Source organism: Balaenoptera acutorostrata, chromosome 3 (genome assembly GCF_949987535.1).
Source record: "Balaenoptera acutorostrata chromosome 3, mBalAcu1.1, whole genome shotgun sequence".
NCBI classification, from domain to species: Eukaryota; Metazoa; Chordata; class Mammalia; order Artiodactyla; family Balaenopteridae; genus Balaenoptera; species Balaenoptera acutorostrata.
This window is the reverse complement of record NC_080066.1, coordinates 29,185,717-29,733,618: the sequence shown is the minus strand read 5'-3', so window position 1 is coordinate 29,733,618 and position 547,902 is coordinate 29,185,717. Positions and strand designations below refer to the sequence as shown.

At 47.6% G+C, this 547,902-nt stretch overlaps 4 protein-coding genes and 1 long non-coding RNA gene across 11 annotated transcripts; 2 read left to right on the top strand and 3 right to left on the bottom strand.

Moving 5' to 3' along the window:
* The first annotated feature begins 65,297 nt into the window (after positions 1–65,297).
* Positions 65,298–84,331, top strand: GTPBP4 (GTP binding protein 4). The gene is made up of 17 exons (XM_007167469.2): positions 65,298–65,401; positions 66,297–66,467; positions 68,371–68,474; positions 68,558–68,694; positions 69,740–69,840; positions 71,005–71,097; positions 71,691–71,882; positions 71,963–72,028; positions 74,693–74,782; positions 75,282–75,392; positions 76,980–77,057; positions 77,325–77,376; positions 77,833–77,933; positions 79,731–79,928; positions 80,901–80,966; positions 82,654–82,797; positions 83,705–84,331. The coding sequence occupies exons 1-17, from the start codon at positions 65,354–65,356 to the stop codon at positions 83,855–83,857; spliced, it is 1,905 nt and encodes a 634-aa protein (XP_007167531.1). The 5' UTR covers positions 65,298–65,353; the 3' UTR covers positions 83,858–84,331.
* Positions 84,332–86,223: 1,892 nt separating this feature from the next.
* On the bottom strand, positions 86,224–90,145 carry IDI1 (isopentenyl-diphosphate delta isomerase 1). Of its 4 annotated transcripts, none has more exons than XM_057543141.1 (5): positions 89,952–90,145; positions 89,282–89,454; positions 89,076–89,168; positions 88,503–88,633; positions 86,224–87,829 (listed from the first exon to the last, which is right to left on the bottom strand). In XM_057543141.1, the coding sequence occupies exons 2-5, from the start codon at positions 89,421–89,423 to the stop codon at positions 87,512–87,514; spliced, it is 684 nt and encodes a 227-aa protein (XP_057399124.1). In that variant the 5' UTR covers positions 89,424–89,454; positions 89,952–90,145; the 3' UTR covers positions 86,224–87,511. The 4 variants fall into 4 exon arrangements, with proteins under 4 accessions (XP_057399124.1, XP_057399122.1, XP_057399125.1 ...); XM_057543139.1 differs by lacking the exon at positions 89,952–90,145 and adding an exon at positions 89,768–89,945; XM_057543142.1 differs by lacking the exon at positions 89,952–90,145 and adding an exon at positions 89,655–89,756.
* Positions 90,146–93,025: 2,880 nt separating this feature from the next.
* LOC130707512 (uncharacterized) lies at positions 93,026–93,800 on the bottom strand. 2 transcript variants are annotated; one of them, XR_009007409.1, is made up of 2 exons: positions 93,584–93,800; positions 93,026–93,296 (listed from the first exon to the last, which is right to left on the bottom strand). It is a non-coding gene; the product is annotated as an uncharacterized LOC130707512 (long non-coding RNA). The 2 variants fall into 2 exon arrangements; XR_009007410.1 differs by having other exon boundaries at positions 93,664–93,796.
* On the top strand, positions 93,407–149,403 carry WDR37 (WD repeat domain 37). 3 transcript variants are annotated; one of them, XM_007167467.3, is made up of 14 exons: positions 93,407–93,591; positions 104,282–104,459; positions 108,533–108,629; positions 112,094–112,189; positions 112,488–112,552; positions 115,864–115,999; positions 116,922–116,993; positions 121,092–121,136; positions 123,319–123,395; positions 130,833–131,073; positions 132,227–132,368; positions 143,300–143,434; positions 143,889–144,003; positions 146,911–149,403. In XM_007167467.3, the coding sequence occupies exons 2-14, from the start codon at positions 104,322–104,324 to the stop codon at positions 147,040–147,042; spliced, it is 1,491 nt and encodes a 496-aa protein (XP_007167529.1). In that variant the 5' UTR covers positions 93,407–93,591; positions 104,282–104,321; the 3' UTR covers positions 147,043–149,403. The 3 variants fall into 3 exon arrangements, with proteins under 3 accessions (XP_007167529.1, XP_057398304.1, XP_057398303.1); XM_057542321.1 differs by lacking the exon at positions 93,407–93,591 and adding an exon at positions 93,878–94,036 and having other exon boundaries at positions 130,836–131,073; XM_057542320.1 differs by lacking the exon at positions 93,407–93,591 and adding an exon at positions 93,878–94,036.
* Positions 149,404–166,756: 17,353 nt separating this feature from the next.
* On the bottom strand, positions 166,757–539,876 carry ADARB2 (adenosine deaminase RNA specific B2 (inactive)). Its single transcript, XM_057544022.1, has 10 exons — positions 539,777–539,876; positions 271,600–271,686; positions 262,042–262,925; positions 199,631–199,745; positions 189,333–189,501; positions 187,430–187,581; positions 179,741–179,909; positions 171,405–171,586; positions 168,187–168,365; positions 166,757–167,033 (listed from the first exon to the last, which is right to left on the bottom strand). The coding sequence occupies exons 1-10, from the start codon at positions 539,874–539,876 to the stop codon at positions 166,857–166,859; spliced, it is 2,214 nt and encodes a 737-aa protein (XP_057400005.1). The 3' UTR covers positions 166,757–166,856.
* Positions 539,877–547,902: the final 8,026 nt, after the last annotated feature.

Genomic DNA, 547,902 nt, shown 5'->3' with positions numbered 1-547,902 from the left:
CGAGTTATTTTAAGTCTACTTGAAATTAGAATTCTTTCAGTCTTGAGATCTTGATTCTATCACCATGTCCTAGTGTGCTTGCAGGTGAGCATGGCTCTTCTTGATATGCTTCCTCAGCCACACCCCCCAAAAAACAGAACTATTCAATGAGCACTTATAAAGTTCTTGTTTTGATCTTGAGTATGATGTTATTTATTAAGCAGTATACAACAAAATGCCTCCTTTTTGTAAATATGCAAAAAAAATAGTAAGTATGTTAGGGGCTGTGTTCTCAAAGGTATTACAGTGTTTGGAGAGAGATGAGACATTTATGAACAAAACAATATATAACAAATGCTGAAAAAATATATATATATAAATATATCTGAATATTTAAATATAAAACAATATATAACAAATATATAATAAATAAGCAGAAGACAAAACGTGTTATACTGAAAGTAAGTGCTGTGGGTACCAGGGGGAGGTGAAACAATTAAGCTAGCAGTGTTGAGACTTCAAGGATTGACAGGTTTCCTTCAGTGGGAAGAAAGGAGAAAGCCAGACTACATGGATAAGAGAGTGGATGGTGGGGAAGTAGCGAAAGGTAACATGAGAAATGTAAGCTGGGGCTTCCCTGGTGGCGCAATGGTTGAGAATCTGCCTGCTAATGCAGGGGACACGGGTTCGAGCCCTGGTCTGGGAAGATCCCACATGCCGCGGAGCAACTAGGCCCGTGAGCCACAACTACTGAGCCTGCGCATCTGGAGCCTGTGCTCCGCAACAAGAGAGGCAGTGATGGTGAGAGGCCCGCACACCGCGATGAAGAGTGGCCCCCGCTTGCAGCAACTAGAGAAAGCCCTCACACAGAAACGAAGACCCAACACAGCCAAAAATAAATTAATTAATTAATTAATTAAAAAAGAAAAAAGAAAAAAGAAAGAAATGTAAGCTGGTCCCAGGCTGTGACTCTTAGCACCAAACCGAGGCGTTTTGACTGGATCCTGAAGCCTCTGGAAGACTTTGGAAAGATTAAGTTTTAGAATTTCACTTAGAAATTGTTCAATTTAGGTGACAATTAGAGGTCAATCTAAATACTACAGAGAAAGTATTGAATATTGGGTGGAAAGGTGGGCCTTAAGATCTTGACAAAATTATTGGCTTAATGAATAAGTGGAGAGGTTAGTGTTGGCAAAGAAGCAGAACCGTGTTCCTCTAAGGCTGGGGGGGCTCAGACCCCAGAACTTCAGGTCAGGTTGTTTGGGAGAATGAGGTTGACTAGCCAGATGGAGAAGTGAGACGGTCTGTAAAAGCGGTTGTGAGGAATGTGCTTGGAAGAAAATGAGTGTTGGCAATGCCCTCTTTATTGCTAAGTCTGCTGTGTGGGTTGTGGACACTCAGCCTGCTTTTCTCTCCTGTCTACTGTTGTCACCTATCCTGCTTATGGAGGTCCTCCTCCTGCCCTGACCTTCTCCTTCTCCTGTTAAGAATGGATGAGCAGGGAGAGTCCCAAGTCCCCGTAACCTTGCTATTCCTTTTATGAGATTGCAGTTCCAGTCGGTGTCATCCAGTATTCCATGGTATGCTTAAATACTGAAACAGCAGTGCTTTTGTTGTGTTACATCATTATTTCACGATGTAGTTTTTTGAAATCTGAATTATATATGTCTTGAACTATATCTAGGGAATTATACATTGATTAAAATCTTGAGGTGAAAATCATGCCCATGTTTAGAAGACATTCTGACCATATCTCTCCACTGTTACAAATTCTCCAAGGTATCTGTTTTTGCTGTTATTTATATTTCTTATGTTAACTAGTGCACTTCATATGTTAACTAATGAGCACATTTTTGTATGTTTGTTAGTCTTTTCTATTTTCCCTTGGTCAGTTTAGGTTCAGATTTATTATGAGACATCTCTGATGGAGGCAGCTTAGAAATGGGGGGTGGGATAATTATGTAAAGAAACACAAGAGGGTACAATTGGGGAAATAGGGAGATAAAGGTAGAGAAGGGGAGGGAGCTTCTCCTAGACCCCCTAGAAGCCCAACCCCCTCATCTCCTCCAAGACCAGATTCCATATGCTCTCCCCATCCCTCCTCTTCTCTCTGGGCCAGAGCCATTTGTCCAGGTCCCCATTCTTCCCAAATAATTTATTTTAACAAGGATCTTCTTTCCCAAACATCCCGTTTGCACATACTTAAGCCAGGAGGTGAAAAGAGCCTTTGTCCTGGAAGTTGGTTCTCTTTCAGATGGAACAGCCTCTGCAAAGCATAGAAAACAGTGGATTATCATATCTCACTTTTAAAAAGAAAATATTGACATAGCATCCTAATAGTAGGAGTATTATTAATATTCAGCTTTGAATGAATGGGGAACCCCTACAGGAAGAGCATCATAAATATGGGAAGTTCTGATAATTTAATGACCCTGTGATATTTTTAGAACCATGGTCCCCTTTCTTGGGTCACTCACTTTGAGGGAAGCCAGTTGACATGTCATAAGGACATGCCAGCAGCCCTCTGGAGGGTCTTCTGTGGGGAAGAACTAAGGCCTTCTGCCCACAGCCATAGAGGCCCTCTGGATAGTGGGTGCTCCAGCCCCAGCCAAGCCTCATGGGATGCCCTGCATGAGAACTACCCACCTAAGCCTATCCCACATTCCTGACTCCTTTTTGAAATGGTAAACTGGAACTTTGCTGGTTCTGTGTTATTCTGAGGGTTAGACTCAATCAGCTTCCTCCTTCTTTAACTTCTTTCTAACTGTGAGATGCATGTTGGTGCCTTTTCCCATGAGAACATTTTGAACATATGCAAGAATACAGATCAGAAGCCAGTTTTCAGCCTTAATTCTGAATGGAAATGATTTCTATCAGATTTTTTAAGATGTAGGTTAACTGGTTGAGTTAAGATTGACACTTTAAAGTCTTTTTTTTTTCCTTTTACTGACAAAGTTGTGTAGGAGAAATTGGGCAGTGCGGGTAATGGAATGTTGAGGACTGATGCGTGAAATGCTGCAGGAGATCAGGAGACCTATGGGAAAGCAATGCCACTTGAATAGTAATGAGTTGTTTCCTATCTTCTTTTTGGCCTACGTGTAAGCTCCATGATATCAGGGACATGGTTTTATCCCTAGCCCCTGGCATTCCCTGGCTCCTAGTACCCCGAGGGCAGTGGGTGGGTGGGGTACTAGTAAAAGTTGGTCACTTGACGTTCCTGGTAGAGGAGGAGAGCATCCTGAGTTGGGAAGTAGGTCACACAGAGGAGAGAGGAAGGGAGGGCTGGTGGTGAGGACGGTACATGACCCCAAAATCAGTCCTACTGGTATAGGACAGATGTGAATTAGGAGAAGATGAGCCAGAAGGGCATTAAATTCTGAAGTCCGCCTTTTCCACCAACATGGTTGCATGGTTGCATCTCCTTAGAATTCTCAATAAAGTTCTGAACATTGGACGAACTCATTGTTTACACACTTATCATTATGTCACTAAAGACTAAACTTCAAAATTCATTTGTTACCAATTTGTGAAGAGTGGCATGGGTAGTGATTGGACAGGTTGCCTCATCGTAAGAAGGGAAATCGAAATGTTCATATTAATACAATTATATCAGAGCTTGGCCAATTTCTTTTCACTACAGGGTGAAGGTGGAAATCTTGTTTGGCATCATTGGCCTGAGGTTACAGCCCTTAGAAAACTGGGGAGGGGGCACGGGTCTTGGAATGAATGGATTTGGATTTGAATCTCAACTTCCACGCTGGCCCCTGCCCCAAAAGCCTTAATCCCATAACAGTTCAATGGACGAGTGCCTGTCATTCAGTCAGTTTTAGGGAAAAAATGAATTTCCCTTCCTGCCAACACTTGTGTTTGGACGTTTATTTTTGGCCCTTCCTGTGTGTGTTGACCCTGCCCTGCCCCTGCACTGCCTTCCACTCAGTTTGCCCTGCTGGCCACAGCTGCATACTCTGAGTTCTGACTCTGAGTCCTGTGTCTGATTTTGAAGTGTTTTGTTCTGTTCCAGATTGTTTCTGGTGCTCTTCCTTGATGTTTAACTGAAATCAGCCAATAAACAGTTTCCTAAAAGTTAGTATCTGAAGGTTGCTTTTCTGATGCTTTAAGCCGCAGGGGGTACATCATAGTCCAAGTTGTATGCATAGTTAATGGATAGCAAATTGTTGATAATATGTGACGGAATTTGAAATTCAATAAATATTGTTGATTCTTATGTATCTAGATGCTTAAATGTTTCCAATTTTTGTGTATTATAAAAATAAAAGTAAGTGTATATTAACTATAGTTATAATTCATATTTTATATGATTATATTCTTGAATGTGAAGACATTTTAGCATTGTTATCTGTTATGGATTGAATATGTTTACCCAAAATTTATATGTTGAAGCCCTAACCCCCAGTATGGCTGTATTTGGAAATGAGGTGTCTAAGGAAATGATTAATGTTCAAAGCAGCCATAAGGGTGGGGCCCTGATCCAGTAGGATTAGTGTCCTTGTAAGAAGAGACACCGGAGAGCTCTGGGGCGCCCTCTCTCCTCAGGTATGACTGAGGAAAGGCCAAGTGAGGACAGGGCAAGAAGGTGGCCAGGAAGTGGCCTTCACTGGAAACTGAATTGGCTAGAACCTTGATCTTGGACTGCTAGCCTCCAGAACTGTGAGAAAATAAATTTCTACTGTTGAATCCACCCAGTCTATGGTACTTACGGCCAGGAAAAATGCAATTATGAAAGAATTGATCCCTAGGGGAAAAGTCTCTCCATAAATATTACTTGTTTCCTGGTACTTTTCCAAATTTATCTGTTCTCAGTTAACACCACATTATAGAATACTGAAAATCAACTACTAAAAATAAAAATAAACTTTTAATTTCTACATTCTGTATGAAAGTTTCTCGAAAGGTCTTTACATCCCTTACCCTCCTCACTGATTGTGTGTTTTATATCAGCTCTTAATTACATAGGCTGGTTTTTAAATGAAAATATGAAGATTTATAAAGATTTTTAAGTAGTTAAATTAGGGAATATTTGTTATTTTTATAAATAAATACACATTTGTCCCAATTGCTTTTCTGATAACTTTTAGGCTAATTAGCATACGTTCCTCCAGTTATTAAAAGAATCTTAAAAAGCCAGGGAAATAAACATTTCCTGTAAGGTTTGTCTTCTAATGCCATGTGGTGGCATAAGGGAAGGCAGTGTGAGTGCAGGGAGTGCAGGACTGCGGACCCCAGTTCTAAGTAACATCCAACAAGTTATTTCAGCCCTTTGAGGCTCATTTCCCCCATTTGCTGAATCAAAGGATCGAATGAGAAACTATACTATGACTAAACAAAGCAGCTACATTAGATTAAAAAAAAGACACTCAAAACATACTCTTCATAAAAAAAAAATTTAGGGGTAATGACTTCAGTCAAAGCTAACTGGAAATGAAAACTGCCATAATTTTGACTCTGAAATACTTTTATCTGCTGAGCTCCAGAAGTAAACATACTTTGGGGTGAAAAGGAAGCAAGAGCCAGCATTTCATCATCAAAACCAGTGTATCTTGCCAATTCTTGCCAACAAGCCAACAAAAAAAAGTTTTGTTCTGCTTCTTTCAGGCATGGAAAAAATATGACTCGGTTCTATCCACAGTACAAGTGGCAGAGGCGCTGTGGTTCTCTGCATAGCAGATGGTCTGTGGGTGACCCACACGTTCCAATCAGAGGGTGTTAGGCCTCGGCCATGGTTAGTGGTGGTGCACACTGAGATACCAGGAGCCGGAGAGGAAGTCTGTGACCTGGTAGAACCAAGAAGGAAGTAGGCTGTGGGCCTGGAAGGGGGAGGTTAAGAAGTCTCAGATTTTCTTGATTGACTGAGGAATAGTGGTTTCTTCTTTAAATGTGAAAAGCTCCCAAATCATGAACTTAATTATACAATTTTTAAAAGCTAATGAATCAAACAAAAGTGTCTTCAATCTTGGCGTGGTCAGACGGCTGGCAGTGTGATGGTGACTGGAGAAGGACAGAAAGACATCTTGAGGGCAGGGTCTGCAACAGTACATTTACTGTTTCAACTGGCAGGCCTCCACTCTGGACATGCTGTGTGCAGCAATACAGTGGGAAAAACGCCTCCAAATACTGAAGGCACACTGACTTACTGTTTCTTAATTAAACTTTTAATTTTGAGGTAATTGTAGCTTCCCGTGCACTCGTGAAGAGTAATGTGGAGAGGTCACATGTCCCTCTCCTCAATTCCCCCATTGGTGGCATCACGCACAACTGGAGTGCAGCATCCCAACGAGATACCGACATTGATGCAGTCAAGATGCAGAGCACTCCATCAGCACGGGGCCCTCTTGGTGACCTTTTAGAGGCACACCCACCTCCTCCTTAATCCTGGCAGCCACTGATCTGTTCTTCATTTCTATAATTTTTTCATTTCAAGAATGTTCTGTAAATGGAATTATATAGTATGTAACTTTTTGACATTGGCTTCTTTCATTCAGCCTAATTCTCTGGAGAGTCATTCAGATTGTTGTGTATGTGTATCAGTACTTCGTTCCTTTTTGTTATGGAGTACTATTCCGTGCTATGGATGGACCACAGTTTAACCATTCACTCATGGAAGATAACTGAGTTGTTTCTAGTTTGGGCCATTACAGATAAAGCTGCTGTGAACATTTGTGTACAGGTTTTTGTGTGAACATAAGTCATCATTTCTGTTGGGTAAATGCCCAGGAGTACAATTACTGGGTTGCATGGTTAGCTGTATGTTTAGTTGTTAAGAAACTGCCAGACTGTTTTACAGAGTGTTTGCACCATTTTACATCCCCACCAGCAGGATATGAGTGGTCAGGTTTCTCCCCATCCTTACCAGCATTGGACGTTGCCACTATTTTTTATTTTAGCCATTCTGGTAGGTATACAGTGATAACTCATTGTGGTTTTAACTTGTATTCCCCTAATAGTTCATTATGTTGAATATCATTTTGTTGAACATCTTTTCCTGTGCTTATTTGCCATCTGTATATCCTCTTTGGTGAAACGTCTTTTCATATCTTTCTCGCATTTTCTAATTGGATTGTTTGTTTTTTAACTGTTGAGTTGAGTTTTGGATGTTTTTTATGTCGTTGAGATACTAGTCCTTTGTTGGATATGTAGTTTGTGAACATTTTCTCCCAGTCTGTCATTTGTCTTTTTATCTTCTTAACATGGTTTTTTGCAAAACTATCCAAAAGGTTTTATTTTTGATGAAATCCAATTTATCATTTTTTCCTTTCATGTGTCATATTGATGGTCTGAAGTCTAAGAAATGTTTGTGTAGCCATAGATCCCAAAGATTTTCTTTTTTTTTTTCTAAAAGTTTTGTGGTTTTGTGTTTTACGTTTAAGTCTGTGATCCTTCTTGAAATAGAGTAGACGGAGTCCATTGCTTTATTCTTCTTTTTCAAAATGGTTTAGCTATTCTAGTTGCTTTGTCTTTCCATATAAATTCTAAAATTCTCTATACTAAATATCTTGCTGACATTTTGACAAGAACTGCATTAAATCTGTATATCTGTATTATATCAGTGTGGGGACAATTGGTATCTTTACTGTGTTGAGTCTTCCAATCCATGAACACCCTATATTTCCCCATTTATTTAGATCCTCTTTGAGTTCTTCCATTGACATTTTGTAGTTTTCAGCATACAAATCCTGTACATGTTTTGTTAGATTTACACTTACGTATTTCTTTTTTTTTTTTTTTGAGTGATTGTAAATTACATTGTATTTTTAACTTGAAGTCTATTCATTGCTAGTATATATAAATATTATTAACTTTTGTATGTTTACTGTGTATCCTGTGATCCTGCTGAATCCACTTATTAGTTTTAGGAGTTTTTTGGTAAATTCTTTGGGATTTTCTCTGTAGACAATCATTTCATCTGCAAATAGGGACAGTTTTCTTTCTTTCTTATACTTATGCCCTTTATTACCTTTTCTTTCCTTACTGCAATGGCTAGGACTTCCAGCACCATGTTGAATAACAATGGGGAGAACAGACCCCTTTGCCTTGCTCCTGATCTTAGGGGAGAAACATTATCTTTTACTAGTAGGTATATTATTAGCTGTAGGTTTTTTTGTAGATGTGTTTTATTAAGTTGAGGAAGATCCTTTTTATTTTTTTTTCTGAAAGTTCCTTTTTTATCATAAATAGGTGTTAATTTTGTCAAATGCCTTTTCTGCATCCATTGATATGATCATGTGACTTTTCTTCTTTAACATGTTAATGTGGTAGATTACATTGATTGACATTTGAATGTTGAGCCAGCTCTATTTATATCTATAATAAACTTGGTCATGGTGTAGAATTCTTTTCATATATGCTGAATTCTTTTTGCTATTTTGTTACAAATTTCTGCATCTATATTTATGAGGATGTTGGTCTGCAGGTTTCTTTTTTGGTACTGTCTTTTGTCTTGGTATCAGCTTCATGAAATGAATTGACAAGTTTCGTCTCCTATTCTGTTTCCAGGAAGAAATTATGTAGAATTGGAGTCAATTCTTTAAATGTTTGGTAGAATGCTGCAGTGAAATTATCTGGGCCTGGAGATTTTAGTACTTTGGGCAAAGTACTTGCTTTCTGTGTATGATTTGATGATACGTCAGTGAAAAACACTCATAAAAAATGAATCATATAAAGTTGGCACATATTAACTTAATAATTCTTAACAGTTTATACAGTGAGTTATTGTTTATGTATGCGTGTTCCATTTGATCATCATATCAGTGTTGTGAATTCAATGGGGCAGGATTACTCACACCTTTTTATTTTATTTCAATTAAAGAAACAGGCTCAAAGTTTGAATGACTCATCCAAGTATACTTAATAAGCTAGGAAAGAGCAAAGAAAAGCTTGGCACTCAGATTTTTTCATGATGGGAAATGTGAGATTATATTAGATTAGAATTTTAAAAAAAAACTAAGCTCTCCGAGAAAAGGCAAATGAACATAAAAAAGTGTGATTGTGAAAGCTAATTTTCCTAGTTGTTACTTTATAGAAGCAAATTCTCAAGGCACTTTTTAAAAACTGAAGTATAGTTGACTCACACTATTATATTAGTTTCCGGTATACAACATAGTAATTCAATATTTTTATAGATTATACTGAATACAAAGTTATTATAAAATATTGACTATATTCCCTGGGCTGTACGTTACATACTTGTAACTTATTTATTTTATACCTAGTAGTTTGTACCTCTTAATCCCCTTCACCTATTTTGCCCGCCCTCCCCCCCACCCCGGCAACCACCTGTTTTTCTCTATATCTGTGAGTCTGTTTTGTTATATTTGTTCATTTATTTTTTAGATTCCACATGTGTGATAACATACAGTTATTTGTCTTTCTCTGTCTTATTTCACCAAGTGTAATACCCTCCAGGTCCATCCATGTTATCACAAATGGCAAAATTTCATTCTTGTTTGTGGCTGAGTAGTATTCTATTGTATTTATGTATGTATTTGTGTGTGTGTGTGTGTGTGTGTGTGTGTGTGTGTATACCACGTCTTCTTTATCCATTCACCTGTTGATGGACACTTAGGTTGCTTCCATATCTTGACTATTGTGAATAATGCTGCTAAGAACATTGTGGTGCAGATATTTTTTCAAATTAGTGTTTTAGTTTTCTTCAGATAAATACCCAGGAGTGGAATTGCTAGATCATATGGTAGTGCTATTTTAATTTTGTGAGGAATCTCCATACTGTTTCCCATAGTGACTGCACCAATTTACATTCTCACCAACAGTGTATGAGGCTTCCCTTTTCGCCACACCCTCACTGACACTTATTACTTCTTGTCTTTTTGACGATGGCCATTCCAACAGGTGTGAGGTTCTTAAGGCACTTAATGCTTCAACAGGCAGGTTTTTAAAAATATATTGTGAAAGGAGATCTGGACAGTTTTTACTCCACCTGTAACCATGGCATCCTACTATGTCTAATAAGTAGAGAGGGTCCTTGGAGGTGGGCAGGAAGTAGGAGAAGAGAGCTTCAGGCTTTCCACTTATTCCCTCCACATACAGCCTCTCCTCACCCCAATATCTGCCTTCCTTGCCACTGCCCAGAGATAGAGATAATGAGCAAGATAAGCAAGTAGTCAGGAGTGCTATTTATGCTCCACAAAATGAGAGGGAAAGCCAGGAAATACTATCTGACACCATCTTACCCTCCACTACACACACACACACATACACACTCAGAAGGCTCTACTTTCTTTTTTCAGATTATTTGACTCTTACCCATCCTGCAAATACTGCTCACATCTTCTCTCCTCCTGAAGCCCTCTACACATGGCATTCCTCCTGCCTCTGAACAGTATCATTAGCACTGCTTTGTGCTGCTGCACACATTTTGACTCTGAGTAGACAGTAAACTCTTGGGTTCTGGGATCCCATCCCTTACAAGTTTATTCACTGCCCAACTCTGTGTGTCAGATGCAGGAAATGCACAGTCAAACATTAGGCCAACTGGTTTCCTTGTTGTGTCCTGTGCATGCCTAGTGCTTCTCGCAACCGTTCAGAACCTGGCTCTCACCTCTGCCTAGAAAGTCCTCTTCCCTTCTACCAACTTGGTCCTTGAGTCATTCTAATGAGGGGAGCAAGCATCAGTTGTGCCTAAACAATGATCGTCCCTGGCAGGAAAGAGGGTAGAAGATGAGTTGGCAGTGGGACTTTGGGGGGGTTTGATTTATTCCTTCCCCATCACTTGATATGAACATTTGCAAATATATTGAAGTATTGAAGGAATGGTCTCTGTGACATCCATATAGCCAGCACCCAAATTCAACTATTGATATTTTATTGTATACTATTTTGAATGGCTTGTATTTACTTTAGCTTATATGCACAGTTCTTTTTTCCATTAATAAAGTAGCACAAATTAAAGTATTTGTATAAAAAGTCATTTGGTCCGGGGTCCAGGTCCAAGCCCGGGACCTTTGGGTGGCTAAGCGAAGGGCCTCCCTCTTGGGCTGCAGCCTTCTTCTGCCTCATGTTTGCTGGCTGACGTTAGGCTGGCTCCTATCTTAGCTTCCTGCTGAAATCAGTCTTGCCCAGAAACCTGGCCTGTTTGGCCAAAACCTTGACACCTGTGCCAGTTTTCCTCCCCCTTCTGGGTCCTTTCTCTCCTTTCCTTCTTTTCCTGGAACTATGCTGTTGCCTCCCTGCAGTTTTGAGTATCACCCACTATTTATTTTTGCTCTATGGCCCATATTCTTGTCACACTCTTCCAGGAAGTGAGTTCCTGTCTAGATCAAGTCTGAATACTGCATATTGGACTGTCCTCTGGGTCAAAACCTCCTCCTAGATCCTTGTTTCCTCCTCTTCCTCACTTCCCCAAGGCCAGTGACTCCACAGTCCCAACGTGTGTAGAAGCTGAGCCAACACGGGTTTTGCTAGTGTAAAAATCATCTCATTCCTTTAAGTTGCTGGAAACATCGTTAATATGCCCCTTGCTCTGTCTCTTTGAATTGCAGTTATCAAAAACATCTTATTTTTCCTTACCAGATTTTAATCTGTAAGTGGCATAGGCAATTTCTTACGTGTTTTATACCCCTCATAATGTTCCGCATTTGAAAAAGTGGTCATGTATTTCCTGAATTTATTGAATGAATTTACTAAAGGAAAGAATAATTGTGGTAGAGTGAACTTAGAAAGATTTAAAGGTGTTGTGGTGATCTGAATTTAAAGAGGGGAATGGTCATATTGAGAAGGAAGGTAGATGGCTCTGAGAGCAAAAGGAGAAGGAGAGAGAAGCTTCCTGCCAACAGAGGAATAGACACATCTGCATGCGTGTGAATGCAGCTGTGTTTGGTGGGGACCGGAGATGTGGCTGGTGAGGTGAGGGTCAGTTGGGGAAGGTGAGAGGCTTTGCTGGATGGATGATGTGCATGCAGAGATGGAGTGAGGGGCCTTTCAGGAAGGGCTTTGGGTTCTGGACAAGCATAGTACGATGACAGCTTTTCTTGTTAGCAATACACAGGATGTTTGATAGGCAAGGAGACTGACAAATAATAATACCTCATCTTTGGCTCTTCCGCCTTTGCCCCAAATCTTATCTTTTGGTTCCTTCTGGGCAAAGGCGACATCCTCTCCTCACATTGGCCTGGACGATGGGAAACTTCAACTTTTAATTTTTGCAGAGGGAAGCCAGCTTTTTAAGTAAGAAATGTGGTATGTGGTAAATATTTTCACAAACATTTCCTAAAAGTAATCAAGAGAGAAATAAAAATGGAACATCCGATGAGAAAGGTCTTAAAGTAAGACCATTGTTTATTTTGATATTCCTTCTTGGAAATCAAATAGTTCCAGCAAGATATGTCAATTGGCTGATGCCACCATTCTTTCCACATTTAGGAAAGTTCAAGAATGTTTTTACTTAGAAAATCACTGGGAAAGCTGACAGCAAGTACATGGCCTACATAATTTGCAGGGTTTTGTCCTTGTGTGCTTTGTGCAGGTGTCCAGAGAAAGCCTTCTCCTGTTTGCTTATTTATCTTATTTGTAAGATAAACATTCTTACTTCCTATCACTCCTTTCTTTAAAAACAATAAAACCCTTTCTATTTCTTGACTTGAAAACACCTCTCTGCCTCTACTGTTGCCCAATGTCTGGAATATTCTTCAGTTACATATTCTCCTTTTTCTTTTCTAACCTTCAAGTAAAATACTCGGATTCAGTCCTTCTGGCAGGTCAACACATAGAACATCAGAAACTGCAGGGTGTGAACTGAGTGATTATCCCAGAGCCCTGCTGACATGAGAGGCCTGGTCTCCAAGCACCACGACCTCAGAAACTGCAGGGTCTGGACTGTGAGATTATCCCAGGGCCCTGCTGACACTAGCAGCCTGGTCTCCAGGCACCATGGCCTCTGGGTCTGCCACTTTGGAGGGCCTTTGGGTTCTGCCTACAGTTCTAGTGAGTGTGAGTCTAAAGAACACACTTTAACACAGACGGACTGCAGCCTCCTGACTACATTGGCGACATTTAGGGTGAGGCAAAGCGTGTTTCATTCTCTGGGTTGTGCCCACCTTAGGGGGTCTCAGCAAATGGATGAGGTCTCAGCCCTCTTTCAAAATCTGAGGGAAGTGATGGACACTTTCCCTAGAAAAATGCCCATGATTTTTTGTCATTTCACATGGCACAGACCTGAAGGCCCTTCTGCGGAACCACAGTGTGAATCCCCACTTAGAGCTTGGACGGTGGCCTCTCTTATCCACACCCCAAAAGAGCCCTTGACAAAGTCAACATTGACACCCACTCAGCAATAACAGAGCAAAATGAGGTGCTTTATTCATCGTCCTTGTCCAGTTGGCATTCAAAATCCCAGAAACATTTTCCTTTTCTTCCCATTTATTTGTTGTATTTTGATCTTAGTTCAAGGGGTCAGGGGTTTTATGTGCTGGCAGATTCTGTGTCTGGTGAGAACCCCCCTTCTGGTTCATAGACGACATCTTCTGTGTCCTCACGTGGAGTAAGGGGGGAGGGGGCTCTGTGGGGTCTCTTTTATAAGGTCACTAATCCCATTCTTGGGGGCTCCACCCTCATGACCCAATCACCTCCCAAAGCCCCCACATAATACCATTACCCTGGGGATTAGGACTCAACATATAAAGTCGGTCGGGAAGGACACAAATATTTGGCCCATAGCACTAGTTGAAGGTGTGAGTGAGGGGGATAGGTGGGGGATGGTGGGCCACCTTTACCCGCCCCCCGCCGTTGGATCATACAGGGCCTGAAACATCTCATGGTGGAGAGTTTGGAGTTGATTCTGCATCCAGTAAGGAATCACTGAGTGTTTTAAATCAAAAGCGTAAAAGTATCTGTTTAGGATTGAAGAACATCATTACTTCATATTTCTTCTGGGTAGAAAATGGATTGGAATAGAGCAGTGGTTCTCAATCCATGGAGATTTTTATCCCAGTAGATATTTGGCAGTGTCTGGAGATGTTTTTGGTTATCACAATTGGTAAGGGGAAGGTGGGGAAGGAGCTGTGGGCCTGGAGTGGGTGGAGGCCGGGAATGCTGCTCACACCTTACAGCGCACAGGACGGCTCGGCCCAGCGACAGAGAATCATCCGGCCCAAATGCCAGCTGTGCTGCTGCGGGAACAGAGTGGGCGCGGCCGGGACCTACCACAGCTGTCTGGGGGGACGTGGACGGAGCTGGCAGCCAGAGCCAGAGGAGGGTGGACAGCTTCCAAACACATCACGAGCGTAGAGAGCAGGACTTGCTGATGGGATCATGCGTGTCGGGAATGGAGGCAGAAATCAAGCAGGAGTCCCAGGTTTCTGAGCCACCATGTTGACAGTGGTGTTACTTATCCAGGTGGAGAAAATTGGGAAACTGTTTGGGATAGGGAAGTCGAGATTTATGTCTGGATGCGTTTGGTTCAAGAAAAGCATGAGACACCTACGTGCAGATGTCAGGTCAGCTGTCTGAAGCTCAAAGGAAATGTCAGTACTGAGTTGGAGTCTTCTATGTATAAAATAAATAACTAATGAGAACCTACTGTATAGCACGGGGAACTCTACTCATTGCTCTGTGGGAACCTAAATGGGAAGGAAATCCAAAAGAGAGGGGATATATGTGGACGTATAGCTGATTCACTTTGCTGTACGGTAGAAACTAACAACATTGTAAAGCAACTATACTCCAATAAAAATTAATAAAAAAATAAAAATGTTGGCATCTTCAGTATATGCATGGTTTTGGAACCATCGAAACTGATGCGATTGCTTAGGGAGCTTAGAAGGAGAAAACCAAAAAGACGCAGGATGAAGCCCTGAAGTACTCCTATTGTAGTAGGCTCATTAATAGTCACTAGAAGTTCCTTTTTGAATTGATAATAACCAGAAAAACTCTTGAAACTGAAATCCTCAAAGTTCACAAAAGTTGATATTTACTGCGTTACAATCTAATCTTTATTTTGATTTTAAAATATTATTCTTTTTAAAAGCCGCATTTTGATCCTCTTCACCCAATTTCTAATATCAGAAATACTGACATTTTTGTTAGACTAATCGGGGGACTCCCACTCCAACAGCCTGTAGGCTACGTGGCCTGGGTGGAATGTGGACCAGGCCGGGGTGGGCGGCAGGTTTCTGAGTCAACACGACGGGGCTGGAGTCTAGGCTGTGGCCTCAGCCAACTGCAGTCACAAAAGGCTTCTGCTACTGCTGTGGGTCCGTGATGCTGGACCCACCAGCGCTCAGCAGAAATCCGGTGCGTGGCGTGTTTAACGTTCATTCTGAATAGTTGTATACGTGAATATCCTGTGTGAACATGTAGCTTTACCTTGTTGATCTGAAGATTCTGGTTATGAATACCTCAGACTCTGACATGTGCCTAAAAAGTACAGGCTTTCGGGGCTTCCCTGGTGGCGCAGTGGTTGAGAATCTGCCTGCCAACGCAGGGGACACGGGTTCGAGCCCTGGTCTGGGAGGATCCCACATGCCGCGGAGCAGCTGGGCCCGTGAGCCACAACTACTGAGCCTGCGCGTCTGGAGCCTGTGCTCCGCAACGGGAGGGGCCGCGATAGTGAGAGGCCCGCGCACCGCGATGAAGAGTGGCCCCCGCTTGCCACAACTAGAGAAAGCCCTCGCACAGAAACGAAGACCCAACACAGCCAAAAATAAATAAATAAATAAATAAATAAATTAAAAAAAAAAAAAAAAAAAGTACAGGCTTTCAAGGTAGTAAAACCAAGCAGCTCCATTACAGAATGATCTACCTACTAAAAAACAAACATTATCATAAAGAACCACCACAAAATGGAACCGAGGACCCTGCCCTGCTCTAGAAAAGGGCAGAGAGGGCCCCTGTGTGGGAAATGGAAGCATTTCTGCTTAGAATTCCACAGGGAACACACACTACAACCTGGTTTAGAGACTCCAGGGTCTCTAGTTACAAAACGTCTCAGTAGACTTGTGGGGAATCAGCATCTCCTCCAGGCTGGCCCTGCTGGTCCGGCTCCTGGACCACCAGGACTCCAGTTTCTGCTGTGATGATTGACAGTGAGCCCCTGACCCGGGATTCAGTCGAGGGCGCGGTGCCGGGGCTGCCTCGGAGCTGCCACAGTCTTGGACAAATGTGGAATGTTAGGAGAGCCAGTGGTTTCAGAGAAAAACACACGCAAAATACCTCGAAGAGACTCTTCCAGTGCTCTCCCCAGCCCCTGCACCACTCCACCAGGTGCGCGGCCAGCGATTGTAGAGGTTCAGACGCTGATACCACGTGGCCACGCTTCTAGGAAGGTCCAGTCGAGCCTGGCGAGCGGGCAGCCGCGGGGGAAGGAGACAGTTGTGGAGAAGGAAAACGGAGCGCTTTGGGGTGGGGACAAGCGTGGCCACCGTGGGAGGGGGCTCGGCACGGCACCCATGCAAGACGTGCACGAAAGAAGGTTGGGTCACAATGCTGTGCTCAAGCCCAGCTCTGCATAAACGGGGCAGAGGAACTCTCCCTCGGCCCCCACTTCTCTGAGCTGCAGAGTCCCACCCACAGGACCCGACGCTGGGCTGGGGCATCACAGAGCCTTACGTCCGGATGAGCAACCAGGCCCCACGGGAGGGCCTGGTGTGGCAGGTTACACTGCCCTGCCTCAGCTACTGACCTCGAATGTGAACTCTTGAGTTCTCGCCCTTTGCAGACCTCAGTTTACTCATCTGTAAAATGGGGATCATACCATCTGCCTCACAAGGCTGTTCAGAGTTAGACAGCTGACCTATGCAGTCACTCAGTAAATAGTAGCTCTTGTTTATTCACCTCAAACCGACACTGTTATTATCTAATTCAGCATCACCGTACGTTAGATACTTGGTGTAACTTATGCACACAGAGATATTTTGAAAAGATATTGGATTTGCCCTCAGTTGTGTTTGGTGAGTCAGCTGAGAATCGAACTACCATTGGTGACATTATTCCAAACATCATATGTGGATTAGCTTTGGGACTATGACTTATCTGTAACTTGAGGACCCCCTGAGCAGTGTGTCAGGAAATGCCACCTTCAGAGATAGAAAGCCTCAAAGAGTAACCTAGCTCCCTCCTATTCTTAAGAGACTGCATCCGGCACCGCTGCAAAGAGTTCTGCGTGAAGTGGCCATGCACAATCTTCTGCCTTGGGCCATGTTTATTCCTGGAGAACAGTGACTCACCAGCTGCTGAAAATATTGCGACTTTGGATTTTTGTGCCTTCCTGCAGGGCCATTTCATTTAATTATAGCATAATAGTAAACTGCAGCTTTTCTGTATATTCGCACTGAGCAGATGCATTTATATTTTTGTTGTCAGTGGGAGCTGCTTGAAGAAAATATGTGGTATTTGCTTATCGTGTCCTTGCAGCTACAGACACACAGCACTGCTGTTTAGCTCCTCTGGGGCGATTTTCTGCCAGTGCACATCCCTCTGCCCAGAACGCGATTGTGTCTGCAGAGAACTGTGTGCTGCAGCAGGCCATGTGGATGGTGATGGAAAGGAAGAGCCTCCTCTTCATCTTTACGCCTGCTAGCTGTGACAGGTTTTTTTCTAGAATTCCACCTAAAGAGAGAAAGAGTTAGCCCAGTGAGAAAGAATATGGAATTGAAACATAAACACTGACTCATTCATGATTCAGAAACACTTACCTCATTAATACCCTGACCTCTAGTTTTATCTTTGGGTTTTTTCATCTATTTATAGTTTCATCTTTGCCTGTAGTTGATTTGTAGGACCAACGGAAAGTGACCCTCAAAACTGAAGATAACACTACCCTTTAGACCAGAATGAAGGAGAACGAAGACAGCAGGTACAACAGAGCCACACGCCTGCAGAGGAATCCATGTCAGCAACAAATACTCATAAACCTTGCTCTTCACTTATAAACTTGAACAGACCTCCAGGGGCCTCGAAGCCTCCCAAGACATGTAAGGACAGAAGGACCACAGGCAGAACTGGAATAATCAGCCCCAGATGCAGTGGTGCTAAAGTCAGAAATAGGATAGAACTTAAAAAATATTAAACTAATAGAACTTTCAGAGACTTTCAGGACAGTATTGTATATATGAAACAAGAATAGACTGCCAGGAGGAACACCAGTACAAGAAAGAGTTGTAGGGAATTTTAAATATAATTTTTATTTTGTGTGTGTTCATTTTGTTAATTTTTTTTATTATAAATTTTGTTTATTTTTTAAACAAATAGGTTTTATGGGTTATTTTTGCAGCCTTCAAAATTAGCTAATCAACTCTTGGTTTGAAAAACAACAACAAAAATCCTCTATTATATACTTTATATTCAACATGGGTAGTGGGAATAAAATATAAGTTTTAGAAGAAGTTACAAAATACAAAGGACCAACCTAATAACAGAATGGACTCAAGTATATAAACTACAGGTACAGGGTGTGTTTGAGGAAATCTAGAACATGCAGTAAACACACAGAGACAGGATGAGAGGATTTCTGCTTCCATTAATGGTGGAATGGGTAAATCTGCCCAGACCTCCCTGAAAACACCTGAAGAGGCAGCATATTAAAGATCTTCTGGAAAACATATAAGGACTAACCAAGATCTGGGGAAAGATGGGAATTTGCTTCAGCTCTTCCATGCTTGCGATGGGGAAGACGGGGCTGAGAAGGTGGAGCTGGCTTTGACCCGGGAGCAAGGGGCCCAGGACTGCCAGGGGGTAGCCATCTGCAGACTGTCTTGGGGCTGAACCTCAAGGCTGGGAGCAATTCAGCGCTGCAGAGACCGCATCCTGGCTGTGTGGCCTCGGGTGGCCCAGAACCTCTGCAGCCCTCACGCTGGATCCCTGTCCTCTCTGGGGCCGCAGGACACAGAGGTCTCTGAGACTGCCTTCAATTCTTTTCATTCTTTTTTCTTTATTCTGCTCCCTGGCAGTTATTTCCACCATTTTATCTTCCAGCTCACTTATCCATTCTTCTGCCTCAGTTATTGTGCTATTGATTCCTTCTAGAGTATTTTTAATTTCAGTTATTGTGTTGTTCATCACTGTTTGTTTGCTCTTTAATTCTTCTAGATCCTTTTTAAATGTTTCTTGTATTTTCTCCATTCTGTTTCTGAGATTTTGGACCATCTTTACTATCATTATTCTGAATTCTTTTTCAAGTAGGTTGCCTATTTCATCTTCATTCATTTGGTGTTGTAGGTTTTTACCTTGCTCCTTCATCTGTAACATATTTTTTTGTCGTTTCAATTTTTTTTTTTTTGATGGGTGGGGCTGTATTCCTGTCTTACTGGTTGTTTGGCCTGAGGCGTCCAGCACTGGAGTTTTCAGGCAGTTGGATAGAGCCGAGTCTTTGTGCTGAGATTAGGACCTCCAGGAGGCCTCACTCCAATTAATATTCCCTGGAGTCTGAGGTTCTCTGTTAGTCCAGCGGTTTGGACTCAGAGCTCCCACCACAGGAGCTTGGGCCTGACCTCTGGCCTGGGAGCCAAGATCCTGCAAGCTGGTCGCTGGGTGTTCCTCCCATCCCCTTAATTGTCAGTGGTCCCCTACCGGTGCCTGGTAGGTGTCCTAGTTGTGTGGAGACACAATTTCTGTGTCCTCCTAGTCTGCCATCTTGACTCCACCCTCTGCCGAGTACTTTCTTGCTTCAGTTTCTGACATATCTGTTGCCCTGGGCCATTGGGCAGGCTGGCTCCCGACTGGCGCACACACTCTGTGCTGGTCATCACCAAGTCCAGAATTCCACACCTAGAGAAACTTTTCGGCCAGCAGGGCAGCCGCAGGGGTGTATGTTAGTTTTACATCCTACAACTTTACTGAATTTATCAGTTCTAACAATATTTTGTGGAGTCTTAGAGTTATCTCCTATATAATCATATCATTTACAAACAGAAATGTTTACTTATTCCTTTCCAATTTGGATGCCCTTTATTTCTTTTTTCTTGTCTAATTGCTCTGGCTCGGACTTTCAGTTATATGTTGAATAGAAGTAGCAAGAGTGGGCATCCTTGCCTTGTGCCAGATCTTAGAGGAAAAGCTTTCAGTTTTTCCACATTAATTATGATGTTAACTGTGGACTTTGCATTTATGATTTTCATTATGTTGAGGTAAGTTCCTTCAATACCTATTTTGAGATGTTTTACCATGAATGGAAGTTGGATTTTGTCAACTGCCTTTTCTGCATCTATGGTTTTTATCTTTGGGGTTTTTTTTGGTCTCCATCGTATGGTTTTTATCTTTCATTCTGTTAGTGTGGTGTATCACATTGATTAATTTGTATATGTTAAACCATCCTTGCATCCCAGGGATAAATCCCACTTGGTCATGGTGTATAGCCCTTCTCATGTGCTGTTGAATTTGGTTTGATACAGAGCCATCTCTGGGGGATGAGCAGTGGTGCATCTCCAAAGGGGCGCAATGGTGTGGGCTCTGGTTGTCTCTAGCAAGGGCTGCAGGATCCTCAATGAAGAAGGCTGCTGAGGTCCTCCTGCTCTTTTTATTCCCCGTGAGGGAACTCACAGTGGAGGGGATTCCTTCTGGCACTGAGATGTGCCAGTCTGGGGAATGGGGTGACAAAGGTAAAATGTTTCTGTGCCTGTCCTATGTGTCCATCCTCAGTTTTTCTGCTCCACTGGGTTGCTGCAATTTCTTAATTGTACTCCAGAGCTCTTCCAAGGATATTATCATCTGTGGATAGTTGTTAAATTGTTGTTTTTGTGGAGGGACAAGGGCTGAGACCCTCCTAGTCCACCATCTTGCTGACATCACCTGCATCCCTACTCTTACATCAACCCGCTAGTACTGTAGCCAGTGGGGGAGTCCCACACCACAGGCGCCAGGTGTGCTGTGTGATGGAAGGTTAGGCAGGTACCTAAATACACTGCCAGATTTTTCTTTCCTGAGCCCCAACCCCTCATGAGATAAGAAATGTGTTTCAGGGCTTCCCTGGTGGCGCAGTGGTTGAGAATCTGCCTGCCAATGCAGGGGACACGGGTTTGAGCCCCTGGTCTGGGAAGATCCCACATGCCGCGGAGCAACTAAGCCCGTGAGCCACAACTACTGAGCCTGCACGTCTGGAGCCTGTGCTCCGCAACAAGAGAGGCCGCAACAGTGAGAGGCCCGCGCACCGCGATGAAGAGTGGCCCCCGCTTGCTGCAACTAGAGAAAGCCCTCGCACAGAAACGAAGACCCAACACAGCCAAAAATAAATAAATACATTTTTTTAAAAAAAGAAATGGTTTCTCAATCTACATTCCCCTCCAGTGATCATCGTAACTCTTATCACATTTCATTAAAAAAAAAAAAAGAAATGTGTTTCAAACACTTCTGTGTTCCCTGAGCTGACTCCTCTTTCTGTGGTTTTGATGCTGACTAAACAATACTGATGACTGATAAACCTTTAAGGTTCTACTCAGGTCATTGTCTTTTCAATAAAATATTTTGTTGTCTAGGCAACATGTATCTTTACCTGTTGCCTAGAATGTGTAGCTTATGTTCCTTACTCCATGGATTTAAAAGAGCTTTTCCATCCTGCAAGACATATTGCAAAATCTGAAGAGCTTAATACTCTTCTACTTTAAGTTGTAGCAGGAAATAAGCAAAGTAAACACTGTTCTCTTAGCTGGAATAACTTGAAACTGCACTGGTAATTTTATATATATATATATATATATATATATATATATATATATATATATATATATATATATATATATATATAAAATACTTTGAAAACCCTGGCAAGAAGGAAATGTGTGAGGGTGTTTAGAACCTTGGGTCTTAATTTCTCTTTCTTAATCCTGTCTGATGCAGACAGTTCCTGGCTGGCTGAGAAATCTCTCCCTCCCCACTCTGGTCCCCACAGTATGCTTCTCCCACTTCATGTACACACTGTGCCTGCCCAGCAGCCCTACATAGAAGGGGGGTCACACACACCACTCTGCAGGAAAAGAGACTCCAGGCTAGGTTTCTGGTGTACCCATCAAACCCGAGGCTTCGTTTTGCAGCTGTCCTGGGAGCTGACTCAGACCAACTTTGTGCTCTCAAATTGCTGACCCCATGAACCCTGAGAGAGTCAATTAAATTATACATGCACCAACCCCTACAGCGAAATGTAATTGCAGCTTGGAGCTTGATTTGCACCACAACTATGTAGTTATGTTACCAGAGTACTTATAGGGCTCCTGTCTACATGCCCAAGACTACCCCTACATCTAAGAGGCACTAAGGTGCATAGTCTAAGGCAGAAAATCTTTAACTTATTATTTTGTTCAGCCTAAAATGACAAAAACTAAGCAGGTTCTAACTGGACTACTTCCCTATTGATGGTGGGCTGTGGGCAGCAGGTAAGCATGCTGCCTCCCAGAGCTTCTGGTAGAACCCCGGCCCCTTGTAGCCAACAGGAAAGTTGCTCCTAAGCCTGGGGAGTGTGACCTGGAGCTAGGCATTGAGAGAAATGGAAACTCTACAAATTCTTTATCAAGGAAAGTGTTAGAATGGACCTATTATGTAGAAAAATACTGAAAGAAGAGCTTAACATTTTCAAGATCCTGGTATTTACATTTCTGGCTTCATCTGTAGCTTGAGCTGTAATCCATGTTTTATCCCTTTAGAGTCTGTCATTCTGTGAATGGAATAAACTCCAAATCAAAATACAACTAAACCTAAAGTCCCAAGCCTAACAACCCTCCAGACTGTTTGTAAACATTTTTGACAATGGGAGAGTAAACACTGGTCGTTTTAGTGGATCTGAAAATATCCCTTCTCCTCTCTCAGCTACAAACCAACCCTCTTGGGTTGGTTAATAACTAAATAACACATATTTATTTCCCCACACGTCTGGAGGTTGAAAGTCCATGATCAAGGTTCCAGGGTTTGTTTCTGGAGAGGCCTCCCTTATAGAGGGCTAATAGAGGACACCTTCTCACTCTATCTTCACGTGGTGCTTCCTCTGTGCATGTGGAGAGAGAAGGGAGGTGTCTGGTGTCCCTTCCTCTTTCTATAAGGACACCAGCACTATCAGATTAGGACCCTGCCCTTATGACCTCATTTAACCTTAATTACCTCCTTAGAGTCCCATTTCCAAATACAGTTATACTGGGGTGGGGGCTTCTACGTATGAATTTGGGGAGACACAGTTCAGCCCATAAAAGAGTGGAGTGGTCAGGGCTTGAGATGCAAATCTAGGTTTCTTTTGCACATAGATGACTTTACCCAATGACCCCCGCCCCCTGTATAATCCCTTCCCATTGAGTGTGGGAGGATCTGTACCTATGATGTGATGTAACTCTTATGCTATGGGCCACCTCATATGGTAAAAGGGATTTTATAGATGTGATCAAGTTTCCAAATCAGTTCCTCAAAAGAAAGATTGTCTTGGGTGGGCCTGACCTAGTCAGGTGAGCTCTTTTAAAGCAGAGGTTTTATTCCCGGCTGGCCTCAGAGGAAGACAGCAAAAACCTGTGTCAAGGGGTGCCTGTCTGTGGAGAGGAGCTCAGAGTGTTCCACTGGCCAACAGCCAGCAAAACCCTGGGACCTCAGTCATACAACCTCAAGGAACCGAATTCTACCAGCAACTTGAGTGAACTCGGGTGAGGCTGTAGGCTTTGCTGACAACTTGGCTGCAGCCTCGTGAGACCCCTAGAAGAGGACAAAGCTAAGCCATGCTCAAAGCTGAGATAATTCATAGATTTGTTTTCAACATGAAGTTTGTGGTGAATTGCTGTGCAGCAGTAGAAAACGAAGAACTCCCTCTCTACCAAAGCCACGTTAAAGCTACATTGTCTCAGCTCTTCTTACAGGACCTTCTGCTCCCCTGCCTTTGCATCCTTGTGTCACCACTGTTTGGAAAGCTCTCAGCCCAGGACTAAATCCACTGCTTCCCTCCTCCCTCCTCCAGGGCTGCTGAATGTGTTGCTGGTGGGAGCTGGTGACCTCAGAGACCAGAAGCACAGACTCTAGGGTCCGCTCAGCCGTGCTCCACAGCCTGCCACTCTCCCCCATTCTCCACGATGCTGGTTCAGGTCTTCTCCGTCCTCCTCAAACCACTGAGCTTCCTTCCCTTCATCACTCTTGGCGGACAATCTTTTTTTTTTTAAATTATTTACTTATTTGGTTGCACCGGGTCTTAGTTGTGGCAGGCAGGCTCCTTAGTTGAGGCACGCAGTCTCCTTAGTTGCAACTCACCGGGTCCTTAGTTGCATCATATAAACTCTTAGTTGTGGCATGCATGTGAGATCTAGTTCCCTGACCAGGGATCGAACCCGGGCCCCCTGCATTGGGAGCACAGAGTACTAACCGCTGGACCACCAGGGAAGTCCCTTGGCAGACAACCTTGTCTTCAATTTCAGAGAAAATAAAAGCCACCACACAAGAACCCCCTCTGATCCCTGGCACAGAATCTACATATTCACCTGCATTTGAGCCTCCTGTTTCCTAGGAATAGGCGAGGTCTTCCTGGGTAAGACTGATCACATTTTTGGAAAGAGTTTTCTGCACTTGGCACCTCCGGTTCCTTTCTTTCTTGTCATCCTCTTAGCCCATTGCCAGTTGGCCTAAGCTGTCCTCTACCTGTGCAGACTGCTCCTGCTGGGTCACTGACAGCCTCCCAAAGGACAAAGCTGTTAGACAGCTTGCAGTGCTCAAGCCATGGCATCCCTGTTGGCCGCGCCCTCCTTTCTGAGCAGTGTCTTCCCTTGGCTTCTGGTCTCTTCTCTCTCTGCAGATCCTTCTTTGTTTCCTTTTTAGGGTCCTCTTCCTTTCTTCTCTAACTTGTGGTACGTCCTAGGTTTCTGCTGTGAGTCCTCACTACCCCCCCTCATCTGGGACCTTCCATTGTCTTCTCCGTGCCAATTACACCCAAACCAAATTTCCAGCCTTCGTATATATCCCGAACTTAACTTCTGTTTACCCAGCTACCTACACAACACTTCCCAGAAGGCTGAAGAAAAACTCTTGTTCAGGTTAACATTCAGGTTGCTCCTTTTTTTTTTTTTTTTAATTAATTAATTTTATTTATTTTTGGCTGCGTTGGGTCTTCATTGCTGCGCGCAGGCTTTCTCTGTTTGTGGTGAGCAGGGGCTACTCTTTGTTGCGGTGCGTGTGCTTCTCATTGCAGTGACTTGTTGCAGAGCACAGGCTCTAGGCACACGGGCTTCAGTAGATGTGGCATGCCAGCTCAGTAGTTGTGGCGCATAAGCTTAGTTGCTCCGTGGAATGTGGGATCTTCCCGGCCCAGGGATTGAACCCATGTCTCTGAATTGGCAGGCAGATTCTTAACCACTGCACCACCAGGGAAGTCCCTGCTCCTTTTTTTTGACCTGCCTATATGAGAGGCAGTAGCAACCAATTCTGCCCCTACGCTCAGTCCCACCAGTTCTCTCCACTGGGCACTGTACTGGTTGTTGCTAGTCCATTTACCCCTCACCTGGTCACTACACTCATCTCTTATGTGATCTACCAACACCCCTTCTTGTCACATCCCAATGCTGTGTCACTCAGCAGTGAGGGGAAATGTTACACAAATGTGCTTACCCATCTGATGTGCTGCCCATCTGGGGCATCCAGACTCCTTCCCAGGGCACCCAAAGCCCTTCCTGGTCTGACTCCGTTTCCCTCTTCACACTCACCACTACCCATTTTTCTCCTGAATGTCACACTTCTCCTTTTCTCGAGGGGGCACACCATAGCTCAACTTCAGACTCTCACAAATGCTGTTTCTTCACCAACGATGTGGTTTTCCACCTGGAGCACACAGACTGGAGCCAACAAGGGCCAATCAGAGGCCTTCCAGGCATGAGCCCAGCAGTTGATGGGGTGGAGAGGAAAGAACAGAGTCAGGGTAGAGCTGAGGGCTTCAGGGAAGGGAGAGGTCTGCTCAGAGGAGAACAAGGACAACAACACGGGACAGATGGGATGACGCCATCATTGCTAAGAATCGGGTCTTGACAGGTGGACATTAGAAAGAAGGACATTTCACTCGTCAGTAGTGATGTAAAGAGGAGGGTTGGCATGAGTGAAAGAAAGCAGAGACCACTCTGGGGAACCTGCTGGACCACTCTGGCTAGAACACAGACTCCTCCCAGGAAGGAGTGAAAAATGTCTGGCAAGCAAAGTCCTCTCTCCTCTTGAACCTTCCTCCCCTGCATCTCTCCATCCATGAAGTGCATTTGGCATAAATGACACTGATTGCTTTTCTCCCCTTAATCTTTCTCACTTATGAAACAGCACTTGGTGCTACAAACCAGAAAATACAGCACTAAATTATATTCTTTGTTCTCTTATTTTTTCCATATGTCTTAGTCTTAAATCCTCAATCCAGTAAGCACTCAAACTTCAGTTATTCAGTAAGTACTTTCTGAGCATTTACAATGTGCCAAACACTGTGCCTGTTGAGGTTCAAGAAGGAGGGAACGGTCAGCGGTGTTCAATGTAAGTAAGCAAGGAAGATAGAGGCAGAAATGTCCTCTGGATTTAGCAGCCAGGAGATTCTTGTTAATTGATTTATGGAGTAATGTAAGATTTTTTTAAAATGAGGTTTTTTTTTAAAGAAAAAAGAAAAGAAGCCAGCTGAGATTCTGATAAAGATCGCATTGAGCCTATTGATCAGTTTGGGGAGTATTGTTGTCTTAGCAATATTAAGTCTTCCAATTCATGGACTTAGGATATTTTTCCATTTATTTAGATCTTATTCAATTTCTGTCAACAAGGTTTTATAATTTTCAGAGTATAAGTTTCGAACTTCTTATGTTATTCCTAAGTATTTAATTCTTTTTGATGCTATTGTAAATAGAATTTTCTTAACTTCACTTTTTTATTGTTCCATGCAAGTATATAGAAATATGATTCATTTTTGTATATTGACCTTATATCCTGCACCTTGAATTTGCTTATTATTTCCAATGGGTTCCTTAAGATTTTCTATATACAATACCATGTAATCTGTGAATAGAGATAGTTTTACTTCTTCTTTTCCAATCCGGATGGCTTTTTTTTTTTTTCTTTTCTAATTGCCCTTAGGCTAGGACCTGTAGTATAGTGTTGAATAACAGTGGCAAGAGTGGACATCCTCGGGACTTCCCTGGCAGTCCAGTGGTTAAGACTTCAAGCTTCCACTGCAGGGGGCACGAGTTCGGTCCCTGGTCGGAGAACTAGGATCCTGCCTGTGGCGAGGTGCGGCTCAAAAATAAATAAATTAATTAATTAAATTTTAAAAAATCTTTATTAGTAGATTTTCAGATGTTAAACCAACCTTACATTTCTGGAATAAATCCCACTTGATCGTGGTGCGTAATTCTTTGTATGTGTTTTTGGATTCCATTTACTAAAAAGTAGTGCTTTGTTGAGAATTTTTTTTTTTTTTAATATTTTATTTATTTATTTATTTATGGCTGTGTTGGGTCTTCGTTTCTGTGTGAGGGCTTTCTCCAGTTGCGGAGAGCGGGGGCCACTCTTCATCGCGGTGCGCAGGCCTCTCACTATCGCGGCCTCTCTTGTTGCGGAGCACAGGCTCCAGACGCGCAGGCTCAGTAATTGTGGCTCACGGGCCCAGTCGCTCCGCGGCATGTGGGATCTTCCCAGACAAGGGCTGGAACCCGTGTCCCCTGCATTGGCAGGCAGATTCTCAACCACTGCGCCACCAGGGAAGCCCTGTTGAGAATTTTTGACACATTCATAATAGATATTGATTTGTAGTTTTCTTTTCTCATGATGTCTTAGTCTCATTTTGGTACCAGGGTAGAATTCCCCTCACAGATTGAGTTGAGAAGTGTTCCTTCCTTTTCTATTTTTTGGAAGAATTTTTGAAGAACTGGTATTAATCCTTCCTCAGGTATTTAGTAGAATTCACTAGTAAAGTCATTTGGACCTGGGTTTTTCTTCGTGGGTAGTTTTTGAATGTTGATTCAATCTCTTGTTATAGGTATATTCAGATTGTCTGTTTCTTCTTGAGTCAGTTTTGTTAGTTTGTATCTTTTAGAAATTTGTCTATTTTAGCTAAGTTATCTAATTTATTGGCATACAATCACTCATTTACAATCTTTTTTATTTCTGTAAAGTCAGTCATAGTAGCCTCCCTGATTTGAGTATTTCTTGTGTTGTTGTTAAATCTAGACACAGGCTTGTCAATTTTGTTGATCTTTTCGAAGAACCAGTTTTTGTTTTCATTGATTTTATTGATTTTTTTCTGTTTTCTATTTCATTCATTTTCACTCTAATCTTTATTATTTCCTTCTTTATGCCTGCCTTAGACTTAGTTTGTGCTTCTTTTCTGGTGAAAAGGGACTTACCATATACATCTTATCAGAATTAGCTTTAGATTTATACTTAATTCCAGTGACAAACAGAAATTTTCCTCATATATAGTTATATTTTCTTTTCCTCCTTTTTGTGGTATTATTATTTTTTAAATATTTGTTTATTTATTTGGCTGCACTGGGTCTTAGTTGTGGTGTGCGGGATCTAGTTCCCTGACCAGGGATTGAACTCCGGCCCCCTGCGTTGGGAGCGTGGAGTCTTAACCGCTGGACAACTACGGAAGTCCCTTTTGTGGTATTATTGATATACATGTTACTTCTATAAATCCTACAAACCCAACAAAACATTGTTATAACTCTTTCTTTTTTTTTTAAATAAATTTATTTATTTTTGGCTGCATTGGGTCTTCATTGCTGCGCACGCGCTTTCTCTAGCTGTGGTGAGTGGGGGCTACTCTTTGTTGTGATGCGCAGGCTTCTCATTGCAGTGGCTTCTCTTGTCGTGGAGCACGGGCTGTAGGTGCGCGGGCTTCAGTAGTTGTGGCACGCAGGCTCAGTAGTTGTGGCTCGCGGGCTCTAGAGTGCAGGCTCAGTAGTTGTGGTGCACAGGCTTAGCTGCTCCACAGCATGTGGGATCTTCCTGGACCAGGGCTCGAACCCGTGTCCCCTGCATTGGCAGGCGGATTCTTTTTTTAATTTTTATTTATTTATTTATTTATTTATTTATTTATTTAATTTATTTATTTTTGGCTGTGTTGGGTCTTCGTTTCTGTGCAAGGGCTTTCTCCAGTTGCGGCGAGCGGGGACCACTCTTCATCACGGTGCACGGACCTCTCAATATTGCGGCCTCTCTTGTTGGGAGCACAGGCTCCAGATGTGCAGGCTCAGTAGTTGTGGCTCATGGGCCTAGTTGCTCTGCAGCATGTGGGATCTTCCCAGATCAGGGCTCGAACCCGTGTCCCCTGCATTGGCAGGCAGATTCTCAACCACTGCGCCACCAGGGAAGCCCCTATAATTATTTCTTTATATAATTTTATGTCTTTTTAAAAAGCTTAAATAAGAGAATGAATATATATTTATAGCTTTTGTTATATTAGCTTCTTACTTATCATTTCTGATTATCTTTATTTGTTTCTATGAATTCAGGTTACCATATGGAATCATTTCCTTAGTTCAATACAGCTTTGCTGCAACCCATCTCTTTTGTTGGCATATATATTACATTTCTAATATTTTATAGGCCCAACAATACATTACATACATACTGTTTTATACAATTGCTTTTCAAATCAAGAAAAGAAAGGGGAAAAATATGCATTTATACTGCCTATTACAATTACATAATTATCTTTATTAGTACTATTTGTTTGTGTGTATGTGTGTGGATTTAAATTACCATCTGGGGTCAGTTGCTTTGAACCTAAAGGACTTCCCTTAGTATTTCTTGTAAGGTGGTCCACTGGCAATATATTCTCAGCTTTTGTTTATTTTGGCAGGTTTTTATTTCACCTTCATTTATGAAAGATAGCTTTACTGGATAGAGGAATCTTGGTTGACATTTTTTTCTTTGAGCACTTTGAAAATATTCTTCTTCTGGTCTCCATGGCTTCATTTTTTTAAAAATATTTATTTATTTATTTATTTGGTTGCATTGGGTCTTAGTTGTGGCAGGCAGGCTCCTTAGTTGTGGCTCACCCGCTCCTTAGTTGAGGCACATGGGCTCCTTAGTTGCAGCAGGTGGGCTTCTTTGTTGTGGTATGCAAACTCTTAGTTGCAGCATGCATGTGGGATCTAGTTCCCTGATGACGGATCAAACCCAGGCCCCCTGCATTGGGAGTGCAGAGTCTTAACCCACTGTGCCACCAGGAAGTCCCCCTCCCTTCTTCTGATGAGAAGTCAGCTGTCAGTCTTATTGGGGTTCCCTTGTACATGATGAGTTGTTTTCTGCTTTCAAGATTTTCTCCTTGTCTTTGGCTTTCAGCATTTTTAGTATGTTGTTTTTGTTGTGAAATTCTTTGTATTTATCCTACTTGAAGGTAATTGAGCTTCCAGGATGTAGAGATTAATGTTTTTCAATAACTTTGGGAAGTTTTCAGCCATTAGTTTTTTGTTTGTTTGTTTTGTTTTTTGTTTTTTTGTTTTTGGCTGCATTGGGTCTTTGCTGCTGCGTGTGGGCTTTCTCTAGTTGTGGTGAGCGGGGGCTACTTTTCGTTGTAGTGTGCAGGCTGCTCATTGCCGTGGCTTCTCTTGTTTCAGAGCCTGGGCTCTAGGCGCGTGGGCTTCAGTAGTTGTGGCACGTGGGCTCAGTAGTTATGGCTCGTGGGCTCTAGAGTGCAGGCTCAGTAGTTGTGGTGCACAGGCTTAGTTGCTCCCCAGCATGTGGGATCTTCCCAGACCAAGGATTGAACCCGTGTCCCTTGCATTAGCAGGTGGATTCTTAACCACTGTGCTACCAGGGAAGTCCCAGCCATTAGTTTTTTTGAGTACTTTTCCCTGCTCCTTTCTCTCTGCTCCTGCTGCTATTTCCATTACAAGTATGTTGGTGCCCTCAGTGGTGGCCCACAAATTTTCCAAGGTTCTGTTAATTTTTCTTAATTATTTTTCCTTTATTGTTCTTTAGATTTTATCATCTCTATTGCTCTAGCTTCGAGTTTGCTAATTCTTTCTAATGCCAGTTCTAATTTACTATTAAGCCCCTCTAGTGAATTTTTCATTTTAGTTATTTATTTTTCAACTTCAGAATTTCCATTTGGTTCCTTTTTTTTTTTTATCTTTTCTGTCTCTTTTTTGGTATAGTATATTTGATGTGACATTGTCACCATACCTTTTTTTTTTACTTCTTTAATTATGGTTTTCTTTAGTTCTTTGAACATTATTTATAATGGCTGTTTTGAAGTCATAGTTAACATCAGGTCACTCTCACTGACACTTTTTGTGGCTTGAGTTTTCTTTTTTTTCTGGTGTCTGGGTCATACTTTCCTTTGCATGTCTTGTAATTGCAATGTCTGGTTTTTATTCTGCTTTATTTTTTCATTTAGCAACATATTAATATTTTCCCATGTCAGTAAAAGATTATCCTATGATATTATTTTTTATGGCTGTATATAGATTTTGACAGGCTCTTTAAGAATGAGTACCCCAATTTATTAAACCAATACTCTATTTTTGGACCTTTCCCACTCTAATTTTTCACTAAGCAAACTTATTTTATATATACTTTTGTTTTTCTACAAACACAAAAACTGAGGCTCAGCTGTTCTTTTTCCTTCTACAAACAGGATTTAAAAAATGATGGTCTTAAAGTGTAACAAAGGTGGTATAATTTAGACATTGGGAAAACTACCTATAAAGAGTATAAACATTGATAGACTTGTTTCAGAGACTTGTTCAATCCTTCCTTCTTTCCTTCTGGGTTCTAAGACACAGCTTTGTTTCTCAAAGGGAATACTAGTGGCATTTTGGATGCGACCCTTTTCCTCCGTGTGGTGCTGTGCTGCATATTGCATGATGTTTTGCAACCCTGTTCCCTTTATATTAAAGCCAGTACTGCTTCCAGTTATTATGACAACCAAAACCCTTCCACCCTTTTACAAAACACTTCCTTGTCAAAAATCTTTGGACTATCTTTCTATAATAATTTAGTTTCAGTTTTGATAGTAAGTAAGGGGATGGAGAAGGTAAGACATTTGAACAAAAGAATTACTTAGAGTGCTTAAAAATCATGAATTCTACTCTGTATCTCAGGCCTACTGCTCAAGCTCAGAAGCTGGGTTCCAATTTATGTAATCAGCAAACAAGCTTATGAGATAGGCATTCTTTCTTCCATTTTATGTGTGAGGAAACTGAGGCTCAGAGACAAGTAATTGCCCAGAGTTACAAGTTGGTAAGTTATTGAGTCTCAATTTGATATCTGGTCAATCCAATTTCAAAGACCAGCTCTTAACTGCTACTGCCCCTCTGGTAAGAGGTGAAGTTTCCAAACACGGTGTAGATTCAACAACAAAGCACCCAAAAGTAAAGTGAAAAGTCAAGATAAAAGATGGAATATATAAAAGGAGGGCACCCAGGAATTGTTGCTAATGTTCTATTTCTTGCCTTGAGGGATTGTTACATGAATGTTCCTAATTATTCATTTTTCATATGTATGTTGTGCTTTAAAAATTTTTTTAAATAGTACAAAGGGAGTGTTCATGTAAGACAGTTTTTGTACAGGTCTGATTTTAAGTTGAGAAGAGATAAAGGAATCAAAGGATCAAAAACATAATAAGATCAAGGTGTTAACAAAAAACCCAAGTTACAAGGAGTTAGAACTTTGATGCTTAAGAGGATTAGGAAAACATTTGCTTCTCATCTGCAGTTAATTTCTTTATTTGTGGGGCATAAATAATACTCTCCATGAGCTAAATTACCCTCTTTCAAAATGCATTTTTCACTTTCTCGACTTCTGCATGTGTTAACATGGCATTTCCACAGCTGTAATACCATTTGTTTTCTCCTAATTTTCTTCTTCCTTAGATTTTCTTAATGCTCCACAATGGGGAATGTATTAGTACTTCATTTCTTGCTCGTTCTGGACATATATGCTTCACTAGCTCCTGGAGGCTGAGGGGAAAGAGATGGGCTAGCCTCTCTCCATCTTATTTCCTTTCCTCTCCTTCACTAAAGGAAAGGTATGCTTTAGCTGTATGCTTGGATTACGTGCCAAGTAATCAGCTGTCAGAGAATTGGTCGGATAGGTTTTGAGGTCCAGTACTGAGCATTCTGGTTGCTGATGGGGAAAAAAGGCGAAGACTTGAGAGCAGACAGTGCTGTGCCCCTTCACGCTGGTGTCCTCATGCCAACACGGTGGCTTTCCTTCTGAAGCCACGTCTTCTGTCCCTGACGTCATTTCAGGTTTGTCTCATGATGGAGTGGATTTGCTCTTTTTATCTTCAGCAGTGCACAAGCTTTGCCTCTTTCCTTTCCGACTTTAACTGCTGTTCTCTCCCTGGCACCCTGTGGCTTTGCAAGATCTCTCATTTCTGTACTAAAATACTTTATTTACAGCAGACCCAACAAAGCCAGCAATAGTCATGTGATCACCTTGGTTGATGCTGATCAAAGATGTAGTCCTAAAATAGCAGAACTTTGAGACCCACAGGTAGAGTCAGTGCTCAAACAGGATTGGGGCCTTCTGTTCATTAAAGATAAAGAGAAGTTTATCTTCCATTTCCAGGCCCCCCCATAGGGAGATAAGTTGTACCTGCCCAACAGAGGGGTTTCTGGGCTGTTTCATGTACATTTGTCTGAAAGCCTTGTGTGTATTTCTGCATGGATGGTGCTAGGAAGATGCTGAAGATAAGGTAGATGGGGAAACTGACCCCACCCAGGCAATCATGAGGAAACTTCCCCTTCTAAGGCAGAAAACTGACATTTTAAATACCTAATTCTCATCTTGTAGGACGATAACAATTTTCCTATCAAGAAATGAATGCCCTCGCTCACATGGTGAGCTCATTTTCAAACATACTTTCAATTGTTGTATGATAGCTTTTGCCCACAATTTATCTGCAGTGAGATAGCAGTGCTCCATGTTGCTTTCGAGCTGTCTCAGTCACATGGCTTGAAATAAATAAGTATCTTTTTCTAGGGAGCATGAACTCTTTCCTACCAGCCACTGAGCTGTCATTGGAAAATAACTATACTCTTGACAGGCTTCAAATTTTTGCCTTTATTTTTAAACCAAGAAAGAGTTTAAGACTGTTGGGAATCCACTCAGAACCCCAGAGTTGGTATGCAGATTACTTTAGACTCACATTTCATTCAACAAGTACAGAAAGAAGCCTTCGCAAAGCTCCCCTTACCTGACTAAAGGCAGCCACCTCAGGGAAATGAGAACTGCCATAATCTCCCTCATTGGGGCAGCTTCTACTCCCAGCAGAAATACTAAGAGTAAACCTACCATAAGTCCCCTCTCTGGCAGAGCCCAATTGCCATGAAGAAGACAGTAAGACCACTTGCACCTGCATAAACAAACATTATCAAAACTTTCTTATCTCCCATTTGTTCTCCTAAAAACCCATTTGTCTTTCCTAAAGAAATGTGCTTATTCTTCCCATAGGAACCTTTTCTCCACTCTCCCTTCCCCTACTAAGGTGGGTACATAAGCCCCAAGTTCTAACCACCGCTTTGAGTTATTCATCCCTGAATCTCCGTGTGTATGCACTGCACACGAGTAGATAAACTCTGTCTCTTGTCATTTAATTCACAGTTACTGGAGCTAAGGGGACAGAGGAAGAGTTTTTCCTCTCCAACAAGACACATCTGAGCTCTGCAGACCTAGAGGACCCCGTAGATGCCATTTCAATCTTGTGAAGTGAAATGCACATGAATGTTCTAAGTGGAGCAGGTCAAGTCCATGAAGCTTGATTTCCAGACCCTGAATTCAGAGATGACCCTGGATTTCTTACTTGCCTCATATTCCTTCTTTATTCCCCAGGTTTTTATTTCTCAGTGTGTGCTCCGAGGACCACCCATCTTGGTAAAATGGCCATCACTAGGTCTGCCTCAGACGTACAGAATCAGAATTACCTGCACAGGAGCCGGGGGTTTTTACATATTCTACAGGTTCACCAGGTGATTCTTGGATGCATGAATATTTAATAAATCCTCTGGTATCTGATGCTCAGTACAGTCTTATAGTTATCAGTAAAAAAAAAAAAAAGAAGGGAAAACACACTCCTTACACATCAAAGAAGAAAAAGATATACCCCAACCTTGAGAAGAATCAAAGCTGACATAGCTGTCTTTTCCTCTGTAAAAGGAGTTCAGTGCCCATTCTAAGGAGCCAGAGTAAAATTAGCACTTGAGTTGTTCTTCAGGGCAAGTGTTCTGACGCAGAAGTCCCAATCATTGCTTTCAAAGGACTCCTGTGTAAATATTTACCAGCTACTTAGAATCTCAATCCTCCTCCCACTTTGGAGTCAGAGTTGGGAGCGAATTCCACCGGACTACTTGAAAGCAGTGCCGGACTTGAGGAGCTGGTGGAGTTGAAGCACTCTGAGGGTGTATCATTTCCCTCCAGAGCTCTCCACCTATCCAGTTATCTAACAAGGTCCCAGGGAGAGTGAACATTTTCACACTTTTAGGGTCTGAAAGCATTTAGCTCTCATGCACTCTTCCTCGGGAAGCCAATGGAGGATGTGTTCTCTTCAATAAGGGAGTAAACAAGAAACACACACAGGATCTAGGAAAGAAAACCCAGGACAGGAAAAAGGGAAAAATCCCCAGGATCACTTGTGTGGATCCCGAGCAAAACCAGTGCAGACTGGAGGGGAAGACCGAGGCCTCCAGGAGGTCGACACCCAGAAGAGACAGATGGGATGCTGGATGTACTGTTGGTGTCGAGAGGAGATTTATGTTCATGGGAGAGTTTGGGGCTGAATTCATAATAGGTACATAGAAAGTTAAACAATTGGAAGAAAGACCCAGGCAATTTATTCACTTCAGGGGGGAAGAGTGTGGAAGAAAGGAAACAGAATCATAGTTTTCCATGTGAATAATGTTTACTTACATACAAGTCAAATAACCAAATATTTATGATAGAGCATGTTGAGAATATGATGCCTGGAGTGTGTGGGTGCGTGTGTGCGCATGTGGGACGTGTGTGTGCATGTGCACGTGTGTATTTGGTGGTGAGCAGCAGCCTGCAGTGAGTAGCTGAAACCCCAGCACACAAGACGAAAGTCAACGGATAATGACTAAAACAAAAGGAGCAAGAGGTAGCATTATGGACCATTTTTTTCCGAGATAAATCCGGTGAGTTGGATTTATTGGTCTGGGTGTGGCCTGCAAATCATGGTTTCTAAAGCTCTCAGGTGATTCAATGTGCAGCCCAAATTAAGAACCCCTGAAGAGAGATTTCCTGTGGGCCCGCGAGGCTGCAGTCAATCTGGACCACCAACTCAGCACTGCACTGAGCTTCCCTCTTAAGCTCCTTCTCGGAGAGGTAGAACGTCTGGCTCTTGGGTGTGGGCATCCCACTGTCCTTTCTGTTGATTGGGAAAGGAAGGGGCAGAGATAATCAGTAGTTACTGATCACCTTTATGTGCCAAGCACGGTATTAGGTACTTTGCGCACAGATAAGAAAAGTAAGGATCGGGTTGCTGAGAGGCTGGTTCAAGGCCAGGTGATCAAAGCTCTAGTCGCCCGACTCAGAAGATACTCATCTTGCCACGGTGCGCTGCGTGGATGGGGTGCCACCGTGGGGAGGACGGCAGCTGCATAGGGAGTGAGGGGGCTGGGCAGGTCTTGGACCCCACCCCTGGTCCAGGCGACTAGTGTTATCTAGCTTGTGGTGAAAAAAAAATCATCGGGGGGGGGGGGTGTGCAGCCTTCTTGCACATTGTTTCAGAAAGCAAATCACAAGAGGTGGGGGTGGGGGGATGGGGGAGGAAATTAACCTGCAAAGGTTTTGGCTTCGCTAAAACGAATGAATTTCTTTCCCGTCTTCCCTCTCCCTCTCTGCTCTCCCTCTCTCCATATATTATGTAACATATTCTATTACACAGTCCTTGTTCAGGAAAAATATTCAAGCAGGGGCTTTTAGCAATGAATAGAAATTTAGATTCAATATCCTGCTGAGATTCTGTCTCCAAGACCCTATAAGCCTTACAGCATAAAAACCTCATTAAATTGGAACCTGGTAATTTGTAATAATCTCTCTGGGCTCAAGCTGTAGTTTACCTTTGAGCTCATAAAAGGCTCTTTAAAGCAAGTAATGCTACTTGAGAGCAAATTGAGGTCAAACATTATAGATGTACCATACAAACAATTTGTATGCTAATTAAAGGGATTCTTAGAGATAGTTTCCAAAGGATTTTTTTCTACTTAGCAACCCTTTATTAGCATATTTTTGGTTACTAAATATACTTGACTTTTCACTAATTCCATTGGCCTTTCTTTACTCCAATTAGCCTAAATTGATAGGGTTGTGATCCATGTGGGCATCTGAACTATAGATGCAGATAAAAGATTTTAATGAGGTTCCTCTGATCAAACAAACTTTATAAAAACAAGTCACCGAGGATGGAGATTTTGATTCCTAGCTAGCTGTTGTAAATCTGATTCTCCTAAAAGCCCAGTATCTGACAGTTTCACTTGCTTTGCTGATGATCTCTCAGAAAGCGGAAATGCCTTTGAACCACAAAGAAGAGCTTGGCTGATGAACTGAAAGTGATGGAAACGTTTGGAGAAATTGTGGTCGCAATGGAAGTGAGCTCCTTGACCTGTGGGCTGTTTCCAAGTCAGGGTACACATTCTGGAGAAAGTGCTAGGAAGAGAACATGCAGTCCTGTCCTGGCTGCATGTTCAGGGCGGGCCAACAGGGTGGTTGGTGTGTCTGCGGAGGAGACTGACATTATCTTAATGCCCACAGCAAGGGTCTCCTGGCTCCGCTTCTCCGCCTAGCGCAGACCGCGTCTGGGCACTAGGTCTCGGCACCGTATTTTAGGAAAGACTTGGGCAAATAACAGCGGGTTAAGATGAGGCTAAAAAACCCAGAAACTCTGTTTTATGGGGAATAATTGGAGGAAACAAGAGTAGTTTCTGAATTGGACAGGATTTTAGGCAAAGATGATGGATATTTTGAAATATTTGGAAGGAGGTTAAGAAAATGATTCATTTTTACCAAGTGTGGCTGTTACAACGTGCATTTACCTTCCTTGTTTGTCTTCCCTGCCACCCCACCCATTTCAGGTAAGTGTTCTGGCTGAGTTTTGTTGGCTGGGGTATTTGTGGGGAAACTTGATGACAAGGACTCTTCTCGACTATGATAAAAGTGTGGAAGAAATCACACACACAGTTTCAAGTGGTAGGATAGAGAAAGGACTGATGCTTCTAAGAGTTAGGAGAAAAAGAGGGATTCAATTAGAGGCACCTGACTCCCTTTCCAGGGAGGTGGGAGGACCTCAGGGACGCTGAGTGGCGTGCCAGGGGCTGCACTCCCCAACAACAGCCCCAAATGGGACGTGGAAGTTAAGGGACCGTGAGCATTCCAGTGGTGATGAGCATGGGCTGGTCAAACAGGAAAGTCCTGAACATTTGCCTGTGCATCGTCCCCTCGGACCTTTTCATTGGCCGGGTTTATTGGGTAGTGGCTGTGAACTCTATACTCACTGTGATTAAATACTGTCTACTATACTACCGCCAACACTGCCAGAAGGAGGCTCTCGGGTGTGGATGTAAGTTGACTTAAAGAAAGGAATTACAGTGTCTGGCATGTTTGTATTTATGGGCTAGATAACTCTACATTTGTATAGCTCCATGGCAAAGCAAGGACCAATGAATCGAAGGTTCTGGAAAGAGGATTTTAGTTAATTCAGGAAAGACATTTTTAACCATTGACACTGCCTGGCAGTAGGATGGACTGATTTGAGAAACCATGAGCTCTGCTCGTAAGTGGAAACTTGATTTGATGTCTATCCTTCAGGGGTGTTTTAAAGAAAAATGTCATGATGGGTGGTGCAAATTGGATTATGTGATCTCTGCCATGCCTTCCACATCTGGAGTTCTGTGGTTCTATGAATCATTGGAATCCTTGGCTCAAACGTGGGAGCAGGATTGAGATTCTAAGTAGCTGGTAAATATTTACACAGGAGTCCTTTGAAAGCAGTGATTGGGATTTCTGCATCAGAACACTTGCACTGAATAACAGCGCAAGTGCTAATTTTACTCTGGCTCCTAGAACAGGCATAGAGGGAAAAGACAGCTATGTCAGCTTTGATTTCTCAAGGTTGGGGTGTATCTTTTTCTTCCGTGATGTCTAAGGAATGTGTTTTCCTTTCTTTTTTTTAACGGTAACTATAAGACTACACTGAGCATCAAGAGAGAAGAAATTTGAAGTAAAAACTGGAAGCTCAACAGGAAAAATTAGGGGCAAAGGAAATGAAAGATAGCGATTGAGAAGAAAGAACGGAAATGTTGCAAGTGTCATTTCCAAGCCAGGCTAGAAATTTTATTACAGGCTGTCTTAGCGCGCCAAATGTTGGGCTTGGCTTGACTGTCCTCTGGTGATCGCTGTGCTGTGTGTCAGACGAAGTTGTCAGTGTTTGCAAAACCAATTAAAGTGGCATTAGTGCACATGCACACACACGCATGTGCTAAGCTGCCCACACAGTGTTCGTGCCCGGTTCCTTGGCAGGTATTCAAGCCCAAGCTATCATTTAGAAAAGAGTTATTTGAGCAAACTTTTGAAACAGAAATTTGTCTTTCATTTTAATTATTTTTTATTTTATTGAAAACTTCAAGAATTCCATCAGTTCAAATATTGGTTCAAACTGTAGAAAAGTAACTTTTCCTTTCTATTTTTAACAGGCTTATAAAAATTATTTTTGCCACTCTGAGTGAACTCTTAGCAAGTTCTATGTAATGCCACAGATATTAAACACAGGAAAAGAGAAGATGTAAATGAGGAAGAAATTACTCTGTTTTATTGCTCTTTAAGTATAGAATGTGTCTTTAAGTATAGAATGTGTCCCTAAATTACATAATACAAAAAATTGGATGTACAGGTGACCAAAATTATTTTGTAACAGCAGTTGGGAAAATAATTTTTTTCTCAATTTGTAACAATGTCTGATCTTGATTTCACATTATTCAATGATCTGAGCACACTTGCATATTGGGAAAATATTTTGGGCATCTCCTGAATTTGCGTAAGAACATGTTTTGCAATCTTGACTGGCTCCTAACTACACGTGTGGGTGAGACTCCAAGGAACCTCCCCCTATCCAAGAAATCAGCAGCTGGAAAATTAAAGGGCTGAGGGGCACTGGGCTGCCCAGTGCAAGAGACACAGTGTGGAGGCCAGTGCCATCAAATTGGAAGGGCTCAGTGGACACCATGGCTTTCCCAGAAGGGACACCTTTTGAGATATTGGTCACATTCTAGGACTGAGGATGTTCTGTGTTCTTTTATGTAATAGTCAGGTGCAGTCACAAGAGAAGATGCAGGAGAAGCTTGGGAAAGAACAAAATTTATTATGCTCACTGGTCCTAGAAATGGGAGGCATGTCATGCCATGCAGGGCCACGTGGGGAAGACACCAGGGAGGTCAGGAGTGAGGGGAAAGCCAAGGCTAGCACCTTTACTGGGTGTTCTGTGGGAGAGAAAGGCAAGACAACAGGGTAAACAGCTTAGGATTGGCTGGTTTGAATAATTCCAGCAGGCTCTAAGCTGTAGGGGTGGTCCCTGGCTCTGATCCGATGAAGGCAGAGGAATATTGCCTCCTGGGGTGCATGGCCCAGATAGAGGAGGTCTGGCTCTAGATTGGTTAGTTTGCAGATCAGCGGTATGCTTCCAGCTGAGCCTTTTAGCATCTTTAAGAATTGGCTAGCCCTGGGAGAGGCAGTCTCTGCCCAGCCAGAAAGGTTTTAAAAGTGTCAAAACATCATAATATACAAAAAATTAAAAATATAAACAATAGAAAAGGGTATACTCTGGAGCAAAGAAGAAAACAAAGCAGACCTGTCCTCACAGAGTTTAAAGCTAACCTCGCAAGATCAAGATAATCTGTCAGTAGTTTAACTGCCTTTGAGAAAAACAACAAGTAAATGTCAATTCTTTGTAGAGGAGGATAATGTGATCCAGAGTCTGTACAAGGTATCATTCACAATGTCAAGTATACAGTGAAAAACTACTAGATACACCAAAACATGTGGACCATAATCAAGAAGAGAATCAGTTAATAGAAGCAGATCAACAGATGGTCCGGATGTTGGAATTAGTAGATGAAGACTTTAAAACAACTGTTATAAATATGAAAATACTAGCAAACTGTATTCAGCAACATATTAGAAAGATCATACACCATTACCAAGTAGCATTTATTCCTAGAATGCAAGAATGGTTCAACATACAAAAATTAGTCAACATAATATCACACATTCATATGATGAAGGAAAAAACCCACGTGATCATCTCAATTGATGCAGAAAAACATTTGACAAAATTCAGTGCCCTTTGATGATGGAAACACTCAATATTCCTATTATAAGATGCGACTGGAAGGGAGTATGATGGGAGGATGTATTTGTGTCACATAACATCTACTTAGAGACTCACGGGATCATCTACATCCCAAGTCTATACACCAGCACCTTTGAAAATTAAGTCCGCCTTTGACAGACAGAGTTTAGATTAAATTTAGAAAGCCATTGCCTCAGCTATCAGCTGAGAACCACTTCCCTAACAGAGATGAACGTGAGAGGGAGGGGAAAACGGACAAACGAGGGAGCCCCTGCTCGGTTCAGAGTGCTGTGCTCCATGTCACAGGAAGTGTTGTCTAGGTTCAAAGTGGCAGTATGGAAACAGTGACACAGGTGTCAATGGGGGTGGAGCCTTCTTTCTGCTTTAGACCCAGGGTCCAGGTACATCCCTCCTCAGCCTCTATTGCAGCTGGAGCAGCCCCCCTGACCTGGGAGTGGCCCATGAGACACTTTGGGCTCAGAACGTGAGACAGGAGTTGGCATCAGGGTAGAGGGGCTGTTATGAGGTGGCGGTCCTGGGGGCACGTGTGTCTAGTTCATCTGGGCCGCACTCAAGGTGTGGGACCTTCCGCATGGTTCACTCAAACTCAAATATCCAGCCTTCCAGAGACCAGAAGGCCACCTGCACTCTCAGTAAATGTCTTGTCTCCTCCATCATACAGTTGGTCCCATTGCCAGCCGCTGAGCCCACCGATTCACTGTTGAAACATTGGAAGTTTAGCCAAATCCAGGTAGCAGCACAAGAAGCCATTCTGTTCCCACTTGCTGCTGGAAGAAGGATGGTTAATGGGATGCTCCTTTGAAGTCATTGCTATTTCCCAGACTTAAGGAAGTGGTTTGACTCCAGGGGAGAAGGTCCCCACTTCTCGCCTTGTCTGGATTCTGGGGGGTGTGGCAACTAGAGAAGCAGAGTTTCTTCCTTTGGTGTCCTCTGGCCTTTGTCCTGGAGGCTCAGCAGCCGGAGGCGGTTTACTGAGTACTTAAACGACAGCACAGCGGTACTGGGAGCTGGATTGGAGCCCTTAAGTGTTGGAGCTGCTCGCGCTTACCTGACACGGCTCTTGTCCTGCAGGACCCCTCCCCTCACCCCCAGCCCAGGTTGGTCACTGAGACCTCACAGCACTCCTTTGGCCATAACTTTTCTCTGGTCTCCTGTTCTCTTCTTACTTTACCTTTGTCCTGGATTTTTCATATTTCATATATTCCTCATTTTATGGTAGAGCATATTTTCCATAACTTTCCTCATGTTTCTTAAGAACAGGACAGGCTATACATCTAGACATCGATACATAAGAAAATTAAATAATGCTGATGGTGTAACTGGTATTCTTCTGGAGTGGGATTCTGGCTCCAGCACCTGCTCAATGGGGGACCCCAGGCAAGTTACGTAATCTCTTTGTGCCTCAGTTCCCTGATTTATGAAAGGGCATAATCATAGGATTGACACGACGATTAAAGGAGAGACTAGAGTTCAAGTGCATGTGCACCACTGGGCAGGGTGGAAGGTGTCATGAGGGCATGTTGCAGTATGGCCGTCATTGTCCGTGTAAATGAGGCCTCCTGAGGCCGTGGGCGTGGGTTTAAGCCTGAGCTCTTCACTCGCTGGCAGGGGACTGTGTGAGTTGCTCAGCCTCTGTGAAGCCAGGTTTCATCTGTTAAATAGGAATACAACTTATGTCATAGGATTTTGTGGGCATTAAGTTAGAGAAGATCAGAAAAACATTTAGCAAAGCGCTGGGTGTGCCAAGTGCTCAGTCCTAGGATCTCCTTCCTTCCTTCCTTCCACCACAGCATTACTGGGGTTCACACTTAGACCCCAGCATCTCAGCCACAAGTCTCGCTCTTACAGACACCAGGGGACTTTGGGCCACAGAGCTGTCATCACATCAGCTTTGTAAATGGGTCCTGGGCCCAAAGATCCAGAGGTTATCCTCATGCAGAGTGAGAGGTGGGAAGGATGCACCTCAGAACATCAGCGCAGGGAAGACTCCGGGGCAGCCAGGTGTGTTCACAGTGGGTCTCCTCAACGTCCTGGAGAGTCCATTTCCTCTTCTCAGAACCAGCCAGGTTCCAGGACTCTGGGGGCAAGGCTGGACCAAGGCGGATCTCAGGACTCCAGCCCAACAGGCTGGGGGTTAAGGCCAAACGCCAACCCTGGGCAGAAGCCAGAGCGTGGGGCAGGAAAACCAGAGTAGGGCTCGCACTTCCTGAGACCAGGCCAATGCAGCAGGGCAGGGGCTCCCAGACCAGAGTGTGGGGTACCGGGCGGACCTCGCTCCATCCTCCCTCCCCCTCAAATCCCCTCCCCACCCCCGCCCCAGCCTCCCTTCTCTCCTCCTCCTCCCACTTTCCTTGCTTGTTTCTGTGGTTGTCTCATCCAGTCTCAGAGCTTTAATGTCATCTGCATGTCCTTAATTCCCACATGTCCACCTTTGGCCTGGGCCTTTCCACCGAGTCCCAGACTTTCCTGTTCAGCGGCCTCCTTGATGCCTCGCCAGGGCGGGCGTCTGATCTGCTCTCAAACTTACCGCGTCCAAGCCGAGCTCCCGATCTTGTGCCGGCTCCGCTTGGTGTTCTCAGTGAATCGGTGGCTCAGGCCCAAACCAGAGTCACCTCCACTCCTCTTTTTCTCAGACACCCCAGTCCAGACCCAGCAAAACTTTCTGTTCACCTCAGACTCCCTGGACTCCGCACCTCTCACCTCTCACTGCTCTCACCGCACTTCCTCCACCGTCACCCGCAGCCGGGCTGGCAGGGCTCCAGCGGGCTTCTCCCCGGCTCCCTCCCCGGCTCTCCTTCCGGGCTGCGCCGCGTCCCTCCTCCGCGCAGCCCTCCAGACCCCGCTGTGCAGTTCTCAGCTGGCAGGCGCCTTATCCTCTAAGGCCACCGTTTAGCTGATTGAGTGAGTGCATCACTGATGGGGCTCAGCGGGCTCTGATGTGTCCACCTCTCCCTCCACTGCCTGATTCCTTGTTTGAGACCATAAAAGAGGCTTGGTCCCATTCTCTGGGTTAAATTCTTCTTATTTCCTGTTTGGTGGTATTGGAAGGACAGGTAACTAATAGCTTGATGGGTGTTAAGAATAAGATAAAGGGCTTCTCCACAAAGTCCTTTAAAAGAACTATTTACTCTCAAAGGAAAAACACATTTTCATAAACTTCTGGAAGAAAGTTTGGAGCATCAGGATGTAGTTAACACTAGGATTTGGAGATAATTATTTAAGATCCATATCTTTTAAAAGTATTTATCTGTCAAAAATATCGAAATGTGTCTTTCAACTACTTAAAAGTATCTATCAAAATTGCTATTTTTAAGTGACTGTATTTTAGTTCTGATTCTATTTTGAAAAGAGCCACGGTGGTGAGGGCTTTAGCTAGGAGTGGACATGCATTAGGAAGCCCACTGGCACGTTCTTGCCGAGAGTCCTGCTTCCACAGTCACTGAGCACCTTTCCTTGAGGACTGAGCCAGATTTGGGCTCGGGAAGAGGAAAGGTAACATCTAAAACTATCAGAGCTTTCAAACCGGAGGGCTCCAGAGAGGAGGCTTGCCCACTAATGAGCGGTAGCTCCTGGCTGCTTCTGGGGTTTCTCATGTCACATGTGATGTCCTGGAAGCTCTAATCTGCCCTTTGCGCGTGTCTCCCTGACCTGCCCCTCAGGCCGCTCTGGCAGATCTGTCTGTGGTGCACGTCCCCCGAGGGGTGTCCTGCTTCATCCTGCCACCTGCTGACTTTGGTGGGGTCGGGGAGGGGGGCAGTTGGAGCAGAGGGTGCAGTGGGGAGTGGTGTTCCGTGATCAGGGAAGTAGTGATTAGTGAACGTTTGTTGTGCTCACACCAAACGGTTGGCAAACTGGGAGCTCTCCAACCAAACTGTGGGTGAGGCTCAGGGGTGTGTTGTTATAACGCAGCTTATCTAGTGAGAAAGTGGTGACTGTATTCTTCACAGTGACTGCTTATAATGTTAGAATTCTCCTAACTGATAGGTTATTGGTCAGAGGTGACCTCATAGCAACCTCAGGAAGCAGTTTAAGTTTCGCTCATGATTCCAGAGGCAGAAACAAGGAATGAAGTTACTCTCGCAAAAACAGAATTAAGCTTTGCCTGTGTGACTGCACTGGTTTTGTCTGCCTGGGGAGTTGTCAGGGCTGGTCTCCGTGAAGTGTTGATTTTAACGAGCTGCAAGCGGACACCGGGTCCAAGGGACGGCGCCGTTGGGGGGTGGTCTGTGTATTTCAGCCAGAAAGCTGGGTGCCGCTCCCCTAGTCCTCCTCGCTCCCCCATACTGTGGTGCAGCTGTGAGCCTGCACCAGCTGGCAGCCAGTCATCTGGGGGCTGCTTGCCCAAGACGCCGGTCCACTCCACAACCAAGGATGTCTTCTGGGGCAGGGAAGCTTCTGTCCAGTAACAGGGCTGCAGGTCACCTGGGAGGCTCATCCTGGCTCTGGAAAGACCATTCATTCCCTGTTCATTCATCCATAGTGATTAAGGGCTGGACTTTGGAGTTGGGCAGTCAGGTCTGAACTCCATCTCTGAGTCTGACGAGCTGTGTGACTGTAGGCAGCTGACTCAAGTGCTCTGTGCCTCAATTTTCCCTTTTGTAAAAAGGAGTTAGTAATGGTACCTGTACATAGAGTTGTTATGAGAATCAAACTATTAACAATTTGTAAAGCAGTTAAAACAGTGCCCGGTGCACAGACGTTGCCGTCTAAACATAGTTGAATACATTTATTCATTCGACCGGTACTCACTGAGCCTGGATTATGGGCAAGCAAAGTGCAACGTAACAGTCTAGTGGCTTAACCAGGTCAGCGGTCGCACTGACTGCCCGGTGCAGCAGCGCCTAGGCTAATCCCTTGGGACAAAGGCCTTCTAGGTGGCTCCGAGTGTGCCCGGCAGGAGGGTGCCCCTGTTAGCAGACTCCAGTCAAGGTCGTCTGCAACCAGGAGTCTCCTGATGCAAGCCCAGTGGTCGCAGGCCAGGAGATTGGGGTCAGGACCGATGCAACCAGTTGCCTTCCTGCTAAGGTCTCAACCCTGAGTGTTTCATTTTTTAAGGTTAAAACATATTAGACAGTTTCAATATTAATCTTCATTCAGCAAAGCCATATTAATAACATTTTAAAATTGCTTTATGTTTATCTTTGCCTGGAGTAAACCAGTTAACTAGTTAGCTCACCCCTGATTCACCAGCAGTGGCTGAAGAGTGACTTGGTAGTGTGCTCGCAAACGTGCCACACTCGCTGGGCATGCAGGTGACTGACGACACAGTGGACGGAGCACACTCTGGAGTGTGGAGCTGCAGTCCGCACGCCACAGGCACCAGGTCTCCGGACTTCCTGGAGCTCCTGGACTCTGCGGGGGCAGGAGAACGTTGCCCCCAGCACCATGGTTGTTGGCTTGTTTGCCTGATAAAGTCGTTTGATCAGCTGTTGACGCCACTCTCAGATTTCACCTAAGGGAAGCTGAATGAATTCCACGGGCTTTACGCAGTTGTCATTGCCATGTCGTAAAGCCTCGGTGGTGGAAGTATTCTCTCCGGTCCCCCGAAGGCTCCTTTGATCTCTGGGAAGAGATGTGCGCAGCCCTGAGGAGCAGGCACCCCAGCTGCATCACGCCACCATGCTCCTGTCTGTCCCGGCAGCGGAGCTGCCTCATTTGGGGGCCGGCACTGCCAGTCCCCCTGGCTGGCTTTCTACTTCTCTTTTGTGCTAACAAGAAAATGGCTGTGATAATGGTGAAAAAGAAAACAAAGAAATGAAAGGGACGCGGGACTTCCCTGGTGGCACAGTGGTTAAGAATCCGACTGCCAATGCAGGGGACACAGGTTCGACTCTGGTCAGGGAAGATCCCACATGCCGCAGAGGAACTAAGCCTGTGCGCCACAACTACTGAGCCTGCGTTCTAGAGCCCGCAAGCCACAACTACCGAGCCTGCATGCCGCAACTACTGAAGTCCGCGCACCTAGAGCCCATGCTCCGCAACAAGAGAAGCCACTGCAATGAGAAACCTGCGCACCACAACGAAGAATAGCCCCTGCTCGCCGCAACTAGAAAAAGCCCTTGTGTCTGGAGCCTGTGCTCCGCAACAGGAGAGGCCGCGATAGTGAGAGGCCCGCGCACTGCGATGAAGAATGGCCCCCACTTGCTGCAACTGGAGAAAGCCATCACACAGAAACCAAGACCCAACACAGCCATAAATAAATAAATAAATAAATAAAATATTTTAAAAAAATACTTTAAAAAAAAAAAAGAGGGCTTCCCTGGTGGCGCAGTGGTTGAGAATCTGCCTGCCAATGCAGAGAACGCGGGTTCGAGCCCTGGTCTGGGAAGATCCCACATGCCGTGGAGCAACTCGGCCCGTGAGCCACAATTACTGAGCCTGCGCGTCTGGAGCCTGTGCGCGGCAACGAGAGGCCGCGATAGTGAGAGGCCCGCGCACCGCGATGAAGAGTGGCCCCCGCTTGCCACAACTAGAGAAAGCCCTCGCACAGAAACGAAGACCCAACACAGCCATACATACATACATACATACATACATACATAAAAAGAATGTAAGCAGACAAGAATATCATTAAAAAAAAAAAAAAGAAAAGAAAAGAAAAAGCCCTTGCACAGCAATGAAGACCCAAAAGTAAATAAAGAAAAAATAAATAAATTTATTTTTAAAAAAAAGAAAGAAGAAATAGAAATGAAAGGGAGGCTTGGTGGATGTGATGGCTAATTTTATGTGTCACCTTGGCTAGGCCACGGTGCCCGGATATGTGTTCAGACAATATCCTGGATGTTTCTGTGAGGCAGTTTTTGCATGAGATTAACATTGAGGTTGGTGGACTTTGAGTGAAGCAGGTGGCCGTCGAGGTGTGGGTGTGGGTGGGCCTCGTCCAACCAGTTGAAGGCGTGGATAGAACAGAAAGACCAGCCTCCCCTGAGCAAGAGGGAGCTCTGCCAGCAGGTGCTGTGGGCTCCACCTGCAGACTGGACTTGCCAGCCTCCATGATCCCGTGAGCCGGTTCCCTAAGTCTCCCCCTCAGTGTATGCACATCCCACGGCTTCTGTTTCTCTGAAGAACTCTGACTACTCCAGATTTGGTACCAAGGAGCACAGGTTCTGATGTAACAAACAAACACCCCAAAACGCGGAAGTGTCTTTGGCACTGGGTGAGGGCAGGGGCTGAAACGTCTTGAGGAACCTGTTAGAAAAAGCCCAGAGGACCGTGAAGAGACTGTTGTGGGAATGTGGGCGTTAAAGGGACCTCCGGTGAGAACGCAGACATGAAAGAGGAACAGGTTATTGGAAAGCAACCTTGTTATAAAGTGGCAAAGCACTTGGCTGGTTGTGCTCTGGTGTTTTGTGAGGGGTGAACTTGTGAGTAACAAACTTGGATATTTAGCAGAGGAGATTTCATTTTTTTTAATTGAGGTATAATTGACATACAACATTATAATAGTTTCAGGTGTACAACATAATAATTCAATATTTGTATATTTTGTGAAATCATCACCACAGCAAGTCTAGTTAACATCCATCACCACACATAGTTCCATTTTTTTTTTCACGTGATGAGAATTTTTAAGATCTACTCTCTTAGCAACTTTCAAATATGTCATACCTTAGAATGCATATTTTCAAATATGCATATATAGTATAATTAACTATAGTCAGCATGCTGTACACCACATCCCCATGACATTTATTTTATAACTGGAAGTTTGTCCTTTTTGACCCCCTTCACCCATTTCACCCACATCTGGCAACCACCAATCTGTTCTCTGTATCTATGAGCTTGGTGTTTTGTTCCGTTTTGTTTTGTTTTTTAGATTCCACATGTAAGTGTGATCGTACGATATTTGTCTTTCTCTGTCTGACCTACTGCCCTCGAGGTCTACAGAAGAGTTGATTTCTGAGCAAAGTGTTGAGGGAGCAGGCTGGTTTCTCCTGGCTGCTAGAGTAAGATGCAAGACGAGAGAGAGGACTTGCATAAGGAATTGTTCAGCAAAAAGGAACCAGAACTTGAAGATTTGAAAAGGTCTCTGCCATCTCGGCCAAAGGCAGGGACAGAGACAGGACTGAACCAGCAGCAGCTCTGCCAGCTGGAACCAGAGACACCAGAGAGGGACAGAGTGAAGGAGGAGGATTCTACAGAGCGGAACAGCAGAGCTGTCAGGCGCCTCGGAGATCAGCCACGCTGCCTCTCCCACCACGGCCTGGAAATGCAGAAAGCAGGAGCCTGCCAGGGCCAGCCAGCCAGTTCCCTGTTCCAGGAGGCAGGCCGTAAAGATATACAGAAATGCTCATTGGTCATCATCATCTTCATTGCTGGCCTCCTCCCTCCAATGCACTCTGCCAGCGAGGAGCAAACGCGTGGGAAATCCCTGCTGTTACTCCAGACACAATGGCATCCCTTCTGCACAGCAGTGAGGGAGTGTGGGCTGTGGGTAGATGCTTCCCGGCATTCACAAGTAGAGGGCTGTGAACGTCTGTATCGTATTTCCTCGACTGAGAAAGGAGGCCGCGTTTAAGTGGCACTGGATAGCCGATGTGCTCATGGTTAGATGCCAGTCAGCCCTTAGGGAGAGATCACATCCTGCTGGGACCACGCCAGCGTGTCCAACGCCGTGATTTCTCTTAGCACTGACAGAACAAAGCCTTCAGGACTTCTGCTTTTCTGACAAACATCTGCCTTACGGCCTCGCATGTAATATACATGCTCCATGGAAATGTCTGCTAATCGCTGGCGTTTGAGCCCCTTTTTTTTTTTCTCCACCTTCACTTCTGGAGTAGCTGTAGTTGAACTCCTCTCCCCACAAGGTTAGTTAACTGAACAACACTCGTTGGGAGGTGGCTGCACTCAAGGATGAGGCGAGCCCATGGCAGGGCTGCTAGGAGGCCGTGTCCGCGGAGGAGTTCCCGTCCCGTGGGCGCGGCCTGTTCAGAGCCCTTTCTGAAGAGGGCGCCACTTAACGAGATGCTCAAGAGAGTCACAGCCATGACTGGGGCTCCTGGTGACCCAATTTAGGAACAGGGAGGGTGGGGCAGAGGTGTGGTAACAACACAACAGTAACAGAAATCAGGATAGTTTGGCTCTCTTCAGTATGAATGACTCCATTGCCACTCTTTTCAGAATCCTTGCCATTTTGTATTTTGGGGGCAATATTTTCGACTGTCGTTTCTTCTAGTATGTCAACCCTGTGAATTAGTCTTGAACCACCTAAGGGTTCTCAATCCCTCCATCCCATTGTCACCATCATTTGGTTCAACAGATGAGTTACAGGTGAACCTGTGGAATTCCCCACCCTCCCCTTTGAGGGTCTGGATGGACCTGTGAATTCCCAGGCCGGATGGATAGATGGATGGATGGATGGATGGATGGATGGATGGATGGAATAGATAGCCTAAAATGAGGTTTAGTGATATTTGTGTGATTTTTTAATCTATAATTTCAGTCCTTTCACTAGAGTTCAATCTCTCTCTTCCATTTCTCTTTCCCTCTCTTTGTACAAGCCATAGATAATCAAAAAGTTGGCTGTAATTCTAAAAATAACAAAGGTCCTGCCTGAGTTAAATATTGAGTTTGAGAACTCTGTGTTGTATGAGACTAGAACATCTAAGTGGTCAGTTATATGTAAACTCCATGATGTCATATGTCCTTCGAGTTCCTTAAATAGCTACCTACCCACCCTTCCATCAAATGTCTGGTGATTGTTTATTATGGTAGAACAAACCCACCAGAAAGACCCTTTCCAACCCTAGAATTCTCTTATTTTGTGGACCCAACATGCTCTAGGCACTGAGGGTTCGACAAATCACAAAGCATGGACATAGCCCCTGGGTTTATAATCTGATTTACTTGGTGGTCACAACCCAGATTGCAATCAGACGGTGGTTAACATGACTGAATTCTGGGCATTTCTAATTGTAAACTCTCCCACACACATTCTTATCTAAGTCACGGTTGCTCGCAAAAGAAATCAAATTAATCACCCAGCACGGTGTCTTGTGTTGCTGGCATTGCAGACAACAGCTGACGTACACGTCAGTGGTTCTCAGCTGTGGGGGTCCCCCCAGGGAACGTCTGGCAATGTCTGGAGATGGCTTTGGTCGCCACACCTGCAGTGGCAGGGTTAGTGCTCCTGGCACCTAGTGGGCAGAGGCCAGGGACGCCCCACACAAGAAAGTAAGGCCCCAAATGTGGGCAGTGCCGAGGTTGAGAACTCCATGTGTGTACGTGTGTGTTCACGTGTGTGCGTGTGGAACACTTGCTGTTTTCCAGGCTCTACTCTTTGTGTGTGGCACAAAGGACCCCATCAAATATAACACTCCTAGGAGGGAGGCTCCCACAACAAACTGCCACCAACTTCGTGGTTTTGAAGCCACAGTTCTGTAGGCTGAAGTCCAAAATGGGTCTCACGGGGCTGGTTCCTTCTGGAGGCTCCGAGGGTCTGTTCCTTGCCTTTTCCAGCTTCTAGAAGCTTCCGCATTTCTTGGCCCATGGCCCTTCTTCCGTCTTCAGAGGCAGCCGCTGCTCATTTGTTGGCCCTGCCTTCCGTGGTCACATCTCTCTCTGAACACAGTGGGGAAAGATTCCCTGCTTTTGAGGACTTGTGTGATTAGATTGGGCCCAGACAATTGAGAATAATCCTCCCATCCCAAGGTCCTGTAACCTCAGTCACACCTGCAAAGCCCTTTCCACAATGGAAGGTAATGTTCCCAGGTTCCCAGGATTAGGACGCAGAAATCTTCAGGTGCCACCATTCTTCCTACCACAATAGGTGTTGTTACTATCGAGAGGAAGTTGAGGTATAGAGAAGCAAACAGCTCACCTGAGGCTCGGCAGCCACTGAGTGGGGAGCAGGGTCTGAATCCAGCCCTTTGGCTGGAAGGGCTTGTGTCGGGATCAGCCCGTCAGCGGAGAGACGAGCAGACCAAACGGAGAGCAGACCCCAAGTTGCACCTGCACTGAGTGATTTCTGGGTGGAAACGTGAGTCAGAAGTTAAACAGTCACTGGGGGCTGGGGGAGGAGGAGGAGCAGGGGCCCGGGATGCGCGAGTCTCCAGCCTCCTCTCTGCCCTACCCCCCCCCCACCCCCCGCTCCCCCTGCTTCTGGCAGCAGTGGCCTGTGAGGGCACGTTGATTCTTTTTTTTTTTTTTTGGCTGCGTCGGGTCTTCATTGCTGCGCGCGGGCTTTTCTCTAGTTGCAGTGAGCGGGGGCTACTCTTTGTTTCAGTGCGCGGGCTTATTGTGGTGGCTTCTCTTGTTGCAGAGCACAGAGCTCCAGGCGCACCGACTTCAGTAGTTGTGGCACGCGGGCTCAGTAGTTGTGGCTCGCGGGCTCTAGAGCACAGGCTCAGCAGTTGTGGCGCACGGGCTTAGCTGCTCCGCAGCATGTGGGATCTTCCCAGACCGGGGGATCGAACCGGTGTCCCCTGCATCGGCAGGTGGATTCTCAACCACTCCACCACCAGGGAAGTCCCCATGTTGCTTCTTTAACAGAATGTGCTCATGGTGGTGTCTGGGGCCAGGGGGAGACCTCCTGCAGCTGGTCCCGAGGACGCAGATTCTCCTGTGGACCCTCAGCACTGCCCCAACCCCTGACAGAGGTGCTGGGACCTCTGTCTCCCCCCACCCCCACAACAAACACACTTAGCTTCCCACCTCCCCTTATGGCTTTGCCGTAAGTCAACCAGCAGGAACGGTCAGGTACGCTTTGGCCAAGGCCTGAGCCTCCGTCTTCTGCTCTGGCCTCCACCCCTTACATCATGAAAAGGCCCAGTTCCTTCCCCTCCTGGAGCCCCTGCCCGGATGCTGGCACTGTTTTCCTTCTTTGTAGTCACCAGGAGTGTCCCCCCCTCTAACTGCACTTCTGTTGGCAAGGAGAGCAGGTCCCAGGAATGTGTAGGACGATCCACAGGGCAGGGGAGCTGCCCTTTGCCATCCCTGTCCTGCCCACAGGCCTGTGCTAGCTTGGAGGTGTGGGCAAGGGACCCTCAGAAGGGGAAGCCCCCAAGCTCACTCAGACTCAGCCTTGTTCTGAGCGCCGCTAAACAGCCCCGCGGGTTCCAAGTCTGACTTCGCAGCCGCAAGCCCTGGGTGGAGTCAGGGATTCGAGGTACCTGCAGGACAAGGGGTCTGGAGGGTTTTGGGGGCATATCCTGCACTAAGTAGGTTCTCCAGGTGCAGGTTAGGGCCGACTCGCTGGAGAGCAGCCCTCCTGCTCCGTGTAGTGGACTTGCCAGCACCTCCAGATGGCGTATTCCCGAGCAGTCCTGAGCTCTGGTTGGCTGGGGAGGTGGGACAAGAGGCAGAGGGAAGGCCACTGGCTACAAGGAGACGGATCTGTGTGTTCCGTGGTTGGTAGGGCCGCCTCCCTCCCATCTTCCACCTAATTCCCCTCAGGGTCACGTGACCATGAGTGCCCAGGAGCTGGCACACCACACCCACCAACGTGCTCCGCAGGCAGTGCAGGTTCCTTAAATAACAACGTAAGTACCTACACCTTGATATCAAAACTCCCTTGAATCAATCTAAGTTTTACCATATTGTCTTGTTAGCAATTATGTCATTTTCTGTTTATACCACCACTTTCTCCTCACCCTCTAAACTAAATCGTCATTTCAGTTACTACAGTTTCCAAATGTACTGCTTCCTGGACAATAGGGATTATTGTGTCTCCCTGGCAGCAGCCTGGAGAACGACTCCACAATGCCCCGATAGTCTCAGCACGATGACACAGCAGCGGTAAAGGCCGTGGCTTCAGGGGCTAGAGGTCCTGAGGGCTCGTGTCCGCTTGCACTTACGCTGCCTGATTCTGAGTCCACGCCCAGCTTGGGAGATGGGGCTGGGCCTGATAAGGGCAAAACCAAATGGTGTCTCTTGGGGGTGCGGCTGTATCGGACCCTGCGGGGCGCTGTGGCGTGCTAGCATGTGCCCGGTGGGGCCCTGACCGCTGGGTTAGAGAAAGATACGGAAGATACACAAGGCGCCCTTCGTAGTGGGGAGATGACGGCGGGTGTTTGCTGTGCGCACCGGGGAAGAAAAGCCGCTCTGGGACTTGCCTCATGACGACGGCACCTCAGGTGCCCCCGTGAACAGCGCTTCCCCCACGCCGCGAGCCTGGTGCGGGAAAGCGCGGCGCCGGCACCTGGAAGGTGAGACAGGGAGGAATCAGAACCGAGACGGGACTGAACGCTCCGCCTGCGCGTACGGAGCATCTTCCGTGTGCCGGGAACCATGCACACGCTGTTCTAGCTCATGGTTGTGATGAGAGGCGGAAACTGATGCTCAGAGAGGCTAAGTAACTTACCCCAGGCCACACAGCCAGAGTGCAAACCCTACGACCCCGACCCCCACCCTGCGCCCGGGCAGCACTCAGGGCAGAGGAGCTGGGAACCGGCAGCAGCATCGCTGGTCGCTGGGTGTGCTCAGAACCGCTCTCTAGAGATCTGGACCTGGGCCTGACTCTCAGCAGGATCTCTCCGCTTATGTTTGCAGATCGCGTCTGGTGCAAGCGGCCCCACTGACGAGTCTGCCGGGTGGGCCGCTGGCACCGGGACGTCGAGCCTCCGGGCTCGCCCTGCGTGGGCTGCTAGGAGCACACACACCCGATAGGCGTCCGCGCGGATTTGGTGACGGGGGTCAGCTCACACCGAGGAGGACCTCGTCTGCAATCGCAGGAGGTGAGGACCCACCCCCAGAAAGGGATCGCGTGGGCACGCTGTCACCGTCCCTCCCTCCCTGCGTCCTGACGCAGAGGGGACAGTCAGCGTCCGCGTCGGCAGGATCACGCTCCCCGATGGGGGGTTGGGATTGGTCTCGGCCTCTCACTGCTCACTACCGGCAGGCCGCGCTCCGCTCTCGGGGTGCCCCCAGACCCACTGGTAGGAAGGGCGCCCCCCAGTGGCTCGATGTCTTGGCCCCAAAAAGACGGCCGCATGCCCCCAGGGCGGGGGCGCACGGGCTGACACCACTTCACGGAGCAGAGTTCCACCAAGATGGGGACTTCCCTGGCGGTCCAGTGATGAAGACTCCGCGCTTCCATTGCGGGGGCACGGGTTCCCTGCTCGGGGAACTAAGATCCAGCATGCCCCACGGCGCAGCCAAAAACAAACAAACAAAACCAAAAAAAAAAAAAAAAAAAAGAGAAAAGGTAAAAAACGCCGAAAAAATACCGAGATGATCGGGCCACTTTGAGTCCTTGCTTCCCCAGAGGCCGCAGCCGGTGCACCACCGTCTGCTCCCTGGCCTCCCTCTCGGCCGCTGATGGGGTCCTCCTCCTGGGCCACCCTTCTTCCCTCCGTGTTTCCAGGGTTCTCTGTTCAGCCCACTCCTCTCATCCCCTCTTTACCACCAGGACGCTCTTGACTCTCAGCTATGCCTCACAAGCCCTGGACCTCCCTCTCGAGCTTTATGCCTGAACAGCATGTACATCTTGTACAAATTTTGTTAGATTTATCCCCAAATATCTCAATTTTTTTGGTGCTAATGTAAATGGTACTAGGTCTTTAATCCTAACACTGTTTTATGTGTACCTTTTCTTGCTTTTCTTGATAGTCTTGCCCCAGGTTTGACATTTAATAGTCTTTTCATTACCAATTTTTGTTTTATACATCATTAATTTCTCCACCTTATTTGTTCTTTTACTTTTTGCTGTTGTTTTTTAGTTTGTTACAATGGATGCTTAGGTCATCAATTTTCAGTCTTTCATGTAGAATTTTTTTTTTAATATTTATTTGTTTGCACCAGGTCTTAGTTGCGCAGGCGAGCTCCCTAGTTGCAGCTCGCTGGCTCCTTAGTCGCGGTATGCGGGCTCCTTAGTTGTGGCATGTGAACTCTTAGTTGCGGCATGCATGTGGGATCTAGTTCTCTGACCAGGGATCGAACCTGGGCGCTCTGCATTAGGAGCGCAGAGTCTTATCCACTGCGCCACCAGGGAAGTCCCTCATGTAGAATTTTTATCATTCAGTAAAAAGTATTTCCTAATTTTCATTGTAATTTCTTCTTTGATCCATACTATATTTGGAAAGGTATTCTTATAATTTCCAAGCCTTTGTATATTTCTAGTATTTTGTTATAATTTCTAGTTAATTTTTCTGTGTTCAAATAATTCAATTTATGATATAGATCCATAGAAATTTGTTGACATGATTTACATGTGCTCAATTTCAGAAATATTTCAGAGTGTGCTTGAAAAGAGGGCATATTCTCCAAATCTTGGATGCAGTAACATATATATCTCCACTAAATTAATTTTATTGTTTTGTTCACATCTTCTATATCCTTAATCTTCTCATGTGTGCGTTATCTATCAGTTACTGAGAGACATGAATTTCTCTTTGTAGTTCCATCAATTTTGTGTTCTGTATTTCGAGGTTATGCTACTAGGTTCATATTCTGAAATTACATTCTTTGTGAATTGAACACATTGTAATTACAGATATATTTGGATTTAAATCTACTATATTATTTGTGATTTTCCATTTGTCGTGCTTTTCCTTTTTCTTTTCCCTCCTTGCCCTCATTTTATTAGCTTTTATTAAGCATTCTGGTTTTTTCCTAATAATTTGGAAGTTATACATTCTATTTCTGTAGTTTAAATCATTACCCTAAAAAATTATAACATGAAAACTTAGTTCATCAAAGTCTGGCGCTCATCAGTACTTTTTAACCCTAATTCTGAAAATAGGACCTAGAAATCTATCACTTTTTTAATTCATAGACTTTATTATGTGTTAAAATTCAGTAAAATATTATTATTGTTGTTGTTTATACATTTTCTTCCTCTTCGTTCTGGTCACTGCTCCTGCCTCAAGTATGTTCTGTGGACTTGCCCTTAGAGAGGGTTATCTACTTAGGGTCGGATTTCCTAGTTTTTCTTTTTCTGGTCCTTAAAGGAAATTTTCTTTGGTCACCATATTCTAGTTATATTGGTTTTTTCCCTCATCATATTGAAGATATCATTTCACTGTCTCCTGTCTTTCAACGTTACCATCTCACCAGCTGTTGCTTTTTCAAAGTTACCAGGTTTTTCCTTTTAATAGATTGTTCTTGTCTCTGCTATGTACACTCTGACTATGTATACATAGTCATAGTACATTTCTTATTGTTTAATCTCCTGGTGCTTGTTGGTTCTCTGGAATCTGTGGGCTGCTACCTTCTGTCAGCTCTGGGACAGTCCTGGTTGTCGTGCCTCCACCCCTTGCTCCTTCCCAGGTCCTCCTGGAGCTCCTGTTAGACAGCCATCCTGGTCTCCTCAGTCCACCTCCTTCATATCTCTTGGCCTCTGTGTCATGGGCTCCCATCTGCCCCAGATCCCCCCATGTTCTTTCTCTGTCCCACACGGTGTCCAGGAAGTGATTCTACAGGCTGGTCACCTCGGCTCTGCTGCACTCTGGCCACTGGGCTAGGTCAAAGGTCAAAGGGAGGCCCCAGCAGCAGTGAGCAGGAGAGGCTTCCCTGGTACCTGTTTCCCTCACCTGCCCTCCAGCATGAGGTTTGAGCATCACTGCCTGAGACGGATGATCAGAAAAGGGCTTGTTGCCAGTTCCTTAATATGTTTGGTTAGAAGTTCAAATTTTCTTGTTCATATAGTATTTTGAAATTATCTTATGTGCAATGTCTGAATTACTGATTGAACATATACTTATGGGGAAACTGCTTCAGAGGCTCACAGGGTGGACGTCAGTACCTTTTGCAAATAACTCTGTTTCTTCCCACTTTCTTTTACATCCTGTCCCATGTGACTCTTTCCAGCCGATGAATTGAGGCTGAAACACGTCATTGTCATACTCTCTCTTTTCCCCAGTGTAGCAGCTGGCACTATTTGCTGGGGAAGGCTGGCTCCCACAGTGACTATCCAGGACACAGTCCCCTGTGACTTAGGGTGGGCATGGTTCACAAGAGAAAAACAACGTGATGCTGAGATTCAGGGCTGTTTGTTACCACAGCATCACCTAGACTATACAGACTGATAAGTTAATATTATGCTTTTAACTCAAATAGTGGTGAAGGCAGGTAGCTTGCTATCACTACAAAAGTTAGTCACAGGGCTGGCATGGGCACTTTAAACTTCCTGTCTCTGGAGAACTGAGATTGTTAGAACATCATGCTTTCCTCATGCAGAACTTCATAGTCAATAATTAAACTGCTGACAGGACCATAACATTGTCAGAATCTATATTCTTGCTGCTTTTACCCTGAGGGGTGGCCAGCACAGCCAGCGGCTCAGCCAGCTTTCCTGAACACCAAGAAGTCAGGCGTCTGTTGCAACATGAGCCTTGTGAGTCTTTTTGGGTGTCGCACACAATGTTCATCTTCAGAGATTCTGCCTGTAGGTATTTAGAATCATTGGGAAACTCATCATAGAAACATAAGTACACAGATTACAAACCTTTTATTATCACCTTTTATTTGCTCTTAGAAAACAGGTTGCAAGATTTTCATCAAACCTAAAGGTCCTTTTGGGACCTGTAAAATGGAAAGAGTGTTTTCAGCAGTGTGTTCATGCAATAGGATGATTCATATACTGGTGCTGTAATTAATGGATGAAATCGTCCCTTATCAACAGCTGCCAGCATGAGCAGGGGTGTCAGCTCATCAGCACAGCAGCAAATGTCCTGCCTGTCTGTTGTGTTCGAGTGACAGGAGCAGCACATTCTTGCAGAAGAAACCCTACCCATGTACACGCACGGTTAGCGCTTCTGGGGGATTATTTCCAGCACATTCCATCATGCACCTCCAGTTGAAACCCAAAAAAGTAAGAACTCTGAGGAAGTGAAGAGCAAAGTTACTCTTAGAAGGCAATGCAATAGGAAAAGTGGCTTTGGAGTTCAACTGCCCTGGGCTCCACCTCCAACGGTGCCACCCGGCAGCTGTGTGACAGGGAGCAAACCCCTTCACTTCTCCAAAAGCAGTGTTCTCATCTGTCAAACAGGGACAGTCGTGGCCACCTCATTGAGCTACTGTGAGAAATAAACAGTCACCTGGCATGTAGCAGAGGTTCCCTGCACCGTAGTTATTACATCAGGTCCAGTGAGCACTTATGAACAGAACCAAAATTTAGGGGCTATTATTGTAACTAAGCATTTAGCAAGTACATAAAGAACACTACTACTGGGCTTCCCTGGTGGCGCAGTGGTTGAGAATCTGCCTGCCAATGCAGGGGACACGGGTTCAAGCCCTGGTCTGGGAAGATCCCACATGCCGCGGAGCAACTAGGCCCGTGAGCCACAGTTACTGAGCCTGCGCATCTGGAGCCTGTGCTCCGCAACAAGAGAGGCCGCGATAATGAGAGACCCGCGCACCGCGATGAAGAGTGGCCCCTACTTGCCGCAACTAGAGGAAGCCCTCGCACAGAAACGAAGACCCAACACAGCCATAAATAAATAAATAAATAAATAAATAAAAATTAAAAAAAAAAAAAAAAGAACAGTACTACTAGGACTCAGCGCTTTCACTGTTGTGGTCCAGATTCAATCCTTGGTCAGGGAACTAAGATCTCGTAAGCCTCTCAGTTCGGCCAAAAAACAGAGCAAAACAAAACAAAAATCACTACTACTAACAACAGAGGATCTTTCTGCATAGTTGCTAGGCCCCAGGCTCTATGATAAACATTCTACACTTATCGTCTTCACACTAACCCTATTCTGTGGGCATTATTATTGCCCCCAATTTACAAAGGAGGACACTAAGGCTTAGTGAAATGGAGAGATTTTCCCAAGATCACATGGGGTGGAGAAAGGTCTCGAAAAAAAGCCCACTCTTGCACTATTATGTAGCTCTGAAGAGATGCCCAGTTGCTACTTTTGAGGATGTCTCTAATGCCGTTACTGCCCTCCATGGAATGAGGGCATATCCTTGTTGGAGTCATATCTCTGTGAAGTTAAGATGACATCTGTCCCATAGCTACATTTAGATTCCACAAGACTGACAGAGTTGGGTTGACAGACACTGTTAAATTAGCAAAATCCACTTGCTAAGTGTTATGGACCAAATAAATGTTTGTGTCCCCCCAGAATTCATATGTTGAAGCCGCAATCCCCAATCTCATGGTATTAGGACGTGGGGCCTTTGGGAGGTGATTAGGATTAGTTGAGGTCAGGAGGGTGGAGCCTCCATTACGGGATTAGTGTCCTTATAAGAAGAGGAAGAGACACCAGAGTTTCCTCGCACCACCAAGTGAGGACAAGCAAGAAGGTGCTTGTCTGTGAACTCAGCACAATGTGACTGTGACAGCACCTTGATCTTGGGCTGCCAGTCTCCAGAACTATGGGAAATAAACATCTGTTGTTTAAGCCATCTTGTCTGTAGTATTTTGTTATAGAAGCCTGAGCTAAGTCACCAAGTAATGTCATTAAAGTGAAATTCCTCTTCTCTTGAGTTTTCAGTGTCATATTAAAGGAAAACCATAATGAGTAAACCTTTCATCTCTTTATCCTTCAGTGAGTTCTTTTCATAACCAATCACTTCAACAACTGAAAGACACACACATATGCAGACCTCTGCTGTGTGGACCTGGCTTAGGTCCCCTGGTCCAGCATTGAGGCACCATTGATTCAGGCCAGGAGGCCGAGGGTCGGGACTGGGCTCAGGGTGTCCTTCCTCAACCCTGCTCCGTGGGGTCCTCAGCAGCAGGTCTCCCTCCACCGTGGAATGGGCCGGAGCAGCAGTCCCATGGTTTGCTGGCTGCAGCTTCTCGGGGGAGAGTTTGCCTCTCAGGATCAGGGGGCACAGCCTCAGAGCCCGAGGCCCGCTGTGTCTCTTGCGGCTCCAGGGGACAGGCGTCCGGGTGTCCCCCGAGGCCCCTCCCCAGCTGTTGTTAGCTGGAGGCCCGGTACCACAGATGGAGCTGTGAAAGCAGTGGGACCCCGAGCAACACAGAAGCCAGAGAGCAAATGTCACCGCCCGGCTGCACAGGCTTTCAGTCAGCTGAGTTCTGACGAGGGAAACGTCAGGAGGATGAAACAGTCCTGCCCTCGGAGGGGTCACCTCCTCGGGAAGTAAGCTGGACCCAGGGGGACACACGATTCATGCTGAATGAGTCCCCAGAACACAGTTTCTGGGGATGCAGGGAAATGACTGCCAGATGCACAGGTCCTAACAACTTCTAATTCCGGACCCTGAGTGACCTACGGCTAAGTACTAATCCCCACACAAAGGCTCCTTTTAGACAAGAAGTTTGGTCACAGTTCCTGGCACAGATTCTGCTGCAAGATGTACTTTTCATCCATCAGAATTATAGTAACAAGAAAGTAAAGCAGAGGAGACCAATTCCACAAAATATAGAGGTCTGAGAAACAAGCCCTTTGGCTGTGAAGTGCCCTGACAGTCAGAAGTCTCCAGAAAGCACTGCAGGGCACCCTCGAGAGTGTCCTTCACCATAGCCGAGGCTTGCCTGTCCCCGTCACCAGGCTCATGGTCTGAGGAGTCCTGGGAACTGGACACCCCACCGCACTGTCACCATCGGCTCAAGAACTGGCCATCTGCCTTCCCAGCTCTTCTGAGGAGCCCAGCGGTGTGTCCAAGGACGTGTGGTCTGGGACGCACACCTGCCCCCAGGAAGCGGCACTCAGGCAGGCAGAGTGGGGACAGAGGAGCAGAGAAGGTGGGAGGTGGAGTGCGGTGCTCCGTGCCTCGCCCTGGGCGTGCAGCTCTAGGCGCCACAAGTCACGACGCTTGTGTGTTCCTTCAGACAGGCCTGGTGGCCGAGCAGAGAGCTCCCGCCAGTGGACTTGTCACACAGACACACAGTGAGGGGAGGTGTTTCTAGTCTCTTCTTTTCATGTGCTAGTTCTTTTCCTTTGAAGGCTGGCAAATAGCTCAGTTTCGGGCTTCCCTGGTGGCGCAGTGGTTGAGAATCCGCCTGCCAATGCAGGCGACATGGGTTCGAGCCCTGGTCCGGGAGGATCCCACATGCCGCGGAGCAGGTTGGCCCGTGCGCCACAACTGCTGAGCCTGCGCTCTAGAGCCCGCGAGCCGCAACTACTGAGCCTGCGTGCCGCGGCTGGTGAAGCCCACGTGCCTAGAGCCCATGCACCGCAACGGGGAGTGGCCCCCGCTCGCGGCAACTAGAGAAAGCCTGCGCACAGCGACGAGGACCCAACGCAGCCAAAAATAAATAAATAAGTAAATTTATTCAAAAAAAAAATTAAAAAAAAAAAAAATAGCTCAGTTTCTGCACGACTGCGCTCTCTAAGGGGTGATTTTATTGCCACATGTGGGAACCGAGAATCCCTGGCAAGAAATTAGGCATTTGATACACTTCATGGCAAGGCTCAGAGCATGACCTTGTGCTGCCCCGTTAAGGTTTTCATATAAAATTGATTCATGGTGGTCATTATACTAGTACCTCTTACTTTACGCCTTATGTTTTTGCACACACCTTATGCTTTTGCACACACCTTATGCTTTTGCACACATCTTAACTAGCCTCCATAAACAATCCTCTGGAGGGGGGCTTTATTTCCCCCATTTTGCGGAAGAGGAACCAGGGCTACGAGGACTTGTCACTCGCCATGGCTCACAAAGCTGTAAGGTGCAGAGCTTTTCACCAGGGCAAGTGTTTATTAAGTGTTTTTAGGCAAACACGATTTCAAATTCATGGGTGAATAGTAAAAATACCAAAGACCTGTCTGTTTTTCATTGACAAGACGTATAAAGTCCTGACGTTATTCTCTGCCAGGAATGTTAATGCACTTTCTCTTTGTCAAGGGTCCTCTTTTTGGTTAACGAATGGTTCCTCTTCTGTTCTATTGAACAAGCAGACTTCAACTGTTCTTTGTAAAACCAAGAAAATCACATATTTGACATCTTATATTATTATCATCATTTAAAAATATTCTGTCCGCTCCATACACTGCCTATATACATGATTGTGTTTATGGGACAGCTGAAAAGATGCTGGTCCTCAGCAGAGCCTGGGGTCCTGTTTGCCACTTGGAGCATCCTTGGGGAGAAGCAAGCCTCTGGTCTTGGTTTAGTGCTGCACCACAAAGTTGTTGAGAATATTATTGATACTAAAAAGTAAAGCACTTTGTAAATGTTAAAGTCCTACGCAAATGTAAGAAATTGTTCAATTACTGCCTAGAGTTAAAAGCTAAAGAAAGGATAGTTGCTTGCCTGAAGCAAAGGATTGGTTGAACTTATCTAAATACTGTATTTTTTAAGGAGGAGGAACAGGCCATATAAGAGTGAGGGGAGGGGGAGAGGTTGAGGGACATGCAGGTGCCCGAGGAAGACAGAGGGGTGTGAGCACGGTTCCGTGCATCTCAGGAATGGTGCGCAGAGCTGTCTGGGGTTTAGCAAATGATTCTAGCAAATCCTAATTACCCCAGAGGCTTCCTTCAGAAGTGCCACAGAGACACAGGAGGCATGCTTCTCTAACCCATGACACAAAAACAGGTAGTACAGTTAATAACAGATGAGAGAATCGTGACTCAAAATTATTTTTGGTGTTGGAATTTGGGAGGTTTATGAGGCATTTTCACGTAAGAATGGGAGGACTTGTTAAAAAGATCTAAGAAGTCGAGATGCTTGAGAAGCAGAGCAGCTGCTGGTGGACAGCAGAGATGCTGGGCCAGGCCACCCAGGTTCAAGCCCCACTGCTGCCTGTTAGCTGTGACCAGGCTAGTTACCCCCGTGCTGTGCCTCGGTTTCCCCGTCCAGTCACAGGGTTGCTGTAGGGATGAAATGAGTTAATATGTGGGCTAGTCAATAGTGCTCCACACCTGGTCACACGCACGCAGGTACAGTTTACCACGGTATGTGGTCCTGGGCTCCCTGAGGGAGTGGCCACCGTTAGGGGAGATTATGGTGGGGAGTGTCCCAGTGCCCCAGCCCCTTCGCCTTCTCAGTGCACTCCAGAGGGCACGTGCGAAGCCGGCTGCAGCCCCCGGCCCCTCCACCGTGGGGTTTCGCAGGTCTTGGGGGCCATCTCCTTCGGCCTGATCTCACCCGTGGCCTGTTTCACACTCCTGGCATCTCAGTGGGAGGGGGAGGGGCTGCCCTCCCGCACAGGGCGGTGAGGATGGACCGACCTAGAGTCTGATTTTCAGAAATGCTGCGTTGCCATATCTGGAATCGTGTAGGTGGACATTACACAATTGATTGGAAATGTCTGGTCCATACAAGCATTCGGTGAGACCCCGGCAGGCAGAGCAAAGGGCGGGGGTAAAAGCTCCAGGTGGAGCTCTTTAGGCAGGTAAGTCAGCCAAGGTCAGGGGCGCGGAGAGACTAAGAGCCAGAGTCACAGACGCCACGGGGTAGAAGAGAAGGTCTTCTGAGAAGACGGGAAGCAGAGAAAATGATGACTGACAAAGGGCCTGCGGCTGAGGGCCCAGGTCAGGGGAAGGCTGGCAGGTCGGGCGGGGCCCAGGGCCCAGGTCGCTGCCCGGGCCGGGGGTGGGGTTGCAAGCGCGGACTCCGGCCCGCAGGGAGACGGGCCCCTTCTCTGCAGACGATTCGGCCTCAACGGCGTTTATTTAATAAGATTTATCGCGCTCACAAATGGAGAGGCGGCGTGAGCGCGCAAAGCGCAGACCCTCGCGCCCCGCTACCTTCCGTCCACCCCGCCAGCGGCCGCGACGCACGGCCCCCAAGACTCCCCGATCCTGAGAGCCCAGAGCCCCTGGCCTCCTGAGATCCTGAGTCCCCCAGGCCCTTAGAGACCCCAGACTCCCCGAGGCCCCCGGAGCCTTCCGAGCCCCTCTGACCACCCGGACACCCCGAGGCTCCTAAGACCCCTGACCCGGGCCGGGAGGGGATCGCGGCCGGGCCCTGGAGCCGGTGACCGTCGGGGGTAGCACAGACCCCCAGGGAGGCCTCTCAGGACCCTCTCCTTTACGGGGCAGGGACTGAACCTTGAAACCGCTTTCCCCGCGCGGTCTTCCTCCCGCCCTCAGCGCGCCCTCAGCCCCACCCCCGGCCCCGTGACCCCTCCTCCGGCCGGGCGGGGGCGCTGTGCGACGCCAAGGCCGTGCGTGTGGGAGGCAGGGAGCGCCCGGAAGTGACGTAAGCTAGCGGAAGTCCCGTCCACCTCGGCGGAAGTTCCTCCTACCCGCCGGCCCTCCCCCCTCCACCCCCGGCGGAAGTCAGAGCACCCGTCCCTCGTGGCTGATCGCAGGCATGGCGCACTACAACTTCAAGAAAATCACGGTGGTGCCGTCAGCCAAGGTAGGCGGCCCCGAGGGCTCTTCCGCCCACACTTTTCTCTGCCGGGTCGCGGGAATCGAGGGTCCGGTTTGTAACGCTGGGCTGAGAGGGGTCGCCTCCTCCGCCAGGCCCCCGTCTTAGACCATGTTCTCTCCAGATTAGGGCCCCCGGGTTAGGGGTCTCCCCAGAGGGTCGGGGTCCTTCCTCAGAGCTTAGGGCTGCCCGGGGTTAGGGTCCCTCCTCAGATGTTAGGGTCCTCCCTAGAGAAGAGGGGGAGAGTCAGGGCAAATTTATGAAGTAGGTAGGTTTTGAACTGTCCCCAAAGGGTTCGTGGATTGTGCCAGATGGAAGAGGGGTCGCGGTCAGAGGCGAGACCGCGGCGTCCCTCCCGGAGCTAACAGTGTTGCCGGCACCTGTCTTCTTGGCTCGTTTGCACTGGGGAATTCATGCAAAAGTCTTTTATATCCTCTGGTAGTCACCTTTACATACCTTAGTCACCTTTCCTTAGGAAATAGTATATAGTGGGTTTTAGTTTTATCTGTTATTTTATGTACTTTCAAAGCCACAGATACGCAAACTGAAACAGTACGACTGTTTCTCATTAAAAAAAATTTTTCTAGTTTATGCTTGAGTTGTCTGGCTACTTATATTTCAGAGGTTCTTAGGTATTTGGAAATTAGGATAACGTGAAGAAAGCGTAGGATAAAATTTATTTCTGCAGCCATTTGCTGAGTGTTTCTTAAAGGCCAGAAACTATAAAGATGAACAAGTTTTATATTGAAGATTTAGTTAGAAAATGTGTTTGTAGTTTAAAATATATTGTATTGTTAAATATTAGTCTTTTAAGATGGTTTCAAATAAGTGGGTGAAAGTAGACGTTTTTGGTGTAACTGTGTCTTACTTTATTTAATTGCAGGACTTTATTGACTTGACATTGTCGAAGACTCAACGAAAGACTCCGACAGTTATCCATAAACATTATCAAATCCATCGCATTAGACATTTTTATATGAGGAAAGTCAAATTTACTCAGCAGAATTACCATGACAGACTCTCACAGATTCTGACGGATTTCCCCAAATTGGATGTAAGTGATTCTGGGAAACATAAGTGATTATGTAAATATGAGCCTTCAGACAGGGTTAAACCAGGTCTGTCTAGAGATAATGAAAGAAAGAGGAAATAATTGACTTGTGAAAGTTTACTCTGAGAGTTAGTGGCAAAACTGGGAACAGAGTATAGGTGTTTTGGTTCCTTAGTATCTTTCTTCCCCCAGTCAAACTCCATCTACGAGGGCCCAGAGCATGCCTCACTCGGGCTTTTTCTGTAACCTCTAGGCTTGTATGGGCCAACCCGAGCTGTGAAAGCTGTGGACTGAATTCAGAAGCCCGAGCTTCTGGCGGCTTGTGTGCTTCCTCTCTTCCCTCGTTCCAAGGCTCCCTTTCCTGTGGCCTCAAGTTGGGCCAGTGGCTTGAGGCCCAGCAGTGTTTGTGATGTTGTTGCTTCATCAGCTAACGACCGTCTGTGTACTTTCTTCATGGGCAAGAAGCAGTCTCGTGGGGAGCCGCCTTCTGCATTGAGCCCCCAAAGTGGAGCTCTGCTGCGTAGAGCAGTTTGCTTGTGTGTTTAGCTGTAGGACGCAAGAGAGGACACTGCCTGTGGAGTCCCTGTGTGGGGCGACACGGTTGCAGGGTTGTTGAGAAGGTGATGGATGTGGGGTCAGCAGTACAGCATGAGAACCTAAATGTGCCACTGCCCTACCACAGTCCCTGAAGGTGGGTTAAGGCAGTGAGAAGAGATTGTGACAGAAATTGCTGTTATAAAATTCTGGGACGTGATAGGTGCTCAGTGACTACTGGCTGGATGAGGGTGTAGTTTCTTGGGAAAGTGTGGGTACTTCAGGAAGTACCTGGGGATAAAGAAGGCAGTAAGAATGAGATGAAGACACCAGGAAACACCTGATGTGAGCAAACAGAAAATACTTTGATCTAATCAACACCAGATTTTTGTTGTTCTTTGTAAAAAAAAATTTATCTTTTTTATCCTTGGTATCTTTTTTTTTTTTTAATATACGTTAGGGGTTCAAATTTATGAACATTCTATTCCTGTTGGCTTTTTTTTTTCAAACTAAAGTTATCTGAGAACAATTTTCAAGTAAAAGGTTGGAGTAGATTATCATTCATTAAACGATTGCTGTGTCTGTTCAGCAGTCATTTTTAAAGCCCCTATCTTGTCTAGTGGGGGGAAGAGGTAGTAAAACATGTGTGTCATATGGGTATGGAGACGAGGGAGGGCCGCTAGCTGAGCCCTGAAGGAAGCGAGAGCCGTGCGCTACCTGGGGAATGAGCACTGAGGCACAGAAACAGCAAGTGCAAAGGCCCCGGGCTCCAGAGTGTGGTGTCTTTAGGGAACAGGAAGGTCCAGGAGGCGGGTCGGAGAGGGTGTGGGTGGGGCGAGGCAACTTGTGTAGCGGCCTTTGCAGTGGAGCCTGGGACTGGCCTCGCTGGCCTTGCTCTGACTGACTTTCGAAGGAGGACTGGTCTGTGGGGGTGAGAGCACTAGGTGGGGAGCACGGCTGCCAGGGCACTGGTGGCTCCAGAGCTGAGGAGCTGAGAGCGTCTGCCAAGAAGAGGAGCAGAGATGGGCGGATTGTGGGCTTAAGGGAATTTTAAAACTTTTTTAAAGTTTTGGGGCAATAATAGTGTAAGGTTGATGGGACAGGGAAGAATTTCTCCAGCTCAGTTCTTGCGTGGTGAGGGGCGGGCTCTGGTGCTCAGATGGAGATGGGCCTGGCTGCCCTGCTGACTCCATTTTTCTCTGTGAACTAAAGTCACTGAACAGGAGAGAGGACTGGGGAGGAGATCCTGGGGGGGTGAGGAAGAGTAAGAGGTGCAGTTTGTTTCCCTAGGAAATTATTTTTCAGGTGTTATTCATATATTGGGAGGAGAAACTGCTGGAGCAAAATGACCACTTTGTTTTTCTTGTTATAGGATATTCATCCATTTTATGCTGATTTGATGAACATTCTGTATGACAAGGATCATTACAAGTTGGCTCTAGGACAAATAAATATTGCCAAAAATTTAGTGGACAAGTAAGGTATTTCTTAATATAATATCTTTTAAGTTACTGTTAAAAGAGAGAAAACTCTTACACATTTCTTTTTATGTCTTTCAGCGTTGCTAAAGATTATGTGCGGCTTATGAAATATGGTGATTCTCTCTACCGCTGCAAGCAGCTGAAACGTGCGGCCCTTGGGCGAATGTGTACTATTATCAAAAGACAGAAGCAGAGTTTGGAATATTTGGAACAAGGTACTTGTTATGCATCAGCAAAAACAAGTTTTAGTGCATTCTGTTAACGTACTTGATCCTTGTCGAGAAGTTATTTTTAAAAAGTTTATTTTTGTTTTATTTTAGAGATAAGAGGATCAAATTATTTTTCCCAGCCTAGCCTGTAAGAAATTCTAACAGGTTAGATATTACTGAAAAAGCAGCTAGCACTTAACATGCTTACACATTAGTAGCACTGTTAAGAAAATTTATGTTTTTCAAGTGTAATAGGTAAGGCATGTACGTTATAAATCATGGGGAAGTAATAAAACATATAAAAATAAAGTAACCCATAGTTTTACCTGTTACTGACAATGTGGTGCATTTCTTTGTAAAACGTGGTAGCATCAAACTGCTACTCCAGTTTTATTACCTGGTAGTTTTTTTCAGTAGGATGATTTCTTAATTAATGTAGTAGGACTTTTATTGAAACAATTTTTTGCCTTTTTGCATGCATATATTTTTACATTTCAAGTGTTTTTAACTGATTTGGTTTTGGACCCCCCCCCCACCCCTCCCAGCATCTTGCAAATAATTTGTGACAAGATTGTAACACTGGGCTGCTTTAACAGTGCTTCCAGTGAGCCGTTAGGTCATCAGGGTGGCCCACTGGTGTCGCTGGAGCAGACGAGGCTCCTGAGGGTTTCTCATTACATGGAAGTAGCCTGCTGCCCAGCCAGGAAGTGATGGCACACACACTCGCTCGAAAATGCTCTTTCAAACATCATCTCTCTTCCTCAGTTGTCTGGGTTGTGTGGTTTGGGCCCCATCTTGTACCTGTTGGATAGGAATCCATGCTGTCGGGCCTGGGAGCAGGATTCCTGGTACAGCCTGGATGCCCGGTGCCTCCGCAGCTGGTCCCTTCTTCGTTCATTCGTATTCTCTCTGTCACGTACATGATAAATGTTGGAGTGAGGGTAATGTGACCACAGTCCTGGAGTGCGCAGCTAAGTCGAGCAGATCTTCAGCTTTGAGTTTCTTAAGTTTTCTTATGAAATTAAGCACGTTTACTGTAAACTTCTCATAGTGCGTCAGCATCTGTCCCGTCTGCCGACCATTGACCCGAATACAAGGACCCTGCTTCTGTGTGGATACCCGAATGTTGGCAAGTCCAGCTTCATCAATAAGGTTGGTCCGCCTGACGGCGTGGTGACCAAGGACCTGACTGCGTGGGGTGAGGGCGGCTGCAGTCAGTCCTCTAGTTAGCACTGCCCTGGGCCCAAAATATTGTTCCTCCCATCCTCGAGGATCGACCCTGAACCTGGATGGATATTGCAGTTATGGGGACCATTTTAGTTTTGAGTTTTGTGTGTGTCCTACAAATTTCTAAGGGATTTGAGACGTTTAAATACGTTTCTGTTAACACATGGACACGTGTGTCCCGGGAACAGTAGTGCCAGGGAGTCACTGTTGACCGTGCAGACCGTGCCTGTTGAACTGACCTTCCCGGGCTCCAGAGGTGTTTCTCAGGTGATATCACCCGGGTTGCTGTGTCAACTTGCCTGTAAACTTTGGTTTGTGTAGTGCGAAGTGGTTGCCCTTTACTTAGTGAGTTTATTATCAGACCTAAAGGAACTGTTTAAGTAACGCAGCACCTTAGCTGAGCTCAGGGACCTGAATGGAGTAGAAACAGTGTTTAAAGTGTCAGCTCACAACCAGCAACAGCCCAGGTGCCAAAAAAACAATGGTTACATGTGGGGCTCTTTGCTACTAAGAACACTCCTGCAGATCTGTAGGTTTTTGTTTTGTCCACAAGTGGCACTGATACAGTGACAGCTGAGCTCTGCAGTGTCTCAGCCGACCTCTCCAGGGCTTGTGAGCCAGGCCTTGGGGGTGAGACAGGCCGCTTAATTAACTAACAGTAAACAACAGCAGAAAATTCAGTCCTCAGTTTCGTGACCACATTTCCGGAGTTCAGGGACCCCACATGGCTCACGGGCCTGTGTTAAGGTGCAGGTGTCGAGCGTTCCCATCATTACAGGAAGTTCTGCGGGGCGTCGCTGGGGCCAGGATGGGTGAGAGGAGGAGCTGGGTGGTGCCCTGCAGGTGCTGGGCCTTCCTTGCTCCCTGATGCCTGATTCATACTCCGCCTCTGCGGCCCGGGTCCTGAGGAAGAGGGGCCCGTCTGCCTGCTGAGGTGCTGGCTCCTGTCAGAGTTCAATCATGTGAGGTTGAATCTCGTGGGGTTTTTTTGTTTTTTTCCTACCGCAGCAGTTAGTCTCGATAACACGTAGGTGCCGCGTTTACTCTGTTGCAGAGGATACGCGGTACAGGACTTGTGGTTTGTTCCAGGTGACGAGAGCAGATGTGGACGTCCAGCCCTACGCCTTTACCACCAAGTCTCTGTTTGTTGGGCACATGGATTACAAGTATCTGCGCTGGCAGGTGAGAGCTGTCTAAGCTGGGACAGTCGTGCTCTTGTTCCTGGAGTTTGATTCTGGGGATTCCCACAGACTAGTTAGTGTCTGCCCACGTCCCAGTGCACGCAGGGTCACAGGGAAGGCTGGGGGGTCACCGGGAACGTCTCTGTGGACAAGCTCCGGCAAGCTCCGGGGACGTGGCAGCTCCCAGCAAGCCTTCTGCGCTCGGCTAATGGTGGTGCTTCTGATGGGCCGGTCATCAGAAACCATTTACAAGCGTGATGCAGTTGAATTTAATGTTATGAGAGGTGATGTCATTCCTAGCACGTGGGAGGGGTTATCCCTGTTTTCTGTGTCGTCGTCACTAATGGAAAGAGGGGTCCTTCTCAGGGTCGTTGGCAAGTTCGTTCTTCAATGAGCTCTGCAGCCCCCTCCCCCCGTTTTTCATACTTAATTTGTCCTTTTCCCCCGCTGCCTTCTTTACCGTGGTCAGTTGGGAGCCCTGCATTTTCTTTACCAGCTTTGTCAGGGCTGGTCTGGGTTTGTGAGCGCCCTCGGCCTGTGCTAGGCAAGCAGCTTGTGCAGACGTGGGCTCTGGAGTAACGAGTCTGACCTTAGGTGGTGGATACTCCGGGGATCCTGGACCACCCTCTGGAGGATCGCAACACCATTGAGATGCAGGCCATCACGGCACTGGCTCACCTGCGAGCCGCGGTTCTCTACGTGATGGATTTGTCTGAGCAGTGTGGGCACGGACTCGGGGAGCAGCTGGAGCTCTTCCAGAACATAAGGCCGCTCTTTGTCAACAAGGTGAGTGTGGGGACCAATGTTTTAGTTTGTAACCTGCAGTGTGAAGGTAATAATTTTGTTATTTTTCTTTCTCATTCTAGCCTCTTATCATTGTAGCAAACAAATGTGACGTGAAGAGAATAGCTGAACTTTCTGAGGACGATCAGGTAAATCACCTTGATGTTTTCAATATTTCCTACTAATTCTGAATCTCGTCGTACACAATCAGAGTTGAAAAGGAATGTTAGCGATGCTAGTCTGGTTTTTGTTTTGCAGTGAGATAATATCCTCACTGATTGAGTCGACGTGACCTTAGGAAAGCCCATTAATGGCAAACGGACCATGACGTTTCCTGGTTCCTGCTCTCAGAGGCTGTGGGGCCGGCCGTGCGTGTGGTCGGTACAGTAGCCTTCAGGAGACTGCTTGTTCGGAAGGGGCTGCCTCTCGTGTTGGGGCCTTAAAACGAGCAAAGCACCTCAAGGTTCGCCCCAGCTCCTTGGGCCTGGGCTGCCGGCTGCTCTGGAGCAGCGCCTGCAGCAGAGTGTCTAGTGGGAGGCGTTTCTCGGGTGTTACTGGAGTACCTGCCACAGGTTCTGTGGGTGAACTCTGAGTGAGTGAGGGAAAAGGAGTGTCTGCAGACCTTCCAGAACCGTGACCCTGTTGTCTGCTGTAATTTTCCAAGTGGCAGTTAACGTCGTTAGCCCTAGGTTTTCAAGCTGTTTGACCCTGTATCCGTCCCCAGGAGGCATCTCTCAGGACAAATGCTTCAAGAAGCTCTGCGCTGGTCCAGTGGTTCTCTCTCGTGGCCCCACCAGCAGTGTTGGCGTTGCTTTTCGGTGGTAATGCATCATAAGTCAGGGCACACCCCGGGCCTCCGCAGTCAGACTCTGGGAGGCCCAGCAGTCCGGTTTGCAAGGCCCCATTTGGTGGGAGAGACGCTGCGCTTGTCTGGCCTGAGGAGAGGGTCTCTAGGGAGGCTGTACTCTTGTCTCTGGCTCTCTCTGATGCTGTTTGGACACTTAATCCTTGGTGAGAACGTGGTGTGTTTAAATAGCCATCCTGGTGTCCCTGGGCACTGCCTTGTACTCTCTACATTACTGATGATGTAAACGCTGATGTCAGAGAATTCTCTTTTCTTTGAAAGGATCAGATACTCATTGGGTGATCTCAGTTTTTCAGGCTAAGAGCACTGGAGTGTGGAGGGGCGGGCAGGTCAGGAGTGATCGTTGTGCCGGAAGCTCAGCCCTTGGGGTTAGACGCTCCCAAGTCCTGCCGCCACTGCCAGCTGTGATGGAGCTTCAGTGGTGGGAACAGTTGCATCGCTGGGTTGGGAAGCAGGGTTGCGGGTGCTATGAACGCTGGTCAGCGCCGCGTGGGGCCTGCCCTGTGTCGGTCAGTGACTCTGATGTCTCTTGAGCTGCAGTGCAGGTTCTGCCCCGTCTTGCACGAGGCACATGGTGGCAGGTGCGGTGTCTTATGCAGGTCATGCTGGTAGGTGGTATGGTTGGTCTTTCCAGGGAGCGGGGGGAGCAGAACTCATTCCTGAGAAGCTTGACTGTTGTGAATTGGCCACCTGTGTCTGAGTGTTGTCACATGGTCAGGCCAGCAGCAAGGTGTCGGGTGGCATTCGTGGAGGCGCAAATGAAGTCCCTTGTCCTGGGGTCTTGGTGGTTCGTTCGTAGCTGGATTCGTACACGTTGCTGTATCATTTTCTAAGGAATTATCTTAGGCTGTGGAGGCCAGGTATTTTATAAAAAATAGCATTGAGAATATTCTCTATGAAAATCTGTATCTTAATTTTCTCAAGATTCTCTTCAGAAGGGTAGGTCTCACAGAATGTTCCAGAGAGCCTCTGGTTTGCTTGCTGTAGTTTGATTTGATTCTCCCCGTAATGTATATTTTCTTTTCTTTTTTAAAAAAATTAATTTATTTTTGGCTGCGTTGGGTCCTCATTGCTGCGCGCGGGTTTTCTCTAGTTGTGGTGAGTCGGGGCTACTCTTCATTGCGGTGCGTGGGCTTCTGTTTCAGTGTCTTCTCTTGTCGTGGAGCACGGGCTCTAGGTGCGCAGGCTTCAGTAGTTGTAGCACGCAGCCCCAGTAGTTGTGGCTCGCGGGCTCTAGAGTGCAGGCTCAGTAGCTGTGGCTCACAGGCTTAGTTGCTCCGCAGCATGTGGGATCTTCCCGGACCAGGGCTCGAACCCGTGTCCCCTGCATTGGCAGGCGGATTCTTAACCACTGCACTACCAGGGAAGTCCTGTATTTTCTTTTCTTTCTTTCTTTCTTTTTTTTTTAAATTTATTTAATTTGTTTAGTTTTGGCTGCGTTGGATCTTCATTGCTGCGCACGGGCTTTCTCTAGTTGCGATGAGTGGGGGCTACTCTTCATTGTGGTGTGTGGGCTTCCCAGTGCGGTGGCTTCTCTTGTTGCGGAGCACAGGCTCTAGGCGCAAGGGCTTCAGTATTTGTGGCACACGGGCTCAGTAATTGTGGCTCGCGAGCTCTAGAGCGCAGGCTCAGTAGCTGTGGCTCACGGGCTTAGTTGCTCCGCGGCATGCGGGATCTTCCCGGACCAGGGCTCGAACCCGTGTCCCCTACATTGGCAGGCGGATTCTTAACCACTGCACCACCAGGGAAGTCCCTGTATTTTCTTAATCACAGCTGAATTTAGGGAAAAATAAATAACTGTTTTGGGGAGATGTCCTTCAAAAGAGTTAAAAAACCACAGATGTGTTAATTATAATTAGCATTTATAGCACCCATTTGAGGAGAAGTAAGATTTGTTCATGGGGAACTGGGGATAAATGCAGCTCTCATTTGTCCTTTGTATTCCCAGAAAATATTTCTAGATCTTCAGGCTGAAGGGTTTTCTGTGGTGGAGACCAGCACCCTGACGGAGGAAGGGGTTATTAAAGTGAAGACAGAGGTCAGTGCTTCCTCACAAGCAGGGTTGATCCCTTTCCTTGACAGGAATGTTTCTCTCTGGGTGTTAACAACCCTGAGCGCTAGTAGCTCCGCCTGAGAGATGAATCCTGGGGCCCCCACCCGCCCAGTGAACATGGGGGGATGTGAAGAGATGCTCACACTCCCAGCACAGGTCATTTTCACTTAGTCCTGCTGCCTCAGGGTTCTTCCTCGGGCTGGGCCTGACCCTGACCCGGGAAGGAAGAGAGAGGTCCCCTCCGCACCCGGCCCACCCTCCCCTGTCCCGGAGCGTGAGGTCTGCCCCAGGGCAGTTACTTGGACCTTGGGGGTCCCAGCACTCAGCCATCAGATGCTGCCTCTGAGGGAAAAGCGTAGCAGGTTCCAAACCTGGGGACTGTCCTCTGGTTATGCGGGCTCTGGTTCCTGGTTCATTCCAGAAGGCAACATGAGGCTGTGCCAGGTGCCCTGTGACCTGGTGCCACGTTTTCTCACCTTCTTAGGCTTGTGACAGGCTTTTGGCTCATCGAGTTGAAACCAAAATGAAAGGAAATAAAGTGAACGAGGTGCTGAACAGACTGCATTTGGCTGTTCCCAGCAGAAGAGATGACAAGGTAAAGCCGCCTGCGGAGGCCCTTGAGGCAGGGGGTTGCGTGGCTGGTGGGGACCCGTGCGCCTGCCTCCCCGGTAGTGGATTTCCCGGGTGTTCTCGCATCTTCCTCAGAATGAAGGTTATGCCATGTATGTCAGGAAGAATCGAAGCGGTGAGAGGAGGAGCATGAAGAGCCAGGTTAAACCTGCTCCCCCACCAGAGGCTGTTACTGTAGCTCTCAGCTTGTCTATTTGTCCAGAAACATTTTGGCATATAAGCTTTTTTAAAAAAACTTTAAACATGGGAATATATTTTCTTTCAAGTTTTTCATTTTCTTGCTATTAAAAACTAGTGCTCAAGGTTACGTTTTCATACATAGGTCTCTGTTTTTAATTGCAAATATATCTGTAGAGTGAATTTTAAGGCTTGGCATTGAAAATGTCATTGTCCTCCAACAATGCCTTGCAGGTTTATTCTCCTGAAGGTTTGAGAATGCACGCTTCCTGTTGTGTCAGTGTGACGGACTAAGGATGCTTCCATTGTTGTGATGAGTTTCTTTTCTTTTTTTTTTTTGCTGTGCTGCACAGCTTGTGGGATCTCAGTTCCCCAACCGGCGATTGAACCCAGGACCATGTCAGTGAAAGCCCAGAATCCTAACCACTAGGTCACCTGGGAATTCCCACTTTTTATTTATTTATTTTAATGTTTCTTATGTATTTATTCATTCAACACTAATTTTTGGTAGCTAGTCTAGGCATTAACAATACAGGTAAAAATCACTGTCAGTGATGTTGTTAATGATTTTTATCATATTCTCAAAAAGTTACACCAGTTTTCAGTTTTTTTCCCCAAAGTAAAGTGGAAATTACATTATAAGAAGTGATATTTCTACACTGTAGTTTCAGGCAGTCACACTCAGTGATTATTCAACATGATTGTTTTCAGTTAGTGAACATCATGTGGAACAGGATGTGTATCTTGGTATTGACATACTTATTTGCTTTTTCACTTCTTTAGGTTACCTCTTACTGATTTGTAATTTTTATATTAAGGAAATCAGACTCCTGTATGTTGTGTAGATTTGTTTTCTTTTTGTCAAAGGTATTTTTTCTTCTGTATTCTGATGGTTCAATTTTTAAATTTTACCTCTTTTTTAATAGAAGTCTTCATTTAGTTGTGGTTTTATCTTGTTCATGGGAAGCAGGTGATGGTCTTCACCCAGCTCATCGTTTATTTCAGGACTGATGGCTGGATGATGTGTCTTCCCATCGTATTTCCCTCTGTGCTTGGGCTTATGTCTGAATTTCTCATGTTCATTGATCTGCTTTATTTCTCCTGTATTGCTTTCTTCATCCATACTTTTTCTTGATTCTCTTACCGTTTGTTTTTTTTAAATAAACTTTAGAATCGGCTTACGGAGCCTTCCCAGCTTCCTTGCCCAGACTGGCCCTGCACCTTCCCCTCTCCCCCAGATCATCTTGGTTTTTAGTTGGTCTGGGTGTGGTTTTGTGTTTCCCATGCAGATGGAGAATTTGCTTGTAGTTTTTCATCTTTGTGTTTTGATTTAGCAAGGCATTTCATTTAGGTATTTCCACTCATGTCTTCTCAGGGGCGGCCCCCATTCATCCCTGAAGGAGTCGTGGCACGCAGAAAGAGAATGGAGCTCAGGGAGCCGAAGAGGAGGCGGGTAGGTGATGGGAGCGCCCATGGGCCTGCGCTGGAGAGCATGTGCGGGGCAGGGCTTTGGAGCATAAACCCCCTGGGGCCTGGACACCCTCCTGGGTGGAGGTGCCAGGTCCGCCAGTGGCAGAAACAGCTTTCCCACCAGAAATGGGCGCTGAAAGGATTGGCTCTTCGGTTGGAGAAGGGGTGATTCCACAGGGAAGGGAGGGGGCCCAGCAGTTCTGGTTCTGAAGGTCAAACAGCACTGATGAAAACTGTGTTTTCATTGCAGGAACGGGACATTGAGCTGGAAATGGGAGATGATTATATTCTGGATCTTCAAAGTAAGGGCTCAAATGTGATAGTTGTTTTCAGATGCCAGTTGTGTGAAAAATGTGAAAGTGCATTAATGGGTGCAAGTCTTGCAGCATTTTGTTAATTTAATTTCTTGAAGGCGAGAGGTTGCCTACTGCCAGGACTCTGAGATTTCTTCCTTCCAGGTAGTTTTCTGTGAGTGATCATTTCTGTAACTTTCCTAGCATATAAGTGTTGGACCAGGCTGATATTGTTGATAATCTGTTGTTCATGCCTTTGGACACTTTGATCCTGAGGTACTGATGGGTCTTGGGATGTGCTTGGAGCAATCCTTTGGTCGAGCATGTTACATTGCTTACCTAGTGTTGAACACAAGTGCTCTGTTGTCTTCACAGGTGTAGGACTTGCGTAAGTGGTGGCTCGTTTGGGGCACATGGTAGTTGATGTTAAAAACAACTATAAACTTTTTGTTCTTTGACCTTTAGAGTACTGGGATATAATGAATTCATCTGAGAAACATGATAAGATACCTGAGATCTGGGAAGGCCATAACATAGCCGACTATATTGATCCTGACATCATGCAGGTTTGTGTCACTAGTTAAATTATTTGACTTTTATTCCTCTTTAACACGACCACCGAAAGACATGCACACAACTTTCCACTCACCTCTGTCCATGGCCCTCGTTCCTTCTACGCCCACCAAGACCCCGGGGCCCCCGCCTCCTGGGGCCCTGCACACGCAGCACCATGTCCCTGCACCGGGTGCTGGTGCAGACTCTCCCCTTCCTCCCAGACCACCTGCCCGAGCTCCTTGTGCTGGTCTCAGGGGCAGCCTCACTTCATAAGGGAGTCCCCGGGGCGTGGACACCCTCGTCGCCACCCCATGCGGGCCCCTGTGGCTGCAGGTGCTGCTTGCTCCCTGCCTGACCGCTTGTCTTCCCCAAGTTCTGCCCCGGCACACACAGCTGCCTCCTGTTTCAGTCCTCTCCTTGTTTGCTATTTCTTAACATATGAGTGTCCACAGCAAACAAAAACTTCTTAGACCCTGTGTTCTCCTTTAGTTGCTATCCTTTCTCTCCAGAGTCAAGTTTTTTTTTTTTAATGTGTTAAAGTGTACAGTTAAGTAGCATCTAGTACCTTCATGGTGTTGTGCAACCACCACCTCTGTGTAGTTCCGGAACCTTTTCATCATCCCCAAAGTAACTCCCAGTACTCGATAAGTAATCACTTCCTAGTCTCCCTTCCCCCTAGCCTCAGGCAACCACAAATCTCTTTTCTGTCTCTCTAGATTTGCCTATTTTGTATATTTTATATAAATGGAGTCTTAAAATATGTTGATCTTATTCCACTTAGCATAATATTTTCAAGGTTTGCCCATGTTGTAGCATGTGCCAGAGCTTTCATTCCTTTTTATTGCTTAGTGATATTCTATTTTATATGTGTAGCACATTTTGTTTATCCATTCATCCGTTGATGGACATAGGGTTGTTTCCACCGTTTGGGTATTGTGATTAGTGCTACTATGAACATTGATGGATAAGTATTGAGTGCCTGTTTTCAACACTTTTGGGCAGATTCCTAGGAGTAGAGTTACTGGGTCATAAGATAATTTTATGTTTCACTTTTTGAGGAACTGCCAGCCAAGTTTTTTTAAAAAATATTTTATAAAATACTTGCAACTTATGTTCCTTGTTTCCCTTGTTATTCACTCCTCAGTTCTCAAATGGCATCCTTGATTTATATTTCATGTCTTAATCTCTTCAGTTGTGCCTCTTGCTTTGTCTCTTACTCTGTGACATCCTGTTTCCGTAGTCTGGGCTCAGATGGCCTGACCTGGCCTTCCCGTCCAACCTCCCTCCCTATGCCTTTTCATGCTAGTACTGATGGGGGTACCTCTGGCTCGGGTTCCTGTCGAGGTTTATTCGTTATATGTATTTAAAAATTTTATTAACTGTATGGCCAACGAGCTTGTGTTTGGGACAGCTTTGGGATGGATACACGGGCTGTCGTGGTCCAAGGCCAGTTCAGATTGATGTTCTCAGTTCTTCAAGAATGGAGGGTCTTTCATGTACCTGCTGGGAGCGAGGGGAACATTTTACATGTTTTAGCCTCAGAGGTGGGAGTGGTTGTTTCTAAAGAAGGAAAAGAAGTGGCACAGAATAGTCTGCGGCTGTCGGCTTAGTCTTTGTGCTCATCTCCGCACGGAGCCTGTTTGCGGGGAGGTGAGCCCTGGCACAGAGGGCGAGGCCCACGTGAGTCTGGACCCGGGTGTTCATCATACTCCGAAAGGCTTAGGGGAAACCTGGTTTCTGTAAAGATTGTTACACTTGCTTATGAGTTTTTCATTGTTGACTTTGTTTAATTATGACTTTTTTAAAAGAAATTGGAAGAGTTAGAAAAAGAAGAAGAGCTAAGAACAGCTGCTGGAGTGTATGACAGTGAATCTGAAACTGAAGATGAGGAAATGGTGGAAATCCAACAGCTGGCAAAACAGATTAGGGAAAAAAAGAAGTTGAAGATTCTGCAGTCTAGAGAGAAGGATACACAGGGACCCAGGATGCCTCGGACAGCCAAGAAGGCAAGTGTCGTGTCGTGTCCAAGAGTGTCACCTATTTCTTTGTGTATTGGAGTCTTGTATGGTCCATGCTAAACATGCTTCACTTTGTTTTGTTGGTATAAGTTGACTTTTGAGGTTGGGTGAGTGTTGATCTTTCATATTCTGAGTATTATACCCCTTCTTGGTGACTTTCACTGTTGGATTCAACCCCTTTGTAGCTGTACAAATGAAGATTGTGAGTTACGCATAAATTTCTAGATGTAAAGTCATCAATTAACACATTCTTATTCTTTAATTCTTTATTAGGAGTCATCTTTTACAATTTACAGAAAAACTAACCCAATCTAACTTAGGGCCAAAGGTGATTTAACTGGGTGGGCCCTGTGACTGGTTAGGACGGGGAAGTTCACACTGAGGCACAAGTGGATCAGATGGTGTCAGGGTCCTTCCAGTTCTCAGGTCCGTCTTCTTAGCATCTTCCTCCTGCTCCATGCTCTTGTCCGGAGGCACAGCTCCCCAGGGAAAGAGGATGGTGTGCGGGGCAGTTAGAGTGAGATAGGACAGGAGGGAAAATGTCAGATGCTAGGCACCTCTCCATGGAGGATATTCATGTGTTTGAAATACTGTTCCTGTGTGGTGGTGAATGACTGTCTCTTGACAGACGTGGCCATCGCTGTATCCCCACCATTGTGGGGCTCTGTGTGCTTGGGAGGAGGTGCTGGCCTCTGGGGTCTGCATGTGGGAATCCCCGGGGAGCTGAGCGGAATCCAGGGGCAACACGTACGTTGTCCTGCTCAGAAAAATTGCCCAGGAAATGTTAATTTTCATGTTATTTAATGAGTTGTCCAAAAACATACACATGAGCCCAAGTAAAAGAATTTCTAAAATAAGTGTATCATGGATCATTGTAAAAGGTACGGTTTCCCTTGAAATTTTTTTTTAACATTTTACCAAACTAATTTTGCTTAAAACAATGTCCGTTTCTGCCTTCAGGTTCAGCGGAAGGTTTTGGAGAATGAGATGCGCAGTCTCGGTGTCGACATGGACAACAAAGACAACGTGAGTGCAGACGGCCTCAGATCCATGGGTGGGGCGGCGCCGTCCTGGGAACCAGGGCAGGAGCGGGTTACAGGGGAGTTAGCACTGCCGGGGTTTGTGCTGAGAATTATGTTGTTGTGTGCAGTTTTTAGGACTTGAGCTGCAACTTTGATTTTGGTGACTGATGTCTTCACGTAGAGCTTCAGTTTAGACACCAGGTAAACGTGAGGTGGTCTTGAGTTTCTTGGCATGAGAGGAATGTAGGCTGTAAATAGCTCAAAGCTGTTCCTTGGAGCCCAGAGGTTAGAAGGCATTTCAGATACCTTTTTCAGGATCCCAGTTTTTCTTGCTTGATGAATTACTCTGGAGAATGCACATCTTTGTGTGAAAGAACGTCTTCATGTTCTGGATTGTTTTCTCAAAACAGATTCCAAGAAGTGGAATTACCGAAACAAAGGATGACACTGTGTTAGACTAATTCGGATTTTGATCAGCAGTGCGTGAGCTGCGTGAGCACCCCATCCTGCTCACATGGGGTGTTATTTTAATGTTCACATATGGCTTCTGACTTTGGATTGTTTATCAGGTGCTGGGCTCTAGGGTGCCTGCCTCTCACATCATTGTGTCATCTTATTTCAAAACAGTAACGTGAGCGGGCGCCACGGGCCGGGGTGCCAAGCTGCTGGCTTGCAGAGCTGGATCTCAGCACCCGCAAGGCTGAGCTTTCAGGCGGCCGTCACTGTGTTCAGGCGGATGATCCCGGAAGGGGGGCGTGAAGGAGAGACAGCACTTTACATAAATTGTGCTGCTAACGTGGCTGAACAGGCAGCTCTAAGTAAAGTTTTTTAAATGGAGTTAAAATCAGCTCTGTAACTTAAAGCAGCTGTGAAAGTGAAAAAGAGTATTTGGAGGGCTTCCCTGGTGGCGCAGTGGTTGAGAATCTGCCTGCCAATGCAGGGGACACGGGTTCAAGCCCTGGTCTGGGAAGATCCCACATGCCACGGAGCAACTAGGCCCGTGAGCCACAACTACTGAGCCTGTGCGTCTGGAGCCTGTGCTCCGCAACAAGAGAGGCCGCAATAGTGAGAGGCCCGCGCACCGCGATGAAGAGTGGCCCCCGCTTGCCGCAACTAGAGAAAGCCCTCGCACAGAAACGAAGACCCAACACAGCCAAAAATAAATAAATAAATATTAAAAAAAAAAAAAAAAAAGAGTATTTGGGACTTCCCTGGTGGCACAGTGGTTAAGAATCCACCTGCCGATGCAGGGGACACAGGTTCGAGCCCTGGTCCAGGAAGATCCCTCATGCTGCGGAGCAGCTAAGCCCGTGCGCCACAACTACTGAGCCTGCGCTCTAGAGCCCGCGAGCCACAACTACTGAAGCCCACGCGCCCAGAGCCTGTGCTCCGCGACAAGAGAAGCCACCGTAATTGAAAAGCCCGCGCACCGCAAAGAAGAGTAGCCCCCGCTCACGGCAACTAGAGAAAGCCTGTGCGCAGCCACAAAGACCCAATGCAGCCAAAAAAAAAAAACTATTTGACCAATAATTAATGTGAAGTTAACTATGTGTATTTTAAATGTATTTAACTTACTTGACGATGGTTCTAAAAACCCCGCCATGTGCCTTCTCTCCTCGTTGGAATAACTTCATGTTTGTCACTAAGGCTGGGACCCTGAGGCACTGAAGTTTGCTTTCTGTGTGTTTCAGGCCCATTATATGGTCCAGGCCAGAAGGTCTCGGAGCGTCACAAGGAAAAGGAAGCGGGAAGACTCTGTCCTGCCCACGTCTGTGGCCCGGAGTCGCAGTTGCTCTCGGACCCCACGTGATGTCTCTGGTCTCCGCGACGTCAAGGTTAGTCCTTGCAAGGTGTAATTAATAAAATGGTAGCTTCTACTGTTGATCACACGAGGGCTCAGGGCAAACACTTGGAGCTGCAAGAACTGCGGCGGGGGGGGGGGGGATGGGGGAGTGGGCGTTGGCTGTGTGCTGCACCCCGAGAGGCGGGCTTGGGCCTGCCACAGCCGGGTGTCCCTGGACCTTTGCCCTCAGTGCATGTTGTTTCTTGTTGGGGTGGACAGAGCAGGGTGTGGTAATAGCACCACGGCCTGAGCCTCTGTCCTAGCCGCTCAGGGCTGTGCTAGGAAACGGTCCTGCTCAGAACCTGGACATGGGGCCTTCACCCACCACAGGCCCATGTGGGGAGCCAGCCCAGAGAGAGCTGTTTGGGAGTCTTTTGGGAAAGACACTTTGGATGTATACAGTCTCTTTTGCTGAAACTTCTTTTTTTTAAAGAAACACAAAAATGGTTAGTTTTAGCATTTTGAAAATTCAGATGAGAAAGTTTGTGTACAAGCTTACAAGCAGTCTCCCTTTTGGGAGCCCGAGTTTCCCATTCCACCACGCCGTCTCCATCTGGTAGTCTGGATTTAACACCAGCATTGACACTTGTCAGTCAGTTGTGAGTAGTTTCATGGGCCGGAATCTCAGTGTCCCCGTGTGTCTGAGAGGAAGTCCAGGTCTGAGTGTATCTGGTCCCTGTAGGTACGAGACTTATCTGGGTAGTTTCCGTCTTGCAGATACTGGTTGAGCTCCTGCAGGTACTGTGGTGGATCCATGGGAACATGGTATGAGTGAGACTCACCAGGGTTTCTCTTCACAGCACAGACCCGGACCGTTCAGACAGAGTGTTAACAGGTAATGGAAATTTGCTTGGAAATTAGGTTTTCCACAGCTGACGTGTTTTTCTTCTGCTTTATAGATGGTGAAGAAAGCTAAGACCATGATGAAGAACGCTCAGAAGAAGATGAATCGCTTGGGGAGGAAAGGGGAGGCAGACAGACATGTGTTTGACATGAAACCCAAGCACCTGCTCTCGGGAAAGAGGAAAGCTGGTAAAAAGGACAGGAGATAGTGTCCATCGCAGCTGAAGCGCTTTGGCTCGACTTCTTCTTGGTTTGGTTTTACAGAATTGGAGTTATGATCTGTAAACTGAACATGACAATGGAATAACTCAAGCACTTGTTGCTTTGCTGAAAGCTGTGGTTACCCGATAACTGTCCAGGTGTGGGGGATTTTTATTGCTGCATAATATATTACAGGTATTTTGAGCAGGCAGTGGTTTCTCATTTACGGAGTTTTGGTGGCTTCAGACTTGCAGGGCTGGAAGGATATATTTATGTGACTATGTTGTTTCTGATGGAGAAAAATCTTACTCTCTTGTGCAACAGGGAACTTTGGTTTCACTGCATGGGAAGAGTCCTTAGCTGGTGAAAGCTTACAGATGTCAGGATGCCAGGACTAAGTTATCTTCTAGTCCTTTTGTACAATGTACTGTTGTAGTCTGTCTTCAACTATTTTATCCAAAATAAACTTCCAAAAGAAAGCAGGTTTTTTTTTTTTTTTTTAAATTAATTAATTTATTTTTGGCTGTGTTGGGTCTTCGCCCCCGCGCGAGGGCTTCCTCCAGCCGTGGCAAGTGGGGACCACTCCTCATCGCGGTGCACGGGCCTCCCACCGTCGCGGCCTCTCTCGCTGCGGAGCACAGGCTCCAGACGCGCAGGCTCAGCAATCATGGCTCACGGGCCCAGCCGCTCCGCGGCACGTGGGATCCTCCCAGACCAGGGCTCGAACCTGCGTCCCCTGCATTGGCAGGCAGATTCCCAACCACTGTGCCACCAGGGAAGCCCAAGAAAGCAGTTTTATTTAGTTGGTTTTGTTTTTGTTTTTTTAGTTACAGATCACTGTCAGTTTGGGCAGATGAAAAGGGAAAAGAAAGTAAATGGCAATTCGTTTTGTTTTCAAAGCGAAAAATACTTTTTAGTGGAACAGAATGTTGCCTAACTTACTACAGCAATTAAATGTGGGCATCTGCTCCTTGTGTCCACTGCTGAAAATTAATTTATTTTGAGTAGAAATCATTGTGAGGTACATGCCCAGTAAAATGTAGGAAATTAACATTTTAGAATATTAAGTGCTTAAAACATCACTTCTCGACCACAAAACTGCCGTGGCTACCGCTTTGTGTGCAGTTTCAAGCATCCCCTTTGCTGACTCACGGCATTTCTAAGTGCACCTGTGTGGGAGTCTTCCAGTGTCATGCAGTGTGATTCAAGGTGTGTTTGAAAGTTGCATTACATTTTGGGGATCCAAAGTAAAATTTTCATTTGTTTATGCTGAGAAAGATTATGTAAAGAGAAACCCATTGAGTGTCAGGTGAGAGGGAGTAGGAAGCACCGGAGTCCCTCTCCTCCCACGTTACAGTGGCTCTGGCAGAATCTCTGCTTTAACTTGAATATTTGGGACTCCAGTCTTTAAAGGCTCACCTCTTCCAGGGAAAGGCTCTGCGGTAAACCAGTTTGTCAGTTTTAGCCCCTGTGGCTGGCTTAGCAACTGCCTGACCTCCCACCCCAAACCCTGTGGCAGTCACTGTACCTGCATTTCTGGAGGTGCTTGTGGGATTCAGATTGGGCCCTAAGGGCCTTGTTCTCCAAATATTAGGATTTTGTTTGATTGACAGTTGCTGCTTATGATGGCAGAGGTGTAAGACAGAGATGGATCCCCATCAGCTGAATTTGAAGGGTCAGTGCCTGTTCCTTTTTCCCTTGCATTTTTCCTTTTTTACCCCTTTGGAGAGCTAGAGATGTGAGGATTAGGACTTAAGAAAGCACTGCTGGCTGGCTCAGGGGAATTTAGAAAGTCAGCATGGCTGTGTCCAGGGAAAGACACACAGTTGGAAAGGAAGTGAGAGAATTGAAGACCTCGGGTGGTACAGATACCCAACAACAACTAAAAATTCACAAACAAAGAAATAGGAAAGTGTGGTCCATTAAAGGAAAAAACTGAGAAACTGTCCCTCAGGAAGACATGACAGACTTACTAGACACTGCCTTAAAGATGCTCAAGGAGCTAAAGGAAGACGTGGACAAAGTCAGAAAAAACAGTGAACAAACCAGGAATATCAATAGAGAATAAAGTTTTATAGATGGCTCCCTCTGCTCTGTACCTGTTGTCAGTGGTTTGTCCAGCTGTACCTGTTGTCAGTGGTTTGTCCAGCAACTAACAGTCTAAGACGCCACTGCCCATATGGCAACCACTAGCCACTGTAGCTACCCAGTAACTGGTTACATGTGTCTTTTAGCCTAAAAGTTCCTCCTAAAGAACTAGAAACAATATAAAAATGCATTTTGAAGCTCTATGTCATTTATCACTTAAGCTACCATAGGCAGGTTGACCTATTACTGTATTGAAGTTTTAACAAACTAGACAACAGTATCAAAATGTGGTAATTTAGTTTTGTTTTTATTTTTCAATAAAGTTACTATCAGCTACACAGTCTTGCCTGAAATTAACTGTTCAGGGTTAACAAATGAATTTTTCTATTGAATTTATAAAACATTTAGCTTTGTAAGAAACAAATTTTTATCTTTTTCTTTATTACTAATACACAGCATTCAAAGATAATAAAGCTGTCTTAAGATTTCAAATCTGAGAAGTCTATGGCAAGAGTTGAAAGAAGTACATTAGTCAAAGTGTACTTTAAATATGAATACACACATATCCCATAACCCAAATCTATTTAACATGAACGTTAGCCTTTCTTTTTGATAATTTTCCCCCTACAACACGGCCTGACTCAGCAGAACAGTGGTTCTCAACTGTGGGTGACGCTGTCCTGGAGGAGACATTCGGCATCTGGTGTCACTGGGGCTGCCATGGGGGGAGGGGTGCCAACAGCATTTTTTTATGTAGAACCTGGGGATGCTGCTAAATCCTACAACACAAAGGATGAGCCCCCAAAAGAATTATTCAACCCAAACATCAGCAGTGCCAAGGTTAAAATACCCTGTTGTAGAGTATGACCCAACTGACCCAAGTTCCATTTTACAAATAGCCTGTCTGTTCCCAGTAACTCTGAAAACCACAGACTTGCTAATCAGCAACGATTATTTAAATGACTTAACCTAGCCAATGTCATTACCAAAAACAATGTTTGACTTTATCAAAATACTTCCAGAATGATTAAAACACAAAATTAACTTAACAATGACAGAAATCAGGATATATACCATTTAATTCCCTTGAACCTGTTCTATATTAATCTCAATCTGAAAAGTTAATTTGAACTGTTTTGAAGTAGATAAGCAAATAGTTTTCCATTGCACATTTTTCTGGACTATGATAAAAATTTAAAGATATGTCGATATGTCAAGCACCTGGCAAACAGCAAAGTGCTCTACAAGTCTTCTGAAAATGTTTATCACAATATATAAAAAAATGAAGAACTTCACTTATTTGTTCAAATTTGTCATAACCATGTGTTTAGATAGGTTAAATTAAGTTTATTTGCTCTTTTTATAATAATCTCAAATATTTTTTACAAATTGCAGTTAACATATATGGGTTGTATGACACAAATCAAGAATTCTTTTCCACACAAATTCTGGTTGTAAAGTATCAGTATTTCCAATGAGAGTTTCTAATGGGGAACCAGGTTTTTAAAAAATTCATCTTAAGTTTACTAAGTAGAGAAATTCTTTAGTACTTTAGTAATAATTCATCTCCACATCTACATTCTGTGTATTTTCTCATGGTCAACAAACTGATTCAAATGATTTAAGTTATCCCACCACCTAAAGAGAAAAGTCTCTGCAATAATTTGAAACCACGGAGTTATCTTAATTTCACCATGGGCTGCCTTTTCCAGAAGTTCTTCTAGTTCTTCCTTTGATACGTAACAATAGCTTTTAATCTCATTGGGATCTGGATTCAAGGTCACGTTCTTCTTCACAAACAAAATGTAATCAATTTCATGTTCTCCCCAGATACCATCAGATTGAGCCTTGTAATGGATTCGTGTTAGATAATTAATTTCTTCTGGAGGAACCTAGGACAAAAAACCAAAAACCTCCAAAATACCAACAATAAAGTAATCTAAATCAACCCACTACATTTCAGTAATACCTTGAACAACAAAACTAGTTTTATAATGACAACTTTTGAAACATTAGTCTCCTATTAATATATGGAAATAGTATTAAATAATATTAAATAGTTTCAAGTATCTGACACTTTTCCCATAGGACCAAAAACAAGTAGATTTATTGAAAAATCCTGTATTAAAGAAAAAAAGAAAAGCAGTCACTCTAACTAGAAGTGTGCCATTCTGCCTCACATCTTAATATTAAGGGAGAAAAAAATTTACCATTTTAACTAAATGAGAGATTATTTATTCGTGTATTATTAAAAGGGGACAATTCCACGGAAAAAAAGATTATTTCAATTCACCCAATCAGATCTGTAGTTCACAAGAAAATATTCATCTTTGATCTGATCAATTATAAAACACAGTCAACTTTATAAACTGGTTAACAGATCAATCCATTTTGGTACTGAGTTAAATATCGACAAGTATTATGAAATCAAAATTTAACCTTTATCCAATGGGCTTTCTTGGGCTAAAAAAGCAAGAGATTTACAAAGAAGGCTACAGCTAAATTTAATGTTTTACTAAAAATTGTTTCAATGTGTTCTAGATTTCAGCTAGTATGGCTGCTTACCTCTTCCATGGGAATTCCCAATTCGGCCTTTAAACGCCTCTGTGCTGCTCGCCTTACTCCAATTGCATTGTTTTCTTCAAGCTCTCGTGGATTATTTAAGGGATGACTACAGCAAGTATTCGTAAAACAACCTGGAACATGTTAATATAGATGTGCATTAACTCTTCTTCAAAGCAGGTCTGAAAGATTAAGAAAACTTTAAATTTTAAAAGTAACAGAAAAAATGATTCTTGAGGATTTCTAAATCTGTTATAATGAGCTATCAGCAACCATTTTGTGAAAGACACTTGTGTAGATAAGTTTTTAAAAACGCCTTCTTAAGCAAAACAATCATAACGTGTATTAGATACAATTTAGAAAGTTACATATGAATCTACACATACTTAGCAGTTTTTATCCTTTATTAGGATAAACCTTACGTCTTATTAGGTTGCATCCGCCGTATAAATTTTTTGTATGAAGAATATAAAACTAAGTCATTCACAAGATTTCTTTTTTGACCTTGGCTACCAGAAGTTCCACGTGAAAAACTAAATACAGTCGCCAACAAAACACTACACAAAGCACACTAACCTGGAAAGGTAATTTTAGCGTCTGATCTCTGCTGCAGCAGGAGCTTATTTTCAGTGTTGAATAAGAAAACACTAAAAGCTCGATGCAATAATCCTGAAAGCAAAAGACATACGATGAATTGAGTTTTAAAAGGCCAGTTACTTGCCTGTCGCTTTGGGGTCCGAAGGAAACGGAGCTCCCGACCCGCCCACCGCCCCCGCGGGCACCTCTCTCGATGTTCTCGTTCAGATGGCAGTTCTTCTTGGTCTCCGCCCCGATCCTCCGGTCGTTCTCGTCGATGAGGATGCACATCTCCGCCAAGAGCTGCACTTGCCGCTCGTCCAGCTCGTCAGTGCTCACCTCGGGCATCGCGGCCCAGCCTGCGCGCCGACCCGGGGACCTGGCGGGGGAGGTGGGGACCCGGGGGTTGGAGGCTGAGCCCGCCGCCCCGCGCCCCTCCCTCCGCCCGCCCCGCCACCTCCCCCGCGCCGTCCTCCCGGCCTGCGCCTACCCAGCCCGGCGGCGACCCCACGCGCTTCTCGCGCCGCATAGACCTCCGCCCTCTGGCTTCTCCCCAGAACAGTTAAGAGGAAAAAGCACCCTGAGCTCGCAGGACACGACCAACAGGCAGTGGGCCCGCCCCTCAGCGCGCCGAGCCCGACGCCGAACCCGGGACTCCAGCCCGCCTCCTCTCAGAGACCGAGCATCCTTACCTCAGAAGACGACCAGCCGCGGTACGACACTCCGCCGCGCGCGTCTCCTGCAGGCCTAGCTCCCAAGCACAGCGCCCGCCCCCGGACCGAGCCCCGCCTCCCACCGCCGCGCGCCCAATCGCCCGCGCCCGCTCCAGAACGCGCCACATGGCCGCTGGCCAATGGCGCGCCGGCCGCGCCTCACGTCACGGTCGCGCGGTGGCGCCACTCCCGGAGCGCGAGGGGTCTCCTCCCAGGGCCGTGGGCTGCAGAGCCGCCCTCAGGCCGAAGCGCAGGTGCTTTCGGCGTCCTCCCTGTGCCGCTGAGGGGGGAGGGGGGGTGCTCCTCGACTGCGGAGCTACCTGACGGAGTGAGCTAGGAGAGAAGGGGGCCGGGAGAGCGGCCGCCCACCAGTCACGCCCTGGCCGAGCCAGCCAATCGAGGCGCCCGAGGCCCTGCGCTGGTGACGTGCTGATGTCAGGCGTCCCTGCACGCTCGGGCTCTGAGGCGAGGGGAGGCGCCTGCTCGCGGCCGTTCTGTGCACTAAATTGAGATCGGTCGGTAAGCGTGAGCTGTTGCACCCGAAGTGTAGCGACTTAAAATTGTGAATAAAAGGAATTAGAAACCTTGACGTCTGCAATTCGGAGTTGCTGGCAAGCCACCAGAAACTAAGGGGGAGAGAGAGAGAGAGACGCATGGCATAGATTACCCATCGCAGGTCTCAGAAGGAACCAACACTGACACAAACCAAATGTGACACTGACATCTTGATCCTGGACCTCAAGCCTCCAGACCTGAGACAATAAATTTCTGTTGTTTAAGCCTTCAAAGGAATGCGCTGTGGAAAATGTGGACTTTGATGTGGACCTGGATTTTAATCCAATCTTTGCTCCATTGCATACTAGCTCTCCGACTTTTGACAAGTAATTTTTTTAAACATCTTTATTGGAGTATAATTGCTTTACAATGGTGTGTTAGTTTCTGCTTTATAACAAAGTGAATCAGCTATACATATACATATGTTCCCATAGCTCTTCCTTCTTGCATCTCCCTCCCAGCCTCCCTATCCCACCACTCTAGGTGGTCACAAAGCACCGAGCTGATCTCCCTGTGCTATGCGGCTGCTTCCCAAAAGCTATTTTACATTTGGTAGTGTATGTATGTCCATGTCACTCTCTCACTTCGTCCCAGCTTACCCTTCCCCCTCCCTGTGTCCTCAAGTCTTCTTTTCGTCTGTGTCTTTATTCCTGTCCTGCCCCTACGTTCTTCAGAACCTTTTTTTTTTTGATTCCATATATATGTGTTAGCAAACAGTATTTGTTTTTCTCTTTCTGACTTACTTCACTCTGTATGACAGACTCTAGGTCCATCTACCTCACTACAAATAACTCAATTTCGTTTCTTTTTATGGCTGAGTAATATTCCATTGTATATATGTGCCACATCTTTATCCATTCATCTGTTGATGGACACTTAGGTTGCTTTTGACAAGTAATTTTAACATTTTTACCCTTAATTAGAATTCAATTTAGAATAATTTCTTTTTTAAAAAATTTTATTTATTTACTATTTATTTTTGGCTGTGTTGGGTCCTCGTTTCTGTGCGATGCCTTTCTCCAGTTGCGGCAGGCAGGGGCCACTCCTCATCGCGCTGCGCGGGCCTCTCACTATCGCGGCCTCTCTTGTTGCGGAGCACAGGCTCCAGATGCGCAGGCTCAGCAGTCGTGGCTCACAGGCCCAGCTGCTCCGTGGCATGTGGGATCTTCCCAGACCAGGGCTCGAAACCGTGTCCCCTGCATCGGCAGGCAGACTCTCAACCACTGCGCCATCAGGGAAGCCCCACATTTCTTTTTTTTAAATTGAAGTATAGTTGTGTTAATTTCTGGTGTAGAGCAAAGTGATTCAGTTATACATGTAGTTTTCCAATTCTTTTACAGTATAGGTTTACAAGATATTGAATATAGTTCCCTGTGCTTTACAGTAAATCCTTGTTATCTGTTTATATATATTAAGTGTGTATATATTAATCCCAACCTCCTAATTTATCTCTACCCCCCACCTTTCCCCTTTGATAACCATGTTTGTTTTCTGTATCAGAGTCTATTCTGGTCTATAAATATGTTCATTTGTATACTTTAGATCCCACATATAAATGATATATATTTTTATCTTTTTTCACTCAGTATGATAATCTCTAGGTGCATCCATGTTGCAAATGGCATTATTTCATTCGTTTTTATGGCTGAGTAGTATTCCACTGTATTCATGTACATTTTCTTTATCCATTCATCTTGTCAACGGACATTTAGGTTCATTCCATGTTTTGACTCTTGTGAATAGTGCTGCTATGAACATAGGGGTGCATGTATGTTTTCAAATTAGAGTTTTGTCCGGATATATGCCCAAGAGTGGGATTGTAGGATCATATGGTAACTCTATTTTTCGTTTTTAAAGGAACCTCCATACTATTCTCCATAGTGGTTGTACCAATTTACATTCCCATCAACAGTGTAGGAGGGTTCCCTTTTCTCCACACCCTTTCCAGCATTTGTTATTTGTAGATTTTTTGATGGTGGTCATTCTGACCAGTGTGAGGTGATACCTCATTGCAGCTTTGATTTACATTTCTCTAATAGTAGAATAACTTTTACTTTACTGGATTGTTTTGAGGATCAGAGTTACCAAATCTGTGAACTGCCTGGCACGCAACAGGCCCTCAAAGTGTTGATTCCTTTCCTGTCTTAGTTTTGTGACACTTTATGCAATCATTTTATTTACAGTGACTTTTATGGAATCCTAAGTATATCAGAGAAAAGGTTACCCCAATTAACAATACCCTAAGTTTCATCCAAACTGTGGATGCTGTGCTGCAAAACAAAACCACATATTAGCACGTGAATCAGTTGGAGCCAATATTGTGGTTAATCAGGCATTCTATGTGCTCCCTCACCCAGAGGAATGCCTTGTGCATATTAGATCTTTAATAAAATTTCTTGTTGAACGATAGCCACAACCTCCAAGTTTGACATCCTCAGTTCCCCTTATACAATTTTTAAAAAATTTTGTTTATTTATTTTTGGCTGCATTGGGTCTTCATTGCTGTGCAAAGTCTTTCTCTAGTTGTGGTGCTTGGGCTTCTCCTTGCAGTGGCTTCTCTTACTGCAGAGCACAGGCTCTAGGTCCGTGGGCTCAGTAGTTGTGGAACATGGGTTTGTCCCCTGCATTGGCAGGCGGATTCTTAACCACTGCAGCACCAGGGAAGTCCCACACCTTATATAATTGATTTTAGTAATAAGCTTTATTATACTCAATGCTTAAGTAACTTCAGGTTTTATTCTACAAACTTTTTGGTTATTTGGATCCCCAAATACGTCAAGTTTGTTCCTTGTGCAACAATCATACTAGTGCTTCTTGACTCCGAATGATGACCTTTACTGTTTAGAAGAAAAATGCTCCCACGCGTCTGATTTCGTCGTTACTTAAGGCTTTAAACGCCCAGCTGGTTGTTCGTAGAGCCGAGGCCGCCTGCGCACCCTGTAATTTTTCCAACCTAGACAAGGACAAGAAGGCCATCAGGTCCCACCTTCCGCGGCGAGAGGCTGCCTTTGTTTCCTCTCTGCAGCCAATGGCTAACACACATTTCAGACAGGAGGCTGCAGTGGGTGAGTCACCCTCCGCAGATCCACCAGGCTCCGCGCGCAGCCACCTCGCTCCCGACGCCCCGGGAAACTGCTCCCGGCACACCCGGCGGTTCTGACTGGGAGCAGCCGTTCCCACATTCCCGACCTGGGTCCCGATGGACGCCGACCTGCGCCAGACCCGGGCGCCCGCACTAACCCGCCGCCGTGAGTACCCGCGGGCCCTCAGCGCCCCCGCCCCCGCTCGGCCCTCCGCGGCGTCTCCAGATGGTCGCCGACCTCGCGGGTCGAGGCCCCGGCGGTCTCGGGGTCGAACAACGACACCACGCCTCCGCCATCTCCGCGACCCCCTTGGGGCCCCCTGCCCGCACTGGCGGTGCGTGGGACTTTCTTCGCGGGGCTGGGCTTCCGGCGGTACTAGTTTGGGGCGGAGGCGGGACTTCCTGCGGCGCCTGCGTGTAGTGGATTTCCGGCGCGGGGGCTGAGGGGGGGGCCGGGACTTCCGGCGCCGGAAGTGTGGGGCGTCGGGCTGCCGGGTGTTAGGGCTGCGCGTCCGCGTCCGTCCCCGGCGCCGCGTGGCTGGGAACCCACCGCCGGCAGCGCACTGCCCGGCTGGCACTGCGTGGTGGCGGGCTCGGCGGTGGCGTGACAGGTGAGTGCCGGCCTGCCATCTTCAGCCCGGGACGGACCGCCTCACTGTGTGTGGCAGCGGCCTCGCGCCGGGCGGGGCGTGCCTGTGGGGGCCGGCGGCCTAGCGCCCTCGGACCACGCGCCCTCGGACCCCGACCGCGCTCCCCCGAACCTGGACCGTGTTTCCCCCGAACCCGCACCCCGACCTGGACCGCGCCCCTCTCCGACCCCGAGCCCGGCCGGGTCTTGACGTGGTTGGAACGCGCGCCCCTCGCCCAGAGCGGCCTGTGAGGCGGGTCCTTCGAGGCGTCCGGGAGTCTCCGGCCCGCGAGCGCGCAGGAGCCCGGGGGCCGTGGGCCCCTTAGCGGGTGTGGGGCCGCGGGAGGGGCGCCGCGACCTTGGGCAGGAGTTGCCGCGGGTCCGTGTCCAGCTTTGCGTCCTGCAGAGTGCTCGCACGGAGGCATCGGCGAGTGTCCTTCCTTCTCAGGGCTCTGGGCAGCCGTGCGCACCTGCTGTGCTCTGGCCCTGAGCTGACACCCCAGCCCCTTCCCCCAGGGGTAGCGACAGCCCTCTGAATTCCCTAGTCCTGATTTTCCTAAGAAGACTTAACAGGTACGAATTTCGTTCTCGATTCGAGGACCTTAAGAGTTAAGGTCTTTAAACAGTCTTGGTTGTTTTCCGGTTAGACATGCCCCCAGTCCCGTCTCATGTCCAGAGCTGGTGAGCGTGTGTTTCGTGCCTTCGACTGGGTCAACGACAGGACACCTTACCCGGGTTGACCGAGGGTGGACTGCGGGGCTGCCTCTGGTTGATGTCGCTCAGCAGTTGAGTTTGGTGTTTGCCTCCAGGAATTCAGTAACGGTGCTTTCACAATGAAATGCTGTGAAAAACTCTACTGACCTTTTTGTGGAAATCCAGTCACGTTTTGTATTTTTAAATGCCACATGCAAATTATATCCTTTAACCGTTTTGTACACATGATTAACGTTCATGACATTTACTATTTAGGCAGGTGTTTTTCTCTTGCTAAAAGAAAAGTGTTTAAAAATCCCACTGGATTGTGAGTAATGTTTTGTAGGTGGGGGTAATAGGCATGTGGCAGCATATAGCAAGGACAAATGAGTTGGGCAGAAGGAGAGTTTATGTTAAATTCATTTGTTTGACCGATAGGATAGGGAGGTTGGATTTTTGGAAGGGACTATTTATGCTTTTTTGAATGTGTTTAAAAAACCAGTAGGACCTTTTAGTTACATAAACCTTCTTTTTAATGTGGTCATATGCCCTGTGATATTGGGTTAGTATGACTATTTTGAAGGAAGATGGTTATCTTGGAATTTCGGGCTTCTGTTTTAGTTTGTATTAACGTGAAACAGTGCATAGTGGTTAAAGCAGCTTACTCACCTGCGTGAAGAAGTTTTCTTTCTCTTTACAGCTCCATGGCCAATTGACTAAGTGTTTAGTCTGTTAACTACTTGGGAACTGTACCTCACAGAGGTGTTGTGAGCATTATTGACTGTTGTTACTGATCCATTTGAGCCTCACCACAGACTTCCCCACCCATCAGTATCTCTCCATCATTTCTTTTGTCTGTATTTCCCTTCTTGTCTAGCTTAGGTTCCATGCTACATCACTTCAGTATTCTTTTTACATCCCTTCTTGTCTAGCTTAGGTTCCACGCTACATCACTTCAGTATTCTTTTTACAAACACCTACAACCTGCTCCACTCTCCATGATGTCATCCTGCAAAAACCCTCAACGTGTTATCAGACATTTACATAAGATTTATGCTAACGCTGACCTGTGGCCTGAGGTGAACACTATAGATATGTCCCTTCCTGGGCTAAGGGGTTGTTCACCACCAGGGTGAGCTGTGGAAGGAAGGAAGGAAGTGGTGGTGGGACCAGTGAAGACTGTGGGGAACAAGATGGAGAATGTGAATGAAGAGGCAAGAGTAAAATTTTTAAAAAGTTTCAGGAAAAAGATTGTGATAGATTAACAGAAAAAAAAGAAGAAATTTAAAAGAGGTTAGAAGAACTAGAGAAAACTACAGATCTAATTTTGGAAGAATGGTAAAGTGTAGTTGAAGAAATTACAGGAAGAGACAGAACTTGAATTAGCCAGATAATCTTTGAATGTTAATAACACTGTGTGGCATAGGCGTTATGAACCCATATTGACATATGACTTCACAGAGTTTAGAAAGTTACTAAGAGAGAAAATCAGTATGAAAAAAATCATTTGAGGCCAGGTTTTGGGGAACCAAAACCTCTTCCAGATTTATAATTGTTTGAAATGTATGTGTTTGGTTGGAAATTGATCAATGGGAAAAGATGACCAGTGTTATTGACTATTTTGTGAAGTGACCAGCAAAAAGCAGGCAAAGCCCAGAACAGCACCATGTGGTTCGTGGGGTTGAGGGAGGAGTTAAAGGCTTAGGGACAGGCAGAAGGTGAGGATTTTAAAAGTTAGTTGTGAAGAAGACTGCTTATTTCCTACTGAAGATACAGAGGCTGGAAATGCCGGTGATGTGATACTTAAGGGAAACAATTGTTGAGGTGAAAGGAGGGTTGATACTGCAATTTTCACGCTTCCTATCACCAATTTGTAGAATCTTCGGAATGCATTAACTTCCCAGTTTATGCTTACCAGATGCATAAACTTTCCACTGATGAAATTCTTAAGGGAGGAAAGAGAAGCTCTTTGCTCTTTTATTTGCTTGATTGAAATGTCCAAAGATAGTCTCCTTTTTTCTTGAGCTTTCACAGGGTGTTAATATGTTTGTTCCTATAAAAAACATAACTTATAAACTGTGAGGTGACTATGATAAATCTGTGTTGAAAATCTTGACAACTGAGATGCTTTATGAAGTTAGTAATTTAATATGTATAATCACTGAAAAAGGGAATTATATCGACCTTGCTTTTTTTTTTTTATAAAGAATATAATTTCTGGATAAGATTCCTTTAAATCAGTTTGATTTCTTGGTCAAGTCAACCTTTGTATATGGCATACTTAAATAGTCTCTAAATGTTTCCGTTAAAAAATTACTGCAATACTCTTCAGTGGGATCATAGGAGTTGCTTAATAACATAAATTTGTTATATTCAAATATTTCAAATTAAATATCAGTATCTTTTTTTGTGTATATAAAATTCTACCAACCACAGATTCTGCCATTGTGAGTTTTTCTTTATACCTTTGTTTCAACTATCTCTAATTTCTGTAGCTCAAATTTTTCAGATAAATTTCATCAAAAAGATTTGTTCTGTCAAAAATTAATCAAAATTAATTTTTCCATATATCATGTAAGGGACTGATAGTTTTATTTTCTGTTGTCTATATCTATCAGTAATATAACCTTTTTTTCCCTTCTTGCGAAGAAGCGTAATAATGGTAAGGCATTGGACCTGGAGGCATGATGGAGTCAAAGTGACCATCTTTACTTTCTGTGTAGACCTCTTCCAGATTTCTGCATGCTGCCTAGTTCTCTTTTCATCTCTAGACCCATACACCTCCTGCTTCCTTGTATGTTAGATATTCAAAGACATTGCAAAAACATAATACATTCAGTATTAGGTCTTGGTTTCTTCTCCATATCTGCTGCCTCATCTCAGTAATCTGATCTCCGTTTCACCTACCTCTTGCCTCAGAAACAAGGGCTATCCTTGATACCTCTCCCCCCCCCCCACCGCGCCCCCCCCCCAGTCCATTCATCTACCTCTAATCTTAACTATTGTCATTTATTGCCTAGACTGTTTCAGTAACTTACTAACTGGCTTCATTCATGGTCATCTAATCTTTCCATGTATTTTTCACATAGCAGCCAATCTAGTGTTGCTTATTTGCTTAAAAACTTTTAAGTAGCTTTCTTTTTATTTTAGGATAAACTATAAACACGAAAGAACAGACTCTAAGCCTGTCTTCTCCACTTGTCTTGCACCATTCTCTCCATTGTTTGCTGTGTTGTAGCTATAGTATTTATTTTTTAATATCTCTGATAAACTAGTCTCATTCCTGGCTCAGGACATTTGCACATTGCTGTTCCTGTCCTTAAAATATTTACTCCCTTCTCTGTTTTCCACATGGTTAACTTTTAGGAATTCTTCAGTCTCGATTTAGATGCCAGTTTCTCAGAATGACCTTTGTAACTCTTTAGCTAATAGCTGGCCTCATAATATTTGCATATGTCTTTCGAAGCACTCATCACAATTTATAACTTCTGTAATAAGTTATGAGATTGTGTGTTTAATGTCTGTCTTCCAACTCAACTCTAAGCAACCTGAGGGTAGGGACCAAGCCTGTTTTTTCACAACATTCCCAGTACCTAGCTCATCTACAGATGAGAGGACTATTGATGAGTGACTTAATGAAATAATGCTGTTATTATCTCTGCTTTAAAGATGACACAGTTAAGCCTTAGGAAGGAGGTTAAGTAACTAGACCAAGGTAACACAGCCTGTCAGTGGTAGATGTAGCATTCATCCATTTCTATTCATGCATACATTCAACAAATATTTGAGGATGAGTTTATGTCAGGCCTAACAAATACAGTAGTGGCCCCAGTTAACTGTGTCCCAGTCCTCATCGTGTTGATGGTGTAGGGGGGAAACATTCATTAAGTGAGCAAACTATAAATAAGATCTAAGTACAAACGTGGTGAGGATCATGAAGTGCTGTGACTAGCGGTCGTCAAGGGAAGCCGTTTTGAGGAAGTAACGGTCAAGCTGAGGCTTCATGATGGAAAAGAGCCAACCCTTTGAGGGGTTGGGGTGTGGGGTGGAGGGGACTTAGGTTTGTATGACTCTCAAACTCATGTTCTTAACCATTGGGTTCTTCTATGGATTTTATTCTGAGTGGGTGTTTAACTTAATTGGGTTATTTATATCCATGTTATTCCACTAAATGTCTGGAGTGCAAAACTATTTAGTTCCAGTCACTGTTATTCTTTAGGGAAGCAGAATGTTATTCAGTGTATAACCAAAACTAGTGAGTGAAATAAGGTGTGATGGATTACACAAATTCTCATTCTCCCATCGAGAGGTGGTCTCTGCCCTCTACTTGAATCTGGGTTGGCCTTGTGACCTGCTTTCACAAATGGAATATCCAAAAGAGTGAGGGGAATGGAAGATTTTTTTTTTTTTTAATGAGAATTTTAGAGATAAAAAAGCAACCTTTTTCCTTTGTTAAGTGTCCTTTTAAAAAGATTTGAGAGTTAAATTTTGTCTATATAATGTGCTACAAAAAGTAAGTGATAATTTTAATAGATTAATGGATTTCAGATTTTTAAACCTAAACACACAGAATTGACCAATTTGAATGTTTTTAGTGTGTTGTGAAACAAGACTTACTTTTTTGTTGCCATTTTAAACCAAGGCCTATACATGTCTAATTTGAGACTCAGAAGATCTCTGCCTTTGGAGTAGATGTACTTTTCCTATTTCTCCAAGAACAGCTAAAAACACTGAGCATTAAATACAGAAGAAATATGAGACTGAGAAGTGGAGAGAAAAAAGTAGACTGGCTAGATGTATGGGGACCTGAGAAATGATGCAGGGCTGAGTTTCCTGGGTTTTCTTTTTACCCCATACATCCTGGCCTTGGGCCTGGAGAAACCAGCAACCTAGCAACACCAAAGGACTCAGACAAGCCCCAAGAAAAGCCAAAAGACCAGGAAAGAGACAGCCTGCCAGACAGGACATGTTTAGAAAACATTGTAGCCCCCATCTCACCCTTACTGTCAAAGGCAGGGTGGGGAATCTAGACTTTCACCCCTGACAGTCTGTATTGAGACAACACTTTGTGCTGGGTGGTTATCAGTGCAGAGCTGGGATTTTCATCTCTGTTGGGTCGTAACAAAGAACACCCTCCTTCTTCCTGTTGGGATGGCCTCAGAAGAAACTTAGTAGAGATTCAGGAGTTTTACCATCACCCGTGGTAATGAGGCCGTGTAGGGCACAGTAACAAAGCACCCCTGGTTCAGTGCCTGTGATATGAGTAGAGGTCAGGGGAGAGGCTGAACTCTAACCCCGCCTGGCATTAATGAAGAGTACTTCCACCCAGATGAGTGGAGGCTGAGTGGGAAGCCCTCACTTCCATCTCCACCTTCTACATCCACCTGGCAGAAACAAGGCTGCACACTTGTTTGCCTGCTGGGGCAATGTCAGAAGAGGCCTGCTGTAATAGAAGGCTGAAACCAGATCCCACGCCTGATAGCAGTGCCCACAATATTGAGGCTTAAGTGGTAAGTATTTTAAAGCAGCCATCATAAAAGTTTTTCAATGAGGAGATACTAACACTAGAGGCAAATGAAAAATAGAAAATCTCAGGAAGAAAATATAGGATATAGAGAAGAAACAAGTGGAAATTTTGGAACTGAGAAGTACAGTAAATGAGCTTGTGGAATCAGTTAACTGATTCTTTTCCTCTGTCCTTTCCATTCTTCCAACAGCAGAATGGAGAGGACAGAGGAAAAGAATCAGTGAACTTGAAGATAAAACAATAGAAATTATCCAATCTGAACAATAGAGAGAAAATAGACTGGAAAAAAGTAAACAGAACCCCAGGGACCTGTGGGACTTTAACAAGAGACCTATCTTTCTTATCATCAGAGTCCCAGAAAGAGAGGAGAAAGACAGTGAGGCTGAAAATATGTTTGAAGAAATACTGGCTGAGTATCTCCCAAATTTGGCAAGCCATAAACTTACAGATTGAAAAAGTTTAGTGAAATCCAGGCAAGATAAACTCAAAGAAATCTGTGCTAAGACACATCATAGTCAAGCTTCTGAAACCAAAGATGAAAAAGCAGCGAGAGAGAAATGTCCCTTTACCTATAGTGGATTTCTCATCACAAACTACAGAGGCCAGAAGGAAGTAGCACATTTTTCAAGTGCTGAAGGAAAAGAACTATCAACTCAGAGTTCTCTATCAAGTGAAAACATCCTTCAAATGATTTGTCACCAGCAGACCTACCCTAAAATAATAGATAGAGGAAATTCTCTAAACAGAAAGGAAATCATGTGGGAACACCAGGAAGGAAGAACAAACAATGGAAAGAAAAAATAAATTGGTAAATTCAGTAGACTTCCTTATCTGAAATTAGGTTTGAAGGTTGAACCATAGCCGTCTGATGTGGTTCTTAGTGTGTATAGAGGAAATACTTAAGATGATTATGTTATAAATGGGGAGGGCAAAGGGACACAGAGGAAGTAAAGCTTCTACACTTTACCATGAACTGGTAGAAGTTGATGATCAGCAGACTGTGATTAAGTTGTGAAGAGATAATGAAAACCTAGAGTAGCCACTAAGAAAAGTTATACGAAAGAGAAACTCAAAAACTAGATAAATCAAAATGAAATTCTAAAAAATGTTCAAATAACCTACAAGAAGGCAGAAGAAAGAAACAAAATGAGAGCACAAACAGAATGAATTATGCACTATGCCCAAGTGGGATTTATTCCATGGATGCAAGGTTAGATCAATATTTGAAAATCATCAGTGTAATTGACCTTAAAAAAAAAGCCATGTGATCATATTAAGTACTGCAGAAAAAACATGGCAAAATTTAACACTCATGAAACTCTCAAAACATGAATAATAGAGGGGGACTTTCTCAATTTGATAAAATATTTACCCAAAACCTACAGCTAGCATCATACTTAATGGTGAAAACTGAATATTTTTACCTTGAGATCAGAATAACGCAAGGGTGTTTGCTATCACTTTCTAATTCAACAGAGTACTGGAATTTCTAGCCAGATCAATAAGATAAGTAAAGGAAATAAAGGCATACAGATGAGAAAGGAAGAAGTAAACTGTTCTTTTTTTACATGACATAATAGTCTACAGAGGAAATGCCAAATAGTCTACAACAAAATCTCAAACTAATAAATGAGTTCAACAAGAACGTAGGATACAAGCCCAGTACACAAAAATCAATTGTATTTTTATATACCAGCAATTAACATGTGGAGATGGAAATAAAAATAGTGTCATTTAAAATTGCTCAAAAATAAAAGTATAATCTTCAGGGTAATTTTAGAATGTACGTGTAGAAATTTTATGGGAAAACTACAAAACTGAGGAAAGAAATCAAAGACGATCTAAAACCTATATGCCGTGTTCATAGATTGGAAGTCTCAGCATAATAAAGATGCCAATTCTCTCCAAACTGGTAAACAGATTAAACACGACTCCTATCAAAATCCTATCTGGATTTTTGTAGATATGGACAAGATTATTCTAAATTTATATGGAAAGGCAAAGGAACTGAAATAGCCAAGACATTTTGAAAAAGATGTAAGTGATAGGAATCACTAATTTCAAGACAGCACAGAACAACGGAACAGAATAGGGAACCAAGAAATAATCCCATAGGAATAAAGCCAATTGATTTTCGACCAAGATGCCAAACTTTCTCAATTTAGTGTAGGATGGATAATCTTCAGCATATGGTGCTAGAATAATTGGATATCACCAGGAAAAAAAACAAAACAAAACCCAAAAAACCTTGATCTAAACTTCACATCTTATAAAAATATCGGCCCCAAAATAGCTCATAAATTTAGATGTAACCTATAAAACAAATTTTAAGAAGAAAACATAGAAAAAGTTTGGGATTTAGGACTGGTGAAAAGTTCTTAGGCATGACTCTAAAATTATGATTCTTAGAAGAAGAATAATTGATCAGTTGGACTTCATCAAAATTTAAAAGTTTTGGCAGAGTGGAGTTTGTGTGAATTATATCTCAATAAAGATTTTTAAAAATCTTTAGTTTTTTTTCTTTAAACATACAGCAATCTCACTCTTGGGCCTTCATCCAAAAGAAGTAGAAACTTAAGTTCACACAAAAGCCTGCATATTATTGTCACAGTAGCTTTATTTGCAATAGTAAGAAACTGGAAAGCACCAGAATTTTTTGCAGTAGGCGCACAGTTAAGACAACTGTACTCCATCCACACTGGAACAGCACCAGCAATCAAAAGGAGGTGGCTGTTGGCCCACATGGCAAGGGGGCGGGTCCCGTGAGTGCTAAGCTCAGAATCTCCAGAGGGCACATACTCTGTGCTTGGCATTTGTATAACATTCTACGACAGCAAAGTTGGGGGATGTATGGCTGTGGGGTGGGCTCCAGAAAAGGTGGTATACTCTACACCTTACAGAGTGAGGACCCAAAGATGCTGTCAGTAGTTGGAGAAGGAAGAAATATAAGTACATACTTAAATTACATGCACTAAAATAGATTGGGAGAAGGAGGGACCAATAAGAGCAAAAAATGAGTAGGTAATGTCCAAGACGTAAATCTGCAGTTGAAGAAGGAAAATCTCATGTGTAAATATATTTCTTAGAATCATACTAGCTGGGACTTCCCTTGTGGTCCAGTGGCTAAGACTCTGCACTCCCAATGCAGGGGGCCCGGGTTCGTTCCCTGGTCAGAGAACTAGATCCCACATGCTGCAACTAAAGATCCTGCACGTGGCAAGAAAGATCCCGCATGCTACAACTAAGACGTGGTGCAGCGGAAAAAAAAAAAAAAAAAATTAGCTAACGGTGATGTGATTATATTGGGAGGAGGAATTGATAATAGCAGGAAATGAGTAGATAACATCCAAAATGGGTAAAGGAAAATGTTTGCATTATGTGGATATTGGAATGCCGTGCAGGTATGCTGTGTAGCGGTGACCCTGACCACAGGTGTGTACTGGGAACATGGCTGGTTCCAAGCAAGAGGCGTTGTGAGTATGAAGGAAAACGGGGAGCTTACAAACTGAAATACCCCGTTTGTGTTTTTTACATTGACGAAAATGATATTATTTTAAACATATTGGGTTAGATCCTTAGAATTTCACTTGTTCTTTTTTTAATGTGGCTACTAGAAAATTTATGATTACATATGTGGCTTGCATTGGATTTCTCTCGGAGGGTATTGCTCTAGAATCTGTAGTCTGGAAAATGCAATTAGGATTGGTTCCCTCTGGGGAGTAGGCTGAGTCCGCCGAGAGTGGGCTAAGGAAGAGTTGTTCTTTATTTTAAGCCCTTCTTTGCTGTTTGATTTTTTTAAAGGATGTTAGTGAAGTTTGATAAAAAGTTACTTCTTTAATAAAGGCTGTGGTCTCTACCTTAAAACATGATAATTTATCACATTCTAATTTACATAATAAATGTTAACATAGGAAATTTGCAATGAAAAGTAATTGTCTTGTCTATTTTTCCTTCATTTCAGTTTGCTGTATCAGAAATAAAGTACTTGTTTTTCCTGCTCCTGTTTAGCTTCTTGCAGGAGTGACCAGGATATCACCTTTCAGAAGTAATGCCCACAGAAAGCGGGAGTTGTTCAACTGCTCGCCAAGCAAAACAGAAACGCAAATCTCACAGCCTTTCCATACGAAGAACTAACAGCTCAGAGCAGGAGAGGACTGGCCTGCCAAGAGACATGTTAGAGGGACAAGTGAGTGTCTGGTGAAGATGTGGATCATGTTTGCAGTGTTTCAAAAATAGCCAAATATATGCAGGTCTCCAAAGTAGAGAAAAAGTGTGGGTTACCAAAACACACAGCCTCCCTCATAAACCAGTTAAAACTGCTGTCAAGTACAACAGCTTACACAGAGACAGAATTCGGTTTCCAGGTTAATGTGTTTACAGTACTTAATAATAAATGTGGGTGTGACAGTCTGGACTAGTTTTTATTCTTTGTACAGGTGAATTGACAGTGTAGTTTTAGGTTTTCTGTCTCAGAGTCTCCAGAAGAGAAGAGAATCAGGTATAATGATCTCTTTCTATTCTCTGCAGAGTTTTTGGAATCTGATCTTTCAGTAACTTTTCTTGGCTTTATCCTGTGTTTGCTGTAGTTGAGTGTGTTCTCTGCTGTTTATTACATTATGTCTTTCTGATAATTTGATACCACCTTTGATTAAATGATCTAATATTTTATTGATAAGTTTGCTTTTACTTTTTCTAGTTCCTTTATGATGAAGAAAATGTGTTAGATTTTTAAAAGAACATTGTCGTGAAGCCTAAATAAAATACATGTTATAATAAAATAAATTATAGCTACATCTGCTATATCTTTACATAGGCCTAAGTATATACGTAAAAAAAATACATATGAACTTATAATCATTCTTTTGCAATTAGAACTAATTCATCAGCCATAATGTTAAAGGAAAATATGGCTTAAATCTGAGAAACTGGCTCATTTGCATATTGACTTTGTTAGAAGCAAGCCGGGATGTGGAGGATGTGTTTCCAGGAGGCAGCTGTGTGTGCTTGGAACCTAGCGCCGCCTTTGCTGGCATGTGGTAAATGTTCACTTAGTGTCCTCTTATGTGTTGACTGGATGAATAAATGAAATGGTTGCATTTTAACTTAAATTTGGAAATAAAATCATAGATTTAAGGAGCCTCCAAAATGGCTTTGATGTTTTTCGTGAGCTCGGATGGCCGTAGCAAAGCATCGCAGACAGGGAGATTAAACTGCAGACACTGCTTACTCCCTGTCCTGGAGGCAGAAAGCTGGAGGTCCAGGTGTGGGCAAGTTGGTCCTCCTGAGGCCTCTCTCGGGTGTGGATGCCATCTTCTCCCTGTGTCCTCACAAGGTCTCCCCTCTGTGGGTGTCTGTGTCCCGATCTCTTCTTATAAGGAATGTTTGAATCAGAGCTGTGCAGTGGAACTTCTGTGATGGAATGTTGTAGATCTGTGCTATCACATATGGGAACCAAGAGCCACATGTGGCTAGTGGGACTGAGGAATTTTAAAAATTGTAATTAACTTACTTTTAAATTTAGTCAAATGTGGCTGTTGGCTACCCCCTTGGGACAGTGCAGGTAGTCTAAGATACTTTTTTTTTTTTTTTTTAAAGGATTTTCTTATTTATTTATTTATTTATTTATTTATTTATTTATTTATTTATTTATTTTTGGCTGTGTTGGGTCTTCGGTTCGTGCGAGGGCTTTCTCCAGTTGCGGCAAGCGGGGGCCACTCTTCATCGCGGTGCGGGGACCGCTCTTCATCGCGGTGCGCGGGCCTTTCTCTATCGCGGCCCCTCCCGTCGCGGGGCACAGGCTCCAGATGCGCAGGCTCAGCAATTGTGGCTCACGGGCCCAGCTGCTCCGTGGCATGTGGGATCTTCCCAGACCAGGGCTCGAACCCGTGTCCCCTGCATTAGCAGGCAGATTCTCAACCACTGCGCCACCAGGGAAGCCCTAAGATACTTTTAAGTTGTTAGATTTACTTAGATTTCCAGCAGTGACAATTCCACAGCTGTCTCTGCTGGCATCTTCTGGGGGTAACACCATGTTCTCAGGGCCTTCTGCGCTGTCCCCGTTGTGATGTAGAGCCAGCAGGTAGTTGCATCTTGGGGTAACCCTTTATGAGGGTCATTCAGAACCCTGCGGGCAGGTTGGTGCCTGCTGGTGGATGAGCTCCCTTGCGGGCTGGTGGGGGTGCTCTGCCCGGTTCCGTGGCAGCAGGACGGCGGTGACGGCGTTGGGCATGGGCACTTGGCATGGTAGGCGTGGGGCGGACCTCAGGTGTGAGAGGCCAATGATCAGGGCATCTGAGTGGAGCCACAGGTCATTACCCTAGACAGGGTTGCAGTCAGGCTGTCAGTTGTTGGGGAGTCTTTATGGGAATTTTGTGTCTTGGATTCACGAGTCAGAAGCATTGGAGGCACTGGTGCTTGACTCAGAGGTGGGAGGCCCCTGTCTACACCGGGAAGCACCAACTGAGGCCGGGAAAGGGGCCTCCTGCCTCCTCTTCCACGTCGGCTGTGACAAAACACAGATTCTTTTAGAACTTTACTGAATCGTAGCTTTTGTGTCATGAGTTTTCTCAAATGATACCAGAAGTTCAGCACCTCTCACTTGGGGGTGGGGCGCCTGTGATTGCAGCTCGGAGGTCAGACTGTTGGGAAGCTCGGAGGCAACCACAGAGCTGGGCTGTGCTCCGCTTGCCTTTGGTGGAGAAGTTCCCCTTTCACTACACGTCTCCTTGATTGTCTTTATTTTATCAAGTGAAGTTAATGCTGACATTGTCTCCCTTTATGATTACACTTACATGAAGCTGCATTTACCATTCTAAATAAAGGTAACGTTTCAGTTGCTGAATAATGACCTTAACGTTAAATACTGTGAGTGTAGGTGAGTAGGAATTGATACACGGAAGAGGAGATTGACCTTGGGAGGGGCCAGAAAGGCTCAACCGGTGCTGGTGCCGCCCCCTCGAGGAGGGCTAAGTGGATGAGGGGTGTGGGAGAACGGGTGGGGAGGCCACAGGCTGGTGGACAGGGTGTCAGACATTAATTGTGATGGTTTATTTTGCGTTCTTTGTTATTTTAAGATGTCATTTTTTTTTCATGATTTTCATTGGTATTTTAGAAGGGTGTTGAGAGAGGCTTATCACCAATTCTGCCAGATTGCATTTTTAAACAAGTGGCGTCACATCTTGAAGTAGCTTGTAAAGTTGACTTTCATGTTCTGTGATTGTTTCAAAACATGTTGCTAAATGTTGGTATCATTACAGATCATTTTGCCTAAAATGCCTGTCTTCCTAAGAAGTTAATCTGAGAAAGGATTTAATAAACATGTCTTTTTTTTTGTATTTGCAACTCATTAAACATCAAAAAGTTTATGCTGCATATAAATTTGAAAACTCACTTGGAAAATTACACTGACATCAGTTAACCATTGAAACATTATTTTAGAAATATCTTTTAAGAATTTTGTTTGAAAATAACTCTTAAGTGGTAGGGTGGGGCACATACAAAATATTGTCTAGGCCGCACCCTGAAGAGGTTGGAGTGGAATATAGCCTCTGTCAGTACCAGCAGTGCCTGGAAAGTGAGTGCCTGAGAACACAGTTGGTGCCTAGGACACCGGGCCAAGGAAGCTGCTGCTGCTGCCTTTGACTTCCCGCCTGGTGGGAGCAGCGCGCTGGCGGTGGGCAGAGCACCTGCGAAGGCCTGGGAGCTTCCACGTGGGTGTTTTCATTTAGCCGATACACGTTTTGCTCTTACAGCTGAGAGTTCTTTTCCCTGCTTACAACAATCTTCTAGGTATTGAGTAGAGTTACAGGAAATGATCCAGTTTATTTTGCTTGAAGCACAGTGAACATGAGGACTATAAGGTACATCTTCTATTAGTAAGCAGCTTATTAAAATTAATTTATAATACCATATGCTAGAGCTTAAAGGATGTTTATAACTTCATTTTCTACAAATTTGGGTGTTTTTGAATAAGGTATGCTTGTTTCTTTCCTTGTGAAAGGAAGTTACATGTTTGAAGACGTGCTTGGTCTTAAATCTCATGCCATCCTGGGTAGCCATTTATACAATTTGATTTTAGTTTCATCTGTAGAAATTTGAAACTTTAAGTTCTTTGAGTGTTTATGTATAAGAAATAAAATATGTAAAGATGTAAAATAAGAGTTTAAATAATTCACTTTGGAAAAATTATATTAGTGCTTGGTGTCAGAGTTTCTCGTTCACTCATTCGTTCATTTTAAGCAGAATCTTCTTTTTCTGCAGGATTCTAAACTGCCTTCCTCGGTTCGCAGTACTCTTTTGGAACTGTTTGGTCAAATAGAAAGAGAATTTGAAAACCTTTATATTGAAAACTTAGAATGTGAGTATCTCTCTTATTTTAAATACTTTTATAACTTTTCACTTCTCCATACAAATATTTGAGAGTTTAATTTGTGGGTAGACATTCACCTTTGTATCCCTTTTCTGTTCTGCTTTGACAAACTTTAAGGGCTCAGGATGGCACACGTTTATTATCTGCCTGCTCTGTACACTCAAGTCAGGGTGTTGGCAGAGCTGTGCTCCTTCTAGAGCATGAGGAGGAGTGTGTCTCCTGCTGGTTTGGGTTGTGATCTCAGTTCCCTGTGGTGTGAGGACAGAGGCCCCCATCTTGCTGGCATTCCCCCGGTCCTTGGCTCGATGGCCTTCCTTCCTCTTTATCTTCAAAGCCATCAGTGGCAGGCAGCGTCCTCCTTGTTCATCTCTGACTCACTCCTAGGGACACGTGGGAAGGATGGGCCGCCTGGGTCACACAGCATCATCTCCCATCAGAGGTCCTTCACCTCAGTCACACCTGCAGGGCACCTTTGCCACCAGGTCATGTGTTCACAGGTTATCTTTGGGGCAGGCAGTATTCTGCTGACCACACCTGGCAATCTGAATTATGATTTTACGAAGAACGAATGCATCTTATAACTTTTCCTACACAAAGTATACTATAAATTAAGAAAACAATTCATTTCTTTAAAATATACTGTGTTTAGAGAATTTCCTAAAATGTGTGTATTACCTGTTTGACTTATTAAAGGTAAATCAAAAGAATTTTTAATTAGCTTGGCTTTAGTTTTTTTTTTTTTTAATTTTAGAAACAATGCATTCATTTGCTTAAAGAGTCAAGCAGTGTAAGAAGGAAAGATCTAACTTTACCCCCTGCCTGTAGGCCCATCCCACACTGCAAAGGAAAACACTTTCTGCATATTTTGCTTTTAGTTCTTCTCATGATAATTTTTGTTTTGTTTTGGACTTTATCCTCTTTTTTTAAATGTCTGTTAAGTTTTAAGGACATACTTTCCAACTTTCCAGCCTTAACACTTAAGCAGTGATTTTGATACAGAGACTTCCACTTTCTCTGAATCCAAGGATGCTGCCCGGATGCTAGTTTAGAGTTGGATAGGTTGGGAAGTCCCTGGCACGTCTGATCCGTTACCTGTGTCATTCACCATAGCAGTGTTTTTATTTATTTATTTTTTTAACAGAAATTAGTGAAGATTTTCACATTTATTTATTTATTTATTTATTTATTTATTTATGGCTGTGTTGGGTCTTCGTTTCTGTGCGAGGGCTTTCTCTAGTTGCGGCAAGTGGGGGCCGCTCTTCATCGCAGTGCGCGGGCCTCTCATTATCGCGGCCTCTCTTGTTGCGGAGCACAGGCTCCAGATGCGCAGGCTCAGTAATTGTGGCTCACGGACCCAGTTGCTCCGCGGCATGTGGGATCTTCCCAGACCAGGGCTCGAACCCGTGTCCCCTGCATTGGCAGGCAGATTCTCAACCGCTGCGCCACCAGGGAAGCCCACCATAGCAGTTTTTGATGAAAGGTTTTTCTAATTGCTTTTGCCTGGAAATGATTTTCCCCACGCAGCTCTCCTTCCCTTCTGCACGTCGTCCTGTCCTGGCAGCCAGATCATCAAATCCTAAGAGGAGGGACAGGGAATTTTCTCTATGTGTCTCTGGAGCTGGTAGCCAGGCATCCACGGCCACAATTATGAAAGCAGAGGTCAGAAAGGCAGGGTCTGTCTGTGGGCTGCCTTGGCTTCTTGGTCTTGATAATTTTTGTAAATTTAAATAATCTTCTATTTTAGCCATGTCAGCCTTAGGCCACATGCATTCATGCTTCACTGTCAAGCGTTGGGAAATGAACCTGTCTTTCTTTACCCTCTCACTGTTCCATTATCTTCAGTTTTTGTTATTTTTTTTTTAATAATTTTTTAAAATTTATTTATTTATTTATTTACTTTTGGCTGCGTTGGGTCTTCGTTGCTGTGTGTAGGCTTTCTCTAGTTGCGGTGAGCGGGGGCTACTCTTCGTTGTGGTGCGTGGGCTTCTCATTGCAGTGGCTTCTCTTGTTGTGGAGCGCGGACTCTAGGCTTGCGGGCTTCAGTAGTTGTGGCACATGGGCTCTAGAGCGCAGGCTCAGTAGTTGTGGTGTACAGGCTTAGTTGCTCCGTGACATGTGGGATCTTCCCGGACCAGGGCTCGAACCCGTGTCCCGTGCATTGACAGGCGGATTCTTAACCACTGCGCCACCAGGAAAGTCCAGCTTTTGTTATTTTTATAGGGCTTATGTTTATAAAATTTATATTATGCAAATGTAACCATAATCAGGATTTTCATGTTTTTTAAGTTGTTTCCAAAAATTGAATACTAATAAACAGCATTTGCACTGTTAAAATATTTTTCACTCTGGAAGTAATTGGTGTGAATCAGTGGTGAAGACAGTGTAATCCTGTGTCATTTAAACTTTGCTGTTGGAAAATTTAGTGTTTTAATATTGGGTTCTCTTATAAGTCCACCTTGAAAATTTACAGAGTGAGTAATTATTCCAGCTTTTTATCAAATAAAAATTAGGTACCGTGTACTGCATCTGATTTTTAAGGGTTTGTTATGAGAGTTGTAGCAACCCAGGTATTACTGAATTTCCATTGTGATCTAAGGCCTTATGTTTTATGAGTTGATGCAGTTTGTTCAAGAAAAACTATAGGGTTACAAACGACTAATGCTGGAGGTACTTGGAGTTTACATTGTCAGTTGCTTAACGGTTTTAGTGGCTTCCTGCTGCTTGTGAACATGTCCAAATGGTCAGGCTGGATCTGTTCCGAGCCTTTTTGCCCTCGGCCTTCCTTCCACACCACCCTCCCCACCCTCCCTGTAGCCTCCGCACACCGTGGGCAGCCTGGGCGGCGGCAGGCACAGAGCCCGAGTGCTGGCTGCATGCGTGGCTCATGGAATCTCAGTTCCCTGACCAGGGATTGAACTGGGCCCTGACAGTGAGAGTGCCAAGTCCTAACCACTGGACCGCCAGGGAACTCCCAAATGTTAATTTTTGTTTCTTTTTTTTTTTTTTCCCCCCTTGAATTTTTAATCTTTGAGGTATATAATCCTCACTGTGCTCTGTGGTGCCAGGCAGCAATAGTAAGGTTTTGTTATTGTATGTTTTTTCCTCCAATTTCAGTGTTCTCAGCTAGACTGTAAGTGTTTCATTGAGTTTTGGACAGTGTCAGAATAACATTTTTAAGTGCATTGAATAAAGTACAAAGGACACAAACTATATTGAAATCCAAGAGCCCTGCTTGAGGACGCGATAGCACAAGGTCTTTCTGGTGTGGGAAGTGTAGTGGGATTTTTAATTTTGGAATGATGTCTTGAGTTTTTTGGAACTCTGTAAATGTGACCTTGTTTACTGGGATATCATTCCTGTGTTTGTTTAGACAGTAGTAATGTATAACATTCTTATGTGCTCACTTTTGGATTTGGTGAATATACATCAAAAGTACATGTTTTACTTTTCAGTGCGCAGAGAAATTGAGACTCTTAATGACCGTTTAGCTGCCGAAGGACAAGCAATCGATGGGGCAGAGCTGAGTAAGGGCCAACTCAAAACCAAAGGTAAGGCTGCCTTCCCGCAGGGCTCACCCTACACGTTACGCTCGGAGGGAGTTTGGAATTTAGTGGAGGACAGGACTCACTTCCTTTCTGCAGTCATCAGGACTTGGAATAACGTAATTCGGGTGTGGGTGTAGAAGGAAGAGGAGGTTTCGGGAAGCCCCGTGTCCCACGCCCCTGGCTTGCATTGTCCTCCTGTGTGGAACAGAAGGTGGGGCGAGCTGTCTCCCTGTCCCAGCTCTGACGTTCATGGTGCTTTGGTTGTGTGATTGTCTTGACAGTTGGTTCTGTGTCTCTGCAGCCAGTCACAGCACCAGCCAGCTTTCTCAGAAACTGAAGACCACCTACAAGGCCTCCACCAGCAAGGTACTTGTGGCTCTCAGCCTGTCACGTGTATGTAGGGTGTGCACATATGTGCGATAGAGAAGCCTAATTTTTAAAAGGAGTATTGTCGATGTTAAGTGGCCACAGTGCATAGACACCTGGATGTTACCTGTGTTACTGCGGCTGATACATTATGTGTTTTTTTTGGTTTATGGTTTTTTTTGTGGGAAAGTACATTTTGTATTGTTATTTGGCTTGATATGGAGATTCTGAATTTGGAGAAGCTAATAAATGGGTATAAAGCAGTGGAAGTTACGTTCTGAGCTATAGTTATATTTTAGTTCACCTCTTCTTTAATTTTCTAAGTATGATCAAGAAGTGAAGGTCTGTGTCCAAGGCAAATAGAGATATTTGTCATATTTTGCTTTTTTAAAAATTATCTTCTTCTGACCTTCTTAAAGTGGCAAAGATTTAATTATTGGAATTAATTTATCTATGGGGGAGTACTGTTATGAAGTAATATTTTGAGGTAATTTTGTGTGCATCACCACTTTGGAGTATTTGGAATAAACAAAAGATAAATTAATTAGCTAACCTTAATGAGTGTACATTACTTTTGCTAAACCTTAGAAAAAAGTTGAAATTTGTGGTGAGTCTGCTGTGAAGGCTGTAGTTAATGTTAGCTTTTTACTTTTCCAATTTGCTCTCTTCAGCTTAAAGTTACTTATTATGATATCCACAGCGAGATGAACTGCAATTCAAGGAGCAGCTTCAGTCTTACGCTATTTCTGCTTATTTGAAAGTCTTTGGTAATTTTTTGTTTTTTAAAAATCTGAATATTGCTGACATTTTTTTGTTTCCTTTGATTACTCTAGAGTGTAAGTGGCTAATTAAAATTTTTTTGTTCTGTATTATCTAGCTTACACTTAGTAGTTTTGCAGTTTTTAATAAGTTAACATTAAACTACTTCTTTAAAATGTCAAGTGGGGTTATGTTCTTCCTTATCTAACTTCTTGTTATATTGTTTTGAATTATATTGTTTATTCCAGTTCATGTATACAGTGTATGGTCTTAGAATTCCAAAACTTCGTGATCATTCCTCTTTTTTTTTTTTTTTAATTTTATTTATTTGTGGGTGTGTTGGGTCTTCGTTGTGGTGCTCGGGCTTCTTATTGTGGTGGCTTCTCTTGTTGAGGAGCACGGGCTCTAGGCATGCAGGCTTCCATAGTTGCAGCATGTGGGCTCAGTAGTTGTGACTCACAGGCTCTAGAGCACAGGCTCAGTAGTTGTGGCACACAGACTTAGTTGCTCTGTGGCAGGTGGGATCTTCCTGGACTAGGGATTGAACCCGTGTCCCCTGCGTTGGCAGGCGGATTCTTAACCACTCCGCCACCAGGGAAGTCCCTGTGATAATTTCTGAAGTAGAGGAAGAAAGGATTATATAGAGCTACCCCTTACCATGAGTAGTAAAACTTAAGAATTGGGCAAAGGTAAAAATATGTACAATAATTGCTTTAAAAGAATGTGTTAGACATATTTAAAGCCCCAGTCATTTTAGAGACTAAAAATTCATCTGGATTAGAAGAAACCATCTTCATAGCACTGTGCACCCACCTTAAAGAGTGAAGGTGAACATGGAGACCAGGCGTGTTCTGCCCTGGCCACAGCGTGGGTTCTCATGGTGGAGCCGGGCAGGCTTCTCACTCCCCTGCAGACCCACCCTTCCTGGGGGCCTGGGACGCAGCTCTAAGGCCTGTTGGGGCAGCGCCACATTCTAACCGGCAAACCGCTTTACAGGAACTTGTGAAATTGTTCACACAGGTTTTTATAGAGATAAGTATCTTTTGCTGTGAAAAAGCCTGTTTTGGGTTTTTAGAGCACTTTAAATTGTATCTCAGTACAGAATAATTCGGAAGCATCCTTCTGCTTTTCCATCACAAATGTTCCCTGGGAGTAATTCAGTCTGTCCTGTGGGCCTCTTTGCAGTTGTGACTGAGTCCACATTTTTAAAGTAGTTCATAGGTGGTCAGAGTGTGACGGACACCTGGAAGCAGCACCTGAGACCGTTTGCTCAGTATCATCAACTGCATGCCCTCTCCCCATACTCCTCTGGAAATGCAGTTGGCACGAGTCTTGGCCGTGACCCCAGTTTCTGCTGGTCGAGTTGAGGCGGTTCGTGTCTCGTAACAGTGCTGTCTGGGAAGCTTCCCACTGCTCACCGTGCGCTTTGCCCCCGCCCCTCCTAAAGGCGTCTGAGGGGCACCGGAGGCACAAAAGCACTTTTCCTTGTGGAGGGACTGCGTTGTCGGGTTGGGTGGGATATGAGCTTTCAGAAGGAAGAGGAAGGTGAGGGTGTGAGGTTGAGCAAGGCCTTCTTTCTTTTGGAAGCTCATATTGTATCCTGCCCTCCTTTTAAATTTAAACCCAGTCAGTGGAGCCTGTTTATTTAACTGGTGGAAGAGTGGGTCTCTCCATTGTTCATCTGTTTTAGCCTTTCACAGTATCAGGAATCATTTGAGGGCTCATCCTGAGGTGGTGGAACAGTGGATTGTGTTTTAAACCTTTATACTAAAAATAAATTTAGATACATTTTTAGGGCTTTGCTAATAAATCAGTGTTTAAAACAGCTCTGTAATACCACCCATTTTTCTTTTTCACTTGATTTTACGGTTTCAGTATTCTGATTAATTTACATTATTCTAATTTAATTAAAAGCTGAAAAGCCATCTTTTATCTTAGACAATTTAGAAACCAAACTCTTTGTTTTTAATTAGCATCTTTCTCGTGCACTTATAAAAGGAAGTGAGAATTATTTGCTGTTTGTGTCATACAGGAGCAGAGCGACAGCCCTTTCCTAGTGCAGGGCCGGTGCCGAGCCTGTGCTTAGTAACCTCATTTGTTACAAGTGTTGTCTTTTGATTCCTCCCCTACCTTGGACTCTTTTCCTCCTGATAATATGTGGTTGGTATGAATTACCAAAAATAAAAGAGCACAAGTTCCCAAATAATAAGAATAAGGTTTGGGGTATATCTTCCTAACTTTTTCGTGTCCTGCTACATCTTTTTTTTTTTTTTTTTTTGAAAATTTGGAAATTTTGTCTGATGGTTTGGATTTGTGGGGAGGACATGTAAGGTACACAGGTAGGCAAGCATTGGAAGTGGGGGGATCGTGGGGTTCTTCCGAGGCCTTCGTAAGGACTTCCTTCCTGCTATGTGAGATCCAGCTGCACCTATGTTGTGTTGCTGTAACATTTACAATTTTCCATTCAGTGATTTATGCATCTTCAAGACATGCTGTCTTATTTTTTTTAAACTTAAACACATTTGCTCAGTAAATTCCCATCACAATTTCAGATCGTCTCCAGCTTCAAGACCACCACATCCAGGGCAGTGTGCCAGCTCGTGAAGGAGTACATCGGCCACAGGGATGGCATCTGGGACGTCAGTGTGGCGCGGACGCAGCCTGTGGTGCTGGGGACCGCGTCTGCCGGTGAGTCCACACCAGCCTCACTGCTGGCGGGCGTGGCCTGCCCTGGAAGCGGAAGTGGCTGAGCGGCGTTGAAACCTAAGCATGTAGAGGAGTCCGCCGTCAGGAGCCCCAGGGTGGCGTTAGAGAGACCCCCCTTTCTCCTCACTGGAGAGGAGATGCTTTTGAGAGCTAGTTAAGGTGCGTAATCTAATAACCCTTCAGAAAAAAATTCCTAAAATTAAAAACGTGCTCACTTGTGGAAAACGACTGCCAGCCTGTGAAAAGTTACTCACTAGCTCCTACCTTTTATAGTGGAAAGAGGAAATGCTAACATCATTAGAATGATGAAGAAAGTTCTTTTTTTTGTTTAAGACTGTGTTCATATGTGAGCACCCCAGATTGTTTTGGAAATTACAGTTTAAGAAAAGAATACAGAGACCCTTTTCTGATATTTCTGAAATCTCACTTGGATAATCGGCATTTTGTTTCGGGTTTCCCTTATTAAGTCTCCTTTTTATCTTCTTATTACTGTGCCCAGAGAGGAGAGGTCCAAAGAGCATGTATTATCTCAAATAATTTGTAAATGGATTTGGATGCTACTTGCATTTGAATATAGCTTGATATTCTGAAAAGTCTTAATATTTCAACAAAATAACGAGCCCTTGACTCAAGTGACTCCTGTGTCCCAAGTCCCCAGCCTGGTGCTGGCAGTGCACAGCGCCTAGGCATTCAGGTCTCTAGGTTCCCCCTGCCGGTTCTGTGGCCTCGGACGGGTCACCGGCCCCCTATCCTCTCGGATCAGTTGGATCACAGAGGAGATTGAGCACAGTTGCACGAGGTACTGGTGGTGATGTAACTTCTCAGTTTTAGAATTTTTATCTTCCTCTTTTATTAAAAAGACCATAAAATCAGCAGCTCACTCATGTTCGTTTCGATCTTGCAGATCACACGGCTCTGCTGTGGAGCATCGAGACGGGGCGGAGCCTCGCCAAGTACACGGGCCACGTGGGGTCAGGTGAGCAGTGGGACCACGGGGCGTCCTCTCAGAGGGAGGGCCGGGCCTCTGCCTCTGACTGTGTGAGCTTCACGAAGGGGCAGCTCAGCTCCCTGAACAGCGTCGTCCCGAGGGCGGCGTAGAAAGCTAGCCACCCGTGCACACTTTGGAGCTGGAACATGTGCACTAGCATCACGAACTGTGTTCCATTGGGAGGGTCCTCGGGTGCAGAGGTGCTTTGTGTGTCAGCCCCTGGGATCCTGGTGGGTGTGGATGCAGGGCTTTTTCCTGCGGGCACCGGTGGGCAGATGTCACTCTTCCTCCCAGTGCCCCGGGTCCAGGCCATGTGTCACGCTGCCCCCGGCTCACTCACCCCTCACCCCTGCAGACAGGCTTGGCGGTGGTGTCCACCCTCCACCTCCAGGGTTAGGTGTGTCCCCCACAGACTTGGGTGAAACCCCTTCCTCTGCGTGTCTTCTGGCCTCTTGGTGGAGGGAGTACCTGCTGTCCCGTCAGGGCCGTGGCCAGGCTCCTCTTCCTCTTAGGGCACCTGCTCTCGTCTGTCCCTGTCGCCTCAGCGTGAGAGCCAGCTCCTACCTTCCCACATGGAACATGTCCGTCCCCCCCCCCAACACACACACATACACTCCTGCCTTGTCTGCCGTCCCCTCCAGCTGGGACCCACTGTCTTCCCCCAGGTCTGTGTCTGGGTGGCTGCTGCTGCCTGCAGTGGATGTGACAGGCTAAATAGACAACCTAAAAATTAAAGTGTTTTAGCCAGCCTGTATAAAAAATTCACACCTGTCTCCTGCTCATCCCTCCTCACTCCTCATTTTCACTTCTCAAAAGGCAACCACTTTTAACAGTTTTAAATAGTTTGCTTTTTTCTTCCATTTAAAAAAATAGTCTATCTTATTATTTCTTAATTTTGGAGTTTTCTACAAGGAAGTGACTATTATTAAGGAGAAGGAGATTGGCTCGCTTCCTCCCTCCATCCCTCTGTGCTCCTTGTCATTGTGAAATGGTTACAGCTCGACTTCCATTTAAATGGATGTTCAGGTTTTACCTAATTGTGGCTGCATCCATATAGTTCACAGCTCCCAAGCACGTACCTTACTTGCAATCCCCAGTTTGGCTTCCTCTGAAGGGAATAGTGGCCTTTTATTTTGGCCTTGTTCTGTGCAGATCTGCCTGACGTGTGGCATTCCCTGAATGTCTGTGTTCCTTTGCTGTCACTCTGGCCCCTCCCTGAAGCCTCCCCTCCCTCTGACAGTTGGTACCCAGGACTGGAGCACAGATGCCTGCAGTCTACCTCCTGTGTCCTCCTGGGCTTTCTCGCCACCTCTGTCCTCTGTTACCTCCTGTCTTCTGGACCCTGTTCTTTCTCTTTCTCCAGGGAAGCCTATCTTTCAGTAGCTTCCTTCTTAAAGGGTCTTACAGGAAAAATTTTGAGACTGTAAAATGCTTGAAGAATGTATTTTACCTTTACACTTGATGGGTAGTTTGGCTGAGTATAGTCTTCTATGTAGGAAGTACTTTTCTTTGAAAGTTGAAGGTAGTGCTCTGCTGACGTGTTTTGGTTTTTTTTTGCTTTTTAAAAATTTTTTTATCTATTCTAAATTTATTTATTTATTTATTTATTTATTTATTTATTTATTTTTGGCTGTGTTGGGTCTTTGTTGATGCGCGCGGGCTTTCTCTAGTTGCGGTGAGCAGGGGCTTCTCTTGTGGTGCTTGGGATCTAGGTATGTGGGCTTCAGTAGTTGTGGCATGTGGGCTCAGTAGTTGTGGCACGTGGGCTTAGTTGCTCCATGGCATGTGGGATTTTCCCAGACCAGGGATTGAACCTGTGTCCCCTGCATTGGCAGGCAGATTCTTAACGACTGCGCCACCAGGGAAGTCCCTGACTTGTTTTTTTCATAGCTTTCAGGATTGATATTAAAAGTCTAATAATGCTCTTTTGAATCTTGGTCCTTCATAGGTAGTTGGATATTTGTCTCTTGAAGACTTTAGGATTTTTCTTTTAGGTCTTCTTAAAAAAGCATTGTGTTGGACATTTGTGGGACTTGGCAGTCTAGAATGTACCCCCATGTCCACTCAGTCACCTGCCATCGCCCCCATGTCCACTCAGGTGCCATCACCCCTGTGTCCTGTTGGCCCCCTGTGGTCACCCGTGTGTTTGCACCCTGGTGTTTCCCGGGTGCCTCTTCTCACTGTCTTCCGTCTCTGTTGCTGTGAGTTTGTGCCTGTTTCTTTCTGGACTTGTGCACTTAGAGGAGTCTGAGGAGAGAGCAGAGCACAGGCTGCTTTGGGCACTGTCTTTGTCATGTTTACGCCCTGCTTTTGCCTTTTCCACCTGGTGGTGCTGATTGTGTGACTGAGTTACTGTAATGGAGGGGAGTGTGGAGCCCTGGGGTTTTTAATCAGCGCAGCTCCCTGCAGGTGGGTTGACGTGCCTGGCGCCTGCCTCCTGCCTCCTTCCTCTTGGGTCCTCTGAGCAGAGTGTGCCCACCTGTGGACTGGCGGAGCTGCCTCCAGAGAGGAGGTGCCCGAGGTTTGTGCCCTCTCCCCCCACACACCTCCCAACCCCTGGCATTGGGGAGCCGAGTGGAGCCGGCCGGGGGCGGGCATGTGTCTTGTTAGACACACACGATCTTGGAGCTTGTTACAAGGAACTGTGGTCTCTGGCCCCCTCTCTTCTATTCCTCATGTGGCTGCTGTGAGTGACATTAGCTGTGCTGTGAATAAGCTGCTGGTGGGGCTGTGGCTTGGCCCAACCCGCTGACTTTGGGCTATAAGGCCTCATCACACCCACGCGTGCTGGGGTTCCCCCGCCCCATGTAGTGATGTTGTGCTGTTAAACGTCTGTGTAAACAGTACTGAGAATAAACTGGCCCTGCAGCTGGTGGTTGTTGGCGCCCACCATTTGCCGGATTCTTGGCTAAGCACGTTGCCTGTGTTCTTCACTTAAACCTCGTGCTCATCCGTGAGTATTACTAAAGTTCCTGCTTACGTCACTAATTTGCTGGAATCCACATAGACACCAGAAAGTAACAATTGAGGTTGAAATTGGGAGCATTAATACTGTTTTTTAGTAGTGTTTATTTGGGGCATTTTCTATTTAACGTTTTTAAGGCAGTTACAGTTTTCACCAGCTCTTCCCACAGTTCTCTCTGGTCTAGTGTTAATGGTAAAAGAGCATCTTCTAGCATTTTTCAGATTCTTAGAAAAGTATCGATCTAATGGCATACCTGGCAGAGTCTTAGTGGAAGAGAGAACTTGCTGAGGTTTGGGAAGCTCCCTGTACGTCCTGTGTCTGGGCTGTGGCGGGTGTGGGCTGGCTCTCCAGTGCCTTGGGTCGGCCTGTGTTGGGGTGACTGGGAGGTGCCGACCAGGAACAGTGGCCTCCACCCTTCCAGCCTCTCGTTGTCTGCCTGAGGAGAGCGCCTCGGCAGGCGGGCAGGCTCAGGACCGGTCAGTCTCCGGGCAGCGTTGTCATGGGGCCAGAGCCTCCCCAGGACACCTCGGGCAGATTCCTGCATCTGGAGAGGAGACTGGGAGGGTATTGTAACTGTCCTCATCTGGTCCCGATCCGTTCCAATCCAAACCGTCCCTAGGCCATCAGGGTCTTGCCTTCTCTGAGTTCCCGAGTCTTCTGGAACAGAACAGACTGGGTTTTTGGAAGGGTGGGCTTGTGGGCAGCTGGGTAGGCAATAAACAGTGTGCACCACTGTAATCTGCCTCTGCTTGTTATAATTATGTTTTCTTTTTTCATCCTGGTTTATTTTTAACTCTAGGTGACTTCCCTATGTATAAAAAATAGATTATTAATATCCTTTTTCTGTGTAGCCTATTCTTGAGCAGTTTGGTAGTTCATATTTAGTTACTTTGTATTGTACCTCTCTTCTTTTTTTTTTTGGCCACGGCACGTGGCACTACCTCTGTTCTCTTTAACTTACATGTTTATTCATAGTTTAACTGAATTAGGATATTTAATATTGAACTATCATAGTTCCTTTAGTTTTTAAATTTAACTTTGTAATACATGCTGTAATTATAATAAATATTGATGATACGTTCTTATTTTAAACCTGTTTCTGTAAAATTTTTATTTTGCAGTAAATTCCATTAAATTTCATCCATCAGAACAGTTGGCTCTCACCGGTATGTTGATTTTGTTTTTTTATTTATTGAACAGTTATTGCTGACCTGAAAACAGCTGTGTCATCATTCCTTTCTCATCAGTAGCATCAGGATTAGCCACGCCTTTCACAGAAGTTAGTCGTTAGTAGACATTTTACAAAATGCACGAGAAATGAATAAAACTACACTGAGGGGCACTTTTTTTTAAAATGAGCAGTGGATTGCAAATTAGGTGAACTTGACTTGATGTCAGTTTGAATTCGGCCGCGTTCTCCTGGAGGTCTTTTTACGAAGCCCATCCCTGCCACCTGCTCTTCCTGCTCGCGGGAATGTGCTCGCTTCTCTGAGGCCCTGTCGGCACAGAGATGAGGAATTTAGCAGCCCTGGGTCAGGCTCTCTGCTGGCCCGCATCTTTACTCCTTCCCAGGCAGTTTTCCTGGAAAGAGCTGTGGTACCTTGGGTTTGTTTTCATTTCACGTAGTTTAAAAACACCTTGATTATAGGGACTTCCCTGGTGGCACAGTGGTTAAGAATCTGCCTGCCAGTGCAAGGGACACAGGTTTGAGCCCTGGTCTGGGAAGGTCCCACATGCTGGGGAGCAGCTAAGCCCATGCGCCACAAGTACTGAGCTTGTGTTCTAGAGCCCGTGAGCCACAACTGCTGAGCCTGTGTGCTGCAACTACTGAAGCCCATTCACCTAGAGCCCGTGCTCTGCAACAAGAGAAGCCACTGCAATGAGAAGCCCATGCACCCCAACGAAGAGTAGCCCCTGCTCGCTGCAGCTAGAGAAAGCCTGTGCGCAGCAACAAAGACTCAGTGCTGCCAAAAATAAATAAAATAAATAAATTTTTTAAAAAAGGCCTGTGTGCAGCAACGAAGACCCAATGCAGCCAAAAATAAATAAGTAAATAAATTAAAATAAAAATTAAGAAAAAATAAAATAACACCTTATCATATTGAGGAGTTTTTCCATAAAACTGTCCGACACCTGTGGACCCCCGTGGTGTTTTGGGGACATGGATGGTAACCTGAAGGACGAGTGTTTGTCTAGATCAGAGGTCAGCAAGCTTTTCTGTGAAGGACCAGAAGTAACTGTTTTCATCTTGAGGCCACATGGTCTGAGTCACAGCTGCTCAGCTCCGTTGCCACGGAAGCAGCAGAGATGGTGCACGGATGAGGGGACATGGCAGTGGGCAGTGACCCTTGTTTGTGTTTACAGGGTGGGTGGCTGCCTGGATTTGGCCCATGGGCCAGTTCTGCTGACCCCAGGACAGAGAACAGAAGTGGGACTAATCAGTGCTCTTACACTCAAGTCGATCAGGTGGCAGGGTCCTTTGAGGGTCCAGTTTTAACAGGCCTCCCCCACAGAGCTAGTGGATGCCTGAATCAACATCTGGGGAGTAAAGGAGGCCAGGAGTTTAACCTAGTTATGTGGGCCGTTTGTTTTGTGGTTGGGAAGACACGGAGACCAGTGACAACCAGGCTGGAAAGAAGGGATGAAATCGAGACACGTCAGGAAGCTGCAGTGGGAAATGGAAGCATAAAGTAGTGGCCTGGAGAGTGGAGCGCCAGATAGGGGTTTGGACAGGACGCTGACTCGGAGGGGGATGGGCAGGTCAGGCACTAAATCCATTTGACGCCACAAGACACGTGCCGCCATCTGCTGCTTTGGGGAAGCTGTGCAGCCACGCAGAGAAGGTGGGGTTAAGACGGTGCTCTCATGGGGGCAGTGGAGGTGGCCCTTTCGCACGTCTGCGGGCCTGCCTGTGCCCCTCAGCTGCCCTCTGTCATTCCCAAGTCCAAGCATCGCCTTGCGGCCTGGCTGGTGATAGCAAGGTCTCAGTACCAAGGGCTGCATGGCCAGCTGTGGGGTGCATCCAGGTTCAGTGGATGGAAACGTGCCCTTGAGTTACTGTAGTTTTGGGTTTCCGTTTTCTTAGGTTGGCCAGATGGAGAATAAAATCTACAGCTTGTAAATTTTCTCTGAACCTTTACAGCTTTCCATCCTAAGATGAAGGGGGGTTATTTTTATAGATAATCATTATCTTTGTGCACTTTTGCTATTCTCAGTAGCATTATGTAGTCTCAGAAGTAGTTGTTTAAGTACAGTCAATCACTTGCAATCCCTCAGGTACAGAACTTAGCAGGAGCCTAGCCAGCGCACGTTTGCACCTCGGGTAATTTCCCCTCTTTCTCTCCTCAGCTTCTGGAGATCAGACCGCCCATGTCTGGAGGTACGCGGTTCAGCTGCCCACTCCTCAGCCTGCAGCCGACACTAGTGTAAGCAGCACATTTACTTACCCTGAAAGCACGATATGGGGTATGTTGGTAGGTTCTGGATGCTTGTGAGTTTTAGGATAAACTTATAATTTGTGTTGTGGGCCGAATGTGTGTGTCCCCAAAACTCATAGGTTAGAGTCCTAACCCCACATGGGGTTGTATTTGGAGATGGGCCTCTAAGGAAGTCATTAAGGTCAAATAAGGTCACAAGGGTGGGGCCCTGATCCAGTAGGATCAGTGTTTGTAGGAGAAGAGACACCTGAGGGCTCCCTGTACCTTCTCCTTGCACGCACTGAGGAGAGGCCATGCGAGGACACCTGCCAGCTAGGACGCCAGCACTCAACACAGCCAGAGTGCCGACCCCAGCCTGGCCGCCGAGCAGACCAGGGCCAACTTCTCTGTCTATATTCGGGTGTGTTTGCTTTCACTTTCCTTTCCACAAATGTTAAACATTTACATTAGTTTTTAAAAATTTTATGGCTAAGTTATACTTCTTAATATTTTATGTATTTGATTTTAGACAACTTGTCTGTCTTTCATGTGAGATAAATCCTGTATGTCACTGGTGTGTGTGATATCATTTTCATGTGGGTGAAGTTTGTTTTTTTTTTGTGTGCCTGCTTCCTTCTTTTATTTTTTTAATTTAATTTTATTTATTTTTTTATACAGCAGGTTCTTATTAGTCATCCATTTTATACACATCAGTGTATACATGTCAATCCCAATTGCCCAATTCATCACACCACCACCACCCCCGCCACTTTCCCCCCTTGGTGTCCATACGTTTGTTCTCTACATGTGTGTCGCTATTTCTGCCCTGCAAACCGGTTCATCTGTACCATTTTTCTAGGTTCCACATATATGTGTTAATATACGATATTTGTTTTTCTCTTTCTGACTTAACTTCACTCTGTATGACAGTCTCTAGATCCATCCACTTCTCAACAAATGACTCAATTTCATTCCTTTTTATGGCTGAGTAATATTCCATTGTATATATGTGCCACATCTTCTTTATCCATTCATCTGTCTATGGGCATTTAGGTTGCTTCCATGACCTGGCTATTGTAAATAGCGCAGCCATGAACATTGGGGTGCATGTGTCTTTTTGAATTATGGTTTTCTCTGGGTATATGCCCAGTAGTGGGATTGCTAGGTCATATGGTAATTCTATTTTTAGTTTTTTAAGGAACCTCCATACTGTTCTCCATAGTGGCTGTACCAATTTACATTCCCACCAGCAGTACAAGAGGGTTCCTTTTTCTCCACACCCTCTCCAACATTTGTTGTTTGTAGATTTTCTGATGATGCCCATTCTAACTGGTGTGAGGTGATACCTCATTGTAGTTTTGAGTTGCATTTCTCTAATAATGAGTGATGTTGAGCAGCTTTTCATGTGCTTCTTGGCCGTATGTATGTACTCTGGAGAAATGTCTATTTAGGTCTTCTGCCCATTTTTTGATTGGGTTGTTTGTTTTTTTAATATTGAGCTGCATGAGCTGTTTATATATATTAGAGATTAATCCTTTGTCCGTTGATTCGTTTGCAAATATTTTTTCCCATTCTGACGGTTGTCTTTTCGTCTTGTTTGTAGTTTCCTTTGCTTTGCAAAAGCTTTTAAGTTTCATTAGGTCCCATTTGTTTATTTTTTGTTTTTATTTCCATTACTCTAGGAGGTGGATCACAAAAGATCTTGTGATTTATGTCAAAGAATGTTCTTCCTGTGTTTTCCTCTAAGAGTTTTATAGTGTCCGGTCTTACATTTAGGTCTCTAATCCATTTTGAGTTTATTTTTGTGTGTGGTGTTAGGGAGTGTTTAATTTCATTCTCTTACATGTAGCTGTCCAGTTTTCCCAGCACCGCTTATTGAAGAGACTGTCTTTTCTCCATGGTATATCCTTGCCTCCTTTGTCAGAGATTAGTTGACCTTATGTGCATGGGTTTATCTCTGGGCTTTCTATCTTGTTCCATTGATCTGTATTTCTGTTTTTGTGCCAGTACCATATTGTCTTGATTACTGTAGCTTGGAAGTATAGTCTGAAGTCAGGGAGTCTGATTCCTCCTGCTCCGTTTTTTTCCCTCAAGACTGCTTTGGCTATTCAGGGTCTTTTGTGTCTCCATACAAATTTTAAGATTTTTTGTTCTAGTTCTGTAAAAAATGCCTTTGGTAATTTGATAGGGATTGCATTGAATCTGTAGATTGCTTTGGGTAGTATAGTCATTTTCACAGTATTGATTCTTCCAATCCAAGAACGTCGTATATCTCTTCATCTGTTGATATCATCTTTAATTTCTTTCAACAGTGTCTTATAGTTTTTTGCATACAAGTCTTTTGTCTCCCTGGTAGGTTTATTCCTAGGTATTTTATTCTTTTTGTTGCAGTGGTAAATGGGAGTGTTTGCTTCATTTCTCTTTCAGGTTTTTCATCATTAGTGTATAGGAATGCAAGAGATTTCTGTGCATTAATTTTGTATCCTGCAGCTTTACCAAATTCATTGATTAGCTCTGGTAGTTTTCTGGTGGCATCTTTAAGATTCTCTATGTATAGTATCATGTCATCTCCAAACAGTGACAGTTTTACTTCTTCTTTTCCAGTTTGTATTCCTTTTATTTCTTTTTCTTCTCTGAGTGCCATGGCTAGGACTTCCAAAACTGTGTTGAATAATAGGGGCGAGAGTGGACATCCTTGTCTTGTTCCTGATCTTAGAGGAAATGCTTTCAGTTTTTCACCATTGAGAATGATGTTTGCTGTGGGTTTGTCGTATATGGCCTTTATTATATTGAGGTAGGTTCCCTCTATGCCCACTTTCTGGAGGGTCTTTATCATAAATGGGTGTTGAATTTTGTCAAAAGCTTTTTCTGCATCTATTGAGATGATCATATGGTTTTTATTCTTCAATTTGTTAATATGGTGTATCACATTGATTGATTTGCGTATATTGAAGAATCCTTGCATCCCTGGGATAAATCCCAGTTGATCGTGGTCTATGGTCCTTTTAATGTGTTGTTGGATTCTGTTTGCTAGTATTTTGTTGAGGGTTTTTGCATCTATATTCATCAGTGATATTGGTCTGTAATTTTTTTTTTTTTGTAGTATCTTTGTCTGGTTTTGGTATGAGGGTGATGGTGGCCTCATAGAATGAGTTTGGGAGTGTTCCTTCCTCTGCAATTTTTTGGAAGAGTTTGAGAAGGATGGGTGTTAGCTCTTCTCTAAATGTTTGATAGAATTTGCCTGTGAAGCCATCTGGTCCTGGGCTTTTGTTTGTTGGAAGATTTTTAATCACAGTTTCAATTTCAGGGCTTGTGACTGGCCTGTTCATATTTTCTATTTTTTTCTGGTTTAGTCTTGGAAGGTTATACCTTTCTAAGAATTTGTCTGTTTCTTCCAGGTTGTCCATCTTATTGGCATAGAGTTGCTTGTAGTAGTCTCTTAGGGTGCTTTGTATTTGTGCGGTGTCTGTTGTAATGTCTCCTTTTTCATTTCTGATTTTATTGATTTGAGTCCTCTCCCTCTTTTTCTTGATGACTCTGGCTAATGGTTTATCAATTTTATTTATCTTCTCAAAGAACCAGCTTTTGGTTTTATTGATCTTAGCTATTGTTTTCTTTGTTTCTATTTCATTTATTTCTGCTCTGATCTTTATTTCTTTTTTTCTTTCTGCTAACTTTGGGTTTTGTTTGTTCTTCTTTCTCTAGTTCCTTTAGGTGTAAGGTTGGATTGTTTATTTGAGATTTTTCTTGTTTTTTGAGGTAGGCTTGTATTGCTATAAACCTCCTTCTTAGAACTGCTTTTGCTGCATCCCATAGGTTTTGGATCGTCATGTTTTCGTTGTCATTTGTCTCTAGGTACTTTTTGATTTCCTCTTTGATTTCTTCAGTGATCTCTTGGTTATTTAGTAACGTATTGTTTAGCCTCCATGTGTTTGTGTTTTTTATGTTTTTTATCTCATAGCATTGTGGTCAGAAAAGATGCTTGATATGATTTCAATTTTGTTAAATTTACTGAGGCTTGATTTGTGACCCAACATGTGATCTATCCTGGAGAATGTTCTGTGCGCACTTGAGAAGAAAGTGTAATCTGCTGTTTTTGGATGGAATGTCCTATTAATATCAGTTAAATCTATCTGGTCTATTGTGTCATTTAAAGCTTGTGTTTCCTTGTTAATTTTCTGTTTGGATGATCTGTCCATTGGTGTAAGTGAGGTGTTAAGGTCCCCCATTATTATTGTGTTACTGTTGATTTCCCCTTTTATAGCTGTTAGCAATTGCCTTATGTTCTGAGGTGCTCCTATGTTGGGTACATATATATTTATAATTGTTATTTTTTCTTCTTGGATTGATCCCTTGATCATTATGTAGTGTCCTTCCTTGACTCTTGTAACATTCTTTATTTTAAAGTCTATTTTATCTGATATGAGTATTGCTACTCCAGCTTTCTTTTGATTTCCATTTGCTTGGAATATCTCTTTCCATCCCCTCACTTTCAGTCTGAATGTGTCCCTAGGTCTGAAGTGGGTCTCTTGTAGACAGCATATATATGGGTCTTGTTTTTGTATCCATTCAGCAACCCTGTGTCTTTTGGTTGGAGCATTTAATCCATTCACGTTTAACGTAATTATCGATATGTATGTTCCTATGACCATTTTCTTAATTGTTTTGGGTTTGTTTTTGTAGGTCCTTTTCTTCTCTTGTGTTTCCCACTTAGAGAAGTTCCTTCAGCATTTGTTGTAGAGCTGGTTTGGTGGTGCTGAATTCTCTTAGCTTTTGCTTGTCTGTAAAGCTTTTGATTTCTCCATCGAATCTGAATGAGATCCTTGCCAGGTAGAGTAATCTTGGTTGTAGGGTCTTCCCTTTCATCACTTTAAATATATCATGCCACTGCCTTCTGGCTTGTAGAGTTTCTGCTGAGAAGTCAGTTGTTAACCTTATGGGAGTTCCTTTGTATATTATTTGTCGTTTTTCCCTTGCTGCTTTCAGTAATTTTTCTTTGTCTTTAATTTTTGCCAATTTGATTACTATGTATCTCAGTGTGTTTGTCCTTGGGTTTATCCTGCCTGGGACTCTCTGCACTTCCTGGACTTGGGTGGCTATTTCCTTTCCCATGTTAGGGAAGTTTTCAACTCTAATCTATTCAAATATTTTCTCTGGTCCTTTCTCTCTCTCTTCTCCTTCTGGGGCCCCTATAATGCGAATGTTGTTGCATTTAATGTTGTCCCAGAGGTCTCTTAGGCTGTCTTCATTTCTTTTCATTCTTTTTTCTTTATTCTGTTCCACAGCAGTGAATTCCACCATTCTGTCTTCCAGGTCACTTATCCGTTCTTCTGCCTCAGTTATTCTACTATTGATTCCTTCTAGTATATTTTTCATTTCAGTTATTGTTTCTGGAAGTTTGCCCATCTGCACTTCATTTAGTTGTTTTTCTGGGGTTTTATCTTGTTTCTTCATCTGGTACATAGCCCTCTGAGTTTTCATTTTGTCTTTCTTTCTGTGAATGTCTCATGTGGGTAAAGTTTTAATGTTTGTAACAAAAGAGGTTGCATGTTGAGAAGAATGAATCCACAGGCTTAAACCACAAACCCCTCGGTTACATGCTTGCTTGTCCTGTAGGATACAGATGCACCTTCTTTGGATAATCATGCGGGGTCTTAGTTATCCTTTTTGGTGACTTGATCTTCCTAGTTTCTGTTGAGGGCGGCTCTTTGCTGTGGAGTCTACACATGTTCAGCCCTTCCCTGTGCTGCTCCAGCGGGGGGAAGTTTCGCCAGGCAGAGGGCGCTGAGTGATTTCATGTAGTCGAGCAAACGTTAGGTTTCCATTTACGTTTTGGCTGTAATTGTTAGAGGATTATAGTAATCTTCCAGTTTTCATATCTCTGCCTGTGAATATTCCTTTACTTTTTCTCTTTTTAAACCTTTTAAATGTTGTTCTATTTAGAGATGGGTTAAGTAATTAATGAATTCCAGTAATGAGTAAGAATGAGTTTTCTTTAGGTAAGTGGTCTTAAGAATTCATTTTTAATTCAGTGTATTATGTATTTTATTTTAACACAGATTTTTCCCTCGTGGAATTTCCAAACTGTTAAGTGCTGTGCTTAATGCATGCGTTCACTCAAGAAACAGTGAGCACTGGGGGAGGACAGGGCAGAGATGAGCATGAGGACTGATGCTCAAGAAGTTCAGGAGATGAGTTTACATTGTATGGATTTCTTTTTCCAAATAGAATTTTAAAAGCACCAATTTTGTCAGAGGGATTATTACATATAATACTTAGATTAAAAAACTTAATAGTTTATTTAGAATGTAAGGTTGACTTTATTTTCTTTAGGATTTTGTTTGCGTTGGATGCAGGGACTTTTCTTGCTTGAAAGTTGCTGCCTCAGGACTTGGGGGTTCCCTGGGGGCCCCAGCTTGAATTTGAGATGCACCTGAGGTGTGGTCTGTGCCGGGAGCACTCCGTGATCTGCCACGAAAGGAAGACCAGGTGGCACTCCCTCATTACTGCCCAGCCTGAGCCTTGTGCTTGGATGGGCAGCACTGGTTTTCTTAAGCTTTGCTGGCCAGTCTTGGCTCAGGTCACATCCCTCTACTGTGTTTGTACACATGACATACATCCCTGCGCTGTGTGTGTCCATGTGTGTGTATGCATGACATGTATGTCCATACCTATGACGTCTGCTCCCATACCCATGTGTGTGCACTTGTGCCCACGTGTGTGTCTGCCCCCCGCTGGCCCATACGCTCTGTGAGGCGGGGCCCCAGGCCCGCATCACCTCCTACACGAGTTCCACGTGGACACGCCAGGCAGCGGCCATCTCCCCTTCTCTGCTGTGTGACCAGCATGTGGTCTGGCACCGTGTAAGCACCTGATAAATATTTGTTGAATGAATACACAGTATTTTCTTAAAGACCTGAAGCCTAGGGTGACTATTAGGTTTTTTTTTTATCCTTAGCTTTTGACAAAAGATTATTGATAATGTAGGAAAATAAAGTGAACTCTCATATCTATTAACATAGCAATAGAATTCTAAACGTGTTTTAAATAGGCTTCTGAGAACTGAATGTTCCTTTTTTTTATTGTGACAAATTATTGATTTTCAATTGTGTTTAGTTTTATTACATTTCTCCTAATCTGTGATGAAAACTTAAAATGTTGAAAATCATTTTATTTTCCCCCCCTTATTGGTTAGTGGAAATGAACTGTAGCTCATTTGATGGTGTAGCTACCTCATTTTTTCTTATGTTTGGCCCAGGGTTTTAGCCAGGTAGGAGATGGTGAAGTTGATACACAGTCACTGAGCACCACTTAGTACCAGACACCCACTGGTGTTGGTCGTAATGGTGGTTAAGTCCTAGAAGGACAGACAGTAACAGTGCGATTGTGCAGCCGTGTCTGGCAGGCTCAGCATCCCCAGGGAACCGCCTCTCTGCTCTCCCCCAGCAGCAGCTCTGTGGCGAGGACGAGGTGGAGTGCTCCGACAAGGATGAGCCTGACGCAGACGCGGACGCATCCAGCGACTGTCCCACCATCCGGGCGCCACTGACATCTCTTAAGAGCCACCAGGGAGTGGTCATAGCCGCTGACTGGCTGGTTGGGGGCAAGCAGGCGGTGACGGCCTCGTGGGACAGAACGGCAAACCTGTATGACGTGGAGACGTCGGAACTTGTTCACTCCCTGACAGGTGTGCAGGCACTGCATTCCCGGTCGTGTGCAGACGGCGTCTCGTCTAGAAGGACTGTTGGTTCTCTTGGTGCAGCTGTGATTTTCAGAGCTCCTTTATGATTAATAGAGCTGTTGGCAGTTAAATTTATCTTATCTTTGGGGGGGTTAATTCCATCTAGATACATGCAGTATCTAGATATTTGAATGTGGTTGTTGTATTAGTTTTCTTTTGCTTTGTAACAAATTTCCACACGCTTAATGTCTTAAAATAACGTGAATTTATCACATTGTGCCCCTGGGTTAGGAGTTCTGGGCACATGCTCGCTGACCCTCTAGTTCTCAGGGTGTCATGGGTGGAGTAAAGGTGTTGGTGGGGGCTGTGCTCTCACCTGAGACCTGGGGTCCTCTTACTGCCGTTGGGAGGATTCCTTTTCTTGTGGCCCGTGACTGAGATCCCGTTTTCCTGCCTGTTGTCAGCTGGGGGCAGTTCTCAGCATCCAGAGGCTGCCCTCAGTCTCCTGTGGCCACTCCAGAGGCATCTCACCATGTGCTGTTGGCTTTCTTCCAGGCCAGCAGGAGAGCATCTCTGTCGGGACCCTTTGGAAGGGTCCACCTGACTAGGTCAGGCCCATCCAGGACAATCTTTCTTTTGATTAACTCAAAGCCATGTGATTTGGGGGCCTTAGTTATATCTGCAAAATCTGTTTTGCTTTATAATGTACCAAGATTACCAGAGCATTTGCAGGTTCTGCCCAAACACAAGGGCAGGAATCCTGCAGGGTGTGTACTAGGGCTGGGTATCTCTGGGCTGTCTCAGAGCTCTGCCCATCACAGGCCTTTGTGCGTGTTTATCGGTGAGTGCCTTTCCTCATTGAGTGATAAAGGTTGTGTTCTACTGAGCGCTCCACCTATGTATTATTAGAGGTTATTCTGCAAGTGCGGAATTTGGAACTGTACTTATTTACACACTCGGCCTGTTGGAGATCTGCCCGACCTTCCAGCCATCGGGGTCAGGAGTGTCCCACCCACACTTGTCCTGCTCTTCCAAATGCACGAGGGGAATGGACACAGGTCCCACCTCGACCCCACACACCGTTCCCTCGACTCCTCTTACTGGCAGCATAGCAGGGGCCTGCCTCCCTGTGACCGTCTGCCCTTCGTCTCTGTCGCAGGGCACGATCAGGAGCTGACGCACTGCTGCACACACCCGACCCAGCGGCTGGTGGTGACCTCCTCCCGCGACACGACTTTCCGTCTGTGGGACTTCAGGGACCCTTCCATCCACTCCGTGAATGTTTTCCAGGGCCATACGGAGTGAGTCTCAGTCGCTTAGATGTCTCTTTTTAACTATTCGAGAAAGAAGTTTTGCAGGTAGACGTTAAGACTCAGTTCTTATTTTAATTTTCAGTGTTAATTTCCGACTCCACCGTTTTTCAGAATGGCTACTCTTTCCCAAAACACTTAGCTTCATTTTGGAAGATTTCACTGATGTCCCCTCCTGAAACTGGAGGCGGGCAGGAAGTGGGGGAGGGCCAGGAAACGCTCGGGTCGTGGCGTGGACATCAGAGCGGTTCCCTGCCCCTCCTCGTCCTCGCGCTGGGCTCATTCTTGTCTAGTCTTGACATCACGCGTGTTCGCAGGGCTGTTCCGGGAGAGTCCCCACGTCCCACCCTCTGTCTGGTGGGCAGAGCTGCATCCCGACAGCTTGCCCCCCACATGCTTGTTCTCACCCCGTGTGACCTTCCCAGTGAGTGATGCCCAGCCTCCCAGCTCCTCGGCCTGCAGCCTGGCCCTCTCCCGGCGGCCCCGTGCAGCCCCCAGTGGCACTCCTGTCACCCGCAGCTCCCGACCATGTCCTGTCACCTGCCCCCGCTGTCCCGCAGGGTTCCTCCTGTACGGCAGCGCATCCGTGAAGGCCGGATCGCGGCCATATCAGCAAACGCTTCTTGGCAGGTGAACCTGCTTGTCGGCTGCTTCAGTCCAATTTCCTGTCTTTGTCATACAGTCCTGTAAACGAATCCATTTTCTGTGTTTAATGTTAGGTACTAAGTTTTAGATTTAATATTCAAAATTAATAAATGTTCAAAAGGAAGCCAGGACAATGTTCTTCCGGAACCTCGAGGTCGAGAGTTGGTGTGTACAGCCCCAGTGCCTGCCCAGCCGAGTGTGGGCTTCAGTGGGAAGGCCCTCGTCTGCCGGAGGGGCTTGCTCCTGCCAGGGGGACCCCGGGCTCCCCCAAGCACCTACCTCCTGGGGCCGGTCCTGTTTGTGGAGGGGGGACCCTGCTGGGGTGCCCAGGGGCCCAGGAGCAGCTGCTCTTCCCTGCTTTTCAGGCAAGTCACTCAGGGCACAGGGAGCAGAAGGGACCGTTTGGTCAGTGTGCTGGACAACCCAGGACTCTGCCCGCACAGCCCTACTCCTTAGTCCGCACGTCTTTTTTCCAAGTTTCTCATTTTAAAAGTTTAAACATAACATAAAAGTTGAAAGAATAGTCAGCAAATCCCTAATTACCCTTCTCCTAGAATCACCCATTTTTGTTTCTCCACATTTGCCTCTGTCTCTGCAGACACATGTGCAAAGGGCTGGATGTACAGCACGCACTCGTACTTTCTTTGGCTGAGCCTGTGTCTTTGAGAATAAGGACATTCTCTCAATATCATGGTATCGTTTCCACCTGAGAAAAATAAAAAACAGCCTGTGACAGCATCTGACATCCAGCCTATGTTCACATTTATCCCTGTTGTCTCCAGAGAATCTTTTATGTTTTTTTAAAGTTTAATTGAGATTCATTCATTACGTTTAGATACTATGTTCCTTGGTCTCTCTTAATCTGGGGCAGTTCCACACATTTTGTTACCGTTACTTTTTGTGACGTCAAGTTTGTGTGTGGAGTGCAAGCCAGTCTCTTGTGGAACGTGCACCCTCTGCATTTCTTCTGTGGCTTCCTTTCTGCCGGAAGTCTCATAGCCACTGCTGTGTGTGCTGCGTCCCGCCCATCACTGCACGACTGGGGCCGCTGGCCTGGACCACAGGTAATGTCTGCCAGGTGTCCCCACAGCCGTGAGGGTTGACACGTTGAGGTGACCTTCCACCCAGTGAAAGGTCTCAGCGACCTTCCACCCAGTGAAAGGTCTGATGTCATCGAGGGTCCTTGCCTGAATCAGTTATTCCTTCGAGAGTTGGGAAGGGATGTTTTTGCTGATTCTGTCCTTTCTTCTGCCTGCCTAAGCTGGCACTTTATTCACTGGCATGGTTGAGAGTTAGTGCAGCCTCGCGGACCCTCCTACTCAAGGGTGATGGGCCTTTGTGGCGGTGAGTATGAGCGATGCTCAGGCTGTGCCAGAGTCACCGCCGAGCGCCCCGTGGCTCCTCTTCCACAAGACCCTCACTCGGCCAACTCGCCGCCCTGGCCCAGCAGGCGTCTGTCCAGACTTGACCTGCGCCGTCCACCCCAGTCTCCTCACTGAGCTGGCCATGCTGGTGGTCCTGGACCGAGTGGAATCTGGCCGGAGATCCTGGGCGGGTGGAGGAGTCTTGCATGGAGGACAGGCAGTCTGTCTTGTGGCGCACGGGCCTCTGCCCTGTTCGCTTGAGCCTCCTCTGCCGCACGGGGTAGGGTAGGCCTGCGGGGGCAGAATCCAGGAGGCTCCCCTGGTGAGTGCGGAGCACGGTGAGGACTCGGTGAGTCCTGACAGCCTCCTCCCTGTCTGTGGGTAAACCGAAGCAGGGTCCTCAAGATTGCCGGACTCTGAATTTGGTTCCAGGGAGCTCTGTCTCCGTGTTATTTGAAGGGTCTTTTGGTCACATTTCTATTTTCAGTTGCTCTATTTAACTTCTGAAAGTTTTTATTTTTGTTTTGCACAAAAAGCCAAGAACTTACTTGTCTTACTGGGAGTCGATGGAGGAGCCTGGTGTAGCTTTGAGAGCATGGTAGCAGTGGCCTGTTCCCACCTGTCTTCTCTGACTGTGGAGGGTAGCAAGTACTGTGTCATGTTTAAAATACCTGTTTAGTTGCTGGTCTGTTTTTGTAGCTGGTGGGTGTGTAAAACGATGGCTGTTTTGGAGAGAGATACTTACGAGGAGTGTAACCGGGGATGAAGGACTTATTTCCAGTGTGTGACACAGTTTCTTAGGTTTGTTTTTTCTAATGGGATCAGGAGTGGCTTAGAGTTGACAGGATGCTGGGTCCGCCCCTGGGGGCCTCTCCCAACCCCGACCTGAGACGTCGGTTCATGCTTGCGTTCACTTTTACTACAAGGACTCGGGAGCTTTTGGATGGTAATAGAATATACGTAAAGTACCGCTCTTAGAGTATTTACATTTTTTCTTGCTCTGTTAGGATGAGCTAGCATATTTCGTTGATGTGTAGATACAAACATCAATTTTAAAAAGTTCTCTCTTTGGTACTAATTTCCTGCAGTAAGTGTCAGAGAAGGGGAATCTTTACCTTTTTTCAATCCTTCGTGAATTGGCGGGCCTGGTGAGGGGCTGGCTTTTGTGTTTCCCGTCGACTTCACGGTTGCGGCTGCACTGGGGCCCGCAGGCCTTGCAGAGGCCCCAGGCCGCGTGGTCAGCAGGTGGGGCTGCAGGCTGTTCTCTCCCTTTTGGAACCACCATCCCACATTACATCAGCTGCAAGCCTCTGGGAATGACTGCAGTTTGGAAAAGCAGGAAGTGAGACATTTTACAGGCTTTCAGCTAAGGGCTCTTCCTAGTCCCTGACTTGACTGCTGCCTTTTTGTGTCTGACATGGGTCTTCTGGGGTCGAGCCATATGACACGTGGTACCCACGGAATGTACTCCCTTTGCACGGGGATGTAAGTGTGGACCCACCAAAAGGCGTCCGTTATCAAAACCAGAGTAGAGGGAGCGCTGTTCACTTTGATCACTCGCAGCTCCGGGTCTCCTGCCTCCCCTCACATCTGCAGGGATGCCCATGACCCCCCGTGCTTGTCCGCATCTGTCCCCCGGCCCCAGGGTTGGCCGTCCTGCCTGCACTTCCAGCCAGAGACAGTTGAGATGTCCTCTCAGGAGCTCACTTCAATGCCTGCAGAGCTTGCTCCTGGGCTGGGAGGTGACTGAGTTTTTTGGGATGGTTTTCTTGATCCTTTTAACCCGATTCTTTTCTGAACATTAAAAGCAATACTCAGAAGTGCTGTTCTCAGGAGCGTTGCTGTTCTTTCCTTGTGTCGCCCTAAAAAGTCCACATGGAATGTTTTCAGTGGATCATCACTTAAACAGAGGCTGTATTTCTTAAAATTATGTGACCACATATTTCACATTACTATGATGTGGAACACACTTTGGAAAAGCCTATCTTAGGGCATATTTTCATTTATAGGAACTCAGCACAAATTCTTGAGTAAAGAATGTTAGACTCACATCTTTCATAATGTGAATAATTCACTTACCTATATGGGTAATTTGAATTTTCTGTGTTGGGTTTTCTTAAGGCAAGATGTAGCGGTATAGGCTTCAACATTACGGCTTAGTTCTGCAGTCCAGTTTCTCTGGGAGCTGGGAGAGAGTTTATTTTTACCTTTTCATTTTCTCTTACCAGGTCTTCGTTACTGGGTGCGGGATCTTTAGTTGCGGCACGTGGGATCTAATTCCCTGACCAGGGATCGAACTCGGGCCCCCTGCTTTGGGAGCACGGAGTCTTAACCACTGGACCACCAGGGAAGTCCCCTATGCCTTTTTGAGAAAGTAGGGTTTGAGATGTTATGCTTCACTGTAAGATAAAAATCTGTAGCCAAATGGGTCCCCTTGAGATTTGTGCTGCATTATTTTTGCTGGGTAGAGAGAGAGCTCCCAGATGGAAGGTCTGTTTCATGGTTTTCCTCATAAATTTTTAGAAAAAAGACAAAAAATGAGCCCTTTTCTTTTTTGGTATGTTATGTTTATTTTCATTCTGTATTTTAACATAACAGGATTTACTTAGTGGAATTGGGCTGTATTATTGGACTAGCTTTTAGTGGCCCAAGGTGTACAATTTGCATGAAAAGTAATTTTAGAAACCTTATATAACAAACTGTTTTCCTAATAGTGGAAATTGTAGTGTGTACTGTTCTTGGAAATAATAGATATGTTTAATTGGAAAAATTTGGAATGTCACAGGAATTTCAACTCTTGGCAGTTTCTGTCTCATGTATTTCTGTCATCAGCTGGAATTGAAATCCAGTGCTTTTTATCTGAAATGAGCTAAATCCTTATGTATTCATGTGTTTTCCACCTGACAGTGTAACTTGGGGAGTGAGCCACTTCAAGACAGCCTGGTGGGGACAGTACCTCGGCTCCTCTGCATACCTTGCATGCAATCCGTGGGGCTGGACTTTGACCTTGTGGGCTGTGGGTACAGAGACGTTCCTGCAAGTGGCTCTACTATAATAAAACCTATACTTAGGTTAAAACCACTGCTGCTCTTGAGAGATGCCCGTGTAGACTGTCCTCTAAAGCAGGGGTCCCCAACCCCTGGGCCGCAAACCGGTATGGGTCCACGGCCTGTTGGAAACCGGGCCACACAGCAGGAGGTGAGCAGGGGACAAGCAAAGCTTCATCTGCTGCTCCCCATCGCTCACATTACTACCTGAACCATCGCTCCTGTTACCACCTGAACAAACCCGCCCCCCTCCCCACCCCGTGGAAAAATTGTCTTCCACGTAACTGGTCCCTGGTGCCAAAAAGGTTGGGGACCGCTCCTCTAAAGGGAGGCTCCTGATCCCTCTCCTCCCAGCACCGCTGCCTCCTGTGGAGCTTGGTAGAGTCGTCACCCCCCCTGTTTTTTTAGATTCATTTTGTTTTGTTTCAATTGCTATTAAAAGGGACTGACAGTTGAGGCAGTCACTGGTCATTAAGCTTCCCCCGTGGGTGGCCGATGACTCCAGTCTGTACCCAGCTGACAGTATTTACACGTGCGAATAAATTCTGGCATTGAAAATATCTGAAATTAGCTCAGCACGGGTAAAATATCTGAGAATGCAAAGTTTTTTGTTTCTTTCTTTTTTGCCTTGATTCTTTTCATATGATTGTAACTTCATCCCCCAAATGTGAACTTAGGTACTTTCTTGCCTAAAGAAAATAAGACATGACATCTAACAAAAACTTTTTTTAAAAAAGTTTAGAGATTATAATGATTGCTTTAAAGTTATGACATTTTCATATGCTTCTCTTGACAAATACCCAGAGATCTAAATTCTAGATCATATGCTTACAAAGGTGAAAGTAGCTTTGAATTTTGTGTCGTGCTGTTGACAGTTTTCTTTATGCTGAGTTTTAAAGAGAAAAAGTGTTTTGACAGTGTGAAACTTTTAACTGGGTGGTGGTTCGATTTAACTGTTGAATTCTGTGCTTGGTCAGCGACACAGCATGTGTGCAGGCCTGTGCTAGAGGCGGGTGGCAGGTAGGGGTGGTTGGCAGACCCCTGCGCTGGTCTGAGACTCTGTCATTCCTGGTCATGGTCTTCAGCCCTCGTCCGTGACGAGGAGGAGGAACAGGGATAGCAATGACTGCTGGAGGAAGGAGAGGCCCGGGGCACCACAGGGGCCTCAGAACCCGAACCTGAACTCCCCCCAGTTTACAGCCCCTTCCCCACCTGCCTGGGAGTCTGCCTCTGTCTTCTGTTTGCTTGGGTAGATTGAAAACAGTTTCATTTGAGGAAGTGTAGAGACATGTAATTTCTGGCAATAGATGGTTGTTATCTGAGGTTACCATCAAACCAAGGCTGACAGCGTGAACTCCCCATAAATTGCCCCGTTTCTGATTTTCTCAGCTCTGTTCGCCCAAAGACTGCTCAGATTCCTAGAGACTGGAGTGGCAGCCGTGGTCTCAGAAATGTGATCTGACCGCAGTGGTTATGAATCAGTGGATGTCTGTCTTGTCGTGGAAATGGGCAGAGGGCATGAGTGGTGGTGCGCGGCAGCTGCCGGGTGGCGCGTGCACCTCGCACACGTGGGCACTGTGTGGGAAGATCTTGGGAGTGTCTCTGTGTCAGCGGCTGAGGAGCCACCTCCTTCCTGCTCGCTCACCTGGGCTTTAGAGGTAGGTAGTGGATATACAGTAATTTAATTACTGATCCCCGGTGATACATTTAAAAGTTGTTTGAAATTCAAGAGATAGTTTTGAAAAGTAAGAGGAGATTTAGTCTTTCTCCATTTATCCTTTTTAAATTCCTCATTGAAGAAGGGCTGATTAGTAACTAATAAAAATAAGGACTTAAGGAAATTAGTACATTTAAATGCCTCTTTGTTGTGAGCTGATTGCTTCACTTTTCGTTGAGGTGACCCAGAGCAGCATCGTCAGGTTATTCACACAGATGGACACCTTCCTGACTGCGTCGTTACAGCCTCACTGAGACCTACACGAGGCACGTCTGGACCTGACACAGGTGTTGGCAGGACCCCCTGAGCGACGGCGAGCAGTGAGCAGAGTGGGGAGGGGGCAGCTGCCGGGCAGAGCCTGGCTTTGGGAGGTGGTAGTGACGGCGGGAGGTTAGTCTTGGCTTACGTTAGACACACACACACACACACGCATATGTATCTGCACACACATCACGGTCTGTGCAGCCTGTAACACTTCTGGACAGACACGTTTACATGTGCATGTATATGTTTCTGCACACACGTCATACTCCGTGCAGCCTGTGTCACTTCTGTTGGGAACTCCACGCGGTTCTGAGGCACATTTGCACACGACCTCGGGCTGTCAGGACCCTCCAGCACCCGTTGTCCAGCGTTAGGGGGGTCACCCCACGCTCTGGTGGGAGAGACGCTTCGGGTGGACTCCTCATTATACCAGTGAAGGAGAGGTGCCTTCCCAGCCCCGGGACCATCCCCACAGACCCAGGCCGGGCCCGCTGGCTCCAACTGTGCAATTTAGGGCCAACCTACTAACATATTTGAGAGTAAAAATCTTGTAGTTCCTAATATATTTGTGACTTTTATCTTATGAATAGGGCTTGTTTATATCATATTACTTTCAAAACTTACGAACAGATGTTTTCCTTTTGGAAGATTTAAAAAATAAACCTTTGAAATTCTTTACTTCCAAATTTTTATGCACAGAATCACGTCACATTGATACTGGGGCATTGGCTGTTAATTGATGAACATGTAAGCAGATAAACTCTTGGACTCAGAAAACCAGGGGATGGAGCGTTAAAAAACTTGAGGGAGATCACTCCCCCCCTCATTTAAGTGGAATACGTTCCTCTCAGATTTCTTTAAATTATTGGTATAATTGCAGCATTCAAATCTGACTTATGGTTGACTGTTACATTGTTTAGTAAGAATGAAATCATGACCAGGTTTTACAGAAAGGAAATCAGAGTCTTGACCCTTGATACTGCAAGTGTGAAGTTATTGTATCAACCTTACTGATTTTAACTTCTCTGTAATCATTTTAAATCAGGTTGTGTGGACCTGTCATCTTTGAATAATCTGTGGAAAAGGTTCTTATTAATTCGGTTAATAAAATGCTGAGGAGAATTTAGCCTAGTAATAGCAGTGCTGTTTTGACTCCCCACTTGGAGCCCCTCTCTGTGGCCATGGCGGGCATGTCCCCAGAGCTCTGGCATGGGTGCCGTTGGTAGGAGTGTTGGTGTTAGGACAGCGCCCAGCCCTGCAGCGCACCTGTGTCCTCCGCCAGCGTGGGCTGTGGGGACGTTGTCATGCACCCCTCTGTTGCGTGTTCTCTTGTGGGAAGTGGGACCTGGCACGCGGGAGGTGTGCAGTCTGTCGAGGAAGCAGTTCTGTGGTTCAGACCCGTCGCGAGGTGAGTTGGGAAACTCTCGACTGACCCTGGAGAGGGCGGCTGGGAGAGAAAATAACAAGTGAGACCGAGGCCCTGCACGCTATGTGCGTTCCCTTCTTTCTTCCAGGAGCAGTTGGACTTTAAATCCTGAAAAATTAAGTGTGATGCAAAACTGACTTTTCCTTTGAATGTTTTTTATCTCAGGGTCTGCTTTTTTGGGAGCCGGCCCTCAAGGACTCTCCAGAAGTGTGTTGCATTTGGAGATGAGTTTTCTATTTCTCATTCAGGCATCAGAGATCTTGAAACACAGGAGACGTGAGTCTCTAACTTCTGAAGAGCACTCCTGATCGGAAGGGCAGTGCTCTCTGAGATCCTGGGTGTTGCCGAAGACTTGTTACTCTGTGGGACGTTTAGCTTGGAAGGCACAGCTTGGAAGCCAGTGGTCAGGAAGGAAGGCGGTGGCCCGATCCCCTGCAAGCAGCACCAGTCACAACGGGTCTCCTGTGTGCGGGTGCGGAAAGGCGTTCTGGTCCGTGTGTCATGTCACATCTGTGGGACTGCACTTCACGTGCCCTGCCACGATCCTAAGCAGGCAAGAGCCACCCGATGCCTCCTGGGGTCTCCTCAAAGGTGGAAGAGCCACAAAGGTTCAGCCTGGGTCCCTGTTTCTGGAGCGCTTGCTCCTCTGGCTTGTACTTAAGGTGGGAAAGTGTCACTTTGCTCCGTCGGAAGCTATGTCCTAAGAATTAGAGGTAGGAGCCCTGCAGATGGTGCCCAACGGGGAGCCAGAGGAGTCGCTGCCTCCGTGTCTCCCAGGCTGGCATTTTCCACATCATGTATTTCCTTACTTTGCTGGAAAATTTCGGCAGATTGTTACACAAAGCAGCCGTGTTTCTGTGTGGTGGGGGGACAGCTGTCAGTCCTAAAGAGCAGCGCGAGCTCTCTGGGCGCTCTGTTGATTGAGGCCCATGGAGGGAGCAGAACATTCCAGGCTGCGCAGCGTGTGTGGTGAGTAGGTGCCGCGCCGTCAGCTGGAGGCACACACTCGGCTGCTCTCGGCAGCAAGATAAATGAGGCAGTGGGAGCTTGGCGGAGCCGAGCCTTCCCACCCGCCCCTGAGGGACGTGCGTCGTAGGGGCCTTTAGAAGGATGGCCTCACTGGCTTCTCCCTTTGATGCCCTACAATACCTGTCAGGGTCGTGATTTATTGAAAACCTGACGTCTTTCAGCATTTCATTAACATAGAGTTAGACGAGCTTTTGTGGGGATTTTTTCCCACTAATTTAGCAGAATGTTAACTGAAATTTAACTTGGCCAAACCTCCTGAGGCCTCGAGTCCACAGGGAAATCACAGGCAGCAGAGGCATCTGCCCCCAGAGCCTGGCCAATGGCCAAGCTGCTCAGACAGCGCTGTGCCTCGGCCCTAAGGGGCAGCAACACCTCGTTTCTGCTCAAGCCCTTACGGTGTCCTTGTTCTTCAGATGGGGAGTTCAGGTGGGTTATCAGGTTGCTGTTCAGGTTTACCCTCACTTCTGCCTTTCTCCCTGTGGCGCACGTGGCCTTTGATTTTAACATAGTGCCCTCCAGGTCCATCCACGTTGTCTGAAGTGGCAGGATTTCATTCCTTTTCGTGGCTGAGTAACATTCCATTGTATATATGTATACCACATCCTCTTTATCCATTCATCTGTTGATGGACACTTAGGTTGCTTCCATGGCCTGGCTATTGTAAATTATGCTGCTGTGAACATTGGGGTGCATGTGTCTTTTTGAATTAGTGTTTCTGTTTTTTTCAGATAAATACCCAGGAGTGAAATTGCTGAATCACATGGTAGTTCTGTCTTTAATTGTTTGAGGAACTTCTGCACTGTTTTCCGTAGTGGCTTTACCAATTACATTCCCGCCAACGGTGCACAAGGGTTCCCTTTTCTCCACATCCTCCCCAATGCTTATCTCTTGTCTTTTTGATGACAGCCATTCTAACAGGTGTGAGGTGATAGCTCATTGTGGTTTGATTTGCATTTCCCTGATGATTAATGATGTTGAGCAAATTTTCATGGGCCTATCGGCCATTTGTAAACCTTTCTTGGAGAAGTCTGTTCATATCTTTTTTAAAATTGGTTTTTGTTATTGTTGGAATGAAATTTTTTCCAGTGTTCTGATTAAATTGATTGAAAGTTGCAGTTGGGATGGATTTTTTTTTAATCGTCTGCTGTATAGATTTTGGCAGGTTCTGTCTAATCTAGTCCATCTCTTCTGGGAGCCTTTCCTTGCTCCGTTGCCTGGAGAAGTTGAGGTTGAGTAGGAGAGGTCAGCTGTGCTCAGCTGCATGCCCTGCGGAGGTTTAGGTGGGAGGGCCAGTGAGCGGGGTACACGACTCGCAGCGTTCACATCTCCACCCACCTGCCAGGGCCTCTGGCAGCAAGAGCATGTGTCTGTTACGCAGTGTGAACGGGAACTTCCTGATGAGGTTCTGACTCTGTGTCCTTTACTTGCAGCACCGTGACCTCTGCCGTGTTCACCGTAGGAGATAACGTGGTCTCCGGCAGCGACGACCGCACCGTGAAGGTCTGGGACTTGAAGAACATGAGGTCCCCCATCGCGACCATCCGCACGGACTCTGCCATCAACAGGTGACGGCGGTGCTCCTCAAATGAACCGTTAGTGTGGCTTGAAGGGGGCCTTGTGGCTTGTGTCTGCTTCATGTAAATTTGTGTTTACTTGGTAGAGCCCTGGGAAAAGTGGTTTAGACTTCTGGGAAAATATTTTTTATTGATTCTCTAATGCATATCTAGTATTCTATAAATACTGAAACTTGGGTGTAAAGTCAGGTTGGTGTATTGAGCTTTGTAAGAATAAGAATGAGCCATTTATGGCCAAAGGTTACTGAGTAGTACATACGTGTAAGTTACTTGTAAGTAACTTGGCCTGTTTCCTGATGCCCTAGGCAGATAATACCTGTGGTTTGCTGGTGTGATTTGCCTTGAAGTGTGAATAGTATGAAATCCCTTACTGCATCATAATCTATAAACTCAGAAACTTGTGCTGTCATTGTTTTGTATGTAACCTGACTTTATCTCTTTGTAGGATCAATGTGTGCGTTGGCCAAAAAATCATTGCTCTCCCCCACGACAACCGCCAGGTGAGGCTGTTTGACATGTCAGGCGTGCGGCTGGCGAGGCTCCCACGCAGCAGTCGGCAGGTATGTGCTGGGGCCGAGTCTGTTCACAGGGAGCCTGGGGTCCCAGGCCCAGCATCACTGATGGATGGGAACTCCCAGCCAGTCCGGGCGTGTCCAGTGATCCAATAGCTCTTCACAATAGAGAGAAATTAATTCTAACAGTGTATTTTATTTAACCAAATGTATCCGAAATAACATAATTTCAACATACAGTCAATAGAAAAATATTCACGATTTTTACATTCATTTTCTTACTAAGTCTTTGGTTGCTGGGTTTCCATTGGAAGTATTTAGTCTGTATTTGGAGTGCATAAAATTGAAAGCGAGAAACATTGCCTGATACCTGAGCTGAGCAGCAGCTTTTAAGTTTAAACTGAGATAATCAGTCTTTCAGTTCCTGGTCTCCCAGCTGTGTTTCAGAACTCCCTGGGCACAGCAGCTGAACTCGCCGCCAGGCAGGCGTGTGCCGTTGTCCTGTGGGGGCGGTGGTCGTGGGTCCTGGAGGCACCTTTCCGTGGCGGTCGTGTCTCCATTTAGATGCACTTTCTCGTGAGGCAGGGGTCGCTCCTGGTTCAACTCGGACCGCGCGGTGCAGGAACCGGTCTCGCTGGGGGGCCTGGGGCTCCGCAGCACCAGCTCAGACCTGCTGAGTCAGCATATCAGGGCGGGGTGCACCTGGGAACCTGAGCAAGTCCAAGTTCAGGGCCCAGTCTCAGCGCCAGTGGGCAGCAGGTGGAGCTATAGTGGACGAAGCTTCTGCTTTCGGGCAGCACCTACAGGCTCTGCTCCGTGGAGCCCACACACACCCACTCTCTCCCCAGCTTCCTTTGGCCTTTTCTGCATTCACAGTGGAAGCTGTGTGGTGGGTCAGCCAGTCCCTTGTTGTTTCCAACAGGGTCTGTGCCTGACCCTGCAGTCAGTGTGTCTGCACCCCTAGTCTCCTCCGCTGCTCCTCCGCCTTGTCCTGGGCAAAACCTCGCAGCGGTTGCTGAGCCGCGGGCCCAGGGCGGTTTTGGAGGCAGATGGGCAGGTAGATTGGTAGATAGGGAAGACACCTCTGCTCTGAGTGGCACCAGCTTCCCAGAGGTCCTCTGTCCTTCAGACAAAGCCACGTCTTCCCTTTTGCAGCTCTTACGTGTACCGTCCCAAGTTAGTTATGGAGCTTTGTTTTCTTTGAGTGCACTTCATAGACAAACTACTCACGAAATTAGAATAACTCAGGAAAGCTTCACCACCCCAACAAAGCCATGAATTGCTTGTCCAGGCAGCTTCACGTTTGCGAACTGCTGGGTATCACCGACGCAGCACCTAAGCTGCACCTTAACCAGATAGGATTCTCTCTCTTAGGTGGGCCTCAGTGTTAAATAGAACAGCTGTACAGCATGTGAGGTCTGCATTCTGACCCAGGAGCCCAGGTCCCTTCATGGCTTTGAGAATCTTCTTCCTCAAGAAAGAGGGAGTTCCAAGCAGTTCTTCTTGGTACTAATTCCATGGAGACAGTTTCATTTTTAATTGTCTGTAAACATTCAGCCTTGTAGGAATTGTAGAATTCGCTTGTGCTTGAATTAATTTCCTTCTAAAGTGGTAGGTGAAATAGATTTATTTATTTATTTAGCTTTTTTTTTTTTTTGGCTGCGTTGGGTCTTCGTTGCTGTGCACGGGCTTTCTCTAGTTGTGGCGAGCAGGGGCTACTCTTCGTTGCGGTGCACGGGCTTCTCGTTGCAGTGGTTTCTCTTGTTGCGGAGCACGGGCTTCAGTAGTTGCAGCACGGGGGCTCAGTAGTTGTGGCTTGCGGGCTCTAGAGCGCAGGTTCAGTAGTTGTGGCTTACAGGCTTAGTTGCTCCATGGCATGTGGGATCTTCCCGGACCAGGGCTCGAACCCATGTCCCCTGGATTGGCAGGCAGATTCTTAACCACCGCGCCACCAGGGAGGTCCCAAGAGTTTCTTTTACTTATAGAATTTCTGTCACCTTTTCTGAATCCTACCTCTTGTACCTGTTGTATGATATTATAGTAACATGTTAGTGTATGTATCTGCTATAAACTTTCCAAGTTATCTGCAATATTTTTTCCAACATTCTGATATTTAACTGAATTCCTGAAGGTGGCGGGAATCTACCTGAAAGGTCATCTATTTTATCCTTGTTTTATTTGGCACCAAAGGTATATTTCTAGCTCCTTTATTACCTGAGCCAATTATTTATTAAAGTGGTATTTGGGGTCTTTGAGTGAATTTTATTTACTGTTTCCCACATGTCACCCAGCCTCATTTATTCATTAAAAATTTCCAAAGTGACCATTTATGTATTCTTCCTGTTGACTGTGATCTGACTCCTTTTTTTTTTTTTAATAAATTTTTTTATTTATCTATTTATTTTTGGCTGCATTGGGTCTTTGTTGCTGCACATGGCCTTCTCTAGTTGCAGTGAGCGGGGGCCACTCTTTGTTGCGGTGCACGGGCTTCTCATTGCAATGGCTTCTCTTGTCGCGGAGCTCAGGCTCTAGGTGCACGGGCTTCAGTAGTTGTGGCGCGTGGGCTCAGTAGTTGTGGATCGTGGGCTCCAGAGTGCAGGCTCAGTGGTTGTGGCTCACGGGCTTAGTTGCTCTGCGGCATGTGGGGTCTTCCTGGACCAGGGCTTGAACCCGTGTCCCCTGCATTGGCAGGCGGATTCTTAACCACTGCGCCACCAGGGAAGCCCTGACTCCTTTTCTTGAAGAAAGAATTCTGAGGCGCTGGTGAGCCTCACTGAGTTCATCCGTGTTCCAACCCCTCATTTCGTGGAGGCTTCTCCACCAGCAACACAGGAGGTGTCACTTGGACTAATTGTGTTCACGGCTCTCATTTCCGTTGGGTCGCTTGGGCATGTGTGGTTCATCTGGTCCTGCTTGGGGAGCCCTGCTCTGACTGTGCTGTGTGCTTGGTCGCAGGGCCACAGGAGGATGGTGTGTGGCTCGGCCTGGAGCGAGGACCATCCCGTGTGCAACCTGTTCACCTGCGGCTTTGACCGGCAGGCCATCGGCTGGAACATCAACATCCCGGCACTGCTGCAGGAGAAGTGAGGGCACCGCTCTGAGGCTCCTCGGCAGCCAGGGACTGCGACTGCCGGCTCGCCTGGCGCTGGGGAGCCGTTGCTGTGGGTGGTGGATGCTGAGCGGGAGGTGTGTGCTCTCTCCAAGCTGTACCCAGCCTGCATGAAGCGTCCAGAGTGGCCCCTGTTGTTTATTTCTGTGTTGTGTGTGTTGGCATCACGGGCCGTAGAGGTGGAGCCCCTCGCGCGGCTGTTGGTGTTGAGTCCCTGGGTGTGTTGGGGTGACAGGAGGGCGTGGTGTCTGCGCAAGTGAAACATGAACCCTGTTCTCACTGGGAGGTGTCAGTGGTCTCCACGTTTCTGGAATGATGATCCGCTTCTGCCTTGTCCTGGCAGGAGCGAGCAGGGACCTCACGCTCAGGTCTGCGTGGGGTTCCAGCGTGTGTTAACTCAGCTTCATGTCTGTGTTCTGTTACAGTTCTGTAAAGCCAACTTGGATTTTAGAAGTTAAAAAAAAAAAACATAGAATGTTGAATTTACAACATTTGGATAGTTTATTTTGAAAAGAAAGTTTCTGCTCTTTTTATAGAAAATCATTTCAGTCTCCTGAAGTCTCATGCTAGCAAATTCTAAAATATAATGATTCTAATCACTGATTCCAGGTATTAAGCAAAATTTAAAGCACTTTAGTTTATAGCTATGGTTATAAACAGTTTTTAGAAGTTTCAAATGACTTGTCCATTGAATGTGACTTGACCTTTTTAGAAGGCCCTGCTACCTGAAAACAGACCTTATTTATTTTCTACACCTTGGGTTTGCATGTTTCCAAGTGGGTTCACTTTCTGGGTGGTATTTGAGAGCCAATAATGCAAATAAATGAGTACTACCTCAAAAGCAAAGTATTTGGAAAACTTGGGGTGTTACTGTTACCTGGTTCATGCACTTTTTGATCTAGAGCTGGGACATGAGTTCGTTCAGAAGGCAGGAGAGGCCAGCGCAGCCCACGTACCTGAAGAGGAAAGGCTCCTTCCTCACTAGCTGCCAGCTCCCAGGCGGCAGGTGGCTCTCGGTGCCCCCTCTACCAGGGAGTCTGTCAGTCTCGCCTTCTTGGGACTTTCTACCTGGTGTTCGTGAACCATGTTTCTTGTTGAGTTACAGTCTGATAACGAGACATCTCAGTGCCCCTCTCACATATGTAACCCTTGGAGGCCAGCGCTGGGACAGGCACCGGAGGGTGACATTGGAAACTATCGTGATGACCCAGTCCCGGTCACCGCTTCCGTTTTGTGGTGTCGCGGGCAGAGTGTCCCTAGAGATGGCACCTCGCCCATGGCTCCTTCGCCTCAGGGCCTGCGGTAGACCACCTCAGGCCTCTTGCCCTGGGTCATCGGGTCTGGTTCTGAGATGACTCCTGGCCGGGTAGGAGGGTGGGGCCAGGGAGAACCAGAGCGAGGGACAGACAGCAAGAGTTTTAGGGCAGCTTTATAACAACAGCAGCTCAAGAGCTGGTTGTTAGAGTCTGCCGTTCCCCAACGCCAGGGTCAGGACGGCGCAGGCTGCCGCCTGCCCTTCTGGGGTCTCCACAGCAGGGCTGTCCGCACATGCCGGCTCCTCTTCTGCTTCACTCTCACATCTGAGTGTCTTAGAATTACTTTTGGAAACGTTGGGAAATGTCTGCAGGTTGCTAAGCCAGGTTTAAGAACCAGATCTCTGCTGTATTAAAAAACTGGAAGCGTGTAAACATATGTGTGTGCGGCCATGTGGCCTGTGCAGACGAGGCTCCACTCGCAGCCATGTCTCCCTTGCCCCCTTCCCGTTCTTCCCCAGGGCTTGGCCCTTCTCAGGAGCAGGACCCGCCACCATGGCTGAGAGGGACGTGTTCAGGCATCGTGAAGGAGATGGGGGTAGTGAGTGTGTGTGTGTGCACGTGTGAGTGTCCGCGGGTTTGTGCATGTGTGTGCCTGAAATGAAGTCGTGTGACCAGCTGCCTTGACCATATCTGAAATGGTGTTTAGAAGTGGAATTGGTTTTGTCCATGTGCCGACATGTCCAGAATTTCATTTAATAACAGAAAGAGATGGGTGGTTACTGAAAACCGTGTTGGTGGAGAATTTCATGAGAGGTATGTTGTTGGATGAAGGGGCGCCCTTTCTCAACCACTGCACATCAGCTTATGCAGAGCCAAAATTCTGTACCTGTTTTGGAATCTGAAGAATCCTATGTAAGTCATCTGTTGCTTAAATCTGTGAAAAAAGTTTCTTTTGGGGAGAAGGTGTGCGTTTCCATCAGTGTTGTGTAGAAGCAGTTGTTTTTGTTGTGTTGATGTAATTGTTTTTAAGTGTTCAGTGTCTTCAATGCAGTATGAAATTCATTAAAAATCCATGTTCTGTAACTGCTGTTGTAAAAGTGTTGTTATTAGGAGTCTCTTTTTTTATTATTTTGCCTTTTTTCATGTTTTTGCTTTGGTAAAGCATTGTTAATGGCTATTGAACATCACAATGATGTAGAAGGTAAACAAATTAATTATAGTATTGCCCACTTAAAAAATTTTAATTTTAGACTTAAAAGCTCAATTGTGTTATATTTTCTATCTGTTATACTATAATTTAATGATCCACATTACACTTCTCCATTCCTGCATCACCACCCCAAAATTTCTGAAGGGAGTTAACAATTTGACAAAATACAGGCATTTGTCAAAGTTCCTCAGAGTTTCATAAGACGCTTGTCCTGTTCTTACTACAGTTAAGCTTGTTTGAAAGTTGAAAAAAAATTGCGGTAACAGAACGTAGGCCTGTTTTCCATGGGAGAATGCAAATTAGGATTGGCTGCAGCCGCCTGTTCACCATTCTGTTCTCACCCATGTGGATGGAGCCGTGCCTGTGCTGGGAGCCCTGGCAGGTGGCAGGGCTCTGCCCGGTGTTTCTTGCCTGCCCCAGCCCTGCCTTGGACCAGGAGGCCTCGCTGCCCACCTTGCATGGGCCTCGGGGGCACGTTCAGTCCCCAGAGGGCAGAAATTCTCCACGATTACTCCCTTACCTTACTCTTCAAAAACATGTGAGTATTGTCTAGATTTCATAATTATATCTTCAGTTACATTTAAAAGTTTGCATGTTAGTGTAAAGAATTAAGAAGGCAAGACTTGCTTTGATTTCATCAAAATGCCATTAAGACTTGTCACCCTCATTATCCATAGGTGTTCTGTTTTGCCTTAGTAAGTTAGAAGTCAAGGAAATTATTCCAAAAATTGGGAGCACCTCTGTTTTATATGCAGCATACGATATGTAGTCCATATCATGGGAAGAGGCTGAAAAGGAAATCATAAAAATGCTGTGAGTTTAAAATCAAATTTATTAAAACGGTCTTTAAGCAGCTTTTGGTCAAAATGCAAGTAGATTGAGCAGCCCTTTGGCGCCCCGAGGGCTGTGTGCCATGTGGGCTGGGGCAGAGTCACAAGGGGCTGCTGCACGCAGTTTGGTCCAGGAGGCGTTTCCAGAGAGGTGACATTGAAACTGGAGCCTGAAGTTTGACAAAAGTGTCAGGAAATGAAGGGCGGGGCGAGAACAAGTGGGGGAGGGCGCCCCTGATGGAGGTCCTTGAACAGGCCTTGGGAAGAGCGGGTTTACTCCACATGCGCCAGGCACTTCAGCATGATGGGGCGAGGGTCCAGTTCATGGGATTTGTGCTGAGGAGTGAGCTGGGGCAGCAGGGTGGGGAGGGCAGGGCTCTTTATCCCACAGTTAGGACGATTCATGGGCTCCCATCATTGCGAGCACACAGGCATCCCGCAGTACCTAAAGGACGCTAAAGTGAGTGACAAGAATCCCCCACCCCCACCCCCAGTGGTATGGGAATGTGTTGGGAAATTTCAGCCACAGTTTAGAGACTGAGGTTTGTTACTCCCTACTGCTGGGCCCCTTGTCACCACTGCCCCACAACCGTGTCCTCCCACCTGGGTGCCAAGCGAGCCGTCGTTTTATGCTCCACTAACCCAAATGGGGCTGTCAGGATCCCTCCTGGGAAATTTTGGAACTAGAACTGAGAAAGTCCGTCTCTCTCCAGTAGTTCGTCTTCGTGAAAATAATGCCAAGTGCTTCAGAGTGTGAAGGGAAAATAACTAGAATTCTGTGCTCGGCAAGACTTCCTTGAGGAACGTGTGTGCAATGATGGCTTGGGGAATAAACAAAAGCAGTTTTCACCAGTACTCCTTCCCTAAGGGAACTTCTCAAGGAGGAACTGTAAGAAGAAAAAGTCATGAAAGAATGGTTCAAAATGGGCCAGTGCGCTGGCAGACATCTGTGCCAAATTACACCTGACCGGAGCTTGTGGTTTAAATGTCCATCTTTGTTTGGCTGGGGATTTGAAAGATTAAGTCTCTAAGTTATTAAATATTTATAGAGACATTTCAAGGGTAACCACAAAGAAAAAAAACACTTTAGAAAGGTAAAAAAGAAATGATTAAAAGTTACTGTAAGGGGCTGGGAAATGTAAATAAGAACTGGGCAGAAGTGACTTTTTAACATATTTCTTTTTGTAGTTTTAAAAATTTCAGAACCATTGAAATATATCACCCAGTATCTGAAAAGTTGCCATTTTATGCTAGCAACAAAAACATAAGGTACCTATTGGGAAAAATGTGACAAAAATAAAAAGAGGCTTGAAATCATCCATGGGAATATTTTAAAACTTTAACATAGACATTAAAAAAGACAAATACAGTGACAGATCATCATGTTCATTGATAGGAAGAGTCAGTATTGTAAAAATTTCAGTTCTCCTCATACTGGCAAGTAGATTCAATGCAATTCCAATCCAAATCACCCCAGGGTTTTTTGAAGAATTGGACAATCTGGTTCCTAAATTTATTAGAACAAAGGCAAGAGTTAACAAGATGCTCAAGGAGAGAAAAGAGGTGAGAAAGGAGAAGAAAAAAAAAAATGATTTACCTCAAGCCTGGCAGGGCTATAGTAAATACACGGAGGGGTTCACACAAGTATGGGGAATTGACCAGTAGAGCAGAAAGAGATCAAAATCGATTCATGCATATATGAAAACCTGTAATATTTCAGCTCATATAATCACAGATCAGTGGGGAGAAAGTGGCTATTTAATTAATGGTTTTAGTACTACTGGTTATTCATGTGGAAGAAGGTAAGGAATTTGGATCCCTACCTCACACCAAAAGAAAATCAATTCCAGCATTATATGTTAAAGGCAAAACACTAACATTAAAAAAAAAGAATATTTTTATGACTTTGTGTTTATTAAACAACTACCTAAAAATACATTAACGATACCAGAAAAGATTGATACATTCAACTACACGAAAAATGAAAAGATCTGTGTGTTAAAGGACTCCTTATAAGGGTGAAACAGTAGGCCACAGAGTGGTTGCAACATATAATTCACAAAGGGTTAGCATCCCAGACAGCGCACAACAGAATCCGAGAGAATGGGGGAACTGGGTAGCAGACGTGAATAGGTACGTCACAAGAGAGAAAACATAAATATTGTTGGTTTGGATATGAAAGGATATGGCAAATCAGAAACACTCTCTTGTAGGTCTGGACATGTGCAGTCACTCGGTGTGTAGTAGGGACATAGTTTATTAAAGTGTCATGTCGGGAGTCCTTGCCTGTCTATTGAAATGAAGATTCCTGGGTCCAACCCCAGAGCCACTGACTCAGAATCTCTTGGGTTAGGATTTAAGAAGCTGCATTTTACACAGGCTTTCGTTTGTTTAAGCTCCTGTGCAGTTTGAGAGCTGCCGTCCTGGAGAACCTTTTGCACTTGTGCACCAGGGGACATATGCAAGGTCGTAGCACCAAACACGGGACAACCCAACACACATCAACAGGGACTGGCAAGCAAATCATGGTATATCTACACAGCAAAATATTACATAACAGAAGATGAGTGACCCACGTGCAGCTACGTGCAACTGTTGATATGTATGAAACCTTGTGAGGCACGAGTCAGCCCAGCCACACGCGTGTGATCATGGCTAAGTATTTCATGTGATGAAAACCCAGTGTTCCAAATGGTCGTCTCTAGGCCAGGAGAGGGGGTGGAGTAGGAGGAAAGGGTGGGATCAGGAAGAGCCCAGAGTTGGCAATGTCCAGTTCCTGATTTGGACAGTGGACACACACGTGTGTGTTCCAGTTTTCACACTTATAACTTAAGTATCTCTACAAATATTCCTATAGTGTATCTATAATTTTTTTTTTTTAATATTTATTTATTTATTTATTTATGGCTGTGTTGGGTCTTCGTTTCTGTGCGAGGGCTTTCTCCAGTTGCGGCAAGCGGGGGCCACTCTTCATCGCGGTGCGCGGGCCTCTCACTATCGTGGCCTCTCTTGTTGCGGAGCACAGGCTCCAGATGCGCAGGCTCAGTAATGGTGGCTCACGGGCCCAGTCGCTCCGCGGCATGTGGGATCCTCCCAGACCAGGGCTCGAACCCGTGTCCCCTGCATTGGCAGGCGGACTCTCAACCACTGCGCCACCAGGGAAGCCCCCTATAGTGTATCTAATATCATATAATCAAAAGAGTAATATAAACAATTCTAAAGAGACAGTGTGTGCTATTCCAGAGATGGATCAAGTGAATGCTAGTAAAATGGGGAAATTTGGAGTAATATTTTTGACTGTGTCAGTCTCAAGCTTATTGCATAACCCTATTTTCTTTTTTCGCTTACAAACGTAGTTTTATTCTAAAATGTTTGATTTTCAGTCAGTGTGTACCTTCCATGGGAGGAAACGCAAAGCCAATTTTGTTCCAAGATAATGTTCTTGAAAAAAAACCGTCACCAAGGAAATTGTCAAAAGGCAGAGTGTTATGCTGTCAAAATTGGGTTGTTGTCAAATACATTTTGGAAATCCTGGCTTTAAAGTGGGAAATGTAATAAGGATTTCATTTACCAGGTGTGATCGTAAAACAATAAAAGTTTTCTTATGTTGCTCATAAAATGGGGACTGAAGGTAATTTCAAATCTAGGAGACAGTCCAAAAATTGTGTTGAGCAGGGGCCACATGTCAGAATAAGAATTTTTATTCTCACAGTCTGTGTTTTGGGGAAAGCAGCATTTATTTGGCTAGGTGGATAAGTTCTGGTATATTTGTTGAAATATAATCAGTTTATAAATATAATGTATATACATTACTAATATCTTCTAGCTCTGAATTGATTCTCAATAAATAAAAATGTCCTACTGGTGAACTTATAATTTTCTTTTTCAGTGATAAAATTAATTGTATATATTCTATAACTAATCCGTCTCTAGTGTTATATGAACCTGATTTTCCTTTTTTTAGAAAAGATTTTATTGTGGTCTAACTGTGTAAAATACACTGAACATATTTTGACATATTCTCCTACAAAATCACCACCACAATCAAGGTAGTGCAGTTATAACCCAAAAAGGTTTACTCATGCCTATGCATTCCCTGCCTCCTGTGCCTCCATACCCCCATCCCTCTAGCCACTGGTCTTCTTTCTGTCACTCAAGATTGGTTTGCGGGACTTCCCTGGTGGCGCAGTGGTTAAGAATCCGCCTGCCAATGCAGGGAACAAGGGTTTGAGCCCTGGTCCAGGAAAAGATCCCACAGGCCGCGGAGCAACTAAGCCTGTGCGCCACAACTACTGAGCCCACATGCCACGACCACTGAAGCCCACGCGCCTAGAGCCCGTGCTCTGCAGCAAAGAGAAGTCACCGCAATGAGAAGCCCGTGCACCGCAAAGAAGAGTAGACCCCACTCGCCGCAGCTAGAGAGAAAGCCCGTGTGCAGCAATTAAGACTTAATGCAGCCATAAATAAATAGGAAGGAAGGAAGGAAGGGAGGAAGGAAGGAAGGAAGGAAGGAAGATTCGTTTGCATTTCCCAGAATTTTATATAAATGCAGTTACATGGCCTGTACTTATTTACTTATTTTTGCCTTTCATTCAGAAAAGTTGTTTTGAGATTATTTTGTGTTATTGCCTGTATCAATAATTTATTCCTTTTTATTGCTGAGTAGTAGTTCATGTATGAATGTGTCACATTGTTTATCCATTCAGTTTCTAGCTGTTACAAATAAAGCTGGTATGAACATTTATGGTAAGTCTTTGTATTCACATATACTTTCAGTTTTCTTGGGTAAATACCTAGGAGTGTAATGGCTGGACCATATGGTTAGAATATTTTTAGCTTTTTAAGAAACTCTCATGCAGTTTTCCGAAGTGGTTGTACTGGAGACTCTGGTTTCTGCTCTGACATGTAAAGAGCTTGGCGATTGTTATCTCCTTCCCACATAGCAAGATAAAAGGTGAACAAACAAATCATTGATATTTCTTAGGTCTCATAGAGGACTGAGGGTCAGAGGGCAAACCACTGCTCCGAAAACTGGAGAGACGGGCGATTCAGAGGATCACAGCTTCTGAGAAGCAGAAGCTTCTGGAGCTGGACGAATCGGGCCCTTAAGTGGTAACCTGATGAACTGCTGAGAGTGGGCTGACTTGAGATAAAGACCCCAGGGGCCACCGCATTTCACCGGTTAGGTTTCCACGAGCTCCAAGTTCCCATCGTGAAGATCAGAGGAAAGTTCCCTAACCTTTGGTCATAAGCCCAGAGCTAGCTTCACCACAGACACCTCCTAGCCAAGGGAGACGCTTCCCCAGAGCCGTGTCTGACGTGGGGAAGAATGACTCGGCCCCAGCCCCTTCTATCCCTCCTGTCCCTTGTGAAGGTCACAGCCCAAGGCCCCAGGCTCACTGAAAGATGGACCTAATCACAGGTCTTCAGAACACTTCCCATCTCCCGGCCTGACCACCACATCAACTGGCTCCTGCAAAATAGCAGTGGACTTGGACATGGCAGAGATGCTAGAGTTATCCAGCCAGGATTTTTAAACAAGTGTGATTAACATGCTAAGGGTGAACAGCGTGCAAGAAGCGAGGGGAATGTAAGCAGAGATGCGGAAACGCTAAGAATCAAAACCCCCAGGACAGACATGAAAAATGCCTTTGAGGAGTCTTTCAGTAGACTGGACCTCAAGAAAGCTTCAATATGGGTCAATAGAAATGTCCCAAACAGGAATGCAAAGAGAAAAAAGAATGAAAAAAAGAACAATATCCAGGGGTTGTGGGACAATTACAAAAAGTGTGACATCTACATATGGGAATACCAGGAGAAGAGAGAAGGGAGCAAGGAAAAGATTTAGTAATAGTTGAGAATTTTCCAAAATTAATGACAATGCAAACCACAAATCGAAGAAGCTGAGGGGATACCAAGTGCATAAATGCCAGAAAATCAACACTTGAGCACATCATGTTCAAACTGTGGAACACCAAAGACAAAATCTTGAAAGGTGCAGAGAAAATACACCATACGTACAGAGAACAGTGATAAGAATAACATCAGATTTTCCATCAGAAACCAAGCAAGAAAAGAGTGGAGTTGAATATTTAGTGTGTTTGTGTGTGTACAAAACAATCATTTATTATGCTCATAGATTCTGTGGTCTGGAGTTCAGAAAGGGCGTATCAAAGATGACTTTTTTCTCCTCTGCAATATCTGGAAGACTGAGCTCTGGAATTATCTGCAGGTGTCTTCTTGGGTGTCTGGCACCTGAGCTGGATTGACAGAAGTTTGGCTCAGCTCAGAAGCTGCATACCTGTGTGGACTGGTCTTACAGCACGATGCCTCAGGGAAATCAAACCTCTTAAATTGCGGCTTGAGGTGTCAACAGTTAACGTCCCAGTCTATGAGGCAGAAGCAGGAATTGGCTGCACAGCCTGTCCCGGACACTGTCCCGAGTGCTTTGTGTATTAGCTGCTCATTGAGCCTCATGACCACCAGGGAAATAGTGTGATTATCATACACGTTTTATAGGTGGGTTGGTCCTTTCCCGGTGCCTCTGCAGATCGGAAGAGGAAGAATGAGGTTCTGGCTGCGACAGTTCAGCTCTGGGGTTGGTGCTGACGGCGCTAATAACCCGACCCTGGGGTCGGGTCTCTGCCCACCTGGCCCCTGGGGCTCCCGGGCTGCAGCCGTGCCTCCGGCCGCCCCTGGTCCCCACACCCGTCCTGACGGGCACGAGCTCAGAGCCCTAACCCCTGCTCTGCGGAGCTCCTCCCTGACTACGTCCACATGTGTCACTCCCAGGGGACAGGGTGGGTGGCGTCTGCCTCGAATGGGATGTCTCCTGCCCCTGCCTTGGCCTCTCTGCTCTGTGCTGCCCAGAGTACCCCTGCGAAGCTGCCAGACATGGAAGCCCTCCCCACCTCGAAGTTCTCTCTTGCTTCCAAGGACTTTCACATTTCCCACCCCCTGAAGTGTCCCTCCCCCAGCTCTGGGGACCACACCTGAGCATCATGGGCTGTTCCTGCAGTCATTGCTGGGTCCAACCTGCAACCTGGGCACAACCGTTCTGTGGGCGTCTCCCCTGAGCTGCGGGGTGTCCAGGAGCAGTACAGCACCCCCCTGTCCCAGGGTCCAGCAGCAGGTACACAACACAGGTGAGAAGGGCAGTGAATGTGTCAGGTCTGGTCCCTTTACAGTGTCTGTGACTTTTTCTCCAAATCTCTGTGCACTTCTCCCAGTGGTTGCCTCTTGAAATAGTTCTCCTGATCTGAAACGACAAGCATTTATAAATCAGGGTTTCTGACATCTCTCCTTGAGGCAGGATGGCTTGCATTTCCCTTTTCTGTCTGCAGAAATGCTGTGGTCTCACCTCCTGACCCTCCCTGTTGATGGACCCTTGCCCAGGGTGATCTTGGCCTCTGACTTTACACCATCCTCACGTCCCTGCCAGGTGCCCTTACCTCCCCCTGGTTATTCAGTCCCCCGGGCACTGGGTTTGCCAGGTCATCCTACTCTGCGGCCCCCTTGCTTCAATTGAAAGCACTGCTGTCCAGCTGCTAATTATGTTCAACCTGGTGACCACTCTTAACTGTTGTTGACACTGTTTAATTTCTTTTAAAATTGATTTGTGTTCGGTTCCACCAACTAGCCCGTCAGCTCCTTGGGACCAGAGATCGTGGCATGTGTGTGGATAGAGTACAATGACTTGCTCATAACAAGTCTCAATAAATATTATTTATTGAAGAACCTGGAGAGAGTGATCACTTTGACACTCCCTCTCAGTGAGCGGCTGAAATCCCAGTAATGGTGGGAAGGATGGAAAAGCCTTCCTGACTTGAATAAATACCAGTTATTACCAGTTATTACCAAAAGTAAGCACTTTCCCCTTTACATACTTATCTCATTGAATTCTCATCACAGTCCTTCACTGCATGTATGATTCTGTTAAAAGATGAGGGATTGGGGTTTAAATGCAGAAGCTGCCTTGCTCAGAGCTGTGGGGTGAATGTGGGTCTTTCTGATGCCAAAATCTCTGTGAAAACAGCCTCCACCCACTAAGAAAACCAACTCAGCCAAGCGCCCAGATGGGCTGAGATCAGGGCAAAGAGCTTCTCGGATCCGCAGGGCGCCCGGAGTGGGGCGGGCAGCCGGGGCCCTTGCTGGATGGGTCAGCGGCAGGACCTCATCAGGGGCAGGCTGTCCGCAAAGCAGCCCTTGTTTTCAGTGAGCTTTCAGTGTCCAGAGTACTTTTTTCTTTGAAATGCAAAGTAGTCCTCGCTAAGGAGCCGGCAGTTCTGAGACTTGAGTCTTTGGATTTATGTGGAGAAGCTTAGTGGCTGGCAGGGCGAGGGCGGCGCTAAATCCCTGCACGAGGTGCCCGACGTGCTCCTTCAAAGAGAGAGCGTGCAGTTTGGATGTTTGTGGGAAAGGAGATGAAAACCAGGCATTACAGCCAAGGTGGACAGAGGTCACTACATCCCGGAGCTGGAACGTAGCCTCCTTCCCAGCCATGCCCTTTCCTCCTCAGCTCCGGCTCCACCCGCTAATTCGGGAGATGCAGCCCCTTCACAGTCGTCTTGGGGGTGGGGGGAGGCTGCTCGGTGCATCAGGCAAACGTTCACAGGAGCCCCCAGCTGCTTCCACTGTGAAGGTGCGAAGGCTCATCGCTGGCTGCCTCAGATGGTCCTTCCGCCATGTCCAGGCCGTGTCCAGGAGGCCTCAGGAGTGTCCCCTTCATCCCGGGCTTGGTTGTCCGGGCGTCAAAGCTTCACTGCTTCAGCCCAGGGAGTAAATCAAAGGCTTTTTAGTGAAGATAGCAATTACAGTTCCCTTCTGCCTCCCCCTCTGTCCCCTGTGATCTCCCAGGGACGGGGGCAAAGGTCAGAAGTCACGCTGGACGGAACTGACACTCGGTTCCTCAGCCCGAAGCAGAGTTTGGGACAAAGCTTGGTAAGGAGAGTCCGCAGGGTCCCTGCCTGGCCTCTTTCAGACACGAGTGTCTGAGTCCCAGCAAAATGGATCATTCATCCGTCTGTGACTCCTGCTATGCTGAGAATCCAAATGCAGAAAGAATTCCAAATGCAGAAAGAATGTTTCCTTTTTCAAATGTCAACAAACGAGTCCTCAGATTTATCCACAGGTAAATAGCAAGTGCAGTGGACATTTTTATTCATTTTGGCTGCCGAGTTTCTGAACCCACTTTTCTGCGCAGCCCACCCCGTCCTGTGCCGAAGCAGAGCCTGAGGCCAGGAGCTGTGCGCCTGGGTCACGGAGGAAAGCGGACCGAGTTGGGGGGTGGGGTGTGGTCTCCGAGGGCGAGTCCAGCCCAGCCCCAGCCTGCGGGGACTCAAGGCCAGAGGGTCAGCCTTGGTCCGACCTCTGCATTGTCAGCTGTCAGTGTGGCTGCCCCTAGGGCAGGGGCGGTTCTCCGAGACACGCCCAGCAGACACCCAAGAGGCAGACGACCCTCCTTCCCGCCCCCTCGCGTAGTCACGACAGTAAGGGTCGGTTTCCCGCTTCCTGCGTGTCCACCGCATGGGGAGCCTGCAGTGACCCAGAAACAGCTGTTGCTTTGGGAACAGTGCGGCTCTTACCACAGCCCTGGCTGAAGCATCCTCCCAAGTGGCGGTTTGAGAAACGCGAATTCTCCGAGTGCCTAAGGGAATCGTGGAAGTGGGTCCACTTCCTCTCCCTTGGTTTCCAGAACCTATTTTCCCCCCATGGGGACACGGCTCCGTTGGTTTACAGTAGGTACTACGTCGTGAATGATAGCATCCCACCTGGGGGTGCCTCCCGCTGCTGCCCCTTCCAGGCCACCTCACCACTCCGCGGTCTGGTCCGTGGTGGGTCACGTAGTCACCGTCCTACCTCCTGTGACGTCAGGGGGGTCCCTCGGTCTGAGATGTGGCACTCAGTGCCTGGGTGGCACCAGTGTCCAGACTAAACGCTCTCATCAGGCCGCCTCTCCGGGAAGAATGACCCTGACCTGATCCACTTGCTGCTGGGTGCCGGCTGGTCTCGTGCTGGCAGGTGTGATCACCCAGCTCAGCTTCGGCTGCAGCAGCCTTGGGGGAAGGACCCACACCCTGTGGTCCATGTAATGCCTCCATCTGCACCCCTGTGGCAACTTTTCTGTGAGGCCCCAGAGTGTCAGAGGACAGAGGGACAGGCTGTCACCTGCCTGCCACGGATGCTCTCGTGGCCTCACCTGAGATACCGTGATGGTCACCTTCTGCTTCCAGCCTGAGCCCCACCCACCTTCCTCCCCGATCCTCCAGCCTTTCTCCTTCCTGGTCCTGGGCAACCAGGGGGGCCATTTGTCATCCCCTTTAGTCTGTATGTGTCCTCACCTTTGGCTCGTTTTTCCTCCAGACTGAGTGGGCCTCCAGACCTATGCTTGAAGCCTGATTACAGGGGGAGTCTCCCCTCACAATCTCACGAGCCACTTCCTTAAAGTTAATCTCTCTCTATGTTCACATCCAGTTGGGTCTGTTTTCTGGAGACCCCTGGCTGGTAGGTGTGGCCCTAAGTGTCCTCTCTATTTGGGCAACTGACCATAAGACTTGAAAAGTGAGGAGCTGCCCAGCCCTCCCCACCCCCAACCTGAGGATGAAGGAATCTTCAGAACATCCCGTCCTCCCCTACCTCTGCCCCCACCTCCGCCTCCACCCTGAGATCTCACACCCTTGCTGTGCTTAATGGAAAATAAATACAGACGGAAAAACATTTTAAGAAATCCCCACCCTGCCCGGGAGGAACGTGTGTTAGGATTTCAGACTCGGATGGATGAGGCTCTTTCGGATACGAAAGCTCACCTGCGACCATCACACTGCAGCTCACCAGCCCCGTGTTTGGCTCCAGCGCTAGGGTGACAAGCGAAATAGTGAAGTCCCTTCCGCCAGCCCGTGGACGGGCAGAGAATGTTGTTGGGAGACGCTCAGTTGAACTCTGGGATGTCCAGCCCGTGCTGAGTCCTGTAGGACTGGGACCGTGAACACCCCTGGGTGATGCTCTAGGTGTTTCCCATGCCCGATAGCCACCTGACTTAGTATTCTGCGGGAAAATGATGGCCATGCCTACACTCATGTGCAGATGTGGGGGGAGCGCTCAGAACACCTTAAGTATGTGCAGTGTTTTTTGAAACACTGAAATATTCCAACTTTCCCGGTTCCCTTCAGGGGAGGCCCTGGGCACCAGTGGGAAGAGGACGCGGCAGTGAGAAAACGGAGGGAAGGTCCCAGGGACTGAGACGCTGAGTCGGGGTATGGGGGCGTCTTCCACTCCCGGCCCTGGGATACTCTCCGTAGTTCACTGACAGTAAATCCATAAGGGCAGCACCTGGGCCATCCACGCACAGGCGCAATCATTGTAAGGAGACAAAGGTTTTGGAGTGGACTATGCCATTTCCTTGTGGGGGGCAGACCCTCCGTGGACTCTGAACCCCTAGAACTCTGCTTGATGAAAAAGGCCCAACACCCCAGGAAAGCACAATTGTACTTGATATTTTTATTCTCTTAACAGAAACATTCACTTCTCAGATTTCACTGAAGTGCAATTTACAGAACTTAGAGGTAAATTAACATGTGTAAATTCACATTTTAAGGTTTTGGATTTTTTTTTTACAAATATACATCAGTTGGTACAATATTGCCATTCAATCATGCTTTTCATGTACATACCTTCACTTAAGAATTACTATTTATTAAGTTCATTTTGCTTTAAAAAATGCTGAAAATTAACTGGGCACTGCTGGGGAAGTTTTTTTTTCTCCCTTTTTTACTGATGCTTATACAGCAGAGTGATAGAAATCTAGTGCCTGTGTAAAAAGAGGCCCTAGAATCCAGATCGTTTGTCTTTATCTTTAGAGGATATTTCATCTCTCCAGCTTTGATTCTGAAATGAGTTGGGAGCTAGGTATTTCCTTCCCCAGGGATTGATGCTGCCTGCATGTCACTGCAGGAGAGATATTGTTTGGTCTAAATTTCTAGAGCTGTGGCATCAGTGTCCCTTTCGGTGGACAGGCTCCAGGGGTCTGAAGGGACTTGTAGGTCCCTCTAGACAAGAAGTCACAGGAACACGCCAGGACCTTCTAGTCCTGAGCAAAGGCCTGACCTCAGGTCAGTGAAGTGGGGCTCAGGGGCGGACACGGGCCTGAGACTTAACGCTCGGTCGTACCAGGAACCAGGGGTTTAGGATGGGGAGTCAGCCAAGAAAAAAGGAGGAGGAAGGGCAGGGAGAGGAAATGCAAGAAAGAAGAGGGAGAAGAGGTAGGTTGGGGCCGTGGTAGCGGTGGCCCCATCGCTGCAGTTTTCCAGAGCCGTCCCTCGATGGCTGCTTCTTCTGTCTTGTTTCTGCTTCCTCATCCCCCCACCCCCCGCCATCCTTTACTTGATCTGATTCAGAATTTGTGGGGGAGTCTTGTCAGGAGCCGGCAGTGTCCCCGCGTTCCCAGAACCAGCCATGCTGCAGCTGGGGGTGATTCAGCACCGCGGACAGCGGCGGGTACCTGGCAGCCGTGAAGTCCCCACCGCCCTCTCCGCGAGCGCCCGTCACTGTGCCCAGAGGGGCCTCGGAGCGCGGGTCTGTCCCTCCTGAATCACAGAGCTTTCGGTATTTCACCCCACCCCTGACCCCCGCAAGGACTCAGCTGGGACAGCCTTTCGACATGTGCGGGGCGGTGGGTCCCTGCTCCTGGATGGGGAGGGCGGTGGGGAAACCAGCCAGGGTTCACCCGGCTTTGCTGGGTGTTAACGAGGCTTCTGCCAAAAGAGGTCATAGCCATCGAATCGTGGTACATAAACAGAGATTTTCCTAACTTTCCTTTGGTCTTATTAGAAAGTTCTATTTATTGTATTTTGGACCAATTCAATGATTTCATTAGAATGGCTTCTTAAAAATGGGTATAGAAGTTTCTCTAAATTAAAAATGTCTACTTTAAGTTTCAAATGTCTTTTAAAATTTTTTTAAACAAGATACTATAGACACATCTTGAAATTTTTAATCTAAAAATAGGATTTCATCAAAATACTCTATTCTATTCTGGGCATTGATACACCGTGTATTTACTATTTATGGCTCTCCAGACGTGATAAACACTATACCAAAGAAAAAAAGAAAGAAAGAAAGAAAGAAAGCATTTATCTTTATTGATAAGAACAGAATTCTGTGAAAAAAAATTATGTGGGAAAAATATGAGCTGTGTTTCCTTGAAAAGCAACTCAAGTCAACGTTTCTGAGGAACAGCAGACATCAGACACTGTAGTGGCCAGATGGGTACATACAGACTTAGAAAGGAACAAAAAGGAAACAACAGTTATAGACCTGCAAAATAGACCTGCAAATCATTTGCTCAGCAAAAACAAAACCCAAAGATAATCCTAAACCCAGTAACTTGCTATCACACGTTGTGGGATCACGTGCTGGGAGGGGACAAGCGGAGCCACTGACCTCCTGACCCTCTGGGGCTGGGTCCTGCCAGGAGGACCAGGTTGGGAACTGTAAGTCACTTACGTTTTTCTGCCTGACGGGAAGTGCTGTGGGCTTGGGAGGCAGATGGAGGTGCTGCCGACTTTATTTGGATGTTAGTGGGAGGGCAGATTGTGGGAGGGTGGATGCGAACACGGAGCAGGGCAAGTGTGAAGCACGGAGACGCAGGATGGTGGTCGAGTCAGGTTTGGCAGGTGGGGGGCCCTTTTGTTGGCTCCGTCCTGCTTTCAGGGCAACTCAAGTGTTTGTTCTCCTCACAGAGACCCAGGTGGGGAGGTGTGCGGGCTCCTCTGGACTCGAATTCCCCCGATTTTTCTAATCGAAAGATGCAGGTGGACCTGCGTAAGTGCTGCTGGTGCTCCCGGGGGCCTGGAGCAAAGGGAGATGCACCTCTGAGCTCCGGGCTGCCCTGAGCCAAGCCCTCCAGCTACCCTGGTGCCATGTTTGAGCCCGGGGCCCCCTCCTCTGGCCGTCCCAGCCCTCCTGTCCCGTCCCCGCCCGCTGTGCCCGGAGCCCGGGGTCCCTCGTCCCCAGCTCCCTCTCTGTTTCCCACTCACTCGCGGCAAAGCTCCAGGCCCTGAAATGGACTTCCTGCTGCCGTAGGGACTCTTCTCTCATCCATCTCTCCCTCCGAGAAGCGCCCTCCTGACCCGACAGACAAGTCCCCACGCCGGTGCTAATGGGTACCAGGGCGCTAGGGGTGGCTTTCTCCAGGAGCAGATGTTTATGCATGAGGAAGTTTGTGTGGTTCTGGAGAGCCAGTGCCTCGAGCCCTGTGGGGTGCTCATCATGGGTGGGTGGGCGCCTTCCAAGCCCCTAGAACCAGGTCCCATGGGCAGTGCCCTCTGTGCCCCTTTGTGGGTCGGCCCCCCCGCATCTTCCCTGCCGTCTGCTCCCTGTAGTAGGAGCTCGTTCATACAAAGCATGGACCACGTCTCCAAGCAACAGCTCAGAGTGCTGTGAGCTGAGCTTCTGGTCACAGATTCCAGCCAGGACTGGACTGTGTCTCCCGCTTTCAGAGCAGGGCTCCAGACATGGGGCTCAGAGCGTCTGAGTCCCAACCAGCCCTGAGGCCTCTGGTTCTCTGAGCTTTGTCCTGATGACACGTCAAATGATCAGAAACTAACATAAACTGGCCTTTTGATCCTAGCTTTTGTACTGAATTAAGATTTTATTTCCTCGATTTGTATGAAAGATTAATACGAGTCATCTATTTGCAAAACCATTTTTATCTCTCTTGAAACTTTATGCTGGAGAAGTTGTCAAATACCCGGCCCGTTTTCTCTTATAAAAGAACTTGAGGGCTTCCCTGGTGGCGCAGTGGTTAGGAATCCGCCTGCCAATGCAGGAGACACGGGTTCGTGCCCCGGTCCGGGAAGATCCCACATGCCGCGCAGCGGCTAGGCCCCTGAGCCACAACTACTGAGCCTGCGCGTCTGGAGCCTGTGCTCCGCAACAAGAGAGGCCGCGACAGTGAGAGGCCCGCGCACCGCGATGAAGAGTGGCCCCCGCTTGCCACAACTGGAGAAAGCCCTCGCACAGAAACGAAGACCCAACACAGCCAAAAATAAATAAATAAATAAATAAATTAAAAAAAGAACTTGAGTAAGTTTGCCTTTATATTAAATCCCAGGAAAAGCTTCTCTCCATACTTAGTATCTCTACTTCTTGTTCTCTTGTGACAATACCTACAACTCACTTTGTTTTGCTTTTGCCCCGTTGTTATGAGATCTCTGTGATGCTGCACTTGCCTTTCTTGGGTTAAGTGAGGTGCCCAGGCTGCTACAGAGCTTTGCTATTTATATTCTGGACGATGAATCTCAGATGCGGATCTTTTAGATGGAGGAACGAGAGGCTGGTTAACCAGCATGATGGAGCCAGAAATGAGTCCTCGGCGGTGAAACAATTCAAGGCATATGATGGACTCAAGATGTCACGGGGGTGCCACCCTCCTGCATGGACAGGAGGCCAGGATCCCGCCCCTCACTCAACCCCGGATGCCCCGTGTGCTCGGGGGAACCTAAAGGGGGCAGAATTCTGCCTCTTGCACTTTTGCAGCTGCTTTAAGTGAATTTTTTTGTTGTTCAGGATGGAGATCAGAGAACCGAGATGAGAGAGCTGGAGGCCCCTCAGGCCTAAGGGGAAGGTTCTGTGAGTTTCTGTGCTTGCTTTCTGATAAAACTCAGTTAAAAAGGCAGGACTTGGTCTGGGACTTGGTTTCCTGATTGATTCCCTGGGGGGGACCCTATCAGCTCAGACCTTGTCCATGTGGTCGGGTCATCATCTGCCAGGGAAGCAGCTGCGTCAAGCCATGGGCGTGGGGCCCGGGGCTGTGCATCTGGGACCCTCGTCACCAGGATGTGTAGCAGTGGTTTCTTCACGCCCTAAATCTTGGCCCCCGGGTGCTTTGGAAACTGTTCCTTTGCTCTCTGCAAGAATGGTCTCACTCTCTGTTCCTCTTTTAGGGGTTCTTAAATATCATGTGTCTCAAATCATTTTGAAAGGAGGTGGAGTGAAAAACTTAAATAGTAATGAATATGATAGCTCGTCCTTACTGGCTTCTTTGGGGAGGAGCCCATGGCTTTTCTCTTCACTTGTGGCTTATCCTGAAGTCTCACACACGCTGTGCTCGTGGGAACCCCTCGCTCAGGAGGTGCGTGGCGGGGAGGGAAGCGTCGGGGATGGGCCTGGTTGGTTCTCACCGGCCAAGCCTCGGCACTGCTTTTCAAGGCATCCACTCAGACCCTCTGGCCCAAATGGAAATTCCCTTGGACACACGGAGGAGGGAGAGCCGTTTGTGCGTAGGCGGGTGTGGTGGGCGATCTCGGTCCTGGCACCTTGGGAGCAGCCATCGGAGAAGCAGCATGTCCCTAACGCAAGGCTATTTGCTCATCTGAGCTTCAGACACGCGTGTGTTTCTGAACACCAAAGGAAAACGAATGCACAGCACAGATCAGCACCGTCAGGGCATGCCACACCCACACACGGCTTCGCCTGCTGCGCGGGGCCAGCCCGGGGCCTCACAGCATTAGTAGGAACTGGTCTTGCTCTGGCGGCTTCCTCACCCAGGTGCCCAGGCCGGCCTTCTGGAATGCTCTGAACAGCTGCTGTTTGACAGCCTGGTAGGTGCGTGACCCCCGCTTGGCCTCACAGTACATGGATGGCGTGTCTCCGTGGCTTGGGATCCGTGTGCTCAGCTGTGGGACAGAACGAGAGAGGATGGGTGAGCCCTCGCCAGGGACGGGCCCCGACCAGCAGGACCGCTCAAGCCTGGCAAGCAGGCACTGGCCCTGCCGGTCACTTTTCCTTCTCTCTTCCTTTAAACAGAAAAGCAACGAGATCATCACGTGGGCTTGGAGTTTGCCAAGAGGGTGGATCTCAGGTTAAGTCCTCTCACCACATGGATGATGGGAGGGGCTGCGTGAGTCAATTAGTGCAATTCTGGGGTCATTTCACAACGTATCAAAATAGCCAGTTGTGCACCTTAAATATATACACTGTTCGTATGTCAATTATGTCTCAGTAACAAAGAAAAATATCTATTCTCTCTAATTTGATCTATTGATAAATAAAATTTCATATAAAATTCCAAAAAAAGAAAGAAAGTAACAGTAGAAATTTCCCAGTTCTATCAGGCAATTCTGTGATTCCCTGAAAAACCTAGTTATTAGGGAGACTTTGCTTCACAAGAAGTGTGAGTGATTAATGAAAAAAATAAACACAGAACTTGTCTGCTATTAACAACACAAGCTGTGCATAATTCTTTTCTTTTTCGAGGAGGTTTAGGGGCTCAAATCGGCGTGGGTGGTGAGGCCGAGGGGGCCGTGGGAATGAAGGCAGCGTCCATGGCGGAGTCGCCTGCTAGCCCACTGGGAGGACGGGGACTGGCCCCTGTGTCCAGCGGGGCAGGACCCGGCCTGGCTTCACCACCCGCGCGCCAGGGTTGGGGGTGCGGTGAGCGGGGGAAGTTGTCGGCGGGGGGCGGCACCTGCCACTGGCCGGCCAGTCCGTCCCTGACACTCACCGCCGTGTAACTGGGGGAACACCTAACTTTTCTGGGCATCCATTTCCTTCCGTCTGAACTGGAATGACATGGACTCTGAAGTTTCTATGGACTTTCTCACAGGCTGCACTGGCCACAGCTGTTCACCAGTGAGCCCCTTTCCACCTGTTGCTGGGGCCACAGCTTGAGACCCTGCTGCGGGTCGGGGGCCCCACTCGGAGGGGCCACACCTGGGGTTGGCGGGGGGGGTGGGCAGGGACATGGGGGCTGGTTTGCGTGTCCCGTGTCACCCTGGCTCTGCCCAAGCGGCAGCTCCCTGGGCCCCGCTCGTGTCCAGCCCCACTGACCTTGCCGTAGAGCCGCGCCCACCGGGCCGAGAGCCTGTGCTTGCAGAGCCTGGACGAGCGGCCGCAGCTCCGCTTGCCGGTGGTGGCGTCGATGACCTCCACGTCCGCCGTGCCCACCACCCAGTTCACGCTGAAGTGGGGCGACTTCCCAGGCTGCCGCGCCTCGGCCTGACTCACTCCTGCCGGGAGAGACGGGGCGCCGGGCGTGAGCGCTGCTGGCCGGGCGGGTGGGCAACGGTCCCCACGCTGGTGGGACGGGGTGGACGGCCGGCCCGAGTGCCATCACGGAGGCTTGGATTCGAAGGATTTTAAATGCAAGGCTGTCCTGTAATAACACTCTGCCCACGTTTCCCCCTTTCTCTGGATGTTTGTCGCGTGGACTGGTGAACAGATGGGGCCGCATAAAGGCCAGCTGAGAGCGTGCGTTTACGGGGCACCTGCTGCCTGCCCGCTCCCCACAGGGCAGACGCCAGGGTCACAGTCTGGCTGACGGGATACGAAATGAGTGAAAACAAGCGAGCTCTGAGGGTGCAAGGCGCCGACCCGGCAAGGTGACTGGAGCCCAGTGGGGACTGGAAACTGGGCCCTGGTTTGAATTTAAGGACCGCAGAGCGTTAAACCGGGAGTGGGTCTTTCTAAGTCCCGGGGCTGCCGAGGATGCTAAACCATGCGGGATGGTGGCCTGGGAGGAGGGGCGCTGACCCCGGGGCCTCGGCCACATGCCCTCCATGCCCCCCGACTCCCTGCGCAGCTGACGGGCTGGCTCCACCCCCAACCCTGGCTCCCACTGGGGTCACGCAGGAGTGAGCAGAGAAGGGCCTTGGTCTCATGTGTGTTCACGGCCACAGTGCTGCAGGATGTTCAGCCTGGGCCCCCACCCCCCACCCCACCGTGCTCCTCCTGACGCCTTCCCTGGATCCAGCCCCCTGAGCAGCTGCTCCCATCCACACTCTGCTCCTTCCCCGCCTCCTGCTCCCGAGTGGACGGATTGGACGGCTGGATGGGGCCTCTCAGGGCCCTGGGTGGGTGGGCCCAGGGGCCCCGGCAGCATCTCACGGGGAAGCAGAGCCTGGTGCTGGGAAGCAAGTTGGCAACCCAAGGAGCTGGACACATTGAAAAGTTGTCACCTGACTCATCCACATAGATGGAAATTAAATTTAACTTAGACACCCAAGAACTGAACATGTGCTTTTAGCTCCACACCAGGAATTCTAGGTCTTTGGGGGCCACTGCAGAGCTGTTTCTGCTGCTCAACCACAGGAAGTCATTAATCTTCAACATTTTAAGAAAGAGCAGGAGAAAGAAGAAAAGGGAAAGTGAAAGACATTGAAACTGGGCCCAAAGTGATATTTTATCAGAATTACTGAAATTATTGACCGTTTAGAAAATGACTCTGGTTTCATAGACATTGAATTTGAGGCAAACCTTCCCATCCCCTGCTTGACGATGGTGAGTCAGGACTGACCCCTCGGAGACGGGCGTGGGTCTCAGGCTCCCATCCCCAGCTCCCACGAGGTGGATGTCGCCACCTCTTCAACTGGTCTTGTTTGTGTTGTTAATTCTTATGTGGTTAAGAAATGGTGCCGTTGCCACGGGTCACAGTGGGTGTGTTGGGAGAACTTGGCCTTCTGGTTAAACGGGGTTCAAATCCTTGCTCCATGCTGATAAATAGAGCATCTTCACACTTAAATTCCTGTGAGTCTATTTCCACATTTATAAATGGAGGTAACAGCAGCTGTCGTGGTTGGTGTGACAGGGTGTGTGCCTCATCTTGACGTTGACGGGGGTGGCTGCTGGGTTTAGTTAGGTCCCTTCCCTGAATGGTGGAGCTGTTCTCTGGGAGGGACTCGTGGAGGGTGAGTAGCTGCACCGTGCAGACCAGGCCTCTCTGGGCACCCACCCCCGAGGAGAACCACCCACAGGCTGTACGTGGCCATCACCTGCCGGGCTCAGGCCGTAGGGCGCCACAGCCATGGGCACAGCTTTGGGTCAGATCCGAAGGCACCGTTCATGGCGAGGACGGGGGTGAGGGAACCCCCTCCACGACAGGTCGGCCCGAGTCACGGGAAGGGAAGGTGGGGCTGTGGTCCTGGATGGGCACTGCGACCCCTGCTCCCATGGCCTCGCTGTAGTTTGCTGAGTCCCCTCCCTGGACGCTGGGAGCCCCTGGAATCTGACGTGGTCCCCGGATTTGGCAGAGGGTCTTAGATTTTAGGAACAGGATCTGGTGTGTAAAGAAACCTGGGGCATAGCCACTGAGCCCTGGGCGGTCCCAGCCCCACTAGGAGCATCCTCTTCCGCCCTGTCTGAGCTTTGGGGTCCGTGATGCTGCCCTCGGCTGGTGACTCTCGTGGGAGGGTTGAGGGAGTGGGGAGGTGTGTTCTCTTGGTGGCTGGCCTGGCTGAGAGCTGTCCCCGCGAGTCACCGCCACCCCGTGGGCACCATCGTTGCCCCTGGTTTTCTAACTGAGGACAATCTTAGGGTCCTGGGAGTAACTCTTAGGCCTGACTCTTACCACAACCCTTGACTGGCTCTTTGATCTTCTCTCTCCTCTTTTGGAGGATCTGGTCTAAGCCCCGGACGGGCCAATCTTTGTGGGTCTACACGTGCCCACCCCCCCAGCGCCCCCCACCGCAGATCACGGCTTGCAGCCCCTTCAGAGACAACGCACCACCCAGGAGGGAGCTGCGGTGGATTACGGGGATAATTTCGGGGGTCACAGCGGGTGGGGCTACCTCCCCAACACCCCCTCCTGCTGAGCTGAGAGCTTAGCTGCTGCCAGAGTGGTTCACGGCTGCGTGACTCCTGGTCCTCACGACCCCAGGCTGGCTCTGGTGGCCTGGGGGCGGCATCCCCCTCCCAGGTTTGGTGCTGGGGGAACATTCAGGAATTTGCTCCTGGATCAGGTGGGGGCGGCCTGTGGCCCTGGGTCCCCCCTGCCCCGTTGGACACGTGTGTTTATTGCCTGTATTTCTCTGGGCACCACAGACACTGCCCTGAAAGTGACACTGTGATGTCTGAGGGGCTCATCCTGTTACACCTTCACTCTGGAACGTCGTCCGGAGATGCTCCGCACCCGGCTGACCTTTCAAGTATCCAATCTCTGCAGTTCTGCCCGCTGAGTCTTAAATGGCCGATGGCCAGACTGGGAGAGCCTGCCTTGGGGGCCTCGGGGCGTGTGGACGGAGGGGTGTGTGCATTTGAGGACCTGTTCTTACCGCTGAGGAGGGGCCGGTTGTGCCGGTACGAGGCGGGCAGCTGGCCGATGTCCTCGGTCCTGTGGCTCATGACCCGGGAGAGGTGGCCGGTGTGGTGCAGGCTCCCCACCACGATGCTGTGCAGGTACACGGGCTCGATGAAGTGGCAGAGCAGCGCACCCTGCAGCCCCAGCACGTTCCACCTGGGGGGGAGAGGGGCGTCAGCGCCCTGGCTCACTGGCCTCACCTGGGGGAGGACGGGGGAAACTTTCTGCCCCGTTGTCCCCGAGGTGTCACTGTCCCCATCATGCAGCTGGCGGTGGGGGGTGGGAGCTGGCCTGGGGCTCGCAGCACAGTGGACCGGGCATGGCTTCGGCCTCGTGACCCCTGGTGACCCCGAGCCCCTCTCTGCCGTCGGGGGGATGGGTGTCGGTGGGTCTGCGTGTGAATAAACGTGGATCCTTTTCCTGGAAAACGAGTTGTCAGGTGAAGGGGAAGCTACATATTCTCTCAGGGACTTAAAATCAGATTTAAAAAAGACCCTCTGTCTCCAAAGTGAATCGGAATTTTTCTTTATGTTCGCTGGGAAATATCAGAAATTGAATTGATTGCAGTTTAGGGGAAAATACTCTCCCTCCCCACCCCTTTGTCAAACTCAGCAGTGGGCGGGACCTGCTGTGGTGACGTGAACGACCTCATTTGGCTCTGGGGGTGATTTGACTTCAGGAGCCCTGATCGGAGGACGAGGCCGTGGTCCTTGACATAAATGAGGCTCTGAGTGAGTGTTTGCTTCTGCCAGCAAAGATGACAGGAGCCTTGTCAGACATTTCCCCGTAAATTTGGGTGGAACAACTTTCCGTGTATCTGTTATTTACGGCAACGTTTTGTGGTTTCCACTCTAAATAACATGCTTAAAATCCAGCCTCCATCAGCACAAGCATTATGCAGTTAATTTCTTACATCATTATTCTTTTCATTAATTAACATTTCTCCACGGTTAGAGCAATTAATGTGGCGCCTCCATGCCGTACATTTCCTTTCATGATTAACAAGGAGTCATTCTATTTCCCTTTCCCGAAGCAGTCAATTAACACAGAGTTCTTTCCATTAATTACCGAGTGCTCAAACCAGCAGGCCTACCTAGAGATCAGTCTGCTCCGAGAACCTGTGACACCAATTGCCTTAAAAAAATTCTCTTTAAATTTTATTCCAAAAACACAAGCAATTTAGCTGGCGATATTAATTTGCCTCAGAAGCATTGAGGTGAGTGAGAAACATCTTCTAATCTCATGCAAGAAGAAGCAGCCATCTGGCTGGCGAGGATTGAGGAACGGCCCCCCCCTCGTTAAGTGTGGGTCGTTAAAGTAATGTGCTCACCCACATAAAACTCAAGTGGAATATAAAAGGTAATATTTATATACAAACAGTTTAGTCCTACAATTTAAACAGTCATTGGTTTTATGAAACGTTTACTTTAGTCTCTCAGATTTGCATAACTTCACTTAAAAAAATAATTGTGGTCATTTCTGTAAGTCACATCCTGTCTCTCAGAAACGAGTGGAGAATTGCCCTTGGGAGCTAGTGTGTGATTTTCCCAAAGAGTAAGCGTCCAAAAGTGTTGAAGGGGAGCACATTTCTGGAGGCGTGAGAAGCAGGGGAATGGACATTCCCCATCGATAACAAAGCCCTTTCTCCAACCATGAGATGAGTATTCCAGAGGGGACGCCCCTGTGTTTCAGGCTGTCCATGGACTGGCTTTGAACAAAACTTCTGGAACGTACCTGAATGGCTCTGACTCTGCAGGGAAGTCTAAAGACAAACAAATTCTATATCTGGTCTCCTCCTAATAACCTTTACAATAAAGAGACAATCAGCCTTCTCCTTGCCTGGCTGTAGGAGTTTAACTTATTCAGCCAACACCATCAATAAAACCAAATGTCGCCCTGAATACAAACTGGAGAGTTTTCAGCATTCCGGATTGAACGGAAAAGTGCCTCTCCTTTTATTCAAACAGCTGACATGACTGCAGTGTTGACAGAGAAAAAAGTCCCAGGTCTAGTTTTCAATATAGATAATCCCTAAATAAATATATTTTTGTCTGTTTGTCAATCACTGAAATACCAAAGATAAGTGAGGGAGAGATCTTGGAAAAAGGCTGTTTTCTTTAACTGAGAGACAATCTCTGTACCTCGAGGACTGACGGGGACCGTCCCAGGATGGGCCCCACCTAAGACAGGCCGGGCCCGTGCACCCGGGGCGTGAGACCGAGAACCGCGGGCACAGGTGCGGGGACTGTGGGTGGTCGAGGTCCCTGTCTGCCGTTTTCACCCCCGAGGCACGGCCGCCGGGAGGAGGTGCGGGTCCAACATGACAGTGAGGTCTGAACATCACCAAATCCATCCTTACTTCACTTCCCTCCTTGTCGGTGGGCAGGTTTGCCCGTGACCTGGAGGCACAATTACACCCACTGGGAAAGGTCACGGTGCAGCTGGGTGACTCAGGCTGAGGCACAGCTGTGAGTACAACGCCATGCGCCCTGGGCTCATCTGGGGGGGCTTCGGGAGCCTCCTGCTGCTAGGACCCCCAAGGCCGGGAAGGAACTGGTCTGGGTGCAGCCGGCATCAGCGTTTCCAGCGTGCCGGGCAGTTCCACTGTGAGCCGGGTGATGCACAAAGCAGGCAGCATGGACTTGGGAGTCAGTCTACCGGGTCCAGGTGACGTCCGTGTCTTTTGTTGTCACTTAGCCCCTCTTCTGCTTTCCCTCAATGTTCGTGATGTCTCCTGGTCACCTAATTTCTAGTTTGTTTTGCAGCAACGGTGCTTCTCAGCCCTTTGCAGTGTCCTGGGGGCTGGACAGGGGGCTGGACCGGGGGGTGGCTGCTGCCTCAGACCCGTGTCCCCGTCTCAGCATTGTTGCAGGAGTAGCAGAGGCGGCAGATGCGGGCGTGTCATCACTGTTACCACGCTTATGTTGGACAAATATTCCTGAGTTTATCACTCACTACCTTTGAAACAGGAGGGAGAGGGGCAGGGCACAACTTTGAAAAGAATGACATAGCCCAAGGACATGACATAAACTGATTAGAACCAAATGGGTCCAAGATGGCAGACACGTCGACTTCCACTAGACCTTGAGCCTCAGTATATGCTCACTGTAACACATCAGCAAGCTAAATGACACACCCACAGGCGCCAGGACAGTTCTAAGGCCAGACCATAAAGGTCAAAAAGTGGGTGGTGGCCCAATTTTGGGAAATCCCCCCCAAAATAGCTGGAATACTCCTCCCACTCGTTAGCCTATGGAATTACCCATCCCTGTAAAAACTGACAACCCCATACCCTGGTGCCTTTCTCACCTTCTGAGATGGCCCACACTCTGTCTGTGGAGCGTGTTTCTCTCTAAATAAATCCACTTGTTACCTATCACTTTGTCTCTCACTGAATGCTTTCTGTGACGAGACTTCAAGAACCTGAGCTTCGTTAAGTCCTGAAACCAGGTGTGTGATCTCAGTTAAAAGACCGTGGGTTTTGGCGAGGTTCGAGTCCCAATCTGAGATACACGGTTGTACCTTCACCACTGGAGATGGGGTGAAGTTTCCCCTAAAGGCTGCAGTAAGGTGACCACGGTCTTCTGTAAAGGAAGAGCAGTGGTTATTACACCAAGCTGGGAACTTTGGGGCTGGGCGTTTAGTAAGAGCAGTGGTTTTAAAATGACCCATATTTGGAGATTGGAAGTATGAACGCATTCCCTCCTGATTTCAGCAGAGCTGTAGGTAACACCATCCGGTTGCCAGGTGGGCTGGGTGTGGAGCCAGGTCCCCACTCTCAGAGGGGGGAACTCTTGCAGCCTGAGATGTCAGTGCGGGGAGTCAGATGGGGCCTCGGTCCCCGGAGAGCAGCCGTAATTCTTTACAGTTCATTTTTATGGAGAAAGTTTTAATCTGTTCATTTAAAGACACATTGCAATCAATAATCAAGCTCTGGTGCTTAAAATTAGAAACCATATCTAAAGGAACATTAGTTCCAGAAGATTTAGATTTTTATATGCTACTTGCCTCTTGATTCTTAGAGCAAAAACCCCTCCCTGTTTCGCCTGTCCTTTCAGGTGGCCGGTGTTTCCTGTTAGTGACAGTTCAGATCGGCTTCTTACGTCCCGAAAGCCAGGCCATGTCCATGGGAACATGGGCCTCACGGTGACACTTGTCATCTGTCCTGGGCTCACAGAGGCGCAGGGCTTGGTCTGTTTTATCCCTGAGCTGCAGGAAAATCCAACCCTTTGAGGCGCCTCCAACCTTAACTCGTGGGTTGAAGGTCGAGTTTCCTGGACCTGGTGAAACAACCCACATTCTGCAGTTTCCCTGGGTCTGCACCAGCCTGGCATGAGCGGTGGCATTTTAGGAATAGATTTCACTATGACTTTGGTTCTGTAATTTTGCAAAGACCACATGAGTTGAGCCAAGTGAGTGGTGTCTCCTACGTGGTTACATTGGTTTCCCGGGGCAGGGGTTGAGGTGGGTGGGGAAGGGCTTAAAACATCGGAAATTTACTCATGGTCCTGGAGGCAGAGGTCTTAGGTGAAGGTGTGGCAGCCCGGGGGCACCGGGGAGACCCCACCCCGAGGCCTCGCTCACCTGGCACTCAGAGGCTTGTGGATGCGTCCCCCTGGGCCCCGCCTCCGTCTCTGTGGCCTCCCCTGTGCACCTGCTCTGGGCATCTGTCCCCAGGTCCCCAAGGCCTCGCTCACGAGGATACACTAGCTGCATTTAGAGGCCACCTTCTCTCACCATCCTTGGCTTAATCCTGCCTGGTAAGGCCACACTCACGGGTTTAGGGTCTGGGGACAAGGATATCTTTTGGGGCCACCGTTGGGCCCATGCCACCTGCTATGGGGCATTAGCAGACCCCACTGCTTCTGTTTACCCCATACCCGGGGCTCCGTAACCCCACCCTGGGGAGTATGTCCTAAGTCTGTACTCGGAGATCTGGAAAAACGCTTCTGCACAGAGATATTTCTAGAAACATGGTGCACGGAGCAACCACTTGTGAGCACCCAGGGATCCAGCAGCAGGGAGGTGCCCCCAGCCTTGCACGTGGATTCAATGCCCCTGACTTTGAAAGGAGCCAGGATCATAGTGTTCAGTGATGGACTGCAAGCAAACTGCCCGAAGCAGCGAAATCCTGATGACAGGAAAAAGCCTGCGTTTAGGAGAAAGGTTAAGGCGATTATAGCCAAGGTGCCTGCTGTTTTCGGTGATGGCTGGGATACTGGCTGGTCGTCTTTTTTACTTTTCAAGTCTCCTAATGTTTCTTACTGTCTTTTAAGTGTTAATGGGGGGTGAGGGGAACTTCAGATGTGTGATGCCGCTCCCTGTGGGCTGTTTCCACCAGTCGGTGTGACTAGATGGTCCCATCACACTTTCCCTTTATCTGGAGGCATGAGAACGTGTAGCCTTAGGTGCATTTAGGATCTTGTGGCCACAGAGTCTCAGGTTTGGTTCTGTTTTGGATGGAAGCCATTCACCCAAGGGAGAGGTATCCACTATCCCTTGAGCACTGGAACCAGCTTTTATCTGCAAGAGAGTATTTTGCTCCAGGGCTTTAACTAAAATTCCTTTTCAGCCAAAAATCTCACTTTCAAAAGACTTTCATGGCCCAAGAATTTTCCTGGGAATTCCAATGACTCTGTTCCAAAGAGACGAAATTAGATTTCGTTTTCTGCTATGTCAGCATCAAAATTATTTTTAAAGGGAAAAAATGTAGCTGGTGTATCCCCACTTCTGGCCTCGGGTGTTTTCTTCCATGGAAGGGGGAGAAAGCTCTCTCTGCGGCCGGGGTGCTCTGCCCGCATCCCGTCTGCTGTGCTGGGCATCCTGGCTTTGATGCTGGTCCGTCAGACTCTCCAGCCTCCCGGTGACGCCCCAGGTGTGCTTGCACACGATGCTGAGCGTGCTGTGCCCCCAGGAGCCTGGGGACCTGCGTGCGCTTGCAGACTCTGTCGGCTGTGCGCCCGGTTTAGGGAGGGGCGCAGCCTGGGCCTGGTTCCCACGTCTTTGGAGTGAGTTTGATGATAATGACATTCACATAACGCAGCCCTTTTCCCTGGGAGGCCACCCTGACCACTGGACTCGTGGGAACATTGCACAGAGCTTCCGTCCATAGGGTCGACCCCTTCCACATGCTTGGGTCCTGGGCCAGGTCTGGCCCAGCCGCTCAGCCTGTGTGAGTCCCGCCCACTGTCCAGCATGATCGGGGGCCACCCCTCCACTGCCCCGTCCACGAAAGCCTCTCCCCGACTCCGCGTTTCTGAGCACGGCCGTCATCACGAAGGAAACCCCACGCCTGCCCCATCTCCGCTCCAGTCCAGCCTCGCTCGGCACCCTGCAGAGCTGGATGTCTCTGCTCCCACCTCCCGTTGGGCGATGGATGGGTGCCCACCTGCAGAGACGGGACCCTAACCTGCACGTGCACCCCTCACGGTGGCACCAGCAATCCCCTGAGGGTCAGACCTTAGACGCAGAAGCAGATGGTGGGGGTGAATAGGATTCCAGTGCAGGACACGGGGTGCAGGGGGAGGGGAGGCCGAGGAGGGGGAGGGCATCACGGGGGTTGCAGGGAGAGAGGCAGAGATGGTGGGCTTGTCCAGGGAGGAAGGCGGGACAGGGGAGACAGAGAGAGAGAGACAGAGACAGAGGAGAGTGAGGAGAATGCTCAGGGAACACCTGAGGAAAGTCCTGGGAAGGTGGGCTGGGCTCCCAGGGGACTGAGTGGGGGGAGGGGACCTGGTGCCATGCCCCCCAGGCCCCTCCTGCCCCATTGTGTCCCCCACCGTCTGGGCCACCAGATTTGGGGACTAGACAGGTGACTGGCAGGGCTACCCGTGAGCTGCATCAACTCCTGGATGAATTTGGGGCGGCCCCCCGCCTGCCCAGAGCCACGGGCATCCCAATGTCCCCAGCATGTCCCCCCTCAAAAGCAGTTAGAATCCTCCTCAGCCCAGGGACGTGACGTGGACTGTGCTTTCTAAGTAGACTTTGTTAAACAGAGCATCACTGGTGGGAAGGAAACCAGGGGTCTGTGGGCTCCTGGGCACGAAAGCCTTTCTGTCCCCCATTTCTTGTCTCTAGGGAACAGACTGCAGCCTCCATGACCTTCCCTGGGTGCCAAAGGGCAGATTCGAACAGTTGGTAATCAAGAGAGGAGCAGCCAGGAAACCACCCGAGGCGAGATTAAAGGGACCATAGAAGCCCATCAAGGTTAGGAAACCTGACCACCTAAGACCCTGCACATGGCCTAATCTCGTCAGCAACCCCCCTTGAAGGATTGTTATAAACCCCTCATCAGATCCTCACGGGTGGGGACACATAGTTCTTCGAGGCAGGAGCCTGCTGTGTCCCTCTTTGCCTGGCAAAGCAATAAAGCTATCCTTTCCTACTTCACCTAAAACTCTTGTCTCCAAGATTCGATTCATCACTGGTGCAGAGATGCCGAGCTTTCAGCATCAGAACTGTTGACGCCCCACATCACCCGGGCTTTGTAGCAAGTTTAATTCTCTATCAATTGACATTTAAGATCCTAGAGACAGTGAAACTTAACTTCTGTATCATTGATTCACTTCATTTTCTAGGGAGTCAGAATTAATTTAGAGACCCAACGCGATCCTGGGAGAGCAAGAGAATTTCCGTTAAGGTGGAAACTGCTGCTTCTCCCCACTTCATGAATAGATGAAAACATTACAAAGGAGGATACGTTTCCTTCTGAAAGATGAGCTAGTTGACGACTACGGGCAGTTCCCTTTGATGCAGAAATCAGTGCTTTGCTGCATTGCAGTCAGGCCAGGGGCAGTCACTCCAGGGGAGTAAAAGGCCGTATTTCTCCTGCAGCTGTTTGGTAATTTCCCTCGAGATTTCGGATCCCTGTTCACCAGGGCTGAAGTTTTACCTGCCCTGTAGCCTAGGGAGCCTCACAGAGGCACCGAGTGCACCTGGGCCACGGCCCTTCCGCATGCAGGCTCGGGTCAGGGTTGGGGTCGGGGCTGGGGTCCCCGCTGCCCTGGCTCCCGAGTCCCTGGGTGTCTGCCTCTCCTCGGCCCCGCCTGCCTCTCTGACGGCTCTGTCCGGCTTCCCAGGGAGGCCGTGATGGTACAGAAGGCGCCTGGCCGGTGCACAACTGTGTGTGGGGCAGCGGGCGGCCACGTCCCGTGGCGGGTGTGGAGTTCGGGGGCGACAGGGCGGAGTCCGGGACCTCGGAGTGCACCTCAGCACCCGGCCAGGCCCCCCTCTGGGACCACAGTCCCTGTCCCTCCCCCCGCCAAACACACCCCCAGGCGGCACTCGTGCAGAGGACAGAGGGGCCGTTACCTGGCGATCTTGTCCGTGCAGGACATGGTGACCAGCTGCTCGCCCAGCAGGACGCCATCCCACGTCTGCACCGTGCCTGGGCCACGCACGGGCACTGTCCCCTCCCCGGACTCGATCTTCGTGCGCAGGTGCCCCCGGAACTTCCTGGCCAGGTGCTTGCTGCTGCTCACTAGGGGATGAGAGCTGCGTGAGACAGGGGGGCTGGGGACACGGTGCGGGGGGGGACACATGAGGGGCGGGGGGACACAGGGTGGTCACGGGGGGGCTCCGAGGGGAGGGGAAGAAGAGGGGAGCTCATTGGGAAGCAACTCCAGTGACCCCGGTGCCACCACCCGCATTCAGGATGAGCAAGCAGCTTTGGAGGTAAGTGCTGGGCGAGGCGGACTTGTACAGACACGGGAGGAGCTGGGACACAGCAACCCGTCTGGTCCAGGCTCAGCCAGCGTCACAGCAAAGGGCTGGAGAGTGACCATTGGAGGCTCTGCAGCCGTTTGGTCTCGGTCTGATCCCTGGACCTGCGGCCCAGCTCTCAGCACAGACGGGCCAGGGAAGGAGCTGCATTTACAGACACCGACTTTTGGGTTCCACGTCACCTTCATGTGTCAGGAGATGTTCTTCTCACCCTTTCCAGCCATTAAAAAATGTAAAAACCATGCTTAGTTCTCAGGTGGCTGGTGGGATCCGGCCCAATTGCTGGGCTGCAAACCTCGTCTAGATTTTAGTCCTGGCTCTATGGTTTCCTAGCTGCGTAGCCTTGGAAAAGCTACTTAAAACTACTGTGATACAGTTAGCTCGTCTGAAAATGGGGTAGTGGTGGTGCCTCCCTCCTAGGCTTAGGGACTAAATGAGATGGGACCTGGGACCCCAGAGCTGTTCCCGAGAGTCCCGGTGAGGGGGCGTCTGCTACGCCCAAAGACCGGCCCACGGTAGGGGCACCTCGATGCCCTGTTACTGCTCTCCTGCCTTTCCTTTCCGGAGTCCCCTCCACACCCACACACACCAGTTATTTGAAGAGCTAGCTTGAATGAGAGGAAGATTAAATTTATTATTTTTTTCTTTTTTTAAAAAAAGCTCTGTACATTTAGTCAGGATTATAATGTGTTATAGAAATGCTTAACTGCTTTGCGTACAAATTATATATGAACTACCATAGTGATACCAACATTGACACACACGATGGTGGGATGAACACTAAATGCCTTTTTTAAAAGGTTTCTATGTAAGTTTTAGAATTTGTGAAAATATGTTTCTCCTTCATTTATCTGCACTGGAGTGAGGGTAAATTATTAATGTAAATTATTACCCAAATAATTAATAACATTTGGGTTTATATGGGCACGTTCTCTTACAGATCTCGAAGTAATTTCCAGTATATTTTCTCATGATTTCTAAGAACTGAAGTTCCTTTACTATGTATTCATACTACCTAGAGGCCATCTCTTGGGAAGAAAATTGCTGTACTCCGTGGAGAAAGTAAACTTTTGAGAGGTTTTAGATTGCTTATTGACCGTACTACTAACCAGGTCCTTGATGAGATCCAATTTGGACTGGCCTATGAGTCATCTATGGAAGGAAGAACCAAGCTGAGAGACTGAGCCTGGCGGAGGGAGGGGCACAGCCAAGGGATGCCCAGCCCTCCCCCTAGGTAGAGCCTGAATCTCTTCTTTGCAGATTTAAATGGCACTAGGAATCGGATGACAATGACGCTGCTGCTGCTGGTGATGATGGTGATGGTGACAGGGATGGTGATGGCGGTGATGATGATGGTGTTGATGATGCTGATGATGCTGATGGTGATGATGATGATGGTTATGACGGTGATGGTGATGATGGTGATGATTCTGGTGATGGTGATGATGATGGTGATGGTGATGATAATAATGGTGATGATGATGGTGATGATGGTGAGACAATCGTGATGGTGATGATGACAAGGAGACAAAGATGATGATAGTGATGATAATAAATTGAACATAAAATATTTCACCTGACTCAAAAATACTTGAGCAAAACTTTGGTTTGACCTGACTTTTTACACTGTCCAGGTGAGGTCTTTATCACATCAACTTCCTGTGGCAGGTGGCACTGAGGGAAAGGAGGGCCGGCGTAGCTAACAGTTTCCACAATTTACCACAATGTTAGGAACTAAAGTCTTCTGTGTGGGAATACTTTCTTAGGAAATACGGTACTTGCTGTCCCTCTCTTTCTGGTAATTATATTCAATAGTATCCTCACCATTCTCCCAATGCTTCAACTATTGTGTCATTTTCCAGACCTGGAAAGTCACCTATTACATTGTAAGGCTCTTCTGAATTCTTACCCAGTGCTTCTGTGCAACTAACTTTCCCTGAAGCAGACTTTGTAGCCTGTTAAGGCCATGACAACCCGGAGCCCTGGCTTGAGTAACAACTGGTTTCTAGGAGTTAACCTAAAGTTTTCAGGTAGCTGAATTTTTCCTGAAGAGCCAGGTGCATGAGATGCTCCTGACGAGTGTTTATTTTCGGAGGTGTTGAGTCTCGGCTGCCTCCTCCAGCTCCCCCACCAGTGTGATCAGTCCCAGTGGCTCTGAGTGTCGCAATCTTGCAGAGCTCGTTTACCCTGGCTCTTTCTTGCCTAATTGCGAGAGGCAGGAGGGAGTTGAAGATGCTGCTTCAAGCAGAACGAAATGCCAGTCCAACCAGAAACTGCGGGGAACTGACCTTAAATCATCTGCAGTGGATTTGTCGTGTGCCCTAGACAGTGGAAGTGTGGAGCATTAAGACCCTGCCTGCGTGGATACATAAATGCTCCCAAACCCATAAGAATGTTCTCAGCTAATTCCGATACTCCATCTCATCAGCCTCTTCAGTGAAGTGTTTGTTCATCTAAAACCCTTACTTTCGGACCCTGATGTCAAGATAAAGTGTGGCTGGTAATATGCTTAAGAAAATTGTTCAAGTGAATATTCTATTTTCAGGAGAGAATCAGGTGGCGACTGAGGAAGTCCACCGAGGGGGCAAAGGTCTATCTAAAATGTGATGCATGTTTGCTGCAGTGGTGCAGGGGAGAGAAAGAAGCAGAAATGGGAAAAAAGTATAGGAAAGAAGACAATATTTTTAAACCCCAAATAAGCTTCAAAAGGTATATCCCAGAAGATATACCCATGATGTGGCCTACCATTTATTGTAATAATGACATCTACAATATTTGTCATGTGGTCACGTGGGTGTTCTTGTCCTACCTGGTGAGGATGGTGACAGTGACGATGTGAGTTAGGAAGCCATTTAAATCCATCGACCCTACAATGCACGGATATTATCATGTGTTGCGTGCTCTGTAGCTCAGTAGTCACATCAGAAGACGGGGCGTCAGGAAGTGTATTTTAGATTCCCTGACTTCCTATGGGATTTTGGAGCAATCTCTTGAGCTGCCGTCATGTACAAAGAATAGAACTGGCTCAGACACACAGGCATTCAGTTCACACTTGTAAGATAGCTGTGTGATGTAATCATGCTATTTCTCATGGCTTCTTGTGGGAGATAGATCGGAGATTTGAACTAAGTTGTTAAACTCTTGTAAAATGGCAGTAAGGACTGAATTTTCTAGGTTATTTAAAGAACCTGCCAAGCAAGAGGAATTTGCATTAGAGTGTTGGTGAGTTGGAAGGAGAACGGTCACCCAGCCACCGTGACCAGCCCGGGTCTTTTCATTAATCTCTTCATTTAGGTTCTGATCAGAACTGCCGTTGGTCTATCTCGGGCCTCCCAGAGCCACTCTGGAAGTGGACTCATCCCCGTGGGTCTGACCCCCTGGGACGGAGCATCTCTGAGTTGGGTACGACCTCCGTCTCAGAGCCTGTGGTCAGAGGACTTTCTCCCATGTGTGGCCTCCTTCTGTCCCCACCAGGGAAGCCGCATCTGCCCCGGCCCCGCCAGCAACCCCTTCCGCGTCTGCCCCCCCGCCCCCGTGTCTGCGGGCCTTGCAGACGCTCCACCAGTCTCCCGTCTGCACGCAGGCCCGCCCTCCGGTGGGAGAGGATAGGAAACCAGTGGGGCAGGAGACAGGTTAGGGGGTTTTGAACCTGGGAGCTCAGAACATGGCTGATCCTCAGAATCACTGGGGAAGTTTTAAAAGTACGGCCCCTCAGACCCACTCCATCCCGAGGCACCAGAATCTTGGGAGAGTGGGCGCAGGAACCTGCATTTGTAGAAACTTCCTGGCAGTGCTGTAGGTAAGTCGTGTTTGGAAACAACCAAATCTGTGCACACCTGCTCACAGGCAGCACGCCTCCCCAGACATCTCGGCCAACAGACACTGAGTCCATTTCTAAGGACGCTAGGAAGGGAGAATCTACGATCTGTCCAGGTGAATGTTTTTGAGGCAAAAAAACCCCAGGGACTTTAGAATTTCTGGAGCCACAGGCGTCCCCGGGGGTGGGGCTGTGTGTTGTCCCTTAGCTGCAGAGCCCCTGAACTGGGCCTCAGGGGTCTGGGGCTCCTGCAACTCATGGAACCTTTAGGGCTGTGGCGACAGCTGAGGCCAGAGTCCCTGGTGGACAGCGGGGGCTCTGTCACAGGCGGGTCAGACTTGGTTCTCTGCTGGGGTTCACTCTGCCTTCCTTCCCTCTTAAAGGACAGGGGGCCATCTGGGCAGGTCTGCTGAGAACTTCCCTTAGACCTAATCACTGAACAGGTATGTCCGCGGTCCCGTACGTCAGGCACCTGTTGTGCGTGTGTGCTGTGTGCTTGTGTTCATGTGTGTACTTGTGTGTGAGAGAGGGAGGGGTGACCCCCGGCACCATGGCTGTGGGTTGTGCAGAAAGATGTACAACGGCTCCTGCAGACCAAGCAAGGGGTGACAATCAAACCAGCCAAAGTGACCAGGACCGGCAGGGGACATGCTGGCCGGTAGAGGGGTGGCTCCCGGAGCAGCTGCGGGTGAGAAGCTGGAGGCCTCGGTGTCCAGGGCCAGAGCTTCTCCTGGGTGTGACCCCTCTGGGGAGAGGATTGAGCATGTCATGCCCTGCATCTGTGGACACGAGGACATTGCTGTGACCTTCAGGGTCGGGTGCCCTGGGCCTGTTCAGGAGCGTGGACCCTGAGGCTGTGGGGCAGTGAGGCTGGGCTTCTGCAGGGGTGACTTGCAGGAGGCGGGAGCGCCCATCCCTGCTAAACGCCTCTCGGGCAGGCCCTGCCTCCAGGGGGACTGTCACTGTCACCTCTGCCCCGGAGGGGACCCCTAAGGATCCCCATCACCCGCACCCCTTCCTCCGAGGTCCAGCGAAGGAGGCACCCTGAGAGTGAGCCACCAGCAGCGTCACCCCGTCCCCACATTAGCCAATTCTCTCTAAAACTAAACAATTCCGGGGTGTTTGTGCCTTGGGAAATGGAGAAGGCTGAGCCACCTGTAAAGGTCCTCCACCTGAGGGATGGCAGGCATTCGGGGTTTCTTGCCCTGGCCAACGAGTAAGGAAGGTGATGCAGGACACTTGGCTGGCTGTCTGAGGGACAGACCCGCCAGGTGCCCGCTTGGGGCCCCTGTGGGAACCCTGGGGAGAAACACCAGCCGAAATAACCTAGGAGCAGCTTCTCACTTCTGCAGGCACATCTGCAGCAAAAATGTGAGGAAAACGCTTTGTTTTGTCCCTTCTACCTGCACCTGCCACTTCTTAAGACACCACAAAGTAAAAGACATCTGTGCCTGGAGGAGAACCCCAGGGTGCACTGAGAACGTATCTGCTTGTTTTTCTAAACCACCGGCTTTGCAAGTTGGAATTAAGGCCGGGGAGGCTGATGAGCTGGAACCGTCCCTGGCAGAGCGCGCAGTCTCGGGGGGGCGGGGCGGGACGGGCTCGCCGTCCTCACTCAGCCACCCCGACTCCGGCCGGCAGGAAGCTGGTGAGTCAGGGCCTCCCCAGCGTTCTGCGGGACTTTTCCTCCTGGAACCGGAGGGCTCCTGGCTGGGTCTCCATGATGCCAGGTCTTCTGAGAGAAAATGGAAGGATAATTCCAAGTAGCTAATGGACCATATTTCACAATTTCATGTGGGGAATTGGTACCATGTAGATCCAGCCTGACGAGCGCCTCCAAGAAAATGAATTCTCACGTTTTCTCCTCTCTCTCTCTCTCTCTCTCTCTGAGGCTGCACGGTCAGAAGGAACACTGCACAACCCCAGGGGCCTTTGGAGGGGCCAAGCCCACTGCTCACGTTGCCGGTCCCCCAGCCCGCTCTCCTCCTGGGGCAGCTCCTTGGAAGTTCCCTGACACTGAATAGGTTTCCTTTCGTGACTCTCTGTTTGACTTGATTCTCCCACTGACTTTCCAGAGGTGGGTGTTATGGTCTGAATGTGTGGGTCCCCAGATTCTGTATGTTGACACCTAACCCCCAAGGTGATGGTGTCAGGAGGTGGGTCCTCTAGGAGATGATGAGGTTGTGAGGGTGAAGCCCCCATGATGGGATCAGTGTCCTTATAAAGAGACCCCACACAGCTCCCTGCCCCTCCCTCCAGGTGAGGACACAGCGAGAAGACGCTGTCTGTGAACCAGGAAACGGGTTCTCACCAGACACCGAATCTACCAGCACCTTGATCATGGACTCCCCTATTACAGGGGACTCTGTCCAACCATTCCCCAAAGGGGAAAGCGATGGGCTTGGAGGAACATTGGTAAAAGCAGAAGGCATTGTTTTGGACCCGCATACAATCTGAGTATTAGAGAAATAGGTTAAATTCATGCAGGGTTTTAAGGAGAGTGATTTCCCTGCACGTCCTTATCTTAGGCGGAGGCACTCACCGCAAGCCGGGATGCAGCCGGCATTCAGAAAGTGCTCATCGCTCCTTCCCTTGGTAATTAGAACACAAGTGGACCTTCCGTGGGGGGTCAGGGCCCAAACACGCCTTCAATAACTGTGTTGTCTGTTTCTGCTGTAGGTTCCCTCCGAGCACAACGAGCCGTGGGTGCCTCAGCATCTTAAGCAGGGGCTGACCCCTCATCACACACAGATACTCCATTTCCCCGCCCCCGTCAGATTTGCCCCATGCTGCTTCTGGAGGGGTTCACGTGTGTCTGCGTGGGTGTGTGTGTGGTGTGTATACGAGCATGTGTAACGCACTCACGTAGCGTCAGTAACAGACTTTCCTAATGGCACCTGGGGAGACACTGACCCCCTGAGACCTGCACAGAGGAGGCTGCGGTATCCTCCCCCCAGGACCATGGTGTCACCTCTTGGGTGGACGCGACTGCGTCTGTGGTCACCTGCTCTCCTAAAATGCCCGAGAGGGCAGGTCCCGCCCAGGGCTTTCACACCCTTTGTGGGAGAGGCCAGGTGCCTGGGGAGACGTCTTTATCCTCCCCCATGTGCAGACGGAGGCAGACGCAGCCCTGGGGTCAGCTCCACCTCCACGTGGCCCGCCTCTGTGCTGCTTCAGCCTGTTCTGTGTCCTGGCCACAGGCTGCCTGACCTGCTGCAGCGACGGGGCCCCAGCAATTAGAGAGCCTCTGTCATGTCTCCAGCTACGCTGTCCCCAGAGATGTGGGCCCTGGGACCGAGGTTTTAGAGGATGCCATTCCGATGCTGCAGCTGCGCTCGCCTGCCTCTCAGGGCCGCGCCACCCAGGCAGGCAGGCGGTGTCTGAGCGGACAGCGGGACCCGCCAACCAGGGAGGAGAGTCTCGGGCTGTTTGAACACAAAGGCAGAAAGCTGGGCGCTTACGGTCCGTGGTGAGCTCGTAGGGCGAGTGGAGCCGCGCGTCTCCGCAGGGGGATGTGCTCACGTAGAGGTGGAACAGGACGCCCTCCCTCAGCCGGTAGCCGCCCTCCTGCAGCCGCACGAAGATGGAGCGCTCGCTGTCCTCGCGCCGCTTGCTGGGGACAGAGAGGGGCCCTGTCAGCTACGGGAGGCTGGCCGGGGCGCCCGATCCATTTCCTGCATGAAACCTTCTGGACCAGCCACGGAGCAGCTGGGTGAGAGCAACCGGCCCGCAGAGGCTGCATCCTCGCCCTTCCCGCCGCCCGCGGTCAAGCCCATCCTTCACAAGCCCAGCGTCCTCGGTACACATGACCCCGAACGTGAGCGTCTGTAACACGGCCGTCTGTGGGTCACGATGCTCCCTGTGTGCCCGCAGGACACTGCGCTCTACACGGCCACCCTGGGCAGGTGGTTCTCTGTTAGACGGAGAACAGGGATAGAGGGGCAGGGCTCGGCCGCAGCCCAGTGAGGAATCCGGCGCAGGGACCCCTCTTCTTCAGCCTCGGCCGTGCCCTGGGGCTGTCCTCCCCACACGACACCCCCTGTGCCCCCCTTCTCAGTGGTGGTGAGGGGCACCCCCTGCACAGAGCGGGCCTAGCTGGGGCCCCTCCCGGACCTGTTCTCACCAGTCACGGGCGGCTCCTTCCTGCCAGTCTTGCTGTTTTTACACGTTCTGCCCCCCGGGTGATGGATTCTGAGAGCACGCAGGCAGCAGAACAGACATTTTCTCCCCGGGAACCCTCGAGGCGTCCCACCAGTCTTCCTGCCTCCCTGACTCTGCTCCTTCTGCTGCCCGGCCCCCCAGCCCCTCCCCAAAACCTCGGAGCAAACGCCTGGCCCTGGTTTTCTGCAGCCGTTGCTGGCCTCCGTCCCCTAACGCCGACCCCCTGAGGGCAGGGGCCTGGGTGCCCCCGGCCTGCAGCTTGTTGCCAGCACACAGCCAGCCCTAAACGTCAGCCTGGGGCCACGGTGACACATCCAGAGTTAGGGGTGTTTGGAAACACTTCTGACCTGGCAGTTGGATATTCAGGAGAGAAACCCTTCCCACATTTGGAGAGACTTCCAACTCCCTTCCCCACATTCCACCCTGGCCGCACCATCCGTCAGCCTGAAACCAAGGAGAAACTGCAAATCAGGGGCTCGGACAGAAATTAACTGAGTGTATGAAGGCATCGCTTTCCTGAGTCTACTCAGCACCTCTGGACCCGCCTTCCCGTTGTGTGGCCCCTGCACACGCCAAGGGCAGGCGGGAGTCGCCGCCTGAAGCCCCCAGGCCCCTGTTGCTAGTGGGTTTGAGGAACGCTGCTCTGGAGGGTGTGGAAGGACAGCGGTTCTGGCAGAGACACACGCTGTGCCTACAGCCACCCGTGATTCTGCTACTGCTCAGGGGTTCATAGAGGGAGACGCCCCCCAGGGAACAGCCTGCTGCTTCCTGATGGCTGCCCAACGGCACTAGGCATCCCACATCTGGGCACGTTGCTCAGGGTCTTCATTACAGACATCCCCTTTAAGATGCAAACAAACAGGGAGGAGGAGGAGGCCAGAAACGGGGAGAGAGAGCCCATCACTGGCCGCCTCCGTCGTGGTGCCTGGGGACCAGGTGCAGGAAGGGTTCTCGCTGCGGGGCGGGGTGCAGGGAGAGCCCGCCCCGCACAGGAGGACAGGGCTGAGAGCTGCTGGCTGGGCTCGTCCGGGCAGTTGAGCCTGGGGGCCCCAGGACGAGGCCTGGGGAGGGAAACAGACTTGGCCTGGAGTCTGGGAGGGGCTGGTGTGCTTTCGGGGCGTGGCCATTGGCACGTCCAGGGTCAGCCGGGATAGAGGGACACCAGGCTTGGGGGCTGCATGGCCCCCCAGGATCCCCGCTCACCTCAGGTGCAGCTCCAGCTGTGCATACAGGAAGTGGACCAGCGCTCTCCTGGCCACGATCTCCGCGTGGCAGTCGTTGACCACCAGCCCCTGGTCATTGATGTACTCGCCGCTGATGCACTTGGTCCCCGAGGACAGGACGACGACCTGGGCTTGCCTGACGTCCAGGCCTGGTGGACAGAGGAGGCGTCCGAGCCCTGCGGCCGCTGCCCTCCCCGTGGGGCAGTGGGTCTGCTCTCCACCTCACCTGGCACCGGCCCCCCGCCACCCTGCATCCAAGCCTCAAGTTCACCTGTAAATAGCGAGCCAGTGGGGCAAAAGGTACTGGGTGGGGGGGTGGCGTATGCACACCTGGCTCAGTTGTGAGGCCGGAGTCACGCCCAGAACTCTGTTCACTCCCCAGTCCCAGCCCAGTGGGGCCCCGAGTGTGTGAACCCCGATTCCTGGCCTCATGGACCTGAGGGCCGTGTCTCCCCACGTGTGTGTGACCCAGACGGGGCGGGACACGGGCCTGTGGTTGAGGAAGATTCGCCCCTTAATTGGAAGATTCTCTGACGGGAGGGCCTTGTGCTCGGGACGGGAGGACGTCTGTGAGGACAGATGGCAGGCCAGTCCCCGCCCGCCCGCCTATGCCTCTGAGGCAAACTCAGGACCGTCGGCCACCTTCCCTGCGTGGAGCCAGCGCCCCTCAGAGCCACCGGACCAGGTCCCGGATTCCTGCACGAAGGGACACTTGCTTCTCTGCTCCGCTCACCTCGGCGGCTTTGCCCTGAAGCTGGGGCTTGTCTCTGCGTCTGGACTCAAGGCCCAGCCGTGGAGCAGCAGGGGGTCTGGGCACCAGGCAGGCTGGGCCCTGAGGCTCCTGTGAAAGTGCAGCCTGGGCCAAGGGCCACTCTCGACGCCCCCAAGAGGCCAGCAGGGACAGCAGGACGCCCGGGCCAGCGCGTCCCTCTCTGGAACCGCCTCTCACAGGAGGTGCGGGGGTCCTGGTGGGGCGGCCCCTCCCTGGGCCCAGCGCAGAGCAGGAGCCGCCTGGGAACCCGGACTCGCTTCTGGGGCCGCATTTCAGGAGCTCCCGAAACAGGCTGACACCTGAGAACAGCGGCAGCAGTGGGGAGAGCGTGCCGAGCTTTCTGATTTGATGGCCCAGGCTCTCTGTTTTCCCTAAAGAGCAACAGGGCAGATGGGAGGTAGGCAGTGGCAATACAGCCTCCCTTCCATCCAGCAATTTCCATCCTGAGATCCTTATGACCCCATGAGAGGCATAGGAGGGGCCATGCCCCCGCGTCCCCCTCTGGTCCCTTCGAGGGCTGCGCACAGCTGCTTCCTAGCAAAGCTCATGGTTTCATGGTGAGAACGAAGCAACTGGCCTTCTGTTCGGTGTGGCTGTTGTATCTCTGCACGTGTGTGAAAGTGATGTATGTAAAAGTGATTTACTACCGCGATGTTTGCAAGTGAAATAATATGAGTGACCCAGTACTGACCCACCAGTAGGGGACTGCTTATAGCGGAGTATGTTCATCTGTATACTGGGCCCCTGTAGAGAAGTTCTCTGGAGGAATAGAAAGATTTCTAAGGGGTATCGTTATGTGAAAAAAGCAAGGTGTGGAGCAGCGCGTGTACACCTCACGTTGTGATGTGAAGGGCAGGGCTGTGGGTCAGGGCTGGGATCCACCCGCCCGCCACCAGCTGTTGCTAAGTCAGTGGCTTACAGTCTCGAGGACATGGAAGACACGCGATCCCTGGACCGGAGACAAAGGGCATTGTGACTCGCAGCACCGCCGATGGCAAGAGCCTTGCACCAGCTTAGGTGCCCTTGCCCATCTCAGGCGGTGTGTGCAGGGGGCTTGCGGGTGCTGCCCGTGCTCGGGGGTCCCTGAACTTGGGGATGGCACCTCTCCATTATCAGTGGTTAGCAAGTCCCAAAGGAAAACTGTACCTCACCCCTTGAGACTGCTCCCTGCAAACACAGCCGAAGAAACATTCCAGGGAGAGTGACCGCCCCTCTCTGGCTGGCCTCCTGCATTGCCCTCCTCAGCCCGAGGACTGGTGTGCTCATGCCCCAAAGGACTCAACCCCACCCTCTCTCCCCCACCAGGGAAACTGCCTCCCAGGTCGTGCGAAGGTGACTGGGCCAGCTTGCTCTCCAGCGGGCCCACACCTGATGCATGGAACTCCCACGCCATGCATGCACCCTCACCTCCAACACTGGGAAATCTCTGTGAATGCACTCTTATTTGTTTAGCCGGGACTAAGCAATTCTTAGCCTCTTCCAACTCTGAATAGATTTTCACAATACTACATCTGACTATGGAGGAAATGATTACCAAATTTCTAAGAATAAAACTGAAGGTAAAATATACCAACCAGTATCAAAGAAACAAATACCCAAACTATAGAAACTAGAGACAGAAAGGAACGGCATTCACCCTGCGTGCAGACCGCCCGACGCTGTGCTGTGTGATTGGTCCTGACACTCTGTTTTCTGGGCCGTGTCTAGTGAGTGTAATGACTCAAGCATTAGCATTTCCACCACCCACTGGGGGAAGCCAGGCTCTTCCACCGTGTGGGCTCGGCGTCAGGAGACCCTCTTCCACGGTCCGCTCGATGCTCCTGCACCGTTTCCTTCTCACCCAGGTTCCCAGCCCCACTGTGGTTTGCACCCTGAGTATTTGCAGAGAATTTCCTGCAGTTTCACATCTAGTCATTATTTGGTCCAAGTCTGTGTTTAATTCTCAGTCTTTTCCTGCAATTCAATATTCTACTCTTCTCAGCTTTCTATTCTCCAAATTTCCTCGAGTCAGTTTGAAAGCAAGTGGATTTAAAAATGCCGGCTCAGACGTGTCTGGTCTGTGACGGATGTGCTAGGACTGAGACTGACAGGAAAGATTTTCACTTTTGATAGGGGGTGGGGGACTTTCTCCCCCTGGGATCTTGATTTATGGCGTCTCCACAAATCGGAAGGCAACAGTGTCCCAGGGCTTTCAGTCTCTAACCATTGCAAATGCACCAATTTTAGGAGGGCAGTTAGTTATGCGTAGAGATTTGTGCATTGCCCTGTGGATAAGGAGCTCAGAGGGAACCCCATGCAGGCCCTAGGGAGTCGGCTCTCCCCACGTGCCCTGCTGCCAACCTCCTGATGCGGTCTAGTCTTTTCTGGACTGAGGGACGTGAGCTACTTCTGGCTCCAGTGACTGCTGACCATCTGGTTGGTTAGTGAAAACTCTTTTGCTCACGGCGACGACGCAGGTATGAGCCCCTGTGAGATGGACACCCCCTCGCCTCCCCTCTCCCGACCCTTTCATCCGCAGGAGCCGCCTTCCTGCTCAACTTCCGCCCCGAGGTCCCTGACCTGGGACTGACCCAGCTCTACCTGCCTCAGCTCCAGGGACCGTCCTCTTTCCCAGGATCCTGCTGGCGGGGTGTCCAGAGCCCTAAACTCTGGGGATCATCAAGCCCAGCAGAGCAGGACACAGGACTGTTGAGAGGTGCCCTGAGCGGACCTGCCGGGAGGGGCCATGGTGCTGGCGGCCAAGCCATTGGCAAGAAGCCAGGACCTCGCTTTCCCCCGTTAAACCACGAGGCCTGGGTTTCCTTACGGTGACAGCCCCCCACTTGGGAGGACACCAAGTGCTCCTCCGGGATTTACATCCCAGCAAGGCCACCTGAGCAGGTGGATGAGTCTTGAAAATGTAAATACAGGGTAACTGGGGGAGAAAGGAGTATAAACCAGGACCCTAAGTGCACGTATCTGAAAATCAAAAGCGCGTCAAAGGTACAGCTTTACCCAGCTTCACATTTGCTCATTAATTAGTTCTGACCCTTCAGAATATTGCCGTACCTGCAGCCATGTGGGGTGGGGGGCGATCCGAGCTGATTAAATTCTCGGCTAACGGACAGGACTGTGGCCAGCAACTTTGCTCATGCTTCTTCCTTCCTCCTGTCCTTCCTCCCTCCCTCCCTCCCTCCCTCCCTCCTTCCCTTCCTTCCTTCCTTCCTTCTTTCCTCCCTCCCTCTCTCCTCTGTCACAGGCAGGCGTGACCAGCATGTACAACCTGACGCTCATGATTAGGGAGAATGTGGACTATTTTGTTGAATAAGATGACATGGTTTAAACACCCCAAAACAATCCCTGGCACAAAGACAAACAGTACATATTAGTGTCTTCTTTTTATTCTTTCACTAACAAACTTAGTGTTATGTTTCCACTGGGAAAAAAAAATATTGTAGTTTAAGAGTTTGGAAAAAAAATGGGGTTAGTTTTATGGCCGCGAGATAAAATAGTGTTGGGTTTTTTTCCCCGGTGAAATCTTTTGGGCAATTAAATGCTGGGTTATGTCTTGATGATCATACAAATGCAGAGCATTTGAGCAGCTTTGATGAGGGGATCTGATCTCAAAAGAATGCAGCGCAAACTCTGTCTTCCTCCTTTCTTTATGTATTTCCTCACATGCACCTCCTTCCCGAGAAGGAGGAACTAAGGCATTCCGTGGGGGAGTGGTCCAGGGTCAGGGCTCTGACCCATCTGCACCTGGTGATTTCTTCCAGACTAGACTACCGCTCATCTCTACACGAGTCGGGAGTGGGCTGGCTGGGCCTATTGTTCTTTTCCCCTCTATTTTAAGGAGGGACATTTACCACAAACAAGTCAGCATGCGTGCTACGCGGGGTCAGTGGTAAATCTATCCTGCATTTTGTGGTTTAAACCTAACAGTTTAAACCCCAGATTTAAAATCAATTGTCCATCACACTCCTTATTGTGGGGGACGTCAGCCCCCATGGATCTTAATGCTTCTGAGCCTGTGTCCTGTGACTTCACGGAGATGCTGCGTCAACTTCACGTTTCTCGGCATCCACTTAGCAATCATTATGATTAATTCCTTGGAATCCAGATGATAATTTACCATCTTTCATCAGAGCCAGGGCTTCTATTTAGGATTTCTGTCCAGTTCATTTGCTGCTGCTTATCTCCCTGGTGCCCTACCGGGCATAAATAAAAGAGCCTGCTTTTAATTTTATGATGAAAGTAATTGCCAGTCACTCAGGGAGAAGATGGAAAGAAAGAATTTTGGAATATGGGGAATAAAGTCCCTGAATCTTGTTTCTGCGAGGGCTCTGTGAAGATGGACTTTCCCGAGTGCTCCTGGTGAACTGAAAGAAGTTTCACCTGTATTTAAACTGTCAGGATTTATCGAGTGCAAGTGGGAAAACAGTGTTTAAGTGCCAATTCTTCTCAAGCCAGAGCCCGGCATGGACCCTGCAAATGAGATTCTCCACCTCCCGTGCTCACCTGAGCAAAACGCACGCAGCAAACACCTCCTACAACACACGACTCAGAAAAGTTTGTTAATGTTCCACTGCTGAGTTCATCTTTACGATTAACTTTACGATTTTCCCCCATAAGACAGGCCTGACCACTCTGCCCAGAGCGTCTGGCGTTCTGGATGGGGTTGTTCTGGGCTGTGTTCTCTCCTGCCCGACTTCAAAGGAGGTGCACTTCTTCAGGGCACTTATAAATCTCAGATGTTCGTGTATGTTTAAAGCTGCACATTAACTTAAAAGGGAAAGAGTGTTTGTACAAACCATAGCTTCTGCATATGTTTTGCAGGCCAGGCTAGCAAAAGACAGGTTTAAATGTAAACTTCTAAAAATATACACTAGGAAACTCTTTTCTTCTGGCTGTTTAATAACCTTAGAAATAAACAATTACATGGACAGATCTTCAGTATCACGCCCAGAGCAGCGTCCAGAGGCAACCTGGGCAGGAAGGACGGGAATCTGCAGCCGCATTTTAGTGCCGCCCCCCCAAGATGTGAGGGTCACCCGGCCTCTTGGTCTTGGTGTCTGTACATCTTAAAATCGACAATAAAGATTCCCACCTTTCCCACTTCTCGGGGTCGGAGCAATCAACTGATTAGTGCATGTGAAAATGTTATCAAAATTATAAATTTCATATCAAATAAGAATCATTATTAACAGCCCCTCAAGAATCGTTTCCTTGTGGAAATGCCGGGAGCAGTCAGAGCCATCGCTTGACAACGGGCTCAATAATGTGGTCCAGGTTTGGGTTTGAGAGGGTGGTTTGCTTCTCCTCCCTTTCCAGCCCCCATGGGAAGGAAAGGGTTCCAGAGGGAGCAGATCTGTAACTCTGGCGCGATTGAGGAGGGTGGCTTGACTTCCACAGTCTGCTGGAGAAGAAGCCCTGGGGGTGCAGAGGAGGGAAATGCAGAGGGTAAAAAGGGGCCCCGAGTTCCAGCACAGACCAGCTGCCTCAGGGGCTACTCGTGTCCCAGAGAAATCGTGATGCTCCAAGTCAGGGCCAAGGGCAGGCGAGAGCCTGCGTCCCAGACAGGACTCGTCAAGTTACATTTTAATTAAGTGGCTGCCCCACTGGGCCAACCTCCCAAGAACACAGAGTAAAAGGTAGATTAACAACAAGGAAGGAAGGTAAAAGCCTGGAGATTAACTCAGAATATTAAAAATTTGACAAAAATGTGAATGAAGGAAGGAATTTAACAAATAAATGATATAAGGAAAAACTGCACAAATAAACAGCTTAAATATGTCAGGGAAGGACTTCCCCGGTGGCACAGTGGTTAAGACTCTGCGCTCCCAATGCAGGGGGCCTGGGTTCGATCTCTGGTCAGGGAACTAGAACCCACATGACACAACTAAGAGTTCGCATGCCACAACTAAGGAGCCGGCGAGCCACAACTAAGGAGCAGACCTGCCACAACTAAGGCCCGGCGCAACCAAAAAGAAAAAAATGTCAGCGAAGGTGACTGGCTGACATCCGCACAGTCTTATGAAATTATGTAGCATTCAAGTAAAAAAGACCCTTCCCTTCCGTGGGCAGCGGTGGGGCGACCACTGCAACTAAATGTGTCAGACAGGATGTTTCTAGTCAGAGATACTAGATAAGAGATCACAGAAAAATCCCTTGAAAATACTGAGAGCAAGTCAGCTTGAGCTCAGCATCCCCCAGCAAACACTTCCAGGAGCAAGAGAACCAAGTCAAGACACCTAGGGAGACGTGGACATTCAGTTTCTCTCCTGCGCATTTTAAAGGTGTTTCTAGAGATAGAAAGAGGACGGCGTGGATGCTGGGGATGGTGGTCCAGGCGGGAGGTGCGGGCTCCCCTTGGCTGGCTGGGCAGAGGCTCCAGCAGCGGGGGAAGCTGGTCTGCACCGCGGGTGAGAAGGCTTGGAGGTCACGTGACCTCCCAAAGCCGTTTAAGAAAGTCCAGCTGCTGAACCCGCCTTCAGCGTGACATGGTTTGAGCTGGTGGTGGGGGCAGGGAGGACAGATGTGACCCCATGGGAGGACGTGCTCTTTCTGCAGAGACGTTCCCGCCACTGAGAACCGCGTGCTTCCAGGAAACCACCTGGCTCTGCCGTGCGATTTACAGTGTCCTGAGCGGTGGACGCTGCTCAGTGGTTTCACCTCTTGGACTCACGGCACAGGGCAAACAGAGAAGACAGTTATGGTACAGAACTGAGTATAAATGTCATTGGTGATGACAGTATAAAAATATGTTCATCGTGCAGAGAAGTCGGCTAGGAAAGATGAGGGTGACTGACGGCCGCCATCCCTAACTTACAGAACAGGAAGTGAAGATGCACCATCCAAACTCGGCAGGGTGAGTATACACTCAAAGGTTTAAGTGTATACTATAGATACAATAACGAAAAATAAAAAAGTATCTAATTTTAATAGTGCAAATCGATATTTAGAATAGAAAATCTAGAAATATAGAACCAGTATAGTATTCAGAGTCACAAGAACAAAAATTTAAAATGATTAAAATGTCTGCTCCTGAGTTTGCTTGGGGCCAAGGGTAAGGTGGAGATATGGCTTTTTATTCGTAAGTTCTCTTCTGTTTGAGTTTTTACCAATGGCTGCAGTATTTTCATAAAGTAAAAACTGTTCTGTTCATAAGTATGTATTTTTGCTATCATATTTCTCAGAACAGCTACAAAATGCTCTTAGCCTCATTCATGAGAAGGACCTTACATGAGCTACTTGATGTGGATGAATTGGCTTCCCACCTAAAAATGAAGGGGGCAAAGAATCATGTTTTACTTCAAGATAGGTTTAATTTTATAACATTGTGATATATATTATAAAAACTAGAATAAGACACATCACCCCCTCTTAGAGTTTCTTAGGCATTTGCTTGACTAACTGAACAAGAATTAAGATTAAATTGCCCATCAATTTTAAGTAAGTGAATATTTGAAAATATTTCTATTAGTAATTTTGCACAATCCTCCCTAATCTCTTTTTAATCAACATGTTTATTAAATCTTCTCTTTATAACAGGAAAGTAAATTTCAGCAATTTATCCTTCCATGTTCATAAATTACTAATTACTATAAGTTTACCTTTTAAAGTCTCACTTTCACGTAATACATTTAGTTCCTTTAGATAAATTGCCTGCACGTAAAACAGTGTATTACTGGCCACTTTTAAGTATCGTTTCCCCACCAGTCTTTGTAAAACATCACTGCTTTCCAAGGGAAGTCTGAGAGTAGCTTTCCAGATTTTCTGGAATTGAATTTCCCAGAAAAGTGGAAAGATGTTGGACAATCACAGCTATAGAGCTGGGAAATATTGAAAAACTACTCACTAATCCTACTGACGTATGCGTTTGGGGTTGGAGTACATTGCACAACAAAGAAGAAATGTTGGTTGGTGCCTTTGCCCCCTCCCTCTCCCCATCCTTCCTTCTCTCCTTCCCATTCATCACTCAGCCCAAGCTAATTTAAACTATGTTATCCTGGAATCCGTGCAGAGAAATGCATGTGACACTCCAAATCTTAAAATTTGCCAAAGTTTGTGGCTGTGACCCTCCAGCCCTGCATGTAACTTCTTTTCACGTCGGATCTAAACTCTAAGAGTCAGGAAGGCAGCGCTGGATCTGTTTTGTTCTCTGCTGTTTGCCCAGAAGCCAGGAGGGCCTGCGGCCGCGGCAGATGCCCAGTCATAATCTACGGAGGACACGGACCTGGCACGTCTCTCTAAGTGCTGTATGTACACGAGCACACTTAACCTTCCAACGACCCCCAGGTAGGTTTGACCATCACCCCCTTTCAAAGGTGAGGAACTGAGTCCCAAAGAGGCCGGCTGGCCCGGTCACAGCACTAGTCACAGGAGTTGCTGGGTTCAACCCTGGGTGCCACCCCACTGCGTCCTGGATACCGTGTCCCCAGGGGGGGCCGTGTCTGTCCTCTGCACTCATTACGCGTGCAGAGTGGAGCCCACGTCTGGTTAGTGGCTGCCGTGGCTGCGTGGATGGAGCGCCGCCTCCAGCAGTCGTGGTCTGGACTGAGGGGGCTCTTAAGCCCTCAATTTGGGACATTTCTTATTCTACAAAGGGGCAGGTGTTACCGAACGCGAGTGGATCGGGCGGGATGCCTGCCACCAGATTCAACAGTATCATTGATGGAATAGAATTGCCTTTGACTTAGAACATTATAGAGTAATTTTTACATTTCAAAGTTTTTCATGTACTTTATCCTAGGCACCAAGTTACACTGTGAGGAGGCATTTTTATTTCCATTTTACTAAGATGCCCAAAGTGGAAAGGTTAAGTCATATGTCCTGACCCCAGTGGCCTTGCACTTGACACTGCAGGAGCCCCCGGGTGTCCAGAATGAGGGGAAAAAAGGGCCAGTCGTCTGGCTGTTAGTCGACTTCTAACATCCATATTTTTGGACATCAGGTAGATGTTCTTTTTCAAGTCTTAGACTTGGTCTACACTGGCAGAGAAAGTGTGTGTCTTTGAAACCTAACTAGCCCAAAAGTCAATTATTTTTTTTCAATAATCATTCTCTGGTAGGTCATTACCAGTTTGCCCCAAACTTTGGAACTAGTTACAGTTGAATTCAAATAACCAGCTAGCTAGTTATTATTAGTAGGTTAGTAGTGAGGTGTTTTCACCAAAAGTGACAGCTTAAAATTAAGCATCACTTTCTCCCAACCTGGCTTGTAAGAGCAGCCACGACCTTGATGGTTGGATGGACTGTTTCCTGCCCGCTCTGTCATCCTGAGAAGGGGACTCCATCAGTGAGCAGTTAGGGGTGGGGGCAGGGAGGAGCGCGTTCAGTCCTCTGTGTGTGTGGAGGCGGCTTTGGAGCGGCTGGTCATCTACTTTGTCACTGAGTCTGGGTCCTATCTCTGCTTTTCTTTCCGTGTCTTCGTGGGGAAGAGAGTCCTGGTTCCCAAGCTCAAGCCCACGCTAGGCTACACTCCTTCCTGGTGGGTGAGGTGCCCGAGGGGAAAGCAAGAGGCATTACCTTGGGTCATGACGATCCCAGCCAGCGCCTTGTGGCGGGCGTGCGCTGACGCCAGGCCCATGGCCAGCTCGTGGAACTTCTGCGTGACCAGCTGGGACACCGTGTCAGCGAATTCCTGCAAGACACAAGCAGCAAGCCTCTGTGACGGCTGCGCCGCTGCCATGTCCTCCAAGCTGCGACCCCATGGGCGTCTGAGGTCCCCCTGCCCTGCGGCACCCTGCCACCCAGGCACCGTGACCCCCCCAAGGCCTCGGGACATCAAATCTGCGGCCTCGATTCTGAGACTCAGCCCCCGGCGTGGCCCCTGGGCACAAGCCCCTGGGCCTATGCAGAACCTCCGGGTGGGGGGACCATCCCCTACATCCCTCCCCGCCTTGCAGAGGCTTCCTGCGGGGGGTTTGCACACACACATCGAGCAATCGGTTCCCACTTTCTTCTCCATGTCACAGAACCAATTCTAAACTCCCCCGTGTCCAGGGACCGCTCCCCACAGCTCCTCCACAGCCTGCTCCTTTCACGTTTCTGCACAAGTGCATGTGTACAAACACACACACATAGATATACACATGTGCATGCACATGATACACATGTGCACACACACATACACACAGAGAGACCCATGCACATGGCACACGTACCCATGCACACCTGTGTGTACATGCATACATGCACACATACATTCAGACATTGCAGCCACACACAGGCACACACATGCTGCACACACATACCACACACACACACACAAAGATACATGGGACGTGTGCACGCACACAAACACCAAGGTGATGTAATCCCGGTTGTTGAGTTTTCTGAAATGACCTGTGTTTCTACAACAGCGGCACATGTGAGACTTGCAGGCCCGTGTTCCCCAGAGAGCGAGGCTGTCGACTCCTGCCTTCCTCCTGGTCCTGCGGCTGAAGCACCTGCAGTGGCCCCATCACCGCTTTTCAGTCGACTTTCACAGGCTTGGAGTCGGAGACCCCGGTGTGCATCCACGTGGGCCCGGTTTCACATCCTCTGACCTCGCACGGGGGTTGGGGGGGCAGGGGGCAGGGGCCCCATCCAGCTGGAGGATCGGGCCGCTTCTGCCGGTGTGAGCATGGGACCCATCCCCCCCACCCGCCGTTCCCCCTGGCAGGGTGGTCCAGCATCCGCGGGCCACGCCGCAGGGCGCCTCCGTCTTTCGCTCTGGAATCGGGTTCTGGCGCCCTCGTGTTGCCTCCCATCCCCAGGAGTCGAGGGAGGAGCTGGTGTCCTTTCCTCCTCCAGTAACTTTCCAGGCGCTTCCCCCGCACCTTCAATGGTCCTTTCCCTTCTTTTTAAAATGAACTTTCTGGATGTGCAGGAGGTGATGAGACCAACATGACAGAGGAGACATCTCATCCCTCTGCGTCCATTGCACGGGGCCCTGTGGGGCCTCAGAACAGGACGCCCCAAATCACTGAACAATGACATAAACTACACAAAAACCGGTTTCGTGCGGAAACCCAGAGGCCAGTGTGCTTCACCCAGGGACGCAGAGCAGACCCGGTGCTGGTACCACCTTCTCGCTGTCCCCGCTTCAGCCTGCAGGGGGTGCAGGCTCACCCTTCTCTCCACTGAAGCCCCGTCTCTGCCAGGATGTGGCGGGGATGGCAGGGGTGGGTGTCAACCCAGCAGCCTTGACTCAGACCCGCCTCTCGAAGCCCCACTCCCTGCTTCTGGGGAAGTGGCTCTCTCTCCTGCGGAGGTTCAGCGGGACCAGCCCGTCTACAGGGGGTCGGGGCTGAGCACTGGGAGTGAGGAGGCGCGTTACCAGGCGGCTTCATCCTGGGTGCCTGGCGCCCTGGTGGAGCCATTCCAGGAAAAGTTGAAGCAGAACAAATCAGAGCTTGTTCCTGACTCTCTTGGTTACATGGATGAAGGGTCCCTCCCCTCCCTCCGCCTGGCGAGGCGGGTGGGGCAGTGGACGGAGGTGGGTTGCGTTGTCCAGTCTCTCCAGGGGTAATGAGGACCTCTGCTAGTGGACATGACCTCGGACCTAGCAAACCTCCCGTGTAAGGGCTGCACCCCCAAGGGGTGACTGGGGTTGGGGGGCTGCCCCACCGGCCGGTCAGGCCCCTGGCCTGTCCCAGCAGGCCTGACCCTGGGGTTGGGCTCCTGGCCTGCATCTAGTCCATTGTGCCCCGTCTCTTAAAACCGTCCTCGGCTGAGGACACTGCTTTCCATCACCACAGCCCTCGGCGCGGAGCTGGTCCTAGAACCCCGTGCAGCGTCTGTTTGGGGCTTTGTCTGTATCTTGTGCTTCCCCAGCAGCTCCATGTTTTTAATGACGGAGCCCCAACTCCACGCACATTCGAGGTAGGGGTGTGGCTTGTACGCATCTCACACTTTCTTCGTCCTGCCGTGGATGTGTGGTCCCGCGTGTGTCAGTGATGATGCACGTCTCAGATGGATGACTGCCTGCACCCACGACTTTTTCAGGGATGGCAGAACACACACACTGGCTGGTGGGAGGGTAGACATTTCAGGAAAAAATTAGTGATGTTTCTTCACCCGTCATTCTGGTATTTTCTGACTCTAACATGCTGTCTCAGTCGGCTGAGCTGCCGCCACCAGCGCCACTGGCCCTGCGCCCTCGAGGGCTTCCCTGGTGCCCCACCTGGGCCCAGGTTAAGGGGACCATGGCCGGGTGCCAGAGCTGCCCGCCTCCACCTCTGAACCACCCATGCTCCATCAAGACCTTTTTTTTTAAACATCTCCTCCCCTTTAAACCTTTTTTCTTTACCTTTTTTTTAGGGGTCTTGACATTTATGTTAAGCATGTTTCTCAGTTAACATTTTATAAAGATGAATTGAAAAAGAAAAAAGCAAAGATTTCTTTAACTTTTCTTACTTTGGGTGAAGGACAATCTAATTAAGATGTAGAGGGGTATTTAGCTGGTTAAAATTTATCTCTGGTATTTAACCAGTATTACTTTCTAGGACTGCTTTGAAAAGTCTTGCTTACAGTTTTGCCAGGGGGAATTTTATGGAATGTTTATATATTGAACTACGACCCTTAGTTTTTCTGGGTTTAAAAGTCAAAGGAAGAGAATCATGAATAACCATCTCCATCGGAAAAAGAGCATCTCCTCTATTACAGGGACCCGAGTTGTCTCTTTACAGACCTTCTGGAGTCTTTGGGAAATGAACAGTTTTTGGTTTTGGAAAAGACTGAAGAAACGCAGTCTGCGAGCTTTTCTGCTCCGAGGCCCCCTTTCCCCCAACAAAGTCCGCCCCTCTCCTGCCTCTCCCCGGCACCCCATCTACTGCACCACAGCTATTTTCAGTGATTGGCTTTAATTAAATCACATACATGATTACAGCTGTATGTAGTTCTTCATAGTTGGATTTGTGTATGTAAGTGACGTTGTCATTGATTACATGGGGTGTTAGAAGCCAGGTAGAAACTTGGAATTCACGTAGGGAGATGCAAACTTACCGTCTAATTTAACAGTAGGAATTTTTTATGTTTTAATCGCTTGGGATTTAATATATACAGTCAACTCTGGTTACTGCGAACCCAATTAATCAAACCCTGAGATAATTTGATTTTTCCCCACCTGGCACTTGGTTTATGATAGAAGCAGCTAAATGCTCAAAAGCAAGCTTGCATCGAGAATTATTTTTATAAATTCAAACTCCAGGACAGGTCTGTGGGCTGTGTGGAGTTCCTTCAGTCTCCTAGGGTGGAGACGTGCGTCCCAACTACCAGCAAACTACTTAAAGCATATTTTTTGAGCCCTGGGCTGAGCGGTCCTGCATCACTGCTTTCTGGTCTAGTCCGTCCTGGGTGGGAGAGGAGGGATCCTACAGAGATCCCACGTCTGGCTTAGGTCAGCCCTTGGGCACAAGCACAGTGAGAGTCATGGTGGTGAAGCCCCCCCTGGAAACCTCAGGGTGGGTGGTCCGCCCATCAGGACAGTGAACAGGGGAGGGCCTGGGTGGGGCCTGGGTGGGGCAGGAGAGGCTGGACCTGGGGACAGTTGAGAAGCCAGCTTTGTTATATCGAAAGCCCTATGCAGAGAGTCTCTAAAGATGCACTCCAAAAGTCCCGAATAATGAGCTGAAGTGTCATTTGCAACATAAATTCTTTGTTAAATATGAAAAAGAGAGACATCCAGTTGTACTCATTACTGCTGGTGATTTAGCGATTTAGAAAATGCCTCTGAAGGTCCCCTGGTAGCAGGAGAGCATTATTGTGTCTTCCACAAGTTGGTCATGGCCTCCCCGAGCACGTAAGTGGTGGGGAAGTGTGATCCCCTGAAGGCCCCTCCCTCTGGAGGCCTCAGGACCCCACCCCAGCTTTTCTCAGGGCAGGAACAGATGGGGTGGATGGGACTGGGGGCCGTAGAATCTGCAGTGCTGCCCCAAGTCCCTGCAGGGGCCCTACGAGACTTGGTCTGAAATCGGTCGATGCTGTTCATGCAGAAATTGGCACAGGCTGGACATTTGGACCAGAAATGATCAGAGGAGACAGAATCTGGCTTCTGGTTAAATCACGGTGATAATCAGGTGCTTCTGCTTCCAAAGGTTAAGTGGGGAAGTTGGCTCCGCATTTAATGAGCTGTGTGTTACTGTACTTAACAAAAACAGGAACGCGAGGCTACCTAGACTTCTGCGTGTTGTGGTCTGCACGCTGCCTGTCGGCCCAATTACCACGGCAAATTAACAGCATTATTTAAATAGGAAAACAAACTTTAAATAGGAACACCAAAAGACTCAAACTCTACTCATTTCCAACACTAATATTTTGAAAGGCTTAAGTAAATAAAATGTGTTCAGATTTGCAGTAGCAGTCCTCAGGGTAAAATTGACATTCAGCCAAAGTGGTGAGGATATTAAAATCGATAGATTATGAGGGAGAGAGCCGTCAGTAAATATTTTCCTGTTGAAATCCCGTCTTTGGGTTTATACTGCTGAAATATCAGAAAGGTTAGATTTGCATATGGACGGGGCCAGGCGGGACCTGGGACACCCTGTGCCCTTCCTGTCCGCCTTGTCTGCAGCACACGACGGTGGGCGGGCGCCCTGGAGGTGGGCGTGCCAGGGGCCTAGGGAGTGGGGCCATGTGCCCCCGCTGTTGGGACTCATTCTCCATAAAGCACGGCCAACTTGTGCTCCTTCTTGGCCATCCACGCGGCCAGAACCGGGAAGGCAGGAGAAACGCTGGCAGGATGGTCGTCCGGCCACCGGACAGCGGTCCACAGCTCAGAGGGATCCCAGTGCATGGGAGAGGATCTTCCCCAGCCTCCATCTCAATACTCCTTCGTGTGTCCGGGGAAAAGCCCACCTCCAGGTCTTGGTAATGACTCCTGTTTGTTGACAATGGCAATAAAGCCTCAATCAATTTCAAAGTCAGGGACTGGTGAACACGTGTCCCACTAAATAACTCAGGTTACCTGACTAGTCGATTATTCTATATCTCAAATTACTGAGAGGCCAATAACAAATTTGAAGGAAGGCATGAAAGATGGAAGCCCTTTATCCCCGCTTCCATGGCATCGTGGGAAAAGCTCTGAACTTGGCATCAGAGGACAGGCTTGCGTTCCTTCACACCCTCTCCGAATTGTTCAACCACCACGGGGCAGTTAGCAGCTCTGAGCCCTCGGTCTCCTTTCTGTAAAAGAGGCACTGTAAGAATTACCTGTAAAGTCCACGATCCTGAATCTCAGCGGGGAGATCCAGGCCTGCAGCATCCGCCTAAAACACTTCTGGATGACGTTTTCTTTCCAGTGTTGCCAGAAGCAGTTGCTCCATGGGCACCAGGGGCTGCGTGGAAGCGGAAGTACACGGAGGCTGGAGGACCCCTCTTCAGGGTTGGCCCCCGCCTGTCGTGGGCAACAGGGAGGTAACTGCACGACACTGCCCCTCAGTGTCCTGTGGCTGTTCCCAGCTCAGGTGTTTCAGTGGGATGGCCCCGAGGCTAGGAGGTACCGCATCCTGGCAGACAGTGTTTTCCAAAGACGGCTGCGCCCTTGTCTCCCACGCTGCTGGCTCTTCTCACCAGTGATCTCCACCTGTCACCTGCCTCCTATCCAGTAGGCTGTGCGTCCTCTCCTCGGAGACGTCTCACCCGCAGAGTGAGAGGGACGGTGGCCCGTGAACACACGCATCTGTGTCTGGGTCCTGGATGTGACCTCTCGGGACGCAGCTGGGCGTAGCCCCATGGAGAGGCCGCGGGTGAGCTTCCCTGGGAGGGTCCTTGGCCCGCAGTGACCCATGGAGCACAGCCCAAATGACAGCGCAAGAGCAAGACTCACGATGATGTGGTTTTGAGCTGTTGGGTTTGGTGTGGTTTGTGACACAACGACAGCGCCTAAAGCAGATGTGGAGAAGGTGCTGCTAGACCGTGATGGGCAGTTTGGCAGAGGGCTTGGATCGGGCCACTCCTGGCGTTGCTACCTAACAGCAGCCTGACTTTGCGAACATTATTTGGCCTGGACGTTCTCACCTCTCCAATAGGAATAGCGCCTGGGTCATGGGATTTTTATGGGGTGAAACGAGAGCCCAGAAGTAGATGCTGAAAATAGTACCTGGTACTGAAAACTCAGTGTCGAATCCACCAGCATTAAGTGTTTTGTTAGTATCGTCCAAACTGTGCGGACACAGTGCTTCCGGGAGACGGTACAGAGATACCTCTCCGCACTTCTCTGCACCACTGTCTGCTCAGCACGAAGCTGTTTAAAGGACACGTTTGATGCCATCAGGCAGTGTTGAGCGGTGTCTGTTGAGACAACCGTTCCCGAAACACTTCTCGTGTGCCGAGTGGCTTCCCTGGGCCATCCCCCCCTGCCCGCCTGGCCAACCCTGAGCCCTCAGTGCACCATCTGCCGGGCACGCTTTCAAAGAACCCGGATCACAGGTGAACAACGAGGAACTGGGAAAGCTGCATGTTGACTTAATCTAAACCCCTGGGCATGGATGCTGTGTGTATTTTGGATCCAAGTCCAATCTTAAGGAGAAATCACATACACGTCAATGTTTCATGCAGTCATTTTTTAGTGAAATCACGACAATTTTGGGTGAGGAGTTGCTCACCAGTTAAATTATTTGCTTGACATTTTATCAGCTTTAAATTTGTTATTATTGTTTAACCTGGAAGACAGTCTCTTTAGTGACAATGCATCTGAACATTAATGTTTGGAGTCAGGTTGACCGGCACTGCAGGCTACCTGGCTTGTCCACTCATTTTTCTGACTTCAGTCCACCCTGATTTCATCCTCGGGCCACAGTGTTCTGTGGTTGGTCACCGATGAGCATCATGCTCATGAGCCTGACACCCGAGGACCAGAGCCCCGTCTCTGTCATCCTGGCAACGGCAATGTCCCTCCCCCCAACATACACCCCAGTCAAAGTGTGCGTTTGCCTTTGGGGCCTCTGGAGCAGCCCCCCACCCCAGGTAAGCTGGAAAAGGATTGGGAAGGGGTCTGTTGGAGCTGTTGCTGTGGAAACCTCGCTGTATCTAGAAAAGCCGGGGGAGAGGCCGAGTGGAGGCTGTTTCTCAAGCATTTCTATTCTTATTTCGTCTCTGAACCTGTCCCCTGGGGAAAAGAATCAATCAAAATTTATTGAGCAAGACACTAGTGAAATCCAGAGACTAATCAGACAGGGTCCTCTGTATAGAGAGGCCCGTGACATGACGTCTGCCCGGGGCTGGGAGCCCGCCAGGTGCTGAGTGCCTGGGGCAGCCTGTCCCCTTAATCCAAGGGTCCCCAGCCCCCAGGCCGTGGACCAGTACTGGTCTGTGGCCTGTTAGGAGCCGGGCCACACAGCAGGAGGTGAGCGGCAGGCGAGCCAGCGAAGCTTCATCTGCCGCCCCCCATCGCTCCCCATCGCTCACATTACTGCCTGAACCATCCCCCCACACGCCATCTGTGGAAAAATTGTCTTCCACGAAACCGGTCCCTGGTGCCAAAAAGTCTGGGGACCACTGCCTTAATCCACATCATCGTCCTGGAGGTGGTCACTGTTGCTACCCTGTTCACAGACCAACAAGCTGAGGTGGAAGAAGTAGACTTCCCTGCAAGTCTGGTTGGACCCCCCACAGGTGGGAACCACTGTCCTGCCTGGAGAGGGCTGCTGGGGTGGGGGGCGGTGAAACGCTGCCCCTTACACCAGTCTGGGTTTCCTGACTGCCTCAAGTCATGAAGTGACCTCGGTTATTGGAGACGGAGGACTTCCTAGAGGAGGCAGGAGGCCCCTCCCAGTAGGAGAGCTGCTCAGGGGCGTCTGTGGGTCCACAGGGCCTGTCGCGGATGCTCTGAATCAGACTTCCGGGCAGCACAGCCGGAGCGCAGATGCTTCTAACACACAGCACATTTGACAACATGTGACAAAGATGCTGCCCCTGAACAAATCGCACAGGGTCCCTGAGATGATTTCAGCCACCACGGCCCACCACCCCGTCCCTCTCTGCTTGGTCCAGTTTTAGTGGGGGTCCTGCTGAGTCGGCTTAGCCAGACCCCTCTGACCTGCTCTTCCCTCCTAGTGGTTTTCCGTCCGCTGCCCCACCCGGCCCTGGGCTGCAGCCCCACCGGCCACGCCGTGATCTGAGCTGGGCTCCATGCCTCCCTGCAAGGCCATCGCAGGGGTCTTTACCTGCCGCCACTGTCCTCCGCATGAATAAAGTCTTCCTGTTGGTGCTTTAACAGTGACACTGAATATTTCTTTCCTTAACATTGTCTAAAAACTGGCGAGGATCAGACACAGCAATGGGGTAGGGTGGGGAGGGGCAGGAAGCCAGATGTGGGTGGGGACGGTGGAGCTGGGACAGGCCACGCGATGGTGACAGGCAGGCCAGTCGCTCTGCCCGCACCTCCTGGGGCCAGAAAACCAGACAGACGGACACCTCCATGCGAGAGTGCTGAGCTGAATGTGCGTGGTGGGACTTTAGCCCTTGCTGTCATCCCTGGTCTGCAGTCCCCACGCGGCCCCTACACAGCCGGCCGGCCTCCCCTTCTGGGCTCCAGGCTGGGCCCCCTTCTCTCTCTGTCCCTTTGGTCTACACAGGCCTCACACCACCCGGGGCTACTGCGAGTCTCCCACCCAATTCAGCCCTCAGAGGAAGCCTCCTGCCCCTCTCCTGCCCCTGGACACGCAGAAACCCGCCGAATGAATCTTGGAGCAGAACAGCGAGGTTCCCTCCGATCTTGTCTCCCCGCCCCCGGCGGGGGAGCAGTGTCTAAGCTACGGGTTTCTTGGTGAAACGGGAGAATCCTTTGTCTGTGGACAAGAGGCCCCTCAATACCTATGATGGATTCACAAAGACGGGTAGGGAGCTGGTCACACTCGTAAACTCCAATTTTATCAACATGAAGGCATTTAAAATCTTGTACTGTTGGCATTTAAAAATTCTACATGATTAGTTACATTAAAGAAACGGGAGCGACTAAGACTCCACGCTCCCAATGCAGGGGGTCCGGGGTCGATCGTTGGTCAGGGAATAGATCCCACATGCGGCAACTAAAGATCCCGCATGCCTCAACAAAGATCCCTCATGCCGCAACTAAGACCCGGCGCAGCCAAATAAATAAATAAATAGATAGATAGATAAATAGATATTTTTTTAAAAAAGGAAACAGGGGAAATGAAGAAAAGAGGATTTTTGGATAAGTTTTTTTCCCGTAAGATGTTATGGAAAATACCGAATGAATCTTTTTGGCCAACCCAATACTGTTGCGGGAAACGGGACTCGTGAAACAGCCCCAGGGCCAGCAGGCCGCCAAGTGTAGACTGTGGGTGAATTAGCCGGCTGTCGGCTGTCGTTAGGCTCTCAGGCTCCTCCCTCAGAGAGTGAGTGCAGGGCCAGAGGGCTCAGGGTCGCTGGGTCACTGGGAGCAGTGCAGGTGGGAAGGAGGGGAACCCAGCAGCTACTGCTGACCTGAGGGGGTCCCCTCCCTTGGGAACCAGGTGCCAGAGGGACCAGCACCTCAGGGAAGAGGTGACCCTGGCTGGGAGAGGTAAACCGACTTCCCACAGGTGACCCAGTGGCAGGGTTAGGATTCACATCCAGATGTTTGAATTGTAGCTCTAATATTTGGGCTCCTGACTACAATGTCAAAAGTGACTTCCAAGGGCTTTTTCATAATCGAGGATTTCAAAAAAGCCCAAGATAAAGATCCCATGTTCATTAACTTGAAAAATTGAGAATTGAAGTTTGTGTGCACAGATACCTGTGTATCTACACACCGATTAAGTAAATTTGTAGCTATTCACAATTAAGCAAATTGTTAGATACCCACAAGTTTGTTTAAGCATATTAATAGCAGTTATTGCTTTAACAATTAATTTCAAGTTGGAATACAATAAAAATGTAGATAATGAACTAAAACCGCATTGGAAATGTGATATGTCTTTTTTGTTGAACTGGTGCTTTCTTATGTACTCAGGGAGATATTTTGCATCTGGGTTTAATTAGAATCTTTAAATTCTCATTAGCGCACTAACACGAAGATGCTCACAGATGAGGGCCTCTGTTTGGGGTTGATTCATGGCTGTTTGAGTTCATCTGGATTTAAAAAGATGTAAACAAGAAGAATCATTTCAGCACATCAAGAGAGAAAGACTCTCAATAGGTATCGTAGTTGTTCCTCAAAGGAAGTAATATTTACTTTCTTAGCTTTTGTTACATTCAAGAACAGTTGTTTAGCTATTGCCTGAATAATAAGGGATGCTAACACCTGTTTTGCAAAATTATCAGTGACGTCAATGTCATACTTCAAACATAAAGGACGAACTCTCAGCCCCCTTTGTCTCATGACTTTGGCCCCAATCTGCTTTCTTTACCCTGAAAAGAGTTTCCACAGAGGTGAAATAAAGTAGGTTAAAATTGCTAAATAGTTCCAAACAGTGCATCTGCAGTGCTGACTAAAGCTGTGGCCAGGCCATTGCTGTGCATTTCTTCAAGCTCATGGAGACCTGAGACCAGAGATCCGCCACCGCTCATTTCCTGTACGTGACAAATGGGAGAGAGATGCTCGAAAGGTGCCTGTTCTCTAAGCTGAACCTCCACAGTCAAGAAAGTCATTGCCCTCATGCCTTGGACTCAGCACCGCTGTGCACACACCTGGGACCTGGACCTGGTGCTTCTCGCTACTGGAACCAGTGCCACACCAATGGTCACCACACATGCCACCCAACTGGCACGCTGTGCCACCAGCAAGTGAAGGTCTTTTCCCGTTGAAGCCAGTCCTTAAAGTCTGGAAGGGGCGAATGTTCAAATGCATAGATACCAATGCAAGGCTACAAGGAACATGAAAATCATGGAAACATGATACCACTGAAGTACATTTCCAGTAAACAACCCTAAAGCATTGGCGATCTATGAATTTCCTGACAAAGAATTCAAAACAATTGTTTTTAAAGAAGCTCAGTGATAGACAACTCAACAAAATCAGGAAAGCAATTTATGAACAAAATGAGGAGCTTAACAAAGAGACAGAGATCATAAAATAAAACCAACCAAATTCTGGAGCTGAAGAATACAATGACTGTGATGGAAAAAAAAATACAATAGAGAGCTTTGCCAGCAGACTTGATTGAGCATCTGTGAACTCAAAGACAAGTCACTTGAAATTATCCGGGCAGAGGAGAAAAATAAAGAATAAAGAAGAGTGGGATTTATGGGACACTGTTAAAGGAAGGATGGATGCATTATGGGAGTCCGGAAGAAGCAGAGAAAGAAAAAGAGGCAGAAAGCTTATTTAAGTAAATAATGATAAAAAAGCTTCCTAAATCTGGGGAAGGAAATAGTCACACAGACTCAAGAAGCAAAGGATCTCAAGTAGGTTAAGCACGAAGAGGTCTACATCAGGACACACTGTAATTATATTGTAGAAGTCAAAGACAGAGACTTTTGAAAGCAGCCAGGGAAAAGTGACTCATCACATATATGGGAACACCTATAAGGTTACCAGTGGATTTCTCAGCAGAAAGCTCGCAAGCCAGCAGAGATATATTCAAAGTACTGAAAGAAAGAAAAAGGCCAATCTTTAAACATGAAGATGAGAGAATGTCTTTCCCAGACAAACAAAAACTGAGGGAGTGCATTGCCTCTAGGCCTGCTTTACAAAAATGCTTAGGAGTTATTCATACACGCACACACACACACACACACACACTGGAATACTGTTCACCCTTTAAAAAGGAGGGGATCCTGCCATTTGTGACAACGTGGATGAACCTGGAGGGCACTATGCTGAGTGAGATAAGCAGACACAGAAAGACAAACTCGGCCGGATCTCACTTACATGTGGAATGTACAATAGAAGCGGCAGGTGACATTGCAAACTTGTTTAGAACAAACATGACATGGAGATGGCTCCTTTGGGTGGGTGTATTCTGGAGGAAGCACAAGATAACACTTTGGAGTGAACGGTAGATAGGTTCTTATTAGATTTACGTGGGGAGGTGAAAGGGGTTGATGGGGAGCAGCCTAGATGACCAAGGAGCTGGGCTGTTTTGGGGACGAGAAGCCGAGCTGTTCAGGCAGAGCCTCCCAAGCCCTAGCCTGGCTGGCACAGTTTCCCACAACTGGTGCTGGGGTCTGCCCACCTCCAGGGAAAGCACTTGTGAGCTGTCTAGAATCTATTCGGTGGTTCTGCCGCGTCCTTTGCTGTTACAGATGCGGAGTCTGAGTCCACAGGGGCGTTTGCTACGGTCCACCCTGACTTCCCCTGGGACCGGCTCAACCCCACTCAGCAGCCGTGGGTCTCAGGTGCTATACTGACTTTAACTTTGTCTGCATCAGGGGTGTCCAGTCGGTCTAGGTGTGGGGGACTGTGGGGGTGACCCTCCCTGTGCAGTTGCTTTAAGGCTATCAGCTCGTCTGCCTCGGGACAAGCCTCTGGGTTGGTGGGTGTCCACCAGGCGCCTCGCCACCGTTCTCTCCCCAGGGAGGCGTGAGACAGAGCCGGCAGGACGCTCGCTCGGGCCAAAGGCACCTGGACTCTGAAAGGAATCGGACTTACACCCCCACTGAGGGCCTCTTATGTGCAGTGAAAGGGGAGTTTGTCTTCACGTCCCCGGCTTCCTCACGCGGGATGAATGTCCCTCAGAATCGGGAGGAAGGATAAAGTGCCCTTGTTGTAGACGAGGTCCGGGCCCTCCAGGCTTCCTCTGAGCAGAGCAGACGTCCGGTAGCTGCTCTGGGGACAAAGGGCCCAGGGTCCCCAGAGGCCTGGCGGGCGTCTCAGGAGGGTGGCTGAGCTGTCAGGGTCTCAGGGTGGGGGCCGGGGGAGACACTGCATGACGATCAGTGTCTGCCTTGGTCTGGCCTGGCCGCCGAGCTGCCTGGCCACCAGGCAGGTGTCCAGGCCCCGCAGGGCATCCGGCTGCACCTGCGGTTGGCCTTCCTGACACTTAGCCACTTAGCCCGGCCTTTGCCTTGCTCCCCTGGGCACAGACCGGCCTCCCCAGGGCCCCCGGGGTCAGGAGCTGCTCCGATGGTGGCTTCCGGCCTTTTCCACCTGCACCTTCCTGCTGGGCGCCACTTGGGCCCCAAGTGGATCCTTGCTTAGGGACGATCAGCTGACATGTGGAGGCCCTGAGTGAGGGTCACGCCCCTCACTGGGATGCAGAGCTGCCGAGAGGGGACACCGGCCCAGCTGCAGGAAAGGCTCACGTGGGGCGAGGCGGGCCGGGTGACCACGTGCTGGACCAGCACCCCACCATTCTCCGCAGGAAGCGGGACCCACAGCAGCAAGTCAGTCCCACGTCATTCTGGCCGGATGTGACGTGTCCTTCCTCTCCTGTCACCACCCCCTTGGCCTCGGCACCCTGCGGGGTCCTGGGTCCTGTCCACAGGCCTCCTTGTTGGGGCCACCATCCTCGGGACACTTTGCCAGGTCGGGGCGCTGAGCCCAGAGCACGGGGTCCAAGCTGCGCCCCGAACCTTGGCCACACTCCGCTCTCCCGTCCACACCCGCTGCCCGTCCTGAGATTCCTGACCTGTCCCAGAGGGAATTTCAACTAAACTACGAGAACCTTGAGCACCAGGGCCCGCACTTTTAGTTCCCACACAGCCTGGGAACAGAGCAGACAAATGTCAAAGAAAGATGTTTAGAAAGAAATGAAAAACATTACATAAGTTACTTTTTCAACAACCATCACTTTACCGTGAAGCCTATTTATTCCCCTGATTAGACAAAGGGCTTTGCTCTGAGGCTGGGCTGTGGTCCTTCTCTGTGAAGACATCTGAAATCATAACATACTTCGAAACCCAGCAGTTTTCTCTCTTTTTCCTGATACGATGAAGTGGGTGTTTGTTGGTGCTGCGTTGCGTCAGGCATGGAAGAAGCCTCTGCTCGTCTTGAATGGGTGGTGGCAAAGCCTCATGGGACTGGTGACTGCACTGCAGAGTGAAACGCGGTCACTCCCCCTGGACATTGTGCACCTGGGGGGAGGCAACCCAGGTCCTCTGCCTGAGGTCTCGGCCACAGCTACCCCGGGCTGTGAGCCCACTCACAGCAAGTCTGCTGCCTGAAGGCCCAGATAAAGGACTGAGCGACCGAGGTGTGCACCAGGGCCATAGCCTATTCTCCAAGATAAGGGTCCTTGTTAAGAGGATGATTCTGACACGAGGACCCATCCTGGATTTTCTTCAATAACTTGTGGGGAGAAAAAACCCAAAGCCTTTTGGGAGCAGGTATGTTGCTAAGAAACCAATATTCTTTGACTGAAAATTTGAACCTTTTTAGAAAAGTCTGTGTCACATCCAGAGAGAGAGAGAGAGACAGAGACAGAGACAGAGAATGAGAGAGAGATTTCAAAGCTGCCTTACTTTTTGAGGGGTTGGTTTTGTTCTCTTCCCCTCTGTCTTTCTTCTTGTGCACATTTAAAGAACTGTTAATAGGTTTTGGAGAGCAATCTTGCCTTTGTTGTGAACATCTCGGATTTCCCCTTTGCATTTTAAGGGCGCTCCTTGGGAAGGCTTGGAAATGCCAGACAGACTATTATGCCAATGGAGGTCTGTCCAGTTTCTGATAAAACCAGAACTAATTTATTTTTTGTTTATCCTCCACTGCATTTGACAAAGCTTCCTCTGGAGATGTGTATCTTCATTCTCTGTTCCTTTGGTTTGTCATCTTTTTGTGCTTTGTTTTGCAACTGACAAGGGAAAAAAATCTGACACCAACCTTGGAAGATGGTAATGCGTTCAAGATTTTGTTTTCCTCTCAGATCTGATAAAAATCTTGCCTAAAACCATGTCCAACCTTTTCAGCAGGAAGTCCAGATGGCTTTGCAGCCTGGATAACAGACTGCAGTCACTGACGCTTTGCAGAGTGTCAGCAGGGCAATGTCTTTCTTGAAACATAAATGCAAAACAAAAGACAGCATCTGTGCTCCAGGCAGGGCTGTGGGCAAAGGGGCTGGGGGCAGAGGGGCTGGCGGTTGTCTGGGAAGGGAAGAGCAAACAAAGGACAGATCTTAGACCTTCTCAGAAGACAGTCTCCTGCGAAGGAGAACTCCATCAGGTGGGACGGGGAGTGAGGGGGGAGACGGCTGAAATCAGCTGCAGATGGCCCAAAAAATGGATGATTTGAGATGAGGAAGAGCTGAACTTCCCTCCCACTGCAGGTGAGTCGTCGCTGATAGGATCAGCTGAGTGTGTCTGCCGCATCCCTGCACCCGTGTTCCTGCAGTGTCTGCTGCGGGAGATCTCGTTTCCGACGTCCACTGGAGGCTGCCGTGCTGACATTTATCATCAGCGTGAGTGTGGGGCTGGAGGCCCAGGAAGAACAGAGATGGCCCAGGCGCTGCGGGAGGGCCGGCTTCCCCATCTCCCACTCGTTAGCAGAGCCAATGACGCTTCCTTCTTGTCCTCAGCTGGCCACATCTGGCAGATTATGGGTGGATGACATCGTTTGCAAACTTAGCTGATGAGACCTTTGGCTCTGGAAAGATGCACTGTAGGGTTGACTTCTATTTTGCAGCTGGAGAAACGGCCCCAAAGAAGGCGGCCAACTCCTAAGTGACTTTCCCTCGATGCCAGGCCCAGGGGTGCCTTTTCCTACAGTATCTCCAGCAGCCTTCCTCCTTTACACTAATGTCTCGCTACCCCATCCAGCAGCGATACCATGGAGTAAAGCTTCCTTGCCTTCTTCTTTTCTCACTCCCAATTTCAAAGCTTTGTGAAGGCTCCGATGGCATCCAGCCAGCCCATATCCTGCCCTCTGTCGGGTGTTTCCTCTACCACGGCCAACCCTAATTAGCTCCACCCGATCGACCGCCGTGTGTGCACCCTGGTGTTAAGCGGTGGGTCTCCTCCTCGTCTGCATATTATGTTCTCCTGGGGAGATTTAAAAACATTCCAGGGCAAGGCCCCAGCCTGCACGACTATAACGGGTGAGGGCGGGACAGGCGGCCCGTAATGTAATACGGAATGTAAATAGCTCACGTTCGCTTCTAGTGGAAGCACTTTGAATGTCTTCATTGTGTGTGTCCATCTCCTTTCAGCTGTTTACACCTCAGTGTCCCAGGAAGGCCAGCACAACGTCTTCCTGTTTGGGGTCACATCTTAACATGTAGGACGCAGCCCGGACACAGGGACGCCTGCCATGCTGACTGGCTGATTGCTGGGGGCTGGAGGCATGGATATGATCCAGGAGGGAGAAAAGTCAGAAGAATGAAAAACCAAGAAATGACCTTCAAGCATGTTACAAAGTCTTGAAAAGCCTATGAGGCAGTTTGGAGCAGGAAGCTAGGTGGGGATTGCGTGTCATTTGGACACCAGTCAAGGACGCTGAAATGAATTGGTTTGTACTTTTTGGCCTCTTAAAACAACTTAGGAAACGCTAAGATAAGGTTCTGTAATTTCATTAGAAGAAAGCGGGGACAGTGTGAGAGATCACAATGCAAATAGGAGACAGAAGAGGACCATGAACAGGGTGGACGCACTGGTCTGGGTTGTCAGGATGCTGGGTGCCTTTGCTTCTACACCTGCTAAGTACTTTGATGGGGCTGGTTCTGTCTCTAGAATTCTGGTTTATTCAGAGATCAGAAAGTATGTGAAGGGGCTCGTTAAGAATTTTTGATTTTTAGAGTTACCTGACTCTAAAATGTGGAACAGTGATAAATGGCTTCTTTTGTTATTTCAAAATATTCTTCAGAGGAATAATCTCTAGTGTCACCTAATATGGGAGAACTATAGCTTCTTTAAAACTTGGTTAATTCACAGACTTTAGTAGCAACAATGGCTTTATGTGTGGTGTATCAGTAAGTGCTCTCTGTGTAACAAAACATCCCCAAACTCAGTGGCTTAATCAATGAGCATTTATGGTTCATTCCAGTGACCGATGGAGGCTGGGCTCTGGGGGCCTGGTTTCCATGATCTCTGGGGTCATGTCTGCTCCACACATGTCTTATCCTCCTTGGTGAGCAGCTGTCTGAGACATGTTCTCATCACAAGGATGGCGGATGGGCAAGAGTCTAGTCCAGCTGCTCAAACCAATTCAGGTCTCTGCTCATCAGGTCCCCAGAATCCCACTGACCTCATCAAGATACACATATGGGACCTACATCAGTGGGCTGAGAAAGCATTCTCCTTCCATGGAGGAGGGAAGAGAAAGTCAGTCCTCACTGACTTATAACCTGATCTGTCTCTACAGGCTTAGCTACTGTGGAGTGTGGAATAACATAAGGCCCTGGCAAGTTGAGCTAAACATTTCCACCCATGGCTGGCTCTCTTCTGGGACAGACATTCATTAATTTAGACTTCTTGCAACACCGTTACCAGAGGAAAGATTCAAAAGGGTTCTGGCTACTGGTATCTCCTTAGTCTTTGTATATTTGGGGCCTTTCCAAACAGCTACCCAAATGGGACACCAACTGGGTGGGGAAGGGTTGAATGACAGGTCTAGTGAAGGAGGTCCTCTTGTGGCCTTTTGGGGTACACAGGGTCAGACCCGCGGTCACATGGTGGGGGGTAGGTCAAAGCAGCTGTCCAAGTTTGCCTGGGATTTTCTGCTTTTAGCGTCTTTCCGTTCACGACGTATCTGATGATGTTGAAACTCCCTGGGTTACATGGTTGGGTGGAGAGCAGGGCGCCTGACCACCTCTGTTTCAAGCTGAGAAGCAGAACTGGAGGAAATCATGGTGCCCGGATGGTTGGCTCCACTTGAATGGAACAGGTCCCCAGTGCTGACCCAGAACCACCTTAGCTGTCCTTTGGGTCTAACTTTTCAAGTCACCTGGGGTCTTCAGCCTCAGTTTTGTTTTGTCTAAGTGAAATCACAATCAGACGGGCTTTTCTGACTTTGACTAAATTCTGGGTAATGACTCTTTGGGATTTTTTAGGATGCCTGTTCCTCGCTAATCTCCCCAACGGGGTAGGTGATGGCTTTTCTCATTCTCATGACCCCACCGCCTCCTTCATGGAGAAGCACTCTTACGAAGCATATGTTTCTAACTCCCCTTATTTTACATCAAAACTGCCTCTTTACCCCGCCCCCCGCCCCCACTGTCAGAAAATCACTCGTCTCCTCGTCTCCTGTCCTCTGATTCCATCCTCTCCCATCTCCCCCACATGTAAATGATGCCCATCTTTCCTGACTTCAGGCTCTCTGGCATTTTGTCTGTTTGTGTATCTTTTGTGGTCATTTCTTGTTTTCCTCCGGCACAAAATACTTATCTAAACAAACTGTATAGTGAATAGTATCCCTCCCCACCTTGGACTTGGAGCACAGCTGATGCATTACCATTTTCCACCCCCAGAGGAGCTGCAGTCAAGGACTCAGGCCCCGAGTTGGCCGGCTCGCTCCCGCATCTGCAAGCCTCTCCCAGGCACCTCCGTCCAGCCTCCTTGCTGGGGGCCCTGGCCTGGGCGCCCTTCTCCACTCTGACTCGGGACATTTTCCCACTGGGCTCCCCCTGCTGCCTCCCCTGCCACTTGGTCCGTCCCCCCACCTCCTGCCCCGCACTGCACGTGATCTGACTCTTGCCTGGAACATGGGGGGCCTGAGCCTCCTCCCTGCCCATCCTGCACTGTTGGCAAGTGGCCTTTATCCCCAGGATCCCAGTGACACCTGACAACAGACCTAAGTGCCCTCCTGCCAGGCTGTGCCGCCGCAGGCTGACCATGCAGAGTGGCTGTTCCCGTCTCCCCAGCCACCTTGCCAGGTTCCTCTCGTCCTGTATGGAGGGATCTTGCCTGTCCTGCTGGGTTTTCATTCTCTGTGCCTGCCAGGTGTTTAAAGAGGATTCTGCCCCATTTGGGTCTCTCGGAATTTTCATTTTTGTTCTCAGAAGAGTGGTGATATAATAGCATATACTAACTGTAGCCTCTTCACTCATCTCTCTGCTTCTCATCTGACTCCTGAGCCCTCTTAGCTTTGCTGGAAGATTAAACATTCTCAGATGCAGGTGTAATGTGGTCTGTAGATCAAAGTTCCTGGGTAAGCTGTGGGCCATGGGGGGAGGTGGAGGTCGGGGCCGGGGGCAGGTCTTGCATGACCCGTCCCTCCAGGGTCGCTGCTCCTCCGCCCTCCAGCAGGTCCTCCGGTCAGGTTGCTCCTGCCACGCACTGGACTCTGAGCCTCAGACCTGCCTCTGCCCAGGGCCCCCTCTCTCCTTCCCCCCAGACCCAGCTCCCACCTCCTGAAGACCCAGCGCAGACAGATGCCACCTCCTCCACTAAGGAATCCCCTCCACTGTGCCCACGACATATAAGAATTAGCTTTGTTGTTAGGTTACCCATCACATGTGACCGTGTGGTTTGCTCATTCATTCAATAACTATTTACTGAATACTTATTCAAAACATTATTTTAAACAACAAGGTCTTACTGTATAACACAGGGAACTATATTTTAAAAAATACTATTTTAGGTGCCTCCCCGAGGGCAGCAATTTTGTCTTCTTTTAAAAATTCCTGGTGCCTAAATCAGTATTTGTTGAAAAGGCAGCCGGGTCTGGTCAGCTCTGCCAAGCTCCATCTCTGTGGCTTTATACAAAATTTACCCTTCTGCTCATCCACACAACGTGCGTAACAGCCCATCTCCTCCGCCTTGATCTGGACAGTAGATCAAAGAGACAGATACAGGCAGAGGTGTCTGGCAGAAGGCAAAGCAACACGCACGCATGAATCCTTCTTGCCGGCGGGTGGGTGACGAGCCATGGAATCAGGGCTCGTGGAGACCAAGGTCCACTTCGTCCCCAAGCCATTTAAAGCCACTGGCTCTGATGGAGGTTTCTCAAAAAACTAAAAATAGAACTACCATATGACCCAGCAATCTCACTCCTGGACATCTATCCAGAGAAAACTCTAATTTGAAAAGGTACATGCACCCCAATGTTCACAGCAGCACTATGTACAGTAGCCACGACCTGGAAGCAACCTAAGTGTCCATCAACAGATGAATGGATAAAGAAGAAGTGGTTCATGTATACAGTGGAATACTACTCAGACACAAAACAGAATGAAATTTTGCCATTTGCAGCATGGACGGACTTGGAGGGCATTATGCTAAGTGAAATGAGTCAGATAGAGAAAGACAAATACTGTATGATATCACTTATATGTGGAATCTAAAAAATATAACAAACTAGTGAATAAAACAAAAAAGAAGCAGGTTCACAGATATAGAGAACAAACTAGTGGGGATCAGTGGGGGCAGGGAAAGGGGAGGGGCATGATGGGGTAGGGGAAGAAAGGGTTATTATGGGATTATGTGTAATCAAGTGTGTGAAACTTTTGAAAATTGTAAAGCACTATAGAATTTTTAAAAAGCCACTGGCTCTGATGTCCAAAGCACATATCCCAGGACACTTAGCACTTGGTGGAAAGCCCACGCCTGGTGGTGACAGCGTGAGGGCTCACAGGCGCTTCCCCTGCATGACACAGCCATACCAGGTGCACAGATTACAGACCCTGCGCTGGTGTTAGAGACACAAGACAAAGGCACTGAGCTATATATCTAATTGCATTAAAAATTGAAACCAGAGCTATTGAACTTCTGAATGGCACGGACACGGACAAAACTAAGTGGCTGAGCAGAAGCTGTCAGCTCTGGCTGCCGACAGACAGAGATAGTTCTCCGCACGGGCTGAGTCAGAGTCGACAAGACGGGCTGCAGAGCCTAAACTGACGACGGAGAAAAGCTTACATGTGTTATTAAGGCAAAAACTCTAGGCTATAGAATACCAGCGTGTAACATGAAATGATCAAGACAAACAACCTAACATGGACATGGGCAGATCCATCTTTTCTTGGTGTTTCTCTCTGTCTCTCTGTATCTCTCTCTCTTTCTCCTCAGGGTTCATTAGTTTGGCTGATTAAATACCAGGGTGACTGATTAGAATCTACAGTGAATATCAGGTAACCCTAAGAAATCATTATAGAATTTCTCTTTTTAAAATATTTATTTATTTATTTTTGGCTGCGTTGTGTCGTCATTGCTGCGCTCAGGCTTTCTCTAGTTGCGGTGAGCGGGGGCTACTCTTCATTGGGGTGCGCAGGCTTCTTGTTGCGGTGGCTTCTCTTGTTGTGGAGCATGGGCTCTAGGAGTGTGGGCTTCAGTAGTTGTGACATGCGGGCTCAGTAGTTATGGCTTACGGGCTCTAGAGCGCAGGCTCAGTAGTTGTGGCACATGGGCTTAGCTGTTCCACAGCATGTGGGATCGTCCTGGACCAGGGCTCGAACCCACGTCCCCTGCACTGGCAGGCGGATTCTTAACCACTGTGTCACCAGGGAAGCCCTCATTTTTTTAATACACTTTATTTTCCAGAAGAGTTTTAGGTTTACAGCAAAATTGAGGGGAAGGTGCAGAGATTTCCCATGTACCCCTCCTCCTCCACCATCACCACCCCCCCCAGATGGGACATCTGTTACAATTGATGAACCTACATGGACACGTCATCGTCACCCAAAGCCCATAGTTTACATCAGGGTTCACTCTTGGTCTTGTGCATTCTATGAGTTTGGAAAAACGTGTAATGACAAGGGTCCATCATTATAGTATTGTACAGAGTAGTTTCACTGCCCTAAAAATCCTCTGTGCTCCCCAGTCCCTGGCAACCACTGATCTTTTTACTGTCTTCATAGTTTTGCCTTTTCCAGATGTCACAGAGTTGGAATCATACAGTATGAAGCCTTTTCAGATTGGCTTCTTTCACTTAGTAATATGCACTTGAGTTTTCTCCTTGTCTTTTCATGGCTGATAGCTCGTTTCTCTTTAGCTCAGGATAATGCTCCATTGTCTGGATGTAATCACTTATTTATCCATCACTTACTGAACGACATCTTGGTTGCCCCCCAGTTTTGACAATTGTGAATAAACTGATGTAAACATCCATGTCAGATTTTTTTGGTGGATATAAGTTTTCAACTCCTTTGTGTAAATACCAAAGGAGCTGGATCATATGGTAAGAGTATGCTTAGTTTTGTAAGAAACCACCAAACTGTCTTCCACAGTGGCTGTGCCGTCTTGCATTCCTACCAGCAAGTCCACATCCTCGTCAGCATTTGGTGTTGTCAGGGTCCCAGATTTTGACCATGCTAATAGGTGTGTGGTCGTATCTCGCTCTCAAATTGCATTTCTAGGTAACTAATTTTTGAGCATACCATTTATTTTTGTGGGTGATCTCTTTAGCCATGGGTCACCTCTTTTAATTTTCTCTTTGGAAGAGCAGGATAGAGAGAGAGCACGGGAGGCTTAGTCTTCTCTCAATTTAATTTTCTCAGCTGGGGAAGTTATAAAAGTGGTTTTCTAGGACAAATAGATGTGGTTTATTATAAGCTGGTTTTGGCAAGGATCGATATCTATCAGGCCCATGACTGAGATGTCCTATGGGAAAAACAAAACAGGCAATAATTCTTTTATAAAATTAGGTTATTTCACTGACTTAGACTACTTGCCCCTCTCCCACAGTAGTAAACTCAACAAAGTTTTAGTGATCGTAGGGATTTGACTGAGGGAAGATGTTTGGGGAAGTTTCCGAGGTTGCCTCTAGGAAGTTCAGGGTGATAATAAATGCTGTCTCTTTGGAGATACTGAGCAATGAACGTAGGAAAAAAACGGAGCCATTGCCGAGCACTGTGGAGTTGATTTCAACTGGGTCCTTGACTGCTCAGTCTTATTTTTGCTCACAGACCACCTACCTGTCTGTGGTCATGGTTGTTTTCAGCTGGGTGGGTGTGGAGGTCGCTGTGGTTCCCGGACACGTGTAGTGGACCTGGGTCTGCTCCTCAGACAGAGAATATGCCAACCTGGCCCGTGAGCCTCTCACAGGGGTGGTTGTGCTGGGGTCCAGTGGCACAATTAGGCGCAATTAGTAGCGATTCCTTTTTTGGTTTTTTTCTGGCTTAGATTCAAAATTTGAGAAGTTTTTTGAAACGTACCAGGACCAATGACTGTCGTTCCAACAACAGGGATTTTGGTAAAATGACACATGATGGGTTTTTTTCTCTGAGCACATGCGTTTACGGTTTAGGATGTGGGAAGTGGGCTGAACTGCTGGGCCCTGGGCTCCAGATCCAGGCCGTGTTTTGCAGTCATCCTAGATTTTGGCTGCGCAGCTGGGGAGGTCTTGTCTGAGGTGGCCTCTGCTTCCCTTTCAGGCACTGGCCCTCAGTGTTTCTCATTTGCTGTTTTCAGGCCTGTCTTCTTGTTCTATTCCTGACGTCCCCGGCCTTCCTCTAGGTCCTACCTTCTGCCGGTACCTGCTGCTCTGACTGGACGCACCATCCCTCCCGTTCGTCCAGCCCGTCTGCCCTTTGCACCCTCGCTTCACTGTGGTCCTGTCTGCTCTCGTCTGAACCCAGTGTGTCTCTTCATTAACGTCTACCTGGTTCTCAGGCCTTGATTTCAGGACCCCCCCCACCCCATGTTTTCCTGCGGCTCTGTCGCTCATTCATTCTCTAAGCAAGTGTTTATTGGGGCTTATTTTGGACCAAGTGTTGTACCAGGTACTGGGTACAGACAGAAATAAGATGTGGTTGGTGGTTAGGCTGTGTGAAAGATTTGAAGCTGTTTACGTTTACGCAGCGGAGCGAGTTCCCATTTCCTCGGTACCTAGTGATGGAAACACTGACAGATATTTGTACTCACCAATCCTCAATTTCAGCCTCACGTAGGGCATTGTCTGCACTGGAGGGTAAATGCTTCTGATAAAGTCTAAGGACCAGTTGGGGGGAAAACTTCTTACTGTCTCTGTATGCGTATGTGGACGGCTCTTAGAAATCTCCTTGAATGAAAGAAAAATGAGGAAGAAGAAAGAAAGAAGAAAGAAAGAAAGAAGAAGCTGCAGAGGCATTGTAAGGCAAGTGACAAATGTGGGGCGAATCGGAAGATCTGAGCTCAAGCCTAAGCTTTGCCTTTGAGGTGGTGGGCCGGGTGCAGGCGCTGTCCACCATGTGAACCCCAGTCTGTAAAGGGGGGGCGTGTTGGAGGGTGTGGCCTGGGTACCCTCCGTAGAGCTGTCCCCGCCTGGCTTGCCTAGCTGCACACACCCGAGTGCCCACCTGGTCTGCACGCTGTGGCATCGCTTTCGTTTCCGGGGTCGGCTGTGATTTGGCGCCCCACTCGGGCATCTGGACCTGGGGCTCTCATGCTGGAAAGGGCTGGGGCCCGAGGTGCCCCTCGTGCTGTGCGAGGGGAGGGGTCTGCCCAGCACCCCTCCTGCAGCTGCTCTCTGAGAGCATGTCAGCGAGCCCTCTGGGAGCTCATGGAAGATGAGAGCAGTCACGCCCAGAGCTGTGGTTTGTGATGAGGATTCGCGTGCCCACACTGTGGACATTCAGCCCCGGGATCCCTGCAGACACGCTTCCCGCCAGACGCGGCGAGTCTACTGCCAGCGCTTGCCGCTCGGTCCAGCAGGTGACCGGGACGGAGTGCGCGGTGCTGGCAGCCGGCCCGTTACCTGAGGCCGGAATCAGGCTGAGCCAGCCATGGAGGGCAGCTGTGGGGCAGTGAGGCCCGGGGGTCTCTGAGCCCGAGGTGTGGGTTTGACCCGATTCGTGTCCAGAAGGGCAGCAGGCAAACGTCCCTGGGAGAGTGGGAGTCACGGCCACCGGTGTCTGTTTAGCCGAGGGCAGACCCTTTTCAGCCAGGGGTCAGCCGGAGCTCCTTCCGGATGTGAGGAGGAAGAGAGGAACCCGTGGAGGCCAGTCCCACCCACTGCAGTCACATCAGGGACTCAGCGAGAGCCAGCCCCCCACCCCCATGGCCCCCCAGGCCTGTCTCCCAAGACTTGCCCTGTGTCCTCCACTCCCGGGACCCCATCCCCTGGCCCGGGCCCTGCTCCCCCAAAATGATGGAAGCGTGGTTAAAATGAAGTTCTTTCTGGAACCAATGGGCTGGATCTTAAGCCTTCCTGAGAACTGAAGTGTAATTTAAGAAACTGGAAGAAATGATTGAGTCACTGTCCTAATCCCCCGAGAGTCTGTTCTCACTCCAGCGAGCAGCCTAATCCCTGCGACTCCGCGACGCCGGGCAGAATCCTTAATTACCAGCATCTCATTTCTTCCTCGTGGGCGCTGCCTGAGTAGCATCTGTTGCTCAAATGAACTCATGTGAAAATAAAGTATTGAAATCAATAATTCAACTTGGAGGTGAAATGGAACAGAAAAATAACTTTCCTGTTTGCCGGCTCCTTTTCATGGATGTGGTGACCTCTGCTTTCCGTCCGGAGCTGTCAGAGCCCGGGTGGCGAGCAGGTGACTTCACGGTGACCTGGACGCAGGGGCAAAGGCAGCTCCTGCCAGATGTGGGCTCTGCGTTGTGGCTTCTGTGCTTTTGTGGAAACAAAGGCAACGCAGTATGTCTTCCAGGAGCCGAGGCGCCAGCACCCGGGGGGAGCACTGGCCAACTCTCAGTTCCAGATGGGAGGGGGGCTATGGTGGGAGGGGGGATACAACGGGAGGGGGGATATGGTGGGAAGGGGGGCTATGGCGGGAGGGGGACCACGGCAGGAGGGGTCTATGGCAGGAGGGGGGGCTATGGCGGGAGGGGGGCTATGGCAGGAGGGGGGCTATGGCAGGATGGGGGCTATGGCAGGAGGGGGGCTATGGCAGGAGGGGGGCTATGGCAGGATGGGGGCTATGGCAGGAGGGGGGCTATGGCAGGTCTGGGCTATGCTGCTGCCTTTCTCTTAACTTCTTCACATTTCCGTTTCAATCCTGATCAGATGTCAAAGCTTTGTTGACACTCGATAAGTGGCACTAAAGCATTCAGTCGGTCTCGTGGATTCCGGGGACGCAGCAGTAGCCCCTTTCCCGAGGTTCCTCTGGGAGATCAGTCACTTTGGTGGCACGTGGATTTGTGCGGGTGGGGATGGTCACAGGCCCTCCTGGCTGCATCACGAAGCACTAAAGTGAGTTGTCACCTGTTGACATGCAGGAAGTGGCGCCTGGACATGTCCCTCCTGGTGCAGGGTCCCTGCTGTCCAGCAAAGGCCACGGGCACTTCAGCAGGCGGGACGGACACACGCTCCCCATGGCTTTCGTCACTGCTTTTTAGGAAAACAGGAGAAAGACAAGCAGACGACAAACAGGTGACGGCCCAGCGCAGGGCCTCCTTCCAGTGCCAGTCCAGGGCAGTGCGCGCGTGGAGGTCGCGGAGCAGACACCACGGGGGGGCTCCATCCAGGCCCTTCGGCTGGGGAAGCCAAACTCCTGTTTATGCGAAGCTTTCACAAAAACGTGCTTGCTGTCTACTTCCTTGCGGGGTTTGTAGATATTCCAAATCCCCGCGGCGGTCCCGCTGCCTCTCCAGCCCCCTGGCAATGCTCAAGACCCTAGCACGACCTTGGCTGGTAATGTTTCTGAGATGGCGGTCTGGGAACCAGCAGTCTGGAATGTTCCTCGGGGCAGCTTCTCGAGTCAGCTCACGACGAAGGAAGGAAGGACGGTGAGCGTAGAAAGGACACAGGGGAACTTCAGACGAGGGGCTGCTGACTCAGGGCTGATTACAAACGCGACACTCCGGTCCTGCTACAGTCGCCGCAAGGTCGCATGTGTGGCCACAGACTGTGGTCCAGCCTTTCAGCAGCACCGAGAAGCAGCCAGTTCCTCTGATTGCCCCCCTTTCCACAGTGACGGCTCCCCTACGCGCCCGGTGCCCACCCTGCCTGCAGCCCGCTCGTTCCCACGTTTGGAGGCCACTGCTGCCCCGAGGGAGGCCTGGGTGGAAGTCCTTACAACTGGGGTGAACAGCTGACCAGGCCTCCACCCCAGCGCCGTCCCTCCCGTCACAGCCCCCTTCCTTCCGGGACACCCTCCCCTGCGTGGCGAGGCCTGAGGAGCAGGGTGTGGTGCTGCAAACTCCAGGCGCAGACGTGCAGTGTGCAGACCGCCCCTGACCTGACCTGAGCTTCCCTGGACGTGTGGAAAACCCACTCCATGGGGACGAATGACGCCCACCCACAAACAAGAAAACAGCTATGGAAATTCCTTCAGATCTTTGAAAGTTTCAGAGGTTCTCAAGGAAAAACAAATGAAACCTCAATGGGATCCACACCTGGTCTGCTTCCCTGTCCTGCTCAGAGTAAACCTCATGGGCCTCTTTGCGCTTGCGTATTTCACTGTTGGTGAATTCTAGAATTTTCTAGAATAGGTTTCGTCCTCCTCATGATGAAAAGAGACAAAGGAAAGTCCACCTAGGAAGATGAAGGCAGGGAGGCTGCAGGACATCTGTTCCTTAGACAGCCTCCCTCTCCTCCCCATCTGTCAAAATCACCCTTGACAAGAGCTGACCAGTCGCTCCACGACGTGGAAAACTCCAGAGCAACCCCACCCAGCTCTGCTCCTGGGAGGGTCCCCCCTGCAGTCCTGGCTATCTTCCCACGGGGTCTCCGCACACGCGAGCTGGCGGGGAGTGGGACCGTCTGAAGAGCTCTGCTGGCGTCAGGCTGGCCCGAGCGCAGGGTCCCCTGGTTTCCAAGCTCGCTGACCACCGCCCAGGGTGAGGTGTCCTGGACACCAGCGTCAGCCTGGCCCATGTTCCTGCAGCGCCCAGCAAGCAACACGTCATGAAATATTGATATGGTTCCACCAGACTTCCACCTGACATTTGATTTATGGCTTTAGGTGTTCTTTTTTAATTCTAAGTAGTCGATGAAGGATCAAAGGAAATGTCATATTTGCAGCACTGAGCCCAGAGGGGCACCTCCGCAACCAGGAAGGGGCTGGCCCTCCTGCCATTGGTGGTGTTCCCAGCGGCCAGGGGTCAGGCCTGAGCCCCTCCCTGGTACCACCAACGTTTCAAATATTTATCACATTAAATATCAACCTCCAGAATATTGCCTTCGTTTAAGCTTTTCACGTCCCAATGATTTTTTATTATTTCCATCGACCAAAATAAATGAAGAAAATGTTTTAGACTACACTTGAAAGCATGTAAAAATCAATAACTGGATTTTAAAAGATTTAAAATGTCTTGAATACATTCATTTTCAAACATTTGCCTCTGATCTTTAAATAGCTTTTCTTGGAGCATAACATTTTTTTGAAAAGTCAAATATGGAACATTAAGGGTATAATTACCATTTTAATTATAACTCAATTATCCTATCTGCTTTGCATAGAAATTAAAGCTTTTATGTCAGGATTTTGGGCACTCACAAATGTTCAGGAGCAATTAATGTTAAAAGTTTAATTTTTTTAAAAAAATCGAGTACAAACTTTGCGGTTCTTAATTTCATTCTTGCTCAGACTGAAAATTACAGATGCTCTCACTTGTTATTTTATTTCTAAAGTGAATCCGTTTCCACTTATGAGTCCGTTCCTGCGTCCCTCCCAGAGGCAGGACCACGATGGTTAAGGGGCTCTGAAGACATGCTGTCCCTGGGCTGGGGGCCACTGCTCACCTAACACACAGGCCTGCCATGTGACACACGTGGGTGAGCGGCAGACGTTGAGAGCAGCCTCAGGCTGGTGCACACCCTGAGCTAGTGGGATTGTCGCGTGAGCCCCTGTTTGCCGTAGGATCTAAAATCATCCCAACTGCTCTGAGAGTTATTGATTTTCCTCCTGTCCCGAATAGAAGTGTTTAAAAATTGGTTGTACCTTTAGATCCTTTGTATTTGGGAAGCAGAGGGCTGCTTTCATTAAATCACAGAACAGGACAAAGCCTCAGAAACCTCAAGGACCAGGGGTTCCCCGTGAACCCTGCTCTGGGCTCAAAGAAAGTTATGGGAGGGGGCTTCAAAAGTCTCCAGTTTGCATTAATGAAAAACACTGTTTGGCTAAAACTCAGCTAGATTTTCGTTGCATTTAGCCCCGAAAATGAAATACTGAAATGACAGCTTTCCCGTGGTTTTGCTGCAGACGAGTGGCATGCTGAGCGCCGCATCCCGACGCCCAGGCTGCAGGTCTGGGCACGCATGCACGCTGGTGTGCAAAGTGCAGTCTCACCATTTTTCTCCTTGTTAAACCCCCATCTAAGATCTGGCCCATTTCCTCCTGTGCTGGAAGGAAAATCATTTTTCTGGGCATTGCCATGGCAAAATAAAATAATTCCAATTTTAGAAAGTCTGTGGACGGGTCCCTTCCTCTCAGCATTTTTTGCTGACTGCCTTGCTCCACTTTGTTTTTCCCTGGAGCCTATTTTTGTAGTTTGTATTTTTCTTCCTTGTGCTTACATCTTAGTTTTCTGCTTTTATTAGGAAAAATGGCAATGGAGGCAGGCAGACATGATTTAAAAATGATGATCACACCACGTCCTGTGTACCTGGGATGAGACAGCGCCCGGAGACCTACTACCTGACCGTGGTCACCCACTTGCGTGGTCCTAACAGTCACACCACCACTAACAGCCCAGAACTAGGGGCAACCGGCTTCCGAAGTGCGCACACAACCTGGACGCTTCCAGCAGAGGGGGGATTTCACATGATTTTATTATTTCCAGGGAGAAAAAATTTAAAAATCTGAGTAAACATGACTGAGATTTAATGTCTCTGAAAGACTTTTCGTATAAATCAGTTCACCCTTCAGAAAACGTCCCTTTCTTGGGCGTCCTCTTCAGGTTTGGGTTCTACAGGAGTTCTCGGTGCCCTCTGGGTAACCTGAGTCCCCAAGCATCGCCGGGGGCTTCCATTTGCCCTCCTCCGTCCCCTGGGGGCTTCGGCAGTGGGGGCGGGCAGAGCTGGGGGCCTGGAAGAGGAGGGGGTCTGTTCCTCCCCCGGCTCCGGCCCCCGTGGGTGGACAGCACCCCGTCCACTGCAGCTCCCCCCCTACCCCCGGCATCCCCACCTCCACAGAATGTGCTCTCCCTGTGGTGTGGCTTCCCCAGTCCTGGCCACGCCTCGGTGAGGGCCTGTCACGCTGAAACTCTCCACCAGCCCGAGGACAGTGCGGACTTCCTGCTGACCCCCATCCGGGAAAACGTGAGTATCAGGAGGGGGCCCCACCCCATCCGAATGGGTTTGAAATGTTTGCTGCTTACACGTCTACATTCTGTCTGGCTGGGCAATGAATTCGGTGAAGAATATACCATAATTTTGTTAGACAAAGTGAAATGCATGTCACCTTCCAATGTTTAGTATTGTGAGAGTTTCCTGGGAGCCAAAGAACAGACACAAACCCGTCCCCAGAGCAGGTGTGGAGTCGCTGCTGTTGCCAGGGACATAAAGCCAGAGGCAGGAGGCGGGGCCACTGGCTCAGCTCCGCAGCCTCGAGAGAGCAGACCGTAACCCGCAACCACTGTGAGGCCCGAGTACCGGCCGCTCCGGTGCAGGAGGGGAGAGCGGTGTGCTTGGGCTGGGCGGTGAGGCGGGAACAGAGCCTCCAGGGCCATGGGTGGGACGCCTCATCATCCCTCCATCCCCTTATTAACCGCAAGCTCAGCACACACTCGCCCAGGCTGCTGGGTGTTGGCACCTTTCCTGGCAGGAGCAGCGCGGGTGGGCCCTCTCCCGCACGGGTCCCCCGTTGACAGGATTGGGGGGCAGGCTCCCTCACTCCGCACAGCTTGGTCCCTTTGGGAGAGACTTCTGTGGATTCTAAAGTATTGCCAAGTGTCAGAAAGAGGGACAAAGCGAGGGGACCCTCCCGTTACCATGTGCAGAAGAGGACAACCCGGGTCCCACCCTGACCACGGAAGAGTCTCCCCATCACCCCTGCCAATCCCAGCGTGGCCGACAGGTACTGCAGCCTCCACAGACACCTATTTTAGCAGAAAATCATCAAGAATGGACAGGACCAGCTCTAACAGCTTAGAAGCATGGCAAGTGACCTTGACTTCTGATGCCTGCCATATGGCTCCATCCCAAATACTGGTTGAAGAATAGAAAGAAAATCCTAGAAACTAAGAATAAAGAGGGACAGAGGCTGACACACCCCATAAAGTAATAGCTATTAAAACAATGTGAAACTAGATCAAGAATAAGCCCAGATGCATAAGCCAGGACTGTTATCCTAGAACAGACTTTATTACGTATAAAAATGCATGAGAGGGGAGGACCATCAGAAACAGGAAGGAAAGGATTATTCATAAAGGTTTTTAGGATGACTGGTAAGCAAGCATAATCTTGCCTTTGGCTCACACCTCAAAATATATTACAGGTGGGTGGAATAAAATATCAAAATAGCAGAAGCAAACCGCAATGAATGTTTACTAAGCTTCTTGAGGAGGGGTGGAGGAGATCTTCCAAAGCAGAGAAGCAGAAGAATAAGTCAGACATTCAACAGATTGACTACAGAGAATTAAACATTTCTCTGTTTCAAAAACCTTTCATCATAATCAAATTAAAAACTGGAACAAAAGATGTATGCAGCCAATGACGATGGATTAGCAAACAAAATGATCACAAACATAATAACTCTGCTGATAAGAACTCACTGCAAAAATGCCTCTCACATCTGGACTTAAGAAAAGCATGGGCTTCCCTGGTGGTGCAGTGGTTGAGAATCTGCCTGCCAATGCAGGGGACACGGGTTCAAGCCCTGGTTTGGGACGATCCCACGTGCCGTGGAGCAACTAGGCCCGTGAGCCACAATTACTGAGCCTGCGCGTCTGGAGCCTGTGCTCTGCAACAAGAGAGGCCGCGATAGTGAGAGGCCCGCGCACCGCGATGAAGAGTGGTCCCCGCTTGCCGCAACTAGAGAAAGCCCTCGCACAGAAACGAAGACTCAACGCAACCAAAAATTAAATAAATAAATAAATAAATAAGAAAAGCGTGTTATTTCTGATGAGTGGATAACCGGTATTTTTCCCTTTATGGAGCGCTGGCAACTACGTTTTCCCCTCTGCCTTGAACACCAAGCCGCTCTGCGCTTGGTCGTTGCACCTATCTTTAGCTTGTTTTACTTGCTTCCTGGCATGTCCCTGCCCTTCTGGGAATTAGAGTATACATACAATCTAATGGTGTGGTTGAATTCCTGGCTGGTTAGATAGAACCGTCTTGTCTTTTCCTTCACCAATATGAATCATCTCCTTTGGATGGATTCCCAGGGTGGAATCACGGCACAGATGTGTATGAACGTCTCTGAGATTATTGACCACGGGGCACCTCACCCTTGGTGGGTGCTGGGCCCATGCAGGCTCCCGCTCTGTCCCCTCCCCCCACCCCCCAAGGAGAACAGAGCAAGTGTCTGTTAATAAGTAAATGTTGTCGTTAACGCAGCAAAGGGTGGCTCCTGAAGTGTTTGGATTTTAAAAGAGAGAAGGCAGTGATCTGTCCAAGTAAATAAATCAGCCAGACTCAGGGGCTGGTGCCTGCATCTCTCCGATGACATCGCACAGGTGTCATTTTGGTTTGGGGTGAGACCTTTCCCCGAGGCCAGTCTCGGAGCCCAGGCACGGACTGACCTAAGTGAAGGCAGAACGCCTTCGCTCAGGCCAAGAAGAATGACCAGACCAGGTACAGCTGACCGTTCTTAGTTGTCAAAACTATACCAGCTCAGTCACCGCCTGTGAAGGGGGTTTCACGGTGAGATATTTGGTCACTTTGTTGTTGACTTTGTAACTGTCCTTCTTCCAGATAAGATGAGGTTTGCTGACAGGCTGCTGGGTCCTGTACACTCATCCCTTTTTCCATGACGGGAGAAGATGACAGGTGAACTGCAAAGCAAGAGACAGATGAGAAAACGGTTCCCCGAGGGAGACACGGGGCACAGAAGGGCTGGTGTCCGTGTCCGGGACTTTAGGCACTGGGGTAATGCGTCGTGGATGGCAGGCAGTGTGCACATGGGTGCGGTGTTGCAGCCACGGGCGTACCGAGCTGCCTGAGATTGGACGCTGTGACAGCACAGGCTTGTGGGACTAGTTCTTCAGTAGGAACGTATTTTACAGTTAAATGTTCCAATGACCCTGAAAAATGTAAAATCCCATCCCCTAGACAACAGGCTTCATTTCGACTTCCATCTGTCAGACTGATGTGTCACATGGCTGTGTAGTTAAAAACCAACATGAATCATTTGGAACCAAAACCCATCCCCTGGCTCTTTACAGGTCTCCCCATGTGACTGTGACCACGTGGGGCTCTCGTTTCCCCGTCTGCAGGGTCCTAGTCATCCTTCCTTGGAGTCAGGGTCAGTCATGCAGCGGGCCAGCCCTGGTGTCTTCCTTATTTCAAAGGCCGCACCCCAGCCTGCAGTGCTTGGAAGGTCCCACCATGAGCAAAGACTCAGGCACCTGCCTTTCTCAGACACAGGGTAGGGCTACAATTTTAATACCTCCTTGTAAACAGAAATATCTCACTCTGTTCTCTGGAGAATTTCCCAGCCTCCAGGACCTTCGTCCAGGCTTGAGAACAGCACAGGCCGGGAAGCCCAGGGCTCCACATGAGAGGAAGCGGGCAGGGATGGTTCGCGGGCCAAGCTCCAGTCTGTGCACGACTGCATCCAACGCGTAGCTGTGGGAGTGGACGCCGGGCAGGGGAGGAGAGAGGGTCTGTGTCCCCCACAAAGTGGGACGAAGGCTCAAAGCAGAAACAGACTCTCCTGCTTTGTTTCTCTCTCTCCTCAGAGCAGCTCAAGCACTGGGCTCAAATGGATCCCTGGTGATGTTTCTAAGTAACTCGGTTCCAGAGGAAAGTGCAGCCCAGCATCCCTCAGTCTCTTTGATGAGATTCTTTGACGGGTGGGGAGTGGCGATGGGAGGAGATCATTAAGGATGGGCCGTAAACCTGGTCTCCTGAGTTTGGTGCTAAATCTCACTTTTTGCTAGTGGAAAGAACTCAAAGCCATTTGATAAAAACTTTGGTGAACACTGTCTGTCTTGGAAACTATTTTTTTTTAATAAATTTATTTATTTACTTTTGGCTGTTTTGGGTCTTTGTTGCTGCGCACGGGCTTTTTCTAGTTGCATCGAGCGGGGGCTACTCTTCGTTGAGGTATGCAGGCTTCTCATTGAGATGGCTTCTCTTGTTGCAGAGCACGGGCTCTAGGCGCGCGGGCTTCAGTAGTTGTGGCACTCGGGCTCAGCAGTTGTGGCTCATGGGCTCTAGAGTGCAGGCTCAGTAGTTGTGGCGCACAGGCTTAGTTGATCTGTGGCATGTGGGATCTTCCCAGACCAGGGCTTGAACCCATGTCCCCTGCATTGGCAGGCGGATTCTTAACCACTGAGTCACCAGGGAAGTCACTGTCTTGGAAACTATTTTGCCTTTTTCAAAAAACTCAGTGTAGGGTGGAAGAAAATGCCTGGGCTTCAGAGTGGCTGGACTTTTGTTTGAATTCAAATTCTGTTCTCGCTTTCTCTCTGTCTCTCTCTTGGTCTCTCTCCCTCTGTCTGCTTATGCTTTTTCTAATTCTTTAAACTATTGAGCATTTGAGTTGATTTCTTCATTGCTTCCTACACAAATTTTCGGTTTAGGCAATATAATGATTATTCTAGTTAGTTTAGGGAGCTTCACCGAGTTGAGGAATGATGAGAAAAGAACAATGTTATTTATTAGGCTAATACTGAGGGAGGAGAAAGAAATGTTAAAGAAATAACAGGCAAGGAAATTTAACACATCTAGCCACTTGGGACCTTGTGGTCCCACAAGAAACAGTCAGGCAAATAAGAAACAGTCAAACAAATCATAACAGCCCTGAGAGCTTCACTTGATTGTAACAGAATATCATCTTCAAAGTCCAAAACGATGGAAGCTCTGGAAACAATATAATTGGTACACTCCCTTTAAGAAGAAAAGGCACTGCATTTATAATGATTCCTATCTAAATTACTTTTAAAAGTTTGGCATTTAAAAATATAATTTTCAATTATTTCAAAATTCAGTGTTGTAGAACTTTTCATTTTTTCATAATGTTGATAAATACGATAGCACCAGTAGTACCAAGACTTGATTCAGCTTTCTCGACCATATTTGGCACAAAGAGAAAGAGTTAAGACTCTGCTAAACTCATAATAGTGTGAGAATCAAGAAAATACTATGTCTGTTTGGTCTGATGCTGGACAGTGTTTACAAAGTAAATCAGGGCTTCAAAAAGTATTGAAGGTCAGTAAAGGAGGGAAGCCCTTTTCCAGAGGTTACTTTGTCTTGTTAAGTGAATTAATACACTAATACATGTAGAAGAGGGCTTAGCACCTAGTGTGTGGTATATAAACATCAGTTAATATAGTCATCATCATCTTTATCACACCTCACAAATTCTCTAGGATATTTCAGATCTGTACATTGAAAATTATAAAATGTTAGTGAAAGAAACCAAGGAAGACCTAAACTAGTGGAAAGTCATGCTGCTTATGGATTGGAAGACTCAAGCAGTGAAAGTGTTGATTCTCATGAAACCGACCTCTAGGTCAGTGTAATACCAGCAAACATGTTTGTAGAGGTACATAGCTTATTCTAAAATTTATATGGAAAGGCACACATACTAGAATAACTAACATATCCATTTTATAAAAAGCAGCAGGAGGGGCTTCCCTGGTGGCACAGGGGTTAAGAATCCACCTGCCAATGCAGGGGACACGGGTTGGAGTCCTGGTCTGGGAAGATCCCACATGCCACGGAGCAACTAAGCCCATGCACCACAACTACTGAGCCTGTGCTCTAGAGCCCGCGAGCCACAACTACTGAGCCCACGTACCACAGCTACTGAAGCCCATGCGCCTAGAGCCCGTGCTCCGCAACAAGAGAAGCCACTGCAATGAGAAGCCCGTGCACCACAACGAAGAGCATCCCCCATTCGCCGCAACTAGAGAAAGTCCCCACGCAGCAACGAAGACCCAGCACAGCCAAAAAAAAAAAAAAAAAGTGGAAGGAATCACTACTCAATATTGAGGTTTTCTAGAAAGTGATAGTAATCAAGACTGTGTGGTATTGGTGAAAGGACAGATGCATAGATCAGTGGAACAGAATAGAGAGCCCAGAAGGAGACCCACACAAATGTGACCAACTGTTTTTTGACAAAGGTTCCCGAGCAATTCCGTGGAGGGAGAATCGCCTTTTCGACACAAGGTTCTTGAGCAACTGGACCTCCATAAGCACTGCCCCTCCCCCCACCAGACCCCCAGACCCATCAGTGTATATCTTACACCTTGGATAAAAACTGACTAAAAGTACATCATAGACTTAGATTTTTAGGAAAAACCCAGGAGAAAATTTGGGGGATCTACAGCAAGACAAAGAATTCTTAGACTTGACATCAAAAGCATCACCTGTAAAAGGAAAAATTGAAGGATTAGATTTCATCAAAACTGAAAGACTTTGCCCTGTGAAAGGCCCTCTTAAGAGAATGAAAGACAAGCCACGAACTGAGAGGAAATATTTGCAAATCGCAATCTGACAAAGAACTAGTACCTAGAGTATATGAAGGGCTCTCAAAACTCATCAGTTAAAACACACAGTTGAATTCGAAAATGGGCAGAAAACACTAGGAGACATTCTAGCGAAGAGGATACACAGATGGCAAACGAGCACACGATAAGATGTGCAACTTCTGGGAAATGCAAGTTAAAACCCTGTGCGATACTATTACCACACATCTAGCAGAGCGGCTAAAATAAGAAATAACACCACCACCAAATGCTGGTGAGGCAGTGGAGAAACCGGATCACCCGTACGCTGCCGGTGGGGATGCAGAATGGGGCAGCCACTCGGGGAAACAGTTTGGGATTTCTTTAAACTAAACACGTGGCTACCACCTGACCCAGCAATGACACTCCTGCGCATTTATCTCAGATAAATACAAATTTATGATCATACAAAAGACCCTGTGTGCTGATGCTTACAGCAGCTGTATTTGTAATCGCCCCAAACTGGAATCAACCCAGACGTCCTTCACTGGATGAAGGTTAAAGAAATTGTGGTCCATCCACACCAAGGAGCAGCAGTAAAAATGATCTATTGATACAGCAACCTGCCTCAGTCTCCGAAGAACTAGTCTGAATGATAAAAACAATCCCAAATGCACACCACATGATTCCATTTATATAATATTAATGACGTGATACAATTATAGAAACAAGGACGGGACTCGTGGTGGCCAGGATGAAGGCGAGGCGGGCGTGGCTCTAAAAGGGCAGCAGGAGGGATCTTCATGCTGATGGATGTTCTGTGTCTTGACTGCAGCCTTGGGGACAAAACCCACACATGTGATAAAATCACACAAACCGAAAACACACAAATAAGTACAAGTGAAACTGGGGAAACCTGAGCCAGACAGGTGGATGGAATCGGGGCCAACATCACGGTAGTTTTGCAAGGCGTCATTGTTGAGGGACGCCAGGGGAGAGGACCTGCAATCCCCCTGGACCATTTCCTATGAGGGCACTTGGTCTATGACTCAAAGTGGATTTCACACACACACACAAGCACACACACGCACGCACTCTGGGCCTCATCCCATCTGAGTGTTTGGGGCGTGAAGCCAGGTGTGCGTCTGCTATGCAGGGATCCTGTGGAAGGACCCAGCCGGACACTGACCCTCAGACCACCTGGGACCCCAGCCGGCAGAGTCCTTCCAGCCTTGGGTCCATCCTGGTGCGTGAACCCCGAGGGCAGGGCAGTGACGATGCCCCACATAACATGGCGACTTCACTGCCTCTTGGGAGGACCTCTGACCCATCACAAGCCCAGCATGTCGATCCCGCAGCCCACCTCCAAGTGCATTCTGTTCTCCTCCGAATTGTAAGCGGTTTGAGGGCTAATGTCATTACATCCAAGCAGGACCGCCTCTTAAAATGACTGCAGATCACTGGGGTAGAATTTGAAGTGATAACCTGAAGTTGAGTTTATTTAAGTATTTCTCTCATTCAGGAGAACAAATAAGAAAAGTGCAATCCAGTAGCAGCACAGGACCCCGGGTCCCCTTGCCTCACGGGCTCCACCTACATCCTCCACTGTGGCCACTAACCCGGCATCTTCCTCCAGAGAAAGCCTCTGACAACCCCACTTGGCTCTGTGCTGGGGACACCACTCGAATTTCCTTCTCCTCGTGGAAGGAGCACCGGGCCTTCCACGAGGCCGGTGGAGGGTGGAGTCTTCTAGAGCCTCAGGTAATGTGATTTCTGTAAGTTTAATTTACACTGTTTGCTTTGAAGACGTAGTTTACCAATCAAATCTCTCCCAGAAAATTATCAGAACAGGAAAGGCAATAAAAAGTTAAAACAGTAGATATGCAAATGTTAAGAAATTCTAATCTTGGGGAATTGAATGCAAGTGAATTTGACTTCTTCCATTTGGTAAACTTACCCATTTGGTGTCTTGAATAAAATCAAAACTACGGAGAAGAATAAATCACTTCCTTGAGTTAAAAAGTACACTTTTAGGAGCTATTCAACATGAAAGGCTAAACAGATACCAATCCATAATTCATTAATTGTCACGACTGAAACAATGTTCTTGGTAGTTGCTTCAGTTTCCTCACTCGAAAAATACCAAAGTTAACCAATAACCCAAGTGAACCCATGGAGGGGCAAAAATAGAATTATTCTTCTGTGACATTGGCAAAATGATGAGGGTGACCCATGATGAAGATACCCCATGCTCTAATTCCACCTCAGTCACTACTTTTCTACAGCCTCTTTACTGTACTTTTCTGTACTCTGGATTCCACATGTGCAATTGAACTGTTCTCACGAAAGCAGGAGGAGGAACAGGACAAGAAGAAACAAGAGAAAAACAAGAACCAAAGGAGACTTAATCCCCTCCTCCCGAAGAGCCTCTGTTGAGCCCACATTTATGCTAAGAAAGGTGACGGATGGTGGGCTGGTGAGGTGGGAGAGATAGCCCCCCTCCTGCCCGGAGGACACAGGCAGGAAGGCGGGTAGTGATGACGCACAGGACCAGAAAGGGATGCCGAGGGGGTCCTGGGGGCGATGGGGGTGTTTGCGGGCTGATGGGCAGGTGACAGGAGGCAGGTTGGGAGTTGGGAAGGAGTTCCGGGTGGGGACAGGACCTGCAGTGTCTGGGCATTGCGTCTGAGTCAGGGGGACACGGGGCTGGGCTCATTACCGTGCAAATTCATGGTCGGTCTAGTTCAGACGCCGCACTCTGATTGCCGCCGGCCCGGCGTTCACGGGAGGCTTCGGCTTTGTGATGAGAGTAACAGGGAGAAACGGAAGGATTTTTGAGCAGGTGAGAAACGTAATCAGGGTGAGATCTAGAAGATTAGACCCTCAGCGTTTGGCGAAAGCAAGGACGCCCTGCAGTAACTGAGTCCTGGAACAGTGGGGACCCACACGCAGGTTCCCGGGGTCCCGGAAAAGTGGATGCCATGTTGCGGACATGGAGATAAGCCCTTGTGGCCACAGGTTTGCCCCTCATGGGGTGGGGTCGGGGACCCCAGGAGTCAGTGCGGGGCTTGATGGATGCCAGTAACCCTGATGAGGAAGGAGGGCTGCACACGGCTTCAACCTCAAAGAACGGTTCCAGGTTCTGATAGGGAATTAGCAGGCACCGACCCTTTGTGTCCTTTCAGTAGTTGGAGCTTCGTGAAAGCGAGGCCTGCGCTCGCAACGCTCTCTGTAAACAAACCAAGCAAGGCTGAGCTCTTCACTTCAAGACCAGCTAGTGTTTTTGTTGCTGTTGTTGAACAGTTCAAACCTTCTTATGTATTTCAACGATTACTGTGATCATCCTTTTTTGCAGATCTTCCTGGAGCAGGGCCTGGCTCCTCCTGGATTGTTCGTAACATGAGGGGAATGTCTTATCACCTTTCCCTGCATTGTCTGTGTCAAAATCACCCCACAGAGCTTTGCACATAAAACTCTTATTTCGCTTTGCTTATCAAGAAAGAGCGCCGGAGAAAGGGGGTTCCAGAAGTTGTCACTGTGCTAATTTATGACCCGTCAAGTTCAGACCCGTGGCTTGGATTCGGTACAAAGTTCACACTCTCACGCTGCAGCCGGTGGCAGCTTTGTAGATAAAGGATTTAACAAAATGCCGCAATATTGCATTTCAACGTGACAGAGAGCCCTTGGCAGCTGCCTCATATCTTGTGCCTACTGCCAGTTGAGATGTAAAAATTGTCAGACTATTTCTAAGTGGAAATCCAGGTGTTCACGATAATGAAAGTGTAAGTAAAATAATAAGAAAACCTCTGCTATTAAATCTGTTCCAGTGATTCTTAAGAGTTTAAAAAATTAAATCTATTAAAATGTATCATGTGTTCAAAATATTTCAGACTGGAAACGGAACGTCCTGACATTTTCCAGTGTGAGAGCCACTGTCGACTTGGTGAGGGAGGTCGCGGCTCCAGGCAGCAGGATTTTCTGCGAAGACCCCGCACGCTGACCCAGCCTCTCCTCTGCCCATTCTCCACGCCACACCTGCCCTGTCCTTCTGGCCGTGGTTCCTGACCCCCGAGCTCGCACCTGAACCCCTGCTCTGCACACTTGCTTGGAAGTGTGTGCCTCCCCCGCCCCCTGGCACTTCAGTGACTGCCCCCCTGAGCACCGCCTCTTTGCCCCCTTTGAGATCCACACACGGCAGCCTGGGGCAGAGAGCGTCCCAGCCACCTGCCGGCCCAGACTCTCGGTGTCATGGGCCAGCCCAGGCATGCGACAGAAGTGTTCCCAAGCATGGGGAGTTGGGCATGTCCAAGGTTCAGAAGGCCCAGGATAGAGGCCTGTGACATGGGGTCTTAGAACTTGTCAGGCTACTTCAAAGAAAATACCTTTTTCTTTTGTTTGCCCCAAACATATGTAGATATGACTGGAGTGTTTCCCAGGACTGAAGGGACATGATCGTGTCTCTTCCCTGGAAGGGCACTTTTTTTTTTTTTTTTTTTTTTTAACAAAGAAACATCTTGCCTGAGTTAGAATTCAGGCTTCCTTTTTTTTTTTTTTAAGTTTGATTTTTATTTATTTATTTATTTATTTATGGCTGTGTTGGGTCTTCGTTTCTGTGCGAGGGCTTTCTCTAGTTGCAGCAAGTGGGGGCCACTCTTCATCGTGGTGCGCGGGCCTCTCACTATGGCGGCCTCTCTTGCTGCGGAGCACAGGCTCCAGACGCGCAGGCTCAGTAATTGTGGCTCACGGGCCTAGTTGCTCCGCGGTATGTGGGATCTTCCCAGATCAGGGCTCGAACCCGTGTTCCCTGCATTGGCAGGCAGATTCTCAACCACTGCGCCACCAGGGAAGCCCCTGGAAGGGCACTTTTCTACTTGGGGTATTTCCCTGGGGTAAAAGTGGGGAATGGTTGGATAATCGCTGAATCTTATCGCCATCCTTTTCTGTCCTGCAGCCAGGAGGGGCACGTAGGGTCTGTTCAGCCACACGCTCACTTGGTTTCCGCTCAGGCGCTGGACCAGAGGTTGGCACAGTCTGAAGTGTGTGACTGGAGACGGCCTCCCTGGTGCGGGCTGGTCACCATCATGGCCTTGAAGGTGCTGTGTCTGAACCCAGTGATCTCCAAACTTTCTGACTGTATACGATTATGCCTGAAGTCGTTTTGACCATTCACTCCCCATGTGTGTATCAATTCATTTATAGATGATATAAACCACTCTATTCATGTAGCTTGTACACAAATATGCAAATTAAAAAATAATGAGATACACTCCACAAATGGGGGACAGAAGGGAACTTCCTCAACCTGATAAGGAGCATCTACAAAAAGCCCACAGCTCATATCAGACCCATTTTTTTTGTGGACACATCTTAAACTCAGCAAGAAAAAGACCCAAATAAAAACAGTTCAAGAATTTGAATAGATATTTCTCCAAAGAAGATATACACACGGCAAATTGCACATTGAAAGATGCTCAGTATCCTTAGTCATGAGGGAAATGCAAGTCAACACTACAGTGACATAACATTTCACACCAGCTAGGGTGGCTAAAATAAAGACGACAAGGTTGTGGAGAAATCGGAGCCGTCAGACGCTTCTTGTGGGATTGCAAAACGATGTCGCCAATTTGAAGAGTTTGGAAGTTTCTCAAAATGTTAAATACATTTTGAAACAGCAATTCCACCGCTAGGTATCTACCCAAGAGAAATGTAAACATATGTCCACACAAATAGGCGCACACAGATGTTCATAGTGTGCATTATTTATAGTAGCCCCAAAGTGGAAACAACTTAAATGTTGAATGGACCAACTAACAAATGGATAAATAAACCCAGGTATATCCATAAAAGTGGAATATTATTTGGCATAAAAATGAATGAAATACTGATACATTCTACAACATGGATGGACCTTGAAAACATTAGGCTGAGTTAAAGAAGCTGGACAAAAAAGTCACGTATTGTATGATTCCATTTACATGAAACACCCAGGACAGGCAAATCCTAAGAGAAAGAAAGTAGGTGGGTGGTGGCCAGGGCCTGGGGAGGGGGAAATGCTAATAGGTTTTAAGGGAGGATGAAAATGTTCTGAAATTAGATAATAGTGGTGGCTGCAGAACTCTGTGAATATACTAAAAACCACTTGAAAAGGAAGAATTTTATGGTATCTGATTTATATCACAAGAAAATTGTTGTAAAATGATGAGATTAAAATACAAAGTTCTAAAAGGTCTAGACTGTCTTCTCTCTTTTATCCAATGAATCATCTACACACTCCACACTTTGGGGAGTTTAACACACTGTGCTAATCAATTATGGACCCATAGACCTATCTATTTGGAATTATTTACAAAGCTTTTAGGGGTTTTTCTGAAATCTTCTTTCCCAGAGACGTGGTGGTCGCCATTTGGGCTGTTTGCTTTCAGAAAAGCTACCCTCACCAACATCAGGAGGCTGCATAAGATGTGGTTTGATTAGACTCGAATGTCACTTACTGGTTTCTCTACTTAAACACATTTAAACATTAAGATTAGGGACCCTGAGAGTTAAAATCCTAAATCTGCAAACAGGCAAGCCTGGAAATGCTTGTAAACCAGTGGCATTCTTTTTGGTGTCTAATAGATGTCAAATACCTTTTGCTGATTAATGAAAAAATACTCCAGCCAAGAATGGTGTATTTTTGATAGTTTGACATGGAATTCAAAGGACTTTAAGATGGCGCAGGTGTTTGCCCATTGAAGGCAGAGGATTCACTCAGTTAAGGACCAAAGCCTTCCACTCACCCTGCCCCCTCTTTTATACATTTTTGTGATTTTGGTTCTGTGATGGTATCTGTTCAATTCAGGAACAACTAACTGGTTACTTTAGTGAATTGAAACAGGACTAATGAATTTATTTGAGAAAGAATCCCAGACCTTCAAATGATTTGTTTGGCGAATTTACTGATTGAAAGTCATTGATCTGATTACATAGTTACTGTTTCCCTCTCCCTAGATTTTGGGTTTTCCACAGGCACTTTTGTTGGTGGCAGCAGGGGGCCCTCACCCCAGCAGCAAGTGAGCAGCTCAGAGCTCAAGTTCAAGCTCATTAAGGAAAGTGCTGGCTCCGTCTCTCATCTCGCTGCCAAGCTCATTAGATGTGTCCCGGGCTTAGCTGAGTTTACTCAATTTTTGCTATCCTTCTCCATGGTTTTGATGAACTTTGGTGCCATAATTGCTCAGTTTGGCGTTGCCCTTTTATACAACACTCCACCGACCAGCCTTGCGTTGCCACTCATGTCCCCGTGTGCACCAGGCGCCTGGATTTATCCTCACCAAGCCCCGTGCCGTGGGAGCCCCTACTTTCCCTACCTCCCAGGGCAGCGGGAGTGGGCAAAGGTCCTACGGGCATGCAGACAGCATAACGGGCAGAGCAAGAGTCAGACCCGGAGGCCGGGCTCCTGGGTCCACGGTCTTGACCACCGTGCCGACCCCGGCACCCTGCACAGCGGACGAGCCTGGAATCATTGAGGGTGATTTTGGTCTCAGAAGGTGACTGTCCTCACATCTCTGTGCTTTTTCTCATCATGCCAGTAATACTTAATACTTTTGAACCAGTAGAGCACGTGTGTGTTTAACAGAGAAAAGCTCACAGGAAAACACAGACGTGTGCAGCGAAGGAGGCTGGGCCAGGGGAGGGATGCAAGCAGGTTACCGAGTGCAGAGGGTAAGACTCGTCAGAGAGAGGGGGGCTGAGCTGTCTGCACAGGACGACGGAGATGGAGAGACGGCGGTCAGAGGCCAGCTGTCCCTTGTCTGTCCCCTCTGTCTGAACTGCCACTCCCTCACGCTCAGCCAAGCACTGCAGCGACTGCCCATTTGCAGGGGCATAAAGGCAGCCAAACCCCCAAAACCACGCCTCCTGCCTCTGCTACCCGACTGGGTGAAAGAGGAAAAACGGACCCCGAGCAGCCCAGCGGTCCTTTTACAAATGCAGATAAACCTCATAATGGACATGTTTATCACTTGAATAAGTGGTAACAAGTAGACGGAAGCATAACAGAAGTTATCTCTGTGCGGGGTTCCTCTCTCCTGCGTCAGCTGTGGAGTAGGAATATTTGGGGGAAGAGGGCCGTGATACTACAAAGCAGTTGTTCGGTGGGTCTCCAGCAAGCAGGCTGCTTTTCTGTTTCTTACTGATGAGTAAGTTAATGACATGTAGTATTAAAGAGATCAGGCCCTCTTTTGGGTCAGGCATTTGAAAATATTTTATCAAATGCCTTGATTGCTGAGACTGGCCTTGGGTGCTGTGAGCAGTAATGTAATGTCTGAAGCTGTCACGTGAGCCTCAGGGACCAATCCCCAGGGCTTCTTAAAGAAAAATGGGCTTCAGGAAAGGAAGAATGTGTCCTTGCACCTGTGTATACACACATATAATATAACTTGTATCTTCCATATATGTTTATATATATAGTTATAGTTAGGATTCACATCTGCCAGTCTGGCTACTTCCATATGGGTTAAGATTTGCAACCTTGGGACTTCCCTGGTGGTGCAGTGGTTAAGAATCCGCCTGCCAATGCAGGGGACATGGGTTTAAGCCCTCGTCCTGGAAGATCCCACATGCTGCAGAGCAACTAAGCCCATGCACCACAAGTACTGAGCCTGCGCTCTAGAGCCCACGAGCCACAAATACTGAGCCCACGAGCCACTACTGAATCCTGTTCTCTCTAGAGCCTGTGCTCTGTGAAGAGAAGCCACCGCAATGAGAAGCCCGCACACCACAATGAAGAGTAGCCCCCGCTCACCGCAACTAGAGATAGCCGAACGATGACTGAACACAGCCAAAAATAAAAATAAAAAAAGTGAAAAAAATTTAAGATTTGCAACCTTAACAGACGAATCTTTAAGATCTCAAGGTGGATCATCTTCTGTGATTTGGAAGCTTTCCTTTTATAAGAAAGGTTTTTTTTTTTCACAAAACCAAACACGGTTGTAAAGAGTTAGTTAGAATTAACTTCTTATTTTACTGTTTTGAGTTTTTACAGGGTGTGAGGACTTTCTTTGTGCAGCTCCTGTGTGTAGGATGCAAGCTGTGCTATCGCTAACAAAGGGTCTTTATTTCGGGGGATCCGAGTTAGCCCCCTTTCCTCAGCTTGTACAAAACTCTTAGCACATCTCCCCGGCAGCACGATAAAATGTAATTGTTCTCATTTAAACCCTTCCCTGAGTTTAATTCTGAAATTTTAGCAGGACTAAGAATCATTTGGAGTACTTGTTAAAAATGCAGCCTGAGATATTCTGATTTTGTAATTCTAGAGTAAGTGCCCAGGATCTGTTTTTAAACATGGTGCCCAGGCAAATCTTACTCAGAGAGTTATTGGGTCACAACTTGGAAAACCCATCGACTAGCTCTGAGTAATTCTCAAGGGCAAGGGCTTTATCTTATACACTTCTGTGTGTTCCTAGCACCTGGCACATTGCCTGGGGCAGAGTACTGCTCATTAAATATGTGTAAAATGATGGATGAATGGATGGGTGGATAGATAGATGGATGGACAGATGGGTGGATGGACAGATGGACAGATAGATGGATACGTGGAAATCAGTGTCTTTGCCAGTGGGCCTGCTGTTGGCAAGCCGTTGGTGGCACTATGAACAAACGTTGGCAGTCATTTATGCCTTTTCTAAACCTCAAGAAACATTTTGAAATGTCTTAAATAAGAATAAATAAGTTTCTGCCTAAATAGGAAAAACTCTGTCACTTTTCTTGGATTTCAAAATCATCAAAGCAGAATTTGCAGATCCTGATTATCTTACTGTTTTTGCAACTAGCTCATTGCTTGGTTTATCCTATTTAGCACATGCAAGTCAGAGATGTGTTTGCATCACAAATAAACTGCCTTCCGTGCCCCAACACTGAATTTGGATTTGAATAATGCTAAGTAGGTCTTCACATTTGGCTGTTATGGTTAATATGACCATTCATAGCATGTTTCCATATATCTTCATTACAAACGTAAACATAATTAGCTCTTATTCAAAAACAATTTGGTTGTAAAATCCAGTGATTTCTAAATGTGCCCCCCATTTTAAGAAACTCCAATATGCAGTCATTCAAATTCATGGAATGCATAAATTCAGCACCAGTTCATTTCAGAACTATTCTTTGCTTTACTGTAAGATCCACTGAGGAGGCTTCCAAACAATGGGATTCTGTAAAGCATTTAAAATGTTACTCCCTTTAATAATCAGACATAACCCCAATGGAATGCTGTAGCACCTCCATTAAGGCAATTATCTCATTATTGTGACTATTTTCATGTCTGTCTCTCATGCTCACTGTGATTTAATGAATTTTATCATGTTTATCTTTGTTTATTCACGTCTTAAATACTTGGTGCCTATTTAATGCTCTAAGCATTTAAAGGACATTATTGGATTCCTGCCCGTCACTGTATCCCTTCAGATTCCTAATACATTGTGGGAACTCCCAAAGTATTTACTAAATGAATGTCCTTGCTGTAGGAAGGCAGATAATTCTATATTATGATGTATGGGTACTGCATGGCTGTGGAAGGAAAATGAAGGGCTTGCAGGTTCCTCGGATATTTCTTCTTGTTATAAAATAAGAATGACCTTTGCAACTCCATTTAGGCTCGGCTGCTTATGAAATTATGAGGTGTTCCTCGTGGAAAAGACATTTCCTACAGCCCATTCACCCTCTGAAGACCACAAAAGTTCTCTGTAGAAAAAAATTACACATTTTCAGTCCACGGAGGGTTACCCATGTCAAATTGAGTTTTATTATTGTCCTTAGTGCTGGGAAGAATTACTTTTGGGAAGTTTTAGCTCATTACTTCTGGTCTTCATCAGCTGTTCTTGGGGTTGGTGGCCTTAACCGAGCACGGCAGCACCCCTCTCTGTCGGGTTCCCCCCCATTCCCCACGGAAACAGAGCAGGTAGCCTGACAGCAGAGCGAGACTCAGGACACCAGAGGCAGCAGACAGGAGACTGTGGAGCTGGGTGATTTCAGAAGGAATTCCAAGAGATTTATCTCCCTTTTATATTTAAAGATCTGTTTTGTGAGTTTTATATATAACCAAGAATTGATTTTACAAAGTCAGTTAATTACTGGGAGAGAAAAAAAGTAGATTTATGTAGTAGTTTTATGAGCACGTGGTATAGGGGAGTGTGTGTGTGTATGTGTGTGTGTCTGTGTACTCGTTTGCAAAATAAATCCCAATACTTGCTCAAATAATCAAGAATTGGGAAAGACAAAATACCCAGAGTGATTTTCACTCAGGACTCAGACTCTTAACTAAAAACTCTAAAGGCACAACTGTATCAACTCAACTGGGTGGGCTGGCTGAGCGTTGGGGGTCAGCAGAGGAGTCTGGGTTCTCTGAACTGCCCAGTTTAGGGGATGCCCTTGAACCCGTGTGCTTGTGGGCAGGAGTTTACTGCCCACTCCCTGTCCCAACCTCCTCAACATTATCCTGGACGGGGAGGGAAAAGGACAGAGTGAGATCTGACACCCATTCTTTTGTTTAAATCATCCCAATTATCCAGGCCATTTTACTATATTGATTTCATTGGTTTCAATTCCCATTTTCTAATAGCAGGAGAAGTGAAGGGAGTGAGTGAGAACCTTTCCCGGTAACTGGCTGGCTATCAATGGGGCACACCCTACTCTCAAGGCTGGGTGGCCGTGGAGTTTGCCTCCCGGGTCACCATACAGTCTTCAGGCCAATCACACACGCGGTGAAGCTACACAGGCCCCACATGGGCTGGGGCTGACGTGTGCTTTGCCTCCGCATTATTATTTTTGGGCATCATTGTTATTTAATCTTGCTGTGGTACTTTGCGAGGTGAATCAGGCTCACTGGCATGCATCATCATGTCCCGAAACAAAAGCCTCTATTTTAAATGAGAGATACTCACTGGACCCCACACAGAGGGGACAAGGGGTTGGAGGGGATGGAGGGGAGGAACCACAGTTCTCAACTCCCTGGGCTTTTCCTTAAAAACAGGAAGCACATTAAAATGCGACAGACATTTCTCTTCCCGCCATGCCAGCTGATAAGTACTTAACCGAACACTCCTTCAGAAGTCCAGCCCTACGTATTTAAATTCATTCAGCCAGAAGCTCAGCTATCTTGGGCTGCAGAGTTTCAATTGACTGTTTCCAGTTCACTGCTTCTCGTTCCTAATAACGACATTGCAGATAAACTACATTTTTCTTTTTATCATTCTTTCCCCATTTCCAATTTCTGTTCTTCAGATCTCTGTCAAATAAAATGTGCAATTTTAGCCATTCTCTCCCGCCCCTCCCCCCTCCCCCCCCACCAAAGCCCCGCATAGGGAAAATACTGAAACAAGAGAATCAGGTCCAACTTGTCATCCAAAGTCTTGTCTAGAATGATGTGGAATTTTTACGTTGTGTGAATTTCCCATTCAGGGTGGCCTCCCTGGGAGCTGGTGACGGTCCAAGCCTCTGGGATGTCTCCTTCACGTTTCCCGGAGTGGACAGTGCAGTGGAGCCAAGGGGTTTCGAGGCTGGAAGCAGACAACTCTGCCTTCCTCTCTTCTCCCCGCCAGCCGCCCCGGGGGTGGCGGGTGGGCTGCAGGGCTTGGAGGCCGCGGGCCCGCCAGCTGCCCACCCCGATGGCCACGTCAGGCCTGACTCATGTCCAGTCACCGGCAGGCTCTGTGGCCCCGTGTTCTGGATTTGAAGTGCTGTTCCCTCCGGAGACCCTTTCCGGTTTTTGGTTGGAAGGCTCATGGCTTTGCTGTCCATCAGGGTCCCTCTTTCCCGACAGCCCAATCCCACCCCTGCTGCCCTGGAGAAAAGTGGGCCAGATCCAAGTCTGCAGCAAAGTGGACACGCCCTCACGGCCACGCCTGCTGCTGAGCTGACCCAGGAGAGCAGGTGGAGGTTGTGTCGTTGGGTCACGTTCTTCTGGGAGCCAATCAGAGCCTCTGTTCATTTGTTTCACAGTTTGTGAAGATGCCCACAAGGCCTCTGGGCTGTATTCTTGCTCACTTTCCTGCTTGCCTCCCATCTGCTTTGATTACAAAAGGGGTTAAAAACAAACACCACCAAATGAAGCAAAAATACCAACCAGTCCAGGGTAGAGTGGATTCATGCCAAACTTCGAAAATTCTCCAGGTCAACACTTCCGTTAAGAAAGAGGACTTTCTATCGACACAGGGTGTCCTGGTCCTTTCTAAGAGGGATGGAGAGTCCATCTATGACAGGTGCACGCCGTCCTGAGTGCACATGTGGCATTTAAAAAGTATTCCTGGGGCTTCCCTGGTGGCGCAGTGGTTACGAATCTGCCTGCCAATGCAGGGGACATGGGTTCGAGCCCTGGTCTGGGAAGATCCCACATGCCGCGGAGCAACTAGGCCCGTGAGCCACAACTACTGAGCCTGCGTGTCTGGAGCTTGTGCTCTGCAACGGGAGAGGCCGCGACAGTGAGAGGCCCGTGCACCACGATGAAGAGTGGCCCCCGCTTGCTGCAACTGGAGAAAGCCCTCGCACAGAAATGAAGACCCAACACAGCCATAAATAAATAAATAAATAAATAAATAAAATTAAAAAAAAAAAAAAGTATTCCTAACCACAGAACAGCAAGGTTTGGAATGATCCGCTTCTGACATATATTGTGTTAGCTTCAGATGTGCTCTTGCAGCACCATGATTGCTGTCTTGCTCTAGGACAGAGTCCCCTGAGAAAGCAGGGATGTTGATGGCCAAGTAGAAAAGGAGCAGGTCATACGTGTGACTGTTGACCTTCACGTGTTCTGTGGCCCAAAACAGGCTGAGCACCAAATTGGTCTAGAATCCAATTAGCATCAACCAGAAGACCACCTGTCCTCAGCACTGTTTCTGGGGGTGACATGTCACTCTCTTGCAATCAATTATTTCCCTGTGACACCTTCGCCCTCTAACTGCTCCTCCTGCTGTCTGCATCCCAGGCTCCTTGATCAGGTGGTGCTTCATGCTTCTTTCAGCCAGATTTTGGCCTGGATTTAGCTGGAATTACATACCCACGGGCAACAGGAAGTGAGATTTGCCAAGGACGCCGCACATCTGGGGGGCCCTCCCAGCAGGACCCAGTTCTCTGTGCTCCGTTTCTCCTGCCGACTCTCAAATATGGTTGTTAAAGAGAAAATATATAGTCAACATCTAACTTGTCATGAAGGCTCACCCTTTGCATGATGTCTCATTTATTCACTAAAACAGCCCTACAATGTGGCCCCTTTATCAACATCCCACTTCACAGGAAGGTAGGTAATGTGTCCACTCACACCAATGGTCACTGGCAGGACCAGGACTGAAATTCTAAGGTTTGACCTCAAAGGTGGTCACCACATCGCCTGTCGCTCTGCGTTCTCCCCTCACGTTAAATGTTGTGGCATCCAAAGTCATTCAGGGCACAACTGTCCCCACTCCTGGACTGTTCCCTTCTCACGATGGGCTGCAGTGGGGCCACTGCCCACCTGTGTCCTCCACAACACCTCCTGGTGAAGGAATGATTCACCTGATCGGAGGTCCCGGGGCTGGTCTCCCCTTGCTCTCTGGGATCCCAGGCCTGAGAGGCCCGTGCTCTCAGACGCTCTGGGGCTGGCGAGGCTGGAAGGGCGTCTGCAGGGTCCAGTTAGGAAGCCCGGCATCGGGGCACCCAGGCCGCCCTCCCCATGTCCCCATCAGTAACCAGATGACGTCCCGATCCGTCTACCTGGCTCCTGTATCTCAGTGGATGGGAAGTTGGTGGGAAAAGAGGTATCTTGCCATTACTAATCCCCTTCTCTCCCACCATTTGTTATTCTGACTTTTCCATTGGCCTTTTTTTTTTAAAAAAAAATTAAATTCTCTCTTTTTCAACAATAAGAGTCTTGGTTGTGTTCATGAAGGGAAGTGATTCCAATTCACAGAATCCACAAAGCCATCCACTGGAAAATGGGAGGAAAATATTAGAACTTTAATTTAAAAGCTTGTGTGATCAGAAAGATTTGTTTTTGTAGTTCTTGCAAACACAGGATTTCAGTTGGCTGTGTTCTTGACATGGGTCAGAATTTGGGTCTCAATTTTGTGGATCTTGGGTTGGACAGAGAAGGTTGCCATGGGCATAGTCTGCATGACATCCAAACACAGGGTTAGTTATGATCTGTTTGGAACCTAACAGCACAAAGGGTAAAACCGAGGGTAGAAGATACTCCAGGATTAAGAGAAATGGTGTCCACACAGAAGACATAAGTCAGTTGATGGCTCTTCTCACTGCACAGTCATCGAAAGCTTCCTCATAAAAACCAAGTTGGCAGGAGGACTCCTGCTATGAGACGGGCACTGGGTCCCCTTCCTCCCATCAACCCAGCCTCCTCAGGCAGGACTCGAGCTTCCAAGTGTTTGGTGACCATTTCTATAAAATAAGGGCTGGGTTAGCGCTTCTAAAATTCTGCAATCATCTGATTTACCGGCCAAACCAAAAGAACAACAGTGAGTAGATTCACCCTCGATCATGAGTGACCCCTGGAACCAGGGTGACTGTGGGGGTCAGATGAACGCCTCTGGACTTGGTCAGCCAGTGTCGGAGGGAGGCCGCAGGGTGGTGTGTGCACCTCCACCTCCAGAGGAGAAAGGCCAGTGGACGGGTCTTCAGGACTTTCATGGGCCTTCTTCCTAGGGACATGGCAGAGAATGGAGGTCAGGAGACTCCGAGTGTGTTCTGTGCACCTCCAAATCACCCGTGCGGTCAAGGCCACCAGCCCTGCTTCACGAGAGGAAACGGGGTCTCGGACACTGGCTCTTGGTCGTGCTGGTGAGCGACAGGTTGGGACCCAGACAGAGGGCCACCTGCCGCCCTCTCCACTCAGCCCCTATGTTCCCAACTCCCCCCTCATCCTTTCCAGGGTAAGGGAACAAACAGACGGTGGGTTCCGTGGCACTGAGAAGGTGCACGGCTTGTCCACTCCCCGCTGTGCCTGGGAAGATGCAGGTGGACGTTGACCACAGTTGGGGGGAGGCCCCTCTTCACCCCAGACCCAAGGTCATAGCAAGATGAACTGAACTTTCATGGACGCCAGGTCACGTGAGTCTCACAATTTCATACCCTCAACGCCGGGGGGAGCTCAAGGCCGTTCCTTCCATTGGGGAAGCCACCCACGTTGCAGACCAGAAACCAGAGGCTTGAGTGAGCTGCCCAAGGGCACCCAGCTGGAAAGGTGGGAGCTGAACTTAAATTCAAGGCCGCCGATCCCGACTTGGCTCTGGTGGCAGCAGGAAGCCCCACGTGCTTGTCCCACGTGTATCTCAAATTTTGCCTGAAGCCAAACTCGTGATTTCTGGCCACTCCCCACACACATCACGCCCTGGCATGGGCACTGCAGGTGGGGAGGCTAGGGGGCAGCCTACAAACAGCTTGTATTTCAGGAACCACCCAGGCCCGCTGTTGCCTCCCTTCCAGCCGCAAACACGGCAAACTCGGGCTCCTTGGCTGCGACACAGCTGCCCCCTACTGTCCTCCTGCGGTTCCACCCCCCTGCAGAGGCTCCCCCCCACCCCCACCCCCCCCCGCCCCGAGTTCCATCAGAATCCATCCACCCCGACTGGCTCTGCTTACGGCCCCATCACACCGTCCTCAGAGCCCAGCTGCTGCTGTCGCTGTGATGCCGAGTCCTCCAAGGGCACCTGCTTCCTGGTCCCGGGGCTGTTCCTGGCTCTGGGACCTGGATCCCACGGCCTGGCGTGGCTAGGCCATTGGACACCTGACCGAGAGCTGGCAGGAAGAAAGTGCCTTTGCTGAGATCCGGGCGGACTTGCCTTCCTGTCTTCTTCCTGTCTAGACGCCTGGGGCGAACTCTGTGCTGGCAGGAAGGCCACGTTGCCGAGCGCCTCTGCCTCCGCCTGCCTGTTCACTTCACGACCCTGTTGTGAACCCAAAATGACATTCCACGGATGCTGCAGGCCAACTCGTGTGCTTTACGGAGGCACATGCTCTCTGATTTCTCCAACTGAATAAAACCTCTACCCAAGACCAGGCAACCCAGAGTCCTTTTTCTGAAATGGTCACAAATGAAACATGGTTAAGATGCGGAGAGACTGACGCCGCTGGCAGAAGATGACTTTTATCACTGATTCGCTGTAATCACGACCTTGGGGAAACAGCCCTGTATTAAAAAGAAGTTTCTCCTGCTTGGTGTTTGTAACTTTTGTCCTGTAGGCTTATAATTTTGAGAATTTGAGTAAACTCATAATTCCCCAGAGGGCATTAATGTAGAAAATGCATTTTAAAAATGTTTAATTGTTGAGCTATTGCTACAAATGATTGTTCCTCTTTTCTTGCACCATTTGGGCTCAAACATGTGGGGATGAGGGGTGATGAGACGGAGGGGGGAGGCAATGAGGTCTGGGGACGTGAGTGCATCTCTCTCCAAACAGAGAGAGCCTCTCTGCCTCCTGTGTCATGAAGGATGGTGATGTTTCGAACACAGGTCCCAACGCAGCTGGGAGAGAACTGGGGAAGCCGCTGCATTTGCCTTAAAAACACGGCCGAGTGTAACAGGGTCCTACAGCACAGCACAGGGACCGATATTCAATATCTTGTAATAACCTACAATGGAAAAGAATCTGAAAACAAATTATATGCATATATGTGTGTGTATAACTGAATCACTGTGCTGCACAACCTAAACGCACCTGGGAAGAAGCGGGCGTTACAACTATGAGACAGCAACAGCGGGGATCCAGGTCCTGAAGGGCAACTTTCAGACCCAGTTTGCGCTCCAGGCCACGTGTCAACCGTGTCAGAGAAGCCGCGTGGCGGGTCTACACTCGGCACCCATGGAGCCTCGACATCCCGCGCTCTGAGGGCCCTCAGCACAAGGAGCCACCCCGTGTGAGTCCTGGGGACCCCGGGGGAGCAGAGGGGACCAGTGAGCCCAGCCCCAGAGGCCCTACAGGGCGAGGACAGCACAGCCGCCTGGCACAGCTGGGCGACGGAGCTGGATCTGTGTGGGGATGGGGTCTGCAGGGCTCCCTCCCACCGCCCACCCCTGGCATGTCCGTCCCTCGGGCAGGCGCAGAGGCAAGCGACCACGGGGAACCTGCCCTCCTTCTTCATCCTGGGTCTCCCCCCACACCCCGCGGCTCCTTGGACTGGAGGCGCTTTCCCCCCGGGATGTTCCTCTTCGCCTCCTCTGCCTCTTTCTCCAAGTTGTCATCTCTTTTCTGCTGTCTCTCCTTTTCACTGTAACAATGTGTCCCCAAGGAAGAGGGGACCTGGCCATCCCGACAAAGCCTGTTGTCTACACGGCCAAGGGCAGCCTCTGCACTGACAAAGGCGGTCTTCCCGAGAGGGAGCTGGCGAGCTCCCCGCCGCCCTGCCACCTCAGTGCGGGTGCCCTTGCCCCAGGAGCCCCATTCCCCCTGCCAGCCCTCCAAGTCGGCTGCTCCCTCCTGCTTCCTGCCCACACTGTGTCCCCTGTGTCGCTCCCATCACCGGAGGCCACGTGCTGCCCCGTTTCCTCGACAAAGCTGTAAAAGTGCCAGGGCCTACGGGGAGGGCAGCCTGGGGTCTGAGGGAGGGTCTCTGCCCCCCTTGGGACCATCCTCCCGGCTCCACCACTCACCAGCCAAACTTTGGCCGAAGGGCTGAGCTTTCCTGCCCCTCGGCATCCTTGTCTGTACAGGGAATGTGAGTGGTGCCACCTGCCAGGTTTCTGTGAGGCCCGGATGCGCTATTATACGTAAAGCGTGTAAAACAACACATGACACAGGAAGTGCCTGATAAATACCAGCTCCTAGTATCACCACGGATCATCACCGGCAACACCAGTGTTAGTCGTGGCTGTAGAATAATGAGGCAACTGGGGAAGCTTGGTTTATAGCCTCTGCTTAATTGATCAACAGTCATGTTAACTAAGACACCAAACACGGTATTGGGAACATATAGGCTTAAATACATATTTAACTCTTCTAACTTAAATTGTACCAAACTTCTTTTAGTAGGAATTCAGATGGTGGGGGCTATTGTATAAATGTATATGGTACATTATATCCATCATGTTTAAGTGTACGTTTATAAGTGCGAGTTGTGTACGTTGAGTGTACGTTGTACAAATTGTATCATATAAATTATACTGTGTAGACATTGTGTGCACACGGTGTAAATTGTAACGTATAAATTATATTATGTAGACATTGAGTGTACATTGTACAAATTGTGTAAGTTGTGTATACATTGTGTACACATTGTACAAATTGTATTGCGTAAATTATATTATGTAGACATTGTGTGTACATTTTATAAATTTCACCATATAAATTATATTGTGCAGACATTGTGTGTACATTGTATAAACTGTATCATATAAATTGTACTGTGTATACATTGTGCACACATTATACAAATTGTGTCGCATAAATTATATTGTGTGGACATTGTGTCAGTGCGTAAGTGTACTGCTAGCATCTACAGAGCCTTCCACACCCCCGCTGCAGAGGGATTTTTGGAGACTCCTCCGTGTGTGGCAGCCGTGAGGAGACCCATCTCTCGCATTTGGCCATCAGTGCCTCTACCGAGGAGACGACGTGGGGAAGGTCAGGGCTGGCTGGACGGGCGGGTGGACGTCTTCCTTCTGTAAAAGGCTGCTTTTCCCTTCTCGTGGACCACCAGAGGGTGTGTGTGGCCACAGAACGCAGACAGAGCTGAGGTGTTGAAAGGAAGGAGGCTGCCTGAATAATCACGGTCTCGCCTTGAGTAAGGGGCAGAGTGGCCATGGCCGAGCAGCAGAACAGTTACAGGGTGGCGGACAGGCTGCCGGGACCCTGGGCACCTGGGCACCTGGGCACCGCGTCATGAGAGATTTAGACCTGGAGCTGGAGTCCTGAGCCTTGCTGCAGGGGCGGGACAGCCCAGGGCCTGCTGGTGGGAAGTAACAACTTCCCCTGGAGCTACTGCACCCTGGGCACTGGGGTCCAGGCCGGCTCAGCCTAGACAGGCCCTGCCAGCGTCTGCCCCAGGTACCTATCTGAGCCAGGAGGGCCCCCATGATGGGATTAGTGACCTTACGATGGAGACCCCAGAGAGCTCCCGCCCCTTCCTCCAGGTGAGGACACAGTGAGAAGACGCGTCTGTGAACCAGGAAGCAGGCTCTCACCAGACACAGAATCTGCGGTCACTTTGATCGTGGATGCCCAGCCTCCAGAGCCATGAGGAATCAATGCCTGATGTTTATTAGCCACCCAGTCTGTGCAGTTCTGTTATAACAGCCTGGCTGGGCTAAGACAGAGATATACTTTTATAAAAACCCTGAATTGCTAAATTTCAACTTTGTGCACGTTGAAAGTAAAACGTGAATATTACAGTTTCTTTGTTTCCCCACAAATTCAGTAGAAATCCTCACAGGCAAGTGGCCACCCTCCACCCCGGCTCTCACCAACCACACCCTCTCCACGCTGCCTGCATGGATTTCTACCTGTTCTTTATAACCAGCATCACCAAAATTAGCCTGGTGTTGAGATCACCTGTCCAGTGATTTCCAAGGGAAGAGACACATTCGATTCCCTGACGCCCGGGCTTTTGGGGCAACGTGGTGGTGAGGGTGCACATTCGGGTGGAAAAGGGGAAGGACAGGGAAGGTAGGTGGGTTCTGTACACCACCCCACCCCCAGACCCCCGGCACCTTCTGCCAAAGCCTGCAGGGCTCAGGGAAGGTCCCCAGAGACCAGGCGTGTCGCTCTGTCTAGAGACGCACAGGAGCCCAGCTCCTCAGCTTGGGGTCTTTGTGGCCAGAGTCGCTCTAAGTCGGGGTCTGCTGTGCTGGTGGGTCTCAGGATGTGGTGGGGTCCCGTCCTAATCCCAACCCCCCAGGGAAACAGAAGGTAAACAGCCAAGAAACTGTGGCCATGAGGAACGCCTTGCTGAGGCAGAAAGAAATCAGCCCTTTTCAGGAAAATAATTAGGACCCAGGACTGTCCCTTTCTGCTTGTAGGACCTGTAAAGCTGCAGCTGTCTTTCGGAGGTCATTCTGGAATTGCCGGGGCTGGACATGCGGCCAGGGCAGAGCCGACCCAAGCGTCTGGGAGAGTGAGGCCCCCGGGCTCATGAGGGGGACCCCGCAGGCGTCTGCTGCAATTTCAGGGTGTCCTTGGGTAGAACATCTCGGACAGTGTTAAACTGTCTCAAAGCCAAGTAGGTGTGATTTCCACACTGTCTGTAATCCAAGCCCATTTAAAATCTGGAGACAGCTCCAACGCTAATTTGTGGCAGCAATATTAACAGTTCTGTGTTACAGCGGTTAAGGTGCTGCCTCTGTTGAAGGAGACAGACCGGCAGGACTGTGAAATTAGAAAAACAACCTGTGAAGTGTCCGGGGCGGCGGGGGTCACCCTGGCTTTTGGGAGAAGGACAGCAGGTCTGTTTGTGTCCCAAAGTGCAGCTGTTGAGAACGAGGTGACAGTCAAGCCCCTGGTCTAATTCTGCAGCTAATTCTGGGGGCAGATTCCATGAAATGGATTGCGTACGGGAGCTCTGATCCAAGTTTGCTATAAAATGCTGAACTCTGAAAACACTGTTCATTTCCATTATGTTATATGCCCCCATGGTTCCCCCCTCCCAGCAGTGAGAGCTGCACCACCAGGGAACAGAGTAGGTGCGGGTTAAGTGTGCCGAGTGCCTGACAAATGGCCAGGACAGGCCTGGGGTGTCCGCTCCCTAGAAGGACCTGCAAAGGGCTTGAGAAGCAAGCAGTCTTCATGGCTAGTTTTAAAGGCATCCCCCTCTTACTCTCGGGGAGAAAGTGTTTTAGTTGCTTTGACTAAATCTTTGAGACACTGTTAGTTCCACTGCAGCCTGACATGGAAATTAAAAAAACAAAAACAAAAACAAACAAAAAAAGGGAATCACTGCGGGTGAAGAGAGACTCAGGAACAAGACAATAAACCTGGTAGTTTTCAAACGAGGGGCAACGTGTCACCACCTCTTCCACTTCCTGCATCACCGTAACTTTTAGTCACTTTCTTTCTTCTCTCATCGCATGGGAGCTCTTCTGTTTCCACGGAGCCAAAATGCTGAGAGATAAGCCTTTCTGGTTGAATTTAATGCTTTTATTAATTAACTCTTTTCCTGCTAGGGGTGGGAAGTGAAGACCACAGAGATCTAGATTTTGTGATTTTACTTTTGTTTTTTTTTATAACAAGGATTTTCCAGGTAATGAGCATTTATATTCTGACATGGTCTTGTTATTGCTTCCAAGTTTCCCGTGAAACTAGAGGAAATCTGAGGGCTGGCTCTCCCGCCAACCCCTGGGCTCTGCTTTCACCCTATCAGCTGGTGTTTGCAGAGCGTCCATTCGCTTGGGCCTGCGCCGTTAGAGAATTTAATAAAGTCGTGTTCTCATCACTCTGGCAAAGAGACCTGAAGTCAGATCTCATGAAATTGAAGGAACGAATCAGCCTGGTTCTGAGAAAACCCCCAGGTTGAGGAAATGGTGGAAATCTGATACCGCAGAAATCCACACCTGTGATTTTAATCTTTATTGAGAATGTTATTCTTCAGAACTGTTTTAGAATGGAGGCTGAAACTTTTTACCTCAGCCTGGCCGGGCAGACACCTCCCTTGTCCACAGAAGGTGATGTCTGGGCGCCGAGGGTGGTGGTCCTTGGGGGTCTGACCCGAGGGACGTCTGGGGAGCTGTGTTGCTCAGAGCTGTCCTCACAACGGGGCGAGCGTCCGACCCACCGAGCTGGCCCTGCCGTGATCTGCTCTGTGGCTGAGGCCGAACAGCCCAGGGCCCCCGACAGAGCAGGTCCTGTCCCACCTGCGTGGGGATCAGCACGGCAGGAGCCTCGTCCTGGATTTCCGGCAGCTGGGCCCGGAGTGGCGTTTTATACACGCTCCCCCAACGACCGACACCTTAGAAGTTTTTTGTTCATTTTTCATCACTTAAATAGGGGAGCTCCCCCAGGGATGGTTCTGACACTTCACTCCGAGGAGACTGAGCCTTTGGTTCAAAGCCCTGAGCAGAGGCGCCATCTCTTCATTTGCTTCTGCAGCGCAGGAGCCGGCGAGCGAGCCTTAGAAGCAGACCCCTGGTGTGTCCTGCACACCAAGCCCACCCTGTGGGGCAGAACCCAGACTGCGGGCAGACAGCGTTAAATACTGAGCTTGAGACCCAAGGTCCAGAAGCTGTGTCGCTTCAGCAGTGACCGCTGCTGCCACCCCCCGCCTCTCCTCCCACCCAACCCGGACTTGGGCAGGGTCCCTCACAGCTCAGTGGTGGGAGCTGCCCTTCCTGGGGGTGTGGACGGCAGTTCGGGGGGCCCTGCCAGGGCTGGGGGGCCTGGCTTGTCTCCTGGCACAGGTGCTGATGGCGCAGTTAGACAGGTAACAAAGGTCGTGCCTCTGGCCACCAGGACCTGCGTGAGCAGGAAGCATGCGGTGTAGATGGCGCTGCACAGAGGAGGAAAGCAAAGCAGCATTTACAGGGATGCTTGGAATCTTTTTTTTGAAGCTCAGTCCCTGAATCCAGACCATGTACAAGGTGGGATTCGAATTTAATAAAGCCGCAGAGGGCGCCTGGTCCTGAGCGCCCAGCATGCCGGCCCCACCACCCTGCTGCAGGGGCGAGGGGAGTAGGTAATGAGCCTCCAAGACGGGTCTGGTGTGATGGACGGGCTGCGGCCCTCCCGCTGCTCCGCTCTCTCCATCATCCAGTCTGGGTGTTAGCGGACTGTCAGGGAAAAATAATTTAGTGGCTGTGGCTTTAACTGATGTGCTGCATTCTGGGGTCAAATGACTGTTACAAAGTAGTGGTGCCACCTGGTTCCTGCATCGTGAGAGCTCAGGGTTGACAACATGAAAGGACAAGGCATCATGGCCGGAACTCACTGACATCATTCAACTCATGGGGATTGGGGTGGGGGGGCAGTGGGAGCTGGAGGAAGGACACTTCTTGCTAAACAGCATCGGGCAGAGGAGGAAGGGGCGCCCACAGCCCGCGGGGAGGGGGACCTTCCAGGGACGGTGGCGGGAGGACACGGGCCAAGGGCAGCCTGGGGTCATCTAGGCCGCGGGGGGCAAAGGGGCTTCCTTGGGAGCTGCTGGTGGGTTTGAGCTACAGACGGTGGTTGGTGGGTGGAGACGCCAGGCAGGAAGCAGGAGGAGAAGAAAAGAGGTGGGGTGGAGGAGTAGGGAAGGGACAGCAGGGCTGCAGTGTTTCTGGCGGGGACTCATGTCAACACCACACACCCGCTTTTACCTGGATTGTGTATTATCTGAGGGTGGGTTGAAAGGCAAGACGCATGGAGGTTATGGGCTACCCCCCTCCAACCCGCTCCTAGATGGTGCGGTAAATATTTGAAAATAAATGAATGAATTGGGGGCAGAGGTAGCAGGAGAAACAGCTGCCCCCCGCCATGGGGTTCCCTGTTCAATGGAACCTTCACACGGCCAAGCTGTGGGGACCAGACCAATGTCTGCTGTGCCCGTTTGTGCTCTGCACCTGCCAGAGTCAAATAAATGTTTGTTGGATGGATGAATGGATGGATGGATGAATGGATAGACAGGTGGATGGGTGGATGGATGGGTGGATGGGTGGATGGATGGATGGGTGGATGGATGGAAAGATGGATGGACGGATGGGTGGATGGATGGACAGGTGGGTGGATGGATGGACAGGTGGATGGATGGATGGAAGGATGGATGGATGGATGGATGGATGGATGGATGGATGGGTGGATGCTTGCTCCTGGTTTTGATTCAACATAGGGTTCTGTCCTAGTGCATTTGTTTGGTTCACTGTCCAGAACCTCTCCAGTTGCCTGAATCTGGGTGGTGCCCTGGTTTCTCTAGTGGACACGTGACCTCCTGAGGCAAATAGTGGATTCTACCTGAGGTGCTGTGAGGTAAAGATGCCCTGATCTGAGCAATGACTTACAAGTGCCGAGTTCTGACTACGGATCCTGAGCTGGGCTAAAGGCCTTTAACTGTAAAACCTTTCTCTCCTCCATTGATGCCAAAAGTGAATGAGAATAACTTCCTGTAACTAATACCTTAGAGATGCCCACAGATAGTTCTCAAAATGGTAAGAGAAAAGATAATTTGCATAAATAAGCAGTTACAAGAATCGGAAGGAAGAGCTTGCAAAGTGGTACAAGAATAGTTCCCGACACAAGGACGGTGCACGAAATACTTCCTGAGTGAGGGAGGTGAGCTCTGTGAGAAGCACGCGTGTTCTCTTGTGTGACGAGGCCCTGGAGGCAGCATGAGGCAAGGCCCAGCCCGGAGCTCCTCCCTCCGCCTGGCCCTCTGCTCAGGCAGCGTTTTCCAGCCTCCGGAGCCAGAAACTCAGCCCAAACCAGCACCGAGCTCGCGTTCCCACCGCAGGCTCCCTTGGCCCAGCCACAGATAGTCACTGAGGGGCCTTCCTGCCCCTCAGTCCTCTCTGGGGTCAGGAACCCTGCCGCCCCAAACCCCTGCTGCCCCCACTGCCTCCGCACAGCCGGTGTCACCATCACCAAGGTGACCAGTTGCCCAGCTCTCCCTTCCCTTTGCTAAGTCGGGACCAACAGTTTTTCCATTCACACGCTTCCAGGCTCTCTCTCCCCAGAGCCGGCACACGGCTCCGACGCTGCAGTGGGAGAGGCAGCGCCTGGCTTGTCTTGGGGGGGGGGAGCGGGCGCCCCCCCACTCACAGGGAGCGAGCAGGGGGTCCTCTGCTGCCCCATCCCTGCTCCCAGGCACCCCCGCACCCCAAGGACGCCGCCCACCAGCAGCTACCGGAGAGCTCTCACCTGAGGCAGGAGGTGACTTTTACTCCTGCTGGGGACGTGGCCGGGCAGCCGGATGTCGAAGAGGGCCTGCAGGGCGGCCTGGGCCGCCTGGCCCTTGGCCAGCTTCTTGCTGCGTCCCGAGCCTTCGAATGTTCTCCCGTCCACGCTCACGGCCATGACGAAGCTCTGGGCGCGCCTCTTCTCGGGCTCCGAGAGGCAAACGTAGCGCAGGCCCGAGCGCAGCTCGTTCAGCAGCACCACTGGGTTCCTTGCGCCTGGAGCCGTGGGGCCCCCCAGGTCCAGGTCCAGATCCAGGTCCAGCGGGTGGCCCAGTAGCCGGCCCCGCCGGCAGGCCGTGGCCAAGCGCTCGGGGGCGGCAGGGCGGCGGCCCGGGAAGCCCTCGCTGGGGGCCGTGGGCTCGAACCGCTGGAACAGGGAGTCGGGGAAGTCGGCCTGGTCGGAGGTGAAGTCTGGGGCTGTGCCGCCTGGGGCCGGGTGGGCCTGGCAGGCGTTGGGGAGCTGCACGAAGGACCTGAGGGCCAGCTCAGCCGCCCGCATCTTGGCCTTCTTCTTGGTGGGCCCGGTGCCCTCGAAGGTGAGCCCATTCACATCCACGGCCACGGCGAAGACGGGCGCGTGCACCGGGCCAGTCTGCGACACCGTGCGGAACTGCAGGCCTGGCCGCAGCTCGTGCAGCTGCACCAGCGCGTTCTTGGGTGCCACGGACCACGCGAGCCTCCTCCAGAGGAGCCGCAGCTGGCACAGGTGGCCGCCATTGCCCTCCTCCAGTGGCCGCTTCCTCTTCAGGCCAGGTGCGCCCCCTCGGGCCCTGTCCCCGGAGGGTGGCAGCCTGGCCTCCAGGTTGCTCACGTTGCGGTTTTCCTTCACGTCGGCGCTGCTGGTACCTGGAGGTGAGAACAAACAGCGTGACCCGGGGCTGTGGCCCAACTGAGGGCATTGTTGCAGGTCACCCCCTGCAACACTCGGCCACCAGACACCAGCCGGCCTGGCACCCTCTGGAGGCCATGGGGAGACCACATGGGCAGCACCTTGGATCACAGGCCCGCAGAACTGACCGCACCCCTGCAGGTGGGGGTTAGGGCCCAGAGGAGGGGACCCCGCCCCGTGAGGTGCCCGGAGTGCACTGAGTGGGGTGGACACACACGCGGGGAGCGTGTCCCCACTCGGGGCTGTTCCCATCTGCCCTCTGAGTGCCGCTGGGTCCCTGCACAGGCCCCCAGACCCCCCAAACCAAAGGAACACGTGGCCTCTCTCTCCATCGGGTTTGGGCGACGCGGAGGTCAGGGAGGCCTTGCCCTCGGGGTGGAACATGAGGGAATTGTGTGCTCACACCCTGGACGCTGGGTGGCACTTAGGCTTAGTGAACTATATCTAGATGCTTCTCCGTAGATGAAGCTCTGAAATATAATGTTAGATGATAAAAGCAACTTGCAAAATAAGACACAGAGGCTATGGTTAATAAGTTATAAGAACACAGAGGTTACACAGCATTCATGCCTCCACACAGGTGGTAAAGCTCAGACACGTCCCAACTCCCTTGGGACACAGGGAGGAACACAGGCTCAGAGGGTGGCTTCGTTTGTATCTGTGAGGTTTTCTGTCTTTTGCACAAAAAGGTATGAAGCAAATTTAGCAAAATCATCATTTGCTAACTGTATGAGAGGAAGGCGGGTAATGACAATTTCGTTTTCTGGTCCGGCCCTCTTGGACCACCCTCCTCCAACACAGTTGTTCCATTTAGGGAACCTCAGCTGTGGGTCCCCACATGGCCACAGACGTGCGTCCCGCTGCTCTGGCCGACGTGCTTCTAGAACGCCCGACCCTTGGGTTTCCCGAGAGGCTCTGAGGATGACAGTGCTGGGCTGTGGGTTACCCTTCCCTGACCTCACTCACACCTTCACTCTGGCCCCTCACCCCTAAAATGCACTCCAGGGTGGGTTATGGCCCTGTTTTCTAGGAGAGGAAACTGAGGTCCCACGTGGTGAAACAGCTGCCCAGGGACACACAGTCGGTTAATCGGGGGAGGTGTGACTGCATTCAGGAACGTCTGCTGTGGCCGGGAAGGCGATTTTACGGCAACTCGGTCACTTTCCTGTCTGTTTCACAGACACGGAGCTGGAGAGAGGGGGATGCCGAGGGGAACTCTGCTGACAGTGTGGATGGACGCGGGAGGAAGCAGCCAGGCTCGGGGCCACGCAGGACCTTGATGCCCGCAGATTTCTCCGTAGGAACTCATTCAGCAAGTGGAAACCCGAGGGGGTTCTACCGTCAGCCCACAGCGCGTAGGCAGACTTTGAGCGTGTCTCCCTCACCCCAGCCCGAGAGCTGGCAGCGGGAAGACACGCTCGGTCAGTGACCTGGTCCCGACGGTGCAGCTGCTGGATGGTCACCACGAGAGAAGGACCGTCTCACAGGCACGCAGGACACGCTGAAGACCGGCGCCCTCGAGAGGTGTCCTGGCTCCAGCTCGGGGCCAGCCCTCCTCGACCACGTCGTCCCCAGCAGGTGTGCTCCGCGGAAAGCGTCAGGCTCCGACTTCAGAGCGCTGTTTGCTGAAACCTCAGCGGCTCTGAGTTGCGAGGTGGGCTATCAGCATTCCTCCAGCAGTTTGCTTCTGTAAAACAGTTGGTTTGCAGACGTCGTTTTGTTCAAAGGGGTGAACCTGAGCGTTTTATAAGTTAGAGGTGGGCAACATTTGTTTACAGTCTATTTCGGTAGAAATAATTACCTTCCAAGTATCCACACTGAGTCTCAGCCTCTTTTTTTGGTCACTGTGCATATTGGGTGCACACACAGCAAGGAGTTCTGCCATTTGGGGTATTTCAGGCCAAGGAGTGGTAGATGGGAATAACCGTGCAGTTTCCCAAACCGAAGGTAAAGATGGAAAAAAAATAACCCAATCCAAGAAGCCCACGGCAGATTGCCCAGAAACGCACTGGGAGCTCTCTAATTTCTTATTGATTTCCCACGACGTGGGGATTGAGTGTGGCTGTGAGTGTAATTAAAGTGGCTGGCGTGTCAGATGCCCTCTGAACCTTCTGAGGAGAAGGTTTATCTTGGGGGAACAGCCCGGCAGACCCAGGTTCCCCTCCACTTGCACTGAAACTGCTTCCACACTCTTCTCTTCGACATCCTAGGACTGTCATCCTTAAAGTCTAAAGTGAGCCACGGAGATCCGAGTGTGGGTGAAGACCCCTTCCTCGATAATCAGTAATTAATAAAAGTTGATGGGAGTGCAGACTTCTGGGCTCCATCCTGATATGCTCTCTGGGGGTGATGTCACACGCTGGTTTTTGCAAACGAGCAGATTAGGGGTTCTGCTCCCACAACATGGCCCAGATGCTCCGTTTAACTGGCCTCCTGAGTTTGCGTGAGGTCAGGGAAGCTGCAGGGTGGGCGGTGGTCACTCCACGGCTCTGGGGTCAAGCAGGTGAGAGGTCACAGTCTCCCCCGACCTTGGTGTGTATGACCTTGGGCAGTCCCTCCACCTGCCTGAACTCCATTTTCTTAAGAGGATAAACGTGGGTTTTGTTAGCACTTGCCTTAGGGCTTATTATGAGGTTGAGCTAGAGAACACCTGTAAAGGACTTAGCAAAACCCCTGACACTGAGGAGAGTCAACTGCATTTTTGAAAAGAGCGGGAAAAAGGGAGGCAGACACTTCTAAGCTGCATCTTCTTGTCAAGGCCCAACTTCCCTGCTTATTTCATGAGTTGGGCTTCCAGGACCCCCAGAAAGAAGGGGTGGAGACACACGGGCTCTCGTGATGCAGTCTTGGGCCGAGGAGGGGTGGCGAGGGGGGGACCCTGCCCTGCTGGTCTGGTGCCACTGAGGTTTGCCAGCCTGGCTCTGCTGGACCCCACGCCCCTTCACCAGGCCCCTGCCAGGTCCATGCGATCCTCTTACAGAACTGTAGCTCTGATCCCACAAGTTCACATTTCCTTCTTCTGCAGCCCCCTCCCTGACCCAGGAAATGATTCTCATTTTCTCCTCCATTGAGTCGATAGGTTTCACACACCTGGCATCAGAGAGAATAACCCAGAGGTGGACAGTCTAGAGGCTGAGAAGGGTCACTCCTGGCAGACTGGGGAAGCTGCCCCCCACCTGCTTCCTCAGGTCCGGGCATTGCAGGACCCACGCATCTCCCAGCCCAGGGCTCTGCTCTTCAGCCCATGGCCGAATGCCGGGGTCACCCTGAGGCGGGGACAGGGCAGGGCCTAGTCTCCGCCTGCCCTCCTGGCCTGGCTGCTCCCTGGGGCCCCCTGGGGCAGGTTGCCGACCTTAACCCTTTATCTGGGTACGCCGGGGGCACCCTGGGCCGATCTGGTGTCTGCTCAGGACGTGCAAAAGGGAACTGGACGCAGCCTCACACAGCGGCCAGCACGACAGAGCGCCCTTCTCATGCACATGTGGGCAAAGGTCATGCTGATCCCGCGTTGTTGGGAGCCCGTTCTCGCAGGGGACGCTTTTCCCCAGCTCTCCAGGGGTGGGTTTTGTCCTGTCACCTGCGGAGGCCCTGCCGACTCCAGAAGGTGTTTGCACCAGGTGGTCCATCCCTAGAGGCGGGAGGGAAAAGTGTGGGCAGGACTCCGGGTGCTGGTGGCTGAGCGGTGTACAAACAGAACCGGCCACACGGGACTTTTCCAGGATCAGTGGAGACAATGAACAGAAACTTTCAGCGCCATCTGTGAACGTCGCAGGCTCCAGACCGAGTGCTTTGTGTTACGGTGACTGATCATGACCACTGAAGAGGGAACAGCTGCCATTGCCTTTTTAAGTCCTAGGCAAGAGTAGCCGCCCCGCTGCTGGGATGCTCCCAGGGTTCTGGGTGCAGGAGTTGGTCAGAGAATGTTTATGGTGTGATAAAAGCAATCTGATTCTGAAAATGTGTGCGTTGTACACTGGAAGCAGTTCCAGCGGACAGTTCATACGAGGATATAAGAATTAGTGGGTCCTTTAATCCCACTCTGGAATGCATTCCCCAAATAACTGTTATTTTCACCAGTCGTAGCTCAGAGGCTCATACATGTCAGAGCCGGGAGTAGCTCTGCAGGAAACCCACCTCCCACTATGTGTGAGGGGCCGGCCTGGGGAAGGCACATATTAAAAGTCAGCAGTGCACTGAAGTCCCCTTAATGGCTCACCTGCCGCCCCCCCGCCGCCCCCTCTGTTTCTGTCTGTCTCTGTCCATCTGTCTCTCTGTACAAGCACAGGGCGGGGCCTCAGCCCTGCAGGAGGCGAGCAGGGGGTGTGAGGGGTCCGAGGCCCACTGTGCCCCACCTGGGGCTCACACCACAGTCCCCGCAGAAAACGTCTGACTTGAATGCCAAGTGCCTTCCCTCAAGGCAGCCTCGGAGGCCACGTGTCCTGTGTGCCCCCGCGGGCGGTTGCGGCCTCGACCCTGGGAACTCTCCTGTCCTCGCCGAACCCGACAAGACATCCATGACCACACGTGTCGAAGGTCCGTGTGGGCAGCCTCAGTTTTCCAGACAGTCACACGTGTCCTTCTGTTGTGGAAATCAGGAAAAAAAGAGGCAAATAACCTCAAACGACATGAGATAAATACCACCCGTGGCAGTAATAGAACCATCGCTGGCAAAGTGAAGACCGCCAGGCACAGAGGGGAACGTCTGAGTCAGAGACACGGGAGGAGAACGTGAAACGGAATTATTTCCCTCTGCTTCTGTCACCCCGACCGTCTCCTGAGCCCCGGGAGCACCCACCCTGCTTGACAGAAAGCGTCAGCACAGGCAGTGCTACAGTCAAAGGTCCAATGCATACAAGAACTGCATTTTGTGGGGAAAGAGCAGATTTTTATATTGGTCTGGCTGTGGCTGGGCTTTCACTTTCCAGGTGAGAGACATTCTTCCCAGTCAACGTGGGCTTCCCGCTGCCATTGCTTGGACATGGACGGGCCACGCAGGGGCCAGTCCTCGGCTGTCGCCTCCAGGTGGCCAGGCCCCGGGTGAGTGCAGGTGCCTGTGTGTCACCAGCTGCGTCTCCTTCCTCGACGCCCCCTCAGGGCCAGCATCTGTCTGGTCATCACGCTGCCAGACTTCCCGGCACCACGTCCGCAGGTAGGAGATACAGAGAACCGGCCATTGGATCCACCACGTCCAGATCGGATGGGTCTGGCCGGCGGGATGGAGCCCAGGGCCTGGAGTCTCCACTGGCTCAGGAAGGAGGGTCCGAGGTGGTGCGCAGGGGATGGCTGTGGCAGCTGCGGCCGTGCGGGCTTCGGGACACCTGGTCCTGGCGTTGTGGTCGGGCGCAGGCCTGACCCCGACAGCTCCTGGGTCAGGCTCGGCAGCAGACAGGAGACGGCCTCTCTCCCAGGTGGGCCCCACGCGTCCTGGAAGGACCAGGCCAATGGGGCAGGTGGGTCTCCCTCCCTCCCTCCAGACCCCAGTGCTGTTCTGCGGGCCTGACAGGGAGTGGGCTTCTCGGCCCCTCCTCATGTGACCCAGTCAATCACGCCCTTGGGTCAGTGGTGGGCACGGAGGGGATGGGCTGGGGCAGTGATTGGCTCCTTCTCAGCATTCAAGGAAGATCGCATTCAGAGTTGCCCTCCTGGACAAGAAGAATGGAAAACCTGCATCTTCCCGTAGACTCAGCCGAAACCCACCCTGAGGATGGCTGGTCCGCGGGCGGGCTCGCAGGCACCACCCTCTTGCAGGCCGAGCCTCTGACGGCCCGACCCCGACCTAGCTCCACCCTTCACACTGGGGCTCAAGCTCCAGCGCCACGCAGAGATGAATGCGGACCAAGGACGTGAGGCTGCAGGGGGCGGACCCGGTGGTCCTGAGGGGTGAGGCCGCACGGGGAGGGGCAGGGCCTTCACTTCAACCAAACACAGGCGCCCCCCCTCAGGGTCTGAAGATAAAACAGGAGACTTCCAGGAGAAATCACCCTGCCTTCTGTCACCTCCCTTCCTCCCTGATGTGTGCACACACCACACACGCACACACACACACCACACACACACACCCCTTCCCCGACGTCCACGGCATCTGGATGCACATTAATAGCACTGCATTGGCAACGCTCATGAGAGGTATTATGACAAGTGCATTAATTTGGAGGTTTATCTTTGAATAATGTATGAAAACAGGGTCTTCAATAACAGCACATATTACAAAGGGGGATGACTAATCCACTGATAGAAAATAAGATTTTCCAAGCGTTTCAAAGGCACTTTAACATGTAATAAACAATTAAAAATCATTCTCATCTCTAAGTTTCCACCTCTCAGCCGTGAGCTGAGTTAGGGGAAGTGCCTTAATTACTAGCGTCAGCCAACCTGATCCACGTTCCCTGTTTCTCCAGGTCTTTGCCTAAAACGTCCTCGTGCATCATCCCCCTACTTGATTCCATCCTCAACTCTACCACCAGGCCACCCTCCCCGCCCCTCACACGGGCACTGATGCCCTGAGGGCTGGATTCACTGCCCAAGGCTGTGAAGCTGGAGCTTGGGGTCGCAGCTGTCAGGCTGCCCTGCCCTTGGATGGGGAGAGAGGGCTCCTACGGGGAGACTAGACTCAGCCAGGGTCCCAGCAGCTTGAGCAGGAAAGAGGATGAAACAGAGTAAGATTTTCTTCCTCAAGGCGTCTATTCCACATGCTTATCAAATAGCTTTGTCCACACGTTCAGGTCAGCTTGGGGGCGCGTGTGTATTTTTATAGGTATAAGTAAATGTGTGTGTATGTGTGTGTGTGTGTGTGTGTGTGTGTGTGTGTACATGTGGCACACCTCAGAGATATGGTGGGTTCAGTTCCAGGTCACTGCGATAAAGCAAATGACATGGATTTCCAGTTTCCCAGTGCATAAACGTTATGTTTACACTCGACTGCAGTCTATTAAGTGTGCAGTGGCATTACTTCTGACAAAACTATGTGCCGATAGACTTGCTCGATGCAGGGCGGCCCCAGACCTTCAATTTGTAAGAAGCACAGTATCCGTGAAGTGCAGTAAATAGAAGGGTAGTAAGACAACGTGTGCATGTGTGCTCCACATTACTGAAGTAGTTACCAGTAAGTTAACTAAGTTAACTAAGTTAAGTAAGTTAACTAAGTAAGTTAACTAAGTCCTAGAAACTTTCCAATTTTGGTCAGGAGAGAACAGAACCAGCCGTTGGAGCTTCACGGGACCTGCGAGGTCGGGCCTGTGGGCAGTGGGGAGGCCGCACTCTGACCCACTGGCACCCTGTCCACACCCTCCACGCTCGCCTCCATCTAGGAAACAAGGGCTCAAACCACAGGGTCACTGAGGTTGCTCAGTTCTGTGACTTTGCTTTTGTGGAACAGTCAGGGTAACAGCCTCAGCTTCCCATCTTGTTGGTGGTTGTGTTTTATGGGAAGGGGGTATTCATGAGAGCTTGTCGTGTTTCTTAAAATCTAAGGCTGAATGGACAACGTTCCAGGGCCAGTCCCTCCTGCCGTGGCTTCCCGGCCCCACCAAAAACCAGTGACCGGAAGCTAGCCTCCCGCTGCCCACAGGCACAGGCCTGACTCCAGCTGCAAAGGTAACCACCTGTCAGGTAATTTTGAAATGCAAGAGGTGCTCCTGTCATTTGGACTGTTTCATCCCCCATGTTTTCCTTCTACAAGCAAGAGGGGGGCGCACCACCCGACAGACACGCCTGCACTTTCCCTCACCGGCACACATGCTCCGTCTGCTCTGGGGTCTCCTCCACACTCCCAGCAGATCCACCCCCAACCGGCTTTTCAGTCCCCACCCCACACGGCTTTGTTGTCTCTCCGGTTTCATGAGCCAAAACATTGTTTCGACTGCAGGCACCCGGCCAGCTCTTTCCTTGTTAAATAATTGTACAAACTGTTCAAACAAGCTGTGTTCATTTTTCTTTTTCTTTTCTTTTTTTCCCCTTTTTGGTTTGGAGGGGAAAAAATAAAGGAAAGAGAGAAGGGATGGTCCCAGAGAACTGCGTTTTTTTCTTGAGAACTCCAGAACCTGGAGTTCTCAATCACATAGTCACTGCTAATATTTCCTACCACCCAGGTGGGGATGGGATCCTGCGGGTGGGGAATGGGATTCCAGGGAGGATGGGATCCGGGGGGATGGGATTCCAGGTGGGGATGGGATTCCATGGGGGGGGGGATGAGATTCCACAGGGGGAATGGGATTCCAGGTGGGGAAAGGATCCCGGGTAGGGACAGGATTCTAGCGAGGAATGGGATCCCAGGAGGGGATGGGATTCCAGGTGGGGATGGGATTCCAGGGGGGATGGGATTCCAGGTGGGGCTGGGATTCCAGGTGGGGATGGGATCCTGGGGGGGATGGGATTCCAGGGGGAATGGGATTCAATGGGGGATGGGATTCCAAGGGGGATTGGATACCAGGGGGAATGGGATCCTAGGCGGGGATGGGATCCTGGGGAGGGGGAAACGGGATTCCAGGCGGGGAAGTGATCCCAGGGGGGTGGGAGCAGGTCCTCCTGCTCTGGGAAGCCCAGGTGGTGCCCCCCACCACCCCAAGGGTCTCAGCCTTTGGGGTCCCCCTCTGCACGTGGGGCTGGGGCTCTCGGGGAAGGGGCTCTGCTTACTGAGGTTGTCCTCATCCTCCGTGTGCGCGGCCCCGGGGCTCACGTGCTTGAAGGAAGCGATGAAGGCGGACAGCATGCTCACTTTGTCTGGAAAGAAAAGAAGGACAGGAAATGCACTTTTGACATCGAGTTTCAGAAAAACTCAGTGCTTTCATATGTTCTTATTACTGAGGGTTTGGACATGGGAGGTTGAAAGGTCATTTTTGGTTTTAGCCACTTCATTCTGGTTCAGTCTTTTATTGAATTTCTGACAGCATTTTATCAAATTCCCCTCTCCAGTTTTAAACTTTATGATTTCCATCTTTCTTCTTTTCTTATTTTTGGCATCTCCATGTCACTCAAAACTGGAAGTCACCATCTGCAGGGCAGTCCCCTAGCCTGAGCCTGCATGGAGCTGGGTGGGCAGGGCCTGCAGACAAAGGACATTTCACAGAGAGGAGCTAAGGCCAGTGAAGAAATGCCTCAATGAAACGAGAGTCCTGCAAACAGAGCCAAGACTATTTCTCCCCAGTAGTGGAGAACCTGTCTGTGGGCTTGAGAAAATGAAAAAAAAGGACTTATGAAACCTGCAAAATACAGTTACTGTTTGTTTGAGCAAAAGTAGACGGAACAGGAGGAGGGAATGGACAAGGGCCCTAGAGGTTTCCCTGAAGTGGGGGCGGTAACTGAAGTGGGAGAGGAGCCCAGGGACCCCCTGCCTGCAGCCCCGGGGGCGGTCCCGGGTGCAGGTCTCCTGAGCACAGTGCAGAGGGGAACTCGGACCTGAGAGGAGGTGGCGCTTGGGACTAACGGGCTCAGCTATTTCCCTCTGAACAGAGACGAAAGACAAGTGGGTTGAAGCCCAGTTGGGAGAAATGAAAGAATGACTACTGAAGGGACCAGAAGGAAAGCTCCTTATATCAGAGCCCTAACCTTAACACTAACCCATAACCCCTAACCATAACCCCTAACCCTAACCTCTAACCCAAACCCTTAACCCAACCCTAACCCCTAACCCTAATCCCTAACCCCTAACCCTAACCTCTAACCCAAACGCTTAACCCAACCCTAACCCCTAACCCCTAACCCTAACCCTAACCCCTAACCCTAACCTCTAACCCAAACACTTAACCCAACCCTAACCCCTAACCCTAATCCCTAACCCCTAACCCTAACCTCTAACACAAACCCCTAACCCAACCCTAATCCCTAACCCTTAACCCAACCCTAACCCCTAACCCTAATCCCTAACCCCTAACCCTAACCTCTAACCCAAACCCTTAACCCAACCCTAACCCCTAACCCTAACCCTAACCCCTAACCCTAACCTCTAACCTAAACCCTTAACCCAACCCTAACCCCTAGCCCCTAACCCTAAGCCCTAACCCCTAACCCTAACCATAACCCCTAACCCTAACCTCTAACCCAAACCCCTAACCCAACCCTAATCCCTAACCTCTAACCCTAATCCCTAACCCCTAACCCTAACCTTAACCCCAACCAGAAGTGAGTCCACAGAAGAACTCAGCCCCGACACCCCCGGAGCCGCTGTGCACAGGCCCCTACCCCTCACGGCTCTGTCCCCTCGAGGCTGCAGTATTCGTGACTTTCCATGTGAACCTTGACTATGTTTAGAAAACCGCAGAAGGCAGAACCCTTGTTGCTCATCCATGGTGTCACAGGGTCGCCATGGGGTTGCCCTTGCCCTGCCTTTGGCTGGGTTGTCCAGGGTCCCTCGTCAGGAACACTTTAACATGCTCCATGCATCATGCTGCCTTTGTCTGCTTCTGTCGTAGGAAAGGAGCTCCTGTTTCAGGCTCATCTAAGTGTGATCTCTCCTGGAAACGTCAACTGGCGGTTTATTATTCAGTCAGCCTCCAGGTTTCCAGACCCAGGCTTGAAACTTACTCTTTTTCTTTCAATTCTGAGCCTGTTTTCTCTTTAGCCGAGCTTTCCAGAGGCCAGGGGAGTTCACACTGAAATTCATTCAGGAGCCTGTTAACAGCTGTTGTTTCCATTAGGGACGAGGAACAATACAATGTTCACTCGGAGAACAATAAATAACTCAAATACAGAAAGCCTGCTACCTCTTCATTCTGCCGAACACGAAGAATAAGCCCAGGGAAGGCCCAGTTCCCCAAACCCTCATGGCCGAGCTAATTTACTACACGAGAATGAAATCTCTTGCTTGAGTTATAATTTCATTAAGAGAGAACAATAATGTTCCAGAAAGAGTGTGAAGCTCAAATGATTTAGTCTCGAGCATCTCAAAATGAAATTACAATTTTCTAATAAAGCAGGGCTACCAGCCAGACACCCACAAAAACACACTAAAACAATTCATAGCTCACCTTAGCCAAACTGTGAAATACTTAAAGATTGTTTTCCATCCATCAGAGTTCTGGATTTCTAGGGTGGCCAGATTTGTCAAATAAAAATTCAAGACACCAGGTTAAGATTGAGTTTTGAATACACAACAGATACTTTTCTGTGTATATACATCTCTAATATCATGTGGGACATACATACATTAAAAAAAGTATTCATTGTTTATCTGAAATTCAAATTTAAGGCAAAGGACTTGAATAAGCATTTCTACAAAGAAGATATACAAATGGCCAATTAGCACATGAAAAGATATTCAGCATCATTAATCATTAGGGAAATGCAAATAAAAACTATAGGGAGACACCACCTCACACACATTAGGATGGCTGCTATCAAAAAAACCCTAGAAAGTAACAAGTGTTGGTGAGAATGTGGAGAAATTGGAACCCTTGTGCGCTGTTGGTGGGAATGTAAAATGGTTCAACCACTGTGAAACCCGCAACTCCGCTCTGGGTATAGACCCAAAAAGAACTGAAAGTAGGGACTCAAAGAGTTATCTGTACACCCACATTCACAGTAGCATGATTCTCAATAGCCAAATGTGGAAGCAACCCAAGTGTCCATGGATGGATGGATGGATGGATAAAGAAATGTGGTCTGTACACACAGGGAATATTATTTGTCCTTAAAAAGGAACGGAATTCTGACACATGCTACAACACGGATGAACCTTGAAGACATTATACGAAACTCAATAAGCCAGTCACAAAAAGACAAATGCTGTATGATCCACGTAGATGAGGTCCCTAGAGAAGTAGAAATTATAGATACAGAAAGGATAATGGTGGTTCCCAGGGGCTGGGGGATGGAGAGGGGGAGAGTTGTTTAGTGAAGACAGAGTTTCAGTTTGAGGAAATAAGAAAGTTCTGGACACAGATGTGGTGATGGTTGCACAACAATACAAATGTACTCAATGTCACTGAACTACATGCTTAAAAATGGTGAATATGACACATTTCATGTTATGTATGTTTTACTACAATTTAAAAAATAAAAAATAATTCAAATTTGACTGGACATCCTGTGGTTTTTCTGTGAACCCTATCCCTTCTTGCCCCATCCACTCCTCGGTGGATTTTGGATTTCACGGGCCGGCTTAAACCCAGCAGACAAACCAGGCAGGAAGCACCAAAGCTGCTGAGTCAGCCCAACTGAAACTCCAACTACCCATCTCCTACCATGATACTTCATGAAAGAGAAATGTTTAACCCTGAAGGCACATACCCTCTGACTGAGAAACAATTGTTCTTGAGAAAGGACAGACCGAGTATTTATTTATTTATTTATAAATTTTTGGCTTGTGAGATCTTCGTTCCCCAACCAGGGATCAAACCCACACCCTTGGCAGCGAATGTGCAGAGTCCTAACCACTGGACCGCCAGGGAATTCCCCCAGACCAAGTCTTTAGAATGTCATTAGGGAAAAGGGTGAGGAATTACATTTTCTATTTAGAAAAATTCTAAAAAAAATTATTTGCTGTCAATGACTTTTTCGGTAGTTGTTTCCTTGACATGCGCCTGTCAGTTTGGTATCTACGTCTACTGGCTCCAGGTGAGCAGAGCCCCAGTAGCCAACTGGTTCTGGTCTTTGTGTTTCTCATGGTCACCTTAGAAAACTTGGTTTCATGCCGGTTACTTACTGATGGAAAATAGAGGCCCTGCTTTTCTTTCTCGCAGTTCTGGTTTGGGTCCGCTGAAAGCAGCTGGTTAATAGGACTCCCAGCCTCCCACTGGAGAGTCAGAAGAAGGAGAGGGTCTTCCTCCAGGGAAAGCGGCTGGAAGGGCTGGGTGCTCCCTGCCCCGCAGCTGTGTCTGTGGCTCTCAGCTCGGGCCCAGGGACCCTGCGAACCAGCTGGATGTTGGCCTGAGTTGAGATGCACTGACCTGGACTGGTCCCTGTGAGGAGAGCACCTGGCATGGCCTCCAATCAGGGGTTGTTTCTAGGGAAGTTCTGGTCACCATCCATCATATTAATGGTGTTTTTAATGAATTACTTGGAATGATCCAGGGCATTTGTGTTATAAACCTTATTGCTCACTGCAAAATAAGTGGCTCTGGCCCAAGTTGATGTGATTTCATATATTTCTGGAGCAAGTGGGGAAGCATTTTCAGGGGCAGAAGCCGTTTCCTGGAAACGGATGAGATCCCATTGGTTGACAATATTGATAATGAAGAACAAACACAATTTGGTAACGACATAAAGATAGAAAAATGGAACAAAAAGGTGGGTTCAGAAATGGAATCATACCTGTGTGATCAACCGATTTTCAACAAAGACCTCAAAGTCATACACTGAGGTGAAAGAAAGTCTTTTTAACAAACAGTGCTGAAAACCTGTACATCATCTTGGAAAAAAGTGAATTCTGAGCTCTGTCTTGTATCATAATGAAAATGTTCACTAAATGGATCATAAAATCTAATACTATAAAACTCCTAGAAGAAAATATAGGAGCTTACTTTCATGGTCTCCATGTTGGCAGATTTCGTAGACATAGAAAGCACCAATCATAAAAGAAAATATAATTTTCATCAAAATTAAAAATTTCAGCTCAATGAAATACACTGTTAAGAAAACTAAAAGCAAGCCACAGATTGGGATAATATATTTACAATCAGGACAACTGATTTTTATCCAGAATAAAAGAGAACTCTTATAACGTAATAAGAAAGGACAAAAAATTCCAATTAAAAAAACGGGCAAAATACTTGAACAGAAACTTGACAAAGGAAAATATTCACATAGCCAGTAAACACATCCCCAAGCACTCAACAGTGGTATATGTTAAGGAAATGCAAACTAAAACCATAGAGAGATATCAACACACACCCTTGAACGGCTGAGATTAAGAAGACTGACACAGGAAAATCAGAACACTGGTCCACTGGGATGATAACTCTGGAAAATGTTTTGGCTGCTAATCTCTAGAACATTATGCTGAGCAAAAAAATTTAGGCAGAAAAGAGAACATGCCATGTAATTCCAGAAGAGGCAAAACTACCCTCTGGTGACAGATCAGACAGGGGCTGCCCCTAAGGGTCAGTGCAGGTTGGCTGGAAGGGGCGGGAGGGGTCTTTCTGGTAGGACGAAACCTTCTATATTAGACCGATATGTGTGGTACACGTGTGCGTGCATTTGTCACTGGACTGTAAGAGTACACTTTGTACTTTTCTCCGTACGTAAATTATACCTCAATTATTTAAAAATATTAAAAGATAAAAAAAGTGACTGGACAAGAAAAGAAATGATGTGAAGCCAGAGTCAGAGCATTATTTACTCCAGAAAGGAGAAAAGTGAGGACAACAGATACTAAAGGTAAACTGTAGGTGCAGTCAGGCCCCCTGATCGGGACCTGGGTTTGTCTTTTTCTTTTTTCTTTTTTGCTTACTTTATAGATTTGGAAGCTCAAATGTATTTAAAAGGCTTTAAGAAGACTCTCAAAGATAAGGCTCTTTGGAGCGGTCCTCGGACTCACATCCAGACAGCTGTACACATGGAAACAGAGGGAGCGAGAACTCATGTGAGCGGGATGGGGGCCACGGAAGGTTGCAAGCATCAGGCCCCGCCACACGCCCCGCAGCTGCGGAGACTCAGTTTACCCACGAGGAGCTGGAAAATGTCGACGTTTTGGAGCCTGCTTTTGTGAAAGCCATGTTTGCTTTACAGACTGTTGTGTTTATCAACAATTTATGAAACAGTTTTTACCAAGTAAGATGAAAATTTAAAAAACGCCTTGCAGCACGAGCCCATGTCAGTTACCTGGAAAATCCGTCCATGGGAAATAACATGTTTGCTGGAAATTTTAATAAAAACTGTAATTGCTAAAATACCTAAGGATTTGATCTTCTACTGCAAAGCACTAAATAGTTCACAGGTTATTTTTAAAAAATTAGATCAATCGCGCACTTGGGTTCTGCCCTATTTCAACCGTTTGGAGTGAGCTTTTGTGCTTGTGTCCTCTGCGTCTGTGGGCCAGGCGCTGCTCCGTCCAGCGCAGCTCAGCCGCGAAACAGAAAGAAGGTGACAGTTGGAAGCCACCGAGCGCAGTCGGTACCTTTGGGCTACAAACCCCAGCCTCCTTTACACGTTCCCTTCTTATGTTTTCCTTTTGCCAAAACGCACTCTGACAGATGGCCCCCCTCAGGCTTGACCCACTTTCCTTCCTGACTGTGTCTTCTCCCCCAACACAGGTATGTCTTGAACGGATGCTGCTTCTAGCCAAACACAAACGCAAATCAGCCTGAACAGGTGGGTGACCTCGGGAAGTAAGAAAATAATTAACCTCCATGCAGGCAGGAGAAAGGAATAATGTTTTGGAGGACAGGCAAAGATATTTTCTCGCAGATTTTCAGGAATCTGTGTTTTAAGAGGCCATTTTCAGGCTGCCATCTATGAACAAGGGAATTCAGGCGTAGAAAGACTCTGGGTCTGCACCGAGTTCTGTAACACCAGAGGGTCTGCTTCTCACAAGGAGTGAGGCTCTTCTGGTAACTTCCAGGTGCATAAAACTCATGATTTTGGTCTTGAAACAGGCAGCCAGCCTGTGTCTGTTCCTCATTCTTTGTATGGGCTGAACTGTGTCTTCCCCCAAAATTCACGTCAAGTCCGACCCCCAGGACCTCAGAATGTGACTGCATTTGGAGATGGGTCTTTAAAGAGGTGATTAAGGTTAAATGATGCCTTCAGGGTAGATCGTAATCCCATGTGACTTCAAATAAGTCCCTCATGGAGGGACCACCACGTGAGGACACAGGGAGAAGGCAGCATCCACACCCAGGGGAGAGGCCTCAGAGGACCCGACCCTGCCTACACCTGGATCTCAGACTCCCAGCCTCCAGAACTATGAGAAATAAATGTCTGTTGTTTAAACCTGTGTCTGTGGTCCTTTGTCCCGGCAGCCCGAGCAGACTAATATATTCACTCAACAAATCTTTATCGAATGCAAATTAGTTGTACCCCTAACCAATAATTTCACACTCTAATGCTAAGAAGGAACAGTGCTGAGGGACTTGGCCTGTCCAGGGGCACCCAGGAGGTCGGTGGGGGGGGGGGCATCTTGCAGGAAGTGACCTGATAGCTAATAATACCGTCCACCCCTTACTACGCACTGGAGGTCTGGCTCCAGAGCCAAGCGTACTTCCACTGAAAGGTGAGTCTGGGATGACCCAAGTTAGGGGAGGGGAAGGCCAGGCCGGCAGAGGGGCCACCTGTGCAGCTCTTTCTGGGCCTGGAGTCTTGATTCTGAACAGGGGGCTCCAGGGGGCTGGAGGGCAGCAAACATAAACCTTCTGGATTGTGAGGGGTGAGTGGGAGGGAGGGTGGGAGAGTGGAGAGTGGGGGAGAGGGAGAGAGAGAAAGGGAGGGAGGGAAGAAGAAGGAGGGGGAGAGAAAACTCTCATCCAAGATGGGTCTGAGGCCCAGACATGGTCCCCATCATCACCCCACACTTGCCCCCGGGAGACCCGACATTTGGAAACTGTTGCTGAGGGGACACGGGGGCCAGTTAAAATATCCAGTGGATACACCTCGACTTTGGCCAATTAAACAGAGATGTTTCCCCTTCCATCTCCCTGGATGGGCTCAGACTCGGTTATGAGATGGTCAACTTCCATCTGGGCTGAGTTTCACAGATTGGAAATAACTAGAAAGTTACGGGCCTGCTTGAGACTCACTGAGGGACAAAGAGGAGGAGGGGACAGAGGAGGTTAAAAGAAGAAAAGCAGAAAAAAGCACAATAACCGTCCATGTTTATGCTCCAAGGGGCTGAAATTTCCAAATGAGCCGGTGAGGACTCTGCAGCCGACACCCTGGCCCGGGTGTGAGTCTGGGGGTCTCTGGGCTTACCCGGGAGATCCTTTGTGCAGGGCTGGGATCGGGGTGGGGGGTGAAGAGGAGGAGACTTTTTCATCCAGTACAGACTCAAAGGAAGTCAGGAATATCCAATGCCTGAATTCCTCTTCAAAGCTCCCAAATTTCATAGGAAGAGATCCCCTAAGTGAGAGTTGCAGTAGCTCCTGCCGCTGGGAGGACGGCTAATAAATATGCGTATAAAATAGGACCTCCAGTGCACGGGAATTAGAAGCATGGCTCTCAAGGAGTTGTTGGAGCAATAAGAGGTCTCTTATGGAATCCACCATTTCCTCGTGGTTTAATTTCTCGGGCACATTGTTCTCCTCCTGGGAAGCTTCCCCTCAAAGTCATAGGCTAAGACCTCCCCATGCTAGTGTGGGCCACCTGACCAGGCCACGGTCCCAGTGCTGCGAGCAGCCTTGAGGACCACACAGACATTCCAGCTACACCTGGATTATTTTGGGAAGCGGGGGTAGGAGCCTAAAAACAAACCAGCCCCCACCAGATCATTCTACGTGAACAGCAGGCAAAGACATGGATGGCTGACAAGTGACTGACGGGATGGGACTCTTTGCCAGAAAGTGCATTTAAACAACAGAAAATCTGCATCTAAAGGTGTGTGTTCACACTTTGCCAGGGTGCTCAGGGCCTTTGGGAAGCCCTGCGCTCCCCTCTGACGCTCCATAGGGAGTGGTGCACGTGCCAGTGTAGACATCTCTCTAGATTCCTTTCGGGTCCCCCATGAACCTCGGGGTGCAAGGGCTACTTCGGGCTCCATCCCTCACACTGAGGACAGTGGTCCTGCTGGACAGTGCGTGGTGTCAGACCCGACGGCCCTGTGGCCGGACACGCTGTGCGCCACCTTCTCCATCAGGCGGGGAGAGGCCAATCTGGGGACGGGTGGTAGATGGCCTGGGAGGTGGGAAGCTGAGCTCCGCGCGACGCTGTCCAAGGCCTTTCCAGGCTCCGAGACCCTCCGGGAAAGCTGGAGTTGCTTCCAGGACATCTTCCTGATCCTCCTTCTGGCCAGTGTGGTCGAGGCCCACCAGCCACTCCTTCAGCAAACGCCCCTTGTCTGTCCAGGTGCCGAGTGCCTGGCCTGCAGCACCCTGGTTGGTAGCAACTGCCTAGTAGACTTTTCTGGGCAAAGTTTTTACCCAGATTGAAATGTGTTTCTCCAGTTAGGAAAACAGATGTGTTTTTGCTTCATGTCACTCACACAGATGTCTGCCGTGGGAAGCCCCCTCGGTCTGGGACGGTCTCCTCTGGTTCCAGGGCTGCTGGCGCTCGCGGCTGGACGGGGGGTGCTGTTGATGTCAGCTCCAACGTCCAAGGCGAGAGGAACAACCTGTTGTCTTGCGGCTTCCTGTGTTTGTCTGTGACACCGTGAGTCGTGCGTCCACCGAGGGGTCCCTGGTAGGGGCGGAGGGTGCTCCTGGTCACCTGGTCAGAGAGAGCAGGTGACCAAGGGCTCCAGGGGGAGGTTGAACTGCAGGGAGTTTGGGGCTGAAATCAGAAGCCTCCACTGCTCACCGGCCCTGAGGACCCGTGAGGCCTCGAGGGATGGTCTTGTGATTCGGGTCAGGAATTGAGTTAAAGAACCAGCTTGAAGCAGGAGATTCTCAGGAGGTAAGAATCTGACCCTAAAGACCCACGCAAGTCCTCCGAGAACTGTTGTCAGTGACCTGCAGATACGGTGACAGGTACAACCCTCTGCGAGAGGGGCGAGTCCTGCACAGGCTCTGTGATTCATGTCCCCAGAGTCCTCCTTCCATGTTGCTGGCTCTTCACACGTCTGGCGCTTCCTCTGTTGGCATCCTCTGGCCTCCCTGCCCTCTTCTCTTTGGAGACATGCTAACCACAAGTCCCTCTATTTTATACTTTTCCTTCTATTTCCATTTTGTAAAAAGGTTTCTCTGCCCCTTAATACCATCCAGCACGTCACAGGACACAATCATTCTCTGCAACTTTCTAGGCTTTGAGTGGATGCTGTCACCTCTTACATTCCCAAAGGCAACTGGATCCAGTATTATTTTTATTTTATTTTCTAATATTACTTTAGTTACTTAAGTACTGAGTTGAGCTCATTTGGAAACTAGAAACAAGACATGACAGAACCTCCCCGCAGGTCGCCCTGTCCTCCGCAGGCTTTGTTTAGACTGGTTGTCAACACCATTTTCTTCTTCAGTGCTGTTTGAATGTGGCTAATTTCTTACCTCTTACAAGAATTAGATACTCCAATAACCAAAAATAGAACAACTGATCACATAAGTAATTGTTTAGAGAGCAGGTCAAAGTGTTAGTATCTGAATTTGCAAGTTTAATTATTTCTCTTTAGAGTGGCGCTCCTGGCTAATGTATGAAATGATCTTTATTAACTTGAAGCTCCCTAATGGACTGGTCTCTTCATGCAGACCGTCTCAGGACAAGTGAGGGCTGCTAATCACCCTTCTGGAGCTGACCCCAGCAGCCCTCCACCGTTCTGACGTGTGTAATGATCCACAATGCTCCTCATTACCCCACGTAATGGGGTCACACGTATTGACAAACATCAGTCCTTCAGAGTGCTGAGAAGACCCCTCACTCCCGGTCCCCGATCACGCCTGCCCCTGTGTCTCTATGTCCTTCACATCAAGTACTGTCCCCGGTCAGTCTGGCTACTTGAACCCAGGGAGGAAACAGTTGGTCGTTCATTCCGTCATCTGTTTATTCAGCGAAGATTGATGGAGCACTTACTATGCCCCAGGATCTAGAATGTTCCAGAACATCCTAGAACAGCCTAGAACTCCCTCTTTCTGCTGTATTTTCTGCACAGCCTTTATCAGCATCTTCAACACTACGTGTCACACTTGCTTGACTGCCCACCTCTCCCGACTAGAATGTGGACTTCATGCAGGTGAGGATTCCCTTCTGTTTTCATGATAAGATCCTGCGATCTGCAGATGGGACCATTTCATGGGACGCGTGGGCGTTAGTCAGATGGGACTGAACAGAATTTTGGTCAACAGGGTCCTTTTCCTTTGCTCCTGGATTTCACCACAGTGCAGCCTTTCCCTCCTTTCTGAGTGAACTCTGGTCGGTTGGCAGGGTCGTCCACGTCTGTGGCTCGGGCCCCCGCCTCTCAGCCTCCTAGTTAAGTTGCTAACGAATGCTCAGGCATCCAGGAGGGGCTGCAGACAGCCTGCAGGAGTCATGGTGGTGCGGTGTGGATAATCGTGCCCTAAGACTGCCTTGTAAATAAATGTCAGTATTCACCTGCTCAGGGGTTTTGTGGTATCGTTTTGGAGATGCTCCAGTCTTAACAGTTGCTGTTGAGGAAACTGGGGAAGTGACCAAGCAGAGAAGAGTCCCTGTGTCCTGTGACCAGGACTATAAGGGATGCTTTAATAGAGAGAGAACTAGGCAGGGGCCTGCCCAGGGCGCAGGGGTCAGGGAGCCCTCCAGGAGGGGGCAGAGGTCATCCAGTGATATGACGATGTCCATTCTGTGTCACAGCCCAACGCTGCCTGTGTTTGGAGGCAGGTGTGAGGAAGAGGAAGAGGAGAAAATGAGCAGAAAAGGGAGTGTGTGCCGGACGAGTACGGGGTGAGGCCGGTGAGCACAGGCTGGCTGGGCACTCCGGGTGCCGGACGGGGCGGCCCCTGCGCTGGCCAGGCCTCGGGCGCGGGGCTCCCCGACAGGCCGCTCCCGGCTCCTTCAGAGCCAGAGGCCGTTTACAGAACGAGACACACTGCCTTGTGAAATATTAGTTTCTTATTACTTCTAGCAGTGGAGTAGAAAGCAGCGTGGTAGGTGGATTTTCTATAAGAGGCAACGTGTGTGTTCTCTATTAGATTCCACGAAAATCAATTTGCAACCCAGTTCAGCCTGGTAAAATTAGATCTAAAACTATTTAATTTTGTTTCAAGAGTGCTTTTCCCATCTGATGCCTGGCCTGCGGACATACAGTGATAAAATACCTTGAGTTATTGCGGGCTCTGTGCGCATCTGTTGGAGGAGACGCACCCGGTGTTACGCATCTTCCCAGCGGCCGGTGCCCAGGATACAACGCGAGTCTCCCCCATCACCGCGAGGCTCATTTTTTTAAAGATTTATTTATTTATTTATTTTATTGATTAATTGATTGATTGATTGATTGCTATGTTGGGTCTTCGTTTCTGTGCTAGGGCTTTCTCCAGTTGTGGCAAGCGGGGGCCACTCTTCATCACGGTGCGCGGGCCTCTCACTGTCACGGCCTCTCTTGTTGCGGAGCACAGGCTCCAGACGCGCAGGCTCAGTAATTGTGGCTCACGGGCCCAGCCGCTCCGCGGCATGTGGGATCTTCCCAGACCAGGGCTCGAACCCGTGTCCCCTGCATTAGCAGGCAGACTCTCAACCACTGCGCCACCAGGGAAGCCCGCGAGGCTCATTTTTAATGCTCTTATTTTGCGTTCCACATGGTTTGGTAATAAGATGTGGCACATGGATGTGTTTAATTTGCCTGAGGACGTGTTTTTGTGTTTTCCGAGTCAGGCCCTGTGCTAGAACTGTTTGGGGCAGCGGTGCCGGGGGTGGGCATGCTGGGCTGAGTCTGATCAGGTGGGGCTGACACTTAAACACAGGAGTGGGTGGAGGTTGGAACTGTTGCTTCTTCAACTGAAAGTGTCTCCGTTTTGGGCTCTGACAAGACCTGAAAAGTCGGAGGGTTCCAAGAATGCCTCGTCAGGCACTAACTCTGTCAGCTCCTGCTGACGGCAGAATCCACGTTACTCTTTGCTGGGACCCCAGGCCCTGCCAGGCTCCGAGTGTCACCACGGAGTGTCACCAGCGCTGACCGTCAGGCTTACAGGGCTGCACGGTGCTGGGTGAGGCAGCACCCGGCTGGGCCCGGACCTCAGTTTCCTACTTTCCCACGAGTTGCAGTGAAAGTGGTGCCGAGCCCGTGGGAGCAGGAGGGATGTGGCCTCAGCTTTCAGGGGCGATGGGGGGAGGCCAGACCTTGCCCTCTGCGTGGCAGCGGGACAGGCGTTGTTTCCCAGGGTCCTGGTGGACGGACGCCGTTGGTGAAGCACCATGCTCGGCACCTGCGGCATTGTCACCACGTCCTGCTTCGCAGCCCCGTCCACCTCCCATATCCACCGCCCCCTCGCCTCCCGATCCACGTCGGAGAGGAAAGTCGCATGGGGAGAAGTGACGTGACTCTCGGCAGCACAGTTACCACGCGGGTACCATGGTTCACGGGCGATGGTGCCGCGTGCGCCACACACGAGCCGCCTCAGCTCCCCTTCCAGCCTCAGCATCCTCCCCGATCAGCACACGGGCTCACACAGCCCCACCAGGCAGCTGAGCTGGCACCCTACGACCACACTGAATTGTAAATGCCTCTGGGAAACGGATTGTACACTATTCAGCGTTGTGTCCTCAATTTATCCCTAAGAGTTGAAGTTTCATCACGATTTGCTGGACCCGCCTGCCGGCCTGGATGCCACCCACCTGCCCTTCACTTTTCTGCACGTGGCCCGCCCTTTCTCCGAGCAAAGTCAGCATACGGTTGAGTTTGGTTTTCTTGTTTGTCTTTAGAGAATTGCAGTAAGACCTGGGGCAGCAGTTCTGCCAAACAAAGACAGGTATTATTACACCAAAACATTTCCATGAGCAAATACACTAGTGGAATCTAAGTTCTGTCAAGCGAAGCAGATTTCTTTACTGCAGGGCTTTGGAGGACTTCGAAGGCCACGTGCTAAGGTCACTAGGAAATCTCGGCCACGAGCGCACAGCTGCTCCCCAGCCGTGGAGCCCGTTTCCCCCAGCATCACAGGGACTTCTTTCCAGGAGACAGAACCTGAAAGGAGCTGACAGATGGGGCCGCAGAGCCTCACCACGTCCTTGGGACAGCCCTATGGGCATTTCCTAAGTGACGGCTGGGAACCTCTGAGTCTGGGGGAGGCGGAGGGAACAGGAACCTAAATAATTCTGTATTTGGTACAAAAGTGGGTGTAAATGAGTAAAGATGTGGTCTAGTCAGAGAAGATCTTGTCATGTTATTTCTGAAGTTCTGTTCATCAACAGCCATTCTACGTACGCCTGTTGAGCACTGGTCTGTGGGAGAGTCCAGGACAGAGAATGTTCTTTTTTTTTTTTTTTTTTTTTAAATTTTTTTTTTTAATTTTTTTTAATTAATTTATTTTATTTATTTATTTATTTATTTATTTATTTATTTATTTATTTATTTTATTTTTGGCTGTGTTGGGTCTTTGGTTCGTGCGAGGGCTTTCTCTAGTTGCGGCAAGTGGGGGCCACTCTTCATCGCGGTGCGGGGACCGCTCTTCATCGCGGTGCGCGGGCCTTTCACTATCGCGGCCCCTCCCGTTGCGGGGCACAGGCTCCAGACGCGCAGGCTCAGCAGCTGTGGCTCACGGGCCCAGCTGCTCCGTGGCATGTGGGATCTTCCCAGACCAGGGCTCGAACCCGTGTCTCCTGCATTAGCAGGCAGATTCTCAACCACTGCGCCACCAGGGAAGCCCCCAGAGAATGTTCTTTCTCTCTGAACTTACACTCCAGTCTGTTTAAGCTCAAGACGTATTTCCCTTGTCAACCAAGCAATGCAGATTTTGGTCCAAAGGTTAATATCCACACACACCTGAGAAATGATGGTAATAGTGTGTCCTTTACATGTAACCATTAAGTATAAACTATATTAATCGTTCACAGACATCTGCTGAAAGATAAGCTGGCATCTACGAGCCAGATAAAGGCCCCCCACTTTAGTAGGGTGCATTGTCACTCAGCACCTATTTTCCTTCCCCCACTTCCTTGGGGGGGCGCCCGTTCCTGACTCCTGGCCTACGGGTTGGGTAAGGCTGACCCCCCTCTCAGCTCCAAGGGGGGCTCTCATTACTTGATCAGCAGAACCCACCTCCTGGCCAGAACGGACCATGGGATCCGCTGGGCCCAGTGCAAAATGGAAACGTGGGTCCTTGTTCAGGGATCATTATGATTTCCAGATGAAGACAGCAGAGAATTAAGCCAAGGGCGGGCCTTTCAAGTGGGGCTGCATGACCAGGAAGGGTCGGGCCAGGATCCCCGTTTCTCTGATGGGCAAGAGCAGCCCCCTTCCCTCTGAGCCTGGAGCTGATCCCCTGGACCGTAGGAGAGCCCGGCCTCAGGCCACCATGCATGACTCACAGGGGAAGAAAGCGCTGGAGGCGGGGGGAGCGGTCACCATGCTGCCGGGGGACTTGGAGGCCAGCTGGGCCGGACCAGCCTGACGACCCCATTCCTCAGGCCCACAGGCTACTGCTGGGTGTCTGACCCCTGCAACCAGACACGTCCTAACTTACAAACCCACTCACCCCCTGCCTATTTACACGTTTTCTATTGGCTCATTTCCCTGTGAGATGGACCCACACTATATTTCTGGGTCACTGTTCATCCCAGGACCCACACATGTGAGAGGCTCCACGGGGGGTCCATTGGTCAGAAATGTCTGTGTCCCGATGATCGTCACCAGGGGCATCTGTCGGCTTCCATGTGTCCGTGTGAGAAGGACCCTGGCTGGTGTCACCCCCACCTGTTGTGGACGAGGCTAGAACCGCAGATTGAGATGCAGGGAGAGTCGCAAGCCCGGCTACTCTCCTTGAAATTGGGATGTGTTTTTTTTAAAGAACTTTGTGCTACTACAGTCAGGAGGGGCCACCTCCACTTGGGGCTTGTTCTTGGCACAGTGAACAGACTCAGGCGGCTTCTGGGGGAAGCGGCCGCCCGGCCCATCAGGGGACCTGGAGAGGTCAGGTGTTGTCACGGCGGCAGGCGGGGATTCACTTGGACTGGCACGTTTCCTCTCTGACACCCACAGCCTGTTCATTTTGCAGGGTATCTGGGGGTGCGTCCTTCCCCCAGGCTCCTGCAGCGCCTCGACGCCCTTCCGCTGCGGGGCTGCCCGTTGTCTGTGTCCTCCAGGTGGCCCGGGTCCCTCGGCTCCTACGCTCCAGGTGTGTCCTCAGGTGTGTTGTCAGGTGTGTCCTCAGGTGTGTCATCAGGTGTGTCGTTGGGTGTGTCTGTGGAGCTCCCGTCCCAGCAGAGCTGGTCGGAGACGAGCTAGGGGAGCAGTGTCACAGCACCAGCTGCCTGTGAGCTTGGGGTGCGGCTACCCTCAGGGCTCAGAGAGAACTCGGGTCATGACCTTCCTTTCCAGAGCTTGGAGGCCGAGGCCGACCAGGACGGAGGTACCTTCGTGCTAATGGGCTCTCGCTCCGTTCGTGTCTTCCTGATGACAAGCTCCAGAGTGCCCTATGTCTTATTTAATTAAAACATAAGTGTTTTCGTCCAAAAGGAGGAGGCACAGGAGGCAAATCCTTTCTTTGAACTAAGCAAGTGTTGCCGGGAGCAGCCTGTGAACACGGCCGCGCAGAAAGCCGCAGCTTGCGGATGCTGTATTTGAGATGTGAGAGGTTTGCGTGCAGAGGGCTCAGCCCAGGAGCTTCCTCGGGGCCCATCAGACTTCTGGGGACACATCTCCGAGACTCTCGCAGGCCCTGCCTCTCTGCGAGGTGCATCAACGGTGATGATGGGGACTGCGTCCTGGTCCCCGGGCGGCGAGCTGACAGCCTGCCCTTGAGTCTCGAGACAGACGATAACTCTGCAAAGGCAGAGCCACTCATCTGCGGGGCTGTCACTGCTCTGCTGGTGTGTGTCAGAGTGGGCCCGGCAAGGTCAGCGCCACGCCCGGGGGCTTGGGACGCACGGACTCCACTCCGGTCGCCTGTGCACCTGGTGAAGACACGTCATTGCAGGATTCAGCCATCTCCTCTCCTGGCACCCAGCAGCATCGTGGGCTGTGAGCTGCCTGGGACCCAGCGTCCAGCTCCAGCCCCCCCAAGAGACACTTGCATTGCTTCAGAGAAATCCATGGATCCAAAGGGATGCTGACCAGACTCCCAAAGGCTAAGTGATGGACAGTCTTTTTGAGATTCCCCCAAATTTGAGCTGGAATGAAATATATTAGGACCATCTCTCTCATCCCCGAGGAAGCAGTGGGTTAAGCCCCAGAGCACATATTTTCTACTAGTTCTTCTCATTAAAATTGTTCAAGAACTCGTATTTTGAGGAACCCTACCTCCCTTTTTGCCCAAATTAAACTAAATTAAATTTCAGTTAGAAGCTTCCTACATACAATTCCTGGTGTTAGAGCTGAGTGGGGATGCGGACCCCCCCCTCCTGCCTCCTCCATCCCCAGGGAGCCTTCCACCTGCTCCCAGCAGGTCCTCGGAGCCCCTGGGGTGACCTGGGGTACAGCTGCCAGCCGACGAGAGGACAGCCCAGCACATCCTCCCTGTGCCCAGTGCCTGTAATCAGCTCGGTGCTGGTAATCCGAGTGTTTATCGCTTATTGACTACGTCTCAAGGAAAAGGTATAAAGCATCAATTTGGTGTATTACCTCAACTGATGCTCACGGAAATCTTATGAGTTAGCTGCTATCATTATCCTCCTTCTCATCAATAAGAAAACCGAGGCGTGGAAGGATTAAGCGATTTCCTCAAACTCAGGTTCTCTGACTCCCGGCTTCCACAGAAAAACCATCTCCATTGAGACCTCCATTCATCGGGGTCCCAAGAGTCAGTGTGCTCTGGGGAAATGTACCGTCACACACCCAAACTTCACGATGCCTCAAACGAACCTGTTTATTAGACCCTCTGCCTATAGACTCTGATTACAATTTGCTCTTTTCAAAGTCGCCAGCCTTGATACAGGCATGGATTTTTATCCTGCTGAATGGACTGAATGTGTGGTCCGGATCCTGGTGCCGTATCCCGGCGGCCCCCACTCAGGGCGAATCAGCCGACGTGTGTCACTGTCTTCCAGGCCTGAGACCCCCCCTCAGCTGCTCGGACATGGGCTGCCAGACACCTCTGGACACATGGTCACACCTGCTTTCAACTCAATCCTGCAGCCGTGAGCACAAGCTCCCGGGACACAGGGAACGGACGAGGGGGGCTTCTCGGCAGGTGAGGGGAAGGTGACTGAAATCCACTCAGGCTCGTCTTCCTACAGGTCCCCTTCTCGTTCATCTCTGCAACCTCCGTCCACTGACACTGACCCTGGGGGTTCCCAGAAATAAACGTGGCCTTGACTCCCCACCCCCATGGATCGGTGGGTCTCTCAAACTTCAGAGAAACTCTTAGATAATCTGAGCCTGTAGGCCACGTTGACGTAGGGCAGACCAAGCCGGGTGTTGGGAAGTAGAATGAGATCAGGGAATGCGGATAGAGCACTGGCTCAGTTCTCTTGGGTTGTCTGAAATGAGGACGCTTCGGGCCGGACAGAGCGCGAACACCCTCTGTGACTGGTTCAAGAACTGTGCTCAGTCCAGGGCCCCCAGGGGACCAGACCAAGCCTCCTGCCATTTCTGCCGCCCCGTCAGCCCCATCTGTCCCTGCAGCCCGGGGCCTGTCCTGCCACCTCCTGGGCTGGACAATGGGTTTCTGGCTCTCTCGTTTGAGTAGACGATGGATGGAAGAGGGACAAAGAGGGTGCTTGGGAAGCTGTGCAAAACAGCGGGCGAGCCCAGAGCCCCCAAAGGAAACCCCCTCAGAAGGCTGGGAGGACACACAGGGACCCGTCCACAAAGCCCACCCGTGTCTGTGACCCTGCCTTGAATTAATGTGTCATTTCACACAGGCACTTACCAAGCCCACTGAACACCCACTAACAGGCCTGTCAGTCCCTGCTGGGGTAGTGGGGAGGCCTCATCAAATAAAGACGTACTGCTCCCATAACGGTGCTGGTCGGCCCAGCGGGAAAGCCTCTGAGACTGAACTGTCCCCTCTTTCACGGTCCCCCAGGGAGCCGGGGTGATGGCCTGTAGTGTCCCCTCTCTTCTGCAGGTGACACTGGAAGGGGCGCCCGGGTCCCTCATCCCAGCACCTCCGGGGGGAGGTTTCACTGCCTTTCATGAGGATGCTGTGTGTATCTGGCTAGGAGGGCGCTGGATCAGCCCTGAATGGACCTGGACGGCCAGGAATACCAGCTGCCCTTCCTTGACCTCCAGGCAGGATGGGCAGGTGGGAGGGGGTCCGGAAGAATCAGTACTTCCTGGTGCAATATTTTCCTAAATCCTACCTGACTTACACTAGGACTCTCGATATCTTAACCTGAAGCCAAGAATTTGATGCTTTTCCCCCTCCAGTAACTGTCTTCAGGTACCGAGGGTCCAGTCCTGGGCTGGGGGATGGGACAGGTGGGAATGGGGACCCAAGGTCAATGCAGCCTGGACAGACCGGGGGCGTCGTGGACAGTGCTGCATGGGGCAGCCCCCCCGCCCCCCCACCCCTGCCCCCAGTCTCAGCTGGGCCTGGGCGTGGGTCCTGTGTCGCTCGTGCTACTTACAGGCTGCTGTGTGCAGGGAGGCTGCTTACAGGGTGAGAAAGTGCCCGCATACGGTAAATGCCACCTACGTGCTCAACAAAATCCATTCTGCAGCAGAAGCTATTCTGTTTTTCTGCTTTTTCTACTGAAGTTTGGAAGCTGTCGCCTCATCTCTGTCAGTATCATTTCTCTACGTAAATACTCTAAAACTTCTGTTTAAAACAACTTTTACCTGGAATTGACTTAAAAACACGACAGCAATGGAGACTCCAATAGGGCTGATACCTTAATTTCTGCTTTGCTCTGGCCAAGTGACCAGGAATTTTGAGGAGAGCACTTGTTTTCTGAGAAACTGTCAAGGACTGCACGGCAGGCTTTTGGGGCAAAGGCAACAATTGAGATGAGGGTGCCTGGTCGAGGGCCATCCTGTCCTTGAGCCCAGCACCCCCCGCGAGCTTGGAGACAGGGGCGGTGGGGGGGGGGTGCTCACCCGAGGAGGTCAAACCCAGGCAGCTCTAGGATCTTTAAAGAAAGTTGCAAAACATTCTCAAGAGCTGGGCTTCTCTGTTGTTGCCTGTACCACCTGAAGCGTGTATTGAAAAGGGAGGTCAGGAATGTTTGCTAAAAGGAGAGTTTGCAGAACAAAGGAGCTTTAAAAAATCTCTGCATGCAAATCTCAATTAAACTTGAGCTTTAGCTCTGTGGGTTTGTGACTCTGCTCCTGCTTTAAAAATGCTCTCCGCTTTTCTTTAGAGCTATTATATAAATTCAAAGAAGTCCAAAACAGCAGAAAGTATTTCTTCTGAGCCCATGATGAAGCCCCCAGTAATCCCGCTCTCTGAGAGAATGTGGCCAGACAGAACTTCAGGGATCCACTCTTGAGCGCTGGAAGGATGTGAAGCGTCTTGGGCATGGAATCTGGCAGAGGAGCGGGTGCTGGGTGCGCCCAGCTCCAGGGTCTGGGGGGTCCGCTGGTCCCCATGAGATGCGGGCGCGGCTCTCGGTCCCACTGTGGAGCTGTGTCTCCCCTAGACCGCTCAGTCCTGGCAAGCCAGTCGCCCTCTGAACCCAGTCACCCTCTGAACCCCAGTTTTCTCCCCTTTTTACAGAAGGAGAAGCTACTCATGCATTATCATGAGCATCAAATACGGCAACGCCGTCCAGTGTGCAGGCGAGATTTGGGGACACGGACTGTTCCTTTTCCCCTGAGCCCATCACTGTCCTCCCCACTTGAGACCACCCTGCAGAGAGCGGGACCTGCTCACTGTCTCGTGACCAACAAGAGGGTGGATGGACCCTGGGGCCGCAGACCCTGGATTCTCAGCAGATGAGGCCGCAGGCAGCTTGGCCGAGATCCCACTGTTGAACAGTCTGGAGGCATCGGAGACTGCCCTGCTCCCCGCAAGGGGCCACAGTCAGGAGGGGGTGTCAGAGTGAACCTGGGGGACCAAGCAGGGCCCTGTGCAATTTGGAGGGTTGCTGGGCATACGGACTTGGGACGAGGTAGGACGGCGGGCTTCCTGGTGAAAACACGCATGAAGGGTCAGCAGGGGAGCAGGGGTTCCACCCCACACCTCATCCTCCGTCCACTGTCCTTCTGTCCATCTCCACTGTCAGCTGAGTGATGGATGGGTGGGGGTGTGGATAGATGGGTGGATGGATGTTTGGGTGGGTGAACAGATGGGTGGATAATAGATGGGTGGGTACACGGAGGGGTATGGGGATGACAGACACACAGACACTACACCTCGACAGAGCAGAAGAATATATTTGGGAATGTGGAGACTTTCCAATTAAGAATTAAATCACTCTTTCTGTGTGTGTTGCTTATATGTCACAAAATGATCGTTTGATTGGATTTTCCTTCACCATTTCATCGAGTTGGTTTTGTGCAAATAAGCTACTTCAATTGAGTGGATTAGCTGTTTATTAAAATTAAAAACAATAATTCAATTTCTGGTAAGGATAAAACTAGACTAGGAAAAGTTATTTGCTTGACTCAGTTGATGAAATGGTAAAAAGAAAATAATTGTCAGTTAATGTGAGAAGTTATGGCTTCCTTAAATGCCATCTCTTCCAGGCAGCCTTCCTGATTAACTCTAAAATAGTAGTGTCCCTGGTCTCTGGACGTTGATAGAACTCCAATGGCACTTATGTTATGGGGCCTTGTGTGGGCAATTCTGGTGTTGAAAGCCTGGATATCAGGCCTGGTTTCATCACTTACCAGGTGTGTGATCATAACCTGCTCAATGAGTGTCTCCAGACCTCAGTTTCCTGCTCTATAAGATGGGAAATAACAGGATCAAACTCAAGAGCGGCTGAGGGGCTTTAAGGGTAGCCCATGTCACAGCCCCTTGCAACCTGGAAGGATCTAGTTAAGTGTTAAGTGTCACTGCTTCAGGTCTCTTTTCCGTATCATGTGCCACATAGACGCTGGACTCAGCCCTGTGTGTGACAAGAGCAGTTTGGGATAGTACTGCTGATCCAAATTACTTCCTCCTCGGTGCCCTAGCTAGTTTTAGGTTGAACAACATGGATAAAATAGTTAAAAATAAAAAAGCATTCCACATTTCTGTAAATATATCAAGTCTTCCAAAGTTTCTCAAAACATTCAGAAAAACCCAACAGGATGCTGGCATTGTCAGTTGTTTATTTTCTAGTATCATTCAGATACTCTGGGGGAAAAATATCCACATCTCATTTTCGTTAATATTTTTTGGAAGAGTTCCCTTTTCTCTTGCATGTCCTTTATGCCACACACCAGGCATGTATGTCTACGCTCCTTTTGTAAGTGTAACTACATAGCCAGGGAAGAAAAAGATTCACCTTGAACACTGGCTTTTGGGCAAATAATGAGGTTAAGGAAATGGGCATGTAGACATACTTGGTTTTAAGAAGAAAAAGACGAAAGCAGGGGTTTATATACACACGAAAATGCAAGGTAACACCATTTGGCTACTGATCATTTCACCTTTTTGGCATCTGGGAATCTACTCTTGATATACTATATAATTTAAATTTAGAATCCAGTGTATGGAGAATGGACCCTCACTATAATACACTTAAAAAAGTCAAGACAGAATCAGTATAAGAGGTTTATCTGGGCTCTCACCCAAGTGGGCTGAGTTCTAGGGAAACCAAGAGCCGCTCTTTGGAAGGAAGAGCGACTCCAGAAGGTTGGTGGAGCACCCATCGCAGTAAATTACGGGGAATGCAGGGATACTGTTGGCACAGCAGTTTTGTTAACTTCTCATTACGGCTCTGGTTAGATAACCGGTGAATTACACTGTCCAAGGTTACCGCTCAGACAGCCTGCTGAAGCGGGCATTTTCCTCTTTCATCACTAGATCTACATGTTGGGTACATGCTCGTTAGCTTTCGCACGACGCTGGAGGGATTCATCAGCTCCTCCGTCTCTGGTACTCGCTTTAAGACTCTTTAGATTAAAGATGAATCAAAGTGATTCAGTTCTGTAAGTTGTGGACTAGAAATCAGTGTCTCTCTGGACATCATCCAAGTGTAAAATGTAACACAAATTGCCTTTAAAAATTAATAATTCACAAAAATCTATGGGCTAAGCCCAGTCTGGCTTGAGAAGATAAGTAAAATAAATATTGTAAAGTCAATTTTTAATAATCTGTGGCGTGGAATTTAAGCACAAGAGAAAACACTTAGCAATTAGGCAGGAGCATTCGGTGCATGATTAAATGTGAATAATCACGTTTAAAGGCCCCGTACCTCACTCGCTAGCAGGAAACATTGTCTGTAGTTCTAACCTAGCACACAGAGCTCACGCCATTTCTCTGTTTAATGAGGTCCTGCCTGGAGATGTTCGTGTTTGAGCAGTTACTTTTATAAGTATTTTTACATCGACAGCTCTGTGTAAGGGTGACAAGAAGTGGCAGAGACAGATGTTTGATGAGGGAGTGTCAGACCAGCGCAGTCATGGGAAATAATATAATTAGATCCGTCACTAGGCTGGTAACCAGTGCTCGGTGTATTTATCTAATTATTGAGACGGCACATTTACATCTGAGGGGATTTCATTATAAGAGGTTTATAAGATTTGGAGTTTAGGCTGATCTCCTGACTCTATCTACCAAAGAGAAGCTGGCCTCTGGGCTATGGTTTTTCTCGATGAAGAATAAAATCCCTGATGGCTGATGGCAGGTCCTCATTGTCCAGAAAGAGGCATCATCAGAAAAGGCAGAGGAAGTGAAATAGTGAGAGGGGTGGGGTGTTCTCAGACGTGGGGGCCGCCTGCTGCAGAGGAAGGAGACCAGGGCCAGACGGCGATCCTGGAGGACCGTGTCCAGAACCACGGCCCCGCGCCCAAGACAAACCAGAATACAGTCCTGAAGGACCGGTACTGAAGTTTCCTCTCTATAAGTTATGACGTCCCGGGAGCTTGCATTATGCGTCTACCCTGAGTGAGTCTGCCGAGGAGACGGGGATGGGAGTCTGGTCATCCCTGAACCACCCAGGGCCTTCCTCTCTGCTCTGCTGTGCTCCACGCCCCCTGCTCTCCACCCATTGCGCCAGGGAAGCCACCCAGAGACCCACACCCTCCACCTATGGTCAAAGCGCTGGTAAGAGTCAAGGCCAACAACACAGGCACATGAAAAATGCTCCACATCGCTAATTATTAGAACAAGGCAAATCAAAACTACAGTGAGGTACCACCTCACACCATTCAGAATGGCCATCATCAAAACATCTACAAATAATAAATGCTGGAGAGGGTGTGGAGAAAGGGGAACCCTCCTACACTGTTGGTGGGAATGTAAGTTGCTGCAGCCACTATGGAGAACAGTATCAAGGTTCCTTAAAAAACAAAATATAGAGTTACCGTATCACCCAGCAATCCCAATCCTGGGCATATAACTGGACAAAACTATAATTCAAAAAGATACATGCACCCCAATGTTCATTGCAGCACTGTTTACAATAGCCAAGACATGGAAACAACCCAAATGTGCATTGACAGATAAAGAAGATGTGGTATATATATACAATGGATTGTTACTCAGCCATAAAAAAGAATAAATAACTCCATTTGCAGTAACATGGATGGACCTAGAGATTGTCATACTGAGTGAAGTAAGTCAGAAAGAGAAAGACAAATATCATATGATATCGCTTATATGTGGAATCTAAAATATGACACAAATGTACTTATTTATGAAACAGAAACAGACTCACAGACACAGAAAACATACTTGTGGTTGCCACAGGGGTGGCGTGGGGGAGGGAAGGATTGGGAGTTTGGGGTTAGCAGATACAAGCTATTATATATAGAATGAATAAACAACAAAGTCCTACTGTACAGCACAGGGAACTATTCAATATTCAATATCATGTGATAAACCATAATGGAAAAGACTATGAAAAAGCGTATATATATATGTATAATTGAATCACTTTGCTGTACAGCAGAAACTAACACAACATTGTAAATCCACTATGCTTCATTAAAAAAAAAAGAGTCAAGGCCAACGATGGTGGCCAGGTCACTAGGGTGGGACACTGGGTGGAGAAAGAATGGGCTTGGACACCACCTTGGACCTGCCTTGATCTAATCTAGACAAAAGGAACCTTCTGCATGGAGGTGAGAGTCAAAGCTTCGGCCATGGACTGAGGGTCTGTGTCCTCCAAAAATTCATATGCTGAAACCTAACCCTCAGTATGATGGTGTCAGGAGGTGGGGGCTTTGGGAGGTGATGCGGTCATGGGGATGGAGCCTCCATGATGGGATCAGTGTCCTTATAAAGAGACCCCAGAGAGCCCCCTGTCCCTTCCTCCAGGTGAGGACACAGCAAGAAGACCCCTTCTGTGAACCAGGAAGCGGGTCCTCACCAGACACCGAATCTGCCAGTACTTTGACCTTTGATTCCCTGCCTCCAGAGCTGTGAGGAAGGATTCCTGTTGTTTAAGCTCCTGTCTGTGGTGCTTTGTTACAGCAGCTTAAACAGACTAAGACAGCCTTATGGTCAAGAGCAGCACACGTCTGCGCCCGTGTGTTCCGCAGTCTTTGCCTCCTGTGCAGATCTGCATGGGATACTGGTTTCCAGGCCAGGAGGCTTGTTAGGATTTGGCGATCTGAACTCCAGCTACACTCAACATAACTAAAATAATGGTGCTCAAGTGATCCCGGTTTTAATTTCAAGGTTGCTACCCAGTGATGTCACAGAAGCCACTGAATATTTCTGGGTAACAATTGGCCAATTTCTAAAAGCTGTGGGAGTGTGGGGGTCTTGGGAGTCATGAGGGGTTGGAACATAGTCTTCTCTAGGGTCTCTTTGATTACAGAATTTTATTCACGTATTGAAAAATATTTATTGACATCTCCGGGCCAGACACTATTCCAGGCCCTGGGGATATGGCAGTGAACTCACTTACCCAGCCATGGGTTCCGTGAGGAGTGAAGACGTGTGGTCCTTGGAACATGACAACAACACCCACCTTTCTGGTATCTACAGCTGACAAGACTCGCAGCTAAACAATCCTGAGCCGTGGGCAGAATGTAGGTGTCTCCCCGTCTTACAGAGCCCCAGAGAGGTGCCCTGACTTCCAGGAGCCTCCAGCCAGCGCCGGGGATGCCGGGACGAGGCCTCTCTCCGCTCAGCATCCTGCGCCTCCAGGGGCAGGTCCCCACCTCTGTCTCTGGCCGCCTCTCCAGCCATGCCCCCGCTGCCTCCGCCTAAGTTAGAGGCCCCAGCGCACACACGTACCCCCGGCTTCGAGCCACTGCTCACAGCGCTCATCGCCTCCCCTCCTACAGTTACTGCCACTTTCTCTTCCCCGCTCACCTGGATCCCACTCCGTCCTTAAGACCTAGTCTGATCCCTGTGTCCTCTCTGAGGACCTGCACGAGCTTGTAGCCACCTCTCCATCCTCCTCACTCCTGAAACACTTGTGGTCTCCAGCCTCCAGCCAGCCTTGTCAGAGGACGTTTTGCACCAGCAGGGCTTTCTCACGGTGTTCACCATCCTCGAGGTGATGCTCAGCTTTTCTAGGGAGGGGGGACCACTCGACTTATCTTTTACACATTTCTTCATACCTAGTGGGGTTCTGAGTATACAGTAGGTTCTCAAAGACTCTGTTGACTGATCTTAACTGAGAAACATAGGAGAATATTAAAATGTTTTCACGTGACTTGGGAGTAAGAGGAGTCCAGGGTTATTCCCCTAATTACCTACTAGTCTAGTGGACGCTTTGTCTGTCTGTCTGGGGACAAGAAGACATGCTGTGTGTCCCAAGTGGGGTCTACATTTAGAGCTGTGGTTCCAAACCTCACGAGAGGCAGAGCACTCTGCAGACTCTTCCTGGTGTTTACGGACTTGTGATAAAGCTTCATGTTCTAGTGGGGTGTTTACAAATGACTTTCATATGCCCCTGGAGAGCTCAATCACTGGCTGGTCTAATTTTCTTGGATCATCTCCTAGGAAAGTTTCAGACGTGGCAGTGAGGCCAGCTTCTCAATGTGTTCTTTTAGTGCACATGTAAACTCAGCACTTTGTGTCTCATAACAGTGCACCAGGAGAGAGAAAAAAGACAGAGAGAGAGAGATAAATAAAAAATAAAAGGCACAGATGGGGCCTGGACAGTTTCTCATTGCTTGTTCCATATGATAGAACTCAACACATCTGGTCTGCTACGAAAAGCATCTTTGCACTAATTTGTTTGTCAGTATCCATTGAGAGGACGATCTGTCATCCTGTCGTATTTCGGTTGCCCCGAGATGTTTGAAGACAAGGCTAGCCACAAATTGGAACCGTGGACACCAGGGAGTGGTAGAAACCACCAGCTGTTCTAAGTAACATCAACTGTGATATTTTTGAAGCAGAAATTTCAACCGTATCTCTCCAAAGGCATTTAGCAGCTGCAAGAAAAAAGCTCATCACTGTAACAGGGGAATGAGTTTATTTCCCCTCATGTTCCGGTGTGTGTGCGTGTGTGTGCGTGTGTGTACACGCACTAACCCTTATTATTGGCTGGAAAAACAATAGAATGGGGTGGTCAGAATTCAAAGAGAATGGGACCTCTGTTTTGCTCCTTGGTATTTTAAGGCTTTCTGGTCAAAGGAAACATAGCATCATTCCATAATTTGTCTTGATTTGCAGGAACCAGAATTGAGATTTCATTGTGTTGCTTCGTTTGATTTCACAATGGTATAATCTGGTCATGGCTCCCCGTCCTCTGACTCCACTGCACCTCATCACCACCTGCTCTTCAGGACATATTATGCGAAATGGCATTCATTTGTTTAAATTTCTGTCTCCCGTAGTTAGTTCTAATCTTCCCAGAGCACAGAGACTATGCTTTGTCCTGGAACACAAGGGACACTCAACAAATGTTATTTGGATTGAATTAATTTAAATTTCTATCTTTCAACAAGGTAGGAAGTGTGCCAACCTGTTTATACCTGACGGGCTGCCCGTCAACGTTCCAAAGATTCCTTTGCGTCCTCCTGTCCTGTCACCGCTCAGCAGGCCCCTGTGGAGAACCGCAGTGCGGTAGGTACTACGTTCGTTCTCCTTTGTGTCTTGTAGAGGACAGTTGGGGGTCTCTAAGAAGGAGAGGCTTCCTTTGCCAGTCTTCTGAGGTCTCCTACGGTGCCGACCCCCGACAGCTAGCTTTGCTCTTGACTTGGTAACCCTTCAGTTCCTGCCTTTCTCATCCTTCTCCATTTGTCAGCAGGTCAACGTGCAATCTGATTTTCATGATGCTCATGGTGTGTAGTGCACATGCTGGAACAGACCAGCAAACACCAGCTCCCGCCAACATCAAAGCCTTCCAACGGCAAGTCTGTTGCCAGAGAAAGTTGTGCAAAGAAGGAGGAGAGGACGGCTGGACGTGGGCCGAGTTGGGTGGGCGAGCTCCACAGAGCAGCGCTGCTCAGGAAGGCCGGACTGCCATATCGTTTCCTCCCTCTGTCCAGGCTGGTCCTGTGAGCTGTGCTACGTTTGTCAGGAGGCTGTGTTTATGTTTTATATTTGATACGAAATGACAAAACAAACTACTACAGAGAATGGGAGTCAAGATCTGACGTGTAGAAGAGCCTGTGGTTTAACAGATGGTGGTATTTGTGTTCCCGGGTCAGAAGCAATGTGGCAGACAGGTCAGTACCTCAGGACAACAAGTCTCCAGGTGCCAGAGCCACTAAGTGAGGGCTGCACGATTCTTCAAGACGTGCCAATTCTGTCATCTTTGAATGAATCCAGTATTTCACAGTAGAAAAACAAACAAGGAAAAGTCTACCCCACTTCTGGGCATCAACATTTGTAAATGCGTCTCCTTTCCGTTTTTATTTTATTTTATTTTACTTTGCTGTTGCTGCTGTGAAATGGAAGAGCTCTCCTGCACGGTGACTGGGTGAGCTACGCGCTCGGCCTGCACACACATTCACTTCTGCAGGTGGGATGAAGGTGGAAGTCCTTTCCTGTCCTCCCCCCATCCCTGCAAGCTCTCCGGTTCTGTCTTGCTCTCCCACATCGCCCCTAAAGCCCACTGTGCGGGCGGGGGAGGGAGAGGAGTTCAGCTCCGAGCCTGCACCCCGAGGAGAGGGGCTGAGTTTATTGCATTTAATACTGTGGGGGATGTGGGGCACAAGGAGCCGAGGTCTGAGATGGGTGGAGGGGCACACGGGGTCAAGGAGGTGGGAGCTGAAGAGAAGGATCAGAGGTCTGGCCGGGAGAAGCAGCATGGCTGGTGTGCAGGCAGACTGTGCTGCTTGACTGCCCACACCATCTGTCCCTTTAATACCCTCTGCACCCACCCCCCCACCAGACCTGGGGCAGAATCTTAAATAGGTGGTTTTGTGTTGGACAAAATACAGAGGTGGCCAGCAAACAAAGGTGGTAAAGAAAGAGCTGGAGCCCTGGTCAGTCCCCAGGAACTCCTGTCCTGAGTCCTGCCTGGTAACAAGAGGCCCCTCGTGGGGCTCCCAGCTCTGCTCTCCTGGCCCCTGTGGCCAGCCGTCCACTCTCCAGGCTCCAGGAGCCCTGAGCATGCCCTCTCCTGCTGCCCACGTAACAGTAAGAGTTACCAGTAACAGGGTAACTGCTACAGGCTGAATCCTCCCGCCAACCCTGTGAGGAAGGTATTATTACCCCCATTTTACAGATGAGAAAACAGACCTAGAGAGTCATTTGTTGAGTGTCACCAGCTAATAAGTGATTGAGCTGGGAGAAGACCCAGGTCACTTGAATCCAAAGCCTGCTCTTTTTCCATTCAGCCCCACTCCCTCTAACACATAGGGTGTTCTGTATCCTTATGTGAATTTTCTTCTAGGAAGGAAGCTCTGTCTCATGTGTGGAGCTCACGATTTCTGCCTTGTTCTTCAGCAGCTATCAGATACTTGACGTTTGTCAAGGAAGCCAGAGCTCTATCCCACGGTATCGGTGTGTCTCTGTGTGTGGAGTTTGGTTTTGCTGTTTTTTTGTTGATGATTTGCTTATGGCCTCACTTCACTGCACTAAACTATAGCTATTTGCTCACCCTGTTGTATTCCTTTCTTTATAGATGTACAACCCAGGTCAATTAAAATGGAATTATAATAAAATGGCAGACTTAAGCCCCAACATATAAATAATTACCTTAAGTATAAATGATCTAAAACACACTCAAACAGATGGAGATTAGCAAAGTGGATTAAAACAACAAAATGCCATGATCCAACAATATGCTGTTTACTTGAATTCATTCTAATTACTATGGCATAGAAGGTTAAAAGTAAAAGGATGGGAAAGGATATGTCATGTGACTATGATAAAAAAAAAGTCAGGAGTGGCTATATTAAGATAGGATAAAGTAGATGCCATAGCATAGAAAATTACTATAAACAAAGAGGGAAATTACATAATAATAATAGGATCAATCTACTGGGAAGACAAAACTATCCCAAATGTATATGTACCAAACAGCAAAACATTGACATAAATGAAGCAAAAACTGACAGATCTGAAATGAGAAAAACAAATCCAAAGTTGTTCTTGGTAACATCAACACCCCATTCTCAGCAACTGATAGAACTACAAGACTGAAAATCAAAAAGGATGTAGAAGAACAGAACCACACTGTTGACCAACAGGAGCTACCTGACATTTATAGAATATTTCAGCCAACACCACAGAACACACATATTTTTCAAGTGCCCACGGTCACCAAGAGAGACCATATACTGGGCCATAAAACAAATCTCAACAAATTTCAAGGAATTGAAATCATACGGAGTGTGTTCTCTGAACATAATGGAATTGAACTAGAAATTAATAACTTAAAAAGACAACAAGAAGGTGTCTAAACACTTGGCAATTAAGCAACACAATTCTAAATAATCATTGCATCAAGGACAAAGTATCAAAGAAAATAAAATACACTGAATTAAATAAAAACGAAAATACAACATCTCAAAATATGTAGGATGTGGCTAAAGCCATGCTAAGAGGGAACTTTATAGCCCTAAATGCTTACATTAGAAATGAAGAAAGGTTTCAAATCAATAATAACTTCCTATTGTAAGAAACTAGAAAAAGAAGAAAAAACCCAAACAAAAGGAACAGAATAATAAAGAGAAGAGAAGAAATCAATGCAATTAAAAACAGGAAAACAGAGATAATCAATGCAACCAAACTTCAAAAAAATCTGTAAAGCTGGTAAACATTTTGCAAGACTGAGAAAGATAAAAAGAGAGAAAACATAAGTCACCAGTCTCAGGAATAAAATTGGGGCATCACTACAGATCCTGCAGCCATTAAAAGTCATTAAAATGATTATAAGGGAATATTATGAACAACTTTATGTCCATAAATTCAACAACTTGGAAGAAATGGTTTTTAGAAAAATACAAACTACAGAAACTCAACCAAGATGGAATAGCATTAAAGGAAATGAATTTATAATTTAAAATCCCCCATAAAATAAGTATTTAGGCACCACCCCCCACAATACCTCAGATTCAGTCAGGTGCCTTTACTTTACGCCCTCATAGCTGCTGCTATTTTTCCTGTATAGCGCTTATCACAATTTACAATACTATATTTATTGATATGATTATTTTATTGAAGTTTCTTTCTCAAAACCTGTTGATTCCATGACTATGTTACTTTGTTTCTACATGTCCCCAGCATAATGCCTGATAGCTCATGGGAGATGCTTAGCTATTAACTGAATGAATGAATGAAATCTTTGGATGGTAGAAACATAACTGTTAGACTGACTTATTTACATTATGACATTACATTACGTTACTCAGAAATGACATTAATTACTCAGAAATTGCTTGAGAACATAAAAACTGACTTTGTTTAACTTGCATGTCTTTGTCATTGACAAACGTTAGCTACCAAGAACAATCAGCCCCTCCAGCTACTCAAAGCAAGAGTCAATAGAGGTAAGAACAAAGCATATGCTCCCTAATTCTCCAAATTTTTACAAAATACTGAGTTTGTCTTATTTATCATGAAGTCTTAGCTAATGACTGTGATTTTTACATTTGTACTTTTTCTAGGAATATTTTTTCCTTAGTATAATTTGATCTGGGTGCTCACTTACTTTTCCAAATGAAAAGTCCTAAAACACAGAGTTCCAAATCTCTCTAACGAAGGTCAAGATCACAGTCTATTTCCTTTGTCTGACAGAACCTTGCTCTCTGGCTCGTAGTATAGGTTTAAGAAATATTTACTCAGAAGTGAATGAATTTTGTGACCACCTAGAGGGGTGGGATAGGGAGGGTGGGAGGGAGATGCAAGAGGGAAGGGATATGGGGATATATGTATACGTATAGCTGATTCACTTTGTTATACAGCAGAAACTAACACAACATTGTAAAGCAATTATACTCCAATAAAGACGTTTAAAAAAAAAACAGAAGTGAATGAAAAGGTCCCAAGGATTCCATCTTCTCCTTTGTCTTCCTTTGTTATTGATTATTGTCCTCACTGAGTCAGTTGTCCTGGGGCAGGAAAGGCTGGGCTGACCATGAGGAGCCCCAAGGGCAAGGACGGGTCTCATGCTCACCTTTGTGCACAGCAAGTGGCTCTCCATAAAAATTCTTGTAAAAATGAATAAATGGCTGAGCAAACAATCCAATTTTTTTAACATGTTATTGAAGTATAATTGCTTTACAATGGTGTGTTAGTTTCTGCTTTATAATAAAGTGAATCAGTTATACATATACATATGTTCCCATATCTCTTCCCTCTTGCATCTCCCTCCCTCCCACCCTCCCCTAGCCCACCCCTCTAGGTGGTCACACAGCACCGAGCTGATCTCCCTGTGCTATGCGGTTGCTTCCCACTAGCTATCTATTTTACGTTTGGTAGTGTATATATGTCCATGCCACTCTCTCATTTTGTCACAGCTTACCCTTCCCCCTCCCCATATCCTCAAGTCCATTCTCTAGTAGGTCTGTGTCTTTGAGTTATTTGTAGTGAGGTGGATGGAGTTAGAGTCTGTCATACAGAGTGAAGTAAGTCAGAAAGAGAAAAACAAATACAGTATGCTAACACATATGTATGGAATCTAAGGGAAAAAAAAAAAAAGGTCATGAAGAACCTGGGGGCAAGACGGGCAAACAATCCATTTTAAAGGTACTCCTAAGTAGGGATGAAGCTGGCTGATAGACATATATAAAAAGAAAAAGCAAAGAAACAAGCAAACAAACCAAAAAAAGCCCCTTGCTTTCTAACTCAGCCCAAGTTTAAAAACATATTCTTTTATTTTCCATCTGGTCCATAACGAATTCAAGTCGACATTTCAACCCTGATGTAAGCTTTGAGAAAGGCAATTATCATAATCAAAGAGGGAGTAAAGTTAACAGAGAATAAAGGAAGAACTTGTGCAAGAGAAAGGGGAGCATCAGGAAAGAGAAACAAGGTCACCACGATCACAACATTCTCTGAATTGTGGCAGTTTGAGTCAAATCAAGATTGATGTACCTTATGTGTCCCCCAGAATGTTTTGCATAGAGGGTAATGCAGGGCTTTAAAAATGTCCTATTCTTTTTGCTTAATGAGCCCCATTGGAGACCATATGTGTGATGGATTTTTAAGTGATTTGAGGAGAAAAAGAGGGAAAGGCAGCAAACAGTGCAACCAGGGAAATGGATTAAATACACAGATAACCGGCTGCATCCAGGTCGTGTCATTCTTACAACCACTCCGTGCAGAAAGTCCTTTCTCCTGTTTCACAGATGTGGAACCCAAGTCCTTTGACCAAGTTCACCAGAACAGGTGGGCAAATGTCCTGACCCAACTCTGCCCGGCTCTCCCTCTCAACCTCTTCCCCCAGGACTGTGAGTTGGCATCAGAGCAGCTGCCCCATCACACTGATGGGCAAGTTCCCGGAAGGAGAAGAAGACAGAAGTTTGAAATACAACACAGAGATAAACTACAGGATGGGTAGCGGGCTATTCTATTGATGTGCACAGAATGTCTGACAAATTTAAAGGATTCCTTGAGAACCTTAGTAATTCTATAGAAATAAGTCTAAAGGAAATTTGGAAAATGAAAAAAATTTCCACTCAGACAAGCCTCAGTCTACCTTACATTACAGCGTGACTGTTACTCTGTTAACTATTATCCTGGTTGAATGTGCAATTGTTTACTCACTTGACTAGTCAGTGCCCACTGGACAGATACAACATGGCTATGGTAATAGTTAGGTACTGATTTTTTTGTAATCAGAGAGAAAACATTAATATTATTAAGAAGATGTTTTGGATTAAGCTGCTGGATTGTAAGTTGGTTGTGAAAGAAGATTTAAGATGACATAAACAGGTGATATTAACAGAGGTGGGTATCAGAAATTCCCATTTAAATGCAATTTGGAAATGTTTTACTTTTCACTGTTTTTATCTTTTTTTTTTTTTAAGGACTCACTATTCTTTTTTTTTTTAAATTAATTAATTAATTTATTTATTTTTGGCTGTGTTGGGTCTTCGTTTCCGTGTGAGGGCTTTCTCTAGTTGCGGCAAGCGGGGACCACCCTTCATCACGGTGTGCGGGCCTCTCACTATCGTGGCCTCTCTTGTTGCGGAGTACAGGCTCCGTAATTGTGGCTCACAGGCCTAGTTGCTCCGTGGCATGTGGGATCTTCCCAGACCAGGGCTCAAACCCGTGTCCCCTGCATTAGCAGGCAGACTCCCAACCACTGTGCCACCAGGGAAGCCCTGTTTTTATCTTTTTTAAATGAATATATTCAGCAAACGTTCATGAGGGCTTACTCTGTGCCAGGGTCCAGCCCCTGCCGGTGATTCAGAGGTGACCCAGACCTTGCTCTGCCTGCCTGGGTCCAAGGCTTAATCGGGGGCGAGAGTCAGACCCACGGGAAGTTAAAGCACAACCTCAACACTCCTGAGCTCCCCCGGAGGCCTCTGTGGTACAGGGGAGGGGCTCGCAGCCCACCCTGGGCCAGACGAGGGGTGCCTCTGGCGAGGGGCAGCGTGGGCCAGTGAGATGGCAGGCAGAAGTCCTTGAGGGGCAGCAGGGCCTGGGCCCATGGCCGGTGATGGTGGCATCTGAGTCACTGCCTTTGGGTGAAACTAACTTGAGCAAACTTTTTGAAGCTTTAATCCTCTCAGCTTATTTCAGGGGTAGAAAGCTTGTTCAAGACCACAATCTGCTGCCATGAAGACCAGGGCCAGGGCACCTCTGCAGAGTCCCCTTCCCTCCAGCTCCCTGGGCCAGTGTGTGGTCACCGTCCCCTCACGGTCGGATGGGGACGGGGATGGGCTGCAGAGAAGGTCCCCGTTCATATCATTCATACTAGGAGATTCAGTAAAATGTGTAATCATGCTTTAATTTCACAGGACGCCTTTATAACAAAGCCACTTGAGTTGGGACATGCCGCTAAGGACCACCAGTGCCCCCTCGATAATGTTTGTCTTATTAACAAACAAATGTCAGCCGAGGCGAACTGGGTGACCTGCAAACTTCAGACATCGGGGGATATTTCAGGGTCAGACCTCAGCCAGCGCCTCCTGTAATGTAACTTCATTTTATAAGAGAAACCACTTTGACAAGGTTCTCACTGCGTGTGTGTGTGTGTGTGTGTGTGTGTGTGTATGTGTGCGTGTGTGCGTGTGCGTGTGTGCGCGCGCGTGTGTGTGTGTATGGAATAAATAACCTTATTCATACGTAGCAGCTCCTCAGAAATCACTCACCGTTACCAACCATCTATTCATTTTCTAGAATTTTGCAATATGGAGAATCTTCACAAGGGAAGCCTATAACTTCCTAACAGCTATTATTTTTTTATTCCTCTTGTAATTAGCCCAGATCACTTTTTGTTTTAAAGAAACTCTTTACTGATTTTTAGTGAACACATTTATTTCTTGTGCTTAAAAGCTGGTAATATCAGTGGTTTAAAAGGTAATTATGCCTGGCTTTTCATTCAAAAGCTTCTTTGATATTACAAAATAATGACATGTGACGGTGTTAAGATTGGGATTGGGTTATTCTTCATGCAATGCTTTGCAGTATTGTAAACACTTTCATAATAATAAAAAAAGCATTTACATCCTGAACACTTAATTTTTGTTTTCTAAAAATTTCCACCTTCTGAAGCTTTTAGGGAATTGAATGTTAAAAGATGTTAATGCACACAGATGCATCTGAATTTCCCTTGGAGAGAAGCTGCCTTAACTGCCATTTTAAGTTTTACACTTCTGCTAAACAAATGATTTCATTTAAATAAAAAGTTCTCATTTTCTATGATGAAAATTCATCTGCTTCATGTAACTCTGAAGCATTTTGATTTAGTACTGACTATATTCTCTTTCAAGGAGATTATTCTTCTAAAGACATCGTGCAAGAATGCTTATATTTTGGGCTTCCCTGGTGGCGCAGTGGTCAAGAATCCACCTGCCAATGCAGGGGACACAGGTTCAAGCCCTGGTCCGGGAAGATCCCACATGCCGCAGAGCAACTAAGCCCGTGTGCCACAACTACTGAGCCTGCGCTCTAGAACCTGTGAGCCACAACTACTGAGCCTGTGTGCCACAACTACTGAAGCCCACATGCCTAGAGCCCGAGCTCTGCAACAAGAGAAGCCACTGCAATGAGAAGCCTGCGCACCACAACAAAGAGTAGCCCCGCTCGCCGCAATGACAAATTCTTTTTCAATCTTCTAGAAAAAAATGCATAAAGTCTCTTAAATTCTTAGAAATTGTTTCTGTAAAAGATGTAAATAAGGAAACGTTTTTCTACAAATTCGTAGGGGTATATACATAGGTATATGTATATGCAGTTGTAATTTATACATATACCATTGTTTTAGTTTATATGCAGTAAGAGTTCATATACATTTATAGTATGTATCTGTGTGGTTATAGCTCATATATACATTTGGAGTGTGGATACTGTACATTAGAAGCCCCTCTCCAGCAATAAGCAATAGGAGTCGAGCCGCCTTTCTGTGCAGCATTTGCGTGCTCAGCACTGAGCTGATCCAAGAGATGTTCATCTTGAAGATGTGTTGAAGTAATTTCTAGGCCCGAGGTGGAGCTGCTTCTGCCTGGTGCTACATCAGCAAACGGAAACTTAGGTAAACTTTGTGTCCCTGTGAATGTCCTGCTCGACCAGAAACGCAGGGCAGTCGGCCAGGCCCTACTGGCCGAGCGGCTCTGAGTCTTCCCATCGTCCAGGGTTCACTGATGGCCCTAGCCAGTCAGATATTGTCAAGTGTCTCTTCCTGGTTCTTTTCTTTGTCCTGTAAAATCTTGCTACTTCCCACCCCACTGTATGGTTCTCCGAGAACAGACCATCTGCCTCCTGAAGTATGTTTGCGTCACCTAAATTGCCTTCTTTGATAATTTTTAACACACTTATATGAAATATCTCCTGTCTTTAAGAAATTTGAACTTCCGAGCGCTGGGAAAGACCTTACCGTGGAAACATGATTTTGACAGGCCTGGGGGGAAGCAGGGGGTCTGAGACAATGACGCGTGTCCTGTGAACAGGCGAGCGTTTCAGGCTGGAGCAGCAACAAGGGCAGAGACTTGGAGGTGAAATGGACATGGAATGTGCAGGAAAACGGCAAAGATAAGATGCATGTTATACTTTAAGTAAATAAGAACCTAAATAACTCCATTTATTTTGAACAAAATTTCTATCTTTCTTTATTTTTGATGTGAGATTCCTGACCTGAGCTCTGATTTTTTACACACTCACATGCCAACAGCCTGGGTGGGTCCAGTCAACGCAAGAGAACTGAGATTTCCGAGGCAGCCCTGCCGTTCACTCTCTCCCCTAAGACTGAGACACTCTTCCCTCCTTTCTGGGGAAGGCAGGGCAGTGCAATGCCAGAGGTGCACATGGAGACCCAGATGAATATCAACTCTGGATTTGGGGCATATAATGTCTTCACCATTTTTTTTTTTTTTTGATGGATTGAGGCAATCATCCACTTTCTGATTCCTCTAGTCTTCACTGCACATTTACATCACTGATGAACATTAGAGTTTGCAACCACTAACGAACCACATAAAACTAAATAAAAAAGACAGACTGAATTCCAAACTGGACTTGGGCACTTGTATGCTGAATGACCTTGGGTCAGTCATTCTGATCCTCGTGGTTTTCATCATATCTACTCTATATGTAATATTCTATCTCATATCTCTAATATTCCATAATATTTTCTCCAATGCTTGAGTTATTTCCATTACTCTTTCTTCTCTTTTTTTTTCTTTTTTTGGTGCATATATTACATATCTTTAAAATATGTAGCTCCTGGTTTCACAGATTGCTCTTTGCAGCTCATCATCTCGCAAACATTTCCCCAAACTATAGCACAGTTTCAGTGTCATGATGATGAATGACAGCTATGGATTTTACTTTCAATTTTAATTTTTAGTTTCCCAGAGCCTAATTTATTTGTAGCCCATCCTAGAAGCTGCCCTGTACTAAGTTCCTAAGAAATGGCTACTGTCAAATGTAAATCAATCAAGAGTGTGCCACACTCCAGTCCAAGGTAACAAACCATGAACCAAATATTAATTGTGAAATACTAACTGTTGTATTTTCCAGAGTCCAGTGGAAGAAATAAGTGGGATACCAGGAATGGGATTCTGTTTTAAATCAAGAAATGGGGTCTTCAGGAGAACATGATCTATGAGAATTAGGTAAGTCTCACACTATTTTTTGTGCTTCAGCCGAGGCTGTGAAAGACGCAGCAATGAAATCTCATGTGCATACACTGCCCATCAGTCATTGCCGTACGTAAGGGAATGAATAGCTTGCAAACTGCAGAAATATTTTGTGATTATACTTTCTTCTTAGGTTCAATGTCAGACCATTTTTTCAGTTCACTTGATAGTATCAGCTGAATCATATTCCTAAGTACAGCTGTCAGGTAGACCATGATGTCAGCTCTTGGACACAGGCATTAGGTGCCTAGTTTCATTTGCTATTGGGTAGTTAATAACTTCTGCTTCCTGAATTGTCTTTTATCAACCAGTCAGAGGGGAATAGTTTAGATTCGTAGGGGGAAAAACAATAGGAAAAGAAATACTTCTAGAAAATATTTTTTCTCCAACAAGGTAAATTGCCTGAAAAAATTTGTTTTCTAGGAAAGCAATATTCCTGTCTACTGTGTTCATTATTTTTTTTCATATGCACTGCTTTTAACATATGCTTTCTAGCATCTGAAAGGAAGAAGCATTTGTGTGATTAATCTTTCAGAATAAAGAAGCAACTTCTCTAAGAAAAGTTGTTACAGAAAATTGTTTTCATAGTTCTTAATTTTTGAGGCCAATTTTAATAATAATGGTAATAATAGCTAACATTACTTTCCTAAGCTCCTTATACATACCACCTCAGGGAACTCTCACATCCAATTATTATTAGGTTGGTATTACTCTTCACATATGCAAAATTACACAGGAAGTAAAGCCAATCATTTGTATTTATTTCCAAGAAAATTTAAGTTGTACTTTTTTTCCCCTGTGGCAATTTATTAATGTTGTAATAATCAAAAGGGGTTTTAACATTTGTTGGAGTGCTAAGTGATTTGTACAGATGGTCTCCTTTAATTTTCAAATTTGACATTGACAACAGCATTTTACTCTCTGTATTTTACACAGATGAAGGGACTGAGCTCAGAGAAATTTAGTAACTTGTGCTAATTCTGTTATTCTGTATTCTCTTTTTATATTGTGGAAATGACAAGAAATTATTCATTTGATTTTACATTGCAAGTCAATTCATAAGTGAATGGTGTGGATACTCAACACACCAGCCCCATTAACATTGAAAAAATGAAACAAAATTCAAATAAGTGGCAGGTTCAATTTTAAGCAACGCATACTAAAAAAATTCTTGAAATAGGATCTTTCCATAGCTTTCTCATAACTGTGAAGTTAAATACTATATGGGGATATTATATTAAGCAACTGAAATTTAAATCATATCATTATACATCTCCTTACTGCCCTGCCTGGCAGGCACCCTGCTGTGTTCCACAAAGCCTTCTCAGGTGATCATAGGAGTTGAGGGCTTCTCTCTGGGGTCGCAAGTTTGCTGACGTCCTCTTGTCATTTCATCCCAGTTGTGTCTTGTCTGTGCCTTCACAACTAAATATGTGCTGATTTCATGTTTTGATCTAAGTTTCAAATTTCCTTTGTTTTACTGTTTGTTAGTGTTTCCTGTTTTAGACGCTAAGCTCCTACTGCAGGCTTAGTAGGGAGGGCCATGCAGTTCTTGAGCTGAACTGAAAAAAAGCAAACATTTTCATCTAATAGCAACTGTTCAAATGATGACAGTGTTATTCTAGGCTCATGCCTTTGCTGGCCGACCAACAACGAATATTTCCATAAAATGAAAGAACCAGTAGCTGCCCTCTTGAGAATGAGACACTCAGCCCTTATGAAATTAACTGAAAAGATCAATGCGAGACCAGTCAAACATTATATTGTACGTGATAAAAACAGAAAATAGAAAAGTTCAGTTTAATGCTTTGTCTCTTTTGTTTTTGTTCCTTACAAAACTTGGGAGGATAACGAAGAGAATTCTGATCTCTTGTGAAATGGAAATGGACTGAGAGATGCTCAAGGGAAAAATGTCCATGTGAACTGAAACGGACAACCAGGAAAATGAGCAACTGCACCCAGCCCAGCTGGAGAGTAAGTGGACCAGGCCGATGGAGGACAGCAGTGCAGATGAGGCAAAAATACAGCAAAGTGGGTGAAGACACTTCACGTGGAAATAATGCCCGTGATGGGAAGACCTGGTGAGAAGCATGTGGAAGAGGAAAACCCAACTTCCCAAGATGGGGCCAAGTGCAAACTAATTAAAAATTTTCCTCCAAGCAGGCAGAGACCCGGGGAAAAGAACTCCCCCAAACCAAAGCCAATCTCTCTTCTCTCTGCCTGGGACCCATTTCTTCTTACGAGTGCCCTCCTCTGACTCACGTGAGAGGCTTGATGGAGTCCAGAACCCAAAACTCACTCACGCTCTAGGGCTTCCTTTGCCATTTACTCCCCCTCATACATTCTGTGTCCTGCGCTTCCTTCTGTATCATACAAGCTGATTGATTCTTACATGTTAATAACACATCCCATTTGTGAAATGCTATATGATTTAGGGTCTGTCATATATAACAACAACTTTGGTTCTCCCAACAAACCAAACCAACAGTCACGTTTAACCGTGCCCTTCAATTTTCAATCGGTTCTCTATCAGAGGAATTGTTTGTGTGTGGGATCAGAGAGGGATGGAAAATTCCAACACTTTTCAAGTCACAGTGGTACGTTTTAAAATTACTGCAAATAGTAAGAAACTTTCTTATCATTTTCCAGATATCAGTATGAGTTGACCTGATTTCACAGCTTAGATTTAATTGGATTCAAAGGGGGAAGAGTAAAACTCCAATAAATGAGACTTATCTAAGAATACTAAGGAAGTCAATTGATGATAAAAACTCAAAATCAGTAGGTTATTTTTTCTTGGAGAATATTAGAAAAAATGGAGAAGTGGAAAAAGTTTTCCTAATTAGCAAGGGGGAATACAGATCTGCCAGTATATCTGCAGGTTAATCCAAGTGTTATTCATCCATCCGTCCATCCACCTCCCATCCATCATTTACACACTGGGTATGCTCACTAGTCAGTCACACACTGTGAGGAAATCAGATCCATGACCTTAAAGAGTTTTTTCTTTAGTTGAGAAAATTAAATTACCAATAATGGAAGAGACTATCCTTTGAGTGGTATGAATTCCCAGAATAGTGATGGTCAGAGAAAAAGACAGCTAAAAGGTGACTTCAGAGCTTAGGAAAAGAGCTTGTGGACCAATAAGCTGACCAGTCTGATGGAAGGAAGTCTGTTAAGAGGGAGAAGTAAGGTTGACTGCTTAGACAGGACACTTCAGAAATGTAATTGACAAAACCTGAGGGAAAAGATAAAACTGGCGAAAACCCCACAAACATTTTCTGGATATTATAGTCCAACATTACTCTGCATGAACTCTCATCACCCGAAGCCTGTGCTCCCTGAAGTGAGATTGCATCTTTCGATGGACATTCTCCACAACACGCGTGAAGACGGATCTCAATGAGGCACCACGCTGCTCCCTGAGACAGTGCTGTCAGGTGGGGGAGGGAGGGAGGGAGGAAAATGTGAAATGACCAGACCAATGCTGTGTGTCGTGGAACAGGACATGGAGTCTGAGACAGCTAGGGTGTGCCCGGCTGTTCTACTTTCTGCACAAAAAGGTCCCTTTGAGCCTCTGTTTCTCCACTGAGTGTTGTGAGAATAGGAGAGGGCTTTTCGAACTATCCAGACAGCACACAAAGTACAGTGATGGTGCAGGAAGAATAATAATGGCCAGTCTTTATCTGGCACCTACAACATGTGGGCTACTGTTCCAAGGACTCCGCGTGTGTTTACTTCATCATTACAATGGCTCTATGCAGTAGATACTACTACAACTATGATGATGATGATGATGATGATGATGATCTCTGAGCGGATGAGAAACAGAGGAGCTGCTGAACGGCGCCCTCAGGGCTGCACAGCTGGGATGGGAGTGCGGGGGTCCCGGCCTGGGGGGCTGGGCTGCGGGGGCAGCTCTGGGCCTGGAGGCGGAGGACTGGTTCCCTGCACTGCTCTGTCAGCTGGATGCTGTGCTACTTAGGGGGAGTCACTTGAACTCTCTCAGCTCGGGTTCGTCCTTTTGCTTAAAAAACAAAAGTGAGGATTTCTATCTCACAGTGTTCATGTGAGGGTTTAATGTTAATATGTGTGGGATCACCTATTACACTGCTGGGTTCATGGTGGATTTTGATAAATGCTGCTTTCTCGTGTATTTATGCAATCTTTTTTTCACTCCCTAATACTCCTTTCAAAGTGCTTGACTTCTACTCAGGGAAGGATGTTTGTCTCAGAAGGTTTCAGCCTATGCGGTTGTCAGACGTTCTATTTCATTCTTCGCCTTAATTACAGCACTTGGTTTCTTGAAACTCATGGCTTCATCAAGAAAATATTTGAAAACTGACTGTTTAATCACTTAATTGTAAAACATGAATGAGACTTCTTAGTTAACTAAAACTGGTGGGTAATTTTGTGTGCCAGGTTTACCCACGTGTCTTAATGGTGGATTGAATCCGGAATCTCTGGGTGAGCAGGTCAGTAGGAGCCTACTTAGAGCATGAAGAGGACAGTCTAGAGGGGAAGGCTGCAAGTTAGATGCTGACAGAGGGAACACTTGTTCTGCCTCTATGGGTATCTGAGATTATGCTGGAGAAAAAGTTACTTAACCTCTTTGGGTTTCAGTTTTCTCTTCTGTAAGATGGGATTTTTATACCTTTTTCCAGAAGGTATTGTGAGGATCAAATGATTTTCTCTCATGGTCCTTGGGAGTCAACAACCTACCCGCCCTCAGGCTGGATGAGAAAGGATGTGGCTGCAGAGAACGTGCCGTGGATTGAATGTCGTGTCCCCCGAAATCATCCCCCAAGGGGATGGTGTCAGGAGGTGGGGCCTCTGAGGGTTGATGAGGTCATGAGGGTGGAGCCCCCATGACAGGATTAGTGTCCTTCTAAAAGAGACCTCAGAGAGCTCACTCACCCCTTCCTCCACAAGAGGACACTCCACGTGTGAAGACTGCCATCTATGAACCAGGAAGCAGGTCCTCACCAGATACTGGATCTGCTGGTACCTTGATCTTGGACATCCATCCTCCAGAACTGTGAGAAATCAACGCCTTGTTTATAAGCAGCCCGGTTTGTGGGGTTCTGTTATAGCAGCCTGGATGGACTAAGACAATTGCCTCAAACAAACCTAATATGAACACACAAATAGGTTCAAAATAAAAGGACAGGAAAAGCTATACCGTGCGAACACTAAGCAGAAGAAAGCTGGCATCTCTACATTAGTATCAGACGAAGTGGATTTCAGAGCAAAAAATATTACCAGGGATAAAGAAAGTCATTTCCTATTGATGAAAATGTCAATTCGTTATGAGGACATAATTCTGAAAGTTTATGCAGCAAACAGAGCTTTGAACTAACAGCACTGCCAGGAGAAACAGACAAATTTACTGATGTGGCTGAGATTTCAACACCCATCTCTCAAAAATTCGTAGAACAGCTGGAAACAACCTTTGATCCAATCTTTGACCCAAGCTTTGACTCTTCCCCATGTGCTGGACGTGGACCAAGTCCACACGGCCAGTCGCAGGGTGTTGACGAGGACTCAAGGCAAGCCAAGCAGGTTCTCTCGCTGCGATGGAGCAGCACGAGGATCAGCAACAGGAGGAAAAAAGCCCAGACATTTGGAGATGGAACAGCGTGCTTCCCAGTAACCCACGGAGCAAAGGAAAAAGCGAAAGGTGAACTGGAAGTGTTCTGGATGGGGTGAAAGGAGAGAAGAATTCAAGAGGCTCAAGGAAACTCCTGGGGCTGCTGGTTGTGTCATCTTGGTCACAGTGATACTTTTGTGTGTGAATTCAGCATCCATCAACATTTACTAAGTCATGCACTTAAAGACGTGCTGCTGACTGTATATCAGTTATCCCTCAGCTAACCCGCGGAATCCACAGTCATATACATTATGCAATGAGAAATCGCAGCAAACTCACTGGAGTGGACAGAAAATTAAAGCGTTGACACGGAGAGAGGCAGTGGGCGTCTTCCATGCTGACTGGGTCGTAGATGATACAACCACTTTGGAAGAGCGTGTTGCCATCTGCCGTCAGCAATGCTTCTCCAGGGTCACACCCCACAGCCTCTTTTAATCATGTGGAGGAATATTCTGAATAGCATTGCTGATATTAACACAAAACTGGAAACTACATAAATATCCACGAACTCTAGAAGGGATAAACAAGCTTCTACATAAACTGGATCCTCTGTCATCTACCATTGGTATAAAATAATTCCGTGTATGTGAAGGTCAAAGATATGTGAAACTAAAGATATCCTTCAGGGCATTGTGGTCAAAAAGTAGCCTGCTTAGAACCCGGAAGGCGTGTCAACACTCAGATCACAGGGCCCAGAGTCTCTGAGTCAGTAGGTCACGGTGAGGACCCAGGAAATGCATGTGTTAAGTTACCAGGTGACGCTGATGCCGCAGGTCAGTGGGCCACACTCTGATGCATAAAATAAAGCAACAGAGATATTAGCAAAAATTCAAGATGGTGCTTATCTCTGGGAGAAGGGAAATCATGCAGTCAGGGCCAGCATGTGTGGCTTCAAGTGCACGGCTATGTTCTGTTTCTCAACCTGGCGGCACATTTTCACTTTATTAATTTTTCAGGAAAAACATTCTTTAGTAAACTTGTTTGCACCAGTATTATACTTCACAATAAAAAAATTAAAAATGGACTAAGTAATCATTGCAAAAGATGAGAAAATTAGTAGTACAGAAGATAGAAAGAAGCAGGGCCAGAAAATACTCACGATATACCCATGAGAGACAGAGTACTGGAAATGAAATAAGAAAAATAGTAGCATAAGAAGAAATTAATTATAAAAGATTTGGAAGTTATTAGGAAGTAAGATGGGCTGATCAAGTAGCTTCTGATGCCAATAATTTCCTTTGTCTTATTTACCTATGATTTCTTCCGGTGGGATATGTGCTTTCATAGATGGGAATCTGTTTTCAGTACCTAGGATGACTAGTAACATTTAATCAGAAGGTAACACAAGTACATCCCTTTGAGGGAAAAAAGATCTAGATATGACCCAAGGGAAATGATTTATTAGGTAACGTTTTGGTTTTCAATTTTAAGGAAGACAAAATACAACATTTGTGTTAACAACCATCACATTTAACTTGGCTATGTTAACAGTCTGGTGGGAAATGGCTATCTTGTTAAATGAAATATTTTGAAGACAGAAAGGAGCAACTGACAGTGTCGGAGAAACGGATAAAAATGAACATCTAGGGTCATGACCCAAGAGGAAAGGCAGCCGATATTTTAACAGAAGCTGTTCAAGAAGGTGTGCGCTTACAGAGAAGAAAGTGGTGAGTGGGGATATTCCAAAAATAATTAAGGGGAATGAATAATAAAAAGGGGGTAGTAAGGCAGTATCAGAATGTGACAAGGAGTCTTTAGTCTCAGACAGAGAACTGTAAGAAACGAGACCCCCAACCCTAATCCCCTCCTGGTCTTGAGGTTCTTGCAGGCTGCACAGGAGAAGCAGCTGGGCTCACGGCCCGGGACAGCGCTGTTGCCACACCTGCCTGGGGAGCGCGTGTGCACAACCTGCACCAAGTCCAGGTTTGTTTTTCTATTTTTAAAAACCTCCCCGAATGACTCCCGCATGCAGCCTATGGGAGTTACTGCTCATGCTTCCAGCACACGGCTGTCAGAGTTGCTGGGCTGACTTGGCCAGTAGGACCTGAGCGGCCGGCCACTGTTTTTCTCCAGAAGGGTCATCATTCCTATAGATAAACAGTAATTTGTTATTCCCTTCCCTTGGCCTCTTCTCACTTTATTACTATTATTATTATTATTATTATTATTATCATTTCCACCCAACATGGATGCCGTCTGTGGCTGGGATGCAGGCACCCCGAGCCGTGTAGGATCCTGCCCTTCCCTTGAGAAATTCGATGAACATTCCTGAGACTCAGTCTTCCTATCTATGAGGTGGGGGTGATGACAGTCAGACCCTCAGAAGTGGGGCTGAGCTGACACCTGCGATAAGCATGAAGGACCAAGCACAGCGCCAGGCGTTTGCAACTCGGGTGGAAGTAACAGCTGCTCAATCGATAGTGATTTCAGTATCAACAGCAATAACAGCTTTGCCGCAGAGTTAGTCTTCTTCAGGACACAACGCCGGGAAGAGCTAGGAGCAGAGCCAGTTTAAAATGTCAGGATTCAACTCGGAAGGGTGGTGTGGCTGGTCCCAGCTCACAGAGCTAGAACAAGGCAGGGTGGAGAGACAGCCAAGAACACTGCGGAGGGTCTCACGGAAGGGTGGCGAGGCATCGCAGTGGGGCACGTGCATGTGTAAATGGGTCAGAGAACTTGTCAAAAGAGTGGAATATGGAATAACAAGAGAAAGATGAAGTTGATAAAAGGAACATAGTTCAGAGCACTGGGTATAAGAGAAAATGAGATGCAAAATGTTACTTTGGATAAAATGTGTATGTTTGAATATGTGTGACCTGTAACTGCCTTTTTGTGACAAAGCGTATGAGAACCAGAGGAGAAGACAAGTGTAAATAAAGATATTATCACAGACTTGGAAGGGTCTGGACGGAAGAAGGAAGGAAGGAAGAAGGAAGAAGGAAGGAAGGAAGCCCCTCTGGGGCTGCTCCACCTGAAGCTGCTCTGGTGTCGACCACCCTCCTCCCTGGGGCGCGGGGCCAGGGGACCCAGGAGACATTCAAACTTCCTCCTGGAGGGCAAATTCCATCCAAGTCTTTGGAAGGTACATTTTAAGTAATTTAAGTATCATGGAATTTAAATCCCTACCTTAATAGTAAAATTAACATGGAAATAACATGGAGTGGAATGAAAAGGTCACACGGATTTTTTGGAGGCAGCAGATCTCAAAGAGACTTTACATTTGCAGCCAACTGGCTTTGGACCTGCGCCCAGACAAGGAGGGTCTGAGCTCATTTTCCTCTGCTGTTCAGAGTCCTTCCCGGAAGGTCCCCGTGGCCGGTGGGCCCCCCGCCCTGCACAAGCCGTGACCTCTGGGAGCATCTCAGTTCCACGGAGCACCTGTCTGGTGGGGTGAAACGGAGTCACCTTCCAACGGTCTCCCTGGTGGCACCAGGCTTGAGGATATCATATCTTCCTGAGATGTGGGACCAGAGATCGAAGTGGCCCGACCTCAGAGACTACCGAGAATGGGAAGCTTATGGTTGTACCTCTCGCTTCAGATCAGAAAGATACACGGATGTGTACACTATTAAGGTATCTGGAGGCCCAATTTTTAATCCCAGTTGATGACAACAATTGTGTTTGGAGTGAGGAAGATGGCCAAGAGTAGAAACCAGGAGCCAAACTGTTCAGTTTACTGAACGACTTTTCACTTCATTTTCCTGTTTCAAGCATCCAGCCCCCACCCCAGAGCTGTGATGCAGAAATACAACTGGTCTGACCACACACCAAGGGCTCTGTGTGTCCTTGTGAGTCAGGCTTCCTCTCCAGGTGACCCCCACGTACCACCAGACACAGCACAGGCATTCCTCCCGGGGAAGCTACATGCTTCAGTTAAAAAACCAAAAGAACAGCAGAAAGAAACCATAAAAAACAAACGGGAACTAAGGGTGGTATCTCCACTGTGCAAGTACGTTGCATCCCAGAAACCATGTAATCCCCGTTATCCAGGGATATATCCTAAGGGAGCGATGCCGTGCTCTTTCAGCTCCCCAAATCCTGACCACCCAGAAGCCCCCTACTCGGCTCACCAGCGGCCCCAGCCTGGACCTGGCTGTCCCCTCCCTGACCGACACCCGTGACTGCGACATCGTGTGACCCGCCACCGCACCGCCGTCTGTCCCACAGCACTCCATCACTTGTCCACGCTCACCCGATGCTTGGCCCTTAGCCATCGCTTCCTTTCATCCCTCATTTTTCATACTTGGACCCTGTGCTCCTTCAGATACTGACATCCATCCTTCATCATCTATATGTTCAGCTACTCTTTTATCCCCAAGTAAAATATTTGGAAAAGTCACTTATCCATCATCTTACCCATTTCCTCCCCTTCTATCCCAAACCCCTTCTGTGACCTCTGTTTCTTCTCACTTAACTCCTCCCATGACCCTCCACACCAGCAAATCCACAGCTAAGGATTCTTAGAGCAGAAATCAGATTCCTAGTGAAAGAGAATTCCCAAAGGAGAAGCCTCACGGAGACACATAAAATTAGGTCTTTGTTAGCAGAAACGAAAGGTATTGTATAGAAAGAGTGACCCAGCCTTCTTAGTGACCCAGCCCTGGGTGCTTCGTGCAAAGTAGTTCCCCTGAAATTGAAATATGGTCAGAATCTCGGGTCCAATTTCATTTCTATTAGGTGCTCAGTGGCTAAATTAAGAACTTTACAGATCCTTCATTTAGATAAACCCCTAACTATTAACCTCTAATAATGTCATCGTTTCACTGAGCAGAAAAGAAAACATCTGGGTGAGTTCAATTAGCCAAGGGTGTGGACACGGAGGCCTCTGCATTCTAATTGCGTCTTGCTGACCTTGACGGAGGACTTGAGCCAGGAGAGAGGGCGCGTGGTGGTGATGAGCACCCGCCGTGGACCACCTGCTGTGGAAGGGGACGGGGATCCGGGCTTTCACGGAAGCTCTGCGCCAGGCACATGGGCGAGGCGAGCAGAGGCGAGCCCTTCTCTTCATCGTGAGGGGGGAGCTCCGTATGCAGAGCTCCATCCTCAGTTTTGAGCCCATTTTTTCCTGCTCTTAAAAGTTGGTGACAATTCATCTTCTTTTATCTAATTATTGTCCCCTATTTAAAAGATTTCACAATCCTGGGAAAATTATTACTAAGGTCTCTGCCCACCTTGCTTTCCACTGCCTAAATGAAGCCTTTTCTTTAGTAGCTGTGGTTGTGTGTTGTTTGCGCTGCAGGAGGCTTGTACATGCAGGCGGGGAGCCTCTGCCCCGACGGCCAAACCTTTGGGAGCTATTCGAGGCTGGTGGGCTCCTGGCTGCCCCATGTGTGTCCTCTGACCCATGATTCCGGCCCTGCCTTTATTGGGTGTTTCTTGTTCTTCTCTATTTGAATTTGATCACAAAGGGGACTGAACAGGAATCCACTGTCTTAAATATTTTTCCCCAACAGCGAATTTTGAGTCGAGATCTGAGCACAGGTAGATTTATTCTGCAGGGGCTCCCAGGAGATCTGGTGGGGGGATGGGGAAGGCCCTGGGGCTCAGCCCCCGGGATCCCTGGGAGACAGCATGGAACCTTCCCCATCATCCCACCGGAGAGACAGGAAGTGGGGTGGTCATCTTCTGCCCCAGCCACCAACAGGCAAGGGTGGCTAGCAGGTAGGGGTGCCAACCACCTGAGCCTCTAGTTGGCTGTTCCCAGATAAAATTCACACAGAGTCAGACATTCCCACAGAAGAGGTTACTGAGTGCTGAGGGAAAGAGGGGGAGCTGATAGTGTCTGCAGTGTGTTCTCATGAGACTGTTCTAGAAAAACAAAGAAACAAAAAGATTTGTATTCAAATGAAATTTGGAAAATGATTATATTCTCACCTCTTGGAGAGTCTCAACATTTTCTTAATAAAGGCTTTGTGAACTCCTGCAGTGAAAAGAAACACTAACCTGTGTAACTTTATTTAACTACCATTTTCTGCAAAGAGTTCATGATAGACACTTTTTTCAGGTAGCACTTGGTGAGATTACATAAGACGCTTCATGAAATGAGGTAGGTGAATGCATTTTGTGTGAAGGATGGTGACACACATAAAACCTGGGATGCTTGGGAACAGTCATCCTCCAGGGATGGAGAAAAACAACTGAGGGTCATATTGGCCTTCTCAGTAGTGACATGGACCCTCATGTCACAAGGACCCTTAGCGCTCACAAGGCCATGGGAGGTTCACAGTCTGAGTGGAAACAGAGTGGCTTCCTAGGTCCACACGTGGGCTGGGAGCCACGACTGTGCCAGGAGGGGATGTGCCTGACAAGGGGGGGACACACGTGCACAAGGAGGGAACATGTGTGCACAAGGAGGGTGCAGCAGATGTGGATGGATAGCCCAGCAGGACGTGTAGTCACTACACGAGGACACGTGGCAGAATCAGCCCTCTTCTTGTTCACAGGTGAGAGGGATGGGAGATTTAGGCCTTTTGCTTACAGTCTTATGGAGAAGAATGAGTCTGCATTTTTATTTTTCAGAGAGAGGTCACAGATGATCTCAGCTGTTCGTTAAAGGACAGATGAATGAAAAAGAGGATGAAACAAGAAACCTGGATTCGCAGACAATGGGAGAGAGCCGAGGCCCAGGCTCCCTGCCGAGGGCTGTTCCCTGGCTGCAGAGGCAGGTGCCTGGCCTGCAAGCCGACAAGAGGCTGCTTCAAAGGCAGGATCTCTGCCTCTGTCAGACAACAAAGTTTGCTTTAATGTGTGCTGATAACTTTTCGGCTGCAGAAATCTGGTGGCATGATGACTTAGCAAATCTGGGGAGACAATAGATGTGAAAGCACTGGTCCATTGTGACACCTGCTATAAATCTAAGTCTGTGGTTGCATAGAAATCACGTCTGTGTCCTGTGTTTGAAGAATTGAGGGGAAAAAAGTCTGCTTTCTCTCCCTCCGTACCTGTCTAGTTCTTTTTCTCAGCCTAAAGAATTTCTAAGAAACGGAAGTTGATGGCAGTGGCTCTCAAACGTTAGCCCTGAGCATCTGACTTAGTAGGGCTGGTGGGGGGGAATCTAAGAACCTTCATTTCTGGAAGTCCAGGTGTTGCTGGCATTGCTGGTCAGGACCTCACTTTGAGAACTACTGTCTGTAGTATCTTGGCCTTTACCTTGGAGGAGTAACGTCAGCAAGACAGGGGACCACAAAGTTCTGAGCCCTTGCCTTTTTCCCTCAGAAACACCAAGTTAGCAACAACAGATCGACTGAAATAGCTCTGTGGGAGCTGCAAAAACCAGGCAGGGGCCACAGCAACCAAGCAAAAGCTCAATCAGGGAAGAGTCATGCTCACAGCAGTAGGAAATTTTATGGTGTTTTTGTTCACTTGTGTCTCATCCTTCCCCGTGTAGCACAGTGTGGAGGGGAAGAAGCCATCCAATTCCAGGTTCCTCTTTCAGACAGAAGGAAAAGAGTGGAACTTGTTTGTGACACTCTGGCTTGTCTGGAAATGGCTGATTTCTGTCTCACCTGAACCAGGACAACTGCCAACCAATAATTCTATATCCAGCAAAACTGTACTTCAAAAATGAGGGAGAAATTAAGACATTCCCAGAAAAATAAAAGCTGAGAAAGTTCTTTACTGGTAGACTGACCTTGCAATAAATGCTAAAAGGAGTACTTCAGGTTGAAATAAAAGATGCTAGGCAGTAACTCAAAACCTTGTGAAAATATAAAGTCCACCAGTAAACATAAGTACATGGACAAATGTAAATCCCACTAGTATGTAATTCTGGTTTGTTATCTCCACTTTTTATTCTTTTACAGGATTCAATCTACCTTAATGAGTACACAATAAATAAAGATGTAATTTGTGACATCAGTAACAAAGTGTGGAGGCAAAGTGATGTAAGAGTAGAGTTTTCGCATGCCATTGGAGTTAAGTTGTTAGTTTAAAATAGACTGTTATGACTTTAGGATGTTTTATGTAATTCCCATGGTAACCACAAAGTGCTTATAAAATGTACACCAAAGGAAGTGAGAAGGGAATAAAAACTTGTCACTCTGAAAAATCAACTAAACACAAAGGAATGTAGTAATGTAGGAAATGAGGGGAAAAAACCCCAATAAGACATACAGAAAGCAAATAGCAAAATGACAGAAATAAGTCTTTCCCTGTCAGTTCTTACTTTAAATGTAAATGGATTAAACTCCCCAAAGATTTAGAGTGCCAGACTGGATAAAAAAACAGGATCCAACTAAATGTTGTCTATAAGGGACTCACTTTAGATGTAAGGACAAAAATGAACTGAAAGTGAAAGGACTGAAAAGGATATTCCATGTCAGTTGTAACCAAAAGGGATCAGGGGTGGCTATACTAACCCCAGACAAAATACACCTTAAGTGAAAAAATGTTATGAGGCAAAGAAGGACACTATATAATGACAAAAAGGTCAATTCACCAAGAAGATATAATAATTATAAACATATATGCACTAAACCTCAGAGCTCCTAAATACAGGAAGCAAACATTGACAGAATTGAAGGGAGGAATAGACAGCTCTATGATAACAGTGGGAGACCTTGATACTCCATTTTCAATAATGGATAGACAACCAGACAGAAGATTAATAAGGAAATAGAGGTCCAGAACAACACTACAGACCAACTGGACCTAACACACATTACAGAACACCCCACCCAACAACAGCAAAGCACACATTTTTCTCAAGTACACATGGAACAGTCTCCCAAAATGACCACAAAACAAATATGATTAAATTTAAGAAGACTGAAATCATGTAAAATATCGTTTTTGATCACAATAGAATGAAACTAGAAGTCAATAGTAGATGGAAACTATAAAATCCCATAAATACATAAAAATTAAACAACATACTCTAAAACAATCAATAGATGAAAGAAAAAAATCACAAGGGAAATTAGAAATTATTCTGAGATACATGAAAATAAAAACATATATTAAAATGTATGGGATGCTGAGAAAGCAGTGCTAAGAGGGAAATTTACAACTGTAAACAAGTACATTAAAAAAGAAAGATCTCAAATCAACAATCTAACTTTACACCTTAAGGAACAGAGAAAGGAGAATAAACTAAACTCAAAGCTAGCAGAAGGAAAGAAATAATAAAAACTTGAGCAGAGGTAAAATAGAGAATGTAAAATTCATAGAGAAAATCAATAAAACCAAGAGTTGGTTTTTCTAAAGGATCAACAAAATTGACAAATTTTTAGCTAGACTAAGAAAAAAGAGAAGATTGAAATAATTAAAATCAGAAATAAAAGGGAATCTTGCTACTCATCTTACAGAAATAAAGGGATTATAAACAAAAAGCTAATAACAAACAATACAAACAATACACAAACAATTTGGATAATCTATATGAAATAGAAAAATTCCTAGAAACACATAACTTAACACAATGAAGAAACAGAAAATCTGAGCAGACCTATAGTTAGTAAGGAGATCAGTAAATCATTAGTCAAAAAACTCATAACAAAGAAAAGCCCAGGACTTTTGAATGGTGAATTCTACCAAACATTTAGAAAAGAAACAATATCAATCCTTCTCAAACTCTTCTGAAAAGCTGAAAAGGAGGGGATATTTTTTAACTTATATGAAGCCACTATTATCCTGATACCAAAGCCAGATAAAGACTACAGGAAAAGAAAACCATAGACTAATATCCCTCATGATATTGATGCAAAAATTCTCAACAAAATACTGGAGAACATAATTCAATAACATATTAAAAGGATAATGTGCCATGACCAAATGGGATTTTAACTGGAATGCAGGGATGAATCAACATTGAAAATCAAATGGTGAAATACACCCCATCAATAAAATAAAGGTATAAAAACCCAACATGTTTTTCAATTGATGCAGAATAATTATTTAACAAAATTCAAAACCTTTTCATGATAAAAACACTCAACAAACTAGGAATAAGAGCAAAGTACAACAACTAATAAAAGCCATTTGTGAAAAGCTCATAGCTAACATCATGCTCAATGGTGAAACACAGAATGTCTTTCTATAAAGTAACAATGAACAATCCAAAAGGATATTGAGAAAACAATTCAATTTACAATAGCAGCAAACAGAATAAAACACATAGGAATAAACTTCACCAAGGAGGCAAAGATTTGTACACTGAAAACTACAAAACATTGTAGAAAGAAATTAAAGAAGTTGCAATAAATGGAAAGACATCCCATGTTTGTGGATTGGAAGACTTAATATTGTTAAGATGTTAATACTAACCAAAGTGATTGAAAGATTCAATGCAATCCCCATCAAAATCTCAATGACACTTTTTCGCATAAATGGAATAATCAATCCTAAAATTCATATGGAAACTCAGAGAACTCTGAATATTCAAAACAATCTTGAAAAAGAACAAAGGTGGAAGTCTCACACTTACTGATTTCAAAACTTACTACAAAGCTACAATAATCAAAACAGTGCAGTACTGGCCTAAAGACAGACATATAGACCAATGGGATGGAATACAGATCCCAGAAATAAACCATCACATATATGGTCAAATTATTTTTGAAAAGGGTGTCAAGACTATTCAATGGGGGAAATGACTGTCTATTCAACAAGTGGTGCTGGGAAAACTGGATACTGACATGCCAAAAAGGAAGCTGGATCCTTACCTAACACCATATATGAAAATTAACTCAAAATGGACTAATGACCTAAATGTAAGAGCTAAAACTATTATACTCTTGGAAGAAAACATTGGGGAAAAACTTCAAGACATTGGACTTGGCAATGATTTCTTAGATATGACTCTAAAAGCATAGGAATAAAAAGAAAAAAATAGATAAACTGAATCTAACCAAAATGAAAATTTTTGTGCATCAAAAGACACAATCAAGGGGGTGAAAAGACAATTCACAGAATGGGAGAAAATATCTGAAAATCATATATTTGATAAGGGGTTCATATCCAGAATATATAAAGAACTCTTATTGCTGAACACCAAAACAAACAAACAAAACAAAACCCTAAAACAAAGAACTTTTGTCTAAAGGGCTTGAATAGACGTTTCTCCAAATAAGATATAACTCAATAGAATTGTGAGCAAGGACTCCATGAAATATTTGTACGATCATGTTCATAGCAGCATTATTCACAACAGCCAGAAGTTGGAGGCAACCCTAGTGCCCATGAAAGGATGAATGGATAAACAAAATGCTGCATATTCATACAGCGGAATATAATTCCTTAAAAAGGAAATTCTGACACCTGCTACAACACGGGTGATCCTTGAAAACATTTTTCTAAGTGAAGTAAGCCAGCCACAATAGGAAAAAATACTGTACAGTTACACTTATATGAGATACTTGTAATAGTCAAAATCACAGAGACAAAGAATGATGGCTGCCAAGTGCTGAAGGGGAGTGTATGTGATGGGGACAGTCTCAGTCTGGGAAGATGAAAGAGTTCTGTGGGCGGATGGTAGTGATGGATGCACAGCAGCGAACGCACTTAATGCTACAGCGTGTAAATGGTTAAGACGGGAAATTTTACGTTATGTGTATTTTATCACAATTTTTAAAAAAGAAAAGAGATGAGAACCTTGTAAGGCCAAGATTCAAGAGCAATTCCTTCCTGTCTCCTAAAATTCTGCAGGAATTCAGACTGTTCCATGTTGCCATTTTCATATCGACCGGCAACAGAGGAAGTTCTAAATGAGTTCAATCACATCAGAACCTTGCTGACAAAACCCAGCAAGGGAATCAAATTTTCAAGGGCTTTTTTTTTCCTCCGTGGAAAGAGTGACTCCATTGTCCCAGAACTACGTGATTTTCACAGGTACAATTTATTTACAAGCAAACTTTACATGCTGCTTCCGTGGACAAGCAGCTGACAGATGATTGTGAGGAGGGACTGCAGGTGAGAACAAGGCGACTTGCTAAGGACCAGATGCTTCCCTGATTTCTGCCAGATGCAAATCAAGCGCCACCTGGAAGAAGTTTAATTGTTTGGTACGTATTTAAAAATAGTTACTATCTGAATTTAAAATGTTAATTTATAATGATTATGATGAGCAAAATAATTAGGAAATAGAGATTTACTAACTTAGGGTGCTGGCTAATTCAGACTTTGAGAATACTGAATGACTTGTGTGTCTGTGGACTAACCAGCTAAGCAGACAAAAACAAAAACAAAAACTTTTAAAAAAGGAAACAGAAGCAATGATTGAACAATAATGCATAGATAAGAACTATTTGACTTTTTTAAATGGAAAGTTAAGCTCTGGTCAGAGCTAACACTATGTTTGGGGTTTGCCTTTTTATTCCCTGAAAAACTTTAATGTGTTGGATCCAATTTTTTCATAGCATCAGAAAAACTTTTCTATTGGGATTGTTAATGCTTTGAAAATTAATATTCTTACTACTATTTTTTAGGGAATCAAGTCATTTATGATTGTCGATTTCTGAATTTCTTAATGGATACAAATCTATTTCTAGTTCATCCAATTACAGAATTTACCAAAAGAAAGTAATATTTGTGTATGGAAACTATTCCCCTTCTCAACCACCACCACACAAACATGTGTTACGTGAATGCAAACGAAATAACACATAATCTTACACTAAAAGAATTCTTTTTTCTTTAATACACATCACTTAGAGGATTGCACCGGTTCATAAGTTGACCAGCTCATTCATAAAAGAGTGGCTGTAAATTTTCATTCATAATAGGACATTCAGAATAAATAACTTTGTTGTAATTATTTGTATACCTTTTCCTGGCAAAGTAACAAGAGCCAAAGTAGTTGTATAATTTCATGCACAACCAAATATTCAAAGCAGTGAAATGCACCCTTTAATTTCCCCAGGGACCTGTTTGTAGAGAAAGCTTGGAGGACTTCTCAGGTCGCATCCACCAGTGAGAGCAGAAGCCCTTCTCATTCCTGATCTACGTGAAAAAATGCTGGGACCAAGCTGGGCCAGGCTTGCTGTTTCTCCAGGGAACACCCAACCCCAGAGCCAACTAAACAGCTGACTCATCAATTCCAGCAGCTTCTCATCAAGATCGTTTCCAGACCATCACTTCAAGGTGCCCACCAGCGTGAAGCTGTGTCCTGGGCTCTGCCTTCTCCCCGCCCATTCTCTGCTTGCAAATCTGCTTTAATGTTGCCCATCCCAGGTCCAAACCCTATAAATATCCTGCCCTAATTTCCCACGGGGACAGGATGAGGTTTCCCCCTCACCCCCTACTGCAGCGAGTCAAACAAGCAGCATCTTCCGGGAGGTCCTTTTGGGGAGGTGACACCTGATACAGTGAATCATCAAGGTGAACTCAGGACACAGCAGGAGGTAAAAAGACCCCCACCCCCAGGAGCCCTTTCTTGCCTCCCCCCAACATGTACCTATTTAACTTATTACTTTGGGTAAAATGAAAGCTTGTGACTTCTCTACGAAAAATAGGATCATTTCAGTGCCTGAGAAGGCTCAATTCCTTTTCTTAAGAAGAGACGGCACCTCGTGATTTCCCAGGAGATCTCAGGTTTTTACCCTAAACAACACATTTTGCCTGAATGAAATAAAGCCAATGAAAACTACAGAAAAGAGAATAATTGTCTGGCAACTGAAATAAAAATAAATTTAGAGAGACAAGGATTCAGATTTGCTGCAGAAAATGAATAACCAGGAGGACTTAGAGTTGTGGAAATCAACGATCAGTATGAGTGTGGCCGTTATAAACCCAAATCTAGAGAGATCTTGACAAATTTAGTTAGGACGGGCTCTCCCAGCTTCAAGCTGACTTCTCAGGCCAGAGTCTCTTTTCTAATGCTGCCACCGCAAGGCTCCTTCCACCAGGGATGGGAGATACCTGGCATTAGCCACATGCAGAAAGGCACCACGCTGCTTCCTGGGTCTCTGCTCTGCCTCTGATGTGTATATATTCATATATCTATTTATACATCTAGCTGTGTGAATCTCTGCAAGTCCCTGTAGAAGAACAGCGTATGTCTACATTCAAATTTCCTGCAAATATGTCCCATCTGCAAAGCACACTGCAGTTGCCATGAATCTTCCGGCCGCAGTGAACTGATGGTAAGTGAGTAAAAGTTCCTGGACGTGAGCCTCTGGGGTCTCATACAGACCATGTCTTCACTGATCTAAAGGGGAATCTGTGAAGTTAGCTTCTTTGCTTTTCAGTATTAACTGAGTGGACGTTGTTCTTGATTATGGAAGCAGTGCAGGAAAGGGAGCCCTGCTGAGGACCATGGGGGCTCTTCTTCCCCAGGGTCCCCATGAGAAACTCCCGTCTTAGGGCTGAAGGCCCACCCCCCACGATGGACTCTTGTGTTTCTTTGCGTGGACGTTCCGAGCCCGGTGCCCCCATCCTGGGAGGCCCCCCAACCCCGCCAGCACTGCCACCGTCACCACGTCTGCTGTGTCTCCTCTCCAGGCTCAGCCCTTCCGCTCCACATGCTTCCTCTCGGGCCTGGTTCTACTCCATGTTATGGGATGAAGTGTCTCGACCCAGATCCACAGGTTGAAGGCCTAATCCCCGGGACCCCAGAACCTATGTGGAGATGGGTCTTTAAAAGTGAGATGAAGGTAAAATGAGGCCATGTGTGTGGGCCCTGATCCCATAGGACTGGGGCCCTTATAAGAGGAGATGAGGACACAGACACCCACAGAGGGACCACCACGTGAGGATGCAAGGAGAAGACGGCGTCTACACGCCCAGCGGAGAGGCCTCAGGAGGACCAGCTCTGTCAACTTCCTGATCTCAGACCACAGCCTCCAGGACTGGAAACCATGACCATCGGCTGTTTGAGCCCGTCTGGGGCACCTGTTACCGTGCTTGAGCTGACCCCACCCTCCAGGAGGGCTCTCTGAGTGCACTGCCCCCAACACTGGCTGTTCTGCCAACAGTCGGCCCTCCAGGAGTGATTCTGTCCTGTGCAGTACCCACAGGGGCTGCCTCTGTGCTCAGGGTTCCTGCTCATCGCAAGGGCCTCATCTCCTGCCTTCCTGAAAAGTTCGGCGTCCTCTCTGCTCAGCCTTACACTGTAGCCTTGGCCCTGCCTCTGCGCTCACGGCCAGGCGTCCTTGCCACCCGTTTCCTGCCTTCCCCTCACTCTGCAGATAATCATCTATAAACGCTTAAATGATGGGAGACCCCACATCCCATCGGCCTCGTGAAGAAAGCTTTGTGCAATGGAGAGCTGTCCAGCAACACACGTAATCGCTCCTTAATGTATAGTTTTTAAAATTTAACATCAGATTTGCTTAAAGTGGGACAGACCCCAATATTCAGTGGACCGAATGTGAAAAAGGCAATTTTGTGTACAATATGCTGACAGGTTTTATGGCCATATTAAAACACTAATTTGAACATTATATACTGTGTTGCTTTGACTATCTTTACTGAGACAGAGAAAACTGGTTATATTTGACTCAACTGCATTGGCTCCTTTAAAATCAGAATCTGCTGCGTGTCATGGATGGGGCTATGAGGAAATCACTTCAGCAACAATTTTACATTTCAAATCTCGACAACAAAATGCTATATCAATGACATCATGAAGAAGGCCTCAAAACAAAATTATTTCTGTGTCAGAGCTGCTCAGTACAGCCCTAGTGCTCGTGGGCCATTTTCCATTTCAAATATCTCATCCCATTGTCTTCATAAATACACGTGTACTTGTCAGGTCAGCTGTCCTGATGTTTGGTTCAGAAAATATGGTCCCTATAATTATAGCCCTTCCCAGGGTGAGGAAATGAGAATTCACTCATAATCCCTTTATCATGGGGTTGGAGGATTTATCTCTCGTCAAATGAGAATGGAGAAATTTCAAGGGCAATTTATCTAATTCTCTCCCTGCATATAATTGTTAAAAAATATTTGCCCTGATGAGGAAAAGTATGTTTTTAAGAGGGATTCTTTAAAGATATGTATCTCTGGTGCATTCCCTGGCCTCTGGTCGACTTTAAATAATTGTCCCAATTAAGCACCAAGGTGAGTTTCTAAATCTTTTTTCCCTTGAAGGAGCACAGATGATTTTGAAATTATTTTAATAGTTATTTTGCCTTTGGGATTCTATTTTCCAAAGCAAAACTATTCAGGTTTTCTTTCAGCTTTTCAGACCTATGTTTCACGGCCTATGGGCCTTTCTCCTCCATCTGCTCCTGTCCCCTCCGGGCCCTTCTCCCCACCCTCAGCAGCCTCTGGGCTGCCCTTCGGGCTCTGCTGGCGCCTCTGTCAGTGTGCTCGTGTTAAGCGTGGTGGCTCCCATTGGCTAAACGTCCCCAGAAAACCTCCTGGTAAACGGGAGCTGTAAGGGAGTGTCTGCGTCCCCCAAATCCATGTGTTGAGTCCTCACCCCCAATGTGATGGGAATAGGAGGTGGGGCCTCTGGGAGGTCATGAGGGTGGAGTCCCCAGGATGGGATTAGTGCCCTAATAAAACAGACCCCACAGAGGCCCCCACCCGTTCCTCCAGGTGAGGATGCAGAACCTGCCGGTGCCCTATCTTGGTCGCCAGCCTCCGGACCGCGAACAGTCAGTGTCTATTGTTGATGAGCTGCCAGGCCTGTGGTGTTTTGTTAGAGCTGCATGGGTGGACATGGACAGTAGCGCTGCACAAATGATCACGGCTTCCAGCAGAAGCGGGGATGACCGTGTAAACTCAGCCTCTGCCCACCCCTTGGGCCACAGCCTGACCAGAGACTGGTGGTGATGATGGTGATTTGCAGCCTGGGATGCAGGTCTGTGGCAGGGAGAGTGACCCCGCATGTGTGCATGTGTGTGTAAATGTAGCTACTCATATACAGGCTGAGTGAAGTAACTTATAAGCGTGAACACCATTTACAATGAGAAATGGAACCCCGCCCGCCCTGCAGACGTCTGAGTGTCTGTAACGAGCAGGTCACAGCAACGCCGTGCAGCCCTGCTTCCTGACGCCCCTCAGGGCACCGCACCATCAGTGCTGGAGAGACCACCTGTGAGCAGTGTGTGTGGGGAACAGGGTGAGGGCCGGGCTGGGCGGGAGGCAGGGCACTTGGGTAGGGCCTACACTGGGGTGCCTGCGGTGGGGTCAGGGTGGCCTGTGAGCCATCGAGACGGACTTGATGTGGCGGTGAGTGGGGTTGGGGTACTGGGGACAGCTGACACCGCTCCCGCCCTGAGGGAACGGGTGTGTGACGGTGCTGGGTGGGTCCTTAAGCCGAGATGGGCAGATCGGGGACATGGTCGCATTTTAGAGACGGCTTCCTTCAAGCACTTGTCACACAGCCTCCACGTGTGTCCTCATGAGGGCGTGGACCTGCCCCAGCTCTGGGCCCGGCACAGAGACGGCACTCAGAAATGCTCGGTGTGTGAATTAGCAAGTGGGAAACAGTGGGAGGTGTTCCCCTGGTTAGGGACCTTGGTCCTGGTTAGGGACCCTCCTCCTGGTTAGAGACCTTTGTCCCCCTTAAGGACCCTTGTCCTCCTTAGGGACACAAGTGACAGTCCTAACAGGTTTATGTCGTTTCTCTCCCACTGAAGGTAGTTAATGGGGCTTCATAAACGTGCATACTCATATCAGTAATGAGTCATTTTACATCTGATTAATGAAATGCCTTCATTCTTCTCTGGCGTAGATAATAAACAAATGTTCTGCTTTATTTTTTATAATTGACCAAAATGATTCTGTCTGAACTTGAGTGCCTGGAAGAGCTTTCGGCACAGACCCACCTTAAAATGTGACTTCATCCCAATTAACAACTTGTGCTTTCGAGGTGCACTTTTAAGAGAATGAAAAGACAAGTCACAGAAGGAGAAAGTATTTGCAGGTCACACAACCAGCACAGGACCAGCGTCCAGAATATACAAAGTGCTCTCAGTGCAACAGTAAGAAAATGAATAGGGACTTCTCTGGTGGTGCAGTGGATAACACTCTGTGCTCCCAATGCAGGGGGCCCGGGTTCAAACCCTGGTCAGGGAACTAGATCCCAAACGCAGGCCACAACTAAGAGTTTGCATGCCACAACTAAGGAGCCCGTGAGCCGCAACTACGACCCGGTAAACCAAATAAATAAATAAATATTAAAAAAAAGAAAATGAATAACCAGATAAAAACCGGAGAAAGGGTTTGAACAGACACTTTGCTAAAGAAGAGACTGGAGGGCAAACCAATACAGGTGAGGATAATCAGTGAACATCAGGAGTTGTCTGGAAATGCAAATTAAAGCCACTATGAGGAGCCTCTACGCCTATTAGAACAGCTGACGATATACAGAACTGACAGTACCAAGTGCTGACGAGGATGCAGGAGACTGGAGCTCTCATATGGCATCCGTGTGAGTCCAAAACGACATGGCACGTTGGCGGAGGGTTGGTCACTTTTTTAATAAAGTTGAACAGACCAAGTTCCTGTGATCCAGCAATGCCGTGTCTCAGAAATTACCCAGAGGACGTGAAAACATCCCTTCACACAAAAACCTGTGCGTGACTGTTTCAGCCACTTTACTCATAATCACCCCAAACTGGACACAGTTCAAAGGATTTCTAGTCGGTGAGAAAGGATAAATAAGCGACAGCGCATCACGTAACGGGAAAAAACCAGCAGCAAAAAGGAGAGAACTGATTCTGACTCCAGGGCTCTGTGCTCAGCGAGGGGCAGCCTCGGCGCGAGGCGGGGCGTCGTTTCTGCCACGTTCTCCATCAGGGTGGGGCTGGGGGAGTGTTTCTGGGTATTTTATAGGAGATGGTGCTTTGCAGACCGTCTGCGCTCATCACAACTCCGAGGCGTGTGCACTAAGAAGAGTGGGTTTCCTGTGTGTTAGTTACACCTCGACTGACCTGGTTTTTAAAAACTTTGCGTGGGACCAAGGAAGCAGCATGACTTCTTTTAGTTTGAAAACTTCAAAAAAGTGCGTGAAGTGCCCGCCTCCCTGTGGGCGTGGGAGGGCTTCAGGGCAGGGGGGCCGGAAGCTCCGGCTGCCGTGGTAACGGTCTGGTTTGCTGTTGGCTGGACAATCCCCGTCTCCGCCCTCACAGGACCCTCAGGAGAACCGTGTCCTCTGGGCGCGGGGCGGGGTGGGGGGGGGGGAGGAAACCCGCAAAAAGATAGTTCTGGACACAGATGGAGAAGAGAGAGTGACAAGACACCTTCTTCACGTTCCCTGTTAATCTTTAGTGATGAGAGCGGGATACCCGGGATGAACCACGACACGTTCTGCTCAGCGAGACAAGCCAGATGCAAGAGGACAAATCCTGTGGGACCCCCTTCTATGAGGGGCCTGAAGAGTGGGGGGTGTGTGCTGGGGCTGGGGGCAAGTTTGGGGGTCAGTGTCCTCCAAGGTGAAATCTGAGAGTCCTTTGCCAGGTGGTGCCCAGGGCCGGTAGTGCCCGGAGCTGAGGATGGTGAGGAAGGGGACGGGGCGGGGTGGGGGGCGCCGCACTGAGGCTGCGGGGAGCGCGTCTGTCTCCGGTTTCCCTTCTCCCCCCGCAGAGCCCGTCTCCAGCCAGAGCCCCCAGCTCCAGGAACCACAGCCCGCCCTCCCCCCACCCCCACCATGAAGTCTGACTGATGCCTCCCAGGGATGTGGCAGGAGGGGGTGGTGCTGTCCCCGTCCCTGGAAAGCGCTTGGCATAACTTGGGGTTGGTGTGTCAGGTACCCAGGGACACTGGGCACCAGGGAAACACAGGTGGTCCAGGTCTGGAGCCGGGGAGGGCCCGGCCGCCCTCCAGGACCCCTCACCCACCCAGGAGGGTCCTGCATCGACCGCAGCATCCGATCCCGGCGAGGAGCCTGCTGGACCCTCGGGCCGTGGTTGCCTCGTGGCTGTTCCGCCATCTCCCGCCCGAGTCCCATTCACTCCCGAGGTCGTGGCCAGAGTTCCGACTGAAAGGTCATTCATTTTCTCCTTTATAATTTTTCATCTGTCTTTTGTGCTAATTCCCAGGCCTGAGCTCAGGCCTCTTCCTCAGGGTGGGATCAGATGGAAAACCTAGGAAGTGTGTGGATCCGGTGAGAACTCGCCCGCCAGCTCTGCGGGCCGAGGAGCGGCACATCGCTGACAGCATGGGGGCGGTGCCGACGAGTCCCCATCCCCTTAACGCCCACCTCAGGTGAGCACGTCCGTGCCCTCTGAGCTCCTGGGGAGGGGTCCTCACAGGGGTCACTCACCGGCTCTGACTCTGTGAGATGTCCCATGCCTGTGTCATCCTGGCATCTCGTGGATTCTGGGAGGCAGGTCCCGCTGACGGCTCTGGATGGAGAGGAGGAATTCCAGAGCCCCCTCCTCCCGCCAGGTGTGGATTGGGCACATCTGCGAGGCCCAGAGAGACCTCATCCTAAGAAATTGCACACTGTTTCCATCCAAGTGTTTACAGGTGTGTAAGTTCTTCCTGAACAGGTCTAGATCCTTTGAAAATGCCACGCATGCAGGTGAATAAAACAACATCCGTCTGCTTCTCTCGGGATCCTCATGGTTAAGTTGATGTATCCGAGGTCACGCACCGCGGATAGACCCAGGCCACCCGCATTCTCCACAGAGGAGCCACTCCGAGAACATTTTCCATGAGGCTGTGTTGTAGGGACCACAATTCCCACCCTTTGAATTCATCAGACTTTTCCAGACTCGTGTCCCTGGAGGTGGACGGCCTGTGGTCCATCAGCACAGTTGTCCGAGCCCTGGGCTTTGGTGCAGATTCGATTTTAATGTGAATTGGGACCGAGGAAGGACAAGTTCAGGCCCAGACCTTGCGGGTTGAGAACAGAATGGAGGGGGTTCTAAGAAGAGGAAGAAAAGTGAGGAAGCTAAGGCAGGTGTCAGTCCAGTTCTGAAGGCTCAGACTCGACTTGCCATCTTGGCTGTAAATCTATTTACTGCCTTTCTTTCTCCCTCTGTCTCTTTCTTTCCCTTTCCCATGATCCATTCTCAGAAACCAGGAGAGCCGCTTCTGGGATTATATCTACCACATAAAAGTTATAATACTTTTTGTCTGTATCTAACCGTTCAAGTGTTTATCAATTTAGCTCTTCGCTACCAACTGGAGAGACTCAGGACTCAGGAAGAGCATTTGTGTAAAAAGGCATCACTGGTTTTCAAGCTCCTGTCAGTTCTTCAAAGCAAGCATCTTTCTGAGTGAACCAAAAAAAAAAAAAAAAAAATGCTTGGTTAGGTTTTCAAGAACTAATTAAGGCCTGTGCAGCTTTGTGAGAAATAACTTTCTCCTTCTCAGGCCTTGAGAATTAGACTGAGCTTGGAAGGCACATCGGGAGCTGTTCCAACCGTTTCTGTTCGGGCCACGTCGACTTTAAAGCCACGGAGCTTCCACTGCTGGCGCCTGAGGGAGATGCAGGATTAGAAGGTGACATGACACCTCGTGTGGGCACTGAACCCACGCTGAAACAGTGCCCATGAAACCAACACACACTGGCTGTTAACTGGTCAGCTTTGTTCCCCGGGGATGGCGAGCGAAACTCAAAATGAATAATGTCAGCATTCCTGACACAGTTCCGGCACTCCGTGCTTTGGGAAAATAAAAATAAATGTTTATGCTGGCGGATGGCAAAGTCTCCTTCTACTTCCTTTATTCCATCTTGAGCTTTTTATTTAAAAGCACATTAAGCTCACTGGGTAGCTGGCTCTGACACAGCGCTGGGCCCCTCTTCATGAAATGAAAGCCGTCTGTCTGCCTGGGACACGGAGGCCCAGTAATTTACTCCCTCTGCTGTCATTTTAAGTGCTCCCCGCTGCGGGAATGGCAGCCTTCTTTCTATAATTATAGTGGAATCGGAAGTCTAACACTGACGTGCTGCACACCAGGCCAGCTATTTACAACAGCCGCTGCTCAGCGGATATGTTTTTAATGTCATCCAAGCAAGGTTGTCGGGATCAATCCCATCCTTTTTTTCTGAGATTTTCCCTCTAAAATAACAGTATCACTTGAAAATTCAAGTATTCGTGAAACTGAAAAGTAAAAGAAAAACAGCACCAAGCAAAATAAAGTCAGGCCCAGTTGCCTATTTCGTCCGCTGTAGGAAACGCTTTCAGACGGAGGCCCGAGCTGGTCCGGCAGTGACCCCTGGGGAGTGAAGGCGAGTCTGCTCAGCACTCGGGCCTCTCTCTCGCTCCAGGTCTGCGGTGGGAGCTGCCATCTGCTCTGGGCAAAACTGTTCCCTGGTGCTGTGGGTTGACTGGGGCTCAGCGCCTGCTGTCCACGCCTGACGAAGCATGCCCAGCTCACGTACGCCCGCCAATCTGGGTGGGTCCACTTCTAGATGATCTCATAGCACACGGTACTACTCCAGCGTCCAGATGCTTTAGGACGGAGACGCAGCCAGCAGCTTGTGGGGGAAATACCAGCCACATCTAAGGAGCCGGAAGAGGATCTGGGTCATGGAGGCCAGCAGACCTTTCAGCCCCAGCAAAGCGGCAGCCCCGGCGGCCCGTTCTCATCACAGGACGAAAGGGACCTGGCTTCTCTGAACCAGAACTTCAGTGAGTTTCCTTTTCACAAGCAGAAGTAGCCATCGTGTAAAGCTGACACCCCAAACGAGCTGGGACGATCACAGGAGACCCACATCCATGTCATAGTGAAACACCTTTAGGCTTGCCTGAGTTACTGAGTATGAAATCCAGGAGAGCGACTCCTGAAATTGTGTTATTTCGCAGACGAGAGGACGGTGCTCGGAAAGATGAAGCTGTTGCCCAAGCCCCCAGCTGGGCCAACCCGTGGCTGAATCGCCAACCGCCATGCTCCTCTGCTGCAGCAGCGCTGCCCTGCCACCCAGCCTGGCCCGATGGCCCTCTAGGAGCAGCCGGTGGCTTCAGCTGCATCCGGCTCCTCTCTTCCCTCTGCAGCTGAAGGCAGACACCGAAAGACGCATTTCTATGAGAGCCAGGACCGCAGGCTGAGTTTACCTTGGGTGCTTCCATGGCAGAAGGGTACAGATGAGGGCCCCTCGCTGCTTCTTGTGTCTAGAACGTGCTGTTAATTGCACGAGGCCACTGAATGTCATGACCTTCCTTTTGTTGGCAAAATGCAAGGTTTTCGGATAACATTTAGCAGTCACATCTGGACGTACGCCATCTTTAGTCCCTTGCTTGGTTTGGAATTATTATTATTATTATTTAGTATTCTGATCTTAGAATTTGTCTTTAAAAAGTGCAAAAAGTTTTGAAAACCATTAGATACTCCAAGTTTCACTTAATGGATGGTTACCAGTTTTTAATACCACAGTTTTATGCTGTTATAAAAGTTAAATTTGGGGGCTTACTGAGAAGTCCCAAAGAATGAAGATCTCTAGAATAGATTCATGGAACAAGAAAAGGGTGATCAAGTGAGGTAATAATTAGCTCGAGAATCCTGATGTAACTTATCGAGCTGATTGGTTTGACAGTAGTTACTTAATTGATAATTTATTCATTCCTATATGTGTCATATTTTAAAAACAGCTTTATTGGGTTATAACTGATATAGAAAAATCTGGACATATTTAATGCACACTTATTTTTTAACATCTTTATTGGAGTATAATTGCTTTAAAATGGTGTGTTAGTTTCTGCTTTATAACAAAGTGAATCAGTTATACATATACATATGTCCCCATATCTCTTCCCTCTTGCGTCTCCCTCCCTCCAACCCTCCCTATCCCACCCCTCTAGGTGGTCACAAAGCACCAAGCTGATCTCCCTGTGCTATGCGGCTGCTTCCCACTAGCTATCTATTTTACGTTTGGTAGTGTATATATGTCCATGCCACTCTCTCACTTTGTCACAGCTTACCCTTCCCCCTCCCCATATCCTCAAGTCCATTCTCTAGTAGGTCTGTGTCTTTATTCCCATCTTGCCCCTAGGTTCTTCATGACCATTTTTTTTTCTTAGATTCCATATATATGTGTTAGCATACTGTATTTGTTTTTCTCTTTCTGACTTATTTCACTCTGTATGACAGACTCTAGGTCCATCCACCTTACTATAAATAACTCAGTTTCATTTCTTTTTATGACTGAGTAATATTCCATTGTATATATGTGCCACATCTTCTTTATCCATTCATCTGTCGATGGACACTTAGGTTGCTTCCATGTCCTGGCTATTGTAAATAGAGCTGCAATGAACATTTTGGTACATGACTCTTTTTGAATTATGGTTTTCTCAGGGTATATGCCCAGTAGTGGGATTGCTGGGTCATATGGTAGTTCTATTTTTAGTTTTTTAAGGAACCTCCATACTGTTCTCCATAGTGGCTGTATCAATTTACATTCCCACCAACAGTGCAAAAGGGTTCCCTTTTCTCCACACCCTCTCCAGCATTTATTGTTTGTAGATTTTTTGATGATGGCCATTCTGACCGGAATGAGATGATATCTCATTGTAGTTTTGATTTGCATTTCTCTAATGATAAATGATGTCGAGCATTCTTTCATGTGTTTGTTGGCAATCTGTATATCTTCTTTGGAGAAATGTCTATTTAGGTCTTCTGCCCATTTTTGGATTGGGTTATTTGTTTTTTTGCTATTGAGCTACATGAGCTGCTTGTAACTTTTAGAGGTTAATCCTTTGTCAGTTGCTTCATTTGCAAATATTTTCTCTCATTCTGAGGGTTGTCTTTTCGTCTTGTTTATGGTTTCCTTTGCTGAATGCACACAATTTGATGAGTCTGGAGATACGTATATACCCATGAAACCATCACCACATCAAAATAATAAACATACTTCACCTTCAAGTTTCCCTCCTCCCCTCCTATTTTTGGTGATAAGAACACTTAACATGAGATCTACCATCTTAACCAATTTTTAAGTGCACAACACAGTACTGTAAATACACACACTATGCTACACAGATCTGTAGAACTAAGTCATCTTTCCTAACTGAAATTTTATACCTTTTGAACAAAAACTACCCCCAGCCCCTGGAAACCACCATTTTACTCTCTGCTTTAAGAGTTTGACTATCTCACATAATGGGATCATGCACTATTTGTCCTTCTGTGACTAGCTTATTTCACTCAGCATAATGTCTTCAAAATTCATCTATGTTGTTGCATAAGGCAGGATTTCCTTCTTTTTAAAGGCTGAATAAGATTCTATTGTATGTATATGCACATTTTCTTTATCCATTAACCCATCGGTGGACATTTAGATTGTTTCTATATCTTGGCTATTGTGAACAATGCTGCAGTAAACATCTTAAACTCTTCCCAGAAAACTGATGAAGAAGGAATACTGCTCCAAGCAAATCTTATGAGGCCAACATCATCCTAATGCCAAAGCCAGATAAAGACACTGCAAGAAAAGAAAACTATAGTCCAATATCCCTGATGAATATAGATGTAAAAATTCTTAATAAAATGCTAGCAAACTGAATAAGAAAGCACATTAAAAGGATGTACACCATGATCAAGTGGGATTTATCCCTGGGATGCAAGGATGGTTCAATATATGCAAATCAATAACAGTGATACACCACATTAACAGAATGAAGGATAAAAATCATATGATCGGGCTTCCCTGGTGGCGCAGTGGTTAAGAATCTGCCTGCCAATGCAGGGGACACGGGTTCGAGCCCTGGTCTGGGAAGATCCCACATGCCGCAGAGCGACTAAGCCCGTGAGCCACAACTACTGAGCCTGCGCGTCTGGAGCCTGTGCTCCGCAAAGAGAGAGGCCGCGACGGTGAGAGGCCCGCGCACCGCGATGAAGAGTGGCCCCCGCTCACCGCAACTGGAGAAAGCCCTCGCACAGAAACGAAGACCCAACACAGCCAAAAATAAATATAAATAAATAAATAAAATTTAAAAAAAATCATATGATCATCTCAATAGATGCAGAAAAAAGTATATGACAAAATTCAACATCTGTTCATGATAAAAGCTCAACAAACTAGGTTTAAAAGAGATTTACCTCAACATAATAAAGGTCATATATGACAAGAGCACAGCTAACATCAAATTCAATGGTGAAAAGTTGAAAGCTTTTCCTCTAACATCAGGAATAAGGCAAGGATGCCCACTCTTGCCACTTCTATTCAACATAGTATTGGAAGTCCTAGCCAGAGCAATAGACAAGAAAAAGAAATAAAAGGCATCCAAATTGGAAGAGAAGCAGTAAAATTTTCTCTGTTTGGAGATAACATGATCTTATATGTAGAAAATCCTGAAGACTCCATGAAAAAAATTAGAAACAATAAACAAATTCAGTAAAGTTGCAGGATACAAAATCAGCATACAGATATCTATTGTGTTTCTGTACACAAAGAATGAACTAACCGAAAAGGAAATTAAAAAACCAAAGCCATTTATGTCAAAAAGAATAAAATACTTAAGAATAAACTTAACCAAGTATGTAAAAGACTTGTACACTGAAAACTGCAAATCACTGATGAAAGAAATTGAAGACACAGATAAATGGAAAGATATCCCATGTTCATGGACTGAAAGACAATATTGTTAAAATACCCATACTAGCCAAAGTAATCTACAGAGTCAATGCAATCCTTATCAAAATCCAAATGGCATTTTTACAGAAAATATTTTAAAAATCCTAAAATTCATATGGAACCACAAAAAACTCAAATAGCCAAAGCATTTTTCTTTTCTTGAGAAAGAAGAACAAACATGGAAGCATTACACTTTGATTTCAAAATATATCACAAAGCTGCAGAAGTTAAAACAGTATCGTATGGCACTTGGAGACAAGAATGGACGGGACTTGCATGGGGAATGATGAGCAGTTTAGTTTGGATGAAGCAAATGTACTTCACATGGACGTGAGGTGGGAACTTGCATGTGAGTCTGAGTAGTCTGGATGTTGGCAAGGCAGCCAGAGAGCTGGGACACTTAGCATTGGAAGGTCCCTTCAAGGTTATGTAGCCAACTCTCTCCCTGATGCACAAACCCTGTCTCAGACTTTCTCAGCCACAGTCCATTTAGCAGGGCAGGTACCCTGAGCCACCTCCCAAATCCATTTCTGTTTGCCTCCAGCAAAATAACTCAGATATAACCACAACAGTTTCCAGTACAAGCACATTTGAAGGGCATTATGTGCTTATCTACTTTATCAAAAGGGGTATTGATTACTGATATCTGAAATGCAATACATATATCTTTCCAACTCCAGTGATTGGAAATTATAAGCCAAAATATTGTTGATGCAAATATGTACTGCCATACACTATAGGCACTGTAGGGTTAACAAATGACACGTAACAAAGATAACTGAAAATGTTAAAGCTGAATGAATAGAACTTTATACTTAGAATGAAAAGCAGCAACTTAAAATCATGACTAGCTCAAAATAGCATTAAAGATATATTCCTTTCACAAACTGCAGGAATCCCACTTATCTGTGTGTGCATATATTTAATGGAGCTTTGTAATAGCCAGGATTTATCATAAACACATAATTTCAGTCTTTATTAACTCTGGAACACCAATTTTTTATAAATTTTATGTCATATGGCAGATTATGTGTAAGTGATCTTCAGATGTAAATATAGATAAAATCTATTGTGTAAATTGCTTCTAAGAGCCAAAGAAAGGAGAACCCATAAAGACACCCTCACATTTCTTAGCAGACTCACACCCTACGGCAGAAAGATCCCAAAGGAGTAGTTTTCAGCCTCCAAAGAATGTGAACTCACTTTTCCACAAAATATTTCATTCCACAGTCAGAGCTCTCCAGAAAGGTTTTCTTACATTATTATAATCTACATCCTTGTAAAATATACCCACTGTCCTCCTTCTGAAACCCCACAGGGCTAGAGAATTCTATTTCTGTATGTCTTCAATTATCAGGAGAAAACTAATTGTTCTTATTCTGGTTTTCATTTTGGGGGGTTGTGTGAAACTAAGATATGTTTTCTTTTTAAACCTTCAATTGCTTAATTTCCTCCAGTTCTAACACCCACTACACTACCCATGCTTCCAGGTCTGTGTGCCTTCAGAAATTTATGATCTATTTCCACATCTAAAAATACTGAATAGGGGCTTCCCTGGTGGCACAGTGTTTGAGAATCTGCCTGCCAATGCAGGGGACACGGGTTCGAGCCCTGGTCTGGGAAGATCCCACATGCCGCGGAGCAACTGGGCCCGTGAGCCACAACTACTGAGCCTGCACGTCTGGAGCCTGTGCTCCGCAACAAGAGAGGCTGCGATAGTGAGAGGCCCGCGCACCGCGATGAAGAGTAGCCCCCGCTTGCTGCAACTAGAGAAAGCCCTCGCACAGAAACTAAGGCCCAACACAGCCAAAAATAAATACATAAATAACTTTAAGAAAAAATAAAAATAAAAATACTGAATAAGGCAGGACCAAGGACAGCGTCCGCACCGCCCCATTAGACATCATTCTTCCCTGAACGGTAGCCTCTGCGTACTACCATTTGAACAAAGCAGTCATCTTTGCCTGTGGTCATTTAGATGATTACAGATCAAGTTTATTTATGTTATAATTCAATACACCCTTCATCATCTTGCCCTCAACGAAAACAATTCAGTCTAAGATTTCAACAAACATATTGGGCATCTCCTGTGTGCCAGATAATGAGACCACTGAGATGAACAAGATATAATGTCTACACTTGAGAAAGTGGGTCCAAACATTACAGTAAGTGCAATGGCAGAAGAATGCATGGGGTGACAGGGTGGGCGAGAAGGTGGCCATGATGGTGGCCTCGTTCATGGAACCTTTCCTGAAGGATCAGTAAGAGTTACCCAAACACAAGGGAGAAGCGCCATCCAGATAAGGGAATGGGATGAGGGGCCTGGAGAGCCGTGTTGCTGGGGGGTCATGTGTGGGCTGTGTGTGTGTGACCCTGTGGGCCTCAGATCAGAGAGAGCCTTGTTTGTGGGGAGGGAAGGGAGTCGAGATATATTAGGACATACATTTACAGGACCTGTCGACTTGAAATATGGGATAAGGGGAGAGAGAGGTTTGGGGTCAGACAATTTGAGTGGATTCTGGTGGTTTTCACCAGGACAAAAAATGGAAAAACAGAAGCAAATCTGTGGAGCGGGGAACGACGGGGAGTTCAGTGTTGGAGCTTTGAAGTGCCTGTGGGTCACCCAGGTGGAAACACAAAACAGGTAGTGGGATGATTTACAGGAGTCAGGGAAACCGGGTGACACAAGGCGCAGCCTTCCAATGCCGAATCCTTGTGTCGAGTCCACTGTCGTCTGCTGTTCTGCGGGCCTCGTGTTTACATTTTGTATTAACACCTCAGCCTGTGTCTCATCACACCAGCCTTTCCTCCGGCGGATTAATGCCTTCTCCTCCTTTTGTGTATTTGTGTACAAAACACATTTTGCTCTCACACCTTGAACACTGGGCACCACTGTGCAAATTCCAGGGAATCATGGGGTGTAAAACTCGGCTCCTGTCCCCGGGGGGTGACAGTCTAGGGAGGTGACATTGGTGCTAACTGGCAAAACCTGCAACCCAGGGACCGGTTCTGTGGTGGAAGCGTGTGTGGGACACAACAAAGAGGGGGTCGGGAGGTCTGCAGAGACTGGGGGCCAGACATGGGGAGGGAGAGGATGGCAGGGGAAAGGGTCTGAACCACCCCGCAGGAGGCCACAGGGGTGGGGGCACGACTGGAGGAAATCGAGGACACCTGGTGGGCGCGTGCCCATGACCACATGGGCTGGGGAGACACTGCTGACCTGTGACCCCAGGTGCGGCGGGAGGTGAGGGACAGACGTCCCCACCCTCGTGGGTGGGTGGAGGTAAACACCTTCCAGGAGCATAAGACTTGTCTGTTCAGAAAGCTGGATTCACCCTGTGTGTCCAGAGGTGCTGAGCTGGGAAGCCAGGGAGGGAGAGCTTCAGAGAGAAGAATGACCAGTCCTGTGCGTCCCGGAGGGAGGATCCTGCACATTTACTCTGCAGTTTACTGTGTATTTGTCACCGTCCCTTCCCTCCTCGATAGTAACTGCTCCCACAGGCGGGGACACCCATGTGCTTGCTACCCAAATTACAGCCTTGGTCTGCACTTGTGGGATAAATGGATGGATACGTGCACTTTAAAGAACAGTGAGAAGGAATCAGTCCCCCCAGGGAGGCTAGGGTGACATGATTAGGACCCGGGGACCCCATCTCCTCCCCAAAGGGCCCAGGCAGTCACTGCTCCTCTGTCCTCAGGGGCCTGTGGGTTTAAAATAACCAATGGGGAGAAATGAAAACCATGTCCACAGGCAGGTTCACAGGTTTTCTGAGCAGTTTTCTTCCTTGGGGTTCATTGATTTATTCTCTTACACAGTTACTTAAAGCAGTGTGATGGAAGGCATGAGACTTGAGTTCTAATCTCCTGCTTTTTCTCCCCAAACTACCAGTTACTCATCTCTAGGCCTCAGCTGCCTTATCTGTGAAAAGGGAAAATAATATTTCACCTGCCTCACTGTCAGGAATCAAGCATATATCAGGAATCTCCTAGGCTTTGAAATTTCCCTTGGAATTGTCCCATGGCCTGAGCAATTCTGAAGGGAGAAGGAGACAAGTTAGAAACAGAAACAGAAGCCTGTTTATTTCGCCTGATGTTGCTCCTGTGCATTTATGTTCCGGTTGTGGGAGAGAGACAATCACATGGAGATTCTGTGAATGTTTCATGCTCGATGGATATTTTGCATGAATCTGGAGCTGAAGTTAGGGCTGACCAATGGGAAGGAAAATGTGTAAATCAATTAACCTTTGTGTTTGTGCTTCATCTCAAGACGTAAAGGCCACTGGGAGTGAGTCTCAGGAACGCCTCCCAGGCAGCCGAGGAGGTCATTGCATGAATTTTCAGGCAAAAGAGAACGGTGTCTGTTCAGTCTAAACACAAATTTTTGTTTCCTCCCAAATCTAGGTGAAAAATCATTTGTCTTGGAGACAGTTAAACACGCCCAAGAGAGCATTCTAGCTGCTTTGAGAACAGTGGGAGCACGATGTGTCTCCAACAGAAGAGATGCATTTGAAGGTGAGCAACTGTCCCCTGTGATTCGAGGGAAACTTCTGCAGGAGGAAAGCAACCTGCGGGGGAGGGGAGGGGGGTCAGAGCAGAGACTCGAGCAGAGCTCTGGGTGGGTGAAGATGGGCTAAGCTCTACGGTCAGCACGAGCGAGACCAGCAATGTGGGCAGGGGGCCTCGAGGGGTCGGCCTCACAGAAGCGGCTGGGGGCTGGGGGTGGGGGAGCATGGGGGGGCAGGTCACCCCAGGGAGCCTGGCCACCCTCCTGCTGGGCTGCACCCACTCGGAGCAGGACCCTCCAGGAAGGAGCCTCAGGCCCTGCGGTGTCACAGAGGAAGAGCTCCACGCCCTGGCCTGGGTGGTTTGGGGGTCCCGCGTTGCGAAGGCCCCATAAAACTTGCGGTCTGACAGGTCCTGAGAGGAGGCCTGAAGCTGACTGACAGTCCGGGAGGCTGAGGCTGGGATGGCGCCTGGCGAGTGGATCTGCTCCTGCTTCCATGGAAACGCACACGATTGGGAGACAAGGTGCAGGTTTTAATGACAGCCTTCTTTTTATAACTTCCCTACCTTATCCTCTTCCATCTGACCGCTGTTCCCATGGCTACCGGATCAGACAGGCCATTGGCAGCCAGAGCTCCTATCTGCCCAGGGGATTTCGCAGAGTGTTGAGGAGGGCCCGGCTTCCTGGGGAGGCCGGGGCGGCGCCCACAGCGCACACCCCTGCTTGCGTCCGCTGGGTGGAACCCCTGGAAGGGTCCTGGATACTCGGCCCCTGTTGTGTGGATGGAACGGCAAAGGCTGCGTCCACGGGGCCCAGGCGTGGCTGGCCGTGTTCCAGTCACACGTTGTGGACGACTTACAACGACTTACTTAACAATTAGAGAGAACAGTATCGGGCTGCCTAGGTGTGGAAGAGTAGTAATCTTGGGCAAATCATAGTAATTCTCCCAAGAATGCTTCCCCAGCACACGGGTCAGGAGCCCAAGGCACATTTTATTGCCAGTTGAGAAAACACTGCCCCTCGGGATGGTGCTGCCTCTGTATCCACCCACTGCAGGCACTGGGGCAGCCTGGTCTCCTCCTCTGATAGGAGCGGCTTACAGTCCTTTATTGGAAGAACCGTTACCTTGACCGTGTGATGATGGTCCCAAGAACAAGGAGAAGCAGCAGGTAAATACCTGGGGTTGTCGACTTTGAAATGAACACAGTGAGGCCAGAATAAAGCATCACCCTGTGCATCTCCTTTCAGATGAGAATACAATGTTTAATTTTCAGGGAACTTCTTCTTTGCTGCTATTGTCCTTAGACTTAAATGTAGACAATTTCTCTCCTATTTTCTTATTTCTAAAAACCTTATAAGATGTAAATTATAGATTCAAATGATGCTAAGAGCAAAACTGAGAAAAATAATAAATTTCAAAATGGCATTTTCAACACTCCTGCTCCAAACAACATAGTTATTACTTTGTCAGTTATTTTTCTGGACACTGTTAGCTATAGGTCTTTGGGATCTAAATATCCCCATCACTGAAACAACAGGATTCTAGTGGTATAATAAGTTGCGGCAACCTGAGTGACAACTTACAATTCGGCAGTAATTCCAAGAAAAATTTAGTCATTTTGTCCTAGCTACGCAAATATTTGCAGAAAACAATACTTAGTTCTCTAGTGAGCAAGTAATTTTCAACAGCGTTTTGCTTGAGAAGAAACAAAGGTCTGTCTGGAAAACTCAGAGATCCTTTTGTCTTTCCCATCCTAAGACACTGCTTTTCTGATCTCTCAGTGGTGTGCTTTACATAATAAGAAAGTCATTTTGACTGTTATGTGATAACCAACAAATTTTTTAAAAATGATCTGCCTTCTTCCATCTCCAGTGTGGAGAAACTAATGAAAAAACAAAACAAGTGAGAACAACGCAGCCCACTGAGGGCTGCCGATGTCATTGTGACCTGCGGTGACCCGAAGATGCCTCTGTTGTCGTCACTGTCCCGGACCTGGGGTCGTCCTCTGCTGCTGCCTTTCCTTGAGGCACTGTCTCGTGTGTGCGTTTGAGAAGGTGGTAAATACACAGACGGCTGTGATATGGTGTCATCTAATCAGGGCAGAACTGAGCTTGTCCGAACGGGTTCAGCTCCCACCGCGTTTACACATCGCCGCTATGGGAACTGCTGACCCTCCAGTCTCAGCCATGACGCGGAAGCAACGTGATGAAAACATCTCTTCTTCTTCCACTGGGTGTCGGGGGATTTGCCTTTTCCTGAGTGAGAGGCAGCCTCTCATCTATTGACGACGCAGATACACATCACAACTGCTCCAGGTCTTTCTCTCCCCCATTTATTTTGCCTTCCTATTTCTACTCCTGATATTTCTTGTTTAACAAATTGTTCTTGATGTGACGTGTTCACAATAAGCCCATAAGCACAGCTGAAACACAATTTCCTGCTCGCTGCAGTCAAAATACATTAATCCTCTGGATATTTCCCCAGGACAATACTATCTCTCATGTGCAGACTTTATTTCTCTTACTCAGCTGCAAAGGAAACAAATCCTTGAAAATTGGTTTGAAAAGTGACACACAGAAAAGTCGGGGCTAGAATTCCTGGTGTGCAGAGTTCTCCTTAAACGCTTGTGTTTGCAAGAAGCACCGTCTGTCAACCCTCATGTGTGAGAGAAATTAAGAAGAGTCACTCCACAGCTGAGTCAAGGGGGTCCTCCAGAGTCCCCTCACGTCCCCAAACTCAGGGGGGGAGCCGTGTCAGGCCCCCCCACCCCATCCCCCACAAAGTCCTGCTCTGTCCCAGTTGCAGCTCCAGGGAGACCCAGCACCACCTCAAGGGACACAAGCTGTGCAATTTTCAAGTAAACTTGGGCATCTAGGCGGTTTATTCTCCTGACAGTTCAGTTGGTGGGGACTCAGGTGAACACACCCTGCTTAGCTCGAAACCTGGAAGCTTTCTACGTAATCAGGTAGGTAGGTGTGCACACCTGCCATGTTTAGGTAGGCATGTAGGTAGGTATGTATGGAATATATGTAAGTACCTATGTATGTATGTGTGAATTATGTAGGTGCATATGTAAACAACTGTGTAAATAGACACGTAGGTAGGTACGTATTTATGTAGGTACACAAGCATGTATGTACATATGTATATGTGAAGGTAAGTATGCAGGTACATATGTGGATAGATAGTAGGTATGTAGGTATGTACACATGTAGGTACATGTGTAGATAAGTATCTGGATAGATATGTAAGTATGTATGTAGGCACAGGTGCAGGTGGGTTTGCACCCGTGTAGGCACAGCTGCAGGCAGGGATTATTGACTCCTACTCGCCAGCCTCTCATGCTGCCTTCTGGCAATGGGGACAGGGCAGCACCAGGTCCTCTGGCCCACGCAGTGGGGCACTGCCTTCCTGGCTGCACTGAGGCTGCATCTCACAGGGAAGATTTCACACACGGCTGATGTGAGAATCCAGGTGGCCACAGGCCCCGTGTCCACCCAATGGCCCTGCCCTCCCTGTTCAGGTTGGACCACGGCCTGTTCACGTCCAACTCCAGCAGGACACAGGGCCCCAAGCGCTCAGGTTTCTCCTGATGAGAAACAAAATGTGTGACTTTCCCCTCTTCTGGCTGCATCATCAGATTTCAGCAGGTGAGTGTCTGAGAAGCCTGGCCAGGAATTAAAATCTACTTCAGCTCCAAGGTGCTGTGTTTCTGGTGCCTCTGAGGCCTTATTTATTCAGGGAGTAAAGGCACAATTCCTGGAGGTGCCGTGTCAGCTGGTCATTCACCCGACATTTGTCCCTGGGCCTGTTGCCCCAGAGAACGTGCGTGCGTGCGTGTGCGTGTGTTTACTGAGCACCAGTACACATGTGATGGTTGCTTTCTAGATGGTAACTCTGACAGAGATCTTTTCTGGCGTTTGGGAGGTGACAGGCAGAATTCTGAAATACCACGATATTCTCCCAAAATTCCAAAGCGTTTTATTCCGAATAGGTGAGTCTAGATGGACAGTTGAGTAAATCATCTGATGAACTGAGGAGACAAAACGTCTGAAAACTTTAGGTCAAGGGATTAAAAACACAAATGTCTGTAGGTATCTGGGTCTGAAATTTAGATTTGCTTTGATTGCCTACAGTCAGGACTGCTCGTCTGCAATGATGTTCTACTGTATTCTTCTTGGTCTTGTGTTCTGTTCTATTATTTTGAGAGCGATATGTGTATACAGGAGTCATTATCTACCTCACAATAAAGTACCAGCGCAGAAGTAATGAGAGACAGTTCACACGGAGGGGTAACAAGGGTCAGCGAGGCCGCCTATCACCACAAGGGTGTGGCCAGAACCGCCAGGTATTTCAAGAGAAACCAGAAATCCAGATGTATGGGTGCGATTCTCAGATGTAAAATGCCAAGAAAGTAGCTGGGATTTAGATCTATAAACATGGGTGTGTTGGTCTGGGACCGGAAGAGGAAGGAAGAGAGAAAACGTAGAACTGTTCCCTCAGTTTTCAACTTAGACCTTGCTCGCTGGCACTTCTGCGGCTCCCAACCCTCGCTGTGTATCCGTATGCCCGAGGGTGCGGTGGGGCATGGGGGTGGGGGGAGGGGGCGCTGTGGAGACTGCCAGAGCCCTTGGGTGGTGCTGTCTGAGCCCCAGGAGGGGGTCGGGGTGTGCTGGATTTCAGCTCCGGCTCCCTTCGCTGGGGCCTTGGATAGCAAACCTTGAAAATCAAACAGGATAACTGGGCAGGGCTCAAGGGGAAGTTCCTCAAAGTCCTAGGTTGATTCTGATGCAAAGTAAGAGGTTGAGAAAGACTCAACACTTAAAATGCTTGAGCTCTGTGGCTGCAAATGATTTAAACCAGCAAAAAAAAAAAAAAAAAATCCCCACCCACCTCACTAAATAAACATTACACACACACACACACACACACACACACACACACACACACTCACCCTGGGGTGCAAATGCTTGCTGGTGCAAATCCACGGGAACAAGGGGAGAGTCCAGCTCAGGAGCGGGATTATTTGCAGCTCCCAAGAGGAAGGAGGCGGAGGGGCCACCGGAAGCCTGGGCTTGGACCACCTGCCCTGCCGCCCCACTCCCCAGGCTCTATAACTTCACCAGTTGGAGGTCATAGGACCCTGTTGTGACATATGACGTACTGCTAAGACATAGACTTAAAAAAAAAAAGCATGTATATATACTGCAACAGGCAAGCTTTAGGAAATCCATGTGAAGAATATAAAATGTACAAAAAAGATGTTTGTTGTTCAAGTCACGTGTTCAGGCTTTTGCTAAACAGGTACAGATTCACGTCTCTGCAGAGTCGAGAAGGGTCAGAGAAATAAAAGCAGGGGCAATGGTTCTCCACCTATGAGTGAAAAGGATTGCCCTTAGCTTGAGTGAAGACTGCTGTGAGTTCAGAGGAGGAAGGGAATTAATTGAATTTACAGCAGATTGGAATCCTTCCATTGTACTAATATAAATATTAATATGTCATCTCATTTTTCAAAAATTACATAAATTACAAGAGGGAGTCATATTTTTATTTCTTGCTTTGCTTTCATGAAAGCATTTAATATGAAGTATCCATTCTATTTTTTGTCTATATAAAAAATCTCTCTTAAACGTAGGATTATTCCATAATTTATAAGAGATTATAGACTTTTGAGGCAAGTATTTTCTTTTAAAAGACACAGACATTATCTCAGATTTGGTGAGAAAAATGGATGTTCAAAAATTCTACGGTGGGTGCTGCCTTTTAAATCCTATTCAAAAACGATACTCAGCAAAATGAAAATGGCAATATTTGTTCGCACCTCATGAGCAGGCCTGAGTAGCAACGATCTGCATCTGGGCTGCTGTCACGTGATGTATTGCGGGTCCTACACTTTGTCCCAGGCAGCAATCTTAATTAAGGCCTTTCCTAAAGAGTGCTCCAGGGGTGCATTACCAAATTGGTGCAAAAATAGATGAATGCCCAACTGCCACCAGTGTGGGACCCCACTGAATACACCTTTCCCTTCAGAGATCGTGTTGTCATCAATGGGGTCAGCCTGCAGGACCCTTCAGTTAGCCTTGACCTGCAGGGAGGAAGATGTTAAAACTGGGCGGTGGGGGGGGAGTTGAAAATATCACTGTCTTACGCGTGCACCCTTGTCTGCGGGTTCACAGCCCTAACGGGGTTCTGACTGTGAGAACCACGGTTCCTGATCCTCCTCTTGTCCTGACCGGGATGCATTTGTCTGCTTTCCACCAGGTGGGAGAGACTGCAATATTTCTGGGGTCTTGAGGATGCTGCCTGACAGGCCTGTATTTCAGAGCATACTCTGGGTCTGGTCACACGATAGATGTTTGCACCCCCTTTTGAGGAGCACGGGGAGGTACCCTCTGCCCGTTCACAGATGGGTCGCTCTGCTTACGGCACACAGACCCCAGCAGCAAGCCTGCCGGTACAAGAATGCGGCTCAAATCAGCAGTTTGCTTTCTTCCAGATTTCTCTGGGCTGTGTGAGCTACTGTGGCCAAATGTTTCCCAATCTGCTCATTCCTCAGCCATAACTATCCCCTGATATTTTAACTCTGACACACCTGACTAGCATCTCACTTACTTAAGGAGCCCCACAGATTCATCCGACCTTGCATCTCTTGGCGGGATGTGACCATGTAATCCTGGAAGCTTCTGTCCATCAGGGCACTAGCTCTGCTTCATCATCTGGTGGCATTTGTACATCAATCCACCTTTCACATTTCTCAGCTTCCTCTGATGGAGCATTTTTTCCTGTGATTCCAGAGGAACAAATATCTTCATAGTCCCAACGTAATGTGTTTGCCCAGGAATAGTAAATCTACAAATTTAGATTTTCCTGTTTGCATTAGCAGAAGGAAGACAACATCAATCTCAGCCTTTTTTAACCATGAGGAAAACATAAATATGGAGAACGTTTCTGAATAATAATTCTTGGGTAAAAACCACCACATCTATTTCAACCTGACCAGTCCTTAAATGAGATGAACTCTAAATTTCCTAAAGTAGCACCTTTAAAAGCCCAGAATAAAGATATTTAGGGAAGGAGACACTATAGCACAATGTCTGTATGGAAGAAACACTGGGTGATTTCAGCATATCAGGATAGGGGCACTGAAGGAGTGACAGACATGCTGTCTCTCGGCTTCTCTTTCTTGAGTGTGATACCTTGTGAGACTAAATGAGACAGAGAGAAAATACTAGAGGATATATATTTATATATATATATATATATATATATATCACATTCATATGATGAGGTCCATCTATACAAGCCGCTGCTATGGACGCAAAGATGGCTAGGACATCCCTTCTTTAGCCCCCAGCTATCTGACGCAGGGAGATGGGGGCAAGTCTGTCAACGGCAGCAGCATCAGAGCGCCAGCGAGCAGAGACCTGCTCTACGGGGACCGGGGGAAGGCTGCACTGGACTTGCGACAGGACCCAGCCCCGCAGGAGGAGAAGCAGTGACCAGACGGCAACAGTGGGCAGCAGTGCGCTACTGATTATAGGGAGATAATTATAAAGAACTGGTAGTTAAATGCTAAGATAACCTTACATCTGTAAGCACGTCATTGTTTACAAGACACGTCCAAATCCATCAATTCAAATGATCTATATAAAAATCCCGAGAGGTGGTTATCATTCCTTTTTTATAGCCAGTCAGATGGCTCACCGAAGGTTACGTACAAATTGAAATCAGATAACCCAGAGCTTAAGTTGGTTCTTCTGCTTCCAAAGCCGATACGCCTCCTACCCTGTGAAGTGGGTTCACAGGAAGCCAGGGGTGGGAGGCCAAGCTTAAAACGTAAACATCTGCAAGAACGCAGGGATGGGTGCTAGAAAGCTCCCCCACGGCAGGATGCTGAATATCTGTGAGGAAGAATTGCCTTCTGTTGTCCCGTCAGTTTTGCAACTTCTTTTTAGGACTATTTTGTATCCTCAAAAAAAAAAAAGAAATGTAATTGATATGTAACATTGTGTGAATTTAAGGTGTAGGACATGCTGATTTGATACATTTGTATCTTGCAATATGATTGCCTTTGTAGTGGTAACTAACACCCTATTATATCACAACCCGATTGAAAAATGGGCAGAGGAACTAAATAGACATTAGAGAAGACATACAGATGGCCGGCCAACAGGTACATGAAAAGGTGCTCGACATCCTTAATCATCAGGGAAATGCAAATCAAAACCACAGTGAGATATCACCTCGCACCTGTTAGGATGCCCTTATCCAAAAGAAAAAAAAGCAAAACCACAGAAAATAACAAGTGTTGGTGAGGATGTGGAGAAAAGGGAATCCTCGTGCACTGTGGTGGGAATATAAATTGGTGCAGCCACTATGGAGAACAGAAAGGAGATTCCTCAAAAATTAAAAATAGAATTACCATGCGACCCAGCAACCCTACTTCTGGGTATTCAGCCAGAGGAAATGCATCCTTTGGGTTTAACCAGTTTTATGATCTCCTAGACACCCACCATTCGTGTCGTGTGCTGCCCCTCGAATTGTTAAGTAAGTACTGATAACGAGAAAAAAAGGGCAGCCTTCGTGGTGTGTCCCCCCAGGAAGCCCACCCCTTTGGTCCAACTTCTTATTCCCTCAACTGTCATTCTGTCTGACGGTGAACAGGGCCAACTAGTAAAAATTCCCAACGGAGATGCGGTTTTCATAGAGAATGAAATGGAATGAACACGCTCAGACTGAACGGGCAGCACAGCCCTGAGGACACCTGCTCAGACCTCCTTGGACATGGGGCCCGTGGTCCACACTCATCTTTTCACATTAACACACGGCCCTCCACAAGGCGAGGAGCTGGTTTGAAGTCATCATTCAGGAAGGGAGAAAAGAGAGGAAAAGCAGAGCCCAGGGCGTCCTCACGCTTGTGCTGTTCGCGGCTGAGCCTTCGCCTCCCCGAGTCTCCGCTTTCCATGTTAATAACTGGACCACACGCCACCTGCTCGGGTCACTGGACTGTTGTAAAAATCACAGGATGTGAGAAAGCTATTTTTAATCTGTAAAATGATGCAATAGGAGGGTTATTGTTATTTCTCTGTATATTGTCAAGATGCCACTGGCCCTTCATGTCATTGATAGTTTATTTTGTGATATAAATATATGTTCATTCTGTAACTGTTTATTGAGTGTCGTCGTCTCGGTTTTGGGAACTGAGCGGAGAACAGGACAGAAAAGGTTCTCTCTCACTTGGCCCTTATAGTTTAGTGGCTCGAGACAGAGAGTAAACCGAGCAGGGAACGAGCAGGACTTAGCAGGTGGCAGTGAAGCAGGGCCGTCGATGAGAATGACTGGGTCCTTTAGGGAAGTAGTTATTATAGGTGGAGTCGTGTCCCCCAAAAAGATATATGGAGGTCCCACCCCAGGGGCTCAGACGTGACCTTCTGTGGAAAGAGGGTCATTGAAAGTGAAATCAGTGAGGGTGAATGAGACCACAGTGGGGTAAGGTGGACCCTGAGCCAACCTGACTGCTGTCCTTGTAAGAAGACAGAGACTCAGAGACCACCCTGCCCGGCCTGCGGGAAGGACCCTCCCCTGGGGCTTCGGAGGGAGCATGGCCCTGCCGACACCCTGGTTTTGGATCCTGGCCTCCAGAACTGGGAGCAGCTAGACGTGACTCACGGTGACGGTGGGTCATCTGAGGCTAGACGGGGCTGGGGGGTGTGGTTAGTCTGTGAACCAGGAACAACTGTCCCTGTGGCCCATGGGAGGGGACTTCAGAAAGGGACCAGGACTGAAGTAGGATGGGATGAGTGTTTAAGCTTCGTGCACAGGCCACAGCGAGGGCTGTGAGCCTGGTTTTTATGACACTGAGCTCAGACCCAACGGAGACACTCGGGCCCGTGTGGGCAAGCCAGTCCACCTGACACACCCTGAAATGCGCTGAGGCTGTGAAACACAGACTCGGACAGGCCACAAGCTGTGCGACACAACACAGATTTAAAAACGCTTCATCAGAACTTTACACCAGGCCACAGTGACCACCGAATGCGCATTTTGGCCAAGTAAGTAATAAAATTGGCCCCAGACTAAAAACTCAGGATTCACATTTTTGGCAACAGTGTCAGTCATAGTATTTTATTTTTGCTATTTGATAATGGGAGTGTTCGCCCTATTTATGAAGTATTAAGTGGTGCACATTAAAGAAAAAAATTAAATTCCTTATTTTTGGCTAATTCCTGGACGGTAGGTTTATTCCATCTTTTGTTTCTTTCTTTGGGTATATTTTTGCAGTAAGTCCACATGTTCTAGTTTTAGACCGTGATAGATTCAGGTCAGGATAACGAACACATGGGGGTGCGGGGCATCGGTAGCGGGTGGGGGATAAAGCCAGAATGTTCTGTGTCTCTGCGAGTCACAAAGAAAGTCATAAAGGAAGGAAGAGGCACCTTCATTCACGCTCTTAGCGCTTTCTGGTGATCTGCCTGTGGTCCTCTCAGTGACCTGCCGGGACCTATATCATCATGAATTGATTAATTTGTTCATCCATTTACCAAGTATTTACGAGGTGCTGGGTACGGGGAAGACAATGCAGTAACAGAGGTGTGGTCCTGCCCTTGGTCTGCATTTTACTCCATTTTAAATTCTCCTCTAAACAGACTTTAAAAGCTTGATGGAATAAGCACACCTTTTTAGCCAGTAGCCGCGTCTCCTGAAAATCAGCTTTGCGTCTGAGGTTAATGAGCTGCCTTTGATTGAAATAGTGTCCTGTCTGGATTCCTGCTTCTTGTTTACCTTTAAATACGGACATATTTGTGTGCGTGGTAAACTGAAATCCTGCACTTGCTAGAGAACCTCTGCTCCGTGACTAACACTGCAGTAATAGCACTGCCAGCTATGAACGCTAAGGGAAAATAACCCTTTGTTCTAATTTTTAAAATCTGTGGACTAAAACAGCACTCATGGGGCCGATAGCCCAGGCAGTAGATTAAAAGCCTGTTAAATGCTATTTTCAGCTTGGCAGGACACCAACTGCTGGCAGCTCCACTCCTTCAGCTCCACTTCTTTTGAAATACGGCAACCTTACTGTAGCCAGGTGACCACATTAAAGTGTCGTTTTAGAATGATTAAGTAACCATACACACAAACGGAATTAGGTTTACTCTCTAACTCCTAACTATAGAATGCAGGCTGAGCCAAGGGGTTGGAGGGGGCCTTTGACCTCCCAAATGCCCACCGCATGCCCCAAACCACCCTAAATAAATTTATAATCTAGTAAAAAGTATGCCTGGTGGGTTAGTCCAGCTTCAAGAGAAGCCACTTCCTTTACTACCCACCCCCCCAACTATAAACCTCTCCTATATTGATATTCTTGAGTAATCTTTGGTTAAAACCCCAAACTTGTGCTGATTTAGTGATTTTCTAGGCTTTCTCTTTTTTATTATTTTAAATTATCAACCAAACTACAGGTATAACTTGTATATTTCTGCGCAGGAAGGCTTGGACCACCCACTAATTTTAAATAGTTTGATTTTGGTTAAAATAGTTTTTAGACCACAGTTTGCATGATATGGCTGATTTGAAAATTGCTTTTCGGCATAAGTAGTAGAAATTGGCAATCTGAATTATTTTAAGTCTTGCTACAAAACCAATCTTGCAAGAATATTTCCTCAGTTACAGCACGTGGCTTTAAGAGAATTATCAGTAAAAAGCAACCAGTTGGAAGCTCCATGCTGGAGGCAATATCCAAGTTGTGTGTCAAATATGCAAAGTTCATATCAAGAAGGTCACTTTTACGTTCATTTATAAAACCCCCCAGAGAATTTCTACCTTGCTGAGGACAAAAGGAGAACTCATGGTTTCCAAATTCAATGGAAAATGTCTCAGAGGTTATGGTGCCAAGTAAAAATAAATCCAATCCAGGGCCACTATGCAATGGTGAACATGCACACCTAAACTGAGGAAGAGAATTCCAGCCCCAGTGCTACATTTGGGTACAACATAGTCTTACAAAAGATTTGGAGCAGGCTTCAGGCATTAAGATGTGTGAGCTTTAGACATTTTCCATGTCACTGAGTCAGAAATAGAGACTAGAACCCCATCATCCTGTTTGGGTCTGAAGAAAATTACAAACCTTTCTAGTCATCATGATTGTCATCACCATCACCACCATCATCACCATCAACATCACCACCAGCATTACCACCATCACCAACATCATCACCATCACCATCATCACCATCATCACCATCACCATCATCACCATCATCCACATCATCACCACCACCATCATCACCATCATCACCATCATCACCACCATCACCATCATCACCATCATCACTACCACCAGCATCATCACTGTTATTATGAATGTCACCACCACCATCATGTAACTGAATTTCATCCTATGAAGAGCAATGCACACTGGGCTATGAGCAATAGGTGCATTATTGTGTACTTTGGCTTGTTGGACTGAGACATGTAGTAGAAACAATCAAATATTAAGGAGCTTTAGAATAGTATTAATAGTATTTAGTATTTATAACACAATGATCTGGTGGTAAAGACCTGGAGCACAGACTCAGAGAACCTCAGACCTAGTCCTACCCTGGCAGTCACTAGCTTTTGACCTAAGACATGGCCCTTAAACTCCATAAGCCTAATTTGTCTCATGGACGAAATGTGGTAATAATAATAATACTTGCTTCAGAAGTTGTTGAGAATTTCACACAATATCAAAATGCCCATTTTGCAAGGAGAAAACCAAGCTCATTAAGGTTAAGGAACTTACACAAGGAATCACAACTAACAATTAATGCACTCTGAGTATGGATTGGGGTCTGTTTAGAGAATTCATGTACCTAACCAATTGCCTATATTGGCTCCATCATTTGGAATACTGCACATTTATTGATGATCTGCACTTTAAAGACTAGCAAGAAATTTCTAGATAAGTTTGCAATAATGCAGAAAATTTACTCTTTTCTTTGAGATGGATTTTAGAACAGCCTCATTTAAAATGAAGGTCCATTTATAAGCTGTTTTCTTATCCATCCACTGAGTTCCTTTCTGTCCTATTACACAGTTAATTTTCCTCTTTCTCATATAAATAATTGATAGAAAACTACTCATAAATTATATATACATATTATATATAATTATGTAACATAATTACAGATATATATATACACACACACCCATAATCACTAATTATGCTCTTTCAGACACTATTCCTTATTCTCTCTTCAACCTGGAATCATCTTTCAAAAGTACCTTGTTCAGTGTGAAATAAAAAATTATATATAAATATCACTTTTGTCTTTCAACAGCTTATAAGTTAATTGAGGAGATCCCACATACACACTTAAAATATCTGGTTAGAAAATCCAAGTCTGTACAATTTGGCTAAATAAAGAAGTAATTGGTTCAGAGTATAAATTCCATAGAAGTTGAAGGAGGGGTTACTGTTGGCTGATGAGGTGGAGAAGGCTCCCTGAAGGACATGGAGTTTGGTGTGGGCGACAGTGAGCCTGGTGAGGATGTCTCCAGACATAGGGAAACAGTAATATGACCTGATTGGCAAAATGGAAGTGTCTCATGAGATCAGATGTGTGTGTATATGTTTGTTCATTGCTGTGGTGGTAGAAATCAGTAGATACTTTGGAAAACTGTTTGACATTGTCTAATAAATCTGAAATTACACACATCCTATGACTAATAATTTCATTGGTAAACGTATGGACAGGAGGAGCTCCGAGATACACTATCACTATCGTTTGTCAAATCTTTCCTTAATTTCATCTCCTCCTCAGTAACCCTCCCCCTAACACACACAGACACACAGACAGGCACACACACAACTGCATATCCAAAATGCCTTTACGTAGGTTCTTATAAACCTAGTTTTTTTGTTTGTTTGTTTGTTTGTTTTTTAATTTTATAGCTACTTTATTTATTTATTTATTTATTTTTGGCTGTGTTGGGTCTTCGGTTCGTGCAAGGGCTTTCTCTGGTTACGGCAAGTGGGGGCCACTCTTCATCGCGGTGCGGGGACCGCTCTTCATCGCGGTGCGCGGGCCTTTCACTATCGCGGCCCCTCCCGTTGCGGGGCACAGGCTCCAGATGCGCAGGCTCAGCAGTTGTGGCTCATGGGCCCAGCTGCTCCGTGGCATGTGGGATCTTCCCAGACCAGGGCTCGAACCCGTGTCCCCTGCATTAGCAGGCAGATTCTCAACCACTGCGCCACCAGGGAAGCCCTAAACCTAGTTTTATGTCTATGCAAATGGCTTACATCTTTAATCAAATTTTCTGGCAAACACACCCTTTCCCACTAGCCTGGAGTTAGCGGTCTTCTCATCACTCCTGTTTGTTCAGTAACTACTGCAGGAGTGGAGATGCTGTATGTGGCCAAAGTGCCTAAACTTTGGATGCCATCTCCCTGCTTCTCATCTCCTGTAAGAAAATCCCATAATTAACCATGCGTTTTTAGACATGTTATTAAAATTCATCAGTGGCTTCTTCTTTGGGAAGAGACCTCTTGGGTCCCCAGCACACGGTGACAACAGCAAATCTCCATGAACCGTAACCAAAACCAACTTCTAAGCAGGTGTAACACTATCTCCCCATATCAGCTTTTAATAAAGCTCAACTCTTAGCTACCAATACACATTTAAAACTTTCATAATAAAAGCGTAAGATTTATAGAATGGAGCCAGAAAAAAAATTAGATTTAAACTTTTCAATGTGTATAAATGTCATTAGAAACAGTCATCGAGAAAAAAATATGGAACTCCCTAGTCCTGATTTCAAAATGAAAATGCAAACGGAAGAAAATAAATCCTAGAGACTATTTTGTAATAATGAGAAAATCGAGTTCTTCTTGGTAGTTTTCAAGACATCTTTAACAAAGTGTTTCTCAGAACACGCACAGTCACAGTAAAAACCAACGAATAGCTCCTGTGTGATTCTTCCAGAATTTACCTAACAAGTAAGTGTGATTATTTAGATTTGGACTGTACGTATAATCACAGGGTCAAGACCCCATCCAAACCAAAGTAAACACTTTAGGGTAACATTAATTCAGGAAATCATGTGACACCTGTATTTTAAAATCCAAAAGAATAAATTACTGTGATTCACTGTGGACCATGGGTCCACTAGCTCCTCAGTCATCACCACCTAGCATCTCCATCCCAGGCCCTCACCCCTCACCCCTCACTCCTCGTTCTCTCCTGCCTCCTGTCTCTCATCTCTGATCTCTCATCACTCACTCATGCCTCTCTGTCTACACTAAGAAGTGACTTCTAGAATTGTTTAACCCTTATTCAGCAGGTATTTAAAATGACAACCCACACTCGTGACACATTTTATGTGGCATCATATGCTATTTTTGGATAGTTCTACCTAAAAAGGCTAGGTTTTTGACTTTTTAGAAAAACTGTGGTTATTTATCATTCCCAGTTCCCTACTTCTTAACAGTGACTCCTCCCAGATCTGGTCCCCTGGGTCCCCACCCCACCCCATATTCACACCCCCACCACCTCCCCTCATGTCTAATTGTCCGCCTGGTGCCTCTTGTTATTTTGGTTTTCTTCCTGTGCTCTACAGAGTTTTTAACCTAATTACAGGTTACGTAAACCAAAGTGCTGATGCGTTTCTGTCTTTTTTGAAAGTTATAGGGAGTAGAACTGGCACTGCTGGGAGGTAATGATTCCATTTCCATAGCTGTCAAAAAGGGCTCCATGGCACAAGCAGTGGAAATTCCCAAACCAAGTCTTGATACCTCTATGCTGGTTTTCACTATTAATGTATTTGCTAATTCAAAATAATAAATTTAACTAATTATATCTAATTATATTCATAAATACTTTCAACACAGAGGATAAAAACAAATTTTGGGTGCATAGTAGCAAGGAACAATTTGATCAGGCCAATAAAATAGGAGTCAAAATAGGGACACGGCAATAATCTTAAAATCCTGTCCCTCCGTTAGAGGTGGGTGCACAGTTAGCTAAGAGCTTCCTTGTCGTCAGTGCAAAGAAATTATGATCTCTGACAAGATTCACAATAATCATAAAATAAAAACGAACTGCTTGTTCTGGAAAAGCACTGGTCTTGCTGAGTCTGAAACCTGGAGATGGATTTCTAGCCTGTCCTGTAGGTCAGCTTAAACATGTATGCAACAAAAAGTTTTTAGTTTGGTATCCATGGAGATCCTCTTGAGTCTCCTGGAACTGGGCACAGAATTTGGTGTTGTGTATGCACTAATTTTTGTAGCATTACGTGTCCAGAGCTTCCTCCAGGTTCTCAAAAGCAATCTTTTTCTAAATGTGTTCCTCAGACCACTTGTGCCAGAGTCACTTTGGTGACCTGATAAACTTGGGGTCCTGGGCTCTGCCCCCAAAAGAATGACCGAAGGGGGACCAAGAACCTGCATTTTAATAAACGGCCCACATGAATCCTCTCCCGACATCACGACTTTTTCTTCACACGCACGTGAGTACCCAAACTCACTCATTATCTGTTTCTGGAAACTATCCTTAATTCAATTAAAAACAAAAAATAGTGAAGAACAGATTACAAAGAAGCAATTCCACAGAGGCCCCGATCAAGACAGCGCAGATATATCGCTCTCCTGCAGCCTGTTTGGATCCAAGGGTAAATGTAAACTAGCCGGGGGAATTTATGGACTTCATGTCCTTCAGACAATCCTCCATAAATATCACTTCTCCCCACTGGGCATTGCAGGAGGATTAGAAAACAGAATTCAAGGTTTTCTTTACTGACAAGAGCCTGGAGGCCAGAAATTCAGTGTCTCAACTAAGGACAAAGCCATTTGATTTGTTAATCAGCCGGCCGAGGGCAGGATTCAGATTTTATTCTCTTCTTTCTAAGAACTCTGCGCACTGAATAGTCATCACCCCCCTTGATACCCGAGGTGGCCAGTGATACACACCACACTCGGGGAACAGCCTGGTGAGATGGGAAATTAAACCCGCAATGGTGAGGCAATTCTGGAGCTGAGGCGGCCACTGGCAGCCAGGGTGGCCGGCAGGAGAGGAGGCGGCTGGCACCTCCTTGGGAGTGTCTGAGAAGTGACCCCGTTTCCACCGTTTTCACAAAGGAAGACTTCGGCTCATGCGCCAGCCCCCACTGGGGGTTCCTGGGGGTCCCCTGATGCTGCACCGCGTACACCCGCGACAGCACTTGCATGAGCCCTGAGATGTTTCACACCGCTTTTAACAGTTTTCTATTTCATGCAAACACACCAAGAAAGAGGATTGAATTCTGTGCTCTGGGGAAACATGTGTATACACACTCACGCACACACACATCCTCATTCTCTCAAGAGGAAGAAAATGTGGTTTTGTGCACCGCCTGCCTCCTTCAAGATGCGAAGTTCTCCCCGAGGCTTCCTGTCGCCCCTTCCCAACTCTGAGACTCAGACGCAGCAACCCTGGAAGAAGTAAATCTACTAAATCTGTCTCTGCGAAGGAGTTAGGCTGCAGCACACCCACCCCAAACCTCAAGCCCCGTGCTGCTCGCTCGGGCCACCTGCCTGATTCCCGCGGGCTCCATCACGCCGTAGATGCACTAGTCTGAAGCCACCTCACTTCCACGAGCGCTACCCGGGGATGCGGGGACAGGCCTGGTGGCTGAAATCATCCACTTCCCAACCTGTATAAATGCAACATTTATTTTGATAGGGGTCCTCACAACCCCTGTCAAATAGGAAAAAAAAATGGGATCACGGTGTCTGATTATTGCATGAAAATAATCTTTATGCGAGCAAGAAGGAATGATTTTTCAATAAATCTTGCTAATATGTCTGTGTTTTGGGTAGATCTGGGTAATAACATAACCATATGGTGCCGTTCTTTTTCTCTCACCATTCTACTCATTGCCTATTTTTTTCTGCTGCAATCGAGCATATTATCTTAATTCTGTTTTAAATAACTTTTGGAAAAACGTTAGAAAACCGCAGTAAGGTTAAGCCTAAATGCATACATAACATGCACATTCTACAATAAAACTTACAAGAAAAAACTAAAAGAATGCCCTATCTCCACTATCATTAATTAAATTACACCACTTCTCCCAGCAATTCAGGCCCCTTCATTTCTCCAAAACTCTGCTCACGTCTTACTTCTCTCCCTGCTTGATGGGAAACAGCCCATCTGGCTCTGAAACGTCTGGCACTATCTTGGTGCTTATCTCTTTGCAAACATGTGCAGTTGTGTATGTTTTTTAGAGCTACATTTTTTCAATATCTAAAAAGGTCTTTCAGGTATTTTTACTGTTTATTTTTGCTACTCAGAAGATACTATTGTGTCACAGTCTCAAGTCTCGCCCAACATTAAAAAAAATTGTCCTGGACTGTGCAATTCTCAAACCTGGGAGCCTCGTTCTACAAAACACACACACGACACACCACAAATAAATTCACTCCCTGCAGAGCTGTGCCCACCTAGTTCCACCTGTGCCTGTGTTCTGCACAATCAGAAGGTCTGTGAACGACGATGAAGCTGAGAAGTACCACGGTCGTGAAGGCAAGTCTGATACGAGTATATGAAAGCAGGTCTTTTTTTCTTTGGGGGCAGTAACAAATGACTCACATGCCACTTTCCTTTCCGGGGAAGTTCATGGTTGGGTAGCTGAATCGCAGGGAGGTTAAGTGAGCTCCCTGTGGCTTCTCTGACACACACACCTTCCCGCTGAAAAGCTCGTTCTGCTTGAATTAGAACCCAAGCACCTTCTAGCCCTGAGTCATTTGCTCTGACTACTAACCCAGGGAGCCCGCTGGCTGGGGCCCCCGCCGCACAGCACCCCACAGCTCTGTGCTCTCCTTCCTCACCATCTGTTTGTCAACAGACATCTTCTTTTATTAAGTAGACCCCAAACTCTCTCCTTTATCTCTTTCTGTACATGTGTGGCACGTTAAAAAAAAAGGTAATAAATAATTTTTCAATTTTATCCTTTTTTATGGCTTTTCTCATCCTTGATATCAAAATCAGGACACATTCTGATAATTATCTGTTACCAGTTATTTCTTTTACTATCTGATAATGTACATTAACGCTTGATCTGATCATCTATATTACTGCATCTTTGGGTAAAATAAAATTAGGTGTGCTCATTGCTGTGACGATCCTCTGAATATTTTTCACATAAAGATGAATAATATGGTGCTATTGGTCAAGAAGAAATTTAATGACACATGAATTTGTTCATAAAAGTTTGAATTTGGTCATGTGGCTCATTTCCAGTTCACCTCCAGCAACCCTTCTGAAATAGAGAAATTCTGTCTACAGTATTTATGGTTTCTGGGGGGAAAGGCTAGAATGCCTGTGGAATGTCTCAAATGATTGAGTCTCAGGCCTACAGGTGCCAAGAGGTTACCTCGGCCAGCCCCTCTGAGCTGAGGGGCGAAACCTAGCTGGGGTGTCTCCGCGTCTGAGACCAGACCTCATCGCTAACTGAGAGCAATGGAATCCTAGCGCATTTACTGTGCACCCCTGGGTCCCCCCCCCCCTGCCCTGGGCTTGGAGCTCATCACTGTGTCCATTTTATACAAGAGGAGCATGGAACTTAGGAGCAAGGAAACTGCTGGGAAGCACCTGAGGCTGGAATGTTCTGACCCCTTCCCTCTCCCGGGCTGAAGCACTTACTCGCCCTTATGGAGGGACTTCCGGATATTAGGGGCAGGAGACAACAGTGCAAAGTAGCCACGACAACTAAATCTGTGTGTGGGATGGTGGAAGGGGCCTCGTGCTGGTGAGCGTGGGTCCAGGGTGCTGGGAGGGGAGGAGAGAGGACGAAAGGACGGGGCTGAGGCCGGAGTCAGCAGGAGGAAGGCTGGACCCGCTGGGAGACACACACACACACACAGCCCAGGAGGGTGGGGTGGCGACCCCTCCTAGGGTTTCCTCTGGGCAGAGGGTTGGTTCCCTTCTTTCCCTGGGTCCCTCCCTCCAGATCATGGATCGACACCTGCTCCCGGCGCCTCGGCTCCTGATGCTAATCTGACAACCACGTTCCCTGGAGTTTGAGTGTCTCCCAGCGATGTTCACACTTGATCAGGGTGACAGTTTTCAACAGGGATTAACCTATGAGTGCAGCTTACACTTCAGCATCAGCTCGTGCAGGGAAGGGACACGTCTCCCCCACCCGCCCCCTGAGCTGGCTCGGGAGACAGGTGAGGAGACAGGACCGTCTCTGGGGGCGGGGGGGGGGGTGGTTTTCCTGGGGGTGAGTCATCTGGGCCAGACAGGCGGCCGGCAGAGACCCGGGGAGCGGGGCTGCAGATGGCCATTAGCAGGAAAGGGCGGAGACCACCGGGCAGAGGGGCTGGACCCAGTATCCTCCTGCCTGGAGGCCGGGCAGGCAGAGACGACCTGGTTCCCATCAGCTCTTGGCACCGTGGATGGAGCTTTCCTCGGACCTTAGGCGTTTGATCCGGGCCCCGCGATTCAGTAAAGTGTGAGCCCAGGAGAGACGAGGAGTCGTCATTCGGGGATCTAAACGGCACAACGGAGAGAAGTACGAATACCCATGCCACATGCTCTTCAAGGTCAGGAGAGGTCATTTGTACATGCATGAACCACCCGGACCAGCACAACCAGGAGCCCTGGAGGACGTTGTTGACTCTAGATTCACTAGAAAAGTCACAGGTGCCCTAGAGGACGGAGGACCGAGCAGGGACTGAGACTCCCTCCAGCTCTGGGACATACAGAGCCTCAGCCAGAGTCCCCCGGAGGATGGAGCTGCGGGCAGGATTGGAGGCTGGCTGATCCTGGCCTGGATCTGCCCCTGGGAACACCCAGCCTCAGTGTCCTCCCCTCCAAGGTGAGGAAAGTCCAGCCCACGTCCCTGGCACGCTGGTCTCTGCGTGCCCTGCACGCGGTATGGACGCAGCGCTGGGTCAGGTTGGTCTCTGGGGCAGCAGCGCGTGTGAGCTCTGTCCTGCCTTTAGCAACATCACAATCTGCAGGGCTCCCAAAAGTCCCCTGTGAACCCAGGCTCCGCTGAGGGCCGTGCCCTGTTCTGCCTTCAGGGGAGGATGCCCCATGAGCCGGTGGTGCAGAGACTGGAAGGAAGAGCCGCTATAAACAGGCCTCGTTTCAGCGCGTGCCGTGAGGAGCCAGGTCTATACAGACCCCATAATGGTTCTTGTTTCCTGCTTTTATTGCATGCCGTGCATTAGATGATTAGTGTGGTTTTTGGGCTCACGGCAACAGCATGTTGAACTAAAATGCCGTTCCTGGATAAAATGATCAATCTTGTTGACTTTCCCCGTAAACATATCCCATCGGGGGGTCGCTGATATGCTTTTATGGTCTCCCTGTCAGAGAGGTACCATCACCACGCTTGATAAACTATTCTTTGGGGGCTTCCTTTTAATTTTATTTTTTATGCAATCATGGGAGACCATAACCAATAAATTTAGCCTGATGCTTTCTCACTATTAACTAATCCTGAAGAAGCCCTCTGGGGTCCACCCGGCACAAACCCTTCACAGAATTTGTGCAGGATATTGGAAATGATATCCACCCTGGGACGGAGGTTTAAGGACTGAGCCGCTACTGCTTTCTCTGCCATTAGAGTTACAACTTGGCTAAATGTCATTTAGTCAAAATGCTGGATTCTGCAGGATTTGCAGGAGGGACTGACTATTTGCCTTTAATAAATTCATTGACTCGAGGAAGAGGTATTAGATTATTTGTCTGAGGAAAGGATGTGAAGGGGCACCAGACTGCTGACGCCCAGCTTCTCATTAGGTCCTCATGGGCTTGAAAATGCTCAAATCCAAATTAAGCTCCAGAGTCTTTTTGGAAAACTTTGTAACAGCTGTGAAACGGGAAAGGGAATTTAATGAGGCTCCCAACCAGGGATGCAAAGGGGTGTTGGCCGGAGCCCTTTCCAGGAGGAAGCACCACGGGCGCGGCTCTTTTATTCTTTCCCCGAGTCGAGGCTGGGCCTTTTAAATTGTGCTTCAACCTTGAATTGCTTCTGAGCCCCGCCATCTCTACCCCTCACTCGCGGAAGCGGTTTCTATTGTTTCAACCATGGCAGATGACCATTTTCAGACTAAAACTCACATTTAAGAGACGTCTTGTGCTAACTGTGGGAACAGTTTCTCTTTAGAATTTCCTATTAATAAACCTATCTGGAGATCTTGGGAGATGCAGGGTAGAATCGATGCCACCATAAGGCCCCTTATGATGCTGTAATAATTATTCTCATCCTGGATCGATAATAGCAGTCACTTCTTCATTAGAGTCTGACCTAAATCTGCACTAGACATTAAAACCATTTGCCATAAAATCAGTGATAATCAAATATCATTATAGAAGGAACTCTCAATTCCCAGGTCTTTTTTCTTTTGCTTGTTTTGTTCTATTTGCTTGTGTGTGTTGCCTGGGGGTTGGGTGGGGTGTCCTCGAGGTGCACTTAAGAGGTTGGTGAACATGAGCGTTGAGTAGCTGATTTCAGGAGAGAGATGATTTGTGGGAGTGACTTTCATTAATTCACCAAATGTTTACTGAGCACCTCCCCTTTGGTGGGGCCTTGTGGTCACACGCAGAAGGAACAGGGAACAGAACAGTCAGAATCTCTTTCCTCACGTAGCTCGAATTCCAGCTGGAGGAGGCAGATTGTGTGTGTGTGTGCGCCCGTGTGCGTGTGCCCATGTGCGTGTGCGTGCAGCAAGTCCTTTGGAGGACACAGCAAAACCGACAGGACAGGAGAGCTGGGGCTCGGGTGAGGCCTTTGAGCCTGGAGGGAACAGACAGATGGCACAGGTGGTCCCCACATGAGGCTCCAGACCAGGTAGCCCTGTGGCTGTCAGATCCTCAGCTTGGCCGAATAGAGCTGGCGTCACCGTGTCCATTTCGTAGACGAGAAATCTCAAGTCTAAAGAATGGACGCTCTTTCTGAAGAAATCAAGATCGTGCATTGTTAAGCAGAGGGTTAGGGTTGCAGCCTCTAGACTGCAAGGCTCAGAAGCCCCGGGTTTGCCTCCACGCTTCCCCCCTCACTGGCTGGTGACACCTTCTCTCAGGTTGGACCTCCTGCCACAGACTAGAGACGAGCAACGCCGGAAGAGCGCCCCCCCCCCATTATGCTGGGAAGACGTTGCTGGTCCGTGGGGGTGCTCACCATGTGTCCATCGCAGAGCCTTTTGCACAGTGGACATTCAACAAGGACTTGCTGAACAGAAGGGAAGCTGCCCCATCGATTCCTGTAAAATTCACTTGACAGCTCACCTGGGCGTTTACCAGTTCTGAGGACCTGTTTCATCCTGAGCTGCAGCACACCCACTGATAATGACTCAGGCAACTAAACACGCTCCACCAGTGTGCTCCGCAGGGGAGGGGGGCTCACTGTTACGGCACTTTGCATGGGTCCCGGATGAAAACCAAGGCTGCTTCCTGAAGCAGTCCCTCCGTGCAGGTCGCCCTGGTTCAAGGGTATGGCAAGGTGGCTTTTCTTCTCCCTATCAGCTCGGGAACTCTTTTTTGCCTGTGTGAGTTTGGGACTTTGGTTGGTTCTGGCTGTTCCAGGTGTGATTTGTAAGTAAGTGGAGAGTCTTTCACTACAAAGTGTGTACCCAGGATGCCCTGGCAAGAGGAACACAATGAGTTTATAGCATCGTGCTCAACGTGACTAGTTGAGACACAGTGGCAAGAGTGATGGTTGGATTCGCTTGGTGAGGAGTAGCCGTGGGATGGAACCATTTTGTCACGTCGACGCTGATCAAACGTCTCCCTCTGCGTTGGTAGCTGAGAAGCTTTCTATTCGTGATCAAAACCCTTAACTCCTGAGCATACTTCTGTGTCCTGCCCGCTCTCTCTGGCTCCCTCGTACTCTTCTACCTCAACTACCTGCCCCGTTCTTATCCTCTTGCGTCTATGACTTAGCCACTCAAATATTTTTTGAATGAGATGGTGTGTAAACAAACTAACCAAAATACACAAATGTATAAAAATATATCTGCTATTGCTGATACAGAGCACTCCTGAGTGCTCAGAAGGAGGGACTTAACGTTTGGGAACAAAAGTCAAGGAGTTAGTCTCCGGTACATTTGTACAGCTCTCTATTTCAGTGGAACAACCATTAACTCCCAACTGCTTTTCAATTATTTGAATGTGAAATGAATTTGGGATTTTAATGCCTTTCAATGACCATGTGATACTTAATATGTTTTTTTAATGTCTATTATCTGGAAAATATCTTCCATCTAATGTTCATCCTTCAGTAGCATAATATTCCGTCTGGACCAGGGCTCCGATCAGAACTTTCTGCAGTAGCGGAAATGTTCTGGGTCTGGATTGTCCAACACGGCAGCCACCAGCCACACATTGCTACTGAACACTTGAAATGTGGCTGGTGAGACTGAGAAACTGAATTTTGAATGTTGTTCTTTAACTGTTACTAAATTTGAGTAGCCGCATGAGGCTATTGGGTGCTGCATCAGCTCAGGTCCTAAGAGAGATGTCTAAGACGCCACCGAGAAGCTCACGAGTCCAGTCACTCACGCATCTGATGGGTCTGATGTAGTTAGAGTAAGACATCCTGTCTGCAGACGTATTGACACCTTGCCAAGCACATGGAAAATTATTCATTTCGACCATGTTGCAGGCAAAGGTGGAACCTGCCATGCTCATGGCGAGGCCAGAGGGAGAGTGTGGGCTTTAGCACTGATCTTGGGAAACTCGGGAAAGTCACACCTTGAGGCAGGAGATGACTGTCCTGGACACGGTAGAAAAAGAAAACAGAGAATGAGGGGAAAGAATAAAATGGAAAGGTCATAAGAGTGATCAAGGGCTGATCACTGACAAGAATTCAACACCTTTGTTTTATAAAGGCTGAAAAACAACTCTACGTTCAAACTAAACTTTAGCTGGAGGCTGTAGCAGTGACAGTGCAGGACCAGGAAAAAGAGGGGAATGGGAGCAGGACAGTGGGATTCATCAGAGCTGTGGCCTCGGTCAGCGAGAAGGGGGTCCGGATGCCCCTGCAGCCTTGCCCCGGGGCCCACCGGATCCTCGTGGTTCTTTGATGGGGTCCTGGGCTCCGGCCACTGAGCACCGGCCAGGGGAGCACGGAGCCAGTTGGTTTCATGGGGAATCCCATGTGTCCGGCTGTCACTGGGACCTGTTCTATCCCAGTTCACACTTGGGGAAATATCTGTCACTGGACAGTAAGGACGTCCTTCCAAGGCTACCATGCGGCCGACACAAACGTTTATGGCGACCCTGCTCCCTGGAGAGCTGGAAGAAGGGAGGAAGCTTCTACCTGGACACCCCCCAAGCCCTGGCTGGACCCTGCTTTCCCTCCACTCTCTGCCCATCTCCACGGTGGAAGGACAGACCCTCCTAACTGCGGAGGCCCTGCCCACCCCTACAGCCAGAGTCCCCTCAGGGCCCAGGAAGAAGTGACTTGAGATGCAAACCACTTTATCCAAGTCCTAGGAAAGTCAGGGGGCCGCCGGGTCCTGATGGTTCTCACTCAGCGCTTGGTGAGAATGTCTCTCCTTCCTGAGATTTCGGGAAAGCTTGTGCTATATTGCCCTTGCTTTTGTCCTTAGCCATAAACACTGCATGTACAACCCCGAGACTCTTCCAAGCCCGAGCCCTGTTCCCACAGTTGTGGGTCCGGAACCTGAGCCAGCCTCAGATCGGGGGGGCAAAACCCCATCACGCTCACGCCAGGCATCCCTCCTGTGGGCATGCTGCGGGGACACTGTGGGGCTCTGACTCAGCCGCTCGCCTTTCCTGGTTCCCTGGGAAAGTGAACTCCCACCTGCACTGCCACGTCTGCCTGGGGTTTTCTCCCCGGCAGGGGCCCTGGAGGCGCTGGGCCAGGAGTGGCTGGTGCATGGACAGCCAGGGGTGTGGTTCTGAGGCTTCTGAATTGACATGGAATCAACCGTCGGTTTCCCCAGAAGGATGAACTCCAGCTGTGCACTAACCACCCCCCGCCCAGGCTCTCTGGCTTGAGGATGAGCCCCGAAAGGCTGACCCTCCTTCCTCATCTGACCCACACCCCAAGTCTGGCCTGTGTGTCCTGCCAGCTCACCCCAGCCCCGGCCTGAGAATCTGCTCCCACCTGCGGAAGCGGAGGCGGCCACAGGATCCTCTGATGGATGCTGCAGCTAACAGCCCCCGATTCAGCAGGGGTGACCTCCTCCTTCTTCCTTTCCCTTCTCCCTTTTCACGAGGTGGATGGAGCCCTGATTCAGTTGCCCCCGGCCAGCCCATCGCTCCAGCCCGCGTTCTTGACACCCGCGCCTCGTTCTGGACACCTGCTTATTTTCCTCTGTTGATGGGTCTACGCTTTGGAACAGGAAGGTTGGCGCCGGCCCCTATGCTGACATCAGCCTGTTTCAGGCCGTGATAAGGACGAGGAAAGGAACACTTATTTAATGGGCTGCATACTGGCCTCGCCCGGGTGCCCTTCATGAGAGCCCCGCTGCACACTTCCAAGCGTGACGCGATGGAAATGAGGAGACGTGAGTTCACGTTCGAGAATAATTGACGGGACGATGACAAAAGGGTTGCAAGTGGCCTCACTGGAGGCATTTGGATTTTAAAGGTCTCAGTGAATGGGAGGTCTGCCAGGCGGTGTATTTTAAACCCATTTGTTTGTGACTCAGCCTGACATGTGCGCGGTGTAAGGAGCCATTATTCATCTCAAGGAGCAGGAGAGATCGGGCGTCACCCCTCACACCGGTCAGTGCTCCCTGTTTTCAGCCGAGCGAGCGCTCGCTCTGAGGAGCCATGTTTGATCCCAGCGATTCCGGCTGCCAGGCTCCCTGCCCACTGGAGGGAGGATTTCCATTAGGAAATTTCAAAGTTTGAGGCAGCTGTGCTGAGCAAGACAGAGATAACGTCACTCAGATGCTGCCCCTGTAAGGAACTCTTGCTTTCCGCCGTCCTTTACTGGAAAATGGCAGTATCTGCTTAAATGGTGAATTGGACAGGAAATGATTCTAATTCATTTTCCTCCTTCAGATCATTTAAGCAAATTAATATCAAAAAGCAAATTTTACTTGTCCTTTATACTCTCACTGAAAGCAAAGTGAGGTAGAGGAATCCTGGTATGCTATACTTTTCTCTGGGGAAAAGCAATTATTGTCAGTAGAAAGTGCCACTGGGTGTTAGGGGTCTGAATCCAGCTGCTGGTTTGGTAAATCAGCTCTCGATATGACCAGGAAAGGAGAGGGACATGCTGGCCTTTTTCATATACTGGGATCTAAGTTTTTATGTTTAGCATTTCCTTTTCCATTTTCCCCACCTTCATTCTACCTGCACTCACCTACTGAATTTGCTGACACCGTAAGCTACCTGGGTCCCTAATGAGCAACTGTGCTGGGATGCACACAACCTTCCCAGCTGCTTGCCCAGGATGGTGTGGGTCCCGGGAGCCCAGCCCATGGTGACAGAGGATAGTGACAAGAACACTCAAGAGAATCATGAGATTGGTCCCAGCTCTGCTGCTAGCCAACTGGGAAATCATTTAATTTCATTAGGTTTCTGTTTCCCCATCTGAATCACCAGACTATAAGCTCCATGAGGATGTAGTTTTCCTCACAATTGCAGCTTCAGTGTGGAGGACGGAGCCTGCAACATTGTAGATGCTTACTCAGTATTTCTTGAGTGATTGAGGATGGCGTGATTCGCATTCCTTTCAGTCTTAAGTCACCAAGAAACAGAACTTCTTAGTGAGAAGGTAAAGTCAATTCAAGGATAAAATGGTAGGTGAAACAGAGCAGGTGATATTGAGTTTGTGTGTAAAGGACCAGCCCATTAAAAAAAAATCACTCTGGCAATGAAAGTTATGGATACAGGATCCTTCCAATCAAATCAGAAAATGTCATGTTGACTAACTTTGGAAACTTAGCTCCTCTGAAGCAGAAGCAGTGGTTCAAAAAGATGAACTCACATTTATTATTTATCCACTACTTAATTTTACCACCATTCTTACTTCAAAAAAACAAAACAAAATAAAAACCAAAACAACACTAGATGATTTAATTCCAAGACAAGTGACGACTTTTCAAGTTATTTAATGATTGTTCTAAATTTTATTTTGAAATTTGTATCCATTGGTATGTCCTACACCATGGGACCCCTACAGCATCTCTGAAAGCATGTTTGTTTAATGTTTCAGCAAGGATCCTGTTTAAACTCTATTCTGTACGTCAAGTCTTCTGGAGAGAAATACTTATTCCTGAGTCTCTCCTAAGAAGTACTGGGTAGAATCTTCGGGTGTAAGACCTGCACATCTCTATGTGTGTCTGAAAAGCCCTGTGGAGGAGTCATCCTGAAGCTGAGTCAGAAGAGAAGCATCATTTCTCCAGGGTCCTGCTATGACCTGAGTGACCTCAGATGGCATCACCGACCCCTCCATCAGCCCATGTTCTTCTCCTCTGGTCTCCACTGACTCCTCTGTTGATCTTTGTTCATTTTATTATTAGCCCATGAAAAGGTCACGTCATTTGGGACTTGGGTCTTTTTGTAGTGTGTTTCCATCTTACATATATTTTGTAACTTTTTTCTCCTTTTGGTCTCTTGAAAAAGAAATTTTAGAATATTCAAAATAATTGCTATGCAGGCTACATTCTGTCAACTCTGGCACTTAAATGCCCTGGACAGATTACGTTATTTGGTATCAGGGCCCATGCTGTCTTTGACCCCAGAATTCACTCTGGAATTTATCCTAAGAAAGTAATTGGATAAGTTCACATTGGCAAACGTGCGTGAATTTTCAAGCCAGTGTTTCTCATAAGATCAAAAAAATATCAGCACTATAAATATTCAACAGAAACTAAATTAGGTTGTATCCATACAAAGGAGTATATGCAACATTTTACCTTAATAACATATTTTACTTAGGAATTTCTATAACTTTTGTCAGGTTAAAAATTCACTTATTGAACAACATCATTGTATGATCCTATTTTTGTAATAGCTTTGTATATATGTGTATGCATAAAAATATATCCAGAAGGACATAAACCAAAATGATAAAACCACTTAAATCTGTGTGGTGGGATTGTGGGTGATTTTTCACTTTCATTTTTAGTATCTGTATGAATTGTCTGGATTTTTACTGTGGGCACACATTATATTTTTAAAAACCAGACAAAGTACTAAATTTAAGGAAGAAAGACCAGTGGGTCTTACACTCCTTTCCAACACATGATAACAAGTAATGCATCCAGGCTGAATGGGTGCAGAGAGCTTTCCCCAGTTACCACGCGGGCCTCTACTTGGTGATGTTCCAGCACAGAGAGGGAAGAACTACCTTGTCTGGCCTGAAAGCACTTGAGTTAATGTAACCTACATTCATCTTTGCTGGATATAGATCACGTCCTACAGAAAGAAAGTTAAGGGAAGATTACATCACACATTTCTGGGTGATGGATTGTCGGGGATTTCTTAGGATAGGACACCATTTACTACATGATGAGGATATCAAGTCATATTTCAGTATTTACTACGTATACGACACCAAGATGCAAGCTTTTCAGATGGTTCTTTGACCTTTTCCATTCCTGAGAATTAGGCAACACCACGATCCAAACCAAAATGTTTAGTTTGTCAGCACACACTCCAGAATTTTCAAGCTCCAAGCCCCTTCTCTTCCCACGACTCGTGTAAATTCCCAGTTTTAAAAAATATTTATTTTATATAATTAATTAATTGATTTTCTTTTCTTCTTTTGGCTGCGTCGGGTCTTAGTTGTGGCATGTGGGATCTTTGTTGTGGCACGCCGGCTCCAGAGCGCGTGGGCTCTGTAGTTTGCAGCACTCGGGCTGTCTCGTTGAGGCTCGTGAGCTCAGTAGTTGTGGTGCACTGGCTTAATTGCCCCGTGGCATGTGGGATCTTAGTTCCCCGACCAGGGATCGAACCGACGTCCCCTGCATTGGAAGGCGGATTCTTTACCACTGGACCACCAGGGAAGTCCCAGTTCCCTGTTTTTGAACCTCATTTGCTCCTTTCTCTTCCTCTATGTGTGTTTCCTTGCAAAACAGGATTCTTACTTCCTGGTGAAGGCCTACAACAATTTCCCTTCTTCAGCAATCATGTTTTTCTCCTTCCTTCAAACTGCCATAATTCGTTACTAAATGAGTGTGCTTGAACCCTGGCTTTCTGTAGCCCGGTGGAACGTTCCAGTTCTGCTGTTCAGAACATTTACATGGTGCACTTGGGGGCAGCGTGTGCCTGAGACACAGGCAGGGCTCCTCCCGGCAGCTCTGCCTCCGTCACCTGCTCTTAACTAGATGCCTCGTTTGTGCCGATTTTTCCCCACAGTGTGAACTACTTCTCGCTCTTTAAGAGTGAGGATTCCACGGTTATTGGTTACAGAGCCCTTGCGCTCTCTTTTCAGGTATGTTTCCAATCTTGATCTTCCTCCACCACAGGGCCCTGCCAGCGCCGGGTTGAGATGGACAAAGTGCAGCTTCCCCTCCATGGCATCCAACCTCCCTCATTCACAGGAGCCCTGTTTAACATGCCTGTTGGCAAACCGATAGGCTAAGGGACAAATGTGAAGTCAGCCAGGGTATCAGTCAGCTTTAGATCTGTGCTTTCTTCACAGGGGCAAAGTACGGCAGTTATATATGAATGTATTTAATCAGGTGGCCAATTAGTTAACAATAATAACAAATTATCCAGTTAGATAAGCTGAATAATATTTTATAATTTTAAATCAAAGTCATAAATTTCAAGTATGTAAGCAAAAAGATGACGTAGTCTTAATGTCTGATGTTACAGATTTGAGAGCGGACACCAGAGCGTGAAGTGAGGGTGATGGCGGGGTCACACAGCTTCCAGCAGGTAAAGGAGGACACAGTCTCTGCACTTTCTGACCTGTCTCCCTCCTCACTGGGTCTCTGTCGGGGCTTCGGCAGAGTTGGCTGGTTCCTCGCATCAATCCTCCCGTCTCTACTAGTACAAGTCTGGCATTTCGACCATCATCCAGGTCCAACAGACCAGAGATGCTTTAGATCCCCCGCCTCCCTGAATGTGGTAGCTTTATTCCAGCTTTGTGTTTCTCAAAGTACTGGTGGCTCTTTCCTTCTTGAACACAACCAGTGACACCAGTGACCACAGCAATAAGGTGCTTTGGTCTGGATTTAATCCCCTCCCCTCTACAACTGCCTTAGATGCACCATATCCCGGTCTCATCACCACATCATCCCAGATCCTCAGTATTTCCATGTCTAGTCTGTTCTCCGGTTAATCTCCTCTCTGTAAGCACCCGTCCTGTGTATTATAAGCATGCGTAGAGTGGCTGCTGTGCTGTCCCAATCGGTTTGGTTTATTTGTTTACTCATCATCCATCCGTTCACTTATTCCTTAATTTCTATTAAGCTTTTCATTCATTTATTCCATACTTACTAAGTTCCAGACAATGTTTGAGGAATATGGAGATGATAGATAGATAGATGATAGATAGATTGATAGATAGATGATAAATACATAGACAGATGATAGGTAAAAAGATAGTCAGATACCAGTATCTTTACGGTTCACAGAATTCTGCGGGAGTGTCTAAGATGGAACAAATTCTCAAGTACGACGGATGTATTAGGTGCAATTGAGCAAAAACAAGGTCTGGGTTTTTGATTCCTATGCACTCAAGTCCAGCAGATCTTTTCATGCTTATACAATCACTAACTACAAGCTTCACGGAGGTAACAGCCATTCATTCCTAAAATTCAGCAGCAAAGATATAAAATTAAATCTAAATTATCAGGGTTCCTTAATCATCACTTTTTTCCACCACGAACATACATCCATTTCCTTGATCTTTTCGGCAATTTTTCAAACCCACTGGCATCACAATTCTGAGTCTTTGCCAAGTTCCCTGAACTAGACTGGATTATGGGTCAGCAAGAAAGCAGTGTTCCTGAGCCCGCAGCCTAAGAGCTTCGGAGCAGTGGATCTAATGAAAAATTTAGTATCTCCCACTTCCCCTTTCTATTGCCTTTTTGGTTTTCACGGGAATCTATTTCTGTGAGTGTTCGCTGCAGTCAGACGCTTCCTTGCTCTTGGCCTTTGATTAAGAGAACAGTGCAGCCGGGTGACCACCTGGAGGGAGGTGGTGGAAGGGGTCAGGGCGAGGGCACGTGTGCTTGTGTGCTCACACATGCATGTGTCCACGTGTGATGTGTGCGTGCACGGTGGGGCTCCGGGAACCACCGGCTGTGGATGACAGAGGCAACGTGAAGGTTGGTAACTCTATGCTTAATAGTTCCAGTCTCAGAAATTGCAATCTGGCTGATGTGAAATACACAGAGAATAGAAGAGTCAGATCTACGTTTGAGCCTCAAGATTTAAAGGTAATTTATATCCACAAATACACGGTGCCACCTCTTTGTACCCTTCCATTTTCACAGCTAACTGCCAATGGAAGTAAGCCTCCCTGCCTTAGAGTTGGGCTTTAGTAATAAAATAATGATAACTTCACAATAAGGACTAGATTTTACAAATCCTGACTTTCACATCAGGGGATCACCTCAGGAAACACTTTATGTGCTAATAGCTGTGAAAAAGGCAGCACCCTGGCTTGAATAATTTCTTTCCTTTGGAGACTTTTGGGGGAGGAGGAATTCCAGGTTCTGCTTATAATGTGTACAAGTCACGATACAAACGGATTCATCCTTACAGAACTCATTATCCTGAAAATTTAAAATAATCATAATTAATGCTGCAGAGTAAAATGATCAAATATTGCCATTATCCTTTTCTTCAGAAATCTCATAATTCCGTCTGGAAGAAGACCTCAAATCTGAAAACGTTTATTTCACTTACTACAATTCTTTTTACTCTAAAACCTTCTTCCAATTTTTCTTCTACTTTTCTGAAACACTTTTAATCTCTGTTTTGCATAGTTTACCTTAAAGGTGCAATTCCACGGAGGGCCTTTCAATTCAAAGTATTTTAAACACACAAACAAAAACCACCACCAACAATAACAACAACAGAACAAAGTATTTCAAACGGCCTGATGCGACTGTCCCCCAGTTCAGCCCGTAGCCCTTTCCCCTGCTGTGGGGTGAGTGCTGGTGAGGGAAGGGGCTCAGCCGCTGGGCTGACTCAGAGACACCTGTCAGCAGCAGAGGCAGCTGGAGGTGAGGCAGCTGGAGGTGGGGCAGCTGGAGGTGGGGCAGCTGGAGGTGAGGCAGCTGGAGGTGGGGCAGCTGGAGGTGAGGCAGCTGGAGGTGGGGCAGCTGGAGGTGGGGCAGCTGGAGGTGAGGCAGCTGGAGGTGGGGCAGCTGGAGGTGAGGCAGCTGGAGGTGGGGCAGCTGGAGGTGAGGCAGCTGGAGGTGGGGCAGCTGGAGGTGAGGCAGCTGGAGGTGGGGCAGTTGGAGGTGGGGCAGCCCTGGGCTGCACCCAGAGAGGGTGCTCTGAGCTGCGGGAAGGATGCAGAGGAGAGGGGAGGCCCGGCCTACGGTGAGCAGGACGGTGGCCCTCTGTCCCCTGCCGTGGCCTCCTGGGTGGCGCACGGCCAGTGAAGCAGTTGCTTTGGGATTTCCCACGGTCCACGTGGAGCAGAGGGGAGCTGACAAGCCCGTCCCAGCTCCCACCATCCCCAACAGCGAGTCCCAGATAGAAGCTCCCAGAGCGTTTGGATCTGCGTTTGTTAATAATTATATGAGATACAGAAAACGGGTCATTGGCACAGAGCTGTCATTTCCAAAGCAAACCCTACCCAGGTTTTGGAACCTTCAGCGTTTAGGGGTGATATCAACCCCGTGACCACAGAAAGAGAGGGTCACCGGCCAACTATCGAATCCAGGAACCTAGCCAGAGGGGCTCAGTTATCATCAATTATGTTTGCGTGGTTGATTTAAAATGAAAATCCATGATGAACAGGTTTTGAATATCCCAAACGTTTATTAAGCTACTATAAGCAAACTCATAAAATCATCAAAGTATAATGTTAGGCAGCACTTGCTTCATCCTTGAGAGAAAGGGCATTGCAGACACTGATGCACATTGTAGGGACAGAGCGCTCCTACGAGGACAGGACGCGTTTACTATACTGACAGAATCATAAAATAAACAAGGATGCCAATAGTACAGGAAGCAGCAATGTAACAGTTTCAGGGTATTTAAAAACTTCTTCATCACTGATTTTCATTTTAAATCAATCACACAAGTGAAATAATCAACAAAAACTAAACCTTTCACACAGCTGGCAGGAAGGACTCTATTCTGGGGTAAAGATCAGTGGTAATAAAGCCCATCAATATACATATGGGATGATTACAAATTAAAAATGTAATGTGTGATGCTATTTGGTTTGGTAAAATGGGAGTGTGATATTATATTAGAATAATTTCCCTTCTGGTTGATTGCGTATTTTACTGAAGGAGCAGGAAAGCCTCCCAGCTGAGACATCTCGACTTGTATTGGTGAGAACATCAGATGGATGACGGAGCAGAGCGGGTGATCCCGCAGCAGCAGGGGGAAGTGGATGAATGATGGGTCTTTGCTGTCGCTAACATTCAAAAATCTATCATTCTGGATGCACAAATTAAAATTACTCACTAAGCAAGAAAGCCATTGAACTGTACCTTATAAAACTGGAGTAAGTGAAAAAGTGCCAGGCTGATATATCTGTGCAGTAAGAGACATATAATCACACCACCATCAATAACAGCCCCGCACTTTATGGGCCCTTCTCTTCTCGAGGTGTCTGTGAATAACCTAGGTGCACACGCAGCCTCCTGTCAGACCCGCAGGGTGGGCTGTATCCCGCCTGCACCACCTTCGGCCTCTGTCTGAGCAAGTCCACAGCTGCTCACTCCTACAACCGCTGGCCTGCCCAGGTTTTTCAACCGATAGCGAATGACGCACCTCCACTTAGGGTCCCTGCGGGCCACGCTGGAGTCTCGTTTTCACAGTGCCTGGCCTCATTTCACTCTTCTTTACATACAGCATCCAACCTGTGAGCAATTATCTGTTGAGTCCTTTCCACACCTCAGGCACTCAGTTAAGAGTTACATGTATGCCAGAGTGAAGTAAGTCAGAAAGAGAAAAACAAATATCATATATTAACGCATATATGTGGAACCTAGAAAAATGGTACAGATGAACCGGTTTGCAGGGCCGAAATAGAGACACAGACGTAGAGAACAAACATATGGACACCAAGGGGGGGAAAGGGGTGGTGGGGTGGTGGTGGTGTGATGAATTGGGAGATTGGGATTGACATATATACACTAATATGTATAAAATGGATAACTAATAAGAACCTGCTGTATAAAAAATAAATAAAATAAAATTCAAAAATTAAAAAAAATAAAGAGTTACACATATGCTAAATTATTTCATGGATGGCGCACAACAGTTCTAGGAGGTTCACGTTTTATCCCCATTTTGTGGGTTAGTAAAACGGTGGCACAGACTTAGCGAGTGTGTCTGAGCCTGTAGGGTGGCCACAGGGCCTGGCTCTGCACCATTCCACCTCCCCAGGGTTTTCTGCTTACAAACACTAACACGGCTCCCCCATCAGTGCCCTTAGGGTGAGGAAAGTCCTTCCATGGCCCGGGGATGCTCTCCCTCTGTAGTCAAAATATATAGATGCTGCCCCATTTGGTGAAACGCTGAGTAACAGAAGGTGGAATGAGGCCCAAACAGCCCAAGAGGGAAATGGTTCCCTTAATGTTTCAAAGATCCATGGAGCCGGGATTTGGAAAGCGCGTTTCCCGTGGTGCGGCTCACGTGGACTCTTCCTTCCTTGTGTAGCATGTGAGCTGCAGGGGCCGGCCCTGCCCTCGGCCCTCACATCTCAGCATCCGTGGCCTAGATCTCCGCTTCACGCTGGTTCAGGTCAGCCTGTCGCTCTGGGGACGTGTGTGATGCAGGGAGCTGAGTGACCTCCGTGCTCTCCTCCCCGCGTCACCTGGTGAGCTCTCCGCCACAGCAAACTCCCATTACACCTTCCCGCTGAGCACGTGGTGACACTGTCGTGTCCACTGCTCCTGCCAAGTTTCACCCTCGGATGGAGGCGGAAGGTGAGAGTCTGCAGAGCCTTGTGCTCCCCCCTCACCAGCGCCATCATCGCAGGCCTGCCCATACCTGCTCATACCTGTCCATACCTGTCCATACCTGCCCATACCTGCCCATACCTGTCCATACCTGCCCATACCTGCCCATACCTGTCCATACCTGCCCATACCTGTCCATACCTGCCCACACCTGTCCATACGTGCCCCACGCCTGCCCCATCTCTCTGTGGACAGCCAGCCTGCCCACCTGCTCTGTGAATCCCCAGCCCCCCTCCAGTGGGATACTCCTCTCTTCCCCTCGTCATGTTCGTCCCTCAACTGCATCTTTACCACCAGATTGTAAACATTTTCAAGTCTTTTATTTGACCCTCATCTTCCTCTAACTCAGCAGTTTCAATGGGAGGCGGGGGATTCCCCCAGGGGACATCTGACTGCGTCTGGAGACAGGCGTGGCTGTCAAAGCTCGTGGGGGCTCCCAGGGTAGAGGTCAAGGAGGCCGTTAAACATCCCACAATGCACAGGACGGCCCCAATGGCAAACGATGATCTGGCCCCAAATGCCAATGGTACAAGGTTGGGGAGCTGTTTTAAGTGCCCACCTGCGTCCACCATCTCCTGCTCACCTGTCGACCTCCTGCCCCATCACCCACTGAAGCATCGGCCTCCAAGGCCACTGACGGCCCCTTCTCAACCCCAGTCAGGTCTCGCCTTGCTCGGCCTCTACAGAGAAGGCATCGCACTGCACGGCCTTTCCCTCCTTCCTGAAACACTGTCTTCCTTGGTTTTTTTCACCTGGTTTAGGAAGCCAATGTCTAGTCATAATCACTTATGCATCCTTTTCCCTCCAATCTCCCCGGCCCCAGGGAAGCCACTTCACCCCTGTCCCTCCATCACCTTCTCAGTGCCGGCTCACCTGGTCAGTCCATCAGCTCCTGGCTGGCCCATGATGTCATGTGAACTGCCCTCTGACCTGCCCTTCATGCCACAGCCAGAGCGCTCTCCCCCTTCACAAACCAGGGGCCAGCGGCCCCCACTCCTGGTCCTGCAGTGCCTGCCGTCCTCTCCCGCAGGTCTCCTGATGAGAGTTGCATGGTCCCTGCAGTCTGGGGGCTCCCAGCCTCTCCGGGACCTCTTTTTTCACTTCTCGTGCTCACGACACGTTCCTCCCCAACTGCCTATACCTGCCCGTCTGTCACTTTCGCAGAGAGGCCTCCTGACCACCTTGACCTGCCCGAAAGATGGAGATCAGATCCAGAATTAGAAGCTTTCCTAGTGGCCTTCCCGTCATAAGCAGACTCAAGGCCGGGCTGAAGCCGGTACTGCGCTCCACATGGGCAGGGCACAGGCAGTGACCATTGGACGAAGGAATAAACCAACAGGCCTTTTCTTCTTGAGAGACCAGGGGTCATTTTACAAATCTAACCTTACAGGACAAAAATAACAAGGATCTGTGTGTGTCTCACACTCTTCTTCCCAGAGACCCTCCCGTGCAAAGTGTAAGCGACCCTGCAGAACACACCTGAGTGCTTCTGGCCTCTGGCTGTTCACGGTTCCTAGACTGAAAGTCCCATGTCCAGCCCCAAATGGACCACAGATTTCCAGTATCCCACACTGACTGCAGCTCAAGTGAGCATTTTATTCACTGAGGTGGTAGCTTTACCAACTGATTTTTGTTCTAGCCTAGCAGTAATAGCACTTTTTAAATCCAAGTTTTCTTTCTAAAAAAGGAATGAAAGAATTCCATGTCTGATTTCCAATATTGCTTCAACTTCCTGCCAGCACTCTGTATTTTCTGCTTTTTTCAAAAACCATCACAGGCATCTCAGGCTGCAAACTTACTTCAAACACTTTTACGCCTGCAATTTGAATTAGAGCAAAATATCCCTGGGCACTGTCCCCAAAGAGTTAATTATTACTGTTCGCACCATCTACTTTCCACAGGCATTTTCTTATATCAGCAGCACATCTTACCCTGAAGACAAATCATCCTTTGAGCGTGATGTGGATGCTCTGTTTTTTCCTCCAAAATACTATGTCAATCTCTGATTCCCTGTACTATTATTTTTTTTCCTTTAGGAAACCAACAAAACCAATATCAGAGAGTAGCTCTTCATCCTTATTGTTCCATCTGAATCTGCCTCTGAAGGCAGGAGGAGGTGGATGCCCCAGCTCAAAGACAGTTGCTGTGAGAAAAGAGCTCTCCGTTGCTCTGCCTTTTGTTCTAGTCAAGCCTTCACCTGATTGGACGAGGCCCACCACACTTGGGAGGGCAATCTGCTGTACTCAAATACTAGTCTCGCAGGAAACACCCTCACAGACACTTCCAGAAACAATGTTCTACCAGATGCCTGTGCATCCTGTGGCCCAGTGTAGATGACATCACACATCTACAGGTCCAGCAGCAGGACACGATGGGTCCAGCCCTCTTCGAGCCCTTGGGGGCCCTATGAGCCTCTCTACTCCCTCCAGTGTCTTTCTTACTTGGGCATTCGATTGTAAAACCCTTGATGTTGCAGCCTAGTGGTTCAGCCACGGGTTCCCTCGCACAGGCTGTGGGGCAAGTCCTCTGGTCCCTTCAGCTCAGTGGGTGGACTCAGACAGGTCCCTGGGCCCCCTGAGCCCTCCTGCCATGGACAGAAATGTGGGGTTGAACCACGTTTGGGGTGCGTGTCAGGGAAGTCGGCCTATGTTCTGACACCCAGCCTCCCTGAGGATCCTGGTTCTTTGGGCAGGTGGGGCATCTTCCCGGAGAGGTAGTGAGGACCACTGGGAAGCCCAGCCCTCCTGTCTTTGGTGTCTGCTCCTGGTGGAGAACCTGGGCTGCCCCATGTGATACCCATGGAGCGGCAGGTAAATGCACGGAGATGCGGCCCACGTCTCTTTCCACAATCCCCAAGGCGAGAAGCTGTCACCCTACGCATGTCCTCAAGCAGAAGGCAGCATGAACGTCGCCCTCCAACTATGACAAGGGACGGGTACCATGGGTCTGTGTCTGGTCTGGGTCTCAGCCCCTCCGCACCGTGCGAACTTGTTACACGCTATTGACCCTTGGAAAGCAAACCACTCTTGGAATTCTCTCTGCATATTCTCTAAATTCCCCTCTGACCAAACAGCACACTGCAGCTTTGACAATGAGCTTGGGGAAATACCAGTTGAAAGCTGGATCGGGGGCTTTTGAGACGATGCTGTGATTATTTCTGCATTTTCCTTTTTCACGTGGGGCAGGGGCCTCTAGACATGTCTGGGGCTTGCTGATGCGCTTGCTGGTTTTGACCTCCAATTAGCTGTCACCTGCTCTGAACCAGAAGTGAGGAATGGGCTGCTCTCGTTCCTGAAGCCCGAAGAGGCCCCAGTGGGCAGGATGCTGGAGCCGGGCTGTCGGTGGTCTCTTCCCGGGGTGGACACACAGAGGCTGGGGCTCGGCGTCTCCAGGGCAGCATGTCATGCCTCTGTCCCTGATCACTCACATGGGACCACGGTCACTGACGTGTCCTGAGCTGCAATTTTTCCAAAGCACAAATATGAACCAAGGTTCCTACAAGGTTGGTGAGAAAGAGTCCACGTACTGAATGGCTTTCTGTGAAACCTTAAACTACATGGTGCCTGCTCTCCGATGGGCCCCGTCCTGGATGTTTTACAAACACGCACAAGCTAATCAGCCTGGGATTTTTGTTCTCATGTTAGAGAAGAGGATCAGCCTCCCCTCCGCGGCTCGGAACACGGGAATGTAAAGCCTGCGGAACATCTTTTCTGAGAAACAAAGGAAAATATTAAATGTTGCCCATTATTTCCAAACAAAAGATGAGGTCACATGGTCTGTCAACGAAAGGAACAAACGCGAAAACAGAACGGGAGTGGGCTGGAGTTCTCTGTGGAGTTGCCATGAAATTAAAGCGGCCACGAGATGTACACGGATTAATTGTGCGAAACAGCAGACAGGCTGGATCTCGCTCTGGTTCGTCTGAGCGGACCTCACAGAAAGCGCTCCAGCCCTGGCAGGGAGGGAAAGCCTGGGGCAGAGAGTATAGAGACAGGTGCACAAATGCGTGTGTGCTGCCCCCAGCGCCTCCCCTGCCTGTGGACATGGGCTGGGAGGAAGCTCCTCTCCATCAGCAGTGCCAAGAGGGCACAGAGCAAGGAGCCCTCAGACCAGAGCAGGACAGTGGCCTGTCAGGCCCGGGCTGCCCTGAGAGGCAGTTTGGGGCTGTCAGGCTGTTGGGGGCAGGCCTGGGCCTGGCGGAGGTGTGGTCTGACACCTGGGCCAGGGTGGGAGGATGCAGTCCCAGGGACCCGACACCCTCATCTGCAGCGGCCCATCCCCTCGCGGTGCCTCTTGGACTTCAGGTTCATCCCAGTGCAAGGGGCCTGGGTCCCTGGGGTGCCGAGGGGTGTGGAACAGGGGCCGGCTGACAGCTCTGCACCCACACCCCACCCCCTGGGACCCCACAGACACACGGATGGGTAAGTGCATCTAGGTCTGTCTGTGTCCCTATATCTATACGTGACATACTCATAATACACATTTATAACCCAGGGGTTCTGTTCACTGGAGGACCTTGAGCACTCCACAAACGTTACTAGAAAATGTCTTTCCCTGAAAGACCAAAATTCTCTTCTCTTTCCTGTTGAATGTCCCTCATCAGCTGCCCCTGTCCTTTCTGTGTCATCATCCAGCGCTGGCTGCTTGGGTGTCAGTTTGGAGGGACTGAGGTGCAGACGTGAATAAGCGGATGGGGTCCCAGGCACCAGCAAGTCTGTTCCAGGGGACAATTAAGCAGGTCACTTCGAGGCAGCGTGTGCTCTGATAGAGAGTCTGAGAGGTCCTCCAACCCTGTGTCCTGGAAACACGGAGCACGGGGCCCACCAGCCCGCAGGGCCGTCATCAGGCTGCCAGAGGGAGATGGCGGCTCCGCCGAGGCTCAGACACGGCAGTATGGGCTCCCTGATCAGGAGAGGGATGGGGCTTCCAGGCCCAGGAGACACGGTGATGCCCAGGGGTGTGTGACGCACAGGGTGCCTGCGAGAAGCCCAGGATGAGCCGGGTCTCAGCACACGCGATGCCACAGGGGACAGTGGGTCAGATTACAGGGCGCAGGGCTCATGGAGGGGATTTTAAGCAGGTAAGTGGTGGTCAGATAAACACTGTGTTAGATTTCTCTGGGTTACGGTTAGGGTCAGCACAAAGGATTTGAGGGAAAAGACAACCACCAGAGACCGTCTAAGAGGATCTTAGGAGATATCACCCGAGGGGTCTAGAAGTTAAGTACACGGTGCTCAAGATTCGACATTTAGTAAGTGATGGACTCAGAATCCAGCCCAGGCCTCCCACCCCGAGTCCATGCTCTTAACTGACCTGTTATTTTGTCATATTTGCTGACAGGCACGTGGATTTCAAAGGGTCTGTGGACGGCAGGGTAAACTGGGCGGACAAGTCCCAAGTCCAGGGAGGCGGCCCGCCCTGGAGATACCATCAGACCAGCCCGGGTGGATGGGGTCAACACACGTCAGAGCAAGTGTCTAAAAGCCAGGAAGCTTGAAGCTCACACGACGGTGCCCAGGGGTCTGCTGCACGCGGCTCCCAAGGTCGGAGTTACTCATAGAAAGAGAGGCCACGGGGAGGTCGGGCCAGTGCCCAGGGCTGTGTCCAGGCTGGAATAGGGGCCAGGCTCTCAGTTACAGGTGACGACCTCGGGGGACAGTCAGCTTGACCTTCTGGGTGGGGCCCCGAGACACAGCCTCAGCCTCCGTGTAGCCAACATGGAGCGAGCATGGGCCTTGTGGTTCTGGAAGGTTGCGGCCTGCAGCCCGCATGGAGGCCTCCGGGCCCCCGGGCTCAAGAGCCACTAGCCTAGAGCTGACAGGGAAACCCCGACAGAGCGGAGCAGACCTGGAGGGAGGGTGGGGGGGGGGGTGGACGCGGCCCTTGGGGAAAAGGACTCGCAGAACCAAAGGCCCTGGGCTTTCAGCGCTGACCCTTGGTAGTCTCCGGACCTGACCTGACCTGACCCTTAGCTTTGGGAAAGGGGTCGAGGAGGCCTTGCCAGCATCAGGTCTGGGCTCTGGGTGGGGTGGGAGCCGATCTCTGCATCTGAAGGGCTGTTGGGATGGAGGACCTGCAGATTCTATCCTGGTCTCCTAAGAACCGTGTCGAGGCAGGAAGAGCTGGTGACTGGGGAGAGTGGGAACCGTCAGGGGGAGGTTTGACTGAGGGGCAATTTCAGGTGGAGGGGACCGCCTGCGGGGGATGGATATGCTAGGGAGACGCAGGGTGATCACGGGGTGAAGTCGTGAAGGCGTCCCGGGCTCCCGCCCCCCATAGCTTGCCTCCGCAGGGTCAAGTTCGTGGGGAGGAAGGGCAGGGGTTGCAGAGGCCTGGCCTTGGCCTCAGGGAAGGAAGCCTCCCGGGTGGGCCCCTCCTGCGCTTTGTGCCACCCAGCTCCTTCCCCCTAAAAGCCACTCATGCTCATGCTGACCACTCACCCGGCTTTTTCAAAAACTGCCATTATGGACCCAGCAGTGCACTGGACACAAAGGAAAATCTCAAACACGACAGATACACGGCTGGTCCCTATGGAGTTCACAGCCCAGCAGGGGAGCAGACAAACGTGTGGATGTCGGCAGGTAAAGAGCGTGTGGTGGTGAGACGGGCAACAGGGCAGCCGTGCTGTTGGTGTGCGCAGGATTCGGAGGGTCCGGAGAAGCTGAGACAGGCTGAACAGACGCGCGTCCAGAGGGCTGGCCTCTCTCTACTCCCCGACACCCTGTGCCGTAGAGGGTGGGCCCAGGCCGTGAGCACGCACAGCACCTGGAGGGTCTCTGCTGTGCAGGTGCCTGGAGTGGGGGGCCCAGCTTGTGGAGGAAGGATGCCAGGAGCCCCGATGCCACCACCTCCTGAGCCCTCCTCTCCTTCTGGCCTGCGTGAAGATCTTGGGTCAAAGTGACCTCAACCTGCAACCTGACTTCCCAAGGGAAAGTTTTTCAAAAGGCAAGCATCTTAAGAAAAGACTCACTGGGGGCTTCCCTGGTGGCGCAGTGGTTTAAGAATCCGCCTGCCAATGCAGGGGACACGGGTTTGAGCCCTGGTCCGGGAAGACCCCACATGCCACGGAGCAACTAAGCCCATGCAAGACAACTACTGAGCCTGCACTCTAGAGCCCGCGAGCCACGACTACTGAGCCCATGTGCTACAACTACTGAAGCCCGCACGCCTAGAGCCCATGCTCCGCAACAAGAGAAACCACTGCAATGAGAAGGCTGTGCACTGCAACGAAGGGTAGACCCCGCTTGCTGCAACTAGAGAAAGCCCACGTGCAGCAACGAAGACCCAACACTGCCAAAAAATAAATAAATAAATTAATTAATTAATTTAAAAAAAAAAGACTCACTGGCCTTAGTTAACCAAATAGTAAATGTCTCCAGTGATGGGGGGTTTCTTGGGACTGCACTGGCAGCTTGGTCCCTGGAGGGAGCCCAGGAGGAGCGGCTGGGTCCTCCTGCAGTCACTGGTGTCAGTGTCCTTCCCACACCGCGGTCGACATCACAACCACCGGCGGGGAGAGGGACTCCCAGGGGTGTGACTGGTGTGATGTTGGGTGTAAGTGCGGTTTCCCATCACCCTACAAGCCTCGCTAGCCGTCCACAGGCATCTGGAGACAACGCCATGCCCTCTGTAGAGGCACCGATGGGACACCAGGCAGCAGAAGGTCACATAGAGACCACGGGGGGCCTGTGTCCTGTGGGGGAGCAGGCTCTTGTGTTTGGTGTTTCCTACAACCAACCAATGGGGGTCCTGACCTGGGTCCACCTATTCCTAACAGACAGGGTCCTTCTGCCCCTGGGAAATGGAAACTTTGAAATCTCTTTGGCTGGTAAATTCTAGGTAATTAGCATCAAACAAACATTTATCAGGACCCTACTATTATGTCCCTTTGCCTCCCCTGCCCCCATAAAGCAGGTGTCTTGAAAGGCACATGTGTCTGTGACAGCAGATCAACTGGGACATGGGAGAAAATCTTAGGATGTCTGTTTTTACATTTATGCATCTCATTTTTGTGTGTACATGTTTATTACCTACACCATATATATACATTTAAAATAGTACATGTCGGTAACAGAAATACATAAATACACAAAAATATAAAGTGCTTGCTCAAAAAAAGTATTTTCTAATGGGGTATGTGATCATATGTCTGGAGAGAAAAACAGGCAAAACTCATCTATGTGGCTGGGAGTCAGGCTAGTGGTCATCCAGGGGGCTCAGGACTGGAAGGGGTTCGTGGGGTGCTGGCACGCCAGGAGGTTCAATCTGTGGACATCTGTGAAACTACACTGATTTTTGTCCTTTTTCAAATCTTACACTTCGACAAAAAGCTTTAGAAAGTTTGGCGATGGCTGCTGTAGAGATCCCTGACTGATGACCAGTTGTTTAAGCTGAGTCTCTCCTGGCTCCTCGGGTTTGCTCTGGAGCTGAGAACCCCAGGGTCCTTGGAGACACCGAGGGTATTGCAGGTTTCATGAGCTCTTGGGGTTCCCCCGTGGATGGTTTGAAGCCCAAAGGTAGGTGCCAGGCCTGCTGCCGTTTCGTGTCCGGGACTGGCTGAGAGCCACCTGGAAGGCACGAGCTCTTGGGGAAAAGCCCACGTGTATTACTAGGATCTCGAAAGCTGTTCTGAGGTGTTGTGGTCCCTCCGGGACACAGACCCCGCTGAACCCCCAGGACCCACAGGAGGACAGGAGACGCCCTCTACTCCTCAGGCTCCTTGATCTCAGGAGGCTCTGAGTTACACCTGCCGTTTTCTACCTTCACAGCTGCTCTGACCTTGCACTGCACACTCCTGGTTTGGGGGAGGGTGGCGAGAATTGTTTTCTCCGTTTGTAATGACATCACCTGTCTTTTGAGAGCCAGCAGACGCGTGCATGGCTATTCCTTCTGGGCCCGTCTGGTAGCACCGCCGAGAGGCTGGGGCGGGCAGGGTTCAGGCGGCAGGGACAGGAGGTGAATCCTGACACTGGCGGTGGGAACACTGGGTTTCCGGTCCTGGGAGGAGCTTCGTTTCATCCTCCCTTCGTTCCTCTGTGCTTCTGAACCACCTCCAGGGCAGACGCACCCTCTCGGCTCGCTCCTCACCCAGAGGTCCCACCCTGTCCTCTGGCGTGGCCCCGTGACTCAGAGGAAGCGAGGTGGCTGCGAGTCAGTGCCAGTCCCCATCCCCCGGGACGGTACACTTGGGGGATTCGCTCCTCTTCCCTCCTCAGGCTGTCCTGGCTCCAGAGGCCCCGCGACATCGCTGTCCTGGGACATGGAGGACAGAGAGAAGCCCCACTTTTCCGTCCCGTCCGGAGCAAGCGTGGGGTGCCCAGGAGCCTCCCTCCGGGAGCGGCGAACCTCTCCTGATGCGGGTGAGAGAAACCCTCAGCATCAGTGCGTCCGAGCTCTTGGTAAACACAATAGACGGAGCTGAAGCCACACTGTTTCCTCAGATTAAATGTATCTCGTCCCCAGATTTATATGGCACTTTATGGCTTCTGCAAATGACTGCCTCAGCCCTGCAAAGTAATTCCACCCTGTCATATTTGTCTTTGGAAATTGTAACAAATTACGGTGATTTATAACATCAAACTCAACTCTCTCTTTTCTCCCCAGACGGCGGTGGCAGGCTGCTTGGCTGTCCATTTGTTCTGTGCGGAGGTGACAGGGAAGCATGTTTCATCTCCCGTGTGACACTTGCTCCCCTTTGAGGGGAGCCTGTCAGCATAAGTCAAGCTGTCGCCACATGTTCCAGGGTTCTGAGCCGGCCCAGGCCCTGCTCACCTGTGGCCTCCTAATGAAGTGTGACTTCCCCTCAGGCTGGATGGATGGCACCTTCTGGAATCTCCGTGTCTCGGACCCTGCCCCCCACCAGTCCCGATCTGTCCTTGGGGGAGGATGGCGTGGAACCTGGGTCACAGGACCCGGCCGCCTGCTGTGGACACACCCCTCCCGCCATGGCCTCTGGTCTCCTTAATCCCAGTGGAAGCAAGTGCCACTCTGCTCTCGCGGTTTCCAGGACGACTCAGAATCCTGGCCTCGAAGAGTAGAAAGAAAATGGAGCAATGTGGGCCCTGAGGCCCAGGACTTGTGGGAGAATGCACAGACTGCAGTGGCCCCAAATCCAAGTGTAGACGCCCAAGCCCAGATGGTGGTGTCAGGAGGCGGGGCCTCTGGGAGGTGATGAGGTCGTGAGGGTGGAGCCCCCATGATGGGATCAGTGTCCTTATAAAAGAGACCCCGGAGAGCTCCCCCACCCCTTCTTCCAGGTGAGGACACAGAGAGAAGAGCGCCATCACCAGGACCCACATGTGGCACCTTGACCATGGACGTCCAGCCTCCAGGACCCTGAGAAACAAGGTCTGCTGTTAACCCCCGACCTGTGCTATTCTGTCCCAGCAGTGGCTGCTCTCAGCTCAGCGTCCTGCGGACCTCAGGCCACCCCTGCCTTTGCTCCAGCGGCAGAGCCCCTGGGAACACCCGTCCCCCGGCACCTCCCTCCCATCTCAGGGACGGCACTGCCTTTGGGTTATTCACAACAGTAACATCTACATCATGCATTTATTCATAAGGAACTCTGACCTTAAACACCAGGTAATAAAACTTTTTTCCCCTTAAATTATATTGAGCAAATGAGGAGATTAAAACTTTTTAAAATTGGAAGCGGCTTCAGAACTGCCAACTGTAGCTGCCAGGGGGGCAAGTGAGACACAGTCGTGTGTGATCCCTGCTCTGACCCCGCGACAGGGCACCGGTACGTCACAGGAGCAACAGAACTCCTCCCCCCCTGTACCTCCCCCCCCACCCGCCCTGGGAAACTGGAGGCTAAACTGACAGGGTGAGATGCCGAGGACGTGGCCTCTGTGCTGGATCCAGCCCCTGAGGGTCTTTCTCCCCCTCTGTGTTTGTAGCTGTCAGTGCAGGGTTGACAGGCACCTCAGAAGGCGGGGAACCCGGCGGGATCCCGGCACGCCCGGCTCTGTGCCCACGCAGGAGGCTCAGAAACAAAGGACAAACGCTCGAGGGCCTGGGGAGGAGAGAGCTGGGCATTGGCAGTGAGGACGTCGGTGTGAGTTTTATCCTGGAAACGCAGATGCCGCCAGGAGGGCCTTGGGACGTGCTCCTGACCAGGCCGTGGACGTAAGACCTGGGAGCCCGAGCCCCACGGAAACTGCAGGAGTAAGTGTGCACGGCAGAGCTTTCGGGCATGGGTCGCGTACAGCAGGGGCACCGCCCTGCCTGGAGGGACTGCCCTGCCGTGTAGCAGTGAGGCCAAGGCCAGACAGGCCTCTTTGCCTCCTGAGGCCAGTTTCCTCCAGAGTGTCACAGCAAAGGGGTAACAACATCAGAGGATGGAATTGGGGGTGGAGGGGGGATGCGGGCACAGAGTCTGGCTTCTGGAGAAGCTGCTCCGTGACCCCAGCGTGTGACTTCAAGCTCCTGACCTCAACCTTTTAAAAACTGCTCTTTTGTTCCCTGTCGCTCCGCACGTGCTCTATGGAAAAGCTGACCCTGGGGTGACGCCCCGCCAGCACACGCACCGCCCACCCCCACTGCCCGACGCGCTCACTGGCCAGCAGCCATGTGCCCCTCGCCCTGTCGGGCCTGGTGCAGACACGTCCCCGCTCCCATGGCCTCCACCTCGCGGGATGTCAGGCCTGGCCGCTGTGAGGCCAGGATGTGAGTCACCAGAAAAACCCTAACGGAACTGGCCCCGTTTCTCTCAAACCGAGGGAAGGACACACAACTGAAAGGGGGAAGCGCTGGACGTGGGGAGGCCGCGGATTGTGGGTCCTGCAGTGACACGTCCCCCACCACTGGAAGCCGGCTCTGGCCTCACCTCGCCAAGAGGTGTGAAGCCGCCCAGCCCTGGCGATAATTCTGCTCTTATTTACAGGGCCTGGATCAAATGTGTATTTTACGTGATGAGTGGGGAGTGTCAGAATGAGCCACATACAAAGTGGTGACAAAAGAAATCATTTCAATAAAATTACAAAATGTACAACAAATCACTGAGACAGCCACATTAAACACGATCTGCAGACAACATAGCATTATACAATTTTTGACGTTCTGCAGAGAGGTATTAGGTCTGAAGTAACTAGGTTGAGAAAGCAATTTGCAGAATTTCTGTTCTTTTAGCTGGTTTGAAAGGAGTGATACTTTTTTTTTTTTTTTAATGTGGCTGACAAGTGAACAAAAAACCAGTAATTGAGTAGTACCATTTCATCCAGAAGGCAGGCTGATAATTAGAGGTGTAGCAGCCAGTTTGGATTTTATCTGAACAGTGGCAGCTCTGACTTTTTTTTTTAAAGCTGAGAACCGAATCAAGGCCCGTGTTCTCAACAAAAATGAGAAGAGGACTGTCTTCCATCCCTCATTCCTGGCTGGGCCCTGTTTTCTTGTCCTGAGGGCAGGTCTGTGGGCCCTGATTTGGGAGGGAGCATTCCCGGATATCCCTGGAGACAGAAGAGATCTCAGGAGCCAATGTGGACGGCAATGTATCGTCAATAAAATTGGTTTATGCCACTGGGAGCCTCCTTGTGAAACACTCTGTTGGACAGGATTCTCCCCTGTGAGTCTTAGGAGGAAGGGCCTGACCCGGACACGGTTTAGATCTGGTGTCCCGGCCCTCGGGTTTCCAAGCCTGGCATTTGGTCCTGGGCTGTTGTGGCCGTGGAGACGAGGCTAGGCAGGGGCTGTGAGGAGTCCCATCCCACTTGGACGATGGGGCAGGTGGGTTCACACGTACAAATGCTCCCTGCAGCCCCATCACATTCTTAGCCTGAGAAACGTGAGTCAGGTATGGACCCTGCGAAGCTGACGCTCAGGGTCCTCTAGCCTCCTTTCCAGCCCTCCCAGCTCCCACCAGCCGCGCCAGGTCCTTCAAGCCCTGGAAGAACGGCCCATTAGAGGGTGTCCTCGAGGCATCTCTGCAGACAGAACCCAGGGCCGGGTGCAATCAGAGTGCTGGGAGCACAGTTTAAAATCCCTCCCTCCTCCTTTGAGCAGCTCTCAGACAAAAAGCCTGTTATTTAGATTGCATTTTTGATAGCTCATTGTATCTAAAAAGAGATCAATTAAAGCTCTCACAAACCTCTCATACTTAATGGGAGGACAATTTAGACATCACAGCAGCGTGGACAATGCGTGTGTGAGTTGCATTTATTGTTTTGGAACTATTTGCGTCTCCTGCAAACCCTCTGAGGATGAGCAGATTCACACAGGAAAAGAAACATTCGCATCAGAAGGAAGATAAATTGTCACCAACTTCATTCTTCAACGGATGAAGGGAGCCTCTGAAGTACAAAGTACCTCTGACAAATGATGTGGTGGAAACATTCGTGCCTGTATTACTCTGAATGACCCGGAGCTTGTGTTCACCATCCGTCCTGCGGGAAGAGGGGCCCGGGTTACTTATGAGAGCAAACTGTGGAGAAGTGTATTTACCGCTTCTCTGCAGAGGCGGGGCCCCGGGTCACAAAGCTCAAGTTGGTCCCATCCAAGTGGACTTTGTCTTTACTTCAGGAACGTCTCTCTTGCAAAATAGGGCTTCTCGGTATTTCTGAGGAGCCCACAAATAGCTCCTGTTGAAAGCAAGACTTGAAAAGGCACAGAGTTGATGCTGAGGGGATGGTTTCCATGAGGAAAGCAGAGTGGTCCTGGGTCGGGGGGTCGGATCGGGGGCAGGTCCTGCTGTCCCAGCTCAGTGCACTCCAGGCGCTCCCCCTCCAGGTGCGCTGGGCTGTGAAGGACCATCAGAGAGAGGCTGGGTGGTCAGGGCCAGGGGCCAGTGGCACGCAGGCCCAGGGGTGATGCAGGGTGTTTGGGGCTCTTCGGATGGGGCAGTATCGCCCGCGGATGCCCACAGTGGGTCCAGGTGTCTCACAGCAGCATCCGGGGAAACTCGTCCACGGCCTGTACATTCAACACCACCACCAGCCACGGGGAGGACGGGCAGTGTGACCAGCTGCTCGGCCGCAGGGACAGCACCTCTGGCTTCCCTGGACCCCACCCGGGGCCCTCGGGACAGGAAAAGGCGGAGGTCAGCAGGGGGGGTGTGGACAAGACTGTGTGGGTGCTGGTGCTGCATCCACGGTGGGGAGGGTGATGCCAGGGCCTGGAGGTCTGTGTGCACAGACACGTGCCACGCTTAAGGGTGCATGTCAAGGAAAGTCTGTGTGACGTGTAGGGTCTGCATAGCTCATAGATTCTGGATGACATGTAGCATCTATATGACATGTGGCATCTGTGTAACATGTAGTGGTTACAGAACATGTAGGGTTTATAAAACATAGGAAGTCTACATAACATGCAGAGTCTATATTATTCTATATTATATATGTATAAATATATATGTCAATATACGTGTATATATATATATATATAAAGTAAACATATATATACATGCATATAGATATATATATATTTTTAGAGTAGGAGTCTGAGTGGTCCCTAGGAAGTCCGGGAGGCTTGGTGAATCAACTTCTAATGAGCCCTCAATCACGGAATTGGAAAATCGGTCCTTGCCTGTCCCACTGCTCTCAGCTCTGTGCCCTCCAGACACCGTGCACCTGCATTCTGGGGTGTCTGATCCATTTCGAAGAGTGTGTACGATGGCGTGTACTCAGTGATGCTACAGGGACACTTCCTGAACCAGACCTGGTCACCGTGATTAACCACTCCTTCTGGAAGGCTGTGTGTGCTGCAGCTCACTTCCATTTTCTGTCACTCAAACATTTAAAGATATTTCAAAATGATTGAAATCAACTAGCTTTGGGCATTTGGGGTATATATTCAACTCCCCTGAGATAAACAGTAGATAGATATTCTGGGTGTAATATAAAGACAAGCAAACTAAGATCGCAGAGAACAGAGAAGGAGGACGGATCTCCTTCTACACCAAGAAGTTCCTGTGAGTTACAGTCGAGAGCAAAGCGGATGTTCTTGTGTGAATTTTCCCTCCTTCAGGCTGACGCTTTTCTCTCTCCTGCTCCCCTCCTTCCCCTTAATGAGGACCCTGCTCTTAGCCAGGACGCATTGCTCCATCCATGGAAATCCTGTTGCCATAGCAGCCTGAAGTTACACCTCCTGGGGGGGGCAGCATTTGGAGGGGCTGGAGGAGCTAATGCCGACCACGCTGCCCTTTATAAAGGCAAAGCAGGAACCCTGGCATCCCCCGAAGCTCGGATCCCCCAGCCTGAGCTCCACAAGGTTCCCGTGATGTCCTCAAGTTACGGCCCGTCTGGACAGACTTGAGGGCATCCAGTCGGCTCCTGGAAGCACTTGTGTGCTTGGAACATTAAGCCACATACAGCCGGCTACAGTGCAGGGCCCAGATCCAGATCCTGCATTTGTACCCCAGCCCCAATGAGTGGAGACGTCCCTGAGCCTTGAGCTCAACCTGCACTCAAACCCCAGACCCATTCTGACCTCGGCCCCTCCCTCCTTCCTCCCCCTTCCGATCCCAGGCAGAGGAGGCCGGTGGTAGGGGATTCCCAAACTGGGAAAGGGGTCAGTTCCCTCTCCAGCTCCAGAATTGCCACTTGCCACTCACAGTCTGAAAACCTGTGTGTCTGCGTCCTGCTCTTTGGCAGAGGAGAGGTGGGGAGCAGGCCCCCAGTCCTCTCTACCTCAAGTCACCAGTCCCAGGCATCGTACTTCAAAGACAAGAGTGCAATGTCTTAAAGGTCTCTCTCTGCCATGATGGTGGATGCTAAAATCCCTGTGGAGAGGATTCCTTCCAGCCAGAGGAGGAAATGGTTGAGGAGACTGCACAGGCTCAGGGTGGGGACAATGCTGGGAGGTCAAAAGAGTCCAGAGCCTGTTACGGACCTGCTGAGAGCCAGGCCGACGGCAGGACCCTGACAAGTTGCTCCCACAAAGCTGGATAAGCCCTGGCTGTTCTTCACGCCAATGCTGTGCTCCCAGAGGGGCCGACGTGGTCAGCAACACGAGGCGGGTGTGGGCAGAGTGCTGGAGAGGACCTCACAGAGTCAGGACACAAGAGGCAACAGCCCCTGCCAGGTGGAGTCAGCAGAGGCCGCGAGTCAAGGGTAGGGCCTGGGTCAAGGGCCAGGCTCCAAAGAGCAGGACGTGGAGCCAAGATGTGGGCCACATGGGCCATGCCAGCCACATCGCCAGCGAGAGTACAGAACGCCGGCAGAGTGCACTCCTGCGTCTAAGGAAGCTGAGAGCCAGGATCCTGGACAGCACGCCCTGCTGCTGGGGCAAGCGAGGGGGTGCTGTCCAAGGTTGCGTGGCTGCCCTTGGACTTGGATGTGCCCGTCCCCTCCTCCGTGTGCCACACCCTCACCACGTCTTCCTGTGAGCTCGGCTGCACTCAGTGAACACACACAACAGCACTGGATTTGTTCTCCTCTCTCCCACTTCTGACCAAGTTTCCAAGCCCTTCTCTTCATTGCTTTGTTCTCCCTGAATTTCCTGGAAGTGCTGACCTCAAAGTACCCCCGAGATGCCTTCTTTACTGTCCCTCCGACCTGCCCACAGAGAGTGCCAGCTATTTTCCAAGAAAGATCATTCTTTCAAGGGTTTCAATGCTGTTGTACTAATTTCTCAGGCTCCGGAAACCTCGGCAGCACCACAGGTCTTTGAAAACCAAGAAAAATGCGGCAAGACATTTTTGCAGCTAAAGACAGCAAAAAGGCATTAGCTCTCTGGCTGATTAAAGCCAAGTGGCTCAAATGGGCAACACACCACTGTTCCCCGGAGATTTAGATACACGAGTCTGTCCCCTCGGGTGTGTCTCCTCACACAACCTCCATGGGACGCACTTGTGGTGATCGTGTGGCTTCAGGGTTAAATGACTTGATTGCATAATGTGGTTACAGAGTCCACAGAAGTGGTGGAGATTTCGGGGAACATCTGGTAGTTACCCGAACTCTACAGATGGGAAAGCCAAGACCCCAGGGGACCCTCATTTGGAAAGAACGAGGCTAGAAGACTGAAGAGCTACGACCTCCACCACAATCTTCCAATTGGAAGTCACGTGTTCTTTCCACGTGGGGCGGGGCAGCCGCTTTGGTCACAACTGGGTGAAGTGGTGCAGAATTCAGAGACTTCAACGTATCGTGCTTTTAAAATATGAAAACCGTAGAAATGTGCCGTGCTGTGGTCTGAGTTGTGTCCCCACACGATTCACATGGGATGTGCTAACCCCCAGGACTCAGAAGGAGACTGTGTTTAGAGATGGGTCTTCAAAGAGGTGATGAAGGTAAAATGGGGTCCCTAGAGTGGGCCCTGATCCCATAGGACTGGTGTCCTTATAAGAGGAGGAGATCAGGACACAGACATGCAGAGAGGGACGACCACGTGAGGACACAGGGAGGAGACACGTCTACATGCCCAGGAGAGAGGCCTCAGGTGGAACAAGCCCTGCAGACATCTCGACCTTGGACTTCCAGCCTCCAGGACTGGGAGACAATGAACATCTTCTGCTTAAACCCCCAGGCTGTGCCGTGTGTCACCGCCGTCTGAGCAGACTGACCCAGGGTCCACAAAACACGCTCCATTTGCTTTGAGAAAGGAAAGCACATCACTCAGGATAGGGCCTGGGGTGGAATCCTTCCGACCAGACTACTTCTCAATGACCTAAGAGACGCCAAGGCAGGCGGATACAGGAAAACTGCACAGCAATCAACGTGCTTTTCACTCTTCCTTTCTCGACGGCACCGCTCTCTGTCCCCCACTAACTGTCTTTCTGTCCCTGGCTGGTTTTTGAAAAACAGAAAGGGAAGGTTTGTGTATCCAGAACAATCTTCCTCCTATCCATTGAGACAGCAGAATGAGTGCCTCTCGTGCTTCCAAAAGGACAAACTACCGAGTGTTTTTGGAAGATGCCACCCTGTTTGCCGAAGGCCGTTAGGGCCAGTTATACATCAACCGTGTTAGATAACCTCTTCAACCCAGAGAATCACAGGACCTCAGACGTGGAGGAATCTCAGGGCCAAACCCAAGCCTCCCGTCCACTGATGACTGACCTGGGTCCTCAGGGCCCAGCTCCCCATCAGTGCTGATGCAGCCCCTCTGCCGGTCAGGGGACACTCGGACACCCTGGATGCATGGTGACAAGTGCCAGATCCACACACCTCAGCTCTGGGAACCGTCAGCTTCAGAGACCTGGTCTTTCCACGGACTGCACTGTGTGAGGGTTAGAACTGATGCTGTCTTGACCATGAACGAGAGCAGAAATGAATGGATTTCCCTCTTCTGTGCATTTCTAAGGAAGGGACACCTCGCTTAAGCCAGCATCTCCCTCCCCCTGCACCAGAGCTGGGGGTGTTAGTAGCCGTTGGTCATGCTTTTTCTATGAACTTCAGCCTCGTGTGTATCGCAGACATTTTCTCTTTGGCGATGGACTTAAAAAAGGCTGAGTGTCCTATTTAAAAAAAAAAACAAAAAACTGAAATAATTCCTCACTGCGTGTCACAGAAGAACGGTCAGAGTCAGGGGAGCAGGGGCCGAGGCCCGTCCCCCATCCTCCTGGCTGGGCCCTGCCCTTCTGTGTTTTGGACCCAGTGATGGGCCCGCCTGGCTGTGTCCTCCTGGGACCCCGGCTGCTCGGCCCTTCCCAGTCCTCATGCCTTTGGGCCTACATTCTCCACTAGGGGCAGATTCTGGAACTTCTTAAACTTTTATCATCATTTTTAAAGCAAGAAGTCTGTCTTCCAATGAACAGGATGAAAAAATAAAGCAGGAGCCCCTGGGACACACCGAGGTTCCCCAGGGCCCAGGAGCCTGCACTTGCAAATCTCCTTCAGCCCCTGGGTCGGGGGTGGACGAGGCCTGGAAGAAGCAAAGCTGGGGAGTGGGCTAAATCGATCACGGGGCTGCTGGTAGTTAGAGGGAATCAGGCCCCGAATAGACAGGAGACTAGCGCTGACCTGGGTTGGTGGACGTGGTGTGAAAGCATCACTGCAAAGCAGAGAGTGGACAGGGGAGCAGACCCCGGCCTCAGGCCAGGAGGCTTGAGCAGACGGTGTCAGACACCCCGAGGGAGGACAAGTTTGGTGGGCTTCTTCCCTGGCCCTCGATGTGGCCCTTCATCACTAGGACCCTGGGGAAACTCGTGAGCAAGTGACCAGGATGCTTCCCTCAGGCTGAGCATGTGAGAAGTCAGGGTACCTCCTGATGGGGGTGCGCAGCCTGGTCCCCCTCCCCACATTCGCCCTCCTCTGAGCAGTGGGGGTCATCGCTGTGGACACGCCAGCACATCCACAGACGCCCTCTGAGAGCGGGGGAGGGGGCAGACCCCAAATGTCACCTGTGCACCCCATGTGGACCTCCCTGGCTTGGGGGGGGGTGTCCCAGCCGGTGCAGGGAGCAGTGGGTGGTCTGCTCTGCACTTGGTCAGGGGTCCCATAGGTAAGGGTCAAAGGACATCTTTCTTACACCAGTGACTAAATCTACAAAGAAGGAGGAGGACAGACTTTCAGACTCCCTGGGGCGCCAGCTTGGGACCTCAGCCAGGCCTGGCGCAGCGAAACGGGAGGGACCCCGCGGTCTCTGCGGCTACTGCTGCTGGCCTACATTTTCTGTTTGCTTGGTTTTTGCTTCCCATGGAATCGAACCATTAACTAATTCACTGATGTAGTCACACATTCAGCAAATATCTGTAAGGAGTTTTGAGGCAGAAACTGTACACAGGCCTCACAGGCTGTGCCCGTCCTGTCTGGAACGTTCTGGGTAGAGATGGTGCAGCCAGCCCGGAGCACTGAGGTTCCGGGTGGGGACACTCCCGCCACTGCAGGGAGCACAGCCCGGCTGGCGAGTGCTTCTCTAACTGCCACCAGACACCAGGTGGCTGGTAACGTTGGGAAATCACTGTTTTAATCATTAATTACCAAATAAATGTCACTTTGCTGGTACAATACATGCAGTGATTTCTGTCATAACTTGACATCTGTAAGTCATAAATTGCTTAGTTTTAGCTGCTTTTAATTGCTGCATTTTCCCAAGCCACACGGCACATGCATTTTGGACTTGGTTCAAACTCCACTGGCACTGACACCTCTGAGAACTGGCCCTGGATCATGCAAACACTGGATTCCGAGGGGTCAGCGGAGCAAGAGGAACTGGCCCCTCGCAGGAGCCTTCTGGCCTGATCCGGGAGGGAGGGTTCAGGAAGCAGGAAGAGCACCTTTAATCAGAGAGGTGATTTCAGCCTTAAAGGAAGTGCAGTTCCTGTGTGGAAAATGGAAATCAAAAGAAAGGATGCTCTAATGGGCTCGAGGCGTCTGCACTGCTCAGAAACATCTCCGTTCCTTCTGTTTGATTTCAAACAGGCTATTCCTGGAGGAATCCACAGTCCTTTCTACCCAGAGGCCTAAAAATATACACGTTTGAGAGGGAGGCGTAGTGGGGTAGGGAGAAAGGAGGCATTTGGAGCCCGGCTGAAAAGCTCACATGTTTCTCCTTTCTCCTTCTCTGCACGAGGCGATCAGAGGCGTGAGCGCCCAGTCCCCACACTCGTGTGCCCGGGAAGCCGAGCTCCACTGCCCAGCCTATCTGCAGACGAGGTCCATTTTTCCCTGTGGACCAGGAGAACTTTGAAATTACAGAAATGAAGGCACAGGTGGCCGCGTCACGCCTGCCAGCAGCCCGTGACCGGAGAGGGAGGGGAAGGGGGCGCTGGCTGGTACGCGGTTGGGGGTGGGGACGGCTCTGCGGGCTCAGAAGGGAGGGGGGCGCGCCTGGCAGGTCTGGCCCCTCCCTGGGTGCCCAGCGGGGCCTGCCTCTGCCCTCCCTTCCTCTCTCTGTCTTGCAGGATAGGACCCGGCTCGGGCGCTGCGGGGTGGCCGGGCTCTGGGACCCTACCTGCTCCCCTCTGTCCCCAGCTCAGGCCCCTCTGACTTCCGGCTGTGCCCAGTTTTCTTGTGGCTTCTCGGCCCTTTCCTTGCCCACAGAACCAACTCCCTGCGCTCATGCCCCCTGTTTGAATCCTTGGAGGGGGCTTTGCTCTCTGGTCGGGACCCTGACAAGACCCACCAATGCCCCCTCTTCCCCAGTCGGTACTAGAGACGAAGCTTTCGCTTAAGGGCGGGACCCAGACGTCCGCCCGCTCTGGCCGCCCTCTGCCCCGTGGCCCAGCCTCCCCACTGGGACCTGCACACCTCCCCTCCTCCCCCTGCATATACCCGAGTGCCTCTGACTCCTGACCCCATGGGACCCTGGCCCCTGGCCCAGGAGGAAGCGCCTCCTTGGAGCCCAATGGCCATGTCCCCCCAGTGCCTCTCAGCACACAATCTGTGTCTGTCTTGCTTCTCACTCCTGAGTTAACTTCAACCACACAGCTAAAAAGGTGCACGTTGTAGACACGGTTCGCTGCCCAGTCGTCCTTCTTAAGTGGCGCAAATAATGTTTGGGAAACCTTTGGCTCGAGGAACCACGCGTGTGCTTTTGGTAAAAATGCAGGGTGGTCTGACTGTCCTGGGACAAAAGGAGGGTTTCAGTCTTGGCCTTGGAGGGCTCATCATCTTAAACAGGCTTCTTCACGCTGGGGTGCGTTAACTCTCGTGACGGCCCTGAGACTCTACGACCCCAACTCCTGCATCTCCATCTCTGCTCAACTGTTCTAAGGGATAAAGCCAGGATTTCAGCCTCCTTGCACAGGTTGGTCCAAGAACGACAGAGTTAAAGAACCTCAATACTTTTGTGATGGTTATTTCTCCTCTTGGTTGAGATTAGTCTGGTAAAAGCCAAGAACGGCCCTGTACACGTGTGTGTAGGTCACTGGAAATGTTCACTGTTTATGTGTAAGGTCGGTTTCCTTCACGCTGAGCTCTCACCCTCGGTCCCTGTGTGTAGGGGGACCGGCTGTCTGGTTCCCTAGGGACTGGCCGCGTCTACATCCCTGGTGCCTGTGTAATTTGCTTGTTTTGGCGACCCTGATTTCTTTCCTCAGTTGCTACTCTAAATACCAGGTCCCATGAAGTCCTGACTGCTCCCCTCAGTAGCCGTGCCCGTGAGAAACAACAGATAATGGGGAATATAGTGGAGACGTCCTTCGGGCAGAGAAAAGCACATCCGTCCCTGGTAAAGCGATTGTCATGTGTCTCAGTGATGTTTACTTTCCCACAGCAGATGGCTGATTCAACTGGAGGAAACACAGCTCTAACCATTACTTAAAACTAAAGCCACTTTGTAGATAAGGCAATTTGCATTCTAAATGGAGAGCTCAAAGTCATACACAATTTACTTTTACATGTTCTATATATAACCACTTTGTATATTCTATATACAACCATTTTAACTGATAAATTCTTAAATTACATTAATGTTATATGTTCTTTTTTAAAATTGCTTCCAAAAAAACCTGTTTTTTTTTTAAATTCTAAAATGCAGCTAAAGTGATTTTTATGAACATATAATGATGTGACTATAATTGACTCAAAAGCAATAAGAAAACCAGACATGAAGATACATAAATATAAAACACTCCTTTCAGAAAAGAAAATAAAACTCCCGGGGTGAAAGGAATAGAATTCAAGTAAGAATTCTCTTTAGTTTAGACTTTAGGGCAGACACAGAGAATTGAAGAATTTTACAAAGTGAAGGATTCTACGCTATCATTAAATCCAGTGACTGTAAATGCTGGGGATTAAGATCCTTTCGACAATCACATGAAATTTGTGAGTCCTCTCCCTAGAAAAAGAAACCTGCTGACAATTTTGTGTGTGCGTCTGGAAGGTGGTGGTCTGACCTGAAAACCCACCCATGGGCTTCTGAGTTCTTCTGTGGAAACACCTGACACAACCCAGTGCTTCTAGATTATTTCTACCAACAACTCTCAAACTTTGGACACATTAACTCCTTAACATGCAAGATGGGAGACAGAGAGACAGAGACAGAGAGAGGGAGAGCCAGAGAGAGAGAAAGAGACAGAGAAAGGGAGAGACAGAGAGACAAGAGAGAGGGAGAGAAGGAGAGACAGAGAGAAAGACAGAGACAGAGAGAGAGAAAAACAGAGAGACAGAGAAAAACAGAGAGACAGAGATAGAGACGGAGAGAGGGAGAAACAGAGAGACAGAGACAGAGAGAGGGAGAGACAGAGAGACAGAGACAGAGAGAGGGAGAGACAGAGAGAGAGAGACACAGAGAGACAGAGAAAAACAGAGAAACAGAAAAACAGAGAGACAGAGACAGAGAGAGAGAGAGAATAACAGAGAGACAGAGACACCAAGAGGGGGAGATAGAGAGAGGGAGAGACAGAGAGAGAGACACAGAGAGACAGAGAAACAGAGACAGAGAGATAGAGACAGAGGGAGAGAGAAAAACAGAAGGACAGAGACAGAGACACAGAGACAGAGAGAGAGGGAGAGACAGAGAGAGAGAGAGACAGAGAGGGAGGGAGGGAGATAGGGAGCAGGGACTCCTGGCTGACCCGCTCAGGCTCTGCAGTGACCATGACTTGTTCTGGCCTCTACAGCACCCCCGCAGAGCCCAGGCCTCGCAGCTCGTGGCGGGAGTGGGTCGTGGGCTGCGGGAGTGCTGCTTGGGGGACGACAGTCCTCTTCATCCCCGAAGGCATGGGGCTGCTGCACCGGACACCTTTGCCACGTAACGAGGCCGACTGAGGGGCCTCCGGGCTCCCACGCGTTCTACCCTTCAGTTTCTGATTTTACTCTAAACTCCACCCCGAGGAGCTGCAGAGGAGGGAGCTGAGGAGATGAGTGTTTTGCCTTAGCACCTGTCTATCCACTTGCCATGTCTTCAGATCAGTTAAGGATTTAATTGCCTATGAACCTGACCATCTTTACCTTCCTTCTCTAGACACAGAAATTGTTTTCTAAGAAGATCATTTTTCTCCTTAAAATGTAAAGCCACTGCTGGTTTTATAAGATAATACGTTCAAATTAATCCCATTTCTTTATTCCAGTAAATAAATACTGAATAAGGTGAAAAAACCAAGTGTCTAAGAACAACTTCAAACGTGCCCCCAATTAAGGTACATTTAACAGAAAAGACAGGTCCCCAGATTTCTTCCCCGCGGATCCCGCCTTTGGAAACCCGTCCACCCTAGAGGAGGGTGCACTTGCCCAGCAGAGCTCGGTGAGCATGATGAACTGTTACTTAAGTAAAACGTTCGGAAGTGCAACTTTTGATCTGCTTTTTTTTTTTTTTTTTTAAAGCCTGTACGACAGATTTTGTTTGCAATTTCACGGAAATATATACAGAGTGTTTCCTTGCAATACTATAATTTATTTGTCATGTTTGATTTCTCAGATATTCTCTTTGTAAGTTTAGGAAATGAAACAGAGAGAAACAGCGCATTCTGTTCAGAGCAGCACAGCCACCGGCATGTGAGCCGTGTTCCTGCTGAGGATTAAAGGGGGCGTGGACGTGTCGCCCAGGGGGCACGAGAGCGTTTATGGAGAAGCCGCAGAGCCGGGGATGAGAACAGCTCCCCCTCCCACTGCCCTCCCTCTGGTCACTGCAGGGGTCAGGGCCCTGTCTGTGGGAGACCTGGCTGCAGCCCCTGGCCAGTGCCCCTGAACCCACATGCCAGGGCATGGACGTGCCGGCTCTGACCTCCTCCTTCGCTCCTCATGACCTCAGAGGCTTTCAGATGTGGGTCCACAGCACATGGTAGCCAGGGAGGTGGGCCCCACTGCTCCTTCTGTCTTTATGTAAAAGGAGAGTAAACTCAGCAAAACCCAGTCCTGACTGCAATGGAGGCTGCTGGGGTCCTGGGGAACCCAAGGCAGGGGTCTCGCGGGGGATCAGACCCGTGCCCACTGCGTCCACCCACCTCCCCGGATGGTGAGCAGACAGCGCGTCCAGGCGTGGGCTCTGGCTCTGGTCCAGGAAGCTCTCTGATCAGGGATCAGGAGGAGGACCGTCTGCAGATGCTCGCTGGGGTGCGGGCGCAGGCTCCACATGGCCTGTCCAGGGCGGGTCTGGCCATCAGAGGGCAGCTGGGCAGTGGGGAGATGATGTCCTTGAGGGTCAAAGGATTCATCAGAAACGAGCCCAGAAGGCTGGCAACTCAATGCAACTTTGTTCAAGCTTAAAATGCTGCAGGATCGAGTGCCCCACCAGGCACACCAGCCCCGCCATGTGCTGCTTCCTTGGATGAAGCCGAGGCCACCACTTGGAGTTGGGAAGGAAGCAGTGGGATGCTTGTCTGGGCCCTGGAGGACATTCGGGCTTTCTGGCCCGGGAGGCAGGACCGTCCGTGCAAGGAAACTAGACTCCCAGCAAGGCCTGACAAATAACGTGCAGTCGTGTTGGTCAGTTGTGCTCCCCAGACACATTCCAGGGAGGTGAGCAGGGACCAGAGAATTCAAGAGGGATGGATAGCGAGCCTGGGGAGAGGGAGATGTCCCGGTCTTGAGTGAGAGGAGGGCGTGCAGCACAGGGGTGGCAGCAGGGTTTGGGTGGGAGGTCAGGTGTGAGCAGGGCTGGTTTCTCTTGAGGCCTCTCTACTTTGGGTATAGACAGCCATCTTCTCCCTGTGTCCTCAACATGTCTGTGCCCTAATCTCCTCTTCTTATAAGGACACCAACCCTATGGGATAAGGGCCCCAGCCTGTGACCTCATTTTACCTTCATCACCTCTTTAAAGGCCCATCTCTAAATGCTGTCACCTTCTGAGGTCCTGAGTGCAGGGCTTCCACATATGAATTTAGTGGGGACACAACTCAGCCTGTCACACCTGCCATGAGGTAGGAGGGAGGGTGGCGAGGAAGAGGGGAGTGAGGGGTGTTTTCTGGGGTGTAGGAGATGCAGGACCGGCACCAACAGAGAGAAACACAGAGCCCAAATGAGAAACTCTGGGCGGTCATATTTTAACAGGCACCTCAGTTTCCTAACTTCCCTTTACAAGTTATTAAACTGAATTGGTTTTGTGGGTGAATTAAGATTATTGATAGAGCAGGATGAATCAATAGCAGTAAAACCTTAATAAGTAGTGCTAATTAATTCACCCCTCATGAAGCAGCTTGCCTGGGATTGGATTTTATGAGCAGAGCAATTCTGCTGTTTTGTTTCTTAAAAAAAAATTAAAACTAATATATTCCCCTGGCTGCTTAAGAAGCTGCTGTAAATTAATGGCCAGGCTGCTTGGCTCATTAAAAGCCAGAGGTTTGATTCTGTCGTCTCACTGCTGATCACTCCCTTGGTTGGGAGAAACAGATGACTCGTTTGTGCACAGGTGGTAACCACGGGAATGCAGGTCCTGAAGATGCTGGACCATCGAGAAATAGAACAACGGCAAGAGCGCTTCTGAGTGAGAACCTGCTGGATCAGAGAGGCCCTACGACACCTGTTTCTCTCTTTCCTGACACACACGTCACAAGCGCTCGGTCACCTGTAAATGCCCGCGTTGGAGTTGTCCTGGATTTGGGTTCTGCTCCCGACGCTGGCCTATCTGGGTCTCATTCCCCAACCTCCTCCCACCTGTGGTGTCCTCGGCCAGGTAACAGGTGGGACCAGAAGGGTTCACGCACCTGGTGTCCAGACCAGGGTCTTTCCGACACCCCCATCCGTCACGTGCATCTGTGCAGCCCGGTGAAGGCCCCGACTTGGGCACTGGGCATCTCTGTATCCTTCTAGAGGAGCCACCGCTATGCAGGAGGTACCCTCCCCACACCTTCCTGGAGCGATTCGGGTCCCTCCCCACAGACGCCAGGAGTTGTGCTCCAAGGTTGGGCGGTGCTGGGGGCTCCTGAAAACTGCTGTGCTGGGATCTTAGGGAGACCAGGCATTTCCCGGGGGTGGTCCTGGGATGCCAGTTGGTGCCGGGGGACAACCAGGGAACCGTGTGTGTGCACGGATCTGGGAACCATGGGGCCCCCAGGTGACCCAGAGCAGGCAGGTGCACACTGTGTGTCTTTTCCTGGACCACATGCTGCCCTGTGTCTTGTGAGGCCGTCTGCCCATGGGCCCGGGCCCCGTCCCTGTGTGGGTCTTTGGGGATGAGCTGCTTGTGGCACTCGTGGAATGATGTCCCGGGTCACACGTCCGGGCCCCATTCTGCTCCTCACCGTGGGGGGTTCTGGGCCGTAACCTCCCCCAACTCTCAGCATCTCCTCTGGGACACGGAGGCCGTGGGGCGTCTCCACCGGCCTCTGAGACCTAAGGGAGGCGGTGAGCGCCCAGCACCTGCCCCCTCATGGCGGGCGGGTGGGCGGGGGGCAATCAGAAGATTGGGAGATTGCTGTTCATTCGGGGTCCCTCAATAGACTCAGGGGCTGTGAGGGGTGTCACCCCGTGACCCCGAAGTTCCCCACCTTGGGATTTACAAAGCTCCTCAGGGAAACAGCACTTGGAGCAACAGTGAGGAGTAAAGAGGCTACCAGCAGGCCAATCCTGCCCAGCACTGGGGGCGCCACCCTCGAACTAAGACCAGGAGGCCCATGGTAAGTGAATTCAGGCAAACAACGGGTAAAGTGTAAGTTCCAGATCTTCATTTACTCCTCGTAGCAGCTCTGCAGGATGGGAACTGCCACCCGCTACAAACGCAAACCAAGATGATGCGTTTCCCTGAGTGACAGATGGGCTGTGGCCCAGGGGACTCCATCCCAGGCCCCAGAGGAGGAAGAAAGAAGCTACAAAACATTATGTAGAGTTTTATCGCAGTTTTCAATAAATATTTAAAAAATATTTCTTACTAAAATTTTTTATTTTTCTTCAACGAATATGTATTGTGATATTTTTTAATTTAAGAAATGTTAAAACTAATTCTTTACTAGTAGCGTCTCTGAAACCTAAATGAAGAGTTTCTTTTCAGGGCAACTTGAAGTTAAATCAGTATTGCTGTACAGTTTTGCACTGGGTCACACGTATGGTTGCAGGCGGCATGTGTGCCATCGAGGTTTTCCCAGGGTGACCTTAGTGAAAAGCCTTCTGGATGTGCTGGGTACGTTTTGGGACAGCCAACCTCCCAGATCCCCTCATAAGAACGCTTTTCTCAAGGTGCCCCTGTTTCTCATACTGTGCACCCCCTACACACATACACACACACACACACACCCAGGTCCCAGCCACTGAAGGAAAGGTGGCGACGGACCCAAGATCAGACTCGAGGTCAGGGAGTCACAGTAGGGAAACCGTGAGCCCGGCTGAGGAGGGTGAACGGGGCCAGGAGGGTGACTGGGACATAGAAGGGATGTGGTGGAGCTGGGACGACACAGGGCAGAGCGGTGGCCGAGCCGAGCGATGGAGACCCTCGGTTTACACCTGCTTCCAGCCCCTTCCCCAGCTCCTCCGGTGAGTCAGGCAGGGAGCACCTCCACATTCCTGCACTGTCCCCGGTAAGAGGGACCACGTGCCTGCAGACTCAGCCTGGCAACACCAGGCAGCAGACACAAGCAGACATCAGTTTCCTTAGACAAGGGCCTGGGTACAGTCTGGCCACACACTTATTTTTGCAGCTGATTCATGTTAACTTCTGGATTTTATTAAAAAAGATGATCATGGGGAAATTATAGGATATTCATAACTCGAAGTTAATCATCTCTTTGTGTCGACTGTATCTGAGAGCTTGCTGTGCAGCAGCAAAGTGCATGCAATGTTGCCTGTGTTCAGTGGAACAGATGTTTCTCAGTCACACTCGATACAGTCACAGGCTCGAAGGGGACCCCAAATGCTCTGCATCTAACGTCTACACAGAGCAGAAAGTCTTCACAGAGAATAAAATAAGATAACAACTTCCAGTCAGAGCAAGTAGGTTACCTAAGTCTTGAGTTTCTCATATGGGAAAGAGTATCAACAGAAGGAGAATTCCTTGACCCCAGCAGACCTCTAACCTCATCACCCGTATTGCTTATCCCACACCTTCGGCTACCTGGCACCTGATCTCCGAGTCCCTGTGTGGGTGGCACAGGCGGGCTGCATGGGTCTCCTGTGGCCGACTCTTCTCCCTGAACCTGGAACCCTGTCCAGACACCGATGGCAGCCACCTCCCCTCTGAAAGCCTCTCTCACCACCTAAGCGACATTCGCATTCCCTGTTTGTAAAAACACCGTCTCCACTCTCGAAGGACTTAAAATTGGCAGACGAGACGCACAGGCAAATCATCTGTTACGGACAATGCACTCTCATTGCCTAAATTATACGCCGTATCTCCAAAATAGCAGGTATATCTGGGTCTGGTACAGTCATTTTTTCACTGGTATTCCTTTTTGGGATGAGGAAATTTGTCTTAAAGCTTCTTCTTTTTTTAAAGACTTTACTTTTTAGAGCAGTTTTAGGTTCACAGCAAAACTGAGAGGAAGGTACAGACACATCCAGTGTGCTCATATTCCCAGGCTTCTTCTACATTTACTCGCAGAGGGATGTCAGCTACCTCTCCTGAGAGCAGAAGGGCTTCGAGCCCCAGGCCAGCAAGTTGGGTCCCGGTGACTCCACTTCACGACTGTGGCCTTGGAGAGGTTAGTAACGTCAGGGCGAGTCTGTAAAATGGAACAACAGTACCTACCGCACATGGGGATAGTTTCTGAGTATTTAATAGTACCTCCTGGAGGGGTTATCTCTTTGAGTATTAAATGTGTATATATGTATATATTTCTATATCTATGTAGATCTAGCTAGAGATCGAGACATGCACACACACACACACATAGATGACAGTATATACATATGTATACATATGTATATATGTGTACCGAGAGAGATACACATATATACACATATAGAGAGAGTATATACACACACGCTTATGGAGAGCACTGCTCTCGATACAGAGTTCTAGGACGACGCCCATGGTGCTTTCATGGCCCTGAAGCCGAGTGCTGCCCCTCTCCCATTAGGGCCCCGCTCTCACCCAACGCAGCCCCCAGGCTTGGGTGGCACTCAGGCTGCACCAAGTGCCCTTGAATTCATGGCTGGTTTACAGTCACAAAGCCCCTGGTCCGATCCAGAGCCTCCCCTGCTCTGCTGAGCTTGTCATTTGATGAAAGTTCAGCGTGGGCCCCCTTTGAAAGCCCCAGCTTGGGGACTCGCCTGCTTCTCTGGCCCACAGACCACTTTGCCTCTTATGATCAGTGTCGCTTGTTTCCCTGGGGCTGCTGGACCCCACCTATCACCACCAAGTAATTGTTGGGTTGTGTTTTAACGAAAGACCCAACGATTCACCAGAACTACAGCAACTGTGGCTTCACGGCTTAGAACACCGGCGACCAAGCTCACCTCCGCAGAGGTCACATTTCAACCTCAAATGCTCTGAAAGGTCCGCGTCCCAGGAGGTAAGTGAAAAATGCCTCACAATGAGATGGGGCAAGTGTCCCGCGTTTCATATCCCGACAGAGCCTTCATAACACAAATATGGTCTTAAGCATCTACAGAGCTTTACACCTTACAAAGGGCTTTCAAATGTGCTCTGTTATTGGTCTTTACGAGACAATAACACAGCAGGAGGTGGAGCGGCATTTCCCAGAGGAGGACGGAGGCCTAGAGAAATAAAGGACTCTCCACGATCAAAAACCAAGTCACAAAGGAACCCGGACCCCCATGCAGGCTGAGATTCCCCACTCCTGCTCAGTCCCGAGAGAGAGAGAGGACAGCCAGGAGCCTGGCGGGGGGATGGGAGACCGGGCGGCCGCAGGGAGTGGGCTCGGCCACTTAGTTTGAGGGCCACCGAGTCTTGGACTTAAGAAACTCAGACAGGTTGGTGGGACGGTCAGGAACGAAGTGCGACACTCCAGAAAGAAGTGAGAACTTTCACGTGTGAAGATTAACACGGGTGGATATTTAGAAAATGCCCTAAAATGGGGCCATTGTCCTGATTTCACCTTCCCAAGTAAACACCTGGTCCCAGGGAATTAATCCACTCACCGTCCTCTGTCAGGTGACTAGAAACCTCCCCGGGACCTTCATCTTTCAAATGGAAACAGGAATCGACTTTGCCTGGAAAACCAGGAGAACAGACTCCCTTCTGAACAAATACTGGCTTCCTGGCTTCTCCTTGATTATTTAATATCAGTTAAACAACATCGTCATTATTACAGTGGAGAAAAAAATGTGCTGCACAAATGCGATTTCTATTCAAGCAGTACTTTGGGTTTGTAAGTGGTGTAAAGGAATACACAAAATGGCTCTTTTATTAACTTGTTAAAATGTGAAACAATAAACAGAAATGAAATACAATGTAATGAAATCAATATATAAGCTAGGTTTGTTTTTAATTATAATTTAAATTAACCAGCTTATCTCTATTATGGAAGGATTAATTTCCAAAACAAAAAAGAAGTCTATAAAAGTATACTCAATTACACTGGGGGACTGCAAATTTTCTGTCTTCTGGCACTCAAAAGATTTTGTCTTAAATTCTGGTTAGAATGATCATGACTGCAAGTATACTAATTTCTTTACCACGGGTTCTCATCTCCTTTCTTGTTTGCACATAATTTGGCTGTAAAATTGGTTTTCTCCTAAGCAATGGTTTTGACCTCAAAAAATTAATGATTTCTGGTGAAGACTCCTGAGTATTAATTGAGTTCCTTGGACCCTCAAGGGTCCCTTTGGCCAGAGAAGAGACTGCTGAAACTTCACCCTCATCCAGAAAACAGAAAAGCTCAGTTTTATTTGTTTTAAATGTATGACTTCTGCTTATTTTGAAAAAAAAAAAAAGAAAAATATTTGAAAAGCACTGTGTCCACAGGGCTGGTGATCTTTGCATGGGGTAGGTTTCAGGCTCCGCCTCTCTTCCCGCCACAGGATCCACTGTTCGTGGCTGTGTCCCTAGCAGATGTGAAATCACGTCTCTGTTAAAGCTTTCAGACAACGAAGACCCCCGGGAGCCCCCCAGTTCTCTCCGGGTCAGGCAGTGGACTCACTTTTCTCTTCTAAACCTTCAACACTGAAAACTTAAAACTGCCTTTCTACACTGTGTGGGACCAGATTCTGGAGCTGGTAATTCCAAATTACAGCAGATTTGGGGTTTTCTGAGGAGGGACCCCTGGCTGACTCCAATGCTCAGGTGAGTGGTTCTCTCATGTCCTGAACCTGAACACGGGCTCAGAATTGACCCTTGGTGGACTCTGGGGCCCTGCTGTCTCCATTCCCTGTTTAAGACCCTGTCATGTCTCCGGGATTTGGGGCTGACTGTGGACAGAAGCTCCCCTGCCTCCTCCAATCACAATCATTTTAAAAACATGGTGACTTCCAATTTCAAAGTCCCAAAGCATCCCCACTGGTCCCCTTTGGCACGTTGCTTTGATACAGTTTTCCTGCCCACACACCTGCCCTACAGAAATGCTTGGACTCTAGACCTTGGACACCAGTGATGGCCCAGGGGGATGAACTGTCGGCTCTGTGGAGGGTCTGGACACAGTTCCTGGAAACAAACACGTGGGCACAGGTCCAGCAGGACCCAGGAGACTTGGGGAAGGAACCACACAGCAGTGGGAGGCCAGATGGGGCTGGGGGGGCCCACGATGTGGTCACTGCTGAAGGAGGGGGGCAGCCTATCCCACCCAAAACGCCATGGAGAACCCACCTCCCTGCAGGTACAGGAGGGGCTCCTCTGGGCATCTGGGCTTCCAGAAAACAGCACTGCTGAGAGATGAATGACTCCCAGACCGCTTCAGGCTGGGAGGAACCCAGGAGGTTCATCCTCAGTTCAATGCCCAGGACTTCTGGAAATGCTGGGACCCCACAGAGATCAGTTGGGAGCCCAGGGCAAGGTCAGCCCCATGTGTGGTGGGCGCCCGTCTGGTCAGCACAGGTGGGCTCCTTCCCAGGAACCGGGGAGCCCCTGGGGGTTTTGTGGGAGAAATAAAACCACCTCTGGAGGAAGGAGCTTCCTAGTAGAAGCAGGACCATCAATAAATCCTCAGCCCTGAACTAAATTCTTTCATCACACACATCTTTGACTTTTACGTAACTCTTCTGGCATCAAACCCTGAGCTGAAGTGATGTGAGGCTATTTTCTTCATTGTTTACCCCACTTGGTCAGAATGCTCACATATCTGATGCACAAATTATTAATATGATTCCATAAACTCTACTGGGCTATCATCTGATCTACACTGTTTTACTTTCCTTCACATCTGAAAATCTCCCAAGCTCTGAATCCTGAAACGCACTTGGAACAGGATTGGTGGGCCAAGTCTCGGGATTTGTAAGGACCGACATCACCATTCCAGACCCTGTGGGCCATCAGCCCAACCGTCTACCGCGATGAGCGAACAGGGGTCCCTCGAGATGCTTCCTTCCATGGCTTCAAAGCCCGGTGGTCTCCAGCAACACCCTCCACGCGCACTGACCGGCCACCCTGAGTTTAAAGCTTCCCAAACTCCGTCCTCGTCTTCTGGTCCCCACCCCATTCAAAAGGCTCCTCCACCACTGCCTGGGTTGGGTGGGGGAGAACCTGGTCTCTAAGGCCCCACGGGGTTAGGGGGGAGTCTTTCTGGGGTCGGGTGAGCCCAGAAGGGGAGCGTGGTGGGTTCCAGACATGCCACGTGAAGATGTGGGCTCCAACCGTCACCCTCTGACCACGCATCAGGGCTGCCCTCCAGCCATGGGGGCCTCCGGGCGGTGTTTGCTGTTCTACTTTCTTCTTTCTCCCTCCTAAAAATGCATCTCCTCCTCCAGCGGAGGCCTATTCCTAGTAACACTGCTCAGGGGTCAGCTGATTCGGGTCTACTGTTTGCATCTGTTGGTGACTGCACAGACCCAAAGGTGTTCAGGGCTTCGGGCAGTGGGGTTACATTTGGGGCGGGGTCTTTACCCCACGCCCATGCGGGTGGCTCTGCTCCCTTCTTACCTTCAGTGCCTGAACAATAGGCAGAGCTCCTCTCTGTTTTGTTTTCTCTTCTGTACTAATCGAACCTCCGATCTCTGTCTCTTCCCCCCGCTCCCCCCCACACAGACACTCTCACCAGGAATCCCACCCCATCTTGTCTGATGAGGCAGCAGGATTGCATTTTGCTTGTCCGACATGATTCCACGGATGCCTCGACATGGAAAACCCCTTAGGGCAGAAACTTGGTTCAGCACAACTTCATCTATTATTCAGCAATCTCTATGTAGCTCTGGTATCTTGTAAGTGATAAATTATTATAATGAAAGAAAATCTGCTCGCCAGTTAGTCCTGGGAAACACGAGATCAGATTCTTCCAGCCAACATTATTCACCCCATTCATGAGCCCAAGAGAGGGGGCCCTCTGAGGCCCCAGGAGGGATGTTCTGCTCACTGTCTAACCTGGCACATGCTGCGTTTCACACCTTCTTGTCTTCTCCTGATTCTCAAATCATGGTGGGACGAAGATTCTGTCTAGGGAGGCTCAGGAGAAGACGCGGAGAGCACCGGCCCCCCGGGGAGGGGCGTCACATCCTTCACAACAGCCGCGCGCTCAGCCCCCCACCCTGGCTCTGACACAGCGGAGCGGCCCTTACCGGCCGGCCTCCATGATGTCCTGTCTTGTCGCACGGCTCCCCTTCCAGTTACGTCCTTTCATTTCCCCTCCTGCTTCAACATGGAGCCAGGAACACCAGGGCACGTGATAGTCTTGAATTTCTTTAATTTACATTAAGCATCCTTTGGGGAACTTGCAATTAGAAATAAAAATAGTGATGATAATTAAAACATTATAATTTCCAGAGCATGTTCCATTGTACACTATTTCTGTGAACTATTAAGTGACAGCTTTAAAAAAAAGGGAGAGGATTCTGTCTTTTTAAGAGTTTGGAAAAGTCTTCTTTAAATTGATTGATTATTTGTTCACTTACTGATGTGGGACTCCTCAGAAAAGTCAACATGCAAACGTGAGTGAATTCACAAGACAGCTTACTGTGTGCATTATTTTCCCACAAATTTGACCTCCACCCGCTCCCTCTTTTTTTCCCTACTATAGTGCTTGGTGGGACAGTTTGGAAAAACTTCCTAAGAATAGTCCCTGAGAGTATTCTCAACCATCTACAGGAGGTCCTAAATGCCACCCCATCTCCTTGGGGCCCTGAGAGCTTTGGGACACGGAGCTGGACGCCACAGGCGTGGGGCTCGCACAGCGACCTGCTACCTGAAAGGCCAGCGTTTCTTTTCTGCTGAATTATGAGCATGTTTCTCTTTTGGTGCACGGTCTGCCGAGGCACCAGGCTTCAGTCTCACAGCGATGACTTGCTTCTCTTTACTTTTTCACTAAAGCCCTCAGGGACGGGGCCATTTACATCTCAGCCTCCAAGAGCTGAAGCTTTCCACCAAGTGTGGTTGGAAAGGATTTTGGCACGAATGCTGGAGCTGATGCTGCTAATTATGTATCAAATGGCCCAGACTCTGCAAGTGGGCCAGACACCACCCCGTCCAGGCTCTGGGAGTAACTCCTTTGAAGCTACTGGAACATTCGTTCATCTCTGGGTGGATCAGAAGACTCCTTTCCAAAATTAGCATCTAAAGCAGCTTCAGCCCCTGGAGCAGGATGAAGTGAGTGTGGGAAACATTTACAGGGCCTCCGCCACTCTGCAGCAGAGCTTAGACCCTGAAAACCCCGTGAAAGAGAGTCACAGAAGCTGAAAATGAGGGATCCCATGGCTCAGTCATCACTGTATTGGGGGGAAACATGTGGCCTGCCTGTGACAAGACTAGTCCATTCGCTGGTTTATGCATTTCCTCCCCAACATCGATGAGGCACCTGCCGACTGTTCAGTACCTGCTGGGAATCAGGTGTAGGGAAGAATCTGAGGATGTGTGAGCCAGTCTCCCTCAGGGATGGGTGGGACTGCTCACAAACACACAGACTCAGCACGCATGACACAGGGTGCCCAGCGGGGTCTGAGGGCCCAGGGAGCTGCAGCTGGGAAGTAACGTCCACTGGTAAAGCAGGGAGGCTTCTCAGGGCTTTTGGAAAAAGCATGGACTTTGCCCTCAGAGGAAAGATGATATTTAAAGTCCGGAAATGCTCTGGAGGCTGGCCTGCCGACCGCTGGCCTATCCCGTTGAGAGGGGAGGGCCCTAGTTCGGAGACAACCCATGGGGGGCAGAAGGGCCTGAGGCTCCCAGGGCGGGGGGAGGGAAGCCTCTGGGCACGTGATGCGGGCTCTGGGCTTTGTCCTAACACGAATCTTATAAGAAAGTTTGGGAGGAGTCAGAACTATTAGACTTATATTAGACAAATCGTGTGGAGGGTAGCTTGACAGGGAGCCACTGGGGGTAAGAGGGTGGGTCTGGAAGCCATTCCTGCCCTGGGGATGGGAGGCTGGGCCGTAGAGTGGCTGTCAAAGTGCAACCGGGCGCTGGGCGCCTGACCTCTGCTCCGGCCGAGGGCCGTTTTCCCTATGCTCTGCCCCGGGATCAGTGGGTCTGTGAAGATTCCAGAGGGAACAGAGAGGGGGTGTACAGGTCAGCACCTGTCCTCACAAGGTTTACAGTCCAGCTGAGAAGACAAAATTATCCCAAGTGAAGCATTTTTAAAACATTTTGGCGCTGATGGTAACTGACTTCGAAGTTGGCTGTTGGAGATACCCGTGGAGACTGGAGTAACTCTGTGTTCTGAAACGTCTAAACTCGACTTCTGGGGGCCTTACACATGGAATGAGCAAACCTCCAGGAACGTTTCACTGGATTCTAGGACCTGCTGCCCTTGGTGACAGGCTCTGAAGCCTCCAGCAGGTATGTTTTGGTAGGAGCCTTTATGTCTGCAGCTGCGTGGTCTGTCTGCACGCGCAGCTGTGACTTCCATGGGACCCCATGAAGATTCGTTCAGAGAAACAGGAAAGAACGTTCAGCGTGGGCACTGACTGCTAGACACAGGCAGTTCCGGTGACTGGATTTCAGGGACAAGCTGAGGTGTACACATTTTTTTTTGGATTTTTGCCTTCCAAGAAACCATACTTGAAAATGACAATAACAGTCTGAGACGGTACTCAATGACAATGATGTTCTTAGACAAGAAATAAAAGTGATAGACAAGGATTCCAACAGCACAGCTACTTTCCTTATGCCACATGTTCTTGGAAAATAAAGTTAAAAACACAATGAATCTATCTCGTTTGGGGAAAAAACGGCTCAAGTATAAAGACAAGTCTGGGGCTTCCCTGGTGGTGCAGTGGTTGAGAATCTGCCTGCCAATGCAGGGGACACGGGCTTGAGCCCTGGTCTGGGAAGATCCCACATGCCGCGGAGCGACTGGGCCCGTGAGCCACAACTACTGAGCCTGCGCGCCTGTAGCCTGTGCTCCGCAACAAGAGAGGCCGCGATAGTGAGAGGCCCGTGCACCGCGATGAAGAGTGGCCCCCGCTCGCCGCAACTAGAGAAAGCCCTCGTGCAGAAACGAGGACCCAACACAGCCAAAAATAAATAAATAAATAAATAAATAAATAAATAAATAAATAAATAAATATTTCTAAAAAGCCACGTATATAATTTATTTATTTATTTATTTTTTTTTAGAAATTTCATGTAATGTCTGAAACATTTATATTAACATATTTCCATACATATTTCCATACAAATACAAATATAAGATTTTTAGAAATTTCATGTAATGTCTGAAACATTTATATTAACATATTTCCATACAAATAACCCAATGAAAGTTTAGTATTAGTTGTTTTGTTTGTTTTTTTATACTGCAGGTTCTTATTAGGCATCAGTTTTATACACATCAGTGTATACATGTCAATCCCAATCGCCCAATTCAGCACATCACCATCCCCACCTCATCGCAGTTTTCCCCCCTTGGTGTCCATATGTCCATTCTCTACATCTGTGTCTCAACTTCTGCCCTGCAAACTGGCTCATCTGTACCATTTTTCTACGTTCCACATACATGCATTAACATACGATATTTGTTTTTCTCTTTCTGACTTACTTCACTCTGTATGACAGTCTCTAGATCCATCCACTTCTCAACAAATGACTCAATTTCGTTCCTTTTTATGGCTGAATAATATTCCATCGTATATATGTACCACAACTTCTTTATCCATTCGTCTGTTGATGGGCATTTAGGTTGCTTCCATGACCTGGCTATTGTAAATAGTGCTGCAATGAACATTCGGGTGCACGTGTCTTTTTGAATTACGGTTTTCTCTGGGTATATGCCCAGTAGTGGGATTGCTGGGTCATATGGTAATTCTATTTTTAGTTTTTTAAGGAACCTCCATATTGTTCTCCATAGTGGCTGTATCAATTTACATTCCCACCAACAGAATAAATAAAAATAAATAAAAAAATAAATAAAATAAAAAAAATAAAAAATAAAAAATAAAATAAAAAAAAATAAAAAAAAAACAAAAACACAAGTCTGTACATAAAGGGGGATCTGTTTTGCCTCCCTGCAAGTATTATTGTCCTGTAAGTGATTTAATGACACTGATCATGACACCAGCGGGTAGGAGAAGAAAATCTGACACCAGGAAGGAGGTATCACTTAACTAACACATTTGTGCCAAGAACTGGGCAGAAGCACGAGCAGACACCCACGAGAGGTGGGGTTTTCGGCAGCGTGGAAGCCAGCCCAGGACCAGCCCTGCAGTGGCCCAGGAACTGGGGATGGGGGTGTGGGTAGGGGCGATGGCTGCGGGGAACAGAGAGGGTCAGCCAGGGCCCGAGGAACCGCACAACCGGACAGAGGCCCCTGTCAGCTCCTTTGACGGCTGAGATGTCCACGTGGTTCAGGGAACAGAGAAAGTGACTGAGCAGCAGGGAGGGAGACATGATTTACCGAAGGGCAGAGACCTTACACTTTGTTACTCAGCTTCCCATCTTTGTGCCAGCGGGGTCTACTTAGACCTGAGTGATGGAAGAGCTCCTGATAGGACTGTCACCACGGCAACTATCTCCACGGCAGCGCCTCCTGCTGGACCCACGAATGCTCACTGGAACCGACCACAGTAGTAAGGAATTATGACTATATAAGCAAACAGCGTAAAGTGATTATACTTTATGCCTTTCTTTTGAAGAGTTGGAAGCCTTCGTGAAGGCTCACAACTGCAAATGACAGTAATGGAATGAAAATAAAGCCTTTCAAGTCAAGCCCTCTGGGTTTTTCTTTCTTTCTTCTTTTTTGATATGTGTACATAACAAAAATAAAGCAAATATTTAGGAGACTGTGATAAGAAGCTTTTTTTTTTTTAAATCATCTTTAAAGCAATTCCCCATCACCCTGTCTTGCTTGTAAGCCCATGAGTAGACGAGGAGCCCATCTGGAAGTGAGTGATTTATGGTGAATTTCTTGGTGCTCCAGGTTGGTGGGGGCCTGTTTCCTCTGTGCACTGGCGGCAAGCTCCATGCTGAGTAGCTGCAGAAGCTGCTGGGCATGGGGGCCTCGGAGGACGGAGCAGGACACCCCTGGAAGACCGGTCCGGGGGACCCCTGGGAGCCGGCTGCAGGGGGAGCCCTGGAGCCCGGCAGTCACTCTGCAATCACTTCCTCCCCAGAGGATGGCCTGGGCAGGAGGCGGCAGCAGGGTTCCCAGGCTGGAACAGAGCAACTGGGAGGAGGCGGTCAGACCGGGGTGCACGGGTGGGATGGGGAGACACGTCAGGGAGTCGGATGCCAGGACACCGTCCCTCGGAGCCGGCACCTCTCCTGGCCTGCCACCCACACTGGTCGCGTTGAATGAAGGGGGTGAGCCCCCAAGGGCACAGCCTGACCGCTGTATGGCCGCCCAGTGGGGACACGAGGGCTCCATGTTGGACACACGCTTCCTTCCTGAGCTGTGCAGGCGAACAGCCTGACTTATGGGGTGATGATAACAGAAGCACCAAAAATAAGCTGTGTTGATGAATCTAGGAAGTGTGCTTTATGAGCAGACAGTACACCTTAGATGTCTCAGGTTCTGACTTGGTTCTGGCAATCCTCCACCACCTTCAACTTGCTTGGCAAAGGTCCCAGGACCGAGGGGTACGTGGGAAACAGACCTCAAAGGCCACTGATGACCTCACTGTGTATCATCAGGCCTTCACGTATGGCCTTAGTTTGCTAATCTGCAAAATGAGGAAGATAATAATCCCAATCCACAGAGTTATTGTGAAAATTAGGTGAGAAAACCTGTAAAGTGCTGAATGCACTGTCTGACCCACAAGCACACAATAACTCCTTCCAGCCACTGACACTGTTATTGTTATGACCACCACGACCTCCCTACCATCCTGTACGTAATGCAGGCACATGCCCCGACACTGCAGATGATGTAGAAGGTGCTGGATAGTGTGGGCTTCGGTCCCACACAGACTGTTCTTTGGAGGGTGTAGCCCTCCCAACTGACCTGAAAATCACAGCAGGAAGAGGGCTCACTCACCACGCTGTCTTGCTGAGTTTTATGTCACCAACGATAACAACAACAGTAATAATGAGTCTAGGTACTGAAAAGCCCACATGCTTCCTGCTGTACTTCCTCCCACCAGTGAGCACAGCTGGCGGCAGCAGGAACAGCCGCGGATGTAAACCTGTCACTGAAGGGGGTGCTGGATTTGGGACAAATTGCACCTCAATTTCTGGTTAATGGTTTATGTTTCTGGACAGCTGCTGCCCCATGAACTTTACGTGATGGAACGTATGTACTCACTCACCAGTTACACACACACACATACACACACGTAGCCCTGCAGCCCGTGTACCAGGAGCATGGGTGCTGCAGTTCTGCCCGCGTGGAGCTGACGGTCTAGTGCAGCCACGTGGAGGAAGGAGCAGGGGGCTGGGACGAGGACCGGCTGCGGGCAGGCCACACGCAGCAAAGCAGCTCAGAAGCGGGAGCCGCAGGAAATGAACGGACCTCTCCGCAGAAGAAGTGGAGATTTGAGGATGTGCTCGCACTTAGGGGTTAATTGTGGATTAACTAACTCACAGCACGACCTACAGGAACTGGCATCAGCGGTACTCCTGGTGGATGCACTGCCTTCCTCTATCTCCGCCATCCAGTGTCAGCGTGAACACCGAATACACATGGATGTTCAGTCAGGAAACGGACACAAGCTGCAAGCGCACAGATGGCCTGCTTGAACGAATGCGCGTGTGTCCACGCATCACAGGCTGCGCTGCACCCGACAACTGTGCCTCTCAGCAAATTCACCATGTTCCAGAGCCTTGTTTCATCTTACTTTTCACTGTAACCCAGTGATGGTGATGGTTCCTCTGTCACCATTTCGGTCAGGACCACGTGCAACCATGACCACGACGCACTCAGCCTGGGGTCCTCAGAGCAGATCGGCTAGTGGTTACGCCACAGTAACAGCAGCATCAGAGTCACGGCAGCAGCGGTGGAAGCATCTTAGTCCCAGAGGTCAATACTAAATACAATTTTACTGGAAGAAATGGCCTCTTCCAGTCCCTGGAGGCAACATCACACAGGTGCTCACTGGCCCACAGACTGACTGCTCAGAGCAGGAAGCCAGTTTGCCTGTTCCCTTCCTCCCTGAAACTCCTAATGTGGTTCCAAACTTCCAGAGACACCAAACATGGTTCTGAACTTGAGTGAGGGCACCACGTGGATTTTTGTTATACTTGTGAGTGGTCGTCAGAGCCCAAGGCATCGATGACCAAATGGAAAATGTTGTCAAGAAACAGGTAGGTATCATCAGGTGGGTGCCAGGTGGGTATCAGTGTGGGTAACAGGTGAGTCAACAGGTGGGTAACAGGTATCAGGTAGGTAACAGGTGGGTAGCAGGTGAGAAATAGGTGGCTATCAGATGGGCAGCAGGTAACAGGTGGGTATCAGGTGGGTAACAGGTGGGCATCAGGTGAAAAATAGGTGAATGTCAGGTGGGTATCAGGTGAGTGTCAGGTAGGTAACAGGTGAGTAGCAGGGGGCTATTAATGTGTGACTATCTGAACCAATTCCAAGGTCATCAGCCTGATCCTCTGCGACCTGGTTCTAAGCCTCCTTTTCTTCTAATTCTCCCGCCAACGTGCCCGCCTCCTTGCACTGAGGTCTCATTCACACCATTTCCTGCGCCCTCAATGATCTATCTCCCCATAGCACCCTGGCCAGGTGCTTTTCAGTTTTTCTGAAACAACCTGATTAAAAGCCTACTTTCTTCATAAACACCTCTTAACCTACCTACCCCCCAGGCTGGAAGAATATTCTTGCTTCTGAAAATCTCACAACAATTTATCTTTAATTTTTCTCTTGCCATTACCTATATTTATCTTACATATTTTATACTATATATTTTATACTGTATTTATATATTTTACATTTTATATTTGCATTACATACACATTTACATTATATACATTTACATTTGTTACATATATTTTATGTATTATATGTTGCATATCTTACTTTGCATCACAGTTTGAGATCACGGACTTGGGATTAAAGTCCTGGGACAGGACCCTGGCCCCCGGCTTGCTGAGTGACTCTGGGTCTACCCGGCATCATAGACCCCAGTGCTCTCGTCATCCAGGGATCGAGGTACCTTCGGTCACAAGGGATCATCAGGAGGACTCGTGTGTCTGCGTGTGTGTGCACGCGCACGCGCTGACACAGCCCTTCCCAGTCAGCCTCTTGAGCCTGTGCCCTCTGCTGGGCCTGGGCGCACACACTGCAGACATGCGCTCAGTCAGCCAGTAACTCACGAGGACCAGGCTGGCCGGTCCTGGGCACCCACCCTGAACACAGCTTCAGTGGCTGCTGTCTGTGTTTGGATACTTCCAGGTATATTTCAAAGACATCTTTAGGAACCCTCCCTAATGCAATCCTCACAGATCACAGTTACAAAGAAAACGGAGCCAAAGAAAAGAATAAAACCCATTACGAGGGAGGCCTCCCTTCCATCTTAGACACCCAGGGCTTAGAGGAAGCCTGGGCGTCACGCACACCCTCACTCGGGGTGGCATCTCACGGCAGCCGCTGGCAGGGGAGCTCACGGGATCTGTGTGCTGGTCTCACCTACAAGCTGGGGAAGAAGACAGCTCAGCTGGGAGACACGGCTGAGGGCCCTAGGGTGATGCCGGGGCGCCATCCTCCCCCCCTCCCCCCGTGCCGTTGGCAGGTGAGATGCTGGTCCAGGTGTGCCGGGCGCCCTGCCAAAGACCCGGGGATGCAGTTGCTAATCGGTGCTTCCCTCTGGGAGGGCCATTCACAAGGTTGGTGCCAGGCCCGGGGGGCACTGTCTCAGGTCCCCCAGCCTCCACTCCGCTTTGCCGGTGCTTCTTCCCACGTGAGCTCCTTCCCCACACCCTCCAGAAGCCAGCCGTCCCAGGGACAGACCTTGGGAAGAATGGGGGCGCCGGTGCCTCCTCTCGCCTTTGCCTCCCTCACCTCCATAACGCAGCGGACACATGGCTGCCCTGCCGCGCAGGAAGGCGCCTCGAGGAGCTGTCTGCACGGTAAGGCAACTGGGGAGCCCAGTGCAAGGCGGAGCGATTCTAGGCGAGTCAGCGTGGGGACAGCTTGGGATGCGAACAGACAGCGTCGGGGCAAAACCAGCTCTGAAGCTGCTCAGTCCGCTCTGGCTGCCCTAACAGACACCACAGACCAGCGGCTTGTAAACAGCACACTCTCATTCCATGCCTCCGGTTCTGGAGGCTGGAGGTCCAAGATCAAGGCCTCTGCAGATCCGGTGTCTGGTGAGAACCCTCCTCCTGGTTCATAGAAGGCGTCTTCTCGCTGTGTCCTCACGTGGAGGGAGGGACGGGGTTGGGGGGGCTCTGGGGTCTCTATTACAAGGACACTGATCCCACCATGGGGGCTCTGCCCTCACGACCTCATCACCTTCTGACACCATTACTTTGGGGGTTAGGTTTTTTTTTTTTTAACATCTTTATTGGAGTATAATTGCTTTACAATGGTGTGTTAGTTTCTGCTATATAACAAAGTGAATAAGCTATACGTATACATATATCCCCATAGCCCCTCCCTCTTGCGTCTCCCTCCCACCCTCCCTATCCCACCCCTCTAGGTGGTCACAAAACACCGAGCTGATCTCCCTGTGCTATGCGGCTGTTTCCCACTAGCTATCTATTTTACATTTGGTAGTGTATATATGTCCATGCCACTCTCTCACTTCATCCCAGCTTACCGTTCTCCCTCCCCGTGTCCTCAAGTCCATTCTCTACATCTGCATCTTTATTCCTGCCCTGCCCCTAGGTTCATCAGAACCATTTTTTTTTCTTTTTTAGATTCCATATATATGTGTTAGCATATGGTATTTGTTTTTCTGACTTACTTCACTCTGTATGACAGTCTCTAGGTCCATCCACCTCACTACAGATAACTCAATTTCATTTCTTTTTATGGCTAAGTAATATTCCATTGTATAAATGTGCCACATCTTCTTTATCCATTCATCTGTCGATGGACACTTAGGTTGCTTCCATGTCCTGGCTACTGTAAATAGTGCTGCAATGAACATTGTGGTACCTGACTCTTTTTGAATTATGGTTTTCTCAGTGTATCTGCCCAGTAGTCGGATTGCTGGGTCGTATGGTAGTTCTATTTTTAGTTTTTTAAGGAACCTCCATACTGCTCTCCATAGTGGCTGTATCAGTTTACATGGGAGAAAATATTTGCAGATGAAGCAACTGACAAAGTATTAATCTCCAAAATATACAAGCAGTTCATGCAGCTCAATATCGAAAAAACAAACAACCCAATCCAAAAATGGGCAGAAGACCTAAATAGACATTTCTCCAAAGAAGATATACAGATTGCCAACAAACACATGAAAGGATGCTCAACATCACTAATCATTAGAGAAATGCAAATCAAAACTACAATGAGGTATCACTTCACACCGTTCAGAATGGCCATCATCAAAAAATCTACAAACAATAAATGCTGGAGAGGGTATGGAGAAATGGGGGTTAGGTTTCAACGCACGCATTTGGCATTTGGTGGGGACACAGACCATAGCTCAATTCTACCTGCTTCAGAATCTTCATGCTCCCAGCAGGGCCAGGCTTATAGGCCTCCCATTAGATGCGGATGTGAAAACAGAGTCCCTTAATGTCTTAGCCACAGCTTCTAAAAACCATTTGAATTAGAAGGATTTCCTTGGCTTCTAAGGGAAACCTGAGCGCCCAGGTGTCATACTGTCAGCTCCCCAGTGCCATGTGGGCGTGATCCTGATACTACAACTTACACATTTATAGCTTACACTGTAACTCACAAATTATTGATTTTGGGGGATGCATAATTGTCATACATTCTGTGATTGCATTAACTTATAGAATTGTGATCAGTGGTTCTACCTGTTTCAAATGACACAGTAAGAAAGTGCATCCCCAAATTTTGGACTTAGTGGCAAACTATGGTATGAAAATAACCAGCCATTAGTCAATATTTATTCTGAACTTTCTAGATAAATACCACTGGGTCAACTACTACGGGAATGAGACAAATCCCACCTCAGTTCCCAGGACACTGGCTTTATAAAGTGGTATCAATAGTAGTAGTTTCTCTGGAAGTGGTATACACCCTCAGACTTTTTTCTCTGATCTCATTTTAATCCTTACAAGAGTTCTTCCACATTGACCTGACTTTCACTGCTACAGCTGATGTTGAAGGCTGAGTTCTTTCTCTGTGAAAGGGTTGCAGGCTAGTAGCTGGTGGAGACTTTTGACCTCAAAGCCCAGGGTCCCCACGCTTTATCGACAAGGAAAATGGAGAATTACCGAGAGTGTGTGAGGCTGAATGCTATTTTGTTAGCTTGGCCACAGTTTCTTTTCATGCACTAGAATTAGAAATATTTTAGCACAAGCCATTGGGAGGAAAAACACAAAAGTACAGGTTTTGCAGTGTTCGGAATCCCCTATCTGCCTCTATCCTCAGTGCTGTAGTTTTGGTAAGCCACAGTCTTGCACGAAAATGTCCAGAAAATGTCACAGCCCCACAGTCTGGTTGCATTTTGGTCTCGTCATAACAAGTGCTCTTCAGGGACCACTGTTAGGTTTTCTGTTTTTGAAGAGGTCGCAATTATTCAAAGGCAGAAATCACACACAGAAATTGTTCCTTGAGTCGATATCGCCAGTCTCACCAGAGAGTCTTGGCAGGTGAAATTATCAAGATGGCACAATGGCCCGAAAGCCACGGCTAAGTCTGGATTTGGGACTGACTCTCTTGGGCCTCTGAAAGCCCTTCCCATGAGTCAGGTAATCAAGGAAGTCTGTCAGGTAATCTTTGAAGTCTGGGGTAAATCTTAGTACCAAAAGGGCACGTAGAACTACTTGAAACCTGGACAGCAGTATGGCATACTCTTTAAAATTGTTTTACAGCTTTAAAACAAGTTTGCTTGAGTCAGCTTGGATTAATTATGTTTTAGAGTCTTTCCATGTGCCCAGGACACCTGCAGGCCGGTACACATGAGCTCAGAACAGTTTCTGTGAAGCAGGTGCTGTGGTTTGGTCCTGTCATGGCTTGTCCACATCATCTAAGAAGCGGGGGCACGACAGCCGCCCATAGTTGGGGCCCTAGTAGCCCTCCTCCCTCGTGTAAGTTTCACTTTGAAAACATCTGAAATACAAAAAAGGGACTTCAGATACTGCTGACTTGTTTCCCACTAGCATTATTCTGTGAAGTTATTCAAAAGTGTTTACCAGTGGCCCTTGTGCAGGATTTTACACCCAAATGTAAGACTGAATGATTCTGTATTTTGTGTGTGTGCGTGAGAGAGAAAGAGAGAGAGAGAGAGGGAGAGAGAAACAGTGTTTCCCAATTACCTCTCTACCCTCTGCGTGTCCTGTTCAGGACCGAGGAGGAAGACTCTGCACAATGTTCTCTTCAGCTTTGACAACAAGGAAGAAACACTAGGCTTTGCTTGTTAAAAAATGTCAGGCAGGGCTTCCCTAGTGGCGCAGTGGTTGAGAATCTGCCTGCCAATGCAGGGGACACGGGTTCGAGCCCTGGTCTGGGAAGATCCCACAAGCCGCGGAGCAACTAGGCCCGTGAGCCACACTTACTGAGCCTGCACTCCACAACAAGAGAGGCCGCGATAGTGAGAGGCCCGCGCACTGTGATGAAGAGTGGCCCCCGCTCGCCGCAACTAGAGAAAGCCCTCGCACAGAAACGCAGACCCAACACAGCTAAAAATAAATAAATAAATAAAAATTTAAAAATTTATTTAAAAAAAAGGTCAGGCAATATTATTGCTGGAATCAGAGACACACATATACATACACATACATATGTTTGCACGTGTATACATGTCCATACGTGTGTGTATACATATATATGTGCATTTACACTGTAGGAGACCAGGAGATGCCACCCTGAATGTGCCTCTTTGGCATAAGGATTATTTTGAGAAACAGCAGACATGAGAGGAACTCTGAAAACAGAGTAGAAGTTACCCTTTGGGAGGGAATCATGAGGGAAATCTCCACTTGTCAGGGTGTCTCCCCTGTGTACCAGGAGGAGGAGGACCAGTCTTGGTGGAGACGCCTACTCCCTTCTGCGTGACAAACGTTAGCCGCATGGGTGTACATTTCCGAGTCACCTCTCTCAACTGGCCTCCCCTCACCCGTCTTCCGGTTGTAGCTGCAGGTGGTCCTGCAGCCTGAGTTCTAACCTCCTTTGTGAGCTGCTCTTTCCTGAGCTTCTCCCACGTGCACACGAGGGAAACATGAATACCTTTCTGCCTGTTCGTCTTGTGAATCTGTCTTTAGTTACTGGGACGCCAGCTGAGAATCTAGGAGAGAAGGAAAAGCTTATTTTTCCTCCTTCACACACACACACACACACACATACACACACACACACGCTTACGCCTCTTTAACACTAAAGGTCAAAAGTTAATTTTATAATGGCATCTGAAAGCACACTTAGGGATTGCCTCGGGGACGCATGTGGAAAAAGGGACGAAACAAGCACCATCCGTGGGTAAGTCTGCATCTTTTTACCAGTTTACACCAAATGTCCTTTCTGGAATAGCATGGGGGTGGCATGTGAAAAACTGTGACAAGAAATATTAATTTTTAAGCAGTTGGTTGGTGAAACTGTCTTTTTCATATAGAAATACATAGTATATTCTCTTTACTGTGAGCATCAGAAGGAAACAACCCACATGGATCTGTTACATATAAATCGATCCTGGCCACTTTTTAGCTTACTGCACCTTTGAGTCTATGCCTCCTTAATGAATGAGGATGTAATAATACATTAATAACCAACTATACTACATGGTATATTTCACTGGGTTCTAAATTCAGAGGTGTCCAACCATTTCCAGTAATAAATTTGGTGAGAAAGTTTGTGTGTTCAAGCTCTGAATAAAATTACACTTTCCTCCGAATTTTATCATTTCTGCCATGCTGAAGAAGCATGGCATTTTTTATCTGCTCATTCGGCCATGCCCTCAATATCGTAGCTAAAACTCAGAAGACTGAGATAAGAAAAAGGGCAAAATAGAATGGTCAGAGAATTCAGAAGGCAAATTTTCCATGCAATTATTTTTGTAATGGCAGAATAAACCCATTTATATAATGGAGTTATACTAATAAATAGTATATTAAGCTTTCCTATTGGGAAAGTAATGTAGAGATGATGGAAATCTGATCTATAGAAAGCCAGGTTCAAGAAGCTGTTTCCAGACAGATTCCCAGGGGGAAATCAGCTCCTCGGATTTTTTCCCTTCCCATCTTTTTCTTGGCAAATCCAACCTTGTCTCTGTGACCTCAGGGTCCCCGTGAGCCTCTTTCCCATCATTCAGTGAGTTAGAGGAAACTTCCGACGTTTGCAGCCACTAATTTAATCAGGCTTTTTGGATTACGTGCTGCTCCTACCTTAATTATGTCATTGTCCCTTATATTAGCAGCATTGAAGGGTGCGGGGAGATGGCCCAGATGTCACCTGCTGGCCTTTCTTCCATGTGAATCTGATCCCTCTGAGGAAGTCGGGTTCAGTAAAACCTCCAGGGTGGTCACTTCCCCCAGGTGGCCTACAATGCCCCTTGTTGGGCAAGAAAGAATTCTCTGCAACTGGAATTAGTAACAAGTCCTACAGTGACTTGTAATTTATTTTAAATCTATGTAGGTTCTATTGGGGTAGAGAAAATGTACTTTATTTATTAAAGTCATAATAGCTTTCGCTTATTATATGCATTTTCTTAAACTACCCAATCTAATGTACAGCATGGGGACAATGGTTAATAATACTGTATTGTATTCTTGAAATTTGCCAAGAGAGTCGATCCTAAGTGTTCTCATTACACGAAGAAAACAAGAAAGGTGACTGAGAGGGTGGCCATGCTCGTCAGCTTGATGTGGTGATCACTTCACAGTGTGTATGTTTATCAAGCCATCACGTTGTGCACCTTGAATATATACAACTTTTACCTGCCAACTATACCTTGGTAAAGCTGGAAAAGTAATAATGAGGCCAACCTCCAGCTACTACCATGTGACACGAGGACCCCAGAGAGTCTGGCATTTGAGGAGGACCTTCATCTTGAGGACTGGGGTTCCTGCTCAGTGAGATGTCTCAGTAACATGAAGGGTGATGCTTAAGGGCTTCTATATATAAGGACCCAGAACAGGAATTTTTGGACAATTTAGGGAACATCTAGAGGAATATAGCACATTATTTGCCAAATTTACCCTGTGTGTGGTCACCTTTCGGGGTGCAGAGGTCTTCAACAGTCTCCTGGGAGCTTGTCAGACCCCTGAGCTGGAGTCCTGGGGAAGCCCCCCAGTCTGTGCCCGCCAGGTGACTGGAGGCACCAGAGCGGAGCCAGGGGCTCTTAGGCCCACTCCTCTCCTTAGAGTCTGGGACGGCTGGGCTTACAGCTCCCTGGGAGGGAGGGGAGGAGGTTTGGGGTCTGTGAAAAAAACAAAGCTTTTAGGCATGAGGCTGGCTCTGGACTGGTGATGGGGGACGGAAGCTCCAAGCCCCCCGCCCCCCAAGACCCCAAGATAGAGAGATAGCTGGGGGGGTCGGCTGCAGAGCCTGACAACATCAAGAATGAACGGGGTGGCCAGGAAGGGACAAGTCCTTTCGGCAGGAACCTGCTTCTCTCTGGATCGGAGGCTGAGAGGAGGGACTCCAGGTGGTAGGTGGGGATGGGACCGGCTGGGGGCTGCCTTGGTGCCCCGGCAGCAGCCCAAGGGGACGGCGCCGGCAGAAGCCAGCGAGGGAAGCCAGGCCCCAAGGAGCCGACACATGTGTGCAGGACACGTCAGACCTGAGGCTCCAACCATCTCAGGGAGAGGACGTGCGCTTTTGTACCGTTTTATACCTGTTGCTTTGTTTGTATCTGTGACAAACGTGGGGCAAGCAGACCGTGGTGGGTGACAAAGAGTGACGTATTCTCCTTAGGACCTTCCAAGGGGCAGTGAGGGTTGTTAACTTAAAAACACATGCAACACAAAACAACAATAAAACCTGTATACAAGACATGTAACCACTGGCTTGCACCTTTAATTTATACACAATTAGATAATCCATTACAGAAAGTGGGTCTTTGCGCTTTGACAAAGGACAGTGGGTATCACAGCCTCCAGCTTCATAACTCTGGCCCCTCTAGTACCCCTCGCTGACTTCTTTATGGGGTTGGGTGAGATTTCAGTGGAAAAGTGGCTTCTAATAGGTAAGCAATGGCTACTGTAAGCTCCACCGTCTCTTCTGCCTGGTAATTCCAAACACTGTGATCTGCCACTCATGCTGACACCAGCGTAATGACAGCCTGACGTAATGTCATTAGCTCCTGAGGTGCTAACCCTGTCTCAGCTGGGGTGATCTCAGATCTCCGTGTTGTGGGAGCTCTAAAAGAAGGGTGGTACAGTCTCTGCCATCAGACCATTTGTCGTCGTGCTCACAAGATAGGACTGTACAAATGAAAAGCAACCCATGTAGAGTGCAGCTTAAAACCAAGAGCTGAAGTCTGCACACAGCCTGGAAGGTCTGTGGGACATGGTGGGGAAGGAACAGGGCGAGGAGACATTTTCTATTTGCCCCACAGTTTATCCCATAGATTTATGCTAATCGGGTCCCCATCCCAGCGCTAATGAAGCCAGCTCGCCTGCACTCAGCCTGCACCGTTTGTCCAAGAGAATCTAAATCTAATCACCAGCAGGAAATAGGGAATGAGCAGAGCATAAAAGTGTCCTCCTAGTCTCTCCAGTTGTGATGGCAGAGGGAGACGGAGGAAGAGGGAGGAGGAGGAGGGGGAGGGGGGAGGAGGAGGGGGAGGGAGGGACCACAGAAAGCCCTGGGCTGACCACATCTCCAGCTGCATTATCCTGAGCCGTGTGGCCTTGTAGACGATTCTGTCCTCCGTTACACGTAACTTCAGATCACACTTGGGTGACGGCACGCCTTCTTTGCTGCCCCCGGAAGCTGCTGGGCTGCATGTGGATGATACGGGAGGCCAGAAGCAAGGACAGAAACACTCGCTGTGTGTTATCCTGAGGAGCCTTGGTGTCTCCGGGGCAGGCGCGGGCCGGGGAGGCCCCGCAATCCCAGCTCCCCTCAGAGGCTGACCCCGCTGCTCCCAGAAAAGCACAGCTCGGATTTGTTCAGGTCACAGGCGGGATGGAAATGAGCTTCTGTGCAGCAGCTTCACACATCCGGATTTAATAGACTTTTTTCCACTGATAAAAGAGCACTAATGAGTTCATTTTCAAGCTATTAAATTGGCTATAATAGCTAGTTCTGCTGATGGTTGCAGGAGACCTGCTGGTCGCGCTGGGCTTTGTCTCGCGTTAACTGTTTGCTGCCGGGCCTGCCATCGACACAAACAGTGGGGTGGAGGCACCAGCCCAGCCCTGTCTGCGCCTTCGGCTTCTAAGTCTGTGAAGCTTGCACACTGGCCCCACGGTCTCTCCTCTCTCGCACTCGTAAAAACACTATATCACTTCACTCCTTATTAGAAATCTTCAGTCTGGAGCCAGAGTATTAGCTTCCTGTGGTTCACAAAGGAGACATCCATAGTCACACTTAACATCCCGGGTCCCCTGCACTCTGAACGGTGTGCTTTAAAAGGCCAATCCATGGGATTTTGCCTGGAGTCGTGAAAAGTGACTGAAAAAGACACTTCACTGGGATCTGCTCATCTACACTGGCTGTTGAAGCATAGGGGTGTGGCTGGAATCCACGCACTAGCTTGTGTGGATGGCAGGGGCTGTTGTGTAGCTCGTCTCTCGTGTGTCTATTGTCATTATAACGTGTGCAATTAGTGAGCAGCCTCTGCAGGTGTCCGGTTAAATACACTTCTCCAGCGCTGAAAGGCCAGTAATTCATAGCAGGGCTGCTCACTGCTTCACCTGCCCTTTTCATTATGAGTGTAGCAAGGCGTCTTCAGAGCGCTGTGCAATGCAATCATTTATTATCATTTTGTTTTTAGCTATTTAAGGGAAGGTGCCCGGAGACCTTCAAGCTTGGGCAGCCATCGGCTGAACTGATGGCTGTTTTTTTTTTTATTATGATTACTGCCTGTTTTCCTTTTTGAGATTGTTTTGTTAGGAGGGGCCCGACAGGTCAGAGACATTCCATTGCACGGTGATGAATTGTACCCGCAGCGATTAATGACCAAGGCTCATCCTGGCTGGGTTGTGGCTGTGGTCCTTCTGGAAGTCCGGCCCTGTGCGGATGAGCACCTCACTTATACTCATTTCATTCAGAATGTCCCTCTGAGCAGCCTGAACGGAGGTCTGGGTGGAGCCAGGTGCTGCTTCACACGGGATTCATAAAGGAAACCCTAAAACAAGGTCCCCATGATTTCGCACAATTCTTCTGCCAGCCAAGCTGGAGGAGGCGTCTCAGTGAGTGAACCTGCCATTCTATGTGCCTTCCCAAACCTCTTACTTAGTCTCTTTGGAGGGGTTACCTTTCTGTGAGGCCGTCTCCTGGGACAGGCCTTAGGGTTGGGGGCTGGGGCGGGGGGTTGAGTGAGAGAGAACTGGGGAGGACACGCGCTGCCTGCCCCTCCCTCCTCGCCGCCAACTCCTGCTGGTCCCTCGAGGCTCCTCTGCCAGTTTCATCCATCACCTCCCGCAGCCCCTGTGGACCCCACACTCGGCTCCCCCTACCCAGCACGGTTCTCTGTCTGCACATGCGCTCACGGCTCATGTAGAACAGGGTCTGTCTTTCTCAGTAACGTGTTCACATGCCCCCCTTTCCTGGTGTGTGGGCCCCAACCTGCCTCATCCAACCCTGTTCTCCACCCCCAGCAGGTGCTTGGCTTTTCCTGGACATTCAACACAGGTCTTTGCAAAGGAGGAGAGGAGGGTCATTTTCAGCAGTTGGTGCTGCTTTTCTGGGTAAAATAAGCTGATGAAAAGTATCAGGAGAGGGGCTTCCGTGGTGGTGTGGTGGTTGAGAGTCTGCCTGCCAGTGCAGGGGACGCGGGTTCGAGCCCTGGTCTGGGAGGATCCCACATGCCGCGGAGCGACTGGGCCTGTGAGCCACAATTGCTGAGCCTGCGCGTCTGGAGCCTGTGCTCCGCAACAACAGAGGCCGCGATGGTGGGAGGCCCGCGCACCGTGATGAAGAGTGGCCCCCGCTTGCCGCAACTAGAGAAAGCCCTCGCACAGAAACGAAGACCCAACACAGCTATAAATAAATTAAAAAAAAAAAAAGTATCAGGAGACCAGGGGCCTGTAAACTGGAACAGTTTACTCAAGTTACTCTTGGTTCTGGTCCGCTGTGGCTGATGCTGCTAGTCTAGCCGCGACCAGCAGGAGGAGCCAGAGCCTCGCAGCCCCATCCCCGCCATCTTCCAGTGATCGGCGGACTCTATGGTCCACACGCTCCTCGAGGTCAAGAGCTCTTTCTATTTGTGTCCTAGTATGAGCAAGGTCCCTGGGCATACTAAGTCCCCATCAGTTTGTGGATATTGCCTCCAACCTTATAATGAAGATTCAAAGGTAAAAACAACAAAACACCTGCTATATAAAGCCACTCAAGAATCCCTTGAGGGTTTCCCTGGTGGTGCAGTGGTTGAGAATCTGCCTGCCAATGCAGGGAACACGGGTTCGGGCCCTGGTCTGGGAAGATCCCACCTGCCGCGTAGCAACTGGGCCCGTGAGCCACAATTACTGAGCCTGCGCGTCTGGAGCCTGTGCTCCGCAACAAGAGAGGCCGCGATAATGAGAGGCCCGCGCACCGCGATGAGGAGTGGCCCCCACTTGCCACAACTAGAGAAAGCCCTCGCACAGAAACGAAGACCCAACACAGCCATAAATAAATAAATAAACCCAAAGAATCCCTTGAGTGTTAAACCATCAACCATCAAGGCCACAGACACGTCCATCAACTCCCAGAGTTTCCTCAGCCCCCGTTATTATTATTATGATTTTGTGATAAGAGCACATAAGATCCACTATCTCAGCAAACTTCAAGTGAACAATACAATGCTATTAACGATAGTCACTGTGCTGTCCATTAGATTCTCCAGAACTTATTCATTTTGCACAGTGGAAACTTTGTGCCCTTTGACAAGCATCTCCCCAATTCCCCTCCCCCAGACCCTGGTAACCACCATGCTATTCTCGGCTTCTATGAGTTTGACTATTTTATATTCCAAATATAAGTGAGATCATGCAGTATTTGCCTTTCTCTGACTTATTTCACTTAGCATAATGTGCTCAAGGTCCACCCATGTTGTCAAAAATGACAGGACTTTCTTCTTTTCTATGGCTGAGTAGTATTCCATTGTATATACCCCACAACTTCTTTATCCATTCACCTGTCAACCAACACTTAGGTTGTTTCCATACCTTGGCTACTGTAAATAATGGTGCAACAAACACGGGGGTGCACATATCTCTTCAAGGTACTGATATGATTTCCTTTGATACTATACCCAGAAGTGGGATCATATGGTTTCATGGGTGTATACTTATCCCCAGACTCATCGAGTTGTATATATTAAACATGCACAGCTTTTTATGTGTCAAAAAAATAAGTTGAATCCTTTATTTGTAAAGTTATAAAACCTACCAGAAAAATACCAAAAACAGGAGGAGAGGGAAAAGGAAACTTTTCTCCATGGGCTAGCTCTTCTCCTAAAAGGCTAAGAAAAGTCACACATTGGTGATTCTCACTCAGTCCACTTTGGAGGCCCACATATAACGACTGCATGTTAAAAGGAGCTGACTTCCCTTTTTCCTCTGGACTGTCAGCGGGCCTGCGGCCCAAAAATCAGCCGGCACCCCCAGGGCTGCTGAAACCTGTACCACCTGGTCCCTCTTTCAACTTACCCTCAGAACAAGCAATTTAAGACCCTAGATAGTCACAGTATATTTGCTCCAAGGGGGAAATCCACACCCTTTCCTTTGGAAGTCGCCTGTCTAGATGATATTCTTTCTCCAATAATTGATTTTCTCCTCTCGCAGCGTCACCAACCAAGACCCACATCCCCTGAGCGCTTCACTCCCCAGACATGGATTTGCAGAGGGCCCACAGGGTAGGACTCGGCCTCCGTCGCCTCTTCCCCACGCTTGTCCTAAATGCCCTGTCCTGTCCCTCTCTCCCTGGAAACAAGGCCGTCCTTGTGTGACAGTCTTAAGACAGGAATATGACACGTACATTAGGCTGAAGGAAGGGAGAAAAAAATAATTTTGCCTTTGGTATAATTTCAGCCCAGAAGGATAGGATTCATTCCAGATGACCTTAGCTCAAGGTGACTTGATATATTTTCCCAGCAATGAGATTTTTTTGTATCTCTCGCATCCACCCTTTCCCTTCCAGGAGAAATCCTTGCACTGGTAAAAAAAACAAAAAAGCAAAAAAAACCCCAAAACCCCACAAACTTTTAAATAAATAAATAGGTAAATGAAAAAGACAAGCCCTGGCAACGCCTGGTCCTTCTATCACTGCACGAGGGGTCCTGCCCGGCACACAGGGCAGGAGGGCCGCCATCTTTTGGTTTTCACCTGTGCTGAACCATGCCTGTCTCCAACATCACAAGAAATGAAGAAGGGCCACAACTCGAAGGGCTGCAGGGCTTGCTGAGGTTCCTCAAACCCAGCCTATGGAAACGGCAAGGCCTTTTCAGGACTTAATCACTCAGTCCCTCCTGAGGGCCTGCAGGGCCTTTGCTCTGCCTGAGATTGTCTGTAGCACTGGCCACAGGCTGGTTCCAGAGGCAGGCTCTGAGGGTCACCAGTGGGGGGGACCAAGGAAGCAGGAGTGGGGGGCAGCCGGCAGGAAGGGACGGGCTGGGGCATCCTCCAGCTTGTCCAGATTGAGGGTGGGGACTGTATCTTCACGTTTCTCTGCCCTGGGGCAAGGCAGCTGTCCACTGAGCAGGAGCTGTCGGCTGCCAACCTTCCAGCAGCTGGGGGTACGCGAGGCATCCACCAAAATAGCCATTGGCCAAAACCCATAAAATAGTAGAAGGTGCTCATGAAATTTTGTTGAAATAAAGACTTTACAACAGTGGAAGCAGTTGTCCGGTAGCTATCACCAACTATTAACATTATTCATCTTTACAGCTCCAAGGTAGCCACTACTATTGTCCTCATTTATAGAGGAGAAAAATAGAGCCGAACGATGCTGAGCAACTTGTTCAAATCAGGAGCAATATTGCAGCCCTGGTTGGCCTGAATTTAGAGGCTGTTCTGTTAACCCTTAGTTATCCTGCCTGAGACTCTACTTAAGAGGTGGCGAGCTACGCCCTTAGGCTGAATCCAACCAGCTATTATTTTGTTTTTTGTTTTGTTTTGTGTGTGTGTGTGTGTGTGTGTGTGTGTGTGTGTTTATCTATTTATTTTATCACCTGTAAGCTAACAATGGTTTTTACATTTTTAAGTGGGTGTACTTTAAATGGCTTTGTAAATACCTACATAATATCCTGATTTTGCCTCTCAACCCCTAAAGCTATTTACTACCTGACCTTGAGGAAACATCTGCTGAACTCTATTTTAAACTATTGGGCTATAGTGGCTGGTGGCTGAAAGAAAATTTGTTCTAAGTTAAAGGGGTGTCTGAAGTTTTGATGAAAGCCACTGATAACAAGGAGTGAATTTTAGAGTTAACCTATTACGGCACATACTGATTAAATGACTTTGAGCAAATCTATAGCGTTTTGGAATTATAAAGGGTCTGATGTCAGCTCTTCAGGATGTGTACGCCAGAGATAAAAATAACTTCCCTATTATACTAACATCTCAAGAATAGGGATATGTGGAAGGAGAAATACGCAGGGAAAGACACTTACAATTAACCTATAAAGCAGCAACACAGTTCTTGGAAACCTCTGGAGCAGAATAAGCACTGGTCATAATTGAAATGTGTGTCCGTACCCAAAATCACTCCATGAAAAGATTTTTAAGCAAAAATACGAATTTTATGATTCTTCAACAGGATGCCTCTATACATGTTTTTCTGTTCTTCTTATCATTACTATTTTGATGTTGACATCCACAAAGGCATTCTTCAAACCTCAGGATTAGCCGTGATTTCAAAGAGAAACTTGAAAGTCAGCTGCAGCAACACTCTGGAGTAATTTGTTCAGAATCTCAAGGAACACAGTGCAGCCACCGGAAACAAAAGTCACTTTTAAAGCAGGTGTTCGTTTTAATTAATTTTGATTTGAGTAATCCATTAACACCTAAGTGTGTCCAGGTTCACGCGCTGTAATCTTGCTGGTCCACGAGCTGGAACTGGACTGGTTGTTATCTTCTGGTATCGTCTTCAAAGGTGGAGCAGAGCAGACATGTCCTGATTAGCTGGTTTCTGCTGCTTTACGATTAGAGCACGAGGGCCCTGTGTCCTGAGCTCACAGCCAAGATAAGCTGCAGCCCGCGCTGGGTGCCAGGAACAGCCCACCAGGGGTTAAGCACGCTCAGCAGCACCCACAGACTCAAGCAGTTTATTTCTCCAGGCTTACAAATTTGATTACTATAGAGTACAAAGCTATTAAAAATATGACCTTTCTATTTTTCATGCCTTGGCGAAAAGCCAGATAATAACTTTGTTTGACTTGGTTGGTATGATAGAGTGCTTATTCAGATGGAAATAAAATGACTTTTCTTTACTGGAAATTATACCTTGAAGTCTAAATGTCCATCATCAGTGTAACACACAGACAGACACGTTAATTCAGGCTTGAAAGCAGTGAAGCTGTTAAAGAGGGGAGAACAGTGTTTCCATCTTCTCGAGAAGAAAATGAATATTTTTGTACAGATACCATCAACTTAAAATGCTAAAAGGTAAAACTATTGTTTTAGGACAAGTAAAGTAAAAAAAAAAAGTTGATTATACTGTATTATCAGAATATCAAAATAGACTTTATTGAAGCCTTAAAAGCAAATAAATAATATTTTATCATTAAACCATTGTTTTCTCCTAGAGATTTTTAAAACCAGGCAAAACAAACACATTTAACATCAGCCATGGCTTTAAGTGGAACATCAGAAAATATCAAAAGAGCAATGATTTTATTTTCCTAAATGATGGATCAACGTTTGAAAGTTAATAAAACCTGAAGTGTTGCTGCGAGGGTTTACAGTGAGCGAAAAAGCCATTGGGCTTTTGTTGTCCAGTTCTCATCAGGAGAGCAGGTTCCTTCAGTGTGTGTCAGCAGGAAGAAAATGTGTCTACTGCAGGATTTCTTGGAAGAATTTTATAAAAATATCCTTTTCCTCTCAGGTCAGGCAAACAAGCAGACCTCTAGGTTCGATGAGCTCTTTACCTTCACGGGCAGCCTTGTAACAGAGCTGCTGATGGGCCCCTGTAAGCCTTCGTCTACCGAGATGGGTTAGTGGCAGATTGCTGTTACAAGCAACAATAAAAGTACTTTTTTCCTGAGGCCTAATATTTTGTTTTGTTTTCTTGTTATTAGAAGATGGTGTGAAGCTGGAATGGTGAAATAAGGTGAAGGGGAGTTCTGGGGGGAGCAGATGGCGTGGGGTTCCCCGCCCTAAGGGCTGCCCTGTCCCCTGCAGCGGAGGCGATGGCTTTCCTTCCTGCCCTGCGAGGCCCGCGGCGCCCGCAGGCATGCACTCCGGGAATGCCTGTCCAAGCACCACCTGCTACCCTGGAAGCTGTTTTCCTGGGAGGAAGTGCCTTCTGGGGCTCAGACCCCAGCACTCACTTCTCATCGCCCAGCGGCACCTGACTTGGAAGCAGGACAGGGTAGAGGCTTCAGGGCCCCCGGGGTGGGTGGAGCGGTGGGCATAGCCCCTCTCACCACCGTACCTCACATAAAGGGTCTTTCCTCCTAACCCACAACCCTGGGCGTGGTCATTGGAGCTGTTAGTGACCAGAAGTGTCCGTCTGCCAGAAAAGACACCACAATTCCCTTAACGGGAGGCGAAGGGAGCTACAGGGACACTTCCCTCTCCTCGGTCCCTAAACCCCCTGGCAGAGAGGCCACTGTCCCCAGTGCTTCCAGCCATGGGGCAGGCCTGCTGTGGGGATACACAGAATTCTCCAGCACTCTGATGTCCACTGACGTGGTGACTGTCCAACAAGGCAGACCACCCAGGATGGAGTCCTGAGGGAAGGAAAACTTGGGTCACTCTGCCCATTACAGTGTCTAACTGGCTGGGGGCTGGCAGAGCGGAACGCAAGTTTTACAAAGTCGGTGGCAGACGGGGGTGGGGGGGGGATTACACAGTTATGCACTGTACTCTGCTTCGAAGTGAAGAGGGTGGCAACTGTATTTTGTGCAGATTAATTATATGTTTCCCCAATTTCCTGCCACCACAGGAAAGACACTGAGGGTGGCTAACATTTCAGTAGAGTATCCCAGTGCAGGTGTGATATCGTCACTCAAAATAACCTCTGCTGATGGGACTTCGTGTTTCTCTTGTGTTGGGAACTTGAATGTTTCTTGCAAGAAAAGAAAAGAAAGGAAATGAATGGGGGTCCGAAGGAATGACCAGGGCTGGGCACTCCCCACCTGCCTGTCCAGCTCTGCTCCACCTCCTGGCAGCCTGACCTCAGGGTTGTCTCACCTCTGGATCCAGCTTCCATCAGGCAGACCTAATTCAGAGGTGGGCGGAGGGCACAGGAGCTGTCTGTCCAGCCTCGGTTCCTCCCTCTGAGACCAGGTTTCTCCTGCTGGCTCCTCTCCCTGGCGGCAGACCTCCCTGCCTTCGGATTCAGCGCCCTCCCTTCCCTGAAGCAAGGGCTTCTGTCTGTTACCCTTTCTGGGGCTTCACAACCTCAGTTCCCCTAGTGTTCCCGACACCTCTGAGAACTGTCCCTATTAAATGACCTTATTTACCCCTATGAGTATGCCATGTGTTGTCTGCCCACACTGGTGCACCTAAGTTCTAGTTTTTGTTCTAACATATGCCTATTGGCCAGTCATATAATTTCTCTGTAAACTTGAAGAAAAATGGGCTTATGTATGAGTTTTTTTCTCATTTAAGATCTTATGATTCTAGCTTTTTAAAAAATATATCCACCATCATTACTATCACCCCTTTACTATCATTCAACAACTAAAGATAATAATTGTTTGATGGATATTATAACATTTATTGTTTATCAAAATTTTTTAGCAAATCCTTTAAAAGTAACAAACTAAAGAGGAAATGAGAAGATTCTATCAATCCTGAAAACCCATATACTTATAGGAAATGCTGATATAGTCAATCAGAAAATTTTGTCATAATTTCTCAAAGTAATTTTTATGCCAATGAGTCATTTTTTCCAGGTATCAATGTCACTAAATTTTAAGTGAGGTGGTTAAAACCTGTGACTTGCTGACTGACAGTAGTTCAATGAATTAAACAAATAGGATAAAGGCACTGTTTAGTAGAGAAAACATTGCAGCAAGCTCAACAACAACAACAATAAAAAATAAAACATCTAAAAATAAATTGCAGGCAGGACTTCTAGCAATGGACAATTGAAGAGATCAACAAACCCTTTCCTCAAAAAGCAGCTATAAAACTGAACATGCTCTCTCTCCCTGTAGCTGGTGGCAATTCTGCCAGGCTAGGGCAAGCTGTGAAGACCTGTAGCCTCTTGGCTGTACTCACTGGCTCACTCATTTGTAGCAATAGATGATGTCAAATAGTCAACAAAGGAATTAAAGTAACACAGTCATTCAAAGAGAGATCTGAGAAACAAAAAAGGCAGGAGACAAATGGAAAACAAATAGCAAAATGGCAAATGTAAATCTGGCCATATCAATAATTACATTATATATAAATGGTCTAAACACTCAAATAAAAATGGCAGAGTTTATAAGATTAGATAAAAAAGGATTTAACTATAAGCTGTATACACGACACACAACATAGATTCAAATAAGTTAAAAGTAAAGAGAATGAAAAAATATATACCATGCAAACAGTAACCCTAAGAAAGCTACATTTGCTATATTACTAATTCATTGAACAATTAGACTGAAAATTAGCAAGTATTAGAAGACTTAAACAATGGCATAAACCAACTCAACATAATTGACATATATAGACATTCCAAATAATAACTGGGGAGTATATATTCTTTTCTAGCAGAAATGGAACATTTTACAAGGCAGCCAATATGCTAGGCTCTACAAGAAATTTCAATAAATGTAATAGGATTGAAATCATACAAAGTATGTTCTCTGACCACAATAGAATTAAATTAGAAATCAACAAAAGGTAGAAATGTGGGAAGTCCCCAGATATTTAGAAGTTAATGAATTTCCAAATAACCATAGATCAATGAGGAAATCACAAGGGGTATCAGAAAATACTTTTGAACTGAATGAAGGCAAAATTATTGCATATCAAAATTTGTGGGGTGCAGCTAAGACATTACTTACAGGACAATTCATAGCTTTAAACACCTCTATCAGAAAAAAGGAAGGTCTCAAATCAATAACCTAAGCTTCGACCGAAGAAAGTCAAAAAAGCAGAGCAAAATAACTTAAAGTAGGGCTTCCCTGGTGGCGCAGTGGTTGAGAATCTGCCTGTCAATGCAGGGGACATAGGTACGAGCCCCGGTCTGGGAAGATCCCACATGCCGCGGAGCAACTAGGCCCGTGAGCCACAATTACTGAGGCTGCGCGTCTGGAGCCTGTGCTCCGCAACAACAGAGGCCACGATAATGAGAGGCCCGTGCACCGTGATGAAGAGTGGCCCCCGCTTGCCACAACTGGGGAAAGCCCTCGCACAGAAACGAAGACCCAACACAGCCATAAATAAATAAATAAATAAATAAATAAATAAAAAAACCCCAAAGTTTTAAAAAAAAATAACAAAGTAAGACATTATAAAGATTAGAGCATAAATCAATGAAATAGAAAATAAACAAAAACCAAAAAAACTGACAAATCTTGAGGTAGACTGACAAAGAAAAGACAAAAGCCACAAATCAGTAAAATCAGGAATGAAAGAAGGGACATAACCACCAACCTATAGAAATTAAAAGAATCATAAGGGAATGTTATGAACATCTTTATGCCCACAAATGAAACATCTTAAATGAAATGAAGAAGTTTCTGGAAGTGCACACATTTCCAAAAGTGACTAAAGAAGGAATAGAAAATCTGAATAGACAAGTAACAAAATTAAGTTAACAATTAAAGACCTTTCTACAAATAAAAGTCCAGGCCTAGTTGGTATCACTGGTGAATCATTAAACATTTAGAGAAGAAATAATAACAACCTTTCACAAACTCTTTCAGAAAATAGAGGAGAGGGAAGCAACTCCCACCTCATTCAATAGTTCCCATGCTACATTGATTCCAAGCGCAAAGATATGACAAAAAAGAAAGCTATAGACCAATATCCCTCATGAGTACGGATGCAAAACTATGAACAAAACATTAGCAAACTGAGTCTAGCACCTTAAAAAAAAGGGTATATATCAAGACCAAGTAAGATTATGCCTGTAATGCAAAGTTGGCTTAATATATGAAGATCAATTAATGCACTGCACCATATCAATCAAATGAAGGTCAACAACAACTGATCATCACAATAAATGCAGGAAAAAATATTTGACAAAAATCCAAACCCATTCATGACAGAATCTCTCAGCAACAATGTAGAAGGGAACTTCCTCAATCTGAAGAAGGGCAAACATGAAACACCTAAACTAATGTCATACTTAACTGTGAATGGTTGAGTTCTTTCCCACAAGATCAGGAAAAAGGGAAGGATATCCACTTTCACATGCCAATTCAACATTACATTGCTGGGTGTAGCTAGTGTGATAATACAATTAAAAAAAAAAAGAAAAAATAAAGGCACCAGCTATGAAAAGAAAGAAATGAAACTGTGTTTATTTGCAGATGACATCACTGTCTATGTGGGAAATCTGATGGAATCAGTAGAAAAAATACTAGAATGATAAGTGATTTCAGCAAGATTGTAGGATACAAGATTAATATAAACACATCAATTGTGTTTTTATGTACAAGTAACAAGCTGAAAATGAAAGTAAGAAAATAGTTCCATTCATAAAAGCATCAAAAAAATATGTAGTTAGGAATAAATTTAACAAAAGAAGTGCAAGACTTGTATTTTGGAAACTATAAAACATTGTTGAGAACAATTAAAGAAGATCTAAGGAAATAAAGAGACACTCCATGTTTGTTGATTAAAAGACTCAATAATGGCAAGACAGCAATTCTTCCCAAATTGACCTACAGATTCAATGCAATCTCATTCAAATCCCAGAACGTTTTTTTTTTTTTGGTAGAAAATGACAGCCTGATCCTAAAAAATATATGGAAATACAAAGGACCTGATAGCCAAAACAATCTTGCAAAATAAGAATAAAGTTGGAAAACTTTCACTATCTGATCTCAAAACTTACTATAAAGGTAATCTAGATTAACTGAACAGAACTGAGAGTTCAGAGGTAAATAGTTACATTTATGAGAAACTAATTTCTACAAAGGTGCAAAGACAATTCAATGGGTAAAGGACAGTCTTTTCAATAAATGGTTCCAGGACTACTGTAATCGTATTCAAAAAAATGTACTGAGACCCTTACCTCACACCATACACAAATATCAACTCAGGATAGACTACAGACCTAAAGGTAATAAGCTAAAAATATAAAATTTCTAGAAGAAAACATAGGAGAAAATCTTCATTAGTTTAAATTTGCCAAAGAATTATTAAATACAACACAAAAGCACTATATATAAAAAAATCAAAAAATTATATTTCATCAAATTTTGAAACTTTTGATCTTCAAAAACACCATTAAGGAAATAAGATATGCTTCAAACTGGAAAAATATTTTCAAATTATACATCTGATAAAAGACTTGTATCCAGAATTTATAATCTTTTAACTCAATAATAATAAGACATAAATCCAGTTAAAAAACGAGTAAAATTTTGAATATTCATGGCACCAAAGATGATACACAGAAAGCAAATAAGAACATGAAAAGATGCTTAACATCATTTGTCATTAGGGAAATGCAAATAAAACCACAGTAAGATATAATTATACTCCCACTAGAATAACTCTAATTCAAAGGACATAAAATTCCAAGTGTTTGATAGAATATGGAGAAACTGGAATTCTCACACATTGCTGTTGGGAATCAAAATGGTACAGCTACTCTGGAAAATAGTTCAGTAGTTTCCCAAATCATTAAGCATACATTTGCCACATGACACAGTAATTCCATACCCAGGGGTCTGCCTAGAAGAATGAAAGCACAGGGCCATATACAGGCACCAAAGGGACTGTTCATTGGCATTATTCATGCAGATGGGAGCTGGGGTCAACACAGATGTCCATCAACAGTGAGGGATAAACAAAAGTGGAATGTCTATCTATCCCACGAAACAGCAGGCAGCCAACGAAAGGATGGACTTCTGATACATGCTACACATGGATGAGTCCCAAAAATGTGCTGAGGGAAACAAGCTAGAAGCAAAACACCCCTTACTGCCTGATTTTATTTACATGAAATCTTCCATAGAGGCAAATACAGAGACAGAAAGTGGGTTAGTGGTTGCTTAGGGCCGAGGGTGGGCATGCAGGAACTTGTTGAGGTGGTGGAAATGTTCCAAAATTGGGTGGTGATGGTTGCTCAACTCTTCAAATTTCCTAAAATCATTGAGCTGTACACTTAATATGGGTGAATTTCCATGATACATAAATGATATCCAGTAACTCTGTAACAAATGAATTGCATTTGGTTGTTTCTAGTCTACTGCTGGAGTACCACTTACTCTGTTTCACTTCAGAAAGAATATAAACTGTGATTTGGGGAACATTTTTGTTACAAAACCAGATTTCACAAAGCCCACTTGAGCCGGTATTTTTGCTACTAACCAAAGAGTTCCATCTTTGGCATCAAATCCCTCTCCCTCCCGGGCTTCTCCACCAGCAGAGCTAGTGCACAGCCAGTGGTCTCCCCCAGGACTTGCAGTCTGTACTGTTTTGCTCTTCCTTGTCATTAAATAATGTGCAGTTTTAGAGAAGTGTCTCCTGCTTTGTGTATGGATCCTGCGTCTCCTCGGAGAGATGGAAGGTCCCCTTGAGTATAGCATATCCATCATGAGGATGAAGCCTGGTCCTAACCCTCACTAATACTCACGGAGCCTATTAGATGAACGTAGCATTTAATCCTCAAGCAGCCCCACGGGATTGACACTACAGTTCAGCTTGTCCTATGCACGATGCAAATGAAGGACAACAAGGTAAGATGATTTGCCCAGGTAACTCAGCTAGTCAGAAACGGATAAGAACCCAGACAGCCTCCACTTTAAACCATTAAAGACTATTTCAGATTCTTCCCATAATTCCTCATGGAATTACAGGCACCACTAGCTTTTCTGCAGTGGCTTTTCAACAGGCGATTTGAATCATGCCAATCATGAGTTGTCATGCTGTCCTGTCCTTGCCATTTCCAAATGCAGGCCCAGGATAGTCTGGGAATTGCTGTTTTTCCAGGCACAGCTGACAGTTCTTGGAGCAGCAAAGCACACATACCTGTGAAGACTATAATCACAAACTCAGTAAATCCTCACAAGGTTATGACAATTCTCTACCTCGGAAAATAACATTGATTGATATGTTTTTAAGAGACTGACATATGTAACTCTTTATTAAAAAATTATTAAATAACTCCTTGAAATAAAAAGGCAGTCGTGTAATTAATAGTTATGCACCGCATGACAGCATAATTATTCATTACCAAAATGCAGGAGCAAAATGACTTCTAATTTCATCCTCAGAGTCTTTGAAGGTAAAAAAGTACTTTAAGAGGAAGTAAGCTAGGAAGAGAGGATGGTTTTTGTAAGCACTTGAGATCTTTCTTGACTTGAAATTTTAAAAAAATCTAAAGCGGAAATGACAGATGATGTCACGCTATATTTATTTAAGGAGAGGCAAGTGACTAATTTAAAAACACATGTATAATTCAATAAAAATAGATTTAAAAAATGTACACGTAGAGGGGTTTCTAACTCTTTTATTCCCACTGTTGTTTTAGCTAGATTATTTTTTTGAGCTCTCTGGGAAAATGTGACTTTATCTGTGTCTGTTTGGAATTGGCAAAACACTTCTATAAGTTATTCAGAATTAATGAGTCCTGAGAGCCAATCCCAAGAGACATTTTTACAGCTTGTTTTCTGTGACATGACAAGGAGTTTGGCACTGACTTAACTCAGGCCCGGCTCCAGGTGCTGGGCTGAGTGTTACACTGAGACCTCAGTCACCTCTCTACCCTCATTCAAAGAGAGCCTTCTCCATGCGTAACTGGGACATAGGAAGTAAATGTAAAGCCATACCAAATGACCCCTCACAGGTGGGTGAGGTGGTTTAGGGCAGGCGGGGCCAGCAGGGATGAGCTTATGGAGACTGTGGTCTGGACTGCTGGCTGTTGTTGGCTTGGAGGGACCACTGGCAGCAGGGGTCAAGCATCAGTAAGGAAACAGGGGTCGGTGCCAGATTTGTGTTCTCACGAGTCTAAGCTTATGTTCTTTAGGAATCGGGGAGCCAGTGAGAGTTTCACAGCATAATCAAGTTGGCATTTAGCAAGAGTAGGCTGGCAGTCGACAGGGGATTAAGAAATGTCAAAAGCAGACAACAGACTCAATCTTGGATGATGGCCTTCAGAACCTGGGGCCCAGACGGCCCAGGTCAAACGTCTCGTCCCGCTGTCTGTCCACCCCGTCTCGTCTCTAGCTGCCAGCTGCCTTCCTCCTCGTCCCCGCAAAGCTGGCTGGCTGTTCCCTGCCCCCCTCCTTGGGATGCCGACCCCCCTCAGTCTTGGATGCCTCTTTCCTGCTCTTTCTCTTGTGTGGATATTGGTCTGGACTGGACTTCCAACAAGATTCTGCACCTGGCCTGCTGTCTTCAGTCTTGACCCTTCACCACCTGACCTTCTCTTCCACCTGGGAATTCTCCTCTGTGTATTGCATGGAGCTGGCTCCAGAGACAGGAGTTTGTGGCCATCCATATATGGAGGACTGACTTCAACCCAAAACCAACAGTGACTGCCTGTCTTTCGTGGTATTTTGAGGCCACACCTGGGCTCAACAGGGAAGAATAATGGGAATGACTTGCTGGGGCCACAGGTAAGGTGGGGGTGGCCATGGTCATCCTAGACGTCTGCCTTTCCTATGACCGATTGAAAGTCGCTCATGAACTAACCTACATATTCTGAATGTGCCCGATTATGTATTTTGTGTAACCAGATTCAAGCGTCTGCCCTGGTTGTCTACGTCCGTTCTCATTCATTGCAATCCACCGGGCGCCTCTTCCGCTGCCTGCCCTGCTCCTCTCTCCTTGCCCACTCCTCCCATCACCGCGGCTCAGCTCCCGTGTCCTGTCCGTGTGCCCTCTCCGAGTGCGTGCTCGCTGGCCCAGGCTGTGTGCGCCTCACTGGCTCCCCTCTTGCCCTGCAAGCAACCTCGCAAGTAAACTGTTAGCCCCTCAAGGACTCAGGCTGAGCTTATACATTTTAACAGCTCGACGTGCACAAGAAGGGGTTGACGAGCTGAGCTGTGGATTGATTTATTGATTCAGAGGTTGCTGTTCTAGCCCAAGTTACTGAAGATTAGAGTCTGGGGAGATTGGATCATAGAATCTGAGACATGAAAGGACCCTGGAGATCATGAGGCACTTGATTCCGTTTGGAGAGCAGGGCTGGTCTGCGTGTCCAGGGTTGTATTGAGTTAAGGACAGAAATGCCTCCCTGTTCTTTCTCTTGATTGCTTTTGTGTCTTAATTTTTTTTTTCTATCTCACCTCCTTCTTACATCTGCTGGAGGTTAAAGGGCAGAGCCCAGCGTCTAACACACCAGTTTGACTTTACACTTAAATCTCAGTCTTTGCACAGACCTGATTCCAAAGTATAAAACCACACACTGAGAAAACTTTATGTAGAAGGAGCAAATCCCACTGCCTGGCGGCCCGCCCAGAGCTCCCTATCAACACTGCCAGCAGACTGATCACCTTCCCGCATCAGCAGGGACCGTTTCTCCTGTGGGGCTCTGGGTCTGGGAAGGCTTTTGTCAGTCCCGCTGCGATTGGGTTGGATCTGCTGCCACGGCCGCGGGAAGACAGAGGCACTGCTGATTCTCCATGAGACGGGCATCCTCAGAGAACGCTGGTGAGCAGGGCCGTAATGGGATGTGAGTAAACATCCCAGGAAATCAAGTTCCCAGAGCCTTCCTTCTGCTTTTCCTGATATGCTTAGGGGAAAATATGCACTTAACACATACATCGTAAAGGACCAGTGGGGCCTCGTCAGTGCTTTATGATAGCCAAGTGTAAATCCTCTGCACCATGGGTAGTTCCATGATTAATTGCGTTCTGTCCACATTAGGCTGCATTATTATCAGCTGCTTGCTGTTCAGCACTTGCTAGGCTGTTAATTATTGTAGTGTGGCTCTAAGGAATGTTTTCAAAACATTTTAGAATTCTACTACAGTGATGGCACAGGGAGGGATTTAATAAGCCACTGTTGTACATAAGAAAGACAAACAGATATTTTAAAACATGAAAATAATTTAGTTATGTTTTTTTCTTCCCAGGCCATTGCAAAATGTGTTTCTAACATTGCACTGCATGTCAGCAATGACTCTCACCTTGGATTCCAGTTTTATTCTGCACATAAGTGGGACAGAATCCCTCAGGGCCTATGAAGTAAAGTCAGAATGAAGGGGAGGGTTTCAAATCCTGAGATACTGCAGCATGATCTTTACATTCTCAATCAAACACTCATTACTGGCCCTTCCTTGAGTTGGGGTGGTTATAGAGAGTGTTTATTGGTGAGTTTGTTTCTTTCTATAAATATGGAGAAAATGAAATTACGTCCATGACTTTTTTCTCAGTTCTTTCCCACCAGGCCCCGGTGACCCCTTCCCAGGTACCCAGGTGTTGCTGTCCACGGTTCAAGGTGCTGCACTGGTATTTCTGGAGGCTGGGGCTTTAATTCAAGATCAACCTGTGCTCCTTTGTTTCATGCGAGCACTGGGCAAAGCGCTGGGATTTTATTTTGTTTCATGAGGGACTTGGAGACTCGGATTAGTATAAAGTACAGGACAAAAGTGCAGAATCTACATATTCTGAGTCTTCACAATGAACCCAGTGGAAGTTGTCATCACTGAAACGGAGAAGTTCCTTCACAAGGAAACATAATTAGAACTGGCTCGAGCTATTCATGAGCATTTCCTTTCAAATGTTTCTTAAACATACGAAGAGTCCAAGAGTAACACGTTCCTTTATATTCAGCAAGTCTAGTTTTCGTTTTTATTTCTGGCTTCAGTGTAGATCTTTGAGGTTACCAGATTAACCCTTTCCCCTTTATTTACATAAGAAAACCAAGCTCTGAGACCTCGACTCCAGAGCCTTGTCCGCAGGGACCCTGGGCCTGGAACTTGGATTTCTATCTCCCACGTTGGAGTTCTTCCCATGGTGTTTTGCCATTTTTTAAAAATCTTAAACAACTGTGGGTTTATTCCTTATAATTCTATTCCCTTAGAATTGACAGGAATCTCTTCATCACGGCGTTCAGATGTCCACATTTGGATCCGCATTTATTTTCTTCAACTTCGTCTCCGCCCCCATTCAACCCAACCCCATGTGGCCCCGCTGTCTCCACGAGCTGTGCAGTCGTCTAGATGTTTCTACCCTGTCCCCTCCTGCATTTCAGGACCCCATGCAAGGCCGGCTCAACCCCGCCTCCTCTGCAAATCTTCCTCAAGCTCTTCTGTCCCCAGTTGCCGTCTGTTTGCTAAACCCCTCTAGGCTTGTGATCTGAGACACACAACCTAGCACGAAACAGCAGAGAGTTTTGTCTTTTCAGTGACTTCAGGAGAGGAGATGGGGAAACCCTGCCCAGCAAGGTTCGTCTGCTTGTGCTTGTGGAAACCCCAGGTAGGCAGACAGAGGAGCTGCATCCACAGGACAAGACTGGGCTGAAATCCACGGTCAGCACAGCAGCCCTGCTCACGGCACCCACTGAGAATCCACCGAATGAAACAGCACCAAAATAAAGCAAACTCACCTGAGAGGCTGGGGTGGAAGAGACACTGAGGCGAGACACAGAGAATGAGGGGAGGGAGGCGGGCGACGAGCAGCTGACCTCACTCACTCACCCACCCCTTCCTTTGTGCATTTGATCTACACCCGTCCCCAAGGAAGCCTCTTGTGCCAACCCTCCTGCCCCGGAGCTCCCAGCCTTTCTATTGGCACTTTTATGCCCAGGGTCACCCAGCCGAGGTCCTAAGTTTTATTGGTTGGAGTTTCAGTCCATTTATAAGAGATGACCGATCACCGGGTAGTTTGGCATTAAGTATTTCAACCCAGAAAGAGGAGATACCGTTTTCTTCACGCATTTAGCAAATATTCACAAAGGGCCATTGCAGGTCTTCGAATAAGACAGACAAGGGCTCTGCCTTGATGGAGCCCATTTCTGGTGAGGGTGGGGCGAATACACATGCGGATACAGAAATAACTCCAGGTTCCTGACCTAAAGTAGTGACAGAGAATGAAGATGGGGGGCCTGGGGTGGCTGCTCGGCTCTGCTGGTGACATCGTTCACCTCTGCACCGCGTGTCGTGGGAGAGCTGGCAGAGGAGAGCACTTTACACTCTGCTTTGGCTAAAGCAGACCCTCAACCTGAAGAGCTGGATCATTTACATTTTGGATCATAAGAAGCGACCTTGGTCTTTACCTCAAATAGGTTCACTATCTGGGTCTTACTTGCTGACAGCAAGTCTGAGCTGGCGGTGGAGGTGGTGTTGGGTGCCATCCAGAAGCTGCGGTTTCAGGCAGAGGAGGTGATGCTCTAAGGCACGTGTCAGCCCGTGTTTCCACAGGCCGCTGCGGGAATTGCATGTGCAGGAAGCGAGGGAAATGCCTGTGCCTCCGTGGGGGCACCTCCCACTGTAAAACACAGCAAGAGGAAGGTCTGTAAACCCACACACCACCCAGGGACACCTTGATTCCCGAGAACGAAGAAACTAAGGTTTGTGACGCACGTCACCCTATACCCAGAGCTCGAGAATGAGTCCCAGGCTGTACCATACAGATCCACCCTTTCTTCCCTCACTCCGTTCCTTCCTTTCTTCCTTCCTCTATTCTGCAGGCTTGTTGAGCACCCGCTGCCTCTGAGACAGACTCGGAGGGCCCAGCAGGGGGCAAACCACCCAAGGTCCCTGCCTCCGATGCCTTGCATGCTCGGCTGCTCTTACACCACCATGAGCCACAGTCCTAGTGACCTTGTGGCCTGGACTCAGAGCCAGCTCCTCTCATCCCAGTGTCAATGCATGTGTTAGGACGCAGCAACGTCTGCTCAGCACAGAACTCCAGTGAACAATCGCACAAAGCTGGGCTGGAAGGTGGGGGATGGATAGACAGATGCATAGGCTTATAGACCGAAGGATGGATGGATGGATGGGAAGAGAGATACGGATAGACAGATCTGGTTATTTGATATCGTTTTAGCGGGGATTTTCGGTAAAATGTTAACGCTACGCAAGGATATGGAACAGCAAGTATTTTCCATTCTCCTCTAGCTACTCCATCTAGGAAAATGTGACTCTACTTATACACCTTTATAAAGAGGAATATGTAATTTTAAATGGCGATCTGTAAGAGCAATTGTGAGAATTTAATCAGATTATTGTAGTTATTTTGGAAGCATATTGTGTCACAGAAATTCTAAATAACGACTATTTTCTCCCTTAAAATGATCACTTTCCTCTTCGGAAACTGCTACCAAAAGGTCGGTTAGCGTGATCGAGGGAGGGTCTCGGCCCGTGTGCTCCCAGGAACACACCTGCCCTTTGCAGAGAGAAGTGAGATTGCAGTAGTAGGACTGAAAGGCATTTTAATGAAGTGCTATTGATTTTCAAAGTTATAAATTGTAGAAACGTAATGATTTTTAGCAAATATCTTCTACACTTCTCCTAGGGCCAGGCCATAAACTTGGATGATAAATATGAAGAAACACAACGTAGAGCTTTCCAACTGCATAAACGCACACAAAAGTGGACATGTGTACGCGCACATGTGTGCAGATGCACACATGTGCACACACATGTGCACGGTTTAAATTTCAACCCAAATATGACAAGATTCGACTTCAGCATGTTTTATTTTGAAACCAGGGCACAGACACAGCACATGGAGATGCTGTTTGGTAAAAACCGAACCAAACCAAAACACAACAGGGCCACTCCTCTGAAATTATCTGTGTCCCCATCTAATTTAGGCAGGTCACAGAAGTGACCTCAGAGATCTGGTTGTTCTCAACACTGACTCTTTAAGATGGACCCCCAGTTACCACCCACGATCAGACAGTGCATAGCCCCTGATCCCAAACTAGTAGGTTCTTCCCCTGGCTGAGCCCCCCACCCCGGAAAGACATTCTCTCTTCTGAAGTTTGCAGGCTATACTCACTCCAGTTATAAAAGATGAATCTGCCAAATTCTGTCACACATTCAGGGACATTCCTGCACTCATCTGTGTTTCCTGTAACATTTCAGGTCACTTCTGGAGCTTTAGAAGCAACACAATACCCACACTATTCTTCCAGTTGATACAATTAAAGAAGTACATGTATGTGTAATAAAAACACTTTGAATTAAATTTGTTTCATTACCAGAACAGCCAATACTGGTTAACTGAAAGCAATGTAAGTGTGCAAATATTCATTAATAATCCAGCTTTAACTAGCTCTAAGAAGCTTTTCATAAAAACCAGTAGTTACTTTCCAGAACAAACACTTGTTAATTTTTCTGGTCAATTTTCATTCTAGACAATTTGCTGTCACAGCTGGATGCAGTTAAGCAAACCAATCTGTATTTATAGAAGTCAATTTTTTTTAAACCCTTGAAGGCGGGTATAAACTTAAACATTTCTCCAGATTCAATACATATTAACTAAAATAAGTGTATTTGTGAAACTGAAAAGATCATAAGGTACACTGAGAATTTATGGAATCTTTACAGTTTTTTGTTTATCTTACGTACACCAATGCTTCTATCACCTGTGGTCGTTAAGGTTAAAATATGCATAATTTTAATAGGTTATCTTGAGAAGGATCATCTCCATTCATTATTTAAACCACTTCTCAAGATGAAATGTTCGTATGTGAATTCACTCACTAGGAGATTTTGGAGTCCTTCTGTTTGCAAAGCTCTGGATGGGGTGGTCCCTGGCAGCCGTGGTGCCTGGGAGTGTGGTCCATTCTGTGCACGTTTAGTGGGTGTCACATGTAACCTGTGCAGCATCTGAAGGGCCCTCACCTAGGACGGCCTCTCAGAAAGTCCTCTTGTCAGACTCACCCGTGGACAGCACCCAACCTGAAATGTCCAAGTCAGACATGACTCTGCCCACAGTTTGTAAAAACCTCCAAATAAAAGCCTCCCCACACGGTCTGCTGTGACCCTTCCCACCCTGGGCATCCCCTCTTTCGGGAAGTCCTCACCGTGAGCTCAGAGCCACCCAGTGCGTGCACGTCGGTGTCCTCCGGAGGCGGAATCAGCTGGCCACACTCCTCCCCCAGAATTTAAAACCATCATTAAGTGACTCTCCAGGTCCCCCTATGTCATGTGGGGTGATCGTGGCCCCCTTATCTTCCCTAAAACATCCCTCAAACCCAGCTTCGGCTTCTCTCCAAGCCTCTCTGTGTTCATCTCTAGACCATTCCTGGGGCTGTTATTAAAGCACTGCTCTACTTCCCACAGGGGAGGCCTCTCGCCTGGCAAACAGGGTGACCAAGAACATTGGGAAGAATCCTGAGTCAGTAAAAACTAGACAGAGGCTGCCCGGTGGTGCAAAGGCAACTGCTCCAGGTTCATGGGTGGAATTCACGCCCTTCTCCAGGAGGGCTCTGAGACACGGGCTTGGAGCACTGTGGTCCTTTCTCAGGTGTAATTTTATGTTAGGTGATGGCTTTCCAGCACAAATCATACTGGAAATGCTCATCAGAAGCGGGGCCAGGGGCCCGAGTGACAGCAGGGCTGGGGGAAAAACTGAAAAAGAAGTTGGTGAAAGTGGACTCAGTGGCTTAAAACGCAAAGGAGAAAACGATGCCTATTTCACGTGGCGACATTCCGCTCACATCCACAGTGCTAGGAGGAGTGAAGATCATCAAAATAGTCGAAGAAAACTTTAAAGACACAGTATTTGAACTTGTTCAATTTGAATATACATATATTATGTGTATCATGTATATAATATTTTAAAAGAATTTCCAACCAACAATTTTTAGTCGCTTTTGTTTAACTTTTGGCACTTAAAGGAATAGGTCTTTTTCTTCTGAAAAATGACATTATGACTTAATACTCTTTCATTACTGAGAGGCTATTGCTTGAAATCTCATAGGAAGGTGTCCCTGACATGACTGGGCAGAGCGGGTCCCTGCTGAGTAAGCCCTCTTATTTAAAAATATAGAGGTTCCTTCACAAATGGCTCTGCTGTAGACAACATCAGACACATGAACCCTGCTCCTGTGGAAACCTTCAGATTCTATGTCTTGCCAGTTTCAGAGCAGGAAGAAAGAGGAGTCACGAGTGGCACCTCCACCTGGGCAGCCCTCACAGCATGGTCCTTTAAGGACTGCACTCTTCCCTGGCCAGAGCTGTAATCACAGTGCTTCCTGGATCCCGGTTCCTGGAGAAAAACTCAAGTCTAACGAAAGCCGACATATTCTTGAAAACCAAATGTGCTTTCCTAGAGTAGATGGGGAAGAGTTTTTCTTACGTAATTACACTCAACTTAGAATTTAAAGTTTTCAAGTACTTTTACATCAACTAATTCATTTGTTCCTTGACACTTTTTAAAAAACTAAACAGGATCCATGCAGGATGGAAAATATTGCGATAAGATAACCTCTGTCCTCTACCAGAGGACCCTTAGGATAAGCTCATGGCCCCCTCCTAGAACGGGGTACCATGTAACTTTGCTGTCATTCTCGAGTTACGTTTCCAAGCGGTGCTGTGCTGTAACTCCTCTCAGTGAGTCACCCACCTCCTGACCAGGTGGAGGTTTTGGGTAAAATGTAACACTACATGAGGATATGGAACAGCAAGTATTTTCCATTCTCCTCTAGCTACTCCATCTAGGAAAATGTGACTCTACTTATACACCTTTATAAAGAGGAATATGTAATTTTAAATGGCGATCTGTAAGAGCAATTGTGAGAATTTAATCAGATTATTGTAGTTATTTTGGAAGCTTATTGTGTCACAGAAATTCTCAATAATGACTATTTTCTCCCTTAAAATGATCACCTTCCTATAAGCAAAGCAGGACCCCTTCTGTGAGGATGCGTCCAGATGCTCTTTGGCCATTTCTCCAAAGATATTTGTATCAGGGGTGCCAGGTGGGAAAATAGAGATTAAAATGACAAACGTTTGGGTCTGGCTTTGAAAGAATACCAGTAAATATTTTGTGTGAGCAGGGACAAACAGGGGTCCTCCCACCAGCGGACAAAGCCTTTGAGGTTTGGGCAGGGAACGGGTATTTTCAAAATTTTTTATTGGAGTAACACTGGTTTATAACGTGGTAGGTTTCACGAATAAACATTATGTTTCTACTCCTCTACACGGGAGGTTGTTTTTAACCTGGAGGAAACTTTACAGCAATGAAAAGTCTCCTCTCCAGCCCCCACCAGTCCCCAGTATATTTCCTGAATTACCCTGTCAAGTTCAACACGCAATATAAATGAAACAACTTTTAATCATTCCAGGAGAGACGCGTGACAGATGTAGATATTACACTTCAATATATGGAAATAGCCTCAAAATGTCATTAACTTTTGAATTAACAATGAGCCTTGATTGTTTGAGAAGAGGTGACATATTTCCCCATTTAGAGTTTGGGACAAGAAGTTAATTTAAATGCCAAAAGTACATATATTTGAGTAACATGATGTCAAATAAATCTTTTAGCATTAATATAAAAATGGCATTTATAAAAGCTATAATGAATGTAGCTAAAGGCACGCTTTCTTAAACAGTTTTACTCAATTGAGACCTTACAAAGCTTCAGTCTATTGTTCCACTTTCATTAGTGTTTTTTTTTTTTTAGCCCAATTATAGTAAAGGATATCTATTTCAAGTTAACATTTGCCGAGCATCGACTACAGGACAAACACTGTTCTTTATGCCCTGGGTGCATCATCTAGTTCTCACAACAACCCCAGGAGGCAGCTCATTGTGCTATCATCCTTTTCCAGGGGAGCAAGTGAGCCTTTAGATTAAGTATTTTTTCTGGGGGGACACATCCATAAACAGTGTCTCCTGGTCTAGCCGGTTTTCCTGGAAGGTGCCCAGTTCTCCCAGGAGCTGCATTCCTCTCTGGACTCAGCGTCCACAAGCCGTGGCACTCAGCCCTGCCCTAAGCCAAGAGGCAGGACAAGCAGTCATTGTCTGAGCATATTCCACGTGTTAACACAGTCACCAGGTTCTCCTGTGTTCCCAGTGCCTGCACCCACCTGGCAGGGAGTGTTGGGTCCTTGTTTTCACCACCTGCCCTGAGATCAGAGTGTGCCAGGTGGGAAGGGACAGTCTCAGTAAGTTTCTATTTTGGGACATTGGGGCTGCTATCCCTCATTAGGGTCAAAGGGTTTTTGCAGCTGGGGTAGGTAGCAGTGACACCAAAAACATCTGATAGTGTCAGAAAGTTCTAGAAGAATGGGAGGAGCCCATTTGTAAGACTGTGGTCTTACAAACAACCTGCTTTCCCTCCCCTCTGCCCGTGTTGGCCATTTGGGAGCTGGGCTCAGAGCCTGTGCCGTGGATGCCGCTGGCTGTAGAGCCGTCCCCCAGCTCCAGGGGGGCCCCTGGGAACCCATCAGCTTTGGTCCAGGCTACCTTTTATCAGCTGTGTCTCCCCCTCTCCTCCCTGGACCATCTGAGAGGAGGCTGATGGGGAAGTATTTGCTCCACACTAATAACAGGAAGCCGTAGCTACCACACCGACTCTGTCCAGGTCCCACATCATAACATTAGGGGCCCCGGAACCACCTCAAATCCTCAGATGTGCCCTTGGAACACAGGGCCTTCAACGCAACTCTACCTCAGAGTGAAACCTGGGACCCCACTGGGCACCAGTGTAGGCAGGGTCAGAAGACAGGTCGAACCCCACTGCTCACAAATGTTCAGATGCCACTGGCCGAGGGGCCACATTAGCTACACTTACACACCTCCAGTGATGGGGAACTCACTACCTAACAAGCAGCGTTTCCAGTTCCTCCTGAGGAACTCTATTCTATCTGTAGGTAATTCGTTAGAGACTTTTTTTTTGTAGACTCTCAGCTTAACTGTCTCCCTAATTTACAGTTGATGATCACAGTTTAACTCCTCAGATTGACAGGGTTAAATCTAAGCTCACTCCTAAATGCTCAGTTCTTTAATGGGGGCAAGCTGGAAGGGAGAGGTGGAATATTATTTTTCCCTTTCAGTATGATAATTACTAGAAATGTTTAAAAGAAAGTGGGTGAAAAGTGACAAATGAGCAAAAAATTCTACCTTTTAGTAAAGGTTAAAAGCAGGTGTCAGACCTCGAAGTTTATCACAGCTAAAGGGACTCAAGTGGCCCATCAGCATTTTGACTTGAAGTGTGAGGCAAACACTTGACAGAGAAAAGCAAAAATCTGTGGAGGCTCTAAACCAAACATTATAGATAAAGGACCAACCTAGAGTGGATTCTTTTGTTGCCTGGGACACTTATACAGCTGTGCGAAATATTCTGTGTATGCCTATTTTATATGTGCATACACACACACACACACACACACACACACACACACTTAACATACTTTCAATACGTATTTTTATGGGAGATCTGAAACACAAGTCAACTATAAAAAGAAATACTTTCTTATTTTCTGCCTTGTCTATGTCAGTTGAAAAATATATCAGTGAGAAAATTACTTTTTTAAAGGGAGACTAACTTTAGTAATAGAAAGTAAGGAATAAAGAAGAAATATCCAAATGAAAAGCCTGGTAAACCCAGCTTACACTGACAGGGAAAAAGCTGCCCTTTATTCCTGCCTGGCAAAAATAGCAAGATTCTAAAATCTATTCTTGGCTACAGTTAATGTATACTATGAACCCAGAAAGAGTTAGGCTTTTAGGGAAAAAAAGATTGTTTCTAATTGTTTTTATCCTTATGCTGAGGTATTCTTGCTGAAAGATAAGAATTAGCTATATCCAAGAAAAGTTTCAATAAATCGTAAATACATATTCAAAGGAAAAAATACATGTAGTTAATATGGAAGCCATATGTTATCAACGTAACAACTCATTATATTATTTAGTGCCTGATATAAAATAGCTCAATAAAATAACCTTGGAGCATTTAAATCTAAATTGGCATTGGCAAGGAATGAAATATCTCCAAAAGGGTGAAGAAGCCAACAGATTTCACTCAAAGCAACACCAGGAAATGGGTCTGTTCCCATGTGGACCTGCCATTCCTGTAACTTCATAGAAAATGATGAAACGGCCCGACATCAGTTCTGAAAACCCACGCAGAGCGTTGTTTAAACCACTGTGTTTTTTTAAAGGAAAGAAAAGGTCTGCATTTCCTTCTGGAGCATAGAAGCTATTGGGTTTTACACCCTGGAAACGGTCTACAGTCTGCAGAGCTGCACGAGCTACGTCTTGCAGGCAGTTTCCTGTGTTGCCCTCATCTTTGTTTTGAAAGAGCTGCCGGGAGACCCCAGACCCAAACATGTCCTGCTAGTGGTCAGCCAAGGACCCCGCTGCACTTTGCATCCCCAGTCAGCCTGCCAAGGTGATTTTTCTATAAATCTTTAAAAAATCTGCTCCAGATGGTTGTAAATCATTATACACTTTACCTCCGTGTGGATGTGACATTTATTATGGTTTGTTTTTTATTTTTTAGATCAAAAGTTCTCATTCCCCATATTTGTGTCATTAATGACCACTTTTGAGAATCTGGCCCTAAAGCTCGGAAATCAAAGTCAGAACATACGTGAGATCATAAATTCCCAAAGGACACGGATTTTGTCTATATTGTTTCAAACACACCCAAGCAATGCTTGGCATGTGGCAAGTGATGGGGACCATGAACCCACACCCTCTAGCTTTGAGTCTTCTTGGCCCTGAGCACAGGATTTCAGGCCTCCTTCAGTTTCCGTGTGTGGGGAGTGATTAAATATTGGTGAAACTGGTCAATGGCTCCAGGTCACACATGGCTACTTTGGCCAATGCATTCAAGGATTTATTTGTTACAATTAAGCCTTTCCCAGCTCTCATTTCTCAAACTGTACATTCCTGCCAATTGGATCTTTTGATCAGAGTAAAACTACCACATTGATAAAAGTTATACAAAATGAACAAACGCAAGAGGAAAAGCTATCTCTCAGAGTTGGCCTCCTACCTCTGGGTTTTCAAACTATCAGGTCCCCTCAGGGGCATCCCCAACAGACACACACTCCCACACCCCCAGCCCCGTGGCCGGGGGCCTCACGGACCTTCTGGGAGAAACGTGAGAGGCAGACGGGCTGCAGCACTGACCCCAGGACATCATCTCCATTTACAGATGGGGAGACTGGGGTGTCAGACCCCAAGGCCACAGAGCTGGAACTTGAAACTCAGCCCTGACAAACTCTGGCCCGTGTGCTTTAACCAATGCACTACATCTTAAGTAAAATAAGCCCTAGGAAACAGCAAAAAACAAAATCTTGCAGGCAGGACATTAAAGATTTTTGAGAAGTAGTTTTTGAAACTCTCTCTTTTGCAGAGTTTTTTTTTTTAATTGAAGTATAGTTGATCTACAATGTTGCAGGTGTACGGCAAAGTGATTCAGTTACACATATATATGTATTCTTTGCAGAATTTTAATACAAAGCACTTGAACCTATAAATGTAGCCGTCTGGAGATGGAAGGGGAATGATCCTGTTACCCACCGTGCGCACACACACACACACACATGCACTCACACACACACACATGCACTCACACACACATGCACACACACACACACACACTCACTCTACAACGGTCTTGTACTCCACATGCTGATGCTCCCAGACCAGAAACCACAGGTCATCCCCACAGCCAGGTCACCGGGATGGTGGCTCACAGTGGGGCCTTGGTTTACCTTGTGAGTTTATTTCCAAAGCACCAGTGACTTCCGCTTCACAGAAGGTGAGGAAGTGCGTGAACGAGGTTGGGGAGGGAGGCCCTGGGGCTTCTTAGAGACCCTCTTTCTTGTCTCCCAGTTTCTGCTGAGGAGAGGCGCTTGGCTAACTCGCCAGGTCTTCAGAAATCCGACTCGGATCCCAGCCCTGTTCTGAGAATGACCAGGAACTCAGGGGGGACAGTGCGGCCTGGAAACCCGTCCACGGACTGGCCACACCGGCCCAGCCACGTGAGACCAGAGGCGCGGCTCAGGGGACCCCACCCGCCAGGTCGCCGCAAAGGCAGGGGTGGGGCAGCATTCACCACGCCCCTCACACGGGCTGAGGACCAAGGATCAAAGCTCCGAGTCAACCACAAGGAGCTCGGCACAATTTTCAAATGCAGGCGGCACTTCTCCAGGGCTCTGAGTGCCTCTCCTGGGCTGCAGCAGCCTTGGGGAGCCACGTGACAACACACGATGCCACGCGGTGCCACACGACGCCACCGCTGATTTACTGCGTGGGAAGCAGCACTCCATCACTGTCCCCCGGCTGCCGCTGCCACCAGCTCTGCCTGTCCCCGGGCAGCTTGCTTACAGAGGAAATTATTCACTTGCTTGTATGGTACATGCAAAACAAACTCTTTTTAGCTGTCTCCATCTATCACCTGGCCTGGCTGTGGGCTTGGTAGGGAGCAGGGGGCGAGGGCAGAGGAGTGGAAGGTACCGGCTTCTCCTTGAAAATGCAGGAGGAGCACATGCGGGCAGTGACAGAGAAACGCGCAGGCCGGCCCACGTGCTGTTCCATGAGCTCTGTCTCGTCCTGCCGGTGCCAGCGCGGAGGGGACAGTCGGTGGCAGCGCTGGGGAACCTGCAGGGTTTCTTGTCCGCAGCAGTGGAGCTCCGTGGAGTCCCCTGCCCGGCAGCTCACACTTTCCAGAAGCAGGAGGCCTTTCAGACTCTCAGATAAAGTGACAGGTTGCGCTGGCATCAAAGCTTCTTTCTGGGGTCTGGGATTTTTCATTTTGTTTCATTATTATTTACATTTAGGACATACGGCTTCACTCTCAAAAAGATGATGCCCAGAGTCTTCAGGTGTGACTCTGTCACACTAATTTTCACAGGCACTTTAGAAAATGCACGTAACGTCCCTGCAAACACACCTAAACGAGATCGGAGAATACACGCCAGTTGCTGGTCGAGTAGGCGCCTCACCTGCCTAGCGGATGTAGAAGAAACGGGTATTTTGGCGAAAATCTCAGCACATGGAATCTGAATGCTTGCGGATGCTAAAGAAGATGACCAGTAGAAGGACGGACTCATCGCTGAGTGGATGCCCTGCCCGCCGGGCTCTTCATCTGGCCTAGTCGACTGGACGGGCTCTGAACCTACAGTAGGTCCCCACTTGGGGGTGAGATGGCTCAGGTGGGGGATGCCCGCCGGCCAACAGAGCTTAGACAGATGCGGCAGAGAAACATGAACTTTCCAGTCCTGGGGAACAGAGCCCTGGGATCGAGGCGGCCGTGTCCCTGGACTCCTCCCAATTCCAGCCGCAGTCCTTTCCGTTCCTAAATTCTCTGCTCACATCAGCCTGGCATCTCCAGGCAGCCCCACCCTCCTCTTCATTTGTTTCAATATCTGGGAGGGGCTGTGCCGCGTCCTTTGAGGTGCTCCAGGCTCAGTGTAGACCTAGGGGTGCGTGAAGGGCGAGGGTTCTGCACGGGGCCCTGAGCGGCGATGGGCACCCAAGTCCACGTGGTCAGACTCTGTCAGCGCCAGGCCGGCTTAGACAAGCTGCTGTGCCCTGATTCTAGAAGCACAGTGACAGCCGGCGGGGAAATGCAAAGTGCCTGAAAATGTCGGGGGAGAAAATCCCGAGGGGAAACTGCACCCAAGTTCCACCAGCGCCCCGTGGCCTCTGTTGTCACCACTAATGTTATTTATTGCAGCTCCACATTCCTTTTGAGGCATAATTTAAAAAGATAAATAACTGGAGAGACCCTCGCCAAGATAAATGAATAGTTTGAGGCCTTTTCGTTTCGTTGCCTTTTCAGGAACATTAGAAAGAAGGCAAGTGCTTTGGAGCTGTCTGTAGAAACTTCCCAGAAAAGGGCTGCAAGGTCGCAGGAGCTGCTACCTGCCGTCCTTTATCTGTGGTTCCTTCTACCACTGGCGCCAGGAGAAAACAAAAAAAAGATATTTCATTTTATTTACTTAGGGTGTATCCAGATCTGGAAGTTCTAATATATGAGCCTGAAATGCCACTAAGTTGATGCAGGAAATTCTAAATGAGTATGTGCATACCTTCTCCCCAAGGAATAATTTAGGGAAATCCAACAAGATTGGGTTTAAAGACACACAGGCACTTTAGCAGAAAGCTTAGGACACTGACAAAAATATTTTTTACAGTTTTAAAAAGCTTCTGCTGCTTTTTTTTTTTTAAAGTGTAAAATTTCTCTGGCCTTTTGAGCTTCTGAAGATTATGATATGAGGTTTATATCCTGTCTGTCCTGCACTCTTTCCTTTGCTTCCTAAAATAATCCCTCTTCCTCAGTAACGACCTCTTGAAAGCAGGATTTATCTCTAATCGTTTTGCACAAAACCAGGCACAAAGTGACTTTCTTCAACCAGAAGCTCCCGGACGTGGGGTGGGCCACACAGCAGGCTCTATTTTCAGCCTGTTCCCCAGCCACCCCAGGACTCTGCGTAAACTGAATTAATTCACACTTGCCTAGAGACACTTTAGGAATTGGTGAATAGTTTACTTTAAAAGTCTATTTTCTAGGAAATATTTGTTCCACTTTTTCTCATGCTACTTTCCTAGTTTTACAAAATAAACACATTGTGCCTAAAATCACTGCTGCATTCGCTGGAGAGCTATTAACCTAGAAAAAACATGTGTGCCCAAGAATGGGTCCACACTGATCTTCAATCTAGAGATTCGAGCTCTGATAGGAGTGTCTGTCCACACCACCAGCCTCTGATGCTGTTTCAGTTGCCTTTCAAGTTTACATCACATTCAGAAGATATGTCTAGAGTTATAACCACTCACAAAGTAGTAATAACGAAACCAGTATCTCAGTGCAAAAGAGACAACCATTCACTGAGTGCTTTTTACATGCCTTCTGTGTTAAAAGCATCTTCCGTGCATTGGGCATATAGTCAGCGCCGTGAGCCATGGAGGGCACTGCTGTGACCCGATCTGCAGAGGGACTTGGGCTCAGAAAGCCTGAACAGGTTGTGAGGCGTCAGACAGCTCTTCACCTCTTCCCCCAGGCTGGGTTAAGTCTCCATGGTTTGACTTTCTGCAGCATTTCACATGGATATTATTTTATTTGATGCTTAGAGCAATGTTGAGAATGTAGGTGCTCAGATGAAGCTCAGAGAGTCTGAACACGGCACCCAGACACACGGCGACTAAGTCACAGGCCCGAATCTCAGACTGAAACCAAACCACATCGACTTGAACCTTTGATCCATGTTCGATTGAATCAAGCTAACTGGCTTGTATGCAACACATTTCAGAGAAAGGGGAATTCTTCTTATAGTCTTTGAAACATCCCCAGTATGTATCTAGTTTGAGATAATATTACAAATTGGTGCTACTTACGGATTTGTTGAGTCCTATATGACTCCTAATTTGCTCTCTCCAGCGCTGGGTTTCACAATTTTTTCCAGAAGATAGCCTTTTCTAGCCTCCCCTACATATCTACCCCGATCCTCTTCCACATTTGACTCTTTCTTGACTGTTCTAATCTACAATGACTTCTCTCTCTGTTGTCTCCATTGTTTACTTGCTGGCTAACATGCGCCCACATGTACCGTTTACATTTATTTTACAGCTACAAGTGCTTCTTTACACGTGGTGTGGGTGTCTCACATGCTTAGGCCCGCAGGAGGAATTCTAATTTGTTGATCACTTTGCAAGAAATAATCCTGTAACAAGGGTCAGCCTGCCAGATGGCGTGGAGGCCTGGGCTCCCTGGGGCAGCCAGGCGTGACGAAGTCGGATGCCCCTGGACGAGGTGGCTGGTCACCGGGGTCCGGTTTCCCCTCCGCTTTCCAGCTCCCTGAGCCACTGTTTTGCTGGGGATCAGTTGTATCTTCGTAAAAAGTATATATTGACACAGACAGGATAGCCCATTAGGTTCTGCTGAAGTTCTTGCATCTGTGATTTGCACATAATTACTCTCCAAATCACCTGAGACAGTGTCTGAAATCGTGTGGATGCTGAGGTCCTGAGGGGTGGTGGTCACCCCCGCATTAAGGGCTCGGCCTGGAGGTGTTTCTCATCAATCCTCAGGGCGTCAAGGGCCCATGTGGATGGGAACTGCCCATGAAATACTGTTCCTTTTCATAGTTAAAACACAATTACAGACTCCCTGAGCATCTTCCCAATATCAAACGTGGGTGGACAATGAAAGCCAAGTTATGTGCTGGCGTCCCGCACTGTGACACCTTAGGGACCCTCCACGGTCACCACTTCCCATCACATTCTTTGAGGCACGGGGTTAAGTGACAGATGGACACAGAGGGGGCCTGTCGGCTGGATCACATGTCTACTCGCCGTCCGTCCAGGCCCCTCAGGGAGGAGGACGCTGCGGGTGCCTGGGAGTTGGCTTTTCCTCCAGCCGGCATCCACGAGGGGAGAGGGTGAAACACCGTGAGCACATGTTGACAAGCTGAGGGCTTTCGCGGTCGCGATGCAGGAAAAGACACGCCAGGAGGACAGAGGCAGCCCTGTAGATAAGCCAGGAAAGCAGACTCGAAGCACAGATTTGAAAAAACCAACAATGTGAAAATGGAAGTTTCCCCAAGTCTCTTCTTTGTGGACTTCATCACCTCCCAACATAAAAGAGTCGACGGCTGGTCCACCTGTTTCAAATCCGTGCTGCTGGCCCATAACACGTCCAGTCTGCTCTGTCCTTCACTCTCCTGAATTAAACTGGCACCTTCCCAACCCTGACCATCAGCAAAGGCCCTTCCAGAGGTGGGATATCTAGTCCCTGTTTGTCCTCTGCAGTGAGACACGCCTGGCATTCGTTCCATAGGGAGGGAAAAACCCGACGTGCTTGAAAAGACGCACACGGTTCAAGATTCAGTGACCACGGGCGTATTCCTTTACACGGGACGCCTCCAGCAAAGGCTGACGCGCAGCCACTTAGATCCCACGTGCTGTGCATGGGGGCAGGCATGTGCCGCCGTGTCAGGACCGGCGGCAGGACAGTCCCAGCCTGACTCTCAGAACCCGCTCCCCGCAGCTGAGGTCACCTCAAGGACATCAGGGAGCCGCACCCTTCTCCCTCCTGCCGAGGTGACCCAGGCTTTCAGACAGTCACACTTGGAACAGGCTGCTTGGCTGCTCGGCCTCGGGGCGGCCTGTGCAGTCACCGCCGCAGGATGACAAATTGCCTCTCTGCCTGCTGGAGCTGTGCCAGCCCCCCCGCGGCCCCTCCAGATGGGCCTGACTGAACTCCCGGCCGTGGGAGAGTGTGACGGCTCCATTACGAGGCTCCCACAGGCAGCCAGCAGGGGCCTTTCCAGGCTCGCCCTGGGGTGCGGGTGCGTGGGTCTGCATCGGCAAGGCCCGCACAGACGCTAAGCTGGACGGCGGGCACCCTCCGCAGCCCCGATGATGCTCCCGGGGCACTGGGGGCATCTCTTCCTGAGCTCCCCGGGCCCAGGTACACACTCGTCTAAAGGAAACGGTGTTGGATCTCACTTGTATGTGGAATCTAGAATAGTCAGCTCCCTAGTAACAGGGAGCAGATGGTGGTTACCGGGGAGAAGCAGACCCCCTCCCTCAGGTGGTCCCCTCCCCAAATCCTTGCACAAAAAAGCTCTACCTGGTGCTTGGTGCTCAGAGAACCCGACCAGCCGACCCCCAATCAGCCCACGTGCCGGCCTCCCCGCTCAGGAGGCCCGATCCTCCCACTGCTTCACCAGGACCTTGGGTTCTCCCCAGTGGCCGCCTTCCCTCCACGCCCCACCCCGGACCCACCAGGAAGGCCAAGTGGGCCCAGCTCCAGACCCACCCAGAGCGCCCTGCACGTCAAGCCCCTCACGCCCTGGAGCCACTGACCCCCGCCCTGTATCTTAGCACAAAGGCCACTGGATCCTTTAGAAACCTGGGTCAGACGTGCCCAGGCCAGGGGCTGCAGTCCTCCCAGGTGACCCCATTGCCCTCCACACGGCTTTCTCCAGCCGCCCTGGGCTGTTTCAGCTTCCTGAAACAGGAAGCTGTTTCATTGCTTCCTCCCCCAAGTGCACACGCCCGCATCCCCAGGGCCGTCCAGCTCCACCCCGCAACTCTGGGGCCTCTTGCTGGTCCACGGCCATCACCCATGTCATGTCACGGTGTTGGTAGGTCCGAAACAGCCGTGGCCCCGATTCAGTCTCAGTGTGGGGCTCCGCCCAGGGTGGGGAGGGGGGCAGGGGGCTCCGGAGTGGGCTCCATCCCTGGAGGGTCAAGACCAGGATGGGTGGCAGGAGGGGACTGCGGGCAGCGGGAGGGCCAGGGGACAGGCTCCCTCCAGGGGCGTCCGTCGGCTGTCTGCTCCATCCGACCACCTCGTCCTGAGAGGGACCCCCTAGAACAACTGGGGGGTGGTTTCCAAACCAACGCGAGGTGCAGCCTGCAAGAGCAGGCGCCTGTCAGTGCCCCTTCCTGCACCGACGGGATGGGTGTGGCAGGGGAGAGTGGACGGACTGGGTTGTGGGGATCACCGGGCCCATCAGAAGTGAGCGCTTCATCGTGAGCGTCCGACACCTCTGCAGTGCACATTTAATTATAACTAATTCACTATCGATTAGCCATTTGTGCTCAGGAAACCACAGCAAGAATGCCCTGCTTGTTTAACCATTAAAACGGAGGAGCACCGAAATCCTCTGTATTTTCAAATACTCCGTCCTCTGGGTGAAAGATTGGCATTTTGACCGATTCTAGAGCAGATGTGGAAAACAACACTAGTGAAATTAAAGAAGAGTGAAAGCTGGAGGACGCATTTTTCATCGGATGCTCCCCCAGGCATGGCTGACCGGAGCAGGGAGTTCACGTGGTCAGCGCCCGGGTGGCTCGTCCTGTCCTGAGTGTCGTAGGCAGCATCTCCACTCCTAAGTTGTCCTGTGGGTGTCGAATGACCTCTCTGGGGAGGGAAGAGACCTGTTTTTCATGTTTACATTACATACGAGCTTATGAATTAGTGGGTTTCAGGAACACTTGTTGTGAGGTGTGAAATCTACTGCCTCCCATAAAATAAAGCACAGATTTACTTTTTCAGATAACTGTAATGAACCCACGCAAGAGTAAGGTCTGTAGAAAATTTTAAGCATTTTTATTAATATATTTCTGGGATGTCTTACTCACTGCCTGCCCTTCGAAGGAGAATACACACAGTGGTTCAGCCGTTTTTAAGGCAAGTGATCATCCATATGGGTATCAATATCTTGGAAAGTCATTTTAAAATAATTTCCTTTGGGTTAATGGAGTGTTCAGGACAATCTATGCTTATCTGAGGGTCCCAGAAGGTCAGTCTCAGACCCTGGGATTCTGCAGACATCACTCTCAGCTCACCTCCTGCCTCCCCTCCATGGATCCAGAGAGAGACAGAGAGAGAGGGAGAGAGAGAAACAGAGCAAGCACAACTGTACAGAACTGTTTCCCTATATTATAAATACTTGGCTTTGTGAATGGCCTTTACACCTGATATTGGGACCCTAAGATCTGGACTGGACAGTACCGAATGTGGGATCAGTGTAGAATTTTACTAGAACTAAATTCCTTTAGGCAAATATGCTCTCTGGTATCAAGTTAATTGTAGTAATTATAACTAGTAATTTTAAAGTAATGCACTTGTCATATGGGGTATTATTATGCTTGGGGCAGAGCTCTCCTTTGGCCCAGGGACACTGGGGTTTCTCCCACATGCAAGCATCAGGTCAGGCAGAGAAAAGCAAAGCCAACCTGCTACAAGCAAGATGCTGTAGGAGAAAGAATTTAGAAACCCCGTGCCCCTGAAGCAGTGCTTTCTATCCAATCTGCTTTGAGCGAAGGTGCAGGTGAAGCTGGGGTCTTACGGGGCAGCTCCACGCCCCATGCCCCACGCCCCACGCGTGATATTCTCCAGCCCATGTGCCGTGTAAAGTGTCGGCGAGAGATCCAAAGGGGTCTCCAGGTGGCATGTCTCTTCAGATCTAGACTTTCAAGAAAACATGAAAGCAGTGAAACGCTATTAATCAGACTCCGACAGTGTCTCTCAGCCTCCATAAATCGTTTCTGGTGGCACTGCCGATTCTAATTAATGGCGCACTCATTGCTAATGGGCAGTAAGACTCAGCCCTGGGAAAGGAAAGCAAGAATAACTCATGGAATTTGAAAAATTCATATTCTTTTGTGCTTAAAATTTCCTTCCTCCTTTTAAAATCACAATAGAAGCAACACTTTCACTTCACCTTACTGAAAATTCTCAAGGAATTCCTGCTCCTCAGCTCCTGGCCTCTCCCGTCTCCTCCAAAACTACAACATCCAGGGCGTATAGCTCCTTTCTCTAAAGTCTGCTGAGGGGCCCGACAGCAGGTGACGTCTCCTTGGCTGGAAGTGGTCACCCAGTGACAGATCTCAGAAGACTTCCGAGGATGTAGTGCACTTTATCCTTGACGCTGAGTGGAATATTCAGCATTCCAGAATCAGAGCACAGTCAGGAAAGCTCCCTTTGGTTGGAAGATATTGATGGAAAGACAGAGAACCTGGGAGTTCCCAGGGGGCCCAGAGGTGCAACTCCTCCCCCGCACTCTGTCTCTCTGTCTCTGTCTCTGTCTCTCTGTGTCTCTCTCTGGCTCCGACAGTTCAACACTGCACACAGTGGTGACGAGGGTCCTGGGACTGACATGGGCTCTTCTGTACTGGGTACCCTGGCCTTCAGCTCATCACGGAGCAACCACCGTTCCATGTTCAGTGTAGTCTTTGTATTGTTATCTTGTGAAATCACACTGAATTCCCACTTTTCTGTCTGAAGTGCCATGATACCAACCAAGTGGGGAGAAAAGGTTCTTCTGAGATTGATTTTTTTCCAGACACCACGGTTTTGTTCAATTGAATTCACTCGAGTTGTGGTTAACATAAACACTATGGAGAGTAGGACATGTCAAATTAGCAGCTTTGCAAATCTCCTGTTAATTGTCAGCCTAATTAAAAAATTGCTAATTATAATGTTTATAACTTCAAATAACTGCTCAGCTATAAAGTACGGCCTGTCAGGTGTAAACAGGGGACTGGAGGGAAAAAATCAATCGACATCTGTTAATTTATCAGCGCAGCACAGCGCATTGAAGCACAGATCGCCTATTGCACTGTAAATCTGCATTGCGATAAAAAGATCAATTCATTCAACACCTGCTTAATAAATGATAATGGCCATCGTCACTGGCTGGCCTCAGGGTGTCCCTGCTTATCAAATCCCATCGTGTCTAGAGTGAAAGGCAAGAGCCAGCACTCAGGACAGATCTGCTGGAGGAGGAGCCTTCGACAGAGAGCTGGCCCCGTTCATCAGAGAGCAGAGGCCCCTGCAACTCGGCTAAAGAAAAACATTTAACACCCGGTGCTACGCAAAATTAAAAAGAAAAGCAGAAACCTGAACGCACACAGACACGCGCATTCAGAAGGTAAAAGCGGAAGGTCTCTCTTTTCCAGAAAGAATCCTGGAGCCCTGAGGCTCATCACTTGCTGCCTCTGGTCCGAACTCCCACTCGTCCACAGTGTCACTGCCTGCTAGATCCTGCGGACACAGGAGGTTGGAGGATGGCGCCCTCGGTCTCTAAATTCTGTACGACCCCCACTCTGTCCTCTGCAAGCTCACCCACTGAAACCAGATCTGCAACTGCACAGGGCCCGGCCCTGCACTGGGTCATATTCTCACTTCACCTGGGTGCCAGGGTCTCGAGACCTTCCGAGGGTGGGGCCCTCCTTCTCTGACCCTAACCCTGGTCCCCGCCGCCCCGTCACGACGCTCTCACTCCCACCCGCTTCCTGGCCTTCCCACAGCGCACTCAAGAGTGTCCACTGCTTCCCAGAGGAAAAGTCCTGTCCTCACATGGTGCACAGCCCGGAGGGACAACACACAGATCTACGTGTGACGGGCATGGCAGCAAAGCCCTCCTGACAAGTTCTTCCTGGGCTCGATGCCGCGGCCCGAGACAGGGCTGGTGTCTCAGGACAGCTTTTCCCCAAGATTCCCGGATCCATCATTTGGATCCAATTTACCGGATGAGAGCATGCAGGGAACGGCAGACCCCGAGGGGGGAACCCAGCAGCCCCATCCTCCAGCCAGGCTGCCTGGCTTCCTGATCTCGGCACTTTTGCTTTGAACTTGGGATCCTGGTATAGCTGCGTCTCACCGGCCCACCCAGGTCCCCCCTCGGTCAGTGTGGCACCTCCCCTCCGGCTACCCAGCTGCACTATAGAGCAGGTGGATTTCCAGTATTCACAGATGGCCTAGGTCCTGGGGGCTGTCCCCTCCTTCCTGGCCCTAAGATCCTCTCAGCTCATCTCCCCAGGTCTGGATCACCTGGGTCCAATCTACCACCTGTAACAGCAAAGCAGAGAACTTTCTCCCACAGAAGCAGAGAGATGCACGCTACAGGGGTCACAGGGTCATGAGAAGGGGTTCATCCCCAGCCTCTGCGAGCAAAGACTGCCCCCTCCCACTGACAGCCTGGGATGGGGCTCAGTCCTACAGCCTCAAGGAGCTGAATTCAGCCACAGACCTGTGAGCCGGGAAGGGGACGGAGGCCCAGAGCCCATCTCACTGAGCCGGACGTCTGACCATGGAGCCAGGAGGTGATGAATGGCTTGTTTAAAGCTGCTAAGTGGTGGTAGTTTCACCACAGCTGTTGAGACTAAAACAAGTCAATTTCTTGCTCAAGAAGCTGTCAAATCCGGGTGGCAGCTCCTCACGGTGATTTGAGCTGTGTGGTCACCTATGGCCCCTTGAAATCCATTGCTTCCAGCTGGTCAAGGAAGAAAGAAAATTCTTCTGAAGACCCCGGCCTCGAGGGGCTTCACATCATTCTGCTCGTTTTCCGCCCATGAGTAGCCACACGACCACGGGGATTCCCGGGGCTGGAACTGGGTCCTGGCCGCACAGCCCCCTCCCAGCAGAAACTACGTTTGGGAGGAGACAATGCTTTTCTCAATGGACAGACAGCTGCCTTTGCCCTCACCGGGCATAGAGGTGTCCTGGCTGTTGGCTGGGCGGGTATTTTGTTCAGGTAAGGACAGCGTCAGCAGGACCCCGGCGATGACCCGGGAACTGCTGGTCCAGTTGGACGGAGTGGCCCATGATGCACAAGGAACAGTCAGCATCTCTGCGTCAGGAAGTACTGGGGCAGAGCCGAGCTTACGTCCATGTAGTGTGCACATGATTAGTTGTATGTTCAATTTAACACTGGAGCAGTTCAGTTAATAGATTATTATAGTGGGCAATCAGACATTTTTAAACCAATAGGCTATCTTTAGAGCAGCCAGCTTAGGTTTATGGAAAAACTGAGCAGGAAGAACAGACAGTTCCTGTATACTCCCTCTCCCCTCCCACACGCTTTCCCCCATTCTTTACATCTTGTCAGTGTGCCAATGGATGAAGCTATATTGATGCATTATTATCAACTAAATTTACATTTGGGCTCACCCTTTGTGTTACACAGTCTCCTGGGATTTGATAAATACACGTCTGCTATGAGAGTACCACCCAGAGTATTCTCACTGCCCTAAAAATCCTCTATGCTCTATTAAGTCCTCTCCAGCCCCAGCCCCTGGCGACCACTGATCTGTTCACTGTCTCCATAGTTTTGCCAGGATGTCATGTAACTGGAATCACACAGTAGGCAGCTTTCTCACTTAGTAACATGCATTTAAACTTCCTCTATGTCCTTCATGGCGTGATGGTTCATTTCTTTTTAGCACTGAAAAACATTCCATTGTCTGGATGGACAACAGTTTATTTATCCACCACCTACTGAAGGACATCTTGATTGCCTCCCAGTTTTGGCAGTTATGTTTATGCTATAAACATTTGCATGCAGGTTTTTGTATGGATATATTTTCAGCTTATTCGGGTAAATATCAAAGAGTGTAATTGCTGGATCATATGGTAAGAGTATGTTTAGCTTCGTAAGAAACCACGAAACTGTCTTCCTAAGTGGCTGCACCATTTTGCATCCCACCAGCCAGGAATGAGAGTCCCTGTTGCTCCACATCCTTCAAAGACCCAGCTTAAGCACCTGCACACAGCTGATCTCAGGGCTTCCCTATAAGACGGCTCATGCTCAGAGAACTGCGTTTACTAATGAATTTCAATCAGTTACTAAAAGTGGTCACTGTCTATTCAGTGCCTGCCTTGTGCAGGGCATTTCCATAGCCATCACCTCTTTTAGTCATCTCAGTGGGCCATTGGGCACATACCTTCTATGCTCTGTCCTTTGCTGATAAGAAACTGAAGACTGGGGAGGCCACAGAACTTTACAAAGATCACAACCAGCAAGCAGCGGTGGGAAGCTGAGACTCAGGTTTGCTGACTCTGGAGCCCGGGCTCTTCCCGCCCAGACGATCTCTCCACCCACATCAGCATTACAAGCATGTCCATAAATGCCTCTGCATCACTGTCCAGGGCAGTGCTGTGCCCAGTTGGGCTGTGTAGGCTTAACTGCTTAGAATGAGATGGGAGAAGAAGGGGAGGAAAAATGAAGACAATAGATATGCTTGGGAGGGCACAGAGCCAAAGGGAAAGCAGTCATGGAACCCAAGGTTCATCGAGTACCTCGATGGGCATGGTGGGAGGAGCCCTGGTGTTTTGTCATGAAAAGCCCTAGAGGTGCCAGAACTCATATTAAGAGCTCCCTGTCTTCCACAGGAAGCAGTGGAATCATAATTTAAACAAGGAAAAGCTTAGGTTTTTGTAACTACTGCTTGAGCATCTCTAATCTTGGTGATTTCCCCTGGCTCTTCCCTCACTGCCCCAGATCTTTCCTTAATATTTAAAACTCTGCATAAGGGTCCACATAAAAGCTTCACAGCTGTTTCCAGCTACTTCACAAAGCACACGGAGGGAGGTGGTGTGCAGGGGCCGCAGCTGATCACCGTGGGGATGGGGCAGCGAAGTAGCATGAGGCTTGGATGTGGGGCTCCTGGGGGCAGGGGAACACTGCAGACCTCCCTGCCCTGTTGGAGCGGGAGCAGACCTCCAGGAGTCACCCTCACACAAGCCACCTGAGGCTGCGTGGCATGGCCAGCCCCTCCATGGAGAGTGGCTGGGTCCATGCCACCCCCTGCCCCCTGAACACCCCGTGCCATGTGACCATATCACGATGGAGGAGAGCGTCAGCAGCTTCGGAACAGCACAGACGAACTGAACTCCTTGGTGCTGAGGAAATCCAGGGCAGAATCATGCGGAGTGATGAGAGGGGCGGGGCAGAATGGAGGGGCCTTCTTCGGGGAAGGTCCCCCAAGAGGATACTGTTGTGTGTGGCTCTGCTTCCCACAGAGAAAGGGAAGCCTCAGACCAGCAGCGCTGACGCTCGGGGCTTCTCAGATTGGCAGAATCCCGGGCCTGATCCAGACCCCAGACTCAGACTCAGGGAGGGGAGAGGACGAGAACAACTCAGGACAGAGCAAAAGCAGATGTCAAGTTACAGGCGTCACACCTGTGGGACACACAGGAGGAGGGACATACCGCGTCCCAGGAGATGATCTAGGTGGTGGGGTGAGGCGTTTCCTGGGAGGGATGACCCCAGGCAGGCCATGTCCAGGGTGAGTTCTGGGCCGATGGACAGTTGGGGGGACCAGCTGAAACCTTGGAACATAACAGTGATGGCTTAGGTTTCCTGATGTGCAGAGGGGGCCACACACCATCATCCTCCTGAAATGCTCGGGGTCTCCCTACCTGTCCCGTCTTTCTTGGGAAACAGTCTCAACAACACCCCGTTTTCTGACGTTCATTCCAAATCTGCTCTTTAGCTTGCTGTTCTGCAAAGACGCCCGAGCACTAGAAGTGTATGAATCCACAGGCAGACAGGTTCTATCAATAAACGTCAACCGTTCTGATGGAATATCTCAAGCCTCTGAGACTCAGAGACGGTCAAGCTTTGCTAAGACCCATTTGCTCAAGGCTCACATGGGTATTTTTGGCAAAGATGTGTGAGTTTACACACCTTCAGAATTTCTGTGGACTCTGAAAAGACCCCTAATGCACTCTACTAAAAACATAGGGTTTGGGTTTTTTTTCAATTATTACCATAGAATTAACATCTGTACTAGCAGTTGAATTCAGGAAGTGCTATTGCATTTTCTGGAGGTACATTTGTGTGAAAAACTATTGCATAGATTGTCCCAAACAGAGTTTAGTTTGAAACCAGAGGTTTCATGATCTTGTCTCATTGGAAAGTTCAGGATGATGACATTATATTAAATGTCACATGATAATTAGTCAGGTGCTGTGAGCTCAGACCTAAGATCTATCTGACTCTCTCTCTCTCTTTTCTTTAGGTAATCAGGGCTGAAGCACATGTTTTATGAGGGTTATAAAACATGTGAACATTTCATTTAGCTATCTTTTAAGGACTATACAGACATTCAAATTTGGTATGTTTAAGTAGAACTCATATATCATACAGGGTAAGTAAAACTGCACACCAAATTACAAATGGGGTTCTTTGTAAACATCTTAGCTAATAAAAACGTTTTCATTTTGTAGATAATGCTGGAGATAGTCCCAGGAAAATAAATCATGCATTTATAAACAGCGAGTACTTAAAAGAAGCCAACTAAGCAATTTTCCGATCTCCACTGGAACCAAGGGATCCTTGTTTTCACAGCTGAATATTCAAAGGGTTGTTTACCATAATTGGAAGATACTTGACAGTTTAAGTAGCCCGCATTTAGCAGGCTTCAAAATAGGTCCTAAATTATTTGTTGCAAGCCCTTTAGATAAACAAGGGAGAGAGCTGCTCAATTGTCTTCAAAAGCCACCAATTAGAGGCACTGGGCTATCCCAAGTGACTTCTGATGTGACGATAGAATTCTGAGTGTCATTTGTATCCTCTTCTTGAACTTCACAAGAGCCATCTTTCTAGCTTAATAACCTTTCATAAAAGCAATCCTAAAACTCTCAACAGACAACCGGAAGCCGCACAGTGGACCGGGGCCTCCCCTGTGGCCGTGGGCAGTGTGCTGGACTCGTGAGCGACGAGGTTCCCTTGCCCACACTTTGCTCCAGCTCCTCAGGGCCCCTTCAGGACCAGGCCTTGTCCTGCCAAGCCTGCCCAGCTTTACCACGAGTCCCGCTGAGCCAGTTTATAGAGAATCCCCCAGCCTCCGTGAAAGCCCCCCTTCCCACCGTCTGGTCCTACTGGGGTGAGTTCATCTCTCTATCCGTTGTGATGGTCCTGAATAAAGCCTTTGCTGCCTGTTTAGCTGGCCAGGTGTGATTTCCTTTCACACTTAAAACACTAGCTTTTAGAATTCAGCTGCACTATGATGACTTCATTTATCCTGAATGAGGCATTAAGAACATCAAAATAAACTTCTCAGTTAGTTCAATGGAAAGCCTCTCATATACACATCTGGAGACAAGTTACCTGTATTTTAGGTAGACATTGAAAAGTCTTGAATTATTGGTTTCCAGGCTCTCAGTACATTCAAATTTGTTGATTAGAAGCAGCAGAGACTACAATGCACATTAATAGTAGGGGAATGTGTCGATTGATTATTTACAGTTGAAAAAAGTTACAGAAAGCATAGGAAAAACCAGGATGAGAACTCAAATAACAAACTGCAATTTGGGCCACACAACAAAGATACAAAGATCATAAACTTTAAGAGGTTCAGTGTCTGTGGTCCTGCGGCATCTTCTGTTAGCTGATTTTCCAAGGATGAACCTTGGACTCTCTAAGAAAAGATTGATTTATGTCTCTGATACTTTTTCATGCCAGCAAAAGGCATTTTAATCTCTTAAATTTTTTAAAGTCAGAAGATGTCTCCCATTTTGCTGTTTACAGAGGGAAGCTCTGATGTAGCGGGACAGTTCTGTTACGTTCAGGAAGATGCATCTCTGAGAGGTCCTGGCAGCCCAGGTCTGGTGCGTGTGACAGGACTGTAGCGGGCAGTGGCGGGGGAGTACCACCCCCATGCTATGGCTCTGGAGTGCAGCCGGGAGGAACTGGGACAGGAAGAGGGGTCCTCTGCCCCCAGATCCAGCTGCGCGGTCCCGGCAACACAGTGAGGAAGGAACGTGAGGCAGCAGGACTGTCTCAGGAGGCGGTGGGGGGCTGGGCGTGACCCTCCCAGGACCTGATGGACAAGGGGCCCCACACTCGGGGTTCTGTCTCTCCTCCAACCGCGTTCTAAGCCCAGGTGGGCCTCGCAACCACGGAAGCACCTGCCTGCTGTGCCCACCTCTCACTCTGTTCTGGGGTCCCGCTTATTTGCTGTCTTGGTGTCAGTCTGGAGGGAAGTGGATCCTGAGCCAGGTTCTGGGGTGGGAGGGGGACGGGTTTTGAGGAGGCAAGTCCAGGCCTGCCTGCAGTCTTCCACCGGCAGGGGGATGGATCCTGACTGCTGCACCACTGTTGGGCCCTCGTATTCTGGGTCTAGATGAGACCAGCCAGGCTCCAGAGAGGAAGCTTCCAGAGTGACCATCCTCCACGGGTCAGAGGTCTGTTCAGTGTGGTCGGCCAGCCCCTCTGTGACTTACAAGCCAGCTTCCTCTTTGGGTCCCTAGACAACTCCTCATCCCATGAGGGACCATGCGGAGGCCCAGGGAGGCTCTCTGGGTGGTTGCCTCATGCGTCCTTGGACAGGATTCCAGTAGGGAAAGGGGGTCCCGCACCCAAGGCCGAGGACTTGCTAAGGCAGGCTGCCTGGAGGCCTCTGTCACCCGCCACCTCATGCGGAGGGGGCACACACAGTCCACAGACGCACAGACAGAAGCAAGGAGCATGGGGTCTGCAGTGTTCAGCCCCAGAGGCTCAGAGTCCAGCACGTCTGTGGGATTCCAGCAGGGATGGTGCGGCCACGGGGAACCCTCAGCCCTAAAGATGCAGAACAGATGGGAAACGTCTCTGTGGCCCAGTCCACATCAAACTTGCTTTTTTCTTCTGTTAGCACCCAGTACATTTGGGTGTCATCCTTGTGTTGGTCACATTGTTTTGGTTACAACAGTGACATGTGGAAGGTTTTGCATAACTGGTTGTTCATCAAGGCTCCTTTGATAGCACGCGGGCTTTCAGAAGTAACGTAACATTTACTATCTTTCCCAGAGGTTGATCCAGGTCATTAGAGGGCTGAATCTGGCAGGAGATGGATTTTGCTTATGCCACAATATTTTTAAAAATTTAACTTCCTTGTCAGTTTGGAAACCAGGAATTTTTAGGTTAAGATTGGGGTCACTGGCGTCCCTTGGAAGACCAGAGGGTCTGGTGCCCTGGATCCATGTCGCCCTGCCCCGCTCTGCCGCAGCCCCTCCCATCCTGTCGCCTACGCCTGTCCTGCTTCACCCACGTCTGTAATCTGTCCAGTGCCTGGAATGCCTGAGTTGCAGCCCCTGGGGAAGTTCCATGCCTGGGAGACACCCCCCAGGTCCCCAGTGGAGCTGGGATCAGATTTCAGTTTTCCCAAATTGTCCAGTATGTCTGCTTCCTGACCCTTCCTGTCTGATTCTGTAAGAGAATGACTACGGGCAGGCAATCGGGGTGTCCCTGCAGGAGCCGAGGCAAAAACCCAATTTTCGGACAATGGGAGACAGACATGGGGAGGGGGGGACATCAGGGCCTCAGATAAACGTGAGCCACATTTACTACCCCGCAGCTGAGTGAGTCAGCCACACACCTCAGCCTTCTTCTTATTTTGATTCTTAAATGGAATTTCAAGTTCCTTATATGGGAAGAAACAGAAAGGTCACACCCAGGTAACGTCATCTTCCTGCCGTGTACCCACATTTCAGAAACGATTTTCACGCCAGCAGATGGTTCTCATGTCTCCCTCTTCCTCCTCTGCTGTGTACTCAGCCTTCCCCGGGTGACGAGGGCCCTGGGAAGGCCCACGTTTAGGTCCTGGGGGGTCTGTATCTGTTTCTCTCCCTCCTAAGGACCTTCCATCGCCTGAATCCCACCAGGGACGTCACCTCTACTTGCCCTGGGGGAGGGTATAGGTGTGCTTTGGGGTCTTCTTGTTTATGAAGCTGATAGTACTGGTTGAACCCAGCCTGGGTGAGTCTGTCATCACACTGGGAACGCTGGGATGAGCCGCCCACTGCACCTGGCCTGGTCCTCTCACCACACGCAGTGGGAACCTGCCCCCAGGGCCTCGCTGGCCCAGTTGCCCCATCACCGTGCCCTTCTCGGTGTCACTGTCACCTTCACCGCAGCCATCAGTGCACCGTCAAACCACGTTCTTAGGTACTCACTACAGCCCTTGGCCAGAGGATACGTTTAGCCTTTTCAGCCACACTAGCACCCAGTGGTGCCCTGCAATCAGGGAAGCACAAGAACCTGTGTCCCACTGGAAGGAATGCAGCTTGTCTGCCGAAATATTAATGTTATTTTGTACTACGATGCCAAAGCGTGTACGGAAACGCTTGTGTGTTTTCATTCCCTCCCTGCTGCGCAGAGAGGAGTGGTGGTATCTCTAGAACTGTTTTCACTGGACGGGGTCTTGGGCGAGGCCTCTGCGTTTTCTCCATGTGTGGTGCTGGCGGGGTGGGGCGGGCTGGGATGGCATGTGGTGGCCCTCATCCACGCCCTCCGCTCCTCAGCCCCCCACGTGCACTGCCTTCGCCTCCTGTGAGCCGGCGTTCCCGTGGCCTACGTGACACTGGAGCACGTCACCTGGCATCCGGGTGAAGGATGCTGAAGGGGACCGAGTGACCCAGGAGGGCGTCTCAGGCCTCCCTGTGCACCCGGCCTCAGGCCTGGACTCTGACATAAGGGCTGGGGCTCCAACTTTGAGGACGGAAGCCTGACTCAGGAGCTGATGCAGCAGGAAGATGGGGGCTTGCTCTGAATGACGTCCCAGAGCCCCCAGGTCTGACTGCGCCCCTCACACTTGGATGTGAGCGGGAAACTTCCTTCCTTCCCGTTCACATCACTTCTATCTGGTTCTGTAGCACCCAGTGAGATCAAGCCCAAGTGATACGCAGGCTCTTAAGGAATATTTCGAGAATGAACGGACTACGATTACACTGACGGCCTGTTTGAGCAGGTAACTGAGAGGAGAATCAGACCCTGCCGGCCAGGAGGGTTTGCCTCTGATGGGACTCGGGTGCCCGCCTCTCCCTCTGGACTCTACGCCAGGCCCTCCCTGCCCTCCCGCTGGTGCAGATCCAGCCACGCCTCAGTCTGGTTTTCTTGACGAAATAAGTAAGTTGCTGAAGACAAATCATTTTACGAATGAGAAAACTCAGGGCTAGCAATGCAGAGTGATTACTCCAGGAGGTCACCAGGCAGGGAGGGGACTCACTTTTAACCTTGGGCTCCCCCTCCCGCCGCTCAGCCCTTGGTGCCGGCTGACCGTCCAGAACTGCTACCAGCTGCAGGGAGGGGGCCGGACCCACCCGGGGACTCCCTGCAGCCGCCACTGCAGCTTCCTGTTGGCGGAGCTTCTCCAGGGCTCAGGATCCCCAGCCAGGAGTCCACCCACCAGCCACTTTCAGAGGACTGTCATCTTGGCACTGGAAACCCCCAACTAAATTCTAAAAGCGTTAATTCTATTAGAAAGAAAAAGTGAATATTTTTCAGTGAATATGTATCAGATAAAGAACAAGTGTGATGTTTTGGCTTAAAAACATACATGTATTTATTTTATATATGTTATATATTTAAATATATATTTATTATATCTAATAAATAAAATATATAAAGTAGATACAGTGAATTGCTACTTACAAAGTATTTAGTTTAAAAAAATATATATATATATATTTATAGTGTGTGTATATATATGGCTACTTTGTAAGCAGCAATTCCCTATCAAAATCTGAGACTTAGAACATTCCAAGGGAGGGTTCATAAATTTTTTTCTTAAGGGAAATATTTGTGAAACCAACAGCATGAAAAAGCATGAAATGATGACTATTTCTAAGTAATTTCTTGACGTTTTAGCAGCAAAGAAAGGAAGCAGCAAGGTCTCTGGCCGCACAGGCTGCATCAGAGACGCCTGACTTGATAGTAAGATGAGCTGCACAGGGAGAAGGCGGCGTCCATGCCGCAGAGAATATGAACAGAAACGTCGAAGCCTGTGCGCCCAGACCTGCTGCCGCTCGCCGAGCTGGCTGTGCAGAGCTGGGAGCAGCGCTCACGGCGCCCCAGCTCTGCGTCCGGGGCTGTGATCTTAGGTGGTATCTTACCTCCCTGGGCCTTCCTTCCCCCATTTGTAACAGAAAATCATTAGATGCCTGCCGGGGTGGGGTCCTTGAGTTCTGCCTGAGAGCGGCTGCTAAGCTGAGCCTCTAGATTCGGCCGCAGCATTTGCCTGCTGCCTTGGTCCTGGCCCCCGTGGCTGGGTTTGGGAGGGTTTTAGTGGCTCCCACTTTACAGTGGTGGCACCTGTCATCAGGTGGGTTTCACCAAGACTGAGAGGCCTGCAGTGGAAAGTCAGAGCCCAAAGCTGCTACAACCTAATGTGAAACTGTGACATTTGGATTTGGTAAAGGGCCCCCAAATCGTAGCCCAAAGCCTCAAGTTATTTGTGCCGAGCACTTGGCCGCGTGTTTTGATCTCCAGTCTGCAGGCGGCTCCGTGACGCTGCTCCTGGGCGTGATGGGTCCCTGAGGTCAATCTACTCACTGGTCAAGTCAGGACCAGTGTAAAGGAGACAAAACACAGCCCCAGAGAGTCCAACAGTTAGAACGATCTGGGGAAAGGTGACTTGAACCTTCAAATCAGAAAGGCTCCCCGAAACCGTCTGTGCTATGGTATCCTTGGCATCAGGCGCTGGGTTTGGATTCAGGGACGCGTGGTGACTCCCACTCAGAACCCAGGCCCAGGGCTGGTCACCCTCGCGCTCTGAGCTGCTTCCCCGTCTGTAACAGCCAGGGCATCGTGACACTAAGTCCAGGGACCGTGCGGCAGCGTGTGATACAAGTCCTTGCACGCCATAGGCACTCATTAATCAGGAAAGGACCACTGACGTCAGCAACCCGTGTCTGCGCTGAGAGGCTGCCCCCACCGCCCTCCCCGAGGAGGGGCATCAAAGGCATAGGCGTCCTGACAACCTTGAGTGGCGGCTCAGGCGCCGAGCAGCTCCCACTTTGCTGCGTTCAGACAGCTTAGTCCCCATAGACTCGAATCAAATGCGCCTTCTTGGAGTCTAATGATCGGCCGATTAGACCCAGATGTACATCAGGGGATGCCCGGGCACAGCGCTGGCTTTGGCCAGTGCTGTGTGACTGGGTGGATATCTCACTCCCGAAGCCCACCTGGTGCTCAGGGGCCTCTGGGTCACACAGTCACCATGTGCCTGCACACGGGACACGGATGCCCTTGGGCCACAGCCTTCTCCACCACACAGCCCCCCGCTGGCCTCTCTCATACCCCAGATTCATCCGGTGGCCAGTGCACCAGCTCCCTGGGTCTCCCTGGTGGTCCCAGCTCAGAGGCACTTGTTACTTCTATGTAACTTTTTGCTTCCAGGAAGCAGATCTGTTTTTTCACAGACAGCAGGTACCTATCGAGTGGTTATAAATGTGGCTGCCTCTTCCTCCACTTTCTCCTGTAAATGCCTCTGACAAGGGCAGCCAGGAAACCCGGGGGAGGGGACAAGCTGGTGGATGGTGTGAGGACACCGCAGGCCAGGGGGTCTCAGGGTCAGTGCTGGTGACCTGGGAGGTGTGACATGAGTCGAGCGGAGGCACAGACCACACAGCTCTTTGTGAAGCTACTGCAGAGGGTGTGGGGATGCCAGCCTCCCTCTCTTCCTCTGCGTCTCCCTTTCTGTCCTCTGCAGCCCCTGCAGGCTCGGAGCCTACAGCACACCCCGGGGGTCTCTCCCCACTGGAATTCCTCCCAAGGGCTCCTGCACGTTCTCAAATTCACACATATCACGGTGTGTGTGTGGGGGGGCGGGGTCATTTCTTTTTAAGCGGCATCTTCAGCTGTAGGAAAATCCAACTGTGGGTGGTGAGGCTTCCAGTGCCGGGAGTGGGTGTCCGTCTGTCCGTCCTCACCTGCTCCCTGCAGGGTCCCACAGCCCTGGGTGTTCCAGGACTCCAGTTCCCTCCTGGTCTTCTCCACCCACCCCTCCCCTCCAGCACTGGCCCTGGTCCTGGCCCTACTGAGCCCACATCCTCTCAGGGCCCCAGTGCACCCGCTGAGCTTGAACACAGTTACCTTCTCCTCACCCTCCCATGAGCATCTGTGAGTCACGATCCGGGCGAGTCTAACAATAGCAAACGGTCGCCCTGTGCTCCATTTCCAGAGAGGCTGCTCCCAACAACAAATATGGGGCACTTGCTGTTTCATCTTCCCAAAGAGAACTCAGGCCGTTGGAAAATGAAAGGTGCTGCGGCTGATCCTGGGAGGCAGGGTGACCGCATGGCCAGGCTGCCTGGGACGGGCCCCGTTTGTGCCTGTAGTTCCGGCACCAGTGTTAATAGCGGCCTCCTTCGCTTTCAAGGGTGTCCTGGTTTGGATGATAAATTACATCAGCCCCTGTTCCGAGGAGGCCTGTGCCGTGTGTCACCACAGGCAAGGAAGGAGGCTTTATTTCCTTCCCCGACCTATCACTGCACACATGTCTTTTCAGGCAGAGCTAATTAGAATTTTGCATAAATGGAATTACTGATGAGAGATTTACCCGTGTGCTATTATTTTTCCTTGAAATCTGTCCTGACCAAAGTGGCTGATTACAGTCGAGGTGATGGGGTATCACCCAGTGCAGCTCCTGGACCCTTAAACTCTCATCTTGTGTGACCCGGTTAATTGCAGCGTTTTCATCTTAATGCCTCATTATGGCCACTGAGGGGAGAGTTTCAGTTACAATACTTGGCTCACGCTCCACCCTGGCCACTCTGAATTGCTGATTTTAGAGCCACAGATTGCTCTAGCTCACGTGCAGCATGTAAGTCACACTAAGATGATCTATTATTTAAGAAATGCCTGCACGGCTCTATCACCTGGGCTCAGCCCGGGAATCAGACCCAGGAGGGCAGCATTCTCTTTACTCAAATGTTATCACTTTTACTCTCTGCTGGACAGTTCTTTTCCCAGCTTCACTTTTCTCCCACTTTCAGGTATTCGAAGGTGGGAACCCCCTCCGCACCCTTGTCGACCACCACAGGGGCCGATGAGTACGGGGCTACTTGGCATCCAGTAAACACACCACATTCAGCCCAAATGCTGAGCCCAGCTCTGCAGATCCTCCACAGTCTGCCCTGCTCTCTGTTTTCATGAAACTCATTCACCTACGCTTTCTTTCCTGTGCGGAATCCATAAATCCGACAAAGTGGTTGGTGCTGGGTCATTTCCAAAACCCGCGTCTCCGTGCTCTTCTCCCGACTCTGCTTGCTTTTCCTTCATCCATCTCCTCCCATTTCCATCTCTGCCTATTGAAATCTTAACCAGGGCTGGTCCTGTTTCCCAGCCAGGACTCCTAGGCCATTTCCTTTACACACGCTGTGCCGTGTGTGTGTACCTGCGCTTTCTAAAGCAAGGACAGAGACAACTGTATTTTCCCACCAGCATTCTGTGCCAAAGGTTCCCCATAAGGCGCACTGAACGAGTGAAGGCCTCCCCTCTGTATTAGAGAAAAGCCCACCTTCCACCTATCACCTCCCCCACAGCTCCAGGACCATCGCACTTCCAGAGGAGCAGGCCAGGGTACAGTGACTAATATGGGTGCTTTACTAGAGGTAACTCAAAATGACAAGTGCTTCTGGGTCATACCAGGCAGTGGGCAAGTTTTCAGGATACACAAATATATTTAAAAAATAAAAACTTTTCTACTCCATAAACTCCACAACAGAGGATTGTACCTGTATTGATCATACAATAATCTTAATTTTTTTTGCTAGAAGAACAAGGTATCCCCATGCAAATGGTGATGGCTGTCTATTTACTAGGGGTTAGGGACCCTTCTGGAATCATGACTTAAAAATGCCATAAGAGAAAGTGGAAAATGTCAGATGTCATGGCATCACCTGACTGGGAAAATTGTGAAGCTCTGGCAGCCCCCTCTCGTGAGAAGGGTGGTCTTCTGATCATCCAGACTTATAAAAATAAATCCCCTGCTTGGCTTTGCTCAGGGAGGAAAAGCCTCCCCCCACACTAGCAATGAAATGAACTTCATGTCCAAGTCCTGCAGACCAGACCCATCTCCCCACCATCCACCGCCCCAGTGCCATCTATCCTACAACAAAACACATTCTGTGACTTTTTCATGTTCTTTCCCCAACAACCTGCACGAGAAAATGCCCTGAGAAATCTCATTACGATGGTCATTACTTCATGTCTCTCTCTTATAGGAAAGTCCAGAACTTAAAAAGGCAGAGTAACAGAATTCAAAAACCACAACAGGCCTTAGACAGGGACTTAGGGCACAGATTCTAGTCCTCGGTCTGCACCACGATAAATTATCTGTGTCTTTGGGCAAATTGTTTGGCCCCAGGGTCATCGTATCTGCACCTGCAAAATGCGATGATGGAATCCAGTGGTCCTAAGGTTTCCGTGAGCTCTGCAGTCCTGCAGTTCTCCAGGGAGGTCACCTCTCCCAAGACCCCCTGGCTCCACGAGGGCCTTCTGTTACCTCAAAAGGCCACCTGCCACCTTCATACCATGCCTGATCACACTTATCTCATGTTCAGTGCAAGGAACCCCACCCACGGGGCCTGGGGGTGAGGCCTTCTCTGAAAACACCCCTCCTCGCCACCGAACCCCAGGGAGAGGGCAGCAGGTGAGAGCACGTGGGGACGTCCCAGGGGCATGGGTTTCCCCAGGATCTTCTTGGGACAGGAGGTGGTGGCACCAAGCTCTCACTCTCCTCTCAACAGAGAAAAGGCTCTGTGCCGTGCGGCACCCTGGTGCTTGTGTACAGAGATATTTAAATGGATTTCACAAAGCCTTCTCCCAGACCACCTGACTCATGAAGGAAGAGTGGGGGTGAGTCAGGTGTGGAAAAGTGGATGGGAACCGCGGGAAGAGGGAGAAGCACGGAGGAACACAGCTCGTCCTCTAACCAACGGGCTCACGGTCCCCCTCAGACCAGCAAGCTTTGTCATCTCTGCCCAGCACTGGGTCCTGCACTTAGGAATTTAAGAAGGTAGGTCTCAGGTTGAGTATTCTTGCCACAATAAAATTAAATTAAATTTAAAAAAAGAGCACGGGGCCTCACAGATGGACAGACGCCAGCACGAAGCTCAGAGCACGCCAGGCGGCAGAGACTCAGCCACGAGAAGAGGGCCAAGGGGCCTGGCTTCCCTTCAGGGTTTCCCCAGAGCCGCTAAGTGACAGTCAGGGAATTTTCCGAATGAGCAGTGAATGAAGGAAGCAGCCCAGCAAGAAATTACTATTTTCAAGAGGAAAGTATACACAGAAGGTGTCACCTGAAGGTCTGTCTTAAAAAGCAACCAATCACACAAACAAAAAAAGTGACCCAAAGCCAAAAAAGCATTCAGTATGAGGTAGTCTAGGCTGGTCACCCCTCCCATCTGGTCTGGAGTTGACGCTCAGGCATGATTTTTGAATATGACACGGTCCCCAGCCCTAGTCACTTCAGTTGGCTGCTTCTCCGGGTTCAGAACGTGCCTGCCTGACCAGGAGGATGCAGGTGGGACCTCCCAACTCCAGCCGCCAAGGGCATCTCCCGAGGGCTTGAGGGCGTTAGACGTGATTCTGGAAACTAACTTGCACGTGTTGACTAAAACGTAAGGATATTCAGAGCAATGGGCAGTGAAGGAGCCTTGAGGCTGACTGACTTCTCTGCACTCAGAATTACCTTCCAAAGAGAGTGGAGGAAGAGGCCAGTGACGGGCACATCTCTTTGAAATGTGGGCCCAATAGTTTAGGGTGGAAAAGGACCACGGAATTGGATCTCAGAAGCATTGAATGTTGCAATTAATCGTGGGTTTATCGGAGTGGAAACAGAGATGATTAACTCTATATACTTAATTTTGTGTGTTTTTCACTAGATCCTAGTTCACAGATGAAGACAGTGGATATTGCTCAGGGTCGCATAACAAGACAGGCAGCCCGAGAATTCCTACGGAGGCACGTCTGATCGCAAGTACAACTCACTTTTCCACTATGACTCATGCATCTCTTGGGTCTAAACTAAACTTACCTGTGAGAACATTAAAGTTGTTTCTCATATGGAACCCAAACTGACCTGGCTGGTGGCACTTTGGGTTGTGATTCCAGAAGAAAGAAGCAGGACACAAAAGAGGGAAAACGTACCTTGACCCCCACTAATGATATCTAATTTGTTTGCAAAGAAGGGAAAGGAGTGAGCATTCATCTGGACCCAGAGCTTGCCTCCTCACTGGAGTGTGGCGACACCTGTTTTTGGTCATGCAATGCCGAGAGGCCCCCAGCTCCAGGATGCTCCTTGGTGTTGGCTGCAACACGTGGGACCAGCAGGACCAGAAGTGAGAAGGGGATCGTCTGTTCTCAGATCCACAGATGCTGGGGGAAAAGCTTCACCAACTTAAAGCATGGAGTCCAGACAGAGCATAACAACACATTTTGATGGGTTAACTTTACACAACTATCATTATTTTGAAATAGAGGACGAGAGAAAAGAGAGAAAAAGACGCCATCCCTAACGAAACTGCAGCGTGGAGGCGAGGACTCGGTTTGGGCGAGCAGAGAAATGCGGGGAGGCGAACAGGGCTGTCGGAGCACGTGGGGGCGTTGCAGGGCGGCAGGCGGCTGCTCCCCCAGGAGGGGACCCTGCTCTGACCTAGGCTGTGTTACAGGGATCAGGCAGAGTGAGTTATGTCTGTGAAGCTCCTCTGTCCACGTGTCAAAATCCCGGAACTCCGTGGGCTGTGCTCAAAAAGAGGAGCTGATAATCAAGCAACTCTTTAGGGAGAACAAGAGCACTTTAAGACCCTGAAGAGTGTAATTTAATGACTTTAAATAGAGAAGTAAACTTCTCAATGATTCTTCAAAGCAAAGAGGTCAGATCCCTCTGTGCTGTTCTAAGGTCTTGAATCTAAGAGAATGTCCCTCTGAAATCTATGACAGAAAAATAGGCTTCTTCTCAAGATATTTTTTGAGAAGAAAGTGAAAAACTGAAGCCATCCTTCTCAGCTACTGAAAGGCTTTAAAAAAAAAGCTTCCGGAAGCTCTAAGAAACCTTAAAAATATTTGCCAGATTCAGAGAAGCAGAAAGTGCAAAGCATTTGTCATAAGATTCAAAGTAGAATTTTGTGCTGAAAAAACATACGTGTGTTCATATGCATATACATATATGTACACGTATGCGTGCATGTGTGTGTGTGCGTGTGTACCTCAATGGAAAGAGTGAATGGAATATAAGGACAGTTTCCTTAAGACACTTTGGGTGAAATCACCAAGAATGAGCTTGAGAACTCAGAACTGATTGCAGAAAGAAAGTTCTACATCTCCTATTTCTCTTGGCCCCATAACTGAAGGTTTATGTATCTGTCCAAATGAGAATAGCTTTTTACCCCTTCTAACCACTCCTATGGCAAACACTCCTGATTACTCTATAAACCCTAAGCTGTTGTTTTGTTTTGTTTTTAGGTATTAAATGGTGTTGGGACTGGTCAGGTTTTGGCAAACACTAAAGGCTGATTTCTCCAAAAGGTTTTCCAACCTGGGAAGTTCAGACAGAGATTCTTTGTGAAGGAGCAGCAGAGCTGACCCGGAAAGCAGGTCTCTCTGCGTCTCAGTCAGGCTCCTCCTGTGCTGACAGGCAGGTGGGGCCGTGAGGATGACAGGGAGAAAATGGCATCAGCCTCGGGGACAAAATGCTGCAGTTTAGGGACCCAGAATCCTTCTCAACAACACGCATGTACTGAAGAGACCCTAGAATGAAAGAATAGGTTTATCTTAAAGTGCCTAATCCTTGAGAAAATTTAAAATTTTACCTGGAACGAATTTCAATACATTCTCATTTCCTTATAAAACCAAACACAATATATAACTCAAAGTGCTTGCTATAGGCTTGCTTTCTCTTTTACAATGTGCACTAACCTTCTCACCTCTGTCTACAGCAGGAATTTGGCAGAGGAAAGGGCGGCGACTCAGGAGGAAGATTTGAGTTGTTTAAACTATAAATATCAGCACCTCTTTAATTTTTTTTTAAATAAATTTCTTTCTTTCTTTCTTATTTTTTGGCCGTGTAGGGTTCTTGTTGCTGGGCGCGGGCTTTCTCTAGTTGCGGCGAGTGGGGGCTACTCTTCCTGCGGTGCGTGGGTTTCTCATTGCGGTGGCTTCTCTTGTTGCGAAGCATGGGCTCTAGGCGTGCGGGCTCAGCAGTTGTGGCACGCGGGCTTAGTTGTTCCGCGGCATGTGGGATCTTTCTGCACCAGGGCTCGAACCTGTGTCCCCTACGTTGTCAGGCAGATTCTTAACCACTGCGCCACCAGGGAAATCCGATTGCACCTCTTTAGTAAAAGTCCCGCAGCCCTCTGCTTCCCAGGGCGAGGCTCCCAATGGGATTGTCAGAGGAAACAACTTGGGCCTCCCTGCACCCCGGAGACTGGCTGGCCGGGGCACGTGGGGTGCTGGCCCCCGTGACTGCTGGCAGGAGCCTGGTGGCCCCAGCACAGGACCTGCGGGCTCTGACACCCCCAGACCCACTCAAGGCGGCTCAGCCTTCACGGAGTTTCCGCTCCAGCTTTCTTCCATTTTAATAGAATCAGGCGAAAGGGAGAAACACTTGTAAGTGAAATCAACCTGGCATTTGAGCTATTGGACTTCTCATCTGCCTCTGAAAATAGTCTCTACAGAAATACAAACAGACACAAGGGAAGCCAGGCAGTCAGGACCACAGCTGGAGCGATGCTGTGTCACCATCGGTCCCCAGGTGTGGGAGACAGGGCGGCGGAGACGGTGGGGGCTGGGCACAGAGTTAAGTGAGGTGAATGGGGTGGTTACAAACTGGTGGGAAGGAATCAACTGAGTCAAACAAAGGGAGGATCACGTGCCGGGAAGTTAGGACCAAAGAGGTTCAACGAAATGATGGTCTGAGAGGTGCAGCTGCACGAGCTTCTGCAATCACGGGATTGATGAGCAGTTAATATGCACGAAACCACGAAAGGGTCTGATGGAGTCGGAGTGTTGAGGCACAAAAGCTGCAGGGGCTGATGGCCCATCCATCTCCTGGGAATAGCCCATGGCTCGACCTGTGGCTGGTCCCATGGCTCCACGCTAGGAGCAGAGGCCTGGGCACCACAGCCTCTCTGCAGGTAGATTATTTCCGTAATTGAGTTGTGCCTCGTGAAGGTTGGAGGTTCTACCTGAGACCATTCTATGTGGTGGGCACACGACAATATTGTGTATTAATTATGATGATTAAGAATGCCATTATTCGGGCTTCCCTGGTGGCGCAGTGGTTGAGAATCTGCCTGCTAATGCAGGGGACACGGGTTCGAGCCCTGGTCTGGGAAGATCCCACATGCCGCGGAGCAACTAGGCCCGTGAGCCACAACTGCTGAGCCTGCGCGTCTGGAGCCTGTGCCCTGCAACGGGAGGGGCCATGATAGTGAGAGGCCCGCGCACCGCGATGAAGAGTGGCCCCCGCACCACGATGAAGAGTGGCCCCCGCTTGCCGCAACTAGAGAAAGCCCTCGCACGAAAAACGAAGACCCAACACAGCTAAAAATAAATAAATAAATAAATAAAATAAATAGAGTAGCTATTAATTCAAAAAAAAGACACTATTAAAAGTGTGGCTAGAAAACAACTGTTAAAAAAAAAAAAAAAAAAAAGAATGCCATTATTCATATAATGTTAACATTAACACACGTTATTGTTGCTCAAGCTCGCAATGATCATCCAAAACAATAAATAGGCTGGACTTCGACATTTGAAAGTTCCAGCTAATTCATCATGATCGAAGTCTAAAGTGAAGAAATTATCATTTTTTATGTGCATTAATACCCTACTGCCTACTTTTCATGTACATTTGACACACCTGAACCCAAGGTGGGGTCCCCGCCTCCCCCCAGCCTGGTCACCTGAATGCCACCTGAACTGCTGCTGTTTGGGCTCCAGAAGGAGGGGTCCTCCCGTATCTGTTTAAAGGGAGAGTCCCAGGAAGGCTGGGTTATCTACGAAACCACCACCATCACCTGCTTCTCTGTATCACAGACTCAGGATTCCCTCCACGGTGGAGGCTGAAACAAGTTAGCAAAATCCAGTGGGCGCCAACGCTTGCATAAGAGTAAAGCTGATGAAAAAGTAATAATAAAAATAAAATAAATAATACTAAAATAAAGTTGCTAAAATTCTCAGCGTTAAACTTTGGTGCTCCAAAACATTTGTATCATTCTTTTTGATTGATTTTTTTATGACGGCAAAGTTATAGGTTTGAGCCATAAAATGAATTTATAATAATCAACATAACATGTATAAAGTTTAATTTAAATAATAATATCATTCTCTTTGTCAAAGAAGATTTTTTTGTGTGTGATAAGGATACTCCTGTCAAGAGTGTAAAGACCCCAGGGTCCACGCTGGACCTGGAGTTGACGAGTGGCCAGGCGGTGGGGGATTGAGATGGGAGGCCTGGGGGCCTGGGTGTGGGTGACACTTGGTGACAGAAAAGCCACCCCCTACTGTTTTCCAGATTAATGATGTTGGAATAAGAAAATATTAAAGTTCCTAGTGGGTATGAAGTGACGGTTGTAAATGGAACGGTTTAAATGTCTGCATGTCACGTGTGTCATTTAGATTCACAGCCTGCTTTAAAAAGGCTCTGAGCAGATGGCACTTTGCTCCTAGTGTCATGATTCTAAGATGCGGTAGAAGAATATCTCAAAGCCAAACCTACTTTAAGTGGAACAATGTAACTTACTCTCACTGCCACGAAGCCCTAAGGTGCCGGGCTGTCCGACTGTGAGGCCAGGAGGATGTGAGGAAGTGGGATTCTGGGGCGACACGGCCGTGGGGAAGCTGCAGGCCGGTGGGGTTGGTGCTATGGCCACAGAAGGCCCTGTCCTGCTCGCCCTCTGCACGGCCTGGTCTGGGCTCCCCACTAGCGACCCCGCGGGGTCCTCCCAGTGGCCTTGCCGCCTTCGCTCGGCCCTTCCCGCTGCTCAGTCCGGCGGGGTCTGGTTCTGAGCTGGAGACCGGTGAGCAGCAGAACCGCTCCGCGCCCTGAAGGCCGAGCCTCCCCCGAGGTGACACGTAGATGCTGAGCCCTGGGCCCGGCTCGTAGGCACATGCCCTTCGGAAGAAGCATGTTCTGGGGGCTTCGAGAAGACCAGGGGGTGTGAAAGCCAGGGACGCAGCCGGGACCTTCCACACCCTCCCCCCTTCCCCCCGATGCTGGCTCCCTGTCAGCCCTTCTCCCTCAGTCTTCCCCCTCCTGCAAGGAGAACAAATGGAAAAGAACTGAGGGTGATTTCTCATTAGATGACGTGGGCTGGAGAGAAGCTGCAGCTTCCAATTTACCGGTTCAACTCGAGAGGGAAACTGCCTCTACTTTAACCTCGCTGCGCTGGCTCCCAAGCCCTTTCCCACATCACAGAATGTTCTTCTAAGCTTTCGTGCTATTTCTACTCCTGTTACCAACGTGGAGGGATGGATAACTCCTTAAAATTAGTTTAAAGTAAAAAATGTATTAGTTGCAAACTGAAAACATATTCACAAAGAATCAAAGTATCTCTATACATAGAAGAGTAAGCGCCTCACATCCTCAGCACCCCTCACCCTAGAACTAATGCCCACAGTGTCTCGTGTCCCCTCCCTGGAGTCCTTTAGGACACAGGGTCATCTAGAGTCACATGACATGTGATACAAAGAGGCATCCCTACAAGACACTCAACAACGCATTACGAGAATGTTCCACATCAGCATGGATAGACCTGCCCTGCTGTTTTCAGGGACACACGTCGTAATCCAGGGTATGGCTGTACCATAATGGGATATGTATCCCAAATCCACAATATGGCTATAATGGCATATGGATATCCAGGGTATGACTAGACCATAATGGCATATGTTTCCCAAATCTATGGTATGGCTGTACCGCAATGGGATGTGTATACCAAAATCCACGATATGGCTATAATGGCCTATGTATATCAGAATCCATGCTATGGGTGCACCAAAATCTCCTCTTGACAGCATTCAGGCCGTCTTCAGCAGCATTTTGCCCTCACAAGAAATGCTGCCATAAACACTCATTCGAAACTTTTTGTTGCATATATGTGCATGTGTGCAAATACGGCTCATACATGTCAAGATGGACTGAGTCATAGGTGAAGTGGATTTGGGGTTTTGCTGTAGTTGAACTGACCCCTGAGTAACATTCACAGCAGTTAGGTACTTGTCTCCCTTCCTACATCTTTGAAGTGTCTTTTTGAAAAATGCAGTTGGAAACTCCACTACTAAAGAAACAATGATTTTAGGAAGAAACAAACTTCCTTTACAAAGCCTGCTCACCTAAGACTGATACAAGGAGTTGGTGGCTGTGAGAGGGAAACAAAACATTGCATGCGAGTATGCTAGTTATTCTTGGACAAAAGGCACCACAAAAATGCAAAAGCAAATGAGAGACTAACTCCCATTGGGAAGTTGCAGGAACGCCACACGGGGCCACGCGGCAGCATGAGGCCCGGCCCCCGGACACACAAGCAGTGCTGGAGTCTCAGCACAGGGGTGATTCCCGCAGAAGAAACAGCACCGGAAAGCCTTGTTTTGAGATCCAATTAAATGCCAGCAAGCTGTTTCGGATGTTGGCAACTGACAACATGTCTGCTTCAGGACAGTAAACACAACTTGTCTGGGGTGGTGGGTACAGCTAATCCAAGGCTTTGGTGTTAGACACAGAGGCCCTGGATGTGGGTGCAGATGGGGTGGAAATTGGGGGTCCTGAGGAAAGCTGCAGGGCCCCCATGCCAAGATTCAATCTCGAGTGTCAGAATATCAGAGATGGTTTCTTGTTTCCTGTCCCTCTAACAGGCAAGGGTTTCCTGAGTGCTAGTGGGAGACGAATGGAAAGAGAAAAGCAGAAGGGAGAGGGAGAGGGACGGAGCATCGCACCTGCTGGTGCCTCGTCCTGCACCTGTACGTCGACCGTCACCCCGACTGCTCACGCCCCACACCTGCGGCGCCACCCAGGCCCGCCGGCCACACTCCTGGACATGCCATCCCTCCTTCCCCCACAAACACACAGAGGTACGTCCTCTCCGGGGTCTCTCCCACGGCCTCCTCTCAGTCCCCACCTTCATCAGCCTTTCTCCACGCAGCAGCCAGAGGATCTTTTCCTGCAGATCTGACCCTGGCTGCTCAACATTCTCGGATGAAACCTGGCACGTGTGGCCCCCGCCTACCTCCCCTCCCGTCCGGGTACATGTGCCTACCTCCCCTCCCATCCGGGTACATGTGCCCCAGACACTCTGGCTGTTATGGCTGAATTGTGTGCATCTCCACCCCCCCATCCCCTGTTCATATGTGAAGCCCTAACCTTCAGGACCTCAGAAGGTGACCATTTGGAGAGAGAACCTTTATGGAGGTAATGAAGTTAAATTGAGAGCCCACTAGAATGGACCCTAATCCCATACGGCTGGTGTCCTTACAAGAGGAGATGAGGACACAGACACACACAGAGTAACGACCACTTGAGGACACAGGGAGAAGTTGGTGTCTACACACCAAGGAGAGAGGCCTCAGAGGAACCAGCCCTGCCCACACCTTGATCTCAGACCCCAGCCTCCAGGACTAGAAGACAATGCGTTTCTCTTGTTTACGCCCCTTCTGTGGCATTTGCTATGTTCACCGAGCTCACTAAGACACTGGCCTTTTAGTCCTGGAACTCACTGTGTCTCTGCCTCGGAGCCTTTGTTCTTACAGCTCTCACGGACTAATACGAGAAAAATAACATAAAACATCACATTTATAATGTTTTATATTGACTGCATGTTGAAAGGATAATCTTTGTATATATTGGGCTAGAGAAAATGTACTGTTGAAACTAGTTTCCTTTTTTCTTCTTCCTCTTAATGCAGCTGCTGGAAACCTTGCAGTCACGACTGCACCCCCAGTGCGCAGATGGCCCCGCAGACAGTGAGGCTCTGTGAGGAGAATATTCTTAGGAATGAATCGAGCCCCATTAGCTGTCGGTGACTGACCCTTTGATCTCAGCAGCCAAGGCCTTCGTAACTGGAGGGCAGCGGTGGGCAACGCGTAAGAGTGACTCCACTGAGAGTTAGAATTCTAAAGCATCACGTGAAGCTCTGTGCCAGTTTTTAGGATTAATAGCAGAGACTCGGCTCTTTCCACTGGAACGATTAAATCTGCGACGTGGGATGACTTTGTATGATCATTTCCCCCACACTGGTTTTCACGACCCCCAAAACACTCAGAGTAGGGAATCCCTTGGCACAGACGAGCCAGGTCTGGCTGGTGGGCGAGTGCTCAGATCTGCTGGGTTACTGAGTCCCCTGGCCTTGGATTTGCGTTCGGACAACCTCTGAGTCGGGCCAGCAGATACTCCCCACGACTGTGTCCAGATCCCCAAATCCAGTGGGGATGGTTTTGGACCCAGTAGGAAGATCTTGATAAAAACACTGACAGCTTCTGAGCATGTATTCAACATCACGAGAGCAATTAAAGGTGGCGGGGGACAGGGGGAGAGGTTTGGGACAAATCTACGCCTCAGATACTTTATGTGTCCACAGTTATCTGACTTTCTACTGAGGCTTCTCTAAAGCAAATGCTCCTCTGCTTGGCTGCTGGGGGCTACACAGTTTTTTCTTCCCCCCCTTAAAACTATAAATAAATACACAAACAAACAAATACATGAAATGGAGAACAATGAAATGGACTATTGGGACAAGAATGTCCAAAATACATCCCAAGTACAGCAGTCACAGAACTGAAGCATTTTATCTCCAGTTACCCACCCCAAACAGCTGAGTTATATTTTAGTTAGTACGTTGGTTGAGACCAAAGACATAGGCACCCACAGCTTCTTGAGCTGACCAAGCTGCTTGTCAGTACATTTCCCCTCTTTCTTTCTCATTCATTCTGACCCTATGGAGTCAGAGTCCCAGAGCCCTCAGTCTCTGGAAGGTCCCCTGTTAGTGAAGCAGGGTTGGGTGTCACTACTGACTCAGCTGAAACTCACCAGCACCGAGGGCGAGCTCTCCAGGGATTTGCTAAGCCTTTTATCTCTAATTAGAGAGCAAATGGCTTTGTCTCCTATTGAAGGCTGTGGAGAGCCTGAGAGCAGGAAAGCCTTGGATTTCTAACCTGCGAGGGGCCTTGGAAACACTGCATGCCCTATGCCCGCTCCTCCTTTTCCAGATGAAGAAGCTGCGGTCTGGGGAGATAGTGGCTCCTCAAGGCTGCTGTGCCCAGGGTCCAGGGCAAATGCTCGGCTATCGTGATGGTGCAAAGTGGGCACCAAAGGAAGACCTGCAAGCCACTGAACTGCTCCCATAAATTCCTCCTATTCTCTCTTCCCTCCCTTTTGTCATCTTTCCCATTTAGTAAAAGGATACAAATATAACTCAAAACAATAAGCCAGCAAACCAAATAATTTAAGATATTGTTCCTATTGGAAACCATTTGGAATTACTTCACTTTAGAACAATCTGCAGTATTGTTTTCAAGTAAGAAATATTGGCAGAATCACAGGTGATAAAATTCTTATAAATTAGAGTGAAATTCATTCATTCACTAACGTACTTGACTTTTGTACCATGGAACATACGTGTCATAAAAGCCAAAGTGCTAATATGATGGCCCTTGGGCAATACTGACCCGAGACCATCACTGCAGAGGAAAAACAGTAAAAGCTTAAATTAAAAGTCATATCAAATGTTTAGTTTTATTGATAAAATATTAAAATAATACATTTTTGGAAATTCCCTTTGAAGAATGAATTCTTGCATGTGTAGTGTCTCTATTCTTCCAAAATTATTTTCAAACAGTCGATCATCAGCTGAGGCTCTGCTCTCAGCAGGCTGGTGACGCAGTAGTACCCACCCACTCTAGATGGTTCCCAAGGTGTATGCCCTGGGGCTCCCATCCATGGTGGCAGCCAGAACTGCACAGGGAAATGACTCTTCAGCCAAAGAGCCTTGGGAAGATGAAATCCTTCTTCACTGAAGGACTTCTCAGAGCCTTTACTTTAATGGATATCTTGTAGGGGTACACAGCATGCAAATTCCCCATATTTATTTGATTATTCTTAGAGCAGTTATATTTTTGTTCAGATTTAATCCAAAGAGTAAGTGTTTCTCCATATTCTGTACAGTTTTCTTACAGGTATTAGCTACAAGGAAGCATTGATAAGGTTCACTTCTTGGTATGAAATATGAAGCTTTTGAAATCCATACTTGTGAATAGCAAACCGTTTCATATATTAATTAGAGTAACGATATTTAGCTGATTCACTGTCTTGCAAACTGTCAGGTGGAATACAGAATTCATCTTTCGCAGGGTCAATGGAGTATAAACGCTGTATATGCTTCTTTTGTCTCCTGGACGCTGATTTTTGTTTGTTCTCTAATTGGACACGAGTGGCCTATGAACTCTGCACACAGACCACCCTCAGTGGCTACTGCACTTTCCTGTCCTGGAGGGTTCACCTGCCTGCAGAGCACAGGGGGGCGAATGCAGAGGTGCTACCTGGTGGGGCTGCAGGGTACAGAACCTTGATCAACGCTCAGATCCACCAGTCCTGCTGAGGATATTTTGAAAAAAAGGTGTGTGTTGGACAATCAGAAAAATGGGCCAAGCACACACACACTGCAGCCCATCGTGGAAAGCAGATGCGGCCCTGGCGGGAGGGGGCCTGGCAGAGTGAGGGGAGGGTCAGCGGGCTTCTGGATGGTGAAGTCGGGGGTGAAGCAGCAGATGTGCCCCTGGCGGCTGGACAGCAGACCAGCGTGTGCGTGGGGGGCCCCTCGCAGGTGAGCTGCTGGGATGCGGGGCGACATGGAGGGCGGCCGGCCCACTCCACTCTCAGGGCAGTGAGGGCAAAGGGGATTTTCGGGGTCACAGACTTTGGGTGTCAGCTAAAGCACCTCTGGGATTCTGTGCCACAGACTGAAAACCAGATCTGTTCAGGAGGCAGCTCCGGCAAGCTGGGACCCTGGGAAGAGTTACCGACTGCCCGAGCCTGAGCCTCCATCTCTGCATCAGCAAAGGGAGGCGCCAGCAGCCCTGCAGGGGGAGCGTGAATCCACTGTCCCTTGAAAGAGCAGGGTCTGCGGGACCCACCTACCTGGGGGCAGCTGGCCCTCCCCCAGGTTCCGTCCTCTGAGCAGGGCCACCCTAGCGAGGGCGGGGCGCCCAGGGGAGCCCGACAGTGACGCCACCTTCTCCCCAGCAGGCTGGGTGATCCTCCAGCCTCAGGGGAAGCTGCCCACTTGGCAAACAGACAAGCTTCACCCTCCCAGTTCCCAGGGAGTGCGGATCCCATTTCCTGTCAGAATCACAACGTGGAACGTGGCAGGATTCAAACATTCTCCCCCTAAAGCCCTAGAACAGCCACTGGCTAACACTGCAGTTAGGAATGGTTATATGTATGAGGAAAAACTTGATTTATAAAGCAATTTCTAATGTTGGAAAAAGGCACAACTGTGAAAGGGTTAAAAGTGGAGCAGGAAATTTGTTTAATTGTAATTAGAGAGGGAGTTTAAAATTGTTTAAGGGGCAAATGACCTTTCTCTCTCTCTCAAATTTTCTTTTTTTAACACCTCATTTGGTCAAGGATGATACTGGAGTAATTTCAAACAAGTAATGTCATCAGTCAGGGATTTATACACCGCCACCTGCAACATGCAAGGACCCCATTCCTCTGAAAGACCAGTCACTTCCTAATACGTTCTATCGTGTGAAGTGGGATGTGTGCGGCTGGGGTAAAGGAAGAAGCTGTGGAAGAGACGGAGAGAAGGAGGAGGGGAGCAGACATCGGGCTCAGGCATCACCCGGCCATTAACACCCCTCCTCTAACTGAGAACGAGAGATGGTATCACCCAGGTAATCAGACCTGAGAATCCAACACCTAATAGAATAAACCTGCCTACTATCCAGAGTTGGAAGAACAGCAAAGCTTTTACACACAAGGACCTAAGCACGGGTGGTTAATTACTGCAGCGCACTCTGTAAAAGCAGCATGTTTGAAGTCCACTGAATTACGGACAGTAGTGGATGATAAATCAGTCTCCTGATATGGAGTGTCATGCAGGTTTTCTAACTCTTCTCTGACATGAAGGCTGCAGGGGCAGGGGAATGAGCGAAGGAGACCCTGGGACCCTGACCTCTTTCCTCTCTTGAGGCCCTGGGGTTGGTGGGACCCAGAGGGACCCAGAAATGTCCTCTGTGCTGCCACCCCTTCCCTGTCTCTCTCCAGCCCTCTTGACTAAAATCCAGATTGGCCTAACAGAGGCTGCTAATCCACAAAGACAGTTCCTCTATTCCCAACCTCTCTGAACACCGGTGACCCCTCTCCTGCTAAAGCCCTGTAAGATATTCTGCCGGGGCTCCCTCCAGCCTCAGGCTTGTACTTGGGAGTAAACACTCGGTCCTGTGGTGTTCTGGTTGATCCTCCCTCCCTCTGCCCATAGGATCTGCTTGAACTTCAACTCACTCTGACTGTCGCTCCTTCAGAAGAGTATTTCATGATCATGACAATGTACATAAGGTTAATTTTGAAAAGCAGAATGAATGCAGGCCACAAGGTGTGAGACACTTGTTACAAAGTCATAAGCTTTGAATAAAGACTGGGAAGAGATTTGGTAAAATATTAGCTGCTGTTATCTTCACACGTCAGGGTGACAGCTAATTTTAATTTTCGTTTCAGTACTTTTCTGTATCTTCATAAATTTCTGCGAAGAACCTTCAGTAATTTTTTAACAAGGAGAAAATAAAACAAAAAACTGATGCAGAGTAATTTTGAATATGAGATGGTGAAATGTATGGCAAAGCAGATATATTCATTGATTCATTATACATATTTATTAAGCACTTGCTGTATGCCAGGACCCGCTCTAGGTTCTTGAGATACATGAATTAAAAGGAAAAGAGATAAACCCTCCTGTCTGAGTGGTAAATTTTCAGGGGGTGGAGAGCAGGGATAGACCCTGAAGACACAGGGATAAGTAAAGAAGGGTCAGGGCTGCAGGCCGAGCTAGGGTTTCCAGGGGCATTAGATTTAAAGCAGCATTTGGACAGATTAAGTCCACCAAAATCATTTGACCACTGTTTGTTATTTGCTAGTGTACAACTGGATCCAAAGTTTGCTAAGAGGGGCCAAGCATGGGTCATTAGTGGAAATCTCATATGGCACTCAACCACAAGAAGCAGTGTCCAGCCAGGGGGTAGGACTCAGTAAACCATCATTGATTTTGCTTGTTTTTTACTGTCTACTGCTGTGTGACTAATAACCTGTGTTACTAATTATGTAGCAGCCTAAAAACGAACACTATTACAATGGTACAGTAATCCTAGAAGTATGGTACCGGCATAAAGACAGACATATGGACCAATGGAAAAATGTAGAGAGCCCGGAAATAAACCCTCACATATATGGTCAAATGATTTTCAACAAGGGAGCCAAGAATACTTAGTGGGGAAAGGACAATCTCTTCAAGAAATGAAGCTGGGAAAATTAGATGTCCACATGTGAAAGAATGAAGCTGGACCCTTACTTTATGCCTTATGCAAGAATTAACTCAAAATGGATCAGAGACCCAAACATGAGACCTAAAACTATAAAAATCTTGGAAGAAAGCATAGCGGAAAACTTTAGGACACTGAATTTGGCAATGATTTCTTGGATATGACACCAAAAGTGCAGGCAACAGAAGTAAAATTACACAAATTGAACTACTTAAAAACTTTGGGGAGGCAGAGCCAAAATGGCGGTGTGGGAAGATGTGGAGTTAGCGTCTCCCCACAACTAGGGTGCGTGCCGGCCACTGGTGAGGGACTCTGACACCCAAGGAGATGGGAGGAACCCCAAGGTGAAACAGCAGCTTGCAGGATCTTGGTTCACGAGCCCAGGGTCAGACTGAAGCTCCTGCGGTGGGAGCTCCAAGTCCGAACCACTGGACTAACAGAGAACCTCAGGCCCCAAGGAATATTCACCGGAGTGAGGTCTCACGGAGTTCCTCATCTCAGCATCAAGACCCAGCTCTACCCAATAGCCTACAAACCCCAGAGTCGGAAATCTCAGGCCAAACAACCAGTAAGACAGGAACACAGTCTCACTCATAAAAAAAAAAAAAAAAATGAGATGGCAAAAAAATACGTCACAGATGAAGGAGCAAGGTAAAAACATACAAGACCAAATAAGTGAAGAGGAAATAGGCAATCTACCTGAAAAAGAATTCAGAGTAATGATAGTAAAGATGATCCAGAATCTCAGAAATAGAATGGAGGCATGGATTGAGAAAACACAAGAAATGTTTAACAAAGATCTAGAAGAACTAAAGAACAAACAAACAGAGATGAACAACACAATAACTGAAATGAAAAATACACTAGAAGAAATCAATAACAGAATAACTGAGGCAGAAGAACAAATAAGTGAGGTGGAAGACAAAATGGTGGAAATAACTTCCGAGGAGCAGAATAAAGAAAAAAGAATGAAAAGAATTGAAGACAATCTCAGAGACCTCTGGGACAACACTAAACGCACCAACATTCAAATTATAGGGGTCCCAGGAGAAGAAGAGAAAAAGAAAGAGTCTGAGAAAACATTTGAGGAGATTATAGTTGAAAGCTTCCTTAACATGGGAAAGGAAATAGTCACCCAAGTCCAGGAAGCTCAGAGAGTGCATACAGGATAAACCCTAGGAAAAACACACCAAGACACATATTAATCAAACTAACAAAAATTAAATTCAAAGAAAAAAATATTAAAAGCAGCAAGGGAAAATCAAAAAATAACATACAAAGGAATCCCCATAAGGTTATCAGCTGATTTTTCAGTGGAAACTATGCAGGCCAGAAGGGAGTGGTAGGATATACTTAAAGTGATGAAAGACAAAAACCTACAACCAAGATTACTCTACCCAGCAAGATCTCATTCAGATTTGATGGAGAAGTCAAAAGCTTTTCAGACAAGCAAAAGCTAAGAGAATTCAGCACCACCAAACCAGGTTTACAACAAATGTTAAGAAACTTCTCTAAGCGGGAAACACAAGAGAAGAAAAAGACCCACAAAAACAAATGCAAAACAATTAAGAAAATGGTAACAGGAGCAAACATATCTATAATAACCTTGAATGTAAATGGATTAAATGCCCCAACCGAAAGACACAGACTGGCTGAATGGATACAGAAACAAGACCCATATATATGCTGTCTACAAGAGACCTACTTCAGACCTAGAGACACATACAGACTGAAAGTGAAGGGATGGAAAAAGATATTCCATGCAAATGGAAATCAAAAGAAAGCTGGAGTAGCAATACTCGTATCAGATAAAATAGACTTTAAAATAAAGACTGTCACAGAAGATAAGGAGGGACACTACATAATGATCATAGAATGAATCCAAGAAGAAGATATAACAATTATAAATGTTTATGCACCCAACACAGAAGCACCTCAATATATAAGGCAAATGCTAACAACCATGAAAGGAGAAATCAACAGTAACAAAATAATAGTAGGGGACTTTAACACCCCACTTATACCACTGGACAGATCATAAAAACAGAAAACAAATAAGGAAACACAAGCTTTAAATGACACAATAGACCAGATAGAGCTAACTGATATTTAGAGAACATTCCACCCAGAAGTGGCAGAATACACTTTTTTCTCAAGTGCACATGGAACATTCTCCAGGATAGATCACATCTTTGGTCACAAATCAAGCCTCGGAAAATTTAAGAAAACTGAAATTGTATCAAGCATCTTTTCTAACCACAACACTATGAGACTGGAAATCAATTACAGAAAAAAACTGTAAAAAACACAAATACATGGAGGCTAAACAGTGCACTACTAAATAACCAAGAGATCACTGAAGAAATCAAAGAAGAAATAAAAAAAAAACATAGAAACAAATGACAATGAAAACACGATGACCCAAAACCTACGGGACACAGCAAAAGCAGTTCTAAGAGGGAAGTTTATAGCAATACAATCTAACCTCAAGAAACAAGAAAAATCTCAAATAAACAATCTAACCCTACACTTAAAACAACTAGAGAAAGAAGAACAAAGAAAACCCAAAGTCAGTGGAAGGAAAGAAATCAGAAAGATCAGAGCAGAAATAAATGAAATAGAAATGAAGAAAACAATAGCAAAGATCAATAAAACTAAAAGCTGGTTCTTTGAGAAGATAAACAAAATTGATAAACCCTTAGCCAGACTCATCAAGAAAGAAAGGGAGAGGATGCAAATCAATAAAATTAGAAATGAAAAAGGAGAAATCACAACTGACACTTCAGAAATACAAAGCATTATAAGAGACTACTACAAACAACTGTATGCCAATAAAATGGACAACCACAAAGAAATGGCCATATTCTTGGAAAGGTACAATTTTCCAAGACTGAACCAGGAAGAATTAGGAAATATAAACAGACCTATCACACGTAATGAAATTGAAACCGTAATTAAAAATCTTCCAACAAACAAAAGTCCAGGACCAGATGGCTTCACAGGTGAATTCTATCAAACATTTAGAGAAGAGCTAACACCCATCCTTCTCAAACTCTTCCAAAAAATTGCAGAGGAAGGAACACTCCCAAACTCATTCTATGAGGCCACCATCACCCTGATACCAAAACCAGAAAAAGATATCACAAAAAAAGAAAATTATCAGCCAATATCACTGATGAGCATAGATGCAAAAGTCCTGAACAAAATACTAGCAAACAGAATCCACCAGCACATTAAAAGGATCATACACCATGATCAAGTGGGATTTATCCTAGGGATGGGAGGATTCTTCAATATACGCAAATCAATCAATGTGATACACCATGTTAACAAATTAAGGAACAGAAACAATACAATCATCTCAGTAGATGCAGAAAAAGCTTTTGACCAAATTCAACAACTATTTATGATAAAAACTCTCAGAAATGGGCATAGAAGGAACCTACCTCAACATAATAAAGGCCATATATGACAAACCCACAGCAAGTATCATACTCAATGGTGAAAAACTGAAAGCATTTCCACTAAGATCAGGAAGAAGACAAGGATGTCTACTCTCACCACTCTTATTCAACATAGTTTTGGAAGTCCTAGCCATGGCAATCAGAGAAGAAAAATAAATAAAAGGAATACAAATTGGAAAAGAGGAAGTAAAACTGTCACTGTTTGCAGATGACAAGATACTATACATAGTAAATCCTAAAGATGCCACCAGAAAACTACTAGAACTAATCAATGAATTTGGTAAGGTTGCATGATACAAAATTAATGCACAGAAATCTCTGGCATTCCTATACACCAGCAACAATAAATCAGAAAGAGAAATTAAGGAAACACTCCCATTTACCACTGCAACAAAAAGAATAAAATTCCTAGGAATAAACCTGCCTGTGGAGGCAAAAGACTTGTGCTCAGGAAACTATAAAACACTGATGAAAGAAATCAAAGATGACATAAACAGATGGAGAAATATGCCATGTTTTTGGACTGGAAAAATCAATACTGTGAAAATGACTATACTACCCAAAGCAATCTACAGATTCAATGCAATCCCTATCAAACTACCAATGGCATTCTTCACAGAATTAGAACAAAAAATTTTACAATTCATATGGAGACACAAAAGACCCTGGATAGCCAAAGCAACCTTGAGAAAGAAGAACAGAGTTGGAGGAATCAGGCTCCTTGACTTCAAACTATACTACAAAGCTACAGTAATCAAGACAGTATGGTACTGGCACAAAAACAGAAATATAGATCAATGGTACAAGATAGAATGCCCAACGATAAAGCCACACACATATGGGCACCTAATTTACGACAAAGGAGGCAAGGACATACAATGGAGAAAAGACAGCTTCTTCAATAAGTGGTGCTGGGAAAACTGGACAGCTACACATAAAAGAATGAAATTAGAACACTACCTAACACCGTACACAAAAATAAACTCCAAATGGATTAAGGACTTAAATGTAAGACCAGACACTATAAAACTCTTAGAGGAAAACATAGGAAAAACACTCTTTGATGTAAACCACAGCAAGATCTTTTTGGACCCAACTCCTAGAGTAATGGAAATAAAAACAAAAATAAACAAATGGGACTTAATTAAACTTAAAAGCTTTTGAACAGCAAAGGAAACCATAAACAAGACAAAAAGACAACCCTCAGATTGGGAGAAAATATTTGCAAATGAAACAACAGACAAGGGATTACCCTCCAAAATATACAAACAGCTCATGGAGCTCAATATCAAAAAAACAGACAATCCAGTTAAAAAATGGCTGGAAGACCTAACTAGACATGTGATCAAGGAAGACATACAGATGGCCAAGAGGCACATGAAAAGATGCTCAACATCAGTAATTATTAGAGAAATGTAAATCAAAACTACAATGAGGTATCACCTCATGCCGGTCAGAATGGCCGTTATCAAAAAATCTAGAAACAATAAATGCTGGAAAGGGTGTGGTGAAAAGGGAACCCTCCTGCACTGTTGGTGGGAATGTAAATTGATAAAACCACTATGGAAAACATTAGGGAGGTTCCTTAAAAAACTAAAAATAGAACTACCATATGAACCAGCAAACCCACTAGTGGGCATATACCTTGAGAAAACCATAATTCAAAAAGAGACATGCACCACTATTTACAGCCAGGACATGGAAACAACCTAAATGTCCATCGACAGATGAATGGATAAAGAAGATGTGGCATATATATACACAGTGGAATATTACTCAGCCAAAAAAAGAAACAAAATTGACTTATTTGTTGTGAGGGGGATAGACCTAGAGTCTGTCATACAGCGTGAAGTAAGTCAGAAAGAGAAAAACAAATACCATATGCTAACACATATATATGGAATCTAAAAAAAAGAAATGGTACTGATGAACCTAGTTGCAGAAAAGGAATAAAGAGATAGACATAGAAAATGGACTTGAGGATATGGGGTGGGAGGGTGAAGCTGGGGAGAAATGAGAGTAGCATGGACATATATACACTACCGAATGCAAAATAGTTGGCTGGTGGGAAGCAGCAGCATAGCACAGGGTGATCGGCTCGGTGCTTTGCAATTACCTAGAGGGGTGGGATGGGGAGCATGGGAAGGAGGCTCAAGAGGGAGGGTATATGGGGACATGTGTATGCATATAGCTGATTCGCTTTGTTGTGCAACAGAAACTAACACAATATTGTGAAGTAATTATACTCCAATAAGGATCTATTAAAAAAGAAAAAAAGAAAATAAAAGAGCAGGTGTGAGCAAAGGGAAAAAAAAACTTCTTTGCATCAAAGGACACAATCAAGAGAATGAAAAGACCACAGAATGGGAGAAAATATTTGCAAATCACATAGCTAATAAGGAGTTAATATCTAGAATACATAAAGAACTCCTACAACTCAAAAACAAAACAAAAAATAAACACTGATTAAAAAATAAGCAAAGGACTTGAACAGACGTTTCTCCAAAGAAGATACACAAATGGCCAACAAGCACATGAAAAGATGCTCAACATCATTGATCATCAAGGGAACACAAATCAAAACCACAATGAGAAACCACCTCACATCCATTAGGATGGCTACTACCAAAAAAAAAAAAAACAACCTCAGAAAATAACAAGTGTTGATGAAAATGTGGAGAAACTGGAACCCTTGTATACTGCTGGTGGGAATGTAAAATAGTACAGCCATTATGAAAAACAGTATGACGGTTCTTCAAAAAATTAAACACAGAATTACCATACGATCTAGCAATTCCACTTCTGGGTAAATGTCCGAAAGAACTGAGAGCAGGGTCTTGAAGAGGTATTTTTACACCAGTGTTCACAGCAGCATTATTCAGCTAAAACATGGAAGCAACCCAAGTGTCCCCTGACGGACAAATGGATAAGCAAAATGGGATACATACATACAATAGAATATGACTGAGTCTTAAAAATGAAGGACATTCTGACACAGGCTACAACATGGATGAACCTTGAGGACATTATGCTGAGAGAAAGAAGCCGGTCAAAAAAAAGACAAGTACCATAAGATTCCACTCAGATGAGGTACTTAGGGTTGTCAAACCCACATAGGCAGACAGTAGGATGGTGGGGGCCGGGGGCTGGCAGGACACTCATCCTGTCTCATTTCCCACGGGTCAGCAGCCCAGGGCAGCTCAGCTCGGCCTCTGCCTCAGGGCTTATCTGAAGACCTGACCGAGAAAGATCCACTTCCAAAGTCACTCCTGTGTCCACTGCCAATCTGCCAAAGAGCGGGACTGAGAGGGCCATGGGGGTGGGAGTCTCAGTTGCTTCGTCACCTACTCTCAAAGAGGCCTCCCCCATGGTTTCCATCACATCCTGTCCAGTAGGAGGGAGTCACTAGGTCCATCCAGCCAACACTCAAGGCGTGCTGTGAGCGGGGGAGGGTGTTACAACACATTTCATCTAAATGTGTTTTGGTAACACACGTTTAGTAACTCATCCTTCACCTTTCAGTGTAGTGTATGACTGTGTTTTGCTCCACTCTTTACTATGGATATCTGATGCAGAGAGAAAGGAAACATTAAAACACAGATGAGTACCCAATCACTATAATATAATTTTGACTTTTATTCTGAGCATACTATCTGGTGAGCTAAATACAACACACGCTGTTTTGTGGGACAACGCCATTTTCAGGGGTAGGAAGAGCCGGCCTCATGCCTGCTCTGCGCCCTCCTTCCTGGGTGGAGCACCATCCGTCCCTCAGCAAGCTCTTACTCCTTTGTTCTGTAGGTACTTCATCCCACTAAACCAACCTGACTCTTTCTCCAAAAAATGGGAAGCATCTGGAGCCCTTGATGGAAACTCAAAATTGATGGCTGGTGGTCCATCCCAGGAGCTGCCTTAGGTAGCTGTCATTATTATTGAGCTCTGATTGTTTGCCTCCAGCTTTGATCTCACTACCCGCCCAGAACATTTCTAACAAATTCTCCATTTAAGTTACTTAGATTTGATTTCTGTTGCTTGCCAACAAAGAAGTGAAATTGGTACAGATGTCTCTTCCTTGCCAGGCACCATGCTGGGCGTTGAGAACACCGTGATGAAAGAATACAGCATCCGAAGGAACTCCCAGCCCAGTGGGGAGACCACACACAGAAGAATAATTAGAACACAAGGTGGTTAATCCCATAAAGCCAGTGTCCTAGTTAAATGTGTGGCCTTGGAGAGTCAATGGAATATTTAAACCAAGAATCAGTAATTAGATTAACCCCCAAGAGGAGGGTACAAGATTGTCAGGCAAGAGATGGTAGAAAAGAGAATTTTCCAAAAGGCAGAACACTACCAAAGGGTTGGGATTTTTTTTTTTTCTGTTTTATTCACTGATGCATCCACTAAACCTGGCCACATACTGGACATTTGAAAACTTATCTATTTGATAAATATACCAGTGTGCTAGGCACCAAGAGCCTGAGTATGATGGAGGAAGGGTGACATGGGGACGAGATGTCCTTGGGGAAGGATGGTTGGGTCAGATCGTGCAGCCCTGGACCCGCCAACAAGGGTTTGAGTCAGATCAGTTGGCACGGGGAACCCACTGAGGATTCTGAATCCACAGAGTGACATGATTAACTGTGCTCTTTAATAGGTTAAGTTTATGAACAGTGCAGAGGACAAGCTCTTTTGGGAAAAGTGTCTATTTAGGTGGGAATTCCATTTAGGAAGTGATGCAATGATCCAGATGCAATAATAGTAACGACTGATCCTCATTTCCCGTAATTTGAAGTAAGCATGGGCATAAGCCCTTTACATGTTGTGCTGTTTTAATCTCAACCACAAGGTCCTTTAACAGCTGAAGAGCAGGTTCACAAGGTCAAACAGCTACCAGGTCTCAGAGCTGAGCCTGTGACCCTGGGATCCACAGTCTTTCCTACTGTGGCCTCCTGGCGAGACACTAACAAGACCCTCGGCCACAGCAGTGGCAACTGGACTGGCGGGGAGGACGGGCTTGACAGGTAATTTGGGATTCGAGGGATAGGGCCTAGCAGCAAGTTGGCGATGAGAATTCTGAGAAAGGGATTTATGGAGCTTGCGATTTCTCGTGTAGACAACTGAGCAGCTGGTGATGACACCCACGTGCCCTTCCCACTCCCTTGGGTACTGACCGGCCAGTCACTTTGGGAGCTGGTCAGACACTGCAGCCTTCACGTGTCCAGTTCTGACACATCTCCTCTCTTTTTTCACTTCTATTTAACTTACTGGTTCATGGTCTGAGTGGGAAGAGAACAAATGGAGAGCTGAGTGTGCAGCAACTAAGCCCTAATTGCAGAGGTGTCCAGTCCATGAGCATGCGTCCGTCGGCAAAAGGGCAGGTAGAAATCCTTTTGAATCGTTTCATTTGGTGTGAAAATTTATACTTAAAATCTCATAACTTCATTAAAATCAAGAGACAAAATTAGATTGGGTTTTCCATTATTTAATTAAAATTTCATTTCCCAAACTTAAGAGCGTTAGCATGGCTTCGACATGACCATCACCTTGATGTAATAAATTGGCGATTTCAAAGCTTTTTGGCCCAGGGAGTGGCTGTACTGTGAAGCGCGGGGCCCGCGTTCTGGGCTGATTCCGTGACTGCGGAGGGTGGACGGGGTTTGGAAGAGCTGCTGGTGGGATGGTTGAGGTGAGGAGGTGCGGGCAGGGCTGGCCGGTTGGACAGGAAGGGTCCTCGCTTCAGCACTGCGGGAAGGCCCAGGCTGGGGATCAGGAACACTAGCCGCTGGGAGGGAGGTGTGGGGGGGTGGGAAAGGGCAGTGCCAGCCACACACGGTTGCCAAGGAGAGGGCGGCGGGGAGGGTGAGGTCTCCCGAGGAAAGAGGGGCCAGGAGGAGTCAAGAAAGGGAGAGAGACGGTTTAAAGGGACACTTGTAATGAGGAAGATTATTAAACTGAAATCTTCAGGCATAGAACCAGAGCGTCGCCACTTCAAAGACAGGACAAAAACCCCTCTCCTCCGGAGGAAGCAGCATTAAGACGGCAGGTGGGAACGCTCCCACCGCGGCCTCTTGACATGCTCTTCTCTGCACACACCCAGCCCCAAACAAACGACACCAAGCAGTAAACTGGCCAGGGCTGTCCTTATTTCATGAAATGGACATACAAATTATTTCCATCAAAACAAAAGTTGTTTCCAAAGACGTGCTCCCTCGCAGGATCCCTTTCTCACAGCTGCCTTCTCTAGGACTCCCAGATTCCTCCACAATTTCACAGGTCAGCACGCTCGACCCTGGCTGGCCGTCCACCTCCCCCCACGATGCTCCTTTCCTGCTTCCCCTTCATATCTACTCCTCTGAGGGGCCGAGGGGAGACCCCAAGGGGAGGAAGATGTAGATGTGCACTAGGAGTCTTCAAATTCGCACTGACCCCATTTCATATAATCTTCCTTCTGTAGACATTTGCATTACCCAGCAATGTCTCAGTTTAACCTCAGATTAGAAATCTGTTCAGTCCTATAGTGCTCTCCTTGTATCCATGCTTTGTTTTGTTTTGTTTTTAAATACCATCGTTTTGACTCAGTTTCATAATACTGTTTTCTTCAGTCTTCAAACCTCTGATTACTTGGGGCATGAACTTTGTTATTCAAGTGGCATTTGAACCCTGTTCCGGGCTTGGCCTGCCTAGCGGAGCCGAACAGAGGCCCAGTGCCACATGTCACCGGAGAATGATGGATTGAACCAGCCAGTACACACAGAACCACAGTGGACTTGTTTTGGCCTCCCCAGAATTTTCCAAAAGAAACATTTTATCTTCTCTTTTGGTTATAAATAGACACTTGACTCAGGATACTGTCATGTTAAAGTATAGGATTAAAGGTCTGGTTTCTACAGCAGTGGGAATTCAGGTTTTTCCCTGATTTATTCTCTACCTGTGGTGGGAACCAAGACTGGTCTACACACAGGATGGGCAGGGACTCTAAAGAGTTAGCGACCAAGATCCTTTCTGATCACGATAAATGCTGTATTGAGTGTCTCCGATATTCCACAGTGCGCTACAGCTTAAGACTTGGGTCTTTTTAGGGGAGTGTCACTGACTCATGCTCACATTAGGGAAGGAACCGCAAATACACGATCTGGAAACCACATGGCTGGCAGCCATTGTGTCTGGGCTTCCTGGAACCCTGGGGATTTCTGCTTCTCGATGGCAGAGATTCTGATTTAACTCATATCATCCAGAGCCTTGTACAAAGAGGAAGACTAGAGAAACCCGGGGAAAATCCTGTGTGTTAGAGGTGAAGTGACCAAATAAAAAGTGGCGAAGAAAAGGGAACTTGGATCCCAAAACCAAACCACTGATTTGCAATTTACCCAACAGGCTTTGGTCTGAAAAGCACAGTGAGTCCCTCAAAGCTGATGAAATGCTGTGTTCATTTCAGTGGTCAGTGGTGATAGCAATGGGCCTGGACTGCAGGAGTGTTAATTTTTTTATGGAAAGGGCAGCACGGATGTGTTAACCCTTCCCTGTGCAGACCCTCCAGGAGGCACTGTGCTCACAAACACTGAGAATAAGGGCTCATTTATTTAAGATGTGACCAAGAATGTGTAAGGATTGCAGGATTCTACTGTACTTCTCCCTGGGCTTCCAAGATGGTTTTTCACAGCTTTCCTGAGATATAATTGATCCACTGCACATCCTCAACGTGTGGAACCTGATAAGTGTGAACGTGCGCTGACACCGTGGTGGCATCACCAGAGTCGGGTAAGAGACATCCAACACCTCCCGAAGTTTCCCTGTGCCCTTCTGGGTGTGTGTGTGTGTGTGTGGGGGGTAAGAACACGACATGAGTTTTACCCTCCTAACAATTTTTGCGTGCAAAACAACACATTGTTAATGTCGGCACATTGCACAGCAGGACTCTAGAACTTACTCCTCCTGCAATAACAAATCTTATACCTGTGAAACACCCCCCCATTTCCCATGCCCCCGGCCCCTGGCCACCATTATTGTAATCTCCGCTTCTAAGAGTCTGACTATTCTAGATACTCAGATATGTGGCATCAGGCAGCATTTGTCCTTCTGTGACTGACTCATCTCACTTAGCATAATGTCCTCCAGGATTATCCATGGTATCAAAAATGGTGGATTTCCCTGTTTTTAAGACTGAATAATATTCCAACTCATTCTGAGATATGGGTAATTTCCATATCTTGGTCACTGTGAGCAGTGCTGGAATGGACATGGGAGTGCAGATATCTCTTCCAGATCCTGGCTTCATTTCTTTTGGATAAATACCCAGAAGCAGGATTGCTAACATACTGAATGATGAAAAATTAAAAGCTTTTCCTCAAATATCAGGAACGAGGCAAGGATGCCCACTGTCACCACTTGTACTCAACACAATACCGGAAGTCTTAGCCAGATAAATTGGGCAAGAAGAAGAATGAAAAGGAATCTAAATTAGAGAGGAAGAAGTAAAATGATCTATATTTGCAGATGATATGATCTTATGTTTAGAAAACCTTAAAGACTCCACAAAAATATTATTGGACTTAATAAACAAATTCAGTAAAGTTGTAGGATACAAAATCAACATACAAAGATCAGTTGCACTTCTGTAGACAAGCACGGAACCATATGAAAAGGAAATTAAGAAAACAATCCCATTTACTATAACATCAAAAAGAATAAAATATTTAGAAATAAACTTAACCAAGGAGTTGAAAGACTTGTACACTGAAAACTACTAAACATTGATGAAGGAAATTAAAGGAGATATAAACAAATGGAAAGACATCCCATGTTCATGGATTGAACGACTTAAAGTTAACATTTTTAACATTTGTTAAAATGTCCAAACCAAAACAATCTGCCGAGTCAATGCTATCTCCATCAAAATCTCAATAGCATTTTTAACAATCCTAAAATTCACGTGGAACCATAAAATACTCCCTAAAACCATGTCAATTTTGAGAAAAAAGAACAAAGCTGGAGGCATCAGACTTCCAGATTTCAAAATATATCACAAAACTACAGTAATTAAAACGATAGGGCACTGGCATAAAGACAGATATACAGACCAATGAGACAGAAGAGAGACCCACAAAAACAAACAAACAAACAGAAAAACCCTCATGCATATACGGTCAACTGGTCTCTGACAAGGGCACCAAGAAATTACAATAGGCAAAGTACCATGTTCAACAAACAGTGCTGGGAACACTACATACCCCCACAAACAAGAATGAATTTGAATCCTTATTTATACCAAAAGCACAAGTTACAAATGTGAAAATAAACAAGTGGGACTACATCAAACTAAAAAGCTTCTCTACAGCAAAGGAAACCATCAACAAAAGTGAAAACATAGCCTACAGAATGGGAGAAAATATTTACAAACCACATATCTGAGAAGGGCTTTATTTCCAAAATAATAAGCAACTCTTACAATTCAATAGCAAAACTCAAATAACTGATTAAAAATGGGTAAAAGACTTGAACAGACATTTCTCCAAAGAAGATATACAAATGGCCAACATGTACATGAAAAGGTGGTCAACATCACTAGTTATCAGCAAATCAAAATTACAACGAGATATCACCTCACTCATGTTAGAATGGCTATTTTCAAAAAAACAAAAAACAAAGAATAGCAAGTGTTGGTGAAAGTGTGGAGAAAAGGTAGCCGTGGTACACTGTTGGTGGGAATGCAAAATGGTGCAGCCACTATGGAAAACAGTATGGAGGTGCCTCAAAAAATAGAGCTGCTTGGTGTTTCATGAAGAAGGTGTGAGCTTTGAGAGGCGGTCTGGTATCCTGGGAAAAGTTTAGGTTCAAGTCCTCTTTTTGCCATATTCCATATCATTTTAGGACCTGATTTTCCTTTCCTGCAAAACAGAAATAAGAATATCTACCTCACTGAGTCATTGTGAGGATTCAATGAGAAGACATCTGTGAAAGCATGTTCTATGCAGTAAGTGATCATCAGATATCAAATTCTTCCTTCCTTCTTTCTTCTTTTGACAGTCACCTGTCCAATCAAGTCACCAGCCTGTGAGCCACATGCAAGAACACCCAGCACAGTGGGCTAATCTGGGAACGGGACCTGGGGTGTTGCATGAAAATAAGAGTAAGGAGCATGTAATAGTGGATGGAGGAAAGAACTGAGGTTATTGAAGGAGGACTCGTCAAGGGGAACGTGTTAACCATGGAGGAACGAGAAAAAGCAGTCTCAGATCCTGATGATCATTTTCACCCTCAACCTCCTGACACCACTGATCTCTTAACCTAAGAATGGCATCCCTTGGGCGGTTCTTGCTCCTGTACTGAACCAGTGTCGGCCACAGCTGCAAACCGGAGACCCACTTACCTTCCTATCTGAACCCTCTGTCCAGTGGTTTATCAATCAAACCTCATAAGGTGACAGTGTGGACTTTCTACAAATGACTACAACTAATTAATAACAAAAGATTGCTTTGACAAGTCACAAAGTGTTCCTTGCCCAGACTGAAGAAAGATGCTATTTAGCCGTGAAAAATTGTAAATATTTCTTTTCTATCTCCTGCCAAACATGTCTTCATAGAATTAGAAACAATCCATCTGTTTCCTTGCTGTAGACACATTAACTTTCAGGGTTATTAGCTCTTATTTGGACTTGAGTTCCAACAGGCAAATAGAAAGGTGTAAGATTTGTTAGCTGCTGACTATGACATTGATGTGTTTGTTTCTTCTTTCTTCATATTTTTTGTTCTTTTCCATGCTGTACTTTGGACAGACTTTTGATCTAAGCGAAGCGATATTATGTTTCATTAGATGGAATGGCTCTTCGCACCTGGCTGGTGACATGGGCTCCTGGGGGAGAGAAAATTCTGAAAGTATCTTCAAAGACAGGAAGAGAGGCTGGGGGGCATTCTGAGGATTTGGTATTTTCTGTCAAAATAGGTGTGATTGCATACCTGGTTCTTACAGGGGAGGACCCAGGTGTGCACCTGTTCATCTCCTTCCCTTTACCTCAAGCAGACAATTACCTTGGCAGCTCAGCTGTGTTATTGAGACATTTCAGCATGAAATTTGTTTTTTCTCACTGAACTTTAAGCAGAATTTCAAGTGCCAAGTCTCTGAAGCCAAGTGGGGCTATTAAGAGATAATTACTAATTATGCTAATTTGAGAAGTTGCGGCCTTCTCCTTCCCCGGTCATTTTATGTACGTGCCGCTCTTCTGAGAGCGTCTCCCCTCCAAGGTGTCTGGTGGAGGACAGCACGTCCTGGGCCTTCACACCCTGAGTATGGAGGTTTATCATCCATCAGAAGATGAAGGAAGACAGGAGGGCTTCTGGGCAGTCCGTGTCTTCGTCATCCCTGATTTATACTAGTTATTATCTTGTCCCATGTCAACCGTATTTATTGTCCTTTGTACTCAGACCAGAAGCGTCCATCTGTATTTCTCCTCATCATCTCTGAATCTTAATAATAAGTCTTAAGCATCTTTGTCCACGACAGTGTCCCAAGGCACTGAATTAGGCACCAAGGGCGTCCTGGGTCTTGGATAATTATCACCCTTTCTCCTAAAAAGTTACTATTTAGAAGAAAAATACATGTGAATCTCTGTGTTTGGTGCTGATCACATGAACACTGTATCTGTGATTGGCATGCAGACGAGAGGTTGGATCAGTACAAATAAGATGATATTTAGAAAATTTCACCTTCACGTGGCTGTAGGAGAGGTCCCTGATTCACTCCAGCCCTGGGGACCAGGGGAGACCTGCATAGCCAGTGAATTCGGGGGTGATGAGATCATCTGCCTCACTTCCAGGGGCTGGACCCCAGGAGAACCCGAGCCCACCGACCACCTCCTCCTCGGCCCCCAGCCGTCCACTCTGGCAGTCACACCTGCTCCTCCCTCCAGCCTTGTTTTTTTCTGCCATAAGGAGAATATCGGGGCTTCAGCTTTGCTCCTGATACTGTTTCTCAACCTGTTCAGACCACGTGGAGAAGAGCAGGGCTCTCAACGCGCTCCCGAGACTCTTCCACTGACGGCCCGGGGAGGCTGCGGTGTCGGGAACCCCCACACTCGGCCCAAGTGTGGAAAGACGTCTGTGTTCAGTGCAGCATCTCATGGTGTTGGAAGTCGGTTCTCGCAAACTCTCAGGGAGATTTCGGCCAGCGGCTGTGAGGCAGTGTGCTCACCTGAGCCTTGGCCAGTCCAGGGCTCACCAGGTCCCTGAAATGGCTCCCGTCTTAGAGCTGTAGCTGCATCTGCCTGTCCCGCTTCCTGTTCTTTCCATGGGAGCTGGCGCTGCCACTGTCAACGTGAGAAGCCAAGGATGGACCAAGGTCTCACACCAGGAAGGGGCCACACTTGGCCCCCTGGAGAGGACTCAGGCCAGGCCCGGCCGGCACCGCCGGGGAGGTCACAGGAGTGGTGGGAGCACCTGTCAGCACTGCTAAGCGGCAGGTGTGTGTCACTCTGCTCTCTGATGGAGGACGCCTCGTCACAGGGAGTCTTCACAAGGGTGCCCGCCCACACTTGACAGAGGAGAAAGGCACCAGCGATAAGAAGTCTGGAGATGTTTAGAGCTAATTTACCAGTTTATCATCTTAATCAAGTTACTTAATTTCTCAGTAACTCAGTTCTGTCTTGTATTATAGGTTCCAATAATTGGGGGCTGTGACCATTAATTGCTAGGGCTCTGAAACCGATGAGTGTGATCCTCTTTTCATGAAAATAACTGCTTCCTCTCTGCCCAGGTTATTGCAGATTTACATGTGTAGATTCCACCTTCGTAAGGAATAGGAGTGATGGTTCTGGCATTTCTGGGTGATTCCAGATGGTGGTAGACTGCTTACAGCTGCCTAGAATTTCATACAACTCTGAGCTGTGCTTTGTGCCTCCAAAAGCATCCTGCAAAGAAATTCCAGCTTAGAGACCTTCTCTGGGCACCCCCATTCACGTCAGACTAATGTTTAGTTCTGGGTTCCCAGGATTCTCAAACTGCCCATGATTTTTGTTGCTCAAAATACACCCATTAAAAAAATAAATTTCCAAATTATATATGACTAAGATCCATTAAGAAAATTCACAGAACAATAGCATTATAAGCCATATTTAAAGCAGATGTTTAAAATTCATGCACCCAAGTTCCTCCAGGACAGAGCCCTAAGTGACAGCGACTATTTTCTTATTTGTAACTGACTCTTTGCACAGCTCCTGACACACAACACATGCTCAAAACTGTTGATTTATGCAAACTGGCCATTTTCCAAGCAGAAATGCAACCCTTTCTCCTCTTGTAAAAATTAATATATTTGGAAAGAATTCACACAGCTCTTATACAAGCAAAAATTACATATGTTTGATGGACTCTGCTATATACAAAGGTAAGAAGTTACCAGGTGTATTACATTATTCATTCCTTTCATTCTCTGTGCATGTTTTGCATGAAGAAGTGGGCATGAGAAGCCCTTGGTGGAAGCATGCCATGTGGCTCCTGCCGGCAGAGCTGGTGGCTGCCTACCAGTGTGACTGGGAAGGCTCCCCTTCACCCTTTCCAGAAAGATCTCGCTCAGTCTTGCCGCTGCTGCTGCTGAGAACCACCATTACTATGTGCACTGGGCAAAAACTGTCTTCCTGCTAACACTCAAGCCCCCTACTTGTGACAATGCATTTTCTGTTTGTACTTTTTTTTTCATTTATACTCCCTGTAAGAGTCTATCACATCGTTTCCAGTGTCAACTGGGTGACATCAGATTTTGAAAGTGGCCTTTGGAGGAAAATGTGTAGCTGAAGGAGGCAGGTGAGAGTCTCATCTGGGGGCCATGCGGACCCTGGGGACCTGGGAGGAGGACACACATGCAGAGGTCGCAGGTCACTCAGGTGGTGATGCAGGTCAACACTGGCTGATCCGTTTCACAGAAGCTTTGAGCTGAACAGCACAGAGTCCCAGCAAAATATCCAGGGTCCTGACCAGCACTCACCTACCTACAGACCTGTCCTGGCTGTGTGCAGAATTAGGGAAGAAAATCACATCAGGCCACGTTGCTCTTGGGATGTCTACAATTTGATGAGTGGGTAGCAGGGCACGAAGCTTGTGAAGGAACAGGGCACTTAGAAGTGATGGATACAAACACAGGCATGCAAGTCCCGCATGTGTGTAAATATTCACAGCGAGACCGTGTTACAAGGTTTTCTTCAGTTTCTAGTAGGTTTTAAAGATCGTTTTAAGGCCAAAAATGCTCTTTTGTTTGGCCAAAAAGAAATGAGAATGAAGTGTTTCAGGTGAGGCTTTATGTGAAGAGGCTGTAGGTCAACCTAAGCATCTTATGTGCAGAAGTCTGTTCCACAAGGAGGTGGACCAGAATTCAATGTACGCACATTAACTGAAGACCCCCCATCGGTGAAGTTCCGGGCTCCAGATCTCGTGGGGAACAAGGAGAGATAAGAGTCATGCTCTTTGTCATTTTCAAGCTGGCCATCATCATATTATATTTACTTGCTTCCATAAGAAAATAGAGACAGCTTAGCTGGGGGATGCAGCACGGGAACACACTATAAAAGGTAACTACTTTACAAGTTGCATCAGGGTCCAAAGCTTGGTCAACCAGTGGTTTACAAAATGTGTTTCCTAGACGTCTAAGAGTTTACAAACCTGAGCACTTTCTTTTGCATAAGGAGAGCCACGTGATTTCAATGTAAAAATATTCCACTGCTTTAAAAAACTACATGACATGGCTAAGCAGTATGTGTGTAGGAAACTTAAGAGAAGGAAAGTTCTCCTTGGGCTATCATGGTAGTTTTTTAAAAAATGAAAATTTAAAGCAGTTTCTCTATACAATTGGAAGCCAGAATTTGAAAGCATCAGAGGTCAGGGTCCAGGTCACTTTGCTCTGGGAGGAGGGGGTCACACAATTCAGGCTGAGTTTATAATCGACACCATGAAGCACCTCCATAAGCAAGGTGTGAGCCCCTCAATCTAGAAATGGGCGTGAGGAACAAACAGAATTGAGGCACAATTTTTTAAAAGCAAATTGCTAATCTTTGTTTCATTTTAAAAACCAAAAGTAAGATTATTCACCTAATGAGCATTTGTAGTCTGCTGGGCCTTTGCTTCTCATTGCTGGCTTACTGGGTGGGCATCCAGTTCAGAATGTAAAATGGGATCCTCAAAATTCAGCTTTACATGCAAAAGCTAGGTCTGGGTCCTAACCCACTTTTTACGTTTTTTATTTAAATAACTTGAGTTGGATTTTATTCAATTGGGTACTTACTCTCTTGCTTTTCTGGTCCTGACACAACCCTATCAGCATGAACCCTATGAAGTGATGCTGGGTGCATGTTTAGAGCTGGCTCTGCCTGAACAGTCCATCGGAATCAGCTACTTAAAAACCAAATGCTTCATTGAAACTTTCATGTTATATCTTCTCTCATTTTTTCCCAGGTCAAATAACCTAATTTTTTTCTTCGTGTGGTTTGTCATCCTGAGCTGATTGCTTCTGTTAGAAAAGAAGTCTCTAACTCTTTGTTTCCCTTTTTGCCTTGGCTACCAGGAAGCTCAGCACTTTATCTCATGCTCAGTTGCAGTAGTCATACTGTCTCCCAAGACTGTTCTTTTCAATCTGAAAGTATATTTTTATCTGCAAAGGTCCACTGTACCTCTGTGTTTTATGGTGACTGTGTAATATTCTTTTTGAAAGTAAGTAGGGTTTAAGAATAAAATTAAAGCCACTAAATACACTTTAGTGTCTTTTACTGTATGAATAATAGATTTTGATTACTTGGTTGAGAAACATTCAAGGTTATTTCATAGTAAATGTAATAATGGAATTCTTTTTAAATTGTGGGTGAAAATTGACCCCGAAGTTCTAGGAAATGTAGGAACATGCAAGTATCACGATGCTGAAATTCAATCGTCTCCTAAAGAATGCTGACCAGGAGTAAAACAACTGAGCTGGAGGCGACCCAGCCAATGACTTAACAGCCACTTCTCATCAGTGTGGGTTCCATTTTTGCTTTGCTCTATTATTCTAAAAAGGTCCTGAAAAGAAAATAATGTGCTAGTACTTACTTATAAGCTGTTGAAACTAAACCCATTAGTTTTAAGAAAAAAGAGCCTTTATTACAAGTGAACGGACGGGGCCAGGGGCTGAGAAAGCCAGGCACTGCTCAGGAAGGCTCAGAACTGGGAGGCTGGACATTGGGTCGAGGCCCCCCCTCACCACTGCCCTCCCTCCTCCTCCAGCTGCTGGACCAAGCTTTGGGCACCTTCCTGGACAGTCACATGGCCACCAAGGAGGCCAGCTGCCAATTCTGCTTTGCAGAAGCCGCCGCAGATCCATGGTTCTGGGAGCTGTGTCACATCCCAGCGCACAGGCTAGTCCTGTTGCCAGGGTCCCAGAAACAGGCAGGCTTCCCTGCCAGGAAGGCGACTTAGATCCCGCTGGAGTACAGACAAGAACACTAAATCTGGTCAGCATACGTCCAATATGGCTGGTGACAGTAATAAAGGCGTGAAATGTATGGCTCTTAGGAAGAAAATAGAAATTTTAGATAAATTCAAAATCGTTACACAGATTACTTAGTGGCGGAGTCCGTTGTGAAGGTGCCTGTAAAACGTTCAGTAATGTTCAGTCATCTGGGCATTCCCTAAGCTTTATCCCACTGAGTGCTGGTGTTAGGTGAGATATTAATGTTTTGTCCCCCAAAGTTTTCAAGGTTGAAATAAGTTTAGAAAACACTGTATGCTTCTCCTTGCCTGGGATGTTCTCAAAATGCACTGGACTCTGAGAAGTCTCACAGCAAACCAACCTGCTACATTTATATAAATCAAAATATCCCAAACTTAAAAAAAAAAAACACATCTCACACGTTGTAAGGAACTTCACTTGGAGATTTTACTTTGCGTCATGGAAGAAAGGACCTGCTTTGGCAGACTTAAGATTCACAAATCTCTGAGTATATATCTCTTATGGATGTCAAGGATCTAAATGTAGAGAATATTATAATAAAATGATAATCACTTTTTAAAGTCTAGAAAATAACCTCAAAGTTCACGTGTGCCTTGGATAACAGTAAGCTATACCCAAGTCTTTTAAACTCACACTGAGACATACGGAATTGAGAGCACACCTAAAATTCCCTAATGTGTGTGTTTTGTCAAACATGTTCCTTCGATTCTGTTCATACCCTTTACTTATGGCCTCACTACACAGGTGTTACACAGCAACATTTCCTGTGCCTCCACCTGGGTTTGGTGTGCTTTTCTGCATTCGTTTTGTTTTTGGTTTTTTATTTGGAAAATCTCCGAGCTCTTCTCATTTGCATTTAAGATTTGTCTCATTTCTCAGTGATTGTGGGGCAGAAACCACAACAGCATGTACATGTGGGGGCCTGATGTCCAGCCACTGGAGCCCCTTGAGTCAGGCTGCCAAGGGGTATGACAAGGGGCAGCTCTCGGACCAGGGGCAGCTGAGCATCCAGCAGTGGACCCGCCTGACCACGGGCGTCATGGATATGGTCCCCCCGCCTTGCACTCCTCTCCTCCACCAGGGACTTTGGCTCACTGCACTGGCTCTCTGCTTGCACCCCGGCTCTGAAGTCCTGCTTAGAAATGGTTCCAGTCTCTCCTGACATGGATGCAGACTCAGGGTGATGTGCGAGAAACACTGTAGTTTAGTGAGAAGTAGACAAATATAAAGCAGGAACATTACACCCACAAATGTATGGTGATATATAGCTCAGGAAAATGTAACAAAGGAGGGAAGGATGTCTTGAGGGGGTCTTTGAGTATCAGTGGGATAATAATAACACTTAGCATTGTTTCATAAGTTACGGGGCATGTGATTGCGTGGTTAGCCGTCTTAAGTCGGGATGCTTACAAGAGGGAAACAGGGAACCATGTCTAGTCAGTCCTACACTCAGGTGTACACAGGCAACACCTGGGCACACCTGGGCACACGAGTGCCCTCCTTAAGAAACAGTTGGCGAAGGCTTGACAGTCCACTGAAAACACATTTTGAGAGCAGCTAACACAGCAATGAAAAGAAGAGGAGTGATGAACAGTTTATAGATTGCTCTTTTTTGGCTCACGTGTGCCTGGTCTCTTGGCAACACTTGCTCACCGTGGATGCTTCCATTTGCAAGGTTATCAGAAAGTTTAAGGCATCCATTATTTTCCTTAAATGAGTCTACATTGAACATTATCCATTTGATCTTCCCATTGATTTAGTGAAAGTGATTCCAAAAGCGTAGTACCTTTGTGAAACTTGATAAGGAAAACAATGAACATAACTGGAAGAAAAATCAGCACTCATATGAATGAAATGCAGGAAGATGTTAATGAACAAACCTAAATTTCAAGCTCAAGTTTTCTACCTTCTTCAGCTCAGAGGGGCCTCAGCTTCAAGACTGACCAGTACAGGGTAACTGATTCATTATCATTCAACTTGCGTAAAAAGGCAAAGTCACTTAAAAAAATAAGGCAACCAAGAGAAGAAAAGGAATCAAAATACTGCAAGAGGCGAAAGTTTACTGTGTGTTTTAAGACCAACAAATGTTAATGTTGATGTAAAAGAATTAGGAAAGAACAAGTATTGAAAATAAACTTTGAAAATATAAGCTCATTATCAGAGTACTTTCTAAATCTGCCCATGCATTTTTTTATCTGTAAAGATTCTACTTATACTAAGTGACCTGGTTTTTCTTTTTCCATATCTGTGACATGGTGTGCAAAGGCACACAACTGCACCCACCCTGTCTCTCACACACACACACATGCACACACGTGGAGACACTCAGATTAGGGACAACTTCTATTGTAAGTCAGTTGGGAGTTGGAAGATATTTTTGCAAACAGGGAATTTTATGCATGGTTGGTACATCAGCAGGGAAGTTCACAGAAGCCTGTTTAAGCCGCATACACTGCCTGCCACACGTAACCTGAGTCCCATGTATGATGCTGTTGAAATGCTGCATCCGTGTCAGACCTGCTCTGGGCCAGGGGCTCAGAGGTCCTTCCATTGGACACAGCCTGTACTTTTATCCACCCTCAGCTCCTCCCTTGACCCAGCTCGGGGTCTGGAGCCTCCGTCAGTTCCACAAAATGATCGGGGAGGGGTCTAAAGAAATCCGCTCAGGTCACTCTCTTCTCAAGGTCAGTGGCACGAGGCAGCATCTCATTCTCACTGCTGAAGGTAAGGGATCCAGATTCATTCTCCAGTTATAAACACAATGTCACCAAGAACTGGTGGTTTGTTTACAAAGAAATTTTACAAGCCCAGAAATCTACCTGTGTGTGTTTATGTAAAATGATTTTATAAATAAGACATTGAACAGATGGGAAGAGCAATTTCAGTCCATTTGTGTCAGTGGAGTTGCATATATTCCCTTAATGCTAATATTCCTTTGTTACACTGTGGGAACAGTCTGTTTACTTATGAGGGTCACTGTTATTTAACTGCTTTGTTTCAAAGTTGATACTTCCAGGATCAGTAGTCATATGCTGAGTTCAGATGTCCCATTTGACTATTCTCTACCCAAATTTGTTTTGTAATCCACTTTTCATCCATTTACTCAGTGAATTTGAAACAGAACCTATATGTTTACCTGTGGCTTCAAGCTGATTTTGACTTTGTACAGACAGCACACACTCTGAGCTGTTTAATCCAGGAAATGGGAACATTAAATGTATCCTTTATGCATGAAAGTTTATGAAAAATATCCTGTGCACAAGCACAGACACACACAAGGTAGTTCAGGATGTTCTCCTTTTAAATCCAGGTGCACAGTAAACAAAAAGGGTATTTAAGTATGATGAGAACATTTTAGAGCATTCAGATTTAGTTCCAGGGTTACATTGAGTGAAGAATAGGCTTCATTTTCACTGCAAAATATTAACTAATTTGAGTATCACTATAAACTGTGTGCTCATCTAGATACACTTTTTTTGTGTGTGTTGTGTATGCAGAGGTTGTGTATGCAGGTAGTGTGTAGGCAGATGTGTATACAGGTGTGTATGCAGATGTTGTGTAGGCAGGTTTTCTGTAGGCAGTGGTTGTGTATGCAGGTGTTGTGTAGGCAGTGGTTGTGTATGCAGGTGTTGTGTATGTACGGCACTCGGGCCTTCTATTTTTGTATTTGATTTTTAAAAATAGAATTTAAAATTTCCTCACCTCTAATATTAATTCATTGTAGTTGTTGAATATTTTTACCTTGTGCAACAATTAATATTTATTGTGGAGCAAATGTGTATTATTTAGATATCTGAAAAATGAAGATAAAAATGAAAAATGTCTGAGTTGGTTGAACCATCTCTAAGGGTTTCTTTAACCTTCAAATCAGATAATTGTGTTGCTGAGGCTATTTAAGCAAATGAAAGCACAGTTGTGTATAAATATTTCTCTCTCTCTATGTATTTACATATATGCAAATACATGCCCACAAACACATGTTCTTACACACACACTCACACACACAATGGTATCATGAGCTGGCTTCATGCTCTTCAGCATCTTTGTGAAAACGGGAAGCACAGACCCCACAAGTGCCTCACGTCACGCTCCACGTCACGCTCCATGCTGCGGCACTCACGGGCACTGGTGACGTTCTCCGAGATGTTTGCTCAGGGGTCCCCAAGTGGCAATGAGCCCCTCTTTCCCAGAAACCACGTCACCTCACCCTCCAAGTCCCCTCCTTCCAGGGACCTACATGCTCAACTCCACAGCAGGACGGCAGGTCCTCACCAAGAGCATCTGATTGAAAACCACAGGATCCAATTCAGGTTCTCTCACGACCCAGCTCTCGGCAGTAGCCACTTGTCTCGGAGTCTCGCTCCCCTCATCCAGAAATAAGAGGATTTTTAGTTAACCTCTCAGTAAGAAAGGCATAGGACGATTCTAGTCAAGCAGGAGAAAGAGCCCTCCGTGGGGGGTGTGTGTGCGCGTGCGTCTGTGTGATCCTCCCACCACTTACACTGTGGAAGAGAACCCTCCTCAGAACATCACGGTTCACGCTACCTTTAAGTAGAAATGGGAATTTTCACGGGGCAGGAAAGGACGACACAAGAGGCCGAATAAAATAAAATCCACGTAGGTTTACATCATCAGATCAGATGGCAACACTCATGACAAAATAATCAAGAAAAAATATTATGGACATTATTTAATCAAGTCTAACGTTAGTCCCATTCTACAAGCATTTCTCAGCCACTAGAGATTTTATGGTTTATATACTAGAGATATCATGGTGATGAAAATGGAACATGAATTTTCTGGCCCTTATTGAGGTGGAGGTAATGTTTCTGGAAAGAGGGCACTGATAAGCCAACAGTGTGCTTTAGTTTCAGGAAATGTCTCTAAATGTAAAAAGAACAGTGCTTTCTGCTGTTACGGGCTGAGTTCTGTCCCCCACACATTCACACGTTGAAGCCCCCAATCCCCAGGACTCAGAATGTGACTGTGTTTGGAGACGGGTCTTTAACGAGGTGATTACAGTAAAATGAGGTCATTGGAGTGGGTCCTAATCCCATATGACTGATGTCCTGATAAGAAGAGGAGATGAGGACACAGACACACACAGAGGGAGACCATGTGCGGACACAGCGCGAGGCAGGCCTCAGGACAATCCAGCCCTGATGACACCCTGACCTCCATCTCCAGACTCTAGCACTGGGAGAGAATAAATTTCTGTTGTGCTGTTGGTTACAGCAGCCCTAGCTGACTAATATACTCTCTATGTAGACTTTTTTGTATGGTTAACTTAGACTAATAAGTACAAAAAACCTCCTCTATTCTACATTTTATCTTAAAGGTTCATTTATAGGTCACCTAAATATGAGGATGTTTTGCTAATCACTGAATGACTGTGTATATATATGCACACATATATGTACGTGAATGTATGTGAAATATATATTTATATATCTCACAATCTTATGGTTCAAATACTGTTCCTACTTTATAGATAAGGAAATGGTGCAGCAGAGAGAAACTTCTGGAGTAGAACAGTGTTAAGTGCGCAATAAATATTAGTGACTAATTTTTAGTTCTTATTGTCTATGGGCCAAATGGACAGTCGGTTGAATGGCTTCAGCAGAGCTAATTTACAAGTGACTAATCAAGACAATCTTGTTGAAAACTCAAGAGCAGAGTATCAACTACATGAATCTTTCAGGACTTGTCCTCCCTTGTGTTTTGTTAACTTTTGGGGTGAGGCTAACTTTCTGTAAAATAGACACATCCAGGCTCATGAATGTTTAGTTCATACACTTTGCCTGGGATGTGGGTAAACTCAACATCCCCCACTCCTGGACCAGGGAGTCCAGTGATGTCACACCGGGAGTGTCTCACACCAAGTTCCTATTTATTTTATTACAAATATATACAAACGGGATGTAGCATTCAATCCATTGTATGGTTTCAATTTTATCAACTTGCATTTTTTATTGTTTCCCTGATGTTCAAGTTTGGAGACTTTCCTAAGTATCGTTATAGATAAATATCAAGTCCTAACTTGTGCAGCCAGCATCACTGTAGCCAAAGTGAGCAGACCACGTAAGTCATGCACTAAAGAATTTTATCTCCTAGTGCTATACACACGTCACCTGCTTAATTAATGTATGTGAAATAGAGAGAGAGAGAGATCATTCCAAGGTCATCTAATAGGTACGAGATAAAGACCAAGAAACATGCTATCTACACAAAAACAAGGGACAGGATCAATGGCTCATCTTTTCCACAACATATCCTGTGTCCACAGTATTGAGTGGACATGGTGGGAACGCCTCCTATGGCTGCTGGGATGAGCCCTGTACCTACTTTGCATCACCTCCAGGCAGAGAGATGCCAACCATCCCACAAGTTAGACGCCTGGTTTACTCACTTTCTCAGGCTTGGTGCTAGACTTCTGAACTATACAGATGCACACAATGTTTACCCTCAACCATGAGGACAGAGTGGAATTTTGTGGAATGAGAAGCAGGATGGTGGCTGAGTTTGGGGTGGTGCCTGGTCCTGTCTCGAAGGGGGAGTCCGGGCGCTGGTTGCAGGTAGGATCGATTCAAGGACACGTGTGCACCCACGAGGCAGGAGGGGGTGTGCCTCTGTGCCCAAGCTGCAGGCAGAGGACAGAGAGGCGGAGAAGAACTCCTCAGGGTCAAGGGTGGGGGGGCACCAGTCTCACTGAGAAGCACCTTGGGAATTTGTCTGGGTCTGAGGGTTGCACCTCACCCCACCCACACAAACACCCACAAGCGTGACGATCATCGGCGGGGCTGGTTTGGCAAATGGCAGAATGTGCCTCCCCAGCTTCCGGCGGGGGGACTGTGCACTATCTCTTCAGCATGGACTATGGAGAAGCCAGGGCCGTGTTGAGATGTGCCGTCTGGCTCTTTCAGAACATTTTCCAGAGCTTCTGTGACTGCTTAATCCCTGCCATTTAGCACGATGGCTGACACGTAAAGATGCCCCATAAATGTTTCTTGAATGAATACATTCAAATTTCCCTAGCAATGGCTTAAAAATAAGTCAGTCAGTGCCCTTTATAAATTGACTCTGCAACAACCATTTATTGATGGTGTACAATGAGAGAGCCTGTGTGCTAATTTCTGGGACCACACCGAGTACATCTGGCCCCTTGAGAAAGCACCACGCACACAGACAAACGCCCGCTAATCAAACCTGCAGACAATTCCACAAAACAAGAACGGGAGAAGCCACATCTTTCCCTAGCGGTCATCACCCCCAAGGTAACATGAATATCATCCCACCCACACCCCTCATGTTGTTTGTTCCCTGCTGTAAACTGTAGCAGCTCATGAGATCTGTACCCAATCTCCTTAGAAAAGCTTCCCTTTTACTACATTCTGATTATTTCTTTAAACAACTCATTTCAAAAATGAAATCAACTTTCTCCGTGAATTTTAATTGAGCAGCTATTATGTTTTGACACTGCGGAGGGGATAAAAAGGCTTAAATCTACAGGAGTTTATATTTTAATGATTTAGTTTTTATACAGGAGGTTTCACCTGCAATGATAAAAGAAATACAATAGAAATTCAATTTTGTAAAATATATGCTAGTATTGGGTATTAAAAAAAATTCCCGTAGGACCTAATACTATGTTGGGGTCCTGGTGGTCTGTTTTTGTTCCCTGATTTTACATTTGTGTGTCTATATCCCCAAATCCAATACAAGCTCAGAGAGAAGGAGGACCCTGTCGACTTTTTTTCTTGCGTCTTTTTAGTTCCTAGTTCTTTGCCCAGTCCAGAGTAAGCACCCGAGGAGACACAATTGCAAATGAATAAAAGGTACTCACACAGGTCCAATACAGCCCTTGTTTGAATACATATGCAATGTTTAAGGCAAACTGCAAACAGAGCAGAACTGGATCTCACGTCCCCTACTTTTCAATCAAGAGCCCTCTCTGTTTTGGAAGATACAGAAAATATGCAGGAAGATGAACTCTGATTAGAGCACAGGAAGAAAGAGATCTGTAAGTTATTCTCTCTCTCCTGTCCCCTCTCCTTCCATTCAAATCCCTTCATACCACCATGGTTTCTGTTTCTCTCATTTTATGATGTAAGGGGATAGATTAAGTCTTATTAGAGGAAAAGACAAAAAAGATTTATTTCACATCTTTATGAAATTTTAAAATTTAAAAAATGATGTTTTTCTCAACACTAAAAAGCATGATCATCAACCAAGTTCATTTTTTCACTATTTCTCAAGGAGTTCATGCTCTCAGGATTTTTTCTATACTTAATTTTTAAAATGTTCTTCTAAAAATGACTATTAGACTTCTGCTGTTCCAGACAGCTGATGGAGAATCTTTTAATATTTCAATATTATTCAATATTTCAAAATAATGAAATCATTATTTCAATAAATGCTTATATGTATTTTAAATTTTGAGTCTGTCATCTGTATATATTATACATATATATTAACAGTCTACAGAAAGTGCAATTTTTAATAACTTGAACTCTATTCATTATCTATATACAAAAGTCCCAAATAAATTTAACTTCACTAAAAAATACTTGTTTCTCAAGTGATAACAATAAAATGACATGAACTCCACATTTTTTAGGTCTAAAATGAATAAACTTATCATACTAAATGCTTAATAAGAAAATATCTCCCTGGATTTCAACCAGCCCTGAATAGACCCCCCTGCAGCTCTGAGAAGGGCTGGTGCAGTGACACACGTGCTGCCACCAAAGCCACCGTCAGGCGGACAGTATTTGCTCTCAGTTCAGTATCGTTCAAGGGCTGTCAAAGTTACTATATTCCCTGTTCTACTGTCTTAGAGCATTTTTAAAGCTATTATTTAACCTAGGGACAAAGCAATGATTTTTATTTCAAATTCACTTCTTCTTTAGAAAGAAAATTAGCAGCATGGACTCATTTGAATTAAAAAAATTTCTCCTTGAACCATATGTTTTGAATTAAAAAGTCACTTTCTGTTAGAATTCTGTTAGAATCCGGATGGTCCTTTACAAACTTTCATCCACAGTGTGAATATTTAGAGTTAAAACACAAATAAAATATCTTTATGTCTGTGGTTAAAGTAGGCCTTCCATGATTTTATTCACCTAAGGAATAGTAAAAGCAATATTGTTTTGCTCAACATCCAAATTCATAAGAAAATCTTTTAAAATTGTACATGACTGGCAGTCTCTGAGCTTGTGCACCTTTATGTTTCAGTCCGAGCACAGTGTACTAGAAAGAGAGCATGTTTCCTTTAAGGACACATAGATTCCACAGCCATAAGCCAAATGCAGGAGGAGCATCTGTTCCAGACAGGGATGAGTGAGCGCAGCCAGACTTGGGGGTAGAGGAGGTCAAAATCTATTTTGCTGACGTTTCTGTCACGTTTATTAAATTGGACTTTTCCAAAAGCAATTAAACTTTTAGGAAATATTGCGTTAATTTTTAAGAGAGGACATCTGTGTACTTCCGATGGACTTAGATAAAATAGTTTTTAAATCAATTATTGGTGTCCTAGGTGTACGCTGTGAGCTACTCTATCATGATTCCAAAGTCCTGCTTCTGAGAAACAGAACCGCCCCACTTTTTGTCTGATTTTAACAGAGAAAGGATTTGACTTGGGCTCCAGTTTCAGAGAACTGGGTCCCCCTCTGTCCTATTTTCATGCCATATTTGAGAAATCACCTAAGACATTATACAATGATGAGGCAGATCTTCTGTCTATCGGTGGTAGGAAACAAGAATTAGAGATTTCATCTCAAATAAATGGAGCGGCAAAGATTAATTAAATCTGTAAAAGTCTCCAAAGCACACCCTAGTTGAAGTATTTAAAGGAACACTTTCTATTATGTGCGATCACCTGGCAGCCCTGAGCTAACATTTGGATGTAAGAGTCACCTCTATATAGTAGAGAGTCCAGAAAGGAAGGTTGGCTAATATATTCTGAGCAATATTAGCTGTATTTATCATTCAAATGGTGAAACAGCAGCAGAAAGAAGCCTCGATCTCTTTTGTGAGAAAGTTCTCTGTGGGCACCGTTATAAAAGCGCTTGGTGGAATGGATGTAACCAGATTTTAGCTAAAGTGAACAGGTAATTACACTGGAAATGATAACTGTCTTATTCTACCTTTTGTCTACACCCCAGCTTCTCTCTCCAGTCGTGGGAGGTTTTGATGGTAGCCGGTGTGGACATGAGCTGGAACATTTTAGCTGCAGGGCAGCCCCTGTGACTATTCACGTTGGGGCTGTGTTAGTAGGTATACAAGCAGGACTGATCTGTCTGCCTTCTCTGTATCAAAGCAGCCACATGAAGCCACCTCCAGTCCTGTGATTTTACGTGAACACAGCTTAAAAAAAGCTTTTAAAATTTCATCTCTTAGGGATTCAAAAAAAATGGTCTTAAAATCTAAAAGTCACCTGATATGTTGCTTCCATCTTAAATGCTACTCTTTATCGTTATAAGTGTCCCATTTATTGGAGCATAAAATGCCCTCTTTAGTATGAATATAAAATTTATATTACCTGCTTGCTATTTTTTGAGATTTAAAAAATTTTTAACATTAACTTGATAATTTTCATAATTTAAGACAGATGATAGTGAATTTGTGTGTGTGTGTGTGTGTGTTTTATGACACAAAGGGACACTTACTAGCTGCTTTCTTACCAAAAACCAGATACTAGTTGTATTCATTCCCCATCCATGAAATAATAAAATGAAATTATTTTGCTACTCTTCATAGTTAATACCTGTAACTATAATAAAAGATGACTAAATGTCCACAGTGTATGGAGGGAACTCAGACACTCAGATTAACTCTTTATTTTCAAATATTTATCATTCTTCAGAAAAAAATCAGCTGTCTTTGCAAGTGGCCAAGTTTATTTTGGGGAAAATTACTGATATCTTAAAAAGCAAACATTTCCACTTCTAGGTTGCCATTTCTTGGATATGGTTCCTGGGAAAATGGATTCACTCACAAATCTGTGGATGGAGGTTTAGGGCTCTCAGAGCTACATTTGCTGTGATGTTGCTTAAACATCAGGAAATCAAAGGCAATAGCCCCCGTCCCCCATTCCTTTTAAATAAAATAAACAGGGAAATAAAATTTTAATCACCCAAGAGGGATGTTTGGAACCAAGGCAGTCACATATGCAAGTACAAGAGTCTAGGTTTTAAATTTCTCAGTGTGCCCTCCCGTTCTGTTTCTGGAAGTCCCACAGGAGGGTATCAGATTCACATGTGGATCAAGAATTAAGCAGGCATTTTCCCCTCTTTCTGAAAGTAATGTCCCTTTCTTTGATAGTGATACATTCTTAAGAGAATTATAATATATTAATAGCGAGGAATAAACAATTCTCTTTGCATAATCCAGTATTTCACAGCATGTATTTCTGTATTTCAGTGCAGGAGAACCATTTAACTGAAAAGATGGGTTTTGGCTTCACTATTTACAGAGACTCGACAACATGAAACAGGTCTTTGCTGCGCTCAGGCAGTACATGGCTGTGTGGCTTTTTCTCGTGATGTATAAGCTCATGGATATGCTAACACTCAATAGTTTGACTATTTTGTGAAGCACATCGTGCTTTTCATATTTCACTTGACATTCACCTTGTTTTCTTTATTCAGTTTAGTAATGGCTAAAATAAGTGCTTTTAAAATCTTGCTTATCATGTGAAAATTTATCCTTTTAGAAATCTTGTTTGCTAGTAATTAAGAGCTCCATTTACCAATGCAGCATTTAGAGATAATATTTTTAAATGATGAAGAGCAGAGTAGTATAATTATTTTTGGGTTTATGAGTTGTTCAAAACTGTCCATATTACAAAAACAGTGCTTTCATTTTCTAGCATTTTAGAAAAAGAAGCAGGCAGACATAAAAAATGCTCAAATGTTTCCGCTGTCTTCACTGTGTATATATGTATATAGGTATACACACACAACTACAAGCACCTATGGTTTTTAAATTGAACATTGAATGCTTTCAAAGCATAAGTTGTCTCTCCATGCCTCAAGAAAAGAAAAATGCAATTTCCTTATTCTGCATTTCCTTACATAATGTTCTTCTGGGACAGCACTTCTGCAGTAACCGAATCACCACTATTTAGCTATGGATACATGAATCTCATATTTTTATTCTAAATTCAAGTTCACTCATCATATCTAATGCCCTTGAAGCAATCTCAAATTACTGCTATTACACGGGTCACTAGAAACTAGAGTTACTAATACAAATTTTAAAAAGAGAAAGGAAGAAAAAGCCCTCACATAATTAGAGGATGGCGAACAGTTTCATCAATTTAATTTTATCACTAAATCCAGCCCTTCCTCTGGAGCTGTGGGCGAGCGAGGTAAGCGGCGAGTACGGATGCTCGGCTGTGATGCAGGAGTAAGTCCCCAGCAGCCAGGATGAGCCCCGCCGGCTACTCTGCCGCTGCGGGGGCTGACAGCCGCAGGCCTCCCACCTTCATCCTTGGCCCATCTTTCTATTTCATTAGCTTTACACGGAATTCCATTTCACAACAAGCCTGTGTCTGCAGTCCATATGCTCTACTTATCCTGTTCCTTTTGCCAACTTTTTATCTGCATTTCCCCACGTTCAGCAACCGGCCACTCCTACCTCCTCGTGATTCATCAGCTTACTTCTGCAGAGCTTTACCCGTGTGTTAGCTTCCAAAATTCACCCTCAATTTTCTACAACTCTGTGTAACTTATCCCCCGGAACAATACGTGAAATTCAAGCATTAACTTAGTTTGCCGTCAAATGCCTCAAAAAAACAGGTGGTGTGTTGATGCTGAATTCAAGGGGACCGAGTTACCAAATGATTGTTTCTACAGCATTTAAAACAGTTCTCCAAAGTTCCCTCCCTTTCTCTGTTTTAATGATTGAGGCACTTCACTTAAAACCCTGTCTTCCTGTTTACCTCCTGGAACCAACTGAATTTGTATCGGTTCCCAATCCATTTCCTAATATGTTTGTATTGAAAGAGCAATCTTTTTTTATTTCCAGAGATTTCAGTCATTTTATACATTGTATATACTCATGGGTCAAATGTTAAAAACATTTTATTTACAAAATTCATTTCATGCCAATACACTGCTTCTTTTTGGAAAACTACTCTTACCAAAGAAAGATCAAGAGAAACAAAAGAGAATACATATACTATTTTAATAATTAAAAATACACCTATGAAATTCCTCAGGCATATTACCCTGGAGGTATCCAACGGTCCAGAGATTAACTGATAAAAATTTAAGTGACTTATCTTTATATACTACACTGTTTTGGTGATGCTGCCTCTTGTGCTACCTGCTTGAGCTGATACTAATTTAAGAAACCTTCAACCTTTGCCTTTATTATTTAGGGTTAAAATATATACCTTTTACAATATTCACACATTCAATTCTTTTGTAATACAGGCAGACATTTCTCTAATACAACCACATAACAGACGTGGTTGTGTGCAATCACCTCACATAATTTCACCCAGAACTGTAAAGCAGAGCACAGTCTCCTAGAATTCTCCGAGAGAGATGAGCTAAGTGGGTACTTTGTGTGGGCAGGCAGTAGTCAACTCTCCTAAACTACAAGAGCTGCCCGGGTTTTCTGAAAGTCTTTGCATGAAATAGAAGCAGAATAAACTGACGGGTCTCACATGTTACAGGGGAGGTGAACACTCCTTAACCACATGTGTAAAAAAAAAAACCTGTCCTTTTCACAGATTTTTTTTAACTGCCTGTTTTTTTCCCATAAAAACGTCAAAATCTGACATTTCTTGTTTGTACAGAAAATGTAAAACATTCATAAATAATTTCTAAGGTAAAGTTCCAACTAAAAAATAACACACAGAGAAATGGACAGCACTGGGTCCTAATAAAATAACAGGAGGATTGGTGGGTGGGGAGGTTTGCTCAGTATCCTTTTAAAAGTTTATCTGAGAGACAAATGCAGGTCTCGGCTAGGTAATACCCAAAGTCATATTCTGTGACTAAGTTTTATTTTTATTTTTAGTTTTTTTGGACTTTTAACGATATAAACTACTTTCCGTGTGGTATGGTGGCTAAAAAACACCTCCTACAGGAAAAAATTTTATTTCCGAGACTCTGGATCATAGTTAATAATAATGGGAGTATGGTATCAATTCCACACTTATCCTGTAGCGACAGAGTTTTTATTTCAGAGCCCACAGATTATTTTGACAATAAAAAGCATAATAAAGAAATCATAACAAAGCCACTTTTAGAGAATACCTATAGCAAGCCGGTAGCACTTCGGCTGACAGCTCCAGGAAACTAAAAGTTATGATGCAGCTTCAAAATGACTCTTGTTCATTAGAATAGGTGGAAATACACTTATCATTGGCCAAAAAAATGAACATTTATTTTAATTTATTTATTCACATACAAAAAGAACTCCTTCTTTGTGCTCATAATCAGTGGCTTTAGTTAGTACTAAGTAGAGCCTTACCAAAATTCCTTAACAGCCACCCATACACGTGTGGATTTTAAATTGTGACAAATACAGAGCTTTATTATTAGATAAGCTTAAAAGCTGAGGCTATGCTATTCAATTACTGTTATTAAGATTCATGAATATTAGAACATAATTTAAATTCACTATTGTCCTGATAGAAGAGGGGAAAAAAGCATCTGTAATAACTGGGAATTATATACAAACTGATCTATTTCCAGAAAAACGCAAATAAAGATTTAAAGTGCTCTGTCATTGCTGTTTTCTTTTCGTTTGACCACACACACTAACACTGTTAACTTTCCCCTAAAAAGTGAATACTTAGCAGTTTGATTTGACTCATAGACCATGATAAGCTGCCGGCAGATGCCATAGGAAATTTCACCCCACGGATAAATTTACGCATAACAGGAATTAGCACACACATCCTGATTACCCTTTCCCACTTCAGCTTTTGGCTATAAAAATTAAGAGACTTGGTATATTGAAAACAAAGCATATAAATATTTCATATAAAATTTATTTTGAATTGTCATAGTTAAGTTTATAGCCAATGAAGCCCTCCTTCAGATTTCTTGTCTTCCTTTCCGAAATCGAATGCCCTATAAGCTGGCATGACTGACATTTAAAGGTACAAAAAATGAATTTGGAGAAAGACACAAATGTTCATCAGCTTATATTTTCTTTCTATAGGTTTTGCTTTATTGTAAAATATTATTTCATGCTTTTCAATTTTAAATATTTAAATATACTAAATAAAAATACTGGAAAACACAAACTCTTTAAGTACACAAGACAACGTTTCCTTTTTATCTCTTTTAAAAGTTATATTCATTATTAAATTCTGTGATTTTTTTCAATATCATTGTCACTTTCTGTTAGCGCTATTTTTGGAAGACATTAACAGATCTATTTCAGAGTGAAATTTTCAGGTAACAAAGTGAATAGCTGGTATTCATTTTAGCAGCTCAAGAGTTAAACTAGAATTACAGAATCACCCCCTTTGACACCGAAGGCTCTGAAACCTTCCTGGGAAGTTGTCGCCTTGCTCCCTGCCACCCTGACATACAATCATAATTAATGACTGTGTGCTATTGGCATTTACGTCTTCAAACCGCCCGGCTAATTTCTATTATTGGAAGAAGTCGGGAAGGATTCGGGGACTGTTTGAGAGCAGTTAGGAAAAGATGGGGCAGAAGTCCTCTTGGGAGAGGACTTACAACTTCAACCACATCTAACTCTGCACCCTTCGGCAGAGAAACCGGAAAATCTGATACATTTTAGTTGTGTCTTTTCAACTGTTCTTTATGGCTCTCTGGTCACTTAAAAAAACAAAAACAAAAAACGACGCATTTCAAATAATAAGAACTGAACTTTCTCCTGCAGACTCATGATAAGGAGCTGCTGATAACAAGTTCCTCTTTGGGGAAGAGCCGGCAGCCCTGTAAGACTCCTTCCACCCTCCCGTGGAAGGGACACCGGCTAGGATGGCATTTCACGACTGGCCTCCTCCGTGGAGCAGCGGCCGGCTGTGCACCAGCCCCTGTGGGAGCCCCGGGCTACTGATGGGACTGACTAACTTCAGGTGGCTCCTTTCCAAACAGATCGGTAACCAGGCACAGACACGACGGTGTGTCAGGAGCAACCTGTCATCGGCTGCTTTTTCTCCTTTTCTGGTTTGCAGTTTTTCTCACCTCTGACAAGCTGTAATGCCTGTTTCTCTTTTCAGGTATTAATTTCTGCTTATTCCCCCCCGATAAGCCCTGTTCTCTCTGCAGGTCCCCGTGCTTACAAAACAACGGGTACCACTCTAAATAGAAACTGTCAGCCAACGAAGGGACGCTGTTTCCCGGGTTTTGCCCACTCCTTCCTCCAAGGCAGTTTGGCTGGAAAAGCTGGCACGAGGTCCCGTCCCTCGTTCTTAGGGATTCAGGCTTAAGGGAGGGTTTCCTTTGGCCCCCGAGCTAACGTTGCCTCTGCGAGGGTCGGAGGCAGTGCCGGTGGCCAGCGGCCAGGGAGTGCGAGTCCAGGGAGGCCCCGTACGTACTCGGGTCAGAGGAACAGCCCCGTACTCCGCCCCTCTCCTCTGCCTTTTGCGGAGCCCTCTGCTCCGTTGGTTCGCCACCCTCTCTGGGCTTGCGGAAGCCCTGGCATTTACAAAGGGATCTGAACTCCAGAGCCAAGCGCTCTGCTTTGTACCGACCGACATCCCACCAGCATCCTGAAGTGAAGCTGCTGGAAACAGGCAAAGCCCACAGACAAGAGGAGGCGGCGCAGCGCGGAGAGTTCGCGGGAGACAGCGCAGAAAGCCGGCTCCTTACCTTTCCGCTTGGACCTCCTCCTCCTCCTCCGCTTGGACTTGCATTTCAGTTGACTGCTCAGCCCTCCGGACCCTCTGCTGGTCCCCAAGACCGATGCCATGGCTGGGACCCGGTAAGTGGAACAGGGCAGGAATCCTTTCTTAAACAATTTCACCTTTCCTGCTCTTGTCGCCGCCGCCGCCGCCGCCAGTAAATGCGTCTGCAAATCAGGGAGCAGGTTCACTTTTTAGGACTGAGCACTCAAGCGCTCTCCCGCCCGCCCTCCTTTCTAATTGTTCTCTGTCACTTGTTTCCAGCTGGGCTGAGAGCCGCGATCTGAGCTCCAGCACCAAAGCGCTCTAGGGCCGGAGGGACCGCGAAGGAAAGGTGCGCTCGGCCCAGGCCCCCCTCCTCCTCTTCCCCCTCCTCCTGCCCCGGCAGCCTCTCTTGATCTGGGCTGCAAACGCAGGGTTCTACTTTGGCACCTCTGCTAGTTGTTTGGCACCAGCCACTTTGAAGCCAATCACGCAGGGAGCTTGTCTATTTGCTGCTGCAAAGTCTAATTAGATCCAATCACAACTGTCTGCTGGCTCTGACATCAGCACCACCAGCCCTGTGCATGCCCTGTCAGCTTGCAAACTCAGCTCTCATTTGGACGGATGGAGCTGCCCAGGACCCGCGGAGAGGGAAGGAGATTGCACAGGAGGGAGGGAACAGGCAGGCCGAGCCAGCTTCTCAGGGAGAAGCCTGAGGGGCAGCTTGCAGAGGAATCTACCCCGGATCCAGGCTTCCTGCTCAGACCAAAGGGACAGGGCATTACGCCTCTGCGCGCTCAGAAAGATGCAGAGACTGTATCTCCGACCAAACAGTTTTTAACTAGTTAATCCGTTATAATGCTTGTGTGTCAAGGGGGAAATATCTCTCTAAGAAATACCAAGCTCTCACTTCCTCAGAAAGGGGCTAAGATTTGCAATTCCCCAGGAGACAGCCTCTTAGGGGTATTCATTTTTCAGAAACTGCATGTCTGTCTGTTTGCTTGTTTTGTTTCTTCCTTCATATCCCTTGGCTGTTACCTCTGCACAAGAGAAATACTGCATAAAGACGGAGGTGTTCGGATCTGAGTCTGATTTTGAAAGCGAGGGATTTCAGTAGGTTGCTCTATTTAGGGAACAATGAAGTGAAAGGCAGAAAGGGCTTTCATCTAATAGTTTTATTGCCAAATGTAACATTCGGAAGAAAGTAATATTTACAAAGGAGATGGATTGCAAATTGAACTAGTTTTGAACAGTTTTTTCAGGGTTATCCTATTTTTTCAAGACTATGCTTATGCAACCTTAAACATCTAAAGTAAAATATAAAAAGGAAAATAATCCAGCCATCGTCATTGCATTCTGCATTTAAATCACATAAGCTATTAATTATAATAGTAATGGTTTGGGAAAAAATCCACTCTAAAAGTCATTAGCATTAACACGATGATGTGACAATGGCACACAAATACTTCTATTTCCTACTTTACATACACCATTTTCAAGCTCCTTATGGACCTAGAAATTTCCAGATAATTTTCTATGAGGTAACAATACTCTCTCTAAGGAACGCTGGAAGCAATCAGGATGTTGGGATATGTTGCTATGTGGTGAGCTGCTGGATCCTGGCTCAGTTGTCACTGAAGAGAGGGAGAAAGGAGGGCATCTGATTTCAAGTCCTAACCCCACTGCTCTGACTTTGGGCAAGTGATGTAAACTATGCCTCAGTTTCTTCATCTGTGAAATGGGGGTAATCACAAAGCTGCCTCACAGGTTCATTCGTGCTTAAGAATCAGTATAAACAGTGACTGGTGCATACTAATCACTTTATGATTATTTAGTAAATCAATCCAATAAATAATTTTGAAAGAATGAGCACATTATTACAGGTCGGGCTCAGAAAGCAGGGGCTTGTGTATTTTCCATTTAGGAGTTTAACTGTCTGGCTCATTTCAGGCTGATAAATGCAGTCACACCAGGGTCCCTCTATTTGCCAGGTTCAGCCGTTTCCTTCCACCGACAACACAGCTCAATGCTGCTGCTAATTTCTAGAGAATGCTGGAAAAGTGCACTGCCCGCCTACTTACTCTCTGTAGCATAAAAGATATTTGAGAGCATCAACTGTTATCTGGAAACACAGTTGTAGGATTCCCCCTGTGGAACCTCTGAGCTTCCACAATACACCTGTACTAACCCAGAGTTTCCCTATATAGGCTTTTGCCAAAAACCAGTTCCTGAGTTCAGAAGCCAAGGGAAGATGCTTTGGGGAGAAATACAAACAGCTGCACCTTCCAGCCTGTCTGCATTGATCAGGGCCCCCTCGCATCCCATCATCAAAGTTGCTGCCTACGAGGCTCTGGTGTACTGAATCCCCTTTATTGGAGAGTGGGTGTGGTTATCGGAGAATCCAGCTTCCAACCTTGGGGAGGGGGATGGTCAAGGCAGCAAAATCTAAAACTGGACTTCAGCACTTAGTTTAAATCCTGATTTGAAACTTGGTCAAGATCAAAATCTTGGCTAGTCTTTACCTTTCTTAAAGTTCCCTCCAATTTGGTTATTTGGGGGGTATAATTTATGCAAATGTCATTTTTGCATAGATAGGTGCTATTTTCTGTTTTTTATTTATTTTGCATAAGATCATGCATAATAGGTAAGGCAGGGTACACTAAGGCCCAGCAGCAGCAATGAAGTTGTATCTCCTTGGAGGAAAGGCTTTTGAACAAGAGGCTCAGGATCACACACTTTTTGATGCAGGACGGCAGGAAGTGATCAGTGCTCACAGTCTTCCCATGAGCCTTTTTGCCTTTTATCTGTTTCTAGATCACTTCAGCACAGCTTGGCAGCTTAAAACGCTGCACAGAAGTTGGAAGAGGATCAGGCGCCCAAGTCACCCTACTGGCTATCAGGAGATGTTGCTGGTGTGTGTCTTCAGCCCGTCTGAGCCAGAACAAAGAGCTGGGAGTGGGGGGCCCCAGCAGGCTCGGGGCTGCCCAGACAGTCACATGTAACCCACATGTATCTGTTGGGGGGAGCTGGACAAGGACAGAAGGGAGGGCTGGCAGAGCCTGGAGGGAAGCGGTATCCTCATGCCGACACTGCCTTTGTGCCGAGGAAGGTGTGGCTTCAGTCAAGGCTGGATGGGGTCCCCGTGGGCTGTTCCCAGCACCCCAGGATTTCCATCCTGGGTCTTATCAGGACTGTAATTGCATAGCTATTCTGGGTGGCGGTTTTGTTCGTTCCTCAAATGTCTCTCCCTCCTTAGGCCCTAAGAGCTGTGAGGGGACCCCCGTGCCGGGTCTGTGGTCCAAGCACATGTGGGGGACATGGAGCCAGCCCAGATCGGATCTGCCGCTAGTTCAAGACACGTTACTGAGTTTATACTGAGTCTGGTTAGATTTTCGCAAATCCTCCTTGTACCCAGGAGGAAGCTGAGGCTCAGAAAATTTAGGAAATTTGCCCAAATCAACTGAGGTTAGAAGGAGGCTCTAAATGGGATCATTCCAACTGTGATTTTTACCACTTTTCTCTGCTCATTTTTATGCTAGAGTTGGAGACCCAGTAACTTTGTGAACTTCTGCAAGCCTTCTTGGAGAGAGCTGAAAATATGTTAAATAGTGATTCTGAGCTTCAGTGAGTGTATATGTGTGTGTGATTTATAAATACAGAAATACAGAAATAACTCAGCTCTCTCTCTATACGTGTATCTTTACATCTGTATCTGGACACCTCTTTCTAGATGGGCATCCAGACACAGATGTGCACGGGTGTGAGTGAGGAGCTGGCGGTCCTGGGACATCCACTGGTGCTGAGTACAGCCGCAGGGGCCTGTGGGTGTGTTGATGGCTCTCAAGGGCCCCGTTTACCTTTCCTTCTCAGAACAAACCTGGGGTGTGGACATGGAAGACCTTATCATCCTAGTGTCCCCCTGAGGTCATGGAGGCTCAGCGTGCGGCAGAGTCTGGGCCAGTGTTATATCACTAGACAGAGGCAGACCCAAGACGTCTAGAATGTTCCAACGTATTCCAGGAAGAACACAGATCAGGAATCTCACACTCACACGGACAATATGACTTTCCATTTCTGCAGGAGAGTAACCTGAGGCCTGCGCCAGGACACAGGGTCACAGTAACTGCACCTTCTCACCTAAAGGCAAGTCCTCTTTCCCTTCCTGTGCGTCCCCTCTAGACTCCTGGACTCAGCATCTGTAGTTGATACCAACGTATGACTTCTCTCCTTATAATACATCACAATGTCTGCATTTCCAGTCAGTTAAAAGTATTGTTAACTTGGTTTCTTACAGGTTTCCAAAAACAAATAACTCCCACAGAAACAAACTGGACTTATTTATTAGAGTCCAAATTTCAGTTAATCTCCCCTCCCCCATCAGACAATTTCCCCCAGGTGGAAAATAGCAGGACAAAGTGTTCCCTGGAGGGATCTATGTTTGCTGACTCACAACATCCTCATCTACAACACTAAATCATTACTTTTCACAAACAGAGAAATAGCATAAGAGGGCTTTCTTACTCTTTCATCTTCAGCCATTGTTCTTCAATTTAAATAATTCACGTTAAAGAAGCTGGGCATGAGACCTGCAAGTACTAGGAAAGAACAGGTCGGGATGACTTGCTGTGACTTATTCTCATCCAAGGTGTGGAAGCAACTTGGCAAGAAGGGGAGGGGTGTGGAGAGGTTGGGGCACAGAAGAGAGCTCTGAATGTGAGAATGCTCTTTATACAATGTTGCTACTAGAATTATCATTTCCTTTGTTCTTTTTCTCGCTCCCAGGCATGACTGTGGTTTGAGAGAACACCAAATGCATTCTTTTCAATTTCCGGAAGGAACCTGGTATAGAGCAGATTTGCAAAGATAACTTTTTCCGAGTTCCATGTGCTGCTGATTGCTGATTATTTCTATGTGAGCTCCTAGGTCAAATAATTTTGGCATACAGAGTTTTCTTTCTTGGTCAATATCACAAATTTTAATTTACCAAAGTATATCTTCCAGCTAAAACTTACCTGAGTTCTGTATTAATGTTTAAAGGATACTTGGAAAATACTGGTAAAGAGAAAAAAAGATCCTAAATTTGCTACCACCAGACCAGACTTCACATTCTACTTATCTGTGCACTATGCCTACTTCTGGAAAAGGCATTTAACCCTCCTGAGCCTCTTCTGTCAAATGAGGGGAAATGACACCGCAGAGCTGCTGGGAACACCGAATTAAGAACAAGCACACCAAGTTCTTAGCAAAGGGATCCTGCAACACTAAAGTCACTTCAGGAGCTTATTGTCTTTCAACACACAGTGCATTGATTTTAACCACTGACTTCCCAAGACCAGGAAAAGTACTCAAATCAAGATGGTCTTTGCAATAAAAGAAGATGGTCTGCCACTGCGTGGGTCCCAAGGGCACCCCAGGCCCTGTCTATGATGCCATACAAGTGACCTTGAGGCATGAATCTTTCCTGTGGTCTAACTGTAGCGTTGATTCCATTTCTTCCTAGGATGCAGGCTGCCAGCTGCAAGACAGCGTCTAGAATCAGTGTTTTATGATCTCTGTGACCTTTGGGATAAAGTATGGTATCTTACCACTAAATGTTTGTGCAGGATACGAGAAATAATGACCTGAAATAATCCTCTTCAACATTACGGATAGATTCAATAACTTACATTTACATTTAAAATGCCCTTGGTTGCTAGTTTCAGAAATGTGAAACCTTAATATTTTATTGAATCATAAAGAATTACCACTATTTAAAGCTTCCTTAATGCACACCCTATCCTAGATTTTCCCTTGTGTCTTAAACCAATACAGTTCAAAGAGTTAATTTTTTTTTTAATGTTCCAAATCTTGTCTTGGAACCAGTGATTTTCAAAACGAACAATGTCATATCCCCAGAGTGCTGTGTTTGACAGCATGAAGACAGGAAGAAAAGGAAACACAGATGGAATTAATGGTTTGGGGTGTTAATCAATGTAAGAAATTGAAAGGAAAGGAAGGGAGCCTGTCAGGAATACATTTCTGGTGTTTGAATTGGGGTGGGCTGATGCTGTGGCTTTATTTTGATTCTCTTCCCGATGTTTAAAGTCTAAACACTTCATTTCCTCCTCTGGTTTCCTGGATTCTTCCCTTGCCTGGGACTTAGGCTGTTCATATATTACGGATCTTAATTTGCTGTTTACCTGGTCTTTTCCTTACCTCTGTCCACAATAGTCACAAGCAGAGAAATGAAAGGACATCGACCTATCCCACGCTTCAGATGGTTTGAACCAGGATCTTTGGACCATTTATGGAAGTATTTTTTAAACACTTGCTCTATAATTCCCTACTTTTGGTCAAGGCAGGGAAAGGAAGAGTTAGGAAAACACTAGAAGGAAGATAAGGTGGGCTCCTTATTGGGTTTAGAACAGGGATGGGCATGGGGGAGATGGACGGCTCTGGGTGGCCATTTCGCAGGACACTGGACACCCCTGCCCTGGCTCTGCGGAAGGTCATGAAGACCCTCAGCCCAGGCCCCTCCTCCTTTCTGAGCCCTCCTGAGCCTACATATGAGGAGCGTTGGCAGTCATAGCCGACGGCTTGGCAGGGATGGGGGTGTCACCATGAGCAGAAACCACTTAATATAATCCCATCACTGAGTAGACGTGGTCCCTGTGAAAGGGGACTAGACATATTGGCAAGAAATGTAATTTGGTTAGAGGAGATCTGAGCAAACAAGAATGTGACAAAGCTGACGCCCTCAGACAGCCAGCTTTGTTGTCACCTGTCAATGCAAGATGTGTGTTTGAAGGTCCCATGGCTACATTCCACAAAACGCAGCATTATTCTTTTATTAATCAAAACCCTGGGCCCAAACAGAACAGCCCTTGCTCTTAGGACTACTAGGTGCTGGGAAGATCACTCATCTCCACTCATTTCCATGGAGAACAGCAGCACCTCCCCACTCCATCACAAAAGAGATGCAGGAAGAACCGAAGACAGTGAGGAATTGCCCTGCGAGTGTGCCCACAGAGACCGTTGGCCGAGTGCATGGACGACGGACACCTTCCCTGGGTCCCTCTTGGTCCAAAGTGAAAGAGAAAAAGCTTATCAAAGCCTTCTTCTAGGGAAGCCATTCTTCTCAGCCTGACTCTGGAAAACCTGGGCCTTCATCCTGGCCCTGAGCTTCACAACTATACAGGTCGTCTTGGGGATGCCCTGACATCATCTGAGCACAAAGCTGCCTTTCCAGGAACTGTGCCCACGTTTTCTTCTTCGTACTTCTAGTGCCCACCAAGTTATTTACACAGCAATCCTGCTTTCCAGATTCCGCCCAGGGACATTCCCGGAGGGGCATTCTGCACCGCGGAGCGCAATCCCCTGGACGGGGCCACCTCTGTGCCAGGGAAGCACCGTGGAGATGAGAGGGGCTAAGATTTGTAAAAGTTGTTGGAATGGTGGAAAGCTGTGTGCAAATACAAGACAGTGTTGTTATTGACAGGAGCCAGTCTTGTTTCACCAAACTCCTCACTGGTCTACAGACCTGTGGCACCTGGACCACCAGGACCGGGCAGTGCTGGGCATGGTGTCCACAGCACAGTCGGCAGAGCTGGCCTGACTCCCCTCCTGCCCAGCTTCACTTTCGTCCCTGGCTGGAGGCAAAGCCCATCAGTGTCCACCGCTACGGCTGTTGTGAAGTTGAACTAATCAACTCTGTAGAGCAAGTAGGCCAGCACCTGGCACAGGCACTTGTTAATAACGGTGGGAGTTCCAGGGCACTCCTGGCATCACTCTGACGTCAGTGTGGGAGGGTCACTTTCACACCAGGTTTGTAGCCTTGGGAAGGTAAGCGTCTTTCTTCCACCTTCCAGATCCTGCCCTTCACTGCGTATCACAGACGGCAGATGCCTGGACTCCTTTCCCTCTTCCTAGGTAAGCTGTGATCCGGAATAAGGTGGGGCTTTAGGGGAACATGCTGACTTCATTACTTCCTCAGTTTCTGCTTCTCTTATAGGATCCTTCTCTTTACCACAAAGCATCCTTAAAAGATATTTTGGAGAAGTAATGGGAGAAGGATTGCAGTCTTTGAAGAAGACAGGATGCAGGAAGGAGACAGTGCAGAAGCATCCCAGGAGA

Excerpts from the sequence above, each read along its gene's own strand:
- GTPBP4 (XM_007167469.2), top strand. The coding sequence starts at position 65,354 with ATGGCGCACTACAACTTCAAGAAAATCACGGTGGTGCCGTCAGCCAAG. Across the intron at positions 68,695-69,739 it reads TTTGGAATATTTGGAACAAG|TGCGTCAGCATCTGTCCCGT; the intron begins GTACTTGTTATG and ends AACTTCTCATAG. Across the intron at positions 69,841-71,004 it reads AGTCCAGCTTCATCAATAAG|GTGACGAGAGCAGATGTGGA; the intron begins GTTGGTCCGCCT and ends GGTTTGTTCCAG.
- IDI1 (XM_057543139.1), bottom strand. The coding sequence starts at position 89,916 with ATGTGGCGCGTTCTGGAGCGGGCGCGGGCGATTGGGCGCGCGGCGGTG. Across the intron at positions 88,634-89,075 it reads CGCTAAAATTACCTTTCCAG|GTTGTTTTACGAATACTTGC; the intron begins GTTAGTGTGCTT and ends AACATGTTCCAG. Across the intron at positions 87,830-88,502 it reads TGGGAATTCCCATGGAAGAG|GTTCCTCCAGAAGAAATTAA; the intron begins GTAAGCAGCCAT and ends TTTTTGTCCTAG.
- WDR37 (XM_007167467.3), top strand. The coding sequence starts at position 104,322 with ATGCCCACAGAAAGCGGGAGTTGTTCAACTGCTCGCCAAGCAAAACAG. Across the intron at positions 104,460-108,532 it reads GAGACATGTTAGAGGGACAA|GATTCTAAACTGCCTTCCTC; the intron begins GTGAGTGTCTGG and ends CTTTTTCTGCAG. Across the intron at positions 108,630-112,093 it reads TTATATTGAAAACTTAGAAT|TGCGCAGAGAAATTGAGACT; the intron begins GTGAGTATCTCT and ends TTTACTTTTCAG.
- ADARB2 (XM_057544022.1), bottom strand. The coding sequence starts at position 539,876 with ATGGCATCGGTCTTGGGGACCAGCAGAGGGTCCGGAGGGCTGAGCAGT. Across the intron at positions 199,746-262,041 it reads AAAGTCACCTCCTGCCTCAG|GAATTCGCTGACACGGTGTC; the intron begins GTGAGAGCTCTC and ends TGTGTCTTGCAG. Across the intron at positions 168,366-171,404 it reads CAACCGGCCCCTCCTCAGCG|GAGTGAGTCAGGCCGAGGCG; the intron begins GTAAGAACAGGT and ends CTCTCCCGGCAG.